We start from the raw sequence: 576,716 nt of genomic DNA, 5'->3' as shown, positions 1-576,716 counted from the left end.
TATTCGTTACGCATTCCAGTTCACTAGTAATTCCCTCTGGCAGAGCGCCTCGGCAGAGATGCCGCGGTTCAATATTCCTTTTCACCAAAGGCATGGCTCACAACCTGGAATGTACAGAAAAATATGTATCATATTCACAAAAACAAAATTAAGAGCTATGAATCTGTGTAGCACATGTTCAGTTATTTCTAAAAATATACTTCACCTTTCTTCTTTCAAAGCACTTGCTTCAGCCTTCCTACTGTAAGACACTGTACAACAACTACCAAGGCATTGGAGTCATGCACTCAAGCCAGAACATGACAAAAGCACTGCAGATAAGCACAGAGGATACAGTCCATGTAGGTAACACACTTTTTGCCTTGGATTTGATGTAAGATTTACTGTATACAGACTTGCACTATAGTACCAGAATCACCAGACTTCAGTGCACACTTGAGTTTATAAAACCTGGCAGTCCCCACAGGAGCAGCAGGGAAGATCGCTGTCTGGAGCAAGCTGGCTTGCTGCCTTGGCAAGTGGGCCACCGACAGACCACCCATGCATTACAGCCCCCTGACTACATCAGACACAGACCTACCTCGCTCTGACAGTTCTCAGTCAAAATGATAAACACATCTGACAGATACGGGCAAGGGCCTCACAGAAACAGGCTGGGCAAGAATAAGGAAGAAGCTACAACTGAGGAAGATGATGTTTTTCCACAGATGGTGCTGAATGACAACCCAAACGAGGTAAGAGCATGTATTGAACAGATATTGGGAATGTGACAGATGTGGGAAGACATCTATCTGAGAAAAAGGTTGTCAGAACTGGTTTTCTTGGAAAAAGTAAATGAACTAAGATACAAAGACAGATCTCAAAGCATCACAAAAGGGCCCAATGGCATAGAAAACATCACCCTGAAGAGAGCAGCTTTGAGAGCAAGGATGCCCAAGTGGGACAGAATTCCCCCAAAAGGGAAATGAGAAAATACAATATATAAAGTTCTTATGCAGTTTTCTTTAAAATGGTATTAACACAAGTATGTCTCAATTTGATTAGCTTTTTTTAACCCTGACAATTCAATGCCCGTGCACCACTTACGAATAATATTCTGTTTAAAGAACATGTGGCTCTAAAATTTTCTGGAATGAGAAATTAGTGTTACCAAGGACATCAGTTCATTTGGAAAAAGTCTTAACTGAAAATTTCTTTTTTTTTTTTTTTTGCACTAAAGCAATTAAAATAACCTTTCAATTCCTCCAATTAAAATTGCATTAGTTAATTAAAAAGACCTCTCTGCTTTTCAAATGCTGCATAGTAGTTTTTGTAATGACTTTTCCCCTCTATTTCTAAAAAATTAACAACATAAGTAATTAGCAAAAAGCAAGTTATTTAACTGTAAGATTATTTCAGAACAGACTGAGAAGAAACAGGCTCATGACTTCTAAGCAGTAGTCTTGAATTATATTTTACATTTTTCTTAATATGTAACAGTTTATTTGAATACATCAGAATTAAAGGCCAGCTGAGCTTGCTAAATTGTAAACAACACAGAGGAACAATTTTTATTTTATATCAGATCAAAAAGCTTGTTGTTTCTGTTCTATGTTTTTGTATTCAACCCCTAACATTCTGTGATTCTGTGTATTCCTCTACAGATGCATTTTAAAATATTACTTAACATCCAAAACAGTCAGTTCTCTGAACTTGATCAAAAAAAGATAAAAAACTGGAAATTCACAATTATTGAAGAGCAACATCACACTACACACAGGCTAGTGCATTGCAACTATGAAATAAAAGTCACTATGAGGAATTGTTTAACTGTTCAGTAAAATGTTCACAAACATCATAGAATCACAGGACGGTTTGGGTTGGAAGGGACATTTAAAGGCCATCTAGTCCGATCCCCCTGCAGTGAGCAGGGACACCTTCCACTAGATCAGGTTGCTTAGAGCCCCATCCAACATGGCCTTGAACGTTTCCAGGGATGGGGTTCCTACCACCTCTCTGGGCAGCCTCTGCCAGTGTTTCACCACCCTCACGGTAAAAAAATTTCTTCCTTATATCCAGTCTAAATCTGCCCTCTTTTAGTTTAAAACCATTGCCCCTTGTCCTATCACAGCAGGCCTAACTGCTAAGAAGGTTGCCCCCATCTTTCCTGTAGGGTCCCTTTAAGATTTTCTTTGTAACATTAACACCACAGTCATACAAAGTAAAGGCATAAAGACTGCCCACAACTATGGCAACAGAATTCCTGAAATACTGGTGGGTGATTAGACATCTCATAAAATTGTCTTTCCTTGGACTTAGTTTTTACATGCAATTCATAAGAAAAACACTCCAGTGAACAAGGCAACCATTCTACTGGGTTTGAGGTTTGTTTCCTTTTTTAAAGAGACTTACTGGGGATAGGTTTTGCTACACGTTTATACTCTCAATTTCATTTTTTTAACCCATCTAACTCAAAGTCTTATATGAAAAGACCAGAAGACCAGCAGAATAAAGCCTGTTTTCCCCTGGCTTTCTGTCTAGCTGGCCCCACTCTCTCCCCTTTTGCAGCTTTCCCAGCTTTTCACCACCACCCCACATAACATGCTGGGTCCAGTCAGAAGCTGGCTACACACTGCCCAGCTAATTGCCTGCTACCTCTTGAAGCACCTACCACATTAAGCATAGTCAAAACGTCTTTCACCAGGAGCACTAATTTAAGTCCCTTATCCACATCAAGTTCTTTCTTGACTATAAAAGGTGATCTGAAGAAAACATACAACTGAAGTTTTAATTTTTAATTGTCTCATCAATTTTTTACAAAATGGTCCAATGCATTCAAGAGCTAGCAGGGGAAGAGACAAATCAACCCAAGACATCCCATTTCTTTCAAGAGCAGGCTAAAACACACTGCAGTGCTGGGGGGAAAAAAACCAACTTTCATTTTTGAATGCATAATTTAAATTATGTGTCCACCTCATTTCACTGTGAAGTTTTATTCCAAAAGGTAAACTGAACACTGATGAGTAAACATATGCAACAGATTAAGCAATACATGAACTGCTCCTGATCAAAGGGGAGCAGGGGGGGAAGCCTGCACCTGCAATTGGAAGTTTTTCTAATTTATAACCTTTAACTATCTAATCAAACACAGACCTATTCAGCTACTAACCCATTAGCAAGTTAAAAAAAGCTCTTATTACTATGTGTCTATTCACGAGAAGTGAGGCCAAAATTTTTTCAAAATATATGTAACAGGAGGTTAAACAAGATATCAAGACAAAGTAAGCCTCTAAATTACAGGGCTTCCATCAGGCTCAGCTAGGCTGGGAGGCAGTACGTTACCAAGTGCAGAAAAAAAAAAAAAAAAAGAGCTGGCAATGGCAGTTCCCCTGCCTTCCACATTTGTCTTCCCCCGTTTCAAGCCACATTTCAGCCCCAGTTTATTACTAGACAAGATATTCATTGTGATATACTGTCACTGTATCAAACACATTGGCATTCGGCAAATCATACTCAATTTTACAACATGGAGGTTAAAACTTCTCTTCCCTTCCACCCCCAAATAAATGGAAAACATAAAGCAAATAAATTGTTATTTTCAAGGATTTTATCAGTTCAGAAGACTGGGATCATAGTTGATCATTTTCTTACACATTTTGCCCCAGCTAAGAACCCAAGACCACCACAGACTTACAGCAAGGATAAACATGTCCAACTGCTTGCCACATGGAGCCACCTACACCTGACGCTTCGGGACACGGATCAGACATAACATCTGGCTGGACTGACCTCTGACAGGAGCACAGACAGACACTGCTCTCCACACCCTACAGGCATCAGCAACTGCACAGCTAACACCTAGCTTGATTTCCACACGCATTCTGAAAGGACAGGACATCAGAAGCTTGAATTAGCTTAGATCAGCCCATTAAAAATTGACATTAGGCATGCTCCCTCGGTGTTCTCACCTCCCTTTTTCTTCCTCCCCCCAACCCACCCCCCGCCATAACAACTTGCATAACTGCCTTTCGTTTTAAAATTAGAAGGCACTTATACCAGTAGTTATTGCTGTAGAGACAAGAGGGACACAGAAAGAGATAATTGAAGCATTTTTGCTTTTCTTTCCACACTTCTTCTGCAGTTGCAGGAGTATCACTCCAGGTCAGCCCGGACCACCTTCCTCTGGACAACAGCTGTTAAACTACATGCAAGAAGTTTGACATTGCCTTGGCAAGTCAGATTTAAAAAAAAAAAAGTAGAAAGCAGATGTACAGTAACAAACATGAAAGACAACAAACACAACATACAATCTTTCCAAACAACAGCAGAGCATGGTTATTATAAGATACAAGCTGGTTTTTCAAGTATTTTAGCAACTGGCAAAAACTCAAAGCACCAGCTGTTCCCCAAACCTGCCTTTTGCCATTTCACATCCCCAAAAAGGCACTGTAATTTACACTATCACTAAAAATACTGAAGAACCACAAAATTCAGCTACATGTAAGTTCTTTATATAGTCACTAATACCACAAAACGAATGCCAATTCATTATGTAGCCCCTCTACTTGTGAATGTTTCCTTATTACATTCTCAAAGACACTGTTCAATCCCTTTTTTAAACTCTTAAGAGGTTTCTTCTTATATGCTCTAGTAAAATATAACAAAGCTGAGCATTTTTACCATGAAAAGGAGCTTTCCATAAATCCATCCTAAATTCTTCCTGAATATATTCTATTATTTTCAGGGAGCTTTTATAGAGGTCTGTGAGATTCATCAATGAAAAGCTCTAAAAGACAAACTACCATGATTCTCCTTCTACAGAACAGAAAAATCAAGAGATGGATTGAATATGCAGCTTGTCCTAAGTGATGTACCAGATGAGATTCCACTCAAAAGGTATCTATTGACACAAGAATGATATGGTGAGTTGAAATATCTCATGTGTAAGCTCTGCTATGCACCCACCTAAATTTAGGTGTCTGGATCTCAAACTGGATTTCGTGTCATCAAAACCAGAGAAATACTATCACTTTTCTCACCTCTAGCCCCGCAGTCAAGTTACACTGCCTCCTAATCCCACTGTCTCTACTCCTAGAGCATTTCAACATTTCCAATGTTTGCAGACAGTTAAATTTTCTCATACCTTATGTCCTAACACTTAATTCAACATGCTAAGTTTCCATCTCTAAATAGCACACAATTTGGTAATATTGCCCATTTTCCTATTAAAGTTTGTAATTGTATATAGCCTGCAGTTGCCCTACCTTCAAAATTTGTGTATGTGCTAAATGGGAAGAGAAGGGAAAGCAGGAAGATGAAAAACTCCAAACACTAGTTTTGGAGGTGTTCTCCATCACTTTTTCCCCCCCCAGAGAGTCACTATTATCACAAATCTCCCTGACCTCCAAAGGCCCGTCATCCTTCGCTACAAGACACAAAGCAAGGGTTACATGGATAGCAGACACTGCCATTCTCTTACCTCAAGGGAAGGAAAGGAATACACATGCCTTTAATGCACATCCTTTCATTGTTTCCTTGCCCTAAATGACTAGGAACCTGACTTTTGTGAACCTTTCCTATTTCTCTGTGTAACAAGAAGGTCCTACAGAATCTTTAGTTTTTCTAGTACTACCAAGTATGCAATTCCTCTCTCAGACACATTACTATCAACAAGTATCAAAAAAACAAAGTTTCATTAAACATGCAATTACACTTTAAGCACCAAGTTCTTGACTTAGAGCTATCCCAATCTAAGGGACAAACAGCATATTTATTAGTTAATACAGAGTTTTTTCATGTTTCTCTTAATTTTTAATGCAGCTTTCTTGATTTTGATACTGAGTGTGCCGAAGCATGTGCAGACATTTGATAGAAGCATGTATGAAGTCTAAGAGCATTCTGCTCCTTAAGGATACCTAAAAATAGAGAACAACATTTGTCTTACCCACAGCAAGCCGTCTTTCAACAAGCCAATACATGTGAAGTGCAACACCTAGAAAATGCCCAAAACAATAGCTAAAATTTAATATATAGCCAACTCTATCAATGTCATTTCCACAGATCTTCCTCCCGATTGCCAGATCTACATGAGAGGCACAACAGTCAAAGCTGGAATGAAAACAGCTTTTTTCTTCTTCGCATTAGACCACCATTTCTGATTTTCCTCTGACATCACACCAACCTAAGTATTAGTGATGATGAAATGGGCACAGAAATCCCTAAAGCAATTTGTTTCTTTAATAGAGCTCTTATTTTAATGTCTCTTGCAATGAGCTATTTCTGAAGGTTCACCAACTTGGAGGGTTAGTTTTGGGGTTTTTTTAATTTGACTGGGTTTTGTCTGTGCTGAGCTCTTCAGGGCAGATTTTATGGTCCAGTGATATTATGAAGGAAATCAAGACATTAAGCAACAAGAGAAAGGACAGAGGAGGGATTGGTGTTGGGTTTTGTTTATTTACAACCTAGATGTATTTTATGGACCTAAGTTCCCCTAGCCAACCCTCCACAACTCCAAAAGCCCCAAAAGAAGCAGAACACAAGTTTTGAAACTATAGTTACCTCAGCTAACACTGTGGGCCTCCATCACAAAAAGTTTACAGAACCATTAAAAGGTGAACATGTTAATTCAGAAGTTTCCTCTAATTAAAAAGTTGGGAGCGAAAAAGTAAATACATCTCCACAGCACTGAATATTGATATTCGCAATTACCTTAAATTTAGTTCTCATCAGAACTTCACACTAACTCTAAACAAGCATACATAAGATGAGTAGGGAAGTGATTGTGGCCCTGTACTCGGCACTGGTGAGGCCACACCTCAAATACTCTGTGCAGTTTTGGGCCCTTCGCTACAAGACAGACATTGAGGTGCTGCAGCATGTCCAGAGAAGGGCAACGAAGCTGGTGAGGGGTCTGGAGAACAGGTCTGATGAAGAGCGGCTGAGGGAACTGGGGTTGTTTAGCCTGGAGAAGAGGGAGCTGAGGGGAGACCTGATCACTCTCTACAACTACCTGAAGGGAGGTTGTAGTGAGGTGGGGGTTAGTCTCTTCTCCCAAGTAACAAGTGAAGGACAAGAGGAAATGGCCTCAAGTTGCGCCAGGGACGGTTTAGATTGGACATTAGGAAAAATTTCTTCACCAAAAGGGTTGTCAAGCATTGGAACAGGCTGTCCAAGGAAGTAGTGGAGTCACTGTTCCTGAAGATGTTAAAAAATGTGTTGATGTAGCACTTCTAGACATCATTTAGCAGGCACAGTGGTATTAGGTCGACAGTTGGACTTTATGATCTTAGAGGTCTCTTCCAACCTAATGATTCTATGACATTCACTAATGCAGGAAAAAAAAAGTCCTGACAATGATTTAACCTCAAGTACCTACTCTTTCTGTGAAAGTGTAGACTGTAATACAAAAAAAATATATAAAATACTATCAACACCTATGAAGACAAGTCAGAAATCTGCCTTATTTTCTCTAAACCTTGCTGGATTAATTAATTTCGCCATTGTTCCACAACCCCACCTTTGCACTACCTGTTGACTGTGGTTCAAGATGACATTTGTGCATCTGCCATGCTGTAACAGCATCAAAGGTCTCATCAACTTCCACTTAAGTTCTTGTGTCTACATTTCACTGCCCAATAAGCATGCCTCAAATGAACAAGACTGAGGGACAGCTTTAAAGTTACTGCTTTAATCTTTTCCTCCCGATAGAAGTTAAATATTTCAAAACTACAATCCCAAGACTAACTTTTCTCCATCACAATATTTTTCTCCAGCAGTTTCTAAGGAAATTAAAAATCTTATTACAAAGTACAGATTGATTATGATAAAGTTTCATCTACTCCAAAGTCAAGAATCATACACGTGACCCAATTAAATGGCTTCACCACTGTTAAAGGAAGAAATAAAAATATTTCTTGCTCTCTGCTAATGAAGCAAGTGTACAATCAGTAGCGTAACTGAGGTTACACCATTTCTGGGTATACAACTATAGTTCTTTTCAGGCCCAACTAAAACACATCTATGGAATTTTTTTTTTTTCTGTATTAAGTTCTCTCATTGTCCAAAGTAATGGATTTTGCCATTTAAATTCACAGCATTTTGTCACACTGCCCAATATGCAAAAAGCTTTGCCAGTAAATTACTCTGGATTTTTTTTTAACCCTCTGTCACTGAAATCTTTATACTTTCTAAAGATACCTCACAATTTTTATAAAAATACAGGAAAATATATACAGACTATATTTTTCATGTTGAAGTACAATTTTTTTTTAAACACTAATACTTACTTAATTTCATCACTCCATTTCTTCACAGGACACACTTTCCCCAGAACATTTGTGAATATCCCTCAGCTAGTCTTAACCTTTTTCTCATCCTTATCTTTCCTCTGAAAGCTGAGAACTTTCTTTGGTTGTGTCACTCTTCTGATTCACCTTATCACTTACAATAGCTTCCCACACTACGGTAGTAGTAGTAATTTTGGGCTATAAGTATCTCATTCTCAAGTAACCTTCTTGAATCTAGTATCAGATTCCCATTCCTTAAAAGTCTTTTTATTGAAAGAAACACAAAACAATGGAATAAAAAACATTGTGGTCCTACCGAACCTATTTGTTAAGCTTTTAAATAAGACTTCTCCCTCACTAACAATTTTCATCTTCCTTGGTACACTTAAATGTTACTAAGAACAGATTTGCTTACCTGAAATCTAATATAGGTTCACAGACTGCACAATACAAGAGCTTGCTGTACTGAACCCAACCACTCTGCCAGCATCAAATCCACCCACCCCTTTTCTACTCATCCCGTAACAGAATACAAATGATCCAGGACACCTTTACACATGACTAGAGTTTCTCATTTCTAGATCATAAGCTGTCCTTTCTCTAACCAAAGTTTTGTTCATTAAGCCAAAACACTAATCACGCTTTCTCTCAAAAGAAATAAGGCTAAAGGGTACTAAAGAAATCCAACTGATTAAACTGGAAGACATCCACATATGGTCTATCTGTTGCTGTAGAAAAAAAATCAGGGTAAAAAAAGTACATGAAGAGCACGGATAGAAAAACTCCAGAAAAACATGTACAGAAGCTTTTATGCAAATAAGTACATTTAAGTCTAGTTTAACAGAAGTATATTACCTGACACTGTGCTTAAGGGTAAAAGGTGGCTAGTCGCATCAACATAGCATGCTGAATCAAAAAATGTCACTTCGTGCCTGTGTGGGTCCAAGTCCACGCTGAACATAATTAAATTTATTAATTGTTCTATATAAATCACATTTTCTCTTCTGTCTTCTTTCCATATATAATGTAGCCACACATGCAATGACGACAACTCACATTGTTGCTTTCCACTGAATGAACAGTGACCAGTTTAAATAGCAACAAAAGATGACGACACGTTAATCTTGTTCTTAGCGTGATGGCTGCTCATCCTGCTCATAGTCCCTTCCAGATGGCTCTGTGTGAAAGGGATGGTGGGACAGGAAAGAAGGAATATTCCATACTGTTCTGAACATCTGTTCCACCGCGTTTATACATTAAAACAGAAAAAAAAAACCACACAAACAAAAAAAATCTTACCACCACTATCAATTTTATTATTTCAACCTGATACTACTAAGCTAACACCAAATATAGTGAGAAAGGAAAAATGTCTTTCAAGTCACATAAGAGCATTTGTTTAGTTTTTGCTATCTTAAGAATGGACTTGTTTCAATAAGGAAGTACTTACGCTGCACCAAAATCAGATTTTTCTTTCATATGACCTTTCTCGAAATCTGTATTATACTCCCAAGAATTTATTATCATCCCTTCTCCTATTTAAGCAAATAGAACTGAACTGAGTCACCATTTGTTTCCCTTTAGTTTTATTTGTTTGTCTTTACTGAAAACATACACATTAAGCATCTGTTGGAGCTTGTTTAAATTCTGTTTGAACAGTTTTGCACAACTCAAAAGTATTTTCCTTGTGCATATACAGAAATAGTGGTAGTTTGTTTTATAAGCAGAGTTGAAAGAAATAAAAAGATAAATAACTTACTACAGCATACAGTTACCTCTCAAATAACATTTTTCCTCTAAAAATACCATCTCCTGAAAAGAAGCACTCAGCCAGAACAAGGAGAAGGAACTCGGCATGGAGTTAAGAGGAGGAAACAGTGCTTTGTCCTACAGCACAGGAAAAAAAGACTTAGATTGATCATCCTTCCCTTTTGTGTTGTCTTGACATGTGCGAACCATACGGCTGCTGAATTATTCAGCTCTTTCCTCTTTGAATAACCAAAGATTGCACGTATGTAAATTTAGAAGTACTGAAATGTCGATTAGAAAAGTGGCATCCTGTAAAACCTAACTTTGTTTTAATCTTTAGGACTGAAGCAATAACATTCAGTGAGGAGTATAAACTGGACGAGGTCAAAAGCAGCAAAATCACAAAGCAGCAGAGACCTAGTTATAACGCCAAGCTAATTAGGTCAGGAACAGCCCTCCACTAGCAGGTCAAAATGCTTCCAGATGTCATCAGGCTTGGTTATCATCAGATTTGAGCAGAGTCAGTTGTGCAAAAGCACCACATAGTTCTCACCCTCCATTGCCAAACTAGGCAGCCCAGATATCTGGGACAATGCCTATGGGTTGTCTTTCAACAACCAGAAGCATTCCCATGAAGTAACTAAAATTAATCTAGCCTTAAAGTAAATCATGGTTCAAACATCTTGCTTTGCACTTCCAACACTAGTGATTCCCACTTATTTAGTATCTCAACTTTTCTAGCATAGTAATACCACAGGACAATAAAATTACAAAATGACAAAACCAAGAGAACTGCTATTTAATAAATACTAATACTTAACTAACAATCATCCATAGCAGGACATTTCCACTTAAAGGAAGTTTTTCTTGTTCACCACCTACCTACTCCATGATCTTTTGGGACTGAAGTCCAAAAAGCATCATTACAAACACAAATTCCTTCTTCATTCATCTTAGTTAAAATAAGAGGGCACAGAGTAAATTTCCAAATTTACTATAAACTACTGAGACACTATTTTAAGCATGATTCTTCCAATATGGTCTCTGGAATGACAGCCTTACACATCTTAGTGTGATTACTTTAAATCTGTTTTGGATATCTAATACACATTCTTCCAATAGTTTAGTTTGAGTTATGGAAAGTCACATTATATCTACATTACAGACATGGAATAATTCTGTAACACAGGAATCACTACCATATGATACTTCAGGCTAATTTAGACAATTTGGTGCTGGAACAGCTTGTAATAGAATGTTAAATGTCTGCAACTATAAACCAGCCTTTTCTTATCATTTAGACTACAAAAATGCACAAATACTTCTGGAGACAATGTAGAGCACCTTTGTCCCAGCCCTCCTCCTTCACAACCCATAACTTACCAGAAGCAAATGCCTTGATTATTTGAAGAAAACTTAAGTTGAAGCTAGGCCTTGCTGACTGACATTGATCCCATTTAACAGAGCCTTAGTGGATTTAAAGTGCTTGAAATAACCGTCTGGGTCACAGCCCATGTGACAAAGGCTGCCCGGTAAGGCCTCAGGAGCCTGCCTGTAGCAAGAACATGCCATTCAGATCCTCAGATGACCTCAAGCTAAACCAGAAGCAAATTCAGTAATTTGCTTCTCAGAACTCCAGTTAGCTCCAAATTGGAGCAAAAAGTACAAAAGGGATGAAGGAGCCACTCCATGTCCAATACTGTCCATTTTATGGCAAAACACAGTGTTCTCTGTTTCCCTTATCTTGTATTTACCATTAAAGTCCTTTCAGAACAGCGTTTTTCAGGAAAACAAATCTATTCTTAAACACTTCTCCCCACAGCAGTTAATCTAAAATGTCACAGGGAAGTGTTAAGTTCTCACATAGTTCAGAGTTAATCCAAAATGTCATAGGGAAGTGTTACCTTTTCTTGGAAGTTCTTTTCCACACCAAAAAACCTCCAAAAAATCATATATGCCTATATACACAAGTACACAGTTTGTGTACATATATGTTTGATACATACACACATACAGATATATACACTTATTACACATATGACACTCTGCGATGATGGAAGGGAGCAATAACATGGGTCAAATGGCAAAGGAAAAAACACTTTGTACATGACAATTGAGCATTAATCTTTGACTGCCTTGACTGCTATTGTGCCTCTTCCACTCACAGTTCTAACCAGGCAGACGAGACTTTTCCACTGGGAAACAACTGCAATGGTGCTTTATCAGGTTACCACAGTGTATCACAATCCTTAAAATATCTTGCAGTCAAGCAACTTCAACATACACCTGAACAACCAGGTTCTTGGAGACAGCAGCAGAAATTCCCTGGCATGTGTCAGGAAACACAGGCAGACCATGAAGATTTAAATACATACACAACAAATCAACATCCCTAAAGTTCCTTGAGGTGGAGCTTCCCACTCATCCACACCATGGAACTGAAACTCAGGATTTCCCCAGTTCTCCTGATTATGACACTACTACCAACACTTCACTTGACCGACTCAGAAAACAGGAAATGGCAGCTAGTCTATGTGGGGGAAAAAACAGATTTATTTTGGATGCATTTTAAGGAAAAACTGAGCAAAATATTTTGTGTTTGGATCCAACAGCTGAGTAAGTGAGTCAACATAAAAATTCCCAAGTAGTTTCATCCTGAGCCAAGCACACCATCTGTTCCCATGAAGTCCATCTTCTGGTGGCTACCATACTACAGTGTTATCACAAAGTGCGATGCGATCAAGGACTGGTGCATACATCAAGAAAGATACTATGAGTGATAGACTGCAACACTCCTCAAGACAACAGCAAAAAGAAAAACCCAAACAAAATCACAACCTGCCACCCAAAAAACCACCACAAAGCACAAGCAGCCTTATTACAGCTGAGTGTTAATGCAGTCAGGTATTCTGCAGCTGTGTGCATCGTGGCTATTTCGCTCTGGTACAGAGGGAGGACCGAGCTCTGACCAGAGGTTTTCCCAGGGTGGGGATGCTTTTCCTATCTTTCCTACACGTTATCTGCCTGTGTACAGTAACTTGAGCACTAATGACACGATTTCTATCTACCAGGTAACCTTCGTCTCTCTTCCACATGGTTAACATCTTCAAGTTAATCACAGAAGCCATTCACATTTGATGCACAAAAAATTAGCAGTAATTTTCTAGTCCATAAAAGTGTAATAGTTACAGACAGCACAGCAGAACATCCAGTTACCAGAAGTACAGCAGCTCCATATACCCCCACAACTGATTCATAAGTAACACAGGGTCCAGCAGAACCAGATGGATCGTATCCCTTTTCCTGACCTTATCGATACCAAAGATTTTTTTTAAAATTAAGTTACATGGACAGATACCCATTTCTACCTTTCACTAGAAACAGAATACCAAGAGAAATAAAACTGCAGTAAAAAAATAAATCTGATTACATTTGATATATCTGTTATTAATACATGAAGTACATCAAGATTGAAAGCAGCTACATCTCCCCAAATAGAAAACGTTACTTTCCCTTGATGTTTCTGGCTCTTGTGACAAATCCTCCCTTTTACCAACATCCCAAATTCAGATGTCAAAGTTCTGTCCACTGTTAACTTCCTAATAATTCAACATATAATCCTTGTCTCAGTTTTTTCTTTCCTTTTTTTTTTTGTTTTGGGTGGGTTAGGGGGTGGTGTTAAATAAAGCCTAAAATCAGTGTGAGGCATCAGTAAAAGAAACATGTTTTGATACAGTAACATTGGCTTACAAAACCTTATTTGCAGCATTAAAGAGATTTACTCATTACACATACAGTAACTCCCATTATGGGACAAATAAGCCACTATAAAACCATAGCAAGTCTCAGACTGAATACAGCAGCTAGTCTTCTCTAAAAATCCCCTTTCAAGACCTGAAGGCTGAAAAGTTGTGTTCCATGAAATCTGGCATTGTATCAACAGATCTCCATGGAGCTGGCAGGGTAGAAGTGCTCCAGAAAGCAGCTTCAAGGGGAAAAAAAAAGCATACTTACCATGTATAATCAATCACTAAAAAGAGGCTTAAGCAACCTTTTTTCCCAGCTAAAATCATCAAATCTTAGCTAACATTTCTGGGGATGCAGAGTTTACAAACGATAAAACTAATTTTTTAAAGCCTGCTTTCTTCCAGCATTTCAAATCAGTACATTTAAATATCCTTTCTGGAACCCTTTGTAAACACAACTCTTTCTTCACAACATATATGTACATGTCTTGAAAATGTAAGCATAGCTTTTTAAGAATCTATGAAATTTCAGAACCTAACATTGAACGTTCAGAAGTATCGTTTATTTCCAGCTATCTCTATAACCCTCCTCTTTTAGTCAATGCCAAGTGTGGGTGAGTTGGGAGGAAAAATAGTATAACAGTATTACACAGTATAATAAAAGCAGAACAGAACAAAAATACGTGGAGTCCGCCAGAAAGAGCAGCACCAGCCATCAGAGGCTTTCCACTTGTGGACCTCTGGGGACGTTCAAAGACTTCAAAAGGAATTAGGAAAACAGTAACTAAGGTTAAAGACTGCATTAGTAAGTTGTGTGGTACAATAGGAGCAGAGACACCTGCAGAGCAGAATAGTTGGTACTGATGATCCTGTGTCCATCTTATATAGGGGTTTTTTGGTAGGGAAGCAGGGACATTTGCTCCAAACTAGGCTCTTGCCTGGTCTCATGCCTCATTAGATGCTGAACACCATCAGGTATGCTCCTAGAGAGCAGCTTTTGGTTTTAAGCTCATCAGAAAAAGAGTTCGTACACTCCACAACAGGGGAATCTGCATCATAAATACACTCCTGGATCTAAACTGAACTGACAGCACAATGCACCCAAAATTCCCTGTTGCCTCAGCATGTTTTAATTAACTACATAAAGGCTGAAAAAGAAGAGTTTTATTTTATTTGAATTTTATAAGGACAAGGTGGAAGGAAAGAGGCAAATACCGGTTGAAAAAAAAACAATCATCTTAAGGCTGAAAACCTGTCACACAGTATTTTTTAATTATGGCTCCCTCCAATATTTATGAATGCTCCATGGGAAAGGAGGGAATAAAGACACTATGCACAAGAGTCAGAGCTTCATCTATCCTCTCCTTCCCTATAACGCACTCACTCACCCACCACTTGGGGAAGGATCTCATCTTCCTCACTAGCTGGCAGCCAACCACATACCAAATTCCTGGCAATACAGTCAACTAAAGCTCACTGAAGGAGGAACAGAGTGCCTAACCCTAGCAAGGCTGCAACTCCAAAGCAGCATCGGAAAGCTTATTAGAGCGTGGTTATGCAACACGTGTGTTACTACAGTATCCACACACCTAGGCATTAAATTTACACTCCAAACTTGAGGAAGGCAAGAAGCAGCATCTCAATTATACAGTTCAGAAGCACAAAGTTCCTTGATGATGCTGGCCAGCACTCAAAGCCCATGGAAGGATCGGAAATTGGACCTAGATCACACTAATACTTAGCAACAAATGCTTCAACCACAAGATGAGTTGTTTCCTTCTCAGAAGCAAAACCCAGTTATTGCCTTAGGATCTACTTCACTTACAATTGTGCTTTTTAAGACAGCTGTAAGCCAACCACTCCTTGATTTAATTAAATGGATTCCCTTCCCCATTCCCTGTTTCAATATTTCTGCTGTTATAGCCACTGCTCCTGGCTGAGCTGCTTCCAGGGCTGGAATCAGATTGGAAGCGAACAGAAACTTAATCCAGAGGAAAGAAGTCAAAGTAGTTTACAGAATTACTGCCCTTATAGCTGAGACCATGCAAATGACTGTGAGAGCGCTCAGTGTTTCACCACAACAAAAAAAACAAACAAACAAACAAACAAACAGCAATTCAAGTTTACCTCCCATTTCATACTGAAACAGGACAGAGGCACTGAAAAGACCAGTTACAACGTTTCGTTGCAAAGGTGAATAGCAAGCTAAGCACAAATGACTACCTAAAATGCAGTAACTAGACCTGAAAGAGTAGTAACTGCTTTCTACAAGAAATGGCATGAACATTGTCATAGAAAGCCTAGTCATAGAATATCCTGAGTCAGAAGGGACCCATGAGGATCACCAAGTCCAACTCCTGACTCCACACAGGGCAAACTAAAAGTTAAACCAGATACCTAAGCACGTTGTCCAAATGCTTCTTGAACCCCGACTGGCTTGGGGTCACAACCACTTCCCTGGGGAGCTTGTTCCAGTGCTTGAGCACCCCTTCAGTGAAGAATTTTTTCCTAATATTCAATCTGAACTACCCCTGATGTAGCTTTAAGTCATTCCTTTGTGTCCTGTCACCAGGCACCACAAAAGACAAAATCAGCACCTCCCTTTCCGCTCCTCCTCATGAGGAAGTCTTAAGACAGTGATGAGGTCAACCCTCAGCACCCTCTTCTCCAAGCTGAACAAATCTAGTATCCTCAGCCACTCCTCATAAGTCACATTGTCCAGTCCTAGTCCATCTTATTGGTCAGAACACAGACCTATGACACTGAAGAGCTCAGAGCTGTTGCAATTTCCTGTCAGCCTCTGCTGCCACATTTCCCGAAATCATGTAGGAGTCCCAGCAAACTCTGAGAAGGTCAACAAAAATCTTACCGAATAGAAGAAAATAGATATTTCTTATATATTTATTCCTCAGGCTCACAAAGGCATTTATCATGTCCCAAGGACTGGATTACATGACATCTCATGTATGCATTACAAGTTCTGTTTATCCTGTTAGCCACATAAGTAGTTTATGCCTGCATCATTTCCATCTTTTTCATAAAAAGATGCTTTTCGTGCTTTTTCATAAAAAGATGCTTTTGGTGAATGCTAACATGACATACATTGATTTCTGTTTTTTCTTTACAAAAACTAAAAACAGCATATACCCATAGATATTTAAGACCAAATTAATTTTAAAAGCATGAAGTATTAAAGTTTTTTTTTTTTAATATACATTACTCTGAAAGAGGAAGGTGGATAGAAACTCAGCAAAAAATTTGTATCCTCTTCCCACGAAGAATAAGTCACCCATCTGATGAAAGGTACCATCGCATCTCACAAAAAGCAGTTGATCTTAGTTCCTGGTAAATTGTGAAGGTCCCTTTTTTGTTTTCCAAGAGAGCAATACGGAATCAAGGACAAACCATTAAAAAAAGTCTAAGAAATGTATTCTCTATATGTTTTGGATCTAAAAAGTCTTAATTCTTACAATTCATAGAAAATAGAACATTTCTTCACTTGTTTCTCATTACTTTAATCGTAAGTGTTGTAAAATAGCATATGAATAGATTGCATGTTGTACTGATTGCATTCATATTTCATAACCTCAGAGAGAAACACCCATCTATCACAATCCAACAGCCAAACACCCAAAGAGAAGCCACCCAGTTTTATACTGAGGCTTTTTTACACTGATAAGATACCCCACTCACATTTTAGAGCCATAGTCCAACCTTTTCCTCCTTTATAGTAGCTCTACTGATAGTGTTTTCTCTTCCCCACTTCTAGCACCACTGCTTTTTGCATACTCTCTACTCCGGTTGCCAATACAGCAAGGGTGTCCCTCAAACATCCTAAAGCTGCTTTCCTTTACTAGAGAGAGTTTACTAGCTTGGGCTCTGCTCTGCACACCTCATTTTCAGCGATGTCATGTCTCTACTACTTTAGAAGTTGCCAGCTGGATCAACAAGAGTTGGAGGCATTGGTAACTAAGGGGAGAGGTATAAACACTTCCAACTACTTTTCTGCCCCAGCAGTTTTACATTCCCATGTTTGCCTACAAGGCGTATTTGGTACAAAACCTTGTTCTTAACTTTTTCTTTTTAATTAGGACTGTTTACTAGTCAGAGAAGTTCCAAAGACTGTTTCTTACTCTCATGAGTCCAGTAACCAGAAGAATAGGACAGGGTAGTTGCTCCTCCCTCTTTCCTATCCACTCCCCACAAACATCCTAAATTCCCCTCCCACTGTCAGGATAAAATATCTTACTCAAACACAGTGTTCTTATTTGAATACAAAAGCTCCTCAGACAGGCCCCATAACATGTCAACTCCTTCTACAAACCCTCTAGACTAAATGCAGCTTCTTCCCAAATCACGGGAAAACTGTTCCTCGTTAACTGAATGCTGGCAGGCTACAGATCAGGCAGCTGTCTGCAAAAGATCCTCAGTGTCTTTTTTTAAGTATAAGGAGCCATTAATATCTATTTTTAAACTGTTTTAATGCATAGCTGAGGCAGCTACACAAAGCAGCTATGTAACTGCAACCAGATGAACCAAGTTTAAGGGCAGTCTATTTAATCCTATAAACATACAAACTACACAAAAAAATTAGGAAGCTTTATAAGTTAATGTTTTAGTTACAAGAAAAGGTATATGACTGCAATGAGTATTGATAACACAAGCTTTAATTTTATTCCTGAAGAGGAAAGGCAACCATCTAGATCCTGATGGTCACTGTGGACTCTTGTGAACCTAAAGAAACCAGTTGGAAATTAATTTCAACACCTATTTTGAAAAAAAACTTGATTGTTTTCCCCACTCTGGTTTAACAATGGTTAGTCCTGAAGTTTGCCATGAGTTTGCTTCAAAATATTTTGCATATTGGACCAAAATATTTTTAATATTGATCTATCATTAAATTGTTTTGAACAAAAAAAGCTTCTTAGAAGTAGATGTTTGTTCTTAACATCAGTAAGTAGATTTTGAACCGAAACGTGCTGAAGTGGAAACAAGGGAAAAAATTAAATATTAGAACGCTGATTTCCAGGATGCTTGTTTTTCTTTAAAAAACAAAAACAAGTAAGATGCAGGATTGTGATTGAACTTACTATAAACTTGCCTCCATCCCAGCACTGCTGCTGCCGTTATCCTGGCAATAAAATGTTCTCCTGTGAAATGCAATTAGTTTAAAACTTACTGAGCTGATGAGATCTCACAATCCAAGAGGAACAGATTTCTTGACTGCAGCTGTAACCAGCTGGCTGCTGAGCAAAAAGAGGACTGCTATTGCCACCTCTGTGATGAGGCTCCAGGAGGCAATACTGTGGTTGTTGGCACCCTGCCTGAGGGTATTTGAGAATCACATCAAACTGAGCAAAGCTTGTGCAACTGCACTGAGGACCAGAGTTTTTGTGGACTGACAGGGTAACACTAGGCACAAACACATTGACTGATTCTCAAAGACTGTCATTTAAAGTCATCTATGATTGGATCTTCCACACGTCCCACCAAATTATGTAACAAACCTATCAATACTTTCGTTGCTCTTAACTACACTTCGAAATAGTCAATGTAATCTACAGAGACTACACGCTGCATGTATGGAAAAGAATCAAGCCATCAGAGTCTAATCTACACACAGTTCAAGAAGCAATTTAACTACATCAGTTAAATTTAGAAACTGATTTAGTTAATCATTGCACAGGCAACCAAGATTTAAACCTCATCATCAAGCAGATCCCTATGCACTAACTGCATAATTCAGAAGGGAAGCTACCATGATGCCAATCATAGCAGAAGTTCAAAGAGGCCAATGACTGCATTTATTTGCAGTACTGAAGTAACACTGAATTTCCTACAGCCTCGGTGATAATGAAGAATATTTCTGTATGTGTTCATAACACTGCCTTCAAAACATGATGGGCATGCTAAGGCTCTCACAGCACAGATTCCAGCTTTACCAAATTACTCCTCCTTCTGTATTAACATCAAACCCATTTTGCCAGGCTGCAATTTAAAAACATGAAGTCCCTCAACTCCATGCAGTCAAGTCCAAAATGTAAATAAGTGCACACTGAATAGAGTTTAACCCAAGACAGGCAAGAGTTGAGCCCAAATACTCAGCCTCTTCTAATACCTGAATCAGAGAGAAAACAAGAAAAGCTCATAGAAAATGCAGACACCTCTTAAGATCAGGATCTGTGATCAGACTTCTCTATCGTATTTTAAGTCAGTCTCTCCCAAATCCAGTTCCACCTCATTTTGGCTTTACCATTTATAATGCAGGGATTCTGGGATACTTTCTCCTCTCTCACAAGCCTTTCAGCCCCCCAGGGGACCATTTGGGAAACATGGTCCTAACTTTGCCTGCACCCAATGCTATGTAATTAGTGATCTTCAGCTTAGGGCTGGCCAAGTAGTTCAAAAACCTTCCACCATTCTCCAGAAGACAATTTCTCTCTCCTGCCCAACCTACCTTTCACACACACTCTCTCCTATTCTGAAAAGCTTCTTTCCTTCAGGGAAAATACCAGGTTCTGTGACTGAAGAGTAAGACAGTAGAGACAAGTCTTCGTTACTTGTTACTTGGGAGAAGAGAACATCACCCTCATGGCTACAACCTCCTTTCCAGTAGCTGTAGAGAGCAAATAGCTGTACTTTGAGCAACCTGACAACTTTTCATAGAATCATTAGTTTGCATTAGCAAAACACACCAGGAAATCCAGAGAAGCAAGAAAACACAAGGCACAATTATAATGCAAATGACAAAATGAATGACTTGATTTAAAATGCCTTACTATGCATGCAAACCAGGCAAATTAAGCAATTTAAACTCCAGACTATTAAACACTAGATACATTTCAGTTGAACTCTACATAAAAGTTGTGCTTAGCCTACACAAAGAAACAGAAAATATGATAATACTACACTGAACAGCAAATATCTCAATAATTTTTGAAGTTTTATGAATAAATACAACCTATGGAAAATATTCCTAAACCTGGGTTCTTATTCCTGTAACAACCAATCTCTAGTCTCCCACAAATGCAAGCCAATGATGTTTCTATGCAGCAGGATGTAACCGTGTTGTAACAATTGTTAAGCTTATAATAAATAAAGATGGAAGTCAAAATATGACACCTGTGACTTTTTAATCCTAAAAGCAGAAGAGGTCTGTAAAGGCAGCTACTAGAGAGACCATAAGTCTGGGGGCCAGATACTGGAGAAATCAAGGAACTTAAAGTCAGCTACTGGAGAGACCTTTGCACATACGTTCATGTGTGTGCACACCTACGTGAGTACAGGATACCTGTAAATACATACAGTAAGAGGAATAAAGCTCAATGTTTCATTAAATAAGCAGCAATATGCTAATCTAATAATGTAGTAGTGAAGCATATTTTCATTCTTCAATATGTCCGTTTCGTTTACCAAATTTTTCGCAGACCTCCTTCCCCTGCCACACTTCCACCTCTGAAACTTTCAGCAAGCAATCTTTTCTCCAAACCATTTCAGAATATATAACCATCGAGTTATCTTAACATTTACTGGGAATTGCACGAGGGGCAGAAGGGGGAAAGAATGGGTTTTCTTTCATCTTTCTCCTTCAAAGGCTGTTCCCATAACTTCCACCATAACTTTCATTTCTGTGTGCACCGTATTGCTTCCTGATCCCTTCATCCCTCAAAGTTCCTTCCTCAACATTGTGAATACACACATATATAGAGTTTTCCATAACTCCTTTGAGTTTTTCCTAACTTAACGTGCAACCTCTTCCAGAATATGTATGCTGATAACATCTTGAATATCACCAAGCATATAATCAGAACTCAAAACTAAAAATAAGCATATGTGAATTTCAGCTGAGGGGACAAAGTGTGCCAAAGGATCATAACCAGGGTTACAGCCAGAGTCAGCTCTAGGACACAGGCAAAGTCACCCATATCCTGGAGCCCTGCTGCACACTCTCCTTTTTTCAGAGACCTTGAAGCGAGGCTGGCTGCGGTTTTTACCGAAGGCGGCACTGCGGTGTGCAATGCAGGAAGAAGAAAGTACTTCTATGAGTAGCTAATACTACTTTAACCTCCTCATCCTCTCAGAAGGAAGAACAAACCTGCTCTCCAGCTTCTTCCCCTGCTCAAAATGTTTTTCTTTCCCACTGCAGAAGCAGACAAGATGCAGTCCCCTAAGAAAAAAAAAAGAAAACAGTCAGCTTCACTTCGATGCTAACAGCATTGTCTGCACTTTGGCAGTAGTCCTTCATTAGCACCACCCAGTGTGGCCCACGTCTTTGTCACACAGTGAAGGAATGCACCACAGCTGTCTTCATACTTTTCCACCAACACAGCAGATATTCTTCAACTAAAAGTCTGGTGTGTGTGTCGCAGATGAGACAGACTGGGGGGCAGGGGGATTTTCCCCCCACAAAGCTAGTTTAATATCAATAAATATACATATTTTATTATCCATTGCACTTTGAGGTAAACAGTCAAACATTTAACCTCAGCAGATGTAGTTTAAATCTCCAAGATGACACATCAGCAAAGTACAGATTATACAGGGTAAAAGTAATTAACAGATGCAAATTTATAAATCCAATCTCTCACGAACATCCATGAATAGAGTAAATTTATTTCTGTTTTCTACACAATAAGATTAGTGTTTAAATGGTACTAGTCTCCTGGGCTAGCAGTGCTTTTGACATTTGTTTCAGGGCCTAATACAGTATATCTTCAACATCACAAAAATATAAACCTCTTCCCAACACTAACTCAAAACCTTCTGGACAGTTTCCAAACTCCATCACTGGCCTTCAGCTTAAGGCCTTACCACAGTTTTCAAAGCTATTTTTAATAGTTTCACACAAATGCAAAGTGAGTGATAAGGTACATTCAGTAAGAGCTCCCTCGAACAACTTACCATTTAACAAAGGGAGTAGAGAAACAGCCTTTCTGTTTACAAGTCTGAGAAGACAACTGTTCTGTAACTTGCTAGCACTCAGGTGGCTTTAACTGCAAAGACAAATTTCAACTTAGCTTTTCAATAATAGAACAATTAAAGATATGCATTAAAAAACAGGTTCAGTGATCAATTGAAAGAACTAAAACATGCATGAGTAAAATCTAGACATACTTTTAACTGTTTTGAGCTAAGCATTATTTCATGTTACAGCTTAAATTTTTTCAAGGTAAGAAAATAGCTTCTGTTATTTTATAGTCAATGCCCTTTTCTTAAACCAGAAATATCTGCAGAGAAGGTAACATTTACCCACAAAGACTGTGGGGATGGAAAAATTGAGGATAACGGCCTATAATAAAGCATAACCGAACACCAGGTTTGAGTCCCTCTAAGATACTTCACAGTAAATTAAATATTACTAAATACAAATCCAAATAAACATACTTTAAAAAGCAACAAGTATTGAAAAGTTTCCATTAAAACATTACAGACCCTAGCACCAAAGAATATTTGACTAATGTTCATCTACAAGTTATACACTATATTTTTATAAAATAAGTATTTGCAGTTAACACATAGCTGCCCTTTCTGCAAGAACTGTACAAAACTGATCTCTAAACCAGATCATTTGATCATAAGAGTCCGATATTACAGTCATATTTTTAAGGCTGCTGCTATATGTTCCTTGATGGAACTTGATTAGACATTTTAGACAAAAATTTATGAGAGAAAACAGCCTCTCTATTTCAAGGATACATTTATAAAATGGGATTTATAACAAAGCCAAAGCATCTAGAAGAGCAAGACACTGTTAAACTCACCGCACACAGATTTCTCAAAAGCAAGACACCAGTGTCCTAGACAACCCCTCTTGTTCACTGTCACCACTCTAAGTTTCCTTCATCCTCCCTCAAAATATTGGAGCTTTAACATCACGGTGCCCTCACCTCAATGCCAGTAAACGTTGGTGCAGTGGCCACCTATTCCAAACATAATATTGCCCTCTCGTTAGCTTGTTACCAAGGTCTACCAGCTGGCCAAGGCCTTGGCCCTCACTGAAGTATTTACATGCTTAGAGAAGGAACCATTCCGAAGTCACCCATTATAAGAGGCTCAGGTACATACAGTCCATTCATATTCAGATGTCTCCCTATATTATCACCAGGACAAGTGTACTTTACAGGGAAGAAGTTGCCTTCCAAACACAGCTTCAGGATCCTGACTAAAATTCTCTCAGAGAGGATCCTATTAACCCAAGTGATTTGAACCAACAGAGATTTATTCAAGTATACCTGTGGTTCAAGAAACAGCAAACATGCTTTAGAGCAATTAGCACTAGACTGAAAAACACTACAGAATAAAAGTGACAGGGCACTAGCCTACTACAAGGTGTCTGGAATTTTATATAGACCTCAAACCCTTTAGTACTATCAGGGTGGCTGAGGATATATTTACACCTCACATGAGCCTCAGCAGCAAAGGCACCTTACGAGGTCCTCTGTTCACCCCCGTTAGCTACTTGCTCCTGACACTCCACACACTGCAGTTCACTGCTTCCATCAGTTACACCAACGCAACGTCTGTAGAGCTGCACTACATAAATGGGATCACTGAACACATCCTGTGATGAAAGAACTCTCCACTCAGGCCAGCAGTATGAGTGACCTATACAGGGATGGGAAGGAAGCCAAGAATTACTGTATGAACAGTGAGGATGAGAGTCTTGCACAATTTTGACAGTGAAATGAGATTAACTACCCTGACATATATTCCAGGGGTCAGTATAAATCCTAAGGTGGTTAAATAAAGACATCAAGGCATGGCTGATGTCAAGCAGTTTTAGATCTTTTTAAAATCAGATTTTTCCGATTTTCTTTTTTTTCTAAAAAGTAAAATATTAAAGAGACCCAGCATAAGCCAGAGAAGAAATGCTGGACTCTCACTACATGTTCTACATTTAAAATACATAGTTATGATGAAAAAAATACTGCAGATGCATGCAACATGAGATACAAAAAGGAAAATGCATTTCAGTACACCATCACTTACAAGTCATGGTTAAAAATTTAAATGGCTTAATTGGCCTGGTTTGCATGCATAGTAAGGCATTTTCATTTAAAATCAAGTCATTCATTTTGTCATTTGGATTACAATTACGACTTGTCTTTTCTTGCTTCTTTGGATTTCCTAGGGTGTTTTGCCAATACAAACTAATGATTCTGTGAAAAGTTGTCAAGTTACTGAAAATACAACTATTCGCTCTCTACAACTACCTGAAAGGAAAGCGTAGCAAGGTGGGGGTCAGTCTCTTCTCCCAAGTAACAAGGGAAAGGATGAGAAGGAATGGCCTCAAGTTGCACCAGGGGAGGTTTCGATTGGACATTAGGAAAAATTTCTTCACCAAAAGGTCTGTCAAACACTGGAACAGGCTCCCCAGGGAGTGGTGGAGTCATTTAAAAGACATGTAGCTGTGGTGCTTAGGGACATGGTTTAGTGGTGGACCTGGCAGTGTTAGGTTAATGGTTGGACTCAATCTTAAAAAGCCTTTTCCAACCTAAACGATTCTATTATTCTATTAAAAGTCCAGCAATATCTATCTACTGACATAACTGTGCATATACACACTGTCTTTTGAATGGCTTCGTTCTTTCCTGTAAAATATTCAAGAGGAAAGAAATCCCAACAAAAGCTTTTATAAAAAGATTGTTACTCGTTACCCTGTACATCACTAACTCTCCTGCCAAGTGCCCCATTTGACTCTTTCACTAAATTATAGAAAGTATTGAACAGTTTCAACAGGGAAAGATTTTTTAGAAATGCAGAATGTATAGTGCTGACATCTAGTTAGAAATGTATATCCAGCTGAAAACTTTCTAAACAGGACTCCTAGAAATGATGAGAATGTATGCAAGCAATTTGAAGAACAAGCTATATGGCACACAAAGGATTACTTCAGAAATCCACAGGAAAAAAAACATAAAGGATTTAATGCAAAACATAACTTTTATACAGATTGAGGATTAAAAGTAACCAACTGGCAAGTCATCATCCAAACGGTGAAAAAAGGATTTAATTTTAAAGTCTGCTTTCAGGGGTGGGGGGCAGGGTTTTAAAACATGGTTTCATATATAGAGCCCCAAAGCTTACTACTGTAGTTTGAATTACAGTGTTATCAACGTATACACACAAAAGAGGAAGTGGTTTAAGTCTTCAGTACTGATTTGCCTTGTTATCTTCCTGTGTGTATTCAATCTTAAAAGCATGAAACTAACATCTTGGAAACTACTGTAACTCTACAGCAGACATTTGGAAAACCCAGTTAGTTTCTGGAGTCTTTAAAGAGCAGAACCATACATGAATCAGTGGTTAGGTCCCACTTGGTCTTAAGTACTTTTACAGTGGGATGGGGGGCTTTTCTGTAAAAGAGCCATACAATCAATTACTTAGAGCCAAGGGGCCTCTTGGTGGCCCATCCTAAGCAGCTTTCATGAGATTTTGATCAAGACAACTACAAAGTTTCTTATCTTTAAATTAGGCTGGATCCAAATCCCAGTTTTAGACTTGGGCACATAACAGGAGCAGCATAAAGGAAGACACAGCAGTTCATGTTTTCCAAGTGGTCTTTAATTTAAGATTCAACTGCTCATGTCTAGCCCAAACTCAGCCTCCACAGACAACCAGAAATGCAGACTTAGGACACACACTGTGAGAGCAATCTGCCCTCTGCCAAGCCCTCGAGGGACAATTTCCTACTCCCTATCCTTCTGAGAACCACTTTGATGGTCAGACTGTCACAGCACCCAGTGTGTCCTCTGCCACCAATTCCTTCCAAACAAGGTCAAGATCTTGGACTTTTTCTTTAAAGCACAGGAAGTAAAGTAAAACATCCAACCTGTTGTGGAGTACCTCTTAACCTCTTTCACTCACACACTGGATTACAGTACCAATATTCACCACCTGACCGAGTATAGCAGTCCTTCAGTATTGGACAGAGGAGATCTATCTAAACTGGAGGCTGGCAAAATCCTAAACATCTCGTGTAATTTATCTGAGTTTAAACAGCTGATCTTCAGAGATTTTGCAATCTGTAAAAGACAGCCCATCAAGCCTATTAGCCAGCCAGTAACAACACTGCTTTATTAGACATTCTTGGCTGACAGAAGCATGCTACCATTGACCAGCCCCCACATCTCTCACCACTCAACATTCAAAGCAAATAGTGGACTTCACCCTGTCCTGAACAAAGCTTAAGATTTTCTTTAGCTCACGCTTCTCTGTTAGTAGTAGAGGATCATGCAGTTTGTACCCTGCTGTTTCACAACATTAGAGAGAAGTGGCAGAATAAGGGAAGCATGAATCAGCACAGCACACAGAACCTCACTAAAAAGTGTTAGTCAAAAACATCACATGTACACATACATACCACTAAAATGAGACACCTAACTACTAAGATTGTCAAATGAAATTTTGCAGGCTTCAGAATGCCTAAGAAAAAAAGGCAAATTAAACAGAACCGATGTAACTTTTAAAAGGGGAAAAAATGTCACATCTGTAAAGAAGTGCAACAGGGAAGGAGGCAGCAGCATGGTCATACTTAATGGTATCTTCCTCAGCCCTACCATAGCTGACAGCCAGCTTCAATTCCATGGAATCAACATTATGCAGATGGTCACAGGCTGGATCAAGGAAGCAGCTGTTCTCCCTGACACACCCCATCCAGGGGCAAGACATATTTGTACATCTAAGTCTAGCTGAAAGTAACCACTCACATCACTCTATGGCTAATTCTCCTATGGCTTGGAAGCAAAAGAGAAACAGAAAAACAGAAAAGCATTCAAGATTCAGTGCTTGGAAGCACATCCTTCACCCTAGCAGACAGAACGATGTTTTGTGGTATAGACCTGGGCTCATGGAAAAATCTCACCTTCCCTGTAATTATGTTCTCCTCAGAGGCCACATCCTTTGTTCATAAACCCATCTGAGAGATGAAGCTTGTATCCTTCGTAAACTGTTCCATGATCCCTTAAAAGGCTTTAAGTATATTAATAGCAAGAGGAGGTCCAAAAAAAAAACCAAAACATTGGACCGACACTTGTTGAAGATGGTCATCTGACTAATAGGGATGAAGAAAAAGCAGAGGCATTCAATGCGGTTTTCTGCCTCACTCTTTAATAGTACTGATAGACCTTGGGTTGCCCAGTCACCCGAGTTGGAGGACCACAAGTGTGGGAACAGTGACATTCCATTTGTGGACACCGAAGTTGTCAGGGACTAGCTATATCAGCTGAATGTTCACAAGTCCATGGGGCCTGATGGGATTCATCCCAGAGTTCTGAAGGAGCTAGTGGATGTTATGGCAGTCCCACCTCTCTATCATCTACCAAAGGTCTTGGGAGCCTGGGGAGGTCCCTGGTGACTGGGAGCTAGCCAGTGTTATTCCAGTTTACAAGAAGGCCATAAGGGAAGACCCAGGAAGCTGCAGACCTGTGTGTTTAACCTCAGTTCCTGGAAAAACTATGGAGAAGATTATACTGGGTACTATTGAAAGGCATTTAAAGAATAATGCCATCATGAGGCACAGTCAACATGGGTTCACAAAGGGAAAGTCCTGTTAACTGAGTTGATGTCCTTCTATAAGGTCACCTGCCTAGTGGATGAAGGGAAGGCAGTGGATGTAGTCTGTCTGGATTTTAGTAAGGCTTTTGATATTGTCCCTCACAGCATCCTTCTGGCAAGCTGTCCAGCTGTGGGATGAGTGTGTTTATGAGGTCCTGGATGAAGAACTGGCTGAAGGGCAGAGCTCAAAGTTGTTGTGAATGGGGCTACATCTGGCCAGTGACTGGTCACCAGTGGTGCTCCTCAGGGTTCAATTCTAGGGCCAGTCCTGTTCAGTATATTTATCAACAATCTGGATTCAGGAGTCGAATGCACCATTAGCAAGTTTGCTGATGATACCAAACAGGGAGGTGCTGTTGACTCTCCTGAGGGACAAGAAGCCTTGCAGAGGGATCTAGATAGGTTGGAGCATTGAGCAATGCTTAATGGGATGAAATGTAACAAGTCCAAATGCTGGATTCTGCACCTAGGACAGAGTAATGCCGGGCACAAGGATAAATTGTGAGGGGAGTGGCTGGAGAGCAGCCCTGCAGAAAGGGACCTGGGGGTTCTGGTCGACATCAGGAACCAGCAACATGGCCTGGCAGCCAAGAGGGCAAACCGCATCCCAGGGTGCATCGACATAGTATGACCAGGAGGTGATTATCCCACTGTATTCAGTGTTGGTGCAGCCTCACCTGGAGTACTGCTTGCAGTGCTGGGCCCCCCAATTTAAGTTGTGAAGGTCCTTGAATACATCCAGAGGAAGGCAACAAAGCTGGTGAAAGGGCTGGAAGCCATGTCCTATGAGGAGCAGCTAACGACTGGGGGCTTGTCTGGTTTGGAGAAAAGGAGGCTGAGGGTGACCTCATTGCTCTCCACAGCTTCCTGACAAGGGGAAGCAGAGAGGGAGGTGCTGAGCTCGTCTCCCTGGGATCAGTGACAGGACAGATGGGAATGATTCAACACTGCACCAGGGGAGGTTTAGACTGGACATCACGAAGCATTTCTTTACCAAGAGGGTGGTCAAACACTGGAACAGCCTTCCTAGAGAGGTGGTTGATGCCCTCAGCCTGACAGTGTTTAAGAGGCATTTGGACAATGCCCTTAACATGCTGTAGCTTTTGGTCAGCTCTGCCTTGGTCAGACATTTGGACTAGATGGTCATTGTAGGCCCCTTCCAACTGAAATATTCTATTCATATAAACAGTCCTCTCATATGTACATACTTAGGTACACATGTAGATTATATATATTATTGCAGTTTAGTTCTCACTATTTATAAAGTCTTTCATATCTATAGATACATATCTTTATATACAAAAAACCTCTATAAATGTTCAGTAGGACACAGACCGGAAGATAGTTGTGAAAAGTGCGGGGGTTTTCCCAATTTGAAAGTCTCAAAAAGCATTTAAATTGGTTTTAGATAGACATAGGTACCATACAGATTAATCATTAAAGAGCCACCATTTATAAAATTAAAACCTCAATGGAATTAAAAGGCTAGTGACTCTACAGTTGACTTATGGGTTCAATTAAGGACATTACTATTTAAAGAAATAAGGAGAGTGAAAAGGGAGGGAGAGAAATGAAAGCATTTTTAACAGGTGAAACTTACATATTTAATTATTCCATTTTACACCCCAGGGGGAAAGCTATTCTTGAAAGATTAGTATATTCTAGTATTAACTACATAGTTCAATTTTATCCCAGTTTCTCAAGGGTTTTTCTTCCACCCCCTCCTCCTGTTCTTAAAGGGTCAGATGAGACAAGCAGTTTTGTTTTGTTTGTTTCTTTTGGGTCTTTTTTGTTATTAACATTTTTACTTATAAGCCAGTTAAGCTAAAGCAGTTTTGCATGGATCTGTGACCTCAAATCTTGTTCAATGTAGAGGAGCTTAGCAGTTTAGGAAGATCAAACAAATCACAGAAATCCAGAAGTATGTGAAATAAAGTCCACTTTTTCTTTCAAAAAAGAAGGTTGAAGTGGCTTAAAGCCATCATGCCTGCTGCTACCATGAGATTTTTATGGGTTTAATTAAGACCTGTTTTCATAAAAGAGAATTTTAAAACTACTTCTATTTCACACTGTTTAATATGGGTAAGGGAAAGTTTGAACTTCATTATCCTAATCACATAACCCATCCAGGTTATCTACTGCTTCGCCATCAGACTCAACACCAAGTAGTTGATACTAAGTCAAGGAAGCAGCTTTGCCTGTTCCCACTAAATATTCTCATGAATTCAATAAATCCTACTCTTCAGATTATTTCAGTATCATTTTCACAGCCATGTTTAGTATTTTCTACTGGGGGCAGGGGAAGGGAGAAGAGGCAGTGAGCTGCCACAAATGCAGCACCTTACAAAAGTAATTTCCACGAAGTGATTTTGAAATAATGAAAAAATCTTGATCTGATAACTAAGTCTAAGAAAACCTGCATTTCTTAATACATACACTACTGTACGTGTATATATACACACATCCCAGATCTCTCTTAACAGTTCATAGTCACGTCGCTGCAGGTATGCCATCCTATTCTGTTTCTTGCCTACGTTCCTTCCTCAGTCTTCCAACAACCATAAAATACCCATTTCAGTTACATTTTCCAGTCCTGCTCCCATTGCCTTCCTCTATTGAACATTCTGAAAACTACAAATAACGTCATTATTTCGAAGAATTAAATACAGATTTTTATCATGTAAGATCCAAAATGTCTTGACTTTGTGGGGAAAAAAAAAATCCCTAAATGTCTTGAAAGAGTGGCAACTGGTTGCTGCAAGGCATGGGCCACCCAGAAATCCACAGGAGTTGGGGTTTTTTTATTGCTTGAAGAGCAAAAGCTATTCTCTTTAACACTACATAGACAGGAGTGGAGGCACAGAGTGTATCACAGGAAAGGAAACACACTATGTCCCAAGGCCATCCCATGCCTGCCCAGGCAGCAGCTGACAGCTCCAAAGCAGTGTGTGGCTTACACTCAGGAATGGAAGCAACCGGATCTTTTGGCAATTACTGTTTTTACACTCTGCTCTCAGATGGGACTAAAGAGAGAAGAGACAGCAGGGAATCTGGCATAGCTTCAAATCCACCTCTTCCCACCTCCACATAGGAAAACAGAAACCACACAATGCTTTGGGGCTCCAGCTCCACTTCCCAGAGGACAGAGCCAGAGCCACACAGCTGTGACACATCGCTTCCTCTTTCCCTCTTCATTTAACAGCTGCTTGGTGCTGGCAAAAGAGCAGTAGAGGAACAAACTGTTACCAAAACAGGAGGTTCAATTAAAAGTTTGAGCACTACTGATATTCAGCATGTTAAGCTTTTGCTCAAAGAACACAAGCACATGCACTGCAGATGTGTGGAAGCCAGCAAGTAAAGCCATACCAGATTTGAACTTGATGCCTTATCTTTACTCTTCTACCACAAGTAACCTTGGTTTAAAACACATAACTCATCATAGGTGACCTCTATGACCAACGTGTAGGGAGGTGGTAGAAGCACCACAATCATCTGAGCTGCCCACTCCTGTTACTACAGGTTACAAAATTCCTGGCAAATTCCGCATCAAGTACAATGAACTAAACCAGATAATTCAAGAAGGCATGTAACCTTGTTTGGTTTGGGGTTGGTTTTTTTACTGTTGTCGGTTTTGGGTGGTTTGGGGCTTTTTTTTTCCCCCCCAAAGTCTCCTTTATGAGGAACTACAGAAGTATCACCTGATCCCACACAATGTAATTCTTCTTTCAGCACAGTACAGATGCATACAGGCTTTCTTAGTTTAGCAACTCTTACAGATTACCATGGAAATCACTTTTTTTTAAGCGGCTACTGCCCCAAACACTTTTAAGATCCTCCGTTTGCACAGCATACTGGCTGCAGAAATAGTGGTATTTCCCATTAACTAGCAGCATAAGCTGGCATTTCCGTAAACTACTGGCAACACACTTCCTGTCTCACCAATTTTACTCCTGCCATGCAGGTCTACTTTAGAAAAATCAAAACATTTCAAACCAGGTTTCATTAATGTTTCTCTCCTCTTTTGACACACATGGAAGATCCAAGCTCAAATCTCAGAACTACAGACACTCGGTAAGTTCTAACTTTGCTACCCTGACATTCACACCAATGGGAGTGTAAAATTGGTATTGAAATATGCCTAAGTTTCACTAAACTAACTAAATCCTTGATTATTCTTTTTTTTTCTTCTTTTTTTTTTTTTGAAGTTGGCTTCCAGAAGGTGAAATTTAGCCATGCTGTTGGCACACACAGAAGAAAACAGAAGGGAACAAAAATCTTCCACCTACCTCATTTTCAACCATGACAACAGTAAAGAGATGCCCTGCCCTTAAAGGTTTTTATTTAGGAGTAGCCTATGATCAGGTTAACAGGTAAATAACTAAATGTTCTGCACCAGAACTATTACTTTAAATAGGAATCTTGCAACTTTAAAGTGGACAACTTCAGCTATTATTAGGACAAGCCCATGTTCAAGTGCCTAAAAAATGAACAAATCAACCATCATGGGGAGAGGGCATTTTCCCAATAAGAAGTCACAGTAACAACAACTGGTATCCACATAATGATCATTTTCAGCTTACTGAAAGACTAAAGTTTAAAATTTTACAACTGAGATCAAGACAGCTTTCTAGGTAACCTTACTGCTACGAAAATAGTGATGTCCTCCCCTAAACATAAAGCAAAGCAAACAAAAGTAGAACAAAAACTCCAACCACACACCAGCACTGACCTTCCACTGCTAATGTTTTGCTGCATTTTTCAACCCAATAGATCACTGGTTTTGTCCAAAAGAATTACATTAGTTTGGATTGTACAATTAAGTGGAATTTTAATCTCAAAACCCCTTCTCCATCCAGCTTCCTGCATCTGACCACTTCAGGTCAGTCACTCTTTCTGCTTTTATTCAAGTAATTAACAACTAGTAATGGACAACATCATTTGAGTAATAACAAAAAGTACCACATTAGCACATAAGATTTTGGACAACAGGTCAATGGGATTTTAGGTATCAGTAGAACTCTCTCTTCCCCTACCAGCTTCCTGCTCTTTGAAAAATGAACTTGCTCAAAGGAGAGTTAGGACTTGTTCTAGGGAAATTTAAACACAAACAGACTATTACACAGAGTGATACTGCACCAGCAATGGGAATCACCAAAATACCGATTCCCACAAATACAAGACCTCTTCTCACAAACACAAGACCTCTTCTCTCTAGTACAACCCCTCTTTCCCTCTAGAGGAATATGGCACTTTTTTAAAACCAAGCCCACTAAACTAAGATACAACTAACCAGGCCTAAGACTAAACTTTCCAAGTTCTTGTAGAGTTACAGTATAGATGATAATTTTTTTTACTACATTCTAGTTCATAAATACTAAATAGACTTACAAGAAAAAAGTTTAACACTAAATCTTGTACCAGACGCACTTCTGAAGAAGCAGCAAAATAAAAGGGATTAACCAGAATTAAAAGAAAAGCACACAAGACGCATGTTTTCAGATTTCATGCCCCTTTACAACTTATATTCTTTGCAGTCTCTTCCTGCGTAACAGCAACACTGATTTAATGGCTGGCAGTGATATCATGCTATCAACAGTAAATAATTTTCATCCCCAAGTACAACCAACTCTAAAGCAATGTATCCGTGATTACAAACAAAAGGTATTAAAAATAAATAAAGATTAGGTGAAAATTACTACTAGATCAGTTGAGCGATTTATAAAGCCCTCTCTTGGCTACTGTGAATCTGGCAGAGACTGCTCATTAATAAGACAGAAAACTACTTTGTCCTAAGCCTTTACAGTATCAGTATCTGTTCCTGGATAAAACTGCTGTAAACCCCAATCTTACATGAAAGAGTTCACAACCAACATTGTTTGAGTGGGAAGGGGAGGACAGGATACCTGCAACTACCGCATCCTTACGGGCCAGCTGTTCTGTAGGTCACGTTCTTTTCTATTCAGAATCATCAAAAGTTGTTTCGAGCCTATAGAAGAATATAATACTGAAGCTCCCCACTTTGGCTAAGTTTATTCTTTTAACACCCAATAAGAATTTGATTTAAATCAGCAAGTTCTGCATGCTTTGAACTAGAAAAGAAGATCAACACTTCCTTATACACCTGCAGAAATGAGCAAGAAAAGCGCAGAAGGTATATTTCATAGAACACTACTACTATCATGCAAATTAACTAATCCACAGTGGAATTTATTTCTACAGTTTTAGCTTTCCTGTAGTTAAATTTATTTTAGCATTTTGTTCAAAGTGAATTCAGAAGACTCAAAAATACATTTCTGACATAAGAACACTTGTCCTTCAAGCTTTGTATTTCAGACAAGATTTTGTTTCAAGGTTTACTCCATATATTTCAGTCCTAAAATATCAGGCTGAACATCTTAAATAGAATATAACAACTTTCAATAACCCTCAAATTCACTGGTTTTATTCTTGTAGATTCAACACCCATACTTCCTATCCTCACAGTTAAATCTCCGTTTTCCACTCAGTGCTAGAACACATGATTTTTCTCCATTCTTAGCCTATCCCTGTAATTGAATGAAGCTAGACGAGCTTCTTCGGGTAACTGTGACTATCATGTGCTGTAGTTATTGTTCTGTAATGAGGCATAAAGAAAGTTATCTTTGACCAACAAATCAAATCTGTTCACTGTTTAGACTGTCACCCCTTCAGTTCACAAAGCTTACTTCAATGTATTTTCTAATGCTTCGTATTCAAAGGCATTAACAGCCATAATTCTACCAAGTTGAACAAAAGTGAGGATACTCAAACTACAGATCTATAGCCATGGGTCTTACACTTAACATCACAGTTAAGCATAAAATGAAGCCTTACTTATTTGTATCTGAACCTCAACATTTAAGTTTAGCTTTGGAAAACTTTAAAATATTATTACAGGCTGCCTGTATGCTCCTCTGGATCCCAGTAACTTGGCTGAGGAAAACTCTTGCCAAGCTATGATGATTAGCATTTAGCAGCTTAAAGGCTAACTGGGCTTGTTGTTTCAACCTTGACAACCAACTGTAAGGACACACCACTAAATTTAAGCTTCCAAAAGCATTTAACATTTAATTCTGCTGAAAATAGAGTTTTACTACATGTTTTGAAAAAAAAAATCATTTTTCTTCCTTTAGAAATCCATGATGATGCCAGACATATGCTTGTTTTCCAAACAACAACTGTTTAAAAGCAAGAATACTCTTTCTGATGTTCCTGCCAAAAATAACATTCTGTGGCTTAAAGAAATCTGATAGCAGGCAGTTCACTCAGTTGAGGGAAGAAGGGTTTACATTTGGCAAGGGTTTACATTTCATGTCATGCATCTATTACCCTCCATTTTAAGTTTCTTTGGGGATAAATGTAGCAGCGGGGAGAGTTTCTGTTGTGGTTTGTTGGAGTTCAGTTCTCCAAGAATTTCACTGTTTAAAAAAAAAAATCCAGGCATCTGTGGGTTTTACCAGAAGTGAGATGAAGCAGAAGTTCATCACAACGCATTTCTTTCTTATGGGGAATACTAGGATATAAAAGAGAGTTTCAAAGGGAAGTAAAAGAAGACTTCATAAGAAATGCACAGGAGAGAGTTTGCAGCAGGAGGAAGTGTAACAGAAAATTCAAATGAGGAAGTAGCACACAAAGAACATTAACAGTTTCATCTTAAAATACAGGACAGGGAGAGAAGGAGATGGATTTGGGTTTTCAGCTGCTCTTGTCACAGGCAGAAAAAACAGTACCTGCCCAATAAAGGTGGTTATTTCACTGCTGCCTCAAGAGTTTCAGATTAAGAGACAGAACAGGTAATAGAAACATGCAAATTGGACTACATACAGCCTAAGACTTATTTCTGTACATTTCAGAAAGCCAGTTTTAAAATGAGGGTTCAATCTGCTACAATATTTGACTTCATCCTTCATTAATGACTCACAGAAACAGTAACTGCATCAATTTACTAAGTAATCTAAAATATTTAGTCAACTTGAAGCACCTAAGACAACAGAAATTCTGGAATTTTCCCCAATCGTGGAGTTTTACTTGCTGCTTCACAGCAGTTTTTGTAAATGGAGTTATAAATCCCATTGAACAGAACCTTGCCATCACCCTCCAATATACAGAAATTCCTGAAGGCTGCTATACCTGCTCCAACATCAAGCCAACTGGTCAGACAACACTTTAGCCAGCTGAGTGCCCACGAAGAATATAATCTACGCAACAGCAAGCTGCAGCCATGCAAGCTTAGAGGCCCACAGAATTGTTAGTAGGGCAACCAGATCAACATTATTGCAAAGATGTACCTTCTCCAGTAGAATAGCAAATACTTCAGAAAAATAAGGTCAGAATGCCAATGATTTTACAGTAGTATTTCAGAAGCAGCTATTTCGGGATAATAAAAATCCTTCAGGTTAAAAACCCAACCACTTGTTAGTCTGCCAACATGGAAGCCTTTCCTGTCATTAGCAATGCAAATCCAGCACAAAAACTCAGCAACTAGCCATGAAGGTCTGTCTTTAAGGCATTACTAGCTTGACCTATAACTAGATGTTGCTTCTAATCTTATCTACACACTTGTGTAGAATTACCCACCCTGAATCAAAGGATGCTTGAAATTTCAAGATAGCCTACAAGAGCACAAACAGTGTTTGATGACAGAGGAAAGCGTTATAGCAGCCACATTTCATCTGAGGGCTGGAACACTATACCTCAGTGCATTCTCAGACACTCCTCTTGAAGGCATTTGTTCCTCTTCACTTCAACGTTCAGGTATTTCACACTTGCCATGCACAAACTCTACAACTCTCTACTTGCTATAAAGTGATTGCTACAGTGAAGATCTACAAGACCTGTAAGATTTGAAGAATGGAGAGCCTCAAGAGAAGCAAGCTGAACTGACGTAGACAGGATGCCCTCCATCTAGGAAAAAAAATGAAGCTGCTGAAATGCTAGTTCCTGGTTCTTTCTACAAAAAGAAGGATGGATAAAAAGCATGTGGCCTGCACATCTGCTTGCCTAGTACAGCCTGGCAAATACCCTTCTACTGCATTGTTAGATAACCTAAAACTGTAACCAAATGACTTGGACCAAGACATCCTCTTTAAATGACTTACAAGTTAACTATAGCCCTACTTCAGCTCCTGAGTTGGCATTCAGAGGTTAGAAGAAACTTCAACATTCAAACTATACACACAAAAACCAGTAATATACGTATGATAGTGTCTTCAAATTCAGCACAAAATCAAAGATAGGCTTCATTTGAAGTGACGTGTTATTTCCTCCATGTTTGCAGCTGTTTAAGCATTCAAAGCAGCAGCCAAGCTTTAAAAAGAAAAACAGTACTTTCCCAGGAAATAACTGTGCTGATACGAGTTCCAGAGAATTTCAACATTCTATAGAAAACTCTGCAGCAAGCTCTAACTACTGTAGAAGAACGAACTAAAAAACCACATTTTCACTAAAGCCCCCCCCTTCTAATTCAGAAGTTGAAACTTCATTTCTTCACTCACATGTAATGAGGCAGAAGAATTTCTCAAAGAAGTGTTTCCAAAGGGTGTTTGAAGTTTCAAAATAAAACAAGCTTCCCAGGCCTTGTCTTGTAGCACACTAGTCCCCACAGCTGCCTGTTGCTCTGTTAGGACAAAACCAAGTCCACAGCAGATTAATGGATTTCCTCAGCATCATGGAATACTGACCTTTTCCACTGTGGGATTTCAAAACAAACATCAAGAAATCAATTCCAACATTCACTGCAATACTGTCAACATGTTTTGGTATATTATGCCTGTCACCTATTACATACATAAAGGTCTACAGCTTAGAAGTTTGGAGACTTTGTTGCAAGCAAAGTGGTTGCCACTATGAAGTTGCATAAGAAACCTGGGATCCAGCAGCTGAAGTAGTAAGGTCTCTGGCTATGAGGAAACTATGTGTTCTAATGTCATTTAATTTTCCAAGCCACAAGAATGCAGAAGAGAATCTGTTCGCACTTTTACCAAACTTTTTTTTTTTTAATGAAGTGAGTTACTGATCTAAGGGTTATATACTGCTCACTTCCACTAACCAGCCGCTCCATTCAGGTACACAACAGCGACCCAAACACCACTGCTCCCACCTCACAGGACATCAGAAGCACAAAAAAAAAAAAAGACAAGTTAGCCCTTTCTAACCTTCAAAGGACAGCATTGTAACAGGAATAGCAGTGCTAGACTGCAAGAAAAAGCTACTGGAGAGGGAAGAGAGGACAACAGCTGCATACATCAGCTGTGACTACGTACATTAACTATAAACCCTCAAATAAGGGAATACTTGAACTCAGCTGGCCATTACAGTCATGGGCACTAGAACAAATTTCACCCCCAGATTCAACCTGAACCCCAGCCCTTACCAACAGCCCTGTCAATGGTATCTCACTCTGCAGCAAGTGGCAAGCAGGGAACTGGTTAACCAGTCCATGCAAGAAAGTCCTGATGGTCACATTTTACATAATATTCTCCACCTATAAACATGGTGGAGCACCAGTAATTCCCAATTTATACTCATTGTCTTTTACATACGTTGTTCTCTTTGCCCTGGCAACTAGACTTGAACAAAACTTTTTTACAAGGTTATACATGCTTTTCAGACTTCACTGAGGAGGCACTTTGTTCACTTTTAGTTTCTATGAACATATCAACAATGGCAGATGACACTAAACTGGGTGGGAGTGTTGATCTGCTCGAGGGTAGAAAGGCTCTGCAGAGGGATCTGGACAGGCTGGATCGATGGGCTGAAGTCAATTGCATGAGGTTCAACAAGGCCAAGTGCCAAGTCCTGCACTTGGATCACAACAACCCCAGGCAGCGCTACAGGCTTGGGGAGGAGCAGCTGGAAAGCTGCCCGGTGGAAAAGGACCTGGGGGTGCTGGTCAACAGCGGCTGAACATGAGCCAGCAGTGTGCCCAGGTGGCCAAGAAGGCCAACAGCATCCTGGCCTGTATCAGCAATAGTGTGGCCAGCAGGAGTAGGGAGGTGATCGTGCCCCTATACTCGACACTGATGAGGGTGCACCTTGAGTACTGTGTGCAGTTTTGGGCCCCTCACTGCAAGACAGACATTGAGGTGCTGGAGCGTGTCCAGAGAAGGGCAACGAAGCTGGTGAAGGGTCTGGAGAACAGGTCTTGTGAGGAGCAGCTGAGCGATCTGGGGTTGTTTAGCCTGGAGAAGAGGAGGCTGAGGGGAGACCTTTTCACTCTCTACAACTACCTGAAAGGAGGTTGTAGTGAGGTGGGGGTCAGTTTCTTCTCCCAAGTAACAAGTGATAGGACGAGAGGAAACGGCCTCAAGTTACACCAGGGGAGGTTTAGATTGGACATTAGGAAAAATTTCTTTACTGAAAGAGTGGTCAAACAAAAAAACCACGGTTGGACTTGATCTTGGAGGTCTATTCCAACCTTATGGTTTTATGATTCTATGAGGAAATATTTTTGCACATGCTATCTTCTAAACAGTCAGTGAAACTCAAGTCCTCTAAGGCCTCTCAAATACTACTGCATTATACCTTTCATGTTATCATAGAATATCCCAAGTCTGAAGTGACCCATGATGATCATCAAGTCCAACTCCTGACTCCACACAGGGCAAACTAAAAGTTAAACCAGATACTCAAGAACATTGTCCAAACACTTCTAGAACCCTGACTGCTTGAGGCCACAGCCACTTCCCTGGGGAGCTTGTTCCAGTGCTTCAGCACCCTCTCAGTGAAGAACCTTTTCCTAATATCCAATCTGAACTTCCCCTGATGCAGCTTTAAGTAAAACCCTTGTGCCCCATCACCAGACACCAGTGAGAAGAGATCAGTACCTCCCTCTCCACTCTCCCACATGAGTCATAGACAGCGACAAGGTCACCCCTCCAAGCCAAACAAACTTGGTATCCTCAGCCACTCTTCGTAAGTCATGCCCTCTAGCCCTTTCACCATCTTTGTTGTCCTCCTTTGGGCACACTCCAGTATTTTTCCATCCTTCTTATACTGTGCAGCCCAAAACTGTTGGTATATTTTATTCCATCAACGACCTCAGTCTTCATAATCCACCAATATACTAAGAACATTAAATAGGTTCTTAAGTCATAAAGAAAGCACACTAATTTAGTTCAGAATATTACTATATGCTAATATCCAACCAATTACCCAGTAACCTAGAGGCCAAGGCACTACAGAATAACACAGACAAACATAAGCAGAAGTAGCAAATTACAGCACTCCAAGAAAAATAACAACCCCAAGAACACATTAATGCATAGTTACAACAGCCAAACAAAGCTTAACTATGCTTTTACACCAGCACAAGAATAAATATAATCACTGCATAAGACTCCAAAAACCCTGTCTCATTCAAAATTAAATATTTTTCATCAACGTGAATTTATCTGTGCAAACTGCTGTGTAAATGAACAATGCTTGACAGTTCTATCACAAGAAATTATTCTATAGTTTCTATATCAGGCAGATTTCAACAGAGATGTGCCATAAAAGCTTGTGCCAAAGAACAGTGAAATAGAGTTTTGATTTATGGAACTAGAGAGAAAACATGCCAGGCTGTAATTCTGTGCACAACATTTGAAAATCTCATTTTTTTATTGTCCTGGAGACAAATACATTTAAGTCAACCAAAAATCCTCGTTTTGACACATTAATGTCAGTTACAACCGCCTTAGCATAGACTACTTCTATTTATATCAACTATGATACTGTAAAATACAAACTCTGAACAGATACAAATTACTACTGATATCTATACATATTTATCTATATCACTTATCAGCATTTTAAAGGTTGCACCGCATTCTGAAGACTATTACAAAACCTAAGTATCCACAGAAGGCAAATTAATTCAAAAACTAAAGCAAAAATATCTGCATGCCAGCCATGTCCAAGACACTTATTTTAGCTATATTATTACGTTCACTAACACTTAGCCAATTCTCCAACTCAGCACTCAACAGCCTGCGTCAGTTCCTTCCAGTAGTTCTTACCAAAACACTCTTGCAAGGAGGGTTGCAGTTACAAATGTTCAGAAGAAAGCCTATACATTAAGTATAATCTGCTTGATAGTACACAAATGATGGGGAAATATTTTGCCCTATTGTTTTTGGTTTAGATTGATGACTGTGTTTAAAACAAAGACAAACATCAATCAAGTTCAACCTGAATAACACTCAATTTTTCTGTTTCTAAAATATGTATTTTAAAATACAAAAGATTATTAACTCTGTGTTGAAGCATGCCCTCAAGTGGCATGAGTATAATGAATATTCAAAAATAAGATATTAAATAAATTTGGCATAAAGATGTTCTGCACTCAATAGAAACACACATCCTCCCCTACCACTGTATTTGACTGCCAAATCTCTGTAAGAATAAAGACATGATATTTGTACCCAACAGGCAGGAAGACGCTCCAAGAATCTTGGAAAAAAAAAGAAAGAAAGAGTAACTAAAATTCTGCTAAAGGGAGAGGTCCACCAAAAAAATCCCAAATACATACAGAGATTGATTCGAGACCTAGAAAACAGCTTTAGTGGCAGAATATTTCAGTATGTGAAAGAAAAAACTAATTTGCAATGTGCTGAAAGTCAGAACACCTATAAATCCCTAACACAAATAAATTTGGATTTGTTTTAAAGAAACAATAAGCAAATCCAACAAATGCTTACCATACTAACAAGCCTTCAACAAAATTTCTCCAGCTATTTCACCTGCCAAAAATAAAGAACCCAGACAAGATAAGCTCCTAGTTTACAGCCTAAATGAGCACAAAGACTTTCATTTCGATCTCCAGCTGCTTCTACACACAAATTTCTTAACTTCTTCCCAAACGTTTTGTTTCCTCTTTCAGCAGAGGAAAAAAACTGACATTATCAACAGCTAAAAATATTTCAGTTATCTAAGTTTTGAAAAAAGGGGCACAACACAACAGTACTTTTCCAGTTAAAAAAAACACCCCAGTGCAACATTTCAACAGCTTTTACAATAGGCTGGCTTCTGAACAGCGAGAGCTAAACAACAGTAAGTGTCAAGGAAAGCACTCACAGGTTACAGTTGAGCAAATAAATCTGGTGTAACTTCAGGCTATTTTCATTATTACCTCCAAAGGCAGACTGAGTTCTCAGGAGAGAATGTGAGTGCTATAGCCGTTCCGCTACAGAGATAAGGCTCAAGATGCCCCAATTTAATTCTAGTCAAGTAACTGATTTTCTTACATTGCAGGTATCCTGTGAGTCTTCCATATGAAGAAGTTAATACTAATCCCCTACCTCTTTCTCTACCTGTTCTTTTAAGAGAATAAGCAGTTACAATATGTGTATTCCTTGCACAAGGAAGTTTCTGAAGGCAACGTACAGGTGTTCATAATACTGGAAGACATGTAATTGTCATCTGATCCAATTAATGATCTTCATACACCGAACGGCTTGAAAATTAAACAACTGAGAAATTAGTCTGATAAAAGCAGCTTCTCCCCATCAGTACTGTAAATGAGAATCTTTCTGCTATTGAAGTAATTCACAAAACTCAGTATCATGAGCCACTGGACACACATAGACTGGTTAGTAACCTAAGCTAGAAATGCAATTCACCTGATAGACGGCCTGTATGTAGCTCCATATGCAAAGCAAGCAAAAGTAAAAAAAAAAAGTCACAGCAACAACCACAAGAAGTCCAAAAATTTTAATAGGAGCCACACATTAATCAGGAAGAAACCAATACATTACCATTGAACTAAAAAGGCCAAGAAGTGCTGTATTATACAACCTGTGTCAGATTGAAGCTCAGTTACAAGACTGACACACCAACTAAAGACAGGTCTGCAAGAGCAGACTGCAATTAACTGCAACAACACTTCTTGCTCATTCCTCACTAGCAGTCAATGAAGCTCTGGAAGACAGTGCTATGGGAGGACTCAAAAGAAAAAAGATTTAACTGCATATATTACATCATGAGTCCTCCATACAGTTCCCAAATCTCTTTCCCACTCCAATTACCACAAATTACACCAAGATGTAACTGTCCATGTAGGAAGTTTAATCAAAAAGGGAAGACTGCAAAGGCACAAAAGTTAATTCGCTGTCCAGGTGACACTGACAGAGTGACTTATACACTCAGCTACCATCAGCTCTTCTGGAATTCTTCACAAAAGTACCTGCTCTAGTTTGGCCTGGGTTTTAGAAATCGTGTCCTGCTAATAACTATACATAAGAAACTTCAAAATAATATTTCTATCAGCTGTCACATAATGGCTTTTCTTCCTCTTTCCTCCATGCAGGAACACTGCCTGCAGACACTGTTATTCTTGTTTCAGAGAAATATATGTCATGTACCTTCTCACTGAAGAATAAAGTAAATAAACCTGAGCTAAAGTAGTCACACCAAAGAGCAGCTGGTCTGCAAGAAGTTTATATTACTACTACAAAAAGCATAATCCTTTGAGGCATGTTGTACAGACAAGGCATATACTGACAAACAAAGCAGGTTTATGCTGCTATTAACTATGAAATGTCATGTATGTTGTATCATATAAATCAAACATGAAGCCTCAATAACTTATTCCTGCTATGAAAGCCACTTTTTAAAGTGCAAGCAATTCTATTTCTGACATATAAAGTCATCTTTTATTACTTCCATAGACAAACAGGAAGATTAGCAAAGACCATACGATTTCAGTATCTATTGTGTATAATCAAGACTATTGTTTCAGTGTCTATCCGATTAAAAAATGTTTTCTATTTTTTCTTTATTTGAAGGAAATAGCCACAGAAAGGGAGAAGAAAGAGAACTGGCTCAATTATAGACTATTTCACACACAACAAAACCTCTGTGTTCACCACCTAATAACTACATTCACACTGCCACTAGCAATACAAACACAAGACTAATCCTCCAGCAACCAATAAGAAAAGTTTGCTTTGCACAGCCCATCCCCAAAATTCAGCTGGAAATAAATCAAGCTTCCACATTTCTCAAGCAGAGCATGGTCTGGTCCTGGTCTCAACCAAAGCGCTGCAGACAAAATGGCCTTCTTACAAGACTTACTGAAAGCCTCATTCTTACTGAGCAAGAATGACTTAGGGCCTTTATTTTAGTGTAGGCAGATAACTATCCTTCCATCTTAGTGTATTTTCTTCTGAAGAGAACTTAAAGGCAAAAGTAAGCTGCAACTGTACATAACACCTAACAATGCTCAGTCCCACAGCTCAAACACACAGTTCAATCTTGAATCTTTAAGTTTGCAAGCACTGTAACTTTAATCTAACAGGTTTCCAACTTGGGTGTCAGTCTACGTAATTATATCATATCATGTCAACTTCCATATATTTGATGCCACACACCTGAGCTACAGATCCCTGTAGCGTGGGAGAGCATGCTGGAGAGCTGCAACCTTATTCCATTACTTCATTCCCTTCCTCAAGCACACACACACTATTAGCTACTATGGAAAATACTGTATCAGGCAAAGTCAAAACAACTGTCTGCTATAAACATTCACACTTTTTGATTCCTCAAGTAAAGCTTAAAAAGAAAAAAAAAGGCCAGCCTTGCATAATACGCAAGACAAAAACGTCCTCCTTCTCACCCTCAGTTTCAAGTCTCTTGAAGTTCCTGGCTGCTTTCATAGTTCGCCTCCATCTTTTTCTAATAGAAATACTTTCCCCTCCTTCCCTTCACAAAAGAGGCACAAAGAACCACAGCTAGGCAGCTTTTTCCTATTCCTACACAAATAGCACACAAACCAAACCATTTGTGCTTTGAAGTATTTTCTATCAAGGAATCTTACAACTGCATCCAATAACCCATTGCTCAAGTACTGGCCCCACTTCACAAACTGTTGCTCAGCCTAAAGCTATCAGTTCTTCTGTTAGTTATCTGCAGCGATTACTGAACTGTATCAGAAACGAGAAGAATAAATAAAGCATTTCTTAACTGCTTTTTGGCTAGCATTGGACATTCAGCAGTTGCAAGAAATCCCTGTCTTCACACGCCTGCACTCACTCAGACTCCCAGCTTCCTCTCAGCAACGCCTTCACTTCAGAAATAAGTGAGGGAAAAACCCCACAATTAATCTGCAAAAAACGGGTTTAAAAGTTCCCGAGCTGTCAAGGACTCCCAGCGCCCTTCAAAGCCAAAGACGATTATTTTTAAGTACTTGAAGACCGCTGGATACCACAACAGACTTGCCAGCGTCGCGTCGCGGTGCTGGTGAAACACAACTGGGGGGGAAGAGGCCCCCGGACTTGGGGTTCTCGGGGCTGGGCGCCGTGTTCCCCGCAGCCCGGTCGCAGCGTCCGGGGGCCTCTTCCCCAACCCCTCGCAGGACGGGGGGGGGGGGGGGGGGGGCTCCGTAACCCCCACCCGAGACCGAAAGGGGGGAGAAGAACGCGCCCCGCGGCTCTGTGGGCTAGCGAGGGGCCGAGGCCGGCATGAGGGCTCGAAACAAAGCCTCCCCCCAACCCCCGCCCCCCGAGCTGAGGCGAGAGGGCCCCAGGACGGGCCGGAGGAGAGCGAGAAGCCCCGGAGCGCCCCGCCGCTGCCCTTACCGCTGTGAGGAGAAAGGCGCCGCCGCGCTGAGGGGGCTCCCACAGGGCAACGGTGGGATTATCCCGCCAGGGACCGCTAAAAAGCGGCTGCTCCCCCTCAGCGCCGCTCCCGGGGTGGGGGGAGAAACGGACCCTCTCTGAGCGCCGCCGCCAGCCAGCTAACCAGCTCCCTCCCTCCCTCCCTCCCTCTCTCTCTCTCTGCCACGGCTGAGGGAGGCGGGAGCTTGGCCCCGCACCCACCTGGCTCCGCGCTCCGTCCCATCCCGCGCCGCCGCTCGACCGCTCCAGCCACCACCGCCGCCCGCCTTCGCGGGCTAAGCCTCCGCGCCCCCCACCGCCACCCCGCCCCTTCAGCCTCGAGCCCCGCCCCCTCACCTCCCTTCTGGCCCGTGCCAAGAGGGGCGTGGAAAATCCCGCCAATGGGAGCCAGGGACTCTCTGCACACATTGCTGATCGGCGTGAAAAGCATCCAGTGACAATGCCAGGGGGGCGGGGAGAGCTGTCAATCAGCGGCCCCTACCTGGGGTTCGCAAGAGGCCGGCCGCGGGGGAGGGGCGTTTCCTCACGCTGACCGGGTCGCCCGGCCCCTTTCTCCCTCCCCCGCCGAGCCAGGCCTCGCTCCCGCCTCCCGATGCGGCCGCCGAAGTCCCCGGGGTGTGGGGGCTGCCCTGCGGCTCCCGCCGCCCGGCCGCCGCGGGGCGGGCTGTCCTCCCGCTTCTCTGTCCCTCACCCCCGCCCCAGGATCGACGTGCCCCTCAGGAGCAGCCGTCTCGACCCTGCCGGGCCCGGCTCCCTGCCCTGCCGCGGGGCCGCCCTCAGCCCCGCTCCCCCGCAGGCGGCTCACAGCCTGACGCCGGTGCCGGCTCCCGAGCAGGGAACCCCCTTCCTTCAGGGCTCCGCTCTCCCCTCGCACGCCGGGGCGAAGTGCGGGCTGCCGGGGCCCTGTCACACTTCGCCGGCCGCCCCTTCCCCAGCCAGCGCCCCGGCTTCAGGACCCCCAAGCCCAGGCCCTCACAGCGATGAGGCCATCTTGCATCTCCCCAGCGTTGCTCGTGGGGCTTGCTTGCCACTCACCCACTTCCACGGCCCCTTTTCTGCCTGCAAGAGCCCTACTCGACTACTTTGCCCTCATTCCTGGCTGCCACAAGCACCCACCGCCACCCCTGCTCTTTGCCTGCCCTTGCGACCCAATTCCTACAGAATCCAACTTCTAGTCATCCAGGCCCCAAAGAAATCCGTATTTATACAGACACACACCCTAACGTGGATGGGGTCGGTGGGGCTTGATTGTGGGATGGCGGCGGGGGCCTTTGCCCCGCTGGGCAGGGTGCATTGTGAGGGCTGCAGCTGCTGACCCAGCCCGAACAATGTGCCCTTTCCTGCTCTGCTTGAGATTTCGTCCTTTGTGGTTATCCCTATAACGGGGGCTTTTGTTGCTCGCTGCAGAGCCTTTAGAAAAAATAAGTCGCACTTTATCATGTGAATGAGATTTGCGGGGGGCGAGGGGGGTAGAATAAATCGCCAAATGAACTTTAATGGCCCAGGGCACTTCAATAAATAATCACAGCTCTAAGTAGAGGTTATTGAATGCCATCTCAAGTCAATCATTTTGGCAACTGAAAGTTTACTGAACTCAAACCCAATTGTACTGCTGACTTCAGCTATCCATGCTTTGCCTTACAGCAAAGACACGGGCTCACAAGCACCTCCTTTTCACAAAAAAATGATACACGGTTTTGCTATTAATTTGAGGAAAACTACTTGTTTTTAAGATACCGGTATCAGTTGTGGTAAGAAGCGGCAGCTGAGAACCACTGCTGTAATCGCTCAAGGTTACACAGCAAAAAGCAGCAAGACAGCTTTGAAGTGCAGATGGTGACAGTTTTATGATCACTAGCAAAGCAGAGAGAAAAAAAGTCATTAAATAACATAACCCTAAAAGAAGGAAGCAGCTATCTTTTTACTCAGTGTAAGAGCTCACTAAGACAAAAATCATAAGAGGAAAGTAGTCTCTGCATTTTGAGAAAGTCATTCTCAATTCAAAAGGAGAGTATTATCCCTAAAACACATATGCAGCAAGGAGGAGGAAACTCTTCAGAGACTGTAAAATAAAACGGAGGGAAAACAACCTGGTGTTGTTAAAACACAGCTGCATTCATGCTCATTCAGTGATGCTTTTTTCATGCTGAAAATGGGATCTTGAAGTTTGAAAAATGTTAATTTCAAACAGACCTATCACTACCAGTAATTTTTTTCTGCTCCATCAGTACAAGTAAGTAGCCTGTGTGATGCAAGGTATTAATGAACATTTATTTCATTCCAGCTTTCCAGGCTCTTGGATTCCTTCTCAGCTTTCATTTTTCTCCTCTGTATTCATGACATTTTTAATAGTATCTATATCTCATAAAAAAGGAACTCAGGCAGAGCTTTATTACTCTGTGTTTTGACATTGCCTTAAAATTTACAAATAAGGCAAATCTGCCAAATAATTTGTGTTCAATCCATACTGAGTTTTCATTAAGAAACCAAAAAAAAGGTGGTTAAATTACCTGCAAGGAATAATTGGATCAGCTTTTGTCCAAAACATTATTATTTTTAAGTGAAATAATGCTTCAGAAAAGTCCTCTGAAGGCAGTAGATACAGGTTTGGACTGACAGACCAAGACTTGTCAAGGATTGATCTTTCTCCTATTAATTTCACTTGAAGGCAGAATCAGGTTTCAGAGGATAATGAAAAGGGAGGGCTATTGGAGACTGAAACCAAGATGAGTTAGCAGAAGTGAGCATGACATTTTCTTAGTATATGCTTATAATATCACTGACTTAGATCAAATTTGTAAGGACATAATTTTCTTGAACAGTTGATTTCACACAAAAAAAAGGTACAGCATAAGAAGAAACAATATTTTAAAAATCTGTTATCTCGCTTGTTGCTTCCTGCTGAAGAGCATATTTCATGATATGGAAATCTCTTTGTCTTTCAGGAAATGAAAAATTGCTGAATAATGTTAAAATAAATAGCGTTACGCAAATGATTTACAACGCCACCGATAATCATTACAGCATCTCTGATTATTAATGGGACATTGATAGGCCCCTGAAGAGTTTCTTGCTGAATCAGCTTTTGAAATAAATTGCTTTCCTTCCAGCCGCAGCCGCACCTCAGAGGAAGGGGAACCATGTCTTGACTGAGGTAATTGATTTAGGATAGCTAGCAGATACTGGCAATGCACAACATAAGATGCTTTATGAATTGCAACATCTCTGTTAATGGAGTTAATTTTCCATTAATGCAAGACTATTTAGCCTTGATAAGGCTGCATTTCTCATGCTATTCATATTTTCAATATTGTTGATATTTCTATACTATTCATATTTTTCAGGTATACTTTGATGATACTATTATGCTTTTTTTTGTTTGTTTTTCTTTAAATATCCCTGTATCGCTGCAATACTGAAAGACTAGCAAAGTATATGAAACCAAGATGCAAGTGGGTCCTCAAAGGAAACATTCAATATAAGTTCAAAGAGACACTGTGTAATCAATCATGAGAAAAAAATGCAGGGAAACAAGAACAAAAGGAAGCCTAATAACTTTTCAAGACAGCTACTTTCATCAACTAAACAAGAGTTGTAACTCTGCCAATTAATAGTAAGGTCCATTAACTGTAAGTCATAAAAACTATTTGCTATGCAAAGCACTCATTTTTCTTTGCTGGCTCTGACACTTTGGTAGGGCAGTGTAGTAAGATATCCCATGAAGCAGGGACTGGTGATCTATAGCAGGAGCAGACATAGTCTCTTAATGGTTTTACAGCACTGTCAGTTGAACAAGCTCCCTTTATAAAAATAAACACACAAAAGACATAGTTCCAAGTTCCTGGAGAGATTAAAAAAAGATATACAGAAAGCTGTAATTAGTAATCGACTGTTGATTTAGCTGCTGTACAAGGCAGGACACAGCTAGGACTAATGAGGTGAAGCTAAGAAACAAGAACCACAGGGTGAATATCTAGTCCAAAAAGGGGGATGAGGTCAGCTCACAAGGATAGTTGGGTTTCTGCAAACAGGACTGTGTGAAACGTTTCAAAGTGTGCTGTACCAAACACTTTTCCGTCAGCTAAGGATGAGCTAAATTTTATTTCCCCTGGCTGGATTCACTATAGCTGCATGCTTTTTACAGACCCAACAGTCCTTTCCTAAATTTCTGTGCCTTGTTGTATTATGACCGTCAATCATAATGGAGGTGTAATGTCAAGGGGGGGGAAAAAATCTCTTACTAAGTAAAACTGGGCTCTCCTGGATAAAATAAAAGGGTAAGGAATAGCAACATGTTGCTCAGTGTCACAGGAGTTATGCAGCTGAGTTCTGGGAGGTCCCTAGCTGCTTTCTCACTCTACTGAGCCTGTAAGCAGACAGGGATATTGAAAGATTCATGATAACTGTGTTTGATTGCTCCCAGCCTGATATCCAATAGTTATCAGCAGCCTCGCTCCATCTGATTTGTCTGTCATTCTTGTAGTATTTTGTAGTAAAGTTTACCAACACGGGCTGCAGTCATCCACTTCTCACTGACTTTCAGCAAGGCTGGATAAATGAGAGATGTAGTTATGGGCTGATGTATGTTCGATTATTTTAAGATATTTAATCTAAAGCAGAGAATTCCACAATTTCTTCCTGCATTCTTGCTTGATGTTTATTGTCAGAAAGTTTTTACTAATGTCTAATGTAACTCTTCCATGATGTAATTTTAGCACATTATTTTCTCGTGCTATCTAGAATGGATGTGGAGAACAGATGACAACCTGTGGTTATTTGAAAGCTTCTAATGTCTCTCCAGTCATTCATTCAATAAATTAAACCCCTAGCTCTTTCATTCTTGCCTCACAGGACATGTTTTCTAATTCTCTGTTCATTTTCCTTTCTTTCTTTTGGATTGCCTCCACATTTGCTGAAGTTCACTGCACAGAACTAGACACGCAGCACTCAATAGCAAAGCCGCATGTTTGCTTTTACTGTAATAGTATGACATTGTTGATACATATTCCACTTGTGAGTCACTCTAACCTCAACATCTTTTTCAGCAAAACTTCTGCCTAGTCAGCTGTTTCCCATTCTGTGTTAATGCACTTGATTTTTCCAGATTAAGTGCAGACCTTGCAGTCTCCTTTTTGCAGATCATCCTGGTTTTTTGGACCAGCTGTCCCATTTGTCAGAACCATTTTGATTGCTACTCTGCCAGATTTGTGACATCTGCAAATGTGCTAAACGTGCTTTCTACTTCATCACCCAGGTCACTGAAGTAAATACAAAACAATACTGAACTCGGGATGCATCCCTGGAGAATCTCAGCCAACAGTTTTCTGTTGTAACAGTGAACCTTTGATAACTATTCTCTGATGACTGCTTTCCAAACAATCTTCTCCAGCTTCTTAAAAGAATGTCATTCAGACATGTCACATAGCAATGTAAAACTCCTCTATCTGTACCAACATTTTCAAGGGAGCTCAAGTTAAACATTTCCTTAAAATTCATGATTATATTAAAGTTGATTACTTATGTCTTGTATGTAGTGTAGAACACTTATATTTGCACAAGAGACATAAAGTGATGTTTCAGAATTGCCAGTGAAAGCTGGGCATTTTGGCCACCAGGCAGGCAAATGTTGGATTTTGACTCATAGAAGGTCCTTAGATTTTGGGCATCGGTAAGTAATTTGCATTGGAGTGTTTGCTCACATGACTGAGGGTCAACATCGCTCTTCCACAGATTGGAGGGCCTTTCCATCTCTAACGCTCCAAGTTATCACTTCCCTATGATTTCCCAGTATCCCTCAGTAATGTATCTGGCAGTGTTGCATTTGTTGAAAACATCAGCCAGCCTAAAGTTGAGCAACGAGTTAGATGGTGTTACAAAATTTTGCCTAGACTTTACCAGGAGTATGATATTATCACTGTAAAGACTGGCCAGTGATACCTGGTATAACAGACAGGGACTTTTGTAGTCTTCAGGAAGGTTTGATACTCACCCTACCCCCTCAAACAGCTGTATTGCTCTAAATATATCTTTCCACCATAAGCCCTCCAAAGGTTTCCTTCTTCAGCAGCTCCAGCCACTATAGTCTGAGCTCCTCTTTTGAGCAGCCGTCTGGTGAAAGAAGATGCCTTGAATAGGGCAGAACTGAATGAAGACCAAGATTAAAAGCAAAGTTATTTCTTGCTTCAGAAGTAACAGTGTTTGTGGCTTGATCAAAAAAGCCTCTAGATATTAATTTTGAAAAATAATCAGAGCAAAAGTTAGATCTTAATCAAAGTATTAAAATAGTTGAAATGCTGTCAGTTTGAAAGACCAGCTTTCTAAAAATAAATAGAGATGAGATGGGTATTTGAAAACCAACTGGCTTTTTTACAAGGCAAAGCTTTATGCATAATTAATGTGTCACTGGGGGATTTTTCAGCAAATAAATATAAAGCTAAACTGTTTAATTATCAAGATAATTTCAGCAACTTATTACTGCTTCTTCTCATAGGACAGACTTCCCCAGTAGTCTGGAATGTTACTGAAATCAGCTAAAGCTGAGATCCAGCTGATAGTTTAAAATGTAGAACTTGAAAAGAAGGGGGGACGGGAAGCTTATTTTCATAAATAGACACTTTTAATCTTGAAAATTACAATCTTTCTTTGTAATGAAGTTTGGAAGCACTATATTTATTTGGTTGCTTTTGTGAAACATATCCTTTAATTGTCCTTAACAACATAGCTTCAGCATGTGAATTCTCTAGCTTTTATTCTTCTTTTTGGCTGAAGCAAATACAATTTAGCTGTGTTTTGCATTCGAAAGCAAGGGAAATCATGCTTTTCCTCAAAACACAATGCACATGTTATTATGCAGAGTTGAAGAGCAATCACCGTGCTAGGTTTCCGTCTTGTGCATTATATCCTAAGCCTCCTGTTGTCTCCAATTACACTTGTGTACCCAGAAAGCATGAAGCATGAGTCTCTTCAGATATCAGTCATGAGTTCAGTCCTGCTGCCTGCAAAGCTCTCTTGCCCTCGTCTTATCGTAGGACCTTTTGGCTGAGCTACGTGGGGCTTTAAACATTCCACCTGTACTTTCTGGGTCAGTACACTCGTTTCTTTGCAGATGAAACCTTATATGAAACGAGCATGAAAAGCATCGTTTTCTGTGGGTCTTGAGTCTGCCTGAAAGCTGCATGGATGCCTACGGTCTTCAGGGAAGATGCCTACAGCCTCCATTCTCATACAGAATTCATATACAGGTGCCCCAGTGCACAAGCAGATCTTGTCCGCGTGCATGCAAACTGGAACAGTCAAGAGGCGTTGCACTGCACTCCGAGTGCTCGGCGTGTCAAAAGGAACGGGAGGGCAAAGTCCCAACGGTAATTAAGCCTTGCTGGGAAATCGAGCATATGTCATATAGAATAGGCTGTCTTTTCTGTTTTCCTTCACTCCCTCCCCCCCTCAATCCCGTTTTGGGTAGAAAGGAATCAAAAAGTGGAAAGAGAGGGAGATTTTAAGTAAATCTTGACAGCAGCTTTTCCGTTGTAGGAAAATCTGGGGGTTTTGATAACAGCATTAGAGGAGGAATTCTTAACTGATGCAGGAGGGAAATAAAAGCAACCACAGCAAGACAGAACAAAAACCTGTCAGCATAAAGGAATCTTAGTCAACCCACAGAAAGGGCTATTGGGAGGCTGTACGGGAGAAAGAGAGTGGCGGAGCCCTTACGCAGTGTAGATGCTCAGGGATGCAAGGCAGAAGGGAGGAATAGAGGCTGTTTGCTCGTTTGGCTTTAGCTGGAATGGGAGATGGCTGTCTTTCCTACCATACATCAAACTGAGCTCCAGAACTCCGGAACAAAAACAGTTCAATACAGACTGTCTGCAGCTATGTCTTTTTGATTCTCCTTTTTCAACCAATGCCTCGTGGGAAACCTCCGCCCCCCCGTCCCGTCCAAAAAAAAAAGTCAATTTAGAAACAACTGTCATTACATAGCATATTTTCCTCATTATGAGGCACTTAAAGAACAAGAAAAAGCCATCTGCTGTAACTTGGCTGCCCTTTCCATTTTAGGTTAATCCACATTTCTGGCTTTTTCATTATCACTCCCAATTAAATCCTTCTCCAAAACAAATTTATGTGGTCTAACAATTTTTATTTAAACCTCCATATTCAACTCCAGTTCTTTTGGCAAAGTATCTGACAAAATCATCATATCTTATATGAAATATTTCTGCCTAAACTTTGTACACAGAACTGATCTTCCATTTTTAGATTGATCTCTGGGGAAAAGGACTGCAAACTCCCGTGTGACTAATAGCCTGAGCTTTGTGCTGGATGCTGAAGTACAATAGCATCATGGCATACCTTGAATTTTAAACACTTCCTTGTGCAGAGTTTTTGTGCGAAGCTTTCTGTGCGCTTCCACTTTACATTTCTAGGAGGGTACTAGAAGAAGCTGTTGTATTGTGCGTTGTACAGTCAGAGAATTGCACCGTGTCCTGTCTCTTGGGGAGACATTTGATTTTTGTTCTGCCTAGTTCTATCTATTGTGCCTTAATCTAATGCAGAAGTATCTGTGTGGGGAGCAGAATGATGGGAAATGCTTGCCCTGGAGTTCTAAGGCTGTCTCTCCTATTTCAGTCTTGTTAATGAACAGCAAAACAAAACAACAAGCCGGCAAGTCTGAGCTTCTCTTAGATATCACAGCAGGCTTATGGAATGGCTTCTTGCAGGCGTACTGATCGCTTTTTACCACATTTATAGTACTCTAATAAATGCTTCTTGGAGCCGCTCCAGGCAATTGTAATTAATTCTCAGTGGGATGCTCATAGTGGTCAACCCGGATCAGAAAGGTCAGGACTTGGTCTGTGCCTTTACAACATCAGTAAAAATTAAATACCCACTTTCCCCAAAGGTCATCACAAGCTGAGCACACGGAACGATCAATCTCAATCAGTTTCCCATTCCCCGCTGTTTCTCATTATTTCTGCAGTTATCCTAAAATTTAGACGTAAACACGTAAACAGATCAAAGCAGAAGCTGTTTTCAGTGTTGATCTAACCCTCTGTCCTACGCAAGGAACCGATGAAGGGGCAAACAGGGAAAGCGAAAGAGCCCCCCTCCCTCAGCACGTGGAGAGCCACTCACCTGCGGGCAGGGCCCGGGCTTTAATTAATCTCCTGCCTTCTTAGGGTGGCTAAAAGCGGAAAATCCCGCCCGGCCGACAGCTGCGCCCCGAGGTAAAACCCCCCGCGGCACGCAGGCGGGCGCGGTCCCCGCCGGGGGCTCAGCACCATGGACAGGGCCCGCCGCGGCCCGGGCGCTCCGCCGGGGCGAGGGCCGGCCGCGGGGCAGGGCGCCGCGCACGATCGCCCCCGGGGCCGCCGCCCTCCCCCGGCCCGGGCCCCCCCGGTTCCCCCGGCCAGTCCCAGCACCGGGGTGGCCCCGGGCCTGGCGGCGCACCTCGGGGTTCGCTGCCGGCGTTTTTCAGCCGGGGCTCCGCTCCGCGCGCCGTAGCGCACTGTATGCCCTTTGGAAAGGGCAACGTGAAACCGGTTGTGGGTTTTCTTTGTTTGTTTGTGGGTCTTTTTGCCTTTTTTTTTTTTTTTTTTTTTTTTTTTTTTTTAATGCTGTGTAACTGTCAGTTTGGCAAAGGAGGGGGAGGGAGGAGACCTCGACACGAGCGAAGCACAAAAATGAGGAAGAGAAATGGAGCGGTGTGTGCCCAGCCAAGAGAGGAAGCGTTGGCCCAAGTCATCCACAAAATAAAACAGGTTCTGGGTCATTCAAACCACTCAGTTACTCAAAACTATGGTCTTCCTCAGTGGGAGAACATCAGTCAAGTTTTTCTCAGTGACAAATCCAGGTGCCTCTTTCAATATCACTGATTTCTCTTCCCAATGCCACAGAGGTCAAAGTTGACTCTGATGATTTTATAAAAAAACATTTAAATTTTACAGAAAAATTTTTCCTGCTTCTTCTACCATATTGTTCCTTTATCTGACAAATATTAGTTTCTCTCACTGGCCTGGTGGAAATCTTGCACACCATATCACTTCTTTCAGAAACCATGTAATTTTGCTTATAAATGTCAAATCCCATTGTTTGGCATGGAAAGTGCCAGCCTCAGCACCAAAGCAGCCAGGTTGGCTTAAAGAAGTGCAAAAAACTGTTTCCAAAGACTACCAGACACTGGGCATCATTACACTGCTGATTTCCCTTGGGACACTCTCCATCTCTGCTGAAAGGCTTCTCATAAATCCCTCCAAAGTCTTCACAGAATCACAGAATCACAGAACGTTAGGGGTTGGAAGGTACCTCAAAAGATCATGTAGTCCAACACTCTGCCAGAGCAGGACCACTTAGAGTAGGTCACACAGGAACGCATCTAGGAGGGTTTTGAATGTCTCCAGAGAAGGAGACTCCACAACCTCTCTGGGCAGCCTGTTCCAGTGCTCTGTCACCCTCACAGTGAAAAAGTTTTTCTTTATGTTAATGTGGAACCTCCTATGCTCCAGCTTGCACCTATTTGTCCTATCATTGGCCATCACCAAGAAGAGCCTGGCTCCATCCTCCTGACATTCACCCTTTATGTATTTAAAAGCATTAATGAGGTCACCCCTCAGTCTCCTCTTCTCCAAGCTAAAGAGACCCAGCTCCCTCAGCCTTTCATCATAAGGGAGATGTTCCACCCCCTTAATCATCTTTGTGGCTCTGCGCTGGACTCTTTCCAGCAGTTCCCTGTCCTGCTTGAACTGAGGAGCCCAGAACTGGACACGCTATTCCAGATGTGATCTCACTGGGACAGAGCAGAGGGGGAGGAGAACCTCTCTCGACCTACTGACCACACTCCTAATATACGGCAGGATGCCATTGGCCTTCTTGGCCATGAGGGCACATTGCTGGCTCATGGTCATCCTGCTCTCCACCAGGACCCCCAGGTCCCTTTTCTCTCAGCCTCACTCTCCTTACATCAGTCTCTGCCTCCTCCTCCGCCCTGTCCTCACTCATGTGCATCACCCCTCTCACTTTGTTTTTCTGTTTAGTCATTGTGCACCGCCATTAAACCAGACAAGGAACAGAAAACATTCTGCCTTCTCCTCAGTGTCCCACTTCCCTCAAAAAGCCAGGGTGCCAAACTAAGGAGGATACCATCACATCCTACATGATGTTTTCGGGGGTATCTCTTATATTTTACTTACCTTGACTGCAACCTATTGGGCAGTCAGACTCTGAGCAGTATAGTCTCAGCAGATCTTTGGCCACTGCTGAAGTACAAATGAGAAGAAATTATCTGTCTTCAACTTGTACACAAGATAATTTCATTTTCCACCAAATAGTGGTCTTGTAAGAGATGCAGACAGATGATGGACTCTGGCTGGTGTTTATTATATGAAGTGCAACAACTCCTACAATGCAGCCCTCCCTCTCTGCTCTGTCTGTTGATTCCTGTCACATAATTAAATTGTGAACTCTGAAATGGAAAGCCATCTTTCATTTCAAGTACTGATCAGCATCCAGCCCACCAGGGCTCTGAGCCCTTATTAGATCTCTGGTAATACTGCAATGCAAATAGAAAGGGAGCTGTGTCTGCCTGCTCACTAGCCCCAAGACTCCACGCTTGCCTAATGCAGGGGATCTTATATATCCAATAACACAATAGCTGGAGTGACAGATCATTACAGTGCTATTGTGCCAGAAGTGTTGTTATGAGTATAAAGGATTGAGTTGGTTATTAATCATCTCAAAGCGCTTTACACGGGCACAAAAATAAATCACAGCACTCCAGTTGGGTAATTACATTCTGCCACAATAAATTCCCTCTAAAATTTCTACCAATAATAGTATTTTTCACTTCCAGTCCTTTGTGTTTTGTTGCTTTACACCACTAAATAGTTGATGTATTTCTCTTCTGAGGTGATCAATTGCCTTCTATGGAAATTCAGATGTACACAGACCTGCACTATATTCTTTATGTAGCCATCAGAGAACTCTATAAAGCCCTTTCTTCATATTAAATTATGTATAAATGCACAATTTTCTTACTCTAAAGAAAATGCATTAAGATGTGTAGCAACAGAGCTCTTTGGGCAACCTTTTTGAATGCCAAAATAGTAAACATTGACTCCTAAATCATATTTATCTCATGATGTCATCAAATCCAAAAGCAGCCAGGAAAGAGAAAATACTCTAATCTCCTCTTAATGCACCTTTCAAAATTTCCACACAGTTTGGACAGTTCTGAATATAAAATAACAATGTCATTTGCAACTGGCTATTTATTATTTAGTACACAGGGCTATATAGCTGTGCATTCCTTTATAATACATGAAGGGAGCTTTCAATTAGTAAAGCAGGGAAGATTTGGCCCTTTAGACAGACATGCTTGAGGACGTTTGAAAAGCCTTGCTGCACCGCAGTTTCTGAAGACACACGCTGCTATTCATAGCTACCACTTAGGATTTTTTTCTCAGAGAGAGCAATTCCCCCCAACCACAGTAAAGTGTTTGTGTCCAGATGAAAATGGCATATTGGAGCATGCCATGCTGGTGGCAGTGCAGGTCATTTCCTTTATTAAAAATAAATAAATAAATAAATATCACTTGCTGGTTGTCTTATGTAAGCTCAATGCACTCTTTAAATCAGCTTCCAAAGAGAGGATAAATGGACCATCTTTTCAAAACAACATCTTGAAATTATGTATAACACCTGATATCATCAGTTTTGCAGCTATCTTTGGAAGCTTCTCTGGTTTAGCAGCAAACTAAAGAGATAAGCAAACACATACTAGGATCTGCATCGTTGCTTGGAAACAATCAGTTTGGGAATGGCATAATCTAATTAGTCTAAAAAAGACCACAATTTTAATAGTTTTCATGCAATTCAGATGCAAACTCTTCCTCTCAAATCAAATTTTACTACACATATATAAGAGTTTTCCTCTTTTTTTTTTCCTCCTCCCCACTAAAGGGCATACATAAATGCCTCATGGCATCACGGCAATGAGTAATGATGTGCTAAACCTTTGTTGACTTGCTTGGCATTCTTATAGACTCCCCACTCCCAAAACATATGCATCGAATTATACACTCATGTTTGCAGTATGAAAGGTACGTTGCATTCAAAATTGAAGATTGAAGAGCTTAAAGGACTGCTAATGGAATATAGATGTCCGGATTATTCAAGCCATGCTTGGCACAAGAGCACATCTGGGAGCACAGGAGGGATGCTCACACCACAATTTTAGAAACTCACTTAGTTAACAAGTCTGATTAGAGTCCTGCTGTTGTGAATGGGAAACACCTGCATCTCCTGTAACTGAGACAGAGCAGGGGTCTCACTTACTGCCCTACTCCTTCTCTGTTGAGTATGGAAGGAGCCCAGCTACCTAAAAAGACCACTGAAGTTGAGCAAAGCGGCCTCAGGACTACTCTGATGTATTTTTAGCTGTCTCAGGAATCAGGTCGACACCCTGGGACTGCTGCAGTGTGGGGAAGTCCTATGCTCATGCATTGGTGCCGGCCTGGACGTTGTTGGAGCTTGACTTGGTTCCTCAGCTCTGAGATGTAGATAGTTCTAGTGGTGGCTCATGAAGACAACTTTCCAAATTCAAAGTGGTGCAGAGCATCAAGAAAAGTAGAGGATGAAGCCTGTAGTCTTCCATGGCTAGATTTCCATTTTCAGAAGTACTGAACTACACACTAAAATCAATCTTTATTCAGAAGAGCTCTCATTTACACACTGAACTCCCATCTGCTTCAGTGAAGCAGAAACTTATGTGAAGTGTACCATACACACAAGTGCTTTCCCAGTGAGAATGCCTTCCGCCTCGTGGTTATGGCTGCTGACTTCAACCCAGCCAAGAACAATAGTCAGCTAACCTTACTGTATCTGTGAAATCACTTATTGGCCATGGGCAGCTCCTTCTGAACAAATATCAGGATCAAAGCCACATGACAACCTAGATTCATTTCATACCTGGTCAGCAGCAAGGCAAAGGGTGGGAACAGCCTTACGAACAGACCTGTTGTTTCACTTCAAGACACTTCTCTTCGAGGCAGGGTTGACACACGCCAGGTGGGAATAATGCTGAGGCACCTACTGATGTTGCCTGGTCTGAATTCCCTTCTCTCAGGCTGTCGAGCAAGCCTGCACTTTCAACGCATACAATATTCCTATTAAAAGCATGAATTGTAAAAGTACAAATGGGAGATAATTCTCAAAAGGCATTTTTATAGCCAGTAGAAAGCTTCATGCCAATTGCTTAAAAAGACTTTGAAAGTCTTCCAAGACAGCACAACACAGGCCCAGATCACTCCTACCAGTTTAGCTTCATAATTGCCTTCCCTTTCAATACTTATTTTTGTCTTCAGCTGAGTGCCTCCCTCCCCACCACCCAAGTCCCCTCTCACTGCCAGCATCCTTCAGAAAGGGCAGAATAGAGCTTCCCTTCCCACCCTGCGGACGTGACCCGGCTGTGCCTCAGGTCGCTGGGGGCAGAAGCACAAGGTGCACTTACCCAGCTGTGCCCAAAAATATCTCCAATGTTCCCAGCATGAAGTAGTAGCGAGAAAGTCCAGCTCTCAGGTGCAGCACAGCTGACTACCGATTCCTGAAACCTGGAGCAATCCCACAGCGTTTGGCACTTTCTGCTTTCCCAACACAACTCTTGTGAAGCTTCACTTATTCTGTCACCAAGAAATACAGGACCAGCTGAGAAGAGGAACTATTTGTGTTTCAGCCAGCCCCTCTGAGTGTTGGGTTTTATTGAGACAGGTTTCTGCAAGTAATTGGAATAAAAGATCGTAGTCTAAGCTCTAACACAAATTCTCAGAGTTTTCCAGAAGCCTTTTTTTGCCTGTATAATGTCTGTTCTCGACAGTGCTGAAGATCCCATGAATTTTTAAATGCTGTATTTGGATCAGTATTTTTCTAACCTCCTTTACTGCCATTTCTGTACACGTTGCAGAAGAGCTAGTCTGACCTGAGCTCTCTGAGGCTGTCCTAGAGACCTTTGCTTCTTTATTAACTGTTCTGCTGGTGTCTAGACCTCCTGGGCACTTGTGTTTCCACTTTGAGAGCTCCAGTGGTGCTGTCCTCACTCCGACATCCAAGTACTGAGAAATTTTTGAGCTAGCTGCTTCAGAAATGCAAATCAGTGGATGAGAAGATAATAAGCTTTTCTCATTTGTGTTCCTTAACTACTTTTTCTGTTCATAAAAGATCTGCTTTTTTTTTCCTTGTCTTTTCTACACCTTCAGCACCTCAATGATTAGTCTGCTTCTTATTTCTTCCTCTTCGGATTTTTTTATATATTGCTAACACAACTTTATCTTAGAAAGATTTCCCAGGTTTTTCAGTGTCTAACCATGAGATTCTCTCTTATTAATACATTATTGTTAGCTCACTGTTACTATATATACCTATGTGAGGTACAGCTGTTTGTGCACCTAACCAGTCCTGATAGTCTGCTTTTGCTGGGGAGAGGTCAACACAGCATGACAGTGATGATGTCAAAGTAGCTCAACACCTATTTTTATTTTCTTCTTTGGTTTTTCATAGCCAGAATCTGCAAGGGCCTTTCTACTCTGGAGTTGTAGCCCCCCACCCCCCCAGTCCCCATCCCGTATATCTGCAAGGAGTAGGGGGTCTTTCAACTCCACCTGTGAGCTGAGCTCTTTTCTTTTGTTGCCCCTCCAAGGAGCCTGGGTTTGGGATGGCTGTGGATGCAGTTCGTGTGGAAATGTCTGCGGTCATCACAGCACACGCTTTGGGAGTCTGGGGCCACCACAGGGAGCAGAGGCTGACATCAGCCAGGAGACACTGAAAAGGGGAAAAGCCAAGGAAGTGAGCCTGGTATTTATTACCAAGGGGAAAATTGTCTTTCCAGTAAGGCTGGAGGCAGCAGATCGTGGCAGAAAGCGGGTGGCCATGTGCTGAGGAGTTAAGAACTTGCCTGTTTGTCACAAAGCACAATGAAGCTGAGAATGAAGAACGAGACACAAGTGCTAAGCTTTCCTGAGAGGCTTAAGCATTTCAGGTATCGGCACCCATAGCCCTGTAGCCCTGTAACTACAGCACTGCCACTGCTTGTAACAGGCCATTATGTGCTGTGCTGATTTGCAAAGTCTCGGGACTGAGGTTCGTCAGGCTTTTTTTGTCTGAACTTGTCTTAACCTGCCTAGAGCTTTGTTTTAAGCCTCGTTAGCTGTATCTGCATTTTTTTTCTAATGACCAGGAGGCTATGCTTGATTTGCTTTCCTTTTGCTTATTTTTGCATGCTAGAACAATAATGTTTAGATTGATGGTGGCAAAAAATACTTCTTCCATGCAGAATGAAACCTCATGCCTCACCCAACGAGGTGACGTAGAGGAAGGCAGGCTTGGTGTGATAGCAGGGGCCTTGAACATCAGGACACGGCAACCAGGCATGGGTTGATAAGAAGGGTAGAGGCTCACATGGCAGAACCCAGGGCTGTAAACAGCTCACTGGTGGTCAATTAAAGAAATGAAGACCTGGGAGCTGGACAAAGCATGTTTCAGGGGTAGCAAACAGAGCAAAGAACAAGTATCTAACATAAATAAAAGGTACCATATATGTGAATTTGGTTGCGATGCTGAGTGGCAAATCAAGGTGTGAACCAAATCAGCAAACACAGAAATGATCCCAATTGGGTCCTACAGGGAGGAGGAAGAAACCGCCAACCTGGCAAGGGACTCAGGAGTGCTGATGGGTCCCCCTGCCTCCCCATCCCCCCTGCCTGAAGCGATCAATCTGAGCACCCAGAAGGGCAGTGGAAGGGGCTGCGAAACACTGGAAAAGGGACCAGGCCATTATTGAAACTTTTGCTATAGTAATATTCTTGACTTTTTTTTTTTTTCCTTTCTTTTCCTATAATAATTAGATCTGGATTAATAACAATTCTTTTGTTAGATCATTTAGGTTTCAATTATGCTAACACCGGGTTCTTAGCTCTGTGTATGAAGCGTCTTTCCTTTTTGTCCATAACAAGATTTTGAGCTTAACACATTCAATAAATCCACAATGCTTTGGGGACTGAGGAAATTTCTGATTTCTCTCTCTGTTAACAGCTTGCACACCAGGCACCTGAAGGCACTAACATTCTCACCATTCTCCCAGAGCAATGTGAGTAAGAGCTGGAAAGAGACACTCAGCAGTCACAAAGCATCTATTACAGCCACTCAGCCGGAGTAGCAGCTTCACTGAGGCCCTCTATAACTGCCCTAGTATAAAGGATTTCTAATTCCTGTAAGAAACATTACTCTTTCACATGACTCTACAGTGCTTGCAGATAATTCCCACCAACTCCTAGCAGGTCTCTGCTAGGTGTTTTAAGTACTTCCCCTGAGTTCTGAGTATGACAGAACGAGGTCTCAAAAAACATGAGATCATCCCCAGCATCTGTGCTGTGGCACTCTACTGAGAGAGTCTTCAGACAAGCATCGCAGAGCAGAAAAAAGCCCCAACTGATATTGGAAGTGTAGGATCCCTTATACCTGTTTCTTGTCCACAGAGGCAGAGTCAGCTCTTAACTATGCTGGGTTTAGGGTCATTTTGCCTGAGGAGAGCAATTTAAAGCAGGTGCAGCACCACCAAGAAATGAGCCCAGTGACCTGGAGTTTCAAAGGGATTTGAGCATCTAGGTGGAAGTACAGCCTTGCTGAAGCTACCCCACACTCTTCAGGATGCTCCTCCCTCTAATACTGACTATTTGGGGTTGCTTCTCCCCTGCTTATTTCAGCACTTCCAGCATTTGCTCAGAAATTTCCAGATCTCTGCTGAAATGGATGAATTTAGGAGACGAAATGCCAGCATTTCCTTCTATAACTGTCAAGATAATCCACTGAATTTCCAAAGCTGCTACCTGAAACTCCCACTTAATATCAGGAGCTCCAGTGGGAATTCAGTGCCGCTGAAGGACGAACAAGGGAAAAAAAAACAGGCTGCAGACAAACTGGAGAGGATATTGGTGAATGAAATGGAAGAATAACTCTCTGAGAGATATGGGACCCACTGGAGAAGAGGATGCTGTACAGATTTTAAGCTTGCTTTTGAAAAAAGTGTAATTATGAATACATAAAAAAAAAATTTCCATTGCAGATTATCACCTAAATCCTTTGCAGAAGAAGTGAATTAAAGAGGAATTTGAGTGAGAAAAGGACAGTTGTTGGGGTCAGGAGAGCAGTCCCCTATGTACAGTGTATATGCTTTTGCGATGTGCATGCATTTTCCTTGCGTTTCCCAACTTTCTCTCTGCCCTCTAATTTAAGGCTGCATGTTCTGATAGTAAACATCTCACAGCTGCAGAAAGGAAGTCGCAGACAGCCTGTAATTTACTGCCAAACATCACTCTGAAGAAGTTTGCAATTTGTGATAATGGTATTGTTCCTTCAATTCTGTTCTTGTAGCTCATCCTTCATTACACACAACGCTTTACAAAGCTTTCTGTGTTTAGCAGCATTAGCCCCTCAAGCAAGAGATTACAGTAAGAATATTTAAAATTTTATTACTGCAGCTATTTTTTTAAGTCCCTAGTGGCGGTAAGTACAAGCTAGGAGTGCGTAGTGCCAGGAAAAATCATTCTTCTTTGTATCAGGCAACAAACAAACCTCACATGTCTAACAGAATTTGACATAATAAACCCTCAGTGCAATTAGCCCTTAGATTAGTAATTTTATAATTCAGATGTTCAGCGGTGACTCAAACCTGTTGTATGCTATCTTTCAAGTAACGATATAAATAGCTTTAGAAAGCAAAACAGAGACCTGCAATTTACTGTTTTAAAATGCACTTTTCTGTTCCAGATCTCTGATCTTTTTCCTGATAAAACCGTCTGAAGATGATTTGGATTAAATGGATGGGCTTTACCCAAAGCAGTCTGAGGCTCAGCTAAGAGTGTATAATCTGTGTCAGCCCTGAATGGACTGGGGAAGTGTGCCCTCACCCAACAACAGGCCATTTCTCTGCTGAAGAATTTGCACTTTACTGCTTTCCCAGGCAAGATATGTGTCATCTCCTTACCTCTAAGGAGAGATGGGGGTGTGCACAGAGAATCGCTGCGCAGAATCACACAGGCAGGATTCAAAGCAGACGGATTTGCTGTTTCTTTAGGCTAAAGGCTGCCACTGCTTCTAATTATGACACTGGTCAAGTCCACATAAGATTCAGATTTATGAAATCCAAGGGGTTTGTTTGGGTTTTTTACTTATTTATTTTGATTTGTGATCTTGGAAGAGTCTCGGTTCTACCCTAGAATATGATTTCACCCTCTGGGCTTATAAATCCATTTTATACCATAGCCCAAACTCCACTGCCTTATATCCCATGTCTTTCTTCTCACCTTAGTATGCTGAGAAAGAGAGAGTCATGCAGGCAAGATCCCTCATCTGCTTCATGGAGAACTGACCCAAACTGGTAGCTAGTGGACTGTGCTTTTAAACACGTCCTCTATTCAGCAAATAAAAGATTTTCTAACTCTGGTAATAAATGTCAAAAGGAACAGGGCTTCTGGGAGGCCACCGTGGTAGACTCTGCTTCGGTTCGTAAAACAGAAACAGGAGTACGAATTATCTACCTTTTTCATACCAATCATTAGCTAGATTTAATTGAACACCAAGTCAATAAAGGCTTGTGATCTGATTTTTTTTTTTAAGTGGAATGAGCTTAGACTAGGCAGTCAAGTTGATATGGCATTTGTGAATTTGGATTTATTTTTCAGGAACAATTTTGGTAAGATTTTGTAAAGCTAATGTGGCCCTAATGATGTTAAATATAGAGGTGATATAATTAGAAGGCTGTTCATCGTTTATCAATATTATAAAATTCTCCAAGTGCTTTGGTGGATAGATCATCGTATATAGTTTTCAACAAAAATACAAATAAGATTGGTTGAGAAAAAGTCGTATTTTCAGAGCAATTCTTTGACTGAATTTTTTTTTTTAAAAAGCATTGCCATCTTGTTCTGCCGAGACTAGAAGTTCAGCTGCGCAAAAGAGAGAAACTGTTGCAAGACTGTGCTCTTTGAGAATGCTTAAAAATCTACTAACAGAAATTTCTTCTTAAAGAAATCTGTAGCCTTTGTCAGTAATTTTTGTGTGATTGGTCAGGAGTAAATCTAGCAGAAGTGTTTCCCAGGCCCTATCTCATTGCAATGTAACAGAAATAAAAAGTGTGATTTTTTTTTTCCCTTTTTATTATTAATAATTACATCTTAAAGCCATTTCATAAATACAATATGCTTTATTGTACTTCTACCATATCCTAAAATAGAACTTTTACTTTGGCTTCTTCAGGGAATGGTGCCTGTAATTTTCAGGGGTTTGTGGCACATGCAGCCGTGTAGGTATGAGGCATCTTTGGGCAGCAAGGTCTGTTTCAGCAGCCCTTATATTCTAGCTATTGCCCAGCTTTCCTCACTGAGCAAAGAGCTCCATAGCAGCAGGGAACCCAGAAGATATCAGGGAGCCTGCGTGAACAACACGTTCAACACAGGTTGCAGGATAATCACTGTCTTTACTTTTGTCTTTGCACGACTGGCCACATGCAGTCTCCTTCTAGTGACCAGCAAGCCGTGACTGCCATCTCCCATGTGAATGCAGATTGCAGCTCTAGGATGAGTGGAGCTCTCAGTGGAACACAGACCAACCCCTAGAATGGCACCATGCACATTTCTGGGATTGGGCTGCACGTGGGAGAGTTTTTCAGGAGACCTTGCTTCACAGGGCTGCTGACTTGTGGGAGCACAACTGAGAACTTGGCATGATGTGATTAGATGGGCTGATGCTTCATGTTTGCTGTTAACAATGGGAGATGTTTCAGCCACTAGTCCCTAGAGGAGAAGAGAGGCTGGGAAAGATGTTGCTTCTGCTTGCTGAGGGCAGGTTTCCACCAGTGCTCGGCATTAAGAGATACCAGCCTTAAGAATAGCCTTTTCCAGATATTTTGTGAGTCCTTAGGCACTCAATCGATCACATCTCAGGGTGAAGGCTCCCTCACATCGCTCCTCTCTTTAACTCTTTGTACTTGATATCTGCAGATTAGCACCTCGCCCTCACATTGCCAGGCTTGTCTGAGCCCACCTCAAGAGTAAACACAGACACTGCTGGTAAGACAAAGTCCCATTTACCCACCAAGAGATAAGGTTAGGTTTTAATCTCAGCCCTGCAACACAATGCATCTCTTTGCTTAAACTCTTGTGTAGGACATATCTCCAGTCTCAGAAGAAAGGGCTGAAGGCAGCATCCCTTCGTCAGGGTGTCATCCTCTGCTGTCCAGAAGCAGAGACCTCTTCCCCAGCATGGAGGTGGTTTATAGACCTTAGGACTGGAGTCAGAGGTAAACAGGCAAATGCTGAGGAGAGTATTTAGGAGTCAGACTGGAAATGAAAACCACCTTAAATATCTACAGACCATCTTTCCTCTGGTCTCTGGATAAGATGACATAACACATTCAGTTAAACACTTTTCCTGTACTTGAGCACAGAAAAAAATTGTGACGCTCATATGGTTTGCTGCATACTTGCAGCTCAGACGCCCATTTAAATATTGCCTTATTTCTGTCCTCCCTCCAGCAAATGTCACAATCAGCGCAGCAGAGCTTCTGAAGGTCTTGTTTTCCTCTGATAGCATGAAGCAGCCCAAATAATGTCATTGGGCTGTGGCTAGAAAGCTTCACTAGGGAGGAGAATTAACCCAGTTGAATAAACATGGGTTGGGTTTGGTTAACACCTCAGGGTGAAATCTCTAGGTCACTTTGGCTGAAAATGTCGGTTTGAAATGGGTCAGACAGCCTGGCCTCAGTCCCCCGCCCCTGTTTTCCAGGCTCTAAAGTCGGTCTTCACAGGGGAAGCAAGCAGGGAATGTTTTCCTGCTGACCCAGCGGGGTTAACAGGCTCTGGGATGGCACAGGGGAGAGCTGGAGCCTGTGGAAGAGGAGGATGGAGACAACTATCCTTGGGGAGGACGGGACAGCGGAGAGGAGGCAGAAGGGAAGCAGAGCATTGTTGCAGCAACGATGAGCTCTGCAGTACCACCCGACTGTGCCCTGGTTCTCTGCACAGTTGATAGAGAGGAATAATGATGTTTTGAAAAGGCTGGTGTTAGAAGACACGATAAATTTCCTGACTGACACCTCCGTGGCAAATGTATATCAATTCCCTTGGATAACATGCCGCTCAGAGAATTACAGGCTCAGAGTGCCTGGTCAAGTTTTACTGCTTTGGTTTCCATAGGCTGGGTAATGGCTGTGAAATTCCCTGACAGCTCTTAGTTTGAACACTGCATCCACAATTTAAAAGCACTCACGTGTTTATCCCTATGTTAGATAAAGAGAGAGGCTACGTGGGCTATACGGTATGTTATACTCCTTGATGCAGCTAGAGTGATACCAGAAAGCCCAGTCCATCAGCAAGGCTGTAACCTTAAGTGAATAAATACACAGAATAACTTCTCCAGCAAAAAAAAAAGCTTTGAGCACCAGGAAGAATAAAGCCCTAATTCTGCAAAGATGTTATCAGCAGCAGCATTGTTTCTATTCATAAGCTCCCTCCTGTATCTTTACCTCTTGTACTACATCAGTTTCAGGCTACAAAGAAATTCTTTGGTTCCCAAATCATGCTCAAGCTACTGTAACCCCTGGATGCACTTGAAAGCAGTTGATTCTGATTTGTTTTTTGCTCTATTATCTCAAGTTTCCTCCCTTGGCCTCTTGAAGAGATACCATTCAAACACTCTGAAAAGAAACTCTGACTTGCTAGTTACATAAACTTTCAAACAAAAGGCATGCATAATTGGATCACCCAATTTTGTGCAGTAGCAGAAGCCTTATTAACAGACAGCAACGCTAGAAAGACAGCTTTTTTCTTAACCAAAGCAAAACTACAGTGCTCTGAGGCTGTAATGCTGAGAAAACTTGGACAGTACTTCTCTACTGCAGTCTTATAGATGACATAACGCTGTTAATTAATGGACTTCAGAGAGTCATCTTAGTTGGTCTTTGTCTACAAGCACATTTAAATAAAAACTTCTCTATCCCTGACCTGAACTCTCTTTTAGGGACCAATTCTGCATTGCATTTGCTATAGAGTCAAACACCCTGCACATACGTAGAGTAAAATAGCTGTATGGCAAAACAGGGTCATAGGGAGTTCACTCGGCACAGAGAAACAACTCGGTGTGCCTGTCTGTTAGCGACGGCAATACGTCACACGTCGGACAACACTAGATGTACACACATTCGCACAAAGCGAAGCTAAAGCTCAGACAACGATGGCAATGGTCTCTTGGCTGTTAGACAACTGCTGTTACAGATAAACAAGCGAACACTAGGAGCTCCAGGCAGATTATGATTCCTCCAGACACGGCCATTGTTCAGCTACTACAAAAGCCTGTGACCTGCTCTTCAACATGGGGTTACCCTACTTACTGGGCTATGTGGCCATCATAGGTAGTGAACAGCACTCTTCTGTGTTTCTCTGGGGACAGAGAGCAGTTTGTATCTTTACGATTTTTTCCAAAAAGACAACATCAAGAGAAGCTGACATTGTCTACTGGAGTTATGGACCTAGTTATTGTCCAGATCACAGACACAGTTTGGGGCTCAAACAGTTTCATTTGGAAGAATGTTCTCTCCCACAGGAAATGAGGAGAGTGGAGGCAAGGAAAACCATCCTGGAGAGCTCAACTGATCTGGAAGGACTCCAGCGGCCTTGCACAGGTGCGACGTGGTGTCTTCAAAAGGCAGAAGAGTGTGTTTGTTTCTGACCTTGCATCCCTGCAGACACATAGGTTCGGTGTATTCTGTGTGAAAGCTACGGGTGCACAAAAGGATGAGTTGAAAGCACAGCTGGGCCCAGGGATATGCAGGGACACAGCATGTGCTGGCGTGTGCAGGATGGTGGAGGAGAGTGGCATCTGGGTGTTCCCTGCAAGGATCCACCTGTGAGCGCGATGCCTGCAGGCTCAAAACATCACTGGCAATTAATCTACATCTAATAAGTTCAATGTCAAAAGGCAATGGATGTTGAATTTTAGAATTTTTTTTATCTGTGTGGGTGTTGGGGAGGTCCTCCTTCTCCCTCTTTGCCAGAGGAAGACGGTGCTGGGGCTCTACATGAGTGCTCTGCCTGCCCGCGCCAAAGGGTCAGTCACCCTCATTTCCTCTGTCAAAATGATGCAATTTTCTGCAAAAAGACAAAGTGCTCCCTGACCAAAGCAGGCTCTGCCCCCTCTCACTGAAGCATGCTGCTCTGGGCCGGTCCTCTCCGGGGCTTGCACCAGTAGTTCCATCTTGGCCGTGTGCCTTGGAAAACGGTGTGTTTCTGAGAAATGTGGCACTGCTGTCAGCTCCCATGGCCCACATCCTCCTGGCTCGTCAGTGAGCCCCTTGAACACATCCATGTGCTGTCGCTTCTCCTGTACGCTGACTGCAAGCACCTTAGCACAGGGAGCAACTCTATTTGATATTTGCACAGCACTTAACACGATGAAGTTTAGGGTGGTTTGGGCTTGTTGCTCCTTCCTTTTTTTCAGAAGGGACCCTAGAAAGAAATACAGAAAGAAATACAAAAAGTAATACAAGAAGAAAAAAGATGATGTTACGCACCATCTGATATAAGCTCTTGTTCTGTGGCATCATAATGAATATGTTTTGCTGAATTTTAAATAACCGTGGATTTTCTCAGTTGGCTATGGAAACGGAATAAAAATGTGCAGTCAGTACGAGCTAAAAATTTGGAACCTGATCCAGCCAGGTCGTGGAGTGCCAAGAAGATATTTCTAGTCACCTAAATCAAGGAATTGTGTGAGCTGTGGGACTAATAAATCCTGATATCCTGTGTCCTTCTTTTGCATAAGTCTCTACTGTCTAATGAGGGGACAGTTGTTAGTTTTTCCTTCCAGAAATGAAGGAAATTCACTCAAACCGCTTGAGACCACTTCATCATTAGTTCCCGAGGTAACCTGGGAGGGGCAGGACTTACAATCTGCCCCCAGAGCTCCCTGGAGGAGCGAAGAGAAGCCAGTGCACTGGCTGCAGTAGTACTGGAGTACCTCTAAGGAAGTCTGGAAACGCTGCTTGTGGTGTGGGACTTTTTCCTTCCATCACCTTATCTTGCCTAGAGGAACCACCAGCTCTTTGGAAAAGCAATTGTGCTTTTGTAAAGTGTCTACCATAAAGGAGTTCTGACCTAGGCAGGTGCTTACCAGAGGAAGAAGGTGATCCTACCTTTTGAGACACTTTCCGATAGGCTGCTCACTCAGCCACTTTCTCTAGCAAGTTACTAGAAATGGAGCTGCCTTGGTGATGATGGCTCCTAGCTCTAGAGAACGAGCGCTCACAACTCTGACTTCCTGGCCATAAAGGGAGGGCAAGTCCAGGCCTTTCCTTTCCTGATTTTTCCCAGCATGATAAAGCAGAAACTTCTCATGACCTAACGAGACTCCTCCAGGGAGATGGCAACCATTTGGAGAGCAATCTGATGAACTGAACAGATTAACAGCACCTTCTGCAAAGGGCATGTCCGTGGGCACGTCCTGGTAAGCTTCTTCTCTTCGAGAGTCTTTGAAGGATCCTGCCTAGAATCCCATTTCTTGGCAAAATACAGTTACAGTCCTGTTCCCTTGTCTGCATTGAGAAAGAGCCAGGGGAAACTGCCAGTCACTCTCCTGCTGCTCGAGACATCCCATCTGATGTCCTGCCTGGAGAGTAGTTGTTCCTGGACCCATCCTGGAGCTGCTCTGTTTCTGCTCTCGCAGAAGCAAAGGAGATGGAGCAGCACTGGAGAACTGGTGCAAAAGTCTCCCTTGACTGATAAGTCAATGAATACTGAACTACTTACCTTTCCCGAGGGGTCACCTCTTGTGACAGACAAAGAGCTCAGGGAATACTTGTAGCTGATGGCTCTCTCAGGAGAGATTAGACTTGTCTCACTCTTACCTCAGGGAAAGAGAAAGCTGAGGCCACACTGCCACTGCTGATTATTTCCATCTGTTTTGCTGTCCTGGTCAGCCTCATTTGCTGTTTTCCATCATTGTTCTTTTTTAAGGTGTAATAGATGAGTTGTGAAGTGCTGTGGGTGATGTCCTGGTGTCTCTGGCTTGCTGCCACATCTCTTACATCATGTAGGAGCTGCGAGGTCATATGAAGCCACTGGAAGAAATCTCTGAGTTTGTCTTTATCACCCTGAGCAAACTTGCTACCAGCTATGGTGCAGGACTCTTGATTTTGTGCTTCGATGTGACACCCTCTGAGAGCTGGGAGAAGGGATTCTTCCCTCTCCTGCAAGCATCTAGTGTTAAACTGAAGGGCTGCAACATTATCAATGCCTCATCTCTCACTGTCTAGGACCTGCTGCACACTATGGCCTACTGACACAAGTTCCCCTGGGACAGGAATGTGGGGGACACCAAACCCACCAGAAACCAGCTCCATCCTCTCCTCGCAGTCCCACCCCTGAGCGCTTCCCCGCTCACATCCTTCTTGCTGCAGACCAGCCCACAGGCAAGACTTCCTTGCTTGATACCTGCCTGTTGACTTTCTCTAGCACCTCTTGAGTCCCTGTTGTCCTTCTTCCTCCTCCTGAAGGCCTGGCTGCCCTGAACCCTTGCCCAGCAGAGATGCTCAGGGGTTTCCACTGTAGCCTCTCGTAGCAGGCTGCTCTCCTTCCCTCTGCCCTCTCCGTCATGGCAATGCACACCGCGCTGAGCCAAGCAGGCAACAGCAAACTCAAGCAAGCTTTTTTGTGGCTTTAAGCATTTGCTGCAAGCCCCAGGGTGCAGGGGGAGCAGAGGTGGCTGCCCCGTACTGGACACTTCAGCCTGTTCTCAGGCTGTTGCAGAAAATTCTGAACTTGGCCAAGTTCAGGACCTTTCCAGCTTCAAACAGTCTTGGCAAAAACAAAGTCTGCAGCTTGGGAGATTGATGTGGACTGGAAAAAAAAGGCCGTTGATGTAATTCTGTTCCTTAACCTTCTGTGACAAGGCTTGGGGAGAAGAAAAATAAAAAGTGTGATGGGAAGAGGAGGAGGAGGTGGGAAATCACCCAGCGCTTTAATGAAGGCTTTTCAAAATGTCTCACACCTTGTCCCTGAATTCAAACAGAAATGGACACTGAGGAGCATGGTGCCCGTTGCCTGAGATGGCAGAGGATGATAATGCAAGATACCCTCAGTGGTACATATTTTTTAGTTGATCTGTTTTTCGCTTTCTTTTGTTGAATTTAGAGAAATATGGTTCAGAAGGTGTAAGTGCGCGCTTCAGACCTGGGGAAAAATGTTCCTTCCCTTGGAGAAGGAAGGCTGGTTTTGTGACAAAACTAATTTTTTCTTCTGTGGGGCTATGAGAAACCGGCTTCACAGAGAATAGTATTTAAAATAGTTTGGTTGGAAGTGATCGCAGCCCTTTTTATATTGCAACGCACTGGAATACCTGAAATTCTCCTTTGGGTGTAGCAGCCTTTCCTAGACCCACTGACAACCTCCTGGGATAAACCCACAGAAAGGACATCACGCTCCTGAGATGAGGCATCCTGAGATGAACCTTCTTTTCTCTGCCAGACCTCTGTGCCCACCATGGCCCATCTTTTCCACTGGCTGCTCTGGACAGGGCTACGAGCCCCCCAGAAAATCCACAGGGAATCAACTCCCTCTTATGGTGCGATCCCGTACTACACTTGGGTGCTCCTCTCCGAGCTCCCCAGCATTTCCAAGCACCGATTGGAAATGCCGAGCAAAGCGGTGGCAGTTCTCCTGCCTGCGGGAGCAGGGGGATGCAGGTAGAAAACATGTCAACTAAACCATTGCAAGAACAGGGAGGTCTAAAATGGGGATGGGCTGGAAATTAGAGGAGGGTGTAACTACTAGCAGAGGAAAAAGAGGGCAGGAAGGTGATGACAAGGTTGTTCAGTTTTTGAGTGAAATCAGAGGAGGCGATCACCCGTGGCTGCTGCGGACTGGAACCAGGGAGGCAGAGCTCCCAGCTGGTCCTTTGCATGCCAAACCTAAAAATACTCCTTTGCCCTGAAGCCATGCTGGCCGTGCTGGGGCATGTCGTCCCTCCTCCAGGAGTAGGATGCTGGGAGTGTGAGCGGCAGGGGTCTGTTTGCCCATCGGAGAGGTGAGCACTAACCCGGCAGGACTCAGTGCTAAGGCCGGAGGTGTTGCCTTCACCACTTCTTTTAAACTCTTACAGATTCCATACATCTCTTCTCGTCAGAGTCCTTATGTCCAGTAGAGCTTGCTCTTACAGCGAGGGGGGCTGCAGCTGGGGAGCAGGGAGGGCAAGAGCCAGGCAGGCAGCCCTGCTGCAGCCCCAGCTTGCAGCCTGGCTCTACGCCCTCGTGATCACCATGGTAGACCTGACCTTGTAGATCTCCACCTGATGTCTGCTCAGGGAAGAAGTTGTCAACTAAACTTGCCAAAACAATCCTTAGAGCTGCAGGAAACATGCAAAAGGCCAGGTCAGCCCTGGCCCCCTGGGGTATGCCATGTTACCCCATGGAGACCCAACTGCCCGGCCAGGAAGCGCTGTGGCTCCCAGCTGGCTGGGGAAGCAGCTCTCCTCCTGCAGCACCTGGCCAGGAGCAAAGCTGGTGTGTGCCTGGGTCCTGCCTAGGGCCCCTTGCCTGAAAGACAGGGCTGCCAACGTGCTCTGATGGTGCACACTCAGAGCCTCCAGCGTGGCATCCCAGCCCTGTCTTGCACAGAGGCCAGTCTTGGTTTTCACCATCAGTCTGATAAATGGGAAACCTTTGTGGAGCAATTTCTGCTATGTCTGTGCGTCAGACTTAAAAAAGGAAGGCAGAAGTTTCCCTGTGCTCAGGTGACGGTGGTGTTGTACGCAGAGCTCAGGGCAACTGAGGAGGCCTCACTTCATGATAAGCCAGCCTAGATAAACAAGAACTCACAGTGAGACTGACCACATTAACGTAAGCAAGCGAGACATCCCCTTTTTGCTCTTCACACTTTGTGATTTTTGTCAACCTCACGAGTGCTTGACTGACCACTTTTAAGCTAGACTGTGTCCAGTTAGCACCAGCAGCATCCAGAAAGGTGGTGTGAGAGCGATGCTTGGCAGCAGCCCGGGGGCACACGCAGGTGCCGGCACCTCACACACACACACACACACACACACACACACACACACACACACGACACATCCCCTTCACAGCTCATGGCAGAGGTCCTGCCCCTCCGCAGAGCTCCTCTCTCCTTCTCCCCTCCCAACCACATGTCCTGCAGCTCAGCTATTGTAACAGCTAGTTAAATACACTAATGGCCAGGTGCTTATCCTTTGAGATGGGACCTGGGAGTTACCCAGGGGTTGCTTCTGCTTCTGAGCAGTGCCGCTGGCTGGTGCAGGACTTCACGGGCTGCTCCCATAACCAGTCCTCATCTGTGAATTTTACCCCCAGATTAACTCACCTTGACATGACTCACTATCAGCAGCAGTGAAGGGGAAATGCCGAACGCACTTGAAGCCAGGTTAATATTTTGGCCATACTTATCTCTTCACAATCCCGACCTGAAGAGTGGCTGAGTGTTCCAGTGCTGTTCATTTTGTTGGGTTACATCCTTACAGTGAGAAGGCTCCTGACTTTGCTCAACGAATCAGCAATAAAGCTAATGAATTTCAAAGGATATCCCAATATATGTGAGATCTCCCATTTACAAGGTTCCCTTAATATTTCCCTTTTCGCAGAAATGAAAGCTGCAGTTCTCATCTATTTACAGATTAGGAAAAGTAGCCTAGCTCCCGGCTTCCCACTGACACAGGGAACAGGTTGGGAACAACTCACTTCCAAACTGCTCAGGTACCTTCCCTCTAGGGCTGCGAAGAGAAATTGCACATGGTTAGCCCTGCTGCACCAGCTGTGCTGCTCTCTAGGTGAAATCCCTGGGCCCAGAGACCCATTAATCACCACAAAACCGAGGCAGAAAGCAGGAGATAGGTGTCTGTAAATCCTGCATCCTCATTTGCAAGGAATTCTCCAGGCTCCCAGTCCTGCTCAGTGAAACACCAGCATTCATCCCAACCTGTGTCCCGCAGAAGGCCCCTTGCCATACACTTTTCCTCTCCTGTCCTTCAGGTGGAGTTTAAGCAGGACCTCTCACTTATACTCTTGTCTGTTTGGTTTAACAGGGTACATGTCTCATCACATTCAAATTACAGGGAAAATGGGGGGGAAAAAAAAAGAACCTGAGAATTTATTTGCTATTCTGGAGTAACAGCCTCTGAGTAATGTTGCCTACAGATGCAAGGGTTGAAAATAAAATAGAGTTTATGGAACTGAATGAATGGTCATGGTATAGCAAGCAGAGGTAGACACGTCCTACTGAAGTTGTAATTTAACACAAAAAGTACAGGGGAAAAAAAGCTTAACAGAAAAGCAAGAAGGATACCAGTGCTAGGGAAGGTGATGGTGGAGAGGGAGGAGAAATACCTGCAAAGAATTTGTGAAAATCACCAAGTATTCTGTTCACACTTAATGTCCTGTCCACGTTCCTGGTGCACAGATTTCACAAGAGGTCCTTGTCCCACCTGGAAGGAGCATTTGGACCATTAAGATTTCTTTGTGTGACCGACTCCTCCAAAGTGGGCCTTTAATGGGCTGCAGTGATGGAAGCTGCTTGTGGCATGCCAGGAGCCGTCGGTGGCAAGCCACCTCTCCCAGTGCTGGGGGCTCTGGGCCATGGCAGCAGACACGTGGCATCGCTTCTGGCCACTGACTGGGTGACATTTCATTCGATATAAATTACAAATGTTACAAGTGAATGAACGGTTTGAAATTCATAGAGTCATAAACTGGAAGGCCGGGGGGGCCATTACCATCAGCTGCTCTGCCCTCCTGTATAATTCTGGCCGTAAAACCACCGCTGGGAGCTCCTGCATCCAGCCCGGCAATTTGCGCCCGAGCAGGAGCGAATCTGTGAGAAAGACACTCTGTCTTGATTAAAATCCCAATGTGACAGAGAGCTCATATATCCTGGCTGAGATCTCCTAAAGGCTAATTACTCTCGCAGAATTCATACCTTGCTCTTGCTTCGGGTTTGCTCCTCTCCACAGGGTTCCTTACCTGCACTACTCACAAAGCTCCCCTGCAAAAACCAAACCGGGTATTTTGTTGTACCCACTGCTGTTTGACTGCCTCAGGGACCGTTGCTGTTTGGGGACTAGATTCACAAATCACCCTGAGCAAACACGTAGGGGCAACAGAATCAGCTGCAGGTTTTGGAAATACCAAAATATTCAGGACATTCGTCATATACATTTTATACAAAAGATTCGCTGAGCCCTCAGCTAAAAGGGGTCAGTGGGTACTCATGCCCCCACTCAAGGCGTACAGGTAAAAGCAAGGAGAGGGTGAGATCAGTGAGAGGATTGACCCAGGGCTGACTAAGGGGAAAACTGGAGGCAGTGTGCCAAGCCTCACCAGGAACTGAGGGCTACAAAAAAAGCCAAAAAAAAAAAAAAAAAAAAAAAAAGCTACATTTTGGGAAGTGCAAGTGCTGCAGGAAAGATGAGGAAAAGGGGTTTTAAATGAAGGTGCCCGTGTTGGGTGCAGGGCTGGACTGAAAGCCAGGAAGATGCTTTCAGCCACCACGCTGGGAGCAGGCAGGCGAAGGAGGCAGCTGCCAGCCACCAAGGCACCGGAGAGCATAGGAGAGCAGGGGACCGGCTGGTTTCTCCACATTCACACCAGCGCAAAACCTGACCTCCCATTCCCATGGCAACCCTAACCCGGCTGCATCGCACCGAGGCAGATGAAGGCATAAATTTCACAGCAAAGCCAGTCATCTCAGACCCTCGGCGCGCACGATGCAGCTGAGTTCGGGTTGCTGGGGGAACCATAACTTTTTAATCACGCTGCATTAAGGGTTTTATTACTCTGCATATTTATAAGGGTTGGTTTATTCAGATCCATCGAGGGAGAGAGAGAGAGAGAGAGATTTGTCATTTTTACTGTGTCTTTCATAATTACCCCAGGTTTTTCCCTCACTTTGCACTGCACTGCAGGCGACTGGGGTACGGCTGCTGAGGGCAAATGGGGTGCAAAATAGTCACAGTGTGTGCAAGCAAAATAGCAAACAGAGATGCTAAAGAGAGAACTGCAAAGCATCTGAAGGAGGGAGTTTATCGATGCAGTAGATCAGTGCTTGACAAATACATTATATTTCTGTGGATTTTGAGTGAAAAGGCAGCTGGGATGAACATTAGGAGGATGTCTTACATAAATGGCAGTTACAAACACTTCAACAAGAAAAAAGACTGAGAACCAAAGGGAAAAAAACGCTCAATGAGCTACTTTCTGGAAAGACTGAGGAACAAACACAACGCAGAAGGAAGTTTTCTGCCCTCCACGGCATTTGCGCACCCTTCCTGGCCTGTACAGCCCTGCTCAAAAACCTATTTGGAAAGCTTTTGGAAAAACATCGACACTAGTCTTTGTTTGAATCAGCTGGAAAAAATGTACTTTCCAAAAATTTTGGAAAGGCACAAAAATGACCTAAAGAAACCCTTGGAGGTTGTCCTGGGCTCGGGGCTGAGACAGACTTGTTCCTTCAGCTTCAGCTGCAGCACTTTAACATCTCCCTCCCAACTGTACGTTTTCACCCCACTGACTTGAGTACATTTGGGCTCCTTGCTGAGCTGCTCGGCCTGTTGGACTGGCTGGAGTGGGAGACGTGGGATGCCAGGGCCAGGCATCTCCTCCTTCAGCCCTGGAGAGGACCAAGCGAGGTGCTGGGAGGCTGCGTGCAGCCCACGTGAGGTGAGCGATTTGGCTGCCCTTGCCAAACCTTACAAACAGATGAGCTCATTGCCAAGAAAGTCCCTTCTGAAAGTAGCAGGAAAAACAGAAACTGTCAGCTTTGTGCCATGTGCTTTGGAAAATCCCTTCCAGTGCTCCAGTCATCACGAGCTCCATCCCAGACAAGCTGAGCGTCTGGCTGTGCCTCAGCCCAGGATTTTGATGCCAGCCCCATCTGTGGCGGTGATGCGTTGGAAGAGAAACAAGACCTGTAGCTTCCTCAGTACGACTTCCAGCCCTGGCCACTGGGTCCTTGAGAGGGCTGTGGGTATTGGAAACACTGGGGCCTCCGCAGGGGCTGAGAAGAGCTGGTTTGTTTACTCCAGTGAAACAAATACTGGGGAGAGAAGGAAGAAACAGAAGCTGGTACCCCGTGTACCATGGTGGGTTGCACAGGTTGGGGTCCTTCCACTGCTCATGTTTGACCTCTCCTCCATCTGCTCTCCTTTCTGCCTCTGCCAACTCTTGCTACAGCTCCCCAGCCCTTTCCTCCTCCCTCCAGCGATGCCCATGCTCTTGGTGGTGCCGGCAGCAGGAGCTGTGGTAGCAGCAGCAGGTGCCCCAGGGGCTCTGGCACTGTAGCCTCTCTTGTCTCCTCCTCTAACACTGCCAGCTCAGTGTCTCTTCTCATGCACTTTGCTCCAGTGCTGGTTTTTCAGTTTTTGAAGATTTTGGGGCTTTCACCATCAGGGCGATGAACAGGCAAATGCACCTCATACCAAAAGTCTCCAGCTGTGCTGGGCGAGCTGCTGCGCTGCGGGACTCGGGGGGATGAGCACAGCGTGTTCCTCTGCACATGGGTTTGCCAGGCTGCAGCTGCAGGGTGATCTTCATGTCGTGGGTCAGGTCCAGCTGCTCCCGACCGCATGAGACTGCATGTTGTAGAGGAGCCATCACTCTTGGTCAGGCCAAATGTCCATCCAGCCCCACAGCTTGTCCCTACCAGCTGCAGATGCCATGAGAGGAGGCTGAGGACAGGGTGAACCCACTGCTGCACCTCTCCAACCTCTCCTCCCCACCTCTGGGGACCTAAGGGACCTCCTGGGCCAGTTAATGTCTCTCTAGGCAATAGCCTTTAAATGATTTCCCTTTCATGATTTTTTCTTGCCATGTTTTGAAGCTGTGGCCAGCACTGACAGCCTCCAATGGCACAGCTCCACTGTGTCACGACACGCTGTGCAAAAGGACCGCTCCATTTTTGAAGCTGCTGTCTCCTGCTTTGCTCCATGCCTCCAAGATGTTGGCTGGGAAGAGGCAGTGAATGGTCGTGGCCTATTTGCAGTCCCCAGGCCTCCTCTGTCATCCTTCATCTGGCTGAAAAACCCTTTCTCCCTGATATTGCAACCACTCTATACCTTCAATTACACCTGCACCCACCCCTGCCCCTTCTCCTTGCTGAGGGCGAGGGGGAGCAGAGCATTTTGTGGCAGCCCAGCTGCAGACACACCATGGCTTTCCATAGTGCTACAATGAGCATCAGGGAGGAAAATCACCCCTGAGGGGCTTCCTCGCAGGTATGGCATGGCGCTGCAAACCCCGGCGCCAAGCGAGCCGGTGGGTACCTGCTGCTGCTTGCCCAGAGTGCTGGGCAGGAGGTTATCACGGGCGCCTGTCACGGTAATGCCTTGGAGCTGCTGGGTGCCCTCGTGTCAGTAAAGCAGTGCGGCACTGGCACACACACACACAGCCTGAAGTAGCACACTATGGGCCTGTCATTCCATGAAGCTTCCTGGCTTTATGGGGCAGGCTGTCGCACTTGTCTCTTGGTGTGGAGGCTGAGAGCCCGCACCTGGCCCGGGCTGGCACCTCTGGCTCCTCGCAGCGAGCTGCCGGTGCCTCACGGCCACACAGCCCTGCCGCTCACACCTTATCCCAAAGCCCTTGGCGCAGTGGCTGTCAATGTTGTGATGCCTTTCATTTCCAGCGCCCTTTTCTTCTCCATACAGCCAGTAACTTAGAAGCAAACAAGATATTTTTAGACCTAACTTTGAAGTGCTTCAGGTCTGCAATCGGGTGACTCAGCTGTCAGTGCTATTTACTTTAGTTTTACATTCAAACCGGGCGATTACAGCCCTGAATGGCTATTTAGAGACCATATTTCCTTGTCATGCTGTCATACAGTTTGCACGTGGCATTGTCTGTAAAGAAGCGCTTTGTGCACCCAGATACATGTCTAAAGGTTTTCCAAAGCAGGTGGGGAATAAAGCCCTGGGCTGTCACACCTCTTTCCTCTGGCTGCTTGTAAACCCACCTTCCTGTGACCTTCATAGCACCGCCTTGCTTCAAGACGATACGCCACGCTCTGGCAGGGATGCTCCCCAAGATGACAGCTCGCAAAGGATTGCTGCAGGATTTGGGTCACGGCCGGAGCATAAGGTGGCATTTTCTCCATAATGAAAGTCTGTCTCACAGCTTTTTCCTTTCAGAGGAAGAAATCTCTGCAGCTCACAGAGCCATTTGTACTGGTTTAATGATGCTCAAGACATTTATCCCAGGGAAAGGTTCTGCCTGAGCTCCCTGTTTACTTCAAGCCCACTTATTTATAACATCTCTTCCTCCAGTTCTTGAATCCTTCACCTGCACGAACATCTCCTTTAGATCATCTTTATTGAATACAGTTAAGTGTAGCTCATGGGGTTATTGAATTACAGGCATGAACTTACTAAAATGAGATAAATCACTCACATATTAGTCTCCCTCTATTAAACACATTTCACCCTGAGGCATTTTTCCATAGAACAGATACTATATATCAAGTGTTTGAATACTTGAAGTAGCTAATGCCGGTTTCTCCCCACAAGAAGGCACACAACGGGAATGCAGCAGCCGTCTCTGAAGGAAGCTGTACTGCCTGAAATATTTATTAGAAATAACGTCCTCTGCGTGAGGCTTGAACAGTAAGAGCTTGAGATGGAGGTTGAGCTACTTTTGCTCATAGCAGATTCTCTTTCACAGAATGACAGAATGGTGGAGGTTGGAAGGGACCTCCGGAGATCATCTAGTCCAACCCCCTGCCAGAGAAGGTTCACCTAGAGCAGGTCGCACAGGATCACATCCAGGCAAGTTTTTAATATCTCCAGAGAAGGAGACTCCACAACCTCCCTGGGCAGCCTGTTCCAGTGCTCTGTCACCCTCAAAATAAAGAATTTTTTTCCTCATGTTCAGGCAGAACTTCCTGTGCTCCAGTTTGTGCCCGTTGCCCCTTGTCCTGTCACTGGGCACCACTGAAAAGAGCCTGGCCCCATCCTCTTAACACCCCCCCTTTAGATATTTATAAGCATTGATAAGGTCCCCTCTCAGTCTTCTCTTCTCCAGGCTAAAGAGCCCCAGCCCTCTCAACCTTTCCTCATAGAGAGATGCTCCAGGCCCCTCATCATCTTCGTGGCTGGACTCTCTTCAGTAGTTCCCTGTCCCTCTTGGACTGGTGAGCCCAGAACTGGACACAGCACTCCAGGTGTGGCCTCACCAGGGCAGAGTAGAGGGGGAGGAGAACCTCCCCCAACCTGCTGGTCACACTCTTCTTAATGCACCCAGGACACCATTGGCCTTCTTGGCCACAAGGGCACATTGCTGGCTCATGGTCAACTTGCTGTCCACCAGAACTCCCAGTTCCTTCTCCGCAGAGCTGCTCTCTAGCAGGTTGACCCCCAGCCTGTCCTGGTGCATGGGGTTATTCCTCCTCAGGTGCAGGACCCTACACTTGCCCTTGTTGAAGCTCATTATGTTCCTCTCCGCCCAGCTCTCCAGCCTGTCCAGATCTCACTGAATGGCAGCACAGCCTTCTGCTGTATCTGCCACTGCTCCCAGCTTTGTATCATCAGCAAATTTGCTGGGGGTGCACTCTGTCCCTTCATCCAGGTCGCTGATGAATATATTGAATAGGACAGGCCCTAATACTGACTCCTGGGGAACACCACTTGTCACAGGCCTCCACCCGGACTCAGCACCCCTGGTCACAACCCTCTGAGCTCTGTCCTTCAGCCAGTTCTCAATCCACCTCACTGTCCACTGAGCTAACCCACACTTCCTAAGCTTACCTGTGAGGATGTGGTGGGAGACGGTGTGAAAAGCCTTGCTGAAGTCAAGGTGGACAACATCCACTGCTCTCCCCTCATCCACCCAGCCAGTCATGCCATCACAGAAGGCCATCAGATTGGTCAAGCACGACTTCCTCTCTTTCACGTGGTGCAGTATTAAACAATGACGTGCAGGGGCGATCGCGAGGTGCTGCGCTGCAGCAAGTCACCCCCGTCCCTGACACCCGCCTCTGCCCAGCCCCTGGCACAGCAGGGGCAATGCCCTCCCTGGGGTCGCTTACCCTGTCAGGCACCAGCTTTGCCCCCACAAAGCTGTGACAGAGGTGGTTTTTTGTCTTTCTGAGGTATTTAAGCTTGATTTAGCAGGGAGGCAGCAGTGGGAAATGTTGATGCCACGTGGGGATATGAAGAAGCTGTGGCTGCACACTCAGCCCCCGGCATGCTGGGGAGCAGGGGGCCCTGGTGCTGGCCAGCCCCAAACCACGCCGCCTCCTCGCCCACCCTGCGGCACCCTTGGACTCACGCACCTCCAGACTATCTCCAGACCACTGGTTTGCCTTTTCCTCTAGTCACATTTCATTCTGGCACTCCTTTGAACTTCCCTGACCATGGCCTCGCCTTTGATATTTTCACAGCCCACATCATATCTGAGTTTCCTTCCCTGCCTTGTGGTTTGCCAGGTCTCAGGGCTTTGGTGGATTTTTTTCCCTCTTGCAATCACCCTGAGCTGGAAGCCTGAGGGGGTTTGGTGATGGTTTGAGGGATCTTGATCCCAAACTGCATCTGCTGACTCTAAACCATTGACGCTGTAAGGCCACTGGCTGAGCTTCAGCCTGAGGTCCGTGAGATGAAGGCACAAAATCTCTCCCCACAACTCTGCCGGGGGCGTGCACAATCTCTCCTGCAGGTGTTGGTCTTCTGCAGGGAAAGTGATGCAAAACCACCTCCCTTTTTGTGCATTTCTGTCCAGGTGCAGAACTTGAGGGGAACCCTCAGCAGCCTCTGGCATCACTCCTGCAATTAGAGGAGAGGGCTGATGTTTTCAGCTTGTTCAGCCTGCTGAAAAATGGCCAAAATATCTGCAGAAATTCTCTTTTGCTAAATCCTCCTCTTTTCTACTATTCTCAGTAGAGTCAAAGCTTGAATTATTTTCAGATAAAATGGTTCACTGAAATATGTGAGAATATTTCAAAGAAGGGGGAAAATACATATACGTACATACAGCAATCTGCCCTGATACATTGCCATGAAGATTAGTAACATTTCAGGAACAGGCAGACTCACTGGAGCATTGCTGGATCCTTGCTCCTTATGCACAGGATTTTGTTCTGAATAGCTCTTGGATATTAATTAAAAATTTATAAATAATTAGCATAATCAGTATTTTAAATCCTGGCATTGTTATGGATTACACAAGGATTGTTAAAGATGGACACAGGTATATTTTTATCCACAAGAAGCATAAGCTACCCTATTTAAGCAGCTGCCTCTCTCAAGGAGAATAATTTTTGCAATCAATTAATGAGGTTTCCAGCCAGTGGAAATGGTTTTCAGCATGGATGTTTACATTTTTTCTCTGGGAATGCCTTTAATTAAGGAATAAATTGTAAATTCAGTAACAGTGATGACATCTATATATTACATTTAGTGTCCTCTGTCAGCAAAAGGGGCTTTCCTGCCCTGTTTTGCAATATGTTCTGCAAAAGACAGTTTGTTTTGGAAACAAAAGCTGCACCTCCCCTTCTCCTGCCTGTGCCCTGCACCCTTCAGGACCTCCTCAAACACACCGAACCCCAGGAGCGGCACCCCTGGCTGCCGCACCCCTGGGCCGCAGCGGGATCGGCTGCTGCCCACGGGCATGCGCCTACAATGTGCCGAAAACAAACCGGGGTGGGAGCTCCCCTTTCATGCACGTTTTTGTTCACACTGGAGGTTTATGACGAGTTATCCCTTCTTTGTCTTCCAAACCTAAATTCCAGCTTGGATTTTCCCCCTTCCTTTGAGGTAGGTGCATGTTGCTGGTTTACAGAAACTGCATGGTGCAGCACGGGTTACTTTGATAAAAAAACCAAATCTCTGTGATGCCATTTCTTCTTGTTCCAAGTGAATTGGATGTCATACTTTTAAATTTCTGTTAAACCAAAATAGTCAAATATGACAGAGAAACTTTCATGGTTGTGTTTTATGTTGACCCATTTTCACTGTCTTCTAGTGGACTCAGAGAGCCATCTCCCACTCTGTAATATTTTAACCAAAATCTCGTGTAAACATGACCCAGCTCGCAGTGTCAGAGCAGCTGTTCGGCCCCTGTGTCACCCGTTTCCCCAGTGGCTGCACCTCAGTGCCCACACCTTTGGGGTGCTGCACTTGTCAGAATTTGCCAGGCAAAGGCACAGCAACAGATCCCCATGGGGGCTGAGGAGGGGATTGCAGCTCCCGGCAAACACTTACCTTCAAGGAACGTGGGCCACCAGGCGCTCTGAAAGGCAGCTGCACGCCATCAGGTGGTCTCCTCCTCTAGTTCCCTTTGGGCAATTTGATCTGCCTTTGGGTGTCCATGGGCTCTTCAGCTTTTCAACCGGGGAAGAGGAGGTTTTCTGGCAGATTGGCCCTTCTGACAGTGGGTCACTGCAGCATCTCAAGCCATCGCCGTCCCGCTGAGCCCCAGGGTGCAGATGAGCCAGCACGACCCACCAGCACCTCGCTGTCTGGGGCTGCTGCCTCTCCTCCTCCCCTCAGACCCCACCAGCAACGCCTGTGCCTCCCGGGGAGCCGAAAAAGCGTGTGATTGCAAATGACAGCCTCACCGCTTCACCCACGGAGCAAGGGCTGGATGAGATCTGATCAAGCAGCTGCTCATCGGCCCCAGGCGCCGACTGCCCGTCACTCAGGAGGCACAAGCTGCTCTGCGTCAGCAGTCCCCGCGGGGCTCTCCCAGCATGGCCTCCAAAGCAACTGGGCAGGAATTTTCAAACCTGCTGGTTTTGTCCAGCATGCAAATAAATTGTATGGATATCTTACACACCTGCATGGCTGGTTTTAGCGGAACATATATTAAGAGCTTATGCAGGGATTTCCAAGTTCCTGGGCTGGAACATCATACTCCTCTCACCTTCTCCTGATATTTTGAAGGTAAGATGGGGCAGAGAGCCAGGGCAAAGCCTGAAGCCTGTGCACAGAGGCCATCTGGAGTGCCAGAGCTGTGCAAGAGCTGCACTGAGGTGAGCACACCTCAAAGCACACAGCCACCACGGCGATCATTCCTGGCACCCAAACGCAGAATTTATCCCCAAAGAATCCTTCACCATAGCTTGCTGAGTATCTCCATCTTCTGAGCTACAGAAGCACATGGCTGAAGCAGATGTGAAGCATGCCAAACAGTTTAGTATATTGTCTTCCCTACCCAGTTAACAGGAAGAACTCACTAAGGCAGAGCTTGGCTGGTGTAGGAAGCCTTATGGGTCCCTACGTATATTTGAGAAACACTATAAACAGCAAAAGTATTTTAACTTAAAATGTTGATCAATAAGAAAAGCCTTATGCACACTCTGCCAGCATCTTGTGGGAAGACCAGCTGCTGGATACTAAAGGTGACCCTGCATAAACTGGAAACACAAACAGAGGACATGGTCAGGTTTTGGCACAGTGACTTGGAGAAGGAATGGGCTCCCATTAAAGACAGGAGTGCTATTTACGCCTCACAGGGTAAGACAATACCCCTTCACCTTCTCATATAGCACCTTTGGGAGAGGAGTAACAGGGCCTTCCATAGGCACCTGCTCAGGACTTTTCAACTCTAATCTCAGCACTCCTGTAGGCGCTCTCCTTAGACAGACCCCCACTTCATCTCCCTCGCTTCCTCAGCCAGCTGGTTGCATTTCTTATGCAGCTGGTGGGGTGGCAGAGAGGCTGCTGTTCCTCAAATGCTGTCGGTGAAGCACTGTACAAATCCAAATCTCCCACAAATACTAAGCGAGGGCTTGCTCCAAGCACACAGCAGCTTTCCCACACCCCAGGCTCAGCAAATGGAAAGATTTCCCGAGAGCGGATGCTGTAAAGGCTGTCCTTGCTGCTTCTGTAGGCACGGGGTTATGTGCCAAGACCTGCCGTGCTGCTTAAATAACAAGCGTGTCTTGCACTAGCCCTTCCTCCACCTCCCCTGGCTCAGGTGGAGTACCCAGCCCACCTCTGTAGGACCAGAAATGCAAAGGGATAGTTAAGATAAGTGTGAGGGCCAAGGATAGACACTCTAATTCTGGCAGACTGAAAAGTGCTTTTCAATATCTTGTGACGTGGGAGCTTTCAGAGCAGTGATGGAGCTTGTCCAGATTCCCATCCTGGGCTGGAGCTGGTGTGCACCACCCCAGGGCAATGGCTTCATTAACATCAGCGCTGGTGCCAAGCTCTACAGCACAGGATCCCTTTAACTACAGACAGTCCTCTGGAGAGAGCTCCCTTCTGCCATCGCTGAAACCAACCACCAAGATAAAGGCTGCTTAAAACCCTCAAGGAGAGGAACTTATCGCAAGAGTCCTGGTGGAAGAAGCAGCTTTGTTTCTGTTTTGCTTTCAAAGGGTAAGCACCTTTTCCTCTCTCTCTCTCCTACTGCTAGAGTAGTTTGCACATCCCATCACTCAGATGCCTGACATATTATTTCACAAACTGTTCTTTATCCACAGCTGTGACAAGCAAATTACACTGAATTAAGCTCACCTACCTGGGTCTCAAGGGACACTGGCTATTAAACTGTCTCAGAACTGGCATTCTGAAGCACTGTCACCACTCAGCCTAGAGGAAGACGCCAAGATGGCTGCACTACCCAACAAAAACAGGCTGCTCTATTCAGGGGTATAACTAAAATAGGATGTAGGGAGGACCACATTACTCAGTCCTGCAGAAAACAGTCTCAACGTACAGTGGCAACAACATTTAGTCCAAAAGGCAGGTCTGCAACTTCACCGTTAGCTCCAAGAAATAATCTGTCTTTCCTTTCCGATGCCCAACAACCAACAGCAGACCCTGCAGGCTCCAGCCCACCGCCATTATCCCGCTTGGTGGCAGTCAAACTGCCTGCCTGTGTCCACAAAATCACCAACAGCCACCAGACATGAAAGGCAGAGATCACGGCTTGCCTTTTAGTGAAGCCAGGATGGGCTTCGGGGAGATACAACAGGAGCTGCTTTTGTTCAAAGAGCAATTTTAGAAAGAAACGGGGGGACAGTGGGGAACAGCACAAGTCATTTTTTCACGTAAAATCTTCACTTGCAACTGACTCCAACCCTTGTTCTCACTAACTGCCACCTCTGCTGGGGTCTGAACAGGCAAGACACATACAAGAACGTGAAAACAACAGAACAGCTTCCAAGATCATTTTTGACAGAACTTAGGGACAGCTCACATGACGCGGGTAACTCCTGCATTCTTCACTCACACCCCGATCATGCTTTGCTGTCATCTTGTTTCGGCTGGCAAAGGAGAGTTGAGTTGACACCTCTTCCTACAAAATAACATCCTAATGACTAGAAACAGTAACATCCTAACGATCAGTCTCAGAAACGTGCTGCTGCATGCTGCGGAGAAAGCTTTGTGCAAAGCCACCATGGACACAGCAGCTGACAAGACACTTGGGCTGCTGATGGCCCTCAGCAAAGAAACAGAGGAACCTGCTCTTTGCTTTTGGAGGAGCCCCCCCAGCACAAATGAGACGCCAAGCACTGCGATACTGCTTGAACACACAATGGCACATACCTGCCACTTGCATTAAGTAACTCCCCTGAGCAAGCAGAGCAAGGAAACATAAACCCTGTAACAATTAATTCGAGACCTGGACAGGCTGGAGAGCTGGGCGGGGAGAAATGTAATGAACTACAACAAGGACAAGCGTAGAGTCTTGCACCTAGGAAAGAACAACCCCATGGACCAGTACAGGTTGGGGACCGAGCTGTTAGAGAGTAGCGTAGGGGAAAGGGACCTGGGGGTCCTGGTGGAGAGCAGGATGACCATGAGCCAGCAATGTGCCCTCGTGGCCAAGAAGGCCAATGGCAGCCTGGGGTGTATTAGAAGGGGTATGGTCAGTAGGTCGAGAGAGGTTCTCCTCCCCCTCTACTCTGCCCTGGTGAGACCACAACTGGAATAGTGTGTCCAGTTCTGGGCCCCTCAGTTCAAGCAGGACAGGGAACTGCTGCAGAGTCCAGCGCAGAGCCACAAAGATGATTAAGGGATAGAACATCTCCCTTATGATGAAAGGCTGAGGGAGCTGGGTCTCTTTAGCTTGGAGGAGACTGAGGGGTGACATCATCAATGTTTATAAATAGGTAAAGGGTGAATGTCAGGAGGATGCAGCTGGGCTCTTCTCGGTGATGGCCAATGACAGGACAAGGGGCAATGGGTGCAAGCTGGAGCACAGGAGGTTCCACATTAACATAAGGAAAAACTTTTTCACTGTGAGGGTGACAGAGCACTGGAACAGGCTGCCCAGAGAGGTTGTGGGGTCCCCTACTCTGGAGACATTCAAAACCCGCCTGGATGCGTTCCTGTGTGACCTGCTCTAGGTGGTCCTGCTCTGGCAGGGGGGTTGGACTACATGATCTTTCGAGGTCCCTTCCAACCCCTAACAGTCTGATTAAGCACTGCACACAGCAAGTAAAAATGAATTTGGAGCGACATGCTTGCTCACTCCTCTCCTGCTCAGGCTCGCCGCCCGAGCTGCCCAAGGAGTTTGCCACCTCCAGCTGAATCACCTCAGACCCGGAGGAGACTCTGCCCAGCAGCAGCTTCAGAATGAAGGGAAAAGGAAGCCGAAAGAAAAGCTGAACTAACACTGCCTGCCCCTCAGCTGGGCATCGCTTGGGCACTGCCACAGGCAGTTCAGGGAGTTCATTGAGTATTTTCCAACGTATATACACACGCAGGAAAGGACAGGACAGAACCCGTCTCCTATGTCCTCCCTCGGACTGCTCCTCCCACCACTAATGCAGAAACCCTCTTTAAAAGAGATCATGGCCAAAGTTATTTATTTGTTCTTAAAGAAGCTGGGTCCTTATCAGGTGTGATAAATTCAGAGCTGCCAGGAGCCAGGCTGGCTGGGAGGTGAAAGCACAATAGCGTATTTATCCTCACGATCAAGTTAAGCTTGTAGCCCACTTTCAACATAAGCCTACTCTAGAAAAACCATTTGTTCTCTAAGCAGAGCAACAAAGGCAGGCTCCCAGTCTCCTGCTGTTTGAAATACACTCACACTGGTCCAGATAATTGTTGGTGAAAACCAAAAATCTTTGAAGTTCTTGAGTCTAGTAACAAAAGCTAAGCTGGGCGAGCAGAGGGCCGGCTCGCAGGTCACGGCTGCACGCCAAGCTGTCACCTCCTTCACTAGAATTTGCAACTCTTCTATTAAATGTTCTCAAAGCTGCTTTCTTCTTCCTCCCCCATCTGTAACCCTCATGTAAAAAGGCCCCAGAGCAGAACAGGGACAGGATTAATTTATTTTTTTTTTAAAAAAAACAGTCCAGGAAAGTAATTTAGAGCCTTGCTCTCAGTATTCCTAAAATCAGTGTTAAAAAACACTTATCTGATGCAGAAAATTGCTTATAATTGTAATGAATATCATGAGATTAACCTTATCTGCAACAGCAATATACCTCACCTTGAAGGTTATACCAAGCACTGAAAAATGTTTGCTTTCCACAGTTCTATGGAAAGAAACCTCAAATTCCTCCTCCAAAACGACCAGCTGAGACATCAGAACAAGTCAAATATTAAGATTTTACTTCCCTGTAGGATCTCAGTTTATTGAGGAAATCTGCAATATGTCTACTAAAAATGCAGTAAGAATGAATTAAGTTACCATGAGTAGCAGACTATTTAGAACTAAATGTAGAGTATAATTTAGTTTTATTATAATTAGTTGATAAGCTGCATCTTCATCTCAAATACCTTCTTAATAGGAAAATTAAATTCAAGCGCAAACTAATGGCAAGAGTACTTTTTGTCAGTTGGATGCACTTCTCTTTGCAAAAATGAAATTAAAGCCAGCCTGCTCCTTTTAAACAAAGTATTGGAGACATCACAATACACTGGTATCGAGTAAGGTTTGCATTAATATCAATAATATTAACTATTATGCATTAAAATGAATATGCATCAATAAGAAAGCAAAAAATCTAGGCCAATAGTACCTCAGCCAAAGACAAGTTACTCTTGTTGCCATTTCAGTACCTGGTAAGAGTCCAGTGATACTAAACAGGCAAGTTCAAAGTCTATAAATAAATTAGGGAAAGGCCAAAAAAAGGCTTTAATTTGAAAAATAAATCAAAAAGAAGTTTAAGGTGCCCCCACCTATGTATTAATTTTTATTCCAGAAACTGAGGAAAGCCATATTTTGACAACACTTGTCAAAATGAAGAGAGTATCACACAGTATTACTAAAGCAGCATAAACTGCACTCAGATTTTTTTTTTCTGTAGTTTTAAGTCTCCTGAATACTTAAACCTCTACTCCACTCAGGTAATTTCATCTTCACCTCACTTCTTCATGGTTTGCATTTTGGGCCGAGTACTGGTTTGGGTTTTCTTTTGCCCCCCGTCAGCAGCTCAGTGCATCTGAATGGATCACAGTAGCTGATACTCACAGTGCACGAAGCACCTGCAGAAACAAATCCTGCATATATTGCACACGCTTGTGTCGTAAAATCACGGAGCGGTATCAGATACCAAGACAAGAATGCGTTACAGAAACCTCAGAAGAACGATTCAGACAGGAACATCTTCAGCTTTTGCAGATGAAAAGGACCTGTCTGATCTATGAGAAGTAGCTGGTCACAAACCTCCACGTTCAGTCTATCTCCAGCTGATCAGCTACATGCACACAACAGGGGTGATGACATTTTACGAAGGCACTATTTTTTTCCTGCTATTTAAAAAGAAAATCCTTCTCAGCAGTTAATGGAAGCCTGCCCACTTGCAAGAAAAACTCCTGTCAGATCCTGCTTCTCAGGACACAACCCGACACAGAGGTACGATGGGGGAGCGGGGTGTTGTCGTTGATAAAAAGGAACACAGGCAAAGGCCGTATGCAGATTTATGAAAAATAAATTTATTACATAACACCTTGTTTTAACAATGTTTGATTTCTTTTTTTATTCAGAATACTTGTGTCATTCATGTAAAATAGTTTGATACAGTACATTGTATGTAAGTTTTTCCTCATAAATTCTAAGGCTCTCCTAACACCTTGATCCTCTGCGGTAGGAATGGCACCCCTAAACAACGTGCGAACATTTAAAAAAAAATAATTAACTGAACAAAATTTAAAATCCACTACACCAAGCTGGTTCTCAAAAATCATGATGAAATATCTGAATGGATGCCGCACCTTTTTAGGAAATATCACTCATGCTTTTTTAATCCCAAAGCATGCTCACAAATCATTAACACCAACAGGAAAAAAAAAAATAAAACACTATGACAATCATTTTAGTTTGTTTGCTGAACCAAACATGTTTATATCAATGACAACATACTTATTTTACTATCAAATAGCAGCTTTAATACCAGTCAAGTCATAGATTTAAAAACAAAAACTTATGTTGCAAATTAATCTTTGGGACATTTGTAATTGCTGGAAAAAATGCGAACGTTTTCATGTTCTTAAAAAAACCCTCATTGTAGCGATCGTGGCGGTCATAAAACATTGATCTAGGTGGAAAATGAACCAACCCACAAAAGTCACTAAAAATAAATGTCTATCAAAACTGTCTCAATCGGAGTCACGGTTAGTTTGCTTTTTTTTGCCATGGTAACATATACTGTATGTTTCAAGTACCAGTTCAAAGATGTTGTGTACTATTGGTCAGATAAAGTTGTTACATCAAGAGAATTCACCACATACGACAACAAAAAGGCTTGCCCCTAGCACATTTCACAGCTTCAACTGCTACAGACTGTCACTGAAAAAAAATGCATCGGTCAGTCTGAACCATGTCAAGTAAACTATGGAAGTAGCATATCCACAACACAAACTGTGCTAGCACTTTCTTTTCAAGTCTAACCCCAAAAACAGGTACAATTTGGGAGCCACTACTCCGCTCTGTGGAAGGGGGTGGATCGTGGCGACCGGACAGGTTGGAGGTGTGGTTTTACAGTACATTCTCGTGGCCCAAGCCGGGTTCCAGGCAGGCAGCTGCGCGGCCGGTCCTGCAGCATTAGCAACAGTGCATTGACGTTATTGGGACGCAGCTCAGTACCGATGTGTCTGGTGCGAGTACTGTGGCGGCTGCTGGGAGGTAGTTGAATATCCTATGCTGCTCTGTGGCTGTGATGTGCTTGGTCCGGGGTTGGGGTAGGCAGCATGGGGGTTGGAACGCTGCAGAGGGGTAAAAGCAGAAGAAATGCAATCCTTTGGAACGGGTACATCGCAAGACAGCTTTGCCTACTGATTTATGTCTTCGAGAGGTACCGAACACACAGCCTCAAAGCAGCCGCACTTCCAGGCTTCTCTTCACTTACTCTGATTACAGCAGGTGCAGGTATGAGTGTCAGGAACACCAGACTAGAATGTGACAGTCACCACCCTTCAGTTATCCACCCGAATTACCTCCGGTGAGCCTACACCCATCATAGTCAAACCTCCCGCCAACCCTCCAGATGGCTACGGTACGCCCGCACGTTACGCAAGGCTACCTCCGCTCACGGCAGTGGTCGTCTCCACTTGCTCCCTTCCCCTACCAAGAAGGTATGTTGGGATGGAGGTCCAAACAGTGCATCTTGCTGCTGCTGAGCCACTCTGCATTATTCTGGACATTTTCCTATACAAAGGATATCCTTGCCACCCTTTTGCGCAACCTCGGAGTAAAGGCTGAGAGCGCTGTGATTATCCAGGCTAAGCTGTCATCTAGCAGCAGCCTTAAAAGTACTTGAGGAGAGTTAAAGACAACAGCGACATGCTTCTCAGTGCAACCAGATACTTCAAGGGGAAATGGCCAAGAGATTGTGGCTTGGGAGGTTCAGGTTAGACACTGGTGGGGCATAAATCACTAAGAGACCAGTACAGCACTAGCAGAACTTGCCCAGAGAGGCTGTGAAGTCTCCATCTGTGGAGGTTTTTAAGACTCAGCTAAACAAAGCCATGGCTGATCTGATTTAGCATTAGCAACAGTCCTGCTTCAAGTGGGAGATTGGACTAGACGGTGTCCGGAGGCCCCTTTCAACCAGCATTTCACAACTATTTACTGAGTGGAATGTTCATCGCTGCAAGAAGCTCTGAGCAAACCAGCAACCGCCTACTTCGATTTTAACCTTAAAGTTAGTTACTTACACATCATGGGTTATAAAGGAAAAAAGGACTGCATGTGAGATTTTCTACCTAAGCACATGACCACTTAGTAACATTTAACGCTTCATTAAACAAAGACAATGCCAGTACATTACTGTGCTGCTTTACATTTATGTTACGGTTTACACACACAAATTTTGAAGTAGAGAAACTGCTGTGTAACTTCTGAACTATTGATATTGCAAGACGCATTAGGATTTTTAGAAAAAGCTGCTTCTAATCAAGGTCTGAAAACTTCTCTAAGATGAATATTCCAGGACTAGCATATTGCTACTGAGACCTGAATACGCATAACTGTGGTGAACCAACATCCTGAAAAAGTAAAATATTAAAATAGCTTTACAGATTTTATAAGCTGCAACATAAAATAATAATTAACTCCTCAATTTTTTCTGCTGTTCAGCATTTAGAACAGAATCTATAACCAAGATGCTGACAGAAATGAAAAGGCAAACTCTGCTCATCAGTTAACACACGCTCACAGGACTGAGCTAATTCTCTAGGGGTGTATAGTGTAAAGGGGAAGAAATGGCTGGACCAGCACTTCATGCCAGCAGGAACAAACCAGCACTGCTGAACGGCATCGTTAACACAGTGACTGAACTTTTGTGACATCTGCCTTTAGTCTTGAGAGATGGACTAAGTCACTCATCAACAGAAGTGTCACAGCTCTGGGTCACCCTTCTCCATCTAACAAATACAGGATGTACTTCAGAGAGCACAAATCCCTGAATATTCTATTTTTTCCCCCCAGGTGTGGCTCCTCTATGTAGGAAACTATCACAAGTTTAATCATTTAAAAACTGACGATTCACTTCAGTTGTAAACACCCTCTGCATCCTGATTTCTAAACCAGACCTTATTTTAAGATGGAGGCAATTAAAAATCATCAGATTCTTTCATGACACCTAGTGCAACAAATGGCTTTCGTTTAAGAACAAATGTAAATATCCAATCCTTTCTAAATACCATTAAGCACCCAGAGGGTTATCACAAGCAAAAGCTCAGAGTAGCGGAAGTGCTCCAGCCTGTTTAATCAAATTGCCTTTGGAAGTGTCACACTGCAGATTTAAATAAGAAGGCAAGGAAGCCTGTGTGCCATGTGTCTACTATTTTTACGCATGGCAGAACAGGATACAAGGTCAACTTGCTCTGCAGAGAGTAATTTGAGTTCTGAGTGGATGGAGAAACTGTCTTAGTGTGCCTTGCCCAGGAGATGGCAATCCTTCTTCACAAGCTTTATATGGGGAATTTGAGCAAATCAAATGAAGAACAAAGGAACAGGTGTCTGTTTAAAACAGAGGGCTGTATTGTAATATTTATTTGCCATCTCCTCAAGTTGCAGAATCAGAAGCAAAAAATGTGAGGAATTTTTTTCAGGGAGGCCCGAAACCATCAACAGGCAACTCTTAACTGCTTTTGTTCTAGTGCCAGCAAGTTCAGGTCTCCTCCCTTTAATTACCGTGTTTTCCAGATACCTTAATCAGAACAAATCTACCCACTGCCTTCTTGCAAGACTGGGGGGGCAGGTGGGGGGGAGATGTATTTTTTTTTGAAAACCAAGTGTTTTGCCTCCTAGAGAGACAGCAAAAAGATTAGTCAGGAACAGTCAAGTTACCAACAAGAGCTCCTGAGACAGCAAAGTAGCAGTTATCACTACCTCAAGGCAGAAGTATTCCAAAATTATGTGTGTTGACAAGGGCTGCCCCCAGCTATAACCCTGGGATGGATATCTGAGAGTACAAAAGTTTTCATGAGCATGAGCTGAAAACAAACCAACGTCAACTCCTGCTGAGGTAATTTGAGTCTTCTGACTTCTCAACTAGCAAACCTCAGCTCTTGCTCACAGAAGTGGAAGCTGAAGTTTGTTTAAAATGCAAGCAGCAGCAGCAAAGTGAGGTGAAGGAAATGTTAATAGGGCATGTAAACGGGGTGACACCCTGACACAGTACATGCAACCTCTGCATCAATCTCCTTAGATATGTGACTCAATATGAGGGGAAGATTAAGAGAGTTACAGCTGCATTTGCCTTCTTAAAAATACACTCAGAGAAGTGGTAGGAAGAGCCAGCTAAAAGTCCAAAGCAGCAATGAACTGCAGCTTGCCAAACTGAAAGGGATGAAGCTCCTGTAAAAGAGCACTCTCTGATGCATAATCCAGCTAAAAGAAAGACAATTTTTATACCACTGTTTCAAACAGCTCTAAAAATTTACATTGTTCAAGGAGAATGACTTGGAAACTGATACGCTATTGATGTCTTGGGATAAGCTGAGCAAAGGCACTTGGGGACTGTATGAAGGGTCTCACAACAAAGCTCCTGAAAATGATCTTATTTTATACTCTTTAGTGTATTTTTCACTTTCAAGTTTTGGCCAATGCTGGACGTATACAGATTTATATAAGGATGAGGGTAATGCCCCAAGGCAGCCTTTGAGGATCTCTGATACTCTTAGGAACAGACTCTGAAATGCAAGATTTCAAAGCCCATCGGTGTTTATGGAGCAACGGTATCAAACTGTGAAAACCAAGTTGACAGCAGCAGTTTTATGACACCGTTCTTTAACTCTCCTTAAGCCTTGCTACAGAATATAAGCACAGCTAAGTGAGTTTCCAGTATTAGGGCCTCAGATTTAGATACTAATCTTTAAATTAACTGAGAACACGGCCAGTAATTTCTGACTTCTCCATCTTTTGATTTTATCCAAGAGTCTCTTCCAACTGGCCTTCTGTACTATGCATCCCACGTGAACCAGTAAGTAATAGTTCCTGCAGGCCAACATTTCCACCAGCATGCCTCCTCTTGAAATCTTCTATTCACTAGGCTTCCAAAATCTGCCACCTGTTTAACTGCTCCTATGCATATCATTTGACATCTTCCTTGCTCCTCTTTTGTAGTTTCTTCTCTTGCACTAACTAAAGGTTCTGTCCTTAACCTTATTCTCCCCAGTCTCCAGGAGTAACCTCATCCAAAACCACAAATTCAGGTATCATTCCCTGGAATGACTCTCAAATATTCTTCTGCTCCAGACTCTTCTGATTTCCTAATGTCTGACCACAAGCTCAAATATAGGAAGGCTGGAACACAGTTTTCTTCAAGCTTTTTTCCTACGCTCCTCCTTGTCTTCCTCATTTATTGATCGCTGCCACCTCACCTGTCTCTTCAGATCTGTAATACTGGGCTTACCTGGAATCTCCCTTGGTCTTCAAAACAGAGATTATGACAGCATCATGCCAAGCCTTTCTGTTTGTCACCCAAAATACCACTTTCCCATCCCAACTAAAACTCTTACTCAGATCCTTATTTCACAACTTGTTTACTGCAATACCCTTCGCCTCTTACCATTACAGGCTTATTTAAATAAGGACTGGTATTGTTAGGTGATACAGAGCGCAGCACATAGGTCCCTAATATGAATAATGAAGGTAATAAATCAGTAACTGTAATAGTCTCTGATCCCAAGTTCCCTACTGCTAACCTAAAGGGCATCAGCATACCAATTTACACGGAATCTATTGACTAAATGCATTCAAAAAAACATCTGAAAGATGCCAAAAAATATCAGTTAACACAGTGACATGTACAAAATTGCTTTTTTAGCTTAAAGAAACACTGCTGTAAACATGAGAACCAAATACACGATACATGAATAAAACAAATACCTGATAGTCTGAGGTCATAATAAGTCCACCTGAGGTAGTGGTAGGAGGAACAACTCTCACTTTTTTCAGTGGGGGTCCCTGTGTGTGACTGTTGTCTTGGTTCCCTGGATGACCAGTTCCATTAGTATGGTTATTGCCCTGCTGCTGCTGCTGGTTCTTCTCAATTGTTTAAACACAAAGAAAAATTTCAACTCAAAAACAGTACGTGAAATAGCATGAAAACAGGAAATAGTGTGAAAGCCAGTGAAACATGATGATACTGTTCTTCCAGTACTTACTTTGTCTCCTTTATCATCTGGTTCTTCTTCTGTTAAAAATTCTCGTTTTGGGTAAGGGATTTGACAACCTGCAAAAACACTGCCCCCCAAAAAAGTCTATTTATCACTGTATTAGAACAGAAGGGTTAGACCTGTAAGATTCATACTTCCCCCATGCTAGTTTCAAGTTGCCTGAGCCACAGCCTAATATCTATAATTAATGGTGAAGTTTTCCTTGTCTTTCTTTCATCATATTCTAAACTTAATAAACCTATTCACATTTATTCAGTTGCCTCTTACACACTTATCTAAACTCCTAACAGTTTTCGTGGTTCTGGTAACTGGTGACCAAACTGGTGGCTGGAAAGGTACACCATCTGTTAGGTATCTCCAAGGGCATAAAGAGATATCTTAATCCAGCGATTGCGTCATTCACAGTTTCGGAACTAAAAATACTCCTGGAAACTCTACTGACTATTAATAAAACCACCTGGTACAAAGTATTAAAATACCTAGAAATTTCATCTGTCAATTCGTATCTCATGGTCCACATGGATTTGCTACTGCTAGTGCAAGCTAATATTTACCTGCCCTTAATCAGTAGAATGTATTTATAATAAAGTCTCTGTGCACCTGTTAGCATTACGCATTGTGTATTCACATTAAAATGCCAACCTAAAGTTCAGAAAAGAGCCAAACGCTGTCCTAAAAGCAGTTTCTGCAAATCATTCACATGACAACATTAAATCACAGAGACAGGTCAGGAGCTGTTATAAATAATCCAATAGGTTTTAGTAAAATAATTTCATTTTTAATTAATTGCTTATAAATATACATACCATATTTTATAAATTCTTCCCTAGATAACGGTAGAGAACGATACACAGGATGTACTAATAGCTTTCCTAAAAAGGTGCACGGTCATGCTCTTTGGCTAGTCTTTTGGGAGGGGGGCTTAATTTTTGATGAAATCATTCACTAGCCCCAAATTTTCTTCCTTTTGTAAATCTCCCCACACAAACAAAAGAGGCATGTCTACAGAAAATGGATTTAAGTTGTTAAGGACGTCAGCACAGAGACAGAGTTGACTTCCCCCACCCACTGAATTTACAACAAAGGCTAAGACAGAAAAATGTAAACTAATTAGAGTGTTATCTGGCATTCTGGAGCACAGAAGTGGACCTTCGGGCACTTAGCAGTTGTCTAAAAAGATCTGTAGCATGCATAATCAACCTGTCAGTGAATAACAAGATTAGTGCTGCGACTAATAGGATCAAAGTTCCATAAAGCAAGAGATTAGTAAGAATGCTACTTAATTTTAAAAACCACAAATGGCATTTTAGTGGTTATAGCTTTCTTTGGTTGTTAGACAGAAAGTATTTAGCTCAACATTCACAAACATATTTACAGCAGAGAGAAAGCAAGCATTTCTAAAGCATCTCTGGATGCACTGATAGGTTAATAAATTGATCACTTACTCGGATGTGGGAAGAGGATCTTCTAAGAAATAGGGATCCTGCATAGCCTGTTCTGAGGTAATTCTCTTTATTGGATCCATAGTGAGCAATTTCTGAAGCTGCACAAAAAAAAAAGATAAAAAGCTCTGCATTACCAAAACTATCTACAGAAACTTCATTGCGTTATTCCTGAAAGACGAGCTGATACAAATGAGTCTGAACTCAAAACCCTAACCATAAATGGCATAACCACAGCCTTCTCTCTTGTTAAAACAGTAACTCCATTTCCCACCAAAGAACACCTATTTCTACTTGCAAAGCTCAGGAAACTCACTCAGTTCCAGTCATGAACCTTCTAACAAAAACATTCAGAGTTTCCATGACATACCAGCAGCTTTAATGGTCTACTCACTTCTCACAAGAAGATACAACATGCACATATTTAACCTGGTTTCTTCAACTACACTGCATTTTACAGGAAGCATCATCATATCCTTTTAAATCCAAATAATTCTTAGCAATTAATAAGCAAAAGTGATTTCATGTCCATTACTGCTCATTACTGTCACATTAGTACATCTCCATTGTCATCCATAGTATTTTAAAGATGTTCTATGAAGTCACTCCTTAGAAAATCTTCATGCTATAAAAGAAGGGAGTAATCAACACATTCAAAAAACCCACCTGGGTAGGTAACTTTTTATCACCCACTCCAGTATGTGCTTGCTTACTCTGACAAATATGGACTCTAAGACACGTTTGTGTGCTACACGCTGCTCAAAGGAGCAGTTGTGCAAAAGCTTGACTTGCAGTTGATTTTTTGCACGACACGAGGCAAAATACTCTGAAGAAGCCTAATAAGCTGCCTCCTCCATGAGCACATCAAGTCTGAGCTCTGGTGCTCTTTCACTATCAGTGTTAAGACCTCAGCCTTTATCTTTGTAACAACTGATGAATCAGGTATCATCTACATGAAAGCAATCCTTCCAAAATGCCTGTGTTGGTTAAAGACAATGAAGATGACCACAAAGGATGAATATGCAGAATACAAGGCAAAATACACTATTTCACAAAACAGTTGAACTCAGTTCAACTAAAAATCCAGCAAAACCTTGCACTTTGAGAAAGCACATCTTACTTTCACTGGGAAGTATTGAGAGAGGGCTAAGAAGCACACTAGGTATTTGCTCAGTGTCTAACTTGAAAAATAGCATACAAGATGTTTCAGTGACAGGCGCTAGACCAAAAATCTTAAGGTAACACACACAGATGGAAACTTAAGAAAATAAAACGGACCTAACCAAAGCAAAGTGAAAAATTTGCATAGAGTCATAAGCATGGCTACTTAGAGGGTCGTGCTATGAGAAATGCTTAGGATACAGAGCCAGAAACTCATCTGGAGTAACTCCAAATACCGGAAACAGTCTAAATTCAGCACAGCACTAAGGACTGAAAGGTAATTCTAAAAACTGCTTTTACTGTTTGTACTGGTTTTACTCTTCCACTGTCATTTTGCACCTACGTGAACGTCTCAGAAGCTGGCTGGACTTTATACATTTGTCACTCTTTTTGTCACTTTTTGTTTTGTTTTATTTTTCAATAAAAACACATTAGAAACATTGTGCTGTCTCCGTGGGTCTGAAGATTTTTCTCCGTTCTACGAATAGGAGATCGGAGTGATTTTATTTAACTCTAGCACTGAATAGAAGTGATGCAACCTAAAAATACGTGTTTCTTATTCAAAAAGCTTTAGTGTATGTGCATATATTTCTCCCCATTCACCCAACAGTTATTTTGTGGAATACAGCTATGCTGGACAAGCAACGTCCATGGACAGGAGGAGTTTCAGACACCACACAGAAAAGGGAAAACAGTGAGTCCTCGTGTTTCAATATGGAATACGGCATCCAAGGCAAAAGTACACCCCGATGTATTGTCAAAGCCAATGACCTTTAAAAGAAGTGCCACGCTTTCAACCTATCGCTTTTGTTTTTTAAATCATGGATCTAACAAGATACACAGAAACTACAGGGGCAAATCACATGAATTTCACATTTGCTATTCATACTTTTCATGGAATTAAATTCACCTTTATATAAAGATCCAGTGGCATGATCTACATCTGAAAGGGCTGTCTCCTTTCACTAGCTATTAAGTGAGCATACACTACCACGATGCAGACTGCCACACTGCAGATAGGTAAAGTTAGAGAGTACATTTTTTTCCTCAGCCCTGAGTATTAATAGCAAGTTAAGAACATTAATAAATATGTATTATCATCATCAATCCAGTTTTGGTTTTCATATCATCAACACAGACTCAGAATAAGTTACTGCAGCTCTCTGAGTCTGCGTGCAGCCTTTGTAGAATATCAGTTTGAACAGAACATTTCTTGTTCCTGTCAAAAGCTCAAAAAGCAAACCCAGGAGCCAGAAAAGGGGAAGGCAAAAAATAAGAAAGAATTTCCAACATGCTGAAAAACACCACAACTGAAAAGCATTGCAAAATTTTGGCACCATTTCTGGCAATTAAGTTATAAAGCTGTCCATCACATGCTGAAAAGATGTGAACAAACTCGGTCATACTCAGGAACAGAAAACACAAACCACAAGAAAAGTTTCATGATTGTGAAATCGTTATCACAAAGGGCATCAGAACTCCTATTTTGATCCCTTGTTCAGGTGCCAGCACCAAAGTGAATCTTCCACCTGTTATTACAAATATTTTCTATTTCAAAAACCGTTCAATTAAAAGATCACCTGGCTGGATGACATAATGAAAATGCAGTAAACCATACATCAGCAATGAATGCGACAGTCACTGCTGTTGATATGGACCATGATAACCAAATAAAAGATGAAGCATCAGTCAACCAGAAGCAGCAGCCACACACCTGTTTTCTAGGGCATAAACAAATAAGTAGAAAGAAAAGATCAGGAAAGTGGAAAAAAATGTAAGCTGCAAAAGCAGGAAGGAGCCAAAAGTGTCTCATGTTAACACATCAGTTCTGCATGTGAAAAGGGACCATGTGCCTGAATATCAGTACAGAGGGAAAAAATCTGGTTAATTCAAGACGGGAAATCAAAACACTTCATTTTTGGCAATGACAACAATCTCTAGATTTACTAGTCCTGGAATTACTAGTTGTGGCATATTTCACAATAGCAGATGTAACCAGCTTTTTTATCTGTTCTGATGCGGAGAGTAAAAGGGCTGTGAGACAGTTTGTGGAAGAGTCAATCTTGGAGTATCTCTGGAAGAACTGGACCAAGAGATTCACTGAACTTATTCAGGCTGTGGTGGAGGGGCCAAAGGCATGCATTTGCCTCAAACAACAAGAGTGAGAACTTAAGGCACCTTCTGATTTTCACAGCCTCTGAACAGTGTTTTAAGACATTACTTTGGAAAGACCAGGGTTTTTTAATGGGATCTGGATTTTCAGTGAATTGTTCTGACAGACAGCAGAAAACAGAGAAGTGCTTGACCAAGGATGGAGGGGTGGTGGTGGCCTGGTAAAGGACACCGTTCCTTGATTCTGCATTTGAATGTAACCACTACTTTACACAGAATACATTCAAACCGCTATCACCCTGTTGTGATACTGCAGGGAGAAAACATTGTAGGAAGTGTTTTAAGCTATTCTCACGTAACTATTTTGTGTCTAAGTTTTTTTGTTCTATTGAAAACAATTTCTGACCTTGCAAGACTGGGAGAGCGGATGAGAAATTTCAGGTCAGTTTGGCCAGAGCACTCACAGCTTGTAAGAGAAGCCAGCTCACTCAGAGAAAGCCTTTTCATGGACCACCAAGATGTACAGCAAAGCCTGACCTACTCACTCTTACCTGAGGTTGGTGTTAAGACAGCAGACTAAGGCAAGAAAGAAATACTTGAGGAATCAAGGGAGAGGAAAAGCACGTACATTACCTGAAGGTGAAGTCACTGGCCACGTTATACAGGTTGTTGCACGGTAAAGGTTTCTACCTCAGATTGCCCAGCTATGATATGAAAATCTAAAGCAATTGATTTTAATTGGCAGAACTGACTTTTCTCAGCTATTTGCCACTAGCGGCAATTAGCCGCTTTTAGATTTTGGTACAGCAAAATAAGCTTAATTTTGAGAGCTTTAGATTCCAAATTTGTAGGTGACAAGCAGCATGTTTGTTCTCTAAAAAGTTATAAAGGCAAGTACTGATGCATGCAGTTGCTTAATTTTATGCAACACCTGCCTACAGTGACTGATGAGAAAGATCTGCAAATTCACTCAATTTGCTTTACCTAAGAGTCCAAGGATGAGTTTTTATATCCCAACTCCGTTCTACACAAAACATCATATTCCACAGATACTTCGTGTTAATTGTTTTTTGCTTGTTGAATTACTTAATAATATAATTTTCAGAAATCTTATTTAGGCTTTGATAAGAATATACCTACTTGCTATGTTAAATATCTTTTTTAAGGTATGTATCACATACTAAAACATAAGACCATCTTGGTAAATACTAAAAATGCATTTCTGAAGCTGCGTTATAAATAGCTACACAGTAAAAACTTCAGCACTTCAGTTCTTTACATATCAACATCAACTTTTTTATGCATTACATACAAATATACTGACTGCTCAGCAGCTTCCAGTTGTGCTTGCATACAAAAATCCATCAAAAATCCAAAATCTCTATCAGAGAGGACTAGTTTCCTTGCTTCTGTAAACACCTCTAGTATTTCACCAACTTTTAACTTCAGAGAGCAGAGACACTTCACAGTAAATGATGCATAATGGTGCAACTGCCAGCTAACTTGTTGCAATGAGTACTTGATTCAGCTGGTTATACTTTTGGTATACATTCTATTTTGGACTGGTTGCAATATAACTCATCCGCTTGGAAATCTCCATTCAAAAACGGTCATGCAGTATGCCACAAGAAGAATATTGCCTCAGAACTGCTGTGACTGAAGGATAAATTCCAAAATTTAAATGAAGGAAAAAGTACTTGAGGAAAAAGTACTGACCAGAAAAAAGATGGCTGCTTAAAACCCCTGGTGTCCGATCATCAGAGAAGGTGCAGCTTCCAGTGACTTGAACAAAAGCCACACGGTCCTCACCTACACCTCTTAACCGTCTTCATTTCTCTCCAATTTATTTCTTTCATCTCCAAGATCAAAAAGCTTCCTGTTTTCTCCTCTCACTCCTGCCCCCCCAATAATATATTTACCTTATAATTCTAGACTGAAAACATTTGATCTGAGTTGGAAACATTAAGATACAGAGAATGTCCATTCAGAGACTAGATATACTTAAATTCTTTCTTCTCTCTCTCTAAACGTTTATTTTAGAGACTTGAATGTTCTTTAAAACACTGAAAAAAAGGCCCAATATAGTAATTTCCAAAACAACATGATGCAGGCACTTCCAGGGCTGAGCTAGTGTAGAATTTTAAGTGGAGTCTTCATCAAAAAAAAAACAAAACCAAGTTGTATGTTCTAGAGAGAAAATAATTGATGGAAGAATACTAGGAAGTTTTCATAAGAAAGCCACACAGTAGAGCATGAGGAAGTCACATTAAAAATTTTCCAAACTACTGTTCAAGTCTTTTTTTTATTAGTTGAAAGTCTGTAAGACATAAGCTTAATAATAAACATGTAAAAAATTAGGCATTTAGGATTTTTTAAAAAATAAAACCCAAGCAATTTAAAGTACGCAAAGCAGCAAAATAGCAAAGAGTTGCAGCAACCCTGCAAATATAATTATAAACTAATCACAACTTAAAGACTGAAAGCTTCTGATACACTCGATACAGAACCTAACCCAGTGAATGACTCACAGAATCATTTTATCAATGTGAGAAGATAAAGTGCTTTTGCAATTCTCAGATTGTCAGTTATTCCTAACCTTATTTATAAAATAAGGCACAATATTTATAAAATAAAGTTAGTCACAGTGTACTTGACAGCAGCTCAACTCTCACATTGAACACTGTAACTTATATGAGGGGTTTGATTTTTTATGCATGCAGGAACTTACCAAGTGAAATGCTTTACTATCTGGTTTAACTTTATGTTTTTCCATATATTTGATAAGGCTGCAGTTGGTATACCTAGAAAAGTAAAAAAAAAGTGGCATTTCTAATATGCAAAGCTGATACAGAATCACAGAATGGTTTGGGTTGGAAAGCTCTCTTAGTAGCCATGAAACACATTGCTAATCCACTAAGCAGGGCAAACCCACAACTACCAATGCCAGAGATGGCTTAAAAATCATTCAGACAGCACAGAAATGGATGTTTCCCTCACATGCTTGTAAAAACACATCATATCCACACAAAAAGTACACTTTTAACCCACGTGCAAACACTGAACTGTGACTTGGATTTAAACTGCCTTTTCGCAATTTTGTTACTATACAGTTTCATTCTGTGCATTTCTAATGCAAGTAGTAAACAGGAAGATAAATACGAAGCCCACCTTAACACTCTCCTGCAATGTATAGGTTGCTACAAGAACAGCCATGAATTCATTTTTTTGAAGAGGAGCTCAGAAATAAGGTTTCTAAATGGCAGACGCAAAAAATGTATGTAATAGTACAGCCCCAAATGTCTCAGCATGGAAACAAGGCAACAGGGAAGGGTCTTAAGTGCAGGTATTAGACTCCAGCAATGCATCAGCAAAACTGAAAGCTATTCTTTTCTTTAGCCTTCATAAGCTACCCCAGACACCAAACCTGACAATTATACCCACTGTTTCCTGGAAACAGTACAAGGTTACCAGATCCCTTTTATGCAGCTATCACAGAAAAATCATTTCCAGTACTACAGATTTGGAAACAGCTGTGACAATCTGTGCTTACCAATCTTCAGAGCTGTGTGGGGTCTTACCAGCATCACCCGTTTCACACCTGCCACCTTACCATTTACCGTCTGTCTCTGGCTACTCTTCTGATTCACACCACCTCGACAAGCCAAGTTCACCATTACAAAAGAATTTTATTTTTCTTTTTTTCACAATCTAAGTCACAACCATTTCACAGTCCTTGTTTGGCATCTACACAGAAAACAACCTGAGCTACAAGAAATTTAGGGTAGGAGGAAGAAGAAAAACATGCTTTCTTAAGAAATCTCAACTCCAAGCAGACTTACGTGTTTCTCCGGAAATCTTTCATTAAAGTTGAATGTTCAGGCATCTTTTTTATGTCTTCCCAATCTTTATCTGCAAAATCAGTATTTATTAATAATTTTTTTTTTTCCTCTAACCCTCCCAAGTAAAATAAAGGCTTTCCAAGTACCTCCGTAGGCCTGATTTGTTTATTTTAGTCTGCTTCTCTAACCTTGCAGTTTCTTATTTCTTTGCAACTCCTTGGCTCATTTCTTCATCACCTCTTCACAATAAATCTTACCAACACCTACAAGGTTCCAGCTGTGTGCTGATTAACTCAAGAACTTTAAAAGACAGCTGCCAGCTACAGTGAAGATCACCATATGCCCAAAAGGCAGCACAGAAGAAAAACAAGTCAGCCATCGTGCTTGCACCCTTCAGTACCGCTATTTAATTTATTTTGGCACAGTTGTGATCTCGGGACAGGAGTACCCAAGACCCCCGCAAACGCTGTCTCCTTCTAAGGGATTTTCCATTCTGACAGCACTGTCTCTAGTTACTAGAAAATGCCCAGGGGTACTGTGTTAATTTCTGCTGTCTCAACATAAAAGAAATACTGTTAGCCAACAAAAGGTTATGAAAAAGTAACATTTGCACACTCAAATTAAAGAATCTTTCATCTCAGCTTCTCTGGGTAGATAAAGCCTGAAATGGATTTAAAAATAAAACAAAACCCACTGTGAGCACCTAGTCTCAAATGTATTATGCTCCCTAACTCCTGAAAAGGCTCTGTGGGCAAGTAGTTTCCTTCATGTCAAATATTTACTAAGTCTTATCACAACTGCAGAACACTGGGAGCTTAAAAATTTGAAGTGAATAAACAAATCAGATTAATTATTAAAATCTCCTCTTTCCCTATCCCCTATCCCAAAGACACGTGAAACTGTTTCAAATATGGCAAGAGCCAATTTAAAAGCAAAAAATTTGCTGCAAGTGAATGAAAAAGAATGTTTCTTGGTAAGAATCAAAGACCTTAAAAGAAGCAAAAACAGACCATTAGAAAGGATTATTTAAACCAACCCGAAAACAATAATAAGAGTATCATCTATTTGTGTAAGCTACACAAAGACAATGTAAAACCCAAATGAAGCAAGAAAAGCCTAAGAGAAGGGTAAAATTCTAGGCTAAAAGCAGAAAATGATAGTATTGCTTAAAGGAGCAAAATTAAGTGGGATTTTCAAGAAAATATGAGTACTTAATAGCAAAGGCAACTCTTCAAGGGATACCATACAGCAGTACAGAAGCAATGAAGTACATACAGTACAAAAAAAAGTGAAAAGGAAAAATAAGAGCAAATTTAATAACAAAATTCTAGAACCACACAAACATAACGACCACAAAATTAATGGAGGAAGAAAGTCCACCAGAACAGTAAAGAGAAAGACTATTGATAGTGAATGGACCATAGCAGGGAACACAAGCAGTGAGGAGAAAGATGACCAAAAAGTAGAAATAAGGCCCCTGTTACTCTGACACCTGCAATCATGTGAACACCAGAAGACAAAGCATTAACTGAAAAGATGCAAGACAGCCTCTAGAAAAACAAGATATGATCAACATTGAAGGGAAAATGCAACAAGTGATACCCACATTGCAATTTGTTTTGGTTCATGCAACCAATTCTTTGTTCCATTTTGGAATCAAGAAATTTTCTTCTTATCACAAGTTTTCTACCAGGGGAAAAAAGAAATCAAATACCTTCCCCTTCTTCCACATGCTATGTTTAATTTAGCATGAGTTAAACATCTGCATAATATTCACTAAATGTATAGATTTTTGCTTGATTTCTGTCTCTTTCCAAATCTACAATCAGTACTGAAGAAATGCAGAACTACTCCTGATTTTTAATCATCCACCACTAAACACAATCTTTTAAAATTATAAAACATCACTACAAAGATAATCCTATCATTAATAATAGGAAAAATCTAATATTACCATTAGATTCTAGATTTACAACTCATCAAATGAAGACTTGTTTGAACAGCTTTGTTGCTTCGATCAGCTGCCACCTTCATATGTAAAGAAAGCAATAGAGATTATCTTTCTTTAAACAGCAGTGGTAAAAAAAAAAAAAGTACAGTATGTACCTGCAGGAAATCCCATTACATTGAATATTCTGTCCAGCTGGTCATGGTGATAAGGATTACTAGTTTTGATATCTTCTTGTCGACAATGGAATATTGGCTCTGATGTTAGCAGCTCTGCAAATATACACCCTATGGCCCAAATATCTTTAAGAAAGGAGAACAGAAATTAAAAAAAAATAATCAAATTTATCTTTCCAAAAGCATCTTGGTGAGGTAGAATGTCAGTTTTGAGCTTATCAGAGATAAGGTCCCTGCACTGAAAATTTCGAGTTTCTATTGCAGAGGCGCAATACTTCCTCAACTTTTCCTTTTAGCTACAGATAGTGGCACACAATTCAGTAACCACACAGTAGCTGAGAGAGTACCATACAAGTTTTTGTGGGGTTTTAAAAGTGTAGTTACCATTTATCGCTGAAAAAAATTAATTTGATTAATAAAAAACTCAAAGGAAACTATTTGGGTAACTGGCCACGCATAAAATACAAATGAAGAAAAGCCAACCAATATCTTGCCCATTCACTGCCATACTGTCCCTGCCAAGAAATAGGCCCTCTCTGATCACCCACTGGATTTAATAAGTATTAAATGACCCAAAAAATGTAAGTTGAAAAGCAGTGCTATTGGAATAAGCCAAATGCTTACTGCACAAAGAGAGTAACAAGAAAATCGCTCCATGCCCACACACCTCAACCCTTTTTTGATAACGTTCATTTAAAAAAAAAAAAAAAAACACAACAAAAACCCCTTTAACTGTTGTGTCTCAGTCTGCAAAATCAGATAGCCTGAATTTTCCCAGTTGTTTTCCTGATTTTTTTCTAGCATATACAAATGCAATTTTTAACTTAATGAAGTAATGCTACACTGAACCTTGAATGAACAAGAAAAGGTCATGAACAAGGACAAAAGCAAATGATGCAGAGAGCGTAAGTCCATTACTCAGTGCTTGCATACAGTCAGTTTTTATCTATGCTGAAAAAAAATTATGTACTAAAGTCTATGACCAACCATGCAGCTACACATGCTGAAAGCAGAAGAAAATGCCAGTAAAGTGAAGGAACATGCAAATACAACAAAAAAAGCAGTTAAAGGAACACACAAAGAAATTTATTTAATTTATAAAAGAAATACAGTATTAACAGAAAAGTAAATGAAAACACATTTCAGTCAAACAGTAGAATTTCTGACAAAAACATTGACAAGATCTTAAAAAAATAATGCCTACGGTCTGAGGAAAGAATTTCAGGTTACAGAAACAACATGTATGTTGACATACAACCTCCATGTTTGTTCAAAGTAAGTGGAGCATTGCAGGGGAAGTTCTTTCGCCCAAAATGGTTGCCAGGCTTTAACACACCTTTTAAACCACCCAGCAAGAGAAAAAACTTCCCAGTCCTCTTCCCTATAGTCTCTCTCCCTTCCATGGCAGGGCTGTTCACATCCACTAAAGGCGAACCTCCCTCCAGCTTGCTGCTGGGCTATTCCCCCAGTCCCACAGTCACAGCACACACTGGCTCCTGCTGCCAGCCACCCCTTACCCCCAAAATGGCAGAAGCAGAGACTGGGAGATCAAAGTCAACTGTGCTGTGCTGAAGCTGTTAAAATTCAGACTGGTAAACATGAATTAAGTGGTGAGAAGGATGCAGCATTAAGGTGACGTAACTAATGCCATTCTCACAGCATCTGCATCCTGTGAGATTTGGTTTCTTCTGGATATGCCTGATGCAGTGTCACCGCCAAGCCCATTGCGTGACTCTAACCACATCTCACTAATTCAAGCAGTTCGTTTACACTTGTGCTTCAAAAAAGACACAGAGAGAGGATAAAACACAGCTTATTTTTACAGTTTAGTTTCAACGCAGCCAATATATTATCCATTCTGTACATTCCTCATTTCATGTATTTATTACACTATGTAAAAACCTCTGCAATAAAATTAATGCACTGTGCCCCATCATCACCATAATGCCGATTTTACTAATAGTTGGAAGATGCTATTTGTATTCCCTCTAAAAGCATTTATGAAAGTCTTGTGTGAAAGCCTTATAAACTTGCATTGCATTTCAGGGCATTTGGAGCCAAAACCCAGAAATATTTCATTCCTATATATAGCCAGAGACCGTAGTAAACTAAACAACATTGTCAAAGTTGTTGTCAAACTTCAAGAAATCAGTAACAACCTTTAACTCAGCAACTGTCATTTGTATTATTTATCAATGCTTCAATATTTGGGTAGACTTTACATAAAAAACAAAATAGTAAGTTTTCATCCAATTTACTTACCAATAGCTTTGGTATAATGCCTTGCTCCAAGAAGCAACTCTGGAGCTCGATACCAGAACGTTACAACTACTGGATCCAAGTCTGCTAAAGGCTTCAGAGGTGAATTAAATAATCGGGCAAAGCCCATGTCAGCTGCAAAATTCAAACAGAGATGCTTTAAAATTTGAGGAAAACTATCTATTTTTTTCTTTTTTTTTTCCTTTTCTTTTCTTTTTTTTTTAACCAAACTGATTGAGTTTACTTGTTAGCACTACCATCACTGCTAAATAAAATGCAAACGCAGACTGTAGCAGATATGAATTGTGTGAGTAGATTTCCTTAGAGCTTTTGTAGAAGTTACTGGATGTCATCACCTATAAAAGTATATCATTATAAATCATTACTAACATGAGCCATTTAGAATGAAGAATCAACCATTGTTCTGAAAAAGCGCATCAATTCACTTCTCAGGACACTGGTAAATCCTGACTCATTTCACCTGATATTGTCTGGTAGAAAATTCCGTTATTACAGGATTGTCTTTCAAGAAGCAGCATTTTAAATGTGAGCAGGTTCTGGTAAGGTTAGAATGATTTATAATACATACGTGCACATCACAAAAGCTCCCTCCTCATGAAGTTAGCTGTAGCAATATTTCCTTCACACAAAACCAGCAACTAAGCCTACAGCATCTGCATTCCTGCTAATTTTCTGTCAAAGAAGTATTTCCCGTATCAAGATACCAGTACTAAATACCATTTATCGACTATGATTTTAAAATTCAGTTTGGGGGGCACTATATCATTAAAAATTGCCTTTTAGAATTGGTAGTATACAACTGCCTAAAAAGCTATCTGAACTTCCAAATATAAGTGACACAGGAAAAAATGGGCAGAGACTAAAATAACGCACCTTCTCCCACCAAATCGCTTTCCCGACCCATCACTCCCCAAATCCCAAGACAGAGGGACTCTGTGGTGCAGGGATGTACACATGCTGAGAAGACTCAAACAAAATGAGATGAGTAGCCGTTTTGAGGGAAAAGGACCTACATATTATAGCTCACTGGTTGAGGGAAGACTTCAGGGTAAATATGGGTCTCAACTTGACTACACAATTCTTAATTTTTTTTCATAGGCATTCCTATTTATGATTGTTTTAATGCATTTAAAAAGAGAAACATTTTACAGTTTTCTACATTAAAATATCGATTACTCAAGATATGATCAAGTCACTGGTAACTGAAAAATAAGGAAAACTGTTGGCAGAAAGTGAATTTATGACTCAAAATGACACAAAAAAGCCTATAAAAATTATTTTAAGTTAAATACCAGTTATGTATTTTTTAGAAAAATTAGTTACACTGGAAAAGTGGAAGCCCTTGGTATGGGTATAACTTCTGCATTCTTTTCCTGCTGTGGTAATATCTTAAGAAAATAAGGAAAAAAAAAAATCTACATTTTGATAGCACACTTAGAAATCCAGGGTCCCCCTCCCTCTTCCCCCGCTGGGAATGGATGGCTCAGAGGACTGGTGGTCCGATACAGAATCTTTCACCTGTCCATTAACAGAGTCTGACTAAACTTTGTTGTGTTCTAAGTTATTCCCAAATTAATTCAAAGCTGTAAATTAAGAAATAAATGGGTGGTCTATGTGCAATTACTAGCAAGTAGTTGTGTACAGCAAATATCACCACCACAGTTGAGAGTGAACATGCCCAGAGGATGATCTACATTCTCAATTTTGGAAGCAACCGCTCTGTGAAGAATAAGGTAATAGGAAGAAATTTTCCCTTCCGCTGTCCGTGCTGTACCTGTTTTGTACGGAGAAGACCTCAATCTCTACTGTCAACCTTAAACCTTGGAAGGGCATTAAAAACGTTCAGGGTAGGATCTGCAGAAGTGTTCAGCCCTGGCCCATCTGCTCCTTGGATTTCAAAGAGCAAGAGAAAGACTAGACCAGCACTGAACACTCCAAAAAAATCCCACTCCGAATCATTAAACTAGTGATTAACAATATAGTTCAGATAAACAAAACAGTAAGAGTACAGAGCACCAATGCAGAAGAATAATCTCATAAAAGAAAGCCAGAGGGAAGTGGAAAAGATGAACTAGCTTTAAAAAAACCCTTCCGAACAGGGCTGAATTACCATAACAAATGGAAGCAGGCTGTGCATTAGCACTCTGCTATCAAAGCTGCCACGCTAACGCACAGCCTGGTCTAGCTTATTACTGTTAGGCTACAGTTAATTTTTATTTATTTATTTACTTTATTTTAAAACAACTGAAGTTCTACAAATTATCCTCTCCCTGTGAACAGCAACTCCCACAAGAAAATGCTACAATAGTGGGGAAAGTGTTGGGTCCTTCCTACCCTGGTACACCCCAGTTTGAGCATTTAGCAGTAGTTTTCACTAAGCGTTTTGGCTGGATTACTGTGGGTTTTTGGACTTTTAAGATCCCTTGCGTTTATCTCGAAGGGACCTGTCTACCCTTTCAAGAACATTTTGTAGGCTAAATGCCACCTGCGATTCCATTAGAAAATTTAAGGTTTGTAGCAATGAGTAGTTCCCTATTTAGATTTTATAAGCAGCAGCAAGATAATGTCATAGCATTACAGGGGTAAATGGAGGAAATTTTAAAATCCCATTTGTTTCTCCTCCTTTTCCCCTAGCTACCTGTCATCTTTATCCCATAACAAAATCCCCCACCCCACACAAACACCCACTTAAACAAAATATAATGACATTTTCCACTTTTTATTGATGAAGTTACAGCATTTCATCATCAGAACTGGTGCATGGGGCTAATATCAAAAAGCCAGTCACTCAGAAAACAGCATTTAGGCAATGTGCCCAGGCACATGCTAGTATTACAGTGACTACTTTAGGTGGTACGACTGCACCTTCAGAACATTCTAACTTAAATGCTACACTGGGACTTATCAAAGATATAAACATACCAATTTTTACTCTTCCTCGCTCAGGACCTTCACCCATAACTAAAATATTAGCAGGTTTCTGTGGAAAAAAAAATAAATATACAATACATATACCACGATAAACCTAAACATTAGTCTCTGAAAAGTTAGTTAAGCTTTGTTTTGCCAGTTTCAAACCAACTTTGTTTTGATAAAAATGACAAGTTTCTCTGTCACAGTAAAGCTGTGCAAGGACCCAGACACAGGCTTTCCCTGACTGCATCTTCCTTGTATTTCTTTTCGGCGTTTCTGTGCTCCAGCACCATGCTCCCTAACTGACACCCTGGTGTCTATCCTCAACCCACATGAGCTGGCAGTTGCCGAACCGCTGAGATTTCTACCAAAATTGCCCTAGATCCTTTTGGCAGGAGGCAGTCCCGTTGCTGCCCACCACATGCACCTCCAGCACAGGGAGGGGAAGCCAGCTCTGCAGCGTGTTTTGCCCAGGGTCATTACACACATTTGCGGATATATTTTACAGTAAAAAAAAAAAACTGAGTAAGATACAGATTAAACATCACCATGTCACTTCATATTGGAGAGAAAAATCACCTAAATTATTCCTATCTACAAGTGTATACCAATTCAGACAACTGCAAAACTGGAAAGCATTGCCTTTACATTATTTTCCTCTCCATCTTCCCTTTCTTTCTTTTACAAGACAGGCAAATTTAAGAACTGAGCTAGAGTTCAGCTGGTTAGAAATGTAACCCCTCACTTCTTAATCCTACATTTTCTGCCATCCTGCTTCTCATAATCCAGTCAGCGTCTGCAGCCAGAATATTCATCAAATGCTAACACTGTTTATATAAAATAAATCTGCAGTGCTTATTTTGAGGGGAAAAAAGTCAGGAAACTCACACTAAAGCTGAAAATGTATGCTAGACTTGTTTTGAAATGGAGTGATTTAGATACCCATTCATACTGTAAATCCAGGACAAAACAGGGGCTCCTATTCGGTTGTGAACTCAAAGAACTATAATAAGGCTGAGTTACAGCTCTTGCTTTGCTTTCCCAGTTTAAATTTATCTGAAGAAAAAAGTACACCAGAAAGATAGTTTAGGCTACCTAAAATTTAGTATAACAAATCCTAATATTCCAGTGTCATTTACTAACATATTCTAGGAAATTCTCAAGTCTTCCTGAATCTATAAGGCTCTGATGTAAACACATTCAAAGAGACAAAAGACCACAATTTGATATTGACCTAGAAGTAATACACAATGTTTAAAACAAGGTGCAAAAAAATTAATAATCCAGCAAAAAATTTCCTTGAGAAACTTAATTACTACTGCTCATGGAAAGGCTCAACATGGATTTCTGAAACTGTACAATCCACACAGAAAATACGTAAAACGAATTTGAGGTGTTGAGAACGGGTTAAAGACAGAAAAAATTGTTATAGCTTAACTGTGATCAAAAAGCTAAGATAGAATCCATTATCTTTCCAACAGCAATAACAACAGATCCAACTTGTGCTGCATTAGCTCAGTGATATGCAGAAAGACTTGTGCCCCACATCACCACCCCCTTTTTGATTCGTTTTTTTTGTTGTTGTTGTTTTTTAATAAATGCATACACTTCAGGTAAATACTGCTTCAACATAAAAAAAACCTGCAGTATGAGGGCACACAGCTCACAAAACATTCAATTTTGATTGTTTCTAGAAAAGTTCTAGAAATAAACAAGCAGCATAAATCTTTAAATTCAGCATTAACGTTGAAATTTAAAGCAATTCAAACTGCTAGTTAAGAAAACACATTATTTCACCACATAAACCATTCTATTGCTATGCTGGGACTCAAAGAGAAAATATGCGTATCTTTCAAAAAGCTGCTTCAATATATCTGAGGTTTTAATAAGCTACACACCTAATTAATATTTTTTAGTTAGAGTTAATGATAAATTACACAGGCACTAAAATTTTTCAGATAAATAATATATTGACCTAAAATGTAACTTCCCCCTCTCTCTTCTCACAGGTTGATAACACTCTACAAAAATGCTTGTAACATCCTCATGATCTTTTTCCTTAAAATATTTCACTATTTGGATTTTGATAGGGACAAGAAGCCATATTCACACAAAGACTCCACTATGTCAGATGGTTAATCAGCACAGCACTGGGTAACAATTCCTGCCCCAAACATCTTCTACCCTAAGTTCAAGGTAGGTACAGATGAGAAAAGAAAGCACAAAGAGGTAAGACAGTACTGGTTAGCAAAATAAGTAGCAACAGCTTGACTCACACTCAGATTTTTTTCCTCTCACGATTTAGAGAAAACATTTAAGAATACAAAAAATTCAGAAATCCGCATAGGAGTCTTCTAAAGTTGCAAAATAAAAAAAAACCCTCAGTCAATATGGAATACCCATTCACCGAAGTCCACCTCTTTCTAGAGTCACTGAAACAGCTCTGTTTGAAACAGAAGATTCTCACTACAAACAAAAATATTTATGTAGTCACATCACTGTAAATATACAACGTTACAGTTAAAGATCAAAAAAAATTAAATTAAACATGAGAGGTTTTATTCTGAAGGTTCTCATTTCTAAAATAATTTCATTAGTAGCCTGGAACAACATTGTTAGTTGAAAGAGTTTTTCAAACGAGACCATTAATCAGTCTTTAAATTCAACTGGGGAGTATCCACCAGAAAGCAGCATAGGGACAGTACTGTTGTTCCTAACCCATAAACATTCTGAGAACTCCCTGAAAAGCATTCAAGTCCACTGATAAAAGTCAAAACGTGGGGTAGGGATTCTTGTTACATATCTTTGACTCAAGTCCATCATCTGGAGGAAAAAAAAAAAAAACAACTCTCCAGATTTGCCTCTTTGGGCAACTCATTACACATTATAAATTCATTTGCAAAGAAAAATAAGCAGTCATTAGAAACAGAAGGGAGAAATCTGGACAAACTTCAGTTCAATTTGTTAAATTTCACTTTAATTTTAATTATCCAGGGAAGATGCAAGTTTAAAGTGCTTATTCAAACCACTTGGGCTGGGCAAGTGAAAAAAAAAAAACAACCTTTCAGTAATTTTTATACTGGGTTCTGACAACACACTGCTTTTAAAACAGCTTTTTTCTTTTTTATAACTACAAATGGGCCAACTCTTCACAGTCACTCATTTTTGTTCTAATAGAGGCATATTTACTTTTGCCATCAAGTAAAATAATTTGCTCATGCCAGACAAATGCAAATGAGAGAGCTGTCATGATCCTAAACCGAATGTGAAGAGCCATGCAGCGATGTACAGCTGAATACTTCAGAAACCAATAAAATAACTTTGACGACCCCACAGAAAGAAATTTAAGAAAAATTACCTTTCTTCTCCCCCAGCACCCCACCTCAGCAGCAGGGGAATAATTCATTCTCATACAGGAATGGCCTTGTGACCATGGCACTGCACTAAATCTTATCTTGTCCTAGATCTGGCTTTGCAGGACTCCTTGTGTGATCCCTAGACAAATCCTAACCTTGTGCATCTAATCACTATTACTACTGAAGAAAGAACAAAGATCCTTACTGAAATATTTCTAGGTACTTCTAATTTAGCCATTATTCGCAAAGCGCAAACAGATATCCTAAGAAACAGGCTAATTTCAAACGAAGGTGCTAAAAAATTAGAGGCCAACAGGTTCATAGATCTTCACCTAGTCACCTTCATCCATCTGCCTGAACGACACATGATACGCTCTCTGTTCCCCCCAATCTAAAGTCTCTGATGATGCAGGCTGCATAATTCCCAGGCAATCTACTCTCTCTCAACTCACCTCTATTGCAGTGGTTTTCCTTTCCTTCTAACACAACAAATGAGGTTACTCCCACTGCCTCTTCTCTTATACATCAGCAGAAAGAGTAGACAACCACTCCTTCACTGCAAGGACAACTTACACATCTGAAGATCTACATTTTTTTTCAGTCCTATCACCTACATTAAAAGAAGTCTCTTCTGCTCAGTGTTTCCTAGTAGGTAATTTTTTCTGATGTATGATCATTCTTGTCACTTCCCTCTAGCTGTTCTGCCTTGGGCCACTTGTTTGAATTCAAGTGCTCCAAATTACACACTGCTCCTGCTGAGGCTTTGCTAACACTAAATACAGCAGAAGGATTGTTTTATACACATTGCACAGCATCTTCCACTTTATACACTCCCAATATGGTATCTTGTTTTGCTGCACTGTGTAAGGCTATCGATTCACATTAAGGTTACGAGCCATGCATTTTCTCCACATCTTTTCTGCAGGACTGCTACCTTTTTTTTAAAAAAAAAAACAAACAAACAACAAAACAAACCCAAAAATGTTCCATTTGAACAAATACTGCAGTCACACTGCTTCTTAACATACACTGAAGATGTCTGTGTTCATTCAGAAGGGAAACTCAGATTTTAGAACTTATTTGGTTTTCTATTTTGAAGATAAAAATGCAAACATGAAAACTATACTAATTAATCTATATCTTGATGAGGTCTGATCATATCAAAAAAAGACAGCATTCCTGTTGCTCACAGCAAGTTATTCACAGGAGTGGGAGATTATTATCTACTCTATGTCCGCATACTAGATGTCTGGAAATCACAGGACACTTTCTGATGCTCCAGGAAAGGAATTCTGCTGTTGGGTCCTCCTTCCACTAAGTCTTACTCATCAAAGCACCAAGGAAAAAACCTGGGCTTTTTGATAGTTTAGCCATTGTGATCTTTGACACTTATTACTTTTAGCGTCAAACCAGGTCTGTAGGAACTACTACTCCACATATTTTTTGCTACTAGGCTGTTTCTGAACTCAGTAGTTTTCAGAGGTTGATTTTAAACATACCTATCAATGAGTAACCAAAATTCTTTTGAACTATCTATGATATTATAATGTAGATGCTACCTTTTTTCTCCGCCACTTATTAACTGTTCGCAGTATTCCCATGTATAGTTATGAACAGACTCATCCTGTTTGCACCCCCATTTTAAAGCACCTTTTAACAAGGTTTTAGTATCATCCTAACCACTACTCAGCAGAGGGTTCACAACGATGGGTAAGTCACCCTTATTAACCCTGTTAACTCCTAATATTTGTGCATCATTAGTGGCTGTGACACCAACTTTCAGAACTGACTGTCCCACCCATTTCTACCTATGATGTGCTAACATAATGGGAAAAAGTATAATATTGATTTTCATTTTAAAAAAGCAGTTTAACTTTAAATACTAAGCAAAGTGCTTTTATCCCTAAATTATTTGGCTTTTGCAAACATGGCCTCAACAATGATTCCATTAAGATTTAGAATGAATGACTTCTTCATATTTTAGACATGAAAGTATTGTATTGAACAATCCAGGAACAGATTCAAATGCACAACCCCACAATCAGACATAAAATTTCAACTTCTTCAGTATGTGAGCAAGTGCCTGAGAAGCATGAAACACAAGTTAAAAATGTCTTGCTGCAGAGTTTGTAATTCAATGGCACAGGGAAAAAAAAAATAATCAAAAAGGTTTTGAAAGACAAGTGCAAGGGCTTACCAAGTTGTACTCTGCACTGAAGAGCACTTTTGTGACATAGCAGTAGAAATCTTAATATATTGATGTGGTTTACCACTTCCCAGTTAGGTCCTCTGACAAGAAAAATTGCAGCAAAAACCTACTAGATTTCAGCTTTCAGCTAGCCTTGCAAAATTCAAACCCCATCTCAGGGTCTATGACCCACAAAACATTTATGCTTCTTAAGGTAGATCTGTCTTAACAACCTTGCTGATCTTCAAGTAATCATGATACACACCAAAATATTTCCTTACTAACAAGGTAGGATGCTCCTCTATTGCATTCTTAGGGATTGGAACTGACTTTTTTTGATCATTTTATGGTTAAGGAAAGTAATTCAATTCTCTTTCCACTTTGAATGAAACTGTGTACTTCAATGCTAAATAGTACTTTAGCACAATGCAAGTATGAATACAACCATACTCAAATGATAGTATCGGTATTTTTCTGAAGTTAACTTACTTCCTTGAATTCAAAGATGTGCATTCATAATAAAGATCATTTCAGTTGCATTTATTAACTGATTTGGGGCTTTAAAATAAAATTATCATCAGAAGACCACTACAAACACTGGTGAAAACAACGGCTTCACAGAACTCAACATGTATTAAATCTAAACATTAAAGTTTTCTTTTTAATTAAAAACCACATGAATTGTGAAAAGCATTGGAAAATTAAGAAATTCTATTTTCATTTAATACTTCCTGTTATTATCTTCTTACAAAGAACATCTCAGAGCAGTTTAAAAGAAAATAAATCAAGCATCTTGTAACAGCCAGTAACAGCCAAACAAAAACAAAAACCTAAATTACCAAAGCACACATGCTCAAAAATTTTAAAAGTACAGAAAGTATTTGGATAGGATAGAAGATAGAGGCATGCCATATCTATGCCAGGGAGGCCTTCTGCTAGTTATTTTATCTGCATTTCAGCCTGATGAAAGCTGTTGGCCTCACTATCACATTTTTAATGCTCTGAACACACTCCAAGAATTTCTTTCTGTTGCTGTCACTTGGTTACTGCCAACATGGGGCAATGTAACTTACTAAAGCCTGTGCACGGCCTAATACACAGGCTTTTCTAGCGCTTTCATTGGAACTGAATTAAAGTTGAAAGAAAAAAAAAAATAATTACACTTTTCAGGCCAGCTTTCCCACTCTAACAATGTGCATCAGGAAAAGCTACAGGGTGTGACTTTCTGTACTAAGTCTCCAAGGAAAGAAAGGTGGATATCATAGGCAAAAACTATTATTATTGCAGGAAAATCTAACATGTCAAATATCATTAACAAATCATTCAGAAGTGTAATAACAAACTTAATAAATCAAAACAAATAATCTTGTAGAAATATATTTCCTGTGGGTTTTGCTACACAAGCGATTACTCTGCCCATAGGTCAGGATGACTCTGGATGCTATGGATACATCACAGCGGGATCAAATGCAAGAGGAGAGCGTGCGCTGAAATTGTTTTTTAGGTATGACGTTATTCTGGATATAATTCCATCTCCTTTTTCAATTTAGAGTTCTGCCTCACAAGTGAGGATTTTGTATGGGTAATAAAAATATCGAGTACTGGTTTTGCTCATTCATTTCGTTGGAGCAGCTTCCACAGGCTGACAGGCATTCAGTAGTACTGTACTCTCATGCTTTCTAACACTTTCACATAAAGGAAGAAACCTGCCTTATTTACTCCTCGGTTTGCATGCAGTTGTGGTAGCCCATGCCATTTTCCTTAACAGCCCTATTTTATTTTTGTTTTTCATTTAAATAGTACTCTCATCACTTCTCTATCACCCTACTTGTATTGTCTAATACATAACTCCTGTTCTGGATGAAGAAAAAACAAAAAAAGGTGAAAAGCCTATGCAATTTCTTACTGTGGACTTTCCAGTGGTTGGCTGGGCTTTGCTCGTGCGTGCTTGTTAAAGCACCTTTGTGCACAGAACAAACACGATAGTTCAAACAACACCCCAAAGATTATGTTTTGTGTCACTCATGTTCAGAGCAAGCTGGGTAAAGTTGGGAGTTCATACAGAGCAAGCTTTTATACGAGATAAGTGTGCCCTATTTACAAGGTGAACTTTTCACAGGCTACTTTGAAACTGCTCAGATTTAGAGTTCATCAAAGAACTGTTTTCTTATCATCTTTCCAACTTTTCCTCTATAGTATGAGTATAGATCATTCATATAGATCATTGCATTTTCTTTCTACAGCAGGATGCAGACAACATGATTATTACGGCTATTTCCTGTATTATATATGATTTATATTCTTATCTTCCACAGCATTTTACACAGTGACAAATTTGCCACCACTTTAACAAGGTATTTAGTACTAAAAACCCAACAAAACTAAAGTGCAAACGGCATCTAAGTGTTTCCAAAATCATACTCTAGGGTTTTTACTAAACCCTACTGCAGGGTTTTTATTGACTAAGCTTACTTCAAAGGTACATTTGTGATCAAAGAGCTTCTTGTCCTCCATGCCCCTCTCATGTCAGAACTAAAAGTTTTGTTGATACTTTTCCTGTCTGGCTAGCACAGCTCATTACCTTTACGATGCGAATTAGATCTGAAGTTTCTAGAATGCCTTTCCTTTGCAGAAGTCTTACCTCTAATTGTGTTTATATACCTGGATATGAGAGTAATCTCAGCCAGTTTACCTATCGCTACTGCGTGGCAATGCACGGAGATGATCGAGCCAGCCTTCAAACAGTGAAGGATCACTTACTCACATTACTCTCTTTCCAGCACCACGATCAGATATCTGGCCATCTTGCAAAGCCAGCACATTAAAAAACAGGCTAGTAACAAAAGAACAAGTTTAAAGCTACAGAGAAGAAAGAAATCTAGTATAGTCTGCCCATCACTTAATGTATTTCCGTCCCCAAAATCTCACCTATTTCTGGCAGAACTTTTGCTATTAAAAAGATAAAAACAGACTCAAACTACTTTAAAAAATCCTCATATACATATACACACACAGAGAGACAGATACAAAAGTTATCTATATATCAGGTATCCATATACAAATTATATTCCTCAATATATTGCTTATATTACACCCATATGATTCTTATTACATCCTTTACTTCAGTTATCCATCTACTTAAATGCCCTGGAATTTAAAAAAGTAAAAATATTTCTAAGCTTGAAAAAGGCAATAGCAAAAGTATTTACCAAATCCAAATCTGACAAAACAGCACCTTAAGAAATGAGCCCCATTTATATAAAGGACACTGCATGTGGGCATCCTGCTTTCTGAAAAGTGCAGAAGTTCAAGACAGAATGACAGAGTAACTACACTTGCTAGGAAGGTATCTCTTTTGCAGTATTCAAAAATCCTCAGCTACTGAAACTAGAAGAAAAGAGAAGATTTTCTAATATTTCAATAAAAAATAGCTCTGAAATACAGATAAATTCCAAATTTTCATTTTTGTTATGAAGACAGTGGTCATCTGACCACCTTTCTGTACATCAAAACAGCTACATCCTGCTTCTTCTCCCTCCTCTCCCATTTTTTGTACTGCAAGACAGAATGAAGTTAGCACAGGTTTTAATGCACATTCCTTTTGCAAACAAATTACTCTCTTTTCTGAAGCCTTTACGAGGGCAGTATAAATGGACTCTCAGATTGCTGCAGTAACAACTACCAAATGAATTTATAACTTATTGAAAATGCCAAGTTTGAGACATATGAAGCGATGGGATCCCTCAGCTGTCAGTTTTGGGTAGCTGACTACAGATTTTCAGAACACCACATTCCTAAACACTTTCTTCTGAAAGTTGCTTAATAAAGAAACATTAATAGAAACCTCAAGCCTTCTGGACAGTTAAACAATGAAGGCAACTTTCACAAATAGCTCCTATGATTTCACAAGTAAGGTACTTGAGTAAACCTTTCAAAATCTCCTAATAGTCCAAATTTTCCTCACACTGTTGTATATGGTGCTTTGTTATTTCTGACAGACGTGAAATATAAGTGGTATTGCTTTTGTAAGCAATATGGGGATGAAAAAACCTCCCCAAAACCACTTTTTCACATTATAATACTCAGATACAGTCGGACATGACAATCAAGTAAATGAGCCTTTGAATATCAGAGAATGGTTTGTGTCAGAAGGGACCTCAAAGTTCATATAGTTCCATCCCCCCTGCCATGGGCAGGGACACTTTCCACCAGACCAGGTTGCTCAAAGCCCCATCTAGCCTGGCCTTGAACACTGCCAGGGAGGGGGCAGCCACAGCTTCTCTGGGCAACCTCTTCCAGTGTCTCACCACCCTCATAGCAAAGAACTTCTTCTTTATCTAAACCTGCCCTTTCCCACCTTCCAACCATCACCCGTTGTCCTATCACTGCAGGCCCTTGTAAAAAGTCCCTCCCCAGCCTTCTTGTAGGCCACCTTCAGGTACTGGAAGGCTGCTATAAGGTCTCCCTGGAGCCTTCTCTTTTCCAGGCTGAACAAGCCTAACTCTCTCAGCCTGTCCTCATAGGAAAGGTGTTCCAACCTCTGACCATCTTGGTAGCCCTCTGGACTCGCTCCAACAGCTCTGTGTCTGTCTTCTGTTGGGGGCTCCAGAACTGGACGCAGTATTCCAGGTGGGGTCTCACCAGAGCAGAGTAAACAGGCAGAATGGCTTCCCTTGACCTGCTGGCCACACTTCTCTTGATGCAGCCCGGGATGCGATTGCCTTTCTGGGCTGCAAGCACACATTGCTGGCTCATGTTCATCCTGCCATCCACCAGCACCCCCAAGTCCTTCTCCCCAGGACTGCTCTCTATTCACTCATCACCCAGCCTGTATCTGTGCTTGGGATTGCCTCAACCCAGGTGTAGGACCTTACACTTCGCCTTGTTAAACTTCATGACGTTGGCCTGGTCCCTCTGGATGGCCTCCCTTCCCTCTAGCACATTGATCTCGCCACACAACTTGGTGTCATCAACAAACTTGCTGAGGGTGCACTCAATGCCACTGTCCATGTTGCCAACAAAGATGTTAAGAGCAGTCCCAGTACCGATCCCTGAGGAACACCGCTTGTCACTGGTCTCCACTCAGACATGGAGCCATTGATCGCAACTCTCTGAGTGCAACCTTCCAGCCAATTTCTTATTCACCAAGTGGTCCATCCATCAAATCCATGTCTTTCCACTTTGGAGACCAGGATGTCGTGTGGGACAGTGTCAAAGGCTTTGCATAGATGCAGTAGTTTTAACAGAATCGGATTTGGAAAATGTTCTTGAAATTGTGAGATTTCTGACCTTTGCTTGCACGCCTGTTTTCATCTGAATCAAGTTTATAAACAAGCTTTTTACTTGCATGAAGGAAAATATCTACCAAAAGTTCCCCTATTCAGGATTTCATTTTACTATAAATAGCTATCTAACAGTATTGTGCAGTAAAAGATTATTGAGAACTTTCAGGATTGGCTTCCCATTTTTGCTAAACGTTGGTTGCTTGGATTAAAATTATTTTCTGGTGTATCTCGATCTCACATATTACCATACATCTCAGAGTTTTACTCTATCCTTTCACAATCCTTACTTAAAATTTGTTAAATAACCTTACACTTGCTTATAAGAGCTGAGGCTAAAGATGATTAACTTGTAAAAAGCTATGAAAGATTATATTCATATTTAAGAATTGCTTGAATGGAGGTGGCCTATGAACTAAAAAAATCTGTTCACTATCTTTAAAGATAGCAAATTAATAAAAGCACCAGGAAGTCTTGCAATGAAGACCCAAATACAACTGGAGAAGAAGACTAAATATTCTATTTTCATTTATCTTTCCATCTGATTTCAGTGCTTTACCACAATAGGGAGAGTATTCCAGCTAAGAATAAAAGACCTAGGGTTAATCCAAGAAAGGTCTAAAAATACAAATCTCCATAACACTTCAATCCTATAGAACTGACAAATTTTTCCATCTCTCGAGACTCAGGTGTCTCTTTCTAGTGATACTGCCATTATAGAAGCGTTTTGTATCCAAAGTTGGTTACAATTTGATGATCCAGTAGAAAGATATCTTTCATTTTATGAACACACAGCTTCCCAAAAGCACTTTTGGGGATACCTAACCTTTTTTCCTCAGGAAAAGAAAACGGCACCATGTCCTCCCTCTTATCATGCTGCAGTTAAGATACATCTCAAAAACGTCCTCCTTTGCTGGAAAAGTTTTGTAGTTCACTGCTTTCTTCACATTGTTCCTTATTCCATATGAGCTATTTGATCTTTCATATTCTTCTAACTCACACCTGCTCTCACTTCCCCCCTGCCCCAGCTTCTCTTAATTTGTCAGGAGCTGGATTTTAGATTTTGAAAAAGCAGTAATTGAATTTTTCAAGACAGATCAAATGGTGAAGATCTAACACATTCGCAGAATGGCTGAGGTTAGAAGGCACCTCTGGAAATCATCGGCCAACTTGTTGAGGGTGTGCTCTGTCCCATTGTCCAGGTTACTAATGATGATGTTAAACAGCACCGAACCCAGTACCAGCCCTTGGGACACTCCACTAGTGACTGATGTCCAGCTCAACTTCATGGCACTGATCACAATCCTCTGAGCCCATCAACTCAGCTGGTTTTCAATCCACCTGTCTTCACTGTGCCCTTATCTAGTCTGTACTTCTTTAGTTTGTCTACAAGGATGCTATGGGATGCAGTGTTGAAAGCCTTACAAAAGTAAGCAACATCCACTGCTCTTCCCCCATCCACCGGGCTAGTCATGGAAGGCTTTCAGGTTGGCTAAGCATGATTTCCCCTTCATAAACTCATGCTGTCTACTCCAAATCACCTTCATGTCTTTCAAATGTTTGGAAATGGCTTCCGGGAGGATTCGATCCATCACCTTCCCAGTGATCAAGGCAAGAGTGACTGGCATGTAATTTCCCAGATCCTCCTTCTTGCCCTTCTTGAAGATTGGAGTGACATTTGCTTTTTTCCCCTCAGGAACCTCCTCTGATTGCTGTGACCTTTCAAAGAGAGTGGCCTCACAATGACCTGCTTCCATGAAGCAAATGATTTTATGTATCTCTATAGGCTTCTCTATGGTGAATTCAAAGATCTCTAAGCAGTATGCCTTCTACTTTTCTGACTGGAAGGCTGGTAGTACTGCAGCAATATACTCTGCATTTCTAGCTTCAAATCTGCATTTGTACAAAGCTGACAGACACAACTCAATCAAGAGCTTGACCTCACAGGCCATTGCCAACAACAACATCCAAGAAAGCAAGCCAAATGGATTCTCACTTGCACAGCAGATCTTCAAAAAAAAAAAAAAAAGAGAGGGGTGTTTTTTGGGAGTTGTTTTTTGTTGTGGTTTTTTGGTGGTTTTTAATTTTTTTTAAAGTCATTCGCACAAGCATCAAATACCTAGTTTCGCAGTTTCTTCTGATCATTTCTACACTCTGATTAGTTACTGGTTTGAAAGTTTAATCTAAGAAAATGCTCAGAAAGGCAGACAAGGGAATAAATAGGAACATGTAAGAAACACTAGATAATGTTATTTTAACTACAGAATATTTAGAATTATAGTCAACTACAACTCACAGGAAAGCATGTTATTATAGCCTATGCAAGAAAACAAGGTTCTGCCAGACACATTGTTCTTTTGTGATCTCATGAAAGGACACACATAATGAAAAACACCTTGGAAACAAACATCTTGGAAAATGCAACAGCTGATAACCAAGAGTGTCTGGGTTTGGGTTGGTTGTTTGGGTTTTTTTCTCCTTTGAAAGTAAATCACCACTAAGTCATTACAGTATCTTTTGGGAAATCATGCCTATTATCTGCTTATATACTTAAACAGGGTAGAAGACCATCCTGCTTTTAAAAGCTGCTAACTTCTTTCTAGTAACGTACACAGCTTTTCCTACTATTTGTTTGTAAGTATTTAGGTTCATTCCTTCAAATGTAAGCTTTGTAAGCACAAGGGCATTCCTGTATTTCTGAAGTAAGCCCTGAATATTGATGAGGGAAACATCTTTGGATTCAAGAGCTCTAATGTGGAAAATGGTAAATTGGCAGGGTAAAAGTTCCATACTTTTAACTTTGCCTAAAGCACATACTTAAGCGATTCACAGCCAGAGAAAGAAAATGAGTAAGATGTTGTCTATAAAAAACCACCGTGGCAGTGGCTTCTCCTCATTTATTGTTAAAAGAACATCTTGAATGTTCCCATTAATCCCACACCTGGCAGCAGGTACCCCTGGGAAGAGTGCAGGTCCCAGGAAGCTACATTCCAGCTGTATTAAAGCTTGTCTGCCTGAAAGCTTATTAAAAAACAGTGCTCGTACCACAGCAGCAGTTTAGCTGAGCTGCACACCAGGAATGCATTAACTAGGCTGCAGTATCCTGTGCTAGCGCTACTCTGCAATCAGCCACATCCGCAGCAACGCAGTTCCAGACTAACTAGGACATGGATGTTATTGACAAAGGCTATGAGATTGTCATTCCTTTGGCAAAAGACAGGAGGAGGGGAATGGGAAGCAGGAGCCCAGCACTGTGTTCCTCACTTCCATACCTGGCTTGCCAAGTGGCAGTTAATCTGTTCAGCACCCACTCAGACCACGCACAAAGAAACAGGTCAGGGAATTTAGCCTGGAAATTTGGGAACAAAAACCATTTCATCATAGTGTCTCAGCTGCAGTACTACAAGTAAGAGCTGTGAGGTTTCCTTTGTTTTTTTTTTGTTTGGGGATGGTTTAAGGGGGTTGGGGGGGGGGGGGGGGGGCAGTGGTGATATGTTTTTAAGTGTGGCTGCACCACATGAGCACTTTAAATAGTTTCAGTGCAAAATCTATTATTAATTTAAATTGAAGGCTAATCTTACTGTCATCACACAAAACCAGCAGAGGGGTGCTCATCTTTTAGCTGAGACTGGATCCTGACTGCGTGGACAGGACTACTACAAACTAATATTAAATAAAGACGCACTTTTAGATGCTAACAGGCATGGCATAGAAGTTGCTGTACTATGCAGAGACCTCTATTTTGAGCCCATTACTTGAAGAAATATTCCAAGCACATGACAAAGTCCATCCTCTCTTTTTCTCTTGCTGTTGAGGTTGCAAATTGATGAAGACAGGTCAATGGCCAGTCTTCTGCTTATGCTTATTTTTAGTGTGGAATAAGAACTTTGAGTAAAGGAAGAAGTCCAATAGCTGGATATCATGAAGTGGAAAAAATACTAAGAAAAAAAGTCAGCAAAATGCAGTATGTTTCAGGCATGCTTGATAACTAAATTCAAAATATTATTAAAACTATAATTGATGCACTTTGTCGTAATTACATGAAGTGTTCTCATTTCCTTCCTGCTACAGTCAGAACATGAATAAACAATCTGCTTTCAATTGCTCTCAGTCGTGAAATTAAAAAAAGCTGAAGAATATGCAAGTCAAATAAGAAATTTTAAAAGGACTGACATTTATTTTTTGAAAAGTTTTATGGAATGTTTCAAAGACTTATGGAAAACCTAACTCAAGCACAGCAGTATTCAAAGATAACAAATACAATCAACATCTCCCTTGCTCTGATAGAAATGGTGAATCGGCTTTCATGCAACCAGTGAAAGAAAAAAAAACAGCAAAGAGTTTACTATTTAAATAGTTAAGTCATTGCTACGATTTGTATGCATTTCCTTTGTAAAAGACAAACTACCATTAGAAAAAACACAATAGGCAATTGTTGTCTTCCTGCAGTTTACTGTTTCATACAGAATATACTTGCTTTATACAAATCTTGCACCATTATGAAGACAAATTTCAGTCTAAATTTGTGTGATTTTAATAGCCATTAAGTTTTACTGCCTGGTTTGTGGAGGCTAGCAAGAAAGGAGTTACTTTACGCCATATTTTGTTTCTGATTACAGAAGTCAAGATCTCAAAAACCCCCAAAACATTACCTACCTAAAAGCTAACTTCATCAAGACATCTTAAAAAACAAAACAAACCACCAACCCAAATCCCCAAACCAGAAAACTGCACTTAGATGGAAGATAATTACTTTCCCAAGGCATGAGCTTTCTTACCCTTTAAAAAAAATCCTTATCCTATGAGATGTAGCAAAGAACAGATTTTTCTGCCAAAGTACTATATTCCTTAGCTTCCTACCACCCCCAAGCACCATTGATCTTATAAAAAGCTAGTATATGAAATGAAAGCAAGCATGTTACTTAAACAACTCTGTGTATCTAAATCTAGAGAAATATAAAACATTTAGAAACTACAGCAACACCTACATTTTAAACGCACAGTAGGAGAAACATAATAAATCTGTCCAGCCATCCAATCAGGAGTTAAAATGGATGATTTAACACCGAAAATCCTGAAGGCTAGTATTACAGGTATCCTGGAATAGAAACCCACATCTAAGAACAAGCATTAACATCAGTTATTTTGCTTTGGATGAGAATATACATGCTATTGAAGCCCCAACTTGCAAGCTTAACTCTGCACCAATACGCCCCTGTCTTGCTAAGACAAAACACTAAGTAGAATCCCTTCTGTAACTCAGGCTGTTCCCAGAGATGCTGATAAATGGAAGAAACTATCTGTCAGATACAACTCTTTTCTCCTGCAAGAAACATGTGCCTTCTAAATTCAGCTCAAACTGAACAGTTTCAAAACAACAAACCCAAAGGTTTCCATGAACGAGGCAGCACAGGCAGCCCCTGCACAGCTTTTATAGGATTCTCACCAACACGGCTTGACAAGGTTCCAGTGGGAAGACCTCTCAATCTCTGCCTCAAGCTTTTGGTCTCTTCCTCAGATTATCAAAAGATAGCCAATTGTGATGGCGGTTTTTCTGCTGGAAGAAAACTTCATGCTGGACTGAGACCACCAACTCATTTCACATAGGTCAGAAAATGAGATGGTAATAGTTTTTCACAGTTGCCAACTGAAACTGTATTTGAGCTACAGACCTAGATGTGAAAGGCTCTGTAATAAATTACCAATCTCCTGAGCCATCCAGTTAAAAACATGCATGGTTCTCTTTCTCAACTCAATTATGCTTAAGCTCATAAATTTTCTGAAACTGTAGAAAGTAAAACATTAAAAAAAATCTAGATTTTGATGACAGGTTATTTGTTTTCTGCATGCCTCTTAACAACATACTGAAGGGTACTATTGCAGGCAGAACATTACAGTAAGACATTACATTTTGGTTTAAAACAAAAGTGTGTCTAAGTAGTAACATGCACTATATATTTCCACATTATGTTTTGCTTCACTGTTTCATGAGTTATGACAAAGCCACCACAACCTTTTTGACTTTTTCCCTCAGTGCTGAGGCTTTTGTTCCATTTCTAAAACCAGGAGCAAATTAAAAACAATATCCATACATTTATTTTAATAAAGCAAAGCTTCCTCATATTTCAGTTCTGAAAATGTTATTTATCAGAGATAAACCTTCTCCCATCAGTTTAAACAGAGACTGGCACTCTGTAAAAGCATTTATTTGGCATGAAAATAGAAGACAAATAACTAGTCATTAACTACATTTCCAGGAACGCTGTTAAAGCTATTTCAAAGCAAAACGTGACTCTGGAAGAGTAATAAGTAAGCCAGACTTACTGCACCAACCATAGAATAGCAGTGGTAATACTGACTCACGGGAATGAAAGGTCAAATCAATGATAATCTCATGCACTAATGAAATTTCAATAATTAGAAGCATCATATACAGATAGTATCATACTTTGATAGCATTTTTTTCCAATTTACTTCTAAGAATAAGAGCTACAGACAACTGGGTAAGAAAAACCACCCAATTTTAAGACAGACAGAACCAGCTCAGCCAGCTATGGACATATTTCAAAGGCAAATACATAAGAACTGGTGAGATTCACCAAATTAAATAATTTAATAGAATTTGCTGGTTAAGAAACACTAACTCAGGTGCAAATGTTTTGCTTATACTGTAGTTCGGATAAACAGTAGCTTATTTACAGAAGTCTTCAAAAGCTGTCATGGTTGTAATTCTGACAGATTATAAATAATAGGAGAAGATAATGGCCTTCAAAAGTTACCTTCCTAAGTAAAACTGATAATTTCAGTGAGTGTTTATTTTTTCAGCAGTTCTTATAGCCAATCATCCTCTCCCCTACCTACACATATGCCATTTTTAGTTATTTACCTTGCCTGCAGTGATACTACCAGAGGCATTGTCTATACCTCAACATGCCTGTTATTTAAATGAACACTTTTAAAAATAGTTTATTTAGAAAAACAAAAAATGAAAACAGCCATCTGATATACTTCGCTGTCATAAGCATATCAGATCGTAGCCAGCTTTTAAAATTTGCTCTACTAATCAAGGCTGACTGCAGTATAAAAATATATATTTATTAGTACGTGTCCTTAGCACAAAGGTTTTTGTTTCCCAGTGATTTTTAATAAAAAACAATCCTTGCCCTCAGTTATCATCCCAGTGCTAAAACCCATTGCAGATCCACTTACCAAATCCCTGTGTAACACCCAGTTAGCATGCAGGTAGTGAATACCATCTAGGATTTGATATAACAGTGACTTCACCATTCCCCGAGGTAACTGAACTGGTTTCTTGTTTGCTTTAGAAGCCCTGTGAAACTTGATTATATGCTGCAAAGGGGAAAAAGAAATCAAAATAAAAAAAGTGTAATGTTTTGTTCTACAGCATTACACAAAAAGATTGTCAGCAATTCCTTACACAGACTTAGTTTTTCTTCAACCTTTCATCATGCATTTTCAAAACTAGAAACATGTACCCTAAGTACTAGAAAATCAGTACTATATGAGGTAAAGTGATCACTGTCTCAAGGAAATATCTCAAAAATAAAATCAGTTGCTGTGGTTTAAATCTGGCAGGCAGCTAAGCCCCACACAGCCACTCACTCACTCTCCCACAGTGGGATAAGGAATACAAACCCAATACAACTGTCAAAGCAAATTCCCTTGCAGATCACTGATCTTGGAGGTTTTAGGGGTATTTTTGTTTAGGGGTTCTTTTTGTTAAGATAGGCTGATATCTTGTATATCATATCACAGAACTAAAAGTGCATTACCTAACTCCTATATTATTTTACTTTCAGGTTTTCTCCTAGAGTAATAACAACACTGTAATATTCAACACCTAACTTCAGACAGACATTCTTGCAAACTGTATTGGGAGTTTTAAATATTTAAAGTAGAAAGAAGCCCAGATTTATTCCTCCTTTATTTACTATACCCTTAAAGCACAGTACTCTCAAAAGAGAAGCTGTTGACAGGGCAAAGCTGTAAATCTGCCAATCTGAAAATGACCTGAAGTCTGACATGGAAAAAAAACTTTAAGTGTATCCACAGGCAATGATGTCTAGCACCAATGAGGCATCCAAAAGGGTATGTTGTCTTAGCACATGACTCCCAGGTGCCACTAATTTCAATAGCATAAAGTGTGCCACGGTCATGATAACCATTTCTGTGTTTGTCTGCTTTTGAGAAAGAGGTCATTTCTAGAACAAACTTTTTCATGCATTCACACTTCTCTTCTGTAAGGGCTCACACTTGTGTGATCACCAAAACAGCCCCGATCTTGTCCATTCAAAACCTGGCACCAAACTTCTATCATGTTCTTCCTAGGTTCCTGACCTGTCATATTCCAGGTGCCAATTAGGTACCCAACTACTTAGACCCCTTTGGGAAATTCCCTTTCCTCTCTTGCTGCAGCCCAGCTCCATACAGCTTGCCCTCCTTTGCTTCAGGTACCAAGCTTCGCTTTCCTGGGAGGAAAAGGCACATCCCTGCCCTGCCAATGGTAAAAATGGAGCTGCATGTCAGAGAGAAACGTTGATGACAGGGTGACAATCCCTGTTCAGTCAGCCAAGCACCACATGTACAAGCATTGCTCAGCCTGAGCCACAAAGTTTTGCCTCCTCTCGCCTCCCACTTCCACTGACTCCAAAGCAAGTGTTGCTTTTCATGCAGTGGCCAGAGAGAAGTGGATCTTCAGAGACAGACAGGAAGACAGACGGCTCTCCTGGACTTTTTTGTTCTTGCTCTAATACACTCTGTGCCCTTTTGCGAGCCTTGTTTGAGACCTGCTGAGCTAGATACGCTCAGCCTTGGAGGATCTGGTCCATAGCCGGCTCTCAGGGGCATGGAGCCAGCCCAGTCACTGCAGTTAAGTCTCTTGCATCCAGATACAGTAAAAAACCAGGAGCTGGTACGTCTGGGGAGTTCTGGGGTTTATACAGGTACATGTATGTAAACATAAAGGTCAAAAGTGAGAGTCATTCCTAAGTTACTTATATACAAGCCACTGTTTCATTAACAGAAGTGCTTCTGCAGTGATTTTGGTTAAGTATGAAGCAACACAGAAATGTATAAATACCAACAGGGACAGGTCACTACTAGTCACCATCATCCAAACAAATACAAAGCCTTGTAGCAGATTTTGAAACAAAAAAACCCAAACTCAAACATTCCTAAACTTCTGTAGCTTATCATATCCATAAATATGGGGGAGCAGCAAAAAAAAGAATGTGCTTGGGTTTTCTCCACATCAAAAAAACCCTTTACTCCATTTCCTCAAGATTTTTTTTGTGTTTTGTTTTGTACATTGGCCTTTAGAATGTCTCAACATCTCAGCTGTTTGGTAACATCTTTTTCCTCCAATTTTATTTTGGTAACAAAATCTCAATACCAAGTATCAGAACTTCCAAGACATTTAAGTGGAAGAAAATATCTTTGATTCAGATTAGGTGAAGGAAAACTGACACACTATAGTAGGCAAATACTACTGAATTATTCCCAGTTACAAGGAACACCATTTTCAAAAGAAATTAGATTTACTTTGGTTTGTGCTGTCTGTCTAAACACCAAGTGGAACAACCATCTCATGATTCATGCTGCACAATTCTTACATGAACACATACAACGAAATTTCCATCTCGTTCCAACTTGCCTCTGTTGTACCCTCTGATCCGAATCTTCCTAATATGTTTAAAGGTTAGTATTACAATACTTGTTCCACTGAGAACAGTGCTCAAAATGTATGTAAGATTTAACTCGAGGCACCCACGTACCTTTTTTTTCAGGGAAGTCAAAGTTGCATGGTATTTTGGATTCTTTAAAAAGCTACTTTAATTTTTTCAGAGTATTCCAAATGGATGTTAAGCTTACAAATATTAAGTTAACAGAGGAAAAGGGTATATATCTTAAATTGGCCTCCAACACGTTTATATTTTAAAGCTGTACCTTGTAATTAGGAATAAACAGCCTGATTCCCAAATTCCTAAAATTTCAGAAGATCAGTTGAGTAAAAAGCTCTTCCCATTGAAACTTGTGAATTAAATTTCAATTATACAGTGGTATTGCTTCGCTTCATGTATTCATGCATGACATGCAATGTAACTAAAACTCTAAACTGTCCTATTCAGCCAATAAGTTTGTCATTTTTCAAAGGGAATCCACCTGCATCATTAATTACACTTTCCTGCACCCTACTTTAGCTGTAATGGAGGGTTATAGCTGCGTTGATTTAACTAGATTTCTAGCTACTGAGACCTGAATGCAGATTTTTTTCTTCTTAAAGAGGTCACAGACTAAACGTGTAGCGTGCTTACCCAACATTTTCCATTGCTTCTCCTTTAGTACTGAAAATGTTTCCAACACAGAGTAAAAGGCTCTACTGTCTTTAAAACAATGTGTCTTCCCTGACTGTCTCCCTTTTCTGCAACTAAAACTCTAGGGCTGGAATCTACAAACAATTCACCTTACCCAGAGGTCATGCTCAGCGTAGTCAAAGAGAAGCCACACTTTCCTGTCAGCATGAGAAAGAAACACCTTTTGCAGAGAAATGACATTTGGATGCTTGAGCTCCCGCAGCAACTGCAAAATAAAGAAAGTCCACAACAGTTATATCCACATATCCAGAGCTGTGAAAGGGCTGGAAAGATGAATATTTTAATAGTCTTTGCTACATATCCTACAACACAAACAATAAAAGTTGAAATTTGCAAGTCACAGAAAACAGCACATATTTTTGTAATGAAAGAACCAGTCATTAGTTTGAAACCAAAGCTGAAGGCAGGTCATAACCCCCTTAAGGGCATTCACTTCCTACTCAGTTTGTAAAAGTTGAAGTCTATGTAAACCTCACTATTATGCAGGATCCAGACGACGCTGCAAACAGCCAGCTGTGGCATCTACCCTTTCCCACAGGCTGTAATCTTTGATAGAGCCATTTGGGGTATCCAATTTTCTCCTGACTCCCAATTATCTGAAAACCCTGCATTTTGGTTGCAGTCATTCAAGGCTGAATGGGATGACTCACTCAGAGCCTGTCAATGCAGTCAGCTAAATGAAGACGCAGTTTGTAAGATGGAGTCAGCTGATCCACAAGGTCACCACCACCTACGGAAGCAGGTCCAACTCCCTCCCACAACATAGAGCACACCAGTTACAGCACTCAGAGAAACCATCCACAAAACAGCTTCCCATTCAAGAGAAAAATAACCCAGACACACAAAGACAGTAATTTGCTGCCGAGTTCCTGAGCTGCAATGACTCACGGCACTAACAGCAGACCCAGCACTAGCGAAGGGACACAGCTAGGAGCAAGAACTTCTTTCAGCAGCATTTGAGCCATTAAGCCAGCTAAGCTGCTTTAGAAACTATAGCTTCGACCACCCCCAAAAGGAAAACATATAGCACAAAAACTGAATGCAGACAGCACCGGCCTATTTGAGCTCTACTGGTCATGTTACAATTATACCGTACTCACACAATTGCTAAGAAATCAAAACTTTATCTAAGCAAACTACCATCAACTGTGACTACCCAAGACTAGACAAATTCTTGCCAGCTCTGTCTGCCAGAAATTGACTTTTTTTTTTTTTTCGTGAAAGGAATAGCTAGGTATTTTAAAAAGCCAGGGGCAATTTGAATTACTATTGGAATATAGAATAGAAAATCAACATTTTCTTTCTGAGATTGAAACTATTTTGCAGAATAGAATTTGCCAGCTACATAATAGAGGAAATAAGAACATTTATTCCTTTCTGCTGATACCTTTGTCACATGTGGTAACATTTTAGCTGCTACTGAGATAGTAAAATGGCAGTGGGTATCTGCATATGTTTGTTTCCTTCTTTTCTATGTCACTTGAGACAGACTCCCATCTCTACTCACTGACCAGAGTCTTCAGCATGGCACTTCTTGAGCAAGAGGATCTATAGCCCACCGAGCTTTTATCTCAAGTATGAGATCAAAGAGGGAGACAGAGGGTTGAAGAGACAATGCAACACTACAAATCACTGCAGAAGGCAGTAGTTTCAGCATGTTAAACCTCTTAATCTTAGGATCTGTAAAAGCATTACATAGAGGAATTTTAAGGCAGAATATACAAGTGTGGCATTCTGTAAATGCCTATAATTCCTACAAAGCATAAGATCAGTATGGGGAAACCCAAGAAATACTTATTTGCAATTTTTTATCAATTACAGGTGGGGACCACCTGTGGTAGATTGACCTCAGCCAGCAGCTAAGCCCCACACAGCCACTTGCTCACCCCCCTCAGTCAGATGGGAAAGTAAAAGCAAAAATAAGCAAGAAAATCTGTAGGTGAGGATAAGACAGTTTAATAAGTGAAGAAAAGAGACATTAAAAGAAAAAAAAAAAAACAAACACAGAAGCAATGGCAGTCATTCATCACTTCCCACAAGCAGACGAATATCCAGCCAGTCTTGGAGCAAAGGCTACATCTCCCCAAAGGGAGGAGGGGCAGAGTGGGGAAAAAAGAAAGCCTGGACACTGTGCAACCATCACTCAGCAATTGTCAAAACACTAGTGGTTATCAACACTGCTTTAATTGCAAACCCAAAACACTGCACCACACAGGCTGCTACGGAGAAGATCAACTGCATCCCAGCCAGACCCAGTAGAGCATCAGACACCACCGGTGGGAGCCAGCCTCTTAACAGCAAATGGGGTTACAGGGTTCAAGGATACATTGTGCCAGTCACTACAGCAAAGGACTTTTTGTTGAATCGGGATAAATTCACATCTTAAATTTATGCTAAACATTTTAATTAATTAACTGTATCCAGAAGACTGCAGGACAGTTCAGTAACAATGTGTCCGTACCAAAATTTTACCAGATTTCCTGAGGCCTGATGACACGCCTGTACCAGACACACAGACTATTCCTCAAAGAAAGAGGCAGATACTAGTCAGAGCTCTAGAAAATAATGTAAATTTCCCCTTCATCCCTTCCCGTTTTAAGTCTGTCCTACTCCTCATTCCCCAGAGAGCAGCTCTCACCCACTTTAAAAAACTCAACTTATTCACATCAAATGTCATTCACCTCTGAGGACACACAACCCATCACCAAAGCTTGGTCCAGAACACGACACAAAGATGAGAAACTTTGAGTAATGCAGCAGAAGGATTCCCTGTCTGTATAGCAAGGCAACATAGACATAATTCCCTTTTGTTTGTGCTAAGGATAGTCAATCCTTCAGATTTTGAGATTCACAGCATTCCTCTTGGTCTGCTAGATGACAGACTGCTGCTCTTCCCCTTCTTCAAATCCAACCAGAAGCAAGGTACAAGTGACTGAACGTGCATTTCCTACAGGTACACGCACAATACAGACATGACCAGCCACGCAGGTATCAACAGAGGCAGGAGAACAGCATCTTCTTTGCAGGCACCCACATAATCACCAACAGTACCTATGTAAAACTTGAACAACACAACTGGCCCAGATCACGCTTCTCTACTCTGGCTAACCAGGCTTAAAGTTCACATACATGGACGCATATTCACAGACCCCTCTGACTCCAGTGCAGACTTTACACCTGTTCAGAATCCAAGCCCAGACACCGTGCCCTTTCTTCCAGGTTCCAGCTCCTATACTGGGTCTCTCCAGACTTCAGTCTCCTCCTGGTTCTGCACGCTTGAAGTTCGCTAGCAGGTCACACACAGGAGGTACCAAGGAGCGCTGTGTGAGTGTTCATCTCCTGATCCTTGTCTCTGCCATATCCAGCTCCTGCAGACCAGATGTATTCCCAGCATCTGGCCTCTGAGACCTCATTCTGGTCTCACCACCTAGTCCAGCCTGAAGTTTGCTAGCGCATCACAGATGCACATACAGAACAGAAAGGACACTCACAAAGAGAGCAGTTAGGAACAGACACAAGACAGGCTGTGGTGACCACATACAGATCTTGGCCAGACAAGCACACCGCCCAGTAGCCTGCTTACATGAAATCTGTCTCTTATGCCCTCTCCAGTTTCCCATGCCTTTTCCTCTGCAATCCACCTTGATCACTCCCTTTGCTGCTTTTTATCCTTCCTCTAAAAGTCCCACAGAAGTTTTACAGAGTCCCAGAAGTCCTATCAAATACCCAATAAAACTTCTATCCTCCTATGAGATCATAGCAATCTGCTTTCCTTCTCATCAGTTACAAAGCCCTGTCTGACTCCCTTCAAGGACACACCCGAGGTGCTCCTTTTGTGGCCCATCACCAATGTTCTAAGAGTTCTGGCCTTCGTTACTATCACTGATAGCAGCTGTTGTTGTTTGTGCATCTGTGTGCTCAGTTTATCATTCTTGCTGTTCTTTGTCTTTGCCTTTTATGCTGAATAGCCCTTGACTACATATTCTTTCAGTCTGCTTAAAAATCCTGATGGGTTTGGTCAAAGCTAGACAGCTACAAGCACCCCAGTGAACAGGATGGCTAATATACATCAGTAAAGCCAACAGAATAAGGAAACGATTACTGCAGTGGTGACAGACGATCCCTGAATCACTGTGTTGGAAAGGCTGAAATGCTCCAGGACAGTCATAATGCAGAGCGACAAGTGCAAACGCTGCCTGAAGGACAGAAAGAGCTCGTGCACATAACACGTCACACGGGCTGTAAACAGCATTCCAAGCAACCTCACTCTCCATGAACCAGGCCTCTCTAGCCCATACGCCGCATGCCTTTCCTACCAGATGTCTTGACTCATGTCCAGCAGCTGACAGAGTTCACTGAAGAAAAAGCAGACTGCAAGGAAAACGGTTTGACTATCAGCACAATGCCTGCTAATGATAAAGGCCATTTTTTGGCCTAGTGACTCTGATATCTAATTGCTTCTGTCTATACTAGTTCAGTTCTATAGCACACAAAGTGGAAGTAGACAAAAAGAATGCATTTGGCTCTCAGTAAATTATCTTCCTTTTCATTTGCATATCACATGATGATTCAAATCCATTTCTACAACCAGAAAGGCTTCCCTTAAATTAGTTCACGTCTGGGTGCCGCTTATAAAGAAGGAAGACCCAATTGACCTTCAAAGAAATAGAAATCAGCAAGTGATGAAGGTGCTGATACATCTGGTTTGACTTGAGTGTTATAACCCCACATTGTCCCTGGCTGGTCTTGCCCTTGCTTTCATAAACAGTGTTCAAGACAGAGCAAGGGAAACTGCATCCCTACATGCAAGTCCTGGGCACACACTAAGGATCCTCCCTCTTCAAATGCAGAAATAGTCATTCCACAGCCATGGGGCAGCTGAGGGACAGTATAGGAAAATGTCCTAACGATGCACAGAATTGTTAAATTGCTTCACGACCGAGGACAAATTGGGGTGAGACAGGATGTTATTAAATAACCAACAGAAGCATTAAGGCAGCCTGGCAAACTGCCACATGACTAAGGCAAATCTTTTCTTGCACAGGGACACTAAGAATAGTTACCTTTCACATCAAATATGAGCTGAACTCAGCACAAGCCTTTACGAATGCTATCTCCTTCCTCCGGTGATATCCCCACATTTCCCGTACTGCTCTCCACCACTACAGACAACTCTCATGAGCCAAGACTGCACTCTTTGTGGGAATGAGGATTTCTAGCTTTACTGCAAATGCCATTCCACATCCACTCTTGATACTTGCTCCTGTATGTGGTCCACAGGGAACGTAACCTGCTTAGTGTTGCAATACTACCACGCTTACTTCTATAATCAAGCACGGACTCATTTGCTAGAGCTATTGGCCAGGTGACCTGGTCCAGAAGAAGCTTCTCTGATCTTCTGTCTCAGGACATTAACTATTTTAGAAAAGGCAATTCCCTGCTTTCACTACTTTCCCGTGAGTACTATGCAACACACTTCTCCCAAAGCTTAGGACAGTCCGAAAGCTGGCTAGACACAAAGCCATTGGCAGTATCAAGCAAAACATTCACTTAAGGGAAAATCACTGTTGTGCCATCTTGCTAGTTTGATGATGTAAATTCAAAATCTAATCACCATCTCAAAAGGCTCACATCAGTTCCACCAAGTGATCCAGCAACAAACAAATCATATATTAATATTCACACCATGGCCTTAGGGTGGAAAATGGGCCAACAGCACCTGGAACAGAAAGCAGAATTGCAGTTGATGCAGAAAGGCAGGTGATTTTCAGACCAGAAGATGACTGACAGATTTAGCTACCCTGTAACAGATAAGATACCAGTGGAACATATGAGTATAGGCAGTAGTGAGACATTTACCTGAAACGCTACATGCAATCCTGGCCAATTCAGGGAAGATTAGTTCCAACTGCAACAGAGCAAAGAAAGCCCAAGCCTACACCCAGGGGAAGGGAGAGCCTACTGAACAACAAGAAACCAGCAAACCAAGCCAAAATCCTTATAGCCTGCCAACACAAAGCCAGAGAAAAAAATAGTCTCTCCCTCTCTTTAAAATGAAAGTGGGAGAGAAGAGCTATTCTAACTAACTGACAATATTATCCTAAGTACAAATAGGTATGAACTAGTCATGATTAATTTTGGCTTAAAGGCTGAAGAATGTTTACAGAATCATTACTAGAATGAGACTCAGTAACTGCCTTCAGAGATTCTTCTTTTCCTTACAAGTTTAACTTGTAGTTTCCTAAATTTTTGAAGGTGCACTTCACTTGTCTGCAAGAGCAGGAGCAGAATATGACTACTCCAGAGGTGTCATCCAATTCTATATTCATAAAATAAGTTTCTAAAAAAAAAATTTGAATCACTATTCTTAGTTTCCTATCAAACATTGGAGCTCTACTCAAGTACTTTAAACTCGTTATTTAAACTAAACCTCAAATTTCACTACACAAGTTCTTAAATCCCAAGTTAGCTAAGCTGCTATCCAGTAGATTCAATGTTTGTTTCAATGTAAATAGGATTTTACAGTTTTATACTCTCATGAGTCAGACATTCCACAGTACTAAAAAAAAAAACCAACAAAATACCTGCTGAAAGTACACACTGTTTTCCTTTCAAAAGTGTCCAAACGAAAGCTTACAAAGGCAATGTAACAGAAAAAGTTATAATACCGCTCACTCTAAAATTTTATTATGAAGCTGACAATACATTTTTGAGGGGCTCCAGTTCTTCACACACTACCATATGAAATTGTTGCTTTATTTTGTTCTATTGGTTTTATTTTTCTAAATAAAGTCCTAAATGTCACCAAAAAAGAAGCCTGACAACACAAAATGTCAAGAGAAAGAAAATGCACATTTCTGTTTTTCACTTCTGTGGTTCCCAAAACAAATGAATCTTACATGATCACAAATACAGGTCAATATTTATTTACATCTCCTATGTCCAAACACATTCAAAACTATTAGAAGAGGTGTTATTAAAGGTTCTCTTAAAGTAAGGAGGTGGATGAAGAATCCAGATGAGACAGACACTGGATGTCAAGCTCGGTCAAATTCTGCTGTTCACAGAAAACATTATGATTCCTATGGATTCCAATTTCTAACATTTAATCAGTACCTTTGTCAAACTTTCACAGAACTAAAAGTAATACTACCCTTCCTTTATAGAAAAATCTGTCAAGAATACTATTTGTAGCCCTGTAACATAGCTCAATAAAGTACTCATCAGTCACAACTTACATTTGACATACTGTACTACTATTAAGTGAAAGCATTTGAGAGTCATAACCCAAGGAGGGTCAAATCAAACATTTGTCTTCCTCAATACCTTGTTGACTTTCACCACATGGAAGACAAGTAATGGTTTCTCAGCAATCTTTCCGACGTAAGTATTGTACTCATCTAAGCAATTTGTGCTTGGCCTTGTGGAAAACTGCTTTCACTGTTAGTGTGGAAGGGACATGACAGCTCCCATAACCTGAGCAACCTACACGCAAATATTGTTCCTTATCACACAGCTAGTACAGGATTCTCTTCCAGCAAACTCACTGGGACAGTCACTTGTTCCTTACCAGAGGAAGATGTTAAAGAGGGTGAATCCTAAAGTTGCCTAGTTTCAGCTTCTGCATCATGGGGTCCGTCCAGCTACTGTGGGCTGCCTCAAAGTCACCCTCAGACTAGCTCTGAAACAGCCCTTACATTCTTCTTCCATCCCCTCCACTGGCAGAGGAAAGCGGCCTGATACTCATCTAATGACATGTCACCAAGGACATGGAAGCCCCAGTGTGTGAGGATGGCCAATTCATCTCTACAGCAGCCTCCTCCACCAAGGTCAACTCAGCCAAGAACACTAGTCAACAGCAGCTCCCTTCTCACCCACTAGCTCTGCCTCCTTCCAGCCTAGAAGCTGAAAGCCAGGATGGCAGAACAGTTGGAGAGGCAAGCAGGACTGCTACAGAGGCTTTCCTTTCCAGGTAAGGGCAGCAGCCATCAACCAGCTATCCCTCTGCTTATTCTCACACTGCCTAGGTACCATGTGCCTGCTCCCTGCAAACCCATCCAAGTTCCTGATGGAAGGAAAGCTGTACTGGGCCCTGAGCCTCCTGCCTGGGAGACAAAAATCAATATTCCCCTTTCTGTTCTTAATGCTCAGACATTGTGAGCATTAGGGTACAAGTCTGCATTATACCCAAACCACCCCTGCAGGCTCCTACCACTTCCATGAACCAAAGAATGGTTCAAGTCAGCTTGCTCACACCACACAAAACAGAACTATTCATTTTCCCTTCAGTGAAGATGAACTTCCTCATCCTCCACACTATCATTAGATCCAACAGAAATGACATCACCTCTCGTGATGTCAGCCTGAATTTATTATAATAGGAAACCACAAAATCTTAGTAACATCCAAATGCCTCCAAGGCAGACCTAAAGAGTGGAGAGAAGCCAGCTACTTACTGTTTTGCAATTTTTTTGTCCCAGCCCTGGCAGACTCAAGGCTGTTCTTACTTGTACAAGCTGGCTATGGTGTTTGAAGGACACCACACAGACAGGAGACAGCCAGAGTACAGCGTCGTCCACCCCAGCTCTGCTTTGTCTCATTCACTGAGAGTGTCTGCCACCGTATCTCAGCTCTTCAGAGCCAAATCCAAAACCAATGCTATCACGTAAAAATACTATGTGGTGTTTTTACATATAAACAAGCTTTTCAGCGATATTTCTGTCAACCAAACCAGGCATCAAGAAAACAAAGCTAATGGGAGTCCTGCAAAAAGCACAAAAAAAAAAAAAAAAAAAAACACAAAACCAACCAAACTAAAACAAAGAAATCAACCCAAACAACTTCTCACTAGCCAAAAGAAGCATAGGCAAGTGAAGTACTTGCAAACCTGCTAAAATGGCATGAAAAATGCTTATCAACAAGAAAAATGTCAGAAAGTCACTTGATTACTTTAAAACCTAAGACTCCTGTACAGGAAACTGCCCAACCCAAAATCCTGAAGCTGTATTTGAAGCCTGGTTAACTACTCCAGCTTCCTACAGCCTTGAAGAATTCTCCTGCTTTGCCAACTGTGAAATAGCATTTGCTGCACTATTCCAGGTGGATAGGCTTTAATGACTTTCTTCCTTGTGATTACATCAGAAGGCAAGGAATCGAGTGTTTGGGTTTGTATGTTCTGGATACTTTTATACAAATCTTCTCACCATTCTATTCCTCTGCTACCCCATCTTTCGGTATGATGAGCATGCAATTTTTAGTGCCTGCTTAAGTCCTCAGAAGTGAAGTGCAGATCACAAAAAAGATACTCAGAATCCCAGGCAGTACACACATTTGCAGAGAACAAGAGATGAGCAGCCATACGCTCAGTTAAAGTTCTGGAAGAGGTAGGATTCACAAACACTTACCACGGTGGATGAATGGTTGAAAGATAAGGAAGAATCACAGAAGCACAGAATGTTAGTGGTTGGAAGGGAAAGATCATCTAGTCCAACACAACAACTATCTTTAATATCAAGATACTGATTCATTTAGCATAATTACCACAATAACTGTTAATTCTACCAGTTAAACAAATGGTTTACATAAAATCATTGGGGAAAAAAACCCCTCTTATTTCAACAAATAAGAGACTAGCTGGGTTCTTGAACATTATGCCTAAGTTCTCATGCTACAGGAAGTACTGAAATGTAGGAAGTCTTTTGTATACATATACAGGATGAGCTCTTCCCATAACTGAGTCAGCTGTTTCAACTCAGGTCTCTGACCTAGTTCGAGACTTCCCCTGTAATTGATGCATTCCAATAATGGCTTTATTTTTCTTTAGATCAAACACCGTTCTTCAGCTCAAGTGTCTGCATCAAATAGGCATCTCAGAAGAGTAGGCTATGGGCATTTTTAAACAGGTAAGTTACTCAATAGTCCAAAACTGAAGTTAGTAGTCATAAACAAGACAAAAGCCACTGCAGAGCTGTAAAAACAAGGGAGAGTTTCACTGGGATTTATATCAAACTGCACCCCTCCCAGGCAGTCACAGAGTAAAAAAAAACCAAATAAAACCAACCTTCAGCCTTCCAGAGAAACTAAAATTGACATACTTTATATGCAAATCAAGACATCCTAGTTCCTCTTAATATCACCATGCTCATATAATACATTCATTGGGGTAGTCCAGAACACTTTGTAACAGAGTCTGACATTCAGCCTTGATTTTTGAGTATGACAACAAATTATTTCATTAATTAGATGTACAGATGACATTTTAGGATACAACACTGCTGATTAACTCAGTAGCATTTTCATATATACTTTACACATACTCACATAATCAATACAAACAGTATGGCTATTATCTTCAATTAGAACCATCTCCATATGAGGTTCCTTTTTTTTCCTTTTACAATATCAATTGATAGAAAGGGGGGAAAATGCTATGTAATAGAATTAAAATGAATAGCACATTTTGGGGAAAAAAATTCTCCTGTTTACTTCAAATAGCAACATCAAAAGAATGGTAAGGAAAAGAGATTCAAACCCTAGAAGTCCACAGCGAATTATTAATTCAATTGCAGGAAAATTCAACCACAGTATCAGCAGTTGCAAGTCTCGAAGCATAACCAGAAGCAAAGTCAACAACAGCTCAAGAAATGTTCAGACTACTCCTTCTACCCCACACCTGCTTTCGGGCTCCACTCCACTCTTTGCTCTCCATGCCTGCTTTCTTAACATCTTTAGTATCTTCAGTACACTCTCCTCCTTCCCCCACTAACCCTGTCCCATATGGGTCCTGCATTGTACTGCTGTTCTCTTCAAAGGGCGCATGCTGCAGCAGCTCAGAGAGGAGAAAGCCTCCCTGCTCCTTGCTCCTCGTCTGTCACTACCAGGGACCCTGCTGCCCAAGAGGAAGGACTACACAATGCTCCTCAAGCCATACAATGAGGCCAAACCCTTACTGACTGTCAGCCAAGTTAGTGATTCTCTTTTAATAGATAAGAAATTGAATTAGTCATACGCAGAGCAGAGATACTTCCCTAACGTCAGCCAAGCTTCTCCTGACAAATTCAAGCAGAACAAACTTTTCAAAACTCTTTAGGTAAATCACTGCAAAAAGATGAGAAAAAAAATTTCTCAAATCCTTCTGAAATGGTAGCTGACACTTCCCAAAAGCATTCAGCCCGAAGGAGTCACAGTATTTGGAAAACTGCCAAAATGGATGAAATAAGCAAAACTTAAGACCCTGTTTTAAGCTCCTTTAGTTCAGAGTAGATGTCTACGACAGCAGGGAGGATCAGCTTTCATCAATGGGCAGGAAGAGCTTCTCCTGAAAAATATTCTTTGCGCCTCTTTTTTTTCACCTCACTCAGTTCAAGGACTAACGTGTTTGAAATCACAAATACAACCGCAAGTTGACAAAGTAGGAAAGCCTGATACTCACTTCAATAAATAAAAACGAAATTATGGTTCATATAGTTTTACACTCTTGAGGAGTATGGACTGAAAAGTAACGATCTGCTTCCCCCTCCCACACACACCTAAGTTACATGCATTTCCTTTTAGTAAGCAATTTTAGTTGAAACATTTCAGGAAAAATAAACCCCAGCAGCAGTATAACATAAGAACATACAACAGTTGAACTTCAGAATATTAGTTCTACCAGTATTTCTTTGCAAGCTTGTCACAAACCATAACTAGTCCACATTACTCACCAGTTTCTAACAATACGCAACATACAGATATAAGCCTGAATAACCTAAGAAAACATTTGAATAGTAATCACGGGTGTATTACAACCTCTGAGGCAACAACAATGCCAGCTGAGTTTGAAGTCTTCACTTAAATAGAAGCTAGCATGTTTTAATCATTATGAGCCAGTAAGAACTAATCTCTTTAGGAAAATAACTGAAGTACTAATGCAAAAGTCAGATCAAATAATGTAATTTAAGCCACTGACTCTAACCAAGTTTTTAAACTGCTGCATTTAATCTGCCCCGAGGCAGGTAGTAAATTGTAACCTAAAAACACTGTCATCTTTAGACAGTAAATTTAACAGGTGCACAAAATCTTCCATGACATTTGTACTTATTTTACACCTCTATGACAAAAATGTAGCACCCATAGTAGAATAACATGATTCAGCACACAAAAACCAGCATGCACCCAAATCAATACTTTTAGTAAGTCTGTTTGCTAGTAGAAAGAACTAGTGTTACTTACTGCTATTTCTCTGCATGCAGACATAGAAATTCCAGTACCTTCTATTTGCTTTAAAGCGTAATCTTTATCATCTTTCCTGTGAAAGAAGAAAAGAAATTTTTTTTAAAAAATTGCACCACAAATTTGAAGTGAGCTCTTCACCACCATTCAGAGAACAGTTTGTAATTAATACAAATTGTGCATCTTATTTTCCTTTGATTCTTTACTAGTTTAATGCTAAACCATAAGCTAACCACACCACCTTGATAAAGCTAAAATATAAATTTGGTCTCACTACATAAAGAGGGATTTTTTTTAAACTTTTTTTTTTTTTAAAAATGCAATGATTGACATATCTTCCATTCCTTCCTTTTCTTATTAAGAAGAAAACAAAACAAACATTTAGTACATACTAGAAATAAGTCTAACTATGGCTACATCTCCCATAAATGTATTACTCTGGGACACAGTAAGTCTCTTCCATATTTTAATGAATTCTTGAGTAGTCCAGAGGCAACATCACAGTAACATCTTATGTTTTTTCCTACCAATAAAACTACCAAGATTAATTAAAAAAACCCACAAGATATCTGTGTAATCTGAAGAATCCAGAGAAATGTTTCTTCAGCTTTAAATATATATAACACTTAAAAACAGCACCACCCCCTCGTACTTTAACCAGTATGTACCTTACAGTCATTTATTTAAAATACAAGCCTATTAGTAACTCCCTGCTACCAAAAGCAAAATGAAGAAAAGACACACTGCAGCAAAAGACGACATTGAACTCTTGTGCATCCTCAGCCTCAATGGGCTCAGACTTTTTGGAGATGGAGTGCGTGTCCTTCCCACTTGTGGGCTGGCATCCACAGCACTCCTGGGGGACATGGCACTTAACAGTATTGCCTTCAATACTTGCAGCACTCATATAGCCCCAAATCTCCAGGTTACATAAGAATTCTTACTCATTTTTAATGAACCCAGCTTTCACAGCTGTGAAAAGCCACCCTGAAAACAGTGCAACTCAAACATCCTAAAGGAAAATAAAATAAAAACAACCTGTAGTTAAGCATTTAAAACATATGCACTTGTTTCCTCCAGCTCTCACTGAATATTTGCAAGGCTTTGAATTACTGTATTCCTATCTGAAACGCACTTTCCCCTATTCATCACTACTTAATTATCCCTCAAATTATCAGGTACTGTCCAAGGGGTTCAAAGACAACCCACTGTTAGCAATAACCTTTCAAAACGGAGAAGAGAGAAAAAGTAGGAGATTAATGGACAAAATTTGAACACCGTTAATGAGGAAGAAGAATGGAACAGCGAGTGGGCGAAAGCAGATTTCTTTAAGAGGGCAATTACATGGATTCAGCAAGATAAAAGAAGGAAAAAGATACTGGATCTGACACAAACAGAAAAAAAAGAGTAGGGAGGACAATAACAGAAAGCATTAAAAAGCTTCCATATAATAAAACCCTAAAACTTCCCAGTCTGAAAGGGAAAGAGCCAATGCTGAGCACAAATTCATACATGGCCAAAACAAGGTGTGAACAGGGAACAACTATTCCCTGTTTCTCACCTTCGAGGAAAACAAGTTGCATGAAGCCTAAAAACAAGAAACTATTATGGTATTGAACACAATTAAACAGGTAATGATAGAATGTTATAAGGATCAAAAGTATAAACGGATTTCAAATCAAACTACAAAAATTTGTAGTAGACAGGGGGGTTATGGACCACTCCATGAACAGCTACTGAACATAATCCTGATCTGCTTTCCAGCATAGAGATCTATGCTGCTGATAGAAAAGACATAGGGAAATTCTCTCAGCTAAAAATTGTTTTATCCCCTATCATTTTTTCCCCTCTACTCCGCTCTGGTGAGACCCCACCTCGAGTACTGTGTTCAGCTCTGGAGCCCCCAGCACAAGACAGACAGGCACCCATCAGAGTGGGTCCAGAGGAGGGCCACAAAGATGATCAGGGGGGTGGAGCACCTCCCCTGCGGGGACAGGCTGAGAGAGTTGGGCTTGTTCAGCCTGGAGAAGAGAAGGCTCCGGGGAGACCTTATAGTGGCCTCCCAGTGCTTAAAGAGGGCCTACAGGAAAAGTGGGGAGGGACTCTTTATCATGGTGTAGTGATAGGACGAGGGGTAATGGTTGGAAGCTGAGAAAGGGCAGGTTTAGACTGAAGGAAGAAGTTCTTCACCCTGAGGGCGGTGAGGCACTGGAAGAGGTTGCCCAGAGAAGCTGCAGCTGCCCCCTCCCTGGCAGTGTTCAAGGCCAGGCTGGATGGGGCTTTGAGCAACCTGGTCTGGTGGAAGGTGTCCTTGCCCATGGCAGGGGGGTTGAAACTATATGATCTTTTAGATCCCTTCCAACCCAAACCATTCTGTGATTCTATCTGCCTTAGCTAGCAATGCCTCATGGCCATTGCTGGGTACAAACATAAAGCAAAATGGATTGGACTGGAGGTTATTCTCACTGCCCTATGTGCCCATCTATTTAGTTTTCGGTGTGTTTTGAGAGATCCCTATCTCATGAGAAGTGCTACCACACAACTGCTACTGTTACAAGCATTACCAACAACATAATACGGAGCAAAACGGGTCAGACTAAAGGTTATTCTCATTGCCCTGTTGCTTATTTGCTTAGATTTCAAGGCATTTGAATAACAAGTCAGTATAACAAGAAATGCTACCATACAACTGGTATTATTATAAGCATTTCTGGTAGCACTGTCTACAATGAAGCCTGCCTTACATTTAAGATTGTACAACTATTTTTAATTGGTCAAATTTTTGCCAAATTAAGTCTGGACTAAAATTTTCCATACCAGATGGCAGACTTTCTCTGGAAATTTTTAGAAAAAAATACTTCAGCTGTTTCCTAGAACAGAACTGGAAGAACACACTTTCAGTTGTATAAGTTAACTCTTTTACAATCATTGCTTTAATGCTGACATTTGACAAAGGTGGTTTAAGAACATAGCAGTTGGTCTCCTCAAAACAATGGATGAAATAAGAAGTCTCTGAAAATTAATCTTCTCACATTAAAAGGCAGTTAAAGACTTGAGATCCAGAGATCCCATGCCAACCTTGCTCTGCCCTTACAGCAGCCCAGGGCTGTGGGGAATTAACCTCTCTCTCAGCTGCTCTGCCAGGGTGCCAGATGCAGGAGTCGAGAGCAAGTGGCCTCTGCCCTGCCCTCAACCTGCCTAGCCAGTTTAGAGGTAATATAAGCATGGTAAAAAGAAGGAAAAGAAATTACAATTTAGGGATAAAGCACACTTTTAGCACCACACTACACTCTCCTCCAGAACCCGAAAAAATAACCAAAGACTTCCAAGACTTAAATTCTCTCAACTGTGCAGGCACAGTTGAGATACAAAGTAGTAAACCAGTTTCTCACCCTCTCTAACATCTGTTCTACACTGAGGCTGATAACACACCATCATTACCCATTACACCATTAGCACCAGCCTTTCCATTAACAGAAGTAGGAAAATCCTACTTCAACCTTTGAGCCAAGTGAGATTTTCTTTATAAAACTTGCTGTAATTCCTTGGAAGCCAAGGGAACTGGGGGAATAGTTTTTCAAGGGAGTGATAAGAGTTTACAAAAGTGCTATCAAGCCAAAAGAAAGGCCACAGTGCCCAACCTTCTTTTACACAACTTCCAAAAATATTTTGCCAACAGTCTGTTTAGAATCATAACACAGCCCAAATGGCTTCCCCATGGTTTTGGATATGGGCAATTTCCTTCTCTGAAGATAAAGAGATGTTCAATGGCAAGACAGGCAAAAAAACAAACAATAAGAAAAAAAAGGAAAAAACTGATTATAAACATCTTCAACAGACAACTGTAAGTAACAAAACTGGCCACTTAGGAGCTTGCATTTTAAGGGCACAGTAAGACTCAAAGTATAATTCAACTAAATTTCTTCCTTCTAACAGAGAGGTCCTGTTGGGAAAACCATTTCTCTCTGCTGCCTGGGAATGAGATGCTAAGTAACTTCAGCAGCTCCTCCACCTACCAGCAGGCTTAGAAAAGCTAGTCAATCTGCAAACTTATTTTCATACCAATATATTCATACTTGCCTGCACTCAAGCAAGCAGGCATCTTCAACACAGTAAGTCCTCACTACCAGCAGGCAGTTGTGAGAGTGTCAAGAAGAAAACTCACCTAATATATAGCTGCTCGAAATAGCAGCATTTATTGTCATCTGCACAAACTATATAACCTTGTGTAAAAATGGCACTTCCTCAGAGGGACAACATTAACATCAGAGGCAAACATGAAAAAAAATGGGTAGCTGCAACATCACTTCCAGTGCACTTTAATGACAGGAACAAATACATATACCTGCAAAATCACCATGAAGAGCATAACTACCTAGTTTTGTTCTTACAGCTTGAATAAACTAAAACAAAAAATGCCACCTTTAAGAGAATTAAGCTATTATTACAACGCTGCTTCCAAATATTTTTTGTAAAGTTCTACTGAATTTGGAAGTACAACGGCACTGTAAGAAACAGTCAGTCTACCTGATCACAAAAATACCAAAAGGAGTAGGAACAGATGCCTGCTGAATGTGAGCACATTGCAAAGCTTTAATATTAAAATGCCTGGTATTTCTACCCTTTATTTAGAAGGATACTTTAAGCATAAATATGTTCAGCAAGTGGGAGAAAATATCCTACACATGGAGAAAAAGGAGGCTTATTACATAAAAGGTACTTTAAAAAAATCAGTTCTGCTGTTATTGAATCTCACATATCATACAATTTATAGAAATGTATAGCCACAACACTGTAATATATCCTTTATTCAAATTAGTTTGAAATTCAATTGACTAATAAAAATAGCAGAATACATTATCAAAGGCTTAAAATCACTTGTAATCATTCTAAACTTACAGTACAGTTAAAAAAAAAGATATCAAATTCAGAATTAACTTGTCACAATTTAGGAATAGTTTTGTCTTCATTAACAAGGAAATGCAGAACTTGATTGCAGTTAAACATCTGAGGGAAATAGGCTCTAAAGTCTTGCAACTACCACAGGGAACTGTAAATGCAGCGTTTCTTCTACAGAGAACTCTTAACGGATCTGTTAATTGTTTATGGTTCCCACTCCCTAAAGAATATGAAAATCCTGATAATTAAAAGATAAGCCTACCAGTAAAACACATTTGTTTGGGTTTTTTTAATTCTACCCTTGAGAATTACATTAACATCAATAGCAGTCAAAGTAACACACCCTGAATAAGCACAACTGTCACACTATTGCTGGAGTGATTCAGCCTCAGGTGTACTAACTCAAAAGTTTCTTAATGCATTAAACATGGCATTTTGATTTTACTAGCCAAAAATGAATTTGTGCTGTAGCTCATCTTCGAAAAGCCCACCTAGATGAACACTGAGTAACTCCAAGCCCTGAACTGTACAAACAGTAGCACATCTTCACTACTAACATCAAAATATGGACAGGAGCATTCATACACACTAGGGAGCCAGGTATGGCAAAAATACTAAATCTTTATTACCTACCAGAACGTCAAGCAAGGAAATAGATGAATCTGAGGTTTTATTATAGTTTACTTATAAGTACCAGAACAGTGTTCAACAGCAAAGATTTAAACTAGAAATTAAGAGAAAGATAACATGGAGTTAAACTGTGGCATTCCAGGTAGTTTTCTTTGTCCTTCCTCCCCTGTATGTTGAATTTCAGTAAAGCACAACAAATACATGGGCACACTCCACATGTATATTTGAGATGGAAGGAAAAAGTTAGCAAAACACACAGCTACAGGTTAGAATATGAAAATAAAACACTTACAACAGGAAATTATAACGCTTAGGAGACTTGGCATTTTCACTTCATGGCATCATCCCCTCCCTCCTCTCGCAAGTCACAACAGTATTATTTTTTTGTTTTTAAATCAGATTTTTAAATAAATGAAAAACACCCTAGTCACACATGACATCCAGTGAAGTCTACAGGAAGTAGTAGTCATTTGGTTCTTTGGAAGCATATGAATACGCAAACGCAACATTTGAAGCTGAAAAGATTTTATACATTTATACTAAATGCCAATGCTGTATACACAGCAAACACTTCAACACACACCAAAACATCATTTTCTAGAAAGTGCAGAAAGCGGAGGGCAGACTGGTACCCATTCAAATGATGACTTGGAAGAATAGAATTACCTCTGTCTCCTCTTCCAACACCACATTCACGGCACCAAACACTCTTGCCAGAATAAGATACTTATACCAGGAGTTCTATTTATTTTTGCATTTTGTACCTATTAACTGCCAACCCAGGAAACGGGTATGATGAAGAACCAAGTGACAAAGGACACAAAAGAGGCTGAGGTTCTCAATGCCTTCTTGGCATTTGGTTTTCACATCACGGTCTACTCACGCAACTATCATGTTCCCACGGCCACTGGGACAGTCCTGGTGAAAGGAGGCAGGAAAAAAAAAATTAAGGACAACTTCAACAAACTGGACACAGACACAAGTCCATGTGACCAGGTGGGCTGCATTCAAGGGTGCTCAATGGAGCTGGCAAATGTCATTGCAAAGCTACTCTATCACCTGCAAAAGGTCACGGTGATCATGGCAGATTCCTGATGATTAGAAAAGGGCAAATATCAGAACCCTCTTCGAGAAGGGCAAAAAGTTTCAATGATATTATAGTCCCATCAGCCTAACCTCAGTCCTTGAAAAGGTTATGCAGCAAGGCCTCCTGGGAAGCTATTTTCAGGCCCATGAAGGAAAAGAAATGACTGGGAACAGCTGGCAAGGATTTTCCAAGGAGGAGTTGTACCTCATCAACCTGATTGTACTATATAATCAGAGGACTAGCTCTAAGGACAATGGAAAAGCAAGGTAACAATGGATGTTACCCTGGCGCTCGCAAAGCTTGTGACATGATCTCATGGTATACTCAGAGCCAAATTAGAGAGCTTGGACAGCTGAACTACAGAACAGATGAAAAAAATCGATCAGACTGCCAGACTTAATTGGTTGTAATCAATGGTACAAATCCAACAGGCTGCCAGTTACTAGTGCATCCCTTGGAGGCAGATGGTGGGGCTGACAAAACATCTTCATTAACAAATGGACAACAGGATGGAAGGCATTCTCAGCAAATCCACAGACGATGCTAAACTGGGGACAATGGCTGATGTACCGAGAAACTGAGCTGCCGTTCGGACAGACCTCAACAGACAGGAAAAACGGGCCGACAAGAACCTCAGGAAATTCAAAGATAAGTGCAAAGACCTGTCTCTAGTTTCAAATAACCCCACACAACTAGACACACTGCCAAGTGGGTCAAAAGGAGCTTTGCAGAGCACAACCTTGGGGTCCCAGTGGACAAGCTGAAGATGACACAGCAATGTGCCCCGGTGGCAAAGGCAGCCAGCCAAATCCTGGGCTGTGTTAGCAAGAGTGTACCCAGCAGCACTACAAAACTACATCTGGGAGCCAAATACTCAGGTTTAGGCTTTCCAGTACAAGACAGACAGTGAAGCATATGACACCGAAGGAGAGGCTGAAAGCACCAGGTTTGTTCAGCCTTCAGAGAAGGCTAAGGAGGGGTCCTATCGCTGCCTTCAGCTAGCTAATGGAGGGGTACAGGGGAGGAGTCAGACTCCTCTTGGAGCTGCCCAGCCTGACCAATGAGAGGCAGCAGTCACAAGCGGCAAAAAGAGAAATTCCAATTAGATAGCATAAAGAAAAGAAAATACAGCTAGTCAAGAAGTAGAAGAGATTTGACAGAGTTCTCCATGCTCAGCGTTATTTAAAACTCAGCTAGGTAAGACCCTGAGCAGCCAGGGCCGATATCAAAATTGGTCCTGCTTTGAGTGGAAGCTTGAACCAGGTGCATTCTAGAGAGCCTTTCCAACCTGAAGTATTCTACGTGGGATTGTAAAATAAACTATATTGTTTATGATTCATGTGAAACTGTAAGTAGTTTCACAGCTGGCTAGTACATTCATTACATATTTTCAAGACACACAGCTAATTCCTAGTACTGTTCTCCAAGCCTGACAACATTTCCAAAACTTAGATAGAAAAGAAACAGGGAAATTCTGGATGCATACATACATGGTTTTGAGGATTATTTACTACAGAGAGATTTAAAACTTCTCATTTTCAATGTAATTTAGACGACATTGAATTTTGCATTTCATCTCTTACTGGAATAGTAATCTTTCTTTATTCAATATCTAGAGTTTCTTAAAGTATTTGCAATGTGTGCAATGGTCACTGTCTCTTAAAAAAGGAAATCATTCTATGGCTTGTTGTAAACTAAAGCAACGCACAGATACTCCTAGCTGTAAGCAGCATAAAAAAGAAACACAAAAGTTCAATTTTTGTGAAGAAAAACAAACCTTTAGAATTACATTTTTCCTCAATAGTATAAATACTGGTATCTGAACCTCCAGATCTCAGTACAGCCTGCACATGGTTTGTATGGATGCCACACAAATCAAGAATAAATTCATTCTACCTATTGGATTTCAATGGCTTTCACGTAGATTCCACAAGTGTCCAATGTGCTTCGTGCTTACACGCAGAAAACCACAGGCACTTAAAAAAACCTTTTCATCCCTAAAGGAAGCTGGCTTACATCCCCAAAGACCATTGCACCCTGACACCATCAGTGTATTTTAGAACATGTTTGGGCACTATTTCCACTTTTACCCTTCCGATTCTCTCTTCCATCCCACTGCAAAGAGCAAGTGGCTGTGTGGGGCTGAGCTGCCTACTGGGGCTAAACCTCAACAAGCACATCCAAGATATACAGCCTTTATAACTGAAAAACGCACCGAAGTATTAAGTTTATCCAGGTTTGTAGTCACAGTCCAACTGGCCAAGACTGAAAAAAGTTCCACACGGTAAAACATTTAAACGTATGAAACCCAGTAGTTACCACTGCATACATTTAAATGTACAAAGCTGGACAGGTATACCCATGCAGAATGAGACAATAGTTCTGTAAGCAAAGAGGGCAACAGCCAAAGAGCAAAGACTGCGTGCATCAGCAGAAAATAAATTGTATAGGAAGAAAATCGGTACTAACAACCAGGTACAAAGGCTGAGAAATTGCATTAGAAGCACCTGACTTCCCAGAAAGCACATTTGAGGTCAAAACCTTTGTCAAAATAACTAGTATACACAGTAAGTCTGACCACTGACCCTGTACCTTCAGGTAAACCTAAATAAAGAGCAAAATCTTCTAACTCATTCTCTAAAAAAAATTTTGAGCTAACAGTGATGCAATGATTACCACTTCACCTTTTTGTAATTCCATTTTTACAAAACGTGCTAGGTTTCATACATTTATGTTGATAAAAAACCCCTGCAAACAGTGAAGTTTTATGCAATAGCTTGCTTTGAGTCAGTGGTTCGCTGTTAAAAGAAGCCCGTCTTCATCAACACACGCACTCTTGTCCTTTGTCCTAGAGCCCAGACACATTTTCAGATGGAGATGAGCTTATTCAGAGCACGGAAAAGTATTTCCAGTTTTTTGTTTGGTACAGTTTCTGCCACATGAGTGGGTTAAGTGGCCTGCTGAATGCTCGGATGAGCACTGAAGTTATATAAAGGCAGAGAGCAGACACAGCAGAAGCACAGTGGTTTCTGTCCACATTCAGGATGAAGTTAGTTTATCTTCTAACTAGTACTTTCTTTCCACGTCAGCTTGATGCAGTACACTCACCTCTGACAGAAGGCTGTAGATAAGTGCTACACCCACTGCAGCAATAATTCTGTTCACTGGAAGAACTCACCATAGCTAAAGTAGTAGACTTTTTCAAAATATGGAAACAACATAAACTAGAAGTATGTCCTTCACTTACAGCTGTTTGAGGGACACTCTAAAGTTATTTTAATTTCCAAGATTATTCTAAAAATACTTTATTTTCCAAGGGCCACTTGTTGTGGATTTTGTTTTGTGAGCAAACAAAAACCACATTTCAATTACACTGGCTAAAACAAGTGGGATGAAACAAGACCAGAAGATGAACATTAGCTCAAATTACTGCTTCTTCATTTGACTGAACTAAAAAAATATTTCGAAAAATGGGGCAGTCCTATAACCTGCATTAAACCTACAGAAAATAGGTTAACATTATCTACTCTATTATAAACTGCCTGGTACACAAACAAAGCATGACTATTTTTAAAAGTTCAGATTTACTCAAGCCCAGAGTATTTACATGTATTTACAATCAGCTTAAAGTTTATCCCATCATGGATTCTAGCTTGCTCCTTTCACAGAAGAAATCTGCCAAAAATCAGACAAAAATCCACATTCTGTCATGAAAGCCTCTTATGTATTAACAAATGAGAAAGGATCATGAATAATGCAACCCAGTCAGAAAAGCTGGGAGTCTGAGCTACTTTGGCAAGGATTTCAGCTAAAAAGAGCAGTTCACAACTATTCTTCTCTCCTCTACAAAGTTACCTGCGAATACTTTCCAGGAAGAGGTTAAGAGAATAAAGAACAGCTGCTGCTATCTAATCTGCAGATGAGGATAAATACAGTTCATACTTCTTATATATTTGTGCTGGCCATGAGAAGCAGCACCTCACACCCGTCTCAAGGCAGCTGCCAGCATCAGCACGTGCTTTTCATGCACTTGTAATAGTGCTCACTCCCAACGGGGAAATTTCAGACTGTTTCCATATTTCTACAGTAATAAGTGCTATCTACTTCTTCTCTAACTTCAAACATAAGACATGCAAGAAAAATATGAATCAAAAAAACGCATGGAAGCATGTTTAAAAAATCTGTAGTGAGCAACTGTTGGGAATTAGAGCCAGATCAGGAGCCTGCAGGCAATCGGGCAGCCCTGCCATACCAGACCTCCACACACAACCAGGAGCAGAGCCGCGCTGGCGCCCAGGTTTCCGAATGAGTAGAGGCAGTGGCTGGGGAGAGGGCGCTGCCAGCACACTCTCCTGCCAATGCCACCAACCACTGCGGGAGCCACCGCTGGTCTAGACCCACACAATAGCAGCACAGCCGCTGAGGAGCCATAGTCTTCTCCAACAGGCACATTGCCAAGGGCATGTCCTCATTTTCATAGGTGTTGCTGACACGCAGGGGCTCTCAAATGAGATCAGCGTGTAACTATTATCAGGAAGACCAGTTATGTCTTGCCTGGTTTCACAGTGAGAATACAACAGACAAAAATAGAATAAAATTGGTGTAAGGCAAAAAAAAAAAAAAAAACAAAACCATCACATCCTTTACCTCCTTAAGTTCCTTTTCCTTTGCATTTAAACAGTGAAAGAACAAGTGAATAATACATCAGAAATCCAGAAACTCAAATTTCACCTTAAGATAGTAGCTCTGGATACCAGATGAAGCAATAACATACCAGTAGGAAAGAATCGCTATGTGCTTGCCCTAGACCTGCTTCACTTCGTAAAGATCCAATAGAGCTAACCATCAAAGACAGCTGACTAGACCTTTTATATGATCCAAAGCAACCACTCCCATTAATCCATACAGCCTTTAATTTTATAAAGACGTGCTGTAGATTGCAGCCACATCAATCCAAGTTTCAGTCAATGCGCCATATGATCACACTAAGTTTTGGAAAGCCTTAGGAACTGTTTGCACAGTCATATCATTAAATTTAAATAAACTGCTAGAAACTCAGAGAAGTTAACAAAAACCTCATATTTAATTTTAATTACCCTGCTGTTCTCTCCTTACCCTCTTTTTCTTCCAGAGAGGTAACAAAAATGTACAACTTGCTTAATGCTAGGCAGCAATTATCTTCAAGTTTGTCAATAATTTCTAGCTGAATTAAAATTTAACTTAAAGAAGGACTAATAGAACTATCATACTTAAATGTAGCAGAAGAAAAAAATTAAAGACTTATCTCTAACGTAACAACAAATTTGCATGGTTAGGGGGTTTTTTCCCTTTTAAAGACAGGTACAAAATGCACAAAAAAGCAGACAGGTAAAAGACAGGATATTCAGAAGCAGGGAAAAAAAAGCCAGTTTGTGCTCCTTCTTTGCTATTAGCCCCCCTCAGAAACATACATTTTATCCTGAAAGAAAAGTAATGCTTCAGCATGACTAAGTCTTCCTAACACTTCAGTATACAATTTTTAGATAGCATGCTTTAAGAAAAAGACAAAAAAAAAAGCACTTTACAAAAGGATAGAGGAGTACAAGAAGTGCAGTTTGTGACTGAAGCACGTTTCATGGACTCAGATCTAAATTTACAAGATGTCATGTGAAAATAAAAAGCCATATTACTCACCAAAATGCTAACACAAAGAAATTATTGCAGGGGAAGATGCACTAACAGAACTGAATTTATTAAGGGTCTAACTCAAGCATTCGTACTTTTCCCACCCCCAGAATACTTACAGGACATGGCAAGATTGCTGTGCCAGAACAGCATCATTATTCTTATCAGATAGCAAGGCTTATGCTGAGAGTATTTTCTACTTCAAAACAAATCCTCCAGTAATCAGACCTTTTCGTGGGTAAAGAAAAGGTCACTTCCACAGCTGGAGGAAAAACCATCAACAGCAAGCCAATAAATACTGTGGCTTCCGAGACAGCTGATACTATGCATTGAATGGCAATTACTGATTCATTTTGTTCTCTGATTTTTTTTAAATTAACACCTTACAAGTTTGCAAGAAGTTCAAAGTAACCAAGTAAATTCAATGATACACTGTACACGCAGTTCTTCTGATCTAAGAATTTGCTGCTGTCAAAAGAAAAGCCTTTTCTTGACATCTCTGCCTTGCTGCTCCTAGCCAGAAAATCCCTCCGCTTACACCAGCTCTAATCTGTGCCACACTCCTCCATCACATGATTCACCTCCTGCACTCAGCAAAAAGTTAGCCACTTCTTTTTTCCTGGGTTGACAAATTCTGTTAGTCTACAGTGGAGTATGATGAGTATAAAAACCAGTATGTGCTAAGAGCAAAAGGAATGGGTAGAGCAGAAATAGAGATGGACAAGAAAAAGCAAGATGCCACTCACTTCACTCCCCACTTTCTGGTGGTGGTGAAGCCACAGGAAATATGGCTAGCAATAATTTTAAAAAAAAATATAAACAAGCCAACACCCCCACCTAGCCCTGCAATTAACTCCAGCACAGAAGTTCCACAGAAGCAGGAATCCTTGGGGTTTGATTATGGATCTTCTCCTCCCTTCTCCCACAGAACTGTAACTTGACAGCCAGCCTAAAAACCACACAATTGTGAAGATTGTTCCTATGAGGAGACTAGTTGATGGGCAGCATTACACCACTCCAGACTCAAAGTCCCATGCTGCTTTATTAAAGCCCATGGCAGTCTTACCAGTACTTCTATATAAAGCAACACAAGAGGTACCTATGCAAATTCTCTATAAAGGAAAAGATTGATATATTTCATTTGCACTTTCCTCCTTCTCTCAGATTGCTCTTAAGTCACCTCAATATTTGTACCTCTTCAGAAACTACAAGTTGCATAAAGACAGCACAGCATTTCAAAGCATCTGTTCTGAAAAGCAAACAAAGTCTAAACTTCAGAAAGCCATAACTGCATTGGATAACATCTATTTTTGGTACATTTTTCTTCAGCAGTCAAATCTGTGAAATTATTTGGTTTACAAGGAGGAAACAACATAACTGCTGCTTTAAAAAAAAAAAAAAACAACACAACAACTTATGATGACAAGCTTTTTAAGTCAGGAATTTGCCTACCGTTCACAAACATGTAGGCGCTACAGTTCACAGATGACATTTTCTCATTTAATAGCCCTTAACGTATTTATCTTTCACAAAAGTATCCAGTTACTGAACGACTGTTTCCTTTCTTCTCAGTGGCGCACAGGATTTTAGAGACTCTCCCCGTCCCTCGCTCTCACAGACAGAAGAGTCCTTGACAATGGAACAACTGAAGTTTTCATACAGACACTGCTCCACATTTCCGAATATCCTTGTTGGCCCTCCTTAGGTCTATTATACCCTGCCTGGGATGAAGGGATTAGAAGCACCTACAATACTGAAAATAGGATTTACATCAACAATTACACTGTGTTTTGTGCTCCACTCCATTGTTAGGAAATCCTGTGATTCTCTCCGCTTTTTAGCAATTACTTACACTGAGCTGGCACTTTCACGAAACTGTCATTATAAACTCAAAAATCTTTTTCTTAAATAATAATAAATTCAGAGACTACCATTGTGTGAGTAAAGAAAGAACCATTTTCCCACGCACATCACTTCACATCAATGAGTACGCTATATTATTGGAGAAGGACTTTGTGATATTGAGTGCCAAGCCTTCACAATCAGTCCTGGCCTTCACTATCCCAGCCCATGCAGTTATTACAGCCTGGATCGATGGGCTGAAGTCAATTGCATGACATTCAGCACGGCCAAGTGCCAGGTCCTGCACTTGGGTCACAACAACCCCAGGCAGCGCTACAGGCTTGGGGAGGAGCGGCTGGAAAGCTGCCCGGTGGAAAAGGACCTGGGGGTGTTGGTCAACAGCAGCTGAACATGAGCCAGCAGTGTGCCCAGGTGGCCAAGAAGGCCAACAGCATCCTGGCCTGTATCAGCAAGTGTGGCCAGCGGGAGTAGAGAGGTGATCATGCCCCTGTACTAGTGAGGCCAAAACCTCGAATACTGTGTGCAGTTTTGGGTGCCACAGTATAAGACAGACCTCGAGGAGCTGGGGTGGGTCCAGAGAAGAGCAATGAGGCTGGTGAGGGGCCTGGAGAACAGGTCTGATGAGTGGCTGAGGGAACTGGGGTTGTTTAGCCTGGAGAAGAGGAGGCTGAGGGGAAACCTTATTGCTCTCTACAACTGCCTGAAAGGAGGTTGTAGTGAGGCCGGTGTTGGCCTCTTCTCCCAAGTAACTAACGACAAGACAAGAGGTAATGGCCTCAAGTTGCACCAGGCGAAGATTCAGATTGGATATTAGGAAAAATTTCTTTACTGAAAGAGTGGTTAGACATTGGAACAGGCTGCCCAGGGAGGTGGTGGAGTCGCCATCCCTGGAGGTGTTCAAAAGACATGTAGCTGTGATGCTTAGGGACATGGTTTAGTGGTAGGCTTATAACTGTTAGGATAATGGTTGGACCTGATGATCTTAAAGGTCTTTTCCAACCAAAATGATTCTATGATCCCAAGTAACACTCACTCACCAGCAAAGCTGTCTCCCAACTATGTATGGCAAGTAATTTCCAAACAAAAATTCTGAGCAGCATAGATTGCCAAGAAATACCACTAATGACCTCTCACCATTAATTCGCATCTCTAACTAGCTTCTCTATCCAGAGAACGACCATCTCTAAGTTCAGCTTAAGTCTTTGGTAGGGGACTTTACAAAATGCCTTTTGGAAAACTACTTAGATGAAATCATCTATGTTGCCTTAACCTGTATGTTAACTCCATCAAAAGACTCTAATAGACTCAGGAGGTGTCAGATCTGTTTTATAAGGTGGTTGTCTCCACCTCAGTACCCTTCATGTGTCCACTATCTCTGCTCTTGGTTCTGCTTACTAGTTAGTAGTTTCCACTCTTCCAAAAAGTTCTTTTAAAAACTGGTCTTACCACTGCCCCTGTCCAGTCTTCCATGACTAGGACAATTTAAAGCATTGGGTTATACTTTCTGGTTAGTAATGTATTAATTTTGTTCTTGAACTCCTTCAGATGTGCAAACACATTTCATCCTGATAACTGACTGCTCGTCACTTCAGTTTGTTCAAAAAGCCCCTTCCCCAAACACTGCAATTTGAGACAGATCCCCCAATGCATTCCTTTGCCTCCAATTCTTTAAGTTCTTTCAGAACACATGGACAAACCCAAAGCTTTTCACTTGCTGTAGTGTCATCTTCTCTAAACACTCCTTTCATAGGTCAGTGGTGCCCCGGTTCTACAGATAGCATTGTGCTACTGATGTATCAGAAAAGAGAGAGAAAAGGGAAGATTAGTTTCATGCCCTTCCCAAGTAGTTTCTCAAGGTGGGGGGAGCTTGTGTGTGTTTTTGAGGGCTTATATGGCGGTGAGGTTGCTAGAGAGGCTCTTGCACTAGTTTCACACTTAGCCTACCGTCACTTACCTGCTATTTCTATGTTCAGCATTCATAAAAGACAATTTTTCAAAGAACACACCCAAGGGCTTCCTTTATTCTACTCTTTCACCATGTCAGATTTTTTTAATTGACAGTTTTACAGCATATCTTGATGAGTGATACACACTGAGCACCCAGCAAAGCTTCAAAAATGGTTCCCAAGTAGCTTGCCACATTTCACCCTCTTGGCTCTCCTTCAGCTTTAAGAAGCCATCTCCTCCCATCACCACCCCCCTTTTTCCTTTTTAAACTGAAGTTAAGTAGCACTTCAAGCAGATTTCTTAACCCTGTATAGACTCAGCATCCTTCCAGGAGCAAAGAACAAACCATGTTTGTCACAGACAGCCCTCAGTAGTAACAGTTTGAATCTGTTCTTTCATCCTACTGTAGGCCAAATCCCAAGCTGATTCTCCCATTGTGGGTGCCCTGACTAGCTGTTTCAGTAAGTAGCTACTCACTGTCCTAAAGTTTTGTCTTGGCATCCCTCCCTGACAGAGCATCCGCCTAAATGAAATGAGGCTAATGAGCCATTCACTGCTGTATTTTCTGCTTTCTAGCCTCGCTGATCTCACACAGCATAGCTAAACTAGTCAGGCAGATGGAAATGCAATTCTAACACTATTTTTCCCCCTTACATGTGCCTGGAATTCTACCCATAGAGCTTTCAGTTTTGTTCCCCATCCTCCACCCCCCAGTCTTTCAGTATCTGATCCTCATCTGGCAGAGTCATATAAGCTTCCAGTTGAGCTTTTATAAAAAACTGAACTAACATAACAGTGAATAGCATTGTTTGTTAGTACATTTACTTATGAGGGGTTGTTCTGTTCAACCTGCTTAAACAGGATTGATGTTCATCCAAAAAGAAAAGAGAGAGTTTGAATGCCAAGTAGTTCAAGTACAAAAAGTTAGGTAAGATTCAAATTACATTTGGGGACAAATTTGCCACCTTACTTATGTCTTGAAGTCCACCCAGGTAGAGCTTACTCCAGTTGCTTTTGTTATGCTCCATACCTTGCACGGCAGTTCCGTGGGAACCACAGAGCTGATGAAACCTGACTTTCCAAGGCTTCGTTGTGGGATTATCCAGTGTCTGAAGGCAAGCTGTAATTGAAAGTACACCTGCAGCTAGGGCTCCCCCTCACTGGGTAAGGCTATGCCTCTCCCAGAAACTCAAGGTGGAAATACAGGTTTGCCGCAATTCAGATCCTTCTGTATTCCAAGTTCTCAGCTGCACGTATTACTCACACAGTAATGAACTGCATCTTCTGTTTTAGTGCAACTCTCCAGTGTCCTTTATTCAAATGTCAACATCTTGTATGCAAGGTGTTACAAGCACACAGCACGGAGGTTTTGCAGAAAAACAGGCAGACTGTTTCAGTGACCTTTAGTTGTGTTCTTCCCTGTTCACAAAATATGCACATTTTTTCAAGACTAATTTTAATTTTGGATGTTTGGGCTATCATCTGTAGTTGAGAAAAATCACTATGTTCTCTTGAACATTTTGTCCTTTAAAGAAAGTATCTGCAGCTTTAATTCTGGCTTATAGTTCTTTTCCTGAAAATTCTAAACTGACTGCACAATATGTTTTGCCATACTACCTCTTAACACTCAAGGTAGTTAAAAAGTATTTGAATAGAAACTGTTGCCTAAACAGCAGAATCTTTTTGCTCAAGTATTGCATATAATCCTACAAGGACTCTTTGGCATTCTGATCTTCACATGCTTAAGTCAGTCTTTCACTAGGATAAATACATGCAATAGGGCAACATCAATAGAATCCTCCATAAAAAAAAAAACAAAATATTAAATTGTCTATCTAGTACCTTTCCCATATAAGCTACTAAAGACTTCATATGCTTCTGTACAAACTTCAATTTATTCAAATAGCTATTTCTCAAACGGGAAGCCTACAATACACAAAAGCTGGCAGCTAGTTCACAAGTGGCCTTGCACCTAACAAAAAATTGTAGCTATGAATAAAGCTATGCTGTAATCCCAAATGTGCTATTATGGGGGCTTGACAAGGTCTCCAAAACCATTTGTTGAGCCTCAGAGAAGACAAGAGAACAGCAGGCTAGCCAGCCGGAACACAAAACCCTCCTGAATGGTTATCAGCCTGCACGTAGCAGTAACACGCAGCATTACTTGCCAAGCTCGCAAAGAAAAGCTGGGGGGCAGCAGGGGGGAGAAGAGCATAAGAGTTAGAGCATTGGCAGGATGAAGCCCGAAACTGAAACTTTATTCCCATCCATTCACACACGATGGGTTTCTCTGCTCTAAGGACTGTTTTACAGTGGAAGGATACCAGAAAGAAAGCACGCCTTTTATTAGCAGCAAAGTTAAGTACCCTGATGCTCCTGCCTCAGCTTCATTACTGTACTTGAACCAACTTAGATAAAACCAACTTGTCTGTATTGAACCTTAAAGAGCATTTCCAAGACTTAAATTAACAGAGGAGGGTGAACTGATTACCATCATCTATGGAAAGTCAGAATCCACAATTCTGAGTATTTTATAACATTACAAAACAAACTGCTGGCTTACTTTGTTAATACTTTAAACAATCATAAAAGAGAGCCAATTATAGATTGATCAAATGTAATCTTCATCGGCTTGCTTAGTTTCAAAATGAGAACTCTGAATGAGATTTGACATCCCTTTAGCACAGACCCTTGTGTCGTATTTCAAGTGTTTAAGATCTGGCAGTTCCTCTCCCCTCAACACATACCCAGAAAGCACAACATTTTTACCTCAAATCATTTCAGTTGATCAAATCTAAGATTCTTCATGGCAGCAAACTGGCAGATTATTACTTTTGCACAGCATGTTATTTACCTCATCCTAGGAGACAGCCCTGGCTGCAAGAATATTTCCAATCTGAATTTGCATTTAGACAGTGGATAACTCCATAATAAAGCAAACGGCCTTGGAGAAAAGAAAAAAAAAAACAGGTTTCATAAATGCCATTACTTACACAACTACTGTGCAAGCTACAAAAAGTGGCAACCAGAACTACTGCAGCCTGGCTGCAAGGCTGCAAGTCCATCTTCAATGTTTCAGTATCTCAAAAGCAGCTAGTGCCTCAGATCTATTTATTCATGGACTCCGTGCAGCCATAGAATTCTTTTGGGTTTAAAAGTTTCAGAAATACAGAGGTTATTGCCATATGTAGCTATAAAATTAATATTTTTTTTCCCTATGCTTAAGACATTTCTGATGTATTGCAGAAATATTTGAAAGCTGTGTGTTCCACAGAACAGTTATCACATGTGGAGACCATAAACAATATTGTTTAAAATCAGCAAAACAGTTAAGGAATACACCCGGATATTTATCCACTACAGGTTTTTCTTTTAGAATCTGCAAAAGTCATGCAAGGTCCTGCAGAAGCATGAAAGGTGTTAGAGCATCATCATACTCACCCTTAAAAGCAAGGGAGAGACCATCACACCCCTATTAAAAAAAAAAAAAAACAAAAACAAAACACAAAACAACCACCCTTATCAGATATGAGGAGACACCTTCTCAAAATCTACTTTCAACCTGTTCACTAAAGAACTGCTACTGCACTGCAAATTACCTGCCCTGTGTGTACTTGCCACTTCCTTGCTTACCTATCTGAATTTTTGTTCTCCAAGTACTTTTCTTCAAATGCACAAAATTACAAAATTCGATTCATACTTTAATGCTACTATTTGATTCCTGCTGTCAGACGTAAGGGGCTCCTTCCAGCCAGCTCTAGGGTTTTTCCATAATTTCTATCAGGATTCTCAAAACTTAGTGCTGAAAACATGAGCTGCAACACCCATCCTCCTGGTCCAAGAGACCTCTGGGACACTGTTTCCTGACTCACCTCTCCCTCACTACTCATTCCTGGAGACAAAAACCCCATGCTACTCTACACTGATCACTGATTTCGGCCTCAGGAAAGTTCCCAACTCCCTCCAAAGTCTCTCTCTGTCTCCAGACTGTTGGTTAAGACAAAGAAGTATCCACTGTCATAGGCTGCACCTACTCTAGCTACACAAACAGGTCCTTTCCCATACAGATGCTATGCCCAAGCTCTGAGCTCCTGAACCGTGCAGAACCTCGCAGCCACCTCCACCTCTTCTTTCACCTTGCCCTGAAGAACAGTTTAGCTCTGGGTTCATCTCCTCTTCCTCAACAGCACACAGCCCATAGCATTCGCTGCTTTTTTCAGTGCACCCAACGGCTACACATATTCTGCACTGCCGTCCCAGAAGCGGACAGCACAATGCACTGTTTCTAGCACGCCACTAGACACCCTAGTATCTATGGATAGCTCACGTTTGTCTTTCACCTCTACCACTTACTTTTAGTCCATAATGGCACTCTCCAGTTTGCTCTTTGGGGCACCACTGATGACTATATGCAGCCTTCATGTGGGTGGGCAAGGAAATGGAGAAGTTTCTTCTGCCCTGAAGTTCCCTCTCAATTTTTCAGAAGTTTGTGGACATAAACAAGAAACAAAACCTCACAGGAATCATTCTCCAAGGTGACAATGCCACACAATAGTTCCTAGCATATTGCAGCAGTTTATCAAAAGAGCCCTGGCTTACTGAAGAGTATATGCATAAGAGCCCATTTTTACCATATATAGAAGGGGACAATTAAATCAAAACAAACACAAGTACCAACTCTCCCCTACAATCTGCCTTCAGTCTTGACATTCTGCAGTCATTCATGTTTATCAGCCATTTCCATTTTATTCTTTTCATATTCAGTTACATATTAGCTTAATGTGTGCAAAAACTAGGATGGCACTAGGCTTGACACTTCAACCAATGCCACTTCCATTTGAAAAAATTTAACTTTTTTTTTTTAAACACTCTGTAAACAGAAGCCATTACCAGACGGTGCAGTTATGTACGACCCACTCCCCCATCAGCATACTCTATATGAGCACCACTGCAACAAAACTGACACACTTCTGCTGCTTCCAAGGCAGCCATGAAAAGAAGCCAGAGAAGTCCACCTGTCACTAATATTACAGACTCATGTAGAAAAATTCAGATTAACATCACAGTCTGAAATGAAAGGATTATCCTCTGGAATTAAGAGGAATCAGAGCCAAGCTTGAAAGACGGGCTGTACGACAAAAATATAGACAGGGCAAACATTTCATTCTAAGACAAAAAAAAAACCAGCACACCAGGCAAATGGTAAAGGCTGAAAATAGCACTCATTTTGTCAGCACAGAATAAAGGAGATCCTGGGAAGCACATGAGGTCTCTCCTTTTGGGGCTGGAGCCCAATATTTCTGCTAAAAAAAGAAAAAAAAAAAAAAGAGACACTAGTTGCCGATTGTTAGGACCAGTACTCATGATCCTGCTTTTCAGTTCTCACTAAACTAATTTTATGTTTAAACTCAAGTGAAAGAAGATGAATGATGATGATATCCTCCTGGAAGTGGAGCTGCACCTAACAGTATTAACCACGGCAGAGGTGAGAAGACACAGCCTACACCAGCAGCCTGTGCGCTGCCCCTCATGCTCAGCACATCTAACTACAGCAGCCCAGTCTCCATCCCACATAATTACAACTCCGCAACGATAAAGGACCATAGCAGAAAGAAAGAATTCTGTTCCCAAGAAAGACATTAGGGAAGAAGCCAGACATTTGCAAGTGATGTCCCGCTTTTCACTGTCCCGCTACTTGTCTATGGAAAATGATTTTGGTAGAAGATGGAAGCATCTCAGTACTAACTGCCTATTCACAATGATCTGCTTCTATCACTATTACAGGCATGTCAATGAATGGCTTATAAATCCGTAAGTTATAATAAAGAGCCTGATTTTTATACACAACAATCACCTTTTAATGCTAAACTGGACACATCAGGGCTGTAACTTAGAGGTCTTGTGAAGTGCCTATCATCACGCTGGTTGCTATTCCATACTGTTGGGAGTACAACCTCGCCATACACAAATCCGAGCCATTGCACCTTCATTATGTTTCCACTGCAGTTTCCAAATTTCAGCATAACTGAAAGTCTGTTCTTAAGAAACAACAGATTTTCTCAGTTGTCTGCTACAGCAGCCGGAGAGTTACAGCTCTTCAGATTCCAAGGGTAATAAAGGACATCTCCGTTGTTTTGTGGTTGTTTTTTTAAAAAGAAATATTCAAAAATACTTTAAAACAGAAGAATCAAAGAATACCCAAGAGCTACAGCAAACATACTACCTTAACGTCATTTGGCCGAAAGCAGCATTCTCTGATGATGTGCACCTTCTTTATAATCAGCACCCTCAAAAACTATCCCCTATTTCCTCCTGAGAAATCAAGCACAGCAGCACATGCCCTCGCTATTTACATATATTGTTCTAATTTATAAATCCAGCATAAAAGCAGATACAGATCTTTGGTGTTTTGCCACACTATTCTGACACCCTCCTCTCTGCACTTGTCAAAGGCTTCAGGTAGGAACAAAACACTGACTCACCTTTGCTGCAGGCTATGAAAATAAATCAACGTTTGTGACAAGATAACAGATCACACCAAACAAAGTCCAAAGGCCACAGAAGGACTACACTCAACTGCACAACCTTAAAAAAACCCAAAACTATAAAGCTTGGAGCCACCTAACCAGGTGAGAAGGGAAGGAAGCAGATGGGAAAACAGTTATACGAGTGGTTTACCACAAAAATTAAAGAGCACAAGACTTCATGCAATACAGCACACATACCTCATTATGTAATTAGGAACTTTCTAACTACTATGCTAAAGGATCCAAAAGACTCGGGGCATATATTTTAAGAAGGTAATACCACATATTACATAAATAAAGTCTGTGGCATTTAGAAATTCCATACTATTGTTTACAGGAGTCAGAAGCCAAAGGCTTGCATGCCAACTCCGTGGCTCTCACCACCTGCTGGTAATCTGCACCAACTGCTTCGGTTCAAAACAGTTAAAATCAACACACATGAACATTCAGCCAAAAAACAAACCCCCACATCTATAAAACTGAGAGAAGACAAGAGTTGTTTGGAAGTTTATAGTGGAACCTAACGCACGAACTTGATGATACAACTCCTGCAGAGGCTCAATACAGAACTAATTGAGAAGCTCCAAACCTGTTGTTTCACTTCTCGCCAAGTAAAATTTCTCACTGGACTCACTATCTCTATTAGCAGCACCCCCAAACTCAATGTAGCTCTCACTGAAAATCAGTTTGATATAAACATCAACAAAATAAGGGAACTACAATCTGACATAACTCAATCATACACACCCATAAACACAGACAAACTGGAACTAATCTGGTATCAACCTTATGAAGGGCCAAGCGTTTAATTAAAAAAAAAACAACCCAAAACTCCTAAAGTAAACAAAGGTGGGCTCTTCTGCATGCATTGCAGAGCTTGGCCTCATCGCTAATACAGTAGCCTAACTTCTAGAGCAGAAGAGCATTTGACTTGTTACAACAGTTGGTCGGAAGTCACTGGTTTTGCTAACATTACAGAACAGACACTATGCTCTTGACTTATCTTTTTCCTTTGACAACAGGTTATACAGTTTATCTATGTTGCATTAAAATATTTCCTTATTGTTCACCAAAAAATTTCCATGTCCCCTTCTTCAAATACTATGAAAGAAGAATAGCACCAGTATCTTATATATTACCCAAGCTTCTATTACTTTATCTAGCTTAAATATGTTCTGCCTTCTCTTTTTTTCCCCCCCGAGGGAAATACTCCCAATCTCTTCAGTTTTTCTTTATACAGAAGTTTTTGAGAGAGAACCATCATCATTCTTGCAATATCCTTTTAAGTAGAAACTATGACATGTGATGACATGTATGACATGACTAATACATATGACACATATTAGAGATCAAGAGCAAACCAGAAGTTTACTGGACATCCACTAGATTTCCACCCTTCTTTCTTACACAACTCACACAGACCCTCAAGTAAAAAAAAAGTGGATATAGATTTGATAGTTTGAAGCGTGCAAGGAATAGTCCAGCACATAACTGTATTTTCATCACTTCAATTAAAATGTGTCACTGTGTCCAAATGAAAGAATCTGTCCCTCCACCTTCAGCGACACTTCCAACACAGAACTATAATAGTGGAAACTAGAAAAAAAGTCCAACTGCACTTGTGTTTGGGACCTACATCACCTCTCACAGTTCCTGAGAGTTGTTACGAGAGCATGAGCTTGCTTATTGACAGTTCCCCACCAGAGTCTCACAATGTGTCCCTTTCCAAGGCATTAGGGAAAAGCTTCCGATAAAGTGCTAGGGGATGTTACTATAGTTCAAGATCTTCAATTACATAATTTTTTGCTGTTGTAATTAAAAAGTTAGATACTGCCTAACAGTGACATTCAATAGTTTCTTATTCTCATCCAAACTGCATCTGATAAACGGGAAAAATGAATATTTGGAAACACTCCAAATTGCCACTGAAACAGACAGCCTTGCTCCACAGAACAGGCTTCTCTCTCAGATTTCTGACCGTAGCTGTATCAAAAACAGAAGGGAGAAGAGAGTGAACAAAAGAAAGCAGCACAAGATCAGTCCCATTAAAACTGGGTACCACTCGGGCATTAGCACAAGACCAGCACATGCCGCCAGCTCCAGCAGAGCATGTACCTGGTGCGCTGCACCAGCCGGGCAGCTGGGCTTGCACAAGCAGTCCCCAGTGTCCTGCCACCTCAGTCTGTCCTGACCTGGCACTCGGTTCCGAGTCAGCTTTGAAGGTGCTTGAGCCAGGCAGTTAAAAAAAAAAAGAAAGTAAAAATTTTAAAATCCAATCTGTATGTTATTCCAACAAACTAAAAACTGCTGGCATATTTTCCAAGTCCAGTGTAAGTCAAATAAGTAGGTTTAATATCTGGCTTGAGCAATGTTCCTGAGGGAGCATCCAAATGGCACACAAAGCAGCTTTTGTGCAGGAAATAACTGACATTTTCTGGACAAAAAAAAAAGTAAACTATTGTACTACCAGTAGAGACAAGCAACAGTTTCTTTATCTGAAGACTGATGTTCACCATGCCATGCCTGCATTCCCTTCCCAATGTCTGCCATGAGAGTCAACTGCCTCCTTGTACAACTTTCGGCTATAAAAATAAACCCCACCAATTCACACCAAGTTTGCTCTAAGCAGGTTTTAAAGCCCACTACAGGTACTGCAATGACGAATAAAGGACAGCACCATTCAATAACAAGTCAGGAAGATTCTTTTCAACGACAGAGATCACAAACTTAAAAAAAGAGGGATTAAAATAAAAACTTGAACGGAATGAAATTTTGCTGCAGGCAATGCACCAGGTAAGAGCTCAGCCCGATGCCTGATACTGTTTCTCAGCTGATTCGATGTTCAGCTGGGTCAAGTTCGGCAGGAAATGGGTAAGAAACCCCTGTGGAGCTGTACCTAGTGACCCTCTAAGACATCAGTTGAGACCCCAAGCCTCACTTTCTGGCCAAGGGCACCATAGGGCTGGACTGGCTTTTCTGCTGGACCAGGGCATGCAATCCAGGTTATGCCCCTCAGTGCATCACTGAAGCACATACTGCAGAATATCTCTTTCACTCACTAGGACTCTCACTCCATCCAGATTCCTACAAGACTGCCCTCCAAAATGTTCCCTTGTAGTTCTAATGGCATACAACTAACTTCCTACAATTAGGACACAGAGCTGCTGTAGTTTTGAATTGCCATGCTGCACCTCAGAGGCAGCTGTAAAAGCAATTAAAAAAAAAGAGGTGAAGACTGCAGTCATACTAGACACCAGCTCCTCCTACTCTTAAACTGGATTTTTATCACTGAGGGCTTTTGAACATACATTCTCACAAACTGAATTATTAAACTTCAGATCTTTCCTGTTTCTTCTATTCATTAGACATCCGTATGTAGAAGACATTATTTAAGAAAAAGCTGCCCCAGTATTTTTAACAAAACGTTTGTAGTCCTGCAGCCCATTCTTCAAAGTACTCTAAAAATCATTACATATATCAATAGACTTAAAATATTTGTGCTATTTAAAGTAAGAATTAAAATAATTTACCAACATTTGCTTTAAACTTACAAGTTCAAGGGAAAAAATAATGAAAATTAACTAAAAGATAGCGAATAACTTCATATGTCAAGAAAGTCTGAGCTGCCTAAATACTACAAACAACTAAAAAAGGGGGTTATTCATCCATCAGTATGTACCATTTGGGGACTACTGAAACAATATAAGAATATTTTTTCAACATTTGCATATAACAATATACAAACACTGAACCCTGCTTCATGTACTCCCCACTGCAAGATATAACATCCATCCATACACTACCATAGCTTCAGGAAAACTAAATGTTTTACGTTTGCTTTTGCAATTTAATCAATTCCTTTGGATAAAGGGATATAAATGGAACCTTCAATCCACGTAAATTAAGATCACATATATACACGAGTATACTATCAGCTACAAAAGCATTTACGGATGCTTTTACGTATTTCAGTGATTGTCCAAGGGCAATTACACAGCATATTTAAAAAAGAAAGTTTTCAGAAATCTGGAAGGGAAATGGGAAGTACTAGGGAAAGGAAAGGAAGCACTAAATGAACCATAAGGCAATAAAAAGAGATTATATACATTGCTCACCCATTTTTTTTTTTTGCAAACTCTAATCAAATACTGTATCTTGATTTCCCATCTCACCAACAGGAGAGAGGACGTAAAATTGTACACACTAAAGAACAGAGAGGAAATTCTTCTTTAAAGCCACCTTTGAGTAACTATCCACATTTAAAGTACACGATTCCACAGTTTTCTTAAATTTCTCAAAATGACACCATCACCAGCAGCTCTAAACACCCCCTCCCAAACACCATCAAGCAGACTGGTGATTTCACCAAAAATATGTTTGAATGTATGCTTTGCCAGTGCCACATGCTGAATTCCCTCCACGCTGCGGCAGCCCAACACGCTGAACAGCTGCTCAGCGCCTTTCGCGAACACTAGAAACGCAGCCGTATCCTTCAGTACCTCAGTCTGGTTTTCATATTACAGGTGTCTATCAGCACCGAAACCAGGGCTTGCTCTATGAGCAAAGTTAGTACCTGCACGTTAGGAGAGTTGAGGCAATAGCTTATCACACTCACAATGGTTTATTCCCCTTCCCCTCCCAGAAAAAAAAAAAAAAAAAAAATCAGGCAAGGTTAAGAATTCCCTCTATGAACAGTTTGAAGGATCCAAACGTAAACTTTGAGAAGAAAAGTTGTTAGCGACTCATACCAGCAAACAAAATTCACGCTGAAGTAACCATGCTGCAATTAATACCGGTCACAGGCAAGATAAGGCGTGACCAACCCCATTGCAACTGCTCTGTAGGTAACAGCTAAAGTATTTCTAGAATTAAAGCTTACGTAAACAGAACCAGATCATGTTTCAGCCATGACTGACCACAGCCTGCTTTAAAAGTTTTTTTTTATTTATCAAATGTAAAAATAACGCACGGACTTTTAAAATACGTGTTACTTGAACGACAACATACAGAGCACCACTGTGAGGAGACTGAAAGAGAAAGAATGGACGTCATTTAAAATTTAGGACCTGTTACAAAAACAACCCGTGCCTCTCCTGGTCCTTCTGCTCCCTACCTCCTATTGTTCTGCTGTTCAGCAAGTGATGCCATGTCACGGATGAGGGAAACCTAAATGACAGTTTGCTAGATCTTTCTTTAAAACATTTATGCAAACAGATTCATTTACTCGGCTCTGTACCGAGAACTGGTAACAGATAAAGCTCTTTTAAGGCATTCTAAAGCCTCAAAAGGACCAGCAGACTTCAGATCCTGAAGCAGCCAGCAAGTATACCCAAAATGGTGACTATAAGTACTAAATCAGACAAAAAAGGCATTATAAGAAAAAAAATCAAACCCTGTTCTACGAAGCCGATGGTCAGGCTGAACACTGAAGTGGCTGCTCAGTCACTCACAATGAAAACCCGTTAACTTAAGCGTTTTCTTCAACTACAGAATTTTTTTCTCCAAAACCCGCCGGTACCGAAGCCAGACCCCAGCACGACGCTGCAGAGACGGCAACGCTCAGATTAACACGCACAGAAGGACCTAGGGCCAGGGAGCATAGCCCGGGCGGCAAAACGCGGGGCTGAACCGGGCGGCAGCAGAAGCCGCGGCACCGAGAGTAGATAAGGCAGGGTCGGGGAAAGGGCGGCGTTACCGCGGGGGGCCGGGCCGAGGGGGGCACGCAGGGGGCGGCGGGCACCGGGCAAGGCGGCGGGCCAGGAGGGGCCCAGGGGCGAGCGCGGAGAGCCCGCGGCGGGGCCGAGGGAGCCCCGCTCCTCACTCACCCGTCCTTCCGCTTGGCTTTGTAGACGTGCCCGTAGGTGCCCCTGCCCACCTTGCAGCCCTCGTACTCGAAGAGGTCCTCCACCCGCTCCCGCTCCCCGGTCAGCTTCACCTTGAAGTCATAGTCCATCTTCAGCGCCCGCCGCGCCGCCCCGGGCCGCCCCCGACAGCCGCGCACCCCGCCGCGCCCCGCCCCGCCGCGACCGGGCGGCGGCAGCAGCGGCAGCAGGAGGAGAAGGAGGAGGAGGCCCCCGAGCCGCCTCGCGGACCATCCAGGGGAGGGCGGCGGCGGCGGGGCTGCTCCCTTCCCTCCCGAGCCCCGTCCTCCCGCAGCTCCCCCCTCCCGCCCCGCCAGCTAGCGGCACAACAGCCGGTCTCCCGGGCGGAATACGGCGGCCGCGCCTGGCCGCACTGCCGCAAAGAAACGTCGCAAACCGCAGGCACCTCCCCGACCCCGGGCGCGGCGGGCAGCGCACCACGTGGAAGCCGCCAGAGCCCCGCCCCCGCCCTCCCGGCATGCCCTGGGGGGGCTGCGGCACGCTGGGAGATGTGGTACGGGGGGAGGCGGGGGGGCGCGGCGCGATGCACGTCGGGAGATGTAGTCTTTTCCGCGCAAGGCACGCTGGGAGGCGTAGTCTCCAGGCGGCGAGGCGACGCGCTGCCTGCCGGGAGCTGCGGTCCCCGGGCGGGGCGGGGGGCGGGCCGCGGCGGGGCCGGCGGGGGCCGTACGTGGGGTTATTCCCCGGACCAGGCTTCCTGCGCTGGGCTGCTGGCACCACGTGCAGCCCAGGGCCCCACTCGAGGGCTGCCCCGCGCCAGCGGCCCTGGCTGGGTAGCTGGAGCACGGGGCCTGTGATCGGCAGTCACCACATGTTGCGGTGGTCGTCATTACGGGGGTGGGTTATGGCGAATATTAGGGTCCTCAGCTCCCTCCAGGTTGGCTAAGGCAGGCACAGTTGGTCCTTGCCTGCCCTACCCGGCAGACCACCTGTTAACGTCATAGAATCATTAAGGTTGAAAGAGACCTCTAAGATCATTGAGTCCAACTGCCAACCCAACACCACCATGCCCACTAAACCATGTCCCAAAGTGACACATCTACACGCTTTTTGAACACCTCCAGGGACCGTGACTCCACCACTTCCCTGGGCAGCCTGTTCCAATGTTTGACTACCCTTTCAGTAAAGACATTTTTCCTAATGTCCAATCTAAACCTCCCCTGGCACAACCCAAGGCCATTTCTTCTCATCCTATCACTTGTTACTTGGGAGAAGAGACCGACCCCCACCTCGCTACAACCTCCTTTCAGGTAGTTGTAGAGAGCGATCAGGTCTCCTCTCAGCCTCTTCTTCTCCAGGCTAAACAACCCCAGTTCCCTCAGCCTCTCCTCATCAGACCTGTTCTCCAGACCCCTCACCAGCTTCGTTGCCCTTCTCTGGACACGCTCCAGCACCTCAATGTCTGTCTTGCAGTGAGGGACCCAAAACTGCACACAGTATTCAAGGTGTGGCCTTACCAGCGCCGAGTACAAGGGCACGATCACCTCCCTACTCATGGCTCACTTTATTATAACCTTATGTTCCAAGTTTGTGTAATTTCTCACGTTTCCTGTACACACACACTTTTGACATTTTTTTGTTTGAAATCACCACACCTGTGAAGAAAACACGAGTTCTTCATAGGAAAGTGGCTGTTACCATGTTAGCACCAATAATGTGCCACAGGTTGGAGACAGTTATCAAAGCGAGCCGCATCCCGAAAGGAAAGCAGTCAAGGCAAGTTGTCATCATTAAACACCTCTGAATGTCGGGAATCGTAGTTCAGGTGAAAACCCTGGATTGTCTGGGAACTGGCTGGGTTGTGGTAATAAGCAGATGCTGCCTGTTGAGGTACGGCACCAGATAAAGCAGGTTCTGTACCCGAGCTGGAGCAGCACTACCGAAAGCAAAGTGGGTTTTGTTGCACATGTGTTTGCACGCAAACGGCCATGGTGTTGGTGCTAGAATCAGTTTGTGAAGCAAAGCGTACAGCTGGGGATTGTACAAGAAGCTACTTGCTGTGCGCTTTGCAGTCTTCATAAATAGAGAAAAAAATACAGAAAAGTGTGTCTTTAATGTTTCTGCTTTCTCCTCTTTGTATTTTATAAGCAGATAACCTACAACGCTCAATCGCATCCCCATGCCACTAGAATGTTCACTTGCTCCACTTACTAAATTGCCAAATTTGAACATACTTTTGCTTTTCAGAGAATTTTTCATGTAAGAGTAGCTACCTGCTAAAAGTTTTCCACATCCCCAAAGGGACAGTCTTTAGCAGTGTGACCACGCTGTTCCCAGCTTGGTATTGAGTGAAAAAGGGCCAGTCCTGCTAAGTGCTATACATCCGCCACTTTTGCTTAGACCCGGGAAAGCTGAAGGCAAGAGAATAATGAACATGGGTTTTCTTCTTGTCTGTGTGCAAAGAAAAACAAACTATCATACTTGCACAGTTTAAGTATCTTCCAGAAACCTTGCAGTTGTTAATCATAGAATCATGGAATTGTTTAGGTTGGAAAAGACTCTTAAGATCATCGAGTCCAACCGTTAACCTAACAGTACCAAGCCCACCACTAAACCACATCACTAAGCACGACATCTACACATCTTTTAAATACCTCCAGGGATGGTGACTCTGCCATTTCCCTTGGCAGCCTGTTCCAACGCTTGACAACCCTTTCGGTAAAGAAATCCTTCGTAACGTCCAAAAATTCTTCCTTGTGTCCTAATGCACAAATGAGCGAGTTAGCTGAACACTGGCAGCATTCAAGAATGCAGTTTGCTTAAAGCAGGTAAGTAAAGTGCTGGTTCTACAAACAGTTTTGAATGTAAAGCAATGTGGCATTTTTTATTTTGCTCTTAACTGTATTTTACTATAAAGTTGATCAACTACTGTGAAGTTGGTTGGACTAGTGATGCGCTTGATCTAACATGGCATCCTAGATTCTGGCAGGAGTGCAACTTATTAACAAACATAAATCAGTTCTTTGGATCCAGATGCTGTACCGGAGAGCCGTGCTGGCGTTCAGAGAAACCTCGGTTTGCCAGACTCGGGACCACCTATGGTACCTATCAGCCTCAGTGTTTTATGCTCCTGAAGAAGCCAGAGAATCAAGAGCCTCAACAGACCTTGAAAAGTCAGCCTATGTGAACACCTGGTTATTTTTGTTATTGAAAAGAGCCCTGCCTCAGGGGAAATAAATGCCGATTGTGAATATTATTTTATTGTTTTGTATTATTTCAGTAAACAGAATCATAGAAACATTCAGGTTGGTAGGGGCCTCTGGAGCTTAATATCCTGCTCAAAGCAGGGCTACTGTTAAATCCAGGTTGCTTGAGGCTTTGTCCCCTCAGGTCTTGAAAACCTCTGTGGAGGGAGATTCCACAGCCTCTCTCAACCTGACTGGCTCCACGGTGAAATTTTTTGCACTTCTGTCAGTAAAAATTCTGGCTCTGGCTCCTCAGTAACCTCCTTGTCGGTACTGGCAGGCTGCCGCTCCTCCCAGTTGAAGAAGCCCTGGTGCCCACAGCCTCTCTCGCATGGCAAGTGCTCCAGCCCATGACTCCCTTGGTGCTCTCAGCTGAAGTCCCTCCAGTTTGCCAATAAGTTTCCGTATCAGGATTGTTGTACTGGAGACCCCCAAACTGGGCATCGTATTGCACATGTAGGCAAACAAGAGCCATGTCAAGGGAAATAATCACTTCCTGATAACCCATTGTCTGTGTGCCTCTTGATACAGTGCTGTTAGCCTTCATGCTGCCAGGCTGCACCCCGACTCCTCGTTAACCACTGCCCACCAGGGTCCCCCACCCTTCCCAGCAGAGACAGCCGGTAAAGCCCCACTCAGTGCTGTCACCGAAGGCTGGCCACTCCTAGGTGGAGGACTTGGCATTCGTCCTCGCTGAGCTTCGTGAAATTCCCGACGGCCCACTCCTCCAGCCTGTCCAGGTTCCTCTCAAGCACATCAACTTAATGTCACCACTTTGGTATCCCCTGCACGTATTAAGATCCAGCTTAAAAAAACTGATTATGAGGTTCTGCCTGACTTGTGTAATACCAAGTATTAAAATAGAATAGAATAAAGTTACTTTCTAAAGAATGACTGAACAATCAAATTACAGCCAGGGTTACAGATTTTCTGAGTACAAAACTCAGTAATTGCCTGAGGTTTGCTGCCCTCCACAGGCTATTTTTATTATAGTTCCAAAGAGAATATTTTACTGTGGAAAGCATTGGTACAGTGCAATGATAATATTCCAGGAAAGATCTGCTACTGTTATTTTGTGTTAACAACACAACATAAAATAAACAAATACTGCACATAGCTATAGTGCACCGTTGTGAAACACCAGTGTGAACAGGACATGAACACAAAATCCTGCGTTTAGGACAGGTCAGTGGAAAATAAGGTTCAGTACAGAAATACAGGTTTCTTTATCTCGCTAAAGCCCCTATGTGGGCTCGACACCAGAGAAGTTGTTGTGTGTTACCGGGGAATAATGACTACTAAAACTGTGAGAAGAAAAGATTTTTAAAAAGGGACAAAAAATAATTGTGGGAAGAAACTGACTTTTCAAGGGATACAGGCACTAATTTATATACTTCGACTTTTATTGTGAAAGTAAAATTGATCTTCAGGAAAGTAATATTTTAATTGCTCCAGGCAAAGGAAATCATAATACAATACCGATTATTCATACTATGGCGAGGAACATGAATAACGGTGAGAGTTCCATTTTTTCCTAGAATCATTCAGGTTGGAAAAGACCTCTGAGATCATCAAGTCCAACCACTAACCCAACACCACCATGCCCGCTAAACCATGTCCCGAGGTGCCACATCTACATGTTTCTTGAACACCTCCAGGGACCGTGACTCCACCACTTCCCTGAGCAGCCTGTTCCAATGCTTGACCACTCTTTCAGTAAAGACATTTTTCCTAATGTCCAATCTAAACCTTCCCTGGTGCAACTCGAGGCCGTTTCCTCTTGTCCTATCGCTTGTGACTTGGGAGAAGAGGCTGACCCCCACCTCACTACAACCTCCTGTCAGGTAGTTGTAGAGAGCGGTAGGGTCTCCCCTCAGCCTCCTCTTTTGAATATAGTGAGGGAAGGAGCAGTCCCTGGTCTGGCCTCAGGCTAAGAAGTGTCCCAAACCCTCAATTTGTCACATGGGAACCATGTACTGCACAAAAGGGGCGTAAACTAGCACGAAACCTAAAAGTAATTCTTCTGTAAACTCTTTTTCTCAGCCAGAACAAAGAAATGCTGGGGTGTGTAGTTGAAGTGGGGAGTGGACACCAGCCCTGAGCCCTTCCTGCCACCTCACTCATTAGTGAGCGTTTGCCTTTGCACTGAGACTGGTTGCACAAAAACTACCCAAACTGTGTTTATTTCTGCAAACAAGTTTGAACAGGAGCATGAGCAGCTTGGATTTTCTAGAGGTGAGGTGCTTTCACACAGTCGAAGCGTCCTTCTTGCAAAACCCTCTCGCTTTGCTGAGTCAGATAGTTTACATAAGGTGTGAAACGTGGTCCTCCGTGACCGCCTGCCAGCCTCCGCCGTCAGTTGGAACAATCTGCAGAAGCAACTCAGGAAAGAGTTTGTGGATGCCATCAGCATATCGGCAATTAGCGCACGTGAAATTTGTACAGGGGTTTGCGTGAAAAACTCCCGAGGCTCTGCGAATCAAAATGACTAAAACCACAGCTCAAAACACAACAGTTTCTGTGACGGCACTGGGCAATTAATGGTTTATTTTAGAAAATGGAGAAGGTGAATTCCTGCAGAAGGAAAGGTAAATGGGAAGGAAGGAGATGCACAGAGTCATGGAGAATGGGAGAAGTGTCCCATTTAAAAATACAGGCCTAAGGAGAGAGCAGGGGAAAAGAGTGATTATCATCTTATTCTTTATGTAATTTATTTTAAACTACCAAATGAGTAACTGAAGCTGCAGCCTCGTGCTGATTTGGTAAAACACAATAATGGTTTTTGGTCATATAACCAATAATGGTCATTGATGAGGTTAAACTCGTTGAGATTGCTCTACAGTTGAGAAGCAACCTGTTGTGAAATCCTCTTTGTGTGAGTTCATCCACCTTCACATACAAGGCTCGCACCCACCAAGGCGGGGACAGGCAGGCGAGTTTCGACCAGCCGTGGGTCTGCTGACGGAGTGCCGTGCCTGAAGCGACTTCCACTGCGTGTCTGAAGCAGGGCTGCGGAGAGAGGCAGGTTAGGCACAACACGCAACTCTGAAGCTGCAGTGAGAACACACACAGGCGCCGAGCGGGGCTGCCCGGGTCCGAGGCCGGCGAATCAGCCGGAGAAGCGGCGGGCGGGCCGAGGCCGGCAGGCGCCGTCCCTCCCCTCACGGGGCTGCCCTCGGCAGCCGGGGGGCCAGCGAGGCCGTGAGGCGGCCGGCGGGAGCTGTCCCTCCCCTCACGGGGCCGGCGGGAGCTGTCCCTCCCCTCACGGGGCCGGCGGGCCCGTGAAGCGGCCGGCGGGAGCTGTCCCTCCCCTCACGGGGCCGGCGGGCCCGTGAAGCGGCCGGCGGGAGATGTCCCTCCCCTCACGGGGCCGGCGGGCCCGTGAAGCGGCCGGCGGGAGCTGTCCCTCCCCTCACGGGGCCGACGGGCCCGTGAAGCGGCCGGCGGGAGCTGTCCCTCCCCTCACGGGGCCGACGGGCCCGTGAAGCGGCCGGCAGGAGATGTCCCTCCCCTCACGGGGCCGGCGGGCCCGTGAAGCGGCCGGCGGGAGCTGTCCCTCCCCTCACGGGGCCGGCGGGCGCCACCCTCCCCCCCCCTCACGGGGCCAAGGACGCAGGCGGGTGGGAGGCCAGTGCAAAACTGCCCCCACGGGCCTGCGCGCGCTGCATCCGTTGACCCGACACCCCGCGCCCCGCCCAACGGCCGCCCGCGCCGCATCTGCGCGCATGTGCGGGAAGGGCGGGGCTTGCGGCGGGGTGCCGCCCTCGCGCGCCCGGAACCTGCGCTGGTGGCTGCCGGCAGCCGCCCGGACCGCAATCGGGGCTGGAGCGCGCCGCCCGCACGGCCAGGGGTCGGTTTGGTTCCGGCGTTAGGCGGCGGTTGCTGCTGCTGCCGCCGCGGGGGGAAGGGGAGCGGGGCTGAGCCGGGCCGCCTCGGTCGGCGCCGCGGGCAGCAGGCAGGGACGGGCTCTCGGGTGTCCCCGGCTGCGCTCTCGGCAGAGTCCCCCGGGGCAGGCGGCGGCATGGACGCCGGCCCGGTTTGTCGCCGCGGGTGACGCCGCTCCCCGGCGGGCGGGGGAGACGGGGGTGCGGGCAGCGCTGGAGGGAGTCGACCCAACCGGTGGCGGTTAGTGGCGGGGCCCGACCGGGGAGCCTGGGGAGGAGAGAAGCTGGAGGACATGCTCTGCCCCGCCCTGTTGTGATTGGTCGGTTGCCGGGAGCTGGCCAGGTGATTGGGCGGGAGGCGCGTCAGTCAGTCCCCGCATCCTCCCCTCCCCCAGGCGTCTGGCAACAGGCGGGGGCGGCCGGGCCGGGGGCTCCCCGCTCCCGCCGGGTTCCCCGGCCGCCGCCCGCGGGTGCGGGGCCCGTCCCGAGGCCCTCCTGGGGGTGGCCCGGGAGCTGGGCCCGGCGCGGGGCTGGGATCCGCAGGCCCTGCGGCCGGCGCGGGGGGGAGGCGGGCGGCCCCGGGCCCTGCGCTTGGATTGCTTTGGGTGTCCTGCGGCCCATTTCCGAATTGCCTTCTGATTCTCTGCCCTCCCTTCCCCCTGTTCCCCTTCCCCAGGCTCTGGGGGGGGTTTCTGGATTTGGGGTTTTTTTTTCCTTTTTTTTTTTTTTTTTTTTTCTTTTCTCCAAATTCAGTGAGATCATCTCGCCTGGAGGCTGCAATGTGACAGAAATAGTAAATAGCCGTGTCGCTCGGGGAGGCTTCCTCAGCTAAACTCCGTAGTCGTCTTGCTTGCAGTCAGGTGGTAGTCTTTCAGAAAATGGGTACCTAATTGCGTTGGAGGTAGTAATTCATGGAAAGAAGCCTAAAAGCATAAGGTATATATTGCTTAGGTAAAAATGAGTGTAAATATTCAAGAATGGGCCAGAGTAACTATGAATTAAGAACTAAAGGATTTAGTCTTAGGTTGAAAATTCTAGAAAATGTAAACGATTGGCATGTGGCCCCTGTTTCTTTGCAAAGGAAGAGTAACCCTGAGTCATAACTGGATTTCAGTTTCAGTCTTTTACATCTTAGTAGTTAATACCTGTTAACTTTTCTAATACTCTGAAATATTTTATGTGCCAAAGTACTTCATTTTGATGCAGTTAGTGCCCTTCAACTTTTACTACTCTGAAATATTTTAAGTGCCAAAGTACTTAGTTTTCATGGCATTTGATAAATAAGAATAGTAGTTGTGATCCCTGCAGTTAAACAGATGGGACAACTGAACACTTCACACTTCTTACTGTTTCTAAGTGACTCATTTAAAGAGTGTGACTAATCATCCTACCATACAGTTGTCAACAAAACAGTAATTTTTTTCTACCACCCACAAAATCCAAAGAGATTTTCAGTGGATGAGAAATGAGAAGCAAAGAAAAGTACGTATCTTTTAAACAACAGTTAAGATTTAAATTGAGTGGGACTACATGTGATGGACTGTTCATCTTAAGAATTTATATGTCGTTTTGTCTGTGCAACAATATAGTGGTATACCCAGAAAGTCAGTTAACTTAGTATGATCATTGTTGGGCAAACAGTAACATGTTAGTTGTTTCATCCAAATAACAACCTTACATGAAACTAAATTAATTTTATCTGTCCTCTTTTCCCCTCCCTGCTTTACCTGTATCAAGTTGTGAGTCGTCTAGGACAGAGGCACTTTAATATTCAGTGCAGTATGGATTGGGCATTTTCCTGATAATAGTCAAGTGACAAGTGTCATCAGGGTAATAATAGTGCTGACTGTGGTTTTGGGGGGGTGGGTGGGAATTGCATTTGTTTTGAGGAAACAAGGGTAGTAAGACAAAGAGCTGGCTGAGAAATTTGCTTTTAGAAATGTCATATGAGAAGAGACCTGGTTTGAACATAGCCCTTGTGGGAAATGGAAGTCAGGAGTTACCTACGGCTTGTAGGGCTGAGCCAAGAAGGTGACAGTAAATTTAACCCCCCCACAAATACGATGGGAATAGGAAATGTCTTGAAGGAGAGATACTCAGATTTGATTTCTTTTAAGTTAAGTGAGTTAAAGAGTTGTGAGGGAAGTATTCAATACATTGAAGTGCAGTGTTGGACACAGGAGGCAGATGAGTGGAAAGATTGATTGGGAAGAAGTGTTTAGAAGTGTGGTTACCTACAGAGGTGGGGAGAGAGGTAGCATATGGGGTGGAAAAGGAGGAGGCCAAGGATGCATCAGAATGGATCCCACAAAGAACATAAGAAAGGTATATCAAATGTATGCCAGCTTCTGCTGTTGGCAAATACATTTTCTGCTTCTTCGTACCTGTTGGCAGCATTGATAAAGATTTGCTCTTTATTGACTGTATCTCTAATAGTTAGTTGGTTTGGTCTGTTTGTTGTCTCATCACGTTTTTTGTGAAGACTAATTACTGATGGAGAGTGCACTGAGAATGCTGCTCTGTGTTTTCCCCATAAGTCATACTTGAAGTGACTTTGATATGTTGGTGAATTGACAAATAAATAAAAAAAAGAAAAAGTACTTAACCAATAAGTTCCTCTCTGCATGCAAGCAGAATGGTACCATATGGTTGGGTGTTTTAGTCTGGTGCTCTCCTCCTTAGGGAAGTGATCTCTTGTCAGGTGTCTGCCTCAGCAGGTATTACAGATGGCTTCTGTTAAACAGGAAGCCCCGTTAAAAGGATGACACTTTCTCTTCTTTCAAATTGAATGTTGAAGAACAGGTTTTCTTTAGAAAAATGAAAAGTTGGGGAGGGGTCTGAGAGCTGATTGGCCCAGGATTGAATCCTGACCCGAGGGAGGTGGTAATGGCACAGAAATCAACAGAGATCATGCCTCTGACACCAGAAGGTTATTTGTGCCTTCTCATAGCGCAGTCCCACTGGTTCAATATTTGGAAAGCGATGAAGAACTGTGAGTAAAGTATAGCCCTTTCTTTTTTATACCACTTTTCTGGAGATGGATGTCCCTTTGTTAGCTCATCCTTGGACTAAAGAGTGCAAGGAAAATGTACAAGAAACATAGGAGTGTCAAAAGAGTCAGTTCCACCGAAAACGAATCTGTAGGCTTTGTGCTATGTGAGGCGTAGTACCAACGGATACTAACGTAGTCTTACCTCGTTATCAGTAAATGTTTCAAGTGGAAGATAGTCTTCTCTAAAGCAGTAGCTGTGGTTGTCAGGAGTCTACACTGAGTAATTACAGTCCAGTAATTGGAGAACAATGTTTTCAATTACTTTGTAGCCTTTCAAATACTCTATGCTGCTGTAGTATTTGACTTTTGAGAAGGGAAATAGATTTTATATTATTCCTATAACTTCCTAGAATATCCTTATTTAGTTAGAAGAAAAAAATTTTTAAAATCTGTCATTGCTTTTTTTTATTTTAAAGTTGCTGTACCAACTGTATGTCCTTTCAGTGAGCAGAGGAGACTTCTAGCTATTTTTCAGCAAGCTAGAAGCAAAATACTTGCATAATAAACTACACTGTTGACTGGGCAAATAACATGGAGCTTGGTTCGCCTTAATCATCTTTAGCTATTAATAAACTAATTTAATTGAAAATGCTGGGAACTTTTAACTGTAAATGAGGTAAACTCTTACCGTAATTACTGTGCAGCCTAACCTTCTGGTTTTGTGTCGGGCAGCCTGGCATTCTCATTATGGATCGCTCTCGGCACCGTGCGGGAAATGGCAATGAGCAGGCATCTTCACGAGAGCGCAGCCACGGTGAAGATGAGAGACAACGACAGCTGGAGCGCCTCAGTAGGGAGGAGGCCTATTACCAGTTCATTAATGAACTCAATGAAGAAGACTACAGGTTAATGAGAGACCGCAACCTGCTTGGCACTCCTGGTAAGAGGGGGACACCATCAGTAGAACAGATGTCATGTGATGTAACGCTGCTGCTGTTGGGCACCGCATGTGGGTGTACGACTCCAGTGGCCTGACTTTGTGGCTTTGTAGAAAGGAAAAAACCTCCGTTTCCATTCAAAATTAATTATATTCAGTAGAAATTAATAACTTAAATAGATACTAAAGCTGGAATAAGAATATAACTCTTTCAAATGCAACATCTCCGTATATAGGTGATATCCAAGCCCAAATAATTAACATCTGGTACACTAAAGTATATTTGTTGGTATGTGGCATTTTAGGGGTCTCTGAGTTGTTACTGGAAGTTGGCGTGCTCTTGACACACATTCAGTGTCTTTTCTTCTTCAGTCCTAGTACCTATTTCCTCTGTTATCTGTGTACCTGCATGCCAGTCTCACACTAGTGCTGCTTTCTTTTTGGTTTCATTAATTTTACCTTATTTCTGGAGATTTTCATTCAAGATAGAAAATACTGTTATTTCTGCATGGCTGAATATTGAGCCAATAATAATGTCTTATCTAACGGTATTATTAAAATGTAAATTGTTTCAGGGGAAATAACAGCAGAAGAGTTGCAGCAACGCTTGGAGGGGGCTAAGGAACGTCTGGCATTGCAGACTGATCTGGATAACAGAGAAGGTGAAGGTAGAACTGTTGGAGGTAAACATTCTTCATTCATATATCTAGATACGCATAGTACGTGATGCATATATATTGCTCTGTGCAGACATTTAAGAGAAATGCTGACAGATTTTGGTACCAGTCATTTCAAGTCTTGTTTTTTCATTGTGCCTCTGTGGATTGTTTTAAAAGTAAGAGAGTTTTCCTGATGATATGAGAACAAACTTGAAATACTTCATAAAACCTGATTTTATCAACCACAAATGACTTTCTCCTCTTTTCCTGGTTTCTCTTTGCTAGTAAACGTAATAGCACAAAAATAGTTTTCATCTTTGAATTCTTAAAAGGTTTTATCATGTATTAGAGAAGTTGGAACAGAAAAGAAGTTAATTGGGAAACAGTTAGTCTCTCTACTGTTTTGTTGGTTTTGTTGTTTCATTTCAGTTTGTTTTAATGGAGTGAGGCTTGTAGTATGTGCACTGTCTGCCTTCGCTTCCCCAGCAATATTGGCTTGATCATTTGGCCAATTCTAGTCAGAATTAGGAGAGGAATAGGCAACTTAAAAATGAAGATAGCAAAGTTCTTGCAGGTTTCATGCAAACAGGGAGATGATGAAGCAGGGAGGGCTTAGTCTGATCCCTTTGAGGGAAAACCTTCACTGTGATCATGACTATTGCCTTTCTTTACACACATAGGTAGCACTAACCACAACAGTTGTGTCTGTTCTTGAACCTGTACTAGGAGGAGATTTGGGAACGGAGCTGTGGATATTGTAGTAGGAAGAGAGTGTATTTGCACAAAAGGAGCAAATCTGTTGAAACTTTGCATCGTATATTCCACTGCTTGTAGAAAACAATTTTTTTAAAATGTTTTCCAAAACCAGACAAAATCTGTCATACTTTTCCTTGCTTTATCAAAATCAGTTGACTAAGGTACCCTTAAACAGCTAGCTTAAGTGGGGGACAGATACCGGACAAATACAACTAACTTTGGACTGCCTAAATCTGAACGCTTTTCTCAGAAGAGGCCGTCTGGGCATATTCGTTTCTCTGTATCGACTGGTGAGACAAAAATTGTAGGTTGAACTGATGAGTTTTGCTGGCATTTTTACATACAGCGTATCTTTAGCAAAATTACGTTAGCACAGCAAGGCAGCTGTCCTGCTTCTGTATCGTTTCTGAAGTCAGGGTCCAGCCAGCAGAGGATTTGCTGTGCACTGTAGTCTGCTGAGCATGCAGTTGTGTGAATGTTTGCAATTCTTTGTTCCTCTCAGATTCTGATGTTCTTGGAGAAAACTCAAATGGTGACTCTTTGCTTGAATGGCTGAACACATTTCGTCGCACAGGAAACGCTACTCGCAGTGGACAGAGTGGGAACCAAACCTGGAGAGCTGTGAGCCGAACAAATCCAAACAGTGGGGAGTTTCGATTTAGTCTTGAAATCAACATAAATCACGAGCATAACAGTTTTGAAACTGCTGGGGAGGAGTATGTGGGTATAGATAGCAGCAGAATGTATTTAGAAAGGAGACATCAAAGAGCTGTCAGTCCAGTAACCCCACGAACGAGGAGGAGATCTGCAAGGGAGGCAAACAGCGAGGCTTCGAGCACTGCAAGGACCAGGTCTGTAAGGAGATCAGTGGCACAAAGCTCTGAAGCAGCCTCCTCTCTGATCTCAGGGAGGCTCAGGAGTAGAACAAGGGAGTCAGCAGGCCTTTCCCAAACAATTACTGCACGTAATAATTCTGCAGCTACTGGTGAACAAAGAGAAATGCCAGAAAGAGGTACATCTACAGGAGTCCCAAGAGGTAGAGGTAGAACTAATGTTCGGATGAGTACAAACCAAAGACTAGAAATTCTGCGGCTGAGGTCTACTGTAAGTAGTCGAAGCCGCTCTCCACTGCAAAGGCAAGGTGATCCTGCTCGCTCTGAGGAACGTGGGAGGAGGCAGGATAGAAATGCACAGCAAGTCAACAGAAGAAGACGACAAACAGCTCAGCCTTCTCTGCGGCCTGCTGAAGAACAAGCAAGAGGTAACACTCAGACTCCTCAACTTTCCAGTATAGCCCCATCCTTGGGAATAACTTTGGAAGAGGAGGAAGCTAGTAGGCCAGTAGCTGCTGTTAGAAGGCATCCAACAATTACATTAGACCTTCAGGTGAGAAGAATTCGTCCTGGAGAAAACAGAGATAGGGACAGCATTGCCAGCAGAACTCGTTCTAGAGTAGGAATGGCAGAAAACACAGTTACCTTTGAAAGTGACAGCGGGGGATTTCGGCGTACGATATCACGGTCAGAACGTGCGGGTATTCGAACCTACGTTAGCACTATACGGATACCTCTTCGCCGGATTTCAGAAACTGGGCTTGGTGAACCTTCATCAGTGGCTCTTCGATCAATCCTTAGACAAATTATGACAGGCTTTGGAGAACTGAGTTCTTTAATGGAAACTGAATCTAACTCAGAAGTGCAAAGGGGTGGTCATCTCTTACCAAGTGTACAGTCAGAGCAGAATAGCTCAAGTTCAGCAGACAGCAGCAGTGATCCAAGTGAGGTTTCACCGAGAAGCGGGCACGCAGCAGAAGGCAGCAGGGAAACAAGTGGACAGAGTGATGATACTCAAAACTACAGTCGCAATAATGAAACCCAAGATCACAGGCAGTCTCAAGATGCGAACAACCTAGTGGAAAATGGAACACTGCCCATACTTCAACTTGCTCACTTCTTCTTGCTGAACGAAGATGACGACGATGATCGTTTAAGAGGTTTAACCAAAGAGCAGATTGACAATCTTTCTACCCGGAGCTATGGGGATATTCACACTGAAAATGAAATAAGTAAAACGTGTACTGTTTGCATTAATGAATATGTAACAGGGAATAAGCTAAGGCAGTTACCTTGTATGCATGAGTTTCACATTCATTGTATTGATCGCTGGCTTTCTGAAAACTCCACTTGCCCAATTTGTCGGCAGCCTGTTTTGGGGTCTAATGCCACAGACAATGGCTAGATTTACTTAAACTGCTCAGTACTCAAGGATTTGCTTCTGCTCTATTTATGATGAGCCAGATGGAATGAATTGACTTACATAGGGGTCCGTTTGCGTGGGGAGTTTTGTTAAATTTCTTTTAAAATATTAGGAAACTTGTCTAAGTCTAGCAATGTAAATACTATTTTTCTCCAAGTGCAGATCTAGGAGTACACATAGAACCAAACAATATCGGTAAAGTTTATATTTTTTTAGGTAATTTTGTTATGCTAAGCACTTTTGTAAATACAGAAATGCAATAGTTAATCAGTCCTGCTTTAATGTATGTTTTTTTAACAATGTAATGGACTCACTTTATTTAGATTACAAATTGTTTCGCACAGACCCACCACTGTGTTGGAAAATTAGTGTCTAAATAGCCATTCATTAGCTTTTTGTTCTAAGAACAATTTCTTTTACAGAGAGTTTCTTGCTGGACATGTTTGCTAAAGATATTTAAGTTACTTGAAGTGCTCATTTTAATAGACTATATTTTTTTTAACATTGAAATATCCTTTCCAAAAACTTGCCAATTTGGTTCTATCTAAAAAAATTTATGGCAATTTTTGCATGTGGTTTTACACAATGCTTAATGCTGATGAGTTCATATTCAAAAGTGGATGGGTTAGTGACATTATAAGATTATATACATAACTAAATGCTGTCTTTGACAATCTCTGTCTTTTCAATGCAGACAGCAATCAAATGGATGATAATTTCAAGAGGACATGTCTTACTGAACATGGTATTTGCGCAAAGAATAAATGAGCACTGAGGAAGCCTTTTTACTCTTCCAAATTACTCAGTTGATATTCATGGGATTTTAACTGCCTTAGTTTAAAGAGGGAAGTATTTCCTTGACCATTACATTGTCTACAATATGCATGATTTGTGCGTCCTACTCAGAAAAGCAAAGCAAAGGCTTGAAGTGTTTTTGTACAGAAATTTAAGGTACACATATAATATTAGTCCTCTTAAAACAAGTCTGAGGACCAAATGGCAAAAGACACTAAAAAGGACAAAAGAAGCTTCCCTTGATGTCCCCAGGTTACTGTATAATTAGATATTAAACTTTATACGAATAACTTATAAAGAAATAAAGTTGCAAAGTAAATAATTGAGGCTTTGTGTGAATTACTATTGAGCCATATTCTGTAGATTGGTAAGAAGATTTCTCATTCTTGATGTCCAGTCTTGGTTTTCACTTTATTCTTTCCTCGGTTTTCCCCAGCTGCGTACTTGTGTTTCCACAAGTGTGTTTAGCTTTATGGTAGATAAAAATGCAAGGCAAAGCACTCTTGAAGCTCCTGGAAGTAAGGTGAACATTACAAAGCTAGTTTTCTGAGCAGTGTGCATCTCGCTTCTTAGAAAAAGGAGAGTTGTGCAATGCTCTTATGTCTGTATCTTCTGAGCAATAGAAAGAATACTTCAAGTGAAGAAGTCCTACTGACTTTCTCTGCATACAGATGGCCTTGACAAATGCACTTCTGTGCCAGGTGCTTCAGTTAAAACAGCTGCTTGTGACATCTGTGAAGGGAAACTGTAAAATCCCGTGTCAGCTACTGGATGTCTCCTTCAGTTTTGCAAGTGAAAAACTTGTGTCAGAAGTTCCACAGAACTGCTTCTTCTTGTTCCTAAAAGTAGTTCTCTTATGAGATTTAGATGAGTTTAAGGATATGATTAAGATCTCTTCTGAGGTGGTTTGGATTGCTAATTATTGAAAACATTGTTGCACCTTCCTTGAGTGCCTCCTTAGCCATATTACAGAGTGAGGAGATGTGAATGTGGTTATCAGAGCTAGCTTATTTTTGACGTTATTTTTTTTTTCTGTTACTTCTGTAGCTCCTGATGTTGACAGTGTCTAAATACGTGGTGTCTTCTGCTACTTTCTGGTCTCCTTTATATTTGAAAGCTGTCTGACTCAAGGGCCACATCAGTAGAAACCTGCCTTTGGCTCACCATTGCCTTGCTGGTTGGTCCTTTTAAGGTCAATTTTAACTTAAGTCTGTACTATAGGGGATTTTATTGGGTTTTGTTGTGCTGCATTTTTTGACTAACTAGTTAGAACCCTGCTCAACTGCTACACTAATGCACTAGAGGTACAGGGAGATTCCCTGTGCCTGCCTTCATTCTCATGGGATTTCGCTGTGTAACCTGAAGAGCACCATTTCATATGTGGTTCAAGACAAGATCCTGCATGACAAAGTACTTGCAGCTGAGCTGCTGTGGGGAAATAGCCAAAAGGCCAGTGAGAGCTCTCTGTGGAAATCATAGGCTATTGGCTAGGAAACACAAAGTCTCCCATACAATATTTCTGTCCTGCTGCATGTGAGTTGTCAAGTATTTACCCTCCATTGGAAGGGCACTTAATTTGTCACCCAGCTTTCCTGGCAAATTGTGTTGATGGGACCAATTAGATCTCAGTGGTTTGGTTTGGTATTGGCTTCTGCTACCTGCCTTCCTGTGACATTCCTTCAGTTCTACACACGCACCCCCAAATACTGTTTTACTTTGTCCATGGCTTGGGGGTTTCGTGTTCCAACAGCCTTATCTGTGTTTAAGAGCTTTGTTAATTTATTCTCCATGCATTTCCTAGCATTTCTCAAATGCATCTGTGTTCTGATCTCTGCAGCTGCCCCTTGCAGAGTTACACAGTTTGCCTTATGTGAGAAGTGCTTGTTTGATACTTGCTCTTCATTATCTTACAGTCCCTGGTTATTGTGCCGTAAGAAGCAACGTCACCATAGATAACACCTCTCTGTTCACTTTGCTAGTGACTTAGCCCTTTTTTTTAAAAAAAAAAAAAAAGCCAACAACTGAGGAGTCCTAATTATTCTCTTTCTATATAGAAGCTATTCTTTTCTAACTGTTCTTGCTCCTCTTTTGAAATGGGAGGACTGGTGCTCATGCAGAATTCAAGATGCAGATGCAGTAGGCATTATATGGTGATAAAACAACTTTTTTTCCCCTCTGTTATCTTCCAAGTAATTCCTAACATTCTGCATTTACTTTTGATTGCTGCTCAACGCTGAGCTGATAATCTTAACAAGTTATGGAAAAAGATTTCGCAATCACTTTCCTGAATGTTAATTGCTAATTTAGAATGTCTTATTGCATGCTTTTCTTGTGTATTGTTGTATGCATTTTTTTTTTCCTGGATTATTTTGTATGTTGTGCAAGTCAAATTTTCTCTGCCCTTTTACCATCCTGGGCACCCTGCTTTCTGTGGTTTGTCTTAGCTTTTAATACCCCAATAATTCTGTGCCATTTGCAGATGTTACCACTTAATTCTTTTTTCTGGTCATTTATGAGTATGTCACATAGCACAAGTATTTCAGTAGCAATGCTTTCTAAATCAAGTTTAACCATTTATTTCTAGCTATTTAATTAGTGGAGTTGTGAGAGTTGTTTTTGTTAATAAAATGGGACTAAAGGTAAATATATGAAGAATTTCAGAAAATAAATACAGTAATTGTCTTCAAGCTGACATTTGTTGAGGAGAACTTGAAATCTAAGTAAAGCACTGACAGAATGAAGCTTGTTTGCAGGTTATTAAATTCCTTTAGTTATCCCTGTATTCCATCTGATTTGGTGAGCTAAGAATCATAGAATCATTAGGTTGGAATAGACCTCTAAGATCATCAAGTCCAACCGTCAACCCAACACCACCATGCCCACTAAACTGTGTCCCGAAATGCCACATCTACATGTTTTTTGAACACCTCCAGGGATGGTGACTCCACCATCTCCCTGGGCAGCCTGTTCCAATGCTTGACCACTCTTTCAGTAAAGAAATTTTTCCTAATGTCCAATCTAAACCTCCCCTGGTACAAGTTGAGCTGTTTCCTCTCATCCTGTCACTTGTTACTTGGGAGAAGAGACAGACCCCCACCTCACTACAACCTCCTTTCAGGTAGTTGTAGAGAGCGATCAGGTCTCCCCTCAGCATCCTCCAGGCTAAACAACCCCAGTTCCCTCAGCTGCTCCTCACAAGACCTGTTTTCCAGGCCCCTCACCAGCCTCATTGCTCTTCTCTGGACATGCTTCAGGACCTCAAGGTCTTTCTTGTAGTGAGGGGCCCAAAACTGTACACGGCATTTGAGGTGTGGCCTCGAAGAACACATTTTATCCTTTCTTTTGCTTGTAAGAGGGCTGAGGAGAGGAGTAATACTTGGTTACTCTTGTATTTCATGTAAAGGTGCAATGGCCTTTGCCCATATCCTCCTTCACAGGACAGATTTATAATGTTGCTACAGGTCGTTAAAAGAAAATCTCTGATACGTATATAGCACAATGATGAGACACTTTGTCTACTCAAATTCATCTATAGAATTAGAAAGGCATCAAAGTGTATTTGTGCATCACGTTCACTGTCAAGAGCAGGAGGCAGTTTGTGTTCCCATCTGCTGTCCCCAGAATAACCCGAGGTCAGACACTGAAGTAAGTGCCTACAAGTAACATCGAGCTCACTCGCTTAGCAATTATTAACTTAATTTTCGCATTATCAGTCAATTTATGAGTAAGTTTAAACACTTAACATTTCAAAGTGGCACAGGATAGGTTCGTTTTTAAAGAGCTTTTTTAAACAAATGTATTAAGGGTACACATTGCCTGTATTATTCGAAATCTGGTTTTGAAAATTTCATTTCTTAACATGTTATTGGAGTTTGGAGATTTCAGTATTTGTAGCTGAGTTTTATGTAGTCCTTTTCCACAAAAAGAAATACCAAAGCCTAATGTTCAAATTCTGGAATGCCACAGGTTTGTTCTCTTCTTTTTTCTTCTCCGCATTGTAAATCTCCACAGTTCTCTCTCAGTAAAATGCAAACGATCCAATAATCCACTGTGTTCCTTCCTCTTGAAATTTCAGTGTAATCTACATTTTCTCATGGACATTTTCATTTAATTTAGTTGACTTTCAGCTCCCAGTTAGAACTTTTCCTCCAGTGAAATTCTCAGCTTGTTCTAACAGACCCCATTAAGCACATTTTCCTCCCTTTTCAAAGTAACACTTGAACTACTGTGGAACTGTGTTCACCACCCTTGCTGAGCTCGACTTAGGAAAGTATCTCATCTGCTCCCGGATGACTGTGGCTCACGCTGCAGGCGGCAGGAGCTAGATACTTCCCATCTGGGTTTCTGTGTCGGAGGAACGCTTCTCAAATTAGGCTGTGCAATCTGAACACCGTACTCTGTACAAGAAACCTCAAAAATAAATTAGGGCTCTCTTGCATTTGTTGTCTTGAGGTGTCTAATGTGGAAGCTGTATCCTATACATGTTGGTGGGTCCACACACTCACTTTCCTTGCACAATTTCCAGCATCAGTTGCTGCATGAGGGATTTATCTGTGGGACTGACTCTGCACTTCTCAGGCTTGTGATTTAAAGCATGTGTGATGATTTTGTCACCTGTGCAATTCCTGCCTGTCAGTTAACGTGATGTTAGCTCTTACTGCTATAAAAACGTGGACTGGAAAGCTGCCTACCCAGAGAAAGTGCTTCACGGTGCTGAGTTCTGGCTATTCCCAGGTGTGCTGGGAAGTTGGCCTAGCCTGGGTGAAACCTCCAAAAGCAAGTCTGGAGCTTTTGTGTGTATCATAGCAGTCAGAGGGAGGTTGCATCCAATTCTATGAACCTCTGGGTGGCTGGAGTTTTTGCAGCCTGTTGGTGCATCTTATTGTGAAGGTTAAAATGCGGGGAAGATCTTGTAGAAAACTATGTAAGATAAGTAATGATGACATTTACTGGATATAAAAGACTTGAAGACTTACAGCTAACTGCAGTGAAGGGAACAGGGTGCTGGTTGGTTGGGGTAACGAACCTCTTCAACAGAGCCAGACCAGCACTTGTGGCACGGGTGCACAGCATAAGGGAGAAGACAGCCGAGCATGCACGTGTCTGTGCAGAAACAAAATGCTGCTGCAGTTGTGAAATTGGGTACAGCAAAGCTGAGAATGAGGCTGCCCACGGCACCTGAGGTCGACTTTATAGTGCCTCTCCATGCTGATATTGGCTCTCCCTGCAAATGTGGCCTCTTTCAGAGCCCCAAGCGGGTCAGGTTTGCTTACTGAGCTGCTAGCAAATCCTTCCTCAGCTTTTATTATATGCCTTGGAGTCTTTTTTACTCCATGATTCTAGATTCCTGTCTCTAAAGGAATTAATCTGCTTCTTCATGAGTTACTTGATGATGCTTATTATTCATGGTAATGTTCTCAATACTTTTGTGAGAGAAGGATCTGCTTTGCACTTAGAAATTTTACTTCTCATCTATCTTCTTTTTTTTTAAAAAATAAGCATCTGTTTCTCCATCTGACTGTGTTCTGTTCAGGTGTTTAATAGGATGTAGCTTACATAAACATAATTGTATGGCATGAAAGGAAGCTAAAAATAAAGACATGTTAAAGATGACCACCAGCATTATATCCTCTAATTAGAGGCAATGTCCTCTACAAAGAAATACATCTTTGTTTGATCTCCAATAGACATTTTGTATTGGTCATCTCCTGCTCCAGGGTGCACAGCTATTGGTACTGCCATCAAGGTAGTTTTGTCTCTGGAAGAAGTAAGTGACATATTAAATGACTTTTATTGGTGACGTTAAGAAAAGTAATTTATTTCTATGGAAATAAATAGAAAAATGTGGGCAGAAGTTTTAAAAATAACAATTTATTTCAAATGAAATATTAAATTCAGGTCAACTGGCAGCACTAACCCAGAACTTCTCTAGAAAGCCTTAAAGTGGAAAATGACCCAGAGAGCTGGATTGGACAGGGCTCTTGGAAAGATACTGATAACTATCAGGCTAAGTTAATTGTTTTTTCCATTTCTTGCATGTGTGATGCCGTCAGTGACTTTCTAGCTGATATTATGGCCTTGTATGCATCTCTAATGGTCTTTAATAATAGATGATGTAGAAATTGATTCCTGTGTTGCTAAATAACTGCAAACTGGGAAGCAGTGTTTTAATTCCATCCCATTCCTCAGACTCTTTCCAACTTCCTTTTCCTTCCCTCCCATATTCATTTAGATCTTTTTGTACACCTGTAACCATTTCCAAGCTTTTTTTCATTCTTTCCTCTTAGGAACACATTATTTCCGTGAAGTACTTTCCTCTGGCACTACTGAAAAGTTCATGTGAACCATGTACATGTCTAGAAAGGGGGGGAGATTTGGGATAACAGGGGCATCACCCCTCCTGTTTTTCATAGTCTCACTTTCAGTATTTGTTGAACACAGTGTCCCCGAATAGCTCCAAAATTAATACAAGGGCATCATACTGGTTTTGTGTTTGAATAGGTCTGTACCATAACAGTGATGTTTGCTTTATACTGCACCATAAACCAGAAAAGCCACAGCAGAGAAGCCTGAAAAGCAAGATGTACAGCATATATGCGCAGTGCTGTGAACCAAGGGGTTTGTCAGAAACTCTAGTCTGAATTAAAATAATGCAAGAAGTTATGACTTGTGCAGCAGCACTGCCATGGTAGGTTGCACAACCTCTCTTAGCTTGACTCAGTGTCAAGTGGTTGTTCTGTTCATGTTTTTAGATCTTTAGAAATACAAAGAGGGAATTAGTTAATTAGGTGGTTTGTTGTCTGATGGACGACTGAATTATAAATGGAGCCTTTTCATCTAAAAACAACAGCTAAATGGAAAATGGAACATGAAATACGATAGTTTGACTGGAACATTCAGGATAGGCTATCAAGCTGGTTTTGGCATCAAGCATCTTTCTAAGCCACAGCCATGGTTAAATTATGTTAATATAGAGAAGCCAGTAAGGTTTGGCTTCGATCTGGCATAAACACAGCTGAACTTGTACAGCCAAGCAGAGTTGCACAGCCTAGTTCTATTAATATAAGGCAGACCGTTAATTACTATGAAAAATAACTGTGTAAGTACATAAAGAAAGGCACCCAAGGCATGTGTGAGGGCAGCTTTCTGGAGGTATTGACACAACAATTAGCAAAATGTGCAAATTTGGAAGTATGAAAGGAGATGGTAAATTATAGCAGGTTATGTCCTGCCACTTCGTGCCTTGATGGGAAATAACCTATTTTTAAAAGCAGATGCCGTTTCCCCATGCCCAAGCTCCTGCTGAAGTCAGGCTGTGCAGTCATGTAGTAACTACCAAGTGACTGATCAGAGCCCAGCCAACCTGCTGAGGAAGCCAACCTGACCACCAGCCCAAATAGGAGTGATGCGGGGAGGGACATGACAACCCGCAACCAAGTGAGGAAGTGGTGGACTGAGTTGATACGCAGAGGGTGCAGGGTGAAGTGAACAGGAGAAAACTCTTAATCAACAGAAAACAGTTGAAGTGGGGTCACTCCAGGTGTGTGCACACAAATAAGGAAGGGCCTACAGGCCACTGTGGTCAGGACAGATGTCTTACCTTCACTGGGAAACGAGCATCTCAAGTGCCTGTAGACCAGCACACAGAGCATGGGGAACAAGCAGGAGGAATTAGAGGTGTGTGTGGAGTTACAAGGCTATGATCTCATCGGGGTCACAGAGACACGGTGGGATAGCTAACACAACTGGAGTGCTGCAATGGATGGATACAGGCTCTTTAGGAAGCACAGCCCAGGACAGTAATGAGAAGCTGCCCTGCATGTGTGAGAGCAGCAGGAATGCATGAGCTCTGCCTTGGGATGGATGAGAAGCCAGCTGAGAGCCTACAGGTCACGACTAGTGGGCAAACCAACATGGTCAATGTTGTAGTAGGTGTCTGCTATAGACCATCTGGTCAGGAAAAAGAAGCAGATGGGACCTTCTTCAGACAACTGGAAGAAGCTTCACATTCAGAGGCCCTGTTCCTCCTGGGGGACTTTAACCACTCTGATATCTGCTGGAAGAGTTATGCAGCAGGGCACAAACAGTCCAGGAGATTTCTGGATTATCATTTCACAAATGGTAGCGAGTATTCTTGCCAGTTTCCTCTTCCCATCAAAATTTAAGGTCTATTTGTTTCAATATACACCGCTGAAAAGAGACACTGACATTGTTGATTGAGAGGTTGTAGGATTTACCAGGCTTTGAGACCTGACTCTCCTTTTGAGTGCCCCGACCAGACGTCAGTGAAGTCTGCAGGATTTAAGGGAGAGACGGGGCAAACGGCAGAAGGCTCTGTGTTACTGTTATCCAGTCACATCCTGTGGCTATGACTGTGGAGCTGTGCATGCCCAGCTTTGATAAGGGCAGCATACACAACAAAAGAAATGGGCACATTGACAGTGCAGTGCTGAGATGAGTCTCTAAAATGAAATGCAGCATTTGCCCTCCTGAGATGCTGCACAGCTGATCTGATTTCAGCCTGTATGCAGAAACCAGGAACAGGCAAGTACTGCCCAGCATCCTGCAGCCTTCCCTCAGCCTGCTCTTGTTTACAGTGGGAATGGGGTTAGCCCACCTTTTGGAGGCACAAGGTACCTCAAAGCAAAATTTCTCCCATTTCCTTTCTTTCCCTGGACTTTGACTAGTCTAAACGAGACCTGGAGCAGGTTCACCAAATACCAGCTCAGTGCAAGTTGCTCCTTGGCATTCACACGTATTCCAGAAGGTGTTTATCCCACCACTAAATTTATCTTTAGTGTAATGTAACTTGCCTGAAGTGCAAAAATGAAATGTATACACAATAAAACAAAACAAACACAGCTTTTATTTTCTTCTACAGGTTGAACAGCTATAGTGGGATATGTGGGATCACTTTGTCCTGTTATTTTAAAGCAGTCCTTCATAAAGGCCTGACTTCAAGCATTTATAACCCAAGTTGGGGTTCTTGTCCTGAGTAAAGTGGGACAGATAGAGTATATTGCTTACTTCTACTTCCAAGTAAAGCACTACAATTTTTGTCTTGAACCTTTCTGCCTCTACTTTCTTATTAAGCTGTCATCTAGGCCAGTTCTATTATAATGCATTTCCTTACGCAACATTAGTTCTACTGTGCTGAACATTTGACATACCTTACATAGCCTGCAAGCTATTTTTGCAGTTCACACAGATTTGAGCTACATTAATGATGGCTCATCCCTTTACCTTCAAGCATGTGTGCTCAGGGAAGCATGCCGGGTTGCTATTTTAATACAGAGGTCTTGCCCTTATCTGAGCGAGTGATGCATGAACAGAGCACTTTGGTTGCCAGTACTATTCCTTTTACTGATTCTTAAACACTTTTGGCATGCAGTTTATTCCATTTACTCAATGTTAACAGCGTACACATAAACACTGGAAGAATAGGGAATGCCAACATGTGTATGAGCATACAGTTAGTGTGCAGTTAATGTGTACGTGTAGCAGTTAACTTGAATATGCACACAGGGAGAGTAAAGAATCATTTTCTTTGCCTAGCACTGTAGGTTATGCCTCTGGACACCCTTCCACACACACACACATGTATACACATACACAAATTGAATTCTATGGGAAAAAGCATGTATTTGTAAGGAAAAAATATAAGCATCACGGTGTAATGATTAAGTTAGAATTAGTGTGCCTCTGGATTCAGGTCCTTCTGTTTGGCCACTTTAGCACCATATAGACACTGCAGTTGGGGGCTATCCCCAGTATTGTGACAGCTGAGACCTTTTTCGTATTTATTTAGGCTGTTTAAATGCCATTTGCTTCGTTTGTTTCTCTTGAATTTTTCTGTTCGATGCGGGATTGGAGTAAAAGCCCAAGTTTGGGGTTATTTCAGCAAAAGGTTTCTAAAATTTAGCCCCTTATTTTTTTAAGGTGTCTCCAAGTCCTCAGACTCCAATTTTTTTTTTTTTTTCCTTGTCCATGAATCTCAGACGCTGGTTCTGGCCTCCCAAATGGTTTCAGTGGCTCCATTCACACCATTCCCCTGCATCCGCACGCAGATCTGGCCCGTCCCCTGAATCCGGTTATAGCTCCTTTCCCGCCTCGCTGTACGAACCGGTCGTGGCTGACAGAGACGCAACCGGAGACACCCAAATCCCAGAAAATACCACCACGTGCTTCCTTCGAAGGTCGGTGGCGGCAGAAGCGGGGAAGGCACAACGACAGAAGCGAGACGGACGGCAGCCCAGGGCTCCTCGCCGTGCCCGCACCAGCCCCACCCGGAGCCACCGAGGCGGAGAGGTGTCGCACGGCAGAAGGTGGCGCCAGCCAGCAAGGAGCCAGCGCCGACCTGGCGCTGCGCCCTGCGGCACAGACCCGCCTCGGCCGGGGAGGAGGCGACCGGGCGGTGCGGCACCGGGGGGCGCAGCGAGCCCCGCGGAGCGAGGGAGGACACGCCGCTGCTCCCGCCGAGCCCCAGTTCCTTCTAAGAGGGAGGGCAAAACCCCAAAGATTTGGGGGAAAAAAGGTTCCCCTTCCCGCTCTGCAGATCCCCGCGCACCGCGCCGGGTGAAGGAGCGCGGGGCGCAGGCGGCTCTCACCGCAGCCTGGCGTCCGCCCCGGCCCGCGGCGGCTGCAGCCGGAGCGGCGGGACGCGGAGACCCGGCCCCGGCGGCGGAGCCCCGCCCCGCCCCGCCCCGCCCCGGCCGGCGGGAGCTGTCCGGGGTGCTGGAGCGGCGAGTGCCGTCAGGGCAGGGCGGCGGTGCCGTGGGCCCGCCCCGGGCCCTCCGCGCCGATGGTGCCGACTGCACAGCGGCTAACGCAGGGCCACGTTAGCGACCAGCCCGGCGTGGGACAAGGGACTGAGTGCAAGCGACGAAAATGCATTTACATCCTGGAAATGGGCTTAATCTTAAACATTTCTTCATTAAGCTTTTAATTTCTTCAGTATTATTCTTCTTTGGGAATACAATTATTTCTTCATTACTAGTTCATTACTAACTTGGCTCAGTATAGAATCACAGAATCACAGAATGGTTTGGGTTGGAAGGGACCTTAAAGACCATCTAGTTCCAACCCCCCTGCCATGGGCAGGGACACCTTCCACCAGACCAGGTTGCTCAAAGCCCCATCCAGCCTGGCCTTGAACACTGCCAGGGGCAGCCACAGCTTCTCTGGGCAGCCTGTTCCTGTGCCTCACCACCCTCAGAGTGAAGAACTTCTTCCTAATGTCTAATCTAAATCCACCCGCTTTCAGTTTGAAATGATTACCTCTCTTCCTATCACTACACTCTCTGATGAAGAGTCCCTCCCCACCTTTCCTGTAGGTGCCCTTTAAGTACTGGAAGGCCACTAGAAGGTCTCCCCAGAGCCTTGTCTCCTCCAGGCTGAACAACCCCAACTCTCTCAGCCTGTCCTCACAGGGGAGGTGCTCCAGCCCCCTGATCATCTTTGTGGCCCTCCTCTGGACCTGCTCCAACAGGTCCACGCCTTTCTTGTGCTGAAGGTCCCAGAGCTGAACACAGCACTGCAGGTGGGGTCTCACCAGAGTGGAGTAGAGGGGCAGAATCACCTCCCTCGACCTGCTGGCAACACTTCTCTTGATGCAGCCCAGGATGCGATGGGTGCTTATTGCTGGCTCATACTCAGTTTTTCATCCACCAGCACCCCCAAGTCCTTCTCCACAGGGCTGCTCTTGATCCACTCATTGCCCAGCCTGTATCTGTGCTTGGGATTGCCCCGACCCAGGTGCAGGACCTTGCACTTGGCTTTGTGGAACTTCATGAATTTTGCACAGGCCCACCTCTCCAGCCTGTCCAGGTCCCTCTGGATGGCCTCCCTTCCCTCCAGTGTGTCAACCTCACCACACAACTTGGTGTCATCAGCAAACTTGCTGGCAGTGCACTTGATTCCACTGTCCATGCCACCAACAAAGATGTTAAATAATATCTTTGTATAAGCTGAGGGAATGTCTCAACTATGGCCCTCTGTACAATATGTCCTTTCTGTGCAAAGCATGTGTAAAGGTTGTTCTACACACAGTTTTCCATCAACTGCCAGCCTGATGAATTCCTTCTGTGGACACCATCATCATGGAATAAAGATTACTTGTTTTGATTTGGCTTACTGTATTTTGAATGTATGTTTAAAAGCATACAAACTTGGAGTTCTGGTAAAGTGATAAATACTGATGTTTTTTTCCTGGATTAACTTGCAGGTATGAAGAAGCCCCAACAGTTGTTATAGTAAGTATTCAGTCTTGATTATACTAGATAAAATTACATTATTTTTATTAATTTAGTTTCACTGGGTTTGTTAGTATTAATACAGAAAGGGCTCAGTATTTTTCAGGCAAATCACAGATCACCTCCTGCTACACAATGAGTACCAATTTCAGTTTCCAACGTATCAATGTGATTATTCCGCTTGCTATAATTTTATTGACATGTGTCATCATTCAAAAGTCATCTGGTAGACCTTGATGTGCCTGGTGCTGATTATGTTTCATGGGATGTAAAATTGCTGCTGGAAATGAAAGAACTGTATAGCCTTGAATGAGCTTTGAATAGGACTTGAAAAATGAAGATGCCTATATTCCCAAATCCTTGACTGTTTTCTCCACCATTGCATTGATAGGTAAAGCTTTACCCTTCCTCCACCCTGCCACGCCCCCCCCCCCCCCCCCCCCCCCCGCACTCATTGCGTGTGTGCGTGTGCAATTCATCATCATTTTTTTCCACCTTTGGATTAAATCTGTGGGCTATGGTTAACTGTAGGAGCAGTGTGTTGTTGAGTGATGGCCCTTCTGCACTAGAAAGTCTAGGATCCTTTAAGAGGTTAGGGGTGGGCCATGCATGCATTAATGCATGTCCATGTGTTAACGGTCATGTCCCATATCAGTCTGTAGCGACGCAGTATCTCTGCGAAGAAGATTTGTAAATTATTTCATGTATTTTCTGAAGCTGAGTGATGCTAAGCACACTTTCTGGATGTGGAAGTAGCTTCCCCTACAAATCTGAAAACAGCAAGCGCTGGCTTTTGGACCTTTTTTAAAATGTTGTGATGAGTGATAAATACCTCCCACGTGTCTCAGCATATGATTTGCACCATGCTGGTTTTGATCCTATGCATGTAACAAGGGCAAAGCACCACAGCACAAAACAGTCTGCTGTGGGTTTTTTTAAGGCAGTGGAGTTGGACAAGCAGAACTTGCTTGCAATTACTCCAGTCCTGCAGCCCAACAACACCGTGGCTGGTAGGAGGGCACAGGTTTTGTCCTGACTTTGAAAGGCCTCAGGACTAACATTTGTTTCGTCAGAGCTTTTCTTGACCTGTCTGTGGCTTTCTTTTTACTTTCCATAGCTGTAACAGCAATATCTCCAAGGAGCAGGCGGCTACGTCTGTTTTACTTCTGCTTAACTTTGTGTGGTGCAACTGTAGCTTTTATATGGAGAGTGACAAGAAGTTATACTGTGTAGAACGAGATATTTATAACTAACATAATGAGGTAGTGCAGAAGAATACAGGCCTGGTATGACAGCAGAATTCCCTGAAAGTGGGGATACAGGGCACTGTAGAGGAGGCATAGGATGACAAAAACGGGGCGCAGCCTTGGCACTGCAGAACTCAGGGCTGTGAAGAGCTCTCCAGTAGTCAGCTAAAGCAGTGCAGACCTGGGAGCTGGGTAAAGCTCGTTCAGGGACAAGACAAAGAACAAGTATGTAACATACACAAATGGCACCACACATAGTAAAATTATATGTAACCTGGAGCTGTAAACAAATGAAGAAAGAGAGAGGTGTAAAGGCATGTTAAAAAAACATACAAAATAGCCCCATAATAGTCCTTCATTTTGTCCAGCAAATAACTTGTTGGGAAGACACTGATGACCAGCTGCAGCCCTGACACCCACTGTTTGAGGAGGGCCAGCACTGTCAGTCCTAGATCCCAGTGGGGCAGCTGAAGGTCAGCACGACACCAAAAAAAGGACAGATGGGAAGACTACGTCTACAAAAAATGAACTGCATTATTATTTCTGAGATTTTTTGTAGTAGTAGAATTCTTTAATCTCTCTTTTTCTTTCCTTTTCTGTAATAATTAGCTCTCACCTAATAATTCTTTGATTAGACTGTTAAGTTTTGCACTATACTAATAATAAATTTGGAGTGAGGTGTGTTTCTTTTTTTTTTTTTTTCAGAACCAAACTCTGTGCATAACATTAGTAATTGGAGCAAAGGATGCATCTTTTGGAAATTTGGGCTTAACAGTCTCTCCAAGGTCCCAGACGGTATCTGGCACAGTCAGAAATAGAATAAAGATATCCTGTCTCCCAGCCTGGCACATTAACCACAGGACCATTCTTCCTGCCTTTGCTTTATTTATTACATTGTAATAATTATTATTCATACTGAGCTCTTTGAAAGTACATTGCTATAAATACTAGAGAAGTGAGCGCATTGTAATTTGAAAAATACCAACTCCTGGTTTTCGGTCCATCATTCGAACTATGGAGCCATTATGACAGACCCCAGGGAATCATATTGCCATGACTCATGCTCCGATAGTATATAATTCAGCGCACATCAGTGCTATGACAAAGACAGGCGTTGCATAACAAAAGGACAAAGGCGAGTCCTGCACCGCTGAACAATCTGTTGCTTTTCTTGAAACTCAGGGCTAACCTGCTGCTTGTCAGCTGGTTACTAATGAACGTGAGCTTTCAGAGACACAACTGACACCTGGACTCACACTTTGCTTTCCTGCATGAAGCATCACTGGTGCTCAGGGATCTGCCTTCCACAGGGATACATCCCAGGCTTGTTGAGATAAGTGTGGGTTGGGTAATTAAATCTCTCTGAGGACCTCGAGTAGTCAAGTTGATGTGACTGAGTAGCCTGCGTGGATGCAAGTTAGATGGCGTGTTAGCTGGAGCACTATTCAAGAGCACCAAGGGTGCAGAGGTGGAAGCAAGCGCGGCTCATGAGAAGGAGTGAGTGCTTTTAGCTGTTGCTTGGGCTTGCAGGCTGACAGCTTACACTCAACAATACTTTCAGCATACTGTAAACGCAGTTCACCTGAGGGTTGATTTCTGAGGAAAAAAGTAAACATGAAAACAGGAACTGCCATTCTTTTTTGTCCTTTTTTGAAGCACTTTCCTTGACTTTGATCTGACAGCTTCAACCCAAAGTGAACTTCACTTTAATTTGTCTACCAGCTAACAACACACATGCAAAACCACTGACCACATCAGAAAATAATTTGTGGAGAGGTCAAACAGTAAGCTGATGGAGAAAATCCTGTTCATTAAAATAATCAGCTCCACAACATGGTCTTAAAATGGGAAAGGCATGCAGGAACGTCAGCATTTGGTGTTGCCCTTACTGGATGATTTTGTTCACAAAAACTCTTGAGCTAGCCTTCTCCCAGAGTGATATAATCCACAAGAGTAAAAGCTTCTCACAGGCCAAGAAATATGTGTCTGCAGCAGTCCTGTCCCAAAGCGAATGCCTCCAGGTGGACTATGATGCACCCTGTGAAGCTGGTGTAAAATGCTGCAGTTCTACACTACTTTGGTTTTACAAAGCGCAATGTGATTTGTCAACAAAATTTTTGTTTGCAACTTTTTGTGAAGTTGTAGCTGGAAAGTATCAGTTTCCATATTATATGTGAGGACAGCAAAGCACAGAGAGATTCGCAGTTTAGCATTATTTAAGCTCTTTGAAATAACACCCCATTTTCTGGTGGTGTATGCTAGCCAACTCTGTATGGTCAAGTGGTTTAGCTACAGATTTAGGGCCATTTTTCAGAGACCATGAAGGTACTGGGGACCATTTCTTATGCAGTAGGTTTTCCCAAAACTCTATATATCCTCATCCCATGGGAACTTCTGCCTCATTTAAAATGATCCTACCTCAAAGCTCACCGTAGAGAAGGCAACCTTTTAAGGTGTAGCAACCAGTGCTAGCTATGCCCGACTGAGACCAGCATCTGTAAAAATCGAGGGGCTTCTTTTTAATTAATTTTTTGCCCTTCAATGTCATTCCTTCTTTGCCGGTCCTTTGTAGGTAAATTCTCATGGTTGCAAATGTTTTGCACAGAAAGGCAATGCTAACAGTTAAGTGGTATATTGATTAATCTTTTCTCTATTTCTTTTTTTTATTCTTGATTTACCAGATATTTTACATTGAGAAGGAACGGTATCTTTCGTGAAGAGGCTGGCAGCAAGCCACGGTGATGAAAATGCCCTTGTAACTGGAACAAAGAAGCCCGGTGAGGGATCCTAATCCCAGTGGGGGCTTTGTTGGGATGTTTTCTGTGCCTAAACTGTCGGTAAAATGCTAGTTTCAGACAGACATCTCAAAAAAAAAAAAAACCCAAACCCCAGGCCCTGACTTTATCGTGTCTTATGCAATGACTCACACTGGATACATGGAGTTGTGAGAGGCTGTTACCAGAGGAGTAGCGCTTCGCTGAGGTACAGATGGCTCAGGGATGTGAGGCAGTAGGGAACCAGACCGAGTCCATTTATAACCTGCGAACCGGCACAACAAGGCCGGGCCGTTCGCTCTGCCCCCCGGGAAGCGGTTGTTGCCGCAAGCGGCGGTGAGGAAGCGGTCAGGACGCGTCTCCGCATCCCGCCTTGTCCCCGGTGGCGTTAGCGGCGGCGCCCGGGGCCGTCGGGCCGCACCTGCCCCTCAGGCCGGTGCCCCCCCGGGGCGCGGGCTGCGGCGGCGAGCCGCGGGTCCGCGCCGGAGCAGGCCCTCCCCTCTCCCGAGCCGGGCGGTGCAGAAGAGGCAGCCCCTGCGCCCGGAGGGATTGCCTCTGGCCCCGGCCCTGAGGGAAGGGGTGGTGGAGGGCACAGCGCCCGCCGAGCCCCCTCCTCAAGGAGGGCACCTCCCCGGCCCCCCCGGCGAGGAGCCGAGCCCGGCGAAGGGCTTAGCGCCTCGCCCGCCCCCGCAGCCAGGCCGCGGCGGTGCCAGCGGCCGCCGCCGCAGCGCGGCGTCTGCGTGAGGGGGGGCCCATGGCCAGCCCGCCGCCGCCGCCGCCGCCGCCGCCGCCCTAGCCCGCCGCGGGCTTCGCCTGCCGCCCCGGCCGCAGGATGCCGAACAGGGCCGGCCTGGACACGGCGCTGAGGATGTCCCTGCAGCGGAAATCCTCCAAGATCCACTCCTCGGCCGGTGAGGAAAGGGCGAGGCGAGGCGGGAGCGGGCGGCGGGGGGAGGAGGCGCCGCGGCGGAGGAAGGAGCGCGAAGGGGAAGGAGAGTGCGCCTCCATGGCCCGGCCGCCCGGCCTCGCCGCCGCGCCGCCCGCACCCCCTCCGCCTCCTCCTCCGCCGCCCTCGCCGGGGTGTTTCGGCGGCGGCGGGAAGCCCGCAGTGCCGCCCCCCGGGGGCTCTCTGCGGGAAGGAGGCGCCGCGGCCCACCAGAGCGCGCCGGTCCGCGGCGGAGAGGGCAGCGCTGCGCGCCCGGCCCCCGCGCCCCATGGGCGCCGGGCACCCCGCCCCCGCAGCGCGGCCCCAGCGCTGCACCGCTCGGGGCCTTCCCACGCCTCAGCCACCCCGGGCACTGCACCCCACAGGGCCCTTGCATCCCACTGAACACCCACCCCACAGGGCCCCCGGCCCCACCAGCACCCACACCCCACAGGGCACCCAGCCGACAGGGCCCGGGGCCGCCCTGGCCCGCTGCAGCACAGGCGTTGCCGACCCTTTGCCTGAGCCGCCGGGCAGGTGGTGGACAGCTTCCAGCGGACAGCCTGGGTGCTGCCTTCTCGGGATGGCACTGCTGAGGGGGCAAGACGTTGACCTCCTTTGGTTCTGATAGTTTTTGACAGGAAAATTTCTTGGTGCGCATCTGGTCGGAGGGTAATCCTGCCGGGGGAGGGGAGGCAGGGATGCTGTGCACCCCATCAGCCCGGTCAGGGGCCTCCGACCTGTGGTTGGGAGTGGGGAGAGCACCAGGCACTGCTGTGAGCTTGCAGAGAGATATATTACAAGGTTTCTCAAGAGGTTCATTTAGGAAAATGTTTTCCAACTCGTTCATAAGAAAATAGACAAAAATGGAATAATTTGAGGGTGTAATTCAGGTCCCAAAGGACTTCCACTGACTTCTGTAGGACCAAGGTGCATTCAGAATTCACTGTGGTGTCTTAGGGATAGCTGAAGCCTCAATGACATTGTCTGTGACTTTCAGACAGGTCCAGGAGGAGGCTGAGACACCCATTCTGGGCAAAATATTTAGGTGCCTAGTACTATCTCAGCAGTGAGTAAGGGTGCAGTGTGATAGTCCTTCAGCGCTTCTCATTTGAATAAAGAATGTGCTTTTGAAGCAGATTCCTGATCAGCTCTGCTTTGGGTTACATCTCAGAGCACCTTGGAGAGCATTTGCTGGATTGCTTTTGGACGATGCTGAACTAGAAGATGTCCTCCAGCCACGCGTGGCTGTTCACCCCATGGAACCAGACTAGAGCTGGCTTGAAGGAGAAGCCACCTTCCCTTTGGCTCCTCTGCACAACCTGGTCACTCTACCCCTGTTTGGCCTTACTGCTTGCTAATAAGGACAGAACCTGAGGGACCTCTGCACAGCTGCTGGAGTAAGCAGGATGCTAAGCAAAGAGGTGTGTAATGCTAACTCATAGGAAACGGGGAGGTTTCAGAGTAGGATTTAGCACATTACCAGCTTTACTTATCTTCAGTGTAAGCCATTCGGATGAAACAGTTGCAGTTAAGCAGATTTCACTCTCCAGTGCTTGGGGTTGTGTCTGTTTCAGCAGTCTGATCTGAAACCCTGTCCTGTGGCTGGGAGGCTCCTTTCCCCGAGCTGCAGTTTGGCAGATCTGTTTTTGACCAAATGTTTGGAATCCAAACCTAGGTGCTCTTACCCAAAACTAGGCCTTCAGATGCTGAACGCTTGGTACTTGAAGAATCTTTAGCTTGAATGTGGGATACAGAAGGAGTTTAAGCTTCAGCTTTTCTAAGTCGGATCTAGGTGGTTAAGTTACACCTCAGTCATGCTCTGGGTGCCCAGATCTCCTAGCTGGGATTTATCTATACACAGTTTTAGACTTTTACATGTTCCCTGCCTTTCACGTAAGCAAAATCCAAATTAGATGATACTTTGAAGAACAATGGGGCTTGCTAGTTAGCGTTACTGTCACTGCTTCTCCGTTGCTGAACAATGTATTTCCTATTTAGAATATTTTTCTGAAGGATAACAGAATAGTATCTAGAATAGGTACATATAATACCTATTAAAATTACATACTATAGGTTTGTGTAACTTAATACACAGACTTATTAAAGAACATGGTTGTAGTTGATGTAGGTCAGTACCTAGGGGCTCCACCCAGAAGGTCCTGCCTTCCCCCTTCCTGCGCATTCCCATTGCCTTGCTTCTGTCAGCGTTAGCCATCAGATGGTTACATGGTCACCCGGATCAGTGCTGATGTGGCTCACTACTGGTCTGTATCATCTCGAACGGCAGCAGGGAACAAACACAGAAAGGCAGGAGCGCTCTGATTTTCACAGCATCCTGTGGCTGGATGTGCAGACCTGCTGTCTGTCTGGGCCGAAGAGGTTCTTACAAGGGGCTCTGGGCTGTGTGAACCCCACTGTAAAAGCACACGTTTGGAGGCTGAGCCACTGTCAGCTGAAAATCAGTTCAAATGTGGTTGTGTGATGGCATCGCAAAATCTGAAGACCCTTCCTGAGCTGAATGGCATGGAGAGGGGATTGGTCGCCCTTTTGTCATCCTTAGTTAGGGTCAGGAAACTCTGTCTTCATCCACTGCGGTTTTCTTGGCACCTACGTATCAGAATATTCTGTCTTCTTTCCTTTTTAGAAGAGAAGATGTTTGCTGCTTTGCATTCTTGTGGTTTATTTGCTAGTCCTGTTTACTTTTGAGGGAGTTTTAGTAATCTTAAAGTATTAGCTTTTAGTTTGGGTCACAGATTTATTTTCATACTGTATAAAGTATTTCAGTAGCTTATAGGCGTTCTTCTTTCATCAAGAAGAACACTGCCTCTGTGATGGTCTAATGATGTCTTTTCATGTCAGATCCAATTGTGATTTTCTGCCCTCCTGCATTTTGTAGTGTGGCTTCCACAGGTACTAGTACAGTATGAAATGTAATCGGTGTGTTTGGTAGAGTTTTAAACCCACTTAGCACTAGTAGAAAGGACTTCACAAAAGAGCGGACGATGTGAAAAGGGGAATTTAGAGATAAAGAGTCACCTCCTGCCACTCAAATGATCAGTCCTCTTCTTTTTATGCATTTGCTCATTAATCGATTTTTTTTTTTTTGCTTTGTACAACTACATCTTTTTATTGCTGTAATGTTGTACCAGTGAGCTAAATTGATGAGATTTAAATTATTCTCAAAGAAGACTCCAGCTCTTTGCTGTTGGAACCACAGACATCAAAGGCTAACCTGTTCTTCTCCTTCCTGTCTCCTTAAAGCCACTAAAAATAAGCAACTGTCAATAACACATTGGATGATTACACAGTAACATTTTTATTTTTAGGGCAAAAACCGTTGAATTCCAACTTTAGAATGGATTCAAGGTACAAATGATCTTGATGTCATTTACTGTGGTCTTTTTTAACTACTCAGTGGTGCACATCAGCAAGAAGAAATATTTTAGGGTAAAGATAATGACAGCATCTTCTCCTAGGACATGAGGAGCTGAAATACAAACATCATTTCGTTCTGTGAAACGATACACCTTTTATATCTTTCCCATCTACATTTCCCCTGAAATATTTGCTTATATTTTATGCTGTATATTTGGTTTTAAGAACAGCGACTGTCTCTTAGAGCCTTACTGCTGTCTGATTATAAAGGATCCGTCTTGTCCTTTTGTCAGAGGAACGTCTATGTAAGAACCTCTTTGGGCTAGATCCTGGTTTTGTGCTGTGATAGTACACTGCCATGATTGCAACTGTTGGGAAGTGTCATACGGAGCAGTTACAATTGCGCACAGGCACTTGTATTTTGCTCAAAGCTTTCATCTGTAGTCATTTACAGGTTAGACACAGTTCCTATAGATGTATGTAAAATGCACAGTAGCTATAGGTGAAATATTTAGAGACAGATTTGCACTATTTACATATTGCTGCTTCAAAGAAGGTGCTTTCGGTATTGCGGAGGTCAGGTGCAGATAGTGTAAGAAGCATGGGGAAGGCTAAAGCTGTACTCACGGGATAGCTACATCATATTTTGCAGGCATCTCAGCAGTTCTCCTGAATGCATTTTTAAGCAAACAAACCCTATGAGAGGGGTCAGCACAGTGCTGAGCTAACAGATTCCTAAAATATTAACATTTAAATGTTTAATAGAGCAAAAGCCCTATTCTGCTGTGAGAAATGTACCTGGCAGGCATAGTGACAGTGGGCACTAAACAGAGGGATGCACTGCCTCAGCAAATGCACTGAGTGCCCATGAACATTACCGAGAGTTAGAGACATCCAGCAAGATGATTGCAACCATAGTGTTGGCACATAGACATTCTACTCTATGTTGAGAAATTTTTCCAGGTGAAGAGTAAAGTACCTGTGTGGTTTTGCTCACTCAGACTGTGTGGTGGTGATTTTGTTGAAGTGATACAGAGCTCCTGTTTCTTTTTATCCATGTTTAACTGGCACGTAATGTAGTATAATGTGCAACTTATTCAATCACATCAAAGGCCCGATCCTATTTCCATAAATACCAGTGACAATTAGGCCTTTTCAGCAAAACCTCATCACAATAATCCCCATGTTTTACATTACTACATTTCTGGAGTAGCACAAAGCAGTCTTCTCAAGCAGTGTGAGATCTTGCTCAGCTGTAAAGTGAGGTGGTGACAGTGATGGGGCTAACTGGAGGCCAACCTGAACTTCTGCTGTCTTGGGTAACTCACTTAAAGCTTGTCTGGCTGTGGGAGTTACCTTGCATTGGGATAGAAGGGAGTTTAAAATACATCTGCTTATGACACTGAATTAGAAAAGGATGTTGTATGCACAGTTACTAGGGAATAACTTCATAAATAAACAAGGTCCTAAGTAGCTTTTTTGCCCTACTGTGATGGGGGAGGTGAAATCATGAATAAATCTGTTAAAGATCAAACCATTCAGATGATGGGGAACAGTTATTTAGGAGTTAGCTGCAGAGATAAGAGATTTAACTAAACTTCAGTTTTTAAGATTAAATTAAATGAAATGTATTTAATAAAAAAAAAATTTCCACTCCAGTGTATAGCCAATATATGTACTCTCTTATGTTATGCTATTTGTATATTCATAACTCCACTGAAAACAGACATGTGCTGTCTATTTATAGGAACTATTTTATACTTTCTCTGCTTCACTCTCTCTCCACAAGACTTTTGTTTCAGATTTTAGTTCCCTAGCAGTATCTGCTTTTAATGTGCTTTCCTGTGCTGGTCGAATCAGTGTCATCATTTTCTGAGGAGACCTAAAAGTACTGCCCTGGTAGTATGATTTGGCAGTCATGCTGTTGTAATTCCATGCAGGATTGAAACATCTGACAGTAAAATGATTGCAAGGAAACCTGCTTGACTGTTCAGGGTCCTAGAGTATTTCCAGGACAATGAAACTGCGCTTACTGGTACAGAAAGAACAGTTGTTTTGTATTGCATTTTCATTGCCACGAGGCTTGAGTACAGTCTTGATCTCTGCTAAGTCTGTAGGGAGTTTTTATGTGGAAATCTACAGCTTCAGAAATGATGCTGATTTAAAGCATTCCTTTTTTTTTTTTTTTTTTGATAATTAACTCTTCTTCACTCCCCAAGAAGTTCCAAGCTGACAGCTCCCATTGACTTTACATGGCATTTTGGATGATCATCTGAAAATTGATGGCTGCCCCTCAAACTTATCACTCTCCAATTAGTTACCAATTCATAAGACATTTTTATTGTAGTGAAGACTTGCTGAGGGCCCTATAAACAACCATGTCATCCATTTCTGCTCTTCTGGAAGGTTGTCAGGGGATACTCTATAGACTTGCTACACGGTGGTACTCTTAGCTGGTTCATTTCCTTTGACTTTCTTCTTTGAGCTATCAAGCGTACCCTCTAGATAGTCTTTGAATCTGAGAGGGCTGATTTGCTACTTGTGAAGTAATATTCTAAGTGCCTATGTTAGCTTTATTACTGTAACAGATTACTGTTTCATGTTTGTTTTCTGTCACGGTTTGAGGCTGGGCCGGCCACTAACGAATGACAGACGCTCTCTATTAACCCCTCTCCCACTCCCAGAAGGGAAAGGGAGAGAGAACAAGGGAGGGAGACTTTACGGTTTGGAAAAGAAAACTAAAACAGCTTTAATGAAACAGTAACAATGAAAGAAAAGATAATAATAAGAATGAGGAAATAATGAAGTATATACATGGACTCGGCAGCAGGCAGGGACGGGATGCAGGAGCTGGACCCAGGCACTGGATTCAGGGATGCACGGATCGGGATTGACGACAGAAGGACGGACAGAGTCCTCCTCAGATGTCGGCCATCGAAGAAGAGAGACAGACCCTCGTGATCTCTCAGCTTTATACTGAATACGATGTATATGGGATGGAACACTCTGTTGGTCAGGTTTGGGTCACCTGTCCAGTTTGCTCCTCCCTGCAGGTGTGACCTTTTTTGTGCTTGTGACCCTTTTCACTCCCGGCACCCCAACACGGAGTACAAGATTTAGCAGTGCCCTTGGTCACTACAAGAACAAGGATAAGCAAGGGCCATTCTGCATCCCATTCCTTGGTATGAACTATAAACATCAGGCCTTATCACTGCTAGGAGCAGTCACTGTCTGGAAAAACATGCTGCTGTTTCAGAAAGTGCAGTTAGTTAGAGGAGACTTAACTGAAAAGTTAAAGCACTAAACCAGAATTAGTTCTGGTTTAGCCCAAATACAGGAGTACCATGTTGCATTGTGGGACATTTTAATTAGTTAGTTGTAGTACAAATATCAGAAAATCTGTTACAGACAGTGTCTGTAGAGCCTGATTGCTGGCAGGTCCCTTTAAGGGATAGTTGATCACAAAATCTGTCTTGTATGTATAGCTGGTTGAGCAGAGCAACATATTAGTCTTTCAAATGCAGTTGAACATCTCTGCAGCAACAGCTTTCTGCTTCTGGGGCAGCCGTTTAGTGTGGCTTCCCTTTTCAACAAATGTTTCCTTCCAGTCTCATATTTTCTAGCTAAGCCTTTTGGAGCAGTTGCAGGTATATAAGATATGACATCTGAGAGCTTTAAACCGATTGTCAGCTGCTACACTCAAAGGGTAACTTGTGGAAGATTGTTGACATGGTGGAAGATTGAGAAAAAAAAGTAAAATTGTATGATTTTTTTTTAAAAGCAAAATAAAAAAATGAAGTATCAATATTGAAAACTTCTTATTCAAATAGTTATTCCAGTGTTTGTTTGGAAAGCTTTCAGATTTATGATTTGCATTATTGCCACCTTTTCATAGTGAATTCTATCTACTAGAAAAGTTCCTGGGCAGTTTCTTTCCAGCCTAAGGAGGAGATAGCTGCCTGCCTGTTAGGAAGCTCCTGGCTCTCAGACCACTGGTTAAGACCCATGTCTTACCATGGCAGTAATTCTTGACATTTTTCATATGAATACTGGAAGCTAGAACAGAGCAAGCACACCTGAAAACAGAAGATGCTAAGTTTTGTGTTTCAAGCTGAGGCCTGGTAAGACAAAGCTGACATGATACAGATTTTAATGAGTGACCCAGTCAGAATACCTGTTTGCACTCCTCAGAGAAGCCACATAATCCATATAGTTAGAATGTCACATACATGTACATGACGTTCAGAGGAGGTTTTCCAGACAGATAACAATGTAGTTATCCTTTCAGTAAGCACTAAAACCAGTTTAAATTAGAAAGGACATGGAGTGTCAGTAAGTTAGTCTCAATATCTTCATGTTGTGATAAAGAATCACAAGACATATTGTGGATTTTTAGATACATTTCCACTGCTTTCCACCCTCACATAGGATATTTTTGTTATTTTTAGTTCTAATTTACAACCTGGAAATCGTTGCATTGGGGCATCAGTGCAAAGTGCAAATAAATGAGAACTTGTCTTCCACTTCTGTAAAATGGAAGAGCCATGATTGGGTCAGACTTCTATGTCATAATAGATCCAACCAAGTATGTCAGTTTGTTTTAGGCAAGGGTTTGTTCTGATGAACCTACCTTCTTTTAAAGTGTTGTAAATCAGGATTAACACAACTGAAATTATAAGGCTCTGTAAGGGAGAGAAGGCAGCCTTACATCTTACTTAAAACTGACTGGAAGGTCTTGATTCCTAATCTCTCAAATGCAGATGACCAAACCCATTTATTTGATTTCATTAAATACGTAGGTAGTCATAAAAAGTGAAAGCGAAAATGTTTATCTCCTCACAATGCCACCACCTTGACTCATTTGCTACTGTGAATAGAAGGAGGGCTCAGGTGTTATCTCCTGCTGACCCAGCACTGCTCTGCCCATTCATATGAAGCAGAGTGAAGGCAATCCAACATCCTGTGCCGGTGAGATCTAGGAACGTTCAACCCAGTGCTTATAAAAAGGATATATGAAACAAATAACCCAGGCTTTTCTGTGCCTTTACTGTAAGCAGACATCACCTTAACTTGATAGATGCAGTGTGTCTGTAAATGGGAGACAAGAGATGCTGAAAGAATATGTGCAAAGTCAACAGCAGCCATCATAACTCTGAAACAGATACGGAGGCTCCATCTGCACTTGTCATATCAGTTACACAGATGGGACTCGGGACTTAACTTGGAAGCTTTAAACTGAAATCCAGTTGTCATTTACTCAACATTTCTGCGTCACTAAGGAGGCTCAGCATAATTCCTGCTTCAGTGGTCCCATGGCTGCTGAACTGAAATGCATTGACCTCAGTCCTGGTGCCTTGTTTTGAAGAGGGACAGAAAGATGGGAATTAAGGTATGCGGGTGCTCCCCAGACCAGTCCTGCTTTACAGATTAACAGTCAGATCTTGTTCCCAGAGTTTCACTAATACAAGTCTGCACCTGGAAGCCATTCTTGTGCTATTTGTCTGCCTGGTCATAGGGGGGAAAGAAGAGCTTTCGTAAGAGTTTAGCAGACTGACAGGAGGAGAGAGTGCTATCCTTCTCCCTCTCTGCCCTCAGTCAAACTCATCCTAATTCTGCATTGCCTGGAGACCGGGGACTATTCACTCTTCAGTCCTTAACTAGAATCCTGACCCTTGCTGAAGTTTTCCCACAATCTTCAGACAGTAAAAAGCTTCTTACCCTCTGCTTTTGATGAAAGTAATTTTATTTACAAATCTGAAATTTGCTTATCTGATCTTTCAAAACATTTTAAACCCTACAAATCTTTATTAGGGTGACAAAAGGGGGTGATCAGTCTTCAGAAAGAGAAAGGAGTGGCTAGAAAGATTTGAAAGACTTGAGGAGAAAGTTGATTTCTTACAGAAAAAGCAAAAAGATTCGGGCATTGAGGTCCCAAATTAAGACGCTTCAGGAAAGTGCAATTATTGGTAAATTTATTAACAGGCAAATGTGCAAAAGAACTCATTATTTTAGAGTTATTTTAGGTATGTTCCATCTTGAGAAATTGGAGTTGGACATCATTTCAGGTCTTTATATATAGTGTTGAGCCCCTGTAATGGGAAGAATTAAAAATACTTTTTCTGGAGAGGGTGAGGGCAATATAATCTGATACCGTATAGATCCACATTACTGAAGGGGCCACTATAGTTGATGTTTTGATTGTGACTAAGCTCTTCAGGACAGAATATGCCATTTCACTTTGGCCAGTACTTCTATATTTATTGTGGGCTTCACAATATTTTGATATTTTACTTCCCAGCTACCAAACGCAAGCTTCTGTTAGCCTAGCTATCATCTAAACAGTTAAGTTTCTGTACATATAGTCAAGACAGAGAAATATTATTTCAAGTAGAGGATAATGCTAGTGCAAGAACAAACTTTCACAGACATTTAGTCAGAAAGTAATAACGTATTTCTAAATATCAGAGAACTGTTCAGAAAAGCTTTCCAGAAGGAATGGCGGGAAAGAAATCTAGCTTGATCTCATAATTGAATTTGATTGGTATATGTGAAAGACTATGAAATAACCATCTGGAATAGGAGCATCTGAACTTTTAAACAGCCTTTTGCTTCTAGGTCTGTTTTTAAACACCAAGTAGAACCAGGAACTTAATGGGCAGAAAATAGAGTGTATACATTGATCTTCCCAGGAGCAGGTTGTAAAATAACACCTGCACTTAATATCTGCTTTTGATTGAACAATAACAACCATCAGATGGAGTATATTCCAGTACTTCCTTTTCACCATGCTAGGATTGGGTTGATCTGTGTTGTCTCCTGTCATTTGAGTTTCAGATTAATTTCTTACTTATAATTGACCAATAATTGTTTTGGAAAAAAGCAAAAAGTGCATAAAGGCAGTAACATGAGAAATGTAAAATAATGGAAGAGCGTGGTGGCAGAGGGGGAAGGAGGGAGTCAGTATCCCTGAATGTCCTGCCAACAGGAACAAAATAGATCAGTTTCTCTGGACGCCAAAAGAGGACAACCTGAGGACACTACAACCATGGCAGTCCGAACTGATAAAAGAAAATGTGTTTGTCCCTATGAACCATAAATAAAGAGAGAACCTCTGCCTTTCGATTTTTCAGTGTGACTGTGTGCAGACAGAGATACAAACTCTGAGAGTATCCTGCTGCCTGGACTGTATTTTCTGACAACCTGAAGTCCAGTCAGGGTATTTTTTTTCACTCTGGAATATGGACAGCCTTTGGATACAGCTGGCGATCCAACCACAAGGGAGGTGTATACATGACTTACGCAGGAGGTAGGACAGCACATGTCTCCCAACCCTCCTACTGCCAGTTTATCAAGAACTTCCTGTGAGTTGTAATGTATGCTGTCATCCTAAAATTGCCCAGTAACACAGGTGATGCTTTCCCTAAATGCATGCCAGGGAGCCCTTCTATCATGGGTCTCTGTTAGCTGGGACTATGTACGCATGGTCTTCTGTGCACAGCATCTCCCCATTACCATTCCCTCTCTTCTGACAGAGCATCTCATAGGAGAACTGCAAAATCCCAGATCCTACAGTAGATCCAAGAAGGTCTCTTGAGTTACAGGATCTCCGCTGAAAGCAGCTTGATGAGGAAGTCATTTTTGTCTCACAGTAGATGCACCTGCCATTTAAATCGCTGTCCATTTCCGCCACTGACTCCATGCCATCTCCCTTCAATGTGCTCACCCACATTGGTTCTGGTAGGAGTTCCAGTTAGATGCGAAGGGCTGCATCTGGCATGGCATGGGAGAGAGCAGTAAGTGTTCCAAGACTGAACTGCAGGAAAGATCTCAACAATCCTAAACTTTTACCATCAAGGAAGACTGTTAATCCAGGGCTCCAAAGAAGAAGATTCTGCAGTCCTCAACACTGGATGGTTTTGTTGAAGTTTTGGTCTGCCTGCTGATTACCTAAACCATTTTCTTTGAAGGCTGTTTGCCAGAACCCCAAAGAGAGAAATATGGGAATAAAATAGCTGCAATAATGTGTCTGACATGGTTTTGTTGAGACAGTGCAATTTTGTGTTAGTGATAAATAGCATGGGATTTAAATAATTCAGTAGTCCTTTTGGTACTTTTTGGTTCATTAGACAGCCAGGTTTCCCAGGGTCTGTGCACTGGCCGTTCCTGCTATGATTGCTGTTGTTTAAAGAGACATTAAATTCTTTTACCAGGTTATCAGTGCCATCTCCTATGTAGAGAGATCCCTGACAACCAGAGGCAAGAGTTAATCTTATTCCTTCTTTCTACTGGAACCTTTTTTTTTTCAGTTAAAGCCTCTTGTAAGACACCCAATACTTTACACACAAACATACTGCTGAATTTCTGCCTCATTCTGCTACAGGCTACAAATTAAATCAGGACATCAGTTTTGCCCACTGTTGAAAGGATTTATATTTCTATGTCCCAGTTCATGTCTAGACAGGTCAGATGGTACTATTGGAGTGTACACTGTCATTAATTTGGGACTCAGCAACCGTAAACAACCATATTTTTTATTTTAATCAGAATTAGTACATGAACTAACTTTCAGTAATAAAATGTTAGTACCCTAAGCAGCAGCCACAAAATTTACTGATGTGGAGAAGAACAGCAGTGATGTGGTAGCTTCTGTCTTCATGGTGAGCTAAAGCTGTTTCACTTCAGTTCCAAGTATTTTGTCATCAGTGTCTCCAGAGCAAGGGAATAACTTTAGTTATCTACTTCACAGGGTCAATATGAAGATTTCAGGCAGCTACACAGTATTTGTGTGGTGCTGGGAAATAGAAAATGGTTTATGAAAAGGTTTCTTTAGTCAGGTCTGTTGGCAGCCATTACGGTTACATTTTTTTCATAGTTGCCATCTGGCTTTGGTGATGTCAGACCTCATGAAACCAAGTCCATGTGGATATTCTGGAAAAGACAAACAGAGCATGACCTTTCATTTAATCCTTTATTTCTTGTAAAGGTTTATTTTTACAAGGGCATTTTATAAGCTATATTTCTGTAGGTTTTTTGCATTATTTCTTATTGTTTAAATAGCTTATTAACAATGATTCTACTCCTGCATAAACAATTCTAATAAGAAAATTGATATATCAGTTTTTATAGTCTAAAATTTGAGAAGAGTGATTAGCAGCCTGAAGAAGGGGGAAGGGAAGTCCTACATTAAGAAGATTGGCAGTGCTTCAGGTAGAAGACTATGCTGTGACTGGGGCTATAGCCAAAAATAGAATTAGATTAACAGAAGAAAAGCAAGTAGCTAAAACTAAGGTCAAAGCAGAAATAGACGCTTTAGAATTGTCTCATACACCAAAAGATAGGAAGAGATATTAAAGGAGTTTTCTTATTATATACACCTCTAAAAAGGAAAATCAGTTCATACTAAAGAACAGTGAAAGAAGACTCAATAAGAAGTCAATTAAGAGGTAAAGAACTAAACTTTAAAACACCAGAAAAAAAATCCATTAACCTTTTCTGGTTGTTTGTACAGGTTATTGTATACTATTACAAATAAATTAAAAAGTAATCTCGTAATAACGCCAACATTTACAAAATCAAAGGAACAGTAAAAGTAAGTTTTACTTATTCTCATTCAGGTGAGGCAACATAGTGACCATTCAAGCTGAATAGGTTGTGTTTTAACTACTCACCAGAAAGTAGGCTTAACTAGATACAAGTTCTGTCTGATACCAATTATTAAAGCTGTGTTTACACTAATGAGCCCCAGCCCCCTAGTTTGTGGGTGAGAGAAGGTAATGCAGACAGATAAGACTTTAAAAGAGGAGAAAAGCAGTAGGGGGTTATGTCTGTAGAGGTTTTGGTAGGATAAGCACATAGGAGTTTTGTCCTTTCTTTTAGCTTTGGATTTCAGTCTGGTAAGTTTGTTGGAGGGGAGGGAAAGTTGCATTTATTAAAAAATGTGTTTTTCATGTGTTAATCTGAGGTAGATACTGATTATCTTTATCTTTTCTTCACTTTCTTATGTGGAAGAGCTGAAAGCCTGTTTTCTTGATAGGAAGTTTTACTCAGCAGTACAGAATGAGTCTTGTGGTAAGCAAAGCCAATGCCTGGTTTTACTGTAATAGGTTTGTTCTTTTATTTGTGATAAGATATTGGTTGGTAAAAATATAGCTAAAACTTCAACCTGGAGATCAAACAACTATGAATCCATATCAGGATAATTCCTTCCTGCGGGTAATCCTGTGTTGCTGTCATCATAGGCACTTAAACTGTGTGATGTGAGCACTACAGTGCTGGTTCTCAACAGCTGCATAGTAGGAGTTATGTTAAAGATGGAAGGTATACTTAATGTGAGACACTCCTTCAAATTTGTTAGGGTGTAAGGCTAATTAGCGGTGAGGAACTGTTGTTTTAACAAGGAGTTCACTATTAAGACAGTGAATGGATTTCTCTCCATTGAGTAGCTCTACTATTGATAGCAAAGTAAAACAGCTATGTGATAATAATGTGATAATAGTATTTCTGAAGGTCTCTAAACATGGTATAGCAAATTAATACTTACTAGTTGAGGAGTTCTGCTCATGTATGAACAAATACCTTCTGTGATAGTCTTTGGAGGGAAGAAAAACAAGGCTTTTAGGCTTTCAGAAAAAATTACTATACGATTTTTGTCCCCTGTAGTTATTTGAGAGAACTGGTTGCTTGATTTCATATTGTATTAAAAGTGAAGCTTGTACTGGGCTTGGGAATGACTATTTCCCTTTCAAAAGGTGTATCCTCATTCATGAAGGAATGAGAAACTTGAGCAACCTGTATCTAACCCAGTAATGGATACAGTTCGCTACTGCCTGAAGCTCTGTCCTGAAGCGTTTAGAACCACTTTTGGACTGAACCATTCCCTGCACTGAACAGCAGGAAAGAGAAGAGTGGCTGACATCTAGCTAGTAAGACTTTCTTAGGAAGGAAACAGCAGTGCTTGCTGTACCTGGATGGATGCACTGTCTTTGGAAATTGAGTCAGCTAGGTGGTGACGTTCAGCTTTCAGCAGTGGTTGGTTGGTTTGGGCTTTTTTCCCCCTCTCCTCCCTAGGGCTACTTTGTCATGGAAAAGTCCTCCAGTACTAGCATATGACTCATAAGCATAATTTCCTCTAAATCCACAGCAGCCTGTGCAATACTAGATAATTAAATACTGAAAAGTCTGTGATTCTTGTCTTTGCTCGTTCTGGTAGCAGTTCCAATAAAACTCTGCCTATTGCAGACAGGTACTGGAATGTCTCAAAAGTGACATGAGGATACAGTACAAATATACTTAATTCTCAGCAGTGGTGGAATAGGTCAAGCTGTATCCTGATCTGATGGAAAACAAACGTTTAATGTTTTGGCAATGACAAGCTTGCATGAACTCTAGCAGGAGACCTGTGTGGTCATAGCCCCAGCTGGTCTAGTCAGCATAACTCTGCCTAAATCAAATTCACTGTCACCAATCTGCATCAATTCAGTGTCTGAGCTATAGGCTTCCCAGAAAAATCTGTAGAACCATGATAATGTATCTTTTAGAGATCAAGCCACTGAGACTATTATCTCACCTTGGGGGGCGGGGGGGGGGGAGTGGTAGCAGGTGAAAAAGAGGGAAGAATACTTTTAGAACTCATCCACTACAGATGCTGCAGACAAGATAGCTGTTCCAGGAAGAACAACTAGCTTAAAAAGGCTTATTAAGTTGAGATTTTGCTAATAAAAATACTTTTAGGGGAGAACTTCTGCAGTTATACTATAGGACTTCAGCATAACAGTAGCAGGTGGATAAATAACACTTATTACTGCAGCATTAAAATAACTGGTAATTATATTTTTTTTATATAACATGCTTCAAAGAGAAAAGGAAGGATCCATGTGAGGTTCTAGCTCAATAAGCTTTCTTCTCATCCCTGATCTGATCTTCTGACTGAGGCTGTAGAGCAGAGATAAGACTGGCTGATACTGCAAAATCTGTAAGCCTCTCTTATCTGTCAGTAGTGCTCTTTTCCTGCAGGGGACAGGCAGAGATGTGTGATGGCAGCTCTTCTCTTGTCCTTGGTTAAATGTGTAACTGCTGTTGAATTTTGTTTTGGAAGTCTGTTTATACATCCATTAAACTAAAAATAAACTTGTCCTACACTGATTATCAGGTCTGTCCTGAGCTTTGTGCAGATGTATGTCTCTGTTTAGCTGCCTTAAAGATTATTAACTGTGTTCTGGTTTTGGTAGTCCTTGGTGATACAGATCACTTATAAGCAACATGAGAGGTTCTGCACTGCATTCTTTATGTGGTGCTCAAGGCTGGGAGTACAGAAATTGCTCTTCTAGGTCCAAATATAAGAAACATGAAATGCAGACACCTACTATTCCACCCCCTTGCTGTAACTTTCCTCTTGGGGAGGTGATGGTTTCAATCTTGCCTCCAAGTCATCTCGAAACTGCCAGGTGGTGGGGAGGGCTTTTAATTCTCACATCAGCATAGATACTTCTGTTCTAAGGCGCCTTAAAAGGAACAAAATGTCTGTTGGTGCCAGAAAATGAATCTCTTGAGGAATGTGCTACTTCTGCATGTCCTGTTGGTGTTGTGATGGTGATGTAGGATAGCAGAGTCACTCTGCAATGATTCTGTTACTCTTGGAGCTCTGAAATAGCCTGAGGTTTTTTTCTTCTTCCTGCTGTTAATAGTCACTTCCATGTTGCCCACTCTGCACCAAGGATGGCATCTCTCACTGGAGTGGAGTGATGTGTCTGAATGGGTTATGTTCATAGCTCTGGGATTCAGTGCAGCCCTCTATATGCATGTGGAGGGTCCCCTCCGCCATGTTGGGACTGCTGAACAGTCCTTGGTCTGAAGGTGGAGGGCTAAAATATGCTGTCTGATTGACATAATGCAGGAACAATATTATTACAGTCTTGTTAAACTTGAACATAGTTAGGTACTACATTAGAAAAATTAGTATAAGAGTTAACAAGAACATGATAGTCTAATTTTATTAGTTATTACACGAGGCTGTTAGAAAGATGCTGTTTTCTGCAAGGCATTTGGCTGCTGCATGAGATGGCTGAAAGTATATTGCAATTAGTGAGAATGAATTGGTTGCCAATTTCCTCTCTTGAAGCATTCCATTAAGAGTCCCACTAACAGTTGTAGTGAACATTTAATGAATACAATAAGCCACATAACCCACACAAGCCTGTGTGGCTTAGTGCATGTTTGTTCTGTCATGATACAATGCAGTCAGGTTTTTCACCTGTTTTACCAAGTACTTCTTCAACAACTTGGTGTGACTTCTATTTCAAAAATGTTGCCTCAGTGAGGGGAATAGACTATAACTTTTTTCCCCATTATTTCTTTCATATCTATGTTGTTCTGTGTTGAGCACACGTGAAGAAAGCAGAAACAACAGTAGTAAGGATATAGTGGTTTAATAATATGCTGTTCTTGGTTTAACACTCAATCCTTAGAACTTGTAGTGTGATGGTCGGGTACCCTCTTGCGTAGGATCAGTGCCTTACAGAGGCATTTTGGTGGCTTGTCCAGGCACTGAAACCTAGCATTGCAGAAAAGATCTGCTCCGTGCCCAAAGGGGTATCTGTGTATCTAAGGTGAGTACTCAAATGCACAAGCCTGTACCGAATAGCAAGCTCTTCATCTAACAGGGGCAGGATGAGGTAAAATTAGGCCTTGCTTCTGCAATAGCTGATCTGAAATGAACTTCAGGGGGTTCTAGTGTCTTCTTAATGCAAGTGATCCTTCCCTGTTGTTTTCTGCAGTACATGTGACATAGCTGCCAAGCAGAGGGAAGTGGTTTGAAGAAATGCTGGGAGCAAAGATTGTGGCTGACTGCTTAATCAGTACCCATCAGCCTGTCCTTGATGATCAAACAGTTCTTCCTGATTATTTCTGGATCAGTCTTGCTAGTCTTTCTTCCTTCCCTTGCAAAGGAAGGTATATATGTATTTGAAACCCTGGGGTTCATGGGAGGTTGTTTAAACCTTAGGTTCCTACTTTGTAGTCAGATGTGTCCTGGAAAAGGTGGTCTCAGCTGTCTTGTGTGGCATGTTGGCATGCTCAGGGTATGCCCACATGGTCATGCCATTTAAATATGTTTTCCTTAAGACTGGTGTTTTGCTAACATCCTCTAGAGCATGGACTGATGGGTTTTAGTGTGTTATGTTGCTGTTTTGGACAAATGTGGGGGTAAAAGATGAGGCATCTGAGGGATTTTGTAGGGGTGAGTTGGGAGTTGCCCTCAGAGTGCTGAGGGAGCCTCACTGTCTTTCAAAGCTGGTTCTACTCTGCAGGGTCATTCCCTTACCATGTCATAGCTCAGGTCAGCATGCAAGATGTGGCTCTGTCTCAGCAGTCAGTAGCACTAGTAAGGACACGGGGTTCAGTAAGACATAGCAGGCTTGCTGTTGGTTGAGCCCTTTCCAGTGACAGCAGTTGGCAGTGGTGAGATGAAGACACAGTATTGGGTTTGTTGTGCTTTTGTGATAGGCTCTGTCACAAAATACAGAGGGACCTGCATTGCTTTGGTTGGCCTTAAGGCTGCAGTCTGCTGTGTTTTGTTCTTGACAGTTAAAATTCACCCCAATACAGCTATTGCCCATGTCTGATCAGGGTAAGATATTCATCCTTGTCTCTGCATAATAGATTAGATGCTTCTAAGAAACGCTGCTTTTCTAATGCGTGTTCTTCTGTGGAGGTCTTCCACGATACCTGTACACATGTGCAGACATGAGAAGAGAACAAACATGAGTTCCTAAACTAATTGTTGTTTTCCTAGTATTCTTAAATTTTAATGAAGTGGTGGGCTTGTCTTTGTAATCTGAGTGCTGTTGGCTGATGGAAGTTTAGCAACTCCACTGATCATGTCTGTGGCTTTTAGCTACAGGACCCTTACCTCACCCCATTAAGGGTAACAGCAATTCTGTCCATGGCTGTTGCATAGCGCTGCGTAGTGAGCAAGTGGCAGGTCTAAGCTGGCTTTGACAAATCCAATGAATTATCTGCAGCCTATTTCACTGACCAAGTATGAAGGGCAAACATTGCGCATTTAGTATTGCTAGTGGCGTATCTTGTGTGCTGTCTTTCATCTTCCCCTCCTGCTTCCTCTTCGTCAGTACTTCAGTTATGAGGGTACCTGCTAATGCCCTGTATGTCTAGAGCAGGCGTGCTGTGTAAATAATTAATAGGGCTTGCATCAAACAAGTCTAGTGAGTGAGGGGAAACTGAAGTTGAATGATGACAGAAGATACACAATACTGGATTTTCATCTAATGCAAATCTGGATTTTGTTAGAGCTATTCTATGCTTCCCCTGAAGCCAGCTTTCCCCAAGGCTTGGTTGGACTGATTAGCTGCAGTTGCCAGACGGAGCTATCCCTATGTTGCAGCCTGTCTGCCTGCTGTTGATACCTTTGATTTATTTTTTTTTTAAACAATTGTTCTTGATGTGTAATAAGGATTGCTCTTAAGGGAGTGCCAAAGGATCAACTAATCATTAGAACTTTTTTCATGGGAAGAGTCTCAGGGCTGCATTAAAGCTGTCTTAAGAACCCGTAGGGAAAAGGCTGTGCTTGTCTCTGTGCTTATAACTATAGCACGTCATATTTGAATCCTTAACTTCTCAGCTAGACTTTGGCCAAGGGCTGCAAGTTAGGTCATAGGGCTGTGTTAGGCAAGAACTGCTAAGTGATGTTGTTCCATTTTGGATTAGTGCATATGTGGCCTTTAGTTTCAAAAGGTATTTTTATGTTTCAGCTGGTAAAGGAGTTCTCATCTGGCCTATTAGAAGGCAGCAGTCCCAGGCACAGGCCAAGTGCTACTGCTATGGGGTACAAGGAATGCATTTCTTTGCTTTATCCTGTGACTCTAAGAAGATTTTTGTTAAATGTTTGTTTTCTCCTCCCTTTTACAGTTATCTAGTGTTCTTGCCTCTAAAAATAAATGAGCTAAATCAGCTCTATAGCATTGTTGATGCTGAGTTGATATAAGTGCAAATAAAAGCAAGAAGCTGTAGTGGTTTCAGGCTATTTAAAAAAAACTAGAATTATCTTAACATGCTGAATACTTCTGTTGGTGTTTACTCAAGAGGATATTAAGAGGATGGAAGAAAAATACCTGTTCTTTTCATTGATAGTATTACATTGTTTGCAAGTACTTCATCTTCTTTATCTACATCAATATTTTAGCTTTCTAAAGTAGAAAGCCTATTTAATATGGAAGCAACTGCCTTGATAACATTGACACAAAAGCATTGATAACTGGATTGCAAGGATTGTCTATTAATAGTCATGCTTTGGTGGCACAAGCTAGGACAGATCTTAGTTCACAAAAATTGAACATAGTTCACTATGTTTACTATTATCTTCAGGTAATAAGTGTATATAGGCATTGCTCCTGTTTATTTAAAGGCTGGGTTTCTGTGTGTTGGTTTTTGTTAACTGGAAGGGAGATCCAGTTGGGATGAAGGTGAGAAGTTGGTTGACCTGCTAGTGAAACTGAAGACTTAATTTGTTCCTGCTGCAAGTTTGGGGTTTTTGTGGTTTCTTGTTTTTCTTTTTTGTTGCTGTTTTTTTTTCCCCCAGGAGTGTTTGTAAATCAATATTTGAAGAACTGTTTTCTGATAGTCCTGGATGTCTTTATGGGGGTCATAATCATAGATGACTTCAACTGACAAAGCTGTATTTCTAATACACATAGCAGGGGGAGTCTTGCTGTACAAGTAAAAAGCTTTGGAGGTGCCAAGTGTTTTGTCACACCATGTTGGCAACACTGTGGATGTGGACATGTTTACAGAGAGAGTAGATGTGATCCAGCATCTCCTGTATTTCAGTACCGGAAGACTGCTCTGGAGTACTTGGAGAACAGAGGTTCACTGTGATAACTGTTAATGTCTGCCTCTGAGATTTTTTTTTTTTCCCAGCCACTAGTAATATGAGTCATTGTTATCCTCTTTCATATTTTCCATAAAGATAAAATTGATGGTTTGTGCTTTAATTTTGACTGTGGTTGCTTGATGAATAATCCTTTATGGAAAGGAAAGCACTTTGTAAACATGAAGGGCACTTGCTGTAGGTAGTACCAACATAATCTAGGGAGACATGCAGCTTTATGGAAAGCTTGTTCTTGCTTCCTTTGGATGCCAGGTGTCTTGGAAAATGCATTTTTTAAGGTGATATATGTGCATAGATGGGACAGTGCTTAGAGTTGTACCATAAGAAGCCTCTAAGGATGTATACTTATACAGTGGTAAGCAAGCAGCACAAATTTGGTGGTAGGTGGACAAGATTACTCTTGCTGTTATATTTTAGAGTTTGGTTAACTTCATGGTGCAGTTCAGCTTAACTGGGAATAGTCATGAAAAATGGTACTTCGGCAAGATGGTCTTTCGGACAAGTTGTGGAGGCTTCAGGCCATGGTACCACCTCTGCTGTGGGACTTGGTGTGCTCCTTTGCGGTAAACCTTGAGATCAAGGCCTGAAGTCAAATTCTTGAGATGAATTAATGTTTCAGTACTTGGATAGATTTTTTTTTTTTGACCAGATATGTCAACAACTTGGAAAACGAAGTTCTTGAAACTAGAAAACTTCTCTAAGCTGCAATTTTTTTAAATTTGAAACTTACTGGCTGAAGTGTGTACTGGAGGAGCAAAAGCCATTCTTTCTGTATGTTAAGTCAGTGAGGCTGCATTGTATGCTTTTGGGCCGCTTGTGGGAAGATTGAGTTTTGCTCTTCAGACCTGCTGTGCCTGAGGAGCGTAATGGGAAAGGCAGGACTGCACAGTCCAAATCGAGTCCAAACTCATTCCCACTTTGGGTTGATATAGGACCGATATTAGCATGGGGAGTGGGGGTGTGCAAAGTGTTTTTTGTATAGCTGTTCTCAGTTACTGTGGCAGTTTCTGTTTGTAGAAGGCCCACAGGGTTTTTGCTTTCTTACTGACAGAGCCCAAAACAGCATCAGGTTTCTCCTGTTGGGCTGTGTGTAGTAGGTATCTGGGTAAATAAACTGAGCATTAGTTGCTGGAACGAAAGGAGATTAGGGAAAAGAGATCTTGCTCTAAGAAGTTGTAGCTATGGAAACCATCATTTATCACATCTACAGCTTTTGGTTATCAGATTGGATTGTTTAGACAGCAAAGAGCCCGAGGTAGTGGCTGAAGGGGAAAAAATCATGCAGAAAGCTAAGTGGAGTTGAAGTAAGGGAAGAGGATGGTATAAAACTACAGCAAGAGATATGAGCTGTGAGGAAAAAAGACAATCCAGGTGTTTTATTCAGCTGGAACTTGGCTGTTCTGTGTGAAGTCAGATTCTTCACTCTCAGTAGGGCAAAACTGGTATATCGAGGGAGGCTTAACTGCCTCTGAAAGTGTAGCTGGTTTTGCCCAGTAGAGAGAAGCTTCTGATACAGGAGCTGGCTTCTGTTGTGTTTGTTTTAAAATATGGTTTTCAAAAGTTGTGACACTGTTCTGTATGGTGTACACTTAAATACAAAACTAGTTTGCAGGCATCTTTCTCCTGTAATCGCAGATTCATAGAATGGTTTGGGCTGGAAGGGACCTTAAAGACCATCTAGTCCAACCCCCTACCATGGGCAGGGACACCTTCCACCAGACCAGGTTGCTCCCAGCCCCATCCAGCCTGGCCTTGAACACTGCCAGGGAGGGGGCAGCCACAGCTTCTCTGGGCAGCCTGTTCCAGTGCCTCACCACCCTCACAGTAAAGAGCTTCTTCCTAATATCTAATCTAAATCTCCCCTCTTTAGGGAGAAAAACCGTTACCCCTTGTCCTGTCACTGCACTCCCTGATTGCGGGAGCTGCGTGAGGGCACTGACACGATCAATGTGATCTAACAAGTGAACCTTTATTTCCATGTTTCCAGTGCAGTTTATAACCCTCGACCACACCCAATAAATACTGATTGGCTTCATCGCAAATAACAGCCCATAGTCCAACCCGATTGGCCACATTGCGAGTCATGTTCAAGTCACGTTCACAGATGTTCACACCCATCTTCTTCGAGAATTAAAACTGCGTCATTGATGGCGGCTGTCTCTTCTCCTGCACCTGTAAGATGTTGATGCCCCCTGCACGGGAAGTTGTTTATGCTTTCCGCAGTTCCGGTACGTCCCAGCTCAGATTCTCTGGAAAGACTGGATTGTTCACATGTCCCTTACTTCATAAATGTCCTCCCACACATGATCAAGAGTCCCTCCCCACTTTTCCTGTAGGCACTCTTTAAGCACTGGGAGGCCACTACAAGGTCTCCCTGGAGCGCTCTCTTCTCCAGGCTGAACAACCCCAACTCTCTCAGCCTGTCCTCACAGGGGAGGTGCTCCACCCCCCTGATCATCTTTGTGGCCCTCCTCTGGACCCACTCTGATGGGTGCCTGTCTTTCTTGTGCTGGGGGCCCCAGAGCTGAACACAGTACTCGAGGTGGGGTCTTACCAGAACAGAGGAGGAGACTCACCTCCCTTGACCTGCTGGCCACACTTCTCTTGATGCAGCCCAGTAATGCAGCTGCAGAGGTTGCAGGGGAACAGAAAAGATGACTTCCAGTCAGGACTAATGTAAAACTAATCTGAAACAAAGACTGGTAACAGATGGGATCAAGTGCCTTAATGCTAGTTGAGGGATGCCTCACAAAATAGGAGGTAGCTCAACCTGGCTGTATTTAAGGCTCCCATTTTGCAATGGAAAAAACACTTGCAATTTAATTTCTTCCCTTCACCTTCTGCGAAGAAAGTAGTTTTTGCAGAAAATGGGAATGTAGGGAGGCCTTCTTTAGTGGGTTACTAGATTGTGATTAATCTCACATTTACTGATTTCAATATATATTCTAAATAAAAAAAAATAGCTGTGTAAAAAGCAGTCCTCTCTAGATCTTATGGAAATATGGGCTTTGGTGCACAATTATGGAATCAAAATTGTTAGTTATACTCACTTTTCCTATTAAAATTCTATAAATGTGAATTGACTGACTCGTCACTAGATATCTTAATCTTATTCCAGTAACATTATAGCATAGAAAAAGAGTCTGGAAACAGTTGTGTTTTTTCTTGTTTGTACTGCATGCATTCGCATGCATGTGCTTACTATTTCTTGACTCTGAGCCATGCTTTCAGCAGTTTGGAGATGCTCTGATTAAAAATTAACTGGAAACTGAAAATTCATACTAAATTATTAGAGGTTACACTACAGTCTCCCTAGCTGCTGAGCTGCTCTGAGAATTAATTCCCTTGCCAGTCTATGGTAGAGAACACGGATTATACAAGCTAGGGAGATACAGTTAAAAGAGAACCTACAGCTACTGTTTCATTATTAACAAATGCCTGTTAGAAGAATTGTGTTCCTGACCCTGCAGGCAGTTCTGGGTACACCTGCCCATGTTTGCTGTCGCAAATACATAAAACTGGGGCTTGATGCAAATGTTACCTCAAGATTCTTTTGAACAGGTGCTTCCTATAAATCTTGAAGGGATAGATCCTGGAGGAGGGCAAAGAGCAGGTTTCTGAACTTGAACAACATCCAGCTGAGAACAAAAAATAACAGAAATTGGTTACGCCTGAACTTCTGGCTGGAAAATACTCTCAAGTGCAAGGGGCTGTAGCAGCTATTACCCTCCTTCTTACCTGCATTGGAAAAGTTGATTTCTCAATTGGGGAAAACTGAGCTTTAACTAGTGGGGTTTGATACACCAGTAAGATGATCTTAAATCGCTTGAATATACTGTGTGACAAACTTATCTTACAGGAGCTGTTTTCAGTGTTCAACCACACTGTTCTCTGAACAGCAGCCTTGGGTAGAAGGAATGAAATCTTTTACTTAGATGCTACCCCACCAATCTGATATGTTTTGGGTCAACATGCTAAAGCTTTTTAACCTTTTAGAGTGAAATAGTAGGTAAGCTAATACTGGGTGGGATGGTGAGGTGTAATGGGTTGAAAACTTGCACTGACAGCAAAACTCCCAGAGCTTCAGTGATACCAAATCTATCTCAAAGTTACTCCAACACAGGCTTTCTAACTTAGTGTTTAAACAAAATGTCAAATTTCTGTTGTTAGGTAGTAAGAATGCAAATTGTTATGCAACAAATACAATTTATGTCTAAATAAAGCTGCAAAGGACTGCATTCAAGACTTTAGAAATTGTTAGCTGCTACAGGACTTGAGTAATTGCTAATTGGTGTGGTTTGTGGCCAGTACTCATCAAATCACTAGAGCAGGAACAAATGCACTTAAGGCAGTAGTGATATTTGGTTTCTGTCCTTCTTACTGGCTTGCCAGAAACTTGGCCTATGTATTTACTTGCTTGCCACATTGAAGTACAAAAAATGAAGAGATATTTGCTTTATTGGTAATTATTATTTGGTGGAACTCTTAAGTTTTTAACAACTTGCAGTGTTCTGAGCTCTGCTTGTGGCTGTGGGTGGTGTGATGGCTTCCAGTGCTATGCTGCGTTTCTCTCCGACTGTCCCACTGACCACATGAAGGGAAGGTGCCTTGCTGGTCACCAACTGGTAGATACACATTTAAGGAGTTACTTTGCATGGAATGAAGGAGCTACAGGTGCTTAGCACACAGTGATCATGTGTCTAAGCATAGGCACAGGAGTGGCTTAATTTGAACTAGACTAGTGTTAAGCAGTTTAAACTTGTTTACAGAGTTGTCCTCCTTGAGGAGCGCAAATCTCATTCTGCCTACAAAAGGAAAAGCTCTTTTTACTGGGAGTTACAACAGTGAATGTGATGGTGAACTGTGTCAAATATATTTCCGACCTCTAGAAGTATTTGCATTTCACAAGTAAAAATGGAAGCATGAAGATGCAGTAGGACAGCTTTAAAAAAAAAAAAAAGTTGACATCCTGATGCTCAGCCTTTGTCTTCAGATCTGTCTCTGCAGCCATTGTTCCCTAGGATATACTGGCCACTTGTAGTCCTGGACTTCACTAGTTTGATTTGTTGCTAAGAAACAAACTCCAACTTAATCATAGTAAAACTGTATTATATTGGAAGTAGGGTGTTAAAGAGAATATCTGGTGGTGGAACAATATGCTCTGGAAGAGGCTTGCATAAAATTAACCTGAAAGAATTCTGTTCAGCTGGGGCCTGTGCTCTTGCTAGATGTGTAGGAATGTGTCAGAACTTGAGAGATTAAGCTAAACCTTATCTTTGAACTGAAGATTTTCTGCAGTGCTCCACTCAAAATCATTTATTCACTTTTGTTCCCGAGCAGTGCATATACTAGGGAAGGGCCAGGTCTAACTCCCAGGGCAGGGGTATCCTGTCTAGATGAGCTCCTATTCAGGTGTCACTGACACAGCCTCTTTTTTTTCTCATATGTGCTTTCACCAGTAGCAGTAGTAATTCAGGCCCCTATTTCACTGTTGGGCCAGTGTGTTTATATACCTTCTGAACATGCAATGCCCTTGAAGATTTATTTCAACACAGTAAGATACTGAATTCTAATACCCTTAAAGAGAAAGTTATATTGAGCAAGTAGGAAAAAAATTACTTTTTTAAAAAAATGGTGTTAACTCTGGCTATATACATATTTGCAGTTGGGGTGTTTTGCTTTGCATTTCTTTAAGAAATTTTTTCTCCTTTGGAGACCTGGAACTGTAGAAGCAAAGTAGATGTAGACTTGAAAAACCAGAATGTATAGAAGACTGACAGAAATCCTATATTTAACTTCAAATTATTTCATAGTAACAGCTGCAGAGCTTTGAAAAATCATTCTGTTTTGTACTGTGAGAAGTCTGATTGCTGGTAGTTTACACCTCTGTGAGGTTATGTTAGATATGTATAGTAACTGTGTAGTGATGTTAGAGGATGGGAGCAATGCCTACTTGTTTCATGTTTTTGATGGAGTCAGCTGTCAGCACAGCTAGAGGAGTGCAACCAGAGTGGAAGTTTGAGTGCAGCACTAGTGGCAGCGGTACTGCTGTGAGGTGCAGCGATGTCTACTCTAGCAGGTTTGGCCCCCAAGGGCCAAAAAGGAGCTGATGCAGGCTCTTCTGAGGAGTGTAGGCTACCTTAATGAGTCAAATCTGGGAGATGGAGAACGGGAAGGGGAAGAGGCTTGTGTTCTGCCTGATGGAGAATTATCCTTTAAAAGTTAATCTGTTCTGGTCCATAATCTAATGGTAAAAGATGTATTTTTAAAAAAGCGTATCCCAAAAGGTTATGGAGTAATTACTAAAGGATATGGTTGGGTTTGTAGGGAACAAAGGCCAGGGAAGGATTAAGACTTGCATGAATTCTTGGGGCTGGGTTCTTGAAATCAATTTAAGTGCTGGTGGTGAAATCTGTTACCTAAAAGCCTATTCAGTAATAAAATACTTAATGGTATCTGACTCAAAGAACAGCTCAATTTTATGAATGCTGTGTCTTGGTACCTATCTCTGAGTACTGATCTCAAAGGCAGGACTGCTGGAAATGAGTGGGAAGGGCCTGGTCCCTGTTACACAAAGACATTCTTCTGTGCTGTCGAAGTGCTGCACAGCTCCAACTCTGACCTTAGCCAGCTGTGCTAATGCCCTGGCTGCAAAAAAGGAAACCCCTGGTGGTGGCTGAGTGTGCTGAGACTTGAATGAACGCTTAGGAATTGGGTGGTTAGAGATTTCCTCGTGATATGCTTCTGTTGGTGACTCTAAAATATTTGCTGATAGCTGGTACTTGCTTAGTAAATAATTTTGCTGTGCATTCCTGGTTTATCCTAGCATGTAGTTCTGATTATCAGGATAAACAAGATGACAAAAATCAGAAGGTGACTTTAGGAGCAGATGTAAGTGTACATATAATACTACAACTGATCTGATATTTAGTCACTCACTGTGATTGTTAGTAAGTTTGTTCAAGTGTGAGTGGTTCCCTTGGGGAAGGAATGGGTAAGGAATTACCTGTTTTTCTGTTCGCTTTTAAGTTTGTGGTTTCAGTAAAATTCTTCTAGTCCTTTCATATACATGCCAGGTGGGATACTTGGTAAATACTAAACTGGCAAAAAAACTGTTTAGGGAAGGGTACACAAAAAATTGAAACTTACTTTCAAGTCTGATATTATACTAGAATAAATGTTGGACTCTAAATGACTTGTACTTTGAGTGTTATCGCTAAACTTGATGCAAAAACATCTATTAGATCAGGGCTGAACTTTATCTTCAGCATTAAAGCAAATTCCAAGTGCTTGCAGCTTTCGTGATACCTCTGATTGGCCTTATGTTGAGCCTCCAGTTCACTTCTGAGGTAGCACGTGGGGAGGTGAACCTGCATTGCAGAATGATCAAGCTGTAACTGCAGGCAATCCTGAAAACGTGACCTGTGTTTACTATAAAGGGTCAGGTGTGAAAAGATGAATTTTTTGAAAGAACAAAAACAAGCCTCAAACTCAAAGACTCTAAACATAATGATGCCTAAAAAAAAGATTTTGTAATGTTTTGATGCCTGACTTTTTTTTTTTTTGCCAATGCCTGGAGCTTCCAGTATGGACATGCTGGTACTCAGCATCATCTGTGGAAGTATTTCCAACAATAAAAAGCTGTACTGATACAAGACTGTTCTTGTTTTAGCCAAACTCCCAAAACTCAGAGAAGAAACTACATTTAGGAAGGAGACAATTGCTTTATTTGGTAGTGCGCATAATTGGACACTTGGGGAAGTTCCCAAATAGAGTGCAAAGCTAAAATGAAAACTGAGCGTATTTAGGTACTAGAATTTGTGTATCACTACTACATGCCACACACATCACTACTTGTCATACTTGACTCCACCTTTCTACCTTATTTGCATATTGCTAGTGTTGCAAAATCGTGCTTCACATGTGCAGGGGTCTCGGGTGGTCATTTGGGTAGGTGCCCCCACTCATCTGAGACCAAGTTCACTTCAGGGCACAGCTGGAGTTGTTGTTCTTGCAGAAATGCTTTGCCAGCCTTCAGACACCCTTGGCTGCTCAGTTAGCTCTACACCTTGAAGCCGTTACCTCAAGGTAAGAAACATTCTGTGCTGCCTCCATTGGAAAGTCCTGGTTGTTGTTATTTTGTTTTTACACAGTTTCACTGTTGCTCCCATGTACGGTGCATAAAGCTAGAAAGTACAGAAGCATTACTAGAAAATATTTAAGTAAGGCAATGTCCAAACACTGTTGGTATCAGCAGTGCACAATTGATGGTAAATGTACCAACAGTAGTGACATAACATTCCTCCTACTGGTTCTTGGTATACTCTGAACATGGCTTATGTATGCTCTACTTGCTCTGAGAAATGCCTAGAGGGATCTGCACAAGCTATTGGAGGATGTATGAAGCTGTCGGGACAGACAAGTTTGGAAAGAATTTGAACTAGATCAATTTGCTTGATGAGAAGTACTCTGCAATTTGTTTGGAGGAACATGTTTTGTATCTTATACGATTTTGGAGTAGTGACAAAAATCCTGGAGGTTAATGTTAAGTGCATGCTGTGAGTTAATCTTTTATTGCTGTTTTTAGAAATAATGTGTAGCGAGTTCATACTTGGCTTCGGGACAACAAAATAAAACTAGTCAATATAGAAAATGTCATGATAATGTGGTTAAGTCAGACTCTTTACCCCTTCCACTGAGTATACTTATCATGTCTGTCTTATATCTGTCAAGGAAAAAATAAGTGATCTTGAAAACCTTGAAGCTATAGTACCAGTGCAGTGTGTTTAGATGAGGTTTTTTGTCTTGGAAAAGAAATAACAAAGTTGAGTGATCTGGTCGTATTCTAGTGTAATCCCTTATTTTGATCAAGGACTCCTTGTAGCAGATTTCTGTCCCAAATACATAGATAGCTCAAGCTTACTGATCCGAAGGTGGCCTTCTTTAGCAATTGTGAGTATAAGCTACAAAGTTTGGGAAGATCCAAGGGGGGCTTTGTTAGGGGGTGTGCAGTACCAATACTTACATAGTAAGTGCTGTGGCTAACTTGTGCTTTTGTCTAGAACAATGTTAGGCAGATGTTACCAAGGCCATACATTCTGGCAGCAGCTGAGCTTTTGAAAGAAGGTGGATTCAGGGGTGGCTGTGATGAGATGGTGAAGGGGAGTCCAGGACAGAAAGCAATTGACACCTTGCCAGACTGATTCTGGGCCTGGCCAGTCTGGTGCTATTGGTTTACTCACCTCCGTGTGTGATAACAGTGCCTCTGCTGTCACATCTCGCTGGCCTGGAGAAGGGGAGATAAGCAGTTGTGTTTCAAGATAGGCCATTCATATGCCCTGTAATTGGGAACAGCTAATCAAGGCTAGCCTAGTCAGATGGTGAGCGTTTACTGTTTCAGTAAGAAAAACAGAGTACGGCTATATGCAGGGGACAAACAGATACAATACTGTCTGTTCATGGACTCATCTGTGTCGGGAATAGATAATGCTCTCAAACACTGTTCTCGGATGTTTTCCTCATGCATTATGCAACAATATTCCCTAATGAAAGCTGGATAAGAGCAACTAAAATTCTGAGTTAGCTTCCTCTCCTGAGGAAAAAGCACTTACTTGTAGCTAGCAGTGTCTTCCATGACTTCCTGTCATTGTCTTGCTCATAGATAATTGATACCCTTTACACGATTATCCCTTACCAACTTGAGTTGTGCCAATTGCCAGGCAATGCTCTGACTTTCTGCTCCACCCAGCTTCCTGTTGGTGCTAAGAGATGGGCTTGATACACCCCTTACACCTGCAGTATGGCTTTGCACAGGCATATACAGAACTAAACTCCAAAGCTGGTGGTGTAACAATAGTGTGCTGGTAGCTTCAGAACAGACCAAGCTGCAGTTGGTGGTTAACATGCAGTAGTGGTTCTTGCCTTCTTTGCCTGCTGCTGCAGTCTGGCTTTCTCAGAGCATGCAGCTGTCCTGGTGTGACTGTACTCCCTCACTAAAAATAGCTGATGAAGCACTGAAGTGGGCCTGATGGCCACAAGGAAGTGTCCTGCAGATCCAATACTTCATTGGGAAGGTAATGTCAGATAGAGTCCAAAAAGCCAAATCCTTGCCTCTGAATGTCTTCTGAGGCTTTAAGCACATAGCTGATCTTGCCTTTCCTATTCTCCATACAAAAAGCAAGTGAATAATCTGGAGGGGGACAATGGGAAGGAGGGGAGACAGACTGCCAGGGAGGAAGGACCCTGCAGAGCTGCTGCAAGTGCCATATAAGTAGATGTGACTCTGAAAAGAGGCTGATACTAATGGGGTTACTACAGGTTAAAAGAAAATGAAAACTACTCTTTCCTTAAAGGAGGGGGTTTTTTATTAGCTGAAGTGATAGCTGAATTAATTTTTAACTTATTAATTGGAGAGCCAAAATACTTTGCCATTAAACCTCTTCAGAGGCAAGGAAAAGTAAGTTTAAAAAATAATCCTTTATACCTGCAAAGATGAATGGATCTTATGACCTGTAAGATCACAAGTAGCATATCCAGTGGGAACAGAACTTGAGTTCTACTGTATCTTTCTACGAGGATTTCACTTGAGAAATTGTGCTTTGAAACCCGGTGTGGGAAGGGTCAGAGTTCAGGAACTGAGCAGGTGATTGCTTCAAGTGCTGAAACACAGGATGATGCTGAATTCCCTTTTTGCTGAAATGTATTAGAATGTTCCAGCAAAAGCCCCAGCTGTCTTTATGCATGGGTATACACAGGCACCTACTGCACACTTTCCTTCTGTGAATCCAGTATGGAACAGTTTGAAAGTGCAAAACATATATTTCACAGATTACCATGGGGATCACTTTAATCAGCTTTGAGACCTGCTAATGCTGTAGAGATCTTTGAAGGACTACTGCTGTTCATCTTCATGCAGCCAGTGCAAGAAGGAATGAACATCATGTCTCTGTGCCGTCGCTGGAGGAGATGCTTCTCTCTAGGTAACTGTACAATGGGCAGTTGCTTTTGTTGGGTATTACACTGCACTGTGGGTGGACAGAATTAACAACAGCAGCTTTGGGAATGCTTTAGAGCAAAAGGTCAGTATGTATTCAGTAAATCTTTCTAGTGTTGGCTAGAAGCCAGCATTACAAGCCTCTGGGCTTTTAGTAGACGAATACAGATAGCTTTACATCATGGGTGTATAAATGGGAAAACATTTCTTTTTCTTGTTTAAATTGTTCTCTTAGAAATCAAGATCAGCTGTGCTTGCAGCTGATATGCTTAAAGCTGTTAGTAAATTGTTACAGGAACAGATGCATTACAGAAACAAAAAAAAGCACTTGTGTGCCAGAATACTAATAGAATTACTATGTGCCAAAGGTATTTTTAGCTTCAACCAATATTAATACAGGGAAACAAGCCTTAAAGGTGGGAGGAGAGAAGGCTGTAACTGCGCTCTTCTAAGGATTAGCTGTGACTGTCAGTTGTGCTAAGGAGATTTCTGGTGGCTGTTTTTGAAATATTCCACTAATCGCCTAACAGATCCACTGTGCTTGATAGTGGCCCACAAATAGCACTACTAGTCGTGGTTATCCAAGGTGTATCTGACAGAAGTCCTAGAATTCCAGGATCCTCCTTAAGCAGTGCTTATTCTTCTTTGGAGTGTAAGAATCCAGTTTAGTTGTAAGTTCTACCACCTCATGTTCACTTCTTACAACTTCTTTAACAAGCAAATATCTGGTAGATTCTGGGAATTGCGAGTAATGATACTGGAAGAAGGGAGTCGAATTGCCATTGCACATTGTCAAATGCAATTATTTCAGTGTTAAATGAAGGTGTTTTTCCTTTGTATGGGAAGATTTCTTGAGGTGAAAATTGAAAAGGATCTGATTCTTAGTAAAGCTGTCTTCCTCTTGGAGGCTGAAAGTGCATGTAGAATGGCCACAGTATGTGTTTTCATGTATTTGCACAGTGGAATCTGCATTTGCGTTACTGCCTTGTATATAAAATGCTTTGAAGTTAAATAATGAGCTCTAAATTCAGTGTCCTCTGTGCGGTCTCAAATGCTGAAGACTTGTTCAGTGCTCTCTAATGCGTGCAAATGTGTCTTGAGCTTGACTGACAGTAGGCCATGCTAATCCAGGAGTTAAAAAAAAAGAATTTGTGAAAAGAGCAGCAAAATGTTGACATGTGACATCACCAATAGGTGAGCAGGAATATAGTTCCCCAAAGTCTGAAAACTGTGTAACCCAAAATGGAGTACGCTAGTGCTTGGTCTATCAAGTTCTCACAGAACCAATGCCTCCATTACCTCCTTCAAAGCTGCCTCACTGCTGCTTCTCATGGGGCTTGTTAAAGTTAGTTCGGAAAAATTAATGACGTTTCTTGTAGGATACCTTGGTGCTTTGCTTGTATTTGCTAAGTTGTTGGAAACCTGGAGCATATGGAACTCATAGATAGTTTTCAGTCTTGAATCTGAGTTTGAGAAATGCCAGTTGAACCAGCTCTTAGAAAACATACTGCACATGAAGTGTTTGAATTTGGAGTTGAGGGGTTTCAGGGGCAGCTTGGGAGGCTCTTCTGGCTTGCTGGAGCTGCAGTACTACTTGTCTGTTTAAAATTTTGGTGTTGAACAGTAGGTGCTGAAGCTGAGTATTCAGCTTAGTGTCAGGCTATTGGATCTAATTTATCTGCTGCCTGAAATTTATTTTTTCAGGCCCCACATGTATCATTGATTCTCATAAATCAGAAAATGTTGTATACCAGAAAAAAAACTGCTTGAAGTCCAGGTTATAGTGACAAGCTGCTAGTAAAAACACAAGTGAGTTTGGAGAACAACTAAAGAAAGAGTGCAATAGGATTGAAGCTTCTAGAAATGCCACTTTTGCCCAATGCGATATGGGAACTTAAAACCAACAACAAACTTGTTTTAACTAGTGTCAGTTACTAGTGCCCCTAATGTTTTTGTAAAGTTAGTCTGAAAGCTGGGGCAAAGGAAGAAGGGACTAACTTTTTGACTTACCAGTGATATAGGTTCAGCCTTGGAATTTAGCTGACAGTTGTGGCTATGAAGCATGAGGCAGAATGAGAATAGATTGTGTTTGTCTTGTGCAGCTTTATTAGCTCTGCATTATCAGCAGAAGCTGCTTGATTTTGACATTAAGTAAGCAGGTACAAAATGATCTGAGAGATGAAGAGCTATCTTAGGCAAAGTGCTATTCCTCTTGTGGTTTCACCAAGGCTGCATGTGAGGATTGTTAGAGGGAAAAGAAACATCAGGTCTTTTATTTTGCCATTCAAATAAGCAGAAAGAAATGCACCAAGGAGACCTTAACTCAGACCACAGGCAACCTTATGCACCTTTGCTTTCCCATACCTGAGTATTTTGCCAACTCATTTTTGCTTTGAATAGTGAGGCTGTCTATTCATACAGAGGGAAGTGGATTTTATTGGGTGGACCTGCTTCTTATCCCTTGCCTCAATAAGAGTTCTGTTCTGTCTCAAAATGCCCAGTATTTGTCCATGATCATGCATCTGAATCTTCTGTCTATAGCTTCTGCTAAACTGTATACTCTGCTCCTGCAGTAGCATAATCCTGGTTGCTGCTTTTTAGTTCTCTGAAGTCTCTAGCGTTTTGCTAGGAATCTGTTCTGGTCATTAGTGACAACATTTAGCTGCTTCATCCAAATGAATTTGGGCATATGCATCAAAATCCAGGCTCCAGCTGTTTCTGCTTGCAGCATGCAATTCCATTCTCAATCTGATCAAGGCTGCTCTTCAAAACAAGCTGTGTTTTGTGCTTTGAACTTCTTGCAGTTAAGAACCTTCTAGTTTGTAGTTCAAGATTATTCAGAAAGACCTTTTTCAGTGTCAAATTTAGTGTAAATCAGGGATAAACATAAGAAAGAAGTGACTTAACTTCACAAGGTGTATACTATTCCTGTTAAGGCTTACATCAACAGGGCCAAGCAAATGGTGTTCTTGTTCTCATTTCTGTAATTTCAATAGTTGCTTTTGTATCAGCTAGAAGTCATTTGCAAATGTGTGCAGCTGTACTGTAAGTGAGAGCTGCTGATGCTGTGTCTACTAACATGATTGATCAATCATCTGTTAACCACTGATCCACCTATACTATGAGTATCTCTGCATCTATCATGAAGCTGCAGTTCTCCTGTGGCTACATCTTGCTGGCAAATCAGTCCTCCTTGGATTGACCAGTGGGGTCAAGCTTTTGTTTTGGCTTAGCTGACCTCCCAGTTTATAGCAGCACTTCTTGCACTGATCCCTGAAGTGCACTGTTAGGTGTTTGTACTGTAGGACTCTTACATTAATCCAGCCTTCAGAAACATATAAATGTTATCAAGACTGATGCTTGTAAGCTCATGTACCTCTCCAGTATTCAAAGTAAGGAAGCCCAAACTAGTAACCACTCACCTGTCTTGTGGTTTTGACTGATTAAATGAAATTATCCACAGAATTGGTCTCACAGTAGATTGACAAGTGACCTCTTTCCAGCATGACAGCTTGTATCATAGAGAGAAGCTCAATAGAAGCTCCTCTTGCATGGTGGCTTCTCTTGAAGAACCATTCACTGTCTACTCTTAGAGGCAACTGCTCTTGAGTTTTAAAGCAACTTCTGAAATCCATGAGCATTATCACATTGGTTAACTTTCCTGTCCAACAATACACTTCTTAGTCTTGTTTTTTTTTATAACCTACACACATTGTGTAGCTATGAAAAGAAGAAATGTTACAGACCTGTGTCTGTTTAATTTCCTTTGTAATATCTGGGTTAGCTTGATTGACGACAACTTCCTCCTTGCGTCTTGGAATTCAGAAAATAAGCTTTATTTGCTCAGTCCTCTCATCATGCTTCTGAAGCTTTATTTATTCTTCATATCCTTTTGGGGGCTACTGCCTTCATCTGAGTCTGTTTCTTTATTGGTCTGTATCTAACACAGAAAAATTCCTGTCTTCAAATCTGAGCTTCTGCTGTGCACAAAATAGCTTTTATTTCTTGCTGTGCATCTCTAAAACATCTGCTGCAAAGGAATGGATGTATTTTTTTGTGTGTTCTGACTTGAACAGAGGAGTTATCTGAGAGCTTGAAGTCCCACTGTCCCAAGTTTGACTTGTAGTAGGACTGTTCCATAGCAATCTCAAGTTGCTTGACCAGAACACAAGGTTTTGCACTATGGCTTTAGCAGTTGACAGACATAAATTCAGGTTAACTTTGGAGAATAAGAACTCGTGGAAGAACTTTCTAATGTTTTGCTCAGTCGGTATTCTGGTAGTTCTGCCGGAACATGCAACTACTTAAGGAAAAAAACCCCACACAAAACACCAACACCCACCCCCCAAAAAAACTCCCAAAATTACAGGCATTTGGAGAATGTACCTACCAGTTAGTGTCAGAACTTGTGTCTTACTGGTCAAGCAGGTAACTGGATGGTCTTGATCTGACTAGTCACCCAATTACTGAACTGCTAATGCAGACATCTAATTGTACTAACTTGTTGTCAACTTTGTTAGTGTTGCATGGTGGCAAGCATTTCATCCTTGTGTAAAAGGTCTGTTGCAAGGTTCCTAATGCCTGGAATGATGGAGATGGAGGGATAGCTCTTGCTTCTAGTGTCACAAGGATTTCCTGATGATACTGTGAAGGATGTAGGTAGCAACCATCTTCTGGCCTTAGAATTTGTCATGGCCTCCTTGTTATTCTAGACTGGAGCACTGAATATTAGTATTCAAGTCTAAAAAGACTTTTACCTGCTTATGCTTAGCCCTCATGTTAGTAAAACTGACACGGTTCACTCTTCAAGTAACTCTTTGCCCTCTAACCTGATTAGACATCACTAGAGCAGAAGCTCAGTGCTAGTGAAGTCCTAGGCAAACATATACAGCACTTTACTCTGCTCCTTTTTCCTACTCGCCATTTGCATTGTTGTGGAAATCTTATACTTGTTACTATGACACACAAAAGATTGCTTTTAGTAAATGGCCTCTACAGAATTTCTGGTTGGCCTCAAACCCCAAGGAACTCCCTTGGGAAAGCTGAGGAAAGGTATCCTCTTCCCCTCTGCTTTATAACTGCCTATTAAAATTGACAAGATAGTTTGTGTTTCCATGATCAAAGTAATTGAATAACAGACTTCTTAACTCTAGCTGCTGAAAGCTTTAAGTTTCTAAACATCCATGTTTACAAAACCTGAAAACAGCTTGAAGTAAAAGAGATCTTAAAAAACTACCTACTAAATATATATAGCAATTCTTTCTTTTTTTTTTTTTTTTAGAAAATAGCTTATTTTCTTGATGCAACTTGCTTTACTCTGAAGATACAGCACAAATGTCATCTGGGCAGGAAGACTGTGCCATGTTTGCTTCTCCTTTAGCAAATGAAAGGGCCGTTGTATCTCAAACAACTTCAAGCAGAGCGGTTCTGGCCTAATTCTTGAGGAGCAAGAGGTGTTTTGCAACTTCAAGGCTGTTGCTATTATGAACCCTGGTACTTGCATGCAGATGATGCAAGGGCATCTTACTTTGCAGGATGTATATCTACAAAGAAGGCAGCATGTTTAAAAGTATTCTTAACAGAAGAGCTAGAAAATAAAAGCCCCAGTGTGAATTATTCCACAATTTCCTTTCTTTGGACTGAAGATGTTGGAACACTTGCCTTTTACAATTACAATATTACACTGATAATCACTGCAGAAGTTTTCTAAAATCCAAAAAATAAAACCTTAATGCTGTTCAACTTTTCACATGAACTGGTTGTAGCTCAAGGTTAAAGTATCCCAGTCCTGGTGGGAACAAAGCTTTCCTGGAAGACCTGGTAGCTGAGTTCATGCCCCTGCATTGCCTGTGAGAGCATGCTGTGCTCTGCCTGTTTGAACTCTTACCTTTATGCACTTTTAGATTCACTTTCAAGTGCGTTTCTGCGGAATGGTGAAGGCAGCTAATGAAACAGTGCAAGACAGAATATTTCAGGTAAAACCAACTCACCCAAGCTTCCAAGTCACTGTTTATATAAACTTCTTGACAAATCTGAACTGCAGAACTCCTCATTTGGTGTCATCTTTGGTACTTGATTTGTGGAAGTAATCCTGTGAAAAAGATGTGATCCCCAGAAAGTGATGGTGAGCCACCGAGTCTGGGGTGGCTTGTTAAGAGCAAAGTTTGTATTTCAGTGCAGACAAAAGTCCGAACTCATCTGCCACCTTTCTATAAATATGGTCTTAACTTTTCAGATGTTCAGTTTGCTCTTTCTTTGAGGCTAAGCCTATAACAATAACACCATGTCTTCTGTAAATGACAGTTTGGAGGCTTCTGGTAAGGCGGTCTTTTGCTCTGAGGAAAGCTGTCTTTCAAATGTCTGTTAATAGACAACTGCCTCTTAATACAGTTGGGGGGACATGAGGAACTCTGTATGGCTATTTAAACTTGTCACTAAGCTTAGAATTGTTGAGTAGTTGAGGTTAGAAAGGACCTGGAGATTGTAGTCCAACTCTGCTCAAGTGAGATTGGCTTCTTTAGCTCAGTGTCCTTTCTTCTAGATCCTAGTCCTGCAACAGCAAGCAAAATTGGTAGGATGATTCTTGGCTGTGACGCTTAGTATTGCTTTAGATTCTAAACTTGACAAGATAAAGCCTGTCTGGTGAACTTCTCCATTACAAATCTGCTGTTTGTCATAGCTTGTAGTTCTGTCTGTCTTGGTGAGGTCCTTAACTGCTCAGTTATCACTTGTTCTTAAAAATGGAACACATGTTAGTGCAATCAAGCACCTCACCAAGACAGACAGAAGTGGTAGCTGGCTAATCTACTTGAGAGAAGTGATACAATTACATTAAGAGTTCTCTTGTGACTTCTGATAGTTGGCAAGCATCCCAAGTGACTCATCTTTAAAAACACTACAGAATTCACAACACTTTATTTACTTAATCATAGGGAAGCTATGATTATTACTAAGCAGACGTTAAGGAGATGGATACACATGGAAAATGTCATCTTTGCAGGCCCAGTGAACTAAGAGTATTAAATTATAATTCATTGCTTTTCAGGTGATAACAAATGCCATGTGAATTTGTCAGAGCATCAAGCCTGGTTTCTCTTAACGATGACAGAAAGCTATAGAATCTTTTGGTATTTTTGTCAAGCTTTAATCCCGTCTTTATTAGAAAATAAACTTGTTTAAATAGTGTAAATTAAGAGCCTTGAAGAAAAAAAATTGGCTTCATAAAACGGAGTTTATAACTCAAGGCTGACTCATGGAACTTGTAAAGCATAGTGGGAAACAGATTCCTGCAGTAGTCTCCTGCCTCAGAGTTGAAGCCAGATGTATTGGACACTGTTTAAAATCCGTAAAGATGTAAATTCCATAAACCAGGTAGTAATTATAGTGTTTTACTACAATAATCACACTGCTCTACTAGGTCTTGAGTACTCTCACAGAATACCTAGGGGATACTTGCAAGCAAGTCTATCTATGAGGTGTGTTTTTTTTTTTGTCAGGCCCTTTTGTTTACTTTTTCGATGTTTTTTACTCTGCTGTAGTCAATTGAGACTTTTAAAGGTTTATTTCCTGAAGATGAGTGGGCATAATTACTTAATGACATGTTTTGATTCTGTTCCTGGCAACTCTTGGCCAGTGCAAAAATTCTGCTTTCACTTCTCCCTGAAGTACAGGTTACCAAGCTGAGAGCAGAGGAGGTGGTGGCACTGGTGATGGATTTTCATGATCTCTTGGGGAGGTGTGTGTGTGGGTGGAAATATTGGGAGGAGGACTAGGAAGACCAAGAGCAGAGCTCAGGAGATATGAGGTGAGCCAAATGACATGTTCAGTAAGTGCGGAGAGCTACCCCACTAGCACACCAAAACAATGCTAGGTTATTCTTGTAGAATCAGCTTCCTTTTATCAAATTGCCTTGACTTCTAAACATCTCACCTGCAATGAATTTACATTCAACTATATACAGGATGCAAGTAGGCTTAAGATTAATGTAGTTAGAAGATGCAAAATCTGATGCAGCTAAACATACTAAATGAACAGGCTATGAGGTACAATGGTCTGCCATTAATGTGCTCCTTGAAGCACGAGTAGTTTTATCCAAGATGAATTGTGTACCAGTGTTGCAAGTCCTCAGTCAAATAACAGACAAGATGCAGGTCTTGTGGGAGAGAAGCCTTCCCAGATGAAGAGTTGGTGTGCCCTGAAGTGAAGTCAATGAGTCCAATCCCTTTGGATCCAGGGAAGTAAACATTACTGAATAAAAGCTGCTCAGACTTAAGTTCCACCACTGTTGGAGGTGGTCAGACCTGCGCTGTATTTATCCATAGCTTTTCTGAAACAAGGAGCAGAGGTGAAGTTGCTTTCATGTGGCTCAAGTGATGGTCTGCATGTGGTCAGCTCTCCTTGAAGGGGATGCCTTCTGAAGGTGGCGTAGCCTCTGGGACTGCTGCTCACCAGGAGCCACTCAGGAGCTCAGGGCTCCTTAACCTTTCTAAGTGCAGGGAAGGAGAGCATCTATGGCCAGTAGCATAGGTCACTGTGTCTGCAGGCTTCTGGGTGTCATCTGCTTAGTGACAGGGAGGGAGGTGGAAGGCATTCTGATGGGCAGGATTACTGCATAATCTTCCAAAATAAGGCTTATTCCACTAAGAGTTGAAGCAGCTGACTTGAGCCACTTTGAAAAATGAAAACCCTCTTAGTACAGCTGTTTCTACACACAAGTCTGCTTTGGAAAAATATTTCAGTGTATCTAAAGAATAAGGCAAATGCTAGGTGCCCCAAGGACAGTATCTTGGAGAGAGCAGCCAAGAGCATAGTGCATTAAGTATACCTAAATACCTCTGAACTTTACCAGCTGTATAGATTCAGTTAATCCTTGAAGTTGTGGGACAGCTTCATGATACTTTGCAGTGAAGGGAACTAGTCAGCAGAAGGATTTCAAGCATCAGAGGGAGTCATGAAAAAGTGAAACAAATAAGGTCTGAAAACCAACAATTTCTACAGCATGTTTGTTCTAGAATAATTGCACTGCTGTTCTGGAGCTTGACTTAGGAAAACAGATGAAAGCTGCTTCCTTGCCCTTAATGCTCTTAAGAGTGCTGTTTGATCTCCTTTGCAGTTACACAACAAGAAATCAATGGGAAAGAACAGCAAGTGTCCAGTAGTGCTCTTAGCTCTGTTATCTGAAGGGGAAAGTACTCACTCAGCAAGGTTGAGCAGTCCTCTGTGTTGTGGCAAGCTTCTTCAGGCTGAGTAACCTAATACAGTATTATAATGATGTAGTCTTGCATAATGTAGAGTCCTACATATTTCTCTTCTTCAATTTATGTCCTTTTTAACAAAGTAAATACTATCAACTTGGTGTATTTTTTGCTGTCTGAATTGGTGTCAACTGAAACGAAAGAAAAATCAATTAGTTAGCCTCAGAAGTTCAGCCTAATGTTGGCAAAGTATGACTTTGCAATGGGCAACACTTGCCTTGGGCAAGAGCCAGTGCTGTTGAAAGCATATTAGTTTTTTAACTACGTTAGCTTTATTGGGTAGCTACGAGCATTGTGAAGTGTTTTGTCTACTAGACTGTATTGTAAGATGAATGGGTAATGTTGCCCTCCAGTGGCTAACGTCTACAGTCTGTTTGCACTAGCAATAAAGAATCCATCATTTGGAAAGTCTGGGATGAAAGAGGAGGATGTTAGCGTAGACCTATGTTCTATTTAAAGGCAAGTACTGGTAATGTGCGAGAACTCAAGTGTTCAATATATTAAGATTGTGTGAGGACGGAAGTTTTCCCCTCAAGCTGTAGTTCAGAAGGATGTCATTTCAGGGGGCCCTTCTCCATTCACTGAAAGGGTCCTTTTTGGCCGCTGTCTGGACAGATCAGTTTGTTGCAGTATGATCTTTGCTTTGTACAGAAATTGTCAATACCTTCTGCATTTGGCTTAACATTGAGAAGCAACTACTGTCATCTTTGAATGGACTTTTCAAATAACCCTAAAATAAGACCTATACTAGATTCTTATGGAACAAGTAGTCTTATTCCTGTCTAGAGCCACCTGTGCTAGCTTGTAAATCCATCGCTTATTTCATAAACTGATATTCTTACCTATTTACAGCTGAAGTACAGTTAGATATCTCTGTGGCTCAGAATGGAGGAGGAAAGCAATAAATCTGTCTCCAACAGCTTGAGTCATATTTTTGAGGGTTGACAGAGGAAAGAGCTAGCTCCTCTCACTTGTATTTTAGTGTTCTTTAAATGCAAAGCCAAATAATGCTTCATAGGGCTCAACTCACTCCAGAGCAGTCGGAGCTGAAAATTACTTTAAGTCAAAGATTTCAGCTTTGAAGCTGCAGGTGTAAAGCAAAAAGTTTTTTACTCAATTCAGTCTAAAACTGAGTCTTTGAGTGCAAGCTCCCTCCGGCCGGCCCCGGCCCCAGCCGCGCTGAGCCGACTGGCAGCCCCCTTGGGCATCAGGCAGGTGAGGCGGGGGTGCGCGGTTCCTTGCATGTGGATCGGGGCTCGGGGGGGTAGAGAGCCCCTCGAAACGGGCCTGGAGCGGTGGGTGCCCGCCCGCGGGCCCTCCCTCTCCTCCCGGGCTGACCCACACCGGGGCCTGCGGCGCTGGGAGGCTGCGGGGGACGACGCCACCGACCGCCAGCCCCTCGGCTCCCGGCTCTGGAGCTGCGCTGCGCCGGTGCCGGCTGGCCCGGGCCGGGCCGTGGCGCTGCTGCCGCCGCGGCGGCGGGGCCCGGGGGCGGGCGCGGCGGGGGCGGCGCGGGGTCTGCGCCCCTCCCCGCGGCCCTGGGGCGGGGCGGGGGGCGCGGGCCCCGGCGCGCTTCCCGCTGCCAGCTGGCCCCGGGCGGACCCCGCCGCCCCCTCCCCGGTCGTCCATTATTTATCAGCCTCCGCCGTGGCACACCGCGGGGAGGGCGCGCTCGCAGTCGCCGCCCGCCCCTGGCCCTTCCTTCCCGCGGCGCGGCCCCGCCGGGAGCTGCCGCGGCCCCGGGAGCTGCCGGCCCGGCTCTGGCGGGTGCGGCCCCTCGCTGACCGCCGCCCCTCTGCGCTCTCCCTGCAGGACCTGTCTGTTCCCCCTCGGGCTACAAGAAGGCGGATGATGAGATGTCCGGAGCCACGTCCTCGGCGGATCTGGACGAGGCACCAGCCCGCACCATTTACTTGAACCAGCCTCAGCAGAGCAAGTTCCGCGACAACTGGGTCAGGTACGGAGCAATCCCCGCTTCTCCCCTTCCAGGCGGCAGCCTGCACGCCCGGCAGCCGTGGGCAGGGAGGGCCCTGGTCCCTCTCCCAGCCTCCCGTCCCTGCCCGCGCCGGGGTTCAGCGCGGTAAGTTGTGTCTCTGCCGAGGCAGCCGGGTTTGGCCGCCGTGGGCACCAGGGTCTGGCTAGCGGTACAGGGGAGGGGCGGGAAGGGAGGTATCCAGCAAGGGGCAAGCTGCTTGTATCCACAGTAGTGAGAGCAGGGAGCTCGTACAGCTGCGTGGGTAAGATCCATAAAAAGGGCTTCATCTCAGGAGGGCCCCCTTCAATAGGGCCACTAAATTTTGGAATCACAAGACCTAATCTAGTACTTCTGGACACAGGGGCTAATCCATGAAAATTTTATCTGAGGCTTGGACAGAATCCACTATAGAAACTCTCATAGAGTATTCTCATGAAAAGTAGCATCTAGCTGTAAGTGACTAGAGTATAAAAAAGAATAATACTTTTCCTCCCTTCCTATTCTGTAAGTCTAACAGGACAAGAATAAATACAGAGTTTACAAACTGTCATCCCCATGCATACAAGGCTATGGTCTACTTGTCTTTAATTGAAGACTAGCAGGGAATTTTCTTTGGCATTTGGAGCCTTTCATTGTAAGCATGTGTATTTAAGACTAATGCTGGTATGATTAATGCTGTGTTATTGCAGTTTGGAAACACAAATAATGTACACTGAAACATGGAGTGTGTGGATACATAACATAAGCAAGTTGTGGTAGTGCTTGCCATACTTGCTGTGGGTTAGCTAGGTGAACAGATGGCTCTTGCCATGACTAAGGAGGAGTGTTATTTAGCAGGCTTCTGTTTGTTAATGCAGATGTTTGAGTTATTGTTGAAAGAATGGTTTACACAATGGCTGCCTTTATGAAAAGAGAGGAATTTTATATCCTACTGAAATGATGATTTCTGTGAGCTGGTCTATTGTGTGTATTATCAAGGGCAGTTCTAAGAATATCCCCTGGAAGGATGCTGCTGTTTGGGGTTGTACAACTTACCTATACAGGATTTTCCTCCTCAACCTCAAATTATTATATACTTGTCTGGGAAAGTCTATGGTTCAGGAGCAGTGAAAATGACAGATTTTCTTAGTGTTGGGTTTTCTGTGTGGGCAGCAACATTGGATGTTTTCTCACGTTACTTTTATTTTTCCTTCACTAATTATGGACTGAGTTTGACTGTTTTCTGTCGATAGACTACTTGCGTTTTTCCTGCTTAATGGAAAGGAAAGCAGGGAATAGAGGGGTTGGCAGAATCTGTAGTTTAGATTTTCCTGAAGGGATTCTATTTTGATGTGGCTTAATCTTATGAGAAAGTAGTGTGTGACACTGCTACCAAGAACTTGCTCCGATAGTGTTGTTACCAACACCTGAGAGCTGTTGTGTCCAGCTTGCTGTCTGGAAGCCATCCGCTGGTAGCTATGAAAGCTTTTTTTTTTTAATAGCTTTTTGTAGCTTTGCCTGATGACAAGGGCAACTTCAGTCATGAGGGGTATTGGTGTGTGAGCGATAGGACAAAATACAGGTAGTGTAGTGGGAAAGTAGATATGTTTGCATTACCTGATTAGGGATCTTAGCTCCTTAGTGTCACTTGGAAATGAAATTCACATTATAATAACTTGCTGCTGCTTAGTAAGAAAGCTTTGATCTCTCAGACTTTTTTGAAAGGGTGATAGGGTTTGGCTGTGCTCTCTCCATCCTCTGGATTGGCTTTCTTCCCTCAGCCTGGTGGGAATGAAGGCAAAGGTGACTTGAGCTTGTAATGTCTCAGTAAGAATGCCTTGTGTGGACTATGAGTGGTGATTTATTTACTCACTTGCTTATGTATATTGGAGTTTCTCTTGAACTGCAGTCCTGTATTGCTCTTGGATTTTCTTATTGCCTCTGTTCAGCTTCTGGATTTCTCAGGGCCTTTGGATTTGAAGATGTCTCCACAGGGAGCATCAGTGTACCACAGTGCAAGGCGCTGTGTCAGCAGATAAACACTTGTACATTAGGGCTTATAGAAAATTAAACTGAAGGAGAGGATAAAACAGTTGTAAGTCATGGAACTTCTGCCACCTTTTTGGTAGTCATCAAGGATTCTCTGAAAGAGTGTCGGAATTTGTGAACCTTCATAGGAAGTTTTCCAAATTAAGAGGTAGTGTGGAATAGCTTGCTCAAAACTAAGCAATATACAACAAGAAATGGAGGTGCAGAGGGTGGGGGAGGGTAGGTCACTGGTGTGCATTTTCATTTAATATGTTCTGAGCATCTTGAGCTTTTTAACTTTTTTTGGGAGAGAGGCACTGTTAAAAGTGAAGTGCTTTGTGGGAGCAAAAAGAAAAAGGGTAAGTACCAATGTGTTTTAATTTTGGACAAGTCAGGCAAAATTGCTGATTCCCTAGTACCACTTCTAAATAATGCAGTGCTATTGCAAAAGCTAGGTGGACGGGAAGATGACACTAACACTTCTGGAAGTCTTAGCGTGAGGACGTAGAAGGAAGTTTCCCCTTTCACCAGGCTTTCTGGTGTAAGTAAGTGAGATTATGAGAACTTGTAGAGCAATAGCTAATTTTTTTTTTGCGTTCAGACTTTGACAAACTATTTCAAAACTTAGTGCTGTAAAACTTTGTGGTATAGGCTGGATTTAGCTTGGTGGTTTACGTGCGTGTACACTTTGCAGCAGCAGTGATTCCTTCTGTAGCAATGTATGTTCTGCCTGTGTGAGAACTGTTTTCTTCCCTGCTGTGTTCAATTTGAAAAGCTTTGTGTTATATGTAGCTCTGGACCTTTTAATAAAAGGTAAATGATGTGCAATTTTCAGTTGTAGTTGTGGTATTAAGTGTGTTTGCTTTTATGAAAGATAACTACTAATACCTGTCTGGACTTGTTCAATATATGTAACTTAACTATGTGTCTGTTTAATAGGAGTGTTTCTGTACTGTAAGTGCAGTAAGAAATGAAACACTTATGTCCTGCAAACTTCCAGCCACTCTGTACACAGCTCTATGCCCCTTAAAGGCAGTAATTGTAATCAGGCATTCTACAGTTGGGAATTTAAGTCTACTAACAGTTGTCATAAACCAAAGTCATCCCTCACTGCAGACAGTGTGAGATAGTAGTCAGGCTTCTACAGAGACCCCAGCCAGGATTTTCTTCCTTTCTTCCAATGTGCTGTGGGAAAAGGCTTTCTTTGTGCTTCTTTGAAACACTGGCTTTTACTTGTAATTTGGATATGAAATACAATGATAGTGGATCACTAAAGTTTCCAACCTCTAGCTCTTCCACTGTTGGCTTGATTCAGTGTGAGTGATTATGGTAGTTTGTACACTCGTTATGTAGCAGATCAGCACAGCATGAAAATGCTGTTGAGCAGAAGTGCCAGCTTATCTGGTGGCTTTGACTTGAAATTTTTTTTTGGCTGCCTGAGTTTGCCCAATTGCTTAAACCATAGCTCTTTATTACTAAGTTTAATTTATGGGATTACCTGAATGATGGCGGAGGTGACTTTGTTTGAAACTGTAGTTTCAAAACAAACTTGGCTGTTTCCTTGTAAAAATGCAAATATACAGATGAGCTGTGATGATAGGGGTTTGAATCCTGGGTCAATATTTCTGAGATGGGAAAAGTATTAATGCCACTAGTTTGGCAAATATATTTAGTGAAGACTGCTTTATTTTGCTTAAAGCCAGAAGGTTATATAGATGTGGCTTTCATGTAAATAAAATTCCTTGATGCTTCTTATTAATATGGGAATTTATTCTGACATCAGCGGCTTATGCTGAATGTATGACTGTGTAACTGTACTGAAACTTCTTCCACTGTATGCAGGAAATCATTAGTTAAGTGACTCACATCCCTCACGTACGTGTGTGTGTGTGTGTGTGTGTGTAAATGTTGATGTGAAAGTAGTTGGAACTTCTGGAAGCAAAAAAGTGCTGAAATAACTTTAGGGACACTTGTAACTATCTCCAGGTTTTCTAAGTACGTTGTAGTTGCTGTTGTAATTGTTGCTCTATGTAATATTCTTACATTCAAGGCCTGGTGGTGCATCCTGGTAGAAGTCTTGACTTGTATCTGAATCGGGACTCCAAGTTCAGCCTGGGTATGTGGCTTAACTGGGAGGTCATGAGCGGAGCAGCAGTTAGGAAGGGCAAAATTCGACTTGTATGCTTTTAATGTTCTTGTTGAAAAGCTTCTCATCAGAACAGAATTTGGTGGCTTGATCTATTAGGAAGGTCCCAAAAGATGCATTCTGATATCCAAAAAACCCTCAGTTCAGACACTTGTCTTCCATACAGGCAAAAGTTAAATTCTGCTAGAGGAGGTAATAAGCAAAAAGTCTTAAGTGTTCACTTTTGAACTGTGCAGAATCTTAAAACTCAAGTAAATGGGTGAAAAGGAATTTCTAGTTTCATAAGGCAGAAGGACCACCACTATGAATTGAGCACCAAGGACTGTAACAAGGCTTCTGATAGCACCACAAGTCCTTTGTTAAACACTGTTGTTTATCTGTAGTCCCAGACTGTCTCATCAGTGTCTGCAGGATGCTTGCTGGTAAGAAAACGGTAGGCAGTCTGAATTCCTCTCTAATTTCAGTTGTATGTTGCATTAAATGAAGCAAAATGCCTTGCTTGCTTGGCATGTAAGTACGTACTGTAGAAGACAGTCACGATGTAAAGTGTTAACGCTTTTTGAATGTATGGGGAGGTTCTCACTGGTGCATAATGGGTCCCTGCTGCTGAAATACAAGTAGCAGGTATCACTGGCAAATTAGTATTGACCCTTGTGATGTGGATATTCCAAGATCTGCTGTTGAAAAGTGCCTTCATCTGCGCTTAACGCTGTACACCAGCATTCCTTTGGCACTAAAATGTACCCTTGCTCTTCAGGTAAAACTGCCCCTATGTGTGTTCAATTTATTCTTGGTAGAGTTCAGACACTGGCCATTTGTACTAGTGTTTGTACTACATTTGGAAATCTCTTCTGTTGTCATGTGAACAGATTGCTTGCCTGACTGCAGAAAAGCATTTTGGAATTCTTCAAAGATAGGATGTATTATTATATTCTGAATGGTACAAGTCTAATCATGTATTAAACTAATCCTCGAACTCTTTTCAGTTCTAGGTAGATGCTGTTCTTAGCTGAAAAGAAATACTCAGTGTTACATACTTCTTGTCAAGCAAAAACTTAACTTTCCTGCAGTGCAGCTGTTGCTGCTACTTTAATCTATCACAATGAAAAAGCTATAGAAGGATTCTTTTAGCCACTAAATTTCACTAAAAGTAACTTTTTATTGTATGCCTGATGTTGATGTTGCGTTTCCAGATTGTGCCAATGCATTTGAAGTTGCTGCATCTTTGGTCTTTGTGGGCTGCTCCTGAGGTCAGAGCCCCTGGAGAGTTGACCTATTGAGTTTTGCCTAGATGAAATGTCTGGATGAAAAAAAAACGAAACTGATGAGACTTCTAGTCCCCTTCTACCTGCTGCGTTCTGAGCTCTCTCACGTCCTGAAATTGTTTTGGGTTTGGTTTTTTGTATCACGATGGGTTTCTTACATCAGCAGTAGCAACACAGCAGGCGAATTAAACCTTTTTCCTCTTGTTAAAGTTACTATTTTAAGCAACTCTCAGACACTGGAGCCAAAGCTTAAATGCAGTCTGACTTCATGCAAGGAAAGCTGCTTTCACACATACTTGTTGAGTACATGTTGGCCCATATTCAGTGGTGTGTATTCCCTTGTGACTCTGCTTTTCTACTTACTCCTCTGCTGTTGGTGATCTCTGTCCAGAGAGACAGGTGAACAGGAAGAGACTGAATGTTTTTGGTGATTCTTTGTAGTTTGAGTGAAGGTGGAGTCAAAGCAGGTGTCTTTCAGGACTTAGGTGGCATGTACAATAAATCACGCTTTCTGAAGTCTCTTGCTGTTCAGTTGCATGCATAGCCTTCTGCTCAGTGCTACAGACCCCACTGTCTGCTCGTGGCCTGTAGAAAAGGGTATAAGAGTAAAATTCTTTTAAGTTGACCGAAGTAGAGCTCAAGAACTGCAATAATTGTTTTCCATTTAGGTTTTGTGGACTGTGAAGGTATTTGTTCAGTTTTGAGAGAAATATTAAGTATTCATTTCTTTTACTACCCCCCTGCTTTTCACTAGATCAGTAACTGTTGAAGTTGTGGTGACACTTGAAATTAAATAATGGCTTTAAAACTGAAGTTAAAACTCTGGCTTTTAGACAGCTAGCTAACTTATGTGAGTTGTCTTGATATTTCTTCAGTCATCTTCATATCAATGCTGTGTTTACTGCAAAGCCTATTTTGGGTTTGCACAGTAACTAAATGCGGTACTAAACTTACTTTATTAGACAGTAGTATTTCTAGCTTAACTGTTCCAGTCTGCTGTATTTTATCGAGTTGTACTTGCCAGCAGGGCTACTGAAAAGCAAGGGCATATTTCTATAGTGATGACCTGACAGTATCGGAGCATGCTGAAACAATACCATGCCTACAGAGCTTTTAGTGCTGTTTCTAAACAGTCTTTGTCTAATGTGTTTGTAACGCAAAAATAGCCGGGAGTCTGTTCCCCTTTATGTAGTGACTGCATGAATAGAGAACAAATGGAAAGGCCTTTTCTGTTTGCATGCTTTAGGAAGAGCCTCCAGGGTACAGGATTTGGAAGCAAAATTGCTATCGCTTCTATTAAATGTGACCACGAGGTCTTGTTTTTAGGTTAAACTGAGCATAAGCAGTCATGCTAATGCCTGTTCTGTGTTAAGACTGCTGTGAGCACTACTGTAGGAGGCCTTTCTAGCGGAAGTAATACTTGCTTTGGCAACATCAGTTACATTAGTTTTAGCAGTCTTTCACTGCCTATGCATGGCAGAACTCCTGCTGATACTGGAGCATTTTGGCACAAGAATTGGTAGGTTAGAAATTCTGAAAAATCCTTAGGTGGTTAGGAGGTGATCTTGCTGAACTAGAGTAGTAAGACTCTCATGCTTCAGTGGGCAAGAGTTCATAATGCATTTTTCATGTACTTTTGTCTTAAAAAGGTCTATACAAAGATAACAACCAAAATGAAGCACTTGAAGGTAAGCTTGTGGCTGATGCAGCTTTTGAGGAGGTACAGATAGCTCAGCCAAGCTGTGTTTGTCAGCCTAAACATCTTGCTCCTGAAATGGGACTTGTGCATTAGGGTAGATAACACTACTCAGAAGCAATGGTAATCAACGAATATTGCACCCTACCACCATGCCTTTTTATTAGGTTTTGGCATAGGACACAATACTAATGATGTGCATTACTACAAAATAATGATGTAAGAATATACTTGAGATGTCTGTGCTAATTTAGATTTCCCCTTGTGTAAAACAGTTGTAAACATCAGTGGCTGGTTGTCTGGCCAACAGCTGTCTGCTTCTCTTTTTATTTTTTTCGATTCAGGTATATATGAGGTCTTGAATTCAACTTGAAGTAGACTCTTTTGAAGAGCTTCAGTATCTTATTGCAGCAGACCTAAACCGTTCTGGCCCACAAAAAACCCCAAGTTCTGGTGGAACTTGACCTGCAGGGGAGTTAGTGTGCTGGCTTGATGTTTCCTGAGTCTTTTAAACCTGTATGAAACCATCTCTTTCTCCCCAAATCATATCATTTGAGAAAAGAGGTCTCAGATTCTAAGATGTGATCAGTTCCTCCTGTTACAAAGGAGGGGAAGAACAAGTCTTCCAAACATGCAGTGGTACCTTTAGTTGCTTCTGGGGGCAGCCCATCCTATAAGCAAAGGAATCTTTGCACTAGGAAGTGTCTGGGGAGGTGGCAAGGTCCTTGAGATGAAAACTGTTGCACTGGTAAGAGTTTTCACAAGTTACTGGGCACTGCAATTTGAAGCTGCTAAAAGTGTTTTCTGCCAAAGTTCAAATGGATCAATTCTTCTAATACACTTGAATAGTCACAGTCAGTTTCATTGTGTAGAGAATTAGGACGACAGATTTATCCCTCTTCTACAGCATTGCTGCAGCTTTGAGAAATGTTTCGGGGTTTGATGCTTTGGTGGCTGAACATAAGAATGTCCTGTTAAAATTATGCCCTGTTTTGTCTCTTGATGGTATATGAGCTTGTATATGTAAGATGTCATTGCAATTAGAGAAACTGTAGGGGTGTGCAGGAGAAGATTGACAGGAGCAGAAGACAGACACTTGAACTGTTAACAGTGTTTTCTCCCGAGCTGGGTGACACATACTCTAGTGTGATGGCTTTTGTTTCTTTGCCTTGCTCTGGCAAGCTTTAAGCAATAATATCTTGTAGAATTTGAGTCTTGCACTTTTTACTGTGCAAGATCAAGTCTTGCTCCTTTTATACACCAAGCTCAGAGTCTGTCTCAAAACTGCCTAGGGTATTTAAGCACCTCATGCCCTGTTCTTACCTGACAGAAGCATACAGGCCATGTACAGAGCAGTGAAACCCTTACTGGCCAGAGTCTTCCTCTGCAGGAACTGTCATCTCAAGGATTCATGTGATGGAGTGAGGCCTTTTGATTAAATTGGGGGCTGTGTTGGTTCAGATGGAAATTGCTGCCTGCTATAATAGACCAACTCTGTTTAGGACCTAGTTTCTGGTCAACCAATAATCATTGCATAGGCATATAAGTAATTGCTCCTTATAAGCCTTCATGATGTATTCTTTAGGGAATTTGTGAACAGTTGATTTTTGTGTCTCTGTAGCTAGTTACATGATCAAAGTACACAATCTTCTATATGTGCAAGGAGGTAGATGATCTTTGACTGTCATATGCATGCAACTGCTAAAAACCTTGTTCATGACAAGGTGATTGGTAACAACCTAGCCAGTATTGTCCATGGCAGTGCTGTTTGTTGGCGAGATGTTATTACGAATGAGCTTTCTCTGTACCCAGCGTAGTTACCTGTTGCTTTTTTGTCAATGTAGTTCAATATCACTTGAAACATGTAAAGCGTGCTGCTGTGCCTCCTGCAGCAATGGTGACTGTCTGGAGGTAGCTTGTATTCGTACTGGTTCTGTACTGGAGAGCTACAGCAGCACCTCTGAAGCTGATATCAGTCTTGCCAGTGTCACGTGCTTGCAGTACCTTAGCATGCGCACACTTTTCCGCTGAAGACAGTATTTAAGCCCTTCAAGCATATGATCTTGGCTTTTTATTATTTCTTTCTCCCTTCTCTGTTAAAGAGCATTTGATCTTTTGTATGTGTTAACAGAAACAAAACCTGTTTGAGAGAAGAGTTCAAGTCCTTAACATTCACTTTAATGCCTGGCTTTCTTAGTAATTGCTCCTGAGAATTGATGTGTGTTAAAAGCACTAATATCAAGCAATACTCATTCTTCAGCTCTCTGATTTGAGAGTATTTGAAGTACATGAATGGTGGAATGTATAGCTGTGTATGAATGCTGCCTGGGAAGGAACAGTTTGTTGTAATTATCACCCCTGGAAATGAGACCACATGTGTCTCAAGGAGGTCCTGTTTTCTTTATCATGGTTATCCTGAAGGTGAAATTCATCTCAGAGATGTAAATCTAAATTCTTGAGGAAGGGGTGGAAGTGGTTTAGGTGGCTGCCTGGGAAAGTGTAGAGCTGTTTTCAGGTGCACACTGCCAGCACACCTACACTTCTCAGGGAAGTAACCTCTCTGCCCCTATTATTGGCAGCTTTTGCCTCCTCGAGGATGATTCAATAGAATAAAACTTGACTTTATGAAAAGTTTTGGTGAAATGGGGAAAATGGCAATTATGGGAGATGTCATGCGAAAATTCCATGTTAATAAATGGAGGAACTATACTGGAAAGCTACTACTGAGTTTCTCAGTATACTATTTGCCACTTCTTATTTGAGTGTTATCGAAATAACTAATCCTTGGTACTTCAGTAGCATGATAGTGAGTTAAGGTAGGTGAATGACACTAACAAAAAGGACAGGGAACTGCGTGAAAGAGTCCAGCGCAGAGCCACGAAGATGGTTAAGGGGTGAAACATCTCCCTTATGATGAAAGGCTGAGGGAGCTGGGTCTCTTTAGCTTGGGGAAGAGGAGACTGAGGGGAGACCTCATCATGTTTGTAAACATGGAAAGGGTGAGTGTCAGGAGGATGGAGCTGGGCTCTACTTGGCGATGACCAGTGACAGGACAAGGGGCAATGGATGCGAGCTGGAGCACAGGATGTTCCACATTAACATAAGGAAGAACTTTTTCATTGTGAGGGTGACAAAGCACTGGAACAGGCTGCCCAGAGAGGTTGTGGAGTCTCCTTCTCTGGGGACTTTCAGAACCTGCCTGGATGTGTTCCTGTGTGACCTACTCTAGGTGGTCCTGCTCTGGCAGGGGGATTGGACTAGATGATCTTTCGAGGTCCCTTCCAACCCTAACAGTCTGTGAGTCTATAACTCTTTTCAAATTATACAGTGATTGCTTTAGGGGGCGGGGAAATCTCTGTGCTGCCCTGGGAACAGTGGGGCCAGACTCTTGACTGTACTGATACGTATCCGAACTCGTTTATTTACAGGGTTTGGTAGTATTCCTCCGGACTTGCACCGTGGTGTGACTTGAAACATGGCTTACATGAATTAAGTTGTGAATACAAAGGAGACATCTCTTCTAATGTTTGAGTACCTGTTTAAACATCAAACTTGTGTAGTTAAGCAAGGTTTGCATAGTTAAAAGCTGTTGCATGTAGTCCTCTTCTCCCCCTGCCACAGTGTGTTCTGTGAGCTGAAGACTTGGTGGTGTTGGAGTTGGGTAACAAGCACTTCTTTGAAGATAAGATGTCTCTGGGGCTGGTCAGAGGGCTAACTTTTGCAGATATTTTAGTGTCCAAAATGGTGCTGTGAGTGAGCTGCCTGAATTTTGTACCTGTTCACCTGTAGGTTTTAACTTCTTTCTGAGCTTTGATTATCCTGGAGTCATTTAAGTGCATCTGGAGAGAGCACAAAGCTTTTTTTTTATTTGTAAGTGTTGTATTTGTCCTTTAGAGAGCTGTTTTTTCAGAGCCAAATTAATCAAGTACTCTTGCCCAGCTTAGAGTATTAGTTAGCTTTTCATAAGAAGCTTTCTTGTTGAATAATAATGTGCACCTGCTTTTTATGCATACACATGATTACTGTTCCTGGTCTGCAGGGTAACAGCTGAATGTGCCCCTCTAATTAGAACTGTAGCTGTTTTCTGTAGACATCTGTCATGTTAGTTAAGCAACAAAATACATGGAGTGACTAAGTATGTATAAAGCTCATTCAAAAGAGCCTTATTGTGTTGGCATTAACATGGTCATTAGTGTAAGAATATTGTTTGGACCAGTTAGCTATAAAGTTAGTAAATGGTAGAATGTTGTTGATAAATGTTTCAGCTTGGTTGCAATCAAATTCTTGCATTAATATAATCATAGCAATGTAGGATTCTGGATAATACTGCTTTGATACAAAAATCTGCCAGTGCTTGATTCCTAATTAGTATTGCTTGTAGGTCTAAACTGTTAACTTGATTAACACATATCTTTTAAGTCACATGGTACTTCTGAGGCGTGTGTGTTTAATTTTGTTCTGTGTTAAAGGGAGGTTGTTACACATGAGACTGAGAGAATATGGCTTAAAAAAGAAAAATACTTAGTTGGAAGAAATTAATAGCATTTCAAGGAAGTAACTTCATTTATACAATCGATGTAGTATGTTACATGCTTTTAGAACTGGATGTGTATTTTAATTCAGTTCACTTAGTTGGTATGATCTGCCACCTGAGTTTTCTGTGAAGTATCACATTGAGTATTTGAATACATGATTTTGCTGAGCAGTAGGAGCAATAGGAGGTCTATAGGTTATAGTACTAGAAATGTCATGTTGCCTTTTTAGAGATCCAGTTAAAGTAATTACTGATCTGCATCAAATGTAGTAGGGGTTTGTAGCTACTTGAGGAGGGAACTAGGTGATAAGATGGGATCTTAATTGGTTTTTAATTGTTTTTTGTTTAACTTGCCCCACTGATTCTGCTCTGGTGTCCAAAATAGAACTTCATGTAACAAAGTATGCCAAGTCGTAGCTTGTTACTGTTTGATTCTGGAAGATGCAGCAGCGTCTCATTAGATGGCTTGGACTTGGGGATGGGGAAGGTGAGAGGGAGATGAAAATGGTTAAAGCAAGTAAGTGGTCTTGGAGGATGCAGGTCTCTAACCTTGAACATAAGAAGATAAGAGAACTGCACTGAACTTAACTGCTTGTGGATCACGGTTGTAGTAAGAGTTTTATGCATAGCAGTGAACTGTGAAAGGCAGATCATGTAGATAAAGGAGTTGATCATGCTAGTCGTTCGTGATTTGTGAATAGTAATGCCATGGATTTCAGTTGATCTGGAAGGCTTATTGGTGGGAGAAAGCTAGAAAAGCATTTCGAATAGAGGACCAGGCTTAACGGAAGGGTGCTCTTGACACTTCTAGGAAACTTCAGTAAAACAGCATCTGCCTGTGTTGGTGGAGTTAATGCTTCAGGAAACAATTTTTATTCTTTCTTGAAAGGAGTATCTTGTGGTTCTCAGTTCCTTGGAAATATGGAACTTGGAAAAAACCAAAAACCCCAAACAGACAACAAGCAAATGAATTCCCCCCCACCCCAAAACCCAGGCAACCAAAATCATGACCCAAACCAAACAGAACTCCTGTCACAGGTTGTCTGGCTCTTGCAGAGCTTAAGCTCAGTGTCTGGGGGAAGACACCTGAACTACAGCTGCAAGCACTAAGTTCTTCCAACTCCAACTGATGGGATGATGCCCAGTAGTTAACAGTGGGGGAAGGTGCTGTGCTAATGCAGTGGGGGAAAGTGAGGCAGAGTTGCTCTTTCTGCTCTAGGAATATTTTTTTCTTCATATAATGGAACACCACATGCTACTAGATGGACTCAGTCACTCATACAGCTCAGACAAGTTCTGCAGTATGATGAGTTTCCTCGTACTGTCTCAAGAAGGCATGTAGATGACTGGCTTGTAACTAATGTGTTCAGAAAGCAAGGACTTTGCAAGATCAAGGGTCTTAATGTCTCTTTGGTTGTTTTTGGTAACTTGACAGTTACCACCTTTGGAGGTGGCTTACTGTACTTATTAAAAAAATGGAATGGTTAAAGCATCTTGTTGTCTTGGACACTTTTTTCCTGAAGTTGTATTCGTGCCTATCATGTGTTTGATGTGAGGAAGACAAGAAATACATAGATTATTGAGACTAGTGGAGTGTGCTTTGGGTTTAAGGTAGAAATAGTAGTATAATTACTCAAGAAAAATACCCAGGAAAGATTAATCTGAAAAAGTATGTATCGTTTTGGAATATGCTTCATAACTGAGTGTAGAATGGTTCTGGAACTGGGAAATGAGGCATTTCAAAAATGGCAATGCAGAATTTCTAACTTCTCCCATATTCAACTCTTTTTTGCCCAATGCTTAAATTCCATGTTTTGATGTGGGGGTAAGCACTTGATCAAGTGCTTGGAACTGAGGTGGAAGATTGCCTGTTCATGGTGCTGAAGTTTAGATAGGTAGTAAATTATCTGACAGTCAATCCAATAATAAAAGTACCAGTGATTAAGTGGGACTGTGTGATATCTCTTTTGTTCAGTACAGCTCTTACTCATAACACAGGCAATTTACTTCCTCCATATACTATATGTCTTTACTGTGTGATCTTTGAACCACTTTCTAACAGTGGCTTTTAGAGGCCTTCATGAAACTCTTTGGTCACAATCCCTATATGATCTTCCAATGAAGCGCTAAAATAAAAATCTTCTAATCTGCAGCACGGCCAAGTACAGTGTGGTGACATTTCTACCTCGATTCCTGTATGAGCAGATAAGAAAAGCTGCAAATGCATTCTTCCTCTTCATTGCCTTACTGCAGGTATTGTTTTATTGGTTTGCCTTGATTATAAAATGAAATTGGAATGTAGAGAAGTTATTTCAGTTGTTATGCTTAACTGCAAAGAGGTTCTTAGACATTTTAATAATAATATTAGTGAGGTATGTACTTAATAATTTAAATTAGAAGGCAACTTAGACTTTTTTCAGTGTAATTTGTAAAATACAGCTGCTTTTATTCTTAAGTAAAAACAAGAGGTAGTATTGTAAAACATGGAGCTATTGACCATACTGGAAAAAGCATGTGTGCATTCTTGTGAAAATGCTGACTGCTTAGTTCAGGTTATCACAATTCCAGGTGAATTACATTATTTTAATGCTTTGCTTGTGGAGAAGAGAAATAGAGTAAAAGGCATGTACAACAATTTTATCTTCTCACTTTATGATAGTAGTTTCTTCAGACCTACTGAGAGCTTAGATTAGTTTACCTACTGAAATTGGATGTCAGTCAGGCACAAATCATACAGCTTAGCGTTCTCCTGTCCGAGAGCTTTGTATAGAGTTCTAAATTTGCTAGAAACTGATTTTAAATACAAATATAAAACGGGTATCTCTTCTCCCTCTGTTCACAGCAAATTCCAGATGTCTCTCCAACAGGAAGATATACCACCTTGGTGCCATTGCTATTTATTTTAACAGTTGCTGGCATCAAAGAAATCATAGAAGACTATGTGAGTATGATTATGGGGAAGGCTGTAGTAAACATAGCGTTTCAAAAAAGCCACAAACCGGCACAAAGCTATGCATCTCTGAAGTCTGAGTCCCTGCTGAACAGCAGCAAAATATCCTTTTGACTTTCAAAGCTCTGAACTGGACTAGAATTTCTGTAGCACACTGAGGTAAATTAAGCATTTTCTTTATAGATGGGGAACAAGGAAACAGTAGAAGTCAGGACACTTCTACCTCTTCAAGCTTGTTTATTTAGGCTTTTATTAGAAAGGCCTGGTGAAAAAGGTACTGTAGAGGCCTGACACACGCGTGGCCTTTCTAGTTGGTCTTGAAAATGTGTGGGGGGAGCAACTTTAGCATAGAGCAAACTGTTTTGGTGAAAATCTGCACAAAGTTGCTTGGATACTGTTTATAATAAAGAGGTCTTTCTGCTTTGCAAAGTTGTGATGAATAAAATAATTTAGAAATCAGTCTAAACTAACAGCACACAGAATGTATAGTGCAGCTGTCATCTAAATATACCATTTCTTGTTGTTCCATTTGTTTTCCTTCCAAAAACCAGTTTTGGAGGCTTAGCTTTTTTTGCTGCTGATCCAGGTTTGAGCCTGATGTCCAACATGGGGACTCTCACTTTAAAGTTATATTAAGTTTTTACAAACTACTTTGATTTAAATGACTTGTGTGGCTTTAAAAAAAAAAAAATCCCAACCAACACAAACCAAACCAAAACAACCAAAAACCACAAAACCAAACATAAAGGCAAAAATGACCCGTTTTTGTCATCTTGCTGTTTGTCATGTTTCTAGCTCTAATGGTTTTGCAATCTGTAATGAGGTGTAATGAAATGTTTTTGTTTCCTTGCAGAAAAGGCATAAGGCAGACAGTGCGGTAAATAAAAAGAAAACAATAGGTAAGACTAAACAGTCTTCAAGTTAAATATTTAAAGTGCAAATAATGAATACCAGAACACTTATTTTTGAACAATTGTATTGCTTAAACAGTCATGATGGTGGGGAATGCATGTCTTTTTGGACTAGGTAGTTACTGCTGTGTTAGGATTTGACTTAACCAGATGTTTCAGACTGCTGATAGTATGACAATTGAGGGTGAGGCATGGGGGGGATTATTAGCATTAGTAAGTTCATGTAATTTCAAGGCTGGTCAAAGTAACACAGTTCTGAGTTCCTCCAAGAAAACAAGCAGTTTTCTCCCCTGCCAAACTCTATCCTGACTAGCCTAAAAAAAAAAGGCAAAAAAAGGTGCCAAACCACCCAGAGTGAAAACCCACAAAGAAACACCACCCTCCCAAAAAAAAAAAAAAAAAAACCACCAAAAAAAAAACCCCCAAAAAAACCAACAAACCCTTGAAACACTAAAAGTTGGTGTCAAAGGGCTTTTAAGGCATTTTTATCAATGCTGCTGCCCTTGAAATGTAGGAAGATCTCTTGGGGTTTTGTGGATTTGCTTTCCTGAATTGTCATTGAAAGAGAACACTGATATCCTCTGAATGCCTACATATCCTGAAGGTATTGACACTACTTGGCACTGAATACCTGAAGACATAATTTTTTCCTTCATCTCCCATAACTGAAAATCTGTGCAGAAAATACAGAGTTCATTGATGGATGCCCTGTGGTCAGTCTGTGCTTCAGTCATGGATCTCCATGTTCCTGGGCTGACAGCTCCTCTGCTACTCCTCCATGGAGATCTGCAGGTGAAACAGAAAACACAGGGACCTGACATTTAAGTAGAGCCCCTTCCTCCCAAATTCATTTAGTTCAAGTATCAAAAAGCTAGAGTAACACTTAAGGGAACATGAGGAACTGAACAACCTGCTAGCTCCATGCTTGAGTTAATGGGCATGGTGTTCGCAGGACTATTTTCAGTGAGTTGGTTTTTCCTTCCTGCTTGAGAAGTTAATTTGATCATTGAGATTGTGTATTAATGAATGTCAAAAAGCATTGCTTTACCACTTCTTCAAGGTAATTTCTCTAAGAGTCTGGAAACATGTTTCAAGTACAAGAACGCTGTATGTATTAGTCATGAGAAATCAGCGATTAACTAGCTGTAGCGCAACAGGCCTTGTTATAGGTAATATCAAAGGCTGCTTTTTCAAAGGTCACGTAGGCAGTTCTAATTCATTTGTAGTTGGAGAACATGCGCTAAAAACCACTTCAAGGCAAGTTTATCACAGTAATTGTGGAGAAGCAACCTTAGAGAACACAAAGTATTCCTATGGGGCGAAGTGGAACTTGGCTTTTAAAACCTGCACTAAAATAATTTTATTTTTTACATTTGACTACAGTTTTCAAATTGATACTTAAAACTGTATTCTCATATTTCTTAAGAGGAAGGCTGAAGAGGCTCATTCTTGAAACTTGTATTATGAGAATGAAAAGCTAATTCATGTTCAGGGTGCGATTAAGATGAATTAAATTAAAGTTTTGTATGTGCGTTTGGATTCCTCTTATAGCCAAGTGAGGTCTAGTTAGTTCAATCAGTATAGAGAGCAGTTTAACTCACTCAAAAGTAGATGTATGCTGGCTGCTTGGCTATGTTCTGAGCTTCACTGCCTGCAGTGACAAGACACTTGCTTCAGTAACATGCATGTAGGCTTTGAACTTACCTTCATGTTCAGTTTTTTGAGCAGTAGTGTATCTTCAAAGCACATTTCCTAGATTAAATTTACGATTGAAAACATTGATTTGCTTTGCAGAGTGGCTTTGGTATGTAGGAATTAAACTCCCTTTGGAGGAAGCTAAATTGAAAGTTCTGCTCCAGGTGAGCACTGTACATCTCCGTTAGGAGCTGGAGCGTGTTAGGCTCTGAGCCAACATTTCATGTCTTGGATGGCTTCATGTGGTGTATGTGGAGATGACATTGAATCTAGGGACCAGACTAAATGTAATCCCAAGTGGAGCCCATGAGCAGCATATTACATAAATGTAGAGAGCTTAGTAATAACTGTTCTGAGGTATTGATCCTCTTACTGTCAAATTACAGAATAAGCCATGAGCGTTTAATGCTGTGTGGGGTGTCCTCTAATAGTAGACACAGGGCTAGCAAACTGCTGTGCAAGACTGATGGGAAATGCTTGCCCTTCAGGAACAGCATATGGCCGTACATACACACCTAGATGTGAGTGACAGCATTAAGTCTTAGATCTAAAACATCCAATACACTGTTTTTAAGTCTTAGAAAGTCTTAGGAGGTTTCTATTGAAACTCTGATTTTGAGAAGGAGCGGTCTTTTTAGGTACTTGTTCTTTGTTATTTTAACCAAATACCTTTTGACAATGAATAATTCATCAATCTTACACTCCTGTAAATATTATAAAGACAGTCTTTTCTGTCTTTTGGAGTACTCCTATAAAACTGGGTTAAGCAGAGTGCAAAATTGCAACCCCAAAGTTTCTGAACTTTCACGTCTAATGGAAGCTTTCTCTTTAGATTGTGGGGCTATGAGTTAAAGTTGCTTCAGTAATTTCCTTGACCAATTAATTTTAATAATGAAATTGACTTCAGTAAGCACAACCTAAATTGTTTAATTAAGTAAATTATCTACAAGACTGAGTTCATGGCACTTGAAGCTACAAAATACCTTCATTGCATATAAACATACAACAATGTGAACTGTTTGCTAAAACATCTCCAGAATTTGCTGGTGGAACAGGGAGCTGCTTAAAGCAAGGCACAGGAGATGCTGTGTTGCAATTCTCTGAGGGTGTGGGTTTTGAGTCAAGGCTGCAGCTATGTGTCTTTTTCACTTGAGAATTCTGGACTCAGGACTTCTGAATTCTGAAGTACGCAGAGCTCAATTCAAGCACAGCTTAGAAGAGGCAAGGAAGTGATGCAAAAAAACCCTGTTCATCCTCTAAACTTGTATATACTTGTGTGGGGGGAAGTTCAGCAGTTTAGATGCATCACTAGCAGTGCTTGTGTTGCTGCCCACCATTTTTTTTTAAACAGTTTTCTTCACTGTGATCCGTCCACTGTAATGTTAAATCTCAGGATTCAGTGCTCCAGAGTGTGTGGCCTGAGGACAGGAATCAAGAGATGGGTTTGTTGTGCTTGATCTAATCTGGCAAATCTTGCATTCCTGTTTATGGAATGGCCTAACCTGCGTAGGATGGTTGGGCTGTATTCAGCAGAATAGCATCTTCTGCGAATTTAGTATGGCTTTCAAACGAGCTATGCCTGTGAATTGGGTGGAACTGAGGAGAATATTGTTTGTATTCAAAGCAGGGGGCTGGCCTCTTTGACTTTTGTCTGCTGCATGCTATGCTTTTTGAACATCTTTGAAAACTGGCTGCAGCCACTTCTAGTGAAGGGTTTGAGTTTTAAGTATACCTGCTGTGCTTATACCTGCACTGCATTTGGTTACTCAGTAATGACTGGGCATAATTTTTTTACCTTACTATTTAGGCTAGAGTAGCATTAATTATATGTAGAAGCATCTAGAGGAACTACCTGGGTGGAAAACCATGTTCTAGAGTAGATGGATGATCAATGAGTGTGTTAAGACAGCAGTGTAGGACTTGAGCACTACAGAAGCCACGGCCTGTTTCAGTACCTTGTTTTCTTTCTTGTCTCAGCATGAAATTCAGCATTTAGGGTTCTCCTTCTGTCAAAACAGATGTTTGCTTTCCATTAGGACTTAGAACTTGCTTGACGGTTAAGCCTCAGCCTTGTAAGGGCAATTGGCGTCGTAGTGAAGTTGGGTGTGTCAGAGTCAAAATATAACAAGTAAAATGCAAGGAAAAGGTGAGAAGTGAAAACTCTGTGGTTAAGTCATACATAGAGTAAAGATGCTTCCTGATACTGATTGATAGTGGGCAGTAATGCCCTTTGTTTCAAGGAAGGTCATTTCCCTAAGAAGTAACAACTCTGCCCATCTGTAGGTTAGTAAGAAAGGCTGCCAAAAAGAAATCAGGCCACCAACTGTTGTCTAGCAGGTGATAAATATGATATAAACATTAAGGGCAGATTCTTCCTTTTTCTTGAATGTGCATGCCTACAGCTGGGGACAAAAGTGTGGTCCCAGCTTCTGGAAAGTACTTCTCTGATCTGTGTTTTGGTTCCTGTTCTGGTCAATGGTGGCTACTGTTGATATAGTTGTTCTGAAATTTGTCTGAATCTTGGCTATTTAGTCTAATTTAACTTTAAACTTTCTTTCCAGTTCTAAGAAATGGGATGTGGCAGAACATTATGTGGAAAGAGGTAAATATAACTGGGGATGGGAGGGAGTGGGAGAAAGTATTAAAGAATTACTCTTGCCAAAATGAATTTGGAGGTCTAGAATTAACGTATGCTGTGGGAGAACTCCCTGTGACTTGGGGTGGGAGGGAACCTTTCTGTTGCAATACTGAAAACTGCCCTGAGCAAGGCACTGAGTTACCCTTCTTTAAAACCTAGTACTAAGTTTTAGTCATGCTGATGAACTGTTGTGTTTTTGCTTGGGCAGTTAGTATGCTCCAGGGTTTAAACGGTATTTTGGTTTTAGTCTGTATCTAGAAGAGTAACTTTCACTGCAATGCTGTACCTCCCCTGAAAGTGTAACAGATTTATTTTGCTACCTGTGCTAAGAAGTTCTTGGGGTTTGAGGCGAATTAGAAATCTGTTTGCTAAAGTAAGCAACACAAGCCCTGCTGCTGCCTCAGGCACTTGGGACCCATGTTCTGTGAAGCCCTGTGCCAGGATCTGGTAAGCTTTATTTCTAGAACTTCCTAAAATCCCTCAGCACAAGCCCTGCTGCTGCCTCAGGCAGTTTCGACCCATGTTCTGTGAAGCCCTGTGCCAGGATCTGGTAAGCTTTATTTCTAGAACTTCCTAAAATCCCTCAGCATATATTGATCTAATTGTGGCTTGTAATGCATTTTTAAAGATGAAATCAGCCCTGTTATCTAATAAATGAGGAAAAAATACACCCTTTTAAAACCTCTGGGAAATGAGACCTGCCTCAAGAGACCTGAAAGCAATCCTGCTACATAGTATTGGGCTATAGTAGAAACTAAAGATTGCCAGGACTCTCATGGCTAATGCTCATGCCTGTTTATGCAGTTCCATGTCTTGTTTGTAGTGAGGATGGGGAATTGAAAGATGTTTAAAGCTGAGCCTGAAATCTGGTTTTCTTATACTCTTAAGCACTTCTCGAATTGGCCTGTGTCTGCATTTGCATGTTGTCCAGCCTTACATTTATTGTTGGGGAATAACAGTTCTGTACTAGCCACCTTGTTTGCTTTAAGGCAGACTTCTCATCTCTTTTGTCCTGGAATTGGTAGGGAATTTGTGTTCAGTGGGATCGGAGTAAGACAATGAATCTGCTGTTCGAACACTTAAAATTTTGGAAATTTATATGTTAAAAATATTAAGCCCATTTCAGACTCTCAGCAATGCATTGATGCAAGCAGCCTGACAATTAGCAGCTAATCTTGGCTTACTGTTTTGAGAGTGCTACTTGGATCTAACTAGAATGAAAGTCCTGTGTGTGTGTGGCTCCCATTAAAGGTGCCAGAAACTCTTATATCATCAGTATTCCAGAAATCAGGACTTTATCTATCTCGAGTGGCTATAGGTGAGGGAAGAACTGGTTGATGCTATCTAGCTGTAGAGACAATACTCTGTGCTAGTGACTAGTACAAGCAGTGTATAGAAAAAGGGCAAAGGGAAAATGGTAGAGGTGACTGGGTAAGTCAGTCATATGAAGAAGGAATAGGAGAAACTAGATACTTGAGGACTGTAGGGTTTTAAAGATAACTCTTTTCCTGAGGGGGGAAGAATCTTTCTGTACATGAAATAACACTAAAGGAAAAGACCTCTGAAATTTGGATGATAGCAGGATTACAGAAGAAAGTTGGTTTTGCTAAATATAAGCCTGAGAAGTTCACATTTTCCAGTTGAATGCATCTATTTTTTTCTATAAAGAATTGTTTACCTTGCCTTCAGAAAAGGGAAGGCTTTGCTTCCAAACTTGCAGTGAAAAGTACTCTGACTTTCAGAAGCACTGTCTCTAGCTGTTTTGTGCATGATGCTGTCCTTTTGACTGGGTGAAATAAAGTAACAAAACTAACATTGCAGACAAGCGAACTGTTTTGTTTTTCTTTTCCATGCTACTGTACTCCTGCCCCTGACTCAACAGGTAGCGGTAGGCGATATTGTGAAGGTCACCAATGGGCAACATCTTCCAGCAGACATGATCATTCTATCTTCCAGGTATCCTGAATGGGTGTGGAAATGATGTGTCTGATGAACTGAGGTGCAGAGGACTTGAAACTCTGTATTTGCTATTAATAAAAGCAGACATCAGATGGCACTAATTCTTCTCCACATCTAAAACCAAATTTCAACAACGTGAAAACAGTGCTGTAGTAGGGAATGATTTGTGTGTCGTTGTAGATAGATAGGTTCTTAAAGAAGGCTTCTTTAAGACTTCATAGTGCTGTGTATGTGTAATTCATGGAGTGTATCACTGAGTTTGTTGGAAGACTGAAGGTCTGTTACACAAACTTCAAGCAGTCAGTTGCTCTATGGCCTTCTGAGGATTCCTTCATTTAAGTAAGCAAGCTTAAGTTTTCTTCCAGTTAAGTCCACTGAGTTTCCAACATATTTTTCTGCCCCTCAGGAAAGATTTCTCGTTCAAACAGTAATTCTGAAAGAGTAGCCTAGCTGGCATCTAATAACTAGCCTGCAAAATAGCTTTTGGGCTTCATCTTGTTGTTCAGTCAACTCCTTGTTGTTGATACAGTGCATGTATAGCCCATCTCCAACATGGTAGCAACCATAAACTGTTGAGTCCTGCTCATTTTAGTTTGTGAAATGTAGGACAACTTCTTTATACAGTTATACTGGCAAACAAAGCTTGGTCGTTAGTTCTTAAAACCATTTGAGTGGTACTTGACTGCTAGTCTAGACTGCATATTGTGTTGCACAACTTGAGGCCAAGTAGAGACAACGATCCACTTACACAGAGGCTTGAACAAGAGACAGTAGTCCAGTTCCTGTTCTTGAACATACTTTTTTCTAGTAGCCAATTCTTAAGACACCTTGCTCTTTGTCCACATGCTTTTCAGTGGAGACTGCAGGTTGCTCTAGTCTCCAGGTTACAGTTGTCTCAGATGACCCAACTTCTAAGGGAACTGGTTTTCTAAGCTAGTGCATTTTCTGCTCCATCCTCCTTGTCTGTGCTGTTCCTGGGAGGTTTCACTTTATTTGAAAGCTGTATGGGGTAGCCCAGTCTTTTTGAACTGTCGCATGATAAGGATAGAGGCATCTTCATTCCATGGTATACAATATTGTCTTTTTTTTAAAAAACAAACCCTGAATTTTAAATAAGCAGTTGTCAACCTTAAGCAGTTAGGCTATACAGTGACATCAATAACTTGTGCTTTCAGCATTGAAGAATATTGGTTCTACTTGAAAACTTCTCCTCTAATGTATTACACTAAAAACCTTCTGATTTATTTTTTAACTTGCATGAGTCAGCTTTTTCTGCATTATTCTACTAACCTGCTGCCACTGATAATCGTGTAATAACTGGAGAATTTAACCTGAAGTATGTTGATTTGGGAGAAGCTTTGCTTGAAATGTATAACAATTTCTATGGCAGTTCTGCTTTACAACTGGTATTATTCCTGTGATTGTTTTAAATGACAACACTAAGTGTCCTCAGTTCATCAGAAGGCTTTGCATGCTCTGAAGGGGTGGGGTCTCTTGCTTGTCTGTGTTACTTTCTGTGTCTGAGCTGACTGTCAGAGGTGAAATAAACAGTTGTTTTTATCTTGACTTCCCCCCCGCCCTTCCTATAGAAGAAAGGTGACATCAAATGAATTTTATGTAGAGAATAAAATATTTGAATCCAAACACAACTTTTTATGGAAACATTTCCACATTTCTGTGAAATTAAGAGGTCTCCCTCCTGAGTTAACCACTTCAGTTATAGTAGATAAGGTGTTTGTGACAGGAGTAAAACTGGAGTCAAGCTGGACTTGGTGTCTTTCCTGGGTTCAGATTCAGGTTGCCTGTGTAGAAGGAGACAAAGAATAGACTCTGGACCTTTTTTTTTAAAGAAAAAATTCTTTAGAGAGAAAAATCTAGCTGCTTATATTGTTTTAACTGCATCTGTCTGTTTCTTAATGGTTTTTGTCCTTAAAGAGCCTTTATTACTGACTCTTCTGCTTAAGTACATTTGCTGTTAAAGCAATTGGTTACTTTGGAAAAGAAATAGCAGCATCTCAAGAATATGAAAAGTGATATGCTGGACACGCTCTTGTTTGAGTCCAGATGGGAAACTGATTCCTTAGCAGCCTGAGAAGGCAGTTGGGCAAAATAGTTTTGGTGGTGCCATACAGAGGTTTTAAATCTTAAGGGGCATGTCAGGAGAAGATCAATGATCGAAGTGCCCTTTCTTATCACAGGTGCTACGTATGCAGAGCTCCTTTGTGTTAGCTGTAGGTAAGAGCTTGACTAATGGAAAATTCAGTTCTGTGAGGAAGTGTTTGGGGTTTGGGTTTTTTGAATCTGTTGATAAGGGCAGGAGTATCTCTGGAAGATGCAGATCACAGCCCTCAGTTTCAATCTTGCTGTACCCTTTTCTGATTCCTGGGAAAAAAAGCTGATTAGCAGTGACTTCAGATGTAATTCTACGAGTCCCGTAACTTCAGGGTGATCTTGCAGCCAGACCTTTTGTGCATGGAGTTCAGACATAACAGCAGAGAGCATGTTCCCTTTTCCTGCTGTCAATACTTAGTATTTTGTCTATAGCTTTTGCAGTCTGGAGCAGTTTTATGGATTGCAGTGTGGAATAGTCTACTTCAGGCATCAAAGTTTATCATGACTTGTTAAATTCTTACTAACCTTCTGATTTAGACTTGTCTTTCTCTGTAGCTTGTTGTATGAGAGTGTTCATACTCGGACTTCTCTGTGAAGTGCATACTTTCAGCTGGCTCTTCTGTAGTCATATACAGCTCATACAGATTTTTGTCTTTGGCAGTGCATTGAAGTGTATTGTGGACCATTTCAGTGCAAAACTATTATACAAAAAGCACTGAGTTTTAATATTGACAATCTTATGTTCCTTACAGTGAACCACAAGCCATGTGCTATATTGAAACAGCTAATCTCGATGGGGAGACGAATCTCAAGATAAGACAGGTAAAACAAATTGAATTTCACCCTTTTTTCAGTTTAGGTATTTAATATTAGCTACAAAGAGTCTAGCTTGCATGACAGCAATACAAGTACTCTTTTTCAAAAAAAAAACCCAAACCATACATCTTTCCAGGTGGCTGTAGGCTTCCTTTCCAACAGACAAACTCAAGCAATAATGTTTCCTGTGCAAGTGTAAGGAACTAATCTGGAGGAAGTAGTATAAGCCCACAAAGGCAAATCAAGCAGACCTTGGCTGTGTTTTGCTGAAGGTCCAGTAAGTGAAACTGTAGAGCTGTATTAAAAAAAAAACAAAACAAAACAAAAAAAAACCCCAAACAAACAAAAAAACCCCACAAAAAGCTGTGCTTGTGAAGAGAGCTGCAGTTTCTGCTGTTACAAGTGCCACTCTGTCCGCTGCTGCCTCTGTGGAATGTGCAAAAGGACTTTTTATGTTTAGTTCCTTCTTTGTAGTGGAAGTAGTAGAATTTATTTGGATCTCTCTGGTTTTGTTGAGGAAATACTGTTCATTATAGTGTTTGGAAATAGTTCAGAATCTTTACCTTCTTTCATTACAAAAAAATTAATTTGGGTTAGGATTTTGAAATGCATATTAGTTGTTTTTAAAAAAGCTATACATTTGCTGCTTGTTTACTACCTTTGTAGAAATGGGTTTTACTGTTCTCTATCAGCCCAATAGATCAGATCTTGAATTCCTGTGAGATTTTATTTGCTTCAGGACACATACTTAAAATACCGAAAAAAAAATGTTGCGGGGACTTCGAAGACCTTGTTCTGGCTTGCAGTGCTGCAGTCAAAATCTGGCAAAAGAAACAATAAATGGATCACTTTTAACCAAGCAGAGCTGTTCATAGACAAATGAAGAGCGATGGAACATTGTATGTGCACTCTGAGGTGGAATAGCAATACGTTAGGTTACAGTTGCGTGATGGGTTGATAATTAACCTTGAATAGGATCAGAGCGTAGTGGCTGTGGTGACCTAAGAGAGCCTACACTTAGGAGTGACTGTATTTAGCGGCAGTAACACATGGGTAGAGCTACACTTTCAGAGAAAAGGCCGGACTGTTTATACTGCTTGTCTCCTTCCTCCTGCGTGTGTGCAACTTCGTGCTTTGTGGATGGGACTTTCCTCTTGGTTACAGAGGATCATGTAGGTGATATCTCTTTTTGTGTAGAGGAATTTAGACCAATCCTGTGTAAACAGGATCATATGTGCTCATAGTGAATCTTCCTTGCAGGAAAGAGTTCTTGAATGCCCATTAAAAAAACCACCCCAAAACAAACCCTACCCCCCAACAAATGCAAGAGAACCTCCACACATTTAATTACACTTGGTATCTTAGATATTAGAATAAAGCACTATTTTCCTAGGTTGCCTTCTAGTAATGATTTCTGTTAAGAACCTCCTTTGGATTGCTCTCTGCAGGGGCTGTCTCAAACTGCTAGTCTCCAGTCAAGAGAAGAATTGATGAAAGTATCTGGAAGGATAGAATGTGAAGGACCCAACCGCCATCTGTACGACTTCACTGGAAACTTGCGCTTAGATGGTCAAAGGTATTGACTTGACGACAAAGCCATAAATTTGTTTGATTAGGAAAAGTGCTTCCTGTGTGCTTTTAGTCTGCAACACTGAGCACATGCATATTTTTGCTGGAGAAGAGGAGGGTAATAATTAACAATTGTTGATCAGAGCATCTGCCAGTGTAAGGTAACTTAGTTCTGTCTTCCTATGGAGTCTTCTGCTTGTTATGGGAGAGTAGTTTCTTGAGAATCATAGTGGGTTTTTTCATGAGAAGTAACATTTAAAGAGAAGGAGGAGTGGGGGAAATGGTTGGGGTTTTTAGGGCTGCTTTGTTACAGGAGATCTGCAGAGGAACTGGGAGACCTTTCCCTTCCAACTAGAGCTGCACCAAGTTCAGATCTATAAATAAAAATGATCCCAGAATCTGGAGTCTTTATCAGTATGACTTTAGTCTGTTGCAACTCTTGGAAGAAAAGAACTTGGTTTTAGTACTATGAATTCAAGAACTTGAAAGGTCAGTAGGAACACGCAGGTTTCATCTGGCTGTACCTGTTTTCTTGCACAAAAACTGTGTTCCTTGGGTAACTCAGCTGAGTAGTGACAGATGCAAGAATAGTAGAAGGTCACTTGCATCCCACTTGAAAATCACATGGGTGATACAGATTCCTGAAATGCTTATTTAATGCCATATGTGATGTTATAGTGTGCTTGGAATGGATGGTCTCTTAGCGAGTGTGGTGAGTCTCTGAGCCTGATGTGAGAGAGAACATACGAGCCAAGGTATAAAGTGCAGAGCAGGCTTATGGCTGCCAGGTAGGTTGTCAAGTTTAGGTAACTAGAACAGCTCCCTTGTATCACCTTGGCCTTAGTCCTTTAGCAGGGATTAGACTTGCACACGCTTCAGTGCTCTCCTGAGTTGTGTGGACAATGTAAGTTCATGATATTGCTTTCTTCCTCTTGTGGTTTGTGGTGTGGTGTTTTTTTTTGTTTTTTTTTTTGAGGGGGGAGTAAGGCTGAAAGGAGAATTACTTTCCTAAAGTCCTAACAACAATTGAAAGAGCTACATCCTCTTGCTTTGCAGCCCAGTTCCTGTTGGTCCAGACCAGATATTGCTGAGAGGTGCACAACTGAGAAACACTCAATGGGTCTTGGGTATTGTTGTGTATACAGGACATGATACAAAACTCATGCAGGTAAAGTTTTTAAGGAGATCTAGAGCATGTTCTGATAGAAGCTGGTCATCTTTCCTGTGTTCTACTTGTCTTTTTGGACTTGATTTCATGAAATGATTTGACTTGTAGCTGTTTAAGACCTGGACGCCTTGAGGCCTTGTACTTGAGGTTCCATGTGGCATTTATTGAGGTATTTGTCTCAAAACACTTCAATATGTAAGAAACTAACTATATTTTATCTTAATTTATCTGGTAGCTGGACAATGTTTAAAACTGAGGTCTCACAGCTGAGGATGTGGTAATGACCACCTACAATTTTAGTGCTTAGAGATAATAACGTTAAGACTGCGGCCTCTGTATTGCCTTAATGGCAGGGAGTGCCTGGAGAGACCAGCCACATGCATGTGTTGCCTGCTTCTGCTGACCATCAGTGGGATGAACAGCCAGGAGATGAGCGTATGTGGTCTTTAAAACTGAATGGTTCTGTTTGTTTAATCTCCTGTCAGTTTTGGAGTCATTAGGAGTATTGGCTCTTATTACTACCTTGTTCAGCTTTGCATACCATATTGAGCTAAACAGAGTTAAAGTGGCAAGTTGTGTAACGGACTCTAAGAATAAAGACTGAGTTTCTCTGCAGTTTCCTCCTGTATAAGCCATTGCCAGACTTTTTTTTTCTGCTGCTGTTCAGAATTCAACCAAAGCACCTCTGAAGAGATCAAATGTGGAGAAAGTGACCAACATGCAGATCCTGGTTTTGTTCTGTATTCTCCTGGTGATGGCCCTTGTGAGTTCTGTAGGTGCCTTATTATGGAATAGAACACATGGCGAAGTTGTCTGGTACCTTGGCTCCAACAGTGAGTATGCAGGCAGTGTGTGAGGGATGTATTAGACTGTAGAGCCAACTAGGCTCTTAGCTTTGCTAAATGAATGCATAAAATCAGAAACAAAGAAGGAAACACAAGAAACAAAGCCTGTTGCTAATGGCCCAATTTTTTTTCTGGAGAATGGGCTGGTGTAGGTTGAACTTGCCAGTGAGGCTTCTGTTAATAGAACTTTCCAAAGCTTAGGTAAATGTCAGTAGGCTACCACATGGGGACCAGGCAAAAACAGAAGAGGGGCAAAAGTTATTCTAGGATATTTGATGTTCAAGTTTTCAGCTCTGCGGAGATGCCGTGCATGAATTTGTTTTCAGAGCAGGTCATGTGTATCGTGTCTGACTGTACCTGACTGCAGGGTAGCAGGTAACAGTCTGATGATACTGATTTCATCTTGATGCTAATGTACAGAAGCAAAGGATTTCTGTAGCTGTTTTTTCAGTCAGAAATGCTGATCTGCTCTTGTAGAGGAAACTTAAGTGCTAAATGATATGATTTTATGTTTATTGGATAGTGTTTCGGTCTTTTTGGCTTCTGACTTCGGTTACGTTGTAATGAGAACTGATATCTTAGCATACTTATTAAAGGGGCTTATTTTATTTCATTCATACTCCTTGAATTTATTAATTCAAATATCAAAGGTGGGCCTTAAGCAAACACTTAAGGATGAAATAAATTGCTTTCCAGTAGACTTTTGACTTGGGGGGGTTACATTAGCTAGCTATAAAAGGTGATACAAACATCTTGACATGCAGATCTGAAACCAATTCTCATGAACTGCAAATGGGCTTTCTGCTGGAGATTGCAAAACAGATGGCAAAGGGAGTCTTCTGCAGTTTAAGAACTGCAGTTTTGATAATGAAGAAAATCATATAGAAAGAGCATGGAAGTGCCTCATGTTTGACTCTGGTTTTGTTAGTTGTGATGTCTTCTAGTACCAGCTAGAAGTACTACTATCAGCAACTTTCAAAGTTTCTTTCCTATGCTCCCCCTTGCTTTTTAACGAGGAAGTTTAAATTTGTGCCTTTCAATGATGGAAGTAAGATTGGAAAAGATGAATGGAACAAACTCTTGAACTTGTGCTAATGTAAAACAGGTGCAACCTGTAATAAACTAGGATGACAGTCTGTGTAGATGCTTTTTTTGGTAAATTGAACACACAATTTTTATTGCTTCTCTAACTTCACACATGGGAAAGACTTTTCGGTGCTAGGTAGGTAGATGTTAAATTTTTTGTGAAATGTCTAGTTTCTAGAAAGACTATATTGGAATAACCTTTTCTGATACCAAGTGTGCTTCTACTCTTTCTTTAAACTGCTCAAAGATAGGGAATTTGTGTGTGCTCCCACTTGGAAGTACATGGATCTGAACTTCAGGTCTTGCTCTGATCTTCATTACTCTTCAACAACTTTCTCTGGCTTCAGCCCCCTCTTAGATTGCTCCCCTGCCTTCTTGCTAACTTATTTGTAATGCTGAAAAACCCTTAGTTGTGGGCTGTGACCCCGTTGTACTGTTCATGCTGACTAAAGTGCCTCCCTCAGCTTCAAGGAAAGTGAAGACTAGACAAATGCAGAGACTTTAGATGTAAAGAGAGGCTGTGGGCAGCACCATGAACAGGAGCCTTCATCCTCTGCTGAGCCTTGTGTCCATGCCTGCCTGCTGTCTATAAATGCTTCCCCATCCCTTTAGGACCAGTTTTCCTGGCAGATTTATTTGGGCAACTTGCCCAACACTGCCACCATTAATAGTAACTCTTCTACTTCAGCAGGATGCCTTAGTTGAATTACTAGATGTCTCTTTAACAGTCAACTTGTTCTCTTAGATCTTTGATGTGAGTAACTTTTCAACTCTGCTGGTGCTAGCAGATTTTAAAACTAATTTTAAACTTTACTTTTTATTTCTGACTACTGAGACAAGTAGGCACTTTCTGAAAGGTAAAGTTATGTTACTACTGATATTGGTGGCTCTTATTTGGGGCAGTTGTCACATCAGATAAATCTCTAAATTTGGGGTGTAGTGTGGAATATCATACTTCTTGCCATCTGTTTAGCAAGAATTGTTCAGAAAGTGTTTTGTTCTCTAATGTATAGCCTCACCAGTCTTGCCCTTCTTCACCTGGCATAATATGCTGTGTATCCAGGCATGTGTTCTGTGGGTGTTTATTATGTACTATGGAAATCAATACTAAGAAGGCCTTTATACTAGGCCTCAACACACTTGCTGATGATTTTAGCACTACTAAATCTCATTAGGCCAGCTGTGGAAAGATGATTGCCACTGTCCTGTACTACTCTTACTTCAGCCTTCTGTCTTCTGATGCCTTATGTCTTTTGGTCCACAGAAATGCTGTCTGTCAACTTTGGATACAATCTGCTGACATTTATAATCTTGTACAACAACCTTATTCCAATCAGTCTTCTGGTGACATTGGAAGTTGTCAAGTTTACTCAGGCTCTTTTTATAAATTGGGTAAGTAACAAGAATAAATGTGTTTAATGTCAGTTTTGGGAAGTGACATTAAAAAAAAACAAACCCAAAACCACCCTGAAATCTTTACCAGATTTTCTGATGCAACTTCTGGGAAAGGCAGGGAGGAATTCAGAGGATTTATTCTGTATTAGTTCCGTGTTCCACAGAAAATGAAAAGACTTAGTTGTAGGAAGATCCTCTGTGCAGGTGGTCATACTTGTATATTTTTAGGCTTTCAGGGTGAGAAGGAAGGCTCAGCTTGCTTGGTTGAAGGAGGTCTTAGCTGACTCATGTTTAGTAAATGTCTTTCGAGAACTCTTCGGTACTTCATAGCTTCTCTCAGCCACAGCAGAGAGAAAGACTAGGCTTGTTTGGGGGTGGGTTTTTTGTTTGGTTTTCTTGGTTTTTTGTGTTTTTTGTGTTTTTGGTTTTTTTTTAATCCTGAGGCTGGCCTTAAGGTCTAAAGTCACCTCTGGTATGAATCGTAGTATTTCTCTAAGGGGATGAGTTGGTGGTACCTCGTGCAATAAAACAGTGATCCCTCTGTTCAGACAAGCTTTGAATTCAGAGTGTGTTTCTCTTCAGTTGTGGACCAAAACTACTGTAGAGATGTCTCTTAAGCTGAATAAAACGAAGAGGAATACCTTGTCTTGCTATACATTAATCCTTGGACTTTCAGTAAAGTTGCAGTGGTTCTTCTCAAATGCAAGTAAATAAGGTCTAATGTCTGTTCTCTGAGCTGCTTATAATATATTGGAGATGCATAACTAGCTTACCTGAGAATTTTTTTATTGGTTGATGTAGCAGCTGTTTTGTTTACCCTCTCAAATGTAGTAATGAGAGTTGATTTTTGCAGTCACTTAAATTGTCTATTCAGTCATGGATGTGGCTAGAGTAAATTGCATTGTAACTGAAGACCTATGATTAGCATGGCTAATCTCTGTTAACTAGAGATGCAATGAGGAGAGTGATGATTACTTGTAACTGAATCTGGCTTTTCTCATGTACATGTAGCATGGAGGTATACTTTAGAAAGGAGGCACCCCTGTTCAGCCTGGGACGCTGCTTGTTTCTCAAGCCTTCAGAGCCTCCACCAGTGGAATTAAGTCAATCAAGCAAAGTTGGAGCTGACTAAAAGAAGACTAGAGATTTCAGTGTTTTAATTTGCATAGCATAGGACTAATTTTACTCTCATTTCAGGACATAGATATGTATTATCCTGAAACAGATACGCCTGCAATGGCCAGAACCTCAAACCTTAATGAGGAGCTCGGGCAGGTAAGACAACACTTTCTTAAGTCTCTTGTTTATGGTATGTTCTGGGAAGACAGAAGGTATAAGAGCATGCTGTACAAATCTGCTTTATTTTGTTGCCCTGTGGCTCAGGTTAATGGGACATCTTTACTTTTCTTAGTTCAAGTATTAAAGGTAAAATAATGAGATACCAAATTTGAGGTTGTATAGGCAGTTCTAAGCCTGGGAATCGGATCTTTATTTCTTATGTTCACTCTAAACTGAGTTTCCCTCAATGATGTTGGAGAGATTCTGTGGTCATGAATGTCTATACCAGAACAGAATGTACAAGGCTAAGTTTGGCTGAAGAGCAGGCCAGCAGCCTTAGCCTGTGTTCTTATTTCTTCATGATTCTGACCATGTCACAGGAAATGTAAGTCAAAAAAAGCAGTTCTCATCCTAATTTAGATTGTGTTTTTTCAAGCATTTCCATTTTCCTCTCAGATAAAGGTAGCTGTCTATTAACTTGTAGTTGTTAAGAGATTTGTTACAAATTCTGCAAATGAGGGTTTTTTCAAAATGGAAGGGGTTCCTAAGACAAGGTTACTGGAAAACACAACTTTTCCCTTGGAATTCTGTAGCACCATTGAGAAATCCAAGCTTTTTTCCTTGACTACCGAAGTAATAGGTATGTAACTGAACTACATGAATGTCATAATTTGTGTGAATTTAGTGTTGGAGACAATGTGTATGTCTGTAAAATACATAATCGTTGTGTGCTGCTTGTGGTGGGTTTACCCTGGCCAAAATACCAGGTGCCCACCAAAGCCACTCTATTACTCCCCCTCCTAACTGGACAGGAGAGAGGAGAGAAAATAACAGGCTTGTGGGGTTGAGATAAGGACAGGGAGATCACTCAGCACTTACTGTCACGGACAAAACAGACTCAACTGAAGGGAAATGTAATTTAGTACCAATTAACTCAGAGGAGTAGTGAGAAATAAAACCAAATCTTAAAACACCTTCCCCCCACCCCTCCCTCCTTTCCTGGGCTTAACTTCGATCGTGATTTTCCTCCCTCCTCCCCCCAGTGGCACAGGGGGAAAACAGGGAATGGGGGTTGGGGTCAGTTCGTCACACTGTTTTCTGCTGCTTCTTCCTCCTCAGGGGGAGGACTCCTCACATGTTTCCTGTGCTCCAGTGTGGGGTCCTCCTCATGGGAGAAAGTCCTCCATGACTTCTCCAGCGTGAGTCTTCCCACGGGTTCAGTCCTTCATGAACTGCTCCAGCGTGGGTCTCCTCCATGGTGTGCAGTCCTTCAGGAACCGACTGCTCCAGCGTGAGCCCCCCCCCCTGGGGTCTCTAGCAGCAAACCTGCTCCAGCGTGGGCTTCTCTCTCTCCATGGGCCACAGGTCCTGCCAGGAGCCTGCTCCGGTGCAGGCTTCCCACGGGGTCACGGCTTCCTTCAGGTATCCACCTACTCCGGCGTGGGGGCCCTCCATGGGGTGTAGGCAGTCACCTGCTCCACCGCCCATGGGCTGCAGGGGGACAGCCTGCCTCACCGTGGTCTTCACCACACGTTGCAGGGGAATTGCTGCTCCGGCGCCTGGAGCATCTCCTCCCCCTCCTTCTTCACTGACCTTGGTGTCTGCAGGATGTTTCTCTCACATATTCTCATTCCTCTCACTTGCTGCAATTCCTGCTGCACAACAACTTTTTCACTCTCTTAAATACGTTATCCCAGAGGCGAAAAACGCTGTCGCTGATTGGCTCAGCCTTGGCCAGCGGCGGGTCCGTCTTAAAGCCGGCTGGCATTGGCTGTATCTGACATGGGGGAAACTTCTAGCAGCTTCGTACAGAAGCCACCCCTGTAACCCCCCTGCTACCAAAACCTTGCCACGCAGACCCGTTATGTTCCACCCCTCGCCTCTGTGAATCACGTATTTAAGAATTGTCATTAAAATCTGCATTTATCACACAAACTTCACTCAACATCAACACAAGAAAAAATTCCCCCCACAAAAATTAAATTAACTTCATCACATCACCGAACAAAGGTGGACAATTCACAGACAATCTACCCCTTGGCCCTTCACCACAATTACAACAGAAATTTTCCATAATCATTTTGCTTTCTAACATTGTTACATCCATGTTTTGCTTGTCACTTCTCCCAGTTATTATCCTTAGCTAGATAACACACCAGTATTTTGACTGCTGCTGAGCCGGGCTCACACAGCACCAAGGCTGCTTCCCCAACATTTCCCCATTAGGTTGGGGGTGGTTAAAAACTTGGGAGGGGATATAGCCAGGACAGCTGACCCAGACTGTCCAAAGGGATATTCCATACCACATGATGTCTGTTCAACAGTATAAGCTGGGGAAAACAGGAAGAAGGGGAGGACATTCGTTTCGCATTTGTTGTCCAGAGCAACCACTACATGTACCGGAGCCCTGCTTCCCAGAAAGTGGCTGGACATCGCCTGCTGATGGGAAGTAGAGAATAAGATCTTCTGTTTTGTTCCTGCTTCCGCATGCGGCTTTTGCTTCATTAAACTGTCTTTATCTGACCCACGTACCTGTTGTTAGATTTTTCTCTCCCCTGTCCAGCTGAGGGGGGTGAGAGTGATAGAGTGGCTTTGGTGGGCACCTGGCATCTGGCCAGGACCAAATCACCACACTGCTGTATTCAGAAGCAGTGTAGTGCACAGCTGAAGGATCACTTAACTGGTAGTGCAGTGCCCTGTCTTGAACTGAATTCCAAGTATTAAGGAAAAGCTTTTTGGAACTCTAGGCAAAATATTCTGGTCTTTAAACTGGCTAGCTCCTGTGTTTAGCTGTTGCTCCTTCAAAATCTTGCCTGGAGCAGAGGTAAAACAGTGTGGAAATTAGCTTGCAATTAATTTTGGACTGTTGTGGCCTACTCAAGATGGGAATCTTGAGTCTGCTAGTGCTCTAAGAATTAGTGTTGCTGTGTTGAGGTCGTCTTCAAGTTCTAGCTGAAAGTCACTGGTTTCCATTAAGTGATTATTACCTTGGGCAGTGCTGACTGGCTATGCATCTTGCACTTCAGGACTGCTCGTGACTGGATACCAGGAAAAGCAGCTTATGTTTGCCTGCAGAATACCACTTGGTCTTACTGTAGACCTGTAGATTCCTGGTACAATACTGTTTATGGGGGTGGGATCCCAAACAAAATGCTAGTGATCTTTGGAACACAATTTCTTCAGTGTGTTCAGTTCTAGTGGTTCTTCAACAGTCTTGAATCTTTGTTTTAATTTCTAGTCTTCCTATTTGACATTAGTACTGTTGAAAGATTTGGTGAATGTTTAACTAGCACAAGTAAGTACACCTGTACTGACTATACTGGAGCCTTGGCAATTGATAGCTACTATTTGAGCCTTTCTGAATTTAGAGATAAAGAAGAAATAGTGCCATCAAATAACTTCCCTGGTGATTTTCCTGTAGCTTTGAGTAAGACAAACCAAGTTGAAATAAGCCTGCCTTGGCCAATACCGCAGCACTTGAGGCGTATGTCTTCCAGAATTTTCCTGCTATGTAATTTATTTTCCACTTTGAGTTTGTTACTTCGCAAGTTGAAAATTAGACTTTTTTTTTTCTTCCAGGTAAAATACCTGTTTTCTGATAAAACAGGTACTCTCACATGCAATATCATGAACTTTAAGAAATGTAGTATTGCTGGAGTGACATATGGGTAGGTATCACTTTTTTTTAGAAACTCTGTAGTTTAATATGTGCGTATTAATGGTACGTACTTTTACATTGGAACAGAATTAGACCATTGTGCTCTTCAATTTGTATTTTAGTATATTTCGTCTCAGTTAATAGCTTTCATTTTGATGTCCTGTGATGCAAATTATGACATGCGAAGCTGGGGAGTGCTTTACATGAAATAAAGACAACTTGCTGCTTAACTTATCTGACTATGATTTAAACTAAACAAGAAGCGCTAAATAACCTCTGGCCTTTCCAGAGGGAAGACGATGCAGCCCCAGGGTAGCAACTATCAGTCATGTTTCTGTGACTTATTCAGATGAACCAGGATTTCATTACAACCATATAGCTGTAACTGTAGTTGTAGAGTTAAATATTCCTTGCATGGGAAGGATACCCACTTACTGATTTTGTTCTGTTTCTGTCAAAAGGATCTGTTTGAGTCATGCCGATGTTTCATAGCACTTAGTGCTTTGCGTCTTGAATACTAAATCTTTGTCTTTGCTTAGTTTTAAATGGATAGTCTTGAGATCTCTGTGCAAATTAACCTTTGGATTTCATGGCAGTTAAATTAGACATTTCAAAAGGCAGAGAAGTTGGTTCAAATATATGAACAGCTGAACCCCTGGTTCCAGCATATGTTTGTATGTGTGGTGACTCATTGATCTTCGCCTTCTACCTATTTTTTGGTTTGCAAAGTGGAATGAATGTTCTTTTTTCCTTTCTACCCCTCAGTCACTTTCCCGAGCTGGAAAGAGAACGTTCATCAGAAGACTTCAGGTAAATATATGCTGAGATGTTTGTGTTCTGTATAGCAGAGTGGGAACAAATTATGTGAAGACTGCTTTCCAATTTGGGACTGGAAGAAGCCCAAGAGAGCAATGTGTTTGAGTAAAATGCTCTTCCAGCAGGAGCCTAATGTAGAGCTGGTGGGTGGTGATGGATCTTCCTTCTGTACAGGGGGATGGTGGGTGAAGGGGGTGTGAGGGATAGGCAGTGGCTGGGGTGGCTTGGATGCATGCTCATGCAATGCTTCCTTATAATTGCAGGCAACCAAGTTACAAGCTAAGAGTAACCTTCTTTAGAGTAACCTTACCTCTAGCTAGAGACTGAAAGTTACTCTTTACAGTCACTTAAGTTCAAACCTGACAAAGAGAAGAGAAGGAACTTATTAAAGCATAGCATTTTAATAAAGAATTGAACCTGGAAAGAGCTTGATATGAAGGTGTCTCATGTTAAGAGAACCACTCCTCCTTATTCAGAGATTTAATTAATAGACGTGATGGGTCTGTCCCATTACACACAGAGGTGTGAAAACCTAGAAGTGTTAGGCAGGTGTCACTAGCATGTTCAGATCAACAGGGAGTGGGGAAGAGCCAGAGAGGGCTGATGTGACTTGGGCAGATACAGGTAAGAAGTGAATTCCCACCCAAGAAACAGGTAGACACTGAATGCTGTTAGCCACTGTCTGATGAACTAGGTTAGGCTTCTCTGCTGGTTTGCCCCATATTTGTGATCACCTTTTAGTAAGGTGATGTGATGGTATGTTGCTACTTTGGCTGGGATGTGATTTCTATGGATGCCTCTTTTTTTCTTCCAATACATTGCTGTTTCTTTCATTGCTATCTTTTCTCTCCTTGTATGCTCCATTTCTAGTCAGTTCTGTGGAAGAGTTTCTTCCAGGTAGTAATTTGGACTATTCAAGCTTAGTCTTAACTCCAGGGGTCAACTTGAAGCAGAACTTGCTGACTAGAGAGGGAGTGTGTGGATATTGATGTTTGATCTATCTTAAGAGCAAGTCACCTTGAGAGCAATGTATTTCAAGTACACTTGAAAGCTGCTTGTGCTACATGTGTCCTAGGAAATGTGTTGATACTTGAATCTTCTCAAATATGCTTTCAAGCATAACCATTTTGGGTTTTTTGCTGGTGTTCTGAAGAAATTATTGCTCATTTTCAACACTTTGTGCATTATTCATATGATCTTTTCAAAATACTTCCAAGGACAGTGGGATCTTACTTTGTTTTTCCTTTGCTTCCCAACAAAATAGATGTAGTAAGATCGGAAAAATTGCCACTGTTATGTTTGAATATGCTTGTCTTGCTCTGCAGCCAGCTACCTCCTTCCACCAGCGAATCATGTGAATTTGATGACCCAAGACTGCTGCAAAACATTGAAAATGACCATGTAAGTCTACTCTTTGAATATCATGTCTCTTAAACACCCTGTTCTAGGCTTCTCTGGAATTGTATGCTAAACAAATCTACTTGTGTGCTGAAGTCTGCTCTGCGGGTGTGTCATGCAAGCACAGAGTGGGGACAAAGGGATTGAAGTAGCTCCCCCAACCCCTTTCTGCCCACTTGTCTTATTACTGAGTTATAAAAACAATGGCATCAGTATGGGTAACAGATAGCTGTAAAATGACTTCATATATGCTAGTGTATATGGAAGATAGTGTCTTGCAGCAAATGATGGTAGAAATCGTAATTTTTAAAAAGAAAAAAACTACTTGAGTGTTCAAACATCCATGCTGTTAAAATGCCATTTTAAACATCAATCCAGAGCATTGCAAGGTGGTTCTGGTGTGAGACCTGCTTTAAATACTGCAAATGTTTGGAATTCCAATTGTGTAAAGGATGTGAGAGATAGGACTTAATTGTAAGCTTAAACTTGGCCTGAGACTTGGTGATTGATCATCTTAGTCTAACTGGTTGTGTCCTAAAGGCTTTTGTAATCATCTGCACTGGGAGAACTTGCCACTGCACATCACTTGCAGCCAAGATTTGGGTTGCCTCCTGTTCTTTTGTGTTCTGTTTCTTTTTATATGTGGCTACAGTTATGGTTTATGGCAGTTGCTGACTCCAGGCCCTCATTCTGAGTGGAAGGTTACTGGTTTAGCTGCAGGCTACAGATAAAGTGTTTGAGCTGTTCCTCACTGGCTGTTGTTTTAGGCATCTGTACAGAAAAGTGCTTTGATACGTTTTAATAGATTCAGCAGAAAGGACACATACCAGATGGGCTGTGAGATGGAGTTTCTCATCTAGCCTTGAGATGGCTCCTTAACTTTGGGTTGTCTCTAATTCTTTGATTTTATTTTTTTTTTTTTTTTTTTTTTTTTTTTTTTTTCTGGGTAGAGCTTCTGCTTTAGGAGATAGAAGGAATATGTGCTGTTGTTTGGTAGCTTCCTTAGATGTCACTTAGTCAAGACAGCTCAGATAAGTCTTTGTTCTTTATATACTGAACCCTTATGTATCAATTTTCCTTTTGGTTGGCAACTTGAACAGATAAATACTGCTGTCATTGCACAACACACTGTGGACTCAGCCCTTGGACAGTCACTGGGGAGACTTCTGGCTGATAAGACTTAAGGTGTACCTTGTGTAGGCCAAAGATATCTTTGGGAGCCTGACTGTACTGGAGGGATGGATGCCACCCCCTGAAAAGTGGTGATTTAGCACAAGACACAAGAATGCAAGGATTCATGTGACGGTTTGCTGAGGAAGTTCAGATCCACTTGTCAGATTGTATCAGTGAGATGAAGGCTGGATTTCAGGAGAGTGGGAGAGGGAAGATGAAGGCTGGATTTCGGGAGAGTGGGAGAGGGAAGAGTCACATGTTTCTACCCTATTAGCTTTTTGCATTAGGAAGCATAAACTGCTTCCTTCTACATGAAACTCCTTAGTGTCTTAGTTTTCATAGCTAGTAGATGGCTCTGAATGCTATTTACTGATGTCTGACAATCTCTACTTGTTTAGTGAACTGAGGTGATAAAACTGAGGTGTTGTAGCATAAGCTGCCTTGTGGGGTCAGATGGTGCTGTACTCAGCTGGGCAATGAATTCTCTTTAAACGTTTGCCCTTTTACAGCTGAAGTTGTCAGTGTGCTGTCTCTCTGACACTCAATAAGTGTTCATTGCTGTGGTCTTGAAGATTTCATATTTTTTCAATCTGGTCACAAGTGTTAGTTTAGAGCTGTCTACGTGCCAAGTAGTTTTCTTTCCAGGTTGAAAATAAAAAGCATGTTTTCCTCATGAGACTGCCTTCCATATGCTAAGAAGATTTGTGGCATCCTGCATTGCCTCTAAATTTCATGGCTCTTCTGGGCCACTGGTGTGTATGGACTGACTGATGGCCAAGTCTACTTTTGAGTAACAGTCAGAGAATTATTGCCCTATAGGGATTGTTCCAAGGAAAAATAACTTGTCTTGAAAACATGGGGAGGTTTCTCTTGGCTTCTCTGGGGTTTCAATGTGGAAGAAAGTACCTAGGTTTGTCTGCCTGTGCTTCTTCTTTATAACAGCTTCTGTTGGATAAACTGTGCAACAGCACCAGGAGTACGATGCTGGCTTGTTTCTATAGGGAAAATGGTGTAAACGCTTATTCTAATAGGAAAAGATCAGTTATTTCCAAAAACTAAAAAGGAAATTTGGGGAATATGATGGACGGTGTTTATCTTGGTGCTTGTGAGTTGCACATGTGCTGTGAATAAAATCATCATGGAGATGCAAGCATGTTGGATGTGGTGTGGTGTTTTATCCTGATGATATGAGTCCAGGGAGGGAAGTCAAGAAGTGGAAGAGCTAATAGACTTGGATCTCACCCTATACTTCTCTATCTCCCTGGATTCTCTCTGAACTTCCTCTGCTAGTTTGAATCTGCATATCAACTGGCCCACAAATTACTGCTTGGGCAAGAAGCAGCAAGCATGACACAGCTACAGAATGTGTGAATTGATTCAGTGAGTATGTGTGATGAGTTGTTAAGCAGCTGGTCAGGCAGAACAGATAACTGTTGTGCTCATGTTGAGGCTTTAGCTCAGTGAAAGTGTTTGTTTAGATCTCTCAACATGTCTCCTTATTTTCATGAAGTGTGTGGGAACTGAAGCTTTTATCCAGTCAAGCTTTGAAATAACTGCTTTTGTCAGCTGATTCTTAATTCCTTAGGAAAAGCAGAACAAGAAAAGCGTATCACTACTGGAATAAAATACTGGGATTTACAATACATTAGGGGAAAATACTTTCAGGTGGTGAGAACCTCTGGGAGGCTTTAGTTCACCAAGTAACTTGCCTAAAAACTGTCAAAACATACCATTTCACAGCTGACAAATTGTTATAGCTTGGTGAGAAATATCTTTTACTCTTCTGCTTTTCGCCCTTATTGTGCATGGGACTTTCGTACTTATGCTCAAGTACAAAGCAGTATCTTTGAAGGTCATATTTCAGAAGGCATATTTCAGGGCAAGATAAACTTGCATTTAACTGTGGTACTCAAATACTGGTTAATGTGGCTTGAGTCTGTACCTGAAGTATGTTGATCCCCTACTGCCTTACCAGATTCACTGTTCTAGACATGCCCAGCATGGCCAGATCCTCACACTATTCTCCAGGTATTTTAATGAACAAACCAGTAGGAGTTCACATCTTTATAAGATGCTGAGTCATAATTCTGCCTGGTAATGAAGTAGATAAGTATTTTACTGGCTGTCCTTGACAGAATATGCTAATTTATGTGAAGTAGTAACCTCAAGTTGTTAGACTGTGCCTTAATATCCCATTGGCCTTTTCTAGGCCATTTGCTCAAAAACGTGTCAGTTCTTATCTGGAAATACTATGAATGGAGGTGCTGATCTGATACTGCTACAAGTAAAAGGAGAGATTAATAAGTATCTTGAATGTCACATGCCACTTTCTTGTTATGTTTATCAGGCTGTGAATAGCAGTTTCTGTCTTCAGAGTGAGGAGGCCCAGATGAAGACATATGTAAGAAATGTGCAGATATGTAGCTCCCTGAAAGACTGAATTTTGACTTGGTGTTTTGTTGCATCTGAATAAGGGAGGATGTGAAGGGATGAAAACTGGTGATGCAGCTTCCTGACTAGTGGTCTCTGCCCTGCTTGGATAATGCTGTACTTCTAGATCGGGAGACTTTGCTTTCAGTGTAGATAAAGCTCTGTAGTTAACAGTCCAGAAACTGCTTCCAGAATGTCTCAATATGTGTGTAGTTCTCAGCTTGCTGGGGCTGCATGTGAAGTAAGTTTAGCCAGTGGGGTATATCACTGGTGGAGGTGGTTGTACTCCAGGTGTTCCATGGATCTTTGGAAAAGACTGAGAAAGAGAAGCAGTAGTTTTCACCCAGAGCTGTTGGTGCACATGGAGAGAAAAAACAGGGGAGAAGGCGCTTAGAGCTGCTTGTGGACACATGAACAAGAAACTAAAATATGCGCACTTTTTTCCTGCTACAGATAAATAGAGAAGGAAAAAAGGGGTGGGAAGACACAGCGCTAAGCTTAACAGATGAGCAGACAAGCAATGTCTGAGACTATCAGTAACAATTTGAGTGCTAAAATGGCAGAAAATTGCTTTAATAGAGGAAAATAAGTAATAAAGCACAATCAGTTAATTTGTGGGTTATGCTGGGGTTAAACTTGGCATGGTGCAAGGGATGTATCACCACAGAAGCTATTAATGAGTTTTCTGTTCACAGCTCTGAAGTAGGAATTTGAATGCTCCATCCTGGTTCGTGCTAGTGCAGCAAATACTGTGTCAATGCTGGAACGATATAGAAAGGGAACAAATGACAGCTGTGTGAAGGAGCTGATGTGATAAGCTGGGCCTCTGGTGATCTCTTGCTATAGAATTGGAAGATTGCCATGTAATACATTGTGTGCTGTGAAAATACCAAGACAGCAACAAATTATATTGCTGGCTTGAAAGCAAAAATATGTACAGAGAAGGGATTAAAATGTATGACATTACCGGTGATGGGTGGTTTCCAGCTGATGGGACATATACTGTGAAAGCATGGAAGGGGCTAGACAATATACAGGGAAGAAGGACATCAAAGGTCTGCAGCGGTGGATGCTGAAATGGGAATCTGGCAGGCTGTGCATTTTAAGATGGAGATAAAACTTTCATTGCTTTCCCTGGAAATAGTGGAGCAGCAGTAACCTCCTGACCGGTAATTTGTGAACTTAACATTTTGCGCACTATTGTCTTGATTGTATTCTGTCTGTTCATTTCCTGAACACAGGCTCTGCACTCCAGCGTGTCAAAAGCTACAGCTGTTGTTATTGTAGTGATGTGTGACTATACAATTCAGAATTTTCAGTCTGCAGAGGTAAAAGTCCTGTGTGAAACAGTTACTTGAAAGTATCAGTGACAAAGTACATGAAGTAAACCAAGAATATAAGTATTGGATCTTCAGTCTTTTTATTACACTTTTCTGATACGCTTACTTTTTGTTTATATGTTAACACAACATTTGTCAGCTGACAGTTTTGTGGTTTTCATAGTAATTTACTTCCTGCTAATTAAACTTTGCTATTGCCAGTGCATTTTTCTGTTGTATGAATATGCAGGCTGTGTGTACCATATTGAGAAAAATAAACAAAAACTCAACAGTTTTTCCTTATTCTTGGTCTTGTCCCTGAAATAGGACCTGAGGTAGAACAAAACTTAGGTTTTATTTTTGTCACATAGCTTGGCTTCTGGAGAAAAGCATTAATGTGTCTTAGAGCCAGTTATGAAAGTTGCTGGCCTAATGGTGAGAAATGGCATTTTAAGTGCCCCTGTAAGTGAGAAATGGAGGAGTCTTTATTGTCTTGGTAGTTCTATGTGATCAAAGTGTTTTGTCAAATAACTGTGTGCTGCATTTCAGATGGTAGTGCTGCATATACTCCTAGAAAAAGAGATGTAAGAAAAGTCTCTCATCAGAGGATTTTTGGTGGCATGTAGTTTTCACTTGAAGTGCCATTTGAACACTAGCCTTTTTTCTGTTGTTAAACATTCTGGTGCACACTAGCAGAATAAATTGTGTAGAAACATCTTTTAATTAGCTGTTTAAAAAACCTTGAATTCTCTTTTACTAGAATCTTGGAGGATTCTTTTCCATCTGATCTTTGTTTTAATATTACAATAGTGGTGTTTTGGTCTGACCTTGTGCTAACAGCTCTTAATGCTCTTGATTTTGTAGTCACTCTGTTAAGACAGAACATATACGAAATATACTGTGCTAATGAAAACTTTGGAAGTGAGATGATATTTTCATATTCTAAAACTCTGAGTTCACAAAGTCAGCTAAGGCTTTCTGCAAAGGTAGAACTGCTAAGTTCATATCTGACTCACATCACAGCAGCTGCTTGCTTAGTGACTAACATATTGATGCTACCAATGGTGGATGTTGCAGATATAGCAGAGTTAAAGGGAAGTGTGGTCACTTTAGCTGTTTAAGCCAAGCATCTTAAAGATCTGTGTGAACGTGGATGAAGTTAGTGTGTCAGACTGCGAGCTGGGCAGCTGAATACCATTCTTGACTGCTGTGAGACTAGAAATGCTGTGCCTGAGGCAAGGGTGGAAAGGAGGAACCAATGGGATGGGGGACTGTATTTCAAGGGACTATAGCTACAGTTGCTAGAATTTGCTGATCAGAGGCCTGTGATGTAAGTGCTGTAGCATCTTCACTGGGTTGTAGACCTGGTGTCTCTAAGCCCTTTGTGATGGCTAGTGACTGCAGTCTGTGAACGATGGCTTGTATTGTGTGTTCTCATGGTGCTGAATGTGTAGGGACCATCAATCAAATTTCTGCTTGGCTGGATGATGTGTTCCTGTGGAAGAGCACATGATGTTGCCTTGTACTGGCTAACCAGCTGCTGTCAGCTCTGGGTGTTCATCGCTAATGGTGCAGTTGCAATGGGTTTAATTCTGGTGGTGTTACTGTCGATCTTTCGAAAGTTGTTGTGACAGCTACAGAAGTAGTATGTCTTGTTGTTTGATTATCATCGTCATCTTGTGGCAGACATCTTTGCCTGTATAAAGCTTGGGATGCTACAAAGCTAATGCTTTTGTGTTTTGGGGGGTTGGGGGAATATTCTCATTTTCTAGCTCTCTGCAACTTAAGTGAGGTCTTCATCATTAGCGCTGTAGTTCATTAATCCTGTCCCCTAACTCCACTGTATTGATGTTCTGGGATGAAGATGACTACTGTAAACAGAAAAGATTCCCCCCCCCTTCTGTGTGGTACCTTAGAGGTTTTCTTGGTTAGTGAACAGCTGCCTCTCAGCCTGTGTCTAATACTAACCTGACTCTCTTGATGTCCTGTCTAGCCCACAGCTGTACACATACAGGAGTTCCTCACTCTGCTGGCAGTGTGTCATACTGTTGTTCCTGAGAGACAAGGAAATAAAATAATCTACCAGGCCTCCTCTCCAGGTTGGTTCTTGCTTTCTTTTTTTGGGAGGGAGTAGAAGTAGATGGAAGGTCCAGAAATTTCATTCAAGGTCACTGATTTTTGAAAGCAAGATGTCCCCTATGATGTTAACAGTAGATGTGGCATCTTCTGTCATCAGTGCACACTGCTTTTGAATGCCTCCTAGAAAACTGCCAAGTCCATCGTGTTTCTGTAGAACTAGGCTGGGCTTATGATCCCTTCTGCTGTCATGAGACTTACTCCAGTGTTTCTGCAGGAATGAAAAGCAAAAGTACACATTTCAGTGTGTAGAGCTGATCTATGGAAGTACTGATTTGTGTCTGAACAGACCCTTGCTTTATTTGGCGTTGGTGCAAGCTGCTTTTCTTGATCTAGTAGCTTCCCATCTTGCTCTATGCAGATATAAGGTGCTGGTACATAACACAATACAACCAATAAAAGAGTCTTGGCTGTATTTGAGCCTGCCTTTCCCCTGTTTCTTTGTTCTTTCAGGTAGCACAGAAGTACTGAAGGAGGTGACAGGGCCAAAATGCAGAACAGCAAGGCCCTGCTCCCCATCAAATTTGTCAGTTTATGAGGATGTTTCTGGAATTGTTGTAGTGATGAAGCAGGATTGTTTCTTATTTGTGTTTTTGCCTGAAAAGGAGGGTGAAGAGCCCATGTAAGGCAGCTCTAGTCACGGTGTTGATGAACTGTGAGGAGACTAAGGGAGCTGTAGTGAAATTAAGATTGCTTGAGTTGGGCACTTAAATCCATCTATATGGTGGTTGTACTTAATGCCACTTGCTCCTTAACAAGGCTGTGTAACTACCTACTAGAAGCAGAGGTGTTAGCTGTGATTTCAGCTTGGTTACTTGAGCTCATGATGACACTGCCCAGTTCGTTCTCCAGAAGACAATGCTGTATTTCTGTAGCACCTGAACTTGGTGCCTTTACAGCAGGCAACTGTTTAGATGCATGTTGTAAGAATGTAGAGTAATGTAGCTTTGATTTTGCTTTCAGAACAGGTATTTCCGCTCTTTCATGTAGAAAAGTATGGCTCCTCCACACCAATAAGATTTTAATGCTTCACTAATTAAAAGATGTTTTATACAGATTGAATATGAACTTTGTGTAGTTGCTATTGCATGGCCTTTGTAGGACTAAACTGTGAATGTTCTTGTGGAAGTGTGTGCAGAGCTACTCTAGCAGCCCTGCAAGTGGAGGAGTGCATGGGAAAGGGGGCTTCTGTGTTTCAGCTGTGTGGCACGTTGGGGTATGGGCTTTGCAGGCTGCTTCTACGTACCAGATTAAACTTAAGCTTTTCTTGTTTTTGCAGATGAAGGGGCCTTAGTGAAAGGAGCAAAAAAACTTGGCTATGTCTTCACAGGACGGACTCCACATTCGGTTATCATTGATGCGGTGAGTAGTAGATGTGCATGGAACAGACTGCCAGGTTCATGCAGAGCATAAATGTCTCCTTTGTGGTTCTTGTGTGTTACCCTTTACAGGGCATTTAGGATGCTACATGGAAAAGGCCTTTGCAAACTGGGAAAAGTTGTCGTAATTTAATTTTAGGTGCGAAGTCCTTTGCCCTTCTGTGTGGCATGGGCAGTAGGAAGTTGCAAGCTTATATGGGAAATGACAGCAGCTGTGCCTGAAGAATATTTCTGTTGTCTGGGAAGCACAGATAAGAACACTCACATTAGAGGGAAATTCATGTGTCTGGGAGATTTTCTGACCATTATGTTTAATGGTTACTGTGCTTCTAAATGGTTGGTTTCTTGTATTAAAATGGAAATTTTCTTCTGAGTAAGATCTGTAGAAGATGTATCTGCTTATTGAGCTCTGTGTGCAGAGGTGTGAAGTTAATAGATTAGAGTTGACACAGGCAGTCTTAAACTCATAGGGTCACATTCTGACTTAAGTTGCAGTCTAAGCTGAAGTGTCTCCAGACTTACCCAGGTGCAACTAGTAGGGTGCTTAAGAATAATGGATATGTTTTTGTCCTTCCTCTCCGGTGCATTCCCTTTCAAGTTTCTTGGTACATTGCCAAGCTAAGTGCTTAAAACATATCTTTCTAGGACTTGTCACAAACTTTTTCCAACTTCTTGGGAAACCCCTGCTTAGTTTAAGAGGAAGAGCTTAGGATGAGCAGTGTCATCTAGAGCCATCTAGGCTCTTCGCTCCTCTGCAGGAAGACCCAGGCCCACCTGACCTAGTTTCATGCTCTTCATATATACTGAGCTGGGAGCATGGTTGTTTTACAGCCAACAATAAAAGGTCACTCCCAGAGGTTACTGTCTCTCCTCATGGCCTACATCAGTGACAGTTCATGTAACATGGGTTGGAGATGGCTTGTGGACTTGGGGATATCGCAGAATTGGTATGTGCCTTGTAGGGCATTAACTCTGTACTGCAGTTAGATTTTGCTGAAGCCCTTTCTTTAACCACGTGTTACAGATACCAGTGGAGTATTGAGACTCCAGTAATTCCTGCTGCTCCCTCCATCTGTTATACAACAGGAATGGCAAAGACAAGGTGTTTCAAAATACTTTTCCTTCCTTAGGTTGCTCATGCTCAACCCCTGATAAACAGGAATTAGGCCTCAGTTAAACATTTTTTTTCCACAAAAAATATAATCTAATATGCTTGTAAATTCAAGTAAAAGAAATATTAAGGCAATTCAGATGGAAGTTGTTATAATACCAAATCTGGATGGCGTGTTTATTTTAACTTGGAATAATGCTCACTGTCTGTAATATGTCTCTTAGTCGATACTGTTAAGAAGTCAATATGCATCTTAGCTTTCAGAGCATGCTTGTCTTTCTGGTCTAAGATATTAGTTCCTTGAAATAGTGTGAAAATAGTGAATGGAGGATGCCACAATACTTAGATGTTCAAGTAGGATTAGGTGGTCTTCATTAAATAGAGCTCTACATCACGTTACCAGGAGAGGGAGCTATTGCCACATGTTAATTCCATTGGGCTGTGTGAACAAAGGGGTTTAACCGATTTGCATGTTAACATATGTAAGAATATACTGCAAGTTCTAATGGTACATGCTTTCTTTTGTAGCTGGGAAAAGAAAAAACCTTTGAAATTCTTAATGTGCTGGAGTTTTCCAGGTAAGTTTTCTTTTTGATATACTAGATGCAAGATAATAGGAGAATTGTTTTTGTAAATATATTGATGAGAATAAAAAATTTAGCTGATGCAGTAGAAAAGCTGAACTTCCTTGATTTTTGTCCTGCCCTTCAGTCTTCTAGTTTCCAATATAGGACTAATACAGAGCTGCTGACAAACTGGTGGCATGCTCATGTTCATGTGAGCATGAAACTCCCCTGCCACTCCAGTTCTGCTGTTTTATGGAGAAGTTACTGCCCTGGAAGTGTCGTTCTGTGCATCACTGATTTCCTGATATGTCAGTTGTCTTTAAAAACATGCTTTGAGATTGAAATTGCACCTTTATAGTGCTTCTGTAAATTACTTGGTTTTGAGTAGGTGGAATTCACAACTGGAGGGCTTTTTTTGTGCTTCTTCAACAACTGCTCCAGCTATGAAAAGCTAAACATTGCAAACACTCTTAACTTACCAGGCTAGTTTGGGTGGGCATTGCTTAGGTAGCAAGAAGATGTGTGATGAATTGGGACCCCTAAAACTCTGGAGATGACAAAAAGTGCTTTCTCGTTGTTAGCTAATAAAGTTTTGTGCGTTTGGATTGTGCTAGTCAGCAGGCTTTTCTGCTGTTTTTTCTACTCTTACTGTGGCTTAAAGCCTTGAAGTCGTTTTCTGCCATCTTTGAGTTGGCTGGTTCTGCTCTAAGGATTATGTGAAACTACAGTCAGGGAGGATTTGGGTAGGCAGCTTTTCTTGTGTCCTGGCTTGCTTTGAAGATTACTATTGACTGCTTTCCCCTTTTCACTCAGTGTAGCTACTTAAGCTACTTGTGGGAGTCTAAAAAGGTACTAGAAGATTCTTCTAGGGTTTCAGACAAGTTGGCAGGTGTTTTGGTATCTGTAAACAGGAGTATCTGTAGCCTGCATGTGGCAGAAGAGAGCTGTCTTGGCTCTTCCCTGTGTGTAGCAGCTTCCCACTTGACTAGTGAGGGATTTCCTATGATTAGATTTCAAAAAGCATCTGAAAGTTTCTCAGTGTCATTAGCTTGCTGCAGAAATTCTGGGTACAGCTAGTTGCTGTCCTTCCAGACTTTCTTTAGAAAGTCTCAGAAAGGATTGTTTTGTCTGATCACGCAGGCCAAGACCTTACTTCCCTACACATGGCTCTTGAGCCCTGAAAAGGGGCTAGATCTCCCCGAGGAACTTTGGAGGAGGAGAAGGATTGCTATATACTCTGATCTGTTTGTGCCTTTGGCAAGAGGGGAATGAAGAAGGAGGATGCTTGAGTGCTCCTTTTGCTAAGGAAAATAATGATATGAAACCATATGTTCCTGGCATTCTCCTGATGAGAGCTGATTGGCTTGCCTCTGCCTCTTACAAGCTGCATTTTTTCCCAATGGCTTTTTTAAAGGAGCCAAAATTGATCTTTTTTAAAAAACCCCACACAATTCTTGCCTGCCTTTGTTAAACACCTGTGTACAGTATGCCACTGTTTACCTTTGTTTTAAAAGTGTATCCCAAACTTTACTATCTTGATATGCAGCCCTGGTCAGAGGGTCTGACTTTGTTCTACATGATACCAACTATGTGGGTCTGATTAGACCAATATAAAGAACCTGTAGGGAGGCCAGGAGCTGATTTGTACCATGATTTCTTTCTATGACACTTCTGCATTCTTGTGAGTTGGGAAGTTAAATTACTGCCCTTGTCAGTGGATGGTTATTTCAGGGTCTGTTATGCCTATAACAAATATGCGTTCAGCCTTAATGATGCCATTTCTAGGCTGAATCCCCCAAATAAATTAGCTTGAGGAATAGATAGAAGCAGAGAATAAATGTGACTCATCTTGTTTCAAGAGGATTTTTGTGCCATCTTGCTCTTTTCCAAATTCTTGCTCACATTAGGGTGCACGTCTGTGTTCTGGTTGAGTGCTTGCCAAAGGAGCTGTAGGGCTGAAGCTGGAAACGGGCAATTTAGTATTTCTCCTTGCTGTCAAGGGTTACGGGGTAATCTTACATCTCATCTGATCGCAGATGCACTAAGCGCATCTGAGAAAAACCACTGGCTAAAACAAGGCTTGCTCTTCGTTACTGTGACTAATGAAAGCAAATATTTTTTTTACTAGCAACAGGAAGAGAATGTCAGTGATTGTTCGAACTCCAGCAGGACAGCTACGTCTCTATTGCAAAGGAGCTGTAAGTAATTATGCTACCTAATGGAGAACTAACACCACCAGTTATTGTTTCAACAGCTGTAGCTGATCCTGGCATTTCATGTCTCATACATAATACCTGTTGGCTTTCTGTTCAGGGCCAAGTGATTTCAGAGATCTGTCGCTCCTCCTCTGACTCTTTTTGCAGGCAGGAAGATTGCTAGACTTTCTACTACCTCGTTCAAATCCTGAAACTAGTGGGAGCAGTACCCTTTACTTAAGCAAAGTCAGGACTTCACGCAGCTGTGTAGCAGCAGTTCAGGAGCTAGACTAAATGCTGTTGTCTGGATCTGTAACACTAAAACCTGTTCTCAAGCGGTTGGCTCTTGATCTGGCTCTGTTGCATGTCTGCACCTGCTGTTATTTGTCATCATGACTTGCACCATGTTGTGCCTCTGCCTTCACTGACAAGAGCAATAACTTACTGAAGTAAAAAGGCTGTAAAAGTAGCATTGACCACAGCCAGAGTGGTTCTAATTTCAATGGAAAACTACGGAGATGGCTTTTTTGCAACAGGGAATACCATTTCTGACTTCTGTAAGAATCTGATTTACTTGAATTTGTCCTGATATATAGGTCTAGGTGCACTGCTCTGTTGCTTCAGTTTGACCCCCTCTGATTTGATAAAGATATGCCAGCTTCATGCTGGTATGGTGGGAGTGAATTAAGGCCACTGCCATTGTGTGGTATTTCAAACTTGGATGTCGAGTAGGACTGCACAGATCTGCAACTGCTTGTTGATCACACTGTGCCTGAGTTCACACTGTTTCTTGGAGTGTTGCACTGGAAGGGGTGGAGAATAGGAGAGTTCGTAGTGCAAAAAAAAAAAAAAAATTGTGCTATCTTCCATATGAGCAGGCTCAGATATCTAACAGAGCAAAAGAGTTGCAGTGATTAGTGTAATCTAGTGTTTTCTCTTGTATGTTCTGCTGCATCCACCACTCATTTAATGTAAGTTAATTGCCTGTTCTACATGAACTCTTCCATGTTCTGGTACTCATTTCCCCTCCTGTCACTTCTGCCATAAATTACTTTTTTTTTATGCCTGTCTCTAATCAATGGTGTAGGCCTGTTTACTTAGCTTAAGAGTGCCTGTTTGAGCAAAAGCAGGATTTCTGTATTTTACGTGTGTGTAGCAGCTTGTTCTGGTAGTTGCAGAATAAAATCTAGAGACTCTAGATATGTAGGTGATGATGCTGTATTTTGATTGCAGCTGTTATCTGGGCCTTTCAGTTGCCCTTTGATTTAGTGAGGAAGAAACCTGTTGCAGCAGGAAAGTTACTTCTGAGATAATTTTGTGATAGAACATGATCAGTGTTTCTGCCTTCTAGTTTTTTAGCATCAGTGGGAATCTTTTCTAGAAAGGATTGCAAGAAGCTTTTCTGTGTGAGGCTACGGTGTGTACTTAATAAGACAAGACATTCTCTGAAAATCAATATATCCACTTAGTAGTTGAGAAAGGAGTATTCTGTACTGCCCAGTGACAGGAGCCCCTTTATGGAAAAGAGGGGAGGAGGGCAGAATGTACTTCTGTCCCCATTATTTAAAGTGGCTGCAGTCTCTCTGCCACTGGGCACAATCCAGGTTACTTACTCAAACCAGAGTCTCTAAAACCCATGTGTATTACTTGTAAATATAGAGTATGGGTTCTGATGTTAGCAAGTTCACTCCGGTTATTTCACTTGAGCTTGTAAATACACAAATAGAACCTTCATGTGTAGACTTACTGTGTTGTAATGAATTTGGTTTTAATAGGATAATGTAATTTTTGAGAGGCTTTCAAAAGATTCCCAGTACATGGAGCAAACATTGTGCCATCTTGAATACTTCGCAACAGAAGGTAAGAGAAACAGCATGTCATGAGAATTCAATTTATCAAACTACTTGCAGCATATTCTGCATTGTCTAAGCTTTGCAATGCCAAATAAGGTGGTTATGAAGATGCATTAAGTGGTGTGTAATCAGCAAGTTAACTCCTGTAGGATAACTTTAAGCCTAAGGAAGTTTGTGCCTCGCTTCTGTGCGATTTCAGGAGGGAAGTGGAGTTTGGAAGGAAAAGGTGGGGTTCTGTGTGCCCATGAGGAAGGGAAAGGGCATGAGTTGTATCACCTGGAATACCTCAATTACATTGGGGTTAGAGGTCGCTTCACAAGTGTAACAGTCAAATGACAAAGTCCCCGATAACCTGAACATGCTGAGAAGCTTGAAGACGGGACATCAAAGATGATCTGAAATGATCTCTAAGGCCTTTATGACTAATGTAACACAGGGAAGTACTTGGCTTTGTTGCATCTTCTGCAGTAGCAGGAGACATTTGCATTATACTAAACCCATGAATCATGGTTGGTTTTTTTTAAATTTTGATTCTAAACCTGAAAACATTATTCCACTGCTTAAAAAAAAAAAGTTTTTGCAGAGTTGCACTTTCTCAGTAACAAAACTTCTGTATTTTATGGCACACACTTGTTTCTGCTTGACTCATACCAGAAAAAAAAAATCATTACTCCTGTCAATTTTTTTCTAATTAAATGGTTTTCATATTTCATGGGCCCTATTCTCTACTCTTTTGTGCATGTGTAACTCCCATTATTAATGTGAGTTATGTGCATACATTGAAAGGGGAAACAGTCTTTCTAAAAGGAAACATGGACTGTGCAGTATGTTTGACTAAGTAATATCTCCAGTCACAGTATGTAGCTAGACCTTTAATTTGATCTTTTTAAAAATTCATGAAAGCCAAGCTTGCTTTCATACTTAAAAGATTAAAGATGACGCTTCTGTTGCTCCAGTATGTAATACTGAAAATCAGGGAGAAGTTTGTGCCCGTGAGATCAAGGCTCTTAAGTTCATTTGCACCAACATTAGTAATCTAAATGAGCCAGACTTTTGTTTTATATTTGTGAAAATCTGAGTTATTTAAAAATGTACACGGAGATTTTCTGGAATGCAGTTTAACAGTGTGCATTAAAAGCTCCAGTTGTTCAGTGAGGCGGATGGAATTTAGCATTCGTTAGGGCGTTAATGACTTGCTGATACCAGTGTAACTTGGCTGTGCGTAATGGCTGTCTTCTGTTTTATAGGTCTGAGGACTTTGTGTATTGCTTATGCAGATCTGTCAGAAAACTCTTACAGAGAGTGGTTGAATGTCTACAATGAAAGCAGTACAGTTCTGAAAGACAGAACTCAGAAACTGGAGGAATGCTACGAGATCATCGAGAAGGTAAGACATGCTTTTTTGATCAGATACAGATTCCCTTATGTGTATGTCTTCCCGTGGAATTTTGCATTATACAGTAAAATAAACTGTTAAGTTCATTCATGAGAAACTGAAAAGGTATTCTTAATTGGCAACCTGTTCAGTCCATAGACCTAAAGTTTTAATTTGTAATTCTGAGACACTTACATATAAAAGGTCACTTCTACTTATAAACTCTTTTCTCACTTTGTTTTGAACTTACTATCTTGTGTAAGGTTGATGCGACTTGCTAACATATGAAACCGTTGTGTTGCACCAAGTTCCTGTGTACTAGTCTATGAGGAGAGCTTTGTTAATTTTCATGCAGCAGGCACAGTTCAGGTTTTCTGAAAGCTGTTGTAGACACTGTAGACAAAACAAAGTGCTCATCCAGGCCTGTAGTTGAATGCACTGAAAAAAGGTTGGAAAACTGCTCTCCATGCAAATTACAGAACTCATAATTCTGGAAGGGGAGAGTAGGTATCAGAGAACCGGTTTGAAACTCTGTAATCCCACAGTGAATGAAATGTTAAAATGTCAACACTAGAGGCCAGTGTTTCTTTGATACTTATTGGCCTCGCTGCTTTCTGAAATGTTGGTAGTTGTGCTTCTCACCTGCACTTGTTCATGCTCTTTCCCCTTGCTCCATTGTTTTCCCTCTCATTTTATTTAGAGGTTTCTTTAAAATACTCTTTGAACTTCATTTTTTAAAAAATAATATTGAAAATGCAACTTAAATAACCAACAGTACTCTCAAAATTAAATCAGTTGGTACAGAAGAGGGAAGGAGGTTGAGACTAGGATGGGAGCTAACTTTCATAGGGTAACAGAAAAACTCCAAGAACTCTTTAACAGCCAAATATTTGGTCTTGCTTTTCAAACTAATGCCTGAAGTCTTATTTTATGTTGGTCAGTCAGTAGCAGTGTGGTGGTCTACTCCTTGATTCTGTAGGTTTGCATAGTTCCTTTCCACTTTCTGCTTCCTGTACTGTGCTGCTCTCATACTCTTCTGTTTTCACTGTGGTGGAAAATGAACATGGCTTAATCCTCTTACTTCAAAATGTCTTCTCAAACCTTAGATCATTTTTGGCCATCTATGTTCTGCTTCGTTTCAGAAATCAATATCTTGAAAAAAGGGGGCACATGAGTGGGTTGTGGAATTGGGGTTTTGAACTTAGTGCCGTATTGGTAGGAAATATCCACTGTATTCCTTTGCTGTTAATGCTTGCTTAATGGTCATACCAAGGAGCAGGGAATTGTACTTGAAACTTAGAGCTGATATTTCCCAGGTTAAATTCTCTGGTCTGTAGGCAGTTCTTTGTAGTTAAACTGGCTTGTGGCTGTACGTAAAATATGATGTATTTTAACAGGCTGATTTTTTTTTTTTTTTTTTAATCTATGGGCTCAAATAAGTGAGAGACTGTCAGTCTGAGTGAGATCATTGGATCATAGTGCAGGTGCACACATGGAGACAAACTTGAACTGGTTTCCTTCCTCACCAGTACACTGACTGAGAGGGCTTCAGCAGGTGCAATAGTAACTCCCCTGCTCAGGTAGCAGCCATGCTGATCCCTGTGCTGTCAAGTTTAACTGCTTAACAAGTGATTTTGAGAATAACAGACAATCTACAATTGCACACTTGGCTTGCATTTGTAATCTTCCAATGTTGTTAGCATTGATAGGGCTAACGTTTCATCTGGAAGTTATACAGTACTAAAGCAAATGACTTATGGGAGTTGGTTCTACTACCTTTACCAGCTGGATATTTCATTTACAAAATTAAGCTTTGTCAAGACCTGTAACTAATGCTAGCTTACACACCTGTATGAATAATAACTTCCCCTTCTGTTCTTTATGTGTGCATAGATGCATGCAAGCAGGAGCTGCTCTAAAGCTCTCTTTATAGAATCATAGAATGGTTTGGGTTGGAAGACACCTTTAAAGATCATCTAGTCCAATCCCCCTGCCATGGGCAGGGGCATGTTTCATTGGATTAGGTTGCTCAAAGCCCCATCCAACCTGGCCTTGAACACTTCCAAATGATGGGGCATCCCTAGCTTCTCTGGGCAACCTGTTCCAGTGTTTCACCACCCTCATTGTAGAAAATCCCCTTATGTCCAATTTAAATCCACTCTCTTTCAGTTTAAAACCATTGCTTCTTGTCCTGCTGCTGCAGGCCTTGATAAACAGTCTTTCTGTGTCTTTCTTCTAAGCCCCATTTATATATTAGGCTACAGTAAGGTCTCTCTGGAGCCTTGTCTTCTCCAGGTTGATCACCTACTTCTGTTCACTTCATCTGTTTTCACTTGTTTTGAGTAACTGTAGTTCCTACAAAGAATAGAAGCTTTTCCTTTTTTCTGTGCAATTCCTGAAATGATTAAGTATAACTAAACTCAGTTTGTATCAATTTCTTTTAAATTGAATGTCTTTACATGTCTAAGGAATCATTAAATGCTTTTAAAATTAAAATCTGCTGAGTAGATTGTGCCTTTTGATGAGGTTTATTTCTTGGGTTTTTTTGTCTGCTTGACTTTTTTCTCTAACATGGCCAAATCTCTTCAAGCACTTGCTTTAGAGTTGCATAAGAACATGGCTAACTATTATTAAATTTGTTGTATGAGACATAGTTTTCTGGCAGACATCTGTATGTCGACTGGAGATACTTGGGTTCATTAATGTTCATACCACTTGTATTACATAAATGTAGCGATTATATCCATAAACACAATTTTTGCTTTGAGTGATTGTATCCAGTCTGTATGTATGTTTTATAGGAGGGAAGTTAGTTTAAATGATGTGGTGCCAGGTGACTTTGATTTTGTGAGCTTAAATATATAATCTGTGACCACTCATTGTGTTGCTATGGTGATCAGTGAATGCTCTAGTATATATGTTCATCCAGAGGTTAGCTTTGGAGTTGTATAACTTCAATTAATTGCTCTTGAAACATTGCCATCTTACTGATCAGAAACACTCTGTTTCATTCTGTATCTCTTGAAGTGTGAATTGTATGCAGAGGAAGTAGAATAGCCACACCAGAAACTTACTGCAGTGTATGTTGCTTGTCAAAATGCTGTATTAGCAATGAGTGCAACATGCTGTCCTTAATTCCTTTTTGAGTGTGTTCCAAACAGACGTTTATCTTAAGAAAACAATCCCTCAAATTCTTTTTTTACAGGACTTATTACTTCTTGGAGCTACAGCCATTGAAGACCGACTGCAAGCAGGTGTTCCAGAAACAATAGCCACTCTAATGAAGGCAGAAATTAAGATATGGATTCTGACAGGGGACAAACAGGAAACAGCCCTCAATATAGGTATCTGTCTTTCTGGTTACTCTGAGTTTCTGATATGTAGCAGGCTACATGCTACACCTGCTGTATGGGGCTTTAAACCAAATCAGGCACCTTCTTATAGAAGGGGTTCCTTGGTGGCAGGCAGGCATGTGATAGCCTTCACTGTGGAGAACGGAGGATTTAGGAGTGAAGCCTTTGCTCTGAGTGTCAGGCTCTAGTCAGGGATTTTTAAGGCAAAAAGGACATGTCTGCTCTTGGTTAAGTGTAGTTCTTGTATAGAGTGAATGTGGATAACCTGGCTTTCTCATGGAAACTGTAGACTGTAACGTTTCAGTTACACTGTGCTTTATATCAAACTGGTTTACTGCTTTTTTTCTTACTGACTGCCTTTTCTAGTCTTCAATGGAGTTTGGGATACAGTGGGAAATACGGTAATACAAAGTGTATGGCTTGCAACTTCCTGCAAACCTTGTCTGTGGAAGTAGGTGGATGCTAGAATAACTGCCTCTGCTGTCACCTTACGGCATATCTGTTAGTTAAGTGTGTCATGATTATTAGTAAAAGTGTGTTCCTGCTATTGAGTATATGGGTAGAGTTTAATATGGATGTTCTTGTCTCAAACTTGCTGATGCATTTTGACTTACGATGCTCTTTGTAATGCAGAAATTGTTTATTTTGAAGGCTATGAGGGAGACTAACTTCCAGGTTGTCTCTAAAACTGTTTGGGTTTTTTTTGTTTTTGTTTTTTTCTGATAGCAACTTGAATGAGCATCTCCCTTACAACTTCTAAATTATCACTTGTTTAGTGTACAATTTTGTAGTGAAACTCGGGAACTTAATTAGCTGCATGTTCATGTTGGCTTGAAAGTACAAACATGTGGCACCCTTCCAGTTTTTGTATGTAGCCCATTAAAACTGTAATAAGCATTCAATTTAAACCCCAGTCCATATGTATGCTTTATGCTTCAGGTGTAAATATGCTGTCTGGGGAGCAAAAATTATTCTCATTTTCTCCTTTAGTTTGAAGGTTAAGCTTATGGACTCTTGCTGTATGGATATACATATGTTTTGAGGGATATTTGAGCTCTTGGCGGCTGCCCCAAGGAGCTGGAGTTCTTCCAGCTTCTTGATTCTTTGGTCTTGACAATTTGTGTGTGTGTCTGTCTGTCTCTTGATTGCGTTCTTGACTTCTCTGAAGAGTAATGAATGACCTTGCTGTGGGGTGGCTTGTATGCCTTCTACTCAGCCATGTGCCAGCTGATAGTCCTGCTGCGAGGAGGGTATTCCTGATAAGCTTTAATACTGATCAACCATTTGAACTCTCCAACTATAGAAAGTAGGAGTTCCAGGTTTGGAAACATCTCTGAGCATGATGTATGGTCTTCAGTTTTTATCAACTGAAACAGTCCTTAGCCAGTCTGCAGACAATTCTAGAAGACTTACCAGTGTTCTTGTAGCTTCATCCTTCTCTTAAAACAATCAGCAAGCTCTGGGTCATCTTTGCCTTTCACTGAGGCAAAAAAACCCCACCTATGGCAGATTTCTATTTAATACCTCCTGCAGCTATTAAATAGCTCAGCAGACTCCCAGAAACTCAGAACTGATGTACTTCCAGCCGATAACTACTTTAGTAACAGACTGTTTTCTGGGAATGGGAACATAGTGTTTACTGAACTGTGTCCCTGCCTTGAACAAGGAATCAATCCCTACAGTTGAGTGAAGAGCTTTTACTTAAAGTATGCACTCGTAGCTGCGAGCACTGCCTTACAATCATAGACTCATAGGAGGGTTTGTGTTGGAAGGTACCTTTAAAGATGTAGTTGAATCCTCCTGCTGTAGGCAGGGACATCTTTCACTAGGTCAGGTGGCTCAAAGCCCCATCCAGCCTGACCTTGAACCCTTCCTGTGGTGGGGCATCTGCAACTCCTTTGGGCAACCTGTTCCAGTCTCACCACCTGCATCATAAAAAATTTCTTCCTTTTGTCCAGTTTAAACCTACCCCTTTTCAGTTTAAAACCATTGCCCCTTGACCTACCATTACAGGCCTTGGTAAAAAGTCTTTTTCAGTCTTTCTTGTAAGCCCACTTTATATATTGAAAGGTCTCCCCAGAACCTTCTCTTCTCCAGGCTGAGTAACCCCAGCTCTCTTGGCCTTTTTTTCATGAGAGGTGTTCCAACTGTCTGTTTTTTGGGCTCTCCTCTGGACCTGCTTTAACAGGTCCATGTCTGTCTTGTGCTGGGGACCCCAGAGATGGCTGCAGTACTCCAGGTGGGGTCTTTTCATCCACCAGTATCCCTAGGTACTTCTCAGTCCATTTGTCTCCTAGTCTGTACTGATAGATATTTGGGATTGCCCCAACCAGTGTGCAGGACCTGGCACTTGTCCTTGTTGAACTTCGTGAGGTTCTCATAGGCCTACTTGTCAAGCCTGTCAAGGTCCCTCTGGATGGCATCCCTTCCCTCTAGCATATCGATTGCACCATTCAGCTTGGTGTTGTCTGCAAACTTGCTTAGAGTGCACTCAATCCCACTGTCTGTTGTTGTTGGAAGTCCCAGGACTGACCACTGATGGACACAACTTGTTACTGGTTTTCACTTGGATGTTGAGCTATTGTCTGTAACTCTTTGGATGCAGCCATCCAGCCAATTCCTTACACATCAGACAGTCCATCCATCAAACCCATATCTCTCCAATTTAGAGGTAAGAACACTTCTGTTATGATGAGCTGTGGGGGTTGTTTTTGACTTGAGGGAACTGAAGCAATGCCAGCATGTTTGCCTGTATCCCTATGTGAAGTTTGAGCAGAGCATGTGTGCCCTCTCTAAACATAGAGGATAATCATTTTTGCCTCAGATGCTGGATTCTGTATGCCTGCAGGATGAATGTGCCTGTGGGCTATGATCTTGAACTCTGGTTCACACAGTCTTTCTCCCAGGATGCTTGGAAGGGAAATCATTCCCAGAAGTACCCAGTTATCTGCTTCATGGACTGCTAGTCAGACTTTAATTTAAAAGTTAGGTATCAACTTGCAGGTGTTGGCTGACATTTTTTACCTTTGTACCATTGAACCAGCAGTTGTTCTTACTCTACTCAGAAGCATTGAGAAAAATACGCCCTGATCTTAGGGTATATTTTTGCTTGCCATTTTAGTACTGCCAGTAATAACTATTATAAAACTATTAAAACTTTAAAATATGACTACAAAGGTCACTTTTCATCTCATTTGCTAGTTATTTTGCTTTATACTAGCGCTAGACTTTAACATTGTCATAGGCCTGGAATTGTACATAATGTATAGACCTCCTGTGAACTGTTGTTATGCTTATGTCCTCCTATTCCAATCTTGATCTCCTTCCTATTTAATGTGATGACAAGATGCAAAATGACCTGAATTGTAGGTTTACTTCTTCTGACTCCACGACTTCCAAGGTGCACAGCAGAGCAACTCTGTTTTCCACAGTTGAGTGTTTTTTCCAGCTCCACTTGTTGAATGGCATCTTGCTTCTTTTGAAAGAGGTGAAGTGAAACAGCAGTGGCTTAGAAATTACAGCTTGCTACTGCAGCTGCTGTTCCAATCAAATGCTACTAGAAAATCCTTTTGAATTAGTTATACTGAATTTGAAGTAGTCTACTGCACAAGGCTGTTGCTGTTCTCTGGGGAAAGAATAACCCTGATACTGAGGTAAGTGCTTAAGTTTGTAATACTATCTTTTTCTTGGTAAAAATAAGGAAGTGTCTCTTCAGCCTGGAGCTAGTTTTTAAAAATGGCAAGCTGACTTTTTTCTGAGGTCAGAGTTTTGTCTACAGCTGTTGAAGCTTCATTACTCAGTTCTGTACTACCACCTAAGACTTGTTCACAGGCAGAATCAGAGGCTATCTGCAAAGCTTTTATGTTGTACGCTGCACTTTGTTAGAGTACAATTCATCCTTTTCCCAACAGGTGTGTGTGAGTTCAATGTCCTTCTGTAGTGTTCTCTAAAGCAGAAAGTAAACCTTAGCTCGTTAGCACAAATAAGATGAAAATGTGTCTGCAAGGTTGCACCTGATACTTGTACTCCACACAGCTGTGAAAATGGAAGAGAACCGAAACTTCTGCAGGTGATTAAACCTGCTTCCTGAAAGTGCCTGGCTATATCATACAAGCATGCCTTCCACAAAGGAAGATGAGGGATTTGCTTTGTTGACAGAAGTTGTTCGTGCAGGCGTGTTAACCCTGGGTTACACCTACAAAACTCGCCCAACTACAAAGATTCTGTAGCCTGAGGACATGATTTGCATTGCAGTTGATGAACTGGTATGGCCTTCCTAAAGAACCAAGACTCTCACAGAAAATAAATTTATGGTTCAGTTACTCACTTGGTGTTGTGAGGGTATGGAGAGAAACGCTTAGTTTTAACACTGACTGTGCTGTTCTACTGTTGGCCTTGCAGTGTTTCATCACTTGGATGTTACTCTTATGCTGCAGTAGTCTCCGGTCTTCATTTAAGAGAACTAAAAGACTTCTTGAGTTCTCATTTTATTTGACAGCAGTTTCTTAAACTTACTGTGATTCACTTATATACAAAATCACAGTAGAAATACAAAATAAGTCTGTTTTATTTCCTGTTCCTGTGCAACTTAGATCAGCAATAAAAGTCATGTTGTTCAAATAAATTAATTCTCTGCTGTTTTATGGAGCTATATGGCTGCCAATCCCAAGAGAACTTGCATGAGCTTTTAGGATAACGCAATGGGGTCAGTCTGATGTGAGTTTGCATTTGTCTTTTGCTATTAATATGAGCTGGAATTAAACTGTTTATTCTGTAAACACCAAGTACGTACATCCTGGATATGACTCTGTCTCATGTCAGTGACAATCTAATGGCAGAGGAACCACCACTTCAGTGGTATTGAGTAGTACTGCAATCACTGGCTTTTACTATTACAAAAATAAGAGGCTTTTTTCTGTCTTGAATTTCTGCTTTGAGTTTTGGTGTCCTGGCAAATGCACAGAACTACCTTCTGAGTGCTGTTCCAGACTATGGGAACTTGCTCTTGTTCTTTCATGCCGTAGTCCTACACTGAGAACTATCTAGTGCAATTACTTAATGCCTGTAGGAGTTTGTAGGGGCTCTCCGTTTAGAGGTCACTGACACCGTGTGTGTCACTGGTTTTGATGAAGCTCATGACCTTCCACACTAAACTCAGGCGTAAAAGATGCTCGTGTAACCTCAGTGTGGGCTAAGGGGACTGGGTAGCACCAACTGTGGTTCTATGTGTGTGCTTCCAGTCATGTGGCATAGCTGCAACTGTGTGTTCACATTGGTTTCTGTAATGTGTTGAAGGCGATTCTGCCTTCATGTAGATGAAAAAAAATGTAGGTATAGAATGTTTCATTTTAGGTCTGTAGCCTGTGTTTACTTCATCTAGGTCATAGAGTGTTTTCTTTGGTTAAAACATCTGAAGTGATGTGTTTGGAAATGCAGATAAAATGCAGCCTGTGTTGCTAGTAAGATTGTCAAGTTGGAGTGTGTCCTGTACACCAATGGTTCTAGTTGCTTGCCTGATAGGAGTAACTGCTCTAAAAGTAAATTGTCGTCTGACCTATAGATGCTTATCTTAAGGTGTAGCTAAATTTTAAATATTCTTCCAAAAAGTAAATTTGTGTGGGTTTTTTCTCTTGCAGGGTACTCTTGCAGACTCATTTCACAGAGTATGTCTCTCATCCTGGTCAATGAGGATTCACTAGATGTAAGTAAGCAAATTCTGGTGAAATTCTTGGCAGAAGGAGGTGTTGCTAACAAGGGGAAAGTTGTTGAGCTTTCTCATTTTATCTCTCACTTGTCTTTAGGGGTAGCAACATAAACAATTTATGCTAAAACAGGGGAGTATTGCACAAAATGTACTCCTGAGGCTTCCAGTCACAAGCTGTACAGATCAAACTGAAGTCTTAGAACAAGAAACTAATTAGGTCCATGGGTTTGATTCTGCTGCAAACTAGTGAAGCAGGCACAATGTCATCAGGAATACATTTAGGCTTTAAGGTATAGATAGCAGAGTAACATGTTTGAAGAAAGAAAAAGCACTAAGCTAAAAAGCTTGTCATGTTGAAATGAGTCACCTTCAGCATTTCATGGAACAGCTGTAACCAAACCGATGCCTGAGCAAACTGCATTGTGAGCTTGCCTATGTACAGCTCTGGAGACCTAGAAAATTCCCTGCAAGTAGTTGCCATGCTCCTCTGGTATATGCAGAAATTAACTAGGAAAAAATCGTACACTTGTACATGTGTCTTCCCAGTAGATATTTTTGTCCACTTTTGCGGTGTAAGTGGCAATATCAGCACTTGAATATCTGATTACTATTAGAGATATTTGTTGGACAGATTAAAATATCTATAACAGGCAGCATCAGATACTTGTGTTTAGGGTTGGCAATTCATCCTGCTTGACTGGATGTGAGATGCAAAACCTGTATCTCTGAGTATCGAAGTTGTTACTGAATATCTGGAAATGTGGTAGAAGAGAGGAATACTACTGTGGCAAAGAAATTGCCTGGTAGGTGTTACTTTCCAATTGTGTCTGTGATTTGGTGAACAGCAGCCTTGACAGTGTTTTCAGCTCACTCAAATTCTTTGTATGCAGTTGTGGCATCTCAGGGCCTAGTTCTAGCTCACCAGAACTCAGGGGAACCCAGTGAATTCCAGGGCAGATGATCTACCTTCAGAGACTGGATGACCAGTTTCCATGCACTGTGATGGGAGCTGTTTCGCTCCTGAGTTTTGGTGACAAAGACTGTATTAGTTTTCATGCATAAGTTAAGTTTTCTGTGTTTGTGCATAGTTAGAGACTTGTTCAGATAATTCTGGAGGGGTAAGACTACTTCTTTTTTTTTCATTCCGCTAGCTGTGTTAAGTCTGTGTAGATTGGAGTCTCTGAATTGTTTCAAGTAAATATCTAAATACCTTGCTGAAGACTCCCATCTGCTCAGACCATCTTCTCCCATTTTTCCACTTCTGTATGGTCCCTCTTTAAGGGAACTGTTTCCTTTTTGTGAGATCAAAATACTGTGCTTCTGTTGAGCTTTGTGCCACACTTGGCTGACTGGACCTCTAAACCTGAAGAAAAATGAACCTCAGCAGAAAATGAGCAGCTGGTGGTCTTTGTTTCCTGAGGCAGGAAGATTAGTGGGTTAGAATTGTAGGAATAAGAAAACTTTAGGTTTTTCTTTTTTCCTGAATGCAGTGTGAACTCAATCGAGAAGAAGGAAAATTGCTGTACTTTGTTTTAATTAAAAAAAAATTTCTTACACATTCTGAAGCTCTGAAGTTTTTTTTTGACCCTGGAAATAAGGCTCTTATTTCAATCTGAATTAAAAGTAGCTTAGTTCCTCTAGATTTTCAGAAACTGTGCCTTTTGTGATGACTGTTCAGAAATAATAGGAGACCTAGATTAACGTTCTCTACGGCTAAAGCAAGGGGTGCAGACTGAAAACAGGACAGAAAATTCTTGCTAGATGAGAGGAAGAAAGTGGAGCTAACACTGCTTGGTATTTAGAAACGTCTGGAAGTTGGACAAGTCCTTGAGCCATGGTAACTTGATTATTTTTTACTACTTCTGGTTTTGAATACAGTGATATAGTGAGAGAGAGAGTTTGATATTTCTGTAGTGAATATACTACAAAAGATGCTGAGTACCTGACAGCGTCAGCACCTGCTTTTAAATTGTGACTTCAGTTACTTGGCTGAAAGGACCATGAGAAAGAAGGACAAATAATGAAATGGCTTACTATGTATTCCCTAGTGGTGATTACTTCAACCATGGGATTTTTCCTTTTGATGTCAAACGGCAGTGTAGGTAGAACAGTTAAAATCATAGAATGGTTTGTGTTGGAAGGGACTTCGAAGACCATCTAGTTCCACCCTCCTCACCATGGGCAGGGACACCTCCCACCAGACCAGGTTGCTCAAAGCCCCATCCAGCCTGGCCTTGAACACTGCCAGGGAGGGGGCAGCCACAGCTTCTCTGGGCAACCTGTGCCAGTGTCTCACCACCCTCACAGTGAAGAACTTCTTCCTAATGTCTAATCTAAATCTACCCCCTTTCCATTTAAATCCATTACCCTGTGTCCTATCACTGTACTTTCTGATAAAGAGGACTTTCTCTGATTCAAGGATTTTCAGTAAGAGGCAAAAGTGAACTTGCCTTTTCTGGGATGAAAGGCTGGACTTAAGCAATAAGAAGTGAGAAAAACGTGCCTAGGTCTCAACTTTATTTTTCTTCCCTTCCCATCTTCAGCAGGAAGAACAGCTTGACCCTGGCAAATGTGTAGAACCAGCTTTGGGTAACTACTATGATTGCAGTCCAGTCTCGTTTACAGAACTGGCAAACTTACTGAAACGTATCTCATGTAGCTGTACAAAGAAATGCATGTACATATGTTACTGTAGGATTTTTAGACTCCAAAAAGGCTTCTGTGTTTTATTTTTGTAACTTGGCATGTTTTTCATTGCTTTAGGAAAGCAGGGATTTTAGCTAATTTTGTCTATGCACTTGACATTCTTGAAGTCCTATTAGATCCTTCTGCTTTTTAGAGAAGCCTTTGATTCTTCTCTTGAAACATGAGAAAATGGAGGCCTAAGACAGCTGGTTTTGATTCAGGAGATCTTATGTGATGTTAAAAGTGCTGCTTTAGCAAAAACTAATTGTGAGACCATATCTCTTCAGCTTGATCTGCTTGCAGTTGATGGGCTGGGCATGTGGGTTCTGGGGAAGGCCTTTTACCCCCTCTTCTGAGTACCTCTCAGAGGGTCAGCTGCCTGTTTGACAGCTTCCCTTGACAACTCCTGCCTTCTGTGTACACTGAATGCCAAACTAACTGTAACAAAGTGAAACCTGTCCTTCTTATCTTAGCATAGATCTACAGAAGCAAAAATGGCTGCCAGAGAGAAAATGAAACTGGAGAAAGAAATAAACGCTAAAGAATATAGGGTACAGAAAATCCTGAAAGATAGGACCGCTGTGCTCCACGAAAGTATAGAGGGAATCTCCTATTTTAAAATACCTGAAGGCTTACTTTAATTCCTTTCTGTATTTAGCACGTGCACTTTGAAGTTTTTATGTATTCAACTTTCTCCCAAAAGCCGAGAGATATGAAGGAAAGGTAATGTGGGAACTGAACTGGGAGAAAATGTCATTGACCAAAGCATCTCTTCTCACTTTCCCATGTGCCAGCTTTGCAAATACTGTAGAGTGCCAAAACTTCACTTGGCGTGATAGACAGGACTCCTGTGGAAATCACAGAACCATGGAATGGTTTGGGTTGGAAGGGATCTCAAAGATCATCTAGTTCCAACCTCCCTGCCATGGGCATGGACACCTTCTACTAGACCAAGTTGCTTAAAGCCCCATCCAGCCTGGCCTTGAACACTGCCAGGGAGGGGGCAGCCACAGCTTCCTGAGGAAACCTGTTCTGGTGTCTCAGCACTCTCAGGGTGAAGAGCTTCTTCGTTGTAGCTAGTCTAAACCTGCTCTCTCCCAGCTTCCAGCCCTTTGTCCTATCAGTGCAGGCCCTTGTAAAAAGTCTCTTCCCAGCCTTCTTGTAGGCCACCTTCAGGTATTGGAAGGGCCGCTGTAAGGTCTCACCAGAGCCTTCTTTTCTCCAGGCTGAACAAGCCCAACTCTTTCAGCCTGTCCTTGTAGGAAAGGTGTTCCAACCCTCTGACCAAAAGAAAGAAATTCATTAAATAAGTTAAAAAAGGCTAAATATTCCTTTGCCTATCAAAGGGAGGGTATGAAAGGGAAAAGGTGACAGATCTACCCCATCCACTTGCTGAATCTTGATTCCATTGCTCAGTTTCAGATTGAAGTCTTCTAAGGCAGCGGGGGGAGGACAGGAATGAACAGCCCTCCTCTTTTGAGGAGACGGAGACTAGAATCAATAAGAATAGTAGGGCAAGCAATTATTTTCATAATTTTTAAGCTTTCTCATAATGCCGTGTTCCTGTTCTGAGGTATTCTGTTAACTGCTTGACAAGTGGAAACTGGAAGTCTAGAAAACTGAATGCAGGAGTATACATTTTTTCAGTGATACCCAGAAAATAAATGTTAATCTCTGGATCTTAACTCCAGAGGGTTGACTTAACTCCTAAAGAAACTGGACTTCTTAAACAGCTGTACTACAAATAAGAAAATGGGTTAAAAAAAAAAAAAACCAACCCAGGGTAATAAACTGATAAGCTGGATGTGGATTGAACAGTCTAGGAAGGTTTGAGGTTGTATTAGTCTTCATGATAGAGATTAAGATAAGGAGAAATGATAAAAACTACTGTTAGAACTTTTTATTGACAATCTGTCCTATTATTATGTTGAAGTGTTGGCCGATTTATCTAATCAACACTCTCCACTCTGAACACCGAAGGTATATTGACAGATAGACGCCATGATGGTAAAGGGTGTCATTGGTCACATGCAAAACATACAAAAATATTACTCAAGTCTATAGCTGTCTCGATGCCAGAAAGCACTTTGGTTGGATAGATGTGGGTGTGGAGCCTATTTTAAGCCCCTTGAGGACTCTGTATTTGTCTTCAAAGAGTGTGTAGGGATGAGAGACTTTCTGACTCTACAGAATACTGGCCATTAAGATGGATCTCTTCCTCAAATAAGAACAGTTAGTCATACACGTAAAGCATGAGAGGTCGAGGATGACACCAACAGTAATATGAGCAATTTCATATGTATCTGGCCACACAGCTCAGTAAGACACACTAGAATGAGAAGCCCTGATCAAACACGGGTTGACATAGAATGAAACCCCTTTCTCCCTCCCTCCCCCTCTTTTTGTCTGACCTCTGCCAACATAGGAAAGAAATACGCAGTCAACTTTTTATCAGGGGTACTTTAAAATCCCTAGATAAAAAAGGAAACTCTATCATCATCTTTTCCCACCTGCTAACTTCAGTTATATAGCTGAATGAGGAGTTCTGTGGGATACAGATGGCACAGCAGCTGCTTCTAATGTTTTTCAGGTTGGAATGGCAGTGTTGCTGATGGCTTATGTTGAATTGAGTGCTTTACACCTTGATTTTGGCCTTGGCTGTATTGACCAGTAGTATCACAGTACACTTAAGGATTCACCTTTCTAGCTAGCTGAAGATACTTTGCAGAACTCAGTGCTAAACACTGTGGTGAATTAATGTGGTGCTTGGTGCACATAAGGTAGTGGTGGGAGAATGGGAAGAAACACTAGAAGGATTCTACCTGAGCATAGCAACGTATCTTCCACACCTTCTAGTTAATTCCTTCCAGTTTCCCTTTTATGAGCCAAAAATGTGAGCTAATACTACAACAGTGCTAAAAAAATGAAAGGTTGCTGTCTGTTTTTCATGCTTTTCATTTATGTAGTTTTACTTCTTTGAAATAACATCACCTAAATTTAGACATTATAAAAAGCTGATAATATCTCTTTTCTGGTCTTGTAACTTTAAATGAGTCAGAGTTGGAGAAGAGAAACTTAATCTTAGCTGTACAAGTCTCCGGCAGAGGTTGTAAGGAAGGCGTCATGGCTTCTGTTGGAGGTATTTGAGTTTAAAAACTGATAGTTGTTAAACAGCATCCCCTGTGCAAAGCTGAGAATTTACTTCAGACGTACCATGCATCAATATTCTTGGAGCATTTCAGTGTTAAGTGCAGTTTTTTATACTTGAAATGGCCTGTGAAACATAACCATGGTTGATTCATGTTGAGTAATGCAGAGTCCTTAACAAGTACTAGTAAGTTTTTAGCAAAAGCACCAGCAAAGATAGTACCTGTTCTTAGTTTATTTAAGTTCTATTTTGACACTTGTATGTTTAAAAAAAAACTTTGTGGAAAGTGAGCGCATGTTCTAACTTCCCTCTGCTGCCCCCTCACCTAATACCTGTTCCAATAATTTCATGTGTGGTAGACTTTGGTTATAGAATCCAGCTGTAAACTGAGATGGCAGTATTAGAAGTTTTTCAGTAAACATGAAAACTAATGGAAGCTTTCAGAACATAAAAACCCAACCAACCAAAAAAAAAGGCAGAGAAACGGATAACCGTGGCATGTCAGACAAGCAGAAAAAAAACTCATTGATATATAGTGTCTGGTCTTTGAAGAAAATGGGTGATTACATGGTGCATTGTGAAGACATATCTAATATTGAAGGTGACTGTGATGCTTCAGCTCAGATAACGTATGTTTTTCCAAAACAGGAGCACAAACTTGTGGAGCTTCTGAACTGGTACATCAAAAATGCTTTGTACTAAATCAATCTTATTTTCAAACTAAAGTAATTCTGTTGGTTTTTTTAAGTACTTTTATCACCATTTTTAAAGTAGAACTGAATTTTGCATAACTCTAAACATAAAGCTTTCATATGGTTTGTTAATAATTGCCAGTGGTTCTTTTAATTCCAGGGTAAGTGTCTTCAGCTACTTATTGCCACTATTTCAGTGTTGGATCTCCATTGTAATACTTATTTTGTATGTTGCACCTGTGACAGAAGTTGTGGCTCCTGTTCAACTTAGCCTAAAATCTATCAATAGAAGATTCTCACTGAAATTCTGTAGCATTATATTTAATATATTCCACCTCTGAAATCCTTTAATGCTAAAAATGAATTTTTACAAGATCCAAGTTGAGCTTAGAGCCTTTAAATATTGATACACTTTCCCCTTTCTGCAGTCCCTCTGTGACTTTTTCCCCTACTTTTGCTCCTTGGCATGCAGCAGCAGGTGAGATGTGATCGAACAACTGTCTTGGCTTGGTTTTGAGAGCTAAATTTTTTTATATATCATGCACTTGAGGGAAAAAATCAATCATTTCTGTTCTCTTCAGAGAACTACTGGGAATAGAAAAGACTAATCCTTAGCTTGATTCAGCTGAATTCTAGAAACTTAGCATAATAATCTGCAAATGTTTATCCCTTATAGACTTAGCTACGTGCACACATATGCTCACTTGGTTTTTCTTTTCTTTTCCTAATAAAGCATTTTTTTTTCAAGTTAAAATATTTTGAGCACAAGATTTACTCTGGGTGTAATTGTTGGATTCAGTTTCTGCTTAATTAAATTGGTAACACCATAAAGTCTTATTGTGCAGCTCAACCTGGACAAATTTCTTTCATTGGCATCTTGTAGAAGTTGAGTGTAAGAGCAGTGATGGCAAGCTGCGAAGGGGAATTAGATGACCCAGAGAGGCCCTGGAAAGCCTGAGATGAAAGGAGTGGGTCTTGCAGCTGAGGAACATTGGGTGTGTTCCCCCTACCTCCAGTGCTGTAGAAAAGAGAGCTGGGAACTGTATCCATTGGTTGTCCCATTGAGTTGTATTTAACAGTAGTGGAAAGGCAAGACTGGAGGCACCCAGTTCTGAACCAGTGGATAGTGTTTTGTTGTAAATAATTCTGTTGACAGAAATGGAGCTACGCAGTGAATGTGTCCTGCGGAAGTCATGTGCCTGGACTGATAGTCATGGTCCTGTGTTATACATAGATGTGTAAGTAACAACAAACTGATACTCCAGTATATGAACCCTCGATGCCAGTGCCTTCTGATGATAATCTGGCTAAAAGTATAAACATGGAAGCAGAAGCTGGCCTCCCTTGCTTCTCTGCTTGCTCATCTGTATCTTTTGCGTGCTTCACTGTTTGGATAGGCTATTGAACATGAGCATGGATAAACCTGTTTGTGCTGCCATGGTATTGTGTGCATTCTTAAAAAGCAAACACAACTTCACAGTGTAATTTACTGTCAGCAGTCAGTGTATTGGCTTCCCAAACTGGGTCTTAGTATCTGTAGATAACTTGGTTGTTTTGTTATCTTATTTTTCCTATTCTGTAGAGTAGCATTACTATGAAGGTTCTGTAACCTATAACGAAAATCTCTTAAATCCAATAAAATTCTCATGCTTATCCGATGACTTTCATGACCTTCATTCTCATGAGCACATTTCCTTCCACACTTCTGAACAGAGTTTAAAAAAAAACCAAACCTACTAAGGAGATCTTTAGCAGGCACCATTATTAATTATATTTAAATACTTATAGGCCTGTAGATCTGGGATTATCTGGGAATTGTGCATCTAAACTGCTCCGGATCTCTTAAGTAGAGCTCTGATCTGGTCATTTGGTTTACCCATATGCTAGAAATAAGCAGGTCTTGTTGAGTTGCTGCCTACAACTTCTTCTAATAACAATTGGGAAAACTCAGACTGTCTGTGGAATGGAGGAAAACCTAAGGAGTAGGCCATTAAAAATAAATTGTCTATCAGCATGGCTGTCTTCAAGCAAAGAATATGATTCCAATAGTGTTTTCTGACTATACTTACTAGGCCAGAAAGATTTGTGTAGCATTATGGCTTCCACAGGAATGTTAATAGCTTTGCTACTGGTATTTCTTTAGCATAAACAGTATGTAAGTTGTTTTATATAAGTCTCTATTTCAAATTCTTGAGCACAACTACAGGAGACAGTGCCTGTGAAGTTCTGAGAAGCTTTGGAGGTGGTGCTTTTTGGATCCTGCTGCTCCTGCTGTTGGAAGAAGAGATGTTGATGCCTTGTCAGTGACATTGTGTTGAAGGAACAGGGGTAAAGTCGTTGTCAGCTTTTCAGACGAAAACTGAAGTTAGTTACTATTGGGAGCTGCAAAGCATTAGTATAATGTACTTCGGTCCTATCAGAAGGTAGTAAAGTGTGCAGATAACTGCTGGGGAGATGAGAATGAGTCCTGTGCTGCTACTGCCTTGAAGATTACATCTTGTGTCTTGCATGAGAGGGGAAACTGGGAATTTCTTTTACCTCCCCTGGTATGATCTGCCTAAATGTTTTCAGATAGAGTTAGTATTCTGGAAAACTGACCAATGTGGACAAGCTCAGTTTTAGCCAACCATCAGCTCTCCTTCAGAGGCATCTGGGAAGCTCCTCTGGAGTCTTGTGGCTGATAAGTTACTTCAATTACCGGTCAGCCTGGAATCATAATCAGCTCTTCTGTGTGTGGTACTGGGAATTTGCAAAGGAAGCTAATTAGGAAAACTAGGGAAAGCGTAAATTTCTCTATTGTACTAAATATTTTATTGCTTAAATTTCTGTTTTTCTTCATCTAGTTATTACTCATTAGTTTAATGTCTGTTTCACAAGGAATAGTTTATAGTGATCAGATACATTTTGAAAGTAATAGGTAGAAGAGTGTTAGTGTTTTTCTTTGTTTTCAAGGAACAAATAGAATCTTTCATAACTCAAGGTATTTGATAATCTTCTTAGAAAGTTAGTTGTATGGATATGGAAGATATACAGCTCGTCATGTGAAAAGCTGCTTTGATTTGAACCTACTGCATGGAATTACAAATGAAAGATTATAGGTGTTACCTGGACCTGTAGGTTTAAGTACACAGAGGACTGTGTAACTTAAGTATTAGATTACCATTTTTTCAGGAAGCAATACTAATAGGTTTGAGTTGTGAGTGTTGAGTGAGTTGGGATGAAACAAAAATACTGGCCTGCTTTCCCTTTTCAGCATGAACTAATGACTGTTTTCACTTATCTCTGGTGCTGTTTTTTCTGTTAGTGTGTTCTGGCACTGTGATAGTTGGTTTGAATGAGGTGGGGGCACTTAGACCTCAAGGAACGCAAGGATCTTTAGGAGTCTGAAGACCAGGTTTCTAAATAACTCTTGATTCCGTAGCTGAAAACTGAGGGGGGGCGGGGGGCGGGGGAGGCTATTAAAAAAAAAAAATCAAACCCAAACACTCTTTACTAGGTCACTTTTCCCTTCATTTCTTAAGTTCTAATAGTAATCACATTTGACAAGACCTGAAGAACATCTTGCAGCTTTAGGCTGCAGGTGTTTTAGCAGCTGGGGGCTCATCTTGCTAATGCTTTGTCCATGATGTAGGACAAAATAGATCATATTACATAAAAAAACAGAAAGGAAGAGTGTGTGTCCCCTGAATTGCATCTAAAATTTGCTGTCTCGTTTGTAAGAGTTCACGTATGTTGAAGGAAAATGACTGGGAACAAACACTATTTATTTTAAAACTGCTAATGATCTTCACATATGTTAAGGCTTATCTCTCAATAGATGATCTCTCAGTGTTATCCAGATCTGTTTTCTGTTGTGTAAGTAACAGTATAATAATGGCTTCAAAGCTGTTTGCTTTGAAGAGGAGATTCTCTGCAGCATAATGATACACTTCTTTCTAATAAGCACAAGAGACCATGGAAACATAAGGATGCATAATGAAGTATAAGTGGGATTTTGTTAAATGAGAAGCTACCTACGAGATGCAGGTTTTGCTTCTGTTAAAGCATGATGGTGTGGTGGTTTTTTTTAGAGGAATAAGACTAAGTGGGCATCTGATCTGTAGGTAAATGAGTTAAGGATACCGATCCTCTTGACTTACATGGCTAGTATTACACATCTGTAGAAATAATTCAGGTTTGTCTTTTGTATTGAAGAGTAAGAACTAAATACTCTTTTCATATCTGATCCTCTGCTCTCATTGAAGGGGAAGAGGAGTCCTTGTTCATGCAAGTTTGTGTGGGTTTTTTAAGCAGAAGCAGTCTTCCTTTCTTGGTGTGGAGCCAGCCTAAAGCAATAGGATTTATTCACTCGCACTGTTAACTTAATGGAAAACTACTGCTTCAGGGTAGGAATTAGGGTATGTCTTGATCACATCTTCAGAAAACAAAGATGGAGAGATATAGGCGTCTGTGGTCTTATATTTGTGGTTCCTGTAATACTGACTTACTACTTTGTTAAACCCTCTAATGAACATTATTTCCTTTTTCTGAATAATTAGAGAATCGTTCTTGTAGCTGAAGCTTGATTACTGTAAGCCTGCTCATCAGTCACATAAGAATAAATTTCCTTCCCATGAGAATTAAGGAAGAAAACGTTTTACATTGGTTGAAGCTAGAAAAATTCACACTGAATTTTTCTGGGCTGACTGGTCTTTCAGAAACTAGTTAAGCAATTCTCTAGCTGTATGAAACTAACACCTGCCTGTGTATGTGTTCCTTATGCAGAGAGTGGAATGGGTCAGAGAAATCATTCAGAAACTTCTAGTGTTTTTATGTGCCTTTGCCACAAAGATGTATGCTTATTTTTTTTTACTGAAAAAGCATTTTCACATGAGTAACTCTAGTCATTTAACTGAGGTAGTGATGCTAGAGGGTCAGTTTTGCTCTTTCATTATTTCAAAGAGGTTTGTTAGAGAGGATAAGCTGATTGAAGCTAGGAAGTGAGTGCCATCTTCTTTCCATAGTTTCCAGACAAAACTGATTTGACTATCTCGCATTTTCAAATAATTCCTAAATCCTTAAACTGTCATAACCAGTGTTCTAAGCAGGCCTGATGTCACAGTTCAGAAATGTCAGAACTTGATGCCTTTTTGGAGCGCTTTGGGAATATAAGTGTTAACCAGACCTGAGGTGGTTCAAATGTGCTCTTGAAGCTTCCATTGTGCTGGATTGTGGTGGTAAGTGTGCTTGTCATATGCTCTGGTTTTTCAAGCTAACCAGGCAAGGTAAGAGTGCACTTGAGAAGCTCCTGACAGCCCTGATGGGCTGCTGTGGTGGTGGTGGGAAGCCTTTGGGACAAATTGCCTCAAAAACTTAGAATTGGTGTGATCTCTTTAGTTCTTGCAAACTTGAGTCTTCTGTGCCTCTCGGGTAGTCCTTTTTCCCTTCTACCCAGAAACAGGCGAATTCAGCAAGAGAATCAAAATCCATGGAAAACTTAACTATTCACTTACACCACTGTGTTCTCCCTCCTACCCCAACACGATAAAAGTAGATAGTGAGTTTCTGACTTGAGTAATGGTTACAAGTTCTGTGAGCATGTTTCTTGGTGGACTGGCTGTATTTCATGGCATGTCTCACTTAAGTGAAATGTATGTCATAAAATAAACTCAGCTTAGTCACTGAAGCATGCTCCTCAAGCTGTGGCAAGCCTCCTGTTCAGCTCCGTGTCTGTTGTTCTGCTGTGAGATGAGCTTATCCTGGGAGTGCTCAATTTTTTTCCTTCTATATCATGATCTTTTTTTGCTAGCGTTTTTCTAAATGCAGCATTATAAACATCTTGTGACAGATTATTTGTGTGGCAAAACTAGCTGTAGAGAACATAATCATGTTCTGAATAGGTAGTTTTCCAACCTTTTCACTTCCTTCTCTTCCCACTCCCTCAATAAATCTCAAATTTATGCATATACAGGAGCCATAGAGTTTAGACTTTGCAGTTTGTGTTTGACTTGAGAGAAGAAAAGTATATTCCTGCAAAAGCAGAATTGTTAAGGCAGCTCTTGTACATCCTTGCTGTTTGCTCAAATAAGCATTGTAAGACCCTGTTGGTCTTATGGCAGCAGGGTTATATATTCACATTTTAAACCCAGTCAAACTTTAAAGCAAAAAGACTATGGTATAGTCACATTGTGATGGGGTCTTTTTATGGTAGAGCAGACCACCTGCATTACCCCTTGTCGAGGACTGTATTATGAGCTTGTCATGAACAAGCTGTGTCATTGGGAGAAATAGCTTTTTAATTTTGAATAGGGTCTTCTATGTTGTCTCTGAGGCAAGAACTGTTCAGCTGTTAAGTATTCTACTTTGGGGCCTCTGCTGGCTCATGTAACAGTGACCATAGGGTAGAAATAGATGCTCATACAGACCTTCTCAATTTAAGCACTTGCTTACTCTTTAGGCTAATACGTACAGCCTGTGGCACTCTGGAAAAGAGAAGGTGACCCCTGAGACAACTAGAATTTGAAATGTTTTTCAGCCCAGGTCATATTGGTAATGGATTGACAATATCCATATTACCTCAAAAGACTGAGAAATGGTGATCAGCACTTAGTGGAAAGCTGGACATAAAGTCTTTGTCCATTTTCTGTGTCCAGCAGAACTGACACATCACAAGAAGCTTTCTGCTGTTTTGAAAGATGGAGGAATTTGATGTCTGTTAATTCAGGTTTTTGTAGCTATAGAATTCACTGAAATAATAAGATAAAGCTATTTGTAGAAAGATAAGGTATCAAATTCTGGGGTACAACAGGGGACCATTTATGTGGTGAATGGTGACTGAAGTTGTCTGGCTTCAAGAATTCTGTACTCACAGTGGGGGGAAAAAGGTCAGAAGAGCATATGCTTTTGGATGTAGAGTTTAGTAGTCTGTAGAAGTCTGGGAAAATGTGGATGAATAAAACCAATTAAAGGACTTTGTAATATCTAGGTTGGTATGGTAATATTTATGTCTTCATTCTAGAATTAATATTGCCCAACTTATCTGTAAATAACACAAGGAAAGGGGGGATGGTTTCAAAAATTAACTAGCTGATTTCTTTGAAAACTTCGACTTTCTTTTCAAGTTATTAAAATTTAATTGCTCTGTGTATATTAGGTTTAATATTATCAGGTTCTCAAGGGATTTATAGTTCTATCTAGAGCTTGACAGACAAACTCTACAGTTCAGTAGACAGAGTTAATAGGTTTAGTAAATATTAATAAAATAAATCTATTGTACAACTAAATCTTTAGGGAAATTACTCTGGTGGTTTAATTTTAAAAAAGAAACATGATCTTGATGATTTTGTGGAGTTTTCTTATTAAAATTATTTTTAGTAATTGAAGCGGGTATCATATTTATTAGATAAACTTTAATAAAAACTTCAGATGTACTCATGGGGTAAACTGATAGGGAATGAAGTGGTGTGTTTTTAAAACTCTGGGAAAAAAGGTCTTTGAAAGTTAGTATTCACCTTAGGGAATGGTGTTTATTTGACTGGAAAAGAGAAGTTTGCCTGGGGCTTTCTTACATAGCACCTTTATATTCTTGGCTTAAAAAGTAAAAAATACAGGAAACAATCAGGATTAAAGCAAATCAGGTGGTGTGTCGAGCTTTTCAGTTGAGTGGGTACCAGTGTCTCTGCTGGGCAACACTGTCAATAAGCTTTTTTTCCTGTTCTCTCTAGAGTTAGGCAAAAACAGGCAGATGATGCACAGTGCAGCAGCAGAGCTGCTCTTTGTGCCTGAGCTACCTGTGAATGTCAAGAAAACATCGACTTGCACCAGCTGTATATGGGAATAGAACATTTAAGTTGTTAGGACTAGGACCAGCAATGTTAAAATTTTGTGTTTTGGATGCAGATACTTCTGAGGTTATCTGAAATGCTCTTGTAAACCACTAGTTTATAATGCATTATAGAGTTGTTAGTCAAACAAAACCAGCATCTACATAAAAGCTGCTCTATGATGTCTGTGTGCATTATGTAATGTAGTCATTCCTAGCAGTAGCAATTGCCAACAAACGTATGTCAATTTTTTTGTTTGTTGCTTATGAATCTTCAAGGAATAAACAAGACAAGTTTGCAATAGAGGAAGTGGATAGAATGGGTTATTTGTGGGAGTCTGGCAGGGTATGGATTGTCTGGAAGATGTTCTTTCTTTTGTGGTTCCTTACCTGCCATTAGCAGTTCTGTTGGAATTTGTTTTGTGGGTGGACAGAGTATTTTGGAGATGTCAAACAGTGGAGAAATCCAGTGTGCTGGCTTTGGAGGGAGAAAAGGCAGCAGGTAGTTGTTTAGTTTATTTGGTGGTTTTAGGTGTTTTTTTGTATGATGGAAGTATGTGAAGCTAAGAAATGGAAATTTAGCTAATTATTTAGGTAGAAAATAAAATAGACCTTGTTACAGATTATTTGACTCATGGTTTGTCCAGCACCCAGAAGCTGCATGAACCTTTAATAAGGACATCTGTGAATCAGAGGGATTTTTCTGGCAAAAAAATGTTAGAAGGTATGTTTGCCAAGACTGAGTCATTCCTACTTGTCAATATACTGGGAGAGAGCTGTGCTCAAGGAAATAAGTTGATGTAGCTGTTGTACAGAAAGTGTAGTAGAGCTACTAATCTCCCAAGTTACATAGATCTGCAATATAACTTCTTGTGGTGCTCATCTACAGGAAATTCTCAAACTGAATGTTATTCAGAATGCATCTTAAAGTGAACTGTAATCATGTAGGACCCTGCATGCATCTAGCCCATCTCTTACTTTTCTAAGAGATGAAGCACTCCTACTCATACTGCCTTAAACTCTGTACTGGCAACTTAGATCACTGGACAGGTGAGGTAACCAACTGCTCTGTACTGCCTGCTCAGTGAACATAACACTGGAGTGCCTCTGCTTCTCAGTCATAACAGCATCTACCAAAAAATGGCCTGGGATTTTTGGCTATTAATAAACATACTGTCATTGTTGCTGTTATCAGTATTTGAACACTTTCATGATTTTTTTTTTTTAAATGGAGGGGAGCTTGTTACAGCTTGTGTGCTTATCACAAGCCTGGTGTTAATATGGACTGAAGTAGACTGCGTATTTTAAGGACTAAATAGGCTAAATAACATGGACTGAAACAGGGGGGAAATCCTTTTTGTATTCCAATAAGACACAGACTAGAAATACATTCTGCTGGAAAAATTGCTGGTGTGGTTTTAAGACCAAGTTACTGCCTCATAAATGCAGTTTCAATAGTCCTGAGTTTGGGCTCACATGTACAAATGGCTGGTTACAATATGCTTTTCTATTAAGCATTTTTGGGACATGTAATGCTTTATGAGCAAAGGTTAAGTAGGGCCTGAAGGAGGCTGGGAGCAGGAAAGTACAGATGTATTTGTAGCAATGAAGACCACTGGCCAAGCTCAGGATTGCTGCTGCTACATGTTATTTAAAGGTAGTCTCTCTGTTGTTCAACTCTGCCAGAGTCCTCCAAAAGCTGTTGTTCTGCCTGAACTAAATTCAGTGCCAGAGTCACTGTGGCTAAATCCCTAATTACCATATGACAGGATTTCAGTTCATGTAGTCAGAAAGGTAGCGTGTATGATATAAGAATGAATATTTTGCTTTTAGTTAAGAGTATTATTACCTTAACTGTGTGTTACTGTATGCTGGAATTAGAGCTCTGAAAATCTTTGCCATGCTGCCATTTGAAATTGTGCATTTGTATAGATTCTCTTTTTTTGTAAGTGAACATAATCATGTCAGATAATGGAGAAAGTTTTGGGAGGAATGCAGTACCTGGAGCCTTGGGAGACTGGTGTAAAGGAAGGCTCAGCATCCCTGTGGGTTTCAGGGGCATACGGTCTGAAAAATTACTGTGATAGCCTTCATTATTTTGGATATTTCTGATTCTTGTCAGAATTTATGCCCCAGGTAAAGCATTTCTTGAGTTCAGCTGGGAGAAAGCCTTTTGTGAATTTTTTTTATATCTAATATTTTGTGAATTAGTTTTATATCTAAAATATTAAGTTTCTGAAACTGGTTGTTATACGATGTTAGGATTATATAATTGTCACTGAAACAGTGTTGTTAATTATCTGTTTGGGAGCTCTCCATAGATTCTCATTAGTACTGGAACTTCAAGATGATTCAAAGAGTTGTGTGAAGTGAGTTGAAACTTAACATTAGGGTCCGGCATCTGGACGGCTTTCACAAAGTAGTCCTTGCATGAACTGTTCAGTCACTGAAACAAGAAAATGTCTTGCCTCTGTCCCACTCAAACATACTGTCTGGGGTTGTTGTCTCTTGTGTAGCTTTGAAAATATGAAGACACTAAATTGCAACTGAACATGTGGAATCTTTTCAATTTGCAGTTTGTCTGAAGTATCAGTGTTGACTGTGCACTATGGCTGGTAAAGAAACTGCCTAACCACTGCAGGATGTGATGGCAAGGGCAAACGTTCAAATGTTCTCCTAGTGTCATCCTACGTAGTATTAAATAGGACTCTGTTTAGCAAAGGCCATTTTTCCTATTCCTGTGCAGCTTGGAGGTGCTTGGAATGCTGAAGACTTTGCTATAATTTCTTAAAACAATCTTGGTTAACAGAATAACTAGGAACACTGTCGGGAACAGTTGAGTGAAAGCACTTGCTTACTCTGATCTGTAAGGAGGCCAGTGGCCAACCTGCCATCGTTCTTGCTTGTGTCCTTTTCCACAGCTGTGTAGGGATGTTGCAAGGCCAGACCATCCCCAAGCAGTGCCTCTCTGAAGCTGCTGTCAGGAGACCTGTGCTTGTTCGTGCATATCACCCTTCCCCAGGGATATAGCCTGTTTAAGGGAGTCCAAGTAGCATGAAATAATCTTGTGCTACTGACTGATATGCAGGAAAATCTTGGTGCCTTGTATTGTCATCTTCTATAAACCGTAAACTTTTCATGGTTTCTCTGTGTTTTAAAACCCAGTAGACAAGGTTTCAGGGCCTTTAGGAGCCTCCAGCCATGCACTTTTATCATTAAGCCTAGTCGCTTCTGAGCAGGTAAAGCTGTGGTATAGTAGCAAACCTTTTTTTTTTTTAAAAAAAAAAAAAGTACAACAGTTAATTGAATTTGATTTAGAACTGGAGTATAAGTCAGCGGAAACAGTGATGATTTTATGGCAATGTCTGGACTAGCTGTGGTGAGCTAGTCCATACACCTGGGCCTCACTTCTCCCGAGACAGTGACCTTCAGGAGGTGGGCAGTGGCTGTACCCTGCTGCCGGTTCTTCATGTGCCACATGGTGAGGGATGGACTGGAGGAACTGGCTGCTTAGTACCCGGTGTCAAGAGTGAAACTGGGGTTAGGACGATGGATTTGGAGCTGTGCTGTGTTCTGTTTGCTGTTGCTCATACCTGTGCTGCCAGTTGAAGTGAAGTCAGTTGCTCCAAGAGAGCTCGCTTCTGTTTGCTTGTTCAGAGCTTTCTATTTCTGTCTGTTTCTTGTTCGTTAATCTGCAGTACTCGAATTGCCAGACAAAGGTTTGTGTTGCCTTTGGTACTTTAAAGATAAACAGTAGCATTGAGCATGAATTGATTTTGGTAGAACTCCATTAGAAAATCTACTCTCCAGGCTTCCTCTGACAAAAGGTGTTAAAGCTGGACCATCTTAAGGTATTTACCTGATGTTATTGTTGTGTAGTACTAATTTTGTAATTAAACAATGGCAGCAGAGTTGGCATTGTGACCAAATCTCATTTGATCAAAACTGGTAAACGGATTCAACAGGCTGGCTTGTGTAATGCCAGTTTGATAATTTTGCCATGCTTTTTTCATTTCATGTTCTCATGCTTTGCAGATAGTTCAGCTATAGGTCCTGTATCAGCTGAACAAGTATATAGTGATTTCTGGTGTTTCAGTGTAACACTAACTTCAGTTTTGTGACTTTTTTTTTTTAAATGTTCTGCTAATGTCAGTGGTTAGGACAGCTCTCCTGTCACTTTTTTAAATTATTCAATAAGAATTATTTAATTATTTGATCTTAATGGATCTAGCAGCTGTTCAGATAGTGAAGATCTCTGCTAATGCAGCAGGAAAGTTTCCTAGCGTCTTGCTTGTTTTGCCCAATAATGTTTCTCACCTTCCATAGTGTATGCCTCTACTTCAGCACTGTAATTGATGGTTTTAAAAAATTGTAATCCAAGGTAAACACTTTTGGTCCTGCTACTGTCCTCTTGAATGCTGAGCTATAGAGCTCTTCCTTTAAGTTTTGGGCTGTGAAGGAAAACCCGGTTTCCCGCATCTTTGTTCCAACTTTCCCATCTCTACTTCTTTCTCTTACAGTCTGTTTCTCAGGTTCAGGAGTGTCCGGATGCTGCTTCTTCAGGGCATTCTTAGTGTTTTCTTTGCTCAGGGTGTTCCTCAGCCTTTACCTGCCCTTGTGGGGCAATTTGGACACTGTTTTGTCTTACACACAAGCATTGTCAGACTTGAGTATCATCTTTCCAGTTGCTTGCTGAAGGGGCTAGCTCAGGCAGGAGGACGGTGCCTTGCTGTCTGCTTGCTGGACTGTGTTTCATCAGAAGCCCTGAGAGAGCACAGATGGGACTGAGGCCAGGAACAAAGTGCCCAGGATAGCCTGTTGCACTCTGTCTACTCTTGGGCAGCTGCTGAAGGGCAGGAAGCATATACTGATTCTTTGAGTCTAAGTTATGTTTTGGGACTGTAAATGAGCTCAGGAGTCCTTACAGCAATCCCAGTTAGATGGGAACAGTCAGCAAGTGTGTGTGTTGCCCATTTCCAAGAGGCTGTTGGGAAAGAGGTAAGGTTATAGGAGTACAGCTTGTTTCAAATCCTTCTGAAAACACCTTTGTATGTTGCTTTATTGCCTAGTCAGCCTTTGGTAAAAAGGAAAAATATACGGTCCAAGGGGTGTGAGTAACTTCTGATGCTTGTTGTGCTTTAAAGGTAGAAGTAAAATCTCAAAGGGTATTTCAGGAACTGTTAGATCTCTCGTATTTCTGTTCAATACCTGTATTGTGTCTAAATCAAAACCAGGGCTTTAAGAAAACAACTTGGGTTAAAAGCAATCCGCTTCTTAAAAGCCAGTTTTATTACAGAGCTTGCCTGTGCTAATCAGCTGCTCTGGAACTTCCTCTGCTTCACTTGGAGAAACAGATTTGATAATACACAAGCACTTGAAAGGAAGACTAATATGACAGTTTGGCCTGTTGCATGCATGGGACTGTCTTGAATAGCTTTGAGTTTATAGTTTGCTGTTTGGCTTAATGCTCAAAGCAGTTGCCTTTTCCTTAAGTACTGGAATAATTTTGGCTATGAACTGACAGCGATATGGCCTCTGTTACTTACACTAGCATGCAACTGAGCTATTAACTACACAGATGCTAATAGTGATTTTTTTTTTTCTTTTCAAGGGGGATTTTGGAGAGGAAACTGAGAGTGGAAGACTAAAAATAATTGAAGCTCTGGCTTTCTGTAGCACCTTTTTAATTTTATTAGTCTGTAGAGAGGAAAATTCTGTCCTTCCAACTTCATTTTGATGTCTTATGGGTTGACATTACCTTATATGAAAAGGTAAACCCAAAACTTTTTCTTTTCCAGACTACAGATGTAATATGACTAGAAAATACTGAATTAATATTTCATAGTGAACACTATTTTTGTAACATGCTGATGTCTGTACTGGCAAGATACTGCAGCACGAGAAAATTGTGTTGAGGCAATCCTGTCTTGTACAAATCAATCTACTCAATCGTATGTGTTTCTTGTGGATAGCATTCTTCTGGAGAAAAGATGGGTTCTGTCATCCAGTCTGTATTTCGTTGCGGCTAGTGTTCGGTCATTTATACATTAATAAACATGGATTCTTTAATTGCTAGCAATGATGAAACTCTTAAAGTATAGTCTTGGCTATATTGTTGGCTGTTCTTTCTGTCTACCTTTCAGGAAAAGTTGTTCTAATCTGATCGAATCAGGATGGTTATATTTTATATATACCAACCAGGACATAATAGTGATAATATACATACACATTACTTTGTATGTTTTTTTAATATATACACACACATGAAAAAGTCAGGGTCTTTAGCTGAGATCTGTGGATTTGGTTTTGTTTTTTTTTTCAAGCACAGTATATGCATAGAATGAGAAAATACAACTTACTTCCTGGGAATAAATTATAGGCTGACTCTTATGTCCACACACCAGTGTCACTTTCTTGGCTGAATTCTCCTTAGCAGTTTGTGGGCAACTGAGTGTAGGAACAACTTGAAACACAGAAGTATGTGATTAAGACACTGTAACACAGAATCCTGTATCTTCTTGATCTAAAGTGGAAGGTTGTGGTATCTTCTTGATCTGAAAATTTATCCAGTGAGCTGAAAGGTTGGCTTTTATCTTTGGGAAATTACTTAGCAGAAACATAATTTCCTTGGAGGTCTAAACAAGAGCTTGTTCCTGCTCCAGAAAAGCCAGACTGTTGTACTGGAAAGAGAAAAAGCAATTGGGACTGGTTTGATAGAAGCAGAAGGAAATAAAACAAAAAGCCTATTGTGTTCAATGAATTTAATAAAGCTAAAATATCAAAACATAAAGACACTGAGGCATTCTAGCTTGTTAGCAAAACTAACAGACTGCTTCCTCTTGGCGAAGTACAGATGTGTTAGTGTCCAGAACAAGCATTTTTTCTTACCTTTTCTGTAGTACGAGAGAGAAACTATCTTACATGTACTATAAACTATTCTGTGGTCAAACATCTAATAGGTATTGAAAGCAATAGGGAGATTGTCCTATGTAGAGCGCTTCTGGAATAAATGAAAATCATGTAATACGCCTAATGCTGTTCTTGGTGTGAAGAGAACAGGATTTTAGCTATACTATTTGAAATCCCTAGTCTTCCCAGCGTACACATGTTTCTTGCTAAAGTTAGAAATATTAAAAAAGGTCAAATGAACCAATGTGATACTGTGTTCTTCATAGCATTTGAAGAACACTTGATGGTGAATTGTCCCTTTGACTGCAGTTGTTTCTTATGCTGCAAGCTTTGCCCTCTGAGAGCTCGAAGAAGGGTTGCAAAAGGCTTGTGGCTTTCAAGATGGTGCCTTTGGCAGCCATGTTGCACTGGATGACTACTTAGGATGTCAATTATTTGGGTTGAGAATGCTGAGACTTTTGTCACTTTCCTTGTTTGTTTTTTTTTTTTTTTTAAAGAAATAAATTTAGTGTTTTAGTGGGGGTTTACAGTGAAGACTGGCATTTTGAAGATCCCACTCCCATAATCAGTGTGTGTCTTTAATCTGAAGAAAAAGTAATATTGCAGGAAATGGCAGGTTTTATTTCAGAAGGCTGAAATTCTAGGTGCACCACTTCTGGCAGCACACACTGCCATGGTACTTAATCTGCAAGATGGGACATGTCTGGGTAGTGAAATTGAACAAATCAGTTTTACCTCCTAATTTGGAAAAAGCCTTTCTTCCCCCCTACTTCTTCTCTCCCCCCTGAGCCAGCAGCTCATGAGTTTCAGGGGGACTTCATACGTATTCCTTAATAAAGACACCACTTTTCTTCACTGAGAGTCTTAAGTTTAGCATGCAGCCATCTGGCATTCTGCATTGTTTGACTTAAACACTTAACCATGTACTTTTCAAGTGGTCAGCTGTTAGGTGCTGTTCTTTACCATGATCTTGAACTACCTGCATACACCATATGCATTTGAGATGGTAGTTTGTCTGACATATTTGGAGATGACTTCTGTGTGATCAAACAAAGCTTGTAAAAGATGTTTCGTTTTTCTTTTTAAACTGTGCTGGAACATGCTTGGAGATAAATATATTGCTGACAGGACAGAGGTTCCTTCAGAGTATATTTTCTTTCCTCTTTACCAAGTTCCCTGGCTCCTGCATAATCAGTTTGTTACAGAACCGAAAACATCCTTGAATAATTACCTACAGCTCTCGTTATAGCTCTTGATGGTCCAATTCATCTGGACTTTCAGCTGCCACTGGAGACATAAAAGTGCTGATATGATCTGTTTATCGAATTTTTGAAGGCAAGATTTGGTCTGTGTGATAACCTGAGCCTCGCTATGCAGATTAAGGACTCTGTTATATAGATGTTTTAGATTACTTGGCTTACTGTGAAGGAATTTCAGGTTGAACTTAGATTCAAAGCTGTGAAAATGATCTGACTGAGGCCATCTAATATCTATGGGTCCTCCATATGATGTTTTTCTTGGCATGGTAGAAGACCATATTCGTCAAGCAGAATCATGGTGCTATCAAATAAGCAAGCACTGCTGTGTCGAGTCAGTGACAGTCATTTGATTGACGTGTTTTAGGAATGGGTTCTTGTCTTGCTTTGTATTTTTAGTGATTTTTTGCAGTTGCTTTGTAACAATATTTGCTTAGTATTTTACATGTTGTGGTTTTTTAAACATCATGGTGAGCTTACTCTCCTAAATGAGTTTAGATGAACAGATGGCATATTGCTGGGTTTGTGTGCAATTGTGGCAGCTGAGCTTATTAAATACTTCTGTAAGAGAAATGCAGATGTTGCTTCATTGACTTCTATAGACTCCTGTGGGAAGGCAGATGATTCTATGATGAACATAACATCTTTTGGAAAAATTATCCGCTCATACCACTGAGTTAAATGGAAGCTTCCAGGGCCTTTGTGAGGAATCTTGTTGGGAACGATTTTGAAACTGCATGTTTTCTAAATGGTACCTGCAGAAATGGTTTAGAATAGACTATTTCCCAGCTGTTGTACATACACACTGCTGTTCTTACCAGGCTCTGAGAATATGAAACTGTTTTGGCACTCCTGTCAAAGGAATGTGGGATCAAATGTCTTATAACTAGTTCAGGCTGAAGTTTTAACAAAATCATGCTTGTTTAATATTGGAGAGGGAGTACGGGACACTTTGTTACACCTTTCAATCTTTTGTTGGAGAATTGCTTCAAAGTGGCGAAGTCAAGTAATGGCTTGGGAGTTAGAAGATGGAGTTAGCGTTTATCAGAGTGAAGCGTCACTGGAGTGCTCACATAGTGTGTGCTCGTATGTATCTCTTCAAATCAGCGTGTGACAGGCTGAGCACTGCAGTACTACTGAGCGACAGCTGTTGATGAGCCTGCATTTTTTTGGTGAAACTTTGATCTTGCTGAAAAGAGTGAATTGAAGGTAGTCAGCTGGGATCTGATCTCCCATGATCCATTTGAGTGGTTTTGTGTGTATGGGTTTAAGTGAATTGTGTATTTTAAAGTGTTCAAGGCTTACTAAAGTGGGAGATGCTTCTAGTATTTTGCTTGAGAAGCGAAGTAGTAAAGCATTTGCAGTTGGAGTTCTCAGCTTTCAAAGGTTCTCTTGGCTTTGGAACTAGAGAGTGTCATTTTTGTAAAGCTAAGGAGTGGATGGACTCTTAAATTTGGGGTTTAGAAGTGTGTAATTTTCAGAGGTATCTCTGCATAGCAGTCTTTCACAGTTGGACTTGATGATCTTAGAGGTCTCATCCAACCTTAATGATTCTTTTCAGTGAGTTAATAAACAACCTCCCTGATAGTATTTCTACTTTTGGCTTTACAAGAACGTTACAGGTGCTGCGTTTTCGTATGGAGCTGCATACTTTGTCTCTTTGCGTATTATTGAGATACTTTGGTACAGAAGTTCCTTTTCTAGGAGTCATCTTGGTCTAATTTCTCCTCTTGCCTCTTCTGCCGTAATCCTGTAGTTTACAGGTCCCGCTATTACTGCTGTTCCTTGAGATACGTTCATCTTGTGAGACACTTCAAAGTCCCTCATGACTCTTAGAACTTGTGAGCATCTGATTGCACATTCCTGCTTTTCTAATCCTTTATCCTGGCCTCTTCTAAAGTAAGCTATAGGAGAAAAAGCAAAGACGGAAGATGATATTATTGCACAGCTATGCTCAACCGCATGAACACAAGATGGGGAGCAGAAAAGGAGTAGCTGGGTCACAAGCTGAGTATGAGTTAAGTGTTACGCTGTGGTGAAAAAGGCAAAAAGCAAGGAAGTACAGCATAGGAATATAGTCTGCTCCATTCAACACATACTGCCTCATCTGTTGCACTGTGTAGCTAGTTGGTCAAACTAATGACCATACTACTGTCAAGTTTGATTTATTTTTTTGTTTTGTTTTACATTGTGATACAGCTTTAAGGGTAGAAGAAAGCCAAGGGAGTTTTGTGGATGCTCTTAAGAACATACTCATTGTTAAAGTATGCACGTGCTTGTCTAAAAGGTTCCAAGTTGAACATGGAGGTCCATGTTATTGTAGAGTTGATTGGATTAGGCCGTGGATGTCCTCACATTGATAACTAAATATTTGCAATTCTGCTGATGTTCTGAGTTTCCATTTAGTTGGTCATGAACCATGGCTTTTGAATCAGTTTTATGTAAGCAGGTGACACAGTGCACCTAGCAAATACTTCTACGTTTGCATTTGTATTTGCATCCACAATCTAACTCTGAAAGTACACAGCAGCAGTTAGTCAGCTGTTTCAAGACTGATTACTGTAAGAAGTCTCATAAGAGCTGGAGCAGAGGAACCTGACCAACAAATCTTGCAGCTGGCCTTTGTGTGCACAAGGAGTCGTTTTACCAGGCTTTGTGGCAATGTACTTTGCACCCTTGTTTATGACTAGGTCTTTGTAAGTTGCCTGTCAGCTTTCAGAAACAGAAGTTGTTTGCTGTCCAAGTTTGGTGTACAGATCTTGGAAGACTGGTGAAAGTGAGTAGCTGTTCTGGAAATGAAGTGGTATCTCTTCCTCAGTTTCAAGAGGAGTTTCAAGGTTAGCACTTGCACATGTGCTATTTATTGTGGAAAGTGTTTCCAGTGACTCTTCTGCCCAACAGGTATTGCTCTAAATACTTATATCATGTTCCACCAGCTTTGGTTTAAACATTAGTTTGTCTTGCCTTTTTGTTCATTATCCCTCGTCTCCTGTAAATTTGCTTCTGCCAGATGTCCTTACAGGTCCCTCAGGTACAGCAGCTAGGCAGTTTGAAGTCAAAGACTTCACCAAACATGTGGTGAAACTTCTAAGTTCCAATTAAGATACAATGGAAAATTTTCCATGAAGTAGGGCTGACAAGTGTTATCTTGAATGGGGATATGCAGTGAAGTCCTTGCTTTTCTTAAGTTCTTGGAAGATTTTTCTTTTGACACAAGGGGTGCAGGGGGCATGGCTGGTACTTTGACTTGAAACCACTTTTTTCAGCACAGTAAAAGAATTGTTACACTTGATTATTTGTTATCCACACATAGGAAGGAAACAGCAGAAGTCATAAAAAGTAAATTCTTGGATTGGTAAAATAGGTTGAGCTGGCACTTCAGTGTACTCCAGAACAATGATTTAGAAGATAATGTAATTTAAATCATGTCATAGACTTCATAGTTTGGAACTGAATTATAGGATGATGGAAGAAGCTAACTTGGAAAAATCTTTAAGCTGCTGTAGCTAGTTGTACTTCCTAGATCTGTGATAAATATAGCAACAAGTAGTGTATGCAGTTGACTTGGCTTACAGCTAAACTAATGTGTTAGTTTAACATATCTTACTGCACGAGCTTGTTCTGTGAGGATCACTTTACCTCTTCTGAGATGGAGTAAGGGCCATGCAGGAAGGGTGCATGAAATGTAGAAGCCCAAGAATGCCGGAACATGAGACTGATTAAGGCTTAATGAGTGTGTGTCTTGGAGGTCACAGATCTGGGGGTGAGCAGTTCTTCTCAGCTCTGAAGAGGCCTTCTTGTCTACGTGATGCTACTTGCAATTTATTTTTCTTCCCAAGACCTTTTGCCTTGTGGGCTGCATATCGCTCTATGCTTAGAATGAAACACAAGTGTAGTTGCTGCGCAAATGAGGCTTTGTTTCTTCCTGCTGCTGTCATCTCAGTGACTTTGTGAGCCTTTCCAGGAAAAAGCAGGGGAGGAAGGGGAAGAGGAGATTTCAAGCTGATCATCTTACGGTGATTTTTCTCTGGTTATCAGCTTGTTTGTAAGATAAATTTAGGGAATGACTGTTATGCTACTGAAGTCTTTTGTACCCAAAGTTTTTACAAGTCCTACTGACTTTTCTTGGCAAGTATCTCATACTGTTGTTCTATCTTGGATAGCAGATTACCTCACATGCTAATATTTCTTGCTGTAGTATGCAAACTTCCCAAGCCCTCATGGGAGAGAATGGGCTGTATGCTGTGCTGTTGTTCAACAGCAACAACAAAACAACCAAAAAACCAAAAAAAAAATCAACCCGCAAAACATGCAAAGGCACACAAAAAAGCCCTTTAAGGTCCTGTTATAAAATGTTTCTAATGTTTTTATTACAGTACAAGTTGTTAACTCTTTGTTTTCAGTGGAGTAAGCAGAGCTCTGATTAACTTAATGCTGATTGCATTGACTTCAAAATTCACTCTAAGCATCATGTGAAAATTGCTATTTGCTCTGTTAAACCACAGAACAATAGCCTGGGAAATCCCAGAATTTGTCAGTTTTGTTACTTAAACACAAAGCTGGGCATAGCAGGGTGTTTTTCTGAGGCTTTAGAAAGTAAGAGTATACAAACATGCTATTAAAAGGTTTGTTAAAGATTCTGAGAGTGCAGTCCAGAGAAGAGACCACACAAACTCTGCTTCAGGATGTCTTTATTTTCTGCCTGTGAAATTATACTCTGCTATGGAGATTGATAATAGTGTACTTATTTATGCTACTCTGTTCTGGATGGAAACTATGCACTCACAAAACAATAAAATCTGAAAGTTTGTTTTAAGACAGTAATGCAAATAAATGCTGTGCTCAAGGTTTGTATTTGTGGTTGTGACGTGTTAAAATGGAAATAGGAAAGCAAACAGGAAAAGCAGGTAGGCTTATTATGGAGTATACCACCATGTCTTGAATTTAACTGAAGCATAGAGACCATAGTAACATTAACCCTTAAATGCATGTGTAAGTCAGAATTGTTGATATTTTTAGAATCAAATCCCCTAACCATGTCCAATGTGCACAAGTAGAATAACTTTAGATGCAAACCTAACTTCCTTAGCTTCCTCAGTTTGAGCTCTGTGGTTGCCTTTCTGTAATCTAACCAATCTTTTTTTTTTTTGTTTGTGCTCTGAAGCTTTGTTTTACTTGTTGGTCTTGTATGAATGGATTCTTAAGCCCTTGTGAAGCTCTAATTAAACTGATAATGTTACTCTGATTCAACAGACAGCTTAAGCATGTGCACATCCTCTACTGGCTAGTGAAGTGTCCATGTTTATTTGAATAGCCCACTGAATCAAGGCTACTAAACCGATGGACTGCTCAGTTGATGCACTTTCTGATCTTTAAATAAAACGGTATCTGTATTTTTAATATTTGGTGGAAAATTATCTGTTATGCCAGTACAATAAGGTCTGATTGGCAAGTACCTCTCCACGTTTCCCTAGAGCAGCTGAATGCTCTTGTTTGACTAAAGGAAATCTTGAGGGAGAGAAAACAGAGTTGATTATGGATAAGTGAAATGTTTGTAATATTCTCCTCTAACGTTCTATTTTTGTTAGAACTTCTCACAAACTTTCCATTTACTCTTGGTAGGTACTCAGTAAAAACGGCAGGGGTATTCCACAGGTCTGAGTTTATCCAGATAGTTTCTTAAGACTACTATTGATTTCTGCTTCATGATGCTTGTTCTAGTAAAGAATGGATTTATTCTTGCTTGATGTGGCTGAAAGAAGAGTTATTCCTTGATGTCAAACACAGAGTAAAAGCGATATATCAAAGTAGAGATTTCTGCTCCAGTTATCAGTAAAGAGTTGCTTAAGGATGGATGTATTTCCCCATGGTTTCCAAATGTTTATTCCTCTGCTTACTTAGGAGGTCTTTATATACCCCATGAGATTTAGGGCTAGTTTCTTTTGCTTAATTGCACTGGCCTACAGGAGCAGTAGTTTGTTTTCTTTTTTTAAAACATAGCATTTTTGAGTAGCTGGAAAAACAGAAATAATCATTAGTGCTTTTTTACTGTATAAGCTGTTAGGTTATGTTAGCCATGCATATGGAAGAGTATACCGAGAACTTTACAAAATGCTGTTTAAATGAAGTGCCTGATTTGTAATCCTTGATGTACAGCTTTTTGGGGATATTATTAACCCTGTTACTAATTCTCTGGTATCTTGTATGTAAGATAAGTAAGTCAGTGACGAGGGCATGAATCGGATGAGGCTTATGCATAGCCATGATGACAAACTATGGAGAGACTAGTAATCTCATCTGATAAGCAACATCACTTTTTGTAAGTATTCCTGTTGCCATTTGACTTTTTTTCTTTTGGGCAACAGCTGATGGATGTTGAATAATCCTCCTGAACTTGCCCTCAGGTTCTCCTCTGCTTCTGTGGGGGTGGCTGGTTGGGCCCTGGCCCTTCACCTTCCTTTGGGTCGGGTGGAGAAGCAACACAGAAATTAAGGTGTTTCCTCTCAAGTGCTGGGGGGCTATACAGGGAATAAGGGCAGGGACTGTCTCCCTTGGTTTCAAATAGTCAGAAGTCTTTCATGCTATGCTAGATTTAGGAGAAGGACAAGGGGCAACTCTGCATTTGAGAGCAAGAAAAAGGTTTAAGCAAGACTGAGAGGAAGCAGCAAAGAAAGAAATGACACCTACTGCAAGATCCCAGGGGCAAGGGTTCTTGGGTTAAAATTCTGTTGTTGATGACGTTAGTCAAACTGTACTCGTTATACCATCCTTGGGATTTCTGTGAACGTTGTCACTGCATAGTTGAACTAGATAGAACAGCTTTCTTCCCCCAAGACATACCCTTGTTTTCCTGGCACTAGTCTGTGATGGTTTAAGCACAGTCATATACTTTGTGTTAAATCTTCAGGTACAGTGTAAATAAAGCATGCCATGAAGTCGTAAATCTAATCCCTCGCAGTTTAACAGGGAAGCAGGGAATCACGCAGTCATTCTTGTAATGAAGAAGGTGCAAAATGTAATCTGTATCTGAAATGGTTGAATTGTTTGCTCTGTCATACTCATTAACTTAATTTATATATTTGCCTTCATTTTGGGGCTAGTTTCTTAGTGAATCAGAGTGAGTTTGTTTTGAATACCATACCAATGAGTGGGGCAAGAGAAAATAAATTGCATAACAACCTGACCTCCTTTTTGGTTTTTTTCCCCACCTCTCTTCTTTGTGTGAAAGTGGCCTGATTCTCCTCCACCTGTTTGGACCAGTAAAGTTCAGTCATTCTGGCTACCTAATCCTCCTCCTTTGCTCAGTAATGTTGTCTTCTGTCATGTTCTCAACTTCTTCACCACTCAAAATTCATTTAATCTCCGGTGTTTCTTGGGCTTTCCTCCTTGCTTACATGCTGTTCTGCATCCTGCTTTGCTCTAGAGGAGAAGTGACCTCTCTCCTCTTGCTAGCTTTTTGATACACTTCCCACAGCTCTCAATGGTAGCTGGGGATTGAGGGCTCTCACATAACAGACTCTGCATCTGGCTCAGGAGGTCCCTGAGCTGCCAGCTGCAGGGGCTCAGAGGCTCTTCTGGGAGTGCTGGTATAAGCTTGCTGTATTCTTGTACTCATTCCTGCTTGGTTGCTTTTGGCCACAGACATGGTCTGGTTTGACTGAGCGTGGCTATTTTTGTCTTTTATTTTACTGGCTCTATTTGTGTGAAACTGATCTAGGCAAACTGCAGAACTTTATGTAGCAGATGGCTGAAGGGACTGCTCTGTTTATCAGTTTTGCAACACACTTCAGACTTTAACGTAGTTATTGAGTTTTGTATGAGACACATGATTCAAGGCAAACAAAAATCTGTAGCCTTGAACCACCACATTACACTCAGTCTTGCTGGTGTACTGTGGTGGCTGTCTGACTTGACAGAAGTCAGATCAAGTTCAGTCAGTATTATGCATGGAAAACACTTTTTCAATTAAATCATTATTTAATTTGGGAAGCTAGTGTATTTTTATGAAACAAGGTGATTCTTATTTGAGCTGAAAAAAAAAGATGAAGGAAAAAGTCCTTTGCCATGATCTTATGAACATGGGTGTTTAGAGGTTGTTGATGTAATCATGTAGGGGAAATCTGTAAAAAAACTTACATCAACAGAAAAGGAGCACTTTTGTTGCTGGTTATTTCAGTAAAACATTATTGGAATGGTTGAAGTCCAAATTCTTTCTGATGATCCTGCTGTTACTGTGATGGAAGTGAAGTTTGGACTGGTTGTGGTTGCTGATGGCTGTGGTCAGGATACATCTAGCCAGGGTAAATATTACCATTACAACCGTGTTTAAAACTTTGCCATCAAAATGGAAGTGGGGCAGAAGGGAGAGGAACAGGGGTCAGTTGTAGTCAGCAGAGTCCAGCCCACCTGAGGGCTGCAGTACAAGACACCAGAGCCATGATGGTGGCTCGTGGGACTGCAGCGGTTGGGCGGCTGGGAAGCACAGACAGGCTCTACAATATCTGAGCAGCCGTAACTTTATTGGCACTTGGTCTCCAGCAAGTGTGGTCTTCCTGAAGTGTAGAAAAAGAAAAAAAAATAAATGGAGGGAGAGGTCTTCTGCTGTAATCAGAAGCATTGACTGTGGTTCCTCATCCTGAAGAGTGCAGAGCAGCTCTTGGTCTCCAGTGGTTTGACATACTGAATTGACCTACCTCAGCTTTGCTGAGCCCTGTAGTAGTGCCTGTCTGGTCGGGTGTTCTGGGTGTCTGTGGCAAGGTGCTGGGGGCTGCAGGGGCCTTGGCAAGGAGAGGCTAGGGCTGCCTGATGCTGGGGATGGCTGATTCTGCAGGGCACAGCTGAGCCCCTCTGCCAGGATGGGACCTCTGGAACCACCAAGCCCCTCTGCCAAGACCTCTGTGAAAGCACATTTAAGAAAGGACAAAATGCCTCACAGACGGTGAGGAGGGACGGAGGGCAGTGAGAAACAGCTCTGCAAGCACCTAGGTCGGAGGGAGTTTCCTATCATTCTATTTACAGAAAAAAAAAACCCACCTTGGTATGACACTTCTGTTCTTTAGAGTGCACAGAAACAGCTTGTGAACGTTTAGATCAAGAACTTAAGAAGCCATGGTACTAGGAAGCAATTTGTGTTGGTTTTTCCCATCTCTTCCCTTCATGGGTAGATGCTGGAGAGATCACTGAAGGAAGTATTTTTAGGAATGTAAACCTGTTTACCACTATTTTATTCATGCGATATGGAACTGGAGCTTTTTTGCTCAGATGTCTTCGATATGAAAGAGATGCAACTTTAAGTACTTATTTTGCCATGTTCATAAGTGGATTCACATGTGTGGGTTTCTGTACAGCTTTGGTGGTTTGCTCAACCATGTGTGAAAACCTCAACTCCTGTTCTCTGTTGAATGTAGAGAGAAATCTATGGACTCTGTATTAATGCTGTTCTTCACTGAGGTAATCACTTCCAGCAGGTGTGTAGTTCAGAGTAACTAGTTTAGCATCCTTAGTTGTTGTTTTCAACATCTCTCTGTGAAACTGCAGGTGCAAATAGGAAATGCAGCACTTGGCAACAGTTTGGCTTTGTAATCCTCTGGAGAAATCTGGATCTATGAAATGATGAATGGGTTACAATGAGTAATAAATACCACATTTCCGTTTCTGACAGTTGTAACTCTGTACTAGTAGGTCTTTTCTTGCTATATAAAGAAAAAAAAGTATTTTCCTTAGACCAGCACAGATCACAAAACAAGTGCCTTTAAATATCCATAAGCAGAAGCATCTGTAGTTACTCAAAACTGCACAGTTAAAGTGAGCAGGATTATGTTTTATGTTTTTTGGTTGGTTTAAGAGTGGAGAGAACACTAGACTGGAAACTGGGTGAGAATTTTCTAAAACAGAAACCAGTTATTTTTGTTTGCCACTGATGCAGTTTTTCCTGTTGTTAAAAAGCAGTAAAATTATGTAGTCTAGCAGTTAGTGATCATTTGTCACCTAAAAGCAGTCTTTGCTTTTTATGTTCTGCCATCCTGTCCTGCATCTCAAGACCTTCTCTGTCAAAAAGTGTGCATACGCTTCAGATAATGAGCAACTTCTTGAACCGTTTAGCAGTGGTTAATTCGGCTGGAACTGATGGCTAAACTAACCTGCATGGGAATGGAACAGACCACTTTAAGCGGGAATTTCATTGCAGTAGGAAAGTTGAAATATTTGGGGTGACAGTGGAACAAGAGCAGATGATTTTTTTCTTTTTTCCCAGCATCAACTGTCAATGAAAATGTTTTTAGGGTAGGGAATACTGTTTGAATAAGTAGTAATACTTATGGCATCAAAAACCATGGAAGGCATTAGGTTATACATGCACTAAAAGGGTGTACCTCAACTACTGTGGGCACATGCGTTGTGCAGGAGTGTGTAGTGGAGATGCCAGTCTGCACTGAAACAAGGCCTATGTTCCTCGGCAAGTGGATGCTGCCGTTGCTGATTTGTGGCCCAAATTAATGTGTCTGCATGAGGTCCTGTAAAAACACTGACTCATGTCAGTGCTAGTTCAGGTGCGTGTGTACTGTGCTCTGTTGCATAGTCCAGAGATGCTTTGATGTAGTTTGGATACACTTTTCTTATATTAGGAAGAAACATGATTTTTTTTTCCTGTTTATTTTTCAGGCAACAAGAGCGTCTCTGACTCAGCATTGTACCAGTTTGGGGGAGTCACTGGGCAAGGAAAACGATATAGCACTGATTATTGATGGCCATACACTGAAGTATGCCCTTTCATTTGAAGTCAGGCAGAGCTTTCTGGACTTGGCACTCTCCTGTAAAGCAGTCATTTGTTGCAGGTAAGTTTCTGGTAACAAAATGGCTATGAAGCCCATGAGATTTTACCTAATAGGTTAACTTTTATGCTTATAGTGCTCACAGGAAATGCAGAAGTAGGGGAAATAATGTGATGTTCAAGAGGAGGCAAGCTGCAGTGGTGAGCTGCTTGATAATATAATTGATTTCTCTGCTCTACAACTATTACAAAGTGAGGTTGTGCTGGGAGGAGTAAAGGAGGACTATAGACGTATTCTTATACCACAAACAGGTCTGTGAAAGCATTCATAAGGGTGACTTACAGGCCAACAAGTTTAAGATTTCAGTTTTGTGTTCTACAGGGTGCTCTACAGTGCAGCAGCAGAGCTTGTACACCTTCAGGTCAGAATTCTGTCAGCTGCATCTTCCCTGCTGATGGTAGGACTCTGCTAGCTCTTGGAAGCAGTCTCATAAGTATGCTGGAAAGCAGCTTGGGTTAGTAGCTTCTTTCCTGCTCCAATAGAGGAGGAAGCAAGTCCTTCACTAAAATTAAGTGCCATCTAATAATGCAATTCCCTCAGCCACAGTCAGTCTAAACTGAGTCAAATCACTTGTAAAACGGTGAGAGATCATGAGAAAATACTGTGCTTGATTGCCAGATTATAGTAGACAGTGATCAGAAGGAGTAGTATGGATGTAGTCATTTGTAAGCAATAGGAATTGAATTAGGAAGCAAGAAGTTTGTGTGACTGTTCAATGTAGCTGTAGAGAAGGTCTCTGGGTGAACTTAAGTTGTCTTGACAATTATGTATGCCATACAAGAATGTGTGTAATAGTGCAACTTGTCCTATTTTAAACACTAGGCTACCGCTTGCTTTGCCACATCACAGCAGCATTTGACACTGTTTGTGGATTCAGCAATACATAGATATGGTCATGACTACTTCAGAAGGAAGGAAATAAGAGCCACAAAAATGAAAAAAAAAAAAATCTGGCTTGCTTTACTTTCTGCTTAAGAAGAAGGCTACATCATTTTTACCTTGGAAAGATCACACAGCTTTTAGAAATGTGTGTGTAGGTGTCTGTATATGTGTTTGTGCTTGCTGCTGGTATTTGGGAAGATCGGTAGCCTAGAAGGGATTGTTGGTTTAGGTGGACAGGAAGTCTTACCTGCTTTGTAGAAGCAAGACCTGCTCTGTGGGGAATGACAGTATGGAGACCTGGTACTACTGTTTTGCAGCCTTACATATATTTAGATGTGTGCGCATAGTATACAAATATTGTGTGGCAAAAGCAGTTGCAGTCCATGCAGCTGAAGCAGATGAACTCATTGGCCTTTTCCATCTCTGACTAGTTTCTTTCCAAGTGCTGGGACTCATGGACTGGTGTACTGCAGGGTTCAATACTGGGGCTAGTGCTGTTTAGTGTCTTCATTAATGACCTGATGATCAGCTGGAGTATACCCTTGACAAGTTTACAGATGATACGAAATTGGGAGGAGTGGCTGATACACCAGGTGGTTGTGCTGCCATTCTGAGGGACCTGGACAGACCGAAGAACTGAGCAGAGAGAAATATTATGAAGCTCAAGAAGGGGAAATGCCAAGTCCTGTGCTTGGGGTGTTACAGCCCCACACACCAGGGGGTTGCCAGGCAAGAAAGCAACAGGCCGACAGTATCCTGGACTGCAGTATGAAGAGCATTGCCAGCAGGTTGAGGGAGGTGATCCTTCTTCTCTGCTCCGCACTAGTGAGGTCACACCTGGAGTGCTGTGTCCAGTTCTGGGATCTTCAATATAAGATACAAATGAGTTGAAAGGAGAGAGAGTCCAGTGCAGGGCCATGAAGACAGTGAAGGGACTGGAGCATCCTTCATATGAGGAGAGTCTGAGAGGTCTGAGTGTTCAGCCTAGAGAAGAGAAGGCTCAGAGGGGTTCTTATCAATTTGTATGAATGTAATGGGAGTAAACGAAGATGAGGGAGCCAGGCTCTTCCCTCTAGTGCTCAGTGACAGGATAAGATGCAGCAGACAAAACATGTGAATGTCTGTCTGAACACAAAAAACCCTCCTATTTTACTGAGAGTGTGGTCTAACACTGGAATGGGTTTCCCAGAGAGGTTGTGGAGTGTCTGTTCTTAGAGACATGGGGAACTCAACTGGACAACATGGTTCTGGACAACCTGCTCTAGCTGACCCTGCTTTAGCTAGGGGCATTAGACTAGCTGATTTCCAGAAGTCTCTTCTAATGTGGGTGATTCTAGGATTCTGTGACTGGGGACAGATGTCTTGTTTTTTTCCAGCCAATGCTCTTTGTCCTTCTCTCAAGTGCTGTTCTTGTCAACTGTAATGATTTTCCTAAACTGGTCCTTTAATAGCAATTTTTTGCTTCTGCTGATTGACTTTTATATATATATATGTTTGGGGGGAGGGTGAAGGGAGAGGGCATGAGGTGTTAGAGGAAGGGTCTTACTTTTGCAGCTATTTCATGGGAGTGAACAAGAGTGTTTTAGAAGAGGGAGCTCACACAATTGCAGTAATCTTTAAATCTGTAAAGAAGGTTAGTTTTCTTTTCTTTGTGCAAAGTTGCCTTGGCTTAGAGAGCACCAAATGCCCAGGAAGGGAGTTGACCCCATGTTGCAGACTTAAGCTGTTATATTTGTGGGGAAGTTAAAAACACTGAGCAAATAGAAAGCTCTTACTTTGATACTCTTATCATAATGCTTTGGTAGAGGTCCTTCTAAGGCACTTTGTTAGCTTAGTTCTCAAAGATTTGACAAGCTAGATCAAAGACATACGTGGTTGAAACAAGTAATAAATTGCAAATTACTGAGATTGTACTACATGAATATATATAACTAACTGAATATAATGAATGCTTCTGTTTTGCAGAGACACATAATGCTGGACATTTCCTCTCCCATTATTTCATGACCAAGGCAACAGCAGTTTTAATTATTAGTGAATTAGTAAATTGAGGAACAGCTAAGAAAAAGTACTGTAAAGAGTATATCAAAGAGGAAAAGATGATGTAATTTCATAAGCTTAAAAAGAGGAATAAAAATAACTGAGTCTTAAATCCCCAGGGAGAAAGAGGAATGCCTTTAATAGCCTTTAAGGCTTTGCAGGAGCCTTCCATTTATTTGCCAGGTGCTTGATACTGAAGAAAAACATTTTTCTACTCTGGGTTGTTTTTCATGGTACTTTGTGTGTCAAGTAAGACAGCGCACTTAAACTTCACAGGAAAAAGTTTTAAAATGTGATTGGCATAGCAAGAGGAAATTTCAAATTAGTCTTGAAACAAAAATGTTAATTGGAAGGTGGATCTGGGTCTTTAAACTTAGTGGTACAATGTTTAACCACTCTAGGAGGAGTTGTGTTGCTATTCTCAAAGTAGCATAAATTTGTGGGACTTATTTCATAAATTTACAACAGCATTTTCATCTCCTCTGAGGAGTTTCAGCTGCTTTTCCCATTCAAATATTTTAAAAAATATTCTGTATATTCGTTTGCTGGAGTTTATGCGTAAAGTATACTTGAACTTTATTCTCAGGGATAATATCTTAAAAGAAAACTGCAGTAAACCTGGCCCTGTTTTGCATTAAGGTGAAGGGATGGTATCTTTTGTTGGAGTTAAGTCTTCCGCAGTTACAGTGTCTCTAACAGGCCACTGACACAGTGAGAAAAATACACCCTTCAGGAGCCTTGGTGAAGCTTGCAAAATCAAATCAAAGAATTCTTTGAGCAAAAGCCTTTTTTTCAGAAGTTTTTCCAGAAGCTGACAGATCTTATTAGCTTCCTTGACACTGATTGGGATGTCAGTATGTCAAAAGCAAGCAAATCTTACTTTTCAGTGGAAGTAGAAGTTGTTTGGAAGGCAGTTGAACTCATTACTTCATTTATGAGATCTGACCTGTTGATTGCCTGTCTCTGGTTTTCAAATGTTCTTTAGAGAACCTGTTTTTATTGATGTTTTTAGAGCAGCAAAATGTTAAGGCTTATGTAGAAGTGAGGGGGGTTTATTTTAATAACAAAATGGAGTTTTATCATTCATCTAGTATTTATACCTCTTAGAAAGCTAGTTTGTACAGCACATAGCTGTGTTTGGCTTTGAATATCAAAGTAGCAGAGACTTAGGGAACTTGCATGTTATGGCAGCATAATTCTCTGCCGAAGAGTCTGCCTTGAACTGCAATATTTGTTACTGAAGTATGTGGTGTTTCAGAAATACTTTTTACGATTTTGTATGCTTTGGGAATGATTTTCTTGCTGAATGGGACTCTTCTGCAGGTGACAGTGACTCTGCCTTTGTATGGGTTTAATGCCATGTTAACAAGACTTGTATCAAGAAGAAGCAATTCCTTGGCATTTTACAGGTTAAATCATTCCAAGCAGTTTGTAAGTACTTTAGTACTTAGAATTAATTGTTGAACAGTAGAAGTGGTACTGCCGTTAGTTTCTCTCGCAGGTGTAAGCACAATGAAGCAAGCATCTCCAGAGATGTGTGGCATGAGGCTGGGACCACATCCCTCATTGGGCTGCCTCAGGGTGGCGGTTTAGCTCTCTTGCTTACATTACTGGCCACTTCTGCAATACTGCTAGAGGTGATGGTACTGGGATGTTGTTTGAGTAGAGTATTGCCCTTCCACATGTGTATCTGCAGAGCAAGAATGTCAAACTGAGCTTTTGTACGTAGATCCTGCAGCCCTTTTCAACTGAGTAAACAGTGAGGTGATGCCCTTGTAGGAGAGGGTTTGTGACTTTGTAGCAAAACAAATGATCCCCCCCACCTTATCTGACTCTTCAGAGATACTCTTCAGAACTTATGTGTTCCTAGATGGAGATCATCAGCTGGCATACAGTGTTTCAGTGGTAACTGTTCACCTCAGATACTCACTGTGTATAACTTGGAACAGAGGCCAGTCAAATTTTTTTTTAGGTATTTCATAGCAAGCTGTGAAAACTTGCCTGTACAGGGAAATTCTGTTGCTTTAACCTGTCCCTCTAAAAAGACACTGATGCTTTGCTGCATCTGATGAAGTAGTTCAGCTTAATGTGGTCAAAGCAACTTTCATTACCTTTCTTTTTGTCCACTTCTTGCATAACATGTGTTGGTATACGTCGTTCCGTGTAGGCATACCTCCTTCCCTTCATGATGTCTTTTGTTCAATGCAGTATTCACCTGCTTCTGCTGTTCATGTTGTGCTGGTGAAAATCAGTATGGCCATGGGGAATTCAATGAAGCTATGATGACTTCATCAGCCTGCTCTGTTAGTAAAATAAATTGCAATGTCTGTTTTGAACAATGCATTTTTCCTGAGGTTTTATCTTATTGCTGGGTTTTGGCTTGTGACAAAGTTCAGGTGATAGGACCACCAAGAAATGTCTTGAATGTATAATCTGTCAACTTTTCTCACCTGCTTTTATCAGATTTCCTGTCCCACAGAGATCTATGAAGTGGTGCAGCATAAACAGAGATGGAGGAAATCCAGCAACAGTGATTTCTATGGACTATCTGCTGTTTCCACAGGGGCACTTGCCACTTCATGGCTACTACATCAGCATGATTTTGCTGGCTCTTAAGTGTGAAAGGCATGCAGTTGTCACTTGGTATCTGAGCGTTGACTGCAGGACTTCTGCCAGCCTCACCAGCTAACTTTGTTAGGTGACAGTGGCACAAACTATTGCTTTCAGTACCTTGAGCAATAGCGGAGCTGGAGTGATAATGGTTAGGAACTGACCAAAGTAAACAAGGTCAGAAAAGGAATGTTCTTTACACAGCCCCCACCCCAACAACACCCCCCTGACTGTTTCACCACTTGTATTGATATTTCAAATAGTAGCAGAGTGGGTGGGGGGAGGACATAAGCCCAAAAACATTGCTCTGCGAACAGACGCTGAGTGTTCTGAAATGAACGTACCTTTTGACTAGAGTGTGCCTGCTCGGGAAGGGATTTAATGAACTGAAACAGACGGTGGGAGAAGGGAAGGAAAAAAGCAGCCTGTGAAGAGTACCTGTTGCTAATTGTTGGCGTCACTTCATCAGCTAGGTAATGAGGAGACATGAGGAGACAATGGAAAAGTTGTCTTGGCACTTGGAGTTATAAGACTGTAGCTTGGATGCTTCTGGTCTTCCATCATTTGGAGGAGACATTAATAATTTAGCTCACAAAATGTACATCTGGAATACCTCTTAAATATTTATGCCCTTAAGGCTCATATTGTTGCTGGTGTTAGTATTTGACAAAGTGATTATACTGTGGTGTAGTTCAGAATGTATTTATTTATTAAATAAAAAAATTATCTTGTTGGCTTTCATTAGAAAAGATCCTCATTCTTGGGATAGACAATTGCAACACAACTCTGATTAAGGGTATGCAAACAAATTCTAACAGTAATTGGTCCCAAAGAAAATTACGGATGTGTTAAATCTTCCTGTATGTACATCTTATGTTTTTCCTCATCTGTCACCTACTAAATTATCAATGCTCATTCTCTTGTTCTATTTCTGACAACTCATGACAGCAGTATTCATCTTATGATTTTGAAAACCATGAGGGAAGAACCATTCTGGTAGCTTTAATGTTCGTAGATAATTGAAGTGGGAGGAAGGTTTGGGCTTGCAGCATGATGTGGTGCTCTCTGCACTCTTGAATAAACAATACTCGCAGATGATTAGAAATGATTGCCTAAACTGTCCAGTGTGTATGTAGGTACATGTAAAGCAGTCTTGGGACTTTTTCTTACTGTTACTTCCCTTAAAAGCCTATTGGCTGCTTTGCAAGAGCTCAATAAACTTGTGAAATGCCGCCAGTTCTGTATTGGAAAGCCAAAATGGGCAAACTTTAGTAGAAGGCTGGTCATATAAATTTTGGTAATTATCTTGTCCTTTGAGTGACAGATTGAGTTTGTGCTGAATGTTCTGGCTTCTGATTGTTCTTGCTAATCAGTGTCCTGAGGTATGGCAGTTCCTGAGCCTCACTCTCATAGTTAAAACCATTCAAACACATAGCTAGTGTTTAAAGGGGAAAAAAATTACTGTTAATTCCAGTCACTTGTCTGATCAAGGGGAACCCAAAAACCAGACTTGACTCTAAACCTAAGTATGTTCATGTTTCTTCAAAATGTTGCTGTACCAATTAGATGCATAAATCAAGGTAAACATCCCAGAGTCAGGGTAGTCCTCTTATAAGGAAATACATGCTTATCAAGTCAGAAACATCTGTGAATCACTTATTCACTTCTTTAGGATTATTTTTGTTTATGTGAAAAAAGTACCTAAATATGCTGTTTTGACTGGTATTGTTTGGTTTTTTAAATGACACAGGTGAACCAATTTCAATTGCCTGACAGTCTGATCTGAAATGATTCCTGCTATATGGCCAAACATTTCTTTTGCTTAACTTCGTCCCATCATTGTGACCCATCATACCGTGACTATACTTAAATACATAAAAGGAAAATAATTCTGAGATGAGGAAATGACTCAAAGTATTCTCTAAGTTGAACCACTATTCCAGTTTCTGTTGTTGTTCACAATTTGGCAACATGTTTTCTTTTTTGAAGCTATTAATGAAAAAAACTTAATGGAGTAAATTTGTACTGTGTTTTTGGAACTTGTATGCTTCAGTGGAGATTAGGTACCTGTTCTATTTTGTTTTTTTTTAATACCAGATGACCAATTGAGTGACTTCTCATGCCCATAACTGTGATTATGAATGAAAAACTTGCTCCTGAAATATTCTACTACATTCACCTGAACTTTCTATTTCTGTAATCATTTGTACTAGCAAATTCACTTACCAGGATGTATTTGGAAGAAGTTGGAGGAGAGGCATGAATACAGCTAAAAGCAACCGACTTTTATTTTTCTTTGGAAACAGTTTTGTAGGAAAAATGCTGCATGTCCTAATAAAAACTAACAGGTTTCTCCTCCAAGTACTGTTTACCCTAGCTGCTGTTTCTAAAGTATATTTGTTGCCTTTTTGCAGCTGAACCTAATATTTAAGTGACCAAAACCTTAGTGTTTCACTTGATCTATTTCATAAAATGCAAGTGAAATTCCAGTTTTGAGCAATGGTGTTACAACTCCTGCAAAGATTTCCGCATGGTATCGGTATCAGTTTCCTCATTGTACTAAGTACGTTGTCCAAATTGCTACCAGTCTTTTCAGTTTGAGCAGAAGCAGCCAGCAATGCTATGTTTAGTGCTACACTTCCCAAATTGGAAAATAAACATTCCATAGATACTGCACATGAGAAAACACTATGCTGCTGGAACGTATGCTATTTTAGAAGAAAGATAAAACTGTGGTTTGGAATACCTTCTGTTCCATGAGAAACTCATAGTACCGGTATATTTTTCTTTCCACAAGTGTTAGTGTGTTAACCCCTGTATTCTGGTCAAGTTCCAACTTGAACGATTACTTTCTTCTCACTGAAATTCCCCTTGCGTTCTCTATTGAATATAATATTCTTCACTTCCTCTTCAAAGCTGTTGTGAGGGTGTTGGTGTGAATGCTAAAGGTTGCCAGGTTTTAACCCAGAGGTGCTTGTGAAACCCAGGTCTAACTATTGGTGATCCTTGGTTTTAGCCTTCTGGCTTGTAAAAATAATTTTGGAAGCATTAATGTTATCACCACTGCCTTTAAACTTTTTTACAGTTCGGAGAGGGTGCATATTCGCCCTGGTCTTACCCAAGTCCTTCCAGTTTACCAGTGCAGTTGTAAATCAACTTTAACTTTGCTGTCAGCAAAATGTTTGAGCTCTTTCAAGATGGCTTATGTCGCATATATAATATGTGGTCTCTCGCAGGGTGTACAAAAGCATTTACTGGTACATCTGCTTCTATATCTGGTAAGAACAGTTTCTTAATACGATGAAGTGTGGATGTGAACTGTCTTGTCTCCACTTGAAGCTTTCCCCACCAAACCAAAGTTTGTCAGATACTCTGATTCTCCATTAGACCTCAGCCATGCAGAACTCTTCCTGTTCAGGCATTCTGACATGGTTAGACTTTTGACATAGTCCTCTTATTTCTTATTGCTTCTTGCTTGTTGCACCAAATGCCCCTTTCCTGAATTCCTGGAACAGTATGTCGCCTGCCAGGGAGTGACTGAATGTTTCCTCTTATGGAATTCCCTGCTGGTCCATCAGGCTGGATGGAGACCAAGGGTCTAGTGCCTTTATGCAACTTTTGCAACTGGTTTTAAAGGCTTCTGACTGCACAGAAAAGATCTTTAATTCCTTGCCTGCCACGCTGCAACTGCAAGGAAATATTTTTCCTTTTCTGTGTTCTTTTATAGTTTGGAGAATGTTAAAAGGGATTAGATAATTCTCATCATCTTGATCATTGCTTACCATTCTGAATTGCCTTGTCTGAATATTGAGTAGTTATAAAAGATCTCAAAACTTTTCCTAGGAGGAGATGATTTGAGGACACATTGCTTTTATTGAAATACTTACTTTTGTCTTTCAAATATAATATTTAAGTTTGACTAATGCTTAGATGCATGAATGTATGGACGAGGAGGGCCTCTAAAGAGTATGTGGTTCTGCACTGCGTTTGGAAACAAGACACTCAAACAACTGTGATATCACTCCTTTCATAAGATCCAGCAGTCTTGTGCTGTATCCCACAGGACCACTTTAAATATTGTGTTTTCCATTGTTAGAAGTACTGGATATAAAATTACAGAGGTAGGAACAGTCTGCTCTGCAAGCTTCTTAGTACTGCAGGGAATTAACTTGATGAGAACTCTGGGCTTTAGTGCACTGGAATAATATGCGGGACACTGAACTGGTAAAATGTCTATCATTGGAGTTTCCAAGAGTGCTTAGTGTTGGTGGAAGCTGACTAGAGTATGACTAAGTTAAGTAGGAGTGTAGCTGAATCTGTACTAGATACTTAGAAAAATCTGACGTTGCGCTGAGTAGAACAGCTAGACTTAGATTTATTTCTGTGCTGTTTGTATCTCTGAAGTTACGGTACTTAAAAACAAAACTGTTTCAGGGAAATGTAGTAAACCTGATTTGATTCAACAAGCTGGAATAGGAAGCAAACTTTTCAGGTTTGTTGCTGTGAGCAGGAAAGTGAAGAGGCACTGGCTCTGGTGGGTCATGTGGGTTTTGGCATGCCTGTGTGCTTGAAATGTGGCAAGATCTATAGAGTTGCCTTTTCTGTAACCGTGTGAGTGAATTACACCATATTCTGCAGGGCAATCAAGGCTGCCCAGTTGGAAGTGATTTAGCAAAACAGCCATCTCTAGTTGATGGTGTGATAGCTTGGGGGGATTTAGACTTTCCTTTGCATAGTTCCCCACAGACAGAAGCGCTCCTGTGTGTTGCAGTCTGGGGTGTGCTGACTGTAAGCGATGCTCACCTGCTTATGCAGAGCAATACTAAACTCATCCTTCAAAAAAGAAAAATCTTTCTCTCTGTGTCAGTAATTCTCCTCAGTACTTCTAAGAAAAGGCAAGCGAAGAACTGTGTGAGGAGTACCTGGGCTTGCAAAGATATACTCCAAAACTTGAGGAAAAATTAATTTTCTGCTGTAGGTGAATTACTCTTTAGCTTAAGAGAAGCCAGTGTTCTGAATGCCACCAGAAGGGTTAAAATGATAAAAACTTCAGATTCTACATTCACCTTTAGGCTTTTCTTTTACTTTGTCTGAAAAATCAGGTTTTGATAGCTCCACCCTATTCTGGGAAGGCTGTTTTGATATCTTTTTGGCATCTGTGTTGCCTTAAGTTTTTTCCACTCTTAAACTTCTCCCATAGTATCTAGAATAGATGATACAGTGATAGGCATTGAAAATGACTTTTTTTTTTAAGCTTGCTCCTTCATATCCACCTTCTCGTACTGTTTTCCCTGTCACAGCACACACTTCAAATTGCTCTGTCCCGCAGGTCGTCTGTCAAGTGTCTCACTTCATAAAATATGCTGTCTTTGTGCATTTCTAGTATTGTTTTATTTATGGCCTACATATACCTTCTGTGTACAACACACAGAATCTCAAGTTCCTATGGGGAGCTCTTTGATCAGAGCTTCTAAACCTGTGTAGGATGTTACCTGTGGTTATTTGCCTACATGCATCTTGAAAGAGCTGTTACTTGTGGGCCCTAGTAAGGAATCATAGAATGCATTGGGTTGGAAGGGACCATTAAAGGGCATCTAGTCCAACCCCCCTGCAGTGAGCAGGGACATATTTAGCTAGATCAGGTTGCCCAGAGCCCCATCAAGCCTGATCTTGAAGGAAGAAGCGAAAAGTCTTAAACAAAAAAACCTGCAACACAAGTGTGTTAGGGTCTCAAAATGAAGACAAGCTACTAACTGGATGCAGGTGGGATGAAGACATCTGTGTGAACTCAGATGCCTATCGTCTTTCTGCAAAACAGCTTCTTGTTCTCCAGAAACATGTACTGAGCATTCAGCAGTTGCTGGGTGAAGAACTGATCATCCTGAGTGGAGAGACAGGATTTGGCAGTCTCTGTGGAAGCTGGAAGGTCAGAAGAACTTTTCTGCAATTTGAGAAAGGCTGCTCTGGTATGTATGTAGAGCCATTTGCTGGAGTTTATTTTCTCCATGGTCTCTCACTTAGCTTTAGCTTTTCGTCTGGTGAAGTGTTAAGCTCAGAACAGTGTGTACCCAGAAAGTGGATGGTCATTTTTCCATATGGTATGTTCAGCACCAAAGTCAGTGCCAAGTTTCTCCAAAACTTTCTGCCTCTCCATTCCTTATCCTGCAGGTGAGGTACTGGGTTGTATGAACAGATTGTCCAAATCCAGTCTGAGTTGTGTGATGGGTCTCTCAGATCTGTGTGTCAGTCACTTCTGTCCAGGAGATAGAATGACTCTGTACACTGCCATAGTGATAGAAGTGTGTCCAAGGCTGAACTGCGGTGACATTGAGATCACTGCCCAAGTATCAGATGAGTGTATGTCTCTGCTCTGAGGGGTATTTCTGGGACCTTTGTGTGTTTGTTCTCCCTCCCATCCCCCAACAAGTATCCTTAAAACTGATAAAAGTAGCAACCAGTTCATAAAATCATCAGAGCTGGTGTAGACATGTTTTGAAACAAGATTTGACACTGTAGTTTTGATAAATACAAAGTATTTATCAAAATAGCTGTGCTATTGGGTTTTCTGGTATTCAGATCAGGTCTTTATAGGCTGTTGAATACTGGTTGGTATAGCAGGAGCCAGAACGTGACAAAGTTCAACTTAGTCGGGGACAATCTCTAGAGCAACAAGCAGCTGCTTGATTATTTTGATACTCTGCAAGATGCTGTTTGTAGCTGCATTACTGTTGGTTAAGTTCCAATTATATCTCAGAAGGAAAGAAAATTGAGCAACACTTGTAAGCAGTTCCCTTCAAGCTGTCTGACCCTATTGCTCTTAACTCGTGATGCTTGTGACTGTCCCTGTACTGGTGCTGAGTGTCTATTGCCTTTTTTTTTTTCTATACAATGGGTTTTAGGAGTCTAAGGAAGAGATGTGTGCAAGCTTTCTCCTTCGTTTTTTCTCATGACTGTTTCTGTTGATAACCAGCATTTGTGCTCTGGAAATATAAGCTGTTCAAGGATATTTTGTTAGGGTAGGCTTTTAAAGGCAACACAGAACTAAGTTTTATCCTGCCCAAGTGCAAGAATCTAATGAATGTTTTTGCCTTAATTGCTGAGCTCAGTTGTTCTTGGCACACTCGTGGGATTTGTTGGTTTTGTCTGGCTAATTGGATGGGTGAAGTAAATAGTGATTATTTTTTAAAAAGTGGTTATGTAGCTTGTGTACAACAATAGAGCTGTTCTGGGAGACTGTCCTGCTGTACCTGGTCTCCTAGAACCCTATTCAACTGTTTTGACCATGTCTGCTTGTAACCATGGGCTTGGGGTGATAACTTGGTGTCCTTTAATTGTGTGCTACTGCCACCAACTTCTTTGCATTTTGGTAAGTCCAAAATATGGTGAAGTAACTTCAGAATTGTTACTCAGTAGTTTGAAAACTGCATGCTGCTTTTGTGAAAGGTTCAGTACCTTGCTGTATGGCAGCGCTTAAGCTTTTTTGCTTCACCTCATGACGAGGTGACTATTATTCACATTTTGAACTGTAGTTTTTAGAGTTTTAAAGTATCAAGTGCCTTTGCATTTACAGTAAATATTGCATGTCTGTTTTTAAAACAGATGACTACACATGATTCTCTCGTTTCTAAGAACCTGGCCTGTATATACAAGTATGTGCAAGGGTCATGCAGGTCATATGCAGGAGCTGCAGATCTTGTGACTACTTGAAGTTTTTTGAAATGCTGTGGCTAACCTGGAGATCAGCGTGGACAGGCCATAGGCATCTCATTTGGGCTGGCACGCCTCGGAAAAGCAGGGCATGTCCTAGTGGAGGCTGGTGAACCCAGCAGTTGCTCTCTGGTCCACTGCTGTGGCAGTGAGTATGCGGTGCTTGTGGTGGTCCTGGGCTGTGAGAAACTGTATGTATTAAAAAGTTGAATCCTATCTTTGCCTTTCTCTGCGCAGTTTCTAATGTTTAACGACTTGCTTGGAGAATGCGTATGAATCTTCAGTGTTGTGGATTCTGATCAGCCATCAGGATATTCCCTACAGAGAAGAGACTGCTTAATTCTTGTCCTTGGCTGGTGGAAGAACTGGCCTTCAAGTGCTGTGTGTGCTCCTTGGGTGTCAGTGCCTGTTGTCACTTACTAGGTCTTTACCTCTGCTGCTTTTAAAACAGTTAACATGATGTCCTGATGGGATTAGAGAGTGTAAACTACCTTTGTCAGAGCTGGTAATCTAAATTAAAGGGTGGGTGGGAGAGGTGGAGGACACTTTCGTAAACAATAGCCAGTGGCTGGGGGCCCCTTAAGCATAATGCAGTAGATGTAGCCCTCCCTAAAGCAAGCACTGCACCTGATCTCAATTTAAAAGAGAAAAGCAAGGAGCTGCTTAAACAAATATTCAGGTTTTGTAAATCTGTTCTGTATAACTACTGCTGGTATATTTGAATTACTACTTTTGCTCGTCCAAAAGACTAATGTTTTATAGGATTTGGACAAAATGTGTTCAGTACCTCATCTATGATGTGGTTAGTGGGGCCCCTGCATGTCTCAGGTGTCCTAGTGAAGATATGAGGATCAAAAGAAACATAGCACTTCGGCCGTTCCCTCCTTCTCAACCACCACCTCTGATTTGTCTGTTTAAAACAGAAATATGTCCACTTCAAATTTCAAGTAGTAAATGAATTCACATTAAAGTGGGACGTAACCACATGCAAAAGCTTGTGCAAGAGCCTGATTTACATGATAAAAGTAAGGAAATGTAGAGTTAAAGTTTAAACTCTGCCCACAACACAACTTCTTACTGTACTACACCTTGCAGAGCTTTGGAGGTCCTTACAGTACTCAGGAAAAGAGTTGTGACGCAAGGATGTAGTCCTAGGTTTACTTTTTCTGATTTTAGTTTCTTCTTTTGTTTCCTTTTTATGGTGTTCTAGAAAATAGCAGTTGGTGGGGGAGAGGATCATATAGAAATGTCAGTCCAGAAAACAGATGGCAACAGCTTTTTTGGAGCTTTTGTGGTTTGTTATACGAATAAGCATTTAGGGACCTTTGAAAAGCATGTATCCTGGACCCAATACCCTATCCTTAGTCCTGAGAGCTCAATGATAATGTTTTGATACAGTTGGGATCTATTACAGTATATAAAAAAAACTCCACTGATTTTGAGCTCTGTTTTAATGTGTATTTGTGCCTATTATCAAAGGTTGGCTCCTGATGTGTGGCTCATGGCTGTGCTGAAATGGGAGGAAGCATTCCAGGAGCTCTGGCTTTTACGCAGGCGTCTCTTGGGGCAAAGCCAGTGCTTGGACTCTGCAGTTCCTGGCTTAAAGGATGGATCATGTGAAGCATCCCAAGTGGTACAAGAGGTCAGACTTGTTGCTCTTTCAGTGGCTGGCAGCTTCGAAGAGGCGTATTTTAAAGTGTGTAAAACACAGCAAGTTTTTCTGTAGCTTGGCACGTAGGGTTAGATCAAGTTAGAATGTGAAGGGAGAGAGAAGATTGAGCATTTTGTTTTGGTCCCAGGTGTCCCGTGGTGTGATGGAGGCAGGGCTGTCATTTCAGCATGTGCTCCACAGCGGTGTGAGTTTGCTTGGGCCCTCTTAACGTAGGAGGAGTTGCAGAGAGTCTGGAGAGCTTTGCTGAAAGATGTAAGTTGCTGCAGTCACAGCGGGGAGCTTTGAGAGTGGAGAATGTAAGGGGGAAACTGATTTCTTCAGCATGTCTGGGAGATTTGTCTTGCTCAGTTTTTTTTTTTGTATTGTTTCAAATTGATTCAGTTAACGTGTGACACCTTATTCCTCTCTGTTAGTCATCAAACGTTGCCTGTGGTTTTGTCTTCAAGGAATAAGAACGTGTTTATTGTGGGATTCCGGCATGGGTTCTCTAAGTTATCTCTCTAAATAAGGTGATTGGTGACAGCCAACATGGCTTCAGGAAGGGCAAATCGTATCTGACAAATTTGGTGGCCTTCTGTGAATAGGGTTACAGTGTTGGTGGATAAGGGAAGAGCAACTGACATAATCTACCTGGACTCATGCAATGCATTTGATGCTGTCCCACATGACATCCTTGTCTCTAAATTGGAGACATGGATTTGATGGATGGATCACTCAGTGGATAAGGAATTGACTGGATGATTGCACTCAAAGAGTTGATGTCCAAATAGAGAGCAGTGGTGAGTGGCATTCCTCAAGGGTCAGTATTTGGACTAGTGCTGTTTACCATCTTTGTCAGTGACAGAGATAGTGGGATCGAGTGCACCCTCAGAAAGTTTGCTGATGACACCAAGCTGTGAGGTGCAGTCGACACGCTCGAAGGAAGGGAGGCCATCCAGAGGGACCTGGACAGGCTGGAGAGGTGGGCCTGTGCAAACCTCATGAAGTTCCACAAGGCCAAGTGCAAGGTCCTGCCCCTGGGTCGGCGCAATCCCAAGCAGAAACACAAGCTGAGCAGAGAATGGATCGAGAGCAGCCCTGTGGAGGAGGACTTGGGGGTGCTGGTGGATGAGAAACTGACTATGAGCCAGCAATGTGCACTCACAGCCCAGAAAGCCAATTGCATCCTGGGCTGCATCAAGAGAAGTGTGGCCAGCAGGTCGAGGGAGGTGATTCTCCCCATGTACTGTGCTCTGGTGGGATGCCACCCGGAGCACTATGTGCAGCTCTGGGGCTGACAGTGTAAGAAGGACGTGGACATGTTGGATTGGGTCCAGAGGAAGGGCATGAAGATGATTAGGGGGCTGGAGCACCTCCCCTGTGAGGACAGGCTGAGAGAGTTGGGGTTGTTCAGCCTGGAGAAGAGAAGGCTCCGGGGAGACCTTATAGCAGCCTCCCAGTTCTTAAAGGGGGCCTACAGGAAAGGTGGGGAGGGACTTTTTGTCAGAGAGTGTGGTGATAGGACGAGGGGTAAGGGTTTCAAACTGAAAGAGGGGAGATTTAGATTAGATACTGGGAAGAAGTTCATCACTCTGGGGGTGGTGAGGCACTGGAAGAGGTTGCCCAGAGAAGCTGTGGCTGCCCCCTCCCTGGCAGTGTTCAAGGCCAGGCTGGATGGGGCTTTGAGCAACCTGGTCTGGTGGAAGGTGTCCCTGCCCATATCAGTGGGTTGGAACTAGGTGATCTTAAAGGTCCCTTCCAACTCAAACCATTCTATGAAATTTATGCTGATGCTTTTAAGGTGTGCAGCTCTTTTTTTTTTTTCTCTTTTTTTTTTTTCCAAACACCTGACTACTTTCTCATCCTGTTTGTTGTTAATTACTTTCAGTGTATTTGTAACTATTAAACTATTTCAATGCCTATGCCAAAATTTCTCAGGGCAGATGAGTGTGATGGAATCATACAGATCACTGGTTGTCTTGTAGAAATGCTGATATGGGGTACTGCATTCTTAATACACTGTTTAATGAGAACTTTAAAGATGTAATAAGCTGCATCTTTCATAATAATAACAACCTTTTCTTGTCTGGCTCTCTTCTGCTACAAGGAATGTTTGCATTCCCTTTTTCCCCATATGTCTTCCCACTTTCACATCGTTTCTTCAGTTCATTTTTGGATGCTAGTCTTGCATGCCAGGCTGACAAGCTGATCTGTTCTGTGGTTGCCAGTTTTTTGTGTCTAGGGGAAAATTGATTATTTTCTTTTTTTCTTTACCGGGTATGCACTGCAGAAATCAATATTTTACGTGAAGGTAGAGAGCAGGAACAGTGGCGGCAGCAGCAATTTAGCTGAAGGTGCAGCAAACAAGCCTGATATGCATCCTCAGTATTCACAGTCGAAGTCCAGAATGGGAGGATTGGAAAGAATTTTGGTTTTGGCCTGAGAACAAGAAAAGGATTAGAACACCAGTAAACTTATTTTAAGTTTTGTTTTTGAGAAAGGAGGAACTGAATGCAGAATGGAGTACAGTATGGTGTTTTATGTAGTGATGACTGAAGATCATAAAAAGACTTTCTTCTATTGTCACTCCTAATTGGCGGCTGGCACTGATTAGTGAGAGTCAAGTCCAGGAAAGGAAAGAGAAATGGGGGGATTTTATTGAGTGGAAAGCTGCTGAACAAAAGAGGACTTCTGTTCCTTTACATTCTAGTGGTTTTAAAGAAATGAGCATTCTGACCTTTAGTCTCTTAGAATTGTAGCTTGGATAGCATCGTACAGAGTTCAGGTTTTTTAGTCATTTAACTTTAGTTAAGCTTTTACATGCCTTGAGCCATTTTCATGGCCAGTTGTGAACCCAGGGTTTGTCTATAAATTGTTGGTAATTCCCTCTCACGTTCTTGAAAAACAAGAGGGGTGGTGGGAAGAGGTATAAGGGAGAGGTAACTTTCAAATGTGATCTGTAGTATTTTATTAGGAATTCCTATACTGTGAGCTTTTTGTCTTGGCATTCATGCAGCAGTGCCAGTGACACAAATGATTATTTTGCCTTGGACTCTTCAGCAATGAAATTGGAGATCTGGTACCATATCTCCTGGCATTACGAGAAGATCCTGTTGGAATGTCAAACATTAAGTGCTAGCAGCATGAAGGCTGTATCTCTGAGTGTAATGAGTTATAGAGGCTGTGAATCATACATATTTGACTCTCTTAAGTCAATGCAAGTTGGCGTGTCTTGCAGTGTAATGCGAACTTGCAAAGGTGGAGTCTGCATGTGGCTTAGTCACATGTTAATTAAACAAGCATGAAACTCAAAAACTATGTGAAAGTCGAAGTGTAATGCTGAAGTTGGCAGGCTGCAGGATCACACATACTGAAGCAGAAATGCCTTCTTTGGAAGGAGACAGGCTGAGAATGTCAGGTTCTTGCCTTTCACATTCTGAAGACTTTTCAAGGAGCGGTACAAGGAACTGGATGGCTTTGCGTCTGTGGTGCTTGTTTCGGAAGTCTGAATACCTGATTTGTGCTCCCAATTTGCTATGGAGACATAAGACACCTGTCCTTCCCTGTAGTTCAATTCTCTGTCTGTAAAATCAGGGTTATGTATGTGACAATGCCTGTTCCTGCAGGCTTTGCACTATGAGAGGCTGTATTAATAGCTTGTTTGTTCCAGGATGGCTTCAGACAATTGAGTGGTTCTGCAGATATGTGGGTGGGAATCTATTTCACGATAATAGTGAAAGGACATCTGTAAATGAAGAGTAGCTTTATATTTAATCATAAAGGGATTAGGGATTAGCTACTGAATTTACAAAACTAGCAAGTGGGTTTTGAAAGGCTGGTGATAGTAACAGATAAGAAAAAGAAATGCAGCACTGGTATCTTAAAGTACAAGAACAAACCGCTGTTTGGCTGTGGAATTAATTAACTATCTAACTGGCTTAGATGCCAAAAGTAGTGTAGCTGCAGCTGCCACCAGCTTCTTCAACAGGATAAACTGCATAGTGTGAAGGCTAGGCTTCTATAGCTGGGCTGTGTATATCTGCTCACCAGAGTGTCTGCTGCAAATACATTGGCTCTGTATCTGTTTATTAACTGTAAGTCCTCAATGTTAGTTATGCATCTATCCTTACATAAAATATTAACACTAACACTGGAAAGTACATCTCTAATAGACTTGAAAATAGTAGAGCTGTGGGTGATAAGCTGCTGATATGTGTAAATTAAAAAGCATACTCTTTCTTTCTAAAAAATCAAGTTAAAGTATTTTTTTGATAGAGGAATACTTTATGCAGCAAATAGTTCAGCAAGCTGTTTGGAAGAAATTCCTTATAAAACTTGGAAAAAAAGCTTTATTGGCCTGAATGTTGTGTAGACTGGAAACTTGCTGAAGGACCTTGAGCAAAAATAGTAGATGCGGCTGTAATTTGAGCTGCAGGGCAGGGAATGGTGTTTGTAGGATAAGCATCAGGCTCAGTTGAGTTGAATGTCTTCATTAATGATTTAAAGGAGGGGGCTAAACAGCTCATCAGTTAAATTCACAACTTGATACTAAATGGGTTTTTTTTTGCAAGCTCAGATGGAAAGAAAACACGGAGTACAAAGTATGGAATGGTTAGATCTTAGGAGACAGTATAAAAATAAGCTGAAAAATATGTGTGTGTTTTAGTGAAGAGAGAACTGGCATATTTTTATATGTGAGAAGTTTGTTCAGAGTGTTTTACCTGGCTGTATGTATGCCTCAGCTGTACTAGTCCAGAGATGTGCTTTGGCAACTGTAATTATTGTTGAATTCTTACTAGTGCTGAAGACTATGGGTAAGAATTAAAGTTGGTTATAAATACTGTAACAAGTCAGAGGATGTTGTTCGTAAGACCATGCTTTTCCAAACATCAGTCTGATTCTGCAAAGGTGCTGAGGGACTGTATCCCTTAGGAGTAATAACAAATGAGGATGTTTAATACTTTATAAATCAAACTAGTTTTTAGAGATTTCTCTCACAAAGAGGTAGTTATCACAGTTTATGCCCTGAGCTAAGCTGCAGTTTAGCTTATTGTGTTTATGCAAACTGCCATCTTTCAAAATATTTAATAGAAACAAGTTTTCTCCTAGTCTGTTTGTAGGGCACTTGCTGGAGGAGGGAGGGAGAGGCCAGCTGTTCCCCCCCACAATCCGTGTGTGGGGCATGTGTGTATGGTGCCTGTGGGGTGTTTTAGAGAAGGAAGTGAAGGATCTCCAGTGTATGTTTACATTACAAGGCACTTGAGCTGTGTAGGCGAGGAGTAGGTGACATCAGCATCCTTCTCTGTGCAATGCTGTGTAGGGTCAAGAGCACTGGTACGCTTTCAGTAGATCCCCTATTCAGAACTTCATTAGCTTTCAGGGAACAGAGCAATTCTGGATCTAATAGTGCTATACTTGTCAGTCTTGCCAAAAACGTTTTACTAGATGCTGTTGTAACTGATGCTTGATATTATTACAATTTGGGGAATGCATTGTTTTATAGATTACATTAATAAAACATGTAATACTGAGGAAATCCAATGTTAGCATTTTTTAAATTGGTCATGCTCATTATAAAGAAAAGTTTAAGATCCCTAGTAAGAAACATTGGACAGTTTTCTCCAAAACCTCTACTGATAGACTCTGCTTGGTTTAATGTACATAATGAAGACAGACAAACACAAAATACTTAACGTTAGTCATTACTCTTGGAAAAATGATTTTTTTTTTCAAAGCCTTCCACTCTTCCTATCAATTAACTCAAGTATTTTGAGGACTTACTCCTATTAAACCTTTCAAATTCCTGGTTTGAGTTAAGTCCTATTATCAGTTTGCCTCACCATTGGTTCAGAACATCTTCAGAATATTTCTTAATGCCTTGCATTTGAAAAACTGTCCAATAATTTTCATAACTAAGTCTTGCCAGCACTGAAGAAGGGAAAAATCCTTCAGCTAATGAAGGATGGAACCTGGCTGGGCTCCAGCAGGAAGCTTTGCATCAGGCAGTTCATAAACTTTTTCTGAGAAGCCAGCCCTTGTTTTAAACAGAGGGAGGTGTGTATTAGACAGCCAGTGTATATGATGAAATTTTGTGCTGCTTGCAGTTGTTACAGGATGAATCTGAATGTCATTGTGAACACAAGTTACTGGATGCTTAAGCACTAAAGTTTTCTGTGCATATTGCCACAGAGCCGTCGCTGCACTAAAAGAAAAAATCTGAAGGGTGGAGTGCCTACAGAAATACTTATGGGAAGTACAGAGAGCAAAAAGGGATTAAGCTCAGGAAGAGTGGTGTTTGGTTTTGTTTTGTTTTTTCCCCCCCTTTGGGAGGGGAACTTGAGAGATTAGTGATGAACAGCTGAAGTAAAGGGTAGGCCACTTGGTTTGTAGGTAAGATATAATAGGCAAGCCAGGAAGAATATTGAAAATGAAATGAGACTTAGAGATCAGAGTTTGATCATGAGTAGTAATCTCTTAGAAGCAGCATTTTATGTTGTTGTGTGGGAAGGCAGGGTTTGTAGAAGTAAAAAGAATTGCAGCAGCTCTGGAAGATGATGAGGATTGGCGTAGGCTTTCCTGTTTTGTTTTCAGACCTTCAGGTGTTAAGTATGGTTCCTACTTGGGAATCCAGAGTAGATTGGAACTGAAGAATCCCATGCTATTGCTTAATTACCTCCTCATGATGAACAAACATTTCTTGAATAAGCTTCCACAGTTCTGTATGTAGTTTGTATGCTCTTACACTGGGCAGAGTTCAAAAAAAAAAAATCAGAATAATCTCATACAGTGGTGTGGAGTATTGTTGGTGCCTGGGATCTATAGGGGAGGTCCAGTTTCTACACTCTGGGGCCTGTCATAGCTGTACTTGGCCGTTACTCCCAGGAAGCAACGGAAGGAACATGAAATGTGAGTTGTGTAGTAGACATAGCTTTCCTTTGACAAGACCGATAGAGAACAGCCACCACCATTTTCTTGACTTGTAGAATGAGATTTTTGGCCCAATAACAGTGTTCCAGTTAAGTTGGAAGGAAAAAAAATAACGAGGTTGAAATGTGGATTTGTTGTCAAAATACTGTCCATTCTCTTCATGCAACAATATCCAGGTGATAAATAATTACTGAATCAGGTAACTGAGCTGGAAAGCCTCTTGGAGAAAATTTGGTTTGAAATAGGGAATCTACCACAATCTTAAACAAGTCTTTCTAGTGGCTCCTTATGCTTACTGTTCCTAGAAAGAGGAAATTTTACCCAACTTCAATAGACAGTGACCCTCCTGTGACTGCCCGCCTAGATAAAAAAAGCAGTCACCTCCTACAATAGTAAAGAGAACTTGTCCTATTGTATAAAGACAGCAGCTGAATGAACCTTGATGCATTAAAATTACTGAGCTCCTAGAGTATCTCACTGTAAGGAAGGTTCTCTGCAGACTGTCACCTCTGCTGTGACTTTTGCATTTTTTCCTGTACTCTTAATTCCTTTTAGCTCAACATCAGATACCTTTGGAAGGCTTGATGTAGAGTAAATACTTCATCCATGGTAGATGGATTATCAGTTTTGTGATTACATTCAGACCTGTTGGCTGGGTTTTGCTGGCTAGTAAGGCACAAGTTGTAAATTGGGCTCTGTGTGTGTTTTGGTGTGTCAGTAGATAAGTTCTGCAGCTATTGATATTCGCAATTATCACAAGAAAGGTGGTGTGGAAAAAACACTTTTTTTTTTTACGGTAACCTTTCTCTTAGACTTGCAATCTGAACTGAGTTCCAAATTCACTTAACCCAGGCTTACGTTTGATTAAACTGATTAGCTTTTGATGGGCATTTGGCAGCAATCCAGTGGTGTATCTTCTTTAAACTTGATTTCACTAACAGTTTCTCTTAAAATAGTATCATTGTCTCAAATTCAGGAAGCTCAATGCATCTAAACAGCCAGTCTACTGCTATGTGTGTGAGCACATCAATTTTTCTTTTAAGCAGCATATTTAAGGGTTTTTACTTTCTGTGTTTTTCACAGACTTCTATGCTACAAGTAACATGAAGATAAGTAGCGTAACAGTACTTTTAAATCAAGTTCATGATGTCTCTCGCTTCCTTCTCCTGCACCAAAAGGAGCAATAGTTAAAGTGGCATAAAGACTATCTTTGTATCCTGAAATAGAAAAACTAAGATTTCATTTAAAAAAACCTAATCCAAAGAACATTTAGGATGAAGGATATAGTACATGTGGAGTAGTTGGTTTACAAAAGAAGCTAATGGCTTGTGTGTAAGACAGTACTTGGAGACAACTCCATGCCTGGTTCCTGCTACTAGCAGAAGAGAAGACCTGTTCACAGCTGGCACCACAGTGCCTTTGGGGAAAGGAGCTTTATTGTGCAGGAAGCTGGATGAGTGGTTGAAAGTCAAGAGAAGAAGAGGTGGTTCTTCCCAGAAGGCTGTTCCCAAATCATGACAAGGTATTGAAAATGGTTGGAACAGTCTTATTTCTTGTGTCCTGTCTCCCGACTTGTATGTAACATTTAAACCTTGATGTGATAAAATGATGCAAGTACTATGTGGCAGTGGAAAGACAATTAAGTGTACTGTTAGGAAAATCATGTTTCTTCCTCTTATTTTGCTGCTAGTTATTGGACAGCTATGCACACAAGTCAACATGTTAAAGAAACCTTTTGTTCTGAAATGTACTGGAGAGCTTTCTGTACAGCACTATGACTAGAAGGCTTGAATGACCCTGCACTCTAGTTTTAGTCGAACATTTGAGAACTATCGCAATTAGGGAAAATAACGTTGAAGATAATTCATATTAATATTTATTAATTTATATTAATATTTGGCTTCTTAGACAGTTACTGAGGAATTAATTTACCTGAGTTATTCTGTGGCGGTCCAAGCATACATCCTCTCTGGAAGTCAGCTGCAATAGCTCTCCAGTCCCCTGAGGATGGCAGCCTCGTCATGTATACTGAATTGCCAGGCATAGTATTTATCTGAAAGTGGTTTTACAGGTGAGAATTAATCTCTCTTCTCTTGTTGGCCATGTCTTGGCTTTTAGTTCTTTGTTTTCTTAGGATTTCTGACCTAAACTCATCAGTTTTTTCCCCCAAGTGCTGTGTCTTTGAGAATATTTATGTACTAAATATCTTCTTATGTAGAAGAAGCAAATGTGAATCTATCTTGAAATCAGCCCTGATGAATAATCACTTAAAACATCAAATTGCTTATCCATGTTCTTGTTGCTTAAACCTAACCAGTCTAGCTGTGTTCGCCAAACATATTTGAACAAGAGCAACTATGCAATTTTGGAAGTTTCACAAAGCTATTTCCCAAGAGGTTTGCTATCAGGAAGCTGTAACTTACCAAAGTGATTTGAGAGGTTTGTCTTTGCAATGTGTAGCTTTTAAGATACTGTGGAGATGGGGTGGTTTTTGATAAACTTGAGAACTCACCTGCACCCTGCAGCCACTGATAGGTAACCTCAGACATACATTTGCAGATATTACCTACAGCTGCCAGGATCTAGAGGACATCAAGCAAAGTGGTTCCCTAAAGGTGACCGACAGACACCCAAATAGGAGGTGTAGGCGAGTGTATTTTTTCCTCTTCTCCTGTGCTGTGAAGCAGAGTGAAATGTCTGTATAGGGAAGGGCAGCCTTGATCTTTGGAGTAATAAAGCTGTTAGAAACACCTGAGACTCTGCCCCTCACTTGCTTCCACTGAATGACATGGGGGTAGTGCTCTGGGTGGTAATACGTTGGGGAAAAGGCTACATGAATGGTGGTCTAGCAAGGAACTGGGGCTATTACAGAGCAGTAAAACACCTTCCTGTTTTAAACCAAGTCAACAGAAGAAGGAAGAGGGAGGAAGGTGGCTATGTGTGGTGTCTTCGCCCTTCCTTGTTTTCCCCAGTGTTTTTCAGTATTTTCTACTTCATTCTCATTTTTATACCAGGTGCCAAATTGTGTCTTCTGGGGTATAAGTTTGGCTGTAGATGTGGTTTAAAGACTCTCTAATGAAATTCTTACGCAACTTGATTCTGCAAGGTGCTAAATGCCTCCTATTAGATGTTGAGTGCTTGACAAAACGTGGGATTAGGATTTTCAATCCAGTTTGTGCCATGGTGATCCCGTGTTGCTTTCATTAATAACAAATAATGGTAAAAGGCTCTGTAGAATGTTTGAAATGGCAAAAAAATGGTATTTAAGGGGCAGGCTGCTGAAATTTGGGTGTAATTTCAAACGTGAATACAATGGTGAAAATGAAATTTGCCTCTGACTTCAAGTCCGTGAAGGTATTGTAAAAAGTTATTCACCATCTGAAGTGTTACTTTTAAAAAAAAAAAAAAGTAAAATCAGAATGAGGGTAAGTATTAAACTGGATGAGAGATCCATGTAACTTCTCATACTGTGTGGGGTTTTTTGCACAATGTATTGAGCAAAATGACCAGCATGTTTGTTCTTGCCTTTCTCCCTAAAGGCAGAAATGTGTGCAGTTAGAAGGCTTGGTTCTGATTTTTTTGGAAGATTTGCAAACATGATGTGCACTGAAGTTTAAGATAATGACGCACACTGGACTGAAGTGCCAAAGTAATGAAATAATGGATCTCTGGATAAATGTATAAGAGCAACGAAAATATGTTTTACTGAAGAAAACGAGGCACCAATTGAAACATACGCATACAAAGCAGGAATACTTTCAGATGGTGATAAAATTTTGTCTCTGAGGTCAGATTCAGCATGGTACTTAGTGCCTTCAGCATAAAACTGAGTACTCCACTGAGAGCAAGAGAACTTGGTTTTGGGATGCTTGTTATTTCCAGGCTTGAACCTTTTTCTCTGTTGTAGATTGGGCGTAATTGCGGTCTTTGTAATGGGCAATTGGCTACTCGAAAGTCTTTAAGACTATTCGAGGTGGTTAATGCTCATCCATTTGAAAGCTGATAGTCCATGTAATAGCTTTTGATAGAGCTATTTGATACTGCTTTCCTGACAGTAGTAGCATGGGCCCTGTAACATACAGGACCAGGCTAATTCGGAGACGCTGAGACGCTGGCCAGCTGAACAATAGCTCCCTTTAGGTACTGATTAATAATTTTTCCTTATGTTTAGATTATTTTTGACATAAATGCTTTATTTTGCACATCAGTATTTTGTACTTCAGATTAGAACATAACTTTAACAGAAAAACCAGACATATCATCTGTCAATGAAGGAATTATCAGGAAATTGATAGGCGTAGTTTCTTATTGTAAATTCCTTCTATGTATCTTGTCATCAGAGTTTTTAATGAATATGGAAAACTTCAGTAAAACATTTCATTACTGACATGTAATATAAAGGTGGGTTTTAGTAGTATTTCATATCTGTTTTTCCAAAGCAAAAACTTTGCTGTTACACAAGTATAAACTATTTTGCATTGCTTTTGTGGTGAGGTCTCTTCAGCATCCTGTTGTAGGCAGTATTGCATGAATTCCAAGAAATTGTCTTGTTTGAGAGTACTTGCTGTTTAGATTAAATTTATTTGCAAAATTATTTGCATTGTGTGTTTTCTCAATTTAACTATTCTACACTTCCATTATGTCTGTGAATTAAAATAAATGGATTTAGTTATTTTTTTCAGTGTAAATGGACCTTCAAGATTCCATATTTTTCTTTTCTGATGAATGATGATGAATTAAACATGTTCTGTTGTAGGATTGGCTGAGTTCCTGAAGCTGTTTGTGTAAAAGTGGTTTGAGAGCTGTCAAAGATGATTTTGATTTGTGGGTTCCAACAAAGGAATTATTTTGCTGCTGCAGCTTTATTCATAGCAAATTAGTAATATTGTTATGAAAACATGTATAAACTAATAAGGTAGGACGTGATATGAAATTCCTGCCTTTCTACTATTAGTAACTTGTTGTTGGAATTGGCTGTTGTATTGAGTTACAGCAAAATTTTCTATTACTCCTGTAAGTTATTCGTAGTTCAATGTAAACAGTCGTGTTTTTTGCCTTTTCTTTCAGGATGGTGAAAATATCTTTGCTTATAGTATAATGAAAAAGCTTATGGCTGCTCTTGTGCTCACAAGAAGAAAGACAGTCATAAAGTCTGCCTGGATTTTTTTGGAAAGGAAGACACTGAATCACATCTATATGTAGTAGGGGCAGCTGTACACTACAGAATGAAATGCAGAGCACTTGCTTGAATTTTATTGCAGCAGTGAGAAGGAGTAGTGGGGGGTTTGTTTTCTTTCACCTGGAAGTTGCAGTTAGTTCAGAGTATAAAGCAGTGAATTTGAAGTACAAGGTACAATTCCAGCCTCCCTTCCTTTCTTCCACTGCTCGTAGTCCCCAAAAAAATCCAACCCCCAAAAGAACTCACCACCCACCCCCCTACACACCCACCCCAAGCATTGCGCTCCGAGTTAAACAGTAAAAACAAAACAGCATCTGGTCCTGAGATATGGCCAAGACAGAATTAAATTATTACTAGAGAGTAAACATTGTTCTGTTACCTTGAGGGAAATAACCCTCAGCAGAAATGTTTGGCTTCCTAATTTGACCAATTTACACAAAGCAATTTAATGGTTCTTTTGCCCTCGCTGTGACACTTGCATTCTCAGACACAGAAGGTCCCAGCAGCGAGGGGAGAGAAGGCAGCCAGGCAAGGGGAGGGATCCTTGGTGCCAGCTTCAGATATTGAGAAATGTGAGAACTGACATCTGTCTGAGACAATTCTTCTCAAGCACTGCGACACACAGAGCCGTGCTCTGTGGGATTTAGCAGGGGAATGTGTTATGGTATAGTAACAGCTGGCTACAAATATGGATAGCAGGCCTGAAAACACAAACAAAAGAAAGCCCATACAAAGGACAAAACAGGGAAGGGAAAGAATCTATTCAACAACTATTTGCAAAGCTAGGTACTGTTCTCTTCATAATACTTTTCTAATAAACTATATGGGTAAAAGTGAGTTCTTTGGTTAGTCCAGTGATTCTTCTGGTATTTACACTGTCAAACTCTTTTACTTACGCAGTTCCTGTTCTTGATTCATTACAAGTATCTGTCCCACCCCGCACCATTTCTTCTCCTTCCAGCCCAAATGTTCGCCAGCGTTTGGAATAACTTTGTGGTTTTTTCCTCTAGGTTTGAAAAAAGAAAAAGTTCCTATTTTGCTTTATGCTGTGATAACCAGATTGAGTTAATGAAGATCAAGACAGGGATATAACCAGTTAAAAGAGTATGTGCTTCTGAGCTGGGAAGGCATTAGGTATTAATCTAAATATCTTGTTATCATGTAATGTTTTAGCTTATTCTTGTTTTGTGCTGAAGCATTCTATGGATTCTCTGTTATGTTGAAAAAAAATTATTTCAAACATACTGTGTATTGTATTCTAACGAGTTGTCTTGAGCATAAATAGTAGCTTTGAATAGTGTGGAATATTCCATTTTAAAAAAAGTAATAAATTTTGCATGGTAACAACAGTCACTGATTCTGCTTTTGCAGAAACAGGGATATGCTCATGGAATTAGTATATGCAGATGGTGTGGACTGATAGAAAAAAATGAGAAGTAAGGACGACTTTCATTCTAGAAACATGAATGAAGAACGACTTGTGAGACTGTTCAGTCTGGAAAAGAGTTCAGGGATGTAAAAAGCTGTTGCAAAGAAGAGTGGAGTTACTTTGTTCTCCTTGTCAAAAATGAGGACTTAAATTCTATTCATGTGATTACATAAAATGCTAGAGGAAAATGTGAAACCAGGAGGTAGTGTGAAGAAATCTGGTGCCTCTCTTGGCGCGCTGAGAAGTATTGGTCCTATGAATTTTCATGTCACATCCTTTATGACCGAAGAGCCAAACCTGATCTACCACCCAGGAGGGACTGTGTGAGGAACTCGTCAGAGAAAGAAGGAAGCGTAGCAGGGGGCCTGTGAACCCAGCCTTGGTCAAGGTTTTGCAGCATAGAACCAGAAACTGCTTTCCTAAAATACACATACCACCACTTCCTAGCTTACGATTTTCTTCCTATCCCATGTAAGAGGTGGGGTTTGAGGTGAGGGTGCATGTGCAGGCAGTGAAGTGGGCCTCTGCCAAATTTTCGCCATTTCGTGCTCCTATCCAACTTGGGTAGGTGTTAAGATAGATGTGATTTCACCAGATGATTCTGCTGTGCTCTGTAGTGTTTTGGGACAATGTAAGGGTGGACTGGGTAGCCATGCAGCGTGCTTCTTGAGAGACTATTTCATGAAAGGCCCTGGAGCTGCAGGTAGATTCAATTAGATGGTGCTTTTGAGGTGTACTGAAGGGTTAAATGCTGCTGTTAAGAATTCATGCAGAAATAATGCAAGTGAGGAGATAAATTTCCCACCTCTGAGGCAGTGTCATTTGTAACTGGTCCTTCAAAGCCTTTCAAAAAGATGGAGATGAAAGAAAGATGGTTGTGGAGCAACCTAGTCAATAAAAGAAGTTAAAACAGAAGACTCTCAGCCAAGGCAGGGAAAAGTATATTTGGTATCTAAGTCTAAGGGTATCGAGCCTCGGTAATGGGCTGGATGAACCATCAGGCTCTGAACCAGGCAGTGTATCAATGGAGCAGTTGCTTTGGATCCCCTGTTGTATTTGTGTAAAAATGAAAGTTGGACATAAAGCTGGAAGCTGACTTCAAGAAATTTCCATGGCCTCGAAACCTGTATGTAACTCTGAAGATCTAATAGAGGTTTCAGTTGGGTTTTTTTGTGAACAGAGCTCCTTTAGTCAAGAGAACAGAAAGCCTGGTTGAAACATTAAGAGATCTGAATACATTCAGACAAGTGTGAAAAATACCTGCCTGAGAACTGAATAACAAAGAGCATGTGTTTTAAGTGTTAATTTTTATAAAAATGTAGGAAGGATATTTCGGTAGGGGAAGCAGGACTCGTAAATACTTGTGGGGATTTTTTTATTTTTTTTTATTATTATTATTAAGAAGCAGGTATTTAATTTTGCAAGGAACAAACATTGATTTACCAGAACTTGTTGCTTTCTGGGATGGAAAGTGAAGGTGTGAAGGCTTCTGAAACCGAAGTACTTACGGAATTGGAAACGCGCCCTTTTTAGGTCTCCAGTACTTGTAATGTTTCTGTTCTAAGAGAGTTTATATTAGCCAAGGGAGATTTAAGTTGGACAGAGTTCCTGCCCTTCCCCCAACTGTGCCAAATCTGCAAATCACTGAAGAACAGATTTGTCTCCACACAGTTTTAAGATGTGTGGATCCATGGTGTCCAGAAGTTATGAGTGTTTGCCTGTGGCTTGATTTGGGTCTGACAAGCTCACTGAGCTCAAGCTTTTATGCCAAGTAGTCTTAGAGGCAAATGAGAGGGAAAGCAGACTACAGGACTGAAGAGGTGATGTGCAGGCATCCACATTTCCTAGATCTGAGGTTTATAATGTAGGGGTAAGTGGTACAACAGAGGAACGTGCTTTTACAACTCCATCTCCCCAACACATCTCACTTCAGCTACGAAGCTAAGACAAAATGTGTTTATAGGTGCAGTAGATAAGGCAATGCTAGTGGGTTGGATGTGTGGCAGGGATTACAGGAGAGAGCTGTGGCGCTGTCTGTGTAGGGAGGGTTCTTGTCAAATATGTTCATAAATGTCACTTTACTTATCATAATGAGGTAGTGTCAAGGGAAAGCAGAACCCCTTCAGAAGTTGCCTTTATTTATGAGACCTGGGGAGTTCATACAGGCTGAGTTAAAGCCCGATTAGCCATAGTACAGTCTGATAGCTTGTGTTGGCGGGTAACTTAAGGTGCATGATGTTAAGCATTGAAAGGAAAAGACTGAGATAGTCACAGATGTATTGATAAAAGTGTTTGTCAGTTCATGAGCTGCAGTGAACAGCAGAAAACACTTCAATCAGCTGCAAGGAAGCCTGTGAACACATTGAGGTAATTTGCCCCAAGGCCAGTGTTTTATACTGTACAAATAATGGAGGAAGGACTTATCTGAGGAGAGTTAACTGCTGTTACGTATCAGACTGGAGATAAGCTAGAGTATGAAAGCATAGTTTTGTTTTATTCTTTTGTGGCACTAGCTATTGCTCAAACGTGAGATTACTTTGGGACCTTGCAGTTGGATGTTTCTTTAACTTTATATTAGCAGGTCATGTAGCAAGTCTGAGCTCCTTTTGGAGTTACATATATCAAAATTTGAGACTTCACGTGATCGCATTCTTAAACTGAAGAGGAGTAATGACAGATGAAAGACATCTCTTTCAGTGTATGTGGGGGATGATGTGGCAAATGCATGGGGCTGAAAGGATGCTGTTGTCAAATGTGTGGTGGTGACTTGTAGTGATTGAGGAAAGTCTTTGTAAGTACCACAGTGCACTTAACTCAGAGGAAATCACTTAAGCTGGAATAAACGGGCACTGCTAGCATTGTTTTATGAAGAGGACTGGCAGAGGTGAAAGGTGGACAACAAGTAGCATATTCTTTTCAAAACTCTTAGGGGATGGGACCCAAATCAAACAACTGTATAAACTCAGTGTTGCAAGTAAGTGTTCAAAAAACTTTCAGTGCAGTGCTATTTGTGTTTAATTTTTTTTTATACAAATGGACCTGAATTAAACAAAAAGGTGAAACAAGACCAAACATAAAAAAAAAGGCACTGCTTGCCTGGAAAAGGTGTGTGTTTTGTCTGGGGCTTTTTTCATTCCACTGGAAACTGTCTTTGGGCCCACTGTGGTCCAAAGGTCTCTCTCAATTTTGTCTTTGCCACCAATATCCCTTCTTTCCTCTGGGGGGGGGGGGGGGGGGGCGCGGGGGAATCAGGGAATCACTGTTTTCTACTTCTGTATTGGGCTAAAGTGTATTTACACAAAGCTGGGGACACACACACACATACGGACGACACATGACATGCACAAAAAACCAAAACTCCACCCTTTTCTAAAACCTAGAACATTCTTGGCATTTCAACTCTTGAAAAGTTTGATTTATGTTATCTGACTAAATCAGTCTTCTTGATACTAATCAATACTTTCTCAGGTTTAAAACAGGAAATAGCTTCAGTCTGTGCTTAAACCCTGCAATGTCTCATGTCATGACCTTTTAGTAGTTTGTTCCTTTTCTCCCCCTTGCCCTGTTTTTCCTTCGTTGCCTTCTCACAAAGGCCCCTCAGCCTGTCCTTGGGTTTTTACTGAACAGTTGGAGCTGTAGATATTTTAGGTCCTGCTTTGGATACGTGGGTCTCACAGGCTTCCAGCACAGACTTTTTCACTTTCTTTGGCCTTTCCTTTTGCTTACCTTTCCCTTTCATATGATGCTGTATTTTCCCCAGCTCTTCAGCTTTGTGCATCTGCTTCAGCCCTGGGGTGTAAGCTTCTAATAGTCTGAAAACCCTCTGCTCCATCTGGGGAGATCAAGAACTTGTTGACACCAGCTGTATGAATCGCTGTTGTAGAGGGTAGTGTCAAGTAGGTGGGAGCGTATGGAAGGCTAATCCTGCTGTCCAAACAGGCAGTATAGGCATCCAGTGATACTGTGCATTAGGAAATGGAAAGCCTATATTTCTTTGTGACATTCCCTTTGGTAATTCAGTAGTGTTAAATCCGTTCCTGAAGGGGTATGGGGACACTTAGCATCTCTCCGTTGGTTTTCGTTTGTTTCATTTGGACACCTGACAAACCAAAAGGATTGGAGGGCTTATTGGTCTTAGCTGAGTAGACACATATTGAGAGAATCCTGTGCATAATTTTAACAGACTTTGGCATAATTAACAGGATCTTCTAGGATGGGCCCCAGGACTAAACTGGCCAGGATATCATGCTTAACTTTTGCAGACATTGAGAGTGGAGGCTCCTGGCAGGGCAGCTGTCTGACAGGACGCCGGTGCAGGGAGGAATGCTGGTGTTAACTTATCCGTTCATGTACCAGAATAAACAGATGGCACTGCTAGACTTCTGCGTATTTTCTTCTTTTTTGGTGCAGATATTTAGTGTCTTTATGAACAGGAGAGTTTGTTGGTTTTTTTTTTAAAAAAAAGTGTGGAAGAAATATATGCTGGCTTACTGGCTGCTTTATTCCTTTTTCCTTGCCTGCAAGATATGTTTTTTTTAAAGAGCCGGGTCTCATGAGTGCTGTCCTCAAGTTCAGTTTCCTGGTTGAAAATCTGCATACGGTAATGCAATATTCTTCTCCAGGAAAGATTTTTATGGCATATGTAAATGAAATAAGACCAGCCCCTGGTGGTATTGACAGGATGCTGAGAAGGAAGCTGACTGTGTATTAACGTGCTTCCAGCTTAGGTCATTCTCACCGAACCCTGCAGCTCTGTGAGGTTCAGCTGCTTCGTGGAGATGACTTTGCATTCTTTCAGTGACCCTTTGAAAAATACTGTTTCATTAATGAGAAATTTTTTTTTTAGACATCTCTCCCTAACTGTAGATTATACTGCATTGGATGTGTAATAGTTCTGTTTATACAGGCGTAATTAAAGAAATATGAGTGGGAATCTGGCCAAAATCTGGTGTAAGCATGTTACAGTGGGAATAATCACTTTTTGTCATCATTCAATTCTCTGGATCAAACTGGTCTCTCCAAATTGTAATCTCTTTGGGGCTGGTGTGACTTTCTTTACTTAAACTTTCAGAGAAACTTTGATTTCTGTCCATTTCTTTGTTTCCAAAAGCCAGGACTTTCAATGGGAGCGGAATAGAATTTCAGCAGATACAGCAAACATCACTGGTACATGGGTGTGCCAGAGGAGTTGCCAGGCTCACTGTGTCAATAGATATATTGCCCTTTTAAAAAAAATAAATTAAAAAAAAATCTTCATTTGTGTCAACAAGCTGGATGGAGGAAACTTCATAGTTATCTTTCAGGAACAGGAGAAAAATGATCTGGACAAAACTGATCCTCAGCATCTTACTATGTACTTCCTAAAATATGGTGTTAGTTGGTGCGTTTCTTGCAGAAATCTTCTTCCTTGGGATTCTGGAGTACAGAGAGGAGTATTTAAATTTCAGTGTTCAGGAAGCAGTAAGCTTTTTGTCTGCTTTCCATAGTGCTGTGTTGAAAGCAAAGCTTCACACAGGTTGTTTTCTCTTTTACCAAATCTGTGCAATAGAAGGAAAAATATCCTTCAATGGAGTAATTGGTTGTTTCCACCACCTTCCCTGTTTGGAAGGTATGGTGGTAGTAAAGCTGAGGAGCTTCTGTCAAGCAAAACACTAAGGAGACTAAAAAAGGAGACCAATAGCAGGAAACTTTAGGTAGCAGGAAAATAGTTTGCCTGATGCGAGTATTGTTGTGCCGCATGTGGGTTGAAGAGCCCTTCGACATCTGCTCAAACGGAGCAATGAGTGGGTGTGATCATGTAAACCAAGGTAGCCAGATGGATCTCTGGAAGTCTTTCAGTTGTATAATGGTGCCCAACACTTTCTCATAGAACACACAGCACAGTTTATATTGAGATACTCGTAGGCCATGTATTCCATTAGTATCCTCTGCTGTGTAACAAAACTGCTGCCCTGCCATGCTCCTGTCCTGTAAGTGGTGACTCTTCCCCATCTAATCAGGTGAGCGCCTGTATTCGAGTCACACACAATGCATTCACTTCTCACTTTGAGTAAGAATAAAGGCATTACCTGAGGTCAATGTACTTTGTCAAAACACTGTTTTAATGTTTTGAGTGATTCTGAGATTGCTTTTTATGTCAAAGGATGAATCGAGTGGTTAGGGAGAAGTAGTTGTGTTCTTGCATGTATGCTGCGGCTAATTGGGTATTTTGGGGGGGAAAATCCTGGTGTAATAATCTCCCACCTTGTTGTTCTCACCTGGTGAGAGTGCCTTGGGATTTTGCTGTCTATCCCTTTGTCTTTCCTGTTTGCTTTGACTTCTGGAAGTGTGTTAGCTCAGTTAGGCAAGTAAGACAACTGCCATCAAAGAAACAAAGGAACAAAAATATCAGTAAATAATAAATTATGTGGATGAGTAATTTAATTCTGCTTGTTAGCTGTCTGATGTTTTAGGAATAGCGGTAGTTGTGCTCTTTTATTTTTTTTCTTACTTTTCATTTCTTGAGAGGATTTCCTTAGATAGTAATGGTTAAAGTGTATCAAAGGCCAAATATTCTTCTTAAAACATTCCATTGTGTTGCATGTTCTTTTCATTTTTGTTTCTTATTGCTGAAGGGAAGGAGGAGGAGCTGTGGTACACATACAATGAAATTAAATTAATCCTTTAATTTTCTTTGCAGGTTTTCCATTAGAAATTGTGATCTTGGGATATTTTTGTGACGATCTAGATTATCCTGACATAAGAGTTGTTTTTTAAAAGTTGCTGCAACCTTCAGATATATGTTTTACGAAAAATGGAGTTACTTAAGCCTGGGACAGAACAAAAGCAAGAGGGACCCTGCAAGACAGGAGTGCAATAGCTGACCTACCCCTGCCAGATATGGAAAAAGGCTGAATCTAAGGCAAGGAGATGATAGCAGACCAAGCAGATTAATCCATAATGTTCATGAAAAAGCTTGTCTTTCTCTTTTGTGAACACTCTCCTTATCCAGAAATAAACAGGCAATGAGAGTTGAAAAAGAAACTTAAATTCTCAGTGTTCACAAATACTGTAACTTTTCAAAACCTCTTGTACATTTAAGCTGTTGTACAAATTTTTCAAGTTGGTATTATGTTGTTAGGGATAACTGATGTGTTTTTGCCTAGAAGAAAAACTTGTAGAACAGCAGCATTAACACTGTCAGGATTTCAGTTCAAAGCCATACGAGCTTGATTACCTGGCATGAGAGTGCATTATGTTTCACTGCGCAGGTTGCTGCCCAGTTCATTGCAGTTCCAGAATTAGGTGAGCTGGATTCTAGCTTTTTTCTTCCAAGAGGTTTTTAGTAGGATGTTTCCAAACTCAGTGAATGATACTGCAGTATAGTTGTTCTTTGACTAGTGATAAATCTGTGTAGAAACTTATATTTCCTGTAGTTGTCAGCTAATGATCTTAAGCCCGGGTTTATATATGGGTGTCTGTGTTGGACCAGACCCAATCTAATCCAGTTTTTGGTTTCAAATAGTGACCGGTAGTAGCTGCCTTGGGAATGTATACATAATTAGTGAATGTGAGACCTCAGTTGCCAGCAGTTCTATCTGCATCTTGTTTTCATAATACTTGATTGATTTAATTTTTCTTTCATAGATTTTAAACCTTTCTCTCTGAATGTGTTTAAACTCTAGTCTCAATTAGAGTTCAGTCTATAATCTCACCCTGGACAGAGGGTGTTATGTACTGTGCAGAGAAAGTATTTCTCTTTGCTTTTAAATCTGCCTGGTAATTTCACTGGATGCCTTCAAGGTTTTGCAATTGAAGAAATGAGTAATTATACCCTGACTGCTTTTCTTCCCGCCCGCCTCATCAAATATGCCTCCTATATAGTGACTTTTTGTTGTCTTTTTTCGATAAAGTGTCTTTGTTTGAAAGCACTTCCACATATTTGATCTTCCCTGCCTCACTTTTTTTAGACATCTTCTGGTTCTTTTTAGCTGTTTGAGAAGAGCTGCCTACTAAGAGTGGTGATACAGCATGGATTTATGCACTTACATAATGGGGGGGTTTGTCATTTATGTTTTGCGGATTTATAAAGTTTTTATTCTTTGGACATAGCTGAGCCATTTCCTTACATGGAACTGGGAGTCCTAGTTTCAGAAATACTATTTACTCCAAAGCCTTGCCTAACAATTGGTATACTGAATGTCTGTAAACCTGTGGCTTCTAGCTAGACGTGTCCCAGGCAAGACCAGAAGGACTGAGACCAAGGGCTATTGGTAGAGCTGACAAGTAGTTATCATGCCTGAATTTCTGAGATGCATGAAATAAGCCTCCATATGTATACATGCTTTTAAGGTCTGGCTTTGGTATGCATGCTGAAGGTACCCCATGAAGCAGGCTTAAGCTAAGTGTCCTCTTTAGACTGTGGGAGTTTAAAACCACAACTACTGTTTTGGTTGCTCAGGTTTAGGTGAGGTGTGCTACCAATCTCCTGTTGGGCTATTTGAAGAGAACAAGAGCACAGGGATTCTGATTTCTAAATCCTATTCCTGTTGTTGCTCCCACCTCCTCTGCAAAATGCCTCCATCTCCTCTCGCTGTATCCCCATCCTCTGAAGTGGACTTAGTAATTTGTCTGTACCTAAAGGAACAATTCAGTTATGCTTATGTGTTTTATGCCGCTGGGATGTGGTCAGTTAAATCTAACCAGAGATTGTTTTGCTAGGAGTTAAATGACTTCCAATTATAGAGTACACATCAGGGGAAAAAAAGAGATCGTGCTGAGCCCTGAGAGGGTAAAACATAACATGCTACAGTCAGAGTTTGTACTACTTGTGACACACTTGAAAGAGTCATAGACCATTTGTTCAGATTTATTTGTGTGTGTGTGTGTCTTAGTGTTCTTCTGTAAGCACCGTAGCAACTTTGTAGAAAACAGGACTAGTTGAAAGTTGAAAATGTCTTCACTAAAGTAATGCTGGAGAAATTTGTTACTGCAAGTTGTCTACTGAAAGGATGTTGAAAGAAAGGTGAGTCAGTGAAATGGAAGACAGAAGAAGGAATTTTAAGCAGCATAAAAAGGGAAGAGGTAGGTCATGTTTGTTTTTCCTAATTATGATTTCAGGAGAGTAACTGGCTGCAAAATTACTTAATTGTCTTGTGTTTATTGTAAACTCCTATGCTTTTTCTGAAGACACCAGAAGTGCTTTTGCTTCATCAATCATGTTAAATCAAAGCACTTTCATTATATTACAGAGCTCTATAAATTGATGTCACAACTTAAGAAAAACACTTTTATCTGCAAGCACTTAAGAACGCTGCCACTTTCAGAACCGTGTAAGACATTAGTAGCTGGCTTGTTCAACTCCTTTCAGCTTTCATGCTGACACATACCATATTGAAGACATTGGTTGTTTGTGTAATACTTGGTTTGATCTTTTTTCCTGGTACTTTCAGTACTGCTGAATCAATCAAAGGAAGTTATTGCTCTGTTGGGCATTAGCATACATTCAGATGTTTCTGCGTTAAGAACTGTTCACAGAGAAAAAGGCTTTTATGTCAAAAAGGAGAGTAAACAGTATGACTGCAGCTGCTTTGAGCTGTGCTGTTACTTCTGACCCTTGTATATTTGAAAATGAGCCTGTTTGTACTAGCAATTATTCCAGCTCAGGTTACATGGTTGTGAAAAGTTCCCTTCTCTTTTTTTTTTTTTAAAGTTTTAATTCCTTTAGTCTCTCTAGCAACTAGGCAAATGCTACAGATGGGGAGAGGACTCTCAGTGGCTCTTGTGATGGTTTGTTTCATTCATTGATTAGCATGCGCAATTGAGTTGGATTTCTATATCTACTGCTGCACGATGTACTGGGAATAGTAATGGTGAGACAGTTGCATTCAGAATCCAGAAACACTCAGGATTTCTGTGTGACACAAGGATGCAACTTCCCTTGGAAACTTTTTAAGGTGAACTTAATGGGAGAACCCAGGTCTACAGAGGGTTGACTGATCATCTGGACCTTTTTTAACCCTCATTAAAATCTATGGAAGGATTAGCTTCAGACTGGGCTCATAGTGATTACTGTCAGCTGTTAAATTGAGACACACTTAAAATGCATCTGTGGCTTTCCTAATAGTCTTATTTATGCTGTTTTATAGATGTCACAGATATGTAGTCAAACGTAGGAAGGGACAGGGGGGAATACAAATGTGGCTCCGACATAAAATGCTGGGAAATCTTAATGTGGAAATTAGCATTGACCATGACAACTGTGGCACAATGCAACTGAAAAAGGTTTTGCTTTTCTTGGAACCTCTGTGACTTCAAACATCTTCACAGTAAAACACAAATATATGTGACATAGCAGTTAGGAGAATCAAACTCTGATACATATGCTAAAGTATTATAGCAGCTGTTATAGAGAAATACGGCTAAGGGTCAATTTTCAGCTCTACTACTTATTCCTGATTTCTTAAATTAGGAGTATTAGGTCTAGTTCTCAATTCCCTTTTATCTAGCAAAGGTAAGGGAAAGAAACTAGAAATACTTGTTACTACAAGGTCCAACTTTCTCTGAAAACTGGGTTATGATCAGACATTATGGACTTATGAGATAACTATTTCCAAATCTAGCAAAAATTAACATTTTAATGTGGAGAGTGCTTCTAAAAATGTAAGTCTTTGAGATCTGACCCTTTTGGAAGGAATCTTTCCCATGTGGAACTTTTTTGCTGGATCAGAGCAGTTTCTGTTGAGTCTACACTGTGGCTGTCTAGCTTTCTCAAGATATCTGTTTATTTCTTTTGATGGATTGGCTTTTATGCCAGATGTATTTTTTTTTTTTGTGAAGAGTCTGTGGCATAAAAATAACCAAGAAGTATTATAGTGTCTATCCAAAGTGTTGTTAACCTAAAGTTGCTAAGACTAATGTATCCAGTGTTAAAATACAAAAATATCACATTAAGGAAATCATCCCCAAAGTTACATAAATAACTTCCAACACCACTGGGTAAATCAGACAGAAGAAAGGGGATGATGCGATGGTGAGAAGAGTCTGAAGTGCTGATGGGTGAGGAAGAGGCAAGGTTGGAAGGAGAAAACTGTTTGCCTGGGGAAGGTGCACGAATAACATGGGATGATGACTACATGGAGGGGAAGGAGATGAGGTGGCTTCTCTACAGCAGCACCCAATTATACTGTGTCTCACTGGAGACCTTTAGCACACAAGGTAGCATGTGTCTAAGTATACTTGTTTGAAATCCAGGCCTCGCTGTGTGACAGAACCATGTGGGAACCCTCTTCAGGGACCATATCAGTCCTTTAGTAGGAAAGTGCCTCCATTGTCACTAAACTGAGCCTTCAGGTGTAGAACAGTCTCGATAGAAGGGACCTTTGAAGGCCTAGTCCAACCTCTTGCTCAAGGTGGGGTTGTCATCCACAGTAGATCATGTCAGCCATGACTTTCTGTAGTTGAACCATTGAAAATGCTTATGGGCAGAGATTCAACAACCTCTCTGTCAAATCTTTTCCATTGCTCAACACCTTCATGAAAACATCCATAATATCCAACCTGAACCTCCCAGTTTGCAATCTGTGGCCGTTGACCCTTGTTACGTTGCTTGACGTGATGGAAGAGTTGAAGGAACTCCATGTTAAGCAGTAGTACACTATTGTTGTTAAACTACCCCTTATCTGCACAAGCCCAGATGACACAACCTTTCTTAAAGTTATGTATTTTAGACCTCTGACTATCTTTGTAATTCTCTGCTGGACTCTTCATAGTTTCTCTCCTCTTTTCAACTTGGGCTCTAAACCTGCACATATTGATGCCTCACCTGTGCTGAGGAGAGGGCTGCTAGTAACTTAATGTCTTTGAACCTTTCTCAAGGTTCTTTTGAATAAAAGCCCTGTGATTCCTTGTAATCTAGTCCCCCTAGTTCAGTGCCATTTGCAGACTTGCTGAGGGTATCCTGTTCATCACCATCTGGGTTGCTGGTGATGTTGAGCAGGATGGACCCTAATGATACTCTGACCATTGCAAGTTGAATACTGAATGTTTGACCTTATTACTGTGAACTAAATGTTGTATGAAGAATGATGTATTAGTTATGTCTCAGATACATTAAAACAGTTGGATCCTCACTTGGGCTAATCACTCCATACTGGCTTGAATTTGTGTGTTATTTGTCCTGGATATGAACTATGTGAATGAGAATAAAATCTGTATTCCTAAAAAATCAAACAGCAGGGCGTCTACAGTACTATTATAGCCAAGTGCATTTAGAGAATAAGCAGATTTTCTGTTCCATGTAAATTGTTTGGTGTTTTTTTACATCCAGAAGATTTAGTAATTTACTTTTTTTGGCATTCAGACTGTTTTTATGGAGTTTTTTTAATCCAGAGTTTTAGCTTTGATTTTTTTTTAAAAGTCATGATCAAGTGTGAGTGTAAGGCTGTAGTAGTCTGTAATCTTAATGTTTTTCCATTATACTCATGGGAGAGCTGCTCATATAATATCTCTCCATCTTCATGAACTGAGTGGTTTGACCACTTTCATGTTAGATTAGAGTTGCTGGGTCTTCCTGGAATTTTGAAGTAGTAACCTTTGACTATGCCTTGCACTTGCCACTGATCACTGGCAGCAAACTTCTAGCAAGGCTACTGTGACCCTACTAGGAGAAATAGGGTGTAGAGGATTGTATAGATGTATATGAAGTGAAGTGAATTTTCAAAACTTAATTTAAGCAAATATAGTGCCCTGAAGATGCAGGCTGGCAGCCCAGCGAGACAGCCAGCTGCTTTGGCACTTAAGAGTACGAACTGTGCTGTGTGAACTCTTGACAGTGAATTCACTTACGCAGTTGTCATCACCAAAACAATTGGCACATCTGACTTCAGAGGGTTGTGATCAGCCTTTTGTGTATTGTTCCCATCTTCCACCCCATCTACCTGCCTTCTGTAGGCTCTCTTAGGCACAGTTGATATAAAGATAGTGTTTACGTTAGTATGCGTTATATCCTGCTGTGTAGACTAGCTTGTAGAGCTAGTACGAGTTTGTAGAAGGCACTTTGTCTGCAGAGTCCTTTGAACATTACAGCTTTTCACATTATCACATTTACGTTCAGGTTCTACAACATGTCTTAAGAGCTTTCAGTTGCTATTTGAAAGTGGGGCTCCCTTTTTACCTCAGTAGCCTGTGTGGCTATGGGATTTTTTTCAGTGCACTGTATTTTGAAAACGTATTTCTGTTATTTGAATTTTGCCAGTGGGTTAAATACATGAGGTTATAAACTTCGGATACATAATAAACAGGTTTTCATGAACTTAGACTTCCAAGTCTTGACTTGTAACTTAAAATGCACTGTGTAAATTGAGAGTAGGCTATATGCTGCTACAAAAGCCATTTTATTGAGTCAGGTGAGCATGCATAGGCTCTAAGCCTTTCTTTAGACATAAAGCACTGTAAGCTGACTTGCTTTTCATGACTGGATTTAAAAAAAGAAAGCATAAGTTAGCCTTACTGATACACTGTGGTAGATGTGGAGAATATCCTATCTAACTTAATGAAAGCTGCTTTCCTGGGTCCTATAGAGCCCATTAATTTTTCAGCACTGGGCAAGTCATCGTTTTTCCTCCCAGCTTTTTTTACTTCTGATCATGCTTGAGTCATGAAGAGTGTCAGTGAATACAGTTCAACTTCTAGCAATTCCTTTTTTGCTTCCATTTCCATGGTGTCCTTTTAAGGAGATGTTTCATGTGGTCTGGCTCATTTAGCTGTTCCAGTCGTAGCCCAGGCTATGGGTGATTTAGGTTGCCTTAGTAAAAATAAGGTAGCTTTGTCTGATGCTTCGTATTCCGTTGGCACTAATGACTTGGACATGCTCAAATTCAATGTTATTGTGGCACTGATGGTCTGAAGCAGCCCAGTGCTTGAACTCACAGTAGCAGTGATAGTATGCCTCTCTTCTTCCAAGACTGATCAGGTATAAAAGTGGATGTGGAAGAAATCTCCCCCCCTCTGCCCCTAGTAATGGGCTGGTACTTCATGCTGCCTCTCAGTTGCCCAGTAGTTCACTTTAAAGGACCCCAAGTTAGCAGAAAAGGGGTCATTATAATGCCTATAGAAATGTTTCAAAGCTGTTATTTCTCTCTAGGAAAGAAGGTCCTTCGGGCAATTTCCTTTTACATACTTTCAGGAAAAGCTTAACTTGACTGCACCCATCTTCTCTCTGCTCCTTACGTACAATTTTTCAGGTGTTTCTTTTTTTTTTCTCCTTGAATAAAAGGAGTGGTAGAAGGGACAATCTGTCCTGGCATCTACTACTTAGCACTAACTAAGCATGTCCTGTGAAACATGGACGTGTATGTTACCAAACTGGTACTGCAGCATTTTGTCTCCTTTCTATAAAGATGCAAATGTTTGACATTGTGAAGAATTGGCTCCTAGTTCTGTATTCTTAGTCTAATTCAGGAAGCAAAATTGTTGGCCTACTTTGAGCTATTAAGCAAAATATTTGTGCTTTTCTTTGAATGTTTGTATTTCATGGAGCGCTGTCCTGTGCAAAGCTCTGTCTTTACTGGTATTCTGTGGTCAGAAATATGGATGAGACTAAAAATCATATGTGCAGAAGAAAATCAGCTCTGGGACTTGTCACGTGCAGAAAGTGAAAACTGCAATTTCTTTGATGCATTTTTTCAAAACCCCTGAAGATTCCTTTCAGTAACAGCAAGGTGGCCAGCTTGGAGCTTTCAAAAGAGGCATAATTCTGAAGTCAGTGCAAGTTTGTAAAAAGAGGAAGTTGAGTTTTGTGAGACTTTTCCTTGTATGTTTAAGCACTTCAGGCTGTGCATACACTCTTAATAATAGCCCCGAGGAGCAGGCATGGCCACTAGACTGTGATTGTCCATCCTGTACTGTTACAGTACTCCTTGACTCTGCCTGGACTGCTCCAAAATGCCTGGACAAGCTTCTGGAGGCAGTCAGCATAAGCACTTGCTCCCCAGGTTTGGCAGGGGTGAGATGACCAGGTTGGCCGCCTCTTGCCTGATAGTTGCCAATGCTGTTAAGGCAGGTGGTGTGCTTATGCTCTGTGTGATAGCCTGTGATGTGCAGCTTCAGTTTCATGTACTCTTTTCTGCAACAGGGTCCTCACACCTGAAAGCTGCTTGAAAATCAGGAGTGAAGGGGACCAATGTATGTGGTGTGCTCTGCTCTCTGTTTTTGTTTTTTGCTGTTACAGAAGCAGCTGCTATGAATCGATGTTGTTTTCACAAACCACAGGGCATTTCTGTTTCTTAAACCTGAAAACAGAAGCATTTGCTGAGGTACAGATATGTTGGAAGAAGGGTTACAGGAGCCCTAGCAATATGGCCATGGGCAGAGATGCTATTACTAAACCTTCTTGATGTAAATTCGGATATATTAACTTACAGTATAGGGGGTGACTGAGCACAACAAAAGCACACCCTTACTATAGGTGCTGTATTTTAATGCTTTAATTTCATCACGAACTTTGTGTATAACTTACTTTGCTCTAGAATATTACTCCTTTGTTCTTCCTCTTTCCCTTCCCCACTCTTTTCTTAGCAGTGCTGCTTGTACTGAGTCTGAGGTTAGAGGCTGATGTAAAAATCCTTTCTTGCAGCTTGTGTTTGGGAGTAGTGAGCATGCTGTGAATGTTTTTCTGTAAGTTAATACTTAACCTGGCTTTGAACAGAGCACAGATTTAATAGCTGACCAAGGCTGAGCTGGTCCCAGTCAAACTTCCAGTTGTCAAGGTCTGTTCTATCAAAGTGGTCTGAATTTTTTCCGTCCTGGTGGGAACACCCTGGTACTCAGCTTCCCTAGCTGTGGAGAGATTGTGAAAACCAGAAGTTTTGTCCTTTTTCTTTTCCTAAGTGTGTAAAGATTTAGGGACTTCACTACAAGCATTTTGTTCTTAAATAGAGACTGGACTTTAGGGAAGGGTGGGAAATAACTTGCATTTCTGCGGTGGTATCATGAAAAAAAATTGGGGGGGAGCTCACATTTCTTCTTTAATATGACAGGACCCTGACTTCTGAGGTATACTGGTAATTCTGAAAATGAGAAAATTTCACTTTTTTACGAATAGGTGGTACTTTAATTTTGGGTAGCGAGTCTTCAAAATGATATACTGCTACATTGCAATTCTCTGACAATAATTACTGGGTAAGGTACCATGCTTCAGATTGTCTGTTTCTGTTCCAGGAGTGTGTAATTCGGAGATCCTAGGCTTCTGAACAATGATATATAGTTGCAAGTTGATCATTTATGTGTGTTCTCATTTTAAATGCCAGGGGACTTTTTTGTAGAGAGGAAGAAAAATAAATCATGCTGAGTTGTTACAACTCAGAATGAAGAAAAATCTGACAGTGCTTGTAGCACTGCTGAAATGGCAAGCCATCTTAAATCTACTAGCTGTATATCGCTTCGTCTTCCTCCCGCATCAGTGTTTGCGGTTTGGGTTAGGTATATGATCCTGAAAGGAGCAGTTGTTTACAACAGTAATGCTGTCTGAAGCTGCTGTGTTTCATATTCCTGAGCTGTAGTTAGCATGGAGGAGCAGAGTGCCTGCCAGGTGACAGTGCTGCCCACGTGGCGCGGTTGATGCTACCACAGTGTTGCTGTTCTGCTTCTAGAGGCAGGTGCTCACCCTGGCACTCCCAGTTGATCTGTTGGCTTCACAGCAGGACAGAACCTTGCTAAATGGGCTGATGGGCTTATTAATGTCCACAGTCCTGGCTGTCACTTCATAAACAGCTCTGCTGTGTGAAACACATGGGTGCTCATGCTCTGTGTGTGCCCTCAAGGTTATAAAGGCACTAATCTGTATGTTTTAAAGACTGAAATTTTTTTGCTCTGTCATTAGAAAAAGGCAGATTTCTGTGTTGCATGAGAACTGCTCAGGCTGATTAGCATGGAAATGAATGTGCCTTAATCAGCTTGGGCTGAGGGAAGCTCAAAATTAGATACATTAGTTTCACTTTAAAAATGTATTATAGCTGTTGCCACTAGTGACCGTTATAGTTAAAAATGCAAAATAGTTTCCCATTGAACACCATGGTTATGCCAACTCATCATTTTCCAAATCACTCATTTTCCAAACTAGATTTTCTCTGTTTAATCTTTGCCCCATAAAGCAGGTTGGGGGAAGGGCAATCAATCAGAACCATGCAGGGAGGGATATCAAAGAGGAAGAAGATGCTGACTCGAAACTTAACCCTGTGTTCGCTGGGGTGCTGTGTGTTATATCACACTGCTTAAAACATTGAATCCAGTTTATAAAGAAATTATTTCATGGTCCTTGTCCTCTGCACATCATTTCAGTAGCAAATGAGTTGCTGAAATATGGAATGCAAGTGAGAAATATATTACATATATTAAAAAAACCCCATATATAATTAGTAAAATATAATCTTTGTGGTAAAAATGTATGGAATGGATTTGGGTTCTTCCTCTTCAGAAGGCTGTGTATGATTCAGGGGCTTCGTAACTACAGAGAGAGCACCTCATTAAGAAGGCATTTCTGTTATACCTAAAGTGATGCAGAAGGAACTATTTTGGTAACCATTAAATTAAAAAGAACTGCCACGTGTTCTGTCAGCCTGTATGTAGGGATGTGTGCATGTGTTTTGTCTTAGAGCAGTGATAGCATCAAAAATGCTCTGTTCTGGGTAATCCGAAATTTAGAGGTAATACATGTTGCTCAGAAAGTCAAGTGTGTGACTGGCATGTCAGTGAGGCTGAAAAACTGAAGGAAGATACTTTTTTGTAGTTATAACAAGAAGAAATGAGACTCCTGCTAAGTGAAATGGCATGTAAAACTTATTAAAATCAAAAAATAGGCTTGAAACCAGTCTGATGAATGTGGACAAGTGAGGCAGTTGGGAGGATGATCTGCTCAGGAAAAAAATGAAGAAGGTATGGAGAAGGGAGACTGCAGCTGAAGTGACAAAGGGTGATGAAGCTGTGGCTGTTTTTACAGAAGCTAGTAGAGGTTTGATAAGACCTCTAGTGGTCTGTGTTCAGAAGAGATGGGATTGGGGAATTACTGTAGAAAAGAATTAGCAAGAGCTGGAAGCACAGTCAAGGAGCAAGAATTTTAAGAGAAAGGAAGGAGGATGTGCTGTATCAGTCAGTTCAGCATTGGGTGCCTCTGTTGGGAGGAAGCAGGCATTCCACCTTGCCAGAAAGCAAAAGAGCAAAACCTTGTGCTGCTGATTAATTTGAAGATGTTTAGCACTGCAGTAATACAAGATGGGTTTGGTCCTATGTGATTTTTACGTGTTAGTAGTAGGCTTTTTCACGTGAACTAGTTACCTTCAGCCCCCTTTATTGTGGTAGAGGGAAGAAGGCACCTGTAAGAGGAGATGAACTATACCCTTAAAATACATGTCTAAAATAAGCCAGATGAACTACACTCCAGAAGTGCCTGTTTCTCTCCATTGACTTTAGAAGAAGCATGGTGTGATTAGTGCAGATAGAGATGTCTCCATTGGAGGTATTTATATTTAGATTAATTCTTTTGGTGCTATTTATAAACATTAAACTATCCATCAGCTCCCTCAGTGCTGTCTACAAAGTTGTAAGTACTGCACCAGAGCCAGTCCCTGTGAAATTGTGGCTGTCAGCAGGTGAAGGAGACTCACAGCACTTGGTAAATGAAAAGCATTCAATGTAATGCACGTTTGGATTTGATACGATGCGTGTGTGCTTTTGTTTGCTCTTCTTGTGTGGGTTACTGTATTATTATAAGTCTATCTAAGGTATCTCAGAGCATCATGACTGTAATTCAAGAGTAGCCCTTGTGTGGATGACGCATGGTTGATGTCTGCACCCTGGTGTGTGTCAGGAGAAATCAGTGTGTAATTAGAAACAGGTAAATATGATGTTACGGTAACATTTTTTGCTTTCTGAGCGTTACTTTTAGTGGTATGGTATCTTGCTGCTTTTTCTGGGGACTGCGTAAACTTAAATGTCAGTGTTATTGATAGCGCTCAGCTCTTTCTGGACTGTATCCCATCCCTGCCTTTTCTGAAGATGAGGTCACTGAGCGTTTTGAAGTACTACTGTGTTTTATGATAGAACAGGGTAAAATCATGTTCGCTGCAATAAGGGAAGGCTCTTAAGGGCCTCTTGTGTTGCATTAACAAGGCATTTCAAGGAAGTAGAATATCAAATTAGTGTTTCATGTTAAAGACATTAATGTCTTTGTGTTTAATCGGTGTTACAGCATTGAAGCAGAAGGAGATAATTGAAACAGCTTCCTTCCTTGCCTTCCTCTTTTCACAAATGAACATTTAAATTTTCAAAGTGTGGGTAAGAACGTCTTAAGAGTATTTTGTATCAAATTGGGGGTGGGAAAAGTATGCAGTCTTCAATAGAAATGCTCTAGTCTCTTCATTTTCAGGGAGGGGACCCACAAACAAAAGCAACCCCAACAAAATAACACATGTAGCTGGAACAGAGGAGAGTGTTGAGACTCTGTGTCAAGCTGTGTGTTGCTGAGGTATAGAAGAGCTTGTGGGGCTGCCTTCTCTTCACGGCCTTGTAAGGTGATCTGGATATAAACTGAGCTCTTCTAAATTACCTAATCTTTTTTCTGCCTATCTCTTACAGATTAAAGGACTCTAATAAAGAACAAGATAAGTAAACTTTATTGATCATGTCTCTTTTTATATACAGTTGGTAGTCTCAGTTGCTAGTTCTTTGTCAGAACCCTGTCTTCATTGGGTCCTTTAAACTTGAATGCAATAAATAATAAAACTAACCATTTTCTGAAATACTACACTTTTATTTCCCATCTGTGGTTTATGTCTGTATATTTTGAAGCATCTGCAATCATGCAGCTGTAGTTTAAGGGCCTGAGTGAGAAATATTGTTTACAGTTGCCATCAGTTTCTCTCATGCATCTGTAACTGTGCTATAAATACGGATATGCACAGGAACAGAATGAAGAAACCGTTTCTCACTTCCTGCTGATAGCATGTTGTGGAGCGTAGCTGACCTATGTGACACAGGACTGGCTGTGCTGATTGTGTCCTTCCCATCTCATTTGTGGCTGCATTCTTCTTGATATATTAGATTGAGTCTGGGAATAAGAGGGAGAGTTGCCTTGCTAGATTGCAAAAAATGCAGTAAAGGATTTGATTGATTTGAATCGGATGCAGTACATTAAAAATTGAAATTAAAGCTCTATTGCATTGCTTCGCTTGGTTAAAATGGATATGGGATGTGTTTTGCTTCTGCTTACTTTTGAGGTTTTAAAAACTTTCCTACCTGAACAGGTTTCTAAATAGTGTTTGATATGTCTTTTAAAATATCATCACTTCACTGGTTTGGGTTGGGATTTTTTGTGAGATCTTTTACTGAAAGGTGACAGAGCTGATATGAATTTGTGAATTATTCTGGTTGTCCCATAAGTGTTCCTGATGAAAAAAATTGAACTGGAAGATCCTATACCTCTGCTTGAATTCTCTTAAAGCAATAAAGTAAGCCTGAACAAACCTCCCAGCGAAATACTGTGTGGAATCTGAGAGTATCTCAAGTTGGAAGGGAGCCATAAGGATCATAGAGTCCAGCTCCCTGCTCCTCATGAACTACATAAGACTAAACCACGAGAGTAGAACTTTTCTGAAAATGTAAGAAGTTTGCTTATAAATGTTTAGCCAGGCTAAAGGAGCAAATGGAGACTGAAAATTTTAAAACCGTCGGGAGCTGATCTGCAGAAGTCAGTGGGAACCGCTTACAACATCCTCTGTGAAAACCAGCTGTGTTACTGATCCATGCTGTGCCCTGTACTATTTTTTTCATGAGCTTCCTCTAAGTACAAGAGGGACCTTAAAGTATTTACAGGTAGTAACAGTCTAGTACTGCATTATCCAAAAACTACTTACCCCTGCCTCCTTCCACAATTTTCGTTATGGATTAAAGTGACTTGAGGATGATAAGGTCCATATCATTCTGAGGGTCCCTGGCTCTGGGCTGCATTTCTGTCCCAGCCTCTCCCCAAGGCATAGTGCTTTGTGCCCTCTCTTGCTTCCACCTGTCCCATTACAGAGGAAGCAATGTGATATCAAAGCATCAGTCATCTCATTCAGGATAGAAACTTTCTGTATTAATCTGTTAAAGGTGCTGCTAAAGATTAAGCATGTTTGAGACTGAGGAGAACCTTCCATTTTTCCATGTCAAGCTTTTACCCTCTTAAGAGCAAGGCTACTGGAAAGAAGTCCCAGACGTGGGCAAGTAGCAGGTCTACAGTATGGGTGACACTAAACTTTATACATCTCTTCTGTCATCACAAACACTTTATATTGCACAGGCAGATGTTGAACACTAAACACGTTATAAAGGCACAGTCTTGACCTCAGGCTCTCTGCAGTCTGAGCAGGTTAAATTCAGATTCTCAGGGAAGCAGTTGGAGCAAGAATCTGAAGACTTGATCTGGAAGCTATAATTGTGATATTTGAAACCTGAGTCTTTTTTTTTTTTTCTTTTTTTCCAGGAGTATGTGTAAAAACAAATCAGTCTAGACTAAGTTGATTGATCTGTTGTCAACGATACTTCTGAGCAGAGCTGATAAAAATAACTTATATATAAACTTATGTTTCCAGTGAACTCTTTTGAGCTGTGCTATTAAGAACCTTTAAAAGAAGCATTGCTGACTGGTGAATAAATGCATGAGTAAGCAGAAGATTTTGATGTAACTGATGTTTTGCTTGCATCTTAATTCTTATTTGGGTGTATATCAAGGCAAAGCTTACATCCTGATATTGCTGCAGTGAGCTCTGCAGTGAAAGCCAGGGCTGTTCCACCGAATGATAATTGCCAATAGTTGCCTGTCGCTGCAAAAATTTTCTCCAAAGTAGTTCATTCTTTCCTTATGCTTGTTACTTTGAACTTACTCGCTTGTCCAGGAATCTTTGTGAACTTGGCTGTTCCTCCTCCTCTTCCAAGATATCACCTGGGGCAAGCTGTAGTTTAATAGTATCCTGTGCTATAATCTTCTAGTTATTCATGTAGACAGCCTATCACATGTGCAGAAATGGGCTGCAGCTCTGATCATCTGGCTAAGGGGATTAATGTCATCTAATGCAATGTGTTGGTACCAAATAGATTACAAGGAGAGAAGAGGTCTGGAGGCTGAGTGAGTTGGGAGAGGAGGCGAGTAAAACCCCTCAGGAAATCAGTAGCCATCTCAATTTGCAACTTCTATATGTAATATACTGTGTGCAGCAAAATGTGTACCCTGGAGTTTGGGGCTGTACTTAATGGGGAGGTGTTCAAGAGGATGCTTGCTATAAAGCTTGTGTTTAGAATAAACAGCTGTAATCAAGGAGCTCTTTGTGCTGAAATCTTGTCTTAGTTTTCATCTCCTTAAACCAAGTGCAGAAATACCGTTGGTGTTTAAAGTATTTATCTAGTGTTTCCTGTAGCTTGTTTAGTCTTACTAGGCAGGTGGATATGTTACTCTTTAACTGGGTGTTATATAACTGGGTATCATAACTTTATTTGGTCAAGACAGTAAAAGCACACTGTGTACATTATGTAGTAGTTGATAAATGTGTTTATATTGAAGCATTCCACTGATTTGACAAATAATGGGTCATTATACTGGCGCTATTTAACATGTTTGTTGGCAACATGGGCAGTGGGATCAAGTGTACCCTCAGCAAGTTTGCTGATGACACTAAGCTGTGAGGTGCAGTCGACACGCTCGAAGGAAGGGAGGCCATCCAGAGGGACCTGGGCAGGCTGGAGAGGTGGGCCTGTGCAAACCTCATGAAGTTCCACAAGGCCAAGTGCAAGGTCCTGCACCTGGGTCGGGGCAATCCCAAGCAGAAACACAAGCTGAGCAGAGAATGGATCGAGAGCAGCCCTGCAGAGAAGGACTTGGGGGTGCCGGTAGATACAAAACTAAATATGAGCCAGCAATGTGCACTCACAGCCCAGAAAGCCAATTACATCCTGGACTGCCTCAAGAGAAGTGTGGCCAGCAGGTCGAGGGAGGTGATTCTGCCCCTATGCTCTGCTCTGGTGAGACCTCACCCGGAGCACTGTGTCCAGCTCTAGGGCTAACAGTGTAAGAAGGACATGGACCTGTTGGATTGGGTCCAGAGGAAGGGCATGAAGATGGTCAGGAGGCTGGAGCACCTCCCCTGTGAGGACAGGCTGAGAGAGTTGGGGTTGTTCAGCCTGGAGAAGTGAAGGCTCCGGGGAGACCTTATAGCGGCCTTCCAGTACTTAAAGGGGGCCTACAGGAAAGGTGGGGAGGGACTCTTGATCAGGGAGGGTGGTGATAGGACAAGGGGTGAGGGTTTCAAACTGAAAGAGGGGAGATTTAGATTAGACATTAGGAAGAAATTCTTTATTGTGAGGGTGGTGAGACACTGGCACAGGTTCCCCAGAGAAGCTGTGGCTGCCCCCTCCCTGGCAGTGTTCAAGGCCAGGCTGAATGGGGCTTTGAGCAACCTGATCTGGTGGAAGGTGTCCCTGCCCATATCAGTGGGTTGGAACTAGGTGATCTTAAAGGTCCCTTCCAACTCAAACCAGTCTATGGTTAATGGCAAAATCAACTTAAAATCTGAAGCCACACTTACACTGCAGGCACAGAAATGAGTACAGGTTATACTAGCTTGCCTGATGTGTCACAGCTAAACTGCACTAGAACAACCTTGAGAATATCTGTTGCATTCTAGTTGTGTCCAAAATGTCTGTAGACAAGCTGCTAGCTTAAACTACAGTCAGAGATGCTGTTCAGTCTTACCTTTTTTTCATTGCCCTGTTACTTTAAGCATATTTGAAACCAGAAGACTTCTTAGCTATTTCTATTGCCATGTAACTGAAAACTAAATGAACTCAAACTGGACTTTGGAGGGATGTGTATGTCCAAGAAGGATGTTAGCAGATACACACAGTGCTCAGCTGCAGTGAAATAACTGCACGAGAGGAATGCCAAAAGCATGTGGTCCTGTGCACTGGAGGTGCCCCTGGGGCTGGCAATGGGATTCTGTGCACTTGTTAATCCCGTCCCTCTGGAGTTCCCATTTTATGGCTTGAAGTCCTTGTTGAGTCCTTGCTCCATGCTTTAATATTTTATTATGTGAATATTAGGGATCAGGGGAGTGTGTGAGCATGTATGTATGTGAGATAAGTTAAGAATTGATGCAGATTGTATTCAGAGCTGCTTTATAATTACAAACCGACACCTTTCGTGCACCATAGGTTGGTCAGTGTGTTGGGGTTTTGTGTTGGTAATTTAACTGGGCCTCTGCAGTACCAAGGGGTGTTTTCGTTGCCAGGTAGTTGAGTGCTTAATAAATCTAGCCAACAGTATTAAGTGAATTTTATGGCTCAGTCAACTTTTTCCTGTTTTCAGCTTTTAGGAACAGGACAGCTGCTAGACTTCTCAGGTGCTGTAGTTCACATGTGAATTTTGAGCCCAGCAAATTTTTCTTAGGAACCCTTCTCCCCAAAATTACTCAAGTTATTTTAAGAGGATCAGCACTAAACAAAATTAAGGCCATAAAGCAACATGCTGAACAAGATAACTCTGCTTTTTTTGGTCAGCAGTAATGCAGCCAGGTGTATTAGAAGGCTATGTAAGTAGCTCCCACAGGATGTAGTCTCTGGAAAAAAAACATGCCATGTAAAAAAACCTGTCTCCCCCATTCCCCAAGCTCCCTGTTCTCCTCTTATTTTAATAGTAAAGCTTTTAGATATCAGTTACATTCTTTTTGTTGAGTGTTATGTGTCTGACTTGAGATCTGGAAAAGTTTTGTCTAAACCTTTATTTAAGGGAATATAAAATAATTTGGAACTTTAACGAAAACTGATGGGGAAAGGAATTAGGGTTGTTTGTACAGATGGGGTTAGAATGGAAATATTTAATCTACATGTAGGTATTTCCAGAATACCTCATATGATTTGGTAATCTGATCTACCTTTTCCATGAAAAATGGGCATTTTAGGTGTCTTATCCAATTTAGTAACCTAGTCCTGAGTATTTTTCCACTTCTTCCTGGTTTAGACTGGTTTATTGAATTCCATGAATTTTTATCAAACTGGAACTGATGTAAAATGAGAGAAGGATCAGGGTAAAGTAACTGCCATTAAAACTGGTAAGGATATTCAGATGTCATGAAGTCAGCCTTTTGTTTTCAAATTCAAATTAACATCATCACTGAAGTCAGAGTTGCACCAGCACGCAAGGCGTATGTGAGATCAGGGACACGCCTTGTTCTTTTTCATTCTAACTGTGTAGTCTGAGATTGGAAAGATGGCCTGGCAAGTGGGGAAGGAAGCTGGAGGAGGGAGTAAGGTGAGCCTGCAGTACCTTTTGCCAAACCACGGAAAATGTCTCAGATGGATTTACTCTTTGAGCATATTAGTGGTCTTTCTGGATGGAGATGTACTGTCAACAGCAGACAGGGAAACCTGCACTGTTAATCTGTAAACTGTCATAGCTGAAGAGGAAACACCCTTCTCCAGTGTTCCCACTGTAACATGACTGGTGTATGACAAAGTGCAATTGGGTGGGGCTGGGGGAGGAAGACCAAGCTTTAAAACCTTTCATGTCTCTTTTGCATAAAACATGAGCAAGTAGATAAATGTGAAACTATTTTTAAAGATACTTTCTCCTTCTGAAATAGTTTGGCACAGGTTCTGAAGCCTAGTTGTTGAGTAAAGAAACTTCCCAGCAACTGTCCTTTGATTACTTCTAAATGTAGATTACAGCTGTCCTTTTGGGAAAGGCACATAGCTCAGCATGTGAGAAACTGACACCTTTTTCTTTCCTTTTCAGAGTATCTCCTCTACAGAAGTCTGAAATAGTAGACATGGTCAAGAAACACGTCAATGCCATAACACTTGCCATTGGGGATGGCGCCAATGACGTAGGAATGATCCAGACAGCTCACGTTGGAGTGGGGATCAGTGGCAATGAGGGCATGCAGGCAACCAATTGCTCGGATTATGCTATTGCACAGGTCAGAGGCAAAAGAGCAACTGCCATATCCTGTTGTCAGAAATGCACTGTGCGGCCGTGTAGTGCTTGATGGCTTCTCCTAGCCTTCAAGCTAGTTGCATCTCTGCTCATTTCCTTACCAAGGCAGCTCTCTAAAACAAATATCTTGGATGTATTTCTGGGATTTATTATTACAATTTTGTATTCTTCAGAGCAAAACTCCACCTCCCCTCAAAGTTTCAGTTTTCTCCTGACAGCTGTGGAATGTCTTGGCTCTTCAGTAATCAGGGAGAAGCACTTTGAGATGCTTTTGTTAATATGGTTCTAAGTGTAACTTATCTCTCTTGGTGCAAGCTCTTTTCTTTACTATGAGTAGGCGTTATAACCAGGTGTGTAAGAATTCAGCTGTTTGGAAATTATTTTTAATTCCTTTTTAATTATTTGGGTGAATGCTCCCAAACTATCCCATCAAATTCAGCACTGATTACTTCAGCTAAACAGAAGAGTAAAAAGCCCTTTTCATTTTACTGAAGCAACCAACATGTAGAATAAAGACTTAAAGAAATGTAAGAAAGGAAGGAGATGCTTCAATTGCTGGACATCCTCTGAATGCTATTTACAACTGAGGTGCCCTGTGTATGTATTGGAGACAGATTGCAGGGCAAGAACAGATGGAGCTGACGGGAGGCAGAGACAATACACTGTCTCCTCAATGATCTGTGAGCATCAGCTGATATTCTCTTCTGGCAGGGTATAGGCAGACTTATTCTACCAAGTGGTATGAAATACCATCATCTTTTGATAGCTTCGATAGAAGGTGAGATTTTGAAAAGGCATGGATAATGCTGTTGTTTGCACAGATAACTGTATATTGTGTTAGCCCTGCTGTGAAGTGCCGGTCTTGTAATGCTGCTCTGTTCTGTGGTCTGATGAAGCACCATGTGTTTCAGGCTTGAATAACTGAGACCCTTCGCCAAATTTATCTTCAAATTTTTAGGCTGTTTTATCAAGGGCTTATTCTGTCATAAACAGTAGCGTATTCCAAATACATGGCACTATGAGAACTGCCATATTCATGAAGTATGTGGTATCTTCCAATGACTTTCTCATTTTTAACTTTTCTAAACTACATATTGCTTCTGCTGTATCACTTGATCGAATGCTTTTGACTTCTTCAGATTGTTTATAACTTTCATTTTAATAAGTAACCATAAGTAGTGGGAGTTTTGCTCTTAGAGGGCACTACTTACTGGAACTAACACAAAAGGAATTAACATTAAATCTGAAGTAGTTGTTCTATGTTCATGTGTTGGTTCTGCATTAACAAAAACCCTTGTCTTTGGATTTAGTTTTAGAATGTGGGAGTAAGTTGCTCTTGGTTTAAATTCCAGTCAGAGAGTTACTGACAATAGCAATGAATCTTCTTAGTTCAGTATGAAGTAAAAACTGGTAACACAGCAGAGAATTTTGACCTTCAAAAATGAGTAAAACACTGTGGAACTGTATTTTTGTGATTTTTATAGAAGAGCTTTGTGCTGATTATATATATAACATATAAAGGAACCCCTCTTGTAAAGGAGACTAATAGTGTATGGTAATGTGTGTTTCAAAAAAAAAAAAGCGTTCAAAGGAAAAACTTGATCTCTGTGAGGTATATTTCTTTCAGCAAAGACATACAACTCCCACTAAAGCGTTACTGTATGTGCATTCCTTGAAGGCAGAGTATGTTCTTATTGAGTAATTTAAGACGACCACTATAATGTAGCATCTCATGTTCAAATGGTATTTCAAATGCAGCAGTGCCAGTAGTAGGCACTTACGGAACAGAGAGTCTATATAGGCTTGTTCAGGATTCCGGGGGAATCAAAGCATAAATGAAAAAAAAAATAAAAAGGCAACTCATGTCTAACTCTATTCCAAATAGCTTCCACAGGTGCAAGGAGCATCTGTTTGAATCATCCTTCTGCATTGAAATGATACTGTACCAGTGATCCATATTTAGAGAATTGCTAAATCAAATGACCTAACGGTTTAGAGAGACAGTAGTAGAATTCATTAACTTTTTTCAGTAAAAGGCTTTATCATCTTAATCCAGAGAGCATCTGGTGTCTAGGGACTTAACTAGGGAAAATTCTTAAATGAATATTTGTTTTAGTTTTCTTCTTTGGAAAATTTGGTGTGCATTTTGGATGCATTTTCCGTGTCTTAAACCACCTCCAACGTGGCATCACATCGTCCTTCAGTCAAGATGGGAGGGTATCTTTCCAAAAGACAATCTCTGTATGAAAAAGGTTATGCTAGGGTTGGTACAGAGACGACTGTGAAAACTTGTAGAAACTGTTTCGCAGATAGGCCAACCAGATGGTGGTAATATTTTGTTCTGATTTAAAACTCCATAAATACAGTAGTGCCCAAAAAAGGGCAGTGTCTTAGTGAAGCCCTATCCCTACAGTTGCTCCAGTATGCTTGCAGCTGTGCATTTGCATAATTTCAGTGACCAGCATCAAAACAGATTTAATTCCTTGCCACGTCTTAATGGGATTCTTCACCAGTGTGAACAAGCTCAGAACTGTGTTATTTAGGTTACTAATATCTTCCTTGATGTGCTATGCAGTACACTTATTTTCTTGAGAATACAGATGAGAGAGCAAGTAATGGTAGGATTTTTCCTTGCTTTGAGCTCTGGAGAAGAGATGGTCACTTGTTAGACTCAGCACAGGGAGACGTTTTTAGGTTGTGTCTGTTTCTTCTCCACAAGAGGTGTTTGAGGCGACTTGTCAGGACATAGTGGCAAGTTTCCCCATCACTGCTGATGTCTTTTGTTAATTAATTTTGATGAGGAAAGCAGTAGCTGTGCTGCGTATTAATTGAGGCATTAAGTGTCTAGTAGGGCAACTACTCCCTTACATGTCCCACTTTCGATCCTGACTCCAGTTGGGCAGAGATTGAACTGTAAAGCTTGGTTCACTTTTGTTTTCTCTCCTTCTTTCTTGCTGGCATATCCTAACAAATCTGAGTTGCTGATGCATGGGAGAGAGGCTGTTCTTACAGGATTTGTGGTTCAGTGATTTTAGTGCTGGAAATCATGGGGGCAGAGCTATCTCATGACAGTTCTAATTCATTACTGTAGCTTTCAATTTCAAATAAGTTTTGGTTAAAATAAACAATCTTGAATCTAAATTTAGGAAGTCAAGCTTTCCCTGTCAAATCACTTCATGGAAAAGGAAGCAAAGGAAGTAGTGGTCCCACCTTAGTGTCTGAGAACCCTTCAGGGACAAGTGTGCTGAATGGTAAATCTCGTCACCAGTTTGAGGTGTCTGTAACTGGACAAAAAAGGAATGCTGCAGGCCATAAAGTTCACTGACAAAGCCGAGACTAGAAAATTATGCATTTCCTAGTCTGCATTTGAGACTGCTTCTGTAAAAGTCCTTTATCAAAACTGCTGAATTGAGAAGCTGAATTTGAGCTGTATCTGTGGTTTGAACTAGCATTAAAAGGTATCCATTTTTACAAGATTCATTTACTTGCCCTTTTGGCAAATGCTCCGTCTTTCTTTGTACAATTTTTAGACGCTTTGTATAACACACAATTGTATAAATTTTGTGGGCTGAAAATGTTAATGTAAGTATTCGTTTTCTATAAAAGACTCTATGCATCTATTTTTCCACTTAGTTCCCCTTTGTGCATTTTATTTCAGCTGAAGACAGTTCTAATTACCAGACTGTATGTTTAACACAGAGAAAGGAGATTCTGAACCTTTTAAACACTCCAACACAGGCATCTTTTTTTGTCCACGAAATGAAGAGTTCACTTTCATATTCGATCCACAAGGCTATATTAATCTTACTTGGGTTTACTATCATGATAGTAATACTAATTGAAGACTTTTTGCTGTTTAAAGCCAGTGAAGACCACTTAAACATTCAGAGGGTTTGCTACAAAAAAAGGCTTTTCCTGTAAATATTTTAAGTGTTATTTTTTGCTTGTCTGTTCTGCTAAGCTATTTAAATACTGCGCTTGAAGAACAGCTTTCATAGCTGATCTGAGGGTTTTTTCCTGAGGGCAGGTGTTCAGTTCAATTTTTTTCTAAACAGTTCTTCATAGGTGTAAAAACTTTTTCTCTTTTTCAGTTTTCATATTTGGAGAAGCTGTTGTTGGTCCATGGAGCTTGGAGTTATAATCGAGTTACCAAGTGTATACTATATTGCTTCTACAAGAACGTGGTTTTATATATTATTGAGGTAAGAGTAACTAAATGGATGTGTCTTACTGGTGCTTACTCCTCAAATCATCCCTTATGAAAAGAAAAACTCATATAAATGTATTGAGTGAAAAGGACTGACGCTTTTTTCCATGTTTAACAGCTTAAAATTCTGTTTCCTTTCTCAGATTAAGTTAGTTCACTTGGATCTTTTAATGTTTGCAGAAGGAAAACTAAAGGTTTCAGTACAGTGAAGCCTTGGATATGAGATGTCAGGGACAAAGTTCAATCTTTCTCTGTAAATGTTCTCATTGAAAGCTTCTTTTTATTCATGGAAACATTTCAGTTGGACTCGATGTTTATAAAACTTGAGTTTGGGGTGAAAATTAAATCAAAAGTTCATTTAATAGAATCTGGAAGAACTCTAGAGGCAAATAATAAACTAGGCAAAAGCTATAGCTGTTTCTTCCAAATTATAAAGATCATAGCTTAGCTGGAACTGAAATTAGTTTGCCTTGTTTTTTTGGAAAGAGGGAACATAATTTAGCTCTACGGATCCAGTAAAATTATGAAATTAAACTGATTATTTGATTTAATAGTAAATCAAATGTATCTGTTTTGAAAAAATAATTGCCTGAAGATGTCAAGTAGTGAATCTCGATTTTAAAGAGGGCTGAATACTGTTATGAATGTTAGTACATTGCATTTCAGTCTGCTTGGGAGTGTAGTTCTCGTGCTTCAGGATAGTCTTGAATTTAAGAAGGATCAGGAAGGGATGTTTATCGTGTGCTGTTGCCTGGTTAGAAACACATGAGGAACTTGAACTTAGTGGATTGGTCATTTGAGTATCCAGTGGTCACTTGGAACAGCAATTTCCACATTGTTCTTCAGTTTTATATAGATCTGTGTGTACACATTAGGCTTTCTATTTCTTTCTGCAATTAAGCAGACATGAATGAGGTTAACAGATAAGAAAATTAGAGCATTTATAATTAGGTGCTTGTTATATCAATTACAGGAGGTAGCAGGTAAGTAAGGTTCTGCTATTCAGTGAATCATATCACAGTCAGTGCATGTATACCTGACTCCCTCAGGATCTGATTATCTTTTATGCGTGATGATAAGCTCTTAGAGAACAAACATTCTCCACTAACTTGCCCTATTTTTCCACTGCTAACTATTTCTGGATTAACTGTTGGCTGTTATAATTTCAACCCAGATTAGTCTACTGCAAGAGTTGTACTATGCCATCAAAATTATGGCACTGTTTTGCTGCACTGGGTGAGATCAGGATGGTTGAGTGAATTGCAGTATGCCATATTTTTGAAATGAGTTGATTCTTTTCGAAATTTTAAGCATCCAGATCTTGACTGTGATCCAACTCTTTAGCCAGCTTCTCTGCCAAATTGAAATCCATGTTCCTGAGATTTCACAGGTGTGTTTTTGTTCTAGTGCAGAAGCCACCTTCACAGCTCTGAGACAAATTTAGCACACTTAGATAGAATTTGGTTCATGTTTTACTTTCTGAAATAGTCCTTAATTTGACTTGGGCTGATCATAACTCATGTTTTTAGTAAGGGCTTTTAAGTGTTGTTGCAGATTACAACAATATTCATTATTGTGCAAAATAAATATAAAAAATGAAAAAATAACTTTTCCAATGGGTTTATTACTGAGCACAGGAATTGCTGAGGTTTTCCCTGAATTGCTCAGAAAATGCTTAACGGCTTCATGATTGCCTTCTATGATTCTTTTCTCCATTTGAAAATTAGTTTTGAAAGTCCTGCTTCTTGGCCATTGTAGCTGTGTAAGTCTTTGTTTCATTTACTGTAGTCTAACAAGTAAATGAAGTTCTGCATGAGATGTTGTATGGCTAAATTTCACCTTCCTGTGTGAGAGCTGTAGAAGGTGTTTAAGACAGGTGAAGGCCTCTGGGACCACCAGCCTGCAGTAGCTTAATCGTCTTACCATGGGGAGGAATTTTATTGGCCAGAGGTATCGCTATATGATGCATGAAATGCAAGCCTGCTCTGTATATGTGAGGTTAGATGTTCTCTTCACTGTATTAGTCTGTGTTCAGTTCTTTCTGCATACTGTACTGAGGCAAATGAGCTTTTGTTTCTCCTGACTTCCATTGCCAAGGGTGGGAGTCTGTTCCATCTAACACCTGAGTGCTGAAAAATGTGTAATGAGTTTCAGGCCTATGCCTTGATTACCCCTCTGTGCTTGTGCTCTGTAGAAGATGGGAGCAAGTTTAAGGTGTAAGGGAGGTGCAGTGACAGAAGAAATCTTGTGGACCTGCGGCAATGGAAGAGCTTGATTTGGTTTTAGTTCCCCTGGTGAGTTTGCCTTACTAGTGATCTTAAGGAATGTCCTTTCCAAAAACCCCATAAAACTAGCCAAATTGCCTTGTAACCGAAGAGACCAATTTTGGTTTCCTAGGGATGCAGGGGAGAGAGCGAAGAGGTCTCTAATTCCCTTCTTAGTTTTATACAAAGAAAGCTGAGTTGTTTTTTATTTCTGCTGTGAGGCTTGGGAGCACTGATCAGTTTGTGGTACAGATTGATGCTCGTGAAAGAAGCTCCACAAGGGAATAAATCCTTCATCTTGAGAGAATGGTAGTTGAGTGCCCAGCACTTGTGCATATGGTATGTTCCTGATTGTTTCCCAGTGCTCTGGACAAGTTTAATATTTACCTGTACTTCCTGCTTGCATGTGTCGTGTATGGGGAATATTCTTTTAGCATCGTAATGAAACAGGGATTTGAACTTCAACTACTTTCTAAGTTAATCTTCTAAAGGATTGTACTGAGTAAATATTTATAGAGTTGAATCAAAAAGCACATCAGTGAATATACCTTTGCTGTATCTGTTTTATTTCAATGAAGTTTTAACACCTGAGGAATAACTATAGTAAGCCTTATGTAAATGAGTTCTGCAGCAGTGAAGCGCTGGAGCTCATCATAACTTTTTATTTCCTCACTTTCCAAATATAAGAGAGAAATGAGAGGATGGTACTCAGGCTTAGCACACAGAACATCTGGACACAACTTGCAGAGGCATACGTTAAGATTAAACTTAATTAAACAATGATAAATGCTTGAGGAGAACATATTGCTGTGTCCTTTCCTAGCATCCCAACATTGGTATATTAAAACCCCTAATATCCTTAGAAGTTCACCTTGATACCAGTCACTTCTATACCAGGAGGATCCAAACTGTAGCATCTCTGATACACTAAATTTCATCAGCTTTCCTTCAGCTTCTGGGAAAAGCAGTAATTAAAAAAATACAGAGTTTGGGGTTTGGTGGGAAGTGTACTCAGGTGACTGGCATCATGGGCATTACTCCTAAGAGATGCTGTTAGGTTAAGGCTTACCTTCCTGAAATGGCAATTCTTTGTGGGGAGACAGGGGCCCCAGGAACTGTGTTTTCAGCTGCTTTGACAAGGACTAAAATGTGTGCCTATATTGGGGCAGTTTCACACAGCTAGAGAGCTAATATAGAGCAGAAGGCAGGCCTTGCAGTCTAGCGGTTGTGGGGGAAATGGAGATAAGAGTGTATTTTCCCTTTACCTTGATAAGGCCTTCCTAATACTTTTTTTCAGAGGTAAATTTTAAGTCATCAAAGTGATAAAGCTCAGTGAAGTCTGAAAAGATTTTGGTTTGGCTTAACAGGTGGTAACTTAACGTTGCTCTCCTTTCTTGGACCTGACCTCTCTTTCCTTTTGCATTTCTTTGTTGTCCTCCTGCCATTCTCTTTAATTTCTCCCCTTGGTTTTTGAAAATACAAAACTCATTGAAATATAAATCAAAAGCAGAAAGAGAAGTGGGTCTTGGAAATTCAGATCCTTTCGGGGTGATTCTTAGCCTGATTCTTGAGCCCTTGCATATTGCTCCTGCCAAGGTGCTTCAGGGTATAAAGTTGGGGTTCCCTTGTTTCTGGCCTCACTTACCAGCACATGGGTGCAGAATCAAGCCTTTCCATCCACAGAGCTGGTTGACAGATTAATTGCTGCTGCTTCCCCACTCTGACTGGCCCTACTGGGTCTGTCCTAACAGTGGCAAGGGAATCCACATAGAAGGCTACCAAGATGGCTGCGGGGTGAAATGCAAATATCAAGCTGCCTGTTTGGTGTCCACTCCTCTATTTCCTGCGTCTGGCTGCAGTAGCAGTGTGCACTAAAACCAGTACTGAGGAAAGTCAATTATTCAACATCATCCTGGAGCAGAAGGTCAGTGAAAGGGTTTTGGCTTTTAAAGATTTGCCGTACAAATACCTGGGCATCATTACAAAACATCGTCTCATTCAATTATTTATGTAGCTGGCTCTAAACTGAGTAGTGAAAGAAAGGATCTGTTTCACATATGTTGAGCAGATATATTTCGGTGGAGAGGATATAAAGTTGTCCTGATGACATCAGAGCTTTGAAATATAGCTGATTTCAAATGTAAGAGAATACAGGAATGTTACTTGCATGTCATGCTTGGAGAAGTAGAAACACAGCAAGATCAAAGGCAATATCAGAAATATCAGGTAAGAGTTCAAGACATTTGGGAATGGTTCTGTGGAAACAGTAGCATGGAAGATAGCTTTCAGGCCAACACAGCGTGCGGGAAAAACATGTTCAGTACCTCTCTGGAACATGTTGTTTATCTGAAACACACTTAATATGAAGCGCTTTTGTGCTGCATAATGCAGAATGAGGGGCGGGGGGAGAAATAGACAGTCCCTGTGTCAAGGTCTGGCAGTGTAGGGCCATGACACAGAAATGAATGGCAAGTGGGAAGGGGAGAGTGTAGTGCATATACCCTGGACGCTGCATTAATTTCTTTTCTGCCGTAAGAATCCAGTGAAAAGTTGTAAATTGCGCAGATTGGAAAGCTGTTTCTTTGTGGAGGCTGAGAGGGTAGTCTTATATGGGAGCAGTGTTAAAGAAACAAGATAAATGCACTAAGGAACAAAACACTGGGATCATAGTTTCTCTTTGAGCTGAATTTTCAAGTGTTAAAAGCTCTGAGTAAACGCAATGCCTAGATAAACATGCTTTTAAATAAGTGGTGATTTTGTGAGTCCAGCAAGGTCTGGCAATGAGAGCTGTCAAGTGCTCCACACACTCGTAGTGGTCATCGTTTCAAAGTAGCCGATAGCACAAGCTATGAAATCACACATGAAATGTTGCTGCATGACACCTTTCTTTTGTTTTCCCCATTTTCATGCTTTCCTGTCAAACACAACAGGGGTTTTTTAAAATATGGAAAGCAGATATGGGAATTTTAGCCCTTTTATCCAAATGGAATGCAGAATTGAGTGCATCTGATATGATACTAAAAAACATACAGCTCTAATGCTTCTGTGTGCTTATCCATGATTTATGTAATCTGATTTTTACCTACATCCCTGTGCTTTCTGTTTCCAATTCACTTCGCAATTCTGAGGGTACAGCCAGGCAATAGAAAACTTTAAGTGTGGGGATTTTTGCAATGAATTGAGGACTGAAGTGCAATAACTGTTGTCATAAAAAGCAACTTTGTTAAAAGGTAAGAGCAGTGTTGTCCCCCAGTGTTAAATTAAGAATAAGAACATGTGATTGTAAAATTCTTTTAATAGGGATAACAATAATAGAGGCAACTAGCTGTCTTGTCATGCTTACATATTCAAATTACTCAGTTCCTGTTCAAATACTTCAACTGCCAGTAGGCATTTAATAGGCATTACTTTTGTGCGCGTATACTCAGTTGGTGTGGTAAGCTTATAACAATGCTGTATCATGATGAAGCAAAGTAGGAATGTGCGTGTGATTTCCATTTTATGTAACTTGGAAATCTGGCTTTTGAATTCTTGCGAACACATGAATATCCTGAATACATAACTCATTCTCTGTGGACGTCTGCTTTCACATAGGCAAAAAATGGGGTTTAGTGTCCTTAAGACTGGTATCAGGTGTAAATTTAGGTGCCTGAGAGAAACCTGTGTAGAGTCGATGTAGATGGTCCTTATGGATGCTCTGGAGAGCAGGGACTGGCAGGTGTGCCACAGCACCTGCAAAAGACCGTCACCACTCTGAAGCTGCAGCAGCATTATTAGTACTAAGAAGTCTGTGCTGAGGTAACTGAATCCTATCCAGAAAATGAAGGAATCTTTTGTTGTTGTTGTTCTTATTGTTCATTTGTTTTTGAAACACGTGAGAAGAAAGGCATCCAAACACCTCAGCTTGGGTAACATTAATCAATTCAAAAACTTCAAATTCATGGAAGTTACAGTATAGAACTCCAGACCTGGAGAAGGCAGTAGTGAACACAGTGTGAGGAGCAAAGCCTGTGAGACTCAGCACTGTCTCTTGATAATTTTTGGAAAAACAGATCTTATGTGTATACTTATTTTTTCTCTTGCGCTATTTCTTACCAGCCTCGTACACAGGTTTACCATACAGAAATAGAAGACCTAAGGCAGCACAGAACGTTATCCCCTTCCCACCCAGCTAATCGTAGGCTCCAATTCAAGAAAACATTCTTTAGTAGCAATAGTTACAGAAAACAGATCCTGCAAATAGCCTGCCAAACTTCTTGGAATACTGTAAAATACAGTTGGCCAACCTAATCCAAAATTGTCCAGATGGTGCTTTGCTTTTTGTTCTTAAAAATATATCCTAATTCTGTCTTGGCTGATTTACAGTACCTAGTTTGTATTGCTACCACTGACAATTTATTCCGTATTTCAACCCCCCTGTTGTCTGAAGAAATTCAGAATTGCATATAGGCTGGTCTCACCAACTTTAATCCATGACTGACTTCTTGTTTTTTGCAATTGTAATGGAGTATGTTAATCCCAAGAGTTTCCAAGGAATCAGTCAGAAAGATAAATCCATGCTAATTTTCCTTTCTTTTTTAGTGCTATGCACTGTGAATCATTAGAGAACAGTCCATCTTCCTTGAAAACCAAATTGACTCTACTATTAAGCGTCTGGTTTCAAATTTTTTATGACCGTTTTCAAAAGCGATGGAATGAGTACCAGCGCTGTTCTGACTTCTTATGAACACTGCCTTGATTACACCCTAAACCAACACAGCTTGTAATTTTTCAACATCACAAGTATTATAAATGATAAATTAGGTTCCTCAGCATGGTCTCAAAATCTCTAGGTGAAACACCTAACAGGTTCAATACGCATTGCAACAGACTATTCAAGAAGAGATCCAATGTGATATTTTACTGGGCAGATAATACATTCAGAGTGCCTAGATCCATTTTTTGTGTATATTAGTATACCTAAGGGGTGTATGATAGGCATAGTGATATTTTTAATTTGTAAAATATATGCTTAATTTGGTGTGAAAAAAAGATCTTGATTTCATATTTGGAGGGATTATAACAAAGCAATAATAATGCTGTTCTCTAAATCCGAGGCCATTAAGTGTGAAACATTAGCCATGTCCTTAGCTATGTCTTCATCAAAGACAGAATTCTGTCATCAGTAAGTGTTTTTTCAGTTCAACTATGTCACCAATGAAAATGCAAGTTGATGTTTAGAAGGAGATAACCTAATGTGAGGAAGCTTTTAAGAGGGGAGCTAAACCTGTATTTTGAAAGATAGGAAAATCCAAACCTAGGGGTGTTTTTCATCAAACAAAGACACCTTTGAAATTCAGGAATTTACCATTCTTGATTTCAACCCTACTTTCTTTCCAAAAACTAAAAGTTTTCTTATCAAATATAACTCTTCTTATGGCTTTGAATATTGACTTGAAAAACATTGACTGCTCTGACTCAATATTATTGGATAACCAGTTGTTTTAATAAAAATAAAGGGGAACAGATCCTACATTCCCATCCACCTAGGCCAATTCAGTGCATATAGCATGACTTGTGGGTACAGAGAAAGCCAAATTTCAAACTTGCATCAATGTTAAAGTGCAAAAGGACCTTATTGGGGACATACTTGTGCTTAGCACATTCATGCTGCATTTAGCAGTGTGTGCTGTACTGCATTGGAGCAGGTAACTGTGGAGAGCTTTTTTTCAAAATCCAACATGTATGCATAGATACATATACAGGGATACAGCTTTTACACACAAATCCTTTGGGCCTGTACTGGTTTTCTTTATATCTGGTCTATACCCATATAAATAGACTCCCTTTAGTAGAGACATTCCTGACTTACATGGGAATAACTGATGGCAGAGTAAGGTCCTATGCATAACATATGTGTGAAGATGGGTTTATTGTCTGTTTTGCTTTTTAGTAGACAGAAGTCATGGAGTGGCATGTTGAAGGAGTGAGAGTTTCTTCTTTTTCACCTGTACCTCATTGCTCTGAACAGTTATGTTCAAAATACATTTCCACAGCAATGCTTTGAGGCAGTCGTGTTGCAGTGGCCCTGTAAGTGTGCATGTTCTGTAGCTTAATGCAACGTGGAAGATTTCAGTATTCCAGGGGAGAGAAAAGCAGAATTACTTTTACTCAGTTAGCTGTATCTGCTGCAGTTAAACTTGAGTGTTACCCTGGTCTTTAAAAACACTACTTAGCCTAGGTGCAAGGAGGGGTTTGCAGTTCTTTTTGCACAGCTTTTTGTAAAGTGTTTTTTAGGTAGTGCCAGGGAATTTAAGTGTTGCAGACAAGGTGTAGTATTGATTCACAAGTCGTGCTTTTGTGCATTTTCACAAAATCCTTAAACTTTTTATTTAAGCCCAAAGTACTCTGAAATTTAACTTGGCATCCACTTCTGGAAATGTGTGGTGGCGTGCCTGTGAGCGGTCCCACTAAAGTCACTGAATAGTACTTGCATTCTCTATTTCCCTGGCAGTTCTTCGGATTAAAATGAGTTTATTTGTTCCAAGCCATACGCTAGGATATTGTTTGTTGTTGTGCGCTTTTGAACAAAAAGCGTGCTGGTGTGCGTGGGCTGCATTTCACTTGTCTGAACTGAATAGAAGTTTGCCTGGCTGCCAGATGCTTGCCCAGCAGTAAGGCCAGGCTATATGGCTTAATATTTCTTAAGCATGAGTAACTTGATCATAACACTGAAATACTTTGTTTTGGTGTTCAGTTGAAGCATTTACTAGTACTTTGTCTCTTCGTTCTTGGGAAGTCAAGCAAAAAAAGATACCCTTACCTGAGCTCCTGTCCAACAGCAGCCTCGCTGTCAACTTCTCCTTTCTAGTTGTTTATGGTGTTTCTCTGGCATGTTTGGAGGCACCACTGGGGTATATGTTTCTAATGGCCACATTTTCTAGTGTGTCCTGTAGTACAGATGCATGCAACTGGTGAGTTCGTGACTCTTACTGTCTTAATACTGCTTCACAGACAACTACAAAAACCTTGTGAACACTAGCTCAGAAATGTGGTGTCACCAGATTTTTCTAAATATAAAATTTCATTCTTTCCAGTATCTGCATCATGAACTCAGCTGGTCCTGATTATTTTGAGGTTTCTTGTTGTCTTAGGATCATGACCCAAAGAAGCTAGGGCAGAGACAAATTTAACTGAATACAGACTCCATTTTTTAATACTGCTAGAAAATAATTTTTCCATTTCTCTTGGATGAGTACTAATGATAAAAATACCACTATCCAGTTTCACTAATTAACCACTAGAGATTGTTTTATTTTGGGATTCATAAAAGGCATCTGTAACCTAGTTTGAGTGCATGTACAGGAATTAAAATAAAATGTATCTTATGTTTGTGAAGGAAAGAATCTAGAATATAGGTTTGGAGTTTTTGCTTGCCTGAGTTCAAGGTCTCTCACCAAATTTTTTTAGCGCAGGAGGCTCAGAGGTAAAAAAAAATACTGTATCGTCTGTGGTCATTCCAGTACCCAGTGCAAATCTGGAGCCATATAGGTGTTGCTTTCAAATGTGCTTTTACAGCCTCTTCTGCTGTAAAACCACTTCAGTGGTTAGATTGTGTTTGACCCAAGGGATATCTGCTCTATAAGGAGCTACAGCTCTGTGGCTGGGGACAGGAGGAAAGGAGTTGTTATCACTCGGTGCCCTTGAGAGGCTCCTTTCCTGTGTAGGGAATCCTGCATTGCATAATTGAGCCATCATTAGGATGCATTAGACTGTGTGATAGCACACAGCAAGTGTAACAGCTTTGAATAACCTGTCCAGAACAGGTTATTTTTCACTCTATATTGAGATGCTGAGAACAATGCAGATAGTTATGATTATTTATAAGCTTTTGGTTATTTATATGCTCTGAGAGCATGCCATTGCTTTTTGTATCTCCTTGCTCTTTTCAACAAAATCATTTAGAACATTAAAATGCACTAGAAATAACAAATCATGCTACCTAGTGATAGTATTACTTCTGAGTTATATGGCCTATCTTTCTGACAAGGTGTCAAAAATGAGTCAGATGCAGCTTTCTCCCCCCCCCAGATATTCCAGTGCCATTCTATAATGTTTTCCATTAGTTCTCCTCTTTCTCACTACTTTGAACGTGATTCTTTTCTTAAACTGTTGCAAATTGAATGTAACTGCTCTGAAGTAAGGGCATCCTGGACCGATGGTGGTTTTGATATTTCTGAACCAGGATTGACAGTTCACTGTAACTGGGCTTGTGTCGGAGGAGTGAGAGGAGAATCAGGACAGATACTTGAAGGCTGAGACCACCATAACACGTTTTTGGGTGTACTTGCATGTTGAATATAAACATCAGTGTAACCAGTAGTCATGGGCTTAGGCTAAACCCCCAGAACTATACCCCAAGAGGCACAGGGGTCCGTTCTGTGGAAAAGCAAGAGCTGAGTGGTCTTGAAGCATGTTTGTGTGTTACAATCCAGTTCTGCCTCATCAAGATAAAGACATGGATAACCACTGATGACTTCACGCTGTCAGAAGAGTGAAGGAGGTCAAAACTTGGTCTGCCAGCTCTTGAATGTGACAGTTACTTTGCTTGCTTTCTTCTTGTTGAATTTCTTTGCATTCCTGCAAAAACAATTAAGGATTTGGAAAGTGTGAAGGTGGAATATATTAGCCTTAGCTGTATCTAAGTTCTGCAGGGATTTGGTGAAAGTATGTATATTTTTGTATAAACTGTATAAATACTATGTAAGAAAAGAACTCTTAATATTGTATATTCTTATCCAAAATGAAATAATGATATCTTTATTAATAAATGACAGAGCAGATTGATTTTATTAATGTTAACTGACTAAAATATGTAGGTGGCTTGGTAGCAGCAGAAGTGTAGCCATCAGTAACCAGTAACACCTGAACCTCTCAGCATTATTTGTGATGATGGTTCCTGTCAAGTTCAATTTCAGTAGAAAAGTGAGTCTCCCTTTTGGGTTTGCTAACAGTGTCTTGACCTTTTCTCCCTTTTGTTGCCAAGGAGTGACAGGTGTCTGGAGCAGCTAAGCAATGTGACAGTCAGCCTGTGCTTTGTGTCAGCTGGCATTCGTTAGCGTTAAAAATGACATGTGGTTTTGTACTACTCGGAAATGTGTTTATGCCTATTAATATGTCCTGCTTCATGGACAAGATAGGGGTAGACTATTGAGTTGCTTTATTTTCCTCTGTTTTGCTTTTATTTAGTGTTGTGATTTAACATGTAAAAGCATGGAATCTAGGAAGTTTCAAGATGTGACTTCCCTAGTGGCATCATCAATCCTTGTTTGCGCGCTGCGGTCTGCTTCGGTGGCACCATGCCATGCTGTGGCTGTGGGTGCAGCAGCTCTCTGCACTGGAGCTTTGTGCAGTGCTTGCCTTCAAGGTGTCACTTCCCTGAGAAAACACAACTCCCTCCAACTGTCATGCATGTTGCTGTACCCATCACTGGGCTGCGCTTTTACCATCTCTTGAATCCATAACTGGCCTGTGCTTTAATCCAGCATAAATGCGCGCTACCATTAAAAAGGGCAGTCTGATCTTCATTTCTCCTTAGGAGTATGTTCTTTTCCCCCTTCCTTGCCAGGACACTAGTGTTTGTACAGCTGCAGGATGGGCTTTTTAAGGTTAGGGTTCAGCCAGATCATGTTCCTGATGTACATAGGAGTTCTTGGCTGAGAAGTGGGACCAGGTCTTCTGATAGTAGCATAGACTTTTGTCAGACTTAGGTGTACATGTTATTTTAGTAAGCGAAGGTGGGACCTTTTGCCTATGCATCTGCAGAAAAGACAGAAAAATGTAGAGGTAGAGCAGTTGAAGGGCATGAGCTTGTGTTCGTGTTATTGCTAGTCATCTCATGGCGTAACTGCTTGGGGACTTATAGTCAGCCAGTTTTTCCCTTCTGGGCTGTCTGGGTATCCGTTACTCAAAGATATCCCAAATGTAGAGTTGGCGAAGAGGGAAGGAAGTTGAGAAGTGGTAGTTGATCCCAAAGGCACATCTGAACAAAAACCCTTTTCCTATGGCAGTCACGTGTTGTTCATGTGCACAAAGAAGCTATAATCTCTCAAAAACTGAAAATACATTGGAGACCATCATTTTAACACAATTTGTGCACATTTACTGGGTTTTATGGTGTGTGATTTGTGGTATATGGCAGGCGGAAATCTTTAAAAATGTGTATTAGGCCATCTGGGCAGCAAGGAGGACCTGGTTTGTACTAAAATACAACGTACTGCTGGAATGGAGGAGTCATAAAATGATAGCAGTGAAAGTCCTGGCAGACTTTGCTGCTCTGGAAGCAGTTATTACTATTTGTCAAGCAGTTGCTAGTTTATGCTGAGTTGAAATAAGAAGGTTGGAGCAGTACATCTAGGGGAAGAAGCAGGAATATGTTACCTAAAACCAGGATAGTCCTTCAAGGGATGCAAGATGTGAGAACTACTATTCTCTTCAAATTGCCTGATATTGCTGAGAAAGCATTCTAGGGAAGGCATGAGAGAAAAGCTAGAAAACTTTAAAATATGGATTAGGACTGGAAATCTATGTATTTGGCTTGGCTACATAAAATGTCACAGGTAAGCCTGGCAAGCCCTCTATTCTTGGGCTTGGTGAAGAAATGGGAGTGTGTGCTCGTAGTTTGTGAAGGGTCTCTGTGGGGTTTGTAAAGCCCTCTTTGGTTGGGGGTTAGGTGGCATTTGAATAGCCACAAAGCTCTCCTCTTTTAACTTGCATCTCTGGCTGAGGAGAAGGTCTTGTCTCTTTAGCAATGAAGTCATTACCTTATTTGCATCTTAAAAAGTGTAACAGACAAAATGCAACTTTTAGCATGCTGATTTTAATACACAAATATATTGCTGGTACCTGCATGGTTTCTAGTGAATGACGCTTGCTTCTGCATACTCTCAGGATAGCTACACTCAGTCAGAACTACTCACGAGCGTGAAGGTGTATCTGCCTGGAAGTTTGGGTTTGGATTGTGGGTTTGGTTTTGGTAGGGTTTGGTTTTTTTTTTTTTTCTTTGTTCCCTTCAGTCTGACTTCATTCCTTATAGAGCAGACTGTCGGATCAGTAAATGACGGTCTCCTGAGAGCTCTGCTCTTGAGAAACTCAACACAATTCCTCCAGTCGTTGCCTGTCACTCTTCACATGGCTGACTGCATTGTAATTGGAGTGCTGGTGACTGACTGGCATTTTTTGGGTGGCGTGGTTATGGTTGTGTTGACTGAAGTCTGTCTTCCTACTTATTTTACTGTTATGTCAGTGGGAAATCTTGCTCATGAGAAGTTTCCGATGCTCCCTTTAACCACACTGGTATTCACTTGAGATTCATCACTAAATTTATGATTCCTTTCTTACTAAGAAGCAAATCTACAGGTTTTTATTGCAGCCCCAAAGCAACAGTAAATGATACAAACGCTGGGTGCAATAAACTCTGCTTGGGGTTGTGCTCTGGTACTTGGTTAAGTTTCTTATTTGCAAGGAAAGTTACTGCTGCGTGCACTTCTATAATATAAAATCTAGTAATACTCCCACATCTACTGTCACATTAAAAATAATGAAGATCGATGCAACTTTAATTAGCATATTTCTCCATTTGGAGATACAGCTGGAAGCCACTCTGGTGGGCAGGAAATGTCTGCTCTCTTCTGTTGGAACAGAAGTAATTACTATATAATTCTAGTAAATGGGGAGAAACAGACCTTCACCTGCCAGGCTTCGGTTATTTCCCCCCCCACTGGCATCAGTCATAGTAAACTCCTGCAGTGAGTATGTATCCTGTTCTAAAAAGCAGTTTTGGCAGATGCCTGACTGCTTAATGCTATACTAAGAATGATACCCTAAAAAAAAATGGCTTTTGTATTGCATTTAAATAGCTCCTGTTTCCATTGCAAATAGTCCTGACCTTGTCTTGTGGAGCTTGGTACCGAGAACAATCTTTTGAGGTGTCGTTGTAAAAAAAAAAAAAAAAAAAAAAAAAAAAAAAATACTATCAACTCTTGTCAGCACTTCTGGAGCTGGTGTAAATTTTGAGGGTTGGCTGCTTCCTCCAGTGGGTGCCAGAGTCCTGCAGCAGTGTCATCTTTTGGAAGACGTAAGCTCATTCCAAGCCAGTGCTATTACACATCTGGCTCCTCTGCTAGGAGCTGTAACACTATACTGGGGATAGTTCTCCTTAAATCTTTCTTCCTTGAATCACTGCTTAGACAGTAAAATACAGAATCCCTTCTTATTCCATGGCTCTGCCTTGCCAGTGAGTCTTTCACCTTTGAAAAATAGTAGAAGAAAAAGTAAATTTTTACATGCAATAGAAACTATGTTTGTTTTAGAAAAGCTGTTTTAGATGCAATTGTGCTTTGATATTGGTAAGGGGAGTGGTGGTAATGTATCTTCTTACAGGATTTCATGTTGGATTTATTGAGTTTGTAGCAATAGACAAAAAGTATTCTAACTGTCCAGTTACATTGCAGAAGAGCATTTAATATAGAAAGTAAAAGCATCTTTTTACAATCCTAGATTTTGTTTGAATATATTCCCAAAATAATTATCTATTTTTGCAAAACTGTTCTAGGAAGTTCTATCCCTGAAAAATCATTCAGGGTAATAGCGGCGTTGTTCAAGTGCTCTCTGCTGCATCATCTGAGACTGATTGCAGCTAAATCGGAGAAGAATTAGAGGTTTTAAGGCATTTTCCTAGAAATGCGCATGTTGTTCTGTAGCACTTCTAGATTTTTTTCCTTCCAGTCCATGAAAGGCTTCCTTCTAAATTGCATGTGCACCTGAAGGTGTCTTGCTTTACCATTCATAAAAACGTTTGCTGTGTGCTGTAAAGTGGAAATGGTACCTCAATAAAAGTTGTCAGTCACATCTGTTCCACTATGTTGGGGAAGAGGAGTAGGGCAAGAAAAAGCAGAAGAGTTGTAATAGTACTAAAATGAAAATAGACTTCCAGGTTTCTCTGTAGTTTTGCAAACAGCACAGTTCTATTGGAGAATTAATAGCTTAACATATTCTGTTAATGATCAGTGAGTTTCGGCTATTTCTTGGCAAGCATTTTGAACTGACTCACTTGGATGACTATGTCCCTCTGTATCCTTGATGTATTTCTCAGAGGAGCTATTTCTATGTTTGCATTACTCTTGCCTAGACCTGTTTCCCAAACTGTTTTGAAATCCCATTGTGTACAGCAGGAGGCTATATAGTTGCGGTGTGTCAGGCTTAGTTATTCCCAATAGCCCTCATCTTCAAAAGAAATCAATTGCTAATGAAAATTTAAAAGGAATAGAGTATAACAGGTGTATTGAAATTAATATTTTCAATATTTGAATTGGTGGTGGCTGTTTCCCAAAATCTGAAACAAGAATAGAATTCTTTACTGAACTATGAGATACAAATAAAATACTCTGAAAGAATATTTGTATTGTTAGGAAAATTAATCTGATGGAGCCAAACCAATTGCCTTTGTTGCATGAGTGTAAAATGTTGTCACTTGGTGCTGCTGAAAAGAAAGGGTAAAAAATTAAACTATCTCTGTTTAATTTTTTGCTATAATGACAACTTCTCTTGCAGCTACAAGTCATTTGTGGTTACTTCTCCAATGTATTTATATCTGCTTTATGTAGTAATATAAAGTTTAAGGTACACTGCTGTCACTTTCAAAAGGCCAACAACAGCTTGAGGATACTGAATTTGGTTTTTCTAGGAAATATGCATTATGAGTGAGATGACATTGATTTAATGTTGGTATGCCAAGTTTTGTTGAAAGGCCATCTTGTTGGTATGCACAAGAAAACCTGCCCTCAGTACCAGTTGTTTTCTGTAATCACTCTTAAAACTTCACTTGGAGCTGCCCCTAACAAAGTCTACAGTGTATCCAACTTATGCTTAGAAGCCAGAATTTGCAGCCAGGTTTTTTTATGTCCTTCTTTTCTGCCCAATTTCCACCTCAACCATTCAGGTCTCCGTGGCTCATTCATCTTTGATCATGAATGAGAAGACAGAAGTGTCCTATGGGTCAGTAAGGGTGGGAATAGCAGTGGGTATCCTGCTGTGAAATAGCAAATCTGAACTGGACTCTGTGTTGGTCCCGTTGGCCCACTTCTGTATAATATGTGGAATCTCCTTATCCTTTTAAAATAAAAGGTTGCCCTTGCTTTGTTTCATATTTAAATAAAATAGCTTAAGCCTCTGCTTTCAGCATCAGTGTAGGTGCCTTCTTGCTGCCCAGAGTAAGTGAAGTGGATTGAGCTTCAGTACCAATTGTACAAAGTATTGGGAAATGTTACTGGCAAATGTTAACAGCCCAGGTTCTGAACTGGGGCAAGGCTTTTGTCTAGACAAAAGGGGACAGACAAAGGTAACTTAACTAAATACAATCCAGTTTCACTATGAGCAGGTCTTTTATTTTCTGCTGAGATCATTCTCTTACAGGTAATGAACGGATCTACTTGAGCACAAAACTCAAGCTTGCAAAGATACTGCTTAAGCTCTCCCAATCTAGAGGTTCAGCATGGCATTTCTGGCTCCTTCGCAGAGTGGTGCTCTTTGTTACAGAGGTAGATGCCAGTCTGGGGGCTCAACCCCCTGTATTTTCCTTTCCTTCCTTTTCTCTTTTTTTCTCAGTTGGGCACATGCTGGTAGCAGCAGTCAGCTGTGGCTAGCAGGAAAATTTCAGCTTTGCAATGACGAGCTGACAGTCATTTCTTCCCCTTACAAGCCAGAGCACAGAAAAGCCAGGAGTACAGTTGGAGTCACCTTAGTTCTGTATCCTTCCCAATTTAAGGAGCAGCTTTGTAAACAGCAAACAGCTGCAGGATACTGCTTGCAGCATTGCTCATACTCTCTCCAGAAGTGCAGTAACCGTGTTAGGAGGGAGAGAAAGCTGAATCTGGGAGGAAAATACTGTGTTTATTGTTTGGGGGAGGGTTGGGACAGTTCCCTACTTCCAAATTGCTGTGCGCTGGTGGCATGTTACGTGTCGGAGCTGCCTGCCTGTCTTTTTGCCCTGTTTTAAAATGTTTACCTCAAAACAATCTCTTTAGCAAAGAATATGAAAACCTAATGCACCTGAGTATAAGATGGTATGATTCCGTAATGTTTCGCTGCACTGAATGATTTAACCAATACTGTTCAAAACTGACAGCTGGGGAATGCCTGGGGGATGACAGGTTGTCACCAGGGTGACACAGGATGCACTGTGTGTGTATTTTTAGTTAAAATGAGTCTCTCTAGAGCCCAGGGGTCTTAAGAAATGCAGGAAACTTAAGAAGAAGCTGTCATCCTGGCTAAACCCTACAGGAAGGCAAGCTCGTTGTCTTGTTTGTGATACTCCGTTGCGTTACTCCTGGTCAGGATCAGCAGGATCTCTAAACTTTCAGGAGGATGTTTTCCAGGGGGTCATGGCTTGTGTAATGATTATGAACACAGTTCAGAAGTGTAGCTTATGCATCAGTAGTGTTGGTGTACACATGTCCATCTTTCCTATATGAAGGCAAGGCATCCTTGTGCTGCAGTTGCTTTTTGTCTAAAGTTACTCTTACTGACCTACCACAGGAGATCCTTTTTTCTTCACATTATTTGTGGTTTTTTGATCTAGATAGGCTTCCCTGAAGTGATCCTGCGTGTGTTGCTTGCTCTTTTTCTCAAAACGTTTTATGAAGTTGTGAAAGATTCACATGGTGTCTGGTAACATCTATTTCTATAAAATATGAGCACTGAAAATGGAAAGTCACGATCTTTTTATTCCCCTTTAGACTTCTGCTGCAATGTCACTGCAGAGTTGAAAGATCAAGAGTGAAGTCCTGGTTCTTTCACAGGCTTGTTCTGTTTGGACCCAAAGGCAGATTTGCAAACTGGATGCTAATTGGAGGGGCTTTTGTTTAAACAAGCAATTCATAAGCTCAGAAACGGAAAGATTAGCACTCCTGCTTAAAGTGAAAATCTGTTTTTTAAGTTATTTGGAAAGATGAGAATACAGTAAAACTGTTCTTATAGCTTATCAACAGAAATATAGCAAAGTCAATTTTTTAATAGGCTGTAAGTGACACATCATATATGGTTGTTTTTTCCTTGGTCTACAATTGCGGCATGGCTTTCCAGTAGAAGTTTGTGTGGTGTGTAACGCAATGTATGTACTGAAGTTCTAATTTGAACCTGTGTAACCGGTATAAGTTTAATCATGTGTACATACTAAAATGGTTTACAGTAAGTAGTAATCAATCATAATAAATGACATATGTAGATACCAAGTTGTAACTCTGCTCAGTGCCTGCAGCAGTGTTTTGATTTGAAGGAACATACTGCTGTTAAATTGAGCACATCCACACAATTGGCTGAATTTAATTGCCTGGCTGTTTACTGTTTGGTTTCATGCTACACAAGCTCTGGGTACTGGAGTCTTTGAAAAATGAGGTGTCCGAAGTTTTCAGCTATTTATCAGTCAGACATGGTGAAGTGAAGTGTATAAGACCTTTAGAGAAAAGACCGAGAGGAAAAAACAGCTTTAAATCACTCCAGGGAGAGCCTCAGAAAAACAGAAACCAACACAGTGCTTCTCTATTTTCAAAGCAGCATATGCAGGCATAGCTGCATGACTCTCATTAAGTTCATCTGAGTCGTGCAGCTAAAGCCCCATGCAATGTTTTGAAAATGTAGGAAATAAAAATGGTCTTAAACCAGGCATCTGGGCTTCTATCCAGTTTTCCGGTGATGATGTCTGATGCATGCCGTTAATAAAGCCTCATCCGTGGGCTAAATTATTAAACTATAGAACTCTTTGCAGAAGACTTGTAAGTCAGTTTTATTCAAAAAACAAAACAAAGCAAAAAACAAAACAAAACAACAAACTTCTGTGCTGTCTTCAGCAACCATTACTAACCACAGGGCCCTTTTTCTTTTCAAGTGTGTTAACCGTTTTTTCCTCTCATACTTTTCAATTGTCTTAGTCTTTTCCCCCAAAGTTCTTAGAAGGTACGCATCTGAAGTCCATGTTACGCTTCCAATTTTTCTTAGTAGAGAGAAAGTGCCTTCTCTTTGCTGGTTCCTTTATCTCACGTGAAGCTCTATACAATAGAGGTGCCAGGATGGGAAAAAAAACACCTTTTCAGAGGTGAAGATGCTTTACTGATTCCCCATCTTTTGTATTTTGATGCTGACAGGAAGATAGTGATGTTAGTAATTATTCAGAAGCTTAAGAAAAAAAGTTATCAATAGCAAGGAAGATTATCTAGTTAACTACTTCTATAGATGTTCTTAATGAGTGAGGTTTGGTTTTGCCTTCACATAGCAACAACTAAGCTGTGTAGAGTTAACAGGTTATTGTAAGAATTCCAGAAATATAAGTAACTTAGTCATTGCTGTACTGTAGTCTCAAGTATGTTACCATTTCATCAGTGTTATCAGTTTGACAAGGGTTCTGTTTTGCCTTAGTCTGTGTATAAGTGTGGGAGGAATTACTAAAAATGCAGTATTGAGAAGATGAGCTACTTGTTATGCTTTTACCGAACTGTCTTCTGTGATTTTTTTGTAGCATTGGAATCTAAGAATTTGCCTGTATCGTGTGTAATTTTGGCAAGCTGATGGCAACGCATGCAGAGCAAGCTAAGAGAAATACCTCTGTAGTGGCTATGGGCAATCAGGAACACTCTCAGCCATGAGAAGTAACTTGAAATATGCTTTTGTGACGTACTTAGGTGTTGGGGTTTTTAAAACTAGCTAAGGTATAAATTATTTTGCAGCACTGGATTTGATTCAAGATACATGATTCATCTTCGTAAGACATTAGAGTTGTTGGTTATGACTCTGAATCTAGTGCTGTGTTGAGAAGAAGCGTTGTGCTTTATTACAAATAACCCTGCAAGGTTTTAAAATTTCTGGACAAAGCAAAACATTTTTTCCGTAGGCTAACATGTATACTTTATCTGAGAGACCTTGACGTTGAGTGCAATTAAAACATGTAACTACCAGTATTCTTCTTCCTCTTCTGTTAATTTTTGGGGAAAACTAACGCAGCAGTTTTGAGCACAGTATCTTGTTTTAAATATGATTTAACCTGCAGATTTATCCATAAGAATCAATGTGAGATGGCTTTACAGTTCAATAGTATGCATATGTGTGTCATACTGTGAACTTGCCGTGTAAAATGAATGCTCTTTATTTGCTGTGCAACTGCTTTGTTCTTAATTTTTTAATCATAGGAAACTCAGAGTTCCCAATGCTCAAAAGTATTCATATAAACTGATTTCTTCAGGGAGGTGCCCTGTTATATGAAAAATTACCCAACAGTAGCCCTGGCAACTTCTTGAATGACTGGTTGCATCTCTGACATGGGGCAGAAGGTAGAAGCTTTTGTGGAGTATAACTTGTTTTCTCGTGTGTGGTCTCTTTCTCCATAGCTGAGCGTGAAGTTTGGAAACATGTGAAATGGTTGCGCTGTAGTTCTGGGGCAGGGTGGTGATTTGGTTGAAATAACTTGTGCTCTCTTTCAGCAGCAAGAAAAATATTTTGACCCCAAAGAGGGCATGTTGATGGTGGGGTAGTTGAGATGATTAAAATCCAGCTGCTGTAGCTTTTACTTCAGGAAATATTTCCTAACTTGTCAAATCCTCTTCCCTTCAAGAAGAAAATACTCGGTAGTCTTCAATTAGGGCATTGTAGTATCTGAGCAAAAGGAACATGTGTTCGTGCTAGAAGCTGATACTAAGATGACAAACAAGGTAGAGAATAGCTCCTCAGGAATGACTGAAGGCATTGAGGACTGAACGTTTGTGTGTCAGCCCCTTACAAGGGACTTGGAGCCTAGTGCAGTCCGGGAATTAGCCATGTCATACATATGGCGGTTCTGAGGCTGGGGCTTTTCCTCTGTGTGTTATTTTCAGCTTGGGGAACAAAGGGGACAAAAACTTTGAATGGCAACTTTTAAATAGCATGAAGATGGCTGATGGAAGTAATCGCTTGCCATCTTAAAATTATCTGAAGAGCAAATATTTTGGCAAGGAAAAGGATGATATGAAAAAGGATTGACAGTGTTTCTGGGGTTTAAGCTTAAAAGGAAAGTTTGGGGTTAAAAGCATTATATTTATATTTAATAAATTACCTGAAAAATGCCTAGGTTACTAAAGGTAGAAGATCCAACATGTAAATTCTGGACATATTTCCCCAAAAGTGGCTGGGCATGGCTGTATGTGGTGGTAAATTTTCTGTTGTTAGAATTGAGCAACAGAGACAGATCCCAGTGTAAAGTGGTTTAAGGTTTCTTCTAATATTTGAGTAGCGCAAGCAAAATCATAAGCTTTTTCCCTCACCTTTCAACCTTCACTGCTGAAATGCCCAAGCAGTGAAGCAAAGGCTATTTCTTGACATCCTCTTTCTCCTCATATAGTCATCCAAACTATAAACAAATGTTCCCTTGCCTGCCATACAGGCTTGCCTGCACAAGGAAGTTACAGTGGTTTAACTGCGATGTGACTGTAAATCCACTTAAATTGATTCCAAATGTTCTGTGAGCACTCTAAGCCTGATTTAAACTGAAATGATAGCCTGGATAGTTTGTTCCGCAGATTAAAACCTGCATTTTAAATTGACTTGATTGTTGTGCTGCAGTATGGAACGCATAGTCTTAAATGAAACATTAAGTCACTGTCTGCTGTGATATCCTATTTGGAGTTGAAATTACTTTTTCTGAGAAAGTGCTCCTGAGTGACTGGAGGCTGGGAGAGCCCCATGCAATACAAGGTTTGTTGCTTTGTTTAATTCCAGATGTGTCTCCGGTGTCTTTTCAGGGAGCAATAGCTAGGCGGTGTTTTTCAGTTCTTCCAGAGAGCTGACTACCAGGCTTATATGAAGATGTGGACTGGCTTGTGTCCGTATTGCTCAGTGTTACCGCCTGGAGGAGTAGTAGGTTGACTTGTCTTGTGGCCCTTTGTGCTTGTTCTGAGCAGACCAACTGTGGGGTTGCCTTTTTTTTTTTTTTTTAAACTTTGACGTGCCAGAAAGGATGAGGTCTGTGTTTATAGCATTAGTGAGGTCTTATGTTGTGGATATATGGCAAGATAAGAGGACATTTGAGGGTACTAAGCCTGCCAAGATAGCTTGAAGAACTGTATGTGTTGACGGTGCCAGATTTTAGATTAGCTGTGGGCCATATCTGGTGGAAGATGTTTCATAGCTTAAATGCCACTGGAGAAATCTTTCTGATGCCTAGATTGAGATGACTATTCTTACCTCTTAGCAGTATTGTTTATAAACAAGTGGGGTTTTTTTCGTATGCTGTCCCAAAAACATCTGTAGGTGATTTGGGGTACCACTCTGTTTCATGTCTGTTGGTCACTAGCCCTATTGTCTAGGTAGAGTTGGTAAAAATCTGTTACCAAAGTGTTCAATGCTGCTTATTAACCAGCTGGTGGAGTTGTTGACGTTACTTGACTAGCTGGTGTCCTGTTCATGATGTTCCTTCTCCTTGCTAGTCAGGTAGGTCCTAAAAAATAAACCTGTCAACTGCTGCACTGTAGCTTTCTGCCTCATGTAAATGATTGCATGTCTCTGTCAAAGGATGTTGTCTTGCAGGATGTTTACAGGGGCTTCAGACGAAATGGGGAAACCACCAAGAAAGAGAGCTGATGCAGGTTACTTCTATAGGCAAGGCACAGGAGACTTGGAAAACCCACAAAGCTGGGTATTTGCAGATACTTGGGGAGTACCTGGAAATTGTGTGGTTCATACTCTTCCCTAGGGCTTGTCATGCATGCAGTGTTAAAGATAGGCAACTAGGTGGGATGAGCCGTGGGCCTGATATGTATGGTTGTCCTGATACTTTTGTCCAAAGTTAGTGTCTGCAGTTCTTTCTGGAATTGGGATGCTCCTTCAGAGAGCTGAGCAGTTTTTCTGGTAACCAGGATTGTATGAGGGCTGCTACGTGCTTCCAAGGAGAAAAGAAACAGTAATGTATATGATTTGAACAGAAGCTTTCCCATACAGCTGATTACTCTTCTTATCCTAGTTGCCTTCAGGTTACACCATGTGCTGCACTGGTTCTTTTTTTATTTTAAAGGTCTTAGTGTGTCTCAACTCCGATGTTAAATTTCCACATTCTGCAGCAAGGAGAGCTACTTTTCTAAAGATGTATGCAGTTCCTATCTAGAATGAGGGGAGAATGCAATAGGGGGAAAAGCATAACTATGATTTAGTTTGACAAATTTTCATATAATACATGGTTTCTGTGGAGAAGAATGTCTTTCGGAGCCTCTACTGTGTTCTGAAGAGCTCACTGTCCCAAGAACTCATTAAGAGGGAGTAAATGTGCATCTCCTCTGCATTTGATTCATTTGGCTTGCAAATGGAAAACATCTGCTTATCCCCTCTTGAACTTTTCAGGTGTTTTTCCAAACCTACCTCTAGTTCTGAACCACAACTACTATTGGAGGACTAGAAGGGACTTGAACATCAGCTAGAGTCATGCTATTCTGTGTAGATCAAGTGAATCGTGGTATGGATGCTTTCTGTGCGTATTTCCCTGCCTTCCACTGTCAGCTGTATTAAAAGCTAGCAACGCTCGTGCTCTGTACTATAGTTAGTTTGTGGAAATTCTACTCAGGATATAAATTCACTTTGTTTCTGAAATAGCTTTAGGGTCTTGCACAAATAGTGTTTTCACAGTTTATATATATTTGCCTGCTTTTCAAGTAAGCTTGTGGCTAGATGTTGCATAAAAGATGACAAATACACCTTCATTCTCAGAGCTACTCATTACAGCATTGCCTAAGCTTAACCCTCGTTTGTAGATGTTATTCCTGTGGGTGTCACCTCACAGTGAGTGTCAGGTGCCATCTCAGATTTGTTATGTGTAACCACTCAGTGTTACTGTGTTTTTTGTGGGACTTGGTAAAAAGCTACAGAAACCAGAGGCATATCCCTGGCCTGCGTTCAGAGACAGTTTGGTGGTCATTTGTCATGAAGGGTTTCCCCAGCAGGAAGGTGACGGTGCAAGTTAGCTTGCTCTGGTTAAAAACTGTGCAGAATGCTGTGAAAACCAAGAGCTGGTTTGTAGCAAACATAGTCAGTCTGCCATAGTCTTTCCTTTAATACCCAGCCTTTTTAGGAGAGTCATTCATAATAAGCAGCAGTCTCTGCTGCTTGCTTGGTATAGTGAGTGAGTGTACAATACACTCCCAAAGCCACATAATGAAATCTTGGACTGAATTCAGGAATCACGTGAATGCATTGCTCTTGTGCGTGAACTTCTGGGTTTTTCTCGTCTAAGGTGTTTTTCCAAGTTACTTTGATTTTTCTTTGTACACAGCTCTATCAGAAGATACAGCGAATGCTTTAAAGGCACACCAAGAATTTCTTTGTATGTACTATGGCAGTGAAAGAAAGCTAATCACTTTCTGAAAGAAGTTCAAACGTTATTTCTTTAGTGAGAAGTACATCAATAAGTAATTTACCAGTGAAATGATTGCACATGCTTACAATGTGCTGCATATTTTGGCAAAAGATGTTTAGGATCCAAGTCTCTTAGCTTTTGCCAGCATGTAAAGAAAGAAGTTTAGACTTAAATTACCAATATTGTATGTGTTTTCCACATGAGAGGAGTGGCAAGGAGACCAGGGGAGAGACCTTTTGTGAACTAGTCTTGGAGCCTTTAGGGAAGGGGTAGCATGTTTAAAAGCAGCTGTGAAAAAAGGAAAATGGTAAGTCCTGTTTATTTTTAGATTGTCCCACTGACCAAGAAAATGGTTGTATTAGTAAATAAAAATGGAACAAAGGTAAGATAACTACTAGGGAGCTTTTAAAATTGCATCGAGTGTCCTGTTGTTTTGGGCTAGAATGTTGTTTCTGTGCTGCAATGCTAATAGAGTTGTGGGTATTGAGAAACATGGGCTGCTCCTGGGATTACTGCTGTAAAGATTCGCTCGTGTCAGTATGACAGAAGACGAGGTGCAGTTTCTGTAGTGGTCTGGCTTTTCTGTTGCTACTCCTGCTATTTTCCTTGGGTTCCAAGCTGTCAGAAAACTTTATATAAACTTCCTGGATAAAAGTAGCTTAATGCAAGGGCTTACAGAGGCTGAGTTTTATTTCGTAGGGAGGAAGGGGGGAAAACAGACTTTCAAGGGGAACCTGGCAGTTCATGTAGTCATAATAGGGAATCGTAAGGGGACTGTGGTTCCGGACCTAAAATGACCTTGCCACAGAATTGCTCCTATTACACTCAGTTCAGCAGCTCTGCAGAAGAATTCCTTTATGTAGTGACAAGGAAAGCAAAATCTGTGAACCTGCTTTTGTAAGTGTAACATAAGGGACTTCTGCAAATTAAAGCAAGAAGGGGAAGAACTGAAGTGAAATGTCCTGTAAAACAGGAGCTGAATAGTAACAGTCATGGTCTTAGTCCCTATCAGCTTTATTCACTCAGTACTGGGAATGCATTTGGTCCTTGAAAATATTAAAATAGTTTTGATTACTGTAAGACATTGCCTAGGTTCATATGCAAGAAATCAGAATGCACAACTGTATTTTAGCTACATTAAGTGAATATTGATCTCCTTACCACTTTTTAGCCTAGTGCCCTTTGTACCATATGCAGGTATAAGTGAATGCATTTGTATGTGGATTGGGAACTCTCTGCTTCATTAAGGTGCATGTTAAATGGCCAGCAACACAGTGATATGGGAAACTAAGAGCAAATTATTCTATGGAATGATGCTATGGGAAACTAAGCAAACTAAGAGCAACAGTAGTAACATTTTCTTAACGAATTACAGCATTCTATACAGCCATTTTTCTAATTCAATTCTGTTTTCTCCATCCTGATAACCTATACCCCTAAAGGGTGCTTCTAGATTCGAGGAAATCTTTGCTACATGTTCCTGTGTTCTTTTGATGCCGTCCTGGCACCTACATGAATGAGGTCTGGGGTTGGGGTTTTGTTTGTTCAGCTACCTGGATGTGCAAACAGGATACTATGACTTTAGGGAAACGGATTGCTTGTTAGTTGCTTCAGGGTGTGTACATACAGGTATGTGATAGAATGTGTGTTACAGTAAGGCCAGCTCCAGCACGAGTGGGACCAGGTGTATTCCACCAGTGTCCCACAGAGATACAGCTCCACACGGACATGGGGTCCCAATGTGGGTATTTAAATACCAGTTTTTGACATTTCCACTCTCCCTTTCCCAAATGCACACAATGTTGGGGGGTTTTCTGCATTTTGTGCACTAATTTCTGAGGCCAGTTTGTGTTAAAGCTTCTGGTCTCTGTATGTTCTTGTTTCGGTATGAGAGGTGTTGAAATACTTTGTTGTTACAGGTCTGTGGTGATGTGCTTTATTCAGTCTGCAGTGAGCCCTAGTGCACGTCCCAGGTGCAAAGAGCCTTGGTGGGTTTAGCCTCGCTTTTGACTCGTGGCATTATCAGGCCTCACCCTTGGAGCGCTGTGTTTTGTTGGCTTTCCTTTTGCGTGTACATCCAATACCAGACTTGCTGGTATGTTGCTCTTTTCCATAGCCGTTTTGGAGCTTTCCTTCCCTTTCGTTGCCCTTACTTGGGTAATAGTAGCAGTAGTAGCCTTTTTCTCCACAGTTCCCTAATCTCCTATTTCAAATATGGCTTTTCTTGCTTTCTGATACAATTTTTTGTTACTGGATTCTAAGTGCTTAGCAAAATTTCAGGTGGATTAAGTTACCTGAAACTGTTGATGTTCCCTCACCTATTAAGATAAATAGTTCAACTTCTGTCTTTTTTTAATCCGTTTATTTCAGCACCAGAGAACAAATTAAGAATAACAAACTCAAAGCACTTCTATTACTTTATCATTGGTTAAAGATACCACTTGGCTTCAGAAAAGCCAGCAGGTCATTTAAAACCATGTAATAGCATGTCCTTATCTTTTTATGTGAGATGTGGGTCAATTACACAGCTGTGAAAGTTGTATCAAGACCAGTCTGAAGTGATTACATGCTGAGGAGATACCATAATTTCTCATTAATACATGCCAAGTCATATTGTACTTATCTGTTCCACAGTCATGTGCTAGTACTCAAGGGCAGTTAAAGTCGTCGATTAGGCAAATCTGGAAGGCCAAAAAAAAATAAAATAAAATCCCCAAAAATGTTAACACTGCTAAATTGGCTCCAACATTGCAGTCACTGCTGCTGTGGGCATAAGCAAGTCTTCGATGTCAACGGAAACCTTTCTTTACAGCTGCTCTCTTTTTGCTAAAGAAAGGAGTGTTATGAGTAGTGTTTGTTTTGTAAAAGGAGGCCAATGGTGCTGGGAGTGCATAGCATGAGTTTCCATTGCTCAGCAGCAGGCAGTGGCCTGGTGTGATGTTTCCAGCTTGCAGCCAAGCAGCTGAGCCCCCCTTGCTCCCCAAGCAGGGATGGGAGGAGGATGTGGCCAACAAGTCCCTGCCTTGTTCCCTCTCAGCTGGTATCTTCCACCTATCTCAGCCTGATTTCTAGGACACTCTGCTGGCTTTGGAGGGTAATGATGAGTGACTTCCCAGTGGCATCAGTCTTGATAGTCTTGCTCTGGCTGTGGTTTGGGCCCCCTTGACCATGCAGGCCTGCTGAAACTGCATCCTGATGTGGCTTGACTGAACTGTCCCGAGCCACATTCTTTTTAATTTGATTTTTTTTTAAAGTCAGTATGTGAGTCTTGTCATCTCTAGGGTGTCACATATATACATGATGAGACAATCCTAGTGTAGCAATGTCAGCTTTCTTCATACTCCAGAAAACTTAAGAAAGGATGAAAAATAAATTCAGAATGGAGCTGGCTCTATTTGTAAAAGTTCTGAGGAACAGCTCAGTTTAACCACATCTTTTGGCAAGTACATCTGCCCTTTGGCAACACAGGCCATTTCTAATCGCATTATTATAGACTTGCTTCTGCAGCAATTAGTGTGCTGGAGAAATACTAAGTCCCTGGAACACTTCACACCGAAAGAGCTGGAGAAATATCCTGCCCTTTTTCTACTTGGTTTCGTAAGATTAAAAAAAAGTCAGATTACAGCTGTCTGTTAAATTTGTTCTAATGTGCTGCATGTTCGTTGTACTGGTGACGTAAATGTTAAATGCATAAATTGGTGTGCTAATTAGATGTTCATGTAACTCAAGGAACACAAAAAAAGAAAAACGCCACTCTGCTGTGAAGAAAAGGAGTTTGCATGGCCTGCTGTTTCGTTGGGTTTTTTAAAACACATTAATCAGTCTATCTGGGCCAAATGTTGCTGGAAGCAGCAGTCTTCTCATGTCTTAACGGCTAGGTCATTTGATGTATACTGCATAGTCATCTGCAGATGCGGTATTTTTCTGTGATGCTCAAAACTCCTGGGACAAGAAACATGATTGTTCTCTAATGGCAACCACTGAGGAAAAAAACCCCAGATTTGCTAATTCTTATGGCTTTCAAGTCTTTGGAATTATTCTGAGGGTTTAAACTGTAAGAACTGCTAGTCTGTGTAACTGTGGGGTGGTGCTCCTCACACCCCCTCTCCCTCTGTTCTGCTCTGTGCTTGCCTCTCATGTTGAATGTTACCTGTGCTTTGGAGGATGGATGTTGGCAGGTTAGAGAAGAGGAGCATGGAAACAACATGTATAAGGAAGATATCAAATTTTCTGCATATGCATCTTCTATAAGCAGAGAAAGATGAAGCTGATAAAGCGGTGCTCTTCAGTATGCTGAAATATAAACTGTCGATCCCTAGTCAGCAATAGAAGAAATAACAGCTGTTCAGTCTTATTTAATAAATTAATGTTTGAAGCCAGGGAATCTCTGTTGTATTGGTTGCTTTGATATCTATTTATCTGACCAAGCTTTGCAGTAAATGCATAGGATTTTTTAGCGAGACAAAAGCAGCATGAAACTTTAAAAATAATTAACACTGGTGGAGAAGATTGGAAATTATTTTTAAGCTTAAATAGGCACTTATTTGGGGTGCACAGGCCTAGAGCAAATGCTTTTCAATTGAAAAGTATTGGTCTCTTTTCAGCAAAGAGTTAATAAACAGTGTGGGGAATAAAAGGAGCAAGGGGAATATTCCTTGACAAATCAAGTGAATATCAGGCAGCCATGCCTACCCTGTCAAATCTTGTTAATAAGGCTCTTTACCTGTATTATAAAATTGGTGCTGTACATTCTCTAATGAAGGGATTGTTTTAAGGCTCTGTGCATTTGAGCAGGAACAAGAGCCTGGCATCGAGAGACATCTGCAATGAGAGATTTTTTAATCAGCATACATTATTAATGAACTGCACAGGAGACACACAAACCTGCTTTAGTAGGCAAACTGTAAATGAGCCTATTTGGTAAGAACATGCAGAATGTGTGTGTGCTAAGAGAGGATATTTTGAGAACTTAACTCATTTCTGAATAGTAAAGGCATCCAGCCTGGCTATAATTGGTGCCTGTGGCAGTTGTTGATACCCTGACTACATTAGCTTTCTGTGCCCTTTAGCAGTATTGGGAAAACATTTCTAGTACTCGTTAAGCTGTCTATTATCAAGACTTCATAAATATACACGTTTAGAATAGATGATTTGCCATCCCAGTGCCTTAGAGCACTTAAATAAATTAGTTCCTACTATTTCAGGCATTAATGTTGTGGTAATTATGCATGAAGCAATAATGCAATTAAAATTGCCTTCCAACTTACTCAAGTGGGAATATTTTTTGAAAATAATACTTGATCTTTTCTCAAAATATACTCTAGAGCAGGTGGATGGGCTGTGTGGCTCAAAACAGCAGTGCAGGACTGTTTTACCTCGAGATCCTCAGTTTGCTTGCAGCTCAAGTCAATATTAACCAAGTATTACCATCTGTTGGCTTTTGTTGACCTCTGGAAGGAGGCAGCAGTTTGTTGGGTTTTTTTGTTGTTGTTCCCTCTCTCCCCCACCCCCTTCTCTATGGTGAAGTGCCCACATCACAGCTGGCATTGAGTGCTTCAGCAATGGGGTTTCTTACTTAAAGAACATGGCCCCACTTCAAGGCAGGAAATGTGGGTTAGTTTTCAGTTTGCAACATGTTCCACTCTTTGTGCACAATACCTACTGGTTTCAGATCTTTGCAGTATCTGCTGTAATAAAGTGCAGCAATATATCAACCCAGATTTCAGCCTTGGGTCTGATTTTCTTTACATTTAAATTGGACCTCTTGTTCCTTTGAAGAAAAATATATATTGTAGCTGAGTTACAAATAGGCTTTTCCAGCTTTTTGGCAGCCAGGTAATAGTTAAAGTGAAAAGGTTTCTTTTTTCCAGCAAGAAAAGCAGTTTAATAACTTTGGGTCCATTTGTTCATAGCAGTACTGGAGTTGAGCCCTGCAAAACCCCTGGAGCTTGGCAAGCCAGGCAGACTTGGCAAGTTTTCCTACCAGCTTACCAAGTCTGAGTCAAGCATGGGTTGTTGCAACTTCGAATATATTTAGTGCACTTTGTTAACAGGAACGGTGAGGTGGAGAGGGCTTTTTGGGTTTTGGTTTTTTCTTCTGTGCTGACCTTAAATAATACTATGCTCTCTACAAACAACTGGTCTGTAAACCATGCGTGACAATTTATGGCTTGTGTTAAATGCAGAGTAAATGTATATTTTGGGCAGAGTGTCTGATTCACTTCAACATTAAGATACTGAGGAAGTACACATTCTTTGTCGATTGACATTTGATAAAGTGAGTCCCCGGAGGAGACCAGCATAGCCATTATTTTTCAGTGTGTCGTATCTGTAAGAGCTTTTGCCCCCTGTTTAGAGCATGTGGTGCACACAGACTTGGGTAAGCGTTGGGAATGTTCTTGCTTCTAGTTTTCACCTGTATGGATCCTGGCAGAAGAAAAGTTCAAATTTGGCTTTTGAAATAGCAGAACATTGAATTTTGTCAATGTTAGTTCTTGCCCATCTAAATCATAGCAGCCTTGAAATAAGGAGAACGCTCTTCTGTAGAAAATTCTTTCAGTGTTGAGAGACACTGCAGAAGACTAAAGATAACATGCCTAGATACATATTTACCATGGTCAGACACATCCATCTCAATATTCTCCTATAGTAATTGCCTGATCTCAAAGTGGTTTTAGCAAGGTCTTTAATGAGTTCTGCATCACCCAGTTGTGGTAGGGTGGGAACTTTGAGTAGGAAGGATTGGGTTGTTGAGGGGGTATTTTTCGCTTCTACTTTGACAGTCTGTCTGCTGCTTTGTAAGGCATCTTAACAGCTTTGCTGTTTCCAAGTTTTATATGATTGTATCTTCACTTTGTTACTGCTAATATTTTTGTTGAGAAATGTAAATCTAAGCTGTTAGCTTTGCCTGGCTTGGGGCTTTTCTTCCAGCTGTGGGCCAGCTACAGAAAGTCTGGCTGCTTTGTTTTGTCCTCTTGATGGAAAATCAGAAATGTCTGTGCTGGGGGACTTATTATGGAGGCTGTGGTTTCAGAAAGCACTGGTTTCCTAAGTAGTATGAGGCAATGTCATAAAAGGCCTCAACACTTGTTACCAAACCTTTGAAGTTTGCTTTGCCCAGTGGGATCTAGAAAACTGAGCAGAGCACAGGCTGAGGTTGTCAGCTAGGCAGACAGGGTTCTGATTTGTAAGCTATTTATGTTTTCTAGGATTGCTGCCCTCATTCATAGTTAAAATTAATTGCAAGATGCCAGGAGATGATAAATGCCTAGGTCATCATTGCCAAATATCTGGGAGTATGCTTGTTTAAAGCTGTGTTTCTTCCTAGCAGAAGAAACCCTCATGTAACTTACCTGACAGCTCCGAATTAGTTGTAGTTTGTTTTTGGGACCTAGGCTATGTACCCAAGATCTCTTTCATATCTTTTATTTGAAATACTGAGGTACACAGCAGGGTGAAACACTGCAAGTTGTGAGGCTGGTCAGTATGCTGCTTTAGGTCATTAATTGAGTCCTTTGAGTGAAAAGCAGCGATTGTTCAAGGTATCAATATAGTAGAAGTGATGAAAAAGTTGCAATGTAGGATGTGTCTTCCTTCTGTCCTTCATCTGGACAGAGCTGGAGAGGTGAACACTGTCAATCATGCATTAATTTAAATTAAATAAGCATTGAAATGTGAAAGAAAGGGAATTTTTTTTAGGAAGCTGGAGAAATATTTTGCAGTTTATCCTGGGTTGACGCATTTCAACTAGATGGAAACAGAATGAAACTGCTGGCCCTTCAGTGAGCTTACAAGGGCGCTTTTAAACTGTGAGCTGCAAGAAGGGCAGCAGGTATAGAAAAGCGCAAACTTCAGAACGATGTAGGGTAAAAATCAATAGAAACTCCCTACTAGAAAAAGCAGATGAAGGTTTAAAAAATTGTGGGAAATAGGTTTAAATAGCTGGCCCTATTATGCAAGGCATATGTATAAGCAAATGGGTTGAGATCAGTGTCATTTCTTCACACTTGAACAGTGAGAGTGCATTAGAATGATGATTAATTTTAAACAAGAACAGTGATAGAATGGATGGAAAACCAGCTGTAGAGGGTCAGAATAAGAGTTCAACTAACCTGGCCTCCAGTCTTCTGTGAACAGTGGTAGTTCTCTGGCAGCCTCATCTGGTCTCCAGCTTTCCTTCTGTGTTTTTCTCATTGCTTTTTTGCATCCCCAGCGTTGTCTGGCAAGCAGTTCCATAGATGAACCACATATTGTGTGAAAACATTTCACTTTTTTTTGGTGTAGCCTGCTAGTCTAATGTCTTGCAGTAGTCCTGATTTGAGCAGCTATTTGTTGTTCTTGTTCATCTTGAATCTATTTTAATATTCCCTTAATTTGCCTCTGTCCCAAGCTGAAGAGTCCTAGTCTGTTCAGATATTGCATCTGTGAAAACAGTTGTAGGTCTTGGTGCAGTCTTGATATCTTCTGTTGCCTTCTTTCCTACTTATTCTATATCCATTTGGGGTGGGAGCAGAGAAGAGAACAGATGACATTGAATTAACTAATTATCTGAGGTGTTTTGCTAGGACACTAATACTGCACAAGTGAGCCAGAGAATAAATGATGGTGGTAGGAGAGTGCTGCTATATGTGAGTGACAGAGTGGTGTCAGAAAAGATGCCTGGCAGTGAGTGCCATGGGCTCTCAGGGACTGAGAAGGGAACAGACGTGGGCATCCCTGACTGCTCTGCAATATCTAGTGCATCCAGTGCAATGTGAACTTGTGAAGTAAATGCAAGACAAAATATGTTGAAAGGGGGTGGGGAGGGGGAGTGTTCCCACACCCAATGTTGAAATAATTTTGAATGAAGTGGCATGGTGCAGTGTGGATTTTAAAAGGGACTACAGCCACAAATTCACAGAAATACTTTGTTATCTATTAAGTGCAATGATTCATATGCAAACTGTTTCCGGATGCCCTTAAACCGCTGATTATTGCTCCAATTTCCAATTTACCTGAGAAACAATAATTCTTTCCCCCTTTGTTATATTCTTTCCTAAGCTTCCTTCAGTGTCCACTAAGAAACTTTTTTCCACCCCAATAATGCAGTTCTTGCTGCAGAAAGCTGCTTAAACAAGATAAGAAGTAGGCTCAAAGAAGCTAGGTGCAAGGAAATGTTGAAAAGAGTTTAGCAATGTACTGCAGCTTACAGCAGTTTCCTGGGACTGTGGCATTTACAGAATCCCCTCAGTTGGAAGGCAACTTGGAGGTCATATAGTCCAACCTCTTGCTTGAAGTAGTGTGAACACTAAATTCAAACCAGGTTGGTCAGGGCTTGCCTAGTTGGGTTTTGTAAACTTGTAAAAGGATGGAGACTCCACAGCCTCTTTGGGCAACCTCTTCCAAAATTGGTAGTTTATTAAATAGTAATGTTTACATCATGTAGGCAATAAAAATCGTAATACAGTTATGTAATTGATAAGTTGGTATCACTGTAATTCTGGGACTGTAAAAAGAGGACACACAAGTCAAGCAGAGCATCCATCAAAACACACTTACCTTGAAAATTCTGGTCTTTGCCAGCCATGATGGAAACGATGTTGGCTTCTGGCTTCAAGCATGTTAATTTGTCAGCAATAAGGGTTTTGAAATACTTTGAGGCCATTTAGTGTTTTTTAGTTGCTCCCTCACCTGAGTATTTTATTTTAAATACTCAGGACTCTGACAGTATTTAAAATGTAAGACTTTAGAAGAGAATAACTGCTTGGCACTGCTGATAATTATTTTTAGAGCGTGACAAGCAGCTGTCTCCAGATTCTGGTCTGTGTTCGACATCGTTCTGCTCTGCTGTGAATGGAAACATGTACTGCAGTAGTAATCTAAAGCTTCTTGTCTCTGTTTCAGCTTTGGTTTGCTTTCGTTAATGGATTTTCGGGGCAGATCTTATTTGAGCGATGGTGCATTGGTCTGTATAATGTGGTAAGTGCTACATGTTTTGACATGATGGTGGTTGGGATTTGTATGTCGTTTTGTCGTGTCCCATTTCTCACAGGTAACTGTCTTGGGTGTATGCCAGGAAAGGTGAGTTCATTTGTAAAAGCCATTTTGAATCTACTCTGAGGTAGGTAAAATTCATTTTGGATCGTTTTTTTATTGCAAAAATACGTTTGGGAAAATGCCTTGGAAATACATGTTTGGTCTAATATAATCTCCATAAAATGCTGCAGCTTTTGGGGGGAATTTAATTTCCTCTTCAAAAGCATCTTCAGTCTTTTGTACTGAATATTTTGCTGACTGTTCATGTTCAAAATAGAGTTTTAATCTTTGAATTTTGGTTACTGTTTTTTTTCTCAGATCCTGGAAGAGTTAAATGCTCAGAGAAGCGTCATGCAGATGCTTTGAGTTGACTCATGCTGCGTTAGGTGTAGAAGGGGAAGTAGCAACACCAGCATGTCACCAGCCTTTTTCACTTGAACCAAGAGCAGCATTTGTTATCCAGGAATGATTTCTGATTTTTGCCGTGCTCTGCAGTGTGCCGCTCTGTGCCACGTGACTTTATAACTTTAATCAATATTATTTAATCAATAGCATTGATTAAAGTCTGGAGGATCTCTGGGACCAAGTTCCATAGCATACCATGGACTTGTGCTGGTGTTTTCAACGGTGTTACCTTTGTACCGTTACTGACAAGTGACCTAGTGTCTGGATTTATAAGCCATTAGGACACTCTGTCAGTGTTGAAAAATCCTTTGCATTTCTCTTTGGGGGGAGGAAACCTTTTTTTTTTTCTTTAAGAAAGTCATTCCAAATATATGGTAATACAGAAAAAGCCAGCAAATTATCTCTATCACTGAGTAGTATTAATGGAAATGCTTAACTTCTGTCACATTAATCTTAAAAATGATGGCACAAACCCTCATATTCCATAAGATTTCATATTCTTTGTGAAGATATTTATTCAGGGATTTTCCATTCCCTTGATTCTCTTCACCCTAATTTCTCAACTGTTACTCAGTCTCTGTCATTCATGTTTAGATATTTGCATCTATTATATTTAAACATGATTTGATGGATCTACCTAGCCTAAATAGAGCTAATGGATGAAACTCATCTTCTAGAATCAGTGAAATAGAAATTAACCCTTGTTTGGCAAGGTCAGTGTCTTCTGAAATTAAAACTGATGGCATGGACTCATGAAGAATCAAGTGCTAGTAGGATATTAGGCACTTCCACAATTTGAAGGGGTTAGATTTTGAAGTGTTTTTAGCTCTGTCATTCTCTTCTGGGTGGATTAACCCTTTATTTCATTAGTAGTTTTATTAAAATCTTAAGTGTAGGAAATCAAGGTAGCATCGTAATTCCTGCTTTTACACTGGTTCACACTGGAGGTTTACCTTCTTAAATGAAACCACTAGATTTACTTCAAGTGAGAATGTAAATGCCCCAATAAGCACAAGAAGGGAAACCCTATGGAAATACCTTAAAGCTATATGAGAACATGTTTTTTTTGGGGATATATTAGACCAGTGGTGTTAGTTAAAATGGCAGCAGGCTGAGGGTGGAGAACTGAAACTGTCTGGTTTATCACTGTATGAGCAAAAAACATTCCCAGTTGTATCTAAGGATGTAATTATTGATTCTCAGTAGTTGCTAGTCCTCTGTGTTGTTCTTTGTCTACTCCCCAACTGCCAGCTCTCTGGTGGTGGGAACCACAGCCCAGCTTTTGCAAGCATGCATACACGCTAGAAACAATTCATAATTTCAAGAACACTTCAACTATTGGAAATATATGTATATATAGGATTAGAAATTATTTTTCCAATATAAACTGTTAATGTAATAGGAAGTGAATGAAGTGTGGTATTCAGACATGCACACTGGTGGTACTTTCGCTCTGTGCCTGCACTGAGACTGCAAGAAACATAGATACCCAAGCTGGCTTTAAATGAGCTGCCTCAGACCCTGGAAACACTTTAAGAGCAGTGATGTGGGACTCAGCAAAGGCTGATTTACTCTGCTTCTGGCAGTGTCCTGCTGCCTCTCCTGGAAAACTTCCGAGGCTTGGTCATCTAAGCATCTGCCTGTAGCACAGACATATACTGCAGTTAGTTTGTTTCTATCTGTTTGTGCCTGCCTGGAGAATCCCCAAAGTACCGTAATACAGAATGGCCTTTGTTTTTCAGTAGATTTTTTTTTTAATGTGATTTCCACGTTTGCTTTGGTTGATGTAAACTTAGCTTTGGTTGAGCATATTACATGTTTAATTATGGCTACGACTGCAGCTATATTTCAATGCAGTCCCACAAGGCTTTGTTGAAAAAGTGCATGTTGTCTTTCCTTTGCAGTTTGACGTGTTTTATCCTTGCTAGATTAGCTGGTACATCAGAAACTAATGATGCTTAACTTCTTGGATTTAAGCTAATTGGTTAACAATACAAATTTTCTTTCATGTTTCTTTTGTTCATAAGTCGGTATTTGAGGGTTATAAATTGCTGAAATTCATGTTTGGACTTGTTTGGACATTTGAAAATTATGTCAAATAACAGGCTAGTTGGTAATAAGTCTTCACTGAAGTCTGTGGGAATTTTGCTGTTGTCTAGATACTGAAATATTATCTGAGATGCACTTAAAACTAATAGCTGCTTTTAATTAGGATTTGCTTTCCTTGCAGATTTTCACAGCGCTGCCACCCTTTACTCTGGGAATTTTTGAACGATCATGCACTCAAGATAGTATGCTTCGATTTCCGCAGCTATACAAAATTACTCAAAATGCAGATGGGTTCAACACAAGGGTAAGAGAAAGTCTGTTTCTTTAAGAATAACCGTGAACATTCTTATCTTCCATGTTCTTCTCAATAGAAAATAACTTGTTCCCCACTGTTAGTTCTGCTTTATGCTAGCTGCTGAGATTAAGATTGTTCTACCTCCCAGTTCTTTTCAAGGGGTTACTTTTTTTTTTAAAAAAAAGTCCATATTTATTTATAAGGATTTTCTGCTATGGTTTCAATTGAAGCTGGTCCTGAAATACATATAAACTTTGATTCAAAGTAAGATTTGTATCTGAGTATGATTTTTTCAATTCACAACTACTGGTAAGTGGTGAGTTTACCACTTTAGTAGGAACTGGATAACATTGCCTGGATTTTATTTAATACACAAGTTGTCATAATGCTATCTACTAGGTGGCTTTTTCACAATTAATATAACTCTATTCCCATTGCTCTTTTCCAAAATAAATTTGAGTTGGTTTCTTTGGACTTTGAGTTTTGAAGAACACATTTTACTACTTTTTGCTATTTAAATGCTGGAAAATGCCAGCATTTGGAATTCTGTCTTTATTCCACAACAGGCACATCTAAATGTGCTTCTGAATCAAGGAAGCTGTATGATTGATTTGTTTAGGGAGGAAGTTGTAGGGTACGTAAAGCTCCAGTTCCTGCAAAACTGCATTATCTATAAGTTAAAAATTGTGGGGCCCGAAGTATTTGCCTGTTAAAAGAAAGTAGAACATTTCGTAGTACTGAATCGATCTTTTAAAACCATTCTTTGAGGTAGTTAAAGAAGGGTGACTCCATCTGTTTGCTGTATTTTGATAAAGATCTTAAATTGCAAGCATGCTTGCCTGTTATATTTTAAGTTGTTGGAATAAAACCCTCCAACTGAACTAGTGTTTTCTTGTGAAAGAGCAGAAATTGTAGGAGGAAAGGGATCCTGCAGAAGTTTAGGTATTTCACTTCAGGACAAACATTGTCTGACTCTAAACTACACAATGAAGTGTTTGTTAGGAGTTAAAGAGAGGTCAAGAGTTTTGGACTTCACTGACGACTTGGTTTGTTTTCCCTCAGGTTTTCTGGGGTCACTGCATCAATGCCCTGATCCATTCCATCATTCTCTTCTGGTTTCCACTGAAAGTGCTGGAGCATGGTAAGGGCCTCATTTCTTACGTCAGTAACTGATGTTCAGTCGTACAGGGCCAGTGTGTTTGCAGGATGGGAGGTCGTGACAAGTCCCAAGAAGATAATGCTAACAGACAGTTCAATAGGCTGTAGCTGCTGAACTTGGCTAGTTATCTAGTGGCTTTCAGAACTTATTCTAATTTAACATAATTATTGTTCATATAGTGACTTTAATGCATGAAAAATTAAACTGCTGCTTTGTCAAAAAGTGTTACTCAAATACTGAATAATGTTGTATAAAATGTCTTTTTGGGTAGTGGGTTGAGATCTCAACTTTTTACTGTATAATGTTCTTACAGCAGCTGCATTACAACTGTTTGCTTTACATCTTGTCCCTTTCTTATTCCATACACAGTACTGTAAAATATAGGATAAAATAGAGAGATTTTACTGTTGTTGGGAAAAAGTCTGTGGGGAAAAAAATGAATTGACTGGAATGGAAGTAAACCAGATCAGGAGTCAGAGATACTGGGGAAATGAGACTTTTTGTTGTACAAATTCAGCTTATTAAGTCTTGCTTTTGAAAGGTAATACGATATGGTATTTCAGGAAACAATAAGTCCCGTATGGTTCCTACCTAGCTTTACAGTGTAGTTGTGTACACGGGAAAAAACATGGGAAATTGGTTCTTGTACTGTCGTAAGAAATAGGACTAGATCAGATGAGGAATTGTGGGGGAGCAGAGGGGGAATAGTATTTATCTAAAATCATGACTTTTTCGAAACGGAAACTGTCCTGGAAAACACTGATTTCAAGAAAACCTTCTCAGTTCCAGGGTGGATTAATTGGGGAGGAGGTGAAAGAAAATGGAAAGGGAGGGAAGATGAATGCTTCATCAGAGGCATGATGGTAAAGATACTTGTGGGAGGCAGGTTCGTGTTTCTCTACCTGGCTGAGTAAAATGTCAGTTTTGTATCCTCAGCGGAGCTTCACACGCTGCCTGATGGACCATACAAGAAAGGGACTTCCCTTTTCTCAATATGTGGGCTGGGCGCTTAGTTCAGTTTTAGGGGAGAGGGAGTTTTCTGGTTGATGAGGTTTTGTTTTGATTTGAGGGGTTTTGTTGTTCTTTTTCACTAGTTGTGTGAGAAATGTTAATCTTGAATAGCTCTTCTTTAAATCTAGCTTCAGAAATTTTAGGCTGATATCTGTAGTGGTTACCATTAAAGAAAAACACAGTTTTTGTTCTAGTCTTCCATAAATGTTTTTCTAACTAATTCCTAAATAGATAATGTAATTTTAATTTAAATGATTAAAATAAGACTGGAATACTCACCTGCTCAGATGGTAACTGAGTTCTTTAGAATAGATTGCTTAGTTTGCTTTCCAAAGAGGAATGAATATTGAATTTTTAAGTTTCTTTGTATTTCCAAGTGAAAAAGGGGTTTCGGTGCTAGAGACAAAACTGTGCCATTCACACTGAGATGTTTAACCTCTCGATTTCCTTAGAATGTGAAGTGCGTGTAGTCCATGAATGGGCATTTGTATAGCTTTAGAAATGAGTGCTCACTGAGTGTCCTGCTGTTCTCATTTACAGAAATATCATTCCTTTCAGGACTGCTTAGTCTCCCAAAGTGGAAGGTCATCGAAATAGCTGGGGGGAAAAAAAAAAGGCATTAACTTACTGCATTAAAATGTAACTTTAAAAAAATTGAGACTCACCAAAAATTATTCAACTACTTACATGTGCACTATGATGTTGCGTAATAGAGTAATATACTGGCAGTCACTAGGTCAGTTTGTTCTAGGTCTGTCAAAACTGGTATGTATTTAGGCATTTTCTTAATAAACTGCGACTTCTGGCATCAGCAGGGTTCGTTGGACACAGAAGGCTCAATTCTCTAGTGCTCTTCACCTGTTTCACTGGTGCTAGAGGAAGGAGCACTGTTAGAACTTGATGTGTATTTGTGAATGATGTGGTAAATTCCTGAAGCCACAGAGTACCAAGGGACGAGTTGGGCTGACAGAGATGCCAGTGGCTAGAAACCAAACCAATTCCTAACCAAACTGTCTCAGGCTTTAGCTCCTGTTGCAATGTTAGTTACTGGTCTGTCTGCTGCTGTTTCTTGGTAGTTGAGGTTCGAAAGAGAAAAGAAAGCAGGGATATAGAACCAGCAGCTTCTGGAAGATAGTCACCACCTGTCAGTTCTTCGGACACAGCCATATGCAGCCATTATAGGAGAAAACCGTAACAAGTAGCTTGGGGTAACTGCACTGACTAAATATGTGGTCTTTTTACATGTAAGCTGGTCGGAGAATTCACTACAGCGGTCAGAGTGTCAGGGACTCTTCTCTCAATAGACTTAAAAACTTACTGATCCTCGAGAGCTATGTTACAGGAACGTAGCTGACTAAGTAGATGACCCTAGTTTAAGAATGTCCCATCCAGTTTTGCATATATCTAGCAAAATGGTACCCTCGTAGTAGAAACACTGTGCTAGGCAGTATGTGTTTAGGATCAGGTCCAAAGTTTTATCTTAAGCCTTTTTCATCCCTGCTGTTTGTGTATTTCTCTAGCAGTTGTCTTAAAACCTGTGAAAATAGCAATATTTATCATGCTTGAGTAGTGCTTGAAAGCTCCTGTGAGTATGAGTTCATTTGGCATTAGCGTGGCTGTCGAATTTGCTTTCATGGCATTCCGGTTTTATTCGACAAGAGCTAAGGAAGACTAAACAGACATTTGAAGTGTTGCCAAGGTTGGCACTTTCAAATGATAGATTAACATGTACTTACCCTTGTGTACACTTGACTAGAGAAGGGGTGCATGGAGACTTACTGCTGCTTAGTTACTGAATTAACCTCCAGTAAGATATTTTAGATGTTACATGTGTCTTTATACATGAAACTTTCTTTTGCATCTTTTCTTAACTCAGCTCTATTTCACCACAAATCAGCTTTTTCTTCACAGGCACAGCAAATAATGGAATTTCTTAGAGGTGCCGATAAGTAGTACAGAACAGATAGCGACAGAAAAAGTGACACTGCCATACCTCAGCTCTTATAGGCAAATTACATACTGGGGACTGGCAAACACTTCCCTTTTGCTAGCCCTGGCAACCAGGACTATGGATATACACTCTATCCGAGCATCGTGTCTAAGGCCTGGCTTAGCCCAACTTCTGCATTACCGTTATCTCACAGCTTCTAAAAGTGCTTTTGGATGTTCTAAAAGGCAAGGTTGGGACCAGTTATTTTCTCCTGAAAATCTCCTTGTTATTTCATCATTCTGATAATCTGATAACAAATGTGATAAATTTTTTTTTTTCTTTCAGATGCAGTATTCACAAATGGCCAGGGAATTGACTATTTGTTTGTTGGAAACATAGTTTATACTGTAAGTTTGTGTATCCTAGCAATTTTTGAATGGTGGAATTTCTTTACGGATTTTTTTTACCATCAGAAAGTGGTGTAAACCAGAAAAAAATGTACAAGTAAAATAAACTTACGCTGTGTGCGTGAGTTTTTCCCCCCCACCACCCTGACCCGCTTCTTTCTTCATTTGTTCTTTTTTTTCCTAGGCATGCACCAACAATATCTTCTGCTCTGCCTTTCCCCAATCTCACATTGCCAAAGTCCTGAGTTGATACCTAAATGGTAGTAATGTTTTAGATGTGAAGGGGAGTTTGGGCCATGAACACCTTCTGAATTTGAGAGTGTTAGTATTGAAACTTGTCTCTTTTTTTTCTTCTTTACTTGCAGTATGTTGTAGTCACTGTTTGTCTGAAAGCTGGCTTGGAAACAACTGCATGGACTAGAGTAAGTGCTTCTCGGTATTTTTTTATTTTATTAGCACACCTTCTTCCCTAATGAATATTAATACAGAAAAGTAATACTAAAAATCATTTGAGGCTGCAGTGTTTTAATTGGATCTTTCATATAAGGAAAAACTGCTAAGCTCCTGAGTACAGGATGTGAGAGGAGAATGAACTTGTAGATCACACGATATGCGTGATGAAAAAGGGCAGCGTGTCAGAAATGGGAAGAGAACACTGAACGGTATATTGCCAACATCTCTAAATATTTAAAATTGAGAAAATTTTGCATTAAATTGACATACTGCTGTAATTTCTTAAGGAAGTAGATCAAGAACATCATGTAGCTCCTTTAAAAATTAACACAATAGGGAATGAAAGGTGTCTGCCCACAGAAAAACTGGGCTTTGAGAATGTCTTTGAAGCTAGTAAAAAGCACTAGTGACTTCATGTTGGAAGAGATTTTTTTGTTAGGCAAATGTTTATGTTGATTCCTAGATTTGAGTAATTTCATTGCAATGAGCAAGTTCTCTGTTACTGGTGGGTATCAGAATCTGGCAGGTCAGTGACCTCCAAGGAATATGGGAGGTAGGAGTGTTCCTGGTGGTTGAACCTTCAACACCTTTCTCCTCTTCTTTCCTCCAGCCCCTCTGAAACACTAATCTTTTGGTTTTGATGGAGTCCCTGTTTCTCCACGCCTACGAGATGCCTTACAGGAATCTAGTTTTCATGACATACTAAGAGGCTCTGCCCTCAAGACTAAGCTGTTTTGAGATTATTTTACCAGTTTTTTTGGAGGGGCTTGGCTTAAATCTTGTAACCTCATTGCTACTGCTGATTGTAAAATGTTTTCTTTCATTCCTCGCAGAGGAATTGTTAAGATTAATGAGCTGATGTCTGCTCTGAATTTTAAAGATGAATTGCTATCTGTATGGGTTACTTAATTATTAGGGAGATGCTAATACTCTCTGCCTCGTTCTCTCATCTGAAAATAAAATCTGTTCTTTTTCTGCTGTTGCTTATGTGTTGTGTACCAACATTTTAAAATGCAAAAATATTTAAATTAATCCCTCATGCACTAGAAGAGGGTATAGAGGATATATCCCAAGTCTGCATTGGAGGCACGTGAGCCTGTTTGGATCTTTTTTGTGAATTATTTGATGGTTCCTTCTCTCTCTCCTTCCCTGGGTAACTGGTGTCTTTTCAGTCACATGGGGATAATCATGATCCCCTCTTCTCTAAATTTTAATTTAAAAGATACAGTAGTGTTTAGTAGATCTCGGTGTTCTTTAACACTGGCATTTTATAGAGAAATTATTGTTAGGCACAGAAAAGTCATGTTTAGAATCAACTTGTAATTCCTGTCCCTTTACCTGGACCAGTGGCTCTCATCATCTTGGAATCTGATGCTGGTTACAAGTGTTGTTTCAGCTGTGAGTGAATCATCACACAGAATCTTTAGGTTACTTGAAGAGTATTAAATGTACAACATCGAGTTAAGCCTCTTCTCCATCATCAAGTCGATTGGTTACATGCAGTTTGTTCTTGAGAGTGAGAGGAACACTGCCACTTGGGAGAACATGATGGGTTCGGCTGAAAGCTTTAAGTAAATAATGCAGATTCGAAGTGGTTGGGAGCCTGGTATATCCAGGAGGTAGTGTGGAAAGAAAGACTTTGGTAAAAGTGGTGACATCATGTATAACAAAATCAGCACATTGGAGCTCTATGGAGCAGCTTGCATGTTACCTGTCTGGGGTGCTGCGGTAGGCTTTTTCCCCAAACACACTTACGGCTTTCTTCGCTGCTTAACCACACTGCATGAACTATTTCAGATAAATAGGACGTGCAGGGATAGCACTATAGTGTGTCTAGTTTTTATGTGAGCACCTTGATTTCTTTTTTCTGTCTGTCATTGATTTAACACATCTGATGAACTCCCTCCTGCTTTTCACATGAGTTCTCCAGGGGTAAATGACAGAGGTCAGTGGAGAATCAACAGTACAAAGGTTGATGGGGTGAGTGTATAAGGAATGTTTTCAAGCAGGGCAAGGAGGGCTCTTCCTGAAAGCAGAAACTCTTTAAAAGGTAGAGAAGCAATTCAGGCAGGTAGAAGCCTGAGATGAAGAGATGATTGGGATAACCATAAGATGAGGATGAAGACATCATAAAATGAGCAAAGGCTGTGCAGAGCTGGAAGGGGCAAGGTGAAGAGCTGCAAAACTCAAAAATTTTCCTACCAGCAGATTGGAAAGAAAACTGAGAGGGAGAGAAAAAAATAAATGAGGATGTCATTTCACTGCATTTCCTACAAAGTAATACTATGTCTTAGATTGGTTTCCCTGCTTGCTTTTATCTTTACTGGTTTTAATCATAAAGTCTGGAGGAGTTCGCTGCTCGGAAGCATCAGTCCAAGCTATCCTGAGCCTTCTGTCCACTGGTTTGGAAAGAAGGCTGTGGTTCAAGAGGAGATGTCATGTCCTTTTGCGAAATGAGTGCTGGTGCTGTTCTGCCATTGCATGGGGCTGGCTGTTCTCAAAGATGAATTCTTGCAGCAGCCCTGCAGTCCTTGTTCTTTGGGGAGCTGAGCACTACGATTGCTCACTGTGGCAGGGCTTTATTTTAGTCAGAATCTTGACATGAATTGTCCCTAGTTTTCAGAAGAGCAAGTAGACTGGAAGGATAAAATCCCTGCTTCATTCAAGTGTTTTTTTTTTAAAAAAAATAATCCTTCCCATTTCTTGGTTTTATTCACATTAGAACTGAATTTAAAAATTTGGTTGGGTTTTTTTGTGGGTTGTTTTTTTTTTAATAAAGCAGTTGCTGGTCAGATTTCCTGGGTGAAATGGAGTAAACAGCAAAATTTGAAAACGTATCCCTGCCAAACTGTGTCTCTCCAGGAAGGGGCCTATTCTGTGTCCTGCTCATTAGCCCAGCAACTTTTAGGGTTGAACAATTTTCCAGATTTCTGAGAGTGCCTACAAGAGTGTTCTTTCTGTCACCTCTGATGTTTTGCCATATGAATGTTTCTACTGTAAGGCAGCCTCCAGTTGCTCCCAGCTATCTGCCAAGTCTGCACTGGTTCTGCGGACTCCTTGCTTGTTCATTTTCGCTGCCTGTGCTGGAGAAAGCTCTTCTTTCCAATGATGCGTAGTGGTTCCAGAGTGGAATCTATCTTCTTTCAGAAGTTTGTGTCTGTCTCACAGTGGGCAAAACGCAATACTGGGTCACTTCTTTGGTTCTGAGACATACTGCTCAAAAAGTAACAAATACAGTCATCAAATAGAAAGTACAAAGCTCAGAACCAACCAAATGCACTGTGTCCACCACAACCACTAGTGTGTGAATTCACTCCCATGTTCCGAAACCCATATGTAATTAGTAATTAAGATTTATGCAGGTATGTCTCTGAATTGCAGCCAAAGTCATCAGCCACAGGAGTTGCTGGCATCCAAAAAAGCTGGAGCCAGTAATGAGCTCAGTTGCTTCTTACAGCTGAAATTACTGATTCCATCCACTGCAGTGTAAAAGTAAAACAGCTTAAGTCATCCTGAACAGCAAATTGTTTGAGTGTGTAGGAAAAATTACTTTCTTTAATGCAACTGAAACGAAGTCTGTGCTGGACATATTCTTTGTCACTTTAATACTACTTTTACTTGCGCTTACTGAGTCTACAGACTAAAGAATCACCGAAGGCGTAAACTACATTGCGTATCTGCAAATCACTTAGGACAGCTTTAAAACAACAAAAAAAAAAAAGCAAAGCTGATCAATAAGTGTTCATTGTGGTAGTTTATTACACAGCACTGAATCTTCCTCTGTGAAAGGTATGTGAGTAGTGCATATGGCTTCTATGCATACTCTCTGCCATAAGGGATTTGTCCATGTCAACTTTAATCTGAGTCTTTGAAAATTTCTACCTTGATGTATATGTTGAGCCTGGCATGTGCATGACAGGATGCAGGAACTAGATGAGAGAAATCAGAGTTCCGAGGAAAATCTGATGAGGTTTTGGAGCTCTGAGTAAGACAGATTGGCTGAGAAGCCTATCTGTCTGCCCTGTTGTGCGGCAAAGATTAAAGAGGAGAACTGGTTTATGCTGTTTAAACAACTGGTGCTACTGGCCTGAAACCAAGTGTGTTAGACAGGACTGAGTGAGACCAACAGAGACCTGGACAGAGAAATACCTGTAGGTTAGGTGGATGGAGGAAGTGCCCTGTGTTGACTCTCCTTCTTTGCCTGCTCCTTGACAGTTCAGTCACCTGGCCGTCTGGGGAAGCATGCTGCTCTGGCTGGTGTTCTTCGGTGTCTACTCAGCCATCTGGCCCACGTTCCCCATCGCACCAGACATGCTGGGGCAGGTCAGTACCAACGCTTGGCTGCTTGGTAAGCTGCTCAGCACAGCGCCCTGCTGTCGCTGGCGCTGCTGCTTCCTGAATGCTCACACCATGCTTGGAAAAGAATTGTGCTCTAGTAAGACTGCTTGTACTTCGTTTTAACCTTTTTTTAATCCCTGCATTCATTTAGCTTAATCTCCTCATTAGAAGAGCTCTTTTTCTCCCCAAAAGTGACATCATACATGATTATATGCACTGTGGATGCTATATGGCAATTCTCAGTTCTCTTGGACAGCACTGAGACTGGTTCTTTCGCTAGTGCTTTCCTAGTAAGGCTTTGTGTGTTTGACAAAATGTTAGGTAGAAATTTAGTTTGTTCTGGGGTTTTGGTTTTTTTATCGTTCTTCTATATATTTTACTTTCGTATTGTTCCTGTCTTCCTGCATTCCTTTAAAATAAATCAGAATTTGCTTGAGAATATGACGAGATGGTCAGAAGCAGAAGGGAAGCTGATATATTACTGGTCCCTTTATAATACTAGAGGAATTTTGGATTTGTTCAGTGTCAGCTGAGTTTCAGGTGGCGAAATTTTCCCTTTGGTGTCATTATTTCAACCCGTGGTGAGAAGATTGAGTCACGAGTCTGTCAAAATCACTCAAGAGCTTTGTGCATATTTAAAATAGGGATTTACCATGAACAATGAAGGACTTCATAAATGTATGTTAAGAAGTTACTCTGTAGCAGTGGAACCAATGGCTAGAAAAAGGTATTTTGTAATAAGTTTAGAATTTCCTTTAATGCAAAGATGTTGTTTATGATATAGAAAGAAGAAAAGCAAACAATTTTAATAAAGAATCTAAGCATATTTAACACGTCACCCTTGTGACTTAAAACAAAGCCAAGTGTTGGGAAGCCAATTAGAAATTTTTGAGGTTACTCTCATATTTGTACTCAGCAAGAGCAGTCAGGCATGATATTGTTGCTGGCCTAATATATATTTTATTATCTTGTGCTAAAACACCGGGGGATAGTGGAGGCTATGGTAGGTTTTCGTTAACAGCTTTTTACAGCAGAGAGTGACAGCTGACAGGCTGGGATCAGCAAGTAAGTGACTAACAGACAAACCCTCAGTCCTCTGATAGTATTTCATGATCTTTGTGTGTTTTACAGCACGTACAGCATCGGTAGCTTTAATTCACATTTTCATATATCAAGCAGATATTTGACTTGATTATCATGCAGAGCCACAAACTGCTTGTCCTCCACAGCAGACTTGTACTGTTGCCATTAACATATCAACTTGTAAAACACAAACAGCAAGCTGGGATGTTCTTTCATACAAGAAGAGTCAGACTATGAGCTTTAGCTTAGTGTTGCATTTTCTATTCAAAAGTAGCTCCCACTTTTTTTATTGTAACTGCAAAAAAAAATTGTATTGTGTTGGTCATCAGTATTTGCTCCAACATAAACCACAGGCCTCAGAACAAAATCTTCTTGTTAATAAGGTTTTGGTTTTGCTTGACTATGTTTTTTAGAAAGTGTTTTTATTTAAACTTTGGTTTTATGCTCTGGTTTTCTGACGTTATGACTCAGGAAGTGGTACTAATATCTTGCTGAGATGAAAATAATGTACTTTTTAATGGAGAACACATTTACTTTGACTGATTAAGTGTCTAGTCCAGTACTTGTGTAGCTGTGTTCCTGAGTCAGTAATCACCGGTCAGAGGCATTATGGATTGTTCATCATTCTAGAAAGGCACTTTTTGAGTACAAGCACTCAGAAATAATCTGTTGTGTAGCATTCACTCTGTGTGTGTCTATCAATACTATTCTATCACAGTATTCTTGTATTTTTTGAGAGAAGGAGCAGCAGTGAAGAGACTGGATTTTTCCTTTATCCTTCTGTAAAATCAAGGAAGGCTCCCCAGGTAAAGGGAACTTGTGTACCACTTGCATTAACTTACACAAAGTCTCTTGAGTAATCAGTCGCTGTCATAAAAGCAGTCGATGGTGAAATGAGCTGAGGTCGTGCTAGACTCTAGTCAGTAAAATGAGTTGCCTTGCTGCTTCCCAGACTTCAGCTGTTCCTTTACTCCTTCTGTCTTCTTTTCTGTGTTTACAAGTAGCCAAGGTATCTTAAAAGCAAAATGAGACAGTGAAAAGCTTACTTTGTTTTGGTTTTAAATCTTGCTAGTGTGTTTATCTTCAAATAAACTGAACTGCAGAATATTTTAGAACCTCATACTATGCATTTGAAGAGAGCTGGTTTTAGCTGTAGTACTCATCTAGCATCTGTGCCAGCCAGGACCCTGTGCCACCAGTAGAAGGCATAGGAGGTGCAAAACATTTTATTCTGTCCATTCATCAAATGTCATCATGGACCATTGCAGACTTCTAAGTATGTGAAAAGATGCTTTGTTTCTGCTGGGATTTGTTAAACCATTTTCACTAAGTATTTCTTTCTCTTGCCCATTATATCTTGAGCATTCTCACAGGGAAAATAATGCCGTTTTTTTCCCTACTTGAGGGCAAAGGGAAGCAACTTAGTTATTCTCTGCTGTCAAAGAGTCAACATACTTCTTCTGTTTCCAATACAGTATTCATAAGAGAATACAGGTAACGTAATAAGACAAAGCTGTGATAAAAATCTCAAGAGTCCTTAATAGAAATTTTCCAATAGTATGATATCTGGTACTTCAGAAGTAAATTCTCTGGCTGTTTTGGGAGAACTTTTTCAGATACGCAGATAATATTTTCCTTTAATAGTATCAGAAGCAATAATGTAAGACCAAGGAAGCCCTCTGGTAGCTCTCTTGCCTTCCTCGAATATTTTTATTTTCTTAAAAGAAGTTCTTTTTATATTTGCAGAGAACAGTGACAGTGAGAAAAGTCAGTGCCTATTTTTCTGTCTTGCCTTTAGAGCCAGGATGCTTGAATGGGAGCTGACTGTTTTTGAATGAGCGCTTCCAGATGACAGTATTTTGTACGACATGTAAATCCTTTTCCACCTTCCAGCAGTTATGACTTACTGCCACAGATTGTTGGAAACAAGTAGATGCTTATGTTTTTAAGAAGTGCTGCCCACTTCAATACTTATTAATTAAAAGGTGGTACAGAAATGTACCACTCTAAGGGTGTGAGTGCGTTTTAATTATCCTTCCCTGAACTTTTGGGGCTTGTTGCTCAACCCAGTGGCATTTTATTGGCCAGCACATTAGCCATAGTCCTGTCCTCATGTGATCTTGGATATTCTGTTTGCCTGAGGGATGGGAAATTTGTGTCCCAAAGGAAACATTTGTGCTCATTTCTTGCAGATGTCGTACAGGTGATATGTCAGAAATGCTGCTCGTATTCTTTTCTTGTATGGGTTTCTTCATAGAAATTGCAGCGTACTTTATGTTTGTGGGATCATTTATACTGTAGGGTATCAAAGCCTGAGTGCAGGTATTCCTGCCCATGCACATACCTAGATACCTGCACCTGAAAGCATGTGTATGTATACAAGAGGATGTTATATGTGGGTATGAAAGTGATGATGCTTTGAGTCTTGATCCAAACATTATCTAAGATTAAGAACAACAGATATCTTCCTTCCCCACCCAAAGCTAAAATACTGTATTTTTAGTGTTTTAAAGAAGAGTCGAGGTGGGAGGGAAGGGGTGTTTCCATTATCCCTCTGAAGCATTTGTTACAGGTTGTGGATGAAGTACTGCTACTGAGCTGAGATGCTTTTTTTTTTCCTTTACAATCTGTTTCCCTTAATGGAAGTGGTGTGTCCTGTCGTTGCTTCATTAGTGGTTGTTACTATTAAGGAAGCATCTTTAGGAAGATTAGTATCGGTCTCATTCTTGCAGCCTGGAGGAGAGGGGGTAAGAGAGTGGGGGTTTTAATCCGGTTTTGAGAGGGTCATGTGTTGTGATTAATCCAAAGCGCAGGTTAATAACTTTTAAGTTTTTACACTTTTGCTTTGTGCTGTATGTGGCTGTATCTCAGAACTGGGGTTTAAGAATCATTTTGAGTTTGGAAGCCATTATTTTGATCTCAGGACAGCATTAGGAACGTCCTTTCTCATCTGAGGCCTCCAGCCTCCTCACGGCTGGAGATTTTGAGGTTGGAGCTGGTGTACTTCCAAATTACTTCTGTACAACTGCAGTTGAGAGAAGATTCATCAAAATCACAATCCAAATAATTGTTGTACCACCAGCTCTGCTTCTGCATTTTGGAAACAACTACATGCAAGAGCTGCTTTCATAGCTGTAATGGCAGGCGTGCTTCTTGTTTCCTAGTGTTGCCCACATCCTTGATAGAAGATATTTCTTTTTTTCCCAGATAGACTGTCAAACTCTTTCTAGCTTATTTGTCTGTTTGCATAAAGATTTGAAGGAAGCAGTACATCATCTTTGCCTGGATTAAGGATACTTTTTAAAAGGCCCCAGTAACTGAAATCTCTGGTTGTTCCCTTGTTCCCATGTAATGTGACAGTAGCAGGACTTACTCATATTAATGGTTAGAAAACATCTTTTTTTTTTTTTTTTTTTTTTTTTAAGCAAAGCTTCCCATTCTTCTCTGTGTGCATGTCATTAGCAAGACAGATTCACCTTAGCTATTGCACTTCGTTGTTGGCTTTTGAGGGTGGGAGGTGATTTAGAGGGTCTGATGGACTCTGGTTGCATGGCCAGTTTTGTAGCTGCCCTTTGGTCTGAAGCTCTCTTAAATCATGCTCATTCAGTTCTTGCCAAAGCATGTGAGAACTTCATGGTTTGCAAGGCTTGGAAACAGCACAAAACAAAACCAAAAAATATTGGAGGTAAGTTAATAATCATTATTGCAACGTAATAAATAGGTTTGACATCACTGCTCTTTACAGTCCACACTGAAATGCTGACAGCTTAATGTACGATTTCATGTTTTCCAGAATATTTTTGCCTTTCTCTCTGCATTTGAATCTTTTTCCAGGGGTCTCAGTTGTTGTTCTTTCTGGCATCTCATGTTTCCGCAGTTTGGTGCTAGTTAGAAAATTGGCTGCTCTGATTGTGGTTTGTTTGTCTGCAATTGGTTGCACATTACATTGTGGTGTCAATGTTTTGGTTGGTGGAAATGCTTCAACCAGCTGTTGGGCAGAAATCAGACTTTGCCTGCAGATTGAGGTCCTTAATGCCTGCTGATTGTGTTTGTTTTTATTATTATGCACAGCAGTCTTTGTGGCACTTGATGTGGTTTTGGAACTTTTTCTGCAGTTTTGGACTAGGCTCTGAGCAGACAAATTGAACTAATGAAGCATGCATGTATTTTTAAGCATCTGTTGAACGAGTGGGTTTGTTTTTATGAGCCACACATGGCTTTCAGAAATGAATCTCTTGCTTCTAGATCCCTGGCATGGTGTAGTTCTGTCATATACCAGAAAGATGGAAAAATGGAGATAAACAAAAATAAATATTTTAATGTGAATTAATGTGAGACTCATAGATGAAACATGCTTATTTTCTGCAGGCTAACCCACGAAAATATGCCACTTTACCTGTTAGGCAACTCTGCAGCGAACCTATCCTAAATATTTCTAAAAGATGTCCCAGACTTATTTCTCCTTTGAAAGTATTTCATGAAGGCTTTAAAGCAGGGCTGTATATGTAGCTGTGCCCAGCACTGTGCTGGCATTTCCTATACAGAGCCATGTGAGAATAGGGTTAAGCCACGAGCCCAAAAGCTCGTTCTGGTTTGGGAGCTGACAGTGAGGCAGTCGGCTGACCTTCAGACTTCACTGAAGTCTTCCTGTGCCCGCCTTTGCTTCAGTTTTGATTCCCGCCCTGCAGAAGAACTGTGGCTAGCAGGGCAGTGTGTTAGGTGGGGGAGCAATAGGAAAGCGAATGGGGAAAAATGGTTACCTGCAGTTGTACAGATGGCTCATGGGGTGTCAGCTGGTTTTCCTTCAGTGTTGCCGTGTAACGTGGACGCTAGCCACGCTGTCTGGCCAATGTCTGTTTGGAGATCAGGTAGCCTTAAGTTTAAATGCTGTTCAGTAGCTTAAATAGAAATACAGAGCACACACAACACTTCTGCGTAATTGGCAGATTATCCAGATTTATTCATTTTGGAGTGGGGTATAGCAGTGTCTTGGAACAAGCTTCTTCACTCAGGACGGAATTATCATTCCATGGTAATGGACTGTGCTTCAAAAATTGCATCTTTTTTCAATTTGGAGTCCAGGGTTGCTCGGTGTCCTTCAAAATTTCTCCAAATCACTTTTTCATATATTTAAAACTAGCGAAGCCTTGTTGCATGCTTGTGGAAAGATGTTTGGAAGATATCCTATTCAGTATTTTCTTAATTAGAAACAGATGACTTTTAAGTATAGAAAAGCAGCTACTATATTGTACCAGAGGCAGTGTGTACTAATAGTCATGTCTCAAAAAAGCCTGTGTTTTGAGCCCCGTTGACGAGCAAGGACAAACTAAGAACGTATGACTTGCCATACTGGATCAGAGCGTTTCTGATGCAGGCTGTGTTCCGCATTAGAAACTTGAGGAGAACCAAATAGCTTTGCAGTGTGGGTTTGTCATCTATGACATGGGTTTGTGTGCATCTTGGTAACAGAAAAAATACTTTGTCTGTTGGATAGGGTAACTGGAGAGCAGCCAAATAGTTTTTATGCCTGTTGCAAAGACCGCAGCCTCTCTGGCATCTTTTGAAGATCAACTTTGTAGACTAGCAGTATGCTGCATGAGGGATGGGTAGGGTGGACGGGAGGGCAATGTGAGAGGCTCCATAGCCAAGAGTTTGGGTTCTACCTCTGCATACATTCACTACACGGCACTCCTGTCTGTGGTGGTTGTACCTGGGTATCAGCCGTGTTTCCAGGTGGTGTGAAGGCATCAAGCAATATCCTGTTTCTATGTGGAGTTTATTGCCTAAATGGCCTGGCATGATAAGGATGGGCAGGAGAGAGAGGACATGAAAGTAGAGAGATCAATGTGCTGTTGTTCCTATAATCTCTAGGACACAAGGAAAGGAAGGTGGTAGGGTAATTGTGTATGTAAGATGGTTTTTGAAAGAGAATTTAAGCTCATGGCAGTGAAGCTGTGGCTCCTTGAGAAAACTGGGGAAGCAGCAGATGGGATCTATTCCAGAGGGCAGGAGGGGACTGTCTGAGAGTTGGAATTAGGGTTTTATAGCTTGCTTTGGTCACACTTAAGTTGTTTTGTTTTCTGATGGATGCAGGAAAGCCTAGATAGCAGATATTTGGGGATTGGTTGGGATGTTGTTTTTCCCTTCATTCCTTGGGGACAGGAGGGTCATCTTATGTTTTTCTTTGAATTTACATATTATAAAGGAGTTTTGTTGGGGGGCGGGGGGGATTTTTCTTGTTTGTTTAGCTGAACTTGTGCTTTATGCCAGTGTTTCTTTCCTGTGCTAGTTGGATTGCATTTTTGTAAGAGACAAGCATAACTATTTCATATGGGAAAATATTTTCACATCAATTTGAAACATACCTTTATTCCCTTTCCTCCCTACAGTATATGTTTCATGAGATCATTTTTTCCCAATTGTATTATGTCAAAATTTGATCCAAAAAGCCCTGAGGAGTGGAAATGATCTCTCTTACGTTGTTGTAAGGCAAACATGGGTACACAGGCTTCAGGAGCAGTGAGGCTGGAAGGAGTGCAGCCCTACCAAGTACCCTGCCTGCTGCCATGGTCAGCCGGTGCAGTCTGTCCCCTGTGGCTTTCCTGGTAACTTCACAGCTGGTTGCAACGATGGTATCTGGTTGGTGGATGTGGCCAACAAATTAGAACTGAACGCTGTACGTTTTGGGAGTGCCTTTGGGTGTCTGTGCAGGAAGTCAAACTGCACCTATGTGGCTTGTAGAGTGTAGTTTCTCATTTGGGTATGTGTATCACCGGAGCTGGTATTTCTGTGCCAGTAACCTTATCAGAAGACATAGGAAGGAGACTGTGGAAAAGAATAGCAGTGTTATAACACTGGTGCTAAGCAGATACACGCTTACGCTTCCAGAGCGCTGTATATTCTTTAAGAGTAGTACATGATTCAATATGATTGATAGGAAACAAGGATAGGGAATAATACAGGTGTTGTCTGTAACATAACGCCTAAAGCGTGAAGGAGCCAGTTGTGGTTACATGCGCCACTGTTGGTCTCTGTAGCATAAAACCCAACAGCACCTCTCAGTAGCTTGATATTGGGAAGCGAGTTTCTTCCACTACTAAAAGCTACAGTCTTTTGCCGAGCGTCTTGCAGGGCTCCACCTTGCAGCTCTGGACACCTCTCCCTTTTCTGGTGTGTGACTGAAGGCAATTCAGTCCTTACTGTAGAGTCAGCAGGCCAGTGCAGAGAAAGCTTGGACAGTAGTGTGGTCACACAGAAAAAAGACAAGTAGGTGTAAACATCCTTTCTCTATAGCAGGGAGTACTTTTTGGAGGATGCTGAGGGAGGAGAAGGAACTATTCAGTACAGTGGCTGAACTGTAGAATAAATGTTAGAATTGACCCAAAATGGTGCTTTTGTTTTCAGTTTATCAGCCCTAATTCATGGTGTTAAATGGCATTTCTCATTTCTCTGAAGGTGCTTCTTGCCACTTCGTACTCCGTTCAGCAACTGGGAGATGCCAGTTCATTTCAAATAAATGAACCAGAGCAATACTGTATGCAAACTTGTTTCCTTCATCTCATTCTCTAAAGTGATGGACTCGTTTAGATGGAAATCATGTGTTCAGAGCATTTCTTGTTTTCAGAATGTTTCTGGGAAGGAAGAGGATGAACACTTACCAGCCATCAATTCCACCTGTAACAGTCTGTGAGCTGCACATAGTACTGAGCAAAGGAGGTGCTGAGGCAGTGGCATTCTTAGATGGAGAGGGACAGGAATTTGAAGGGTAGAATGAAAAACCATTGGTTTTCAAAGCTTTCATGCTATACTCAATTCATTGTTTGTCATTGCACGGGTATCCAAAATGTGTGAGAGACTGGAAGATAATGTAGTTAGCAGAGTGGAAGTTTAGACTCCACTTCACAAAGAACAGCTGTCACCTTCACAAGGAATTCTTCTGTGTAATATTTTGGAGTAAGCATCTGTTTTCGTAAACATCTAAGGGGATTTATTTTGGTATTTCTCTTATTAGTCCTGTGGTTCCTGTGTCTATGTAAGCTGTTGTTGCAGTGTTTTATCCAACGGTGCATGTACATACATTAGAACAGCCAATGTTTGGCATTTCATTTTCACCTGTGGAAGAAATATCTTTGTTATGGAGTTCTGAGATAATTTGAGAGATATGTACCAAAAAGGGATATTTTTGGGGGTATTTCTATTTCAGAGAAGCATGAAAAGTAACCACTTAAAGCTCAGCTTCAACAGAAGCTGCATTCAGGGAAGGTCTTTCCAAAGTCAAGTGAAGTTTCTCCGCTGTCATGATACAGAAGTCAGAGTAAGTGATGGTGAATTTCTTTGGTAGTGTTATACAGTTGACTTCCACTGTGTTTTTGTAAAATTGGATGCCACTATGAAAAGAAATTTTTTAAAAATGGATGAGGGAGAAGTGAGCATATAGAGTAACGAGATAGGTGTCTGTTGGGGAGCGGAATAACAGAAAATAAGGCACTGTTAACACGTTTCTTAGGTGCTTATAAAAAATGTTGCCATTTGGAGTTAGGAACTTCTCAGTGAGCTGATGGGTCTCACCACTACCGTTCATTCAGAATATATGTGATGAACAGTTGAACTCCTGGATCATTGGCATCTTCACTCAGACCAAAAGATGGGTGAAAGGCAGGCACAAAATCAAAGATGTTTTCCAAGGACCTAATAAACATTTAATGACAATTGTATTTGATTTCAACTGTAAGGGAGAAAATATTAGAGGGGCATGAAAGTCTGTTGAAAAGCCAAAGAGAGAAATGAGAGGGAGCTTTTAAGTGAAATTACTGGCTGGATTTAGAGCTGGGACTGTGAAGAGTTAGGTGTGTTCTGGTCTTTTGATGTTAGAAGTCAGAAAAATAAGTGTTTGTCATGTTTTTCCTGTGCAAGCAAGCAGAATTGCTTTAAAGCCATATATCGCCTGCATCAGCTTCTAAATAACTGGCCTGCAAGGACTCAAATTTAGCCAAGTGCTGGCTGTCACAGGCAAGGCAAAGTAAATGACAACCTGTAGTGGATCTGGATACTGAGGTTTATTTCGGAACTGGAGAGATTAGCACTCTTACCCTACTTGATTATTCTCATTTGCTTTTTCTTATCATGGCATTATGTTCCCTAGGTCTTGACTTCCCTTCCTGGCAGGGAGGTCACTGCTGGCCTGGGAAATCTGGGCAGAGATTTGGCTTGGTTCCTGCTGTGCCACTGGTGTCAGTGTTGACCACCTGCAAGTGTTACTGGTCAAGGTCCCTGGCCATTCCCCAGCATTCATCTCTACGCATGTCCCTGTTCTCTGGGATCTTCTGCCACTTCCAGGATCTTTCCTGCAGCCAGCATCTTCAACTTCTTTCCAGACCCTCTCCCCCATTTTTTCCAAGAAAATAACTTATTTTCATGGACCTTTCTTTTTGGCGTGGAATCCCAAGCCCCTGGTTTTCCTCATTTAAATAGTCTATCTGCAGAAGCACAACACATAATCAGTGTTGTAACTGGGGGTAATGTCTCATATCTCTTTATTAGTCGGAGAATTCAGGACATGCCACTTCTGTTTAGTCCAAATGTTAACAGAATTTACAACCAGCCTGTACCAATTGCAGCTAAAGCAGGCTTCTGCTTGAGAGTTCAAAATTCAGTTTTGGATATTCAAAGGTGCACATGCACCCTCCACTAGTTGTCTGCTGCCTTTACACTTTAAGCTACTTTCTGCAAAGGGATGTCAGGTAGTTTTGTACGTGTTGGCTTCAGATGTTGTATTTGCGGAAGAGAATTGAGAGAATTGACATGTGCCTCAAAATCAGTCTTAAATTCTCCAGCAGGAGTAAGTTTTTTTGAGAGGAGCTCATCCTGGGATGATCCTTTGAACTCTTCCCATCCCAGAGTGCTTGCCTTCTCTGTGATCGTGGTGTGTAGTTGTGTGTCTCTTGTGAATCCTACTGATTTTACTGGAACTACTTGAATAGCTTCTCTTTGTAGGGGTTGCAAACTCAGGTCCATAGACTTTGTTGTCATTTCAACTACAAGTCCTGGAATACATCAATTTCTTGTTGAAATATTCTTGAGGATGTTACTAGTCTTGTTTAGGGGAAGGAAATTCCTCTCCATGAATCAGCCCAACTGGATAGATATGGTGTTGTGGGAACTTCACAAGAGAATACTGTTCCCAGAAAGCCAAACTGCTGCATGCCAAGCAACTGTTTTTTTTTCCTGTGGATCTAGGGGTTTAAAGTGTTGCTGAAATCATAGAATCATAGAGTTGTTTAGGTTGGAAAAGCCCTTTAAGATCATCAAGTCCAGCCATTAACCTAGCACTGCCAAGTCCACCACTAAACCATGTCCCTAAGCACCACATCTACATGTCTTTTAAATGCCTCCAGGGATGGTGACTCAACCACTTCCCTGGGCAGCCTGTTCCAGTGCTTGACAACCCTTTCAGTTAAGAAATTTTTCTAATGTCCAGTCTAAACCTCCCCTGGTGCAACTTGAGGCCATTTCTTCTTGTCCTATCACTTGTTACTAGGGAGAACAAACGGATCCCCACCTCACTACAACCTCCTTTCAGGTAGTTGTAGAGAGCAGTAAGGTCTCCCCTCAGCCTCCCCTTCTCCAGACTAAACGACCCCAGTTCCCTCAGCTGCTCCTCATAAGACCTGTTCTCCAGACCCTTCACCTGCTTCATTGCCCTTCTCTGGACACGCTCCAGCACCTCAGTGTCTGTCTTGCAGTGAGGGGCCCAAAACTGCACACAGTATTCGAGGCGAGGCTTCACTGATGCCAAGTACAGAGGGACAATCACTTCCCCAGTCCTGCTGGCCACACTATTGCTGATACAGGCCAGGATGCTGTTGGCCTTCTTGGCCACCTAGGCACACTGCCGGCTCATGTTCAGCTGGCTGTCGACCAGCACCCCCAGGTCCTTTTCCACCAGGCAGCTTTCCAGCCATTCATCCCCAAGCTTGTAGCGCTGCCTGGGGTTGTTGTGACCCAAGTGCAGGACCTGGCACTTGGCCTTGTTGAACCTCATGCAGTTGACCTCAGCCCATCGATCCAGCCTGTCCAGATCCCTCTGCAGAGCCTTTCCCTTACCCTCAAGCAGGTCAATGCTCCTACCCAACTTGGTGTCATCTGCAAACTTACTGAGGGTGCACTTGATCCCCTCATCCAGATCATTGATGAAAATATTAAGCAGAATTTGCCCCAGTACTGAGCCCTGGAGAACACCACTTGTGACTGGTCAGTAGCTGCATTCCGCTCTGAGCCTGGCCATCCAGCCAGTTTTTTGCCCAGCGAAGAGTATGCCTGTTCAAGCCATGAGCAGCCAGTTTCTCAAGGAGAACCCTGTAAGAAACATTGTCAAAGGCTTTAAAAAAAACGTGGACAACATCCACAGCCTTTCCTTCCTCCATCTTGTCGTGGAAGGAGATTAGGTTAGTCAAGCAGGACCTGCCTTTCATGAACCAATGCTGGCTGGGCTTGGTCACCTGGTTGTCTTGTAGTGCCACATGATGGCACTCAAGATGATCTGCTCCATAACCTTCCTCAGCACTGCGGTCAGGCTGATGGGCCTTCAGTTCACCGGATCCTCCTTCCAGCCCTTCTTGTAGATGGGCGTCACATTTGCTAACATCCGGTCAGCTGGGACCTCCCTGGTTAGGCTAGACAGCTGAGATATGATTGAAAGTGGCTTGGTGAGCACTTCGACCAGCTCCCTGAGTACCCTTGGGTGAATCGCATCCGGCCCTATGGATGTGTATGTGTCTAAGTGGTATAGCAAGTCACTAACCATTTCCCCTTGGGTTACAGGGCTTCATTCTGCTCCCCATCCTTGTCTCCCAGCTCAGGGGGCTGGGTACAAAGAACAACTGGTCTGACTATTAAAGACTGAGGCAAAGAAAGCGTTAAGTACCTCAGCCTTTTCTTCATCCTATGTTACTGTTTCCCCCCACATCCAATAAAAGATGGGGGTTCTCCTTAGGCCTCCTTTAGTTGCTAATTACAGAAACATTTTTTTGTCTTTTATGACAGTAGCCAGATTAAGTCCTAGCTGGGTTTTAGCCCTTCTAATTTTCTCCCTGCATGACCTCATAACATCCTTGTAGTCCTCCTGAGTTGCCTGCCCCTTCTTCCAAACTCTTCTTTTTTTTTCCCAGAGTTCCAGCCAAAGCTCTCTGTTCAGCCAGGCCAGTCTTCCTTCCTGATGGCTTGTCTTTTGGCACATGGGGACGGCTTACTCCTGCAACTTCAAGATTTTCTTCTTGAAGAATGTCCAGCCTTTCTGGACTCCATTGCCCTTCAGGACTGCCCTCCAAGGGATTCTGTCAACCAGGCTCCTAAACAGGCCAAAGTCAGCCCTCTGGAAGTCCAAGGTAGCAATTCTGCTACCCCCCCTTGGTACTAGTCCAAGAATCAAAAACTCTATCAATTTCATGATCACTATGCCCAAGACAGCCTCCAGCTGTCACATCACTCACAAATCCTCCTCTGTTCGCAAACAACAGGTCCAGTGGGGTGCCTTCCCTAGTTGGCTCGCTCACCAGCTGTGTCAGGAAGTTATCTTCCACACACTTCAGGAACCTCCTAGACTCTTTCCTCTCTGCCGTACTGTGTTTCCATTAGACATCTGGTAAGTTGAAGTCCCTCGTGAGAACAAGGGCGTGATTTTTACAGTTCCACTAGATGCTTATGGAATATTTTATCTGCATCTTTATCCTGGTTGTGTGATCTGTAACCCCGCCATGATGCCTGCCTGTTGGCCTTCACCTGTTAATCACTCGGCCCTAATGTTGGTGACCATCATTAAGCTCTAGACAATCAAAACACTCTCTAACATACAGGGCTACCCTACCACCTCTCCTTCCTTGCCTGCCCCTTCTGAAGAGTTGCGGCACTCTAGTTTTGTGAGTTATCCCACCGTGTTTCTGTGATGGCAACTATATCATAGTTTTCTTGCTGCACAATGACTTTCCAGCTTCTCCTGTTTGTTGCCCATGCTGTGTGCATTGGTGTAGATGCATTTCAGTTGGGCTATTGATCCTACCACGTTTGGGGGGGGGGGGGGGGGGAGAGGAGCCATAATTCCTACCTGACCGTTCTCAGGTGCTTCTGTGGCGTTTAACACATCATTAACCCTTGTGTCTTTGCTGCTACATGGATCTCCATCCTCTGCCTCCACTGAGTTGGCAGACCGAAGGACCTCGCTAGCACGGAGTCCCTCAAACATTGGCGTGCCGCCCCCAGGCTTATCGCTAGTAAGTCTGGTTTTATCCCTTTCCCTCTTCAAATGTAGTTTAAAGCTCTGTCAATGAGCCCTGCTAACTCCTGTGCAAAGATCCTTTTTCCCCTTTGAGACAGGTGGACCCTGTCTATTGCCAGCAACATTCTCATCCATGATGCTGGTGAAGTGCTGATGTAGGATACGGTATCGTTAATGGTTTCAGTTCTTTTTCTCCCCCACCCTTCTGGTAGAATTACATGGATTTTGTTCTAAGTTTTTTCAAGCCCCGTGTGATATAAATAGTGTGAGAGACACACTGTACAGGGTGATAATAGAGGGGAGAATGGGCTTTGTTAGTAGCTTGGGTGGGAATATTTGGAGAAATATTTTTGTGCTCTATCTCTGACGTAACGCGTGGGAAATGCTGCATTGGTCTGGTTAGTGGCTTAACAGGAGCTTCCTGTATGTGATGTGTCTGTAAAGTGCCCGCAGGGCTTGTTAGTATTGGGACCCCTTATGCTGCGGAGGTAGAATTTCAAGTTTCTGAGGGTAGAAATGGGCTGGAGACCTGTGTAGAAGAGATTTACTAAATATAGTGTGTGGATGCTAACAACTGTAGATACGTTGTAGCATCAGCTGCTCTCATCTGTTGCATCAGAGCTCTTTCCAAGGTTGGGAGTTTTGTAAGTGATTAAACTGTGGAAGCTTGTTGCTAAACTGACAGACTTGGATTGAATAGAGCAAATAATCAAGTTAACTTTCTGGGTACTTATTAAGGGGATCCTGGGCTTTCCATAAAGAAGTCTGTAAGCAGATATGTACAAGCTTATCAGCTCAAATGCATCTGCAATTACTTTTTACACCAGAATCACTTTAGATACTGCTTTAAGACAGACTACAAGAGGGGTTGTGTGAGAGAAAGAAATGTCAAGAGGGGCAAAGAGAAATAAGAGCTGTGGAGGACATTGCCTGAGTTAAATTATGCTCATTAATTCAATTTGAGGCAGGAATGTGTGTAAATAAACCCTGGCAGCTGCAGCAGCTCTCATTTCTGCAGGGCTTTGGCAGGAATGCAGGGGCCAATGGACATGAAATCCTGGCGCTCTTTTGAGAAATTGCAGGCAGACAGCTCTGCAGCCGGGAGAAAGAACAATCCAAGATTTACTGAAAAGACGTAATCACTTTAAGCAGACTTGAAGAGTGTGGAGTTTCAGACGTGCAGATTTGGAGGTAAAATTAGTGCAGACAAAAACTAAGTCATTGAAAAACCATGGGGCTTACCTAATTCTCCTGGATTAATGGCATTATTCACGTTCCAAATGTCCAGCCTCAGAATGGAGCACAAGAACTGTAGCTGTACCATTCAGTGTCTTCAGAGTAACTTGGGTCTGGGTTTTCACAAGCAATTGTCTATACGTAGTTTAACTGTCTCTGCTATGTACAGAAAGTCAGATATACTGGCCACATGAAGTCAGCTGGCTTGTGTCTCGGGGAGTTTTAGTCTTTGGTCCTCTTCTTGATACTGGATCCCCACGAGTGCCTATAAAAGAATTTCCATCACTTCACATGGTCCTAGAATTTGCTTTCCCCTGCCTTCCTAAATGTTCAGAGGACAGGTATCTCAATGGGTGCTACAGCACTGAGGATGGGAGAGCAGCAGTTCTACAGCAGTTAACAAGAAATGGATGGATTCTCAGATCAGTGGATTTTTTGGTTGTGTTTTTGTAGTAGTAGCAGTTGCTATTTGTCTGAAAATGATTTGAATATGAGCTTGCAATATCCACGTTATGTAAAAAATTAAGAAAAACAAAGTGAACAGTCCCTGATCAAAGAAGAATCTTTGGGTTTGCTGGCTTTAATCTAGAATTTTAAATAACAATGTCACCTAGAGCTGAAGCAGTCAGAATTTTAAAGGCAGACAGATGAACACTTTAATAGCAGTATTTGAGGTAACTATTATTTGATTATATTTTACCAAACACTTGAAATCTGATAGTGACTTTACTGGTACATGAAAAAGCAAGATTCTTTTTTTTTCCTCTCAAAACCAACTTCAGTATAGGTCTTGTTTTTTATCTCAGTTCCATTGTCTTCAAATAGTTGCTTATCTGAAAATTTCTTTAAAGTGTGCTGGCAAGGGAGCCTGTGTGAAAACGAGGTCTAGTAAGGTCAAAACCATAGAGCAAAAGCTGCAAATAGAAGACCTTGATGTTAGCAGTAATCATAATGCTTAGTCTTTGGATGTTCATTGGATTTTGGAGTAGCTTCTTTGCACATTAGATAAATTAGTGCATGCAAAGGTGCATATGTATTTAATCATAACTTTTTGAATGTAACCAAGTTCATCAATAGCACTTCCAAACTTCAAAGTAGGTTTCCAAAATAGCACTTTGAAATATGTATGTACTGTGACTTTACCACTGTCTTTTTTTTTGTTGTTGTTGGTTGTAGTACAGGCACATATATATGGCTGATGATAAACCAGGAGGCACTCAGGGAGTTTCACAAACAAGCTGATTAATTGTTCAGATTCTGAACTAGCTGCTGTTTTGCTGAATAGCTGTGCCTCAGCAGCAGAAGCAGAGCTGCGTTAAATACATTGACCAACACATCATAAGTTTTTCTTATTGCTCTGTGAGAGAATACATGAACAGACCAGAGATTTTTGTGCCGTCGAATTTGGAGCACTGATGGACATTTGGAAATGTAGGTCATGAAAACAGGGAACTGGGAAGAAGTATCCCAGCAGTCAAGCAAGGATAGACCCAGTCATGCATAACACTGGCATTAATTTTGTTGAAAGTGGCATAAAAACAATAGCATGCAGAAGTTTACTGGGCCATCAGGCAGTTTAATTACAAGCTTGTCATAAATCTGATTTTTTTAGTATGGAAAGTATCTGCCTGAGCAGTGGTGGTCAGAACTCAGGGCAAACTGCTGGGACTTCTAGTATGTTATTTTATGCTTCCTTTTTTTTAAGCTATTGTTTACATCCAGTGTTATTTTTGCCCCTTTCAGCTCAGCTCCCCCTCGACACTACTAGCTTCAAACATCCTCTAATGTGAGATTTAGCAATAGAAGAGCGGCAAGATCTGCTCACACCTGCTGTCTTTCAATAGCTGCCTCTGGGTCAGTAGCCTCTGGCTGGCTTTGCCATTCTTGGGAAACTTGAATTTTAATCATTTGCTCCTGTCAAGAGCAGCATAAGGAATGCTCTTTCCTCAGTCTCAGTACAGTGAGTCAGAACACATGTGCAAGTCCCCTGAAAGATTCTGCTGCTAGCTTTGGCTGGAAGAAGATCAGTTGTGATTTGTATTCTGCCTCTTGTGAGCTTCCCTGTCGATATCCAGAGAGGCATCCAGTGTTCAAAATCCGCACAGAGCACACCCTCACTGACGTGGGTGCTTCCCTCTGGCTTCTCTACCCATTGCTGCCCAGATGCATACAGCCAGCACACCGGCATATATGCCCACATAGGTGCAATTAGGTTATTCTTCATTCCAGTTCATAATGGTTGCTACCTGTACCACGTGCTCTTTGTGTGTGCTCAGAGGCATACAGTGCTTCAAAACTTAATTTCTACTAATGTACCTGCAACTTTCTGTAGATAAGATGTTCAGTTTATTTATCCTGTATCTTGGATTTACACCATTTCCTCTGCGGTTGCTCAGAGACCACCGAAGAACAGCTTTGGCAGCTTCAAGTTTGACTCCTTTTCTCTTCATGGAGCTCCTTGTGGGCCCCCTGAGCCACGCAGGGCCAGCAGCCCCAGTCCTGCTTTCTGCTGGTTCCCCGTGCCTGTTCAGTTCTCCATCTCGGGGAAGGTCCCACCCAGCGAAGGCTGTTCCCTTGACCCAGACTGTGCAGTCCGTATTCTAGTAGGGCCTTGAAAGAGCAGAAAGGACTCAAGGGAGAAATTTTGTCAGTCTGGCAGTCACAGCAGGGGACTGAAGGGCATTTTCCAAAGTGCCCTCAATTAGTTAGTGTTACTGTGGTTAAAGACTCAGTGGAGCCCAGGTACAGCTTTGAGTGCCAACACTGCAGGGAAGGCCCTGAAGAGTCATTTCAGCGAGTTCTTTGCTTTATATTTGATTCCTTCCATTTTCCTTTTCCTTCTGAAGGGACTCAACTAGCACAGGAGTCACAGCCTCACTGAAAGGGAATTTGTCACAGTAGAATACATTACTGAGTTAGAGCCCTTCCTCCCTGCTTAGCTACTGCTGGCCGTTTGTGTAATCTGTTAAACAGTTTCGAAAGTTTTAAACATCTGTGCCAGAACTTAACTATGAAGCATAAAAAGCAGCGAGTGCTGTCTTAAGCTGAAAAATCAATTTGATAGTCTAACATGTGGCTGCATTGCTGTGCTGTGGTCAGCACAGTGACTTGCAGAGCCCTTCTTTGCCACACCTGCACTCTGCAGTTAGGATTTAGCATTCCAAAGCCCAATCAGCCTCCTATGGTCTGCCTGTCTTGAGGATTTTTATTTATTGAATCAGACATGCAAAGAGATTTCCTTTGCACAATTTTTTTTCCAAATATGGAACTTCCTTCTTCCAATCTATACTGGCCAGCATGTCAAATAAAGTGATTTTTTTAAACTTTGAGCCAGTGATGGGTTTGAAATCTGTCTAAAGGTCATAAAGTAAGCAGCTGAATTTTATAGCAGTGGAGAAGGAAGAGATTCCCAGATTCTTATCTTATGTATGGGCCAATATATGCTTTCTACCACATAGTGTTATCAGATATGCTGTTTAAAACACTTGATAGGGATGTTTTTAATCAAATTAATTCCATGAAGAATAGTTTTCCAATCTAGCAGGGAAGGTGGATGCTTTTGTTGTTGGAGCCTGAGGTTGGAAGGTGAAAGGATGGGAAAGTTTGTGTGTTAAAGTAATTATTGCTGTGATTTTATAGGCTAGTAGGTTGTGACCTTTCTCTGCCTCCCACTGGAAAGCTGGGTATTTCCCCTTCTGTGGTAATCTAAATCTCCTATTGTTGAATTCTTATGGTGAAAAGATCCCAAATGGCCATCAGCTTTCCTGTAGAATCTTGCTGTGGGATTGAGCACTGTGCCTGTAAGGCTCGAGTAGGTGTAATGCGACTTTAATTCTGCCATCATATGTGTGCTTTACAATATGACTGCTATTATAATTGCATGTTTGCCTTCAAACAATAGCTTGCAGTGCTGTGTAATTTCTTTCATGACTTGGGTATGTGTGTCATGTTTGATAGTGCTACTTTGCTGTGTACAAGATGATACTCCTTGAAATCTTTTGTGGGAGAAAAAAACTACAGTAACTATTCACACACACCAAATATGCCAAACTGAATGCTAGAACATAAGATAATAATGGAAATGTGGTCATTTTAAGCCCATCTAAATTAGCTTTCTAGCCCTCTGCATTATCCCCTGAAGTCAAAGAAATGATGCAGTACAGAGCTGCCATCTAAATTATTAAAACATGTTCCTTGGAGAAGAGAGATGTTCATATGTAAGTCTAACTCAATAAAAATTTATTGGATTTTCTGATAGTGTGAACGGAGTAAATAGACAAGAACGGGGCGGGGGGGGGGGGCACATTACAAGGGGCTATATACCAATGATCACATGGTTAAAAAGAAACCCTTGTGATGAATAGCATTTCTATTTGAGATATGTATGAAACATTTTAATGACAGTATTGAAATACTGTCCCTCAGCTGTATAATACTCTTCCTGTAGTGGAACTCCACCAGTGCTAGTTCAAGGTCATTTTTTTCCCTGGCTGTGCCATTTCCCAGCCTTGAACTGCTTGAATTACTGCTTCAATTCCCAGTTATTTTCACATCCATCTGTCGTCTACCCATTTGTTGGTGTTGATTTCCATGTAGTCCCTTCCACTTTATGCAAGATCTTTAAGGGAAGGAGAAATCAAAATCTAATGCAGCCGCTCTGTCTTCTTTTCTGCCATCAGCACCATTATTCTTGTCTTCTTCCAGCAGTCCTGCCTCCCACAAAAACACTTTGTTTACTGTGTCTCAAATTCTTTTGCATCAATTCATGTTCTTTTATTCAATAAGCTATTGGTTTCCTCTGATATCTAGCAAATCACACTGGTTTTCCTACCTGCTTCACAAAATACTCCCCACTATCCTTTTTTCCTGTTGTTTCTTTAGTCACTGTAATGTTGGTAACCCTTTGTGTCTTTTCCACTTCTTCTCTTTGACTAGGACTGTCTTCAGTCCAGTTGCACCATCTCCTTATCACAGACTGGCACTTTCTTGACTAATTCTCAAGCCACTGGCTTTCTTTTGTCTCTGTTTTTTGACAATGCTGGTATCATCTTCCTTGTAGAAGCTGCCTCTTGTCCCAAGCTCTTATGTTAGTGTCTTGCCATCTCAGTTCGTACAGGGAAGAAACCTGATCATACATAGCAAGTTGTAGTTAATATTTTAATTATATAAGACATTGCTGAGAGAAAGCAAAGTAGGTCCGGACCAGAGTGTCCCAGCAGAATAGTGACACCATAATGGACAGAGCAGAAGTCTCCGAACTACTATTGACTTTGAGTCTTTTTAACCAGTAGTGGTGTTTTGTTCTGTGTGGAAAGCATGTGGCAGATACTACTGTGGTACAGGGAGCTAGTTTATTAGTAGCCCATGGTCACAGGTACTGTGCAGCATCATGCTAATATTTTCCAGTTACACAGTCTGATTCAGGAATGGGTTTTAAAATATTATTTCTCTGTATTTAATTTCATAAAATACATGCTAGACAGTTCTTCATGCAAATGCATGGTTGATGTCTTTATTAATAGTCTTCTCCCATATTTTGGTATAATGATGTGTGTGTAAAACTTTGTCAAGAGGCAAAGTACATCAAAAGGGTTAAGAATCCATAGAAGAGATTAAGGATCAAATGGCTCCACAGAGGAAGGGAGAACTCAAGACTGAATAATACTGTGAGCTTTCTTGGAACAGAGCACTGCCAGCTGCTGTTATAATCCCATCACTCTCAACAGGCACACAGCGAGTCTGGGACAATTGTGTCTCAGAGTTCAGTATTAAATGAGCTACTTTTGAAGCTGGCATGCAGAGTTATGTCATCCTCTTGATGAAGTGGCCTGTAGTGTGCATCTTTCACACATCTGTAACCGCTTAGGAATGCCCCTAAATTTTTCCGAACTGTTGCAAACCACAGGATGAACAAGAGTAGAGAAAGGGTGGGGGAGAGCACTGTGAGTTTTGTAATGAATAAGCTTCCAGCCCAGAAGACAGTAAATAACTTTGGAGGATAGACTTCTGCTCTGACTAAGCACTTCGGTTTTTTTGGGGTTGGCTTTTTTTTGGAAGCTAATCTCTTTAATACCATGTCACTGGATCTCCCTTTGCGTGGCTTGTACCGGGCAGACATCTGGACTTACAGCCCTTACAGACAGCATGGGAACTCAACACAAGAGCAGTAGATGCAGAGTATGACATTTGTACAGTTGTTGGTCTTCTCACAGTTATACAGGGCTAAACTGAGAGATGTAGGTAGTGACAGAAGTAGGTAAGTGTGAACACCTGAAGGGCTTACACTTCCTTTTTGAAAATCACTTCTACCCCACTTGATTTTTTCCCTTCTCCACCCTTCATCTTCCCTCAGTCTATCCAGTGACTGTCTGCATCTTAGAGTGCCTGCATTCCTTCACTCAGAAGAGATCAGGAAACAGGTTGCCATTTTCCAGCACGCTTGAATTACAGTAGCTTGTTGAAGAAGTGTAAGACAGGGGCCAGCCTATTATTCAGGCTTGCCGGCTCCACTTGAACTTCCATGGGGATTATGGTCCACCTCTTAGTACAGCAAAGTGTAATGTGGGAAGCACTAGTGCAGAGTAACGAATTTAAGAGCAACTTTGTGCTTTTAGGCACGCCCTAACAGTTCTACTGAAACTGGCCCAGCATATATTATAGATCAGACTGTAATGCTGACTAGATCAATATGACTTTTCCAAGAAGAGTCAATAATAGATTATTTTCTTGATGCTGAATCCTTTAAATTCCAGTGTGGCATTAAGGGTCTACATCAGGAACTGCTAGCGAGTTGACGGGCCTTCAACAGGGGTGCGAAAGGGGATCTGGCACTCACACCATAATGTGATACCATAATCCCTGCCTCCATCTGAGGTGCCAGGCTCCACCTGAAGTGTTTTCTGCCCTCAGTCCTCTTCCTTTTCCAGTACAGGTACAAAAGTGACTTGCTGGTCTGACTGGAACCATCCTAGGTCTTCATGTGCATGGGTGGAACTCTGCCAGCATCCTGTGTGCCAAATTTCTCTCATTCTGACTCTCAATCAGTCAAGAGCAAGGACATAGTCTAGCACCGAGCTGCCCCTGTCCACTCTAAATAACTTCCAACACCTATTCTTTTTAAAATAGTGGGATGGAAAGGGTTAATTTCAAAAGGGAGTTCTGGGCATTATTCACTGAGGAAAATTAGAGTTTTAAGTCAGACTTGCAAATGCATCTTAGAGTTAACAAGTTTTTGTATGCTCTTGTGTCTGTTGCTAAAACCTGTGCTCTTTCTATGCTAATTATCTCCTTCCTTGATTACTCCATACTCCTCTGTTTTGATATCCCTAATTCCCAAATCACACTTTCAATCTTTCCAGGCTTCAGCAGCTAAAATTTTCTTTCTAGTCCATTAATCAGACTCTGCATCACTTCAAATTCCTCCTCATGCTGTTTCTAGTGTTGCCAACTCTTGCCAATTTATTACAAGCAACGTGAGCGTGGCCTTTGCGCAGGAGGGCGTAGGAACAGGAGAAAATTTGCAGTATACCCCTTCTGCTTTCATATGCTTTGGAAATAGAGTAAATCTCCACCTGATGTACTATACCATGAAGGAAATTGCTCTGTTCGTCAGGCAAGGATCCCATATCTTCACTGTTGCTGGTGATACGCATTGAATATATGTACCCCTCTCAACCTTTTCTGTTATTTGGTGTTACTTTGGCCAGGTAACCCATTTAACACATAAGATAGTTAAGGTTTTTAAGGGTGGCCTCAAGCCACGCTAGGAATAAAACCTGTTTCTATAAATAGACATAGAGAAAATATGATCTTCCTTGCCATATTGCCTAATGAAGAAACAGACTATACTGTTGGCTTAGTTGACCCATACTAGTGTCAATAATGCTTTGCATTCACCCAGAACATAAGGTGGTTTAGAATTAGTGCTACTGTCTCTGTGCTAGTACAGAATCCCACTTTCACCTCTCTTCATATCTCACATCAAGTGCTATTGTGTTTTGTTTCACTCCCTGATAACGTTAGTACAGAATACCCTGCTGGTGCTAGTATACCTGAGGTGTCAGATTAAGCAACTGAAACAGTGGAGGAAGGTACTTCAAGCTTACTAGTATCTTCATTTAGCAAGGAGGTGAAACTTTCCCACCTTCTACAACAGGCCTATTAGCATGCTAGGCTTCCAGTTTCTTTTTCTTAAACTTCCTTTTGTGTTACAGTAGGCTGACAGTTCGTCGAAGCATAGGATGTTTAGTGTTAACCTTCTGACACTTTGGAGTCCTGGCTTTGGTTAGGTCCTCTCCTAGGCAGTTCTGCATCAGAGCACAACATATTTCTGTATGTGTGTATTGGTTTTGCATGGCAAGGTTTTGTTAGCGGGGGGACTACAGGGTTGGCTTCTGTGAGAAGCTGCCAGAAGCTTCGCCTATGTCCAACAGAGCCAATGCCAGCCGGCTCCAAGATGGACCTGCAGGTCTAAGGCCAAGTCCATCAGCGATGATGGTAGTGCCTCTGTGATAACATGCTTAAAAAACCTGTGCGATGGCAATGGCAGCTGGAGAGAGGAGTGAGAATATGTGAGAGCAACAACTCTGCAGACACCCAGGTCAGTGAAGAAGGAGAGGGAGGAGGTGCTGCAGGCACCAGAGCAGAGATTCCCCTGCAGCCTGTGGTGAAGGCCACTGTGAGGCAGGCTGTCCCCCTGCAGCCCATGGAGGTTAATGGTGGAGCAGATACCCACCTGCAGCCCACAGAGGACCCCACAGTGGAGCAGGTGGATGCCCAAAGGAGGCTATGACCCCGTGGGAAGCCCACACTGGAGCAGACTCCTGGCAGGACCTGTGGCCATGTGGAGAGAGGAGCCCACGTTGGAGCAGGTTTACTGGCAGGACTTGTGACCCCACTGGAGCAGTCGGTTCCTGAAAGACTCCACCCCATGGAAGGGACCCACAGGGGAGCAGTTCATGAAGAAGTTCTCTCACGTTGGATAAGTTTGTGGAAGACTGTCTCCCATAGGAGGGATGCCACGCTGGAGCACGGGAAGAGTGTGAGGCATCCTCCCCCTGAGGAGGAAGGAATGCCAGAAACAACCTGTGATGAACTGAGCGCAACCCCCATTCCCTGTCCCCCTGCTCCGCTCAGGGGGAGGAGGTAGAGAAATAGAGAGTGAAGTTAAGCCTGGGAAGAAAGGAGGGGGAAAAGTGTCTTCAAGATTTGGTTTTACTTATCATTATCCTACTCTTTGATTGGTATTAAATTTAACTAATTTCCCCAAGTCAAGTCTGTTTTGCCCATGATGTAATTGTTGACTGATCTCCCCATCTGTATCTTGACCCACAAGACTTTCGTGATATTTTCTCTCCCCTGTCCAGCTGAGGAGGGGGAATGATAGAGCGGCTTTGGTGGGCACTTGGTGTCCAGCCAGGGTCAGCCCACCACAGTGTGATAAACTTTGTCACTGTTGTTTGTGCTTCTCCAGGAGAGAGTCTGAAATGAGAACAGAGTTTACTTCTGTTTCTCTTTGAACTGACTCACGATGTTATAGCTGATCTTTCGGTATTGCTACCCTTTTGTTACTTGTTACTCACCACTAAGATCATAAGTATATTATATTTAGTTTTATAGCTTCTAAAGTTGAATAGTCAGTCCATCCTAGTCCTCCCTAACCTTTCTGGGGCTTAATTTTGTGCAGACCATATGTCGTACAGAATCTACCACTCCTTTTTTTCAAGATGGTTGTAATAAACAGTTGAACATTTGGTGGTCCCTGCCTGACAGCAGAAATTGTGGTGGTTGTGCGTGCCCATCTATGTAAGACGACTTCCTGCGTCGTTCTGTGGAAGCTTGCCTTTGCCAAATGCTGCACTAAAAATTTGTTGGAAAGGGGAGCATCAAAGGAGACTTGTGATACTCCATTCCTGCTGTGTTTAGGGGAAATGAGACTTTGTGAATAGTCCAGAAACATCTAATTACACTACTGATTTCTTTAATATCATCCTAGATCTTTCCAACTTTCCAGTTGAAACACATTTTAATAAAATAGACCCTGAACGTGGATTTCTACTCTTGTCTATGCTCCTAAAGTGTGTTGCAATTTCAGTGTATGCAGGCATTGGGTAAGCTCCTCTTCTGCTCAGTCATTATAGTTCTGTCTTGACCCCAAATAATAATTGCATGCTCTTCAATCTTTGACCTCGGCTGACTGCTTAGGGTTTGGTTGGGTTTTTTTCCTTGGTCTTTTTTTTCATTATCAGGTGCTCAGTGTAAATTTGCACAAGGCAGTTGAAAGTCTGACTGTAACTGAAATGGCATTGAATCAAGGACAGTTCTAATTCAGAAAGAAGCACTTTTGAGTGTCAATAATCAGCAGTCAGCTCCTGTGAAGTCAAACTAAGGTGAGATCTGACCTCTTATTTGAAGGAAGAAAAGGCTAGTGCGTGTTGCCAATTCTTAAATGTTTTTAAGACAAATAATCTGCACTACAAAGATTTTATTTTTCAAATAGTTGTTTTGAGAGTCAGAGGAAACTCTGGTAGCCAAGACTTATGCTGCAGTACACAATATGCATCAAGTGTTTTGAAATAGTCATGTCCTGAGTCAATTTATTTATGGAGCGGGACTCCTTTTCCTGTTTTTGGGTTTTTTTTTTTAATGAGACTTTAAAAAATTTTTCTTGAATTTACCATGGAGAACACTATACCTCATCTTGAGTGAGCAGATAGTGGAGCTGAGAGAATGCAAGACAACTTTCTCTAAGCCCGTCATCATTTTGCAAAGACCAGCAGAAGCTCCCAGCAGCACTGGTTTTGTAACAGCACTAAGTCAGAGCAGGAGGAGAAAATGCCCAGGCTAAAGGTAGAAAGGCAGTGACTGTTTGCATGTAAAGGTTGCTGGAGCTGTTACTTTGGTTGAACAGGAGCTTTAGCAGAGACCAAATGAGAGCAAGCCATCTACTGCAATATAATTTCCGCTGTGGTCAAACCCCTGGTTTGTACCTAGGTCACTCTCCTGTGGGTTATTTGTCCAACACATGAATCTACCCTGCAGTTTTTCCATTCTCAGGGCTCTTCGAGGGGCGCTTTGGGACATCTCTATCTGCCTTCTCAGTTCAGTGGAATTTGAGTGAACTTAAACTACTACTGAGATGGGATCTTCTGCCAAACTTCTTTGAATGTAGACAATATATTCCAAAGTTTAGGAAGAGTCAGGCAGAACAAGGCATGATAACCTAACCCTTATTCTTAACACAGAGACTAAAGAGACATTTCATTACTTGTTTAGCACAAAATTCTGCTCCTATGGTTTGGACCTATGATGATAGAGTAGTTTAAGAATTACTTTTTTGTACCAGGACAGTATGATGTGTGATGAGGATTTTGCCAGAAGGACAGTACTGTATCCCTGAAAATGAATGGTCTTTAGTCTCCTGCTAGGATCATCTTTCATCCCATGTTGCTGACCTCAGCATGCCTCTTTGTTACTCTTTTCATCATCTTTTTAGACCAGGGTTTGCAAAGGAAATAAATACCTGACTTTTGCACAACCCAGATCCTTTTATTGATACTTTTGATGGATTCAGAAGCACAAATGTATTGAGTGTATTTGCCTTGAGGGGTTCTTAGCGTCTTGTGTCCTGGTCCTCCTGTCAATCTTCGTATTGTTTACAGATTAATATGTTGGTGAGAAGTTAGGCCAAGCTAACAGCCCTCCAAAGAGCAACAGTCACTATCTGAGCATGAGCTCGCACTGCTGCATGGGTTCTGGATCAGACTGAATGTATTGCAGCCCAGACTCCTGGGAGATGCATGAAATCTGCGAGTTCCAGCATAATCCAGAGGAGAAGCTTAAAGACAGGTCAGCAGCCTGTGGTGCAGAAGCAGAGCTGGCAGGTCATCAAATGTAACAAACCTACACGGTTTGCTGAGCCTATTCTTCCTGTACAGCTTAGACACAGCCATTGCCTCTAAATAGGGGGTGCTCTTGAAGGTCACAGAGTGTCTTTAAGAGTCATACTGTATTTTCACTGTTTGACAGAGTAATTCTACCTGATCCCTTCCATATATTTCACTTGTTTCAGTTGCTTCTCAAGTAGAGGTGTTCACTTCTCCATTTTGCAGAGTAAGAGTGGTGTAGCAGAATTTAGTCACTGAATCTCATAATAGTGCCCCAAGTTGAGGAAGCACTTCTTTCTCAATAGTTGTAACAGCAGTGCAGTACAATACAAAGAGAAGCATATAATACTTGCAACCAGATCTCTGGAGCACTTCTCCAGTCACAGTAAGTGGGGTCTTACTCCAGTAGCAGCAGGATCAATTTGCTTGAGGAAAATGCCTTCTGCACCACTCTGTACAGAGTAGTGTGTCTTTGTTAATTACTGATATTTATCTTAATCTTGAATACTGTCTTGCCACTTGATTTTTCATGTAAGCTTTCACTGACAGTTGTTAGATGTAGTGATTTAATGGCACTGTTTCTTCAAGAGGCTTTACTATAGCTGCAGCTGTCTTTTTTGAGCTATGTTGAGATCTATGTTAATTTTGAAGATCTTTTTTGGAAAAAAACATCTTATGTTTAGTTTTCTCATTCTTTGTAAAACCTGGGAATACTTTCAAATGTACTTAAAAAGTGATAATGTCTCTGCTTCAAAAATTAAAACTTTCAGGGCCTTATTTCTGCCTGATGTTTCTGCAGGCAAAATATAATTCAAGTCATCTGAAGATTCTTCTTTAAAAGAAAGAATCCTCTGTATAAACGCAAAAAACAGAGAATGAAAGGATTTAACTGGCTTATTGTGAAAGGACACAGACCTACTGGGTGCAAAGTTGATAACCCTTTCAGTTCTGTATTCTATGCTTTATGTGACTTCCTCGAGATGCCATATCATCTAGCTGACATCTTGCCCTGCAAGAGGACAGGAATAGAACAAGATCAGAGATGGGTTGAGGAAAGCAGGTAATAGCCAAATGTCTCTGCCATTGCAAGCAGGCTTCTGCACAGAAAGTTTCCTGAATCCTCCCTCAGGTGTGGCATTAAATAGAAGGTGGGTGGGTTGGGCTGGGGGGGGGGAGGGGGGGGGGGTTGTTGGTTTTTTGTTGTTTTTTTTTCTTTCTGGAAATCACCTATCAAGTCTAATACAGTCAGTTTACTGTGAACTTTGATATAGGGACCCCTTTTCCAAATAGTTTGCACATTGTTAGTGTTGATTGTGGTTTATGATAAGCCTTCAGTTATTCACAAGGCCCTTTATATTAATATCCTCTCTAACTGAATGTCCCTCATCAGCATAAGGCCCTGGATGAGGACTGTATAGCTTTTCTTTCTTTCCCCAGGCTACTATATTTAGAGTCAGAGCTGAAAAATGCAGCATCGCCTCAGTGTCTGATGACTTGATCCTGCAGGTTGTCTAGGATTGAGGAATTTCAACCCTTTGTGCAGGGCTGAGTAGTTCCTCAGTGGTGCAGGGGTGGATGAGTGCACCCATCGTCTGGGGGTGGTTCTGTGGTACTGTGGCCCTGGGATTTGTGTGGTTAGGTGTGATGCTGCCTCACCTCGATTTATTGACGTTGTCACTGTTAACCTTAATTTTCTGCTCCAGAAAGACATGGGGACCATGGTGACATCCAACTAGTTGACACATTGATGTTGCATACGGTTGTGTAGGCCTTGTGCAACAGGCCTAACTATCCATGCATGCACTTACACTAGGTGGGAGAAATACCTCTATTGTAAGAGAACCCATCCAAATTTTGGACAGGTTTATTTAAATACCGTAGTGGTTTTAGTCTGCAAATTTATTTGTTGTGCTTTTCATAGTAAAGAGAAAAATACCTCCTAACTGTTTTACTGTATACTTGTTCTTGGGGCATCTGTCATTCTTTCTGGCTAGACTTAACAGATAAACCTCAGGAAAAATAGGAAAGAGTTAACAGGTAAAACCTCAGGAAAAAACTACTTCAACATTTCCAGAAGTAAAAGAAATAATTTGGATGCCAAAGAAAATAACTTTTTCCTGTGAAAAATAAGGGTTTCTAATAGAAATAATTGAGTCCCATGGCAAATCTGAATTATTCAATCAGGTTTGCTTAATTTGATCTTTAAAACCATTTCCTTTCCTACTTGCCAACTGTCAGATACAGAAATGCTGATGATTTTAAAGGAAAAATGAATAGGACCCTAACTCAGGACAAATGGAGAAAAGGGCTGGAGAACTAAATTTAATGCTGTAATGTTTGTGTCTTTGAAATTCCCTTGAATAGCTTATTTGTATTTTTGCTATTGTTTGTCAAAAGAAAAAAATGTTGTAAACAGAAAATCAGGAATCTTGAGAAATCATGTGCTCTGAATTCTGTTTTTCCAGATGCATCACGATAATGTTCTCTTTTTCCCTCTTATGAAGAAAATAATACTGTGAAAATTAAAACTGTGTGAATTAATGACACTTTAACAAATGACAAGGTTTCACAAAGGAGCTTACTGGTTAAACCATGGAGTTATGGTCTGAGGAGCAAAAATAGCCTGTTGGCTTGAAAAATGTCTCAAAACAGGTTACATACACTGTCTGCAAATGATAATTTCTCTAGCTGGAAATAGGTTACTAGTGGCATACTCCAGGGGACTGATCTTTTTAATAATACATATATAAAAAATTTGAATGAGAATATCATATGTAAGATCAAAGTAAATGTTAGCTGATGATACCAAAGTTAGAGGAAGGGAATGGCAAACACTTCTGAATTTATGCAACTCTATTCAGAGGGATTTGGGATCTTTTAAGTGTCTGAGTCATTCAGTGGAAAATGCACTCTAATGCGAACAGATGTAAAACAATGAGTCTAGTGGCAGCCACAAAAAACAGAGTATGTATTAAACAGAACAGTCGTGAAGTTCACTGACCAGACATGAAATTGAGGCTTACAACTGTGTAGCTGGAAATATAAGCCCAGTATAGCTGTGCAGGAGAAAGAGGAGGGTTTAATACTAAGAAGGAGAGAGAAAGAAGAAAATGCAGTACAAATCCAAAGAGGGGTATTGTGATTGTACAGTGTGTTGCTGGATCACAGAGAAGGGTGAGACTGGCTGTGGACTTCCACAGGACAGATTTCAGTCAAATGACACAAATCCCCCCCCACCCCCTACAGTTAGAGTAGTGAGCTCACAGTATTTGTCTCCAGGACTTTGTTTCAGTAGGGATTTAAGTGTGGTAGGGCTGAAGCTGAAGGCAGTCATCCATTTTTGTTAACAAGGGGGTAGAGCTCTAGGCAGTTTGGTTTGTTTTTTGTTTATAGTGTGGGGTTTTCTTTTTGTTTTGTTGGTTGGGGGTTTTTCCCCCTCTCCCCTATTTTGAACCTTTGACTTAGTAATTCTGAAGCATGAAAACAACTCCAGGAGACCTATAAAAATGAGAGGCTGAAGGTCTGTATGCCAATGGATGTTTCCTCAAGGTGATAGGGTAGCTGAAATACAGTGAATCTAGAAGAATGCTTAGAACAGCAATGGAAGCAGCAGAAATACCCAAGGCAATCAAAGCTCAACAGTGGGGACTAAAAGAGATGATTCACATGTGTGTCGTGGGACAAACAAGAAGGTTCAAAGAGCTGCTCTTCACTGTTACAGTTTTTAGTATAATTTCCAACTACGATATTTTGCCCTAAAGAATTGGAAGTTCAGATAGCATCACGAGTATCAAGGAACAAGAGGTGAAAATGTGATGCAAATACACAGTTGGACAAATTTGTAAGAAGGAACCTAGTCCAAGATAGTAAAACTATCACCATTAATATGGTGAAGCTAAGGTGGAAGACTGGTTTTTGGGCATCTAAAATGGATTTCTTAATACTGAATGAGTATTTAAGATACTACTTCAGTGGTCTGTGACAGGGAAGGAAGACACAGATGGCTCAGTCATCTTAGAGCTATCTGTTTCCAGATGTGCCCAAAACAGGCAGTATCTGGATGGTAGATATTGGTATATGTACTGTAGTGGTTGATGAAAAAGGGGGTTTGATTCATTTTCCCTTCTCTCTGAGATAACCAACCTGCCTCAGAACCAAGGCAAATGTAGTGGCTCCTGATGGGACTTTCTAAGAGGGAGAGGGATTTTTGTGTTGGGCTTGTCTCTCTTGCTATAGGTAAATTATCTTGAGGTGGAGAGTAAAGCCAAGCTCTGGAGCAGAACTCTATTGTCTGTGGCTTGCACAAAAATCTGTCTTGATGCATCCAAATTAGGATCACTCTGTCTTCAACCCCATTGCAGCAAATACTACTGTTATGTCTGCCTGGCCGCATTTTACTTCGTATTAGTCCATTGATCTCATGTTCCCTTGCTGCTTATTTCTTCCTCACTCCCTTAGAGTATTTTTGTTGTTCTGGGACTCCAATATCTACTCCATGTGTAAGAGTAGGTTATTTGTGATCTTGGGAAGGTAGGGCTGCTAACCCATGGTGTCCCACTAGAGAGCATGGCCCCAGGCCAGAACATTGGTAGAGGGTGGGATTGTATGCTTCTGAGAATCATTGCTCATAGGAAGAGCAGTGGAACAAAATTTGGCAAACCAAAATCCCAGAGGTAAGTGCGAGAGGTAGGGAATGGAATTGCATCCACACAGCCAAATAACAGATTGTGGTTTGGTTAAAAGAAAAAGAAGCATCTACAGTCTGGTACTGAGCTCTGACTGAAGTGGGGCTGATGATCTGTTGCAATTACAACAACATTCATGTAGGCGTTACAGTGTTTAGAGGCAAGCGTTTTCTGTCCGGTTACAGACTTGTTTCATCTTTACAATACAGAGTTTAGAGAGAGGATTTTATTTTGATTTGATTTTGATTCTTATCAAATAAAAATTAGCAAGAAATAGTACCTGCCTTTGGTGGAAGGAAGAGATTGGTTGCAGAGCCTGGCAGGTCTCTGGGTCACCCAAGCAAGCCCAGGAGAAAGCAGAGGCTGCAGGGGGAATGTCCATGGAAAAGCTCACCTTCTGATGGTACTGGGCTTTGCCCCCCAGTGCTGTGCATCTGTAAAAAATGAAGCTGTCTTTTTTTTTTTTTTTTTTAGTAGAAGTAGTTCTTATAATTTTCCCATCAGAACTGGAACTTGTCACAGTTGTATGGTGAGTAGACACTAGTCTGATTTATGAGCACAATTCAATCACAGGTACAAACTTTGCAGATGCATAATGCATTTGTGAATAAGATTCTTTCCTCTGATTGTTTCCTCTTTGCATTTCACATTTGGTCTTGATTGTGTATCCAGTGAAATCAGTGGGAAATCTGCCATTGACTCTGATGGGAGCTCAGACCCTTGGGTCTTTATCCTTCTGGCTGTTTCCACTCTTTTATTTAGCTAATAAGAATTACACAAATGCTTCTCTTAGAAAAATATTCTTTCTGGCAGTAAGAAGATCTATTTCCCCTGAGAGCTATTTTTGCTGTATTGCTATTGCTTTCTGATTCTTAATGGCTGAATTCTCGTTGAGCCCCTCACAAAACTAGTCTACAGTCTTCTAGAGTACATAGTCAATCAGAGAGCAAGGGAAGCGCGGCGTGGCCCAAAGACTGTCTTACTGCTTTTACTAAAACACGAGGGCAGACGTGGGGGGTGGAAATGTAGATTTCTAAAATGCATGTTTTCTAAATGGGCATACAGATGTGTTACCCTAAGTACGTTTTATAGATGATTTAATCCTATGCACAATTAATGGCATGAAAAGGAACAGAAGCCGTACAGATTTCCACTTTACTGAGTGGAGTATTCTGGACCTTTATATTGTGTAACTTTACACCTAGAGATGGGAGCAGGGTAGCAGCAAAAGCTGTTCGTATCAGGTTGTAGATAAGGGTGTCACTGGAGCCTTTTGCCCCTTTAGGTGTCTTGTAACAGCCTTTCACGACAGCTGTTCCATTTTAAGGATGAGTGCACACAACAAATTCCAGACATCCCATGGCTGGTGCAGTTGCTGAATAGTGAGTTTAGGCTTCATTTGGTACAGGCCTCAAGAGGGCTGAGGCGGAGCTGTCAGGGCTTATTGTTCAGCCTACAAGATCTAAATAAAGAAAACATTTCAAATTCCAATTGACACTGTTGTTTTACCAGAGAGAAATAAACATGGAGAACATAGGTTTTTATACTAGTCATACCCCTGTTGCATTTGTTTTATGTTTCAACTATGTGCCTAATAATATGATCTTGATTTAATATCTTTATAACCTCCGACAGTTAAATAAAGGAATTAGAAAAGCAGATTTACCCAGTGACCAGCAATAAATGAATATTCATTGTTGAGGAGAAATTGACCTCTATGCTTTTCTTCCTAAATTGTCTTCAATCTCTCAATTCTATTCGAGAGCTCTAAGCGTAACTAATGCTGCTTTTCTGAAGTATGCTTTTAATAAGTCAGCTTTTGCTTATATGAGTAGTTTATATGTTTATTACTACAAATAACTGCTAGTGGAATGTTGGCTTTTCAGCATTATTTAAAGTAACTTTTTTTTGGAAAAAAAGGAACAACTGTACAGTTCAGATAAAATAATAAAACTACAAAGAATCCAAGGACAGCCTCAGCTTGAAGATTTATTAGAAAATTGGAGTGGCACCTACTAGTGCTTTTTTCTGTGACTTCTTACTCTGTTAAGCAGCTGTATTTATTCTTTCAGAAGCTCTTATATAGATGATTCCTCCACAGTTGTGGGGGCTTTATTTTAAAATAGGATTTTTTTATTATTTTTTTTTTACAACTAACAAAAAGCTTTCTAAATGTTCCCCAAGAAAACAGAAAGCTGCAGAAGGAATGTTTGGAATGGCTGTCACACATATGGGTGGGAGAAGCAGAGGTAAACGCTACTGGTGGTATTACATATTGCAGCAAAGAAACATGTTCATTTGTGACATGAAGATCAATTTTAAGAAAAAATGTAGTAGTCAGATGAATTTCCCCATCTCCTTGCACGGCAGCACTGGTCAGAAAACTGCATCTGTGACTTTGCCCATGATGGTTCATCTATGGATGGATTACAGTGTTTTCCAGAGAGTTACACCCCTGTTTCAATCCCTTTCCAACCATAAATCTTTCCAATACATGCAGCTACTTTAGAAGTGAGTCCAAAATGTGTTGCTGTCTGACCAAATGGTAGTGTAGCTCTCCCAAGAGAAAGAACACATTGTTTTTGTGATTTTTAAATAGACCTGAAAGTGTACTTGTAGTTAGCTCGGCTATTGGATTACTTTCTCAAGTGTGTTAGGAAATACACTTGGTAGTAGGGAATACATAGGGAGTGTGTAGTCATTGGAGCTAGACAGAGCTATTTCCAAGTATCAGTACCAAAGTGTACTTCAATGCACAGAGTTGTAATCATTTATATAGTAATTGTACTATATCCAGTTCTGTGGGAAACGAGACATGGTTTGTCAGTACAAGATACTTGTGTGCATGCATAAACTGCAAAGGTACAAAGAAATAGTATATGTTAAGGTTAACTGCACATACATATAATGGTGTCAACTATTATACCTGAAGCTCTCCCAAGAGATAATAAGCAAACATGCTGTAGACGAATGGTGTAATTTTTTTCCTCTGCTCCCCTGTGAGGCAGTCTAGGGTTATAAATCTTTTAATGATTTGTTTCCTTCTCCCTCTTTCTTCCCCTGCTGTTCCCTATGTTCTCTCATCCTTCTTACGTTGCCATCATCTTCCTCACCCCTTCCTTCCCCATATTGAGTTAAGAAAAAAGAACTTGAGTCTAAAGTAATGTTCATTGTCTTCTGAAAATGAATAGTTCTTGACTTACTTCCAAGCACCCCATCCCACACCCATTTCAGCTTTTGTGTCATGGTGGGAAAGACTGTTTTTCCCCCTACTTATTTAAGCTTTGATTTGTGGTGCTAAAGTTCTTTTCGTTTTTAACAGCTGTGTTCCAGGTATAGGTGGTTTGTTTTAGGAGCAACCTAAGGCGAGTAAGTAGCATGCTCTGATCATCAGTCATCAATGGATCTAGATGGAATCTGCATAAAAATCATCACCTATATCATAATTTTTCCTTGACCTAATTAACTGGTGCATATGCCTATAGAATAGGTTTTTCGTTAGGTGAATCTGTGGGAGGTGGTGGACCTGTGCAGTTACTCAAATAAGATACCAGAGTTCCCTTTCCAAGGTTACGGTTTTTCCCAGCGTACTGCAGCAAGTCCTGCAAACTGTAGGTGGTGGCTGGTCTTTCAGAGTTTCTAACATGTCCTGTTCCATAATGTATGCTGCCTCTTGGAGGGAGGAAAATACATCCCCTCGTGGTATTAGTATCTTTCTACAGAGATAATGTTCCCGAGGTAGGATGTTGCATCACTTGTCTTAGGCAGAACTGGAGAAATTTTTAGGCCATACCTGTATGGATCTGTTACACAGAGATTCTCTGACACTTAATGATGCTGAGGAGGGTATTTCTGTATGTATAACTTTTTAGGGCTGAGGAACGGGGAAGGGAAAAGGTAGCACACTTAAGTGTTGTCATGTCGGAAACAGTGGCCAGACATGTGACTGCAGCATGATGGTGATGTTGAGAATTAGGAACAATTCATGTTTGCAGTTGTGCAGTTCAACTGAGTCAGCTCTCTGAGAATGAACAGTGGTGGCTGAGTCCTTGCCTTCTTTGTCAGTCTCAGTTCTGTAGTCACCATCAAGGCAGGCATAAGTTAGTGTCTGTGTCTACAACAAGGATCTTGTTTGTGATGTGCTAAGCAAGAGGTAAAAGGAATTATAAGCTTGTCTCATGGTTCACCAGTCCACAGACCACAAAATAAGAAACATTGATCTAGCAAATGACCTGCTCATAGAGCTTTAAACTGACTTTGGTCTTTCATTTCCAGATAAGGTGGACATGCCAAGTAGATCCCACTTTTTAGCTTGTGTGGAATTGAGGTTGTCATTCCAGCTCAGCACTCTGCCTTGTGAAAGGTGTGCGTGCATCTAGAGATACAAAGTATGCTGGTACCATCTCTAGAGTCTTTAATTAACAGCCTTCAGTAGAACATCAGCTTGTTGATTATGAGCTCAGATCTAGGACTGAGCCTCGTGAGTCTGAGAAGGTTTAGTAGCTGGGCTGAGCATGGTACGATGCCTAATTGTTTTCTTAGTGTGTTTTTTTTTTTCTGGGGCCAAGTTGGCCTCCCTGGTGTTTTATTCTGTCATTAGTAGGAGGCTGAAGAGGACTGGTGTTTGGGAGGCTATACTTGAATGCAGTATAGTGAAATGTGAAATATCCAGCAAACAATGTAATTGTTTAATGTTTGTGATGACTTACCAGATGCATCCTCCTTTGAAAAAAATCAGCTGGCATTGCCCTCTGTTTTCTCCTCTATTGTTTTCCTCCTCCTTTGCTGTTGCAGGGTCACCCCAATCTGAAGCAGGATAGCTTTCCAAAAATAAGTCTTGCATTCTACATGGAGGTGAATAGCTTGCCTGTGTTACGTGTTAGGTCATTGTCAAGCCAAAGCACGTTTTCCTTACTCTTTACCCTGTGTCCTACAACCTCTGTAAGTTTAGTTTTGTTTTCCAGACTGAAGGACGAAGAACTTTTTTCATTTTATTCTTTTTTCTTTATCTGAAGCAGTGGGAGGTATTTTGCTTCTCTGTCAGTAGTCATGATTCTAACTCTTAACAGCCTTGGGGAACACAAGAGGTGGACATAATAAGGTACATAAGGTTGCTTGTGTGTTAGAGGTTGAGCCTTTGGTTGTGTGCAAGAGCTCTCTTACTGGGATGCATCCTGGGAAACAAAGTGCCAGTGGTACTCCTGCAGAATTTGGTGTGGGTTGAGTGTGGGGTTATTTACACGAAGTTTTTAGGACTGGGGTTCCTACTGTTGTTAAAGCTGATGTCAGTACCCCCTGTTACCTTTGAGAAGTGGATGTTCATATTTCTTCTGTAAAGGCAGCATTAAAAGGGTAGAGTTAAACACAGATATCCCCAAATATTATACATTAGCATTAAATGAGCTTATAATAATAATGGGAAAACCTTTAGGAATCATGACCTTTAGAATCATTTGAACTGTCTGCTTTCTGTCAATTTTTGCCTTTTAGAAAGTGCTAATTCTTGTTAAGTCCGCATGAGAGACTTGTTTAATGAGCAGATTAAATGGGTGATTATATGTCTTTTAAAAATGGTTTTTGTGGACAGGCTTCATGATGCCACTCTCCCATTTGGCACAGCAACATAGAGCAGTCTTTTTAATTACCCCTGCAGGGTCACTGGGACCCAAGCTGTTTGCTTTATTAAACCCCGATGGCGCCTTTGGAGCAGCTCCTTCTAAACTCTGCTGTCACAATTGTATCTAAATTAGCATCTGAGTGACCCTCTTTCCAGGCTTTCCAAACCCCAGCTGACAGGGATTGCCAAAAGATGCTAATTGCTTGGGCCGGGCTAGGAACAAGGGCTTGCCAAGATAACAAAAGGACTAATGTTTCTTTCAATATGCATCCAGATTCACATAAGTACCTCTTTTAATTACCAAGAATTATTGTAATGCCCAGTCAATGGAATAATTGACCCTCAACAGCGAGAGCTTATTATGTAATAAATAATGGCGTTGGCCTTGTCAGAGTAGCAGGTACTGAGGTGATTTGCTGGACTGAAAAGAGCTTTTCTCAGCAAGGGCTCTGGGATAGACCAAGGCATCCCAGTAGGAGTCCAGCAGAGGGGACTAATTTGAGTTTAACTGAGAGGAAATGCGCTGAAAGCTTTTAGACTTATCCTTATGATGACAAAGGAAGAAACAAAAAGGATTGGGTTGGTAGTTTGGCAGCTTACGTGGAAGGAATCTCTCATTGATGAGGCAGACAGTCAAGCGTTGGGCAGCTACTTCTAGTCCATGGGGTTTTTAAGAGTATATTTTCATCAGGGATATGGGGGGGAGGTGGGGGGGGTGTACTGTCTTATTCCAATTTATATCTGTCTCAGCACTGCATGTATTTGCTGTACTTCTACAGGAATAAAATGACATTATTCGAAAGAGCCACTTGAATCATGTAAAAATATCTAATTTTTTTTTTTTACGTAAAGAAACAAATCCAACTGGGTTTTGCCTGCTGTCCTGTTCTTATAGTCACCGTCCATTTCAACTCCTAAATCCCAGGAGATGCTGCAGACTGGAGAGGTTAAATCTGTTCTCAACGGCACTGAAGTAAAACCAGGGTTCATTTATTTTGTTGGTGTGCCCAGAATAACTCAGAAATCAAGATCCGGCCTTCTATTCTGAAGTCTTCATGTTCATAAAGAAAATACAGTCTACAGTAGAGCAGTTATCCCGGTGTTCAAAGTAGGCTCTGGGGATAATCTAGCAACTGTTGGCAAATATATATGGAAAACACATACAGACATGGAAAATCCCTTCCCCTCCCCCTTGCAAACATGGAAAGAGGCTATGCGCACAGCATGCTCCTGTGGGAAATATTTGTAGTCTCATTTATGACAGGGCTCTTGTCCTTTTAGGTCAGACTATTGCAAGTTTGGCTTGAGATACGTTGGCAGAGCTACTTGGGGAAATCTGCGTAGTGCCTGCCAAAACAAGTTTTGGACCAAACCATGCTTTTTAGTGCCTTGCTTTTATGATTAAGGTCACTTCTACAAAGCACGCATAAAGCAAGAAAATAAATATTGACTTGGCTGGGTGATATATGAATAGCATTTTTTGTTGTGTTTATAAGGTCACCAGAAAGATCTGATGGAATTGCATCCTTGTGCTGAATTTCATTTCAGTTTATCCACTGTTCTGTCTTGGGGGAATGTTTTTTTGTCTTGTATCATACATCGGTATTCTGAAAAAAATGCATTCAGTTCAAAGATGTTTCTAATGTGATGCTCCTTTAAGTAGACACTTCTTGCTTTGCATGCTGCTTAACTAACAGCATGGACATCCAGTGGAGGTTCAGCATAACAGAAGAAATATTTCAGTTGAAGGCTGATAAGCTGAGTATGAATGGAACATAAGTGTTGTAGATCAGTTGCACATAAGTAATCTTAAACTTTTTCCATTTAAATTTGCTCTTCTCTGTTCCTTCTAATCTGTCCTTATGTGTCACTCAGACCCAACATTTTCAGATGGCCAAAGCAGGAGAGAGGAGAAGGCCAGAGGATAAACTTTGTCCAGTAAACCCAACCCTGCCCTTCCTTAAGAGCTCGGTCTTCTCTGAAGAGGCATTCACATCAAGATGCGCTGGCAGCACAGCAGCAGTATAGTGGTACTGGGAGCTAGTTGTACTTCCCATCACATGATCACCAGATGTAAATATCTTTTGAACTCAGCCAAATTTAAGGTGTGCTTTTAGGATGTATGAGACTCCTACTGAGGCTGTGCATGTTCTGTCAGTAGAGCGTTTGAGCTGATAAAGTACACCTGAGAAATCTTGAGACCATCCTGGCATTTCACTCTTTCTTTTTCTCTCTGAACTATGCACTTACTTGTACTGCTGGAACTCCTGAGAGCCTTGGTGGTCCTGCCATTAGGCTTTTTGTGGAAAAATCTCTATCCCTACAGTGTGCTGTGTATATTCAGCACCAGAGAAAAAGGGAGGATCAAAGCAAATGTGCAATATTGCACAGGCATATATACATTAAAATCATAGAATCGTTTAGATTGGAAAAGACCTTAAGATCAAGTCCAGCCGTTAACCTAGCACTGCCAAGTCCAGCACTAAACTGTGTCCCTAAGCACCACATCTACACGTCTTTTAAACACATCTAGGGATGGTGACTCCACTACATCCCTGGGCAGACCGTTCCAATGCTTGACAACCTTTCAGTGGAGAAATTTTTCCTAATGTCCAATCTGAAATTAGTGAGGTAAGTAAATCGACCTGACAGGAAATAGGAATTCTGAGGTGGGATAGTCAAGGGAGAGAGTGAAATAGCTTTGATAGTGTTTTCCAAGAAGCAGCTTCAAAGAGATAGAAGATATTTGGCTGCAAGTGGTAAGTCTAAGATGGGCAATAGCTTCAGATATTGTTGAAATCTTTGTTTGAAGATAAGCCTTAATTTTTACCCTTTTCTATCATGATTTCTTTACCTCCTTGATTTCTGTGTCCTTCCCCCCACCTCTCTCAAGCTCCCTTTTTTTTTTCCTTTCCTCTCCTTCCTTTCAGTGGGGCTTGAAGCAGTGAGGGAGATTGGGATATGCCCACTCTGATGTTTGAATGAAGTGGCACTCATGATGAGTTAAGGAGATCAGTATTATAAAGCTTTATTTTCCTTTCTATGCGCTCTGTAGGCAGAAATACCAGCTGATCACTGTCCTCCTTTTTTTTGTGACTGTAGGGCTAGTCACTCTAAAGCACCATTACTTGAGTGATAGCTAAAGCAGATGATGAGGTGGCAGGGAAGTTATGAATTATTTTACATCTATTTTCATTATAGAAGATGAAGGGGAAATTATTATTCCAAGGGCATTTTTTTATGGAAATCAGTGTGTGACCTTAGCAAATCTTAATGTTTTAGGAGAAAGTTAGATCTCTTGAAAATTCAAGTGCAGTACATCACTGAAATGCTGTAGTGGACATAATGACAAGCTAGAACAATAAATCTGTACCCAGTAGATTCCTTGATAAAACAGTTGTTGTGTGAATGGAACACAGTAAGCATTTTCAAAATCCCTTCCTGTTCTTTTTTAACAAGTGCTCCTGAAAACCTTAAAGGTATGCAAATGAAGTCTGTCTTCAAGGGAGAGCCTGAGAATTAGATATAACTTAATTTTACTTCAGCTCTTGGAAATGAAATTGAGGAATGAATTTTCCTATTAGGACAGCAATAGCCATGGATAACTCCATCAATTATCTTTTAAATTTTTCCTGATACGGTTTTATGTAAGTGAATATGGAGTTCGGCCCACAGAAATTTCATATGTGAAGGGCATAAGGGGAAAATTAGGTTAATGTAACTTAAGTCAAAATGACATGGCTTTGGTGAGGAAATTGTAGTTCTTTAAATTATCAGCATTATTGAAGAAGTTGATGGAAGATAAAGGCAGCCTGGATGAGTCAAATTACTTGGGTTTCCTAAAAGCTTTCCAAAATGTCCCTCCTAAGATTCAATTGAGGAAAATAAATAACATGTAATCCAGGGCAAAGTGCTAGTGTGGATTAAAAACTGTTCAGACAGGTGTGTACATAGGAAGCACGACTGAGACACGATCAGTGAAGCGACATGGAAACAGCAGCGCTTTAAGGTATAGGTGGTGGAGGATGTAGAAGAGGGAAGGAAGTTTATGTCAAGTTTATCCAGAGAGGAGGGTGATGAAGGAGTTCCTAGAATAGAAATCACCTGTTCTTGGGACTGATGCAGAGGAAGAAAAGTTTAGTGAGGGGTTGACTTGGGGAGGCGGGGGGGGAAGAAATATTTCGCAGGCTTTATGAGCCTCTGTGACAGAGAAACTGAGGAATGGGAGAGAAACGTGAGCAGCCATTTATTGAGGGCCGCTCAGGAGGAACTAGCAGACAGTGCTGTATGGTTAGAAGCAGCAGGCAGGTTCCAGGTAGATTGAGCTTGAATCAATATTGAAGCATAAAATATCTGAATCAAGGAATTGGTAGTTGCTCAGAGGATTAAGATGATTTGACCTAGAAGAAAACTTTTAAGAGCATTTGGCAAATAAATACCACACTTTGTGTAGCTTGAGGAAACCTGATCAGTCTTCTGCCTCTCTTACATTGCAAAAATATGGGGGTGTTTGGTGAGATTAAGATGCTAACAGAAGATCCTTTTCCGGTAGAGTGATGAAACTGCCCCAAATCATGTGCTGCACTGAGGGGTGCTATAAATAAATAAAGTAAACTGGCCTTCAATGATAGTGCATCTAAGCAATACTGCAGTGTAAACTGTGAAAATACATGTAGTTCGTGCCTGCTTAGAGTAACATTTCAGTTCCCTTCAGACTTCTACAAGAATTATCAGTGTCTCTCTTGCAACTCTTGTTCAGTGCCACTGGCCGCTCCTCTGTATCTGGGTCACTGGACTTCTGCCACAGCAGGCCTAATGCTGGACATCACTGAGAGCCATCTACCAGGATGAGTGGCCCAAGTGTAGCTTTGCTTCATCACATGTTAAAAACAATACTAGCAGAACACACAGTGCTTGTTGCTCTTTAGATTTCTAATTAGCGTGGATACTAGGCCGTAGCTTTACAGTTGTCACCACTTAGCTGCTGAGGAAGCTTATTTTTATTGGTTTTTTTTTTGGAGACTGGTTCTTTAGAATTTAATCCACTACAATGAAATTTCTAGAGAATAGTAAAATGGCATATTTACTAAGCCTGGCTGAGAAAGCATGGTAAGTCTAAATTCTTGCAAGGATGAATATTTGCCTGTAAAAAAAAAAAAAAAAAAAGACTTTCAAGAATGTATTTGGTAATCTAGCGAAGGAGCTCGCTGTTTGTTCTGTTGCTTCCTTTGTCAAGCAAGCTAGCTAAGCTGGAGCTATAGTAAGGCAAGTATGGTAGTGCATATTATGGTCAATCTTACAGAAATCCTGGACTACTGTTGGCCTTCAATTATGCTAGCCTAAGCAAGTGGAGGAATTCTCCAGCCATCAGTCCTTTCACAGTCTTTGACCAGTGTCCAAGCAGCAGTTACCTCAGTCTTTCCTTTTCCTTCCGTACAAGCTGCACAAATACTCCAGTACTTATTTTAGACAATATCCTGAACAGACATCCAACTTCAGCAATTTTTGTGGTAGCTGTCTTCAGAAAAGTATGATTAGAATTTTTTTTTATACACAAGGCAAGTAGTTCTCATTCAATTACAACTTAGCAAAGTGCGGGAAATGTTGCTTCAGCTTTCTATGAGTAGTTTATTTTCTAGCAAATACATTTTTTAGCTTTAAGCTTAATATTGTATAAAGCTGAAAATGCCAGAAAATTACCCAGAATTAATTGTTCCTTATTATGGTTGTCTTCATGTAGATATCATTTGGTTGACATTCTTTGTTTTGGTGGTTTCTTCCGTACTGTGTCTTTACGATGTACCATTCAAATTTTCTGCCATGTAAAAAGATTTGCTATATTATTTTTTTTCTTCAAATGCTAATTTCATTACTTGGCTACCTTGGTAGGCATGTTAGCTTGTGAAGTCTTGGCAATATAGGAGAGCTCTGAAAGTAGGACTGGATAGGGTTTTTTAATCATACTGGTTCTAACCTTTTTAATCAGCATTTATTAACATCTATTTTATTATGTTGCCTGACTAAACCTTTTGGAGAAGTAATGTCTTTGTTTCATTCACTGAATGTTTAATATTCTGGAGATACCCAGTTAATTTCTAAAACTAGAGGAACATACCTGTGGTATTTCTCAGGTTAGAAAAAGGTAAAATTCAAAAAAGAAAACCAACAAATTTGGTATTTGAGTAAAAGTTAACTGAACGCTTTGGAGAAAGGATATCTTTGTTAGAAATTCACTAAACAACATATCTCAATCATTTATCAAAAGTAAAGGAGGCTGCACACAGCAATGATTGGATTCTTAGGATGACAGGAAGGCATTATGTAATGGGATAAATCAAGATCTTTAAAATATAACATAATGAAATTAAGAGACCAATGGTTTTGCGAGTCACCTTTTATTCTAATATTCCATCTCGCTAATTCTGTTTGGCTGATATCGAGAAAGCAAGTAAGCATAAGGCAGCTGCTGCTCCTGTCGCAGGTATTCCTTTAGAAGATGAGTACACTGCTCATTGCACTGTTAAGCTGTTGATACTAGTTATTTTTAAAAAATTAAATAAATTCTGTTACAAGAGAATTGCAAACTGAAGAGTAAGTAAACTGTCTGCAAAATATTTTTTTTTACTTGTTTACTTGCCTGCTGAGCTTTACCATGAAAGGCTTAGTTGCAAAAGCTGGCTTACACCGTTATGGATTAAATGATGTATCACTGAGCATTAGAAATATGTGCTATATTTACAGTGTGGAAAATATTTATTTCATAGCTTATTTGGGCAGATGTGAGCAAGTGTGGGAAGTATGTTAATATATGGAAACGCATGACTCTAAGTCAAATGTTTCCACAGTTGGTAATATCCCCAGCACAGATTAAATTTCCACCTAAAGCACAACCATGTTCTTCACTGCCCTTCTCCGCCTCGCCAAGTGAGAAGGCATGTCTCTTCAGGCAGGGATTTGGTTTACTCAGAGGTGGTTTACTCTGGTCACTTCCATAAACAGGCCAAGCGGGCTGAGTGTCACTGACTGTCCAGCTTTAAGCAAGAGGATAGTATTTAAGCAGGATTTATGGCCAGCCAAGCCATATGAATTGTTGGTGTATCAGGTCACTAATCCAGTTAGTCCTCTGTCTTCTCTCAGGTTACACATAGTAGTAGTATTTTTCAAAAAACAGGAATTGAGTCATCAAGGATTAACTGAAAGATGAAAAGCTGCTGATTAACCATAGTAATCTGGATGGCAGTGGGGAGCAATGTATGCCCTGATCCATGAGGATTTGTGCCCAAAAAACTGTAATCCCAGGCTTGGCCCTTTTTGTCATGTCTTAGAGGGCTCATGGCTGGTTGGTAGAGCGTGTGTTACTGATCCATGTGCAGGTCAGCTTGATCACACAGTGTTGGCTCTCTTTGAATCCAGCTGCTAAGCTACAATAAAAGAAAGCTAAAAATATATCAAATATTTTCCTAATACTGTGCTGCCTTGAAAGCAACTGGGTAGTTGTAGAAAGTGATCATGGAGTTGCAAATGGGAGGAGCTGCCCCCTTTAAGTAGTCCTTCTAATTACACAGTGCATTCCAGTAGGAAATCTGAGGGTTCGTTCTTGCTACGTGGTCTCATACCAGAAGAGCCAGCGGAGGGAGGCAGGTTCTTCCATGGTTCAGTAGGTTGTTGGCTTCAAAGAGATCTTGTTGCAACGTGTTCTTCAGGCTCTGCGGCAGGGATTTCCACTTCTAAACCTGCTCCCTGCTTGACGTGGAACGTCCCCTTGTCCTTTCTTTCCTCCTGCCAAGGGTGATTAGCAGTGGGAAATGAGGCAGGCTGGTGATCTTGCTGGCTGATGATGAGTTGTTCTGGTTTTGGACGCACTGGAAGTGTTTGCAAAGTACAAGGATCCTGCTTCTGTTCTGAGACCCTGTCATGATGATGAATTTGCATCCAGGCCCATTACTTGAGCCTCATCTCCGTTTGCTTTGTGATACAGCTAATGGAAAGTTCCAGGATTCTTGTAAATCAAGACTATTCCAATTAGTAGCTAAAAGAGCTCTACTGGGTACACTTATGCAGCTGAGTGAGCTGGATTTTCATGCTGCCTTTTATTTAACACCTTTCACTGGAATTAGAGATTTCGTTTCTGAGTTAAGCTAAGAGTGCAGGTAGTGGTTCTGTCTGCACTGCATCCACAGAGAGGAAGGTCTCAGTTTTCTGCCAGGTTGATGTTTACTGAGCCCCTAAATGTTTCCCCTCTACTCCATCTCTGTAAGATCTTAACCTAGTGCTAGTATCTCCGATATGCCCATCTTTTGAACATCACCACTTGCTTTCTCCTGAACCTTTCTGTGGAAGTGATGCTCTTAGTGGTTTTCAGTCAAGATGATGGGGGAAATACAGGGAGTAAAGCTAGTTTTGGAAGTGTAGATTTCTACCAAAGGACAAGATTGCTTTTGCTACAGATTTATTTCTTTATGATAAAACAAAATGCCCAATAAGCATTTCGCCTTTGAATGAAAATGTCACATCCGACACTGTTGTCATCCAGCTAACTCTAATTTTGAAAAATCAGAGCACAAAGTTTTCCAGAAGTATCAGCTTTTTCAGTTTATAATACTGTTCGCGGTCTTGGCAGTCTCATGAAAGACAAGTTAATTCAAAGGCTGCAACAGGTTACTACTCAAATGCTTAGGGAAAGCAGAAGAGACTAAGAATTTGCCTTGTACATTGTAAGAGGGCAAACATGACGGGGAAATACTATTTAAAATACAATTCTACTATTATTAGTTCCACTTAAAATATATGTATATGGAGCTGGGGCATCAAATACGGAAACATGCCCTTAATGCTAAAGGATGGTGCTGATGCAATGGGATCTAAGCAAGCCCTGTATAAATTTTAGCTGAAGAGTGCTTGTGAAGAGCTGCTTTCTGGGGTGAGCTAATTCCAGGACAGCTTTCCAGTAATAGTAGCAATAGTAGAGCAAGAGGGGGGGCAAACAACAACACAAATTCTTTGGAAGGAGGAGATTAATGTTTTCATGAGGTGATAAACTGACAGTAGTTTCATATGGGGGCAGGGGGAAGACCAGAACATGACTGCACTTGAAGTTGTACACCAGGAGCCACAGGAGTCAGAGCAGAGCACTTTGTGGCTCTTAAAGTTTTCTAAATGTGCACTTGAAATGATGCTTTGCTGCCCATCTGAGTTCAGTGACTGGCAAGATAGCTTCCACTTGAAAATTCCCATTAGTCTGTCATAAATTTTCAGTTATAGATAAGCCAATTTGGCATTTTAATTTTATGATCTCTTTGGTATTAATTTTTAATGTTTTATCACTTCAGAGGAGTTGGCTTAGGGTTCTACCCTCTTCTTCATTACATGCCCAAGTAGTGTGATGACAAGAGTGAGGTCTTCTGGATTTAGTAGACGCAAGACATGTCTCTTTATAACAAATCCCACATGTGAAGGATGTGTATTTCCCCAGTAATTCCATTTTTGCACACACTCAGACACTTGGGAATGGAATAAACCATGGAAGTCATATGTGTGTTATATCCTGTTGTTCAGTCTCTGCTTCAAAACTCATGGTCAGCAAGGTTCCCTGGAGGTGGTTATCAGAGTTGTGCCAGCCACTTGCCTTTTGGTAGGTATTGTTTTCCTGTGTTTCCAGAGGAAGCTGTCAGGAGCCATAATTATTCTTAGGAGTTTATTTGCTTTTAGAGCAGAATCTGATTATTCCATTTTGAGCAATGTCTAGAATGCTTTTTGTAACTGTGTATATATATACCAAATCAGAAGAGCTATTTTGTGTAGCAGTCCTTTTGCTTTAACCACTACAGTAGTGCATAGCCAAGAAAAATGTAGGCTTTTTTTTATCCTACAAATCTTTTCAAAATAATAAGAGGAAAAACTAATTTCATATAGCTGACTGAGGTTAGAAGCAATACATATTTGATTAGTTCAGACCACACAAACTCTAGTCTGTCTCGGAGCTGTTTAATTACAGATTCTTTCAGCCTCGTACTTAAAATTATAGTAGAACTGGAAACCTTACAACTTAATGTGTTACTAAAATTCATCTACATTTGTCATAATACAAGTCTGAGAAGGTGCTTAACATGAGTATCAGATTATGTGAATGGAGCACAAGCTTATGTTATATTTCTGTTATATTGGAGCTGGGTTGGAGGGGGGGCTGAGTTGTTCTTGTTTGCAGGTTTTTTTTTGAACAGGAGTTCATTTAAGGTGAATAATTCAAGAGGAAATCAGGGACACCTGTGTCTTCCTCCTCATTGTAGTTGAACTATTGCGGAGTTCACTCTGCTAATTTGGGGGGATGGAGGTGATGGGTGTCTAGTATGGTTATGCCAGTCTTTATGTTGCTTTTAAACCAAATCTTCAAGAACATAGTTTATCACAAAAGGTCACTCTAAGCATCAAGAAACCTTTGACAGATAGCAACCACATGTCATTTGTGCAGTGTCCTCACTTACTGTATGTATTTACAGTTGGGTAGAGCAGCTGTGGGTTCAACAGCTAAACATAAGGTTAGAAGCCAGCACCAGTCTGGCAGTAGACTATATGTGTTAGTATATTTAGTTCTGTACTAAGTGTTCCTGGCTACCAGTTCATGTCTGTGCTTATGTAGCTCCAGCAGTCCATGCGTGAACCTCAGTGGCTTGTTCCATAGGAAGCCTCTTTACTTAAACCATATAGACTGAGGAAGGATGGTTATTGTTCTTCTGGGGAGGATTTTTTTGTGTAGAGAATTTTTTTTTTTTTCCCCCTCAGAGACAGGATTGGCCTGTGCAAGACTCAGTCTGTTTATTTTTGCACTCCTAGACCAGCCTCAACTTTTGGTTTTGGGAACCTCTGCACTTTCTAGACATGTCAGATAGAGTGGGTAAAGATTGTGTAGCTTATATGTTGGGTCTTCTGCTATAAAGCTCTACTGAAAACCTGTGTGGTCTTGGTGCTTTTTATGTTTGCATTAGTTTAATTGCCTCTCTGACCCCTCTTCCTCTGTTGGCCTTTCATGCTCTGTGGGCTCTTAGCCTCACTGATATCTCTCCACAGGATCTTTGTACCAGGAAGCATCCAGGCTTGCCTGGAACTCCCCCAGCCCTGCTGTCCAGTTGTATCCAGCAGTTTCTCTGGGTTTTATACTGAACTTCCGGTTTTGTATTTTTAATACCTGTGATTCACTTCCTTCTGTTCCATTAAGCTGTAGATGAGTTTATTAGTTTTAGCTCTCTTCATAATACCTCTGTTTCAGCATCTGACTGCTTTTTTATTTCTTTCACAAGCATAGTATTTAGTTGCCCTCTGAGAAAGGGGAGCAATTTATAAATATCCTTCTAGAGCAGTTCTTTTATGCAGCACTTCCAGTTATTTGATTGCCTGTGTTAATTTCTTTTATTGTTTCCTTCTATTTTTTTCTCTCTGGGTTACTAAGATTAATTCCTTTTCAATAATTCTTCTGTGTATTCTAGGCAGTGTTTTTAAATTTCAGTTTTTATCATTACAGTCAAAACAGAACAGATTTCCTGGGTTACCAGCACCCAAATCAGCTCTAATCCTACGTTAGGAAATTTTTTAATCTTGCTGTATCTGTTATGTAAAATCCAAAGTGGTGATCCTTGAATTAGAACAGCAAGAGGTACCATAGTTTGAACAGAATGCAGCCATGTGACTTTCCACTATTCTTTGATTTCACTGACTGTGTCTAAACAGACTCTTGGGAGCTCTCTGCAGGGAACTCTGACTGTCCAGATCAGGAACATGTTGAAATAAGCTATGGCTCCATTCCAGTCCACGCACCAGCACTTCTTTTCCGTGAAAACTGGAATGTAGGAAATGTCATCTGTATATTCATGTCTTGTCCCTGTATGGACTTGGAACATGGCCCAGACACACCCTCAAACTTAATGGTAGCCCTGCATCAGCATTCAGATGCGTGCTTTGAGTCTCATTTGGGTTTTTATTTGTAGAGGTCTATGTCTTTCTATGCAACCTGAATTTCCAGACCTGGTTTTCCTGTATGTATACCTCCTTTGAACCTGGTGTATTTAAAGGATAATCCATTAAAAGCCCTCATTGATATCTACATTACCTCTTTCTGTGAACTGAGGATAGTATTTACTGTTCTGTGAGCTCTTTGGTGGCTTGAGGCCCAGGCTTGGTAAGATTTCTAAGGATATGAAAATCTACAGTGGTTCAGATCTTCCCCTTATTTCTCTCAAATGTTCTGCTGTTGACGGCAATATTGCTGGGCTGTCTTCTCTCTTGGTCTGGATTCTTTGTGGGTTTGATGAAAAAGATCTACAAGTTCTTGTGGTGTCTTGAATCAGAAGGGCATAATGCTCTTAGCTGAAAATAGGGCTATTCTGGTTGATGCTTGTTTTTCCATTTATAACTTAACTTAAAAAAAAGGTGGAAATACGTTTATCTTTTAATTCCAAAATATATGTGAAGTTGTTGTTGATCTCTGGATGCTCTAAGAGATAACGTGGTCCTGGGGGGAATAATGATATAGATGTAATCAGTGAAGAGAGGCACTCTGGAGAAAGGCCTGTCAGAGAGGGAACTTGCTTCTAGATCGCTGAACTGTGAATATGACAGAAAAGAGCCTAGGCAGTCTGGCTTCCTTAGGCAATGGTTGCTTGGGTTTTCTCCGACTTTCAGGTATATCAAACTTTCTGAACACAAGAACACTTAGTTGATCAGCTTCTACTGATGGAAGGTGCTAATTTAGATCTTGTTAGAGCTTTTCGGTGCAACACTAATGATTATGTTGTAGACAGGCTGGACCAGGAAGCCTATCAGGGTCCGGCTGACATCTAAGCAAGGGCTGGAGTCTGGCCCAAGAAAGGAAAGGTTAAGAAAACCTGGATTCTGTCAGTGGGTCTGGTCTCAAGACTGAGATGTTTTCGACACCAAAAGCTTTGCTAGGGATTGTCTCCAAAGGAGGATAAAGTAGCTGACTTCTGGACATTTCATACTTGTTTTAGCCTTGGAGAGCTCCAGGTTCACTTCCCTTTAGTTTGCCAGTTCCTTTCAGTACGTGAGCTCCCCTACGTTACACTTCCCTGTTAGTTCTCTAAGCATAAGAGAAGACTGAGAGAGGATCTTGTCAACACTTACAAATATCAAAAGGGCGGGTGTCAAGAGGATGGGGCCAGGCTCTTTTCACTGATGCCCAGTGACAGGACAAGGGGCAACAGGCACAAACATGAGCACAAGGAGTTGCGCCTGAACATGAGGAAACACTTCTTTCCTTTGAGGGTGACAGAGCACTGGAACAGGCTGCCCAGGGAGGTTGTGGAGTCTCCTACTCTGCAGATATTCAAAAACTGACCTGGATGTAATCCTGTGCTGTAGGTGAGCCTGCTTTAGCAGGAGCGTTGGACTACATGATCTCCAGAGGTCCCTTCCAACCCCTACATTCTGTGGTTCTGAACACTGCTGATGTAGTAGAAATGACATGGTGATACTATCCTACTCTCTTCTGACCTGACAGTGAGTCCTCTTGTTTGCCCTTTACTAACACTGTCACTGGAGTAAAAGGCACTGAGTCGTGTTACTACATTATTTTCCTGGAGTTGATTGATATCTGCTAATTATTATAACATTTAATTTCTTCTGCTTACTTTCAATGCTTTCTCTTCTGATGAGCAGATGCTTCATAATTGATTCTCTGTGTGTGTGTGTGTGTATATATACATATCTACACATTTATCTTATGCTGCTGTTTTGAATCCATTTTTCAGAGAATCACTTCTTTTATAAGCAGCTACTTTGTTTTGGGTTTCCGGACTTGTGAGTATTGAATGTCTAGAACTTGCCGTTTCAGACAGAGTTAGTCCTGGACTATCATACCTAAGCTCTTGGACTGGTAAATAAGATGCAGCTTTTTTTGCTGCTTGGTAAAACAGCTTGGATGTGGTCTTTTAGGCTTATAGGAAACACCTCGTTCCTATGAGCATGACCTGGAACTTGATTGCCAAATGGGACACAGGGTCAGGTTATATTGTTTAGTTTGCCGGTTTGCATTTGGGCTTGATTTCCTGTCTTTGAAACAGTGTCAGGTAGAACACAGGATGTCTGGACTGGAAAACGAGCAGAAGGTACCTAAGCTCCTGAAAATGCATAATTAATATATGGTGCTACAATCATTTTCAGAAACTTCATGGGCATGTTAATAGCTGTCTTAGACTGTAACCGTGTTAGTCATGGCAATTGGAACTGGAAACGCCCTGAATTTGTCAAAACAGACATAGCAGCTGACAGTGTGTAGAAATCAATCACTTGATCTCTACTCAAGTGTTAAGCGAATTGTGCATTTTAATAAAAGTAGGCTTGAACTCCTGAACTAAGATATGTGACCATATCAAAATTAAAAACACAACAGACCGCCCTTTCCTAATTACTTTAATAAATGCTTTTGCTAATGAAATGACAGCGGCAATTTTAATCCCCTAAACTTAATTTCTGGTGCTCTGCCAGAGGAGAATGCAGTAGTAGCAAAAATAATTAAGCATTTCTGTAGCATGCTTTATCATTGGATCTGAAACCACTTAGAGGCAAGTGAATATCTTCATGGTCATTGTATGACAATTTCCATTCTGTGGATACAGAAACAAAATTACAGATGGGGGGGAATGGGCAGAGTGAAGAATAGCTAGTAGCATGGCTTTTCAGTAAAGGTTGTGGAGGAGTTGACATAACTGCAAGTAACTGTGTGTGTTGTGGCCTCTTTCAAATCAGCATAAAAGCCTGAAGTTTACACTGAAATTTTTCCCTGGCTACATGTTGAAAGGTTTGGAAAAGGACCACAAAATGCACGCTTATCAACACGGTGGGGGTGGGTGTCTGTAAAGGGAATTGCAAACAGAAACAGAAGTGATTTGGCTTGTTTTTCTGCTAGAGCTGTTATTCTGCTGAGGCACAGGAATCAGGCACTGAACCTGACTACAGTATAAGCGAAAGGAGGTAGTGAGCTGCCTGTGCCAAAAATGAGCATAAAGGAGAAAGGCTAAACATGGGTTAGGAAAATCAGAATAATGTAAATATACACACATACTGCTGTCAGTAACATAGAAGAGGTTAAAAAAAGAAAAAGCAAAGATTGTTGTGTGAGGAAGCACCACTGTCATGTTAAACTGGGGAAGAATTTGGCTGGTTATATTTTGTCGCATCACTCATTTAGAGCCCTAAAAATCGTGTTTATAATACAACCCCTGACCACAGCCATGACTAGCATGATTCAGATGGCCCCTTTCCTTTTTTAATTTGTGAAGAAAGCTCCTCCTTTGAAGAGAAGTATTTGTTTACAATTGTTTATCAGAGCAGGAAATGGATCAAGTAGATGTAACTTTTTAAGTTAATTGACTGCCACTACTAAAGCCACCTGATGTTGTGCTGGTGCCAGCAATGCCAGCTGAGAAATCTCATCATTGTTGCTGTGGGAGAGGCAAGGACATGATGGGAAATGTTATTCTTGGCACTCGAAAGATTAAAAATTTTAAATATTTATAGAGTCTTATCTAAAATACTGATTGGTTATTAGTGTCTTGAATTGAGGCAGGGATGTGTGAATCCCTAGAGCTTTATGACTGTATCCCATCTGAATTAATCTGAACCATTAACAGGGAATTGGTGCTCTAAATCTTCCTCGAGCTATAGCCTCCTTTCCACACTGCACTGCCTATACATCTATTTTTTTTCTCTTGAATTGTTTTGTTAGTGATCTAGAATGTCATAACAGCACCAAAACAGTTTTAGATTCTTCTGTCTTTGAAATATTTGGCTTCAGAGCTGTATTTGTAATCTTTTTTTCCCCTGCAGCACAGGTTTATAATCCTTTTTACCTATGCAAAAGTAGAATGACTTCATTAACATAGTGCTACCTTGTTGCTATACTGAGTTTAGCAATCTTTTTGGCTTCAACAATACTTCCCTGCTGACTTAAGGAGTTTTTGGAAGGGGGAGGAGGGGGAAGGTTTAACATAAATATTCTGGATTATTTTTCCCTGGCAAATTCCTGGCCTGTTTGGAGACTTGAGAATCTATTGGATGCATTTGTTGGTGTTGCAAACCCACATTTTTCCTGTCAGTTGCAGAATAGCTCCAGCTTTTGATGACTGTAATGAGGTCTTTGATAATGCTTCTCCAGCCTGTAGCAAATGGGCTTATTGTGGGAGCCAGGAGCCCTTTCAGAAAGCCCCAATTCCAGAGCCAAGGGAGAAACCGAAGAGCAGAACCTTTATGTGAAGACTCCTATCTTACCTAATCTTGAGCCGCACAGGAGGACCCCTTGAGTCTACAAGTGAGGCTGAAACTATTTGGTGTGGCTAATGTTTATCAGATAGTTAAAGAAAAAATAAAAAAATCCTTTCCTCTGATATGATTTCCATGTTGCTGTCAAGCCTGTAGTAAAACAGTAAAAGAGAGTGAACGAACTAGGGGCACACTTTAAGGGCAGAGCAGGTGGGAGAACTCTCCAGGTCAGTTATCTTAAAAATAAGTCTCAAATTCAATAGGCTTGTGAGCCTAAGGCAAGCTTAATTAAACTTAAAGGAAAGCAAAAATAAGCATTTAAAATGCTGTTTTGGTTCTCATAAACCTGAGTAAGCCAAAATGTGGATTACTCAATTATGTATGGTTGTGGGATTTGTTTTGTGAGCAGTTTCCTGTGCAGCCCAGATTCTCAGCGTCGTTCTCTTCTGCTGTGTGTGGGTGGCTGTCTCCAAAGGAGGAGAGGAAGGGACTTCAGGTTTTGATTTGGGGGCTCAGAATGTGTTACAAGTCACCTCTTTTCAAGTCAGGCTGGCCCCAGACATGCTGGAAATTGTGTTTGTAAGGAGGAGGTGATACAATGATACTCTTTTGAGTATTTACCCCAGACTGTATGTATCTCTGCAGCTGTGTTCCTATGTGTGCCTTGGAAAAGGGATAGTTCCCTGGGAGGATTGTGAAGCCCCACTTTGCAGTGCAAGTTTAATAGGAAGGTGCAAGCTGGACACAATGTCTGGTTTTGTGGGCTGAAAGCTTGTCACTTTTGAAGGAGCTGAACTCCAGAGCGTGGCACTCTGGTGTTGGTGTTCCTCTGCTAAAATGTTCTTTAAGAAGCTCTGCATAATGCACATCTGCATTGAGTTATGTTTCTCCCTTTCACTTCTTGATGGAAATGCATTGATAAAGCTGTTGCTTTATCATCAGTTCAGTTTGCTCATCTGTCAAGCAAAACTAAAAGCTTTGAAGAACTCCTGCAGTGGATTTAATTATCGCTGAGACTGGTGGCTACCTTGCTTCACTGTGAGAGCAGTTAGTCAAATCCCAGCTCTTATGTGCATAGGTCCTTAGTTTCTCCCATCTGAGGGTGAGGGAGAAAGGAGTTGTGTGTAATTATGCCACACAGTCACCATTTTGATGCTTTTTATCACCGTCTTGCTTCTAACTGGTATTGAACCTGCCACTGGCTGTCTGATCTGTTGTCCCCAGTCCTTGTACTGGAAGAATAAAGGAGCAATTATTCTGTTCACCTGCTTCCTGCTGTTCTTGTCTTTACAGGCCTTTATATAGTCTCTCTCTTCTCCATGCTCCAAAAAATGAAAGTCATCACATCGGTCATTACTCATAGTGAAGCCATGCTGTACTCAGATTATTTTTGTTGCCTTTCCTCTCAACATTTTCTAATTCTCCAGTGTCCTTTTTGGAATGAAGGGAGTAATGAGTGAAGCACAGGAGGGGTTTTATGGCAGCAAAATGTTCAGGTTTCTTCTGTCCCATTCCTAATAAGTCCTAACACTCAGTTTGCTTTTTTGTACTGCTAGGGAACAAGATTGCTTCCTTAGGCCTTTCATTGACTATTACTACTGTCAGTTTTCCCTATGTAAGCAGCATAGTTCTTGTTGGAGAGCCCTGAGTAGAAAGAAACTGGGAAATGCAAAATGTTGCAAATACTTGATCTAGTTCTACTTGAACATCAGTGTGACCCACGCTGCAAAGTCACTTAAGCGTTCTTGAAAAATACCACAATTGTTAGTAAGTGGCCTGCAGTGTGATTGCTTGTCAGATGTGTACACAGGGAGGAGGAGGAGGTCCCCACCATCAACATAGGTAAACCTACAGTCATAGAACTGTAGAATCATAGAATTGTTTAGGTTGGAAGGGACCTTGAAGATCATCTAGTTCCACCCCCCCTGCCATGGGCAGGGTCACCTTCCACCAGACCAGATTGCTCAAAGTCCTGTCCAGCCTGGCCTTGAACACTGCCAGGGAGGGGGCAGCCGCAGCTTCTCTGGGCAACCTGTGCCTGTCTCTCACCACCCTCACAATAAAGAATTTCTTCCTAATGTCTAATCTAAATCTCCCCTCTTTCAGTTTGAAACCGTCACCCCTTGTCCTACCACTACACTCCCTGATCAAGAGTCCCTCCCCACCTTTCCTGTAGGCCCCCTTTAAACACTGGAAGGCCGCTATAATGTCTCCCCGGAGCCTTCACTTCTCCAGGCTGAACAACCCCAACTCTCTCAGCCTGCCCTCACAGGGGAGGTGCTCCAGCCCCCTGATCATCTTTGTGGCCCTCCTCTGGGCCCGCTCAAGCGGGTCCATGTCTTTCTTGTGCTGAGGGCCCCAGAGCTGGACACAGCACTGCAGGTGGGGTCTCACCAGAGCAGAGCAGAGGGGCAGAGTCACCTCCCTCGACCTGCTGGCCACACTTCTCTTGAGGCAGCCCAGGATGTAATTGGCTCTCTGGGCTGTGAGTGCACATTGCTGGCTCATAGTCAGCTTTTCGTCTGCCTGCACCCTCAGGTCCTTCTCTGCAGGGCTGCTCTCGACCCACTCATTGCCCAGCCTGTATTTGTGCTTGGGATTGCCTCGACCCAGGTGCAGGACCTTGCACGTGGCCCAAAGGAGGAAAACAATGGTTTAAATTAAAAGGTTGCTGGCAAGCTTTTTAAAGATGTCAGTTGTCTCTGATATGGAAAGACTTGAAAGACTTTGGGGTTTACTTCCAGTGTCACTGATATGGCTGTGGAAAATCTCAATATTTCTGCTATTTTAATGTTAATTCTAAAACTACTGAGTTTCATTTACTGTACCTTGCAGGCTTTAAGCAAAATATCACCATCCACCTTTTCACTAGCCAGGCAGAAACTGTTTTAAAACTAGTCTTAATGATATGCTTTTGACATGATTTTAAAGAGTAACTGTATGGGAGTGTTTCTTTTAAAACTACACACAGCGTGGCATTGTAGGATTTTTGCACACAGAATAGAAACTGGGTTAAAATAGGTCAAACCTCAGTCTTCCAGTGTGAAGAGCATCTATTTTAAGTGGAAGATGAGAAATGAAATAGTAACTGTTACCTTGAAATGAAAAACAGTGCTGTTTGTGTATTTAATTGGTCAGGGTTTGCAATGGGGCTTTGAATTCTGCTGCTGTCGGATCTTGTACTGCTGCTGTCAATCACAGTTTTTCTCTTTCTTAAAAGACTCACGGTAAATTTATTTTGGATAGTTTCTTAACAGGTGTTTCCTCGATGTTACGAATGCTTTAAATGAGAACTGTGCTCCATGTCCGGAGTCCTCAGCTGAAATCACACGGCAGGCTGACACGGGCCCGGGTGTGTTTACCCATCTGCGGCCAGGCTGACAGCAGGCGCTGGCGGGTCCCCGCGGCCGCCGGCCTGGGCGCAGAACAGATGGCGGGGATTAGGGGGAAGGATTCGGGGAGGCTCTTGGCCTGCGCGTTGTTCGCGGAAGTAATTCGTTGTGGAGACGTGGACACGGCCTGCGCTGAGGGGTCGGCTGGAATGGGTCTCGACGGGTTTGGGTATCCGAATCAAAACCAAATGTTTTCCTGGTACCTTTTAATTAAAGGGAAAGCATAAATCAATATCATAAAATAAAGTTAGCGCACCAAACAGCATCGTACTTCTACAGCGTTCTTCCCAACAAAGAAGCTGGTGATATGGGTCTCTTAAAAATAGTGTTAGGTGGCAGGCTGTAGGGGGAAAGGCTGCCTGGTCTGCCTTGCTGGGAAGGGGCACGGAGGCAGGAGGCAGCTGTGCCTGCGCAGGGGCTGGGCGTCCCGGAGAGCTGCTTCGCCTTGGACTAGCGTGTGTGGTCAGTTTGTCATTTTGTCAATGCTTTACGATTAAGAGAACGTTTCCTGTGGGACCGTTGTCTTCAGCGGTTGGTTAGGTGTGTCTCTGGCTTTTGTGTTTTGAATGTCGTATGCTTAGAAATCAGCCATTGATGGAAAAACAGGGGTGGCACAAGGTGACCAAGACTGAGCAGCGCAGATCTGCCATGGCACTAGTTGTCCCCTACAGACATCAATTATTGCACCATGTACCCATGAGGCTTGTCAGGCGTCTCTGTGGGCTGGTAAGCTAACTTTTGGCTGCATTTCATATATTTACAGATTCAAAGCAGGCATCTGTGGTTGCGATTTGCAATGTGATGTAGAAAACACAATTTATGTAAATCACTATTACAGTGTGCTGTTGTGAAATTTTCAGTAAGGTGTGAAAGGAAGAAGAGAGAGACAGGGTGCATCTCCAGGGTTTGGCAAGAGGGTATGGTGGGAATCGTTGTGGTTGTATGTCATACGTGATAATACAAGGCACAAAGACGTGGCAGCTGTATGAAGAGGTTGTATGTGCTCAAACAATTAAATGAATTGCTCTGGGAATGAAAATGAAGGAGAGAACCAAGATTTTATGGGGAAAAGTGCCCATTTGTGGTAAGACTCCATTGATCTGAGTTGAACTGCAGTCATGCTAAAATAACCTGAAGTCTTTAAGGGCATTCAAGAGAGTCAGTATGACAGTAGAGAAAACTTTGAGCTAACTGCATTCAGAATATGCTTTAGGAATGTAACCATTGAGTGAAGATAAAATGCTGGGTGAATATATAGTGACTGAGCTAGTAAACTACTTCCTCACGCTATATTTCTCCAGGAAGAGTAATGACTGTTATCTGATACAAGTCAACCATTGCTATAACAGATTAAGAACAGATGAAGGTCTATAAAATTGAGTTTACAGGACATAGTTTTGCAGAATTCAGAGCCCCCTCTATGCAAGTGATGTACCTTCAGCTGCTATTGACTTCAGTAAGAATTCAACCTGCTCGTTGATTTATAAGCTTATACCCCAGTTTGAAAAACTGGAAAAGATCTACTTCTCTGAGCCTTGCAGTTACTAGGTCTAGTTCATGCTAGACAGTTATCAGCTATTTTCTGGGATTCTTGAACTATTAAGGAATCTACAAGATGTAAGACACAGGGAATAGTATTATCCTGGTAAACTTAATATCAGATCAAATCAGGTAATAAAACCAAAAACCATAGTGCTTTCCACTTGTGGGTTTTAATTCTGTAGCTCCTGCAAGCAGCAAACCACATGTAGAGTCGCAGTACTTTCTGACAAGCTGCCTGCAAGTGTGGTTGTCTGCATGTCCCATCTGAATTGCTGGATCAGGGCTTTGAAGAGCAGCAGTCTTGCTAAAGTCAACTTATTTGCCATATCTGGGGACAACGTGCAGAATCTAATTTGAACTAATATCAATGAAAGTTTTGTGAACTGACCATTCCAGATCTTTAAATGTGCTGTAGAACTTGAGTTTTGGTCAGCAGCTTCAATCAGAAGACAAAATTGCCTAGATGGCTTAGGGAAGTGGATAGATACCTAATTACGCTTACCTGAAATATTTAATAGTGTAGCTTAGTTAATGCGGTTTATGTTTTCTTTTTTAATCTGCTCTCTTAAGATGGTCTATAAAAGCACAAAAATGTTTAGCACAAAGATACATTCAGTGGCAACATAAATAGAAAAGGAATAAATGCAGGTGATTTTTTTTTAAAAAAGTTAGTAAAACAATTATGTGAGGTGGGGGAAGTGTTATTTGATACTAATATAAAAAAAGCTATTTTTCAATATGCTACTTAAACGCTTGTTTAAAAAATTCTTTTCAAAACACTCCAGTGAGGTTGACTGTATTTTCTGTGTTTTCCCTGAGGTTAGGACACATGCCTAAATTCATACCATGAAACCATGGCAGAGGTGGAATAAGACCAGGATTCCTGAAAGTGATCTTTCTGCTCTTGGTAGAGCACCTTTTTACTCAGGATGCTGCTTTGCTAATACTGGGGAGGAGGGAGTATCTTGAAACAAATGTGTTTTATGGGAGGAAGCCAGTGCTGTTGCAGGAGCACAGTTGGAAAATTTCAACACACAAAGCCAGGAAATTTGAAGGTTCTGACTCTTTTTGTAGGTGTAACTTGGTAGGTTGTACAAATATCTTGTATCTTCACTGGGAAGGAATGGCTTCTGCTAAACATAATTACTCCCTTGGAGTTTTAAATTCAAAGGTGGGTTCTTTAAAATTTAAGGGTGTTTTCCCCTACAGCTTTCACGATAAATGTACAGCTATTAAATAAGGGCAGCTACTGTACAGGAGTGGTTGCTATTAAAACCTGCACAAAGTTATAAAAAAAGGCACAAAATAAAAGCTGGTAAAAGCACCAAACAAGAGTGGCTATGTGCTGAACATGACTTTAAAAACAGAAACATAATGTGAAGTATAAATTTCTTTTTATATGCAGAGTAGAAGTTTATACTGAAGTGCATGAAACTGAACAAAAACAATTTCATTGTCAGGACTATCAAAGGTATTGTTTCAGATTTACTTTGTTCTGTCTATTCATGCCTGTGTTGGCTTAATTTGAGGAGGAAGGAGAGAAAAACTGAAAAGATTCTAAAAAAATGTCTGTAGGAGTGTCTTTGCTTTCATACTGGGAAGCATGCTTTCATACAGGTTTTACTTGGCCTCAGTGAAGTTACAGCACCGTGGCAGGTCACCCCCCATCAGCAGGCAACTGCCCGTGGGCCTAGTCTTACACATCCTCAAGTGTGAGTTTATCTTAAGCTGAAATGCAAAAGAAGATTATATTCTGTTCCACAACCATTTAATTGGAGACATCTCAGAAAACTCAAACTAACCTATGATTTGGAGCAGTATCAAGCCTGACTCAGATGAGAAAGAATAAACCTTGGATGCCATCAACAGTGTCCTCTGCATCAGTTTTTTTCCCAAGGTGTTCATGGTCCACATGAGTGTGTGTACAGGAAGGAATTACCTTTATTCAGTAATTTTAATTTGTACTGGGGCGGCTCAGACTAATAGAGAGTGATATTTTTAGATTATTTTTTTTTCAACCAGGAAGAGTGATCAGCCCCTGGTGCCACTTACATAAAGATTTTCTGAGGTGTTCAAGGAGAGGTGTTTGTCTCCTCCACTTTAAGGAGAAGGTTCTTTGGTTAGAGACTTGCGCTTTCTAATAAAATTTCAATAATCCATTTAACATCCATTTACATGGAGCATGATTTTACTACTAATTTTTAACCAACAGTCTTCTCCAAATAACTTTGAAGAAACATTAATTCACATTTTTTGTTGAGCTTGATGTAACCAATAATGAAAAAAAAAATGGTAGGCTGCATGGAATTGCATCAGAGTTTACGCTACCAGTGAACCGTAAAATCAAATTAAAACACCATCTGATTAATTTTCTTTAATTCTCTTCTATCAGAGTAATAATGGAGAGTAACATGGGCAGGCTCCTTGTTTAATTGGTGGTGCTGTATACTAATTAAGTAATGAGATATAGTAATCTTTTTCTTGGGCAAGGCTGCATATGTAGAATATAGTTTTAATTAACACAAAACAGAGCTTATTAACACCCTTTGGGATACATTTGGCCACTGATATATTCATTTGTGTGGCAGTTATTAATTTCTGTAAATGACATTAAGAAATAGAATAAAAGTAGTTTGCTAATTTGCTGTGTTCCTCCATTATGCAAAAATAGTTCCTAACAAGAAAATAAAAGATCTGAGGGACTTCACTGTGCTCCTGTGGTGTTATGGCTGTAACTATTTTCTCCAAAATCATGGCAGTTTATGTGAATTGGTGGGGGTGGAGGGTGACCCCTTGAAGATTCTAGGTTTTAGTTTAGCTTTTTTTGTGGCAAATTCCTGGAATCTTCTGGGGTTTATGTACTTCTGCTTTCTTTTAATGATTGTAACTAACAACTTGGAGGAAAAGCTTCTTGCCTGAGACCTGTATTGCAAAATATCTTGGGCTTTAGCAGGAATGCCAAATACATGCCTTTGTGCTATTGTGTTGGCATTTTTCTTTTTGCTCAAAGGACTGCTCCTGTCATCCCTCCCTACGTTTATATCCAGGTATTATGTTAAAATTGCCAATATGCTTGATAAGTATGTCATGGAAGCTAGACAGTGGATAGATTTCTTACTCTGGGCTTCCATATGGGTTTTAAGTATGACTGGCAAAATTAAGGAAAAGGGGTAAAATATCAGAGTGAGGAATCTGTTTTTTTTCTCCTCCTTTTACTGCTCTCAAGGGGGATATGGCTGTATGAGTGGAGACTGGGAGAGGGAGGAAATAGGTTTGAGACTGGACCAATGTGTCATTGTGTTAAATCCAGCCAGCCAGTGAGGTCATTGTTTTCATCTGAGTCATTTTAGAATGAAAACCCTTACATTATGGAAAACATTGCACATCTTTATTTCAGACATGGAAATATCCAGCCAACCTTTCAGTGGTAGAGCTCCACTGATTTCATTTGAGGTACTCCTGACTCCCAGTGGTGTATGCAGGAGGGGAAATCGAACTCTTTTGCCTTATTTTTTAACGCTTTGCCACTAACCCAAAGGGGTTATTCTTAAGGCATGTTTCCAGCCAAGATGGTTGGTGAAGAGGGAGCTGGTAAATCTGTTGATCACACCTGTCAGCCCTGAATCTAGTAAATCTGTCCAGAGTGGAGCTGGCTACAGTTAAATTGGGGGGAAAAAGTTCTTAAGCACCGACTCATGTTGAGGCTAGATTATGTTCCAACGCGCACAGGGAAAATCCTTGAGACTGCGTTCTTGGATATTGATTATATTTCATACTCGGGCTCCAGTAGGCTCAGTCTCTGTACTATGATTTAATTGAGAGAGTTGGGCAATCTGCCCACTTCTGCAGTTGATTTGTGTGACCATGAGCAAACCCTGTCATCTCTCTGCACTTAGGTTTTAGTATATTTGGTCTTGAAGGTAGGTCTGATATTTGTAGCACTTCAAGGATCTTGTATAATACAGTAATTATGACAGAATTTGTGTATTTTATACAATATAACTGCGTGAGGTGGAGATACTGATCTATTGTATCTACAGAGCAAATGAAAGGCAATCTTTCCCGGGAAAGTTTCCAGAGGAAAGTAGGAGCATTGCTGTGACATGTCACATGTTAATGCCTGAGCTTCTCATGGAGAATAATACATTTACCTGTACACCATGCCATCAGGTGAGGCACTGGGACTTCAGGATAAATGGGATGGAATTGTTTGCCCGAGTTAGCAGCACCTGTCATGGATGGGGAAGATGGCTGAGACTGAGACCCCAGGAGCAGCACCTCAGAGTGATGGGCTGAGTCGGGCTTTAAAGAAAACTGTCCTCATTGACTGAATAACAGACATGCTTCCAAGTGACTTGCCTAACACAGGATGGGAGCAGAGTGACCAACTAGGGTTCCTCTGCCCCAGCTTTAGCCCTTCTCAAGTGACGTGCTCAAACTGAGCCACTGGTCTAGAATTGATGGAGGAGATGTACTGGCAGAGATACCTGCCTTGTGCATCTGAGTTGACTACCTTAAGGTGAGGTAACTACCTGCTGGTGATGCACTGCTTTCTGCTTTGGTTAATGAGGTAATGTGGGTGAAGCAGCAGGGCCAAGGCTGCTAGAGTTGCCCTTGTGGCTCCAGACACATGTGTCTCATCAGCTGGATCCTTTGCTGTCATAGATGTCTAGATCAGTAGTATCTTAGTGATGGCAGTGAGCATTTCTTGTGCTGTTATCATATCTGAATCACTCACAATAATCATGTGGCCATCTTCCCTCTCTCTCTTCCCTCCTTTCCTAAGTGCTGCCAAAAGTGGTGCTGTGCTGTCATCCTTGTTTGACTAGTGGGAACCAAAGTGATCTAACTGTCATCACCTCACTGCAGGTTGGACTTGGATCCCAAGTGTATACAGCTGGACTTGAATGAATATGAAAGCATAATTGAGCAGCTTATTGGGTCCTTATCCTTGCCTTGTGGAGAGCTATGATCAGGATCCAGGCAGACTTCCTGTAACAATTTTTGTTGCACTGTAAATATAAAGCCACCTGTTTCCATCATGATCTTATGCTTTTGCTGTCCATTTTTTACCAGAGTTAGGATGCATGGATATATGAGGAAATGAAGTAATAAAAAGCTTTTATTATTCAAAATACAAATTTAATTTTTGTCTCACTTTTCTGGAATAATGATTGAGACTCTTGTTTGGTTTGTCTGGAACATTTACTGATCCCCAGTTGTTGTCTAACCATGCTGTGATAAGAATACCGAAAGAGTCTGGGTGTATGACTTTCTACCCCTGGGCACTCCTGGCCTTGTTGTTCACCTTGGAAGTTGTTGAAAATAGTGGCACCACCTATTGGTGGAACAGTAAAACGATGAATGATGCTTATTTGCATACTAAGGAAGAATAGTAAAATGCAGACAAGAGTTTGCAATGTATTCCATATTGCAATTTAGATTTTTTTTGAACAATCTATTTGTATTTGTGTAGAGCGTGTCCTTGATTTAAAAGAAACAAACAAACAAAACCCCCCAAACAAAACAAAAAAAAACCCTTAATCTAGGCTTTCTAAAATAATAGCACAGTGCAGAACTTCATAGTCCTTCTGAGTGGCCAGTGCTATTGCCTTTTTTTACTGTATTTAAAAGAAGAAAGTAGCCACTCTTACAAAACCAGTTTACAAGAGGTTAAAGATATTGGGTCCTAACTTGTTTGCTCCTCAGTTGTGAAATAACTGGAGCTAAGTCTTTTATTTCTTTTCTTGTTCCCATTCTTTCATTTTAACAAATGTTATCACTCCTTTAAAATGAGTGATTTTATTGTGGCAGCCTCGTTGGTGCTCGGAAGGCAGTCTACAGATGGGAGCAGTTTAAGCTGCAACATCTTCAGCAGGAGGACTTGCATTAGTCTCAAGTGGTTTTGGGGTGCCGTGTGATTAATGGTTTCTGGTAGTTAGCTTGGATGTGCTAGTCACTTATGTTTACATCAGTAGACAGAATAAAAATGACTTTGTTGCATATCGTGGGGCCTGTGTGATGACAGAGCTGGTCAAATTTTGCATTTGTTTAAAAACGAAACTGTTTCTACTCGTCCTTCCTGTGACCTTATTAAAGGAAAAAAAGAATGCTGATGGTTCCTGTTTAGTAGCTCTGCTTTTCTTATCTGGGGAAGATAACTTGATAGCTGAAGGGTGTTATTCATTGGGACTGGGTAGGGAAATGCTGTGTTTCACTGAAGATGTATGGCAGTACTCTCTTCACTGCTGTCGTGAATAGCTGAACAATTGGAATGGAGCACAGCGACAGCCGTGAAGCCTGAGGAAGCTTTGTTGTGATCTATAGGTGTTCTTACTGTAGCTTCTGTCCTTAACCCAGCCCTCTATCCCTGAAGTATCCTAAAAATGCTGTCTGTGGATGTCCCTAGAATGTGTTAGGTGGTTTCTGGTGAATCCTCTGCTGAGGAGCTCCTGGCCAGTGAGCAGATGGTGTAACCCTGCTGGAGAGGAGGCAGAGTTCAGAGGCAGAGCTGCGCATGCAAGACAAACCAGTTCACTGTCATGCAGCATAACAGTCATATCATTCCAAGAGGAAACTAGAGAGGAGCAGTGAAGAAAACTTCCAGATGAGCTCAGGAACAGAGTAAAATCTTGGAGACAGTTGTGTGGAAAAAGGCTTGCCAGTAGTAAAGTCAGTGTCTGACAGTGTGTTCAGGTGAGATGAATAGTTTTGCTGTATGGTGCAGGTTTTGGACAGAATAATACTTGAGTAAAATGCATAATTGCAGGCAAAAAGTATTTGGCTTGAGGTTTTTTTGGTGTCGAGCTTAACATGCAAGATGTCCAAATTCATAGCTGTTGATTGAGATGTCAACATTTCTAACAAAATAGCATTTAAACCGCTATTGAACACCTACTCAGATTGTTCTGCACTTTCAGTATGTTGAGTTTCTTTCAGCTAGAAAAGCAAAAAGTGGAACGTAAAATATTTGAAGCAAAAAATAGCAGAAAATGCATATAGAATACTATGGCCCTTTTTTAGCCTTTATTAGCACAGGCAATGGAAGGATGGTCAGTGGAAACACTGATGTGATTAGACTGCTATCACTTGCAGGGTCACAGCCAAAGAAAAGCAAAGCATGAGGATAAAAATCATTACATTTTGCTACTGTGTTATTACAGTTCAACTCTTTGGCTTACAATAAAGTTATGATTTCCCTCTTATTCTTGCACATCCTTTTCCTTAAATAAGCGTAGATCAATACTGCCCGTATACTTCTGGCATTCTCATGCAAAAGGAGGCATGAGGGCTCACAAATAACTGAGAGCTGATTCTGGGACTGGAATGTGTTTGCTTACTGTCTGTGTGGGTGGCAAAGTGTCCATAAATGTTTTAGCACAGTCCAGCTTGCTCTTGGTTTCAGTACAAGATTTACCACTGATCTGTCAGTCCAGCAACAGCATTGAGGGTTTAACATTCAAAAGTGAAAAAAGCTTTTGGAAGTACTCACTACTTGGCAATCCAAGGGCGGCAAGTTGCTGCTGAATAGACAGAGTTGTGAGGTGGACAACTTTTAAACAGAGATCAACACTGGGAGAAGATGCTGGGTGCTACTGGTGGATGTCCTGGCCATGCAATGTGATGGCTTTTCTTGGTTTTAAAGCTTTGCTGTAGTGAGTGGTAGAAGTTTCTTCTGTTTAATCAACCACATTTGTCTTACAACAGGTATAATTACAAATTTTGCCTTCTCACAGTGCATTTCAAAGGCTAGTAGATGTCTTGTGTTGTTTCATGTTCTGTAACTCAACATTGTGTTTGTCTGTAAAATGCCTTGACACTTCAGCATTGCAGGCTGCTGCTTGCCTGTGCTACACTTGTGTGTGAAGCACAGCTGAGCCAGCCAAGCCTGTGTTACACTGGGGAGGCAGCTGCTTTAGTCTGGTGTCTGTGAGTCCAAGGCCTCCCTGCCTTCAGAGACATTGGACATGAACATCAGCAGATAACGTGTGTGTATTGTATGTGGCATACAAAATATTGAGAAGTAAAGGTTTTGGGGAAGGGATATGGCAGCATCCATAACTGGCAAGTGACAAATGTGGCTAGCCACTGGAAATGCTGTTGACACCTTTCAGCCCATTTTAGTTGTGTGCTGCACACGAGTCATTACAGAAAAAAAAATATTTCCTGTTTCTAATGTACTAGAGAACTTAAGTGATTCTTATGGGAAGTGTGTGTGTGCGTGCAAGAGGTGGTGAGGTCATTTCAAGTCTTCCATGCAGCAAACCAAGGCCTTACTCACCATTAATTTATCTGTAAAAGACTCTGATGACTAAAATAGCATTTCTGTGATTAGTGCTATACTTCAACTTTGTTATATAACTGTGTGTGTGCTCTGGGACTTGCAGAGTTTCTAGATATCTTCCTTCTCAAATCCTACCAAGCTTTTTCTTCATTACAACAGTGAGAAAAATGCAAATATAAACTTTGAGCTCACTGTTTGTTTAAAAAAAAAGCCATTTGTGGGACAGGAGTGAATATTTCCTGCCTTGGGCTTCAGGCAACAGTAGTTTGAACAGGAAGTGCTGTGTTTAAGTGGAATATGTCTGAAACATTTTAGTGAGAAATGTGGGAGGGTTTCATGTCAGTTTGGTGCTGCTTAAAAGATAGAACAGTGGGTAGAAAGAGAGGAAGCAAAGGTCACAAAAGATAGTCAAAAGGGAAAGCTAAATATGGTGCTGCTCTTCTTGAGTGAAAATGTGTCTGCCTGGATCTACAGATTAATATTGGTGGAGGATTTGGTCAAAATGCTTGATTTTTTTTTTTTTTTTTTTAAATTTCTGAAGAGCTTGAGATCATAAGGAATGATCACAATGAGAAATGCCATTGTAGTTTGTTAATTATAGGCATAACTTCTGTTAGGAGTTAATGAGACTTCCCCCCACCAGCAAATTTCACCATCACCCAGATCATGGATGGTGCAGTGCCTGTTTGATGCCATCACTCTACCTTTTCCTTGTAAACAACTTAACATGTAATGGCTTGAAAATACTCATGATTTATTTGTTTGGTTTTTTTCACAGGCTGGAATGGTGTTAAGATGTGGATACTTCTGGTTTGGCTTGTTTCTCGTGCCCACTGCGTGCCTTGTTAAAGACGTGGCATGGACAGCGTAAGTCCCAAACCAGTCCTCTCAGTGTTACAGGAATTATTCTGTATGCCCATGTTGTCCAGTCCAGTATTGCTCTGTAAAGACCTACAAAGCCTTTCAGTGAATGCAATTTGTTTGGAAGACCTCTGAGAAAAGTGAAGTGGGAGTCATTTCTCACCTGCCAATGCAACCAGCAATGTGAGAGAATGAATGTTTAGTCCTGAATCTGAAGGAGGCAGCCTTGTCTGAGTAATGAAGGTGTGTCATCTTATGATTATGTTGTTGGCCCTTTAGTTAAAGGCAAATTTAAATCAGACATCAGAGATTTCCTGTTCTGAAAAAGGAGCAGCTGTTCTTCAGATTCTCCTTCAACAGTGGGTCTTCCAAGGCTTACCTGAGACACCAATAATACCCTGCACCCTGTGGTTGAAGTAAAGTCTTAACGATTCTTTCCTTGCCCAGACAGGAGGAAAAACCCTCATGAAATACAAGCCTGTGTAGTCTTCTCTCAAAACTCTGTGGTTTCAAAGCATTGTGGAAAACAAGATATTTCAAGAACTTTGATTTCAAGAGAAGCAACATACCTTTTTAGCATTACAGTTTGAGAAGCAAAAGTGTCATTTTTGTTTAGAATTTCTGGTGTTTTGTTCAGCTTGCTTTTAAGTGTCTTAAGCACCAAAGCTTTCATCCTTTCCCTTGGAAAGCTGTGTTGCCACTGAGAAGGTTTTATTACATGGGTATGTAGTAACCTTGAGCAAGGAAGACCCAGGGCATTCCGACTCTGGGGCAAAAAGGCAGATCCTAGGTGGAGTGAAGAGGGAATATAGGTTAGCTTGTCACTTGTCATGAAGGCTCAAAGTGAAGGCATCGTAACATGTAACACTGCTGTGGGAATGAACTGTCAGTCAGCCAAGGAAGATTCTTAGAATCACAGAATCATTCAGGTTGGAAAAGACCTTCAAGACCATAGAGTCCAACCATAAACCTGACACTGCCAAGTCCACCAATCTTTTTGACAGAGAGATACAGAAAATACTGAAAAAAGTATAAAGATTCCAAAACACAGGCACGTTTCAAACACTAGCATAAAAGGATAAATCAGGACATATGCATATATCTGAAAATCTTTTTTTCTTCCTATGGGGTTGATAGCACAACTAAATTAAATTGGTAACGGGCAAATCTAACAATCAGTAAGTACTACTTAAATGTTTTCCTATTTTCTTCCTCAGCTTAATTTTCACGAGCTAGACGGCTAAAATTAAAACTAGGTATCATAATGTAAAATTTGTGTTCAGGCCAAACTGTGATTTAATAGTCCAGCACACTAGAGGGTTTTTTGTTACGCTCATTAAACTTCTCCAATTGAAAATTATTTTAAAATTCTAAAGCTGAGGACAAAATGTTTAAATTTAGATACTTAGCTATGTCTATGACCTGCTTTTTAAAGCTCTGAAAAGAAGGCTTAGAATTCATTTAGCATAACAGGCCCTGCGCCTGTGTCAGGCAGTACTTAAATTTACCTGCTTCGATTAGAAGTCAATGGTACTACTTTTGTGATTAGAGCTAAATAGGAGCTTAACTGTTTGCAGCATCAGTAATCAAATACATATTTAGGTGTCCAAGATTACACCTTCATTTTTCAAGTGTTTTTGTGATAGTTGAATGTCCCGAAGTTGTCCTCTGTTCTTATCAGTTCTTGGCAAAAATGACTCAAGAACTGTAAAACAGTCCAGAGCAAGGCAGGCTCATCCTCAGCTATTACTCATTTAAAACTCTGTTACTGAGTCAGACTGTTCTTTAATAATTCTTACAGAAATCTCAGCAACATAATCCTTTCAGTGGTTCAGACCAAGAATGTACAGAGATTGTGAAGCTCTCAAGACAAACGTGTATGATTGATACACTGAATATTTTCCCAACAGATTTTAAACAGGAGGCTCCTATCAACATTAAGCGAAAAGTCTGTTCTACGAGCAGGACTACTTTTTTTTTTTTTAACCCATCACTGAAAAATTAACGCCAGTAACATTTTAACTAGGATAAATGAAATGACACAGCTATCAGCACTGCCATATGGAAGGAGTAAAGGTCTGTTTCTTTTCCAAGAGGCTTGCCGCTCAAAACTTGAGCCCAAGGCCTTTGGAAATCAGCCGTCAGATTTCCACAGCAGTGGTTACACCACATTGCTGTCTGTAATTCAGCAGAATCTGGTTTTGGCCATAAAATTCCAGCAGCTCTGACTTCTCATGGTCATGGAATGTATTCCTTTCAGTTTCTTTTGGACATGAAGCATATGTCCACAGAAAGATCATCCATGTGACCCAGAAGGTACATGCCTAATTTCAGTACAAAATGCTGCCAGAAAACCGTAAATATGCTACAGAGTTTTTTGTCTGGAAGAAGGTTAAAAGGGATAGGAAAGTGTGTCTCAAACCCACACAAATCCTTGTTTCTGAACTGCTGCACTGCATCCACTATCAAAACTTGTCATTCTGGAAGCAAGAGCTACCTTTACATGTTCCCTTTGTTACACAGGCTACAGTTGTCAACACACCTCTTATCTCGCTTATCTGCAGCTCCAGGCTTTTATTGTATTTACCTTTTTTTCCTTTTTAAGTGAATCAAGGAAATGTGGAAAACTATCTTTAAAAAGAGAAGGAAGCTTATTATTAATACTTGGCTGCAATACCACATTGTTAACTTTGGTCCACTACCCTGAGTTCAGTGGCTTGGTTTGGATTTGGGTTTTGCCTTATAAAAGTCCCAGTTGTGCTACCATTGAAATGAACAGAGCTTTATGAGGTGAGTGCTTCCTCACAGTTGGCACATGTCACTTGAATACACTGGTGCTAGGAAGTCTCAAAATAGCTGAGCCACAAAGCTGTGTGGGAATCATAAAACCACAGAGGTATTCCAGCAAAATTAGGCAAGAGGGCAAGAGTATATTAATAATTGGTGTCTCAATACTTGGTGTTAGTGTGAAAAATTTCCTGAGCCATCCAATCATTACCAAAATCTTCATGTGTTTGTTTTTTTTTTTACCATGGGAGGAGAAGCATGTTGCACTTGCCAGCTCCACAGTGTAAATAAGAGAGAAAGTATGAGAAGCCCTTTGCATCCTTGCACACGCTTGCAGTCCCTGGAGCATGAGACTCCGAAAATGGTGTTGAGGATAATGAGCCAGAGTAGAGGTGTCATCAAGCTTGAGAAGAGTTTATGAATGTAACCACACTTCTCACTGTCAGATTCAGGGTTCCTGATCCCCCTAAATATTATCCTGTGGCAGTGAAGTGAAGCTGTGCCCTTCCCTGGCTTGGAAGGAGAAGGGCCACCCAAAATACATAGATAACCCTTTGCCTGTTTTTGTGGTTCATGATCTTAATATCCCAGTGTGTGAGGGAAAGGTGAGTTTGTCTTTATGAAATGCATCAGATTTCAGCTGAACAGTAACACTGAACACAAGATCCCATAATTTATTGAGGACTGATCCTGCATCTAGAGCCACTTGTAAAGTAGGTAAAACAAGGTAAAAAAGAAGATTTCTGCCTGTATTTTTGTGTATCAAAAGTTAATAATGTGCTGTAGTGAAAAAGTCAGGAAGTATCCAGTCCCATTGCCAGCGGTCCATGGAATATTTGCAGTTGACTTTGATGGGAGCAAGACCAGACTCTGAGGCAATTGTAATACCATGTTTTAGTATTTGCTTTTGGAGAAACATGTGGATAGGTTAGCTCAGCCCCTTTTTGTAAATACGTAATTACTGACTCTTCCATGGATGCTCTTGCTTCCGAGTGAAGGAGTGACTCAGCGCATAACGATTACCTGCAGGTTTATTGTTGCTTTATGGATACCCAGCCACAGCAGAGCCCATGTATTTCATCATTTCATACTACTTGCAAAAGACTTCAGTACGCCCAACTTCAGGACAACAGCATTTTTTTCATATTGTGAAATAGCAATGCAACGTCTCCTTGTGCTGTGGTGCACTAATTCGACTACTCAGGGTCCATTCAGTCAAATTTTGAATTCAATATTCACTAAGGCAGAAGAACAACATCTCTCATCTCTTACGGTGTATGGGAAGATAAACTTGGAACCTTGGGAGAGATTGAATAACTTGTAGATTTCTGTGTTGTCTGTGGGAAAACTGGTTATAAAGGATTTTGAAAGTTCCACACGTGATCAGTCTTTGAGTTTGTGATAGTAGGTATGGCCTCTTTAAAATGTAAGAGACGGTCAAAATTTTGATGTATTTGCTCAAATTGAAGAGTGTGATAGTGAAGTCAACTGTAAACATTATAAGAATTAATAGCTCAAAGCTTTCTCGTTTTAATCACTATAGTTTCCCTTCCTCAAAGAGGAGACCAGTCTAATCAGTAGCCTAACTAGTTATAGGAACTTGAAACTAATTAATTTCTGTGCAGCTATTGGTAATCTCACATTCTTGAAACACTGTGTGTTTTTAAAATGTCCTTGCTACTGGTCCTTCCGTCACAGTATGGTTGGAGTTCCTTTGCAAATCATTCACCTTTGGTGGTTTGTTTTAATAGGGTACTCTTCTAAGTACATCCTCATACTCTTTACCTCCTCAATTTGTTATGCTTCATCTTTTGTTGTTCTCTTTTTTTCCCTCTTAAATGCAGCTGTGTTTTGAAAAGTATTTTTCATTTTAGCTTCTCATTTTGAGACATTTGGGGCCTAATTCAGCGACACAAAGACCAGAGGCCTTAGATAACCTAGTATTAATATCAAGGCACTGTCATCTAAAATAGTATCAGCAAAGATTTTGGGGTCTTTGTTTCTTATTCCCTGTGGAAGGAGTAATAAGAAACATGCTTTTAAAAAATAAAAGCATCTTCATTATGTTTTAATTATATATACACCAGTTACTATTTTCCTGCTAGAGGGAGTTTGACATTGGTTGAAGATTATAGTAGCTGCATGTGTGTTTTTTATAAAACTTGTAAAGGCATTTTCGCCGTTTCTAGAGTTGAAGAATACTATTTTAATGCCATGAAGCAAGTGATGCTGTAGCCGACTTGGCTCCTTCTTGTTTTCAGGCTTCCTGTGCAGTCACATGCAAATCTGTTTTATCTCGTGGGACGCTTGTCCTCCTATAAGTGACACAAAAGAGGAAGCTGATCAAAAACTGCCCATTGGAGAAAGATCCCTGTGTTTTGTGTTATTGCATTGTACGTGACAAGAGGGCACTAGATTCTCTCCTTATATCAGTGTGATTTAGGTATAATAGCACTGGAGCAGTAGGTGAAACTGGGAAAGAAAAGGCCCAGGTCTCTTCATGGGGGCATTACTCTCCAAATTTTGGTCGTATGTGTGGCACATGCCTTGCTCTTTGAATCGCCAAGCCAAGAAAATAGGACACAGCCAGTCTTGTTACTGCCACTTTGAAAGCTCAGTGGGGAGAGAAGTGCCTTTCCAAGTCATGTGAGACTGATAAATGAAAATAAAGGGACTTGAATGGCAATTATTATCTGAGACTCTCCTCAGGATTTCAGAGCAGTGCCACACATTGCTCAAAAGACGGAGTAGAATCATGTTTTACTGCCATGAATATTCAATGAATCCCAGCTCTTTTGTCTGAATGCCCGGGTCCTGAGCAGTCCCACGGCTGTGGTGTCAGGTCTCCATAGTCCCATAGCTTTGCTGCTTGGTTAGATTTTGAGTGTTGTGTTGAAGGAGCTGAGCTCTGCTGATTTCTCATTTCTTATGTACTATTTCCCAGGTACTGTGAACCTGAACTGACATGCATACACTGTGCCTAATTTCCCAAATCGTTCAAGGGAGGGCCTTGTGCCTCTCAGATGAGAGGTAAAATTGGGGGTTTGTAGCAAAACAAACATTCCAATGGCTTTTTTGTTTTGATTTTCTTTGTGTTTTCTTTGTGGTACAGGGCCAAGCATACCTACCATAAAACTTTGCTGGAGCAAGTTCAGGAGTTGGAGATGAAGACGAGAGAGCTGGGAAAAGCCGTGCTTCGTGACAGTAATGGCAAGAGGTGGGGCAAGACTATGCTAATGTTTAAAACAGACCTTTCTTGTCCTCTCCCCTCCCTGTTTTTCATTCACCATTCAAATCTGATTCCAGACAGGGTAAGGCGGCTTCTGTCCTGTATTAATCATTTATTGTTGTTCCTTTTCATATGCCTTTTGTCCCCACTGACATCAGCCCTTCCATTTTCATTTCTCCTGCATTATCGCTGTGAGGCTGTATTGGAAACTGCTGTTCAGTCTCCTGCCGAGTAACATGTAATGCTATTACCTGGCCACTGGGCCAGACTGATTTTGAAAGGACTTTGTGGTATGTCAGCCAAAAGAAAAATTTAAAAAAAAAAAATATGATAACCATGTCAGGATGTTAGGGGGAGGGAATTGTCTGTGACTCAGGATATGAAGACTGTAGCTATAAGGAGAACTGGCTAATCCACTCTGCCCTACAACTTCATTCAGTCTCACCTTAAGGGTTTTTTTTATGCTTTTGCTTTTTTCTACTGCAGCTTACAAGCCCCTGCTTTCAGGGTTCTCAGTTTCTCGTTGTGCCTCTCCCTTATATCCACACCATATGGACTTGAACATATTGCTATTATTGAATCTTTCATTGTAAGGGGAGAGTATGTGTTGTGTGGGAACTTTTGTCTCTTCTGAAAGAAGCTAAAGAAAATCATAGTGAGGCTTTTGCATCCAACAGTTTCATTTACCATCTCGGAATGTGGTTCTGCATCAGCTGGTTGGAAAAGCTTCCCGAGTTCAAAAAGGTTTTAGAACTAACTCTTCTGTTCCTTACACAATATGGCACCACATGACTTGCTAAGAAACTACATGATCATTAAACTGGATTTTAGCAAACCTTATAAACTGGCAAACTGAGTGGAATGGGGCTTTTAAATGATTTTGTTCTTCTGGGGCAGGGTCATCCTTTGAGCCTTTGATGTCTATTCTAAGGTAAAGTAATTGCCATATTGTAGCTGCTGCTGAGTGGATAGTAGGTTTTTTTCAGCTGAACTTGTGAGTTAATAAGCACTGTTTTTAGGGAGAATTATCAGGGAGTGAGTTTACCAAGATTACAGTAAACTCAAAAGCTTTAAAAAAAATGCTTGTGTGAACTTTAATGTGTTTATAAGATGTTCTTAGTGACCAGAGTTCGCTTCTCAGAGGCCAAGACAAAGTAAACACAGTGTTATTGATTAAGATCACTTCAAAACACTTGGTATGTTCAGTTTTTATTTTAAGTCATTTTTGTGCTGTGACTTTTGGATCCTATAAAACATAGTTTATAAATGATGCTCACTTGCAAAAGTCACAAACTTCACATTAAATCCTTTTAAAAGAAAAAGGAAACTTTGCAGCACTAGTTGACAGAGGCAACCTTCTATGCCACAGTTAAAACCAACAAAGATGCCTGAAATCAGGCATTTAATTAAAAAAGAGTCTTGTTTTTAGAGGGCTGAGCAGTCACCTTGAAGTCAGTTGGAGCCAAAGTACTTGGTACCAAAATCAGGTCAGCCTCCCAGGCAAGAAGGGTGTGACTTGGTGTTGTGAGGTGCTGACTGACAGACTGCTTAAATGCCAGGCAAGTGGAATCCAGGACAGCAGAAAACTGGCTGTTCCCGGACATGCAGCTCTGGTAGTATGACCCCCCCCCTTGGCTGTTGTTGTGGTTCCTATCCATGCACAGATGTGAAGTTGCATTGGTGTTGGTCTGTAGCATTTGTGTTTTCCTGCCAGTACTTAGTGCCAGTTATTCGCAGCTGGAGAGGAGAGTGAGTCAGCTTTTTGCCTGATGAATCCCTGAGTTGCAAGGCAGGTTGACACACTGTTAATAGTGAGAGAGACAGTTAGCATTTGATTTGTTTATACGTGCCTGTATGTGTCTCCAAGAACTTGATGGGTTTCTTCTCTGTTTACACACTGTCCTGACTTTCTGTAAATTTAATGGCGATGTTGTAATTCATTCATACACTACATGTTTTCATAGCCTTTTGTTTTATTGCATTCTCACTGCAAACTCTTTCATCTGCATTCCTCCTCCATATAGCTTCACTTCATTCTCGAAACGCTTGCATGGAGATGATGTAAGGAATCCCTTCTGGCCCTCCTTCCTATTCTCCCTCCCCCCCTTCTTTCCATGCATTTGTTTGTTCTCCTTCCTAATTGCTCCCAGATTTTCTGGGTGGTCCATCTGTGAACTAGATAATGGTAGAGTGCCTCTGCCTGCTAGGAGCTGGTGTGCTGTGCTTGTGATGTGGCCTCCTGAGTGCTCTTCAGAGTTGTTCTGTCTTTTATCTCTTTTGTTTGTCTCCTGGCTCTTTCACACCTGCTAGAAATCCTGTGCTTGTCCAAAGAGAAGGGTGAGGGTGGGAAAGCAGCAGAGTGGGAACTTTCTGCAGTTACAGCCTCTCTGGTTCATGTTCCATATTTTTTTTTAAATTTCCCTGAAGCTGGTGGAAATGAGTGCTGAGACGCGTGCACTGCTTTCCCCTCCTGCCCGCAGCCCCATTGCTCTTCAGATATTTCTGGCAATGTGACACTATGCAGGAAGAGAAAGTAACCAGAGTCTCCTCATTTCTAATGGAAAGTGGAGAGCTGCATTAAAACTGTGTGGGTCCATCTGTCACCTCCAAGTAACAGTGTTAGCTCTTGGTTGGAAGTGTTCCTGAAAACATACCCATTAGGTGTTGGCTTGTTCAGGCAGCTGTGGAAGATAAACTGGCTGTCATCAGGGTCTATTTTCCTGGCCCACATAGTGGACACTATTTTTGTTCAGTGTTTTTCACAAACAAACAGCAAAAAATCACACCCAATTACAGATAAGAGAAGGATTTAGGGAGTTAATTGCTTTTATCATTGCCTAGACCTTAGACAAAAAATGAGGTGCAAGATCTGAATGTTTAGAATTAATCTGCTAAACAAAAAGCAACTCGCAAAGCCCAGAAAGCAGTGAATGCATCTAGGCTTGCACAACAGGATGCCAACAGTTGCTGTGGCTCAGCTGAATTTGTGTAAAATGTGAGCAGGATAGCACCTGGGTCCTCACTGCACTTGGGGAGGGAGTGCTGGGAGATCTGCATGGGCCACTTGATACCCAAAATATACGATATCCTGTTTTAGAGGGTCTTCAGCCTGCCTGGCTAGACACGTTTTTCCAGGTTAATAAAAATGCCTTCCCTAGTGCTCGTTACACCCTTCTGAATCTTAGCCCCTTTGAACAGTTTCTAAAATTTAATTTGCTTGTATCACTCTAAAAAAGCAGGTGCAAATTTTTGCCTTACCAATGATGGGGAGCGAACAGCAAGGCAGGTCAGGGAGCATCTGGTCTGCACAGGGAAGAGTGTTAGCGCTACAGCTGGGTCCCAAAAACCTTGCAAATAACATTAGTGTGATGTTTGGAGATTGTATCAAGTGTATTGTTTTGAGCTGTAAAGGCTCATGTTCTTGTTTCTCTGTGTATCTCATCTGGACAGCTAAAAGCTTGCTTTTAATGGAAGCTGGGATGATCGCAAAATCAGGTGATTCTGGGAGCAGAGGATTTCATTAGGGTAAACAAGTCTGGAAAACTGGAAACTCCAGAAATAGCTTGAGAAGCAGAGGGGAGGGAGTGTGCAGTAAGGGGCTGGTGATGGATCCCATGACATGCTTGCCTGCCAGCTTGTGGAAGATGAGTACCTGTGCTTGCCCTCACCAGCCTGGCACCCTGTGGTGCTGGGCTGGACTCCGGCCCAGCTGCGATGTGAGCAAGCCTTGGTGTGGGAAGGGAGAGGGGCTGCTTGGCACTCTCATGTAACAAAGGCAGGATTTAACACTAAATTTACATGAATTTGGAGAGGTGAGAGGGGCAACTCTTGTGCCAAAGCAAACATGGACATATGGAGACACCTGCCCAGCAGACTTAATCATGTTAACATGCAAGATTTACACAAAGAAAACAAACAGTTTTTCTACAGGTTTGTGTTCAAAAGCGGCATTGAGTTCAGCTGCAGAGATTTTTGTGTCTTTAAATAAGTTTACAACTAAATCTTGGCTCATAAAGGGCCAAATCTTCAAGTCCTTATTCACATGTCACTCCATCTAACCTCTTATTGAAGTCAGCAGGAGTTCAGGTGGAGCAAAGCCTGATGAGGGACCAAAACAAACTTTACTTTGGAAATGCATGTCACTTTATTGCTCCACTGGCCAACTAATGGAGAGCAAGCAAAGCTGTGCAACACCCTCTCTGTGACAGTAGATTTCCTGTTTCAGAGGGTTTCTCTGTCTTGGAATTGCCAGAGAGCTCCCATTGAAAGTAGCTTTTGGGTTGTCTTTCTGTTCTGTTTAATCGGTTGGTGGCAAGGATTAGCAGATTACTTGATATTGAAGAGCTTTTGTGATTTAGGTACTTCACAAGGAGCTGAAAGGCCTATCTCTGGTGTTGCAGAAAAGTGCCTGCATTGCTAAAGTATTATTCAGAAATCTGGGAGTGAGTGTCTTGTCTTTAACATAGGTAAAGGGAAGTGACTCCAGAACTACTAATTTATAGCTGCAAGCAACAAGAAGGCACTGCAGTGTACTTTTGCGTAGCGTTTTTCAGTATACCTTTTTACTCTTGCTGCTTTCGAACACCAACTAATGATATCTAGCCACCTCTTTCTTTCGTCTCCATTTCGTAAAACAAACACTGGATTTCATTGTACCTAAACCAGCAGTTCCCCACAGTCTGTCCACTGTCTACCTTCAACAAGGAGACACACTCATGGAGATTCTTTCATTTAAGTGCTTCTCACCAAATCTAACTCTTGCTTTAGTGAAACGTTCATGACCAGCTATACCCTGAGAGTGAGTCATCTTGTTTATTTTAGCCTTGGTTTTATTTGGTGGGTGAGGGCAGATGCCTATCTCATTTCATAGCTGTGTGACCCATTGGGTAATCAGTGAGCTGACACAGGTACCAGTGGAGAGTTTGCCTGCTCCACAGGTCCCTGGGGAGGAGCGAGAGGAGAACGTGGGAAACCTGACTCAGGCTTGTGGCTGTGCAGGGAGCTGAGAGCAGCAGAGCCCTCAGCCTTGCGCCAGCAGAAGCAGAAATGATAAAACAGACTTTTCTCTTAACAAACTCATGAATGAGCTGAGGACCTGATCTCATAGTTCCCAAGGAAGAGGCAAGCTTTTGCATTAAGATCAAGAAGAAAGAGTCTTGGGCTCATTATGCTTCAAAGCACTTTGTCTCTTTATTGATGCATTTTAAATTACATCTACTTGAATAGGGAGTCTGTGCCAGTAAGGGCTCCTTCACATAGGCAGGTACTGCGAGTCTTATTTGAAATAAACTCAGTCTTGTGTTTTCAACTGGTTAAATGGCGTTGAGTGTTTGGAGCCATATTCTTGTTTCGTGAATGTGTTGACTTCAGCATATTTACTCAGGATGCACATGACTGTGATCTGAATCAGGCCCATCCAGTGCAGCTGAGTGTAAAATGAGGTTGAAGAGGGGAGAGGTGTATTTTGGTTTTTGAGGTTTCAGAGTCTTTTTATCAATTTTTCCAGATGTTCTTCACACCATTTCTGGGAAGCAAAGGCGAGATTTCCCCACCAGCATACACAACAAAGTGACTGGCATATTTACGATTTTTCCTTGCAGCTTTTCTAGTAAAAAGATATTGGACTCCTTTTACTAGCAAAAAGCACATGAAATTATATCAGTGGGGTTTTTGTAATTCTTTGATTCCATATGGTAAACATTCATGTATGGTAGGTGGAAAATGCATAATTTTGTTTTATTTTATGCTTGACCCTTTCTCTCTCCCTCCTGTGCCATATCAGTAAGGAATCATCACATTATTTCCTCGTCTCAATATGTACTGTTAATTTCCGGCATTTCTAACCCGTATGTGTGAGGCACTTGAAATTACTAGGTTTGATTCTGCTCCAAGCTGAGCAGTGGGGAGGCTGTGGGGCAGAGATGGGAAGGAGCAGAAGGCAGAAAGTGTTTCAGGAGCTGGCCAGAGAGAGGGATGAAAGAGGACTTGCGCTTCCACTGGCACTGGGGACCCAAGTGCCCAGCTGCTAGCACAAACCGGTTGGAGCTGACATGCCCCTTCTCTGGTGTAATTAATTATTTCATATTATTATTGTGCCTATGTGCGTAACCTTGAGGGAGATCCAGTGCACAAATAAGGTTAAAACCTGGTGACCTGGAGAAGGATTTAGAGCTGTGATCAAATTTGCTGGCAAAGTCAAAGTTGACTGAAGTACAGTGTCAGCACAAAGGCCAAAATGGAGTTGTAAATTGAAAGATTAGAAAAAAGGGAACATAACAAGATGAGAGTTAAAACTGATTAAGGGGCCAGTCTATCTGGTGCCTAATCCTGAGTTACTGGGTTGGACACCGGGGATCTCCACAGGGGAGAGAAGAAGAAATCTTCCCTCCAGGCTGCACAGCAGGAGAACTGCTCCATAACAACTATTCCAGCCTAATGGCTTCAGCAGTCGGCCTCCTCCGCTGGCTAACCCTGTCTCCGAAGAGAGGCAGGACAGCCTGCATGCATGACTGATTTGTGGCAAAGAATAAAGTACTAAGGTACATGTAGCAAGGACAAGAAAGCAGAAATTGTACTAGATATTAAATTTTTAGTGGACAATTGCAAAATACTTTAAAGCTTAAAAAAAAGTAATTTGGTTTTTTGTGGATCAACCAAATGTCCTGGGCTTTGCTCTAAATTGTATCCAGACACTTCAAAGTTCATCAGTTTTTCTTGTTGCCTTGAGCTGTTCTTTAGCTTGTTTTTTCTCTAAAGAAAAGTAAGAAAAAAGGTGATAGGAGAGGTTTAGAGTTTTTGAATACAGAAGTCACTTTAACTTTAGTCAAAGTATGTATATGGACTTTTTTTTAAACCACAAAGTTTGGATTTAAAAAAAAGAAACCTTTACGTAGAGACCAACCGTGGAAACTTCAACCTCCAAGGTGACTACTTATAAAAAAAATGAGTGAATAGGAAAAGAATGTTGTAATTGCAACTGTATTGCCACCTTATCTGTAGAGGATATGACCAAGCACCCACTAGAGTAAGTGCAAAGTGAGGCACTTACAGACAAGAAGTAAAACAGCACTGATACCAAAAGGAGGATAGCTGAAAAGCAGCAAGACGTACTTAGCCTTTTCTGCTTCTCAGATGCTTAAATTGAGTCAGTTCCCACATTTTGGAAAGGCTGAAGGCAATACTGGGCAGCTTCAACTTTGTGTTATGTTAGTTGGCTTTTGGACAGCTGACAGTGATGCTTGCCCTGCCCCCCCCCGCCCCCCCCCCCCCCAATGAAGTGCATAAACACAGGCTTAATGTTTGCAGTGCTTAGAAATGGAAGGCACCCTAAACGAAGAGGGATCTCATTTATTATTTTATTAGGGTTGTTGCTTTTTAGAGAGACATGTGATGTTTAGTGTCTGCTTTTTTTTTTAGATGGTATTTTTAAAAGGTACTTGGTAATACTGTCTTCTGTTCAAAGAACTAATCTTGGAAAGAAGTTTAGGATTAACAGCCTCAAAAAGGAAGGCTAGAATGGATTGTCCAAGTGATTTTAGGAGTCAAAGGAGGGATGTTTGGCTTCTCTGCCTTAGGACATCATTAATGACAAAAGAAAATGTAAATCATTCTTGCTTGTCACCAGAAGGAAAAGCTTTGTCCTGCTTTTAGCCATACAACTTGAAGGACCAACTTGAAGAAGATTTTGTGGGTTTAGAGTGGAGAACTTGGTCCCAGAATGCTACATAGAGTCAGGGTGCTGTGCACAGGGCTGGCTAAAGCTTGAGACATGCTTCGACCTCTGTCTGCTGTTGCAGGGTGGTTCTGCCACTAGCACAAGGAGATGTGGCAGCCTGGGTAGACTTGCATGAACCTGACACGGGGCCTGCTGCTGCACACTGGGTGCAGGCTCCTCTTCATGCCGGAGTCCTGCATTCAGCCTCTGAGATGTGATGAGAAAGGAAAGCAGCTGCTGTTTTGGTGAAGTAGCATGCTACCAGGCCAAATTACAAGCTGTAACAACAGTGTTTCTCCAGGGCACTGAGGGTCATGGGATCCATGGGTTTTTGTTGATGTGGCTGCAGGGCTGGCTTAAGAGTTTCCCAGACCATTCCTTACCAGCCATGGTCATTTTGGCCCATCTTTGCCCTGTCTTCTCAGTTGGATCAATTCAACTGTTTGTGGGTCCATGAGATAAAATGAGCTGCAGGAAGTGGGATGGTGTGGGGAGCGCCGTCAGGTCCTCTGACCGACTGGTAAGGGCAGGAACTGCTTTAGCCATCAGTCACCACAGAGGACAGCCGTGGAGCTGCCGCTGAAGTTGCATAACACTCAACCTTTTCATGTCCAGGCGGGATAAACAACTTGCAGCCGTCTGTGAGCTGAGCTCAGTACCGCATGCTGCAGGCCTGGCAAGCTCGCCGCTATTGCAGCTGCTTTAAGTGTGCTCCAAGTCCGTCTTGCAGGGCCACACATCCAGATACGTTTGATGCTTAACAGACAAATGTTTGGCTGGATAATGTCAAATGTAAGTCTTAGAGAGGGGAAAGTCCCTTAAATAGTTGCCTCTATCTAGGGAAAGGGAGTTTCTCTTTTGTGGCTGTGATATGTACTTGGGAAGCCGCTGGAGGGGAGCTGCTGCATCAACAAGGCCTGGAGGTGTTGTACCATGGCAGGGCATAAGACCTCCAGCTTTCCTGGAGAGTTGGCCGTTGGTGAACCCTCAGCAAGGGCTTGGTACTCCCTAAAGCCTGGTTGTCACAGTGCAGGAGTCACCTCTGATATGTGACTTCTTGAACCTCTCAGCCTGTGAGTGTCACAGGCCATGCTTCTATCTTCATTTCCCTGTGGCTTGTGCCTGGTGACTCTTCGGTGTTCTAGCCATGGTCTGGGTTTTTGTTGATGGCTTGCTGAGTATTCACAGAAAAATGCAAAGGAGCAAGGATTTGGATGTCTCTCTGCTTCAGCGGTATCCTAAGTGATTAAGGAGTAGTGTGTGTAGACGCTGACTCTGCAAAGAAAATGCTGATTTTTGTTTTACTGTTTATATGCCTCAGATGCTTCTTGTGAAATGCTCTGGAGATTTCCTTTGATTACACTGCAGCTTCATTATCAGTAATGCCTGTTTGCCTTTTAAATTAAAAAGACCTCCTACCCTGATTGACCTCATAGTAAAACATTCCTGCTATCCAATGCTAGATAACCAAAAATAACATCTTCCCTTTGCGGACCAAAAGAGAGAAACCAGCAGAAGCATACAGTTGCTAGTTTTGCTGTTCTGTAGGAGGGTGATACCTCTCTGGGATGTCTCTGAAGCCCAAAGAATATATTTGCTCGCTCAGCCAGTCAGGCCTTTTTTCCACAGCCCCCACTTGTTCTGGGTATTTGACCATACAGAGTTTTGCTAAACCCTCAGCATTAGTGTGGCTTGCATTTGAGGTGATTTGCATGCTTTAACTTTGAATTCCTGGTCCGTAAGAATGTTGTTTTCACGTTCTCCTTACGCCAAGTCTGTGTTAGTTGTCATCTCTCTGCCCGCTGCATAACTCTAAGAACTCCCTTATGTGAATTCAAGTAATGTACTTGAGCCTAAACTAAAAGAAAACAAGTTAAATCAAGGCCTGCAGCTGTGCTGGGGGAGTGCACTTAGCCAGCAGGGAGTATCTGAGGAAGAAAAATAAGTCTCCTCTGGCCAATTACAAAGGTGTGGCCACAGACTCTGCCTAGATTATGGCACTTGCTCTGTGTCCGCCAGGACCATGACTGATGCTGTAAGCCTTTAAGCAGCATTATGCTGCATGAAAGGTGAAAGCTGGGACTTGGAATAAATCCTCAGGAATATTTCCTGTGTCCTAGCAGCTGGAGAGGGGTCTGTGAGTCCCCTCTGTCAGGTCATACTTGGGGAGAAGTCATAGGGTCGAACCTCTGGTTCTTCTTTAGGAGAAACCTAATGGAGTTTGAGAACGAAGAGACTGAAATGAAAATCAACAATGTGCTTGTAAATGGTTTGGTGATTAGGATTGATCAAAGCTGGAGAAGTCTGTTTGAGACCTTTTTCCTTGCTCTTCATGTTTTATGTTGATGTAACTTGCAGTGACAGAAACATGTCAACACAGAAACAGCAAACTTCTGTGCAAGTTAGTGTTTGGAACATATGGAAGAAATCAATTATTATGTTTTAATTCTAAATTTTAAAAAGGTAGAGAAGAGTATCCTCTTCTCCCCTCAAAATCTAATCCACAGCTAAGGTTGACAGGGACAGAAACTCCCTGAACTTTTATCTTTGTTTAGCCACATTGGATATTTTGCAAAAACTACTTCTCTCCTCCCTCCCTCCCTCCCTCCCTTTCAGCTGTCACAGTGTGTGGACAACGCATTGCAAGGTGTTTCTTCCAACACGAGAGGAATGCAGGCCAGCCTGGGCTTCTCAGCCAGCAATGGGTTTAACAGAGTAGGTGACAGTGGAAAGGAGGAGGCTGAACATGGGTTTGACTGCTGCTCCACTGGAAAAGGCATATGGGTAGGAGGGAGGCTGTGGAGTCAAGGGCAGAATTTCAGCCTAAGCTTTGGAGAGTTTTCTGTACAATGATTTACCTAATGCGAAATGCTGCAGCAGCACTGTAGAACAGAAGAAACAGTGACACTGCACTTGCAGGCAGTAGGGCAAGAGGGTTCATAGCTGTTCAGATGACAGGAAAAACAGCTGGATGCTTTCTTGTGCTCTGGGCTTACCTACTGATGTATGTACCTTGCTTGCCCTCCGGGCTTACCCATGAGTGCTGGATATCTTGCACTGAAGAGCCATGCCCCTGCCATGGGTTCTTTGCGTGGTTTTTTTTAAGGCAGAGGGATAGCAGCTGGGCTATGTGCTTCTGTGTTTGTGTCATCTTTAGCAGCCCTGGTAAGGCACTACTAGTAGTTCAGTTCTTCCTTCTGGAAAATGGAAAAACAGAAACAAAACCAAATCATTTCATATAATCCAGAAGGGCAGTGGGTTAAAACCAATGGCAACTGAGTGTCTTTGCCCATTTAGTGTGCCTGTGCTCTCTGTCTCCTCTAGTAAATCACAACAAAACACAAACTCATTTCTTAAGAGTACAGTTCTTGTAAGAGAAGGGGGGCCCTGATTTATTTTTTTAAAAACTGGGCTATGTGTGTGTTTTCTCAGGGAAGATCCAATTTTAAGACACCTGCATCCACTTTAACCTTTCCTTCTTTGTGAGCCCTGCTTTTGCCACCAGCCAATTAGTGGACTCAGGAGGACATTCTGGGTCAAGCCATACCAAGTACTGCAAATCCTCGTTAATGCTAATTAGTGCTCAGTAGGTTAATTGGTGTTGAAGCTCATCTTTTTTTAATTACTTGAGCAAATGAGCCAGTGGGACCTTGTGGTCAGCTTTGAATTATTCTGTTTGTTTTGATGCATCTCATTTGAATGTGTAAAGCCAGATGTTTGTTGCCTAGATTTAAGCGCTGTTTGCTTTTGTGAGAGATGAGAAGAAGAGAACACAGAAAAATAAAACAAAGGTCTCTGTTGACACCTTAGAGCAATTCACATACGAAAATGGAAGATTCATTTTATTAATGGAGTGTAAAATATTGTTATGAAATAACATGTTGCTTTTAGTTTACCTTTTATTTGTTGTTCACTTAACGAATTAATGTAATGTTGTTAGCACAGACTTCCAGGCAGACAAAAATAATCTTGACCCTCTTAGGAAGCCATTGCAAAGGTATTCCTGGCCCAAGGAGTTCTTCCTTAGTTATAGCATCTGAATCTGGTTTTAGATGACTTGAGTAATGACTTTTTTTAGTTGTTTTTTTCATAGTAACCCTCAGAACTGGGACTCCTTTATAGTTTTTGTTCTGGTCTACTATTTGGCTTGTTTAGTTCAAAGCGTTTTGTCTGCACCCTTTGTCCTTCAGACAGTGTTTCACTACGCTTACCAGTAAGTCGACTTGAAGTTAACCAGCAGTCTTCGGCAATCAGCAGGAGGTTGCACAATGCAGCATTGTAAGCTGTTAAAGGTTAGAGAAATCTCACATCTTCCTTTGTGCCTGCTATCCCCTTACCTGGTGATTCAGCCAGGCTGGATGGGGCTTTGAGAAACCTGATCTGGTGGAAGGTGTCCCTGCCCATGGCAGGGGGTTGGAACTAGGTGATCTTTAAGGTCCCTTCCAACCCAAACCATTCTGTGATTATGCTGCCTCCTTTGAGCAGTTAGACGTTTCTTTGTGCATGTACTTGATTTTCTTACAGCCAGCTGGCCTTAGGTTTTTTATCAGGTTGGATCTTCAAAGATTTTTAGAAGCTTTCATGCTGTAGCCCTGGTTTTAGTGGAAACTTGTGATCTTTTCTTCTTTGAACACATGCAGATCTCATGATCCAGGAGCTCTTAAAGATTGTTTGACACTCTTGGTTGGTATCTATAGTTTTGCTTCCAAATCTGTTTATCAACTTCTATTTTATATTGAGGGAATACTACTGACTGCAGTCAGGGAAAGCAACCTGGCATATCTGTTACAGGTATAACACTATGCTGCCAAGGGAAGGAGGGGAAGAGACCAAGTGTTTGAAAATGCTTTGTAAAGATTCTGAGGAGGGGTCCATAGACTGTATGAGTTTCTAGTTCAGGTGGCTGAGCTTAGAGACCACAGGAAAAAGAGAAGGATTCCTCCCTTTCTTTCATGGACATCTCATTATGCTGAACAGAGGACTGTGAGCCTGGATATTACCCTAATGGACTATTAAGTGGAATATAAGCTTGCATGGCTGAATTACATATTATGGGCATCTCAGAGATTCTTTGGTTACTTTCTTGTTTGAAGTTAGCAAACTGCTTCAATGAAAGGGAGTTGTTTGTTTAAAGCTGGGATAAGCTTGTTGACAGCAGCAGCTGTACTTGCTGGGATTTCCATTCCATATACCAAATGTATGTGAATCTGTAACCTAATCCAAGAAAGATATCAACGTTGGCATTCAGATGTGTATCCATGTTTGCAGCATAACCAGTGGAATTACTGCCTGTGAATAAAGATGTGAAAGAACAAGCAGACTGTGAAAATGGAAACACAGTGTAAATGTGCCAGTGGGATAAAGACACCGCAAGGAGCTGCACTAGCAAACAGGTCCCTTCTGTGCACTGGCTCCATCTCACTGTTAGCAACAAGGGCAGATGGTAAAAAACAACCTAGTGGCAGAGGAACTTTGAACTAAAATAAACCATAACATCTTTTTCAGAGTAGTCTGATATATAACAGTTATTTGAGGCTCCAGTGCAATGAGATTTGGTCACCTACATTATTTTAAAACCCATTGAACTTAGTGGAACTTGTATACCTAATTAAATGCTTTGAAAGATCAGAACCTTAGCCATCGTTTGTTAAATCTGGGCATAAAGTTCTTGATGAAATGAGTTGAGTTTTTAATAAAAATCAGAGTGGAGAGTGCCTCTAATGATTTGAGTTCGTGTGTTAAACCTATCATAAGCATACTGTATTTTTCACCTTAAGCTTGTATTTTCACTTTCTGTAAATTCAGTAATATTTTTTCAGGCCTTTGATGGGAACTGTGTAAACCAAAGGGATTCTTAATCCAAAACTGGATAGAAAGTTTTCTTTCCAGTATGGGAGGTGAAAATGAGTGTTCTTTAGAAGACAGAACGAACTATGGGTCCCACCTTTGGTTGCTTCAGGCCATTTTGCAGGTGTGATAGAACCCTTTTACCATGCGCTAAACCATGTGCAATGCTTTGCTCCTTCTCTCTAAGGCAGTTTGTGGGTGCCATGATTCACGTACATAATACAAAAGAGAAATCTCCCTTTTAATGTTCCATATCGCTTGATGTCAAACTTCTGATACGGTTTGTAGTATTTTATAGGCATCAGGCATTCAGAAATCACAATGGTGGTAACATTAGGGATGGATTAACTAAATGTAATATTGTACAAAGTGGCCTTAGAAAGGAGGAGATTCTGTTAATAGAGTGTTCTTTTGATAATACGCAGTTTAAAGCAAGAGAAAATTATTTTTCATGCTACAGCCATCTTAAATACTGCCAAAGTCAAAGCTGCCAAGTACTTTAAATACAGTTGACTTTTACCTTGAAATTATCTGGTTACTCACTGGTATAATTTTTTTCTCTCCCTCAGCGTGAACGAACGTGATCATCTGTTAAAAAGGCTCGGCAGGAAAACTCCTCCGAGCCTTTTCCGTGCTAATTCTGTCCAGCAAAGTGTATCACGTAAGTAGCAGATCATGTATGCATGTGTGTTTCACAGCAGTCAGTCCCAGATGAGTAAAGCGAAGGCTGATTATTTTTTAATTAAATTGTAGGTAGAGATAATCTAGTGCAGAGGCTGAGCTGCCAAGCAAGACACATACATTTGGAAGTGGAATTAGTGTATTTGGCCCTAGGCAAGTGGAGCTCAAATGTGGATAATTCCCTAGGATCCAATCAGCAGGCCCAAATGACAAAATCCCAATACACAGGTTCTCTAAATGTAAAATCCTGATAGTCTCAGGAATACTATAAAATCAAAAACTCTGCAGGATAAAATAAATGTTGTGATAGAGCCTAGCTTAAATAGAAATGATTTCTTTATGAAGAGTCATATTAGCTTGGGTTAGCTGAGAATACAGCAATATTTCAGAGATGCCACTTCAGGGTTCTGTGTGTTTCTGATGAGGGAAGCCACAGCATGCAGAGCTGCCTCTCTCCTCTCCCTGTTTGTCCTCAGCTGGGAGAAGAGATGCAATGTCATGTCTTGCTACTGCTGCTATTGGGAATAAATTGCACTTTTTGTTGATGTAGAGGTCATCCTTTTATTCATCTTCCTAGAGGAACATGTGACAGGTCTTGATCTGCTGGACCCTTTTGTCAGTGTTAGAAAGGCTTCCACAGCATTAAAAATAATCTTACAGCTCTGTAGGCCAAATACACTGAAGGACCATGCTGTCTCAAGGGACCAGGGAGTCCAGTCAACCCTTTCTAGTGGTAAAATGCAGTCTTGCTTGTGATTAAACTGGTGGTCAAAATATGCTCATCTTACTAGAGAAAATAGCCCCTAGTATGCAGTACTGCTGCGCACAGAGCAAGGCGCAGGCACTTGGGATTTGGGTCTCTTATTGCCATTGCAGTGAGAAACGATACCCCTGACTTTTTAAGAATCCCAGGGAAGTCAAATCTCTGGCTGTGTTGCCTTCTGTAGCAGAACTGTTGTGGTTCAGGCCATGGAGGCAGGGATTTGAGAACCCAAATGCCTGAGGTATTCTGATTTTCCATGGGGAATTTGACTAGAAGGGGTGGAACAGTGACGGATCTGCTAGTCTTTGCCCTTCATAGAGCCGTTGCAAGGCCATTGCTGTCAAGGGATGTAGGGTCTTTAGCAATCAATCCTGTTGCTCCTGGGAAAAGAGGCCAGTGCACAGAGCAGCCCTGTGGACCATGTGCTCCTGCCAGGATTTAATCCTTTGTGTCAAGGAGCCAGGGATGCTGACAGCAGCAAGGCTTTGGGCATGCGAGCACACTCTTTGAAGAGATTCCAAAGGCCGTGATTGGCAGAAGAGATCCGTAAAATGCGTAAACAAACTGCTGTCAAAGTCATCTGCTGTAGAGACTTACCACAGTGCAGAAGGGAGATACACAAATGGTGACTAGTCAGACATATGATATATGCTTTTAGTCTGGTAGAACACATCATCAGGTTGTTAGTAGGTGAATAGCTGTTTGGAAAGAAAAATGAGTTATGAAAATAAACGCTTATTTGGATAACCAGCTTCCCTATAAATGCAAATGATTACGTGCAAAACGAATCAGGACAGGTTACAATCAGCTGTATGAACATAAATTTTGATTGTGGAGGTGTTAGGATTGAAAGACGGTTTTTATGGCATAACTTTAAATTTCTGTCATTTCTTGTCAAATGTTATTTTCCAGTGTTGCACAGCTGCTATATGTACAAGGCCATGTGAAATCCAGGGAACATATGTGCTCTTTTCACAACCCTAAATTGTACAACTGTTTACTAAATGCTAGAAATCTTCAAAGCAAAGAGTTGATGAATAGGGCAGTAGCCTTGACATGCTGGGCCAATATCTTAAATCACACTACAAGCGCTGTGTTTGAAGTCTTGAACTGTTCATATGTTTCTATCAGGCTCAGCCTGTGAAGGCCACTTCTTCCAAAAATGGCTTGTGTGACTTCATCTCAGAATCTGACACTTGCATATAAAGCAGGAAAATGGTTTGTTTAGAGTTCACAAAGACTTAAGCAAATCAATGGCCTTGGTCCCAACAAGGGAGGAAAATGGGATTAAATTTCCTAGCAGAGGTTGTAAAGGTGCAGTACTAGTTTGAGAGTCATGTTATTTTTGAGAACTGGTCCCAGATTTTTGGAGAGGAAACAATGCCTAAATAACTTAGTTTCCAGTAACTTGGAAAGGTGAAAAATCTCATGGGGAATTTCAGGGCTACTCCGAGTGGTCTATGGTGGGAGGAAAAAGAAAACTGAACTAAGTCTGCAGAGTCCTGTATTGAAAGGCAGAAGCTCACTTTGTCTGTTTCCTTAGCGCTCTGTTGGTGAGCCAGCCCCTCTCCAAATGTGTTAGCCCAGCACAAGACCTTCAGGCAGGATACATGGCTGGGGTGTTCCCATACAGCATCAGGCTCTGGTGGATCCAGTCCCCAGAGTAGGGGGGTAGAGCCACACAGCCAGTGCCATGTCAGTGCCATACAGGAGTGCCAGCCAGGATTCATCTCTTAAATGCCTCCTCCCAGTAAAGAAACTGGCTCAAAGTTTCTGCCTTGGAGAGTAGCCCCTGTCCATCTGGAAGGGTATGCCCTTAAAAGTGTGTAAGACCTTCATGGCTGTTTTTTTTTGCTCTGGCTTTGTTTTTGTGTTCCTGACTCATGTAGAGCTGTCAGAAACATGAAAGAAATCTATCTACCTACCTGTACTGTTAAAGATCATGTGGTTCCTTCCTACCAGTATAACTTCTGGGAAGCTTAATGAGAACATAAAAAAAACCAAACCCATGGTGAAGTTCCTGTTGGATGGCATTGTCGTGAGACTTTAGTGGAAGAGTTGTATGCAGTTGCCAGGCCTGTGTGCTGACATAAACCATTTCAGTGGAATCTTGTAGGCAGTAGTGGCGGCACTGGCCTCTGGGCTTGACGTAGCTCCTGGTGAAGGTGCCTGGTGAAATTGGAGATTGCCCATTGTCATCTGCTTTCTAAAGCCTCTTAAGAGTAAGCAGGAAATGCCACCAGGCTCCTCTCAGATGTATCTTTGGACCCTTCCCTTCAGCATGCTGTGGGGCTCACACTCGAGGGAAGGAGCAATAGTGAGTGCCAAAAGCTCTCCCTCTCAGAGGTTTTGCTGGCAATGAGGTTTTCTCCAGGTGAGCTTTCTCAAGGTCTCCATCCAAGTTCATGTCTGTCTTTTTCTTTTTTTTTTTTTGCTGTGACTTTGTAAAAGTAGCATCTCCTTTAGACAAGCTCTGTAGATACAAAAGATGGTTCTTCCCCTTTTCTCCTGCATGACTGACCTGTATCACGTGTGCGCCCAGAGCCTCACCAGCAGGATGGGATGGGTGATGCCCCCTGCTTGCTCGCATACCCTCAGACCTGTCCATCTGTAAGGAAAGTCCCATAACATCCCTCTAGTGCCGTTTCCCTCCTGTAATTCAGAATGCCCCCTGCCAATGTTTAATTGTCATTCGTCTCAGCATGCTCTTAAAAATAGAGTTGAATCCCACTCTCATTAAGCACTGCTCCAGCGGAATTCCCCCTGAAATGCGGAGAGCCGTGCCTGAATGAGGATTACTGCACTTGGCCCAGATTTCCTATACTAGCAAAGAAAATCCCTCTTCCTTTGACAGAATACGGTGATTGCATAGAGTAAATCTGAACGCAGAGCATATGGTTTGCACCTTATTAATCAATGGAGAAAAAGCACCTGTCGTCTGAGGTTTGTTTCACAGTATGGGGGCTGGCGAACAATAAATAATAGTGTGTTCATGCTGAGGGCTGTAATCCCACCATTTATTCTCCACTAGCAGACACCTTCTTCCTCTCACTTTTCTGCTGGTGCATTTTGATTTGAAAAACAACAGGATAGCTACCTGAGATGCTTTTTAAACTCCATTTCCTCTTATCTTGCATGTGTTTGAAATATATGTTCTGTATTTTTTCCAAATACATATTTGTTGACTCTCAAATGGAGTTACAATCTTTTTAAATCAACTTAAGAAAAAGAAATAGGAATAATTAGTTTAGAATTGATGCTGTGGCATCTGGCTTTGTTTTGTACAGGTGAGTACTGGTAGGTTAGTGTCTGGGCTAAAAGAGATGGGACAGTTTGTCAGGAATTCCTCTTAGGTCCTTTAGAAAACACAGGCATAGTTTATCAGCAGAGAAATTAGTGATTTCTGTAAGCATTAGTCAAATGTTCAAGATTTAAAGCAGCTCTCACTTTACCAGAAGTCAACACTGAGTTAGCATTTACTGTTTGATTGGTAAATGTGAACTGCAACATAATAGCAAATCTCCTTAAAAACTGTGCAGAAGCAAACTTTGGCCTGAGAATTTGCCTGCCCAGGTGATAACCTAATGTTGATTTTTGTTAGAGAGATTTTTGGTATCTAAGGAGCAAAATTTTCAAAAAGATCTCTTTTTTAAAAAAGAAAAAAAGTCCCTCCCATCCCCACAAACCCTGAAACTTAACTTTTAGTGAATTTGAAGATGGGCATTTTTCTCCAAAGGCAAACAACATGATGGTAAAATACATTTTATACTTTGGGCTGTACTAAACCATAATACCACTGCATGTATGATGTAGTGAAGCGCTGCGGAAGATAAGGTTTCTGACAGGCTTCCAGTAAGAACTGCCCTTTTGCTGGTTGAGCTAAACAGACCCCAGGACAGACAGTTCAGGTGTATCAGAGGACAGTGCAAGGAGTAGAAGGCCTCTTAAAATAAATCCCTGAAGTGACTAAAACTGTACACAGTCCTTCCATGAGCAGATTTCTGGAATAAAAAGAGCGCTCTGGACCCTTTCTGGTCCTGGTCTTGGAAGCTGTTGCATGTGAGTGGGCTGTTGGGCTTGCAGAGCGTTCCTGTCTGTGTTCAAAACACATGCATGGAGACAGTTTCCCTAATCCAGCATTGCACAGACCAGAATAGTCATTGCAGTGAACAGAAAAAGTGTGTTTAAATTAGAAACCTAATGGGAGACTAGATTCTGATCTACTAATAGAATATCAAAGCTTTAAAAAAAACCCCGACAGGATGCTTTTAAAATTCAGTAGGTTGCCTGATAATATCTGGTATGAGTGAAACCTTAGATTTGATGAGAACGTGAATCTCCTCTTAACAAATGAGCCCCACTGACAGATACTCAAAAGTGCACCTCTCCTCCATTTACAGAAAGTCTCTGGCTACAAAGGTCCTTCCTTCTGCGACGGCCATGAGTGGGTTGTGCCCAGAAAGCACCAAAGAAATGTGTTCCTTCCTTGGGCTGCTGCAGGACAGCTGAACAATGAGGGCCTTGTTCCCAGGGCAGGCTCATAGGTGTGGTTTTAAAACTGGAGTTAGGGGAAAAGTTCAAACTTCCGAAAAGTTCCCTAGTAACTGGCAGATGGAAACTTTCATTGTTTTTGGATGGGGTCTGAAAATAGTGGAAATGTAGAGCTGCTTGGGGAGTGCGGATGGGGCTTGAGCTTTCACAGCGTTCTGACTCCGCAAGGCGCAGTCAGCTGCTTGAACAGCTTGAAGCTCAATTTTAATTGTAATGTGAATAAAAAAATGTAATATGAACTCATCTTCCTGTATAGAGATCAACAGGAAAAGTTTTAAAGAAGCTGCCAAATGCTGAGCTTCAACTAAGTAGGGCAATGTGCAAGTAGGGGGGTCACAGCCTTTCCCATGATGTATGCACAAAACCCTCGTTGCTGCTATTTCAGGATGGGTCAAAAACATGTGGATGTAAGGATACCCCTGGTATTCTTAACCACTGATTATCCTAGCCTGAAATTTTTTGCCATGTTAAGGGTTTTTTTGCTGGTGTGAGAGTGATGAATGTATTTATTTGTATTTTCCGTTGGCTTGATGATCTTCCTGGATAAGTAAATACAGCAAAGCCATCTTGATGCAGACTAGGCTCTGGGACATGGGCTTCAGCCTTTTAGGGCTTAAGCTTGCAGTCTTTGACCAAGTTGACTTTCCATTGAGAATTTAGCCAAAAAAGCTAACAGTATGTTGGCCCTTAGTGTGGAAGAAACCCACTGGAGGTATTTGTTTAAGTGTGAATCTACCTCTTTTAAATGAAAGCCTGTTTTGTAAATCATATTTCCTTTGCAATTATCCAGCATGCACATACTTTTTTCCAAAAGACTGTTTGCATTTCATGAATGTATTCTGTGAACCTTCAGCTAGAGGCAGGAAAAACCAACCTGTAGCTCTGTAGCTATATGTATATTGGCATGAATTGCTTAGGGAAAATAAAATGGGATGCTGGGGTGATCAGTCACGTAATCACATCAAAGTTCATACCTTCCTGCAATCACCTCCAGAGGGAGGTGTGACTGGACTTGGTTCTGGATGGCGTATTTCTGTTTGGATCCCTTCCATTTACTGGCAAAGATTTCCTACCGTGCTTCTGATTCAGGTCAGCTGAGCTGCTGGTGGTGTGCTCTCCTGCTAAGGGAGTGTGCATTCTGCCTTGAGACCTCAAATCTACAGCAAAGTCCCCGTGGCTTCAGAGGTGACATTTACCTGCATTCTGTGAGAGAGAAGACCCTCCACCTTAATTGAACAGTGGTCACCCCTAGTGCTTTGGGACTCTCTTCCCAGCAGCTTATGGCTGTATAGGAGTTGCTGACCACCCTCCCTGTGCAGGCATCAGCCAGAGGAAAAGATCTAGGAGTGTTTAAGCATCTGTGCCCAGCTCACGTGGTCCCAACTGGGTTGTCAAGGTGAAGGTTTAACAAGCCTCACTCAGGGGATACAGTTAATTTCTGGCCTTCTGGGCTTCCCCTGGCTACCAAGCATCGGTCACCTGCTTCAAAGCAGGCTGCATGGGGGGCAAGTTCAGCCTGCGGCACCAAGCTGCTAGGGGGCCTCACATCCCTCCTGCCTTAAGAGGGTGCCCAGGCCCGTGTGCCTTTGTCACAGGTCCCTCTGTGCTCTAGCCTTATCTTATCCCTGTACCTGATCTTGGGGTGGGGAAGATGCCTTGAGCCTGTTAAGGGAGGAGTCCAAAGGACATTTGCTAGGTCTCTGGGTAGTAATTTGGGCATCTGTTCATATCTGGTGCTGTGTCTTTCAGCCTGGGGTGAATCTGGGGCAGGATTTCAAAATCCGCAAGCTCCTCCTTCCAGAGCTGCTTAGAGGAGATGGAGAGTTGCCCATGGAGAGTTAGCCATGGTATAGTTCTTGAGTTCTCTAAGCAGCGTTCACATCTGCCAACTCTTGCCTGCTTTCCTACTACAAAGCATGATCTGGTTCTGTACAGCCTGTGACTTTCCTATTTCTCTGTTTTTGTAACTATGCTAACCTGCCCTTCTCCTTTCTGCTTACCTGTTCACGACTGAAAATCATCTTTCCTTGGTGTCACAAGTCTGTTGTCCTTTGCTATAGTTTTCTGTAGGGTCATGTCTACTTTAAAAATTATTTGGTGTTTCACCATGTTGCCCCACTAGCTTTTGTGAGTCCTTTGCCAGTAATGTGGCAGATGATGTCAGAAAAGTCACTTGCCTTGTCCACAGTACTTCAAAAGAAATCACACACATGGTTATTCTCACCTGAGGGAGACCAAAGGATTGTTAGCTAGCAGGATTAACTTGTGCAAAATAGATACCTCCAGAATATGTTTAAGTTTGCTCTATTAAAGATATGGGTGACTGGCCAAGAAAATTGAGTTTCTAAGCATGACTTGTCAGATGCCACCTGGAAGCTTGCAAAAAACCAACCAAACAAACAAAAAACCCCTCCAAAAAAACACCTGAATGAAGTTAGGAGGAAGATGTGACTCAGATCCAGTTGTGGTCTAGACATTTTCATGTTCCTCCAGGGAAAATGCTGCTATCAAGCAGACTATAGAGGAGTCGAGCCAAAATGCAAATCTCTACCTGTCTGTGAAGTATTTAAAGAAGCCCTGCCACTACAGGAGTACACATGGTGTCCAAATCAATCTGTAGCTTATTAGTCAGGTTAACTCAGAGGGAAATGTTGACTGTGTACACCAACCTGGCCTGGGGAGGGGAGCGATAAGACAGAGGTGGCAGCGGACACTCTGTGCCATGTGGGCCGATGCAGTGCACAGCTGTAAAGGTCGGACGGACAGCACAGAAATGAAGGGCGTTGCAATTTCAATCATGTAACTTTAGTGACGCCTAAAACTATTGCTAAAACCAGGCTGTGCCCTTGAGTTGGTCTCCAGTAATTTGTTTTTCTCTTCCTTTGCTTTTTCAGATGGGTATGCATTTTCTCAAGAAGAACACGGTGTTGTTTCCCAGTCGCAAGTTGTTCGATCGTACGACACAACCAAAAGGAGAGCAGAAATAGAATAAATGGTTGTTTACTTGATGGGTGGTGGGAATAATGGGATTTGGATCAATGCATCCGCTGTTAACACATTCTTGACTAGGGTTGGCAGCAGCAGCCAAAACACCAGAGAACTCATTTCTGTGGCCTTAGCCAACAAGTTTCTGTATTCTCCCTGCAAACCTTGAGTACCTATTGTGGGGGGAGATCATTGTTCGAATTCAGTCGCAAAGCTCTGCCTAAAGTTTTGTTTATGTTGTTATGAAGCATTTGACTGTGCTATGTGAGGTGTGAAATTAAAAACAATATTTTACCACTGTTTAAAACATCAGCATAAGGTTGTTCTGGGAGAAAAGTAGAAAATTTATGTTCCATGAGAAATCAGCCTTTCCTTAATTAGAACGGGGTGCTGAGATTTCCTGTTTTGTTACACACAGACCCAAGTGTGCACGGCTGCATGTAGACCTTACTCCTTCTAATATTCACTGTTTACTAATTTGGCTGAAATTTTTAACAGACAATTTGGCATAAAATTTTTGATTGCAACACAGTCTGTAGCTAAAAATGCTTATTTGCCTTCTTATGACAGACTAACACAAGATAGCAATGAATTACTTAGACTATTCCTTGCCCTGTTACAGGATTTATTAGGGCTCTGTCTTAGCTTTCTAAAACCCAAATAATAGCTTACTCGCAAAGCCAGGATGTAGCAGTCAGAGAGCTCGGCAGGGCAGCTGTCTTGAGCACATGGCATTGTGCACAAAGATGAACTCAAATAGGTGCCTCCTGGTAACTCTTCATGATGTATTTGGACTTGCACTTCAAATGTAGCCTGGCATTTCCCTCCATGATCCTATTCCCACTTCAACAGTTGAACAAAACAGCGAGAACTTAAAAGGTACAAGCTTGTCAGATGTTGAGAAAGGTGATGTGCATCTGCACGGGAGGCTGATACTGTAATCCTAAAGAAGCATTCCCCTGACCAGGTAGGGCAGGCTCGCAAAGGAAAGTTAGGAAGGGTTTACACACGTGCGTGCACATACGTGTGTACACACAGAGCTGGTCATTGTGAAGAGAAGATCTGTTGTTTGTTTGTTCAGCCAAACCAGTCCCTCTTCTAGTTCTTGATCCATCAACAAGCTTCCCAACACACTGGGACCCTGGAAGGAATGCTGGCTCCACGGCCTCACTGTGCCAGTGGGACAGGCGTGCTGCTGCATAGATTGGAATTTTGAAAAAAAGCAAAAAGTGGGGCATAAGTTAAAGCTGAAAGAGCTCTTAGAGAGCTTATGCTGTCCTCAAGACAAGTTCCATTAATTTTAGTCGCCAAGCCACGTTTCTGAATAGCATAAAGTAAATACTGCTGTGTTTTAGCCAGGTTTCGTGGTTAATGTATATACTGCATCTGTGCATCTAAAAAGTTGGTGTTGTTTTTTGCCCTATTGACCGTCATCCAGAGCTTTTTATGGATTTAAATACATCCAAAAGCAGTTAGAATATGGATATTTATGTTTAGCAAGGAAAAGGAAAACGCCAGCCCAGCCCACTGGCTTAATCTTCCTTAAGGGTTGTGAGTAAATGCCAGCGCTCAAGTGTCACAGTTCAATTCCCAGTGCCACCTCAGAGTCACCTCCCATGTTAAAAAGCAAATTTTGCTCCTGCAGCACCAGGCAGGATTGCTCTTGGATTAGGCTGATGGCACAGAGGGAAAAGTCATCACCTTCTTTCTGCAGTGCTAATGAGACAATTATGCAATAAGGGAAACGTGCAAATAATTTTGCCATAGGCATGAATGTCAAGGGGCCAAGTGTGGGTGTGTGTGTTTTCTGGGAGGTGAATTTTGTTTAAAGGCACGAATACTAGTGCAAAGAATAATTAAGGGGAGGGTAAAAAACTGATCCTAGGAACTTTGAAATCTTAATGCTGATCTAACCAGTTAAACACTTTCTTTTATTGTAAGCCTGTCCTCAAAACTGCTGTCTTCCTTTTTTAACAACATGAGGAAATTAACTTCCCACCTAGACAAAGCGAGATCAACTCAGTCTTTGTACTCTAAGCCACGCACTAAACACCGGTATGTAAACAATTTGGAGGCTTTTCAAGAGGATGCAGAAAAAACTTCTGAAAACCTCTGGATAATGAAGAAGGGCAAGTAGATGTGTTGATCAGAGAATACGAAGGATCCTGGAGTCTTTTGTGTTGTTAATTTAGTGCAACAAAATTTTACAGAGCATAATGAGAGATGCTGGGGAGGAGCGGCTGTCGTCTAATGTGATTTATTTTATTAGTGCAGACTATGGGCTGTATCATTTTGACCTCTTCGTAAATTGAGGTCAGTGTGTGTCAACGAACGCAAATCCTCCCTCGAGCGAGTAGTGGCTTAGATGGAGGTACGTGCGATGGATGTCAGCTCAATGGGAATTACACATGGGGTTTGTCACAGGGCTATACAGTATGTGACACTGGGGCTAGCGGGTCAGACTTTATCATCACTGTAAGGCCTTAATCTCTAGCAGAGTTAATCCTGTAGAGCCCACCCAGGTCAAGACCTGGCGTTCTTCTTGTTCTTCGGAGTCATTACAGGAATTAATGTATTGTAATATGCCATAGCCTGACTGTTGGAGTTGCTTGTCTTGGTGAGCAATGATGAGGTGTATTCCGGTGGTGTGTTAGCGAAAGGAGAACAGCAGCTGCTCTGCATCAACAGAATTCCTTGTTCATTAGCACAGATGCATGTAGCAGTAACAGCAACCTTTCAAAGCGCTACATGAAAGTGTGACCAACTAGGCAGGGTATCAGAGCAGAAGGAGTGGGAGTTTTCTGCTTGACTGTCCAGACTTGATGAGAAAAGGGTTTCTTGGGCAGCTTTCTGCACTGACCAAAGTGGTGGTGGGAGTTTTGAATATTCAGAAGGAAATGGTGATTTTCCTGAATTAAACCTGGATCTAGTTGCTGCTTTTTCTGGCGCCATAGCTGCTGCTTGCATAGAAGCTGCTGTTCCTTTAGCGATTGCCTAGTGGCAAGTTAAAGCTGGCGAGTGGGAGCCTGAGCTGAGAACTGTTGAGGAGTCTGTTGACATTTTCTTTTCCTTGACAGGGCTTCAGGTCTTGCTGTAGGGAGCTGGCATGGGAAGTCAGTCATAACTTGTCAAGGAGAAATGGCAAATAACCGATAAAAGTACCTGAGTCAAACTAAGCTGCTAATGTATCTAAAAATGTTTGTGTAGAGTTAACATGAACTATATGGGCTGTAAATTAAGATAACAGTCAAGCCTTGCTAATCTGCACTTCACTAGACCACACGCCTCTTAGTGCACGCCAGAAATGTGCGGTCTTTTCCCCTGCCTCAGCCAGCCGCCAATAGCAGATGCTGCAGGGAAGTCTCCTGTTACCGAGATTACGCTATTTTTACAGCATGTACTGGAGTGTGTTTGCTGGGAGACAGTCAGTACTCATAGATAAAGAAGAGAAAGCTCAGGTGGACCAGAAAAAGTGAAATGCAGGGACTATGACATGGTCAGTGACCACACCAGGTGCAGCTTGGCCCCCTGTGGACATCCCCAGGAGCTTGAGAGGTGCAGAGTCCTTAGGCACATGTCCCTGTCCTGCAGGCTTCTTTGGGGCTAGCTCACCAAATCTGCTGTTCTGCATTGCCTCCAGCCATCAGTGCAGACTAGCGATGCCCTGTTTACATTCTCCCTTGGTTTTACAAATAATGGCTTTATTTCATTTTTAAATACTCTGAGGACTGTACTTTTGCTGTACTTTGGATTTGTCAGATTTCTCCCTAGTTTTAAGGTGTTGAGGATATTTTACCTTAGTTTTGGATCATCACACAGTAAATCAATGCCATAAACTTCAGTCAGTTTGCAGGGAGACCTCTTTGTGTCTTGTTGAGTCTGACAATAAATGGTGACGATATGAAATACCTGATGGGTTGGAGGAGAATTTGGCTGTGTCTGTGCTACACCTGATGCATCTGGGTAGCAGTTTGCTTCTGAAACGTGGCACTGACCATTCCTGTTCCTCAGCTGGGCTCCTTCTGTCCTGTCAGCAAGGACCCTCGTATTCATCTCCTCCGGAGTCTGTCTGTGCTGCAGCTCCATGCCTCCTCGAGGATGCTGAGCACCAAGAACATCCTGACCCTCCTCCCTACCTTGCACCTGCAGGGTCCGCTGGACACAGCCCTGAGGCTGTCCCACAGGCAGCTGTTAGAGGCACAGCCAAAGTGCCTATCAAATGGGGAGAGTTTCAAGTTCAAATACAAGCATCCTCCCTAAGCATAACTCATAACCACATGACCACTGTCACTGTGGACAGTGTAAAGAGGTGGTAAATCTGACGGCTGGATTGTACACGGCCCGTTCCCACCCCAGCGGTCAGGCCCTGTGTGAGCAGCTGTGTCACTTGGTGAGGGGGTGAACAGGCAATGACACTTCTCCTTAGCATGTTGCTTATTTGCAGCCACATCACTATTCCTCAGCAGTCCTCTGTGCAGGAGCTCTGTCCCAGATCCTGCTCTGAAGCGTGGCTCTCCAGCCAGGCTGAGGGGGGCAGCCCCAAGGAGCTGCCTGTTCCTTAACATAGTGGCACAGTTGTCTCTGTATCCTAGACGGTGGCCAGTGGGACTCTCCCAGCAGCAGCAGTAGGGGCAAAATAAGCTGCTCCAGGAGCACAGCCCCTGCTTCTCTGGAAATGACCTGTTAGTGCTGATGAGGTCAAGCCTTTGACATGACCTGAGCTTTCAGATGGATGGCTTCTTCCTGAGCTTATTCTTCCTGGTGCTGAACTGAATAGCTCAAGGAGGGAGCTCAGCTCCTCTTACCTGAAAGCTTCATTATCCTCCAGATGCCCAGGAGAGCCTCCCCTGCCCTTCAGTACTTGTGACCAGAGCTGTGTGTCTGGAGAAGTCCACAGCACAGGTTAGTACAACAGATAACAAAATAAATCCATATGGGTATAGAGAATAACTCTTTCCATACTTTTTCCATACCTAGCAGTGAGATTAACGGAGCCTTGTTGGCAAATCAAAACCAGAAAGTGCCCTGTGCTGCTTGGCCACACAAGTGAGTCCCGAAGGTGATCATTTCTCGGTGACCTGCAGAAAGCCCAGACAGCCTGGCTGGGTTTATCTGGCCAGGAATGCGCTCTCGGATAGGCTGTCTGAAGGGGTGAAGGGACTGGGAAACGAAATGGCTTGGCCAAGACCACTGCTGCTGTTAGAGGCAAGGGAGGGGAGGGATTCCTCAGGACTTCCCTGAAGAGCTGTGATAAAGTTTACTTCTCTGATTCCTTCCTGCAGCTCTGGGAAGGGAGGAAGAGAGCTGTGTTGTGAGCTTGTGGAGCTCCGTTATCTCCTGAAACTGAGCTTTCTCTGGCACCAAGCTGAGTCCTGGGCCTGGAGAAAGGGAACACGTCCCTGCCAGAAGGCCCCGTGCTTAGAGTCTCTTGGCTCTAGCAGGTGGTTTGCTGGGTTATGACAGATTGCTAAATTGTTTGCTAGCTGCTGTTTTGCCTCATGGACCCACAGGAATTGAGCACTGAAATTATTTCAGTCCTGACAGGGAATGTCTTTCACAGAGTTAACAGGACTTCTCCTTGAGTGTTGCTCCTGGGCAGGTTCCTGGCCCCCAAGCTGGTGGAAGGGGCTTGTTAACCTGGAGACCTGAGTCTTTTTGTGATAGAATGTGAAGCCAAAGGGTTGTTTCATTTGGATTTGTGACTTGCTCGTTTGTGGTGTGGGCAGAGGGTGAAATAGCTGAGTGCTGGTGTTTCTCCAAAGCTTGCCTTTATGTGTGAAGAAGATGAGACAAATTCTCCTGAAGTCTGCCATGAGGGGATCGTTCTCCCTCAGCATCTGTGTAGCTACTAAAGAGAAATGCAAGTGGGTAAATGATAAATTCTGTGTGGGCAAGGCCAGCTCTGGGCAGTCACGCAGTAGTCTTTAACGATGAAGAAAAGATTAATATATTGCCAAACTGTCACTGTGCATAGCCAGGAGGTCAGCACCCTTGTAATTATGGAGTGATGAAGGCAAGGGGAAAAGCCAACATTAACAGAAAGATGTGATTGTTTTAAATTCTGACCACCTTACTGGGTGGCTTCCCTGCGAAGATGTTCCAGATGTCGTCTTGGCATAAATGAATCAACTTCAAAACATCTGCAGGGTTTCTTAGAAAACATGGAATTTAACAGACAGTGTGTACGCTCCTCTTTGCCCTTCTGGTTGATATTTTGATTCAGGAAGGGAATGCAGGCACTTGCCGTTCTTACCGCCAAGAATTCTTAGACTGGAAAGTTGCTCAAAGTTGTTTCTCAACTCTTTTTTTTTCTTTTTTTTTTTTTTCTTTTTTAAAAAAGGGCTCCAGATAATATAAAGCAATGAGGCAGCCAAGCCCCCTGGGACTGTGTGCATGTGTGTGTTGGAAGAGTTTGTCCAACTTGAAAACCTCCCCCTGTCCCTCCTCCTGCCCCCGAAGTGCAGCCCATTGCGCTGAGAGGTCAAATATTCAGCTGTTTGAGTGACAGGATCTTTAACAGCATCTTTTTCATCAGCGAGCCAAGTCATGTGCCCGCTTGTCTGTCATATCTGTACTCGAATTGCTTAAATATTGTTTCAGATGGGGAGGTTTTAATCTGGATATGCAGAGAGGAGTAATGCTGTGGGGGGATGTTTAATTGGCTCCCAGCAGAGCAGCAGTGGTGTGTGGGTTTTTTCCTCTAGAAGTGTAACCGTTTTCACGTCCTATTAATGTCCTCTGGTAGTTTAAATACAGCATCGCATTACAGTGGAGTTTGTTTCCCTCCCAGACTGAATACAAATGAAGGTCATTTACTTGTATTTTTAGAAGGTTCAGAAAACTTAGCAAATTTGTAGCTTTGAACAGCATCGTTGACTGTTGTATGTCTGCACAAAAATATTTCCAATAAACCTTTTATTAAAGCAATTCAGTGGACCGAGACTTGTTTGTTTTATTCCCCCCTGCAAGTTTTGCAGGAAGAGTTCGATGTTACATACATTTGAGATTTAGCCTGCAAAGCTGGTGAGTGGCTTAGTTTTGGGTTTTTTGTGACCTTTTGGGTGTGTTTTAAGGGCCTGCTTCTGTTAGTGCCAAGGACAAGGCTTGAGTTCCTCAAATCAGGCCCCAAATGCAAGATTAGTATGGCGAAACAAGAACGATACTGCTGAGCTTACAGCAGGTGCCTGGTACTTGGGTAGTGTCTCCAGGGTGAAACCCATCTTTTTGTGTTAACTAGATGGACAGATACTCTCCTGCAAATGATAATTTGATCTCACTAAGGCTTCACCAAAATCAGCCTTGGAAATCTTTTGTCCCAGCTAAGTCACATAGACACAGCAGGGGAAAACGAAGCTTTAAAACCTCCTTTGCTCCCTTCTTGCAGCTGAATTTGCAAGAGGCTTTTGTGACACTGGGCCTGCACGCTCTTGTGTTTGCAGGGGGAGAGCGGCCTGGCGGTGCACCGAGCCGTGAGGTGATGCAAGACCGTGAGAGGTGCCTTTCTCCAAAACCACCCTGCGCGCAGGGGTAGAATCTCTCCTGCTTCTGCCTGACGAGGAACAGCATGTCCACTCCTTGCTGGGCCGAGCTCGCTCACGTTGCCTTGCCTGCAGAAGTACCTCTCAAGCTCACTTGCCTCAAGCGAGACCAACAGCGTTGAAGCACCACACAAAGGCTCTCATGTCCCCGGTAGCTCTGCATCCATATGCTCTGGGGGACACGTGCTGTGATCCTCTCTGCTACAATACGTTCTTTCCATTTAATGAATATTTTTTCATAGCGAGCTGTGAACCACCGTGTCCCTGTGCTGGGCCTGCTGGGAAGCTGCGGGGTGGCACACCGGTGAGCCTCGGCAGCTCGGCCGGACGAGCCTGGGCTGTAAGACCTCAGGGCACACCCAACTCAAGGCAACAGCAGCATCCTTATCCTTCCTGGACAAAACCATCGTGCGTGCACCGATACTCAAGTCACGGCTGAAGTTAAATTTGCAGAAAAGATTGGCCTTACTCGGTTTTTGGTGACCATGGGGAACATGCATTATAAGATCCTTATAGAAAGTAAAAGTGTATGAGCTTTAACAAAGAGATCTTTTTGTCCAAATATTATTAGGTACTGGAATTAAACAGATTTTATCAGGAACAAAATGCATATTTATATATAGTCTGGCTAAAACTTTTCCTCCTTAGGGTGCTATAACTTGATGAATGGGTTTTTTCCCTTAGATTGCCAAGAGAACCACTTTTAAGAGCATGGAGAGACTTTTTTAAAACAACAAATTACTTCTGTTTTTTTTAAATTAGGAAACAAAAGGGAGGTGCAAGCCAAATTTCCCCTCTTCCCTTTACGAGTCATTGCTTGAGCACACTTCAAAACACTTTTATCCCAGAAGCCAGCCGTGGTACCTGTTTTTCCTTTGCAGAGAAATAAAAGGCCAGTGACAAAGTCCTTGTGTTGTGTCCCTGTGGTGCTGCGGTAAGCGCCTGCTCCTACCCTGGGCCTCCGTAGCAGCAGCCCAGCCCGCAAGTGCGTAGCAGCAGGACCGTCGCTGTACGTAACGGCCTCTCACACATCTGGGCAATCAATTACGCCAGAGTAAAATTGATGATAAACTTGACTAAGCTTTACTGGGTTGGTGGTGGGAGAACTCGATGCTTAGCTGAGTGCTCCCTGCACTGCCGTCTCTTGAACAGCACACTAAAAGGGAAATGATTCTCAGAATTGCTAAATATAATGGATTGCTGCTTAAACCCCTTATTAGGTGTGTTAGTTGACTAATCACCTTGGAGACTTTCCCTCTAACAGGTTGACAGACAAGGCTGTGAGAGCCTCTAGCACTCATGTCCCAGAGCCATTTATTTGCCAGAGCAGCTGTTGGGTCCGTTGCTGGGAGTCTTCGGTGCCTCAGACAAGACCAAAGGAGAATCAAAGTCCCTAAACCCGTAGATTAATGCTCAAGTCTGAAATGGGAGCATTAAAAAATAAAAAGTGTAACTGAGAAAGGTCCAGTTGAGGAATGTTAAGCAAGAAGATTTCGGAAACCAAATCCCTTCCTGTGAGCGCTGCTGCGGCAGTACCCAGCCGCCTAGCACCAGCCCTCCCTCCAGCCCAGCCCCGTGCCTCTTCGAGCTCCCCCAGCATTTGGGGTGCAGCCTACCCTCAGGAACTTGGAAGGAGCCATGCGTTTCCTCCTCCTTCCTCCTCAGCACAGCTATGGGCTGTAGAGAAATGAGGCTTGAAACACCACTGAGAGCCACTGCTGGTTCTTGGCTGCCCAAGCTGAGGAGGGAGCTCTGGGGCAGGTGGTGAGTGGGAGAAGGGTGAACCATGCTGGTGAGACCTCGCTGCAGTGGCTGCACTCAGCCAGGACACACACCATGAAGAAGCTTGATTAGGGGGAGCTCGTGTTGCATTTTTCATGCTGTGGCTGATCTGATGGACAGTGGGGTGATATTGGAAGAGGTGGTCCTGGTTCCTTTCTGCATTTGCCATGGTATCAGGTGCTGCCTCTGCATGTGTCATGTTGTTGGAGTGGTGGGGATACTGAGCTTGTTGGGTCACGTGAAGCAGGCCACTGAGTGATGAAGCTGCAAGCTTTCAAGGTGTTTTGGCACTTAAATCCTGCACTCCCACACCTGAAGTGCCTGGGAACCTCAGGACACACACCACCTCGTGTCTGATGGCTTGGCTGGCACTGACCTACAGCCTGATCCCAAACGCCCAGCACAGTTGTCACAGTAAAGCAAACGAGACTGGTTCGTTGGTCTTGACAGATGCGGTAGAGCTGGTGGCACTTGCTGGCAACTAGTGCAGGCAGGAGGAGCACCTTCCCGTCCCTCAGGAGAAAGAAGACTGGAAGAAAGGGACTGTGAGTTGGGTTGGGTTTGTATAATGCGCTGGTTTTGTAACCGTGCTGGTCCATCTCCCCCCCTTCCTTTCTCCGTGTTGTGGAAGGAACTGCCTGCAAGCATGCTAATACAGGCCTTTGTCTGGAAGAAAAAGTGATGTGGTCCTAGAGTCCATTCATTTGGATGTGCTTGAACTGCATACCTATATCATTTATGTTAATTAAATCCTTTATAATAACTATGCTTGTTTACCTGTACGTAGCGAGGGTGGCATTTTAGCTTTCAGACTGAGAGCCTGATTGTGACTGCACAGCAGGTCTACAGCAGTTGCTTTTGGTTTGCACCGATGTAAACTGAGAATCACTTTTTCCGCACAACGAGACATTTCCAATCATGCATAGACTGTCTGATGTGTGAAGTCAATAGGATTCTTTCTCTCAAAAGCAAATACTGAGGGAATTAGCAGCTGCATAAGCCACTATTTACCATTCAGATTATAAATCATAGCAGAGACTGCACAACATGCTGGCATCCTCGTCTTGGAGGAGTGCCATTCTGTAACGGGTCAGGCTCGCCCTGAGGTGAGCGGCCACGGTGCCATCGAGCTCTGGGAAGGTGGTGGCCCAGCTAAGCTCGGCTCTGTGCCCAGCAGCACCGAGCTCTCTGCCAGCCTGTCCCCATCAGCTTTCAAAGTACTTTCCAAGCCTGATGATTGAAGGAAGTTGTTCAAGATCTTGGGAGATAGATAAGTAATTTTATTTTATTGCTGCATTATTACTGCTGCCTGATGTGATGTTTGCTTGCCCCAGCTTAATAGCATTGATAGGATCCAAAGTGGTGCCTTCCTACCTTTGTGTTTTCAAGGTTACCTACAAAGACAAACCAGTGTGGGCCATGCCCTGAGCGGCTTCAGCATTAAACATAAGGAAGGCTTGATGGAAACCAAATCCTCTTCTGAGTTAAACAATATTTTTCAGCTTGATATATCATTGGAATCAATGATCTTGAAGGTCTCTTCCAATCGAAACTGTTTTATGGTTCTATGATTGTTTGCCTTGGTTTTGCTGGATGTTTTCTGAAGGACTGAGAACAGCAAATAAGGGATTGCTTACCTGAAAGTGAAGGATTATCAGGTTTAGGAGAAAGGATCTTATTTCTACTCATTCTTGAATATTTGAATTCTACTTTTGCTATTATAAGCCTAAGTGGGTGAAAAAAGCCTGTGATGGCAGACGAGATTCTGTTTTTAAAGTGTAAGGTGAGGTTTCTTTTGCATTTCCTGACATACTGTTGATTATGCGGACGAGGGAAGGAAACGACATCTGTCCTTGGTGAGCTGCACGTACCCATGGGGCCTTGCCCAGTGCAGAAGGTGGCTGTTTGAATTGTTACCTGTGTGATTTCATCTCCCCAGAAATAACCACTAAAATGGATAAATATTAAGAAAAAGTAAATTAACCTCCTTTTGCCAAAGCCAGCAGCCAGTACAACACCAGAGGCACTTGCAGTCTGAGAGCTGGGATTCACATTGTGCTCCAGAGAGGTTTGTCCCCCTCTTCTAATGAAAACCAGGGAGTAAGCGGATACTCGGCCTCTGACACACCTAGCAACTTTTCAGCTGTGCCTAGCAAAATGTTTGCCGCCTTGAGCTCAGTATTGGAAACCCAGGAAGACATCACCTTTGATGTTAAATGGGCATGTATTCTCCTAACGATGTTGTGCCTCTGCTCATTAACCAGCTGCCCCGATGCCCCCATCCTGCGCAGCTGCCCCCACGAGAGGTCTGGCTAGGCAGTGTGATGCCTGGCTCCCCGCAGAGTTGGCCTGGGGGCAAGCAGGAGATAGAAAAGACATGGAAAACACTGTGAACAAGCCAGCATGGAGGAGCTGGGGAAGGCGAGAGGTGCAGGGTCATGAGCCAGGTGAAAAAAGCCTGGGGTCAATGTACTGAGACTTTCCTGATACAAAGAACAAGTTAAGCCAAGCAAATATGGCAGCATTTCTGTGGGCAAATTACAAGAGCGCTAAGTGTCGGGAGGGGAAGGGGTGTCTCTGCAGCAGGGAGAGAGAAGCCAGCCCTGCTCTAGGGCTGTAGTGGCTCCCCAGGGGCAGCTGCGCCTGGGTCCGGGGCCAGTCCAGGAGGTGGGGGCACTGTCCCACTCCAGGGTGCTGTGGCAAGACATCACCCGTGCCAACCTCACCTCCAGGGCTTGCCACAGATTGGCCAATGCTGACAGGGTTTGGCTGGTCCACAGCAGCCACGCCGTGGTGTTGGTGCATGCGAGGGCTTCCCACGGGTGAAGCCCACACTGAAGTTTTGTGCCGGCATGGCGGGCATCTCCCCACTGCTGAGGGACAGGAGGCTGTTACAGCACCAGTGAGCGGTGTTATCTGACTGTTCAGGTTGTGCAGAAATACAGTCACAGGGATTTAAATGCTCCACTACAGGATAGGGGACACTGTGAGCCCCCAGGGAGGGCAGGGTACCACTGAAATGGTTCCATTCGGTGTGGGTAGGGAAGGGGAGAAAGGGTGGCACAGGCTTAAGTGACTTGTTCAGTTCGTTTGCAAGTGATCCTGGGCAGGAAAATGTTGCAAACCCTGCTGAGGATAGAGAAATAATACAAAGGGACCTACAGAGAAGCAAGAAACATGAGCAGGAAACAATAAAATGAGATTCAGCTTGGAAAAATACAAGGGAATACATGCAGGGAATAGTATTTAGTAACAACTTCAGTGGGAGGAAAAGAACAGGAAAGCAGAAAATCTGGAGGGGAAAGAAGAGCTCCAGCAAAACCAAAAGTGAGCAGCAAATTAGCTATTTGTAAGGGAGGTGCTGAGGTTGATGTGCGGAGCTGGGACCCAGACCCCAGCTCACACTCCTGTGGGCATTAGGGGCCACTTTTAAGCAATGGCCTCTAATTGCAGGGAGCTCCACTTTCCCCTAATAAACATGGTGATGGTGGGTAACAGCTGTACAGGGGCAGGCAAACCTTGTGCTAATGGAGAGGAACAGGCTTTGCCCTCTGAGGGTGCCCAGCTGATAGCTAAGGCATTTCAAAGTGGTTCTCCGTGTGTGCGGTGAGGGGGTCATGTCACTGGTGATGCCTTTGTGCTTCCCCCTGCATGGCTCAGTGGTTTGGGCACCGTGGGTCAGCCCAGCCCACGTCTTGCTCTGAGCCTTAGGTCAGCCCTGGCTGAGCACCCGGGACTGCCTACGGCTGCCTTGGGGGCACCACCCACGGTTCCCCTTGCGAGGGCACCAGTAGCGCGCTGGTGTGCGCTACGGGCAAACCAGCGCCAGCCCGGCCTGTATGCGTTTTGCCGGCTGCTCCCCACCCTCACGGCATGCACACCACCTCTGGCAGGGCACGGCCCTGAGCGCTTAAATCGGTAGCAAAGTATTCGGGAACAGACACTGAAAATTGCTTTAAAGTGCAAGTGAGCGAGAGCATAAATTTAAGGGGTGTAAACAGGAGGAAAAAAAGGGGAATTGTTTAGGGTAGGCTGGGAAGATGGGATTGAGTAATGGGATGAAATCGAACAAGTAAAAAAGCCTACAGCTCCTGGGGCAGGTTTCCTAGACCAAGCTGCATGACCTGCCATGGACACCCCCATGGGAAGCACTCGGCCAGGGCTGCAGGATGGGTGAAGTGACTGCAGGAGTGTTTCCATCTCTTCTTACAGCCATACAAGGCTAAAAATATATTTACGGGCCATGCAGCAGGTTTAGAAGTGTGGTAGTGATTTTTTTTTTTAATCCTCAGGTTTTAGACTCTTGCATTGTAAAGGGAAGGCTGGCTGTCCTACAGAACAGATTCGTGTTCAGGGGTAGGACCGAAGAGCCTCTGTGCCTGTCCTGGTCCCTGGTCTGCCGTGGGGCAGCGCTACACACCAGCACTGCACTGAGCTTTTCCAGTTATCATCATCTTACGCCTGGGGCTGTTCCTTCTTACTTACAATCAAATAGACCCCGATCTCCCCTAGCACTGTAGCCTATAAAAAGTAAATACCTACGTTTTTTCCAAAGCACCACTTTATCAGCAATGTTCCCTGTGTGCTTTCCTCTTGCCATCCATAGCCACCATGTGCAGCAGGAAAAAACCCTGCCCCTCTCAACCAAGGAAAAAACCTGCCACAGGGGGAATTTAAAAAAAAAAAAAAAAAAAAAGACTAAAAATACAAGAAAAAGCTTTGACACAAACTATTGATCTCTCCTGCTGTGAAACGCTCGTCACCTCAGCACATCTGCTCCAAGCCGTGGCTGACCCCCTCCTTCCCTGCCAGCTTTCTGCTTCCAGCCCTGCTCCGTCACCTCCCCGACGCCAGGAAGCCGTGGCGTTTTGGGATGTGCCACGTACCGACTGACCAAGGCTACTTTTTTTTTCTTCAGACTGTTCTTTCCTATTTATTTGAGTCATAAACACGCAGACTTGACAAGACTCAATTTCCTATCCATGCCTTTTTCCGCTCCCCCAGCCGCCTGCTTGGCCTTGCAGCGCAGCGTCAGTGCCGGCATCACCAGGGGCAGGAGGAAGCAAACACCAGGAAAGCAGAGTGGCCTTGTCCCAGACTGAATTGTGCCTCCTGGCACAAACCGTGACAGGGGTTTGGGTTTTGTCTTGCTTATGAGGGTGGAGTTTGCTCCAGTGAGAAGGGTCCCTGTGCAGAAAGAGGTGGGAACAGCACGGCCACTTAGTTGTGCGTTCAAAATGCTTAGCTGGTAACTGTGAACCCAACTGAATCCGAAATACTCTGAAAACACCAGTTGCTGCAGAGTATTTGGTGTTATTTGGAAAGGGGAAGCCTGACAGGGCCATAGGCTCTGCCCAGCCTGCTCCCGCTGCTTCTCCCCAACCATCCCTGCAGCTGCTGGGACATGAGGGGTCCCCAGCTCCCCTGATGCTCACATGCCTCTCCCTGCTCCCCATCCCTCCAAACAAGCACCTTCAGACATGCCCCACTGGGACACAGCATTCAGCCATGTAAATTGCTGGTTTTACTGTTATCCTTTAAAAACATAGCCAAAAATCTACTTTGCTTTTTTGCCTGCACTGATCAGATGTGCTCTTGTAGACAGAAGAAAGCATTAACTGGAAAAAAAACCCAAACAAACAACCTTGTGAAAACCAAAGTCACACCATAAAGTATTTATTAAGAAACAAAGGGGGCTTTTTTCTTCATTTGTAAGAAACACTTTAAAGCAAGTGCCCTTTCAGAGATTTAAATGCTGTATCAAATGGCAACATTGGTTTTACATTATTGTACATGACATTAAAAAAAAAAAACAACAAAAACCCACCACATCTCACAAACTTCCTTTTATTACAACTCAGGTTTCTCTGCCTTCAGTTGTAAATTAATTTCTACAGACTTAAATTTAACTTAATTTTTTTTTTTTTTTTAAACAAGTAAACAATATACAAAGAGGTTCACCTGATTCGTAGGTCAGAGGAGGTGTCCTTGCCAGGGCAAGGCAGGCAGTGTGCGCTGGGATTGTGGGTGAGAGCTGCCTTGGTTCACAGTTGGGAAAGGTGACGACCACACGGATGGGCTTGCTTGGCCACGCGGCAACATGCCGGGTCTCACCTGGGGCCGAGCACCTCTAGCTCCTGCCGAAGCCACCAGCAGCTGAAGGCACCCGAGCTCCCGCACCTGACGCCAGCTCAGCGTTGGAAGGTCAGCGTGACCCAGCAGCAACGTGGGCAGGTAAAAGCCTAAATTCCCTATGAGACCCGAGCGCAGGCCGGGTCCTCCCAAAGCCTGGCAGCACCCAGCTCTGGTGCACCTACTTTGCAGAGCCCCTGCACACCGAGCGGCGCGGGCAGGGCAGAGCAGTCCCCCAGTGCCTCCAGCAGCCGGTCACTGCCGTGCCAAAGCCGCCCAGCCAGGCTGGAGGGGAAGCCGGGTCGTGTAAGCCAATTTCTGTCTAGGTCCTACACACTGAATGGGTGAGTGCAGCCAGGAACAGCAGATCTGGGATAAATCACCTATTTGTTTTCCTGTGTCAGTGGTCAAACCATTTCTGCCCGCTCCAGGCTGCCTCTGTGTGTGTGGCATGTTTACAAGTAAACCATTGGATTTGGCAATGCTTCCGCCCACGTGTGTAATTTAAAAACAGACATACAAAAAATAGTAGTATCACAGTTATTGCTACGTACTGATACAGTATCAGACAATAAGAAACCTTTTATCAGCTCTGGTCTGGTTACAGTAATTGCCTGGTTTTGGTACACACCCTCCGTCCTCTGTTTTGGCTGAAGAACAAGTGGATGGAAATGCAGCGACTACATTTTCTTCAAGAGACAAACCTGGTTTTAAATAGTTTGTTGCATCCAGGGTGATATATTACCATTAGCATGGTCTGATTATTCCCAGCACGCTGTTGCCTCTTCAACCTGGAGAAGATTTTTTTCCCCAGATGAAGCAAAGTAAGATGGAGCCAGCAGCTCCAGTGCAAAGCGTCCCCAGCCCCACATCACACCTCCTCCCCGACCCCCGTGGCATCACGGGGAGCCACAACCACCTTCATCCTTTGGTTGGGCCTTTCTCCTTATTTTTACGTACATCTGTGCCTTCCTAGGCTCCTGCCCCACAGGTAAAGAAGAAAGGGGATGGGTTTCAAACCTCCACCAGCCCCCGTGCATTCACACAGGTTTACTGTTTCATGGGAAGTTTGAGTAACTCAGGCGTGTTTGGAGACACAGGATGACCTTTCTCTGCAAAGGCAGTTTCAGCTCAGATGCTGCTAGCTGTACCAAATGCTTTGCTGAGCGTCAGGAAGAGCAAGCACCTCGTACCCTGTTTTTTTTTAGTAAAACGTTCACAAAGAAAACGTCTGTGCAAACCACTACTGGGTCCTGATCTTGAGGCAAAACCAAATCAAGAAGGGTTTCAAGTGCACTTTCAAGTGCAAGGAAGAGCTGCATAATTTATATTCTTCTAATTCCTACATAAATACCAGGGACAAGGAGAATTGGTCTTTGCAAGACTAAGCGTTTTGTGGCATTTCACCCCAAAGAAGCCACAGGGGCTGGGTACCAGCACCCGGCATGTGGGGATTGCACTGTTTGGCTCTTGGTTGCGATTGTCTGTAAAGCAACGGGAAATGTCATTATGGAGCTGGGAGAGGGGGAAAGAGGTTTCTTAAGTACTGCCGTCTTGTACAGTGTAACAAAACTCTTCCTACGAATTAATTAGGCAAATACTTCTGACCATGTCATACCTGAAGGGCACTTAATGGCTCCGGCATTTATCTCGCAAGTACAGCGATCTGAAATACATATGCATTTTCAGCGTAATCCTTCGCCACTGTAAATCATGCACTGGAATGAGAGCGTATCTGGCAATGTTAATTCAGAGATATCATCCTACAGTTTCTGGCAACGGACCCCGATGAAAATAAATGGTTTATAAACACTGTCTGACATGCATGAGCCGTTCAAAATTATTTACAAGTGATGTTCTGGGAGCTTCGTTCCAAGGAAGTATTTCTCCTCTGTTCAGTTTAGATATTAAAATCTGCCAGGTGGGGAGGGGGAGGAAGGCGTCAGCGCTACACAGTCACAGCTGGGTACATCTTCTGTTCGCTGTTGGTGTGAGGGTAGGGAGACTGGATCTGCCTGTAGCCGCTCTGCAACCCATCAAGGAAGGGGGGCACCGGGGTCAGCGGCATCGAGTCGTGCTGCACAGCATAGCCCACGTACTGGGGGTGCAGGTACTGGCCCTGGTGCGGCACGATCTGGGTAGCCTGCTGGCAGTTCAGCACCGAGAAGTTCGTCGGCATGTTGACGTAGACGTTATTCATGGTCCCTTCTGGCAAACAGCAGTTGGTCTGGGACCTGGTCGGGGGGGCTCTGGCCCCTGAGTTGGCGCTGGAGCTGGAGCTGGCGGCAGTGCTTGACTGGCGGGAGGAGGAGCCCCGGGAGGTGCTGGCACTTGGGATCATGGGGATGGTCTCCATCAGGCGGGTGCCCCCGGGGGCTCGGCTCTGCTGGGGCTCCTGCTTGGGCCGCAGGCACCTGCAGCAGCAAGCCGCCACCAGCGACCCCAAGATGATGAAGGCGACAAATACAGATCCAACGATAAGGAACGGCACGTAGATGGGCACTGCAACAGAAAGGAAAACGTCATCACTGGAGGGGCAAGGACAAACCTCAGCAGCTCCAGCAGAAGGTCCCCCCTCACCCCAGCCGAGCCCACCTCCCCCTGCACAGGTCAACGCAGGGTGAGCACTAAAAGCTGTGTGTGCAGCCAAGCATTTTACAGAGGGAAGATGAAAAGAGCTGCTAAAACCCATGGCTGGAGTTTCCAAAAGCATCTTTAAAGAAGTTATTAGCAGGGAGGAAAGTCCACAGCCCACACCTCCAGGGAGGACCACTTGCTCCTGTTGATGGCTGTTTAGTCCACATCAACCACCACTCCCCATCTCACCAGATCTTGCCTCCGATACACCCTACTAGAAAAACCAGGGAAGAGAACACTGGGTTTGAACGTAGGGAGATACTTTGGGGGCAGGATCCCTGCTCAGGGCTCCGGAGCACAGGGTGGTCAAACAGAGCTTCACCACCAGCAGAAGGGTAGGATCACTCCTTGCAAGGCTTAATGAAGGGACATTAGGGCAGGATTCAGGGTGGGAGCAGAAAGTATGAGTGATGCTTCAGTGGTGGGGTCAGAAGCCCAACAAGACGGATGGCGAACACCATCCTCGGAAGGACCTGGGCTCCGGCTGCTCTGCACTCCCAGGGAAAAAAGCTCTTTTCTTTCTCTACATGCTTATAACGAGGGGAAGGTGCCTCCCTTCAGTGCTTGCAAATGCTCCAGACAACATGCCTGAGCTTCATCACTTCCACCAAAACCTGGCAGCCCTGAGCAGGGCTGCAGACCCTGCCTGACCAGCACTAACCCAGCCTCTGCCAACAACATGCCCTGGCACAGGGGCTGCCCCTCCTGCAAGTTAACCCATGCCAGTGCAGGGTGACAACTCCCAAACCTGCTGAGCAGTAAATATTAATTAAGAAAATTAGCTGTTGAGAAAAATGCCTTGTTCTCAGAACTACAAAGGGGGGGTGGGTGTGGGGGGTGGGTGTTTATCTGCCTGCTCAAGTCAGAATACCTCCTCGCACAGATGATTACATGGAGCAAATCATAACTAAAAGGCCACATTTCTCCCACAATTTTAGCACTTTTTAAACAAAAGGCTTGCAAAAAATTGTCTCTTCTTCTGTGCACGGTGCTACGGTAGCTCTCGAGCAGGTGCATGCACTTGCTACAGACTGCAACAGGCAAGTTTTCCGAGAGTAAACCTGCCCTAATTAAAACATCACTTCAGGCTACTTCTAGTGCGTTCAGCACGTGTGGATGGCAGCAAGGGCGCTGGGAAGCCACCGAGGCTTTTTTTAAACAGCAGTAGAAAGGCTTGAGTTTATCCTTGAAAATCAACCTTGTAAAAAACAGCCCTAAACGGGGATACCTGAGCTGGAAGCACATACACAACTGGAGCGGGGACCTGCCACCACTCATTTTGAAACGTCACGTTACTTTTTTTTTGTTTCGCTCGTACGGGCCGTTTCATTTTCTTTTTCCTCCCTTTCTAACTGGGCGCACGAACGGGGCCGAGGAGCCAGCCCGGAGCGGCGGCGGAGCCGCGAGAGGCCGACGGAGCTTCCCCGGGACTGCGGGGAGCGGCGACACCTGCTCCGAAAGCAGACGGGGCCGGACTTTCGAAGAACAGGGAGGGGGAAAGAAGCATCCGAGAGCCGGTGCCTCTCCCCGCTGGCCGGCTGCAGAGGCGCTCGGTGGCCCCACCGCCATCCATTCCGCCCCACGACTCCTCGGCGGAGGGAACCGGCGGCAAGCGGGAAGGAGCGGGCCAGAAGTTCGCCGCAAACCCGCGGCTCCTCGGAGCCACCGAGCCTCGGGGGACCCCCGGGGCCGTGCCGGGGCCGCCTCACCTGCCGCGCCGTCGGGGCCGTCCTTGCCGGGGCGGCCCGGCTCGCCGCCGCCCTGCCGCCGGTCGTTGTCGCAGGCGCCCTGGTCGAGGCGGGCCTCGGCGCTGGAGCAGCAGTAGCGGAGGGCGCAGCTGCCGCAGCAGATGGTGGCGTCGCCGCCGTCGAAGCGCTCGGGGCACTGGAAGCCGTCCCGCCAGCCGCCCTGCCCGTCCAGCCAGCCGTGGCAGTACTCGCCGCTGCCCGCGGCCCCCGCCGCCAGCAGCCAGCCCAGCGCCGCCAGCAGCAGCCAGCACCGCCCGCCCCGCATGGCGCCGCCGAGGGGGCGGCCGGCGGGCGGTCAGAGCCCCCCCGCGCCGGGGCAGCGCCGCCCGGCCTCCCGGGGCATGCAGCCGCCGCGCTGCGGGGAGTCTCGCCGCGGCTTCTGCTGCCGCCGCCGCCGCCGCATGCCCGGGGCTGCACCGCAGGGTGCGGAGCCGCCGCCGCCGCCGGGAAGGACCGGCCGGGCGGCGCCGCTACTCGCTACTCGCTCCCCGCCGCCGCGCCGCCACGGCCCGGCCTGCGCCCTGCGCCGCGCCCATGGGCGAAGGCAGGCGGGTGCGGGGCGATCCTCCGCCCGCCCGGGGGGCGCCGACCCGCCGCCGCCGCCGTGCGCCCCGTCCGGCGCCGCCGCTGGGATGGGGAGGGGCGCCGCGCCCCGCCCTTATAGGCTGCGGCGGCGGCCCCGCGCGCATGCGCCCGCCCCGCCCTCGCCCGACGGGGCGGCCCCGCGCCCCCTGCCCGCCGCCGCGGGCGGGGAGGGGATACGGCGTGGGGGGCAGAGCGCGGCCACGGCCGTCCTCTCCCCCGGGCGGTGCGACCGGAGCGAACCCCTACTCCAGCACCACCACCGCCGCCCCCACCCCCAAAACAGGACCCCGCCCGCCGCGCCCCTCCCTCCCGCTCCGAGCGCAGGCGGCGGTTCTGCCTCCCGCCTTCCTCAGAGTCGGCGGCGGCTCAAGGATGCTCTTTGCAACGTGTTCGGGCGGCTGGAGGGTTCAGAAAGGTGGTACCAACCAAAACTTCTGCTCACAACGCATTAGAGCAAGTAAAAACACCTTCTTCTGATAAAAAGGCAGAAAGGGGGTAGCTCTGAGAACTGGCGCTGTTTCTAAATCCTGCTGCTAAGCCATTTCACTGCAAGGAAGTTTATTTCTCTCATTGTTTCTCCCTTTTCTTCTTCAATTAAATTATTGTCCTTCTCCCTCCCTTTTCATCTCCCTCTTTTGTTCTCTTTTTCAGCCGCTCTCAGGCAGCTGCAGGCTTTCACAGAGGTATTAGTCTGGACCAGAAGATTCTGGTCAAATTACAGCCCAGGTAATTTTGCCCCCTTGGCTTTGCTGCTGCTGCTGCTCCCACCGAGTTATGTCCCAGCCACGTCCGTTTTGCAGCGCAGCCCCTAGCCAGAGCCACCCACTGCACGGGCAGGACGCAGAGGTGGTTCCCACACCTCTTGCACTTTGCCTCACAGAGGATTAGTAACCCGGAGCAGCCAACCTTCAGGAAAGGCTGCAGTTAGCAAGATGAAAAGGGGGATTGCAGCGCGACAGGTTCTGCGTCGCCCGTGTCAACCCCGGTGGATGAACGAGAAGAAACTTGCAGGGATTTGCATGATGGGGTTTGAGATGCTCCATCTCAGAAGCTGATTAGCAGCTGTCAGCTCTGGCACCTTGGGTTTGGGGCCATGAGCACACCACGGGCAGTCGTGACCGATGGCAGATTTCATACAAGCAGCCTGCATGGCCCAGAGCAGCCCTTGCCCAAGACACCCCTGTGCTGCAGGTTGGCATCAAGGCACAGGCAGGGAAGGGGATGGTCTGGGGAAAGAGTCAAAACCACGAGCTCCTGTCAGTGACCCGTGGGGGTGTCTGGCAGGCCCGTGTGACAGCACAGCAGCTATTAAATACCTACATTCACAGAGGTCTTCCTACACAGCCATTTTCATCACAAGAAAAACAGCTTCTTGATTCTTTTATATGTGGCAAGCAAAATACTTTCCCATCCCCATCCTTCCAGGCGATGGTTCCACTGATACTCAGTAAGGTGGCTCTCTCTCAATAGCCCATCAGAAGACAGTCTACCTTTTACCTATCTAGCCCAGATATAGTCCCAGCTTGGAGCTTGGATCACAACAAAACACCAGCACCAGATCTCTCGCAGAGATTATCTGTAACACGTACTTTATATATTCAAAGCTCAGAATTTGTCTCAACTTGTCTGGGTAACACCAGAGATAATAGCGCACCTCATTATGCTTTTGTAAAACTTAAAACATTTGGCGCTTTGCAATGTGCTTTAGCCTATTGCTAAATACGTTCTAATTGGCACAGGCTTTTTTTTCTAGCTGTCTTTACAAGCTGATCAGGTAATAACTGTATGATTTAAAGTTTAAAGCACACAAAAAAACCCCAAACCCAAAAATATGTGAAAATACCTAAATATACCAAGAGCCTTTTCTACTCTGCACTTTTTTCACTCGCTTTCCTGTGTCTCGCAGTCCCATAACATTAGCTCAATCTATTTCGATGTAAACTAAACCCATCACAAAGCCCCCACCAACCTCACTGGGTCTCTAACCAAACAATTAGATGTAACTGAAACATCATATATTTAAAGTGGGCAAAGTTTTTTAAAGCCTAGAGAAATTCAAGAATGGTCGCCTAGTCTATAAATCTCTTATTATCTACTTCAACTTGTCTCTGAATTTTTGGTACAGCTACCCCATGTAGATTTCTGAGGCCTTTGGCTCGGTGAAACTGTTCTTTGCCCTTCTCAAGCCAAATGCATGATCCCAGGACAGCAAATACCATGTTTTATTTCAGTCATTTGAAACACTTGCATGCTGTTCTGTGATTCCTGAAAAATCTTCTCGCTTTGAGCAGGGAAAATAAGAGTTAAAATTACTTTTGTTAGCTGTCTGAAACTGATAAAGTGCATTCTCCATATCATTTTTAACACTCTGAACTGCAAACTGCCTGTGCAGCAGTGTAGGGGATAAGTACATTCACAGCACACTACAGTTTTTATAGGACCCAGCGTCCAGCCACTGCCCTGGCCGTGCGAGAGCGATACCCACACATCATCCAGAGCCGACATACGGCTCCCTGTGCCGGTGCCGGACTGGGATGCTGATCCTTGCAGGCAAAGCTGCTGCAGGATAATCGCCACTGTATGCTTAAGTGACTGCGTAAGACTGGTATCTTCTTATCTTGTAAATTCATTCAGTCACTGCATTGACAGATACTCTCCTTATTACAACAAAGGCATTTTTGGTGTTTCACTATTACAGTGCCTCTACAGATGGGAAGTTTTCAAAAGTATTTACGTGCCTTCAGAGCGCGGTGCTTTGCTTTCCTTAGCTTTTCAGGCATCATTTACTAAAGCTCCTTGTAAAGACAACTGCTTCTACTTCAAAAAAAGGCATCAGAAGTAGGAAATGCATGAAAAGAGGGATAATAAAAGTATAAATAATAAAAAGTATGTCTTTCATCCTTAACAGCTCCCAGTGCAATGGTGGGGGGGAAACCAAGGACACCCCCCCACCCCCCCCTTGAGTCTGAGCTGCTGAACTGATCACAGTGAGGTACGGCAAGCATTTGTTGTGCCAGGGCACACTGGACAGGAAGGAAAGAAGAAAGTATAAATTAGAGGAAATTACAATAAGTAAGCAATAACAGTTCCTCTCCCTCCTCCTTGGGTGTCCGTCTTTCAAATTCTCCAAAATAAAGCAGGACCACAGACCTTATTCTGCATCTCTGTCTCTTTTGGCTGGAACTTCTTTAGAGCTAGGAAAAGGACAACCCTGCGACATGACTCTCCAAGCTGTCATGAGTTTCTGTGAGTGTGTAAGTGGCCCTTGCTGTTAGGGATGTTGTGCTTTCCCTGTCATATTTCCAACCCATGCTCTGCAACTTGCCCCATTCCTGTGATGGTCAGACACACAAACCAGCAACTCCTAATCCCTTTTTCCTTTCAACCCATTGGAGATAAACTTTAGAGAGTGGATGGATGCTTTCTCCTCTTCCCTTTTGGGGTATTCTGTTTCATTCTTGGTGGCCTAGTCACTTGGGCACAAGTGAGATTACCTGCTTTTCATTGCCCAGCCCTGGATGCCAAACAGGCATTTATGCCCCTTTCTCATTACCTGTCTCTGATGTATCTACCGTTCCACCATTACTGTCAATCAATTTTGCAACCTCATCAGAAACCCTGAAAATCTGGATTCAGGAATTACTTTGGGTCTGCAGTTGTGTTCACAACATTGCAAATCAGGACTGTAAATTAAAACTCATAACCTGAAGTCTTCTCCCTCCCTTCTCCCAGAGAAAAACTAGAATTCATCATCATGGTACTATCGGTTAGATCACTCAGCATGTAAGAACCAGGCCATGCTTATCCCAAGAGCTGGATTTCATTGCAGTTTGTACACTTACATATTGCAGCTTAACACTTCATCAGTAGAGATTCCTCTTCCTGGTAATATAAAATAATGGCATCGGTTCCCGTCTGAAAGCCAAGCTGAGTATGTAGGGATTTAGTTATTTAAAAAACTGTGGGTTTTATTGGTTTTGGTTTGTTTGTTGTGTTTTTTTTTTTTTTAACTTACCAACAAATCATCTTGGAGTCAGAAATTCCTGCATCTTGTACACGTATCCTGGCGAAGTTGCTTCTCAGGTAAAACTGTAGTTCCCTGCTGAAAAAGCAATGTCTTGCTGCCCCCATGTGAAGTCAGTGGGAAGGGTTGCGTTACCAAAACACCATCACTTTGGGTTTTGTACGGAGAACTGTTGCAATCAAGAATGCAGTCCTTACTGTCAGGTTATACTAACGTGATTTCCCAGATGAGGATAGTTACCAGAATATATGAGCTTAATTTATTAGGGTTTCCTTCTCTTCCTGCCCTGGTTATTAGCTACCTTTTACACCAGTGTAGCTGTACCTGTAGTAAGTATTATTTAAATACCACCAGTATATTTAAAGTCTCAAACTGCTACTCTGATTGTGGTATTACTTGCATAAGCCGGACTGTTCTTTATTTCTGCTTAGGGAACATATTTAATATCTACATTTTAAAATACACATGTATTCATAGCAGAAAGGCTTTCTTTTATTTGCTCTCATTTCCTGGAAAATAATTAGAACAAGATGACCCAAGGAAAAAAAAAAAAACCTCACAGAAATAGTCAAAGGACTGTAAAAATAGCCTTGAATGAAATGACAGGGAGAGTTTGCACACTCCTCAAGGGCTGGGCTGTGAACCTGCAGGGGCTGCAATACACAAAGCTCGGCTTCTGCTATCAGTGCTCGCTGTCTCGGCGTAGGCAGCAGTGACAACAGACATCAGCGCTGGCACCACGTTATCACAGCCAATGCAGACACCTCCAGTATCGCACAGCTGGCTCCAAAATGCACCGCTGTCTCGATAACGGGGTTAAGGGATGCGGGCTGAAGGGAGGTGACCGAGTAACAGCATCCATAAGTGCTGGGGGACATCTCCCTCCAAATTCACAAGTGCAAGATTACAGCAAGGAGGAGGCTGTTTCTCAGAAAACATCCCCCAGTGTCAATGCTGAGCCCCGTCAGACCAGGGCTTTAGGGAGTTTGTTGGCATTGTCCGACTACTTGGCTGTGATCAATACAACTGTCATGTTCTCCTCCTGGGACTCCTAGTACATCGATTTTTGGAGCTCCCATTTACCGCAGACACAACAGATTGCTGTTACGACATAGAAAAGCCTGGACACAAAGCTGATGTGCACATCTTCAGATTGAAAGGGGTGCCATTTCCTAACTGAAGTATTATTTCTGCTTTAATCAACCACTCCAGCCACTAGCAAAAAGGAAAGAATTACTTCTTGTGGACTAAATCCATCTTCCCACAGCCTACCCACCCAGTGAGACTGGTCAATTTGACAAGGCACCATTACTATAAAGTTATTTCAATTAAAAAAAGAAAAACCCCAAAGTAGAGGAATTTTCCACATTCACACTCCAGTTTATGCCATGCAGAGCATAAAGCACAAGCATTTTATCAAATGCAGGAAGAGAGAACTAGGGATCATTTCAAAACAGGATTTTACTGTTGCTCACCTCCTAACACCATGGTGCAGGACAAGGATTTAGGCACCATACAGTGAAAGCAGCATCGCTGTGCAGCTGTAGCCCAGACTGCTGCCCGTACAGCCCGATTAACAAGGTCCAGACAGGAAAACAGTTGTTCTTCTCTTGCTGTGGTTCAACTGGACTTACTGCAGCTTAATTCACAGTTTCAGATTTTATATAGGGATTATTAGTGTAGACGAGCACGAAGCAACCTGGTGCAGAAAATTAACACTATTTAGGAGACTATTTTCTAAATCAGGACTTTTTTTATACTGCTTACAAAATTAAAAAAGCCTGAATCCACTTGCATCATTTCTCTTTTACTTGACATCAATAGCCCAAATCTGACTTACCTTAAAGATGATATAACCTGGCAATGAGGCTTTGGAAATCCCCCACCCCCATTCTCAGGGCTAACCAAGTTATACATCCACCACTCCCCAATGGTGTTTGGGTTTTAATGTTCATATTTCTGTTGCTGCTGGAATGCTACCACCATCCCTCTGCCTGAGCCCACAATCTTACCCAAGAATCCCTTCTGCCCCAGTGCTTCTTGGCAGCTCTGAAGCCTGGCAAACCACGTTACCACCACAGTGTGGGTATCACCATGAGGGAGCAACAAGTAGCAGCTGTACTGGCTGCTGCGGTGCTGGAAATAAAGTGTGGGGAGAGGTGACGAGGAAGGTGACACTTCAAGTGTAAAGTGACAAACTACTCAGAAAAGCATTTCTAGCTAAATATTGTTACTAATAAAGTATAAATTTAAGCTAACAGGCATTTGCGTTAGACCTACATCTTTAGTACAGCAATTTTTGCCCTGTGCAGGGCAGAACATTACCATGCCTGACGCAAACAATCCATGTTAAAAGCCTTCCCTCTCCACTTTCAGAGCACAACTCAGCATCAACTTCACTTTGCTACTGCGGTATCAAGTAGGAGCTTTGCCCTCGTGGTCTGTTCTGTGTACGCTCATCTGACGGCCAAAGCAGGTCTCAGCCTCCCCGGGGACAAGGGTCACTTCTGGTTTGGGTGCCAGAGGTATGCAAACACCTGCCTGCTCGTTGAAAGCTATTCCGGTAGTTTAAGCATTACACTGCTGGGGTGGAAGCAATGGTGATGTTCGCTGCTGTGAGTTTCTTCAGACAGGCACCAGTTCCCTTAGTCAGCAGCCAAAATAAAAGGTAAAAGAAGGCTGTTCCTATTTGAAACTGATAGAACATGCATTGCCAAGACTCATTGCCGTAGCATTAAGGCTAACACGTTCCTGTCACTTCTGCCACTTCACTCTGTCCGACCTGGTGCTCAGTCGGAACCACGGTAGCTGCCTTCGGCCCTGCTGTTACGGAGAGAGGAGGCAGCACACCAGAGCGCTGTGCCCAGCACAGCTGCACGAACCAACACAGGTGACACGCTGGTAAAGACACAGGTATGTTCACCATCCCTCCTCCACCCATCTCCAGCAGAGATGGAGAGATGTCCCCGCACTAGTAAGGACTAGGGCAGTGCTGGCCTCACTGCTCACTGCCATTGCATCCCCTCAGCATTTGGGCTCACCCATTCCAGGCCTTTTTTTGAAAGGCAGACTTTTTTCAGTAAGGATTCCTTTACTACACGTACCTCACCTTATCCCTGGATAGAATGAGTTAGATTCCTTTATGTGTATATTGGTAAAGAAATAAAGGTAGTCCAAACAGTCAGGAAACGCCAACGGTCTTAACAGGATTAGAGGTTTTCGGTGGTATTTCAGTTTAGAGTAGCTTGTACTTAGGTACTCAACCATGGAGTTGATAGACCAGCTTTAGGTGCCCAACTGTACAGTTAGTGCATACATTTTTCCCCTAGGTCTCACCCAAACTGATCTACTCAAGCTGCCGGTCAAAAATTTTT

General features: G+C 41.7%; 5 protein-coding genes across 12 annotated transcripts in view; 2 read left to right on the top strand and 3 right to left on the bottom strand.

Moving 5' to 3' along the window:
* Positions 1–94, bottom strand: part of WASF3 (WASP family member 3) — a 26,321-nt gene extending 26,227 nt beyond the window's left edge. For both annotated transcript variants that reach the window (XM_086481841.1, XM_086481840.1), the window contains exon 1: positions 1–94. This exon is cut by the window's left edge and continues 39 nt beyond it. In XM_086481841.1, coding sequence (XP_086337967.1) covers positions 1–94 — 94 coding nt within the window.
* Positions 95–91,871: 91,777 nt separating this feature from the next.
* CDK8 (cyclin dependent kinase 8) lies at positions 91,872–175,923 on the bottom strand. 3 transcript variants are annotated; one of them, XM_086481837.1, is made up of 13 exons: positions 175,796–175,923; positions 147,354–147,429; positions 135,238–135,348; positions 131,959–132,099; positions 113,933–113,990; positions 110,993–111,124; positions 108,713–108,856; positions 106,607–106,676; positions 105,496–105,568; positions 99,498–99,595; positions 98,041–98,119; positions 97,763–97,921; positions 91,872–93,132 (listed from the first exon to the last, which is right to left on the bottom strand). In XM_086481837.1, exons 1-13 carry the CDS (start codon positions 175,921–175,923, stop codon positions 93,007–93,009), a joined length of 1,395 nt encoding a protein of 464 aa, XP_086337963.1. In that variant the 3' UTR covers positions 91,872–93,006. The 3 variants fall into 3 exon arrangements, with proteins under 3 accessions (XP_086337963.1, XP_086337964.1, XP_086337965.1); XM_086481838.1 differs by having other exon boundaries at positions 97,763–97,918; XM_086481839.1 differs by lacking the exons at positions 113,933–113,990; positions 135,238–135,348; positions 147,354–147,429; positions 175,796–175,923 and having other exon boundaries at positions 131,959–131,989.
* A 7,737-nt stretch (positions 175,924–183,660) lies between these two features.
* RNF6 (ring finger protein 6) lies at positions 183,661–191,638 on the top strand. 3 transcript variants are annotated; one of them, XM_086476238.1, is made up of 4 exons: positions 183,661–183,857; positions 186,646–186,853; positions 187,426–187,533; positions 188,768–191,638. In XM_086476238.1, the coding sequence occupies exons 2-4, from the start codon at positions 186,661–186,663 to the stop codon at positions 190,501–190,503; spliced, it is 2,037 nt and encodes a 678-aa protein (XP_086332364.1). In that variant the 5' UTR covers positions 183,661–183,857; positions 186,646–186,660; the 3' UTR covers positions 190,504–191,638. The 3 variants fall into 3 exon arrangements, with proteins under 3 accessions (XP_086332364.1, XP_086332352.1, XP_086332358.1); XM_086476226.1 differs by lacking the exon at positions 183,661–183,857 and adding an exon at positions 184,885–185,257; XM_086476232.1 differs by lacking the exon at positions 183,661–183,857 and adding an exon at positions 185,216–185,246.
* A 16,782-nt stretch (positions 191,639–208,420) lies between these two features.
* Positions 208,421–548,903, top strand: ATP8A2 (ATPase phospholipid transporting 8A2). 3 transcript variants are annotated; one of them, XM_086481834.1, is made up of 37 exons: positions 208,421–208,499; positions 250,851–250,995; positions 264,815–264,914; positions 265,504–265,602; positions 266,465–266,510; positions 270,779–270,819; positions 272,738–272,811; positions 275,679–275,748; positions 277,191–277,318; positions 278,368–278,479; positions 279,147–279,312; positions 281,675–281,802; positions 283,003–283,080; positions 286,663–286,751; positions 287,507–287,551; positions 288,883–288,958; positions 295,871–295,976; positions 297,293–297,375; positions 299,032–299,081; positions 301,198–301,267; positions 303,040–303,124; positions 304,365–304,504; positions 307,698–307,836; positions 313,482–313,546; positions 346,700–346,872; positions 401,087–401,270; positions 405,379–405,489; positions 440,040–440,114; positions 442,807–442,929; positions 443,983–444,061; positions 447,366–447,427; positions 447,793–447,849; positions 452,096–452,203; positions 520,257–520,345; positions 526,239–526,343; positions 540,486–540,577; positions 548,806–548,903. In XM_086481834.1, exons 1-37 carry the CDS (start codon positions 208,421–208,423, stop codon positions 548,901–548,903), a joined length of 3,570 nt encoding a protein of 1,189 aa, XP_086337960.1. The 3 variants fall into 3 exon arrangements, with proteins under 3 accessions (XP_086337960.1, XP_086337961.1, XP_086337962.1); XM_086481835.1 differs by lacking the exon at positions 208,421–208,499 and adding an exon at positions 239,701–239,770; XM_086481836.1 differs by lacking the exons at positions 208,421–208,499; positions 440,040–440,114 and having other exon boundaries at positions 250,859–250,995.
* A 15,011-nt stretch (positions 548,904–563,914) lies between these two features.
* On the bottom strand, positions 563,915–568,998 carry SHISA2 (shisa family member 2). Its single transcript, XM_086481833.1, has 2 exons — positions 568,695–568,998; positions 563,915–566,850 (listed from the first exon to the last, which is right to left on the bottom strand). Exons 1-2 carry the CDS (start codon positions 568,996–568,998, stop codon positions 566,297–566,299), a joined length of 858 nt encoding a protein of 285 aa, XP_086337959.1. The 3' UTR covers positions 563,915–566,296.
* Positions 568,999–576,716: the final 7,718 nt, after the last annotated feature.

Source organism: Leptosomus discolor, chromosome 1, assembly GCF_034619465.1.
Source record: "Leptosomus discolor isolate bLepDis1 chromosome 1, bLepDis1.hap2, whole genome shotgun sequence".
Classification (NCBI taxonomy): Eukaryota; Metazoa; Chordata; class Aves; order Leptosomiformes; family Leptosomidae; genus Leptosomus; species Leptosomus discolor.
This window is presented reverse-complemented; position numbering and strand designations above follow the sequence as displayed.

Excerpts from the sequence above, each read along its gene's own strand:
- CDK8 (XM_086481837.1), bottom strand. The coding sequence starts at position 175,923 with ATGGACTATGACTTCAAGGTGAAGCTGACCGGGGAGCGGGAGCGGGTG. Across the intron at positions 108,857-110,992 it reads GCATTATACCAAAGCTATTG|ATATTTGGGCCATAGGGTGT; the intron begins GTAAGTAAATTG and ends CCTTTCTTAAAG. Across the intron at positions 97,922-98,040 it reads CAGATGATAAAGGAGACAAA|AAGAACCAGCAGCAGCAGCA; the intron begins GTAAGTACTGGA and ends TAAACAATTGAG.
- RNF6 (XM_086476226.1), top strand. The coding sequence starts at position 185,183 with ATGGGGTGGAAAAGGAGGAGGCCAAGGATGCATCAGAATGGATCCCAC. Across the intron at positions 185,258-186,645 it reads ATAAGAAAGGTATATCAAAT|CCTGGCATTCTCATTATGGA; the intron begins GTATGCCAGCTT and ends TGTGTCGGGCAG. Across the intron at positions 186,854-187,425 it reads CAACCTGCTTGGCACTCCTG|GGGAAATAACAGCAGAAGAG; the intron begins GTAAGAGGGGGA and ends AAATTGTTTCAG.
- ATP8A2 (XM_086481834.1), top strand. The coding sequence starts at position 208,421 with ATGCCGAACAGGGCCGGCCTGGACACGGCGCTGAGGATGTCCCTGCAG. Across the intron at positions 295,977-297,292 it reads CTACCAGGCCTCCTCTCCAG|ATGAAGGGGCCTTAGTGAAA; the intron begins GTTGGTTCTTGC and ends TTGTTTTTGCAG. Across the intron at positions 405,490-440,039 it reads TGGTTTTATATATTATTGAG|CTTTGGTTTGCTTTCGTTAA; the intron begins GTAAGAGTAACT and ends TCTCTGTTTCAG.
- SHISA2 (XM_086481833.1), bottom strand. The coding sequence starts at position 568,998 with ATGCGGGGCGGGCGGTGCTGGCTGCTGCTGGCGGCGCTGGGCTGGCTG. Across the intron at positions 566,851-568,694 it reads CGGCCCCGACGGCGCGGCAG|TGCCCATCTACGTGCCGTTC; the intron begins GTGAGGCGGCCC and ends TTTCTGTTGCAG.